General features: G+C 40.6%; 19 protein-coding genes and 2 long non-coding RNA genes across 39 annotated transcripts; 8 read left to right on the top strand and 13 right to left on the bottom strand.

Annotated features, from left to right (window-relative positions):
* Nucleotides 1–44789: 44789 nt before the first annotated feature.
* Nucleotides 44790–99298, top strand: ctif (CBP80/20-dependent translation initiation factor). 4 transcript variants are annotated; one of them, XM_086152059.1, is made up of 14 exons: nucleotides 44790–44922; nucleotides 54360–54594; nucleotides 55659–55730; nucleotides 56182–56304; nucleotides 57419–57492; nucleotides 60306–60410; nucleotides 60540–60618; nucleotides 75167–75243; nucleotides 81639–81719; nucleotides 86362–86941; nucleotides 88147–88446; nucleotides 90674–90829; nucleotides 96828–96881; nucleotides 98399–99298. In XM_086152059.1, exons 2-14 carry the CDS (start codon nucleotides 54418–54420, stop codon nucleotides 98618–98620), a joined length of 2100 nt encoding a protein of 699 aa, XP_086008185.1. In that variant the 5' UTR covers nucleotides 44790–44922; nucleotides 54360–54417; the 3' UTR covers nucleotides 98621–99298. The 4 variants fall into 4 exon arrangements, with proteins under 4 accessions (XP_086008185.1, XP_086008187.1, XP_086008184.1 ...); XM_086152058.1 differs by lacking the exon at nucleotides 44790–44922 and adding an exon at nucleotides 53614–53704; XM_086152061.1 differs by lacking the exon at nucleotides 81639–81719.
* A 57253-nt stretch (nucleotides 99299–156551) lies between these two features.
* Nucleotides 156552–174531, bottom strand: smad7 (SMAD family member 7). The gene is made up of 4 exons (XM_086152057.1): nucleotides 172885–174531; nucleotides 172003–172056; nucleotides 168708–168779; nucleotides 156552–157503 (listed from the first exon to the last, which is right to left on the bottom strand). Exons 1-4 carry the CDS (start codon nucleotides 173348–173350, stop codon nucleotides 156965–156967), a joined length of 1131 nt encoding a protein of 376 aa, XP_086008183.1. The 5' UTR covers nucleotides 173351–174531; the 3' UTR covers nucleotides 156552–156964.
* Nucleotides 174532–186875: 12344 nt separating this feature from the next.
* On the bottom strand, nucleotides 186876–247257 carry dym (dymeclin). The gene is made up of 17 exons (XM_086152056.1): nucleotides 247037–247257; nucleotides 243516–243722; nucleotides 242490–242542; nucleotides 242203–242296; nucleotides 240221–240357; nucleotides 238123–238192; nucleotides 233969–234094; nucleotides 231956–232095; nucleotides 225129–225314; nucleotides 224851–225029; nucleotides 223458–223583; nucleotides 223250–223363; nucleotides 222951–223045; nucleotides 216184–216283; nucleotides 201679–201861; nucleotides 199160–199273; nucleotides 186876–188926 (listed from the first exon to the last, which is right to left on the bottom strand). The coding sequence occupies exons 2-17, from the start codon at nucleotides 243653–243655 to the stop codon at nucleotides 188777–188779; spliced, it is 2007 nt and encodes a 668-aa protein (XP_086008182.1). The 5' UTR covers nucleotides 243656–243722; nucleotides 247037–247257; the 3' UTR covers nucleotides 186876–188776.
* Nucleotides 247258–247529: 272 nt separating this feature from the next.
* c21h18orf32 (chromosome 21 C18orf32 homolog) lies at nucleotides 247530–249816 on the bottom strand. The gene is made up of 3 exons (XM_086152055.1): nucleotides 249710–249816; nucleotides 248778–248996; nucleotides 247530–248432 (listed from the first exon to the last, which is right to left on the bottom strand). The coding sequence occupies exons 2-3, from the start codon at nucleotides 248958–248960 to the stop codon at nucleotides 248367–248369; spliced, it is 249 nt and encodes an 82-aa protein (XP_086008181.1). The 5' UTR covers nucleotides 248961–248996; nucleotides 249710–249816; the 3' UTR covers nucleotides 247530–248366.
* Nucleotides 249817–249819: 3 nt separating this feature from the next.
* rad1 (RAD1 homolog (S. pombe)) lies at nucleotides 249820–254588 on the top strand. 2 transcript variants are annotated; one of them, XM_086152053.1, is made up of 7 exons: nucleotides 249820–249899; nucleotides 250882–251083; nucleotides 251167–251275; nucleotides 252151–252308; nucleotides 252473–252573; nucleotides 253263–253361; nucleotides 253971–254588. In XM_086152053.1, exons 2-7 carry the CDS (start codon nucleotides 250889–250891, stop codon nucleotides 254146–254148), a joined length of 840 nt encoding a protein of 279 aa, XP_086008179.1. In that variant the 5' UTR covers nucleotides 249820–249899; nucleotides 250882–250888; the 3' UTR covers nucleotides 254149–254588. The 2 variants fall into 2 exon arrangements, with proteins under 2 accessions (XP_086008179.1, XP_086008180.1); XM_086152054.1 differs by having other exon boundaries at nucleotides 249886–249993.
* Nucleotides 254589–255627: 1039 nt separating this feature from the next.
* On the bottom strand, nucleotides 255628–259208 carry brix1 (biogenesis of ribosomes BRX1). The gene is made up of 10 exons (XM_086152052.1): nucleotides 259059–259208; nucleotides 258738–258849; nucleotides 258568–258611; nucleotides 258421–258491; nucleotides 258273–258322; nucleotides 258093–258166; nucleotides 257412–257462; nucleotides 256760–256861; nucleotides 256533–256661; nucleotides 255628–256112 (listed from the first exon to the last, which is right to left on the bottom strand). The coding sequence occupies exons 1-10, from the start codon at nucleotides 259206–259208 to the stop codon at nucleotides 255861–255863; spliced, it is 1035 nt and encodes a 344-aa protein (XP_086008178.1). The 3' UTR covers nucleotides 255628–255860.
* A 728-nt stretch (nucleotides 259209–259936) lies between these two features.
* dnajc21 (DnaJ heat shock protein family (Hsp40) member C21) lies at nucleotides 259937–266202 on the top strand. Its single transcript, XM_086152049.1, has 12 exons — nucleotides 259937–260281; nucleotides 260480–260573; nucleotides 260691–260814; nucleotides 261521–261652; nucleotides 261960–262264; nucleotides 262351–262514; nucleotides 263312–263390; nucleotides 264718–264882; nucleotides 264968–265016; nucleotides 265115–265242; nucleotides 265500–265587; nucleotides 265902–266202. The coding sequence occupies exons 1-12, from the start codon at nucleotides 260185–260187 to the stop codon at nucleotides 266061–266063; spliced, it is 1587 nt and encodes a 528-aa protein (XP_086008175.1). The 5' UTR covers nucleotides 259937–260184; the 3' UTR covers nucleotides 266064–266202.
* Nucleotides 266203–266257: 55 nt separating this feature from the next.
* On the bottom strand, nucleotides 266258–278396 carry agxt2 (alanine--glyoxylate aminotransferase 2). The gene is made up of 14 exons (XM_086152050.1): nucleotides 278254–278396; nucleotides 277646–277734; nucleotides 277087–277277; nucleotides 276862–276985; nucleotides 276669–276763; nucleotides 275696–275789; nucleotides 274756–274849; nucleotides 273747–273847; nucleotides 273283–273375; nucleotides 272377–272509; nucleotides 271678–271766; nucleotides 271018–271167; nucleotides 268874–268972; nucleotides 266258–268357 (listed from the first exon to the last, which is right to left on the bottom strand). Exons 1-14 carry the CDS (start codon nucleotides 278336–278338, stop codon nucleotides 268256–268258), a joined length of 1539 nt encoding a protein of 512 aa, XP_086008176.1. The 5' UTR covers nucleotides 278339–278396; the 3' UTR covers nucleotides 266258–268255.
* A 2369-nt stretch (nucleotides 278397–280765) lies between these two features.
* prlra (prolactin receptor a) lies at nucleotides 280766–295577 on the bottom strand. Its single transcript, XM_086152048.1, has 9 exons — nucleotides 295460–295577; nucleotides 287960–288047; nucleotides 287024–287156; nucleotides 285653–285822; nucleotides 284347–284513; nucleotides 283553–283694; nucleotides 283174–283270; nucleotides 282293–282362; nucleotides 280766–282180 (listed from the first exon to the last, which is right to left on the bottom strand). The coding sequence occupies exons 2-9, from the start codon at nucleotides 288024–288026 to the stop codon at nucleotides 281128–281130; spliced, it is 1899 nt and encodes a 632-aa protein (XP_086008174.1). The 5' UTR covers nucleotides 288027–288047; nucleotides 295460–295577; the 3' UTR covers nucleotides 280766–281127.
* A 4687-nt stretch (nucleotides 295578–300264) lies between these two features.
* On the top strand, nucleotides 300265–312953 carry LOC147231004 (E3 ubiquitin-protein ligase NEDD4-like). Its single transcript, XM_086152047.1, has 6 exons — nucleotides 300265–300581; nucleotides 303014–303087; nucleotides 307999–308080; nucleotides 309513–309551; nucleotides 310128–310181; nucleotides 310703–312953. The coding sequence occupies exons 1-6, from the start codon at nucleotides 300537–300539 to the stop codon at nucleotides 310763–310765; spliced, it is 357 nt and encodes a 118-aa protein (XP_086008173.1). The 5' UTR covers nucleotides 300265–300536; the 3' UTR covers nucleotides 310766–312953.
* A 985-nt stretch (nucleotides 312954–313938) lies between these two features.
* nedd4l (NEDD4 like E3 ubiquitin protein ligase) lies at nucleotides 313939–347229 on the top strand. Of its 7 annotated transcripts, none has more exons than XM_086152043.1 (28): nucleotides 313939–316062; nucleotides 319531–319566; nucleotides 320234–320284; nucleotides 321003–321064; nucleotides 321879–321981; nucleotides 322855–323009; nucleotides 323931–324066; nucleotides 324162–324350; nucleotides 324502–324579; nucleotides 326901–326960; nucleotides 328772–328909; nucleotides 329855–330025; nucleotides 332465–332662; nucleotides 333503–333580; nucleotides 335385–335439; nucleotides 336156–336214; nucleotides 336918–336983; nucleotides 338102–338331; nucleotides 339922–340043; nucleotides 340159–340229; nucleotides 340323–340418; nucleotides 341818–341891; nucleotides 341978–342038; nucleotides 342195–342254; nucleotides 342610–342717; nucleotides 343852–343948; nucleotides 344961–345033; nucleotides 345192–347229. In XM_086152043.1, exons 1-28 carry the CDS (start codon nucleotides 314962–314964, stop codon nucleotides 345292–345294), a joined length of 3831 nt encoding a protein of 1276 aa, XP_086008169.1. In that variant the 5' UTR covers nucleotides 313939–314961; the 3' UTR covers nucleotides 345295–347229. The 7 variants fall into 7 exon arrangements, with proteins under 7 accessions (XP_086008169.1, XP_086008163.1, XP_086008164.1 ...); XM_086152040.1 differs by lacking the exon at nucleotides 319531–319566 and having other exon boundaries at nucleotides 314585–315115; nucleotides 315199–316062; XM_086152037.1 differs by lacking the exon at nucleotides 319531–319566.
* Nucleotides 347230–351242: 4013 nt separating this feature from the next.
* alpk2 (alpha-kinase 2) lies at nucleotides 351243–362405 on the bottom strand. 2 transcript variants are annotated; one of them, XM_086152031.1, is made up of 11 exons: nucleotides 362262–362405; nucleotides 357894–359731; nucleotides 355136–356597; nucleotides 354144–354291; nucleotides 353882–354009; nucleotides 353752–353796; nucleotides 353370–353668; nucleotides 352768–352856; nucleotides 352467–352684; nucleotides 352333–352381; nucleotides 351243–352249 (listed from the first exon to the last, which is right to left on the bottom strand). In XM_086152031.1, the coding sequence occupies exons 2-11, from the start codon at nucleotides 359583–359585 to the stop codon at nucleotides 352042–352044; spliced, it is 4338 nt and encodes a 1445-aa protein (XP_086008157.1). In that variant the 5' UTR covers nucleotides 359586–359731; nucleotides 362262–362405; the 3' UTR covers nucleotides 351243–352041. The 2 variants fall into 2 exon arrangements, with proteins under 2 accessions (XP_086008157.1, XP_086008158.1); XM_086152032.1 differs by having other exon boundaries at nucleotides 352768–352847.
* Nucleotides 361968–402525, top strand: LOC147230999 (uncharacterized). 2 transcript variants are annotated; one of them, XR_015106582.1, is made up of 4 exons: nucleotides 361968–362030; nucleotides 366494–366639; nucleotides 368197–368330; nucleotides 369174–369398. It is a non-coding gene; the product is annotated as an uncharacterized LOC147230999 (long non-coding RNA). The 2 variants fall into 2 exon arrangements; XR_015106583.1 differs by lacking the exon at nucleotides 361968–362030 and adding an exon at nucleotides 400847–402525 and having other exon boundaries at nucleotides 366511–366639; nucleotides 369174–369364.
* oacyl (O-acyltransferase like) lies at nucleotides 363556–376485 on the bottom strand. 4 transcript variants are annotated; one of them, XR_015106581.1, is made up of 17 exons: nucleotides 376362–376485; nucleotides 376195–376273; nucleotides 375980–376115; nucleotides 375361–375557; nucleotides 373806–374018; nucleotides 373630–373732; nucleotides 372004–372105; nucleotides 371756–371921; nucleotides 371593–371672; nucleotides 371386–371496; nucleotides 369417–369540; nucleotides 369154–369340; nucleotides 368418–368560; nucleotides 368227–368336; nucleotides 366639–366797; nucleotides 364865–365105; nucleotides 363556–364624 (listed from the first exon to the last, which is right to left on the bottom strand). XR_015106581.1 is itself a non-coding variant. In XM_086152046.1 (15 exons), the coding sequence occupies exons 1-14, from the start codon at nucleotides 376473–376475 to the stop codon at nucleotides 368232–368234; spliced, it is 1860 nt and encodes a 619-aa protein (XP_086008172.1). In that variant the 5' UTR covers nucleotides 376476–376485; the 3' UTR covers nucleotides 366540–366797; nucleotides 368227–368231. The 4 variants fall into 4 exon arrangements, 2 of the variants coding, with proteins under 2 accessions (XP_086008172.1, XP_086008171.1); XR_015106580.1 differs by having other exon boundaries at nucleotides 363556–365105; XM_086152046.1 differs by lacking the exons at nucleotides 363556–364624; nucleotides 364865–365105 and having other exon boundaries at nucleotides 366540–366797.
* Nucleotides 379055–395091, bottom strand: znf532 (zinc finger protein 532). 3 transcript variants are annotated; one of them, XM_086152036.1, is made up of 9 exons: nucleotides 395008–395091; nucleotides 388256–390614; nucleotides 387294–387475; nucleotides 386269–386445; nucleotides 383823–383985; nucleotides 383381–383704; nucleotides 382548–382660; nucleotides 382187–382325; nucleotides 379055–382098 (listed from the first exon to the last, which is right to left on the bottom strand). In XM_086152036.1, the coding sequence occupies exons 2-9, from the start codon at nucleotides 390581–390583 to the stop codon at nucleotides 381595–381597; spliced, it is 3930 nt and encodes a 1309-aa protein (XP_086008162.1). In that variant the 5' UTR covers nucleotides 390584–390614; nucleotides 395008–395091; the 3' UTR covers nucleotides 379055–381594. The 3 variants fall into 3 exon arrangements, with proteins under 3 accessions (XP_086008162.1, XP_086008160.1, XP_086008159.1); XM_086152034.1 differs by lacking the exon at nucleotides 395008–395091 and adding an exon at nucleotides 393648–393778; XM_086152033.1 differs by lacking the exon at nucleotides 395008–395091 and having other exon boundaries at nucleotides 388256–392001.
* A 1097-nt stretch (nucleotides 402526–403622) lies between the features above and the next one.
* On the top strand, nucleotides 403623–405257 carry grp (gastrin-releasing peptide). Its single transcript, XM_086153051.1, has 3 exons — nucleotides 403623–403905; nucleotides 404682–404905; nucleotides 405042–405257. Exons 1-3 carry the CDS (start codon nucleotides 403752–403754, stop codon nucleotides 405093–405095), a joined length of 432 nt encoding a protein of 143 aa, XP_086009177.1. The 5' UTR covers nucleotides 403623–403751; the 3' UTR covers nucleotides 405096–405257.
* Nucleotides 405258–406529: 1272 nt separating this feature from the next.
* rax (retina and anterior neural fold homeobox) lies at nucleotides 406530–409062 on the bottom strand. Its single transcript, XM_086152030.1, has 3 exons — nucleotides 408547–409062; nucleotides 408213–408448; nucleotides 406530–407351 (listed from the first exon to the last, which is right to left on the bottom strand). Exons 1-3 carry the CDS (start codon nucleotides 408797–408799, stop codon nucleotides 406899–406901), a joined length of 942 nt encoding a protein of 313 aa, XP_086008156.1. The 5' UTR covers nucleotides 408800–409062; the 3' UTR covers nucleotides 406530–406898.
* Nucleotides 408302–411978, top strand: LOC147230996 (uncharacterized). Its single transcript, XR_015106579.1, has 3 exons — nucleotides 408302–408426; nucleotides 408632–408801; nucleotides 411212–411978. It is a non-coding gene; the product is annotated as an uncharacterized LOC147230996 (long non-coding RNA).
* Nucleotides 411979–413824: 1846 nt separating this feature from the next.
* Nucleotides 413825–419726, bottom strand: cplx4a (complexin 4a). Of its 2 annotated transcripts, none has more exons than XM_086152029.1 (4): nucleotides 419608–419726; nucleotides 419170–419350; nucleotides 417351–417438; nucleotides 413825–414954 (listed from the first exon to the last, which is right to left on the bottom strand). In XM_086152029.1, exons 2-4 carry the CDS (start codon nucleotides 419331–419333, stop codon nucleotides 414727–414729), a joined length of 480 nt encoding a protein of 159 aa, XP_086008155.1. In that variant the 5' UTR covers nucleotides 419334–419350; nucleotides 419608–419726; the 3' UTR covers nucleotides 413825–414726. The 2 variants fall into 2 exon arrangements, with proteins under 2 accessions (XP_086008155.1, XP_086008154.1); XM_086152028.1 differs by lacking the exon at nucleotides 419608–419726 and adding an exon at nucleotides 419449–419567.
* Nucleotides 419727–421139: 1413 nt separating this feature from the next.
* On the bottom strand, nucleotides 421140–432919 carry lman1 (lectin, mannose-binding, 1). Its single transcript, XM_086152027.1, has 13 exons — nucleotides 432692–432919; nucleotides 431291–431445; nucleotides 429696–429803; nucleotides 428938–428999; nucleotides 428504–428603; nucleotides 428199–428322; nucleotides 427715–427773; nucleotides 427339–427471; nucleotides 426959–427146; nucleotides 426769–426845; nucleotides 421939–422101; nucleotides 421736–421860; nucleotides 421140–421634 (listed from the first exon to the last, which is right to left on the bottom strand). The coding sequence occupies exons 1-13, from the start codon at nucleotides 432909–432911 to the stop codon at nucleotides 421598–421600; spliced, it is 1551 nt and encodes a 516-aa protein (XP_086008153.1). The 5' UTR covers nucleotides 432912–432919; the 3' UTR covers nucleotides 421140–421597.
* An 8317-nt stretch (nucleotides 432920–441236) lies between these two features.
* ccbe1 (collagen and calcium binding EGF domains 1) lies at nucleotides 441237–490600 on the bottom strand. Its single transcript, XM_086153050.1, has 11 exons — nucleotides 490303–490600; nucleotides 490104–490184; nucleotides 457165–457217; nucleotides 456827–456961; nucleotides 453783–453920; nucleotides 452089–452198; nucleotides 449043–449151; nucleotides 448174–448313; nucleotides 446466–446501; nucleotides 442674–442709; nucleotides 441237–441750 (listed from the first exon to the last, which is right to left on the bottom strand). Exons 1-11 carry the CDS (start codon nucleotides 490404–490406, stop codon nucleotides 441475–441477), a joined length of 1218 nt encoding a protein of 405 aa, XP_086009176.1. The 5' UTR covers nucleotides 490407–490600; the 3' UTR covers nucleotides 441237–441474.
* Between the last annotated feature and the right edge of the window lie 29430 nt (nucleotides 490601–520030).

The following is a 520030-nucleotide window of genomic DNA, read 5'->3' as shown; positions in this document are numbered from 1 at the left end:
CGTTTTACCTTTAATGCGACCTCTGGTGCTGCATAGATTTGCTCGAAGTGCTGCTTTATATTTGACCGTTTCATCTATGCAATTTTATCATAGCATATTAGACATACCGCAGATCCAAATGCAAATTCCTCTGTCCACGCAGCCTGGAATGCACGGTAATCATCGTCTTTTTTTTCTTTGTCGCCATCTTTTCCGTTACGAGGGTTGATGCAGATACAGTAGTTGGCCATTTAATAAAATTAATTTCGTCACCTCTACAATGACCCAGACGTGCTCAGAAGCCGATGGTTCCCAACCTGACCGACAGGTGACCCGTGAAATTTATCTTCAAAACTAATTTCTGTTTACTTTAAAATGACACAGTATTATGAAGAAATTTTCTTGTTCTTCTTTCGACTTTTCCCTTCAGGGGTCGCCACAGCGAATCAGCTTTCTCCATCTAACCCTAAAATTATTATGAAGAAATACCACAAGTATTTTAAAATCAGTTCCAAACTGATTTTTTCTTTTTCAACTCAAAATTGTCTGGGAGCCATATGGCATCACCAGAAGAGCCATATATGGCTCGCGAGCCATAGGTTCCTGACTCCTGATGTAGAGGATAGGTGTCAAACTCTGGCCCGCGGGCCAAATTTGGCCCAAACAACTATTAGAGTTGCCTGGCTGGTATAGCCTACAGTGCATGTTTCGCTAATTCTACAAATCCCAGAATTTTCTGATGGTGTTTTTGCACGGAAATCACAACAGGACCCACAAACGCCCTCTCTTCTGTGTACAGTAGTCATAGCGATCTTATGCTAATACTGGCACCCTGCTACTTAGGCAGAAAACAGGATTTTGCATGTGAGCAATATTAAGTTATATAGCGTATAGTATTAAGCTATGCTTGTTCCATATTTTGTTTTTAAGCAAAACTTGTTTGGGTTCAAGATTTTTTTAAATAAATATCAATGTTGGCCCGTGACTTTGTCTCAGTTTAGAATTTTGGCCCACTTTGTATTTGAGTTTGACACCCCTGATGTAGAGACTCAAACTGACACTGGTGTGCAGTGGTTGAAATAAGGTAAAGGATAAACAAAGGGAACAGATTGCGGCGATATAGTGACAGGTTAAGTCAATGGGTGGACCTTTGGCTTTTCCAAACAGAAGCTCCAGGGGTTTATTTCAGGTGCTGAACAAAAGTCATATCAGGGTAGAATTGAAAAAAAAAAGTAGATGTGAGGCAGCGAGATAGCGAAACAGCGACAGTATCTCAGTATGTTTGGGTGTGAGCGTCAATGTACCAGCATGTACCTGGTGCCTTTGTGCCGCTGTGCGGTCCTAAAGGCAGTACAATGAGAATGTGTTAGCAAGGGGAAATCTGTCACGTAAATGCTGTTGAGAGTAGCAACATTCATTTATTCATTCATTCTTTCATTCAGCATCTTTACCCTTTAGTCTGCCATTAGGATCCAAGCTGTTATTGGGCGAAAAGGCAGGCTTCACCCAGTTAGTAATCGATAAATAGCTAGCTGGAGGTAGCTACAAAGATGGATAGCTAGGTAGCTCTAGCTAGCTAGATCGTCTAGTTAGCTAGCTTGTTGCACTTCTTTAAGGTTTTTGATAAATGGCAGCCTGGTTTTTTCATTCGGAGAGGTAGAATCTGTTTTGGTCCAATGTCTCGATGAAGTTTAATTTTCGAAGGCAGTAGCGGGTAGGCGGTACGTTTCATTTGGGTGTGGGCTGTGCAGACAGCAGGAGGAGCAAATAGCCAACTGATGTCTTTTAATTCAACATCTCGCTTGGCAGTCCTGAAATTTCAACAGGCTCATTTGGTTAGATAAGCTTAAGGCCATCCTGCTAATTCAGAATGGGTTTGCTAATTCATTCAGTGCAAAGCTAGACTACAAATGGAGAAAAATTTCAAAATGAATAAAAGTGGCACTGATTTGTATAGTGTGCTATGATACCACACCACATGAAACTATTTGTGAGATCCATTTGTTTTCCCTTTAGAAATACTCGAGTGTCTCAGGAGGTGTGATTAACCCTCCCCTTCATTGTTAACACTCTGGGAGTTGCAAGATGAAATATAAGAAAATAAAAGGGAAACACAAAGATCTTATTTTTTGGACTCTTATGTTACTACTTCACAAGCACAGTGGTTAGCGCTTCCACCTAAAAGCAAGAAAGTAAAGTCTCCATACTCTTATCATGCTTCTTCCCCTGGGTTCTCTCCGGTTTCCCCCCAAATCCACAGGAGGATCATTGGAGATCCGAAATTGGCCGGACGAGTGGATGAGAGGATGAACGGTTGCATTTGCTGCCCTGCGATCGACTGGCGAACCTCGGCCTCGCGCCGATTGACGGTTTGGACAGGCTCCGGCAACTCCGGCAACACCCCGAGTGCAGAAAGAGTGGTATAGATAGCGGATGAATGAATGAATGACAAAATATGTTGCCAAATAGCGGCAGGGAAAGGAAAATATTTATGTTTAATCTGCAAGGAGTCGATTTCTCTTGTCCTTGATGTGATCACTGTATTACATGGCATATATGCTGGTAAATAGTCTTTTAGAATCATTGGGAATTTAGGAAAAAATACTATACTTATAGTATATAGTATATATTTAGTAATAGTTTATTCAGTATATGAATAGAACTTATAATTAGTACTTTGTATATGCTTAGTATGTAAATAGCATATTTAACATTTAACATAACATTAACATTTAACATCAATTATTTAACATTAGTTAAATAAGGACTGGACAGGAATCTTAGCTTTACTCATTGACAAACTGTTTTACACTCTGCCTGCGAAATGAGGCTAAGTTACATAACGTGTACAGTAGTTTTATTGCTCCTATGCACAACAGCTAAGTTTTCATGTGATGACCCTGGCAAGAGTGACATCATGAAATCCCAAAACAAAACAAAAAGATCTTCAATGTTGAATCCCTGCAAAGCCAATCACAATTCTCGTGATTGTCTCCACTTGTGACTCAGAGCTGCTTAAAACAACATGACGGCGGTTCATTTTCATTAGCATGAATCCAGTGGCAAAAACCTTGTTAAATATCAGGAGTTTTTGAGACTTAAATAGGAGGCGACGTGTCAAGGGCATCACAGCGGCAGAACTGAGGTCTGAGGAATTTAGAATTAGAAAATTCAAGTCAAATATGAATGACTGAACAAATTTTGTGCCTGATGCTGAGTCCCGGGGTAGGATTGCTATTTGGATAAAGTAAAGAAAAAGGTTTATGCTCACCCACACGCCGCTGTATGTCTCATCCTGCCACCTGTGGAGTGGGTGTCGCCATCTTATCCGCCAAAGCCATTGCACCTGAAGCAGCTCGCGGGCCATTTTTTGGGTGATGGAGTCTGTTTCCTTATGAATAGCGGTGGTTTTGCGGAGAGGTTTCTGGTGTAATGGTATACTGCGGTGCGGTTCTGCCCACACAGTGTTAAGTGGATGTATTCTAGCTTTTAAAAAACGTGGAGAAAAATCACGGAATATTTATCAATCAACACCACCTTCTTTAGTTTAGAATGGAGGTTAAGATCTCATGTGCTCTCCTCATCTAAAGTTGGAAAATATAAGGAAATGCAAAATTCTGTCATTTCCAGTTTCCATATTATTCTTTTGTATATTTCAAATTAAAACAAACAGAACAAGAAAAACATTTCTAACAATTTGTGTCTCAACGTATCATTATAAAACGGTAAAATAAGGCTTTTCCTTTATGAGAACTGATTAGTTCTGGGGTTCTGATCGCAACTCATTTTTGCAAAATGATCGATTGGGAATTGGGAGACATAAAGGGAAGTTTACAAGGCATAGTTCACAGACAATGAGAAGACAGAGTAAATAATGCAAAAACAAGGGGTAATTAGAGTGAATTTTTAAAAAGTTTTACTATAGTCAAAGTGGCTTCATGTATACTTTTCAACATAACAGATACACACATACAGAAACAGACAACAAACCAGGAAACAGCAATTTAAAAGAGGCATACTGAGAGCAGCCACACCAAGAGCAGGAAAATCGTTTTTCCAATATTCTTATCTTGCTCCATTTTTCTATCATCTGTTACTTGCCAGATAGATGTCCACCCTTTTCTCTTCCTGTAAAGAGTAAAAATTGGCCCATTAAGCAAAACAGAAGAAACGTTAACATGGGTTAGGGGTGTGTAGGTGTATGTGGGAGGTGTCAGTTTGCATCAACATTACTAGCATTATCAGCAGCTCGTTTTGCTTCCAAAGGTTCAAACATACATGGCCTGATGCCCAGCATACATCAACCACCCCCGAGTCCACCTCCACCTCCTCTGTGAAGTATGAGGTGAGTTTGTGTCAGTGGCCCATTTTCAAGGTTCTCCCACCTGTGCCTGAACTCTCATCTCCCTCACAGTGTTGTGCTTAACTCATTGCAAAGTAATCGGAGTTCTCTTTTCGGTAACGTTACGCATTAGCTCTACGATAAAATCAGTCTGTCATTTTATTTTTTTTTTTAAGTTCGACAATTAATCTCGTATATTCATTCATTCAATCTCAATCTTTGATTATCTACGCCGGGACCATTCACTCTCTCATTCACACGCCAGGCAAATTCAGGGTCTCCAGTTAGTTTGGACTGTGAGAGGAAACCGATGAACGGAGGAAACCCATCCCAGATACAGGGAGGGAATGCAAAGTCCTCACAGAAAGGCAGAAGCGCTAAAAACTGCACCAAATCCATCCTAAAAGAAAAATATTGATTTTTCTAATTGCTATAAATGTATGGGAAACCTTCTTGCCGTAAGGCGGTAATGTGGCGCTAATCACCGCACCACGTGCCGCCATGTATATTCATATAAAAATATCATTCAGGGCAGCAGCATCTTGGGAGCTTGGCACGCTTTGGAAACCGAGTTGCTCTTTTGTCACCGAAGTTGTGCGTGATGTGAAACATCCTGCAAGTCCGTTCTATTAATAGCTCTCAGTAGCCTGAATTACTCTCCAATTGATTTTCTTGCTGTTAGCCTGGAGTTCAGAATGGATTAAAATCTTTGTAATATCCATTTACACAGGCTGTATTATTCGTGTAGGTCTTTATGTGTTGGGGTATTGTCATCTTCAAAGTTTTTTAATATCGTCACCCTCTTAAAATAATCGCCGAAGTCATTTTTTTTTTAAGATTTTTCAGGAAACACAAAAAACTAAACCATTTGACACACTCTTGACATACACAATTTCTGCTAAAGGGGTAGAATGGCACAATCTGTTGAGGATGTAGGCAATTTTGCAAGAGGTGGTCAGCATCATGAGGAGATGATTTAGGCAAAAAAAAAAAAAATTGTAAAAAAATGACTTAGGCGATTATTTTGAGAGAGTGACGATATGTTGGGTTACTACCTATCCTAACAACAAGTTGCCCTTGTCTTGTGCTAGTTTTCTAGCGAGGAATATCCTAGTAGCAAGTGATATTAGCCCATTTGGGTAGTTTCTTGTTTGTGTATTTGTATGATAGTTCCAACTAACCTTTGTGTTGAGTTGGAGGTTAAAGCACATTTTGTGTCCAAATACAACAACCGCTTGCATTACCTGGCAATGAACACAACTCAGCTGCTCCTGGCTGGATAACCTTTGCTGGCTAATTTCATGGTTTTCCTGTTTGTATTTGTGGTATCAAGATATTAGAGGATTTCTGGAGCCTAGTCACAGCTCTCAGCTAGATCTCCAAGCTGAAATCTAAATGAAATCTAGATGATGCAGCTCCTTACTAATCTGAAGTTTGAAGATGAGTTTGAGTCGAACCCCAAGGATTTGGTTGGGGGGGCCGCTCTCGACCAGTGACGTGCAGTGAGGTTCATGGCTGGTGAGGCACTGGCTCAAAGGTTTGCCGTCTCGACGCGAGTCTCTTCTCGCTATTTTAACGCTAAATGTGAAAATTTTGAAGTAGGAAACTGCTAAGATATATGAAAAATACCTTTGTCGTGCAAACACTGATAAATATAACAATTTAATTACATTTTTTTTTCTTTCCAAGATTGGCAAGTGAGGCACAGCCTCTCCTGCCTCCCCTGACTGCACGTCACTGCTCTCAACATCAGATTAAGGCTTTTAAAGCTAAAACTGTATCGCTCAAGCTAATGGTGCCGGATAGCTTTTCACATAGTTTCCTTGAATTTGATGATTCAAAATGAAAGCATACAGGCACTGATGTGAAGGACAGTTCAGACTTCTCCCAGTGGCCTTTGGAGAAGGAGCCAATGTATATCCCTGACCACTGACAGCTAATCTGCCGACTGAGAGCAACACTGTGTACATACCATGTTAGGGATGGTCTCCATGAGGCAGCTGACATGAAACATTTGGGGAACACAACACTTTCAATGAATTCCTGTTGCACAATCCCTCAGAAGTCTGATCTTGCCTGGTTTATTGTGAGAACTGAAAGGTTTCTGGGCTCTGAACCCATCACATTCACCCGCTGTGGTTGGGATGCAACAACCCCGGTCTCTTTTCACAAATTGGAGCAGGTTCCTCTTATGAACAGCTGTACTACATCTCTGATCTTGCTTCCAAAATCACCCGGTAGATAATGCCAATGGCATCACTGCTTGGGAGCCATGAACTGGCAACCGCCTTTCTATGCGCCGACTCTTTCAAGATGCAGCCGAAGTGCGAGGAAAGAATGCCGTGTGCCACAAATGATACAGTATTTTACGCTATTTCGTTGTTGTTTAGAGATTTTGCCCACTTGATGTCAACTCCTATTACTATACAACATCAGGGGTGGCTTCCTCAGGCTCTCCATTTCAGATGACTGTAGGCAAATACTTGGGATTCTTCCATTTTTTCCAGTGTAGTTGTTCTGCCCAGAAAAAAAATCCTAGCTATGTTCGGAGTTTTGGTGACTTTTTGGAGTAACTCTTGGATACAGGATTCCACGAGCAGTCAACACGTTTTCACCGTATGACCACGGCTATTTGGAAGCCCCCCGCACTTGGATTTCCGGTTTCGAACCCAATCTTGCAAAAGTTACAGGTTGAAGTCCTGTCATTTGCCTCCGACAAATTCAAAGTGACAACAAAGTGCGTACAGTGCTGCGGTCCACTACTGAAAACAATGGGTTTCATTCCACGTGCTGCATACATATTCAAAATGCTAATGATTAAGCGAAAGACAGTTGACTGAGGCCATTTCTACATCCAAGAAATTCTGATCATGCAGCCTTGGGGCATTCGGTTGCCTTACATAAATAAAGTCTCCCACGTATCAATTCAGGATAATGGTTCACCTCTGTAGCCCCCAAAATCCCATCGAACAAATGAAATATACTTCCATTTCACCGGCTCCTCTTTCTAATATGCATGCGACGCCCTGTCATTTCTGCACCTAACGAGACAGGATCTCCAATATCTCAAAGCTCACCAACAACCTCTATTTTTTGGAGACAGAGTGAGCAACGTTACATGACCTTACACTTTCACCAATTGTGAACTGTAGAGAAGGCTGTGTGTAACAACAGAGTCAATACATTGAAAAAGGTTTTTTAAAAGTAGTAGGATGTAGGTTTTTTACCCAACGGTGTTCACAATACTGGGAAAGGCACAGCAATATTAATGAATATCAAGCAGCACATTCAAATGATCTGCATGGGAAATCAGATTCATGGGGTTTTCATACAACGCAGACGTGATATTTTAAACAATCGTTGATATGAACATTTAGCGATGCATCCTAGTCACTGCAGACATCCAATGAAACAATTACACATCAGCCTCCACGGTCGGCCTTCCTTCACTGCATTGTGTCACTGTGTGTGGCCACGTTAAATACAAATCAATATATTATATGATTCCCATCCCAGCGTTGTTGTTTTTCAGGACTTACCTGTATGTGCAGCCATAAATAACGCTCCCATCTCATGTTTCAAAGGGCCTTCAAGATCAGTCTGATATTCATGCGTTATAACCTGGGCAGGTACATGTTGTTTTTCTTCTGTTACCATTATGACATGATAGTCATAATAGATACTTTTTTATTGTTTTGTTTTTTTTCTCTCAACCAAATACCTTATAGAAGCATAGTCATATGGGTTCCTCATTGCTGACAGTATTTACAAAGGAAGACGGAGACAGAGAGATGAAGTCATCGTTAAGTATTTACCATTTATTCGAACAAAGGTCACAATGAAACTCCGGCAGGTGTGATCTCCGCCGTGGGAACTTCACCATCTGTATCGCCAATGAAGCAAATCATGCAAGTTTTAATATATTTTAAATATTTCTTTTTTTTAGTCCCCTTCAGCTTAAATGAAACTGAAGCATCAAAAATTGCCAAGTTACTGGTTATTTGTTGGTTACATTTTGTCAATCATCTCATGCTTGTTTTCCTGCTTCTTCTGCGGAAGAAATGTAGATCGGCATATTACAGTCTCATCCAACTTGAGGTAGAGAGCGAGAACGACTTTTTGGATGAAATCACTTCAGAGAAGTTTCGATTGATTGCATTCAGGGCGGGTGAATGCCTTTTTAAATCGTATAGTTTGGACCGATAACTGATCACATCCGATGAACTACATTGTGGACGAAATTGAAAAGGGAGGGTAGACCTACTACGACCACTGGAGGTGACAATTCATTTTTTCAAACAATATTTGGGCCAGGCAAATTGGCATCTGTAAACCAGCTCTATTATTTTGCAGTTATTTCTGCTGTCAAAGGTTGCAAAGAAGGAAGAAGAATGTGTGAGAGGCATGAGGCGGGAGATCAAAATAGTAAGCAGAAAAGGTGTTGAACAGTGAGTTGAGAAGTGAGAAGATCAGAGCGGTGTCAAGATTATAAATAAATGTAGTTACTAATTCTGAACTACATCAAACCAGACGCCCACCTGTTTTTTTCGGTGTGTTTCAGAGAAATCTGGTCACCTTAGTTCATTTGCTTGGTGGGGCAGGCCTATTCAACGGAAATGATGCAACCTGCAACTCGCCACGATAGAGTTTCACGGTATGAACCCATGGAACTCGAAGTGCAGGTGTGAACCTTTCTGAGACTCTCAGAATCACTCAGTTAGGCATCCCTTCTTTTGTCATCCTTCTTGCGACAACAGATATCTATTAATGTCCTTGTTTTTACACAAGAACCACAATCTTTACTTTCTCTTTAGCTCTTTTTCCTGTGTCATATCCCTGTTGTTACCATTGTATAACCTTGCACTCGTGTTACATTTCCCCTTGTAAAAAAAAGAAATGAAAAAAAAAAAAATTAACAGACAGAAAGGCATTGTGGAGAATGTTGGAAACAAGCTGATGTGAGCCACTACTTTGGTGAGAACTGCAGGCACTGCCCATCTCTCAACCCCCTCCGCCCAGTTTATATCCCTGCCTATACTTCCCCCCACTCTCTTCCTCTCTCTGTGTCTTCCACTCCATCCCCTGCCTCTCTTCCAAGCAGCCCCACCCACACCATGAGAAGACCGGGAGAGGAATATGATCTAACCACCCTCCCAGAGATATTACCTCAGCGGCCGCCCCCACCCCAATGCACACACACACACACATACACACTCCTACCTTTCCCTTCGTCATACCCATACCCGTGCCCTCCTCCCCGTTAGTGTTCCCTTCCCTTACCCCTCCCCCCCCCCATCTCCTCCTCATCCTCCACTCCCTACAACACCGCTGCCAGGCCGTAGTGTTTTTCTTAGCCTCTCCTACACAGATTTCACACAGTTTCCCTCTCCCTAAACATACAGCAACATCCCACACACCCTGGGCCCGGCTGACCCACTCCGAGAGGAGGTGGGAGAGAGCTTTTGGTGGGCAATAATGCCATCAGGGAGGGACAGGCAGCGTGACTGTTGCACACACACACAAAAAAAAAAAAAATGCAACTGCCAGGAAATGATTTCGATCGGCGAGAAACGTAAACACGAATCCGTGCTTTTCGTCGTAGCTGCGGCGGAACGGAGCGAAAAGTCACGGGCTTTTTTTTTTTTTTTCCCCGAGTTCCCAACCTTGAGCTGGCCCACATTTCACGATGCTTATTTTGTGATGTTTTTGCAGACGTCTCATTCAAGCCTGGTGATGTGGGGCTGACAGGATGTGGTGTAGGATCCACTCCTCCCCACAGAGAAAGAGGCAGCTTTAAAGGTTAAGACGATGCTATCAGTCGGTCTCGATAGTTGCTGCGAGTCTGTTGTGGTTTTCTCAGTAGGGCCCTTGAACAGGAACAGGGTCCATCTGTGGATCTCAGCTCACAACCAGTGACAATGTGAAGGTGTGAGAAAAACAACCTGTTACCATCAGCCAATCTTTTCTCTTGCTTCGAGCAAAAAAAAAAGAAAAAGAAGAAGCTAGAATTCGTGTGGTTCATCCCTCATGGGATTATTAACTTCCTATAAGTTACTTGTTCTGCTAACACGCATTCAGCTGTTATATTGGCATTTTTCTTCTGACCGCCTGCTGAAATGGACGGGGGAAAAAAAAAAACATTTCACATTTCTGCTCATCTCGTTTTCTGATATTTTCATGTTTGAGAGCTGCAGTTTTTTTGCTACGTTTCCCGCAGAGCAGCACTCTGAAGCCCCGGCTGCCTGCTTTTTGGTCTGTCATTCATATTTTAATAACAGTGAGGGTGAACATAATCGCTGTGAGTGACAAGACAGCTCCATTGCTCTAGAAGGCAAATGATAACGAACTCTTACAAAATGTGGGAATTCAAACTAAAAATCTCCTGATGGAGAAATGAATTTTCTCAGCACGGACGGGGAATGTACAGTTTTGCAGCCGGACGCAGTCTTTACGCTGAAACAATATCATGTTAATTCTTGAAATCTGCTAACAAAGGGGTCAGCGGTCCGAATTATTCTTGTATGAGGAGAAATATGCAGACCATGGCTGCAAATATAAACAAAACTTTGCCAACACCCCCCCCCCCCAACCCCTCCAAGATAAGATGTTGCAACGCTGCTGATGCGATCGAGAACGATTACAAAATGAGAAGAACATTCTTTGTGTGCCTTCTTGGCAAGAAGAAGCTTTTTTTTTTTTGTGTGTTTCGTTAGCATCTATTTTCCTTGCTGAGCCACAGATTTGCTGAATCTGAGCAGCCGCTGAGAGTGATTTCTCTCGCTGGTAGTTCCCGCTGCTACTTCAGCATTCTTAGTCAGACTGGTAAGCAAACCGTCAGCCCGGTCGGTAAGGCCCTTTTAGAAAAAGGAAAGTAAAATAATCTCAATGCTTTTTGAGATGAACCAAGTCATAACAACCCCAGAGGGGAGAGTGGAATCTGCATGAAAATAGAAAAAAAGGTTTTGGGCAATTGGTTAAAGCCCCAATGTCCGGGGAATGGATTATCCTGATCAACCACGCAACAATCGGTCAGGGCGTATTGGAATATCGATCGACCGATTGATTCGTCTCCTCCTCGTATTGTGTCTTTGACGCGCAGGAAAAGGTGGACTTTCCCTTTTTCGTAAATGTCCCCTGTCTTTTTGTGCTTTGAACATTCACTGACCATCGAGGCATTTTGTGTTAGATTTTTATATTGTTAAAAAATGCTGCATAAATAAAATCAAATTGATTTATCGATTGGTCGATCGATAGTTTGTTAACGTTACAAAAAGATAACAATCGGGGCTCTGAAGTGAATATTTCAATCCGAAAAATGTACCAGTTTCGGACAGAAATCTGGCCACATCTCCATAATCCATTGATCTGTCCTTCAAAACGGGCCGTGACTCCCAGTGAGAGGCGCAATGGAGAATTCAATTATATCATTTTCAACATCTTTCACTTGTGAAATAAATCCGTTATCACTCGTCAAGGTTGCTGTCGTCGGTGGAAAAACATCCCGGACGTCCATTTCAAGGTTCACAAGGCATCAACACTCATAAGAATCTAAGTGAGTGACAATATCGATATATATATATATATATATATGGAGAGAGAGAGTGTATGTATGTACGGTATATATATATGTGTGTGTATTATACCAGTGTGCCAGTTGTTTACCTGAATTCACACAACACGCAGCTTATAGTACATTACTTTTATTAACTTTGACTAAAAGTTGTTTCAGAAATAATGAGAGCGGTCTTTCGAACCGACTTTGTTTACTGTTTCCCAAATTGAGTCAGTCACATGCGGGACAATATAAAAGTATATTTAGTGAATGATAATAATCCCCCTAGTCTATCAATATCCGCGTAATTATTATGGCCGGCAGAGAGGAGAGGGCGCTGGTCAGTGGAGGATTGTGGGTTTTGCAGTTCAGAGCAGCTAAAATAGCCATGCCTATGGTGGGGCATTCGACTACAGGGACCAGCGGAGCTCGAGAGCATCCTGGCAGGGGCCGTGAAACCACACGCTGACACAAATGACTGGCCTCCGCCTCTTTCATCTCGACGGGGAATCGGAGGCCCTTGTCAGAGACAAGCAGGCTGTTACAGGCCGCAAAAGCACAAGTTATGGGTAACAAGCCGTGCCAGTGAGAGGGAAAAACACACACTGCTGCAGAGACAGGAAGCGTTTTATTTAAACGTCTTCATGGTCATTCGAGGAGGACACTTGTCTTTTATTGGCCGATACTGCCCATCATTTCATTTTTCAGTAGCCGTAGGATTTAATTGCGTAGAGACGGTGCTGAAACTTTCAATCGAATGCAAACAGTCTGCTTTGGTTTGTTTTGGGGCGATGACTTGAAATCAAGGGAAATAAGAGTCACGCAAGAGAGCGGCCTTTTTCACTAACCTAAGCAAACTGGATATGTGAAAAATCGCTCCCCGACTCGTTCTGCTGCTTAAAGAGGTGAAATGTGACTGACGACGAGGGTATTTCCTTTTGGCTTTTCAGGTGGTTTCCAGTCAGTTCGTCCATGCAATGTTCGTGCAACGTATTTTTGATATTGTAGATTTACAAAAAAAAAAGAAAATCCTCTAATAACCATTGTACTAAATTCAAAATAAACCAATTCGGATATTTTTTTTTAATGTGCTGCATCTATTATTTTGAGTTTCTGGACAAAGTCAACTCACAACTCATCTTCATCTTGCAAATTCTCCTCTACTAACTCCAAGACTAAGTACAGCACAGATAGATAGATAGATAGAAAGATAGATAGATAGATAGATAGATAGATAGATAGATAGATAGATAGATAGATAGATAGATAGATAGATAGATAGATAGATAGATAGATAGATAGATAGATAGATAGATAGATAGATAGATAGATAGATAGATAGATAGATAGATAGATAGGGAGAGAAAGAGTGAATTCATTCATTCTTTCATTCATTGTCTTATCCTGCAGTAAGTTCTCAGTCATACAGTTTATGGTGAATTCTTGTCGAAATCTTCTCGTCGTGGCAACTGGACTTGAATTTCTTCACTCGAAGATGTTTCAACCCTCATCCGAGAGGCTTCTTCGCTTATTCTTCAGTTTCAGAACTGAAGAAGCCTCTCGGATGAGGGTTGAAACGACAAGATTTCGACAAGGGGGTTCACCATCCACTCTCATTCAAGCGTCCGTACAATTTAGCGTCTCCAACTGCATTTTTTTGGGGAGACCGAACATATAACCTCCTCACGCAAAGACCCAGGGACCCCTATCGACCTTGTTTTTACTTTACCGCGTCCAAACGGTCGCGCACGACATCAGTTCCTTTTGGGATTCGTGGACAACTCATTGTTGGTGGTTGAAAAAGAGATGTTTGTGCGCGTCCAACATGTGAAGACTCGGCACCGAATGGTTAAACATCGTCGGCACCTGCGGGTGTTATGATCATGTGTTTGTACATGTGCGTGCCGCCTGGTGCTGTAGCCCCCTCACTGGGCGGGAACAGAGCTGAGGTAACATCACACGTTTATTTCATCCTTTTTTTTTTTCCTCTTTTTGATAATATATATAGCTGGAAGTAAAAAGCTCTTATAACTACCGCTCTTTTAAATGTTGCCAGGTCAACCTGCCCACTCTGCTACTCAACAGCACTGGGACGGGTTGGGCAGGGGAAGAGGTGAGAGGAGAAGTGGGAATGATTTTTGGGAGAGAACGTGATGGCGAGAGGAGTGGGATCGTAAGTGGGGAAGGACGGCAGGGGGGGAAAGAGGAAAAGTGAGAGGACAAATGAAAGGTTCAAATAAATAAAAGAGAGGAGAATGACAAAGGTGAGATGGATGATGGTCCCAGACGGCGCTGTCCCGGCATACCCTTGATTACACGAGACAAAATGTGCGTCTGCCTGCATGCCTTCATGCATGTCATTGTGCGTGTGTGTGTGTGTGTGTGTGTGTGTGTGTGTGCACTGCCCCAGTAGTCTGCCAGCTGCCAGTGTGTAGCACTCAATCCAGCAAAGGCGAAGCCTAATTACAGACGCATGGCTACAGATTTAGCCAGCATGCTAACCATAACGGAGGAGGCGGCAGGGAGGGGATCACTTGGAAAAGTCACGGCCGGACGGGAGCTTCACAAGAGCGGACCACAGGGACAAGGGAGGGGGGGTACTCTATTTCAGGATATGCTGCTCTCATTATTTATCATAGTGCAAGTCTCAGCAACCTACAATTGCCTACATGCATCAACGAAAATGGGTATAAGCGGCGCTAACCCCCACCCCACCCATGCTCGCTCTCCAAAGCTGAACATTTGCTTTCGTGCGTTGCCAAATTTTTATAAAATACGACCAAAAAAAAAGTTCATATTTAGTCATTTGTCACTGTTGTGGCAACCAAGCGTTAAAAGCAGCAAACTAATATTTTTGGCCATTATATTTCTGAGATGGGCAAATATATAGACAGTTCAATGCAGAGGATGAAGATTTAGAAACACTTTTGTGTTTGTTGCTAAGATGTTTAAAATACAGCACTGAGACAATTCATAAGATCTGTCATCTAAGATGGTCACATAGCGGTGGATTGCAAACTGCTCGTTGTTTATTTTCTTCATTTTTGTCCCTGGTTTTAAGGTTATCTCTTTCACCTGTGGATAAAATATATTGCACCCAGGTGGTTTCGCCGAAAACCTATTTAACAAGGTTACTTAATGTACCACAAAGTTGATTTCAATTTCAATATCCGTTGTAAAATACAAACTAGTTTAGCTGTGTAGTTAATCATGTTCCATTTTTTTTATTAATTACGTTTTGGTAGCTGAATGCCACTCTTGTGGATTTAATTTTTGAAAATGCTTGAGTGTACACTGAAGTGTGTGTTTTTTTTTTTTTAGCAATAGTTTTGAATTGTTTAACAAGACTTGTGTTAGTTTGCTAGCGATGGTACCTACACATCTGTTACAAACCCCCCCAGTACTTTTGCATATTCATATTTATTTGAAAACTTTGCGCAATTTCCATAGAAAAGACTCATTTAATCGAAAACCTTGCTCTCCGGCCACAAAATTAGAATTTCATTAGAATTATCATCAGTCAAAAATTCTTTCATAGCCAGTTTGAGGGGGTCATAATTATATGGATAAGATCATATTCAATATTGTTACATATATATATATACAAATATAGAAAGACAAAGCATACTGGGAGGTTTTCCAGGTTGTCAAAGTAAAAACTGCATTAAGTATTTATATATGTGGGTTTGTGAGATTGTATGCAAGTGTGTGTGCATGTGTGTGTGTGTGTGTGTGTGTGTGTGTGTGTGTGTGTGACGGACAGTTTGTGAGACTAGAGAGGGTTGGCAGTTAAACTCTGAGCTCACCCACGACTCTACCACTTCCACCCACAGTGTCCTCTATACAGCTGCTCTCACTGAGCCAAACTCACACTTCATCCTCATTCCTCTCTTTTTTCTCTCCTCTCCATCCCTCTTTCCCTCTCCTCATCCATCCATCCATCCATACATTCATCCATACATACATCCATGCATATCCTCTCTTACCTACAAGTAGTCTTTCCCTCTTGACTATGTTTTTTTTTTCTGTTTATATCTGCGTTTTGAATCCTTCTTTTGTTATCAAATATAACTGTCATTATTGTGCCAAGAATTTTACGCTTACCAAGTTTACATTAAGCGTCTGCTATCACTTTGACACCGACGCGTTCGACCAGTTAATGCATGAATTCTCCTTCGGCCGTTCGAACGAAAGGATGACTCAGTGGTGAAAAAAGGAAGAGTCATCCACAAGAACAGAGGAGTTGACTCATATATCAGCGGCTCCTGCCGAAGACCGACGCGCTTTTGTCCCGTTTATCGTTAATCACGCACGATGAGTTGCCCGCGATGAGTTGCCGGCTCTGAGCCGCGTTTCATTGACAAAACGAGGACTTTGTTATGATTTATTTACATGCGGCCTCATGACAGCGCCACCCAAGTTGCCAGACGAAACTGACTCTTTCGGGATGGGCTCTTTCGGGATAAAGTGGAATATTTTTTAACGCTGGCGAAGGACAGCTATGTTGCATATGTATTTAAAATTATTTTCATCTTTTAGAAATAGGCCCCCTTTCCTTTATCAGAATTCAGGTCAACACGCACATGCGCACACACACACACACACACACACACACACACCAACCAATGCCTCCACACCAAAACCAATTAAAGAACAAGATTCATGATGGTTCTGTATTTTGCACTCGGTGAACTAAAAAGTAGTATTTAGGGTCTAAATCTCTAAAAGGGAAAAACTGCATCTAGAGCTTCCTTTTTTAAAAAAATTTTTTTTTTTTTATTTCTTAATAAATCTGACTGTGAAATACAGGTAGCTTTATCACAGTGTCACATGCAACTGTAGCACGATCTATCAGGAATAATGGAATTTAATTGAAATTAAAATGACTCAAAATGGCCAATTCTTTAATTTAATTCAATAATAGGTCATCCATGTTTAATTTCTTTTGCCACTCATTTTAGCATTGGGTGTTTTGTTGAAGGTAGAGAAGCTAATGACAACTAGCTAATGACTAAATAAAATGGTGAATTTGAGAAATGAAAAATATTTCATACATTATTTAATGCATTTACACGTTGATTGATATATGTTTACTTATTATTACTTTTTTTTCTTTACCTTTCCACATCTTTATTTTGTCACTTTTTTGACAGAACCTCATTATAATCATCAAGTTTGTTAAACGGTGGTGTGTTATTGACCCACGGGGTGGTGACAAATTTGAAATGCAGCGAGAACGTAAACGCATATAGAAATAAAGCTAAAACCAATAAGTTGCGGATAATGAAGACAAGTTTTAACCCCAAACCTCACCTTAAAAAGCAACGCCTACCACTGGTTTGCCATGTCAGCAGAGCAGTATGGGAAATGAGTAGTGGGTGGGTGTGTGACCCGTCGACCCTACCAACATCTCGCTCAGGGCCCAGCCGCACCGTCAACATCTCCCTGCGCTCGGCTCCAGCTCAATCGATCGCCCTCATTTTCACATGTACAGAAGGAAAACCAACTGTTTTACAGTTGTGTTGCTAGACGTGTGTGAACTGGGGGAGGCGAAAAGGAAACTGCATCGCAGATGGTTGTTGTTGTTGTTGTTGCTGTGTGTGTGTGTTTTTTTTTTTTTTTTTTTGAAACAACCAACAATGTACTTACCTTCTGGGCTTCTTATCACTTGCACATGGAAGTTTAAGACAGGAGACACAAGCTCTCGGCTTGTTACGATGCTTTTTTAGATTAACCTTCTAATTACCTTGACTGATAACCTGAACGAAGCATATTTATTTATCTAAATCCTGCAGATACAAGAATTCGGTAAACAACTTTGTTGGAACGGCAAGCTACTTCCTGCAGGAGTACATATAAATATATATATATATACATACATATATGTATGTATATCTTGCCCACACATTATACAAATTAGATGCATTGTGAGATACTCTACAGTGATTCCGGACAAGTTTGATAATTTGACATGATCAGGTCCGGGTCAGTCTTGAGCTTCACCGGTGCCTCTGGCATTTTGCACTAACTGTTTACTCTTTATTCACGTATGAGATACTTTATTTTTAAATAAAGTGCAATATACGATGGAGGTTTTTCTCCATATTTAGACACTACGTGTTTGTATACGGCAAATGGATATCCTGATAGGAATTTCAGTGAAGAATTCGAACACCTGTTCTTGAAAATCCATGTCGATGAGCACGCATTTATTTAGAGGGAGAAAAAGAAAAAGGGAAGCGGAATCCCGGCCAAACCATCCAGCTTTTCGCCATTTCAGCTTTGCAAAGACGGGAAACCGCCCCTAGGATAGTTCATCTGTTCTCCGCAGGTCTCAGAGCGCCGCGTAATCCTAAACACATTGGACGCAGATGCCTGCTCGCCATCGCAGGTATCTCAGGCGGCCTGGCAGTGGGCTGGATGTGCTGCTGCTTCACCGCGGCTGACCGCAAAATTCACACTCGGCGGGGAATCTCTGTTTACAGTAACAATCCCCCGACCAATCCTTGGTTTTGACAGTAAGCCTTGCTATAAAGGAAAAAAAAAAAAGTTGAAAAAAAAAAAAAAAGATGATGTGGTGTTGGTGTTTGCTTTTTCATGAACCTCCAGCTGGGACAATATATACTTTGGGCTGAGGGAATATGGTTATGCATCATGTGTATATTTCGTCTGTATATTTCAGTGGAAGTAAATCGGATCCACCCAACGCGGATAAAATGGGGCCAAGATGATTTGAAATTCTCAAATCCATAAAAAACAAAACATGTGAGACTGACGATGGAAACAGAGAAGATGGTGCAGAGGTGATTTCTTATTACATCTGTTTATTACTTTCATGTCCTCTGACATGATTCCACCTACATCCAGAAGAAAATAGACATTCATTAATGTCATTTTTGATCACCGCAGAAGCCAAGTGAAGATATTTCGACGCTGCTATGACAACCTGCAGGGAAGGAACACAAGATTTAGACTTTACAGGTGGATCTGGTATTCCTTCACTTCTGTCATATGAGCTTTGATTTATCAATCACTGATAAAAAAACAATTTAATTCACATTTTTCCATCACAACTAGTCCTATTTGATCCAGTGAGATTAAAAATAGCTAACCTGCGAAGTTCAGGAGCTGAATTTGGGTCACATGCATGTCAGCTGTTACTATCTTGCATAAGAATCTGCAAAGTGAAGAGTGAAGTGTGAGTGGATTGTGATCATGGAGGGCCAAATAATACATGCAAACACTATAACACGTTTTGTTTTGTTTTCCAGACTGAGGTGTAAAATAGAAGAAAAAAAAAAGACTGAAAAGCAGTGACTTTTTGGAATATATCACACTCCATGAAGATTTACTCATTTCTACCATAAAGTTTGCACCATAACAAAGCGGCTTTGCTGCAACAACATACCGTTTCTTTTTATTTTCACAGGTTGTGTCCTGTTTCTCCCCTCTACCCTTTTTTTTTTTTTTCTTTTTATCCTCATTGTTTTTTCTTTGATTAGATTTGAGCTTTTTTGTCATTACACAAGTACAAGTAAGGGGCAATGAAATACAGTTTAACATCCAAACAGAAGTGCAATGAAGCAGTGGGTGCAGATAAAATTGATTGAATAAATTAACAGTAGTTGCATGGTATGTTATGTCTATAATTTATGAGGGATTTACAGACAGTGTACTGCGAACATATTAAAAGATAGATATCTTTATCACATGTAGTAGACTACAGACAGGAACTATGGATATAATTTACTAGTAGAAATGTACAGATGATAAGATGCTATAAAAAAAGTACAGTTGAAAAGGACATTAATGGCACATAAATATTTTTGCTGTCTTTCTTACTGGATTGTTCCTGAATCAAACAAACATGCAGCAACAAAAGGGTAACTGATGTTTATATATAAGAAAGGTCGGGCTGCAGCCTTTCAAGGCATGCGTGCGCTACGAAGGAGATTCGAGAAAAGGAAGGAAGGAAGGAAGGAAGGAAGGAAGGAAGGAAGAAAAGGGTATCATGGAAAAAAGTCATGAGCAGCTGTTGATGGGCTGTGCCTTGCTGTGTAATGTTGCGAAGAAAATGCAAAGGTGGAAAATGAAGCTTGTGTTTTAAAACATTAGCAATAATGTGAGTGGATGGTAGAGAAACATACAAGGAAAGGGCTGACAAATAGGCCTGCAAGAAGGCACATCTAATGCCTTGAAAAATGTGCAAAGAAAAATATATTATATGTATATTACAGGACTGTCTCAGAAAATTAGAATATTGTGATAAAGTACTTTATCTTCTGTAATGCAATTACAAAAACAAAAATGTCATACGTTCTGGATTCATTACAAATCAACTGAAATATTGCAAGCCTTTTATTATTTTAATATTGCTGATTATGGCTTACATCTTAAAAAAAACTCAAAAGTCCTATCTCAAAATTTTAGAATATCATGAAAAATGTCATTTTTGTTTTTTTAATTACATTACAGAGGATAAAGAACTCTATCACAATATTCTAATTTTCTGAGACTGTCCTGTACATGTGAATATTTTATACGTATATCAATGACAATGACTTCAATTCTATGGGGAAAGTATTCTACAATTAATTGCACAAAAATGATTAAATAAATAAATTCAATTCAAATTAAAAAAATGAATGAGTGAAAGCCAAGGGCATTAAGCATCAAGCATCAAGGTAGCCCTGCTGAGTAAATGTATTTAATTAGGGTGCTTTAGTGTAATTTTTAGGCACTTGTATTTTCTATGTGATGTTTTCAATTATACTCCAATACCCAATGCACTTCAGAGAAATATATCGTTACATTTATTTGACTGCTTGAAAAAAAGATGATGGGAATTTAGAGAAAGTAGTGATTAGAATACACAATATATTTTCATGCTGCGGTCATGTCAGGCAGTTTGCACAATGTTGAGACCTTTTAACTAGAAACACGGGTGAATTTCTCAGCCTGGGTTTTTCCACGTGCATAAATTGCTGTTTCCCCCACCTTTACGTGCACTCAAACTTTCCCTAAAATAACACTCGCTGAAAGGAACACCGGTTTGTTGGCTTTTTGCTCTGGTGATTTGTCCTGATAGACGTTAAACCAGTTTTTTTTTTTTTTTTTTTTTGTCTAAACACTTTCCACCCACTCTTTCTGCGCCCCCTCCTGCTGCATTGTGCCGTGTCAATTAACTCTAATCAGATTACCTCCTTGGGCATTAGCCTCTGGCTGACGGCACAAAAGGCCACAATGGGACCACCGAAATTCCTCCTGGGTCTTCCACTACCTCGGTAAATGCCACAAACACATCGAAACACACACACATACACTCAATGTCACGCATCATGAGATTCCCTGCCAATCACATATAAAGCGAAATATTGTAAATATTCTACTTTATTGTCCTTGCACGCTTCAAAACATCTATAATCCCTCCTTTCTAAAACTTTTCACCAAATCTATGGAATACTTCCTGTATTTTTTCACATTTTGCTGTAACACTAAGCAAAGATTTAGTTGTGGAATGTATAGCTGAGGAGATGAAGCCGGCAAAATAAATGTTAGATAGCGGTGGGAAGCATATAGAGAGAATTCTAAGTTGACATTACTCTATGTTAAATGGCTTTTTTTTATCATTTTCTGCCATAACACCGGGAAAGATCACCGTGGTCAGTCGGTACTGTGTTTTGAGCAACCTTACTGGGTCAAACCATTGTTAAGAGAGAAAACTGGAAAAAAAAAAATCATTAAATAGCCTGCAGCTCATAACATAATATACAGTCTTCCATATATAACGATCCCAAAATGCTTGATAGTCACATTATCTATTGGAATGCTATTTGGGGGGGAAAGTAGTCAGAAAATGAAATCCGCCGCTTATAAAAATTATGAAAAACAAACAGAAAAATTGATAAAATCTCCATCATCAAGTACCCTCAACCTGATGAACATCTTCCCAAAAACATCACGAGGCCTCCTGGTGAAAATAACCATCAGGTTGTCTGTGTTTTGCTGCTTGTGAATATCAGTAGGTGGATGCATGATGAGCGTCGCAGAAGAATAAAACAGAAGAGCAGGAAGGGCTGACCTGCAGGGGCCTCGCGTGCAGGAAGTGCAACCACCTGGTTTCTTTCTTCTGGCTCTTTTTTCTGAAAAGGTTGAGAAGAAGCGGTGAGAAGTTTCTGGGTCGGCGTCGTGGGTGGACGGTCGGGGTGTCCAGGACGGGTCTTTCCACTTCGCGCATGAGTCATGCACTAATAAGAGCGACGGAAACATTTTGTGAATGATGACCCCTTTAGATTGGGAAATGCGTGGTTGTGCACACATTTATGTGCACGCTACGGCTTTATTGATTTCAATATTTTTTGCCAATAACCTATTTGTGTAGATAACCTATTCACCTATTTATTGTTATTCTTATAATAATCCGCCCACGCTCCGAGTCGGGAGTTCTCATCGCAAAATTAAAAATCTCGATTCTTTATTAGTGACAATCTGCATCATTTATTAGATTTTTTTTTTCACATTCACATATTCGGGTCGATGGATAATTGAACACATAAATATGCGCGGTATTTTTTTTTTTTAAATGATATATTTTAAATTGGATGAGAGACTTGCTGACACACTCTCAATGACAAACAAGGCTCAGAAAATTAGAATATTGTGATAAAGTTCTTTATCTTCTGTAATGCAATTAAAAAAAACTAAAATTACCTTGATACCATGATGTTATAATATTTTGAGATAGGATTTTTGAGTTTTCTTAAGATGTAAGCCATACTCAGCAATAATAAAATAATAAAAGACTTGCAATATTTCAGTTGATTTGTAATGAATCCAGAATGTATGACATTTTTGTTTTTGTAATTGCATTACAGAAGATAAAGTACTTTATCACAATATTTTAATTTTCTGAGACAGTCCTGCATAACCAGCTTGGTATACAGCCAATCACAAATTTAACACAACGCTTTCAAGAGTTTTTAATTGGTTTTGCATGGTGGGTTATTTTCAAACTCTGTGATCATCTCCAACTAAAGCTAGTAACTATTCATTCATTCATTGCGCGAGAGGCGGGGTTCACCCTGCACCCCAGCTCACCCCGCCGGTTGATCACAGGGCCTCATGTTAAGACATACAACCCTTCACCCTTTCATTCACACGTCTGGGCAATTTTAGGGTCTCCAATGCAGCCACTACATGTTTCTGGAATGTGGGAGGAAACCACACAGAAAGGCCCCTGTTAGGATGCGCAACAAAATGATTATTTTCCTCTTCTTACTTATGGTTTTATTATTAATCTCAGCTAAATCATACTATATTAAACATGAAAATCTCTATATTGTGCGTGTCGATCCACCGTACCTCTTCGATCTCACTCTGGCCTTTATCCGCTCCTTCAAGCTGGGAATCTTTAGGATGTTTTCTACCTTTTGCTGGATAAATAGTGGAACGTTGCATTGTTTCTCCGATAAAACGGTATGCCCATAACATACAAATCTTTGTGTGGAAGATATAGAGGGAATGACAGGCAGCTCCATTCAGGGAAACAATATTGTCATGTTTACACTTCGAGGCTATGTTTAAAAATCCACCGTATAGGTACACATCTTGGAACAGCACTAGTGCTTTATTTGACAAACTAGCACTATAGTGAGGTCCCTGTTGTGTTGCATTTGCGGAATCTATGTTTGAAACGTGCTTATGGCAGGGGTCAAAAAGCTTGCCTGGTAACTCGTGCTCAAGTAAACAGGTTTTTATAGCTTGCTTTCACTTTTGATAACATCGCAGCACAATGGATCTCACAAAATAACCTTAAAATACAGGTAAGTAATAGACATTTAGGAAGGTCAAATAAAGGCTAGAAAATATCCAACCTCATCCTGCAGATTTCTTGGTTCTGCTGTCTCCAGAACTGTGCCAATTCTGTCAGTTTATATAATAGCTTCATTGTGATTTAACTATTATGGTAAATTGGACAGGTTTTTAAATTGCAACTTATTTGGTCATGGGTATCCTTTTTAGATATTATTCTGGACTTTGGATTATAAAAATTGTTCTACATACAAATATGTTCCGGACTAATTGGAATCAGAATCAAAAATTCTGCATTTGCCAAGCTGTATTCGGAAACAAGGAATTTACCTTGGTGCAGCATAACATAGAAAAAGCACAGAAAAAACATTGAAAAATAATTTAAAAAAAATAAGGTTTAAGTTAAAAAGGCTAGAATAATATATAAAATAAAATAAAATAAAATAAAATAAAATAAAATAAAATAAAATAAAATAAAATAAAATAAAATAAAATAAAATAAAATAATAATAATTTAGGCAAAAATTGTCATTGTGATTTCCGGTAAAGCGGGATGAGTATTGCTTACATTCAAGTCAGCACAAAGAGTAACCGTGTCAAATTCTTTGTTTGCCTGCAGTCTTCCGTTGTTCAGCAACCTATTATTTATCATAGCACATGAATGTGAGCCTCCAGTTGTCCCTGGCTTAGGATGCGCCAATAAGGTGCGTGCACGGTTTACGTCACCTTGGACGCCACGGCAGGTAATAATAGTGTGTATGTCACTACTTCTGCATGTTGTCACGCAGGTGCATCCATGTATTTACAAAGCAACCATTGCTTTTCATACACTCACCAGTTTCCCCTTGACTCTTTCCATGTCCTCATCCCTCCACCCCACTGTCCACCCCTCCTTCTGTGATGCCTTTCCTGTCTGCCTGAGAAGCCGAGGCACAGCTTGAGGTGTTGACCTCACCCCGAGACCCCCAGGAGACACTGACCATTACCGCGCTTCCGGCTATCTCACAGTCCGGACGGTTATTCCTCCTCGGACCGAAATAGCATCCGCTACTCACCCCGACATCCTCTGCTTATTAGCAGTCGCATACCGCCCTGACCGCTGCTTGTGTCATTGTTTTATAAGACCGCGAGTGGTAGCGGGGTGTTAATGGTGCAGCCGAGGCTTTCCAAAAGTTATTCGGCTAAATTCGAGTGTTGTTTTTCTATTGAGCGGCTCCACTTAAATTAGACACCGAGGAACATGAAGTCGAATGTACAGGAAATTCGACCGTTGGCCGGTCGCGTACGCGTCCGGCGCTGACGCGGTGGAATTAGGTCATCGCGAAGTCTGTCTGGACTGACCTCATCGCCATCGCGGCCAGATCGTGTTTGACATAACTGGAAGGGAGGATGAGGTTATGAGATGACATGGGAAAAGGACGGGGGAGGAGCTGGTGGGAGCTGAGACAGACTGGACGCAATCATTTCATAAAGGGGCCTGCGGTCATACGGAGAGAAATCTGTCAATGTGCATCTTTTGTTTGGAGATACAGTCAATATATCTTTGACAATTCTGTTTCGGATCGAAAAAAAAAAAAATCATAAATATCATAAAGACGTCAGGGGATGCCAAATGCATCGACGTAAAACGCTCTGTTTCCGTGACGGGGTTACACGCGTGATCTGTAGTCGCTTTTGATTGTTTTCACGGTCGGCTGTTAAGCGGGAGATTGCAACATGTAAGGATTTATGAGCAAATTCGGCCTGGCAACTCCTACGGGTGAGAGGGTTGCATGAGGTGAGTAAACAGAGTGCGGTTGAGGAAATTAAATCATTAGAGAGAGTGAGAGAATTTGATCGACAAATTCAAGCAACTGTGCCAACTATAAACCCTCTATATAGGTTTATTAGGAGAGGTGGAAAAATTGCCTCATTGATTCAAGAAATAACCGCTGAGGTGGCGTAATTGTATGAATGTGAGGAAAAAATGACATTTGTTTCGACAACATTCCTTGAAATAATCCCGGAAACGAAGCTTACGCGCTGCAGTGAATGTGAAAAGCCCAGAGGATTCTCCCATTTATTTTAAGCATTTAATCTGCCTGCACTCTCTCTGCCTGCAGTGATTACACCATCTGTCTCAAAAAAACAATATAAACTATATAAGACGGTGACTGCTTTATCATAATGACACACACTAACACACACACACGCACACACAGACACACACACACACACACGTACGTAGGCAGGTTAATGTTGGGCCTGTTGACTCAATATGAAAATAGGGAGGATCTGGTTGATGTATAATACATGTAAGAATATATCTTTTTGTTTATACAGCACTCATTTTCAGACAGAGTTTCAGAGTGTTAACAATTAAACATAAGATACAATAATTACAATTATTTTGCTACAATTATTTGATTCATCCATTCGCAACATCCGGGTCTGGATAGTGTCACCGATTACTCAGGGTGGAAAACTGTAATGTAGTATTTTAATTAAAACATTTTAGCACTAATTATAGACATGCTCTAGAGTGAAATGTCATTAATGTGTTAAAAAAAAAAAAAAAAAAGTTTTCTTTGATGACACATAACCGCCAGTACACTTCTGGAGCTCAACATCCCTAATAATGAATGCCAGTAGACTTTTGTTGCAGTTTGCGGGCCATCTGAATGATTAACAGTGAGCCTGACGCCCCTTCAATAATGAACAGAAGCAAAACTGCTTTTGCATTCATTCCATAAATTCTGTGGCACACATTTTATTCTGCATTGCAAATGGGGATGAGAGGGGTGGGGGGTTACAGGTAATGAAGCTTATGCAGCGTGAAAAGGCCAATTACTCTAGTGTGTGGTGACTGGGACTGGAATGTGTTTGGGCTCCCTCCAGGCTAAAGACAGAACCTGGTAAACACCTCATCAGCTGATGAGACACACACACACACACACACACACACACACACGCACACACACACAGACCGCTGAAGTTCCTGGAGACAATTGTAATACACGCGTGTTATGCTAAACCATGCACATACATATGCGAGCCCGCGTAAGGTCTCATGTGCAAATGAACATGAGAAAAAAAAAAATCTGCAGGTGTAAATAAACCCTCAAAACCTTGATTGCGAGATTTATTTTTGGTACTACAAACTTGAAATCTCGGGCCCGCCGTTAAAACGATAATCCCAGACACGCGGAATTGTCACAACCGGAACAGGGGCAGACGGGGAGAGGGGAAAACGGGAGGGAGGTTGCAGCGGGAGGCCGCTCGTGTCACCAGTTGCAGAGGGTCATGGTGGGGGAGGTGAAAATTAAAGCGCGCAGGCGGCGTCTTGCACCTTACCCCATAATGAACCCCCACCTCCCTTGCTCCTAGGTAGTGTCGGCGACCCGTGTGTGTGCGGGACGAGCGTGTGTGTACGTGCGGATTGGGGTGGGGGGGAAAGTGACAGGTGAGGGAAATCTCGCGGGTGCGGACACACACAGGTGAGTCACAGGTGTGGCTGCTGTCACGCCTGCTGAGTATTTCGGGAGTATCATCCCCGGTGTGCTTCCTTGAACATCGCACGAATTATTCTGATGCTTCATCATTTGGGGTAATAAGTGTGTGCCGGAGGAAAACCGCTGTACTCGCGCCGTAGAAAAGATGATCATCCTGAAATAACTGTCAGCAATCCTGGAGGATTTTTCCATTGATATAATTTAGAGAAGAGAAAATTTTAGCGATTGCTGCCAAAGTTGTCGACTGCAATGAGATCAAATTCATGTCCATTTGACATAAGATAAGATAAGATAAGAACAACTTTGTTAATCCCGAAGGAAATTGTTGTGCCAGAGTTACAGAAAAAATAACAGTAATAAATAATAAAAAGAAAAAGGCAGAATTAGAAATAAAAATAAACTTTAAACTATAAAGTGTCTCAGTGAAACTATAAAGTGTCTTAGTAAACAAGTGATAAAACTATAAGTGTCTTAGTAACAAGTGAGGTAAGGAGTGCACAATAGTATGATAAAAGGAAAAATTGTAGTGTAGCTGTTATGAAATGAAATATTGCACAGTTCTGAATATTGCACAGTGAAATGAAATATTGCACAGTAAATAATAAAGACATAATATAATTATGCATTTAACTTTTGATCACATAATTAGATCTTATATTTCAATGAATGGGAGATTGATGGATTAAAAAAAAAGAAAAAAAAAAAGTAGAAATAAATACATTCTCAAAGACTCCCATGGCGGTCGGTTAGCTAAAGCACGTGGGAATTATTTAATTCTGAATAAAAAAATTTTAAATAAGAAAAAAAAAAAGTAACAATTGTGAACCCCTTAATCACATATTATTTCGCAGAGGAAAAAAAAAAAAAAAGAGATTAAATGATCATGAAGGTTTTCTGTCTGCCCTGTAGTCGTGTGTGTGTTTGTCTCCATGTCTGCATGTCTGTTTCAGTCATATCCTATCTTGACCTGTGTGACTCAGCATGGGTTTTTGCGGTCATATAATCGGGATGCCCGAACGCGCAGACCATAATCATCTCCCTTTCCATCTCCCAACATTAAAGGACACACATTTCTTTCTACCATGTAATAATATGGAGCATCCATGCCTTACAATGGTTGTAACTTTTTACAAATCATATACCCGTCAAAGGCTGGCACTTCCCTTTTGGTGTTTATTTCATTCGCTGCGAAAGCCAGAAGAAGCTGAAAATGCTGTCGAGATTGTGAAAGATTTGTATAAATTTGGTCAGACGGGTCAGACGGTCGTCATACGGGAGGCAAATTGAAATCCGGACGGTTTGGGAATCGAGACAAAGGCGACGATGGAGCGGAGGGACAGATAAAAAGCGAGACGGTGAAGGTCAGCGTTCTAGACAGAAGGAGCGACAGGAGACGAAACTCCGAGAAACACTCCAAATAAAGTAGCGGGAGGGGAGGGAGGAGGGTATAATCTCCGCCTCACCAGAGGAGAAGAGGGTGGGGAGAGCTTGGACCTCACTCCACTCGCAAACACTCACACACACACACATGCACGCACGCACAGATCCATGCAAACAACTTGGCCATGCCAGGCGGTTAGGTGGGAGGATGTAAGGGAGAGGGCTACACCCTTGTGTAAAGCTTTGTTGTGTGACACACAGACAGCCCACCCTAACATTCCCACCCCTATATTTGGCCTTGAATACAATTGCAGGTTTTGAGAGTGACAGATCGGACCGGGGCAGGCAGGAGGACAAGGGCAAAATTAGATGAGAAGAAGAAGAAGAGACAGCTGCAGCCGAGGCGGCTCTTTGGCGAAAATAACGATTAACCCCGAAATTGCGTACGATACGTCGGGGAACCCCCCCCCCCGCCCCTCATCTGGGGCAATTATCAGCTCCAGATCCGAATGATGTCCCGCGTGAGCGTTGGCTGACCTTTGGGTCCAAACCCCCAGGTGTATTGCAGACGGTCAGAAAAGTCGACGCCGCTCGTGAAAAAGGAACGCGAAGCCGAACCCACGCTGACTTCATGCGGCCGTGAATCTTTCCGCGCCTGGCGAGTGATCCCTTCCGTTTCCGTGTCAGTCAAGTGCGCGGCCAGAAAAGCACTCCTTTTTAAAAACATAAATGTGTCTCCTGATTGGATTCCTCACCCAGCGATCACATGACCTTTAGCCAATAACTTTACAGGCTGTTAAGCTGTTATAGAATTGCCAAACCAATTTATTTCAGTATTCTATTTGAGTGAACTTGTTCAAGTGAAGTGCAGTTTCTCACAAACCCCCATTACTCTCCACTGTTTTATCTTAGTTACATTTTTCATACTTGGTAGCTAAATCTACACACACACACACACACACACACACACACGCGCACGTGCGCGTAGTGTCTCTTGAATACTATGTGTGTTTGAATACTAGTTAATAATTTTTTCGAATTGCGTCAGCAGCATGTTGCTTAAATATATATAAATGCATCATTTTGACGATTCACTCTAATTCTCTCTTTATGTAGGTTTATAGATCCATATAAAATACATATTAATAAAATATATGTTAATAAATGTATGTGTATATATATATATATACACACACACACATATATATATATAAATGTATACATATATATAAAGTGTCCGTATGTCCATTTAAATACTTTATTGTTTTAATTGAATCTTCTAAATGTTGAATAAAAACATATTCAACATTTAGCAGATTAAATTGGGAAACCGTTAGTGTGTGTATGTGTATACATATATATATATGCAAACATATATATATATTCCTAAAAAAAAAAAAAGTTACATTATACAATCTGAAATGAGAAGCTGACTTTAGACGATCAAGCAAAAGTGAAAAAGTAAAGCATTTTAAAAACGATTGAGACATTGTGAGGTGCTCAAAGTGAAGGAGCGATCCATTTCTGCTATTAGTTGCTCTGCTGCTAATAGGATTAAAATTCCCTTCCTTCCGCTTTCACTGTTGTCTCCCCTAGTCCTTTTTCTTTTTTCAAACAAAAAAGTACGTTTGAAGTCTAAATGTGAAACTAAATGACATATTATTAAGCTGTTTTGTACCGAAGCCAGACATTTAAAAAAGAAACAAAACATGCTACCATAATTTTATTTTCAAAATAAAAGAACAACAGAAGAGAAAAAGAGAACATAGACGAAAAAAGAAAACCTGATCGTCCCCGGCGTTTTATAGCAACAATAATGAAAACACGAAACCTAGAATGAAACAACACGACCAGTGCCTTTTAAAGTGCTCAGGGGCTGTGTGTGTATGTCTGTGTGTGTGTGTGTCCACAAACACATTTTTTTGGGCCGGAGCAAAAGATGCAATGTGTAGTTTGGGTCTAAAATGCTGGACCCTCACACTAAATGGCAGTTGAGACTTGGTTTGGGGTTAGACTTTGCGCTGGGATGGTCGAGGTCAGGCCGAGGCGGCTCCACGGTGCTTATGGATGAATATCAGCAGTTGACAACAAAGCATTTGGAATTTAGAATTTTGGCACGACTACAAGCATGACGCTGAAGATTGTCCGCCTCAGGAAGCCCCGCATTCAACTAAATAAATGAGTAAATCTGCTCGATCAATAAGTTATTTCAAATGTCACTGTACTGTAAGCTTGCCCCATTCAGCATGGAACTATCATCGTGGTTTTATGGATATTTTTGGGAAGCTGTATCAAAAAAAATCAAAATTTTGTTTTTTTTTAACAACTTTTACCTGCTTTACTAGTGACCGAACATCACTAAAGTCAGCAGGGCAACATGTCATTTCGGAAAACTTTTTAAACACATCTGTTTGCACATGTAACCGTCATCGGAGATATACAAAATAGTTCAAATTGATGAAAACAGACAAGTGTGATTCAAAGTACTTTCAATTTGGTCTTAAGTGCCGAATTTTGCCGAAATCTTCTGACTAACTGCAACGTTGTTGACAGGTCCCCAGAAGATAGCAACAACTGGCCTGTTTGTGTGTCTGTATGCATGTATGTGTGTATACATGTTTGAGTTTGCATTTGTGTAGATGTGCATCCATGCTCTTCTATGTGTGTGTGTGTTGATGTGTGTGTGTGTGTGCATGTGTGTGAAGGTAATCATACAGTAGCTGACTGGTGGTGGGACAGTAAATCAACTGTAGAATGACTTGGATTGGCGCTCTGCACCGGCAGCACTCCTCGCCCTAACTGGTCAGGAGGGAGGGATACACTCAGAATAAATACCGTGTGTGTGTGTGTGTGTGTGTGTGTGTGTGTGTGCATCCACGGAATGTGTATGTGCATCTGTGTGTATCGGGGGTACAGGCATGCAAGCATGACTGTATATATCCATGCACACATTGAACAGGCTGTATATTTCTGTCCACGTGTACTCACGTGTTTTTGCATGCATGAAATGGCGCGACTCCCTGCTCGCTCTTTACGTGTGAGCACATCACGTATGTGTGTGCGTCCACATGCAGTATAGGCGTGTCCGAGTGTACGCGCACAAAAGTTGGTGGTGTGTCAGCAGAGTTCCTCACCCAACGAGGTCATGAAAATGGGACTCTCGACTGGTTCCTTCCCACCGCAGCGGCCACTCGGCCTGCAGCCACATGGTTAGCTGCTATTAAAAACACTCTCCACAAACCCAGAGTGAAAGAAATACTTCTGTGTGTCACTCACAATCAAAAAGCATTTCTTAAAATTTTATGAGGTGACTTTGCGTGATGGGCGTGATTAGTTTATTTTAGTTACTCCCTCCTATCATTGTATCCTGAAGAATGGATATCCAGAAGGATGGATTTTTGATGCTAATGTTACCAAAAAAAAAAAAGAGAGAAAACTTACCCTCCAAAATCCTTTGTGAATCTGCAGCCCTGAACAGATTTAATCAAGATTATTTACTCACAGTAAGAAATAAAAAGGAAAATTTCCTGAGTATATCTTTTTTTTTTTAAATTAAGTGATGTGTGGCCTTATTTAACCTCATTACAGCATTTATGCATGTGTTAGTATGTATATTTGTGTGTGTGTGTCTGTGTGTGTGTGTGTGTGTGTGTGTGTGTGTGTGTGTTTGTGTGTGTGTGAGTGTGATGGCAATGAAACTTCCACTTCTGCCAACACACACAACATGACGGACTGCGTAGAGCTCTGAAATGTGAAACGGGCAAGCTTAAGCATGAGTCACACACAAACACACACACACACACGCACACACATGCACACATATACACACACACAAACACACAAGCATGCATACAAGATGCAATGAGTTTGTTTGTGTATTCATGCATGTATTTGTGCGTGCATGTGTGTGTGTGTGTATGTCAATATATTTGTGTGTGTATGTATGTGTGTGCACGTCCTCTTTTTTTATTTTCTCCCATCAATTTGTGTGTGTTTTTGTACTATTTGTTCATGATGAAAAGAAACGGACACCCAATCTGTGCACATATGACCTATAACCATCACTCTGTATGGGGGTGGCACACAGTTACCACAGCTACACACACACACACACACACACACACACACGCACACAATTTTACTTTTGATCACATCTTTAGCCACAACTACAGTGCAACCCCAACCTGCCCTCTCCATGACAACCACAGGTTGACCACTGATTCACACGTACACACACACTCACGCACACACACACACAGGAACACACCTCTGCTCCGTCTTCAGGGCCATTGTTAGGGGTCTTGAATTTGGGGTGTTGTCCCATAGGTGTACAGATCGTGCTTTTTATTGTTAATTCTTATTTTCATTATTGTCTTTTTTTATTACAGCGACATTTCTGCCAAACTGTATTTGTTTTGTGCGCTCACTGAACATGTTGATAATAATTTCTATGAAGCTTGCGTGTCTTCTGCAGCTGAAGATATTAATTTATAAATATGTCAGACTTTGGCGACTAAAGATATCTGCAAGATGAATTTGAATGCCATAGCAACTCTGTGCTTAAGCTCATCTAAGAGCTGTTGATGGTACTTGGAAATTTATTTTAACCAATATGTATACATATATATATAGATATTTATATATACTGCTCAAAAAAATAAAGGGAACACTTGAACAACACAATGTAACTCCAAGTCAATCACACTTCTGTGAAATCATAGTGTTCACTCAGGAAGCAACACAGATTCATTTTGACTTGTTTTAAGGACATTACATCAAAGTGGGATCAGCCTGGAGTTTGTTTTTACACTTTAATTTTGAGTGTGATTCTTATCCAGACCTCCATGGGTTGATACAATTGATTTCCATTGATCATTTTTGTGTGATTTTGTTGTCAGCACATTCAACTGTGTAAAGAGCAAAGTATTTCATGAGAATATTTCATTCATTTAGATCTAGGATGTGTTTTTTAAGTGTTCCCTTTATTTTTTTGAGCAGTGTATATCTGCAGCCCAAAGCATCTAGGATCAAGATATATTTAAAAAAGGAGAGAAAACATATGAAACATCAGTTTTGCTGAAATATAATTGGATGCTCTTTATGTGCACTATTTTTCACACAACCACAAATAGATTATCGGTACTTGTCTAAAATCCCAGTATGATATTTGTCAAGTTCTAGACCTCCTCTAAAGGATCCATTCTTTCAGACACATTAAAATGACTATGTTGATGCCCGCAGAGCTCAGTGCAAAGCCACAGCTTTGACCTTTTACAAACACCCTCTTTACTGCATACTTCTTCCAAGGCAAAGAAAATGTAGCATTTTCCAGCATGTACAACTGATCTCACCCCCAAAATATCATGCCGTCTTCCACGGCTGATGCTCTGCATCCTTCCAGAGCATTCCAGGGAGTTTTTTTCTGTTTTGGTTGTGCGAACACATGGAACGACAAACAAACACACCAACAAACACGGGTGACTAAATATATCATATAGCTAATCTTATACATGGAAAAAAAACCCTCAAACTTTAACTTTCCAGGTCTTTGATTAACATTTGTAGCAATATTGAATATGGATTTCAAATATCTGTCATTGTGTGTGTGTGTGTGTGTGTGTGTGTAGGTGCGCCACCTGGTAACAAGCCATGTTTAAAGCAAAACATGGTGTAAGGGAAGAGGAATAATCAAGATTAACTGAGTTAATTTACATTTTGATTAAATGGCCACCAGAAAGCCTCATAAATGCATACTTAATGCTTATACTGATTATTTAACATACTATCAAAGTATCAATGATATTATCTTATCACTTATGTAAGATGTTTGGCAGAATCTATACATCCCAATACCCGGACTTGTCCACTTTTTGCTCTAATCTGAACTTTATTCTGTTTAAAACCCTCAATTTGATCTAAAAGCATTAAAATGTGTGTCACACACACATTCACTGCCCAAATGCGGGGGGTGTTAATTTTTAAAAAATAAAGATTGAGACAACGTTTTCTCACCACTGTGCAAAATGCAGTTTGGCCGGGCTCGTGCAAAGAATAACCAAGCTCTCTCTCTTTTTGTTTTTTTTTTCCTTCCTGACAAGATATAATCCAACCTGCGCACACACACACACAAACACACAAACACACACACGAAGACAGACAAACATCCCCTCGCAGATGTTATATTGGATCATTTTAACACCCTGTACTGACCTGAAGGCACCTTGCGCTATTGCTGTGTCCGCGGTGCAGTTCAGACAAGGTCAGTTAGTGGGCAGAGATTTCTGTTTTAACACCTAGTTGGTGTCCTCCTGCTCGCCACACACTCTCTCTCACACACACACAACTACACACACGTTTGTTGGCACACACACACAAATTCATACACACGAGTATATGAAGCAAGTGCATGAGGGATTAAGCTGGGGCTCTTTTATTAGAAATAAAAAAAAGTGAATTTATTCCAAATATAAGAATCGGTGAAAGTTACTAACTTTCCTTACTTTACAAATTGTCTGTAATTCTGTAATATCTGTAATTTGTCACAGAAATGACTCCTGTGTCCACGGAGCCCGTGACTGAATATAAACCATAAATTAGAGAGATGAGGAGAGTCAAGGGCGTCACGCTGGCGCAGTGGTCAGCGCTTTCGGCTCACAGCGAGAAAGTCCCTGGTTTGATTCCCTAAGGGGGGCCTTTCGGCGTAGAGTCGGTTTTTGGGGTTCCTCCGGGTTCTCCGATTTCCTCCCATAGTCCAAAAAACATGGTGGATGTTCATTGGAGACCCTAAATCGGGCAGACGTTTGCCTAAGAGGGTGAAAGTATGTCTCGATGTTGTACAGGCAAGTCTCTGTGTCAGTGACTGAGTGGATGGTCGTGTCTCTTTGTCGAAATGATAATAATAATAATAATAATAATAATAATAATAATAATAATAATAATAATAATAATAATAATAATAATAATAAAATTAATAATACATTTATTCAACACTCAAGGTAACCATACAAAGACAAAATGCAGATCCAAAAAGAATAAAGTGACAAAGCAGTAAAAAAAAAATAAATATATATATATATATAATATATATATTATACATATATATATGTATAATTTATACATATATATACACACACACACACACATATATATATATATATATATAAGTGTGTGTGTATGATTATATTTCATTTTATGTATATTTCTATATGTATATGTGTGTATGTGCACGTGCATATTTATGTATTTATATATATACACATGTATATATTTATATACACCGCTCAAAAAAATAAAGGGAAGACTAATATAACATATCCTAGATCTGAATCAATGAAATATTAATATTGTATACTTTGTTTTTTTTTACATAGATGAATGTGCTGACAACAAAATCACACAAAAATGATCAATGGAAATCAAATGTATGAACCCATGGAGGTCTGGATTTGGAGTTACACTCAAAATTAAAGTGGAAAAACACACTACAGGCTGGTCCAACTTGGATGTAATGCACTTAAAACAAGCGTTGCTTCCCAAGTGGACAGAAATGTGATTGACTTGGAGCTACATTGTGTTGTGTAAGTTTTCACTTTAATTTTTTTGAGCGGTATATATATGGAGATATATTTACACAAGTATACATATAGAAATATAATCATACATATAAATAAATAGCTGAAAATGACAGAGAAATTGGCATCGGACTGAATGGGCTGTTTTAATCAGTTCTGAGTTGTGATTCGAAGTGAACATTTGCATGTTTATATGACGTGAATGAGTTGCGCGTCTCTATATGACTTGTGAATGACAGTTGAAGTGGTTTTCTGCGTCTTCATGTGGCCCAGCCGGGATGGGCTGCAGCGGCCGCGACCCCGAGTGCACGATAAGCGGTTACGGATAATGAATGAATGAGGAGGATCAGCCGCCGTCAACAGCCGAGACACTAATGTTGAAAAAAAAAAAAAAAGAAAAAGTCATAGGGTACCGCCGAAGTGAACTTTAAGCGAGGAAACATTTACTGTAATTTACACCCGGTTTTAATGTTTTGCTTTGCAGAGGTTGGTCGGGAGGTCTTCTCGGCCCGGTCACAAGTTTAGGCCTGGAGGCTTCTCCACAACTTCAAATAAATAAAGTGAAATGATCGGCGCTGAGTTACAAGTGGCTTTATTTTATTCATTCATTTTCAATTGCAACTCTCGTGCACGGTCAGAGTTTTAAAAAAGCGGGGAGTTTTCGGATTTGGACATTTTGGGTCAGAAGGTATTGTATCAATGGCCTTAGTTTTGGTCAAATCTAGGTGACGTGATCCGAAGCGCTAACTTGGTTACACGGTAACCTCTTAACAAGATGTTGCTAAAGTCAGGTAGGCTTTCTGAGCAGAGCTGAGCTCGACTTTGGACTTCGATGATTTGACACTTTTTGAATTTACATGCGATTAATCCCGAATTTGTATTCGTATCAACAAATTCTACAATTACTAATAAGTCAAATATGTTTTTCTTTTCTCCTCCCATCCTCTGACCCTGCAGGGTTTGATGCCTCCCCGCCAAAAAAAAAAAAAAACACCTCAAAGTGTCAGCTTCTAGTTTCTTTTAATTACTCATTTGTTTTTCAAATTGCAGATGGAGTCTGGAATATCATTAAATCAGTTCTTTTTCATTTTTTTTTTTTTTTAATTCTCCTCTTATTCTCTTATTCTCCTTTTGTCTATCCGGGTCATTTCTCTGCCCATTTTAGGCAATTTCATGCAGATTTTATTTAAAAAGAAAAAAAACAAAAAACAAGATGAACGAAATGATCGTATCGTTTTCGAAAAAATATCGGTCGGAAGGAGAAAACGTCCTCAAAAAAGTCCGACGACGAACCACGAGCTGGATGATGGAGAACATTCCCGGGAAGTACCGTTCTTGATTTGAATTATTTATGAGAGCTTCCTGAACCCCGACCCCAGCGACCTCCATCTTCTCTGGCACCTCTCCCTCCTCTCCCTACCTATCGCGGTCCCTCCTCCCTCTCCGCCCTCCTCTCTACTTTCTGACACTCCGAGCGCCGTGGTTGATGAACTTCCTTCTGTGTTCCATCTGCCCCTTTACCACCTCTCCCACTCCCTTCCAGCAGACCCACCTACTCAACGGGTGCTCGCCATACATGCGGGCGGGTGCGCTCGCCGCCCGGGAGCTGTCGACGCCGTTCCTCGGACGGTCCGCTCCCTGCCGGGGGGGGGAGAGTCAGGTTGCCGAGTGAAGGGCAAATGAAATCGAATAAAGGGATGTTCTTGGAATGGGATGATTATTTAATATTGTTTTTATCGACGGTGTCGTCCGCTCCGTCGTGCTCGGGAACTCCTCTGCGGTGGCTGTTCTGTTTGGGTTTTGGGATTTTCAGCCGGGACTTGTTGTGTAGAATTGGACTCACTTGTGGGCTAGTTGTTGTTGTTTTAGTTTGTTCTCTATTCTTTTTTTTTTTTTTTTTTTATTTCCCTCTTGTGCCTTCTGTGGTTTCGTGGTGTTTATTCTCATGTCGTGCGATAATGCAAAATTTTCCTGTTTCTTCTTTTTTTTTCTTTTTTTTTTCTTTTTTATCATCCAGCCCCTCTTGAGTTGTCGTTCGTTTAGTTTCATCACGTGCTCGCCCGTGTCCTTCCCGTCGATCGGTGCCGTCAGCCCTGCTCGGCTCTTTGTGTCTCCTCCAGTCTGCTTTTCTTCCTCCCTTCTCTTCTGGCTTTTGTTGCGCAAACTGAAAGCGGTTCAGTTTTTCATGGATATTCTGTCTTTGTCAGATGCCCTGAATTGGTAAATGTGAGCCTTTTTTAATTTTGTTTAAACACTCAACTCAAGGTCCTCAAACATAATCTGTTAATGAGTTCGTGACTTTAGAAGAGCAACATAATGTAATGGCATCCAAGCATATCTTAGCATTTCAGTGGGTGATCTAAAGTATATCATAGTGATAAATGTTCTTTAACGACAGAGAGAACTTGCCATCTACTGACCTGCACCAAATTATAGGAATGCCACATACAAGCAAAATGGTCATTAAATTATTACCTTGAGATTTTTTCATATCAGTATCATTTTTAGAACCAAAGATTGGTTCAAATGTATTTGGCTTTATTATTATTATTATTATTATTGTTATTATTATCAACATGTGCAATAAAAGGTTTATTTGTATTTGGAAAGAGCCCCTTTTATCAAGCCACAAAAACGATTTAAAAATATTTATTTTCATTTTCACAAGGAAAAATTGATAATAGATATTCAGATACAGATATAGAGACAAATAACAAATAGCACCAATAATAATACTTTGAAAATCTAAAATACTGCTACTACCGCAACTAACAACAACAATAAATAATAATGATAATAATAATAATAATAATAATAATAATAATAATAATAATAATAGTAATAATCATCATCAACATCATCATCTAAAATGATTCATCTTTAGAACAATCTATCTATTTATATATTTGAGCAAGATGCACATTTTTCATGTAACTTTATGACTGTGACAATATTACCAAATAGCCAAGACTAAGAGTTCAGTGCCTATGAGGTTTTTTTTTCCACAACTTTAGCCCACAATTTCACAGAACTGACAAGTCTTTCAGGTTTTTAAGCGATTTTTCGTTAAAGGCTAAATGGTGGTTCATCCCAAGCGATGTGATAAAGTCAGCCAGCCTTGAAAGACATTTAACCGAGCGGTTTGAGGGTATGTTGTGCAACACAATGTTATATTTCTAATCATTTTGAGTTTCTTATCGCCACCTGTACGTCTCCCTTAGAATGGATCTGTGACTTACAGCACATTATTGTAGAATTGCTTAGAACGCTACAGTCCTATGATCTGTCGACTGCTCCCACCTGCTGGCTGGAAAGCTACCACGTATTTGTTACTCAACAAATTGGACCCCGGCCAGACTCCGTGCTTATTTGTCCGAGTGTGTGTGCGTGTGTGTCTGTGTGTGAGCGTGAGTTCAGTCATTTCCGCCCACTCGCTTTCTTTCGCTCTAGTTTGGAACGATCGTTCCCCGGCAGCCCGTTGACCCAACAAGCAACACAGCAGAAGACGGTAGCAGACCGCAGCATCGGGGCCACCGGCCTATTGAACTTCACATACTGGCCAACACAAAAAAAAAAAAAAAAAATCAGCAGCCCGGCAAATAAAACCTGAACGCACGGTAATTAAATTGTTTACACTTTACAGACATTTTGTTTTTTGGATTGCGCCGTTCCTCTCACGAGCCACATGAGGGAAAGAGTCTGTGACCTTAAGAGATGTGGGGCCTGTACAGTCTAACTCCATGTTTATGGTTTTGCCGTTTATAACACACACAGATGGAGCTGCCCCGGGCCGCAAGCACACGGAAATATCATCATACACCCTCTCCACTGCTAATTGGTGCCTTGGTACCATCCCTCTGGTGTGGATTCAGCTTTTTGTGCAGGGCGACCTGAGGAGCAACGCCAATTTGGGCTTTACATACGCGCCGCGGAATTTACTGCATCGCCGACACGTCGACATTGAAATAGATATCGGCGGCAAATTGAGTTCCACTTACCAATTGAAGTTTTGTCGTGATGCACAGAATGTTTACAAACGGAAAAATCTCGCTGAGGTTATCACCTAAGATTGAACTTTTTCTTTCTCAAACAATATAAGTAGCTGTTGTTATTAACTACATGTGGGCACAGAAGCTACCGGAAAGTGAAAAACAATGTCAGCGAGTCCGTATTGTGCACAACTTTTCAAAGAATCGTGCGGTTTGCAGCAAATGTTGACAATTTTAGAACACAGAGATCACATGGCAGTCCATCATTATGGTTTCCTTGGCAACAGAGAAAATTACTTTGATACTTGACAATTCATAGCTTCACGCAGACTTTTAGTTACGGCGCTTCGGTCGAGATTCTTTAAAAGAGATGGAAGATTAATTAAACGGGGGACAGAAATAGAGGTCTACGGGATGGTAGGTACGGGACGGCCAAAGATGGATGTCGTACCCGGGGAGGAACGTGAGAAGGGAGGGAGAGACTGACAGGTAAAAGAAGGAGAGTGGGGGGGAGATGGGTGGAGAAACCTGCAGGAGTTTCCATCACGCCACCGTTGTTAATTAGCCTCCGACTGCGGCGGTGAACATATTCTGCCGCCATCTGTTTTCTACTCAGACCACCGGTCCTCCATTAGACGCCGCGGCACATGAATCTGTAGTCAGAGTCACAACTGTCGCTCTCCGGGTTGCTCTGTACTTCTGCCAGCTACTTCAAAAATTAAAAAAAAAAAAAGTCATAAGACAGTGTGATAAATACAACAAGAGGAATAACTATTATGGTTAAACCTAGAAAATCTCAAGTGTTACTCAGTAAGGATTTCAACAAACAGCGATCAAATGGAAATTTAATAATTCATGCCGACCGTGTGTGGCTTTTAAAGATGCATCTCTGAAACAAACCGCAACCAAGATAAGTTTGCAGGTAATTCACTGCCGGGAAATGGATTCATCGCTCTCATATTATTCATTGCCTGGTGACGACGCATCGCGATCGGCCAGGTTCGAGTCTCTGCTTTTTGCAGATGATGCGGTTCTGTTGGCTTCGTCGGTCCACGATATCCTGTTTCGATTCGTAGCCGAACATGAAGCGGTCGGGTTTTGGATCCACGCATCCAAATCCGAGACCATGGCGCTCAACCCAGTGCACACTCTGGGTCGAGGAAGAGGTCCTGCCCCAAGCGGGAGGACTTCAAGTATCTCGAGGTCTTGTTCACGAGCGATGGAAGAATTGAGCGGGAGATGGAGAGGCGGATCGGACGGTGCGGCGTTTGCAGTGATACGGACCGTCGTGGTGAAGAAGGCGAAAACTCTCAATTTACAAGTCGATCTATGTTGCAACCCTCACCTATCTGGTGAGCTGCGGGCGGTGACTGAAAGAACGAGATCGTGGATATATAAGATAGAGGGAGAGGTTCTGCCATCCGGAAGGAGCGCAGAGTAGATCTCATCGCTGCTCCTCCGCAAATATAGGAGTCGGATGATCTGGTCAGGATGCCTCCTGGGGGAAGATCCAGGATATGCTGGAGGCTGGCCTGGGAACGCCTTGGGATCCTCCCAGAAGAGCTGGACCATTTGGCGTGGATGGATGGATGGATGGATGGATGGATGGTGTTCAGATACAATTATATCTGGAGAGGCTTGGGTTTTTGGTAACTGTAATTAAATTTTGTCACAGACTTCCTACTATGACTAATTTCTCATCATCACGGTGCATTTTGCATATTTTCCACCCGTGTCATTAAACATACAGTGGTGCTTTGTTTCTCCTGACAGAATATGGAACCCACATGCCTCAGTGGTCCAGACCGTTAAACTTTCAGCAAAATCTGAACTTACTTTTTTTTCCATCAAGTTAATCCTTTTTTTTTGTTTGTATTTTTATAAAGAAAGGACATTGAAATGTCCTAACATGTTACTACAAAACTCATTGTGAGCTTTCTTGTGGCAACCACATCTGCATGTGGCTGCTGCTGTAAAGGAGAACTTGTTTTGGTATATTCTATGATTCCACGTTTTTTCAATGATTTTCAAATTTCTTTTGTTTAGAAGAATCATGTCTTCTTGAAACATCTATAACCTTTGAATGAACATAATGCATAATTTGAATGGAGATCTATCTATCTATCTATCTATCTATCTATCTATCTATCTATCTATCTATCTATCTATCTATCTATCTATCTATCTATCTATCTATCTATCTATCTATCTATCTATCTATCTATCTATCTATCTATCTATCTATCTATCTATCTATCTATCTATCTATCTATCTATCTATCTATCTATCTATCTATCATCTATCTATCTATCTATCTATCTATCTATTTTTCATATGGACATTGTTCCTTAAGTAACTCCTATTTATAAACTGTAATACTGTATGTACATTATGTTCCTTTTTTTCTTTATATTGTGCTACTTTCCTTATAATTTCCAGGTTTTGGGATCAATAAGATGCATTCTATTCTATTCTATTCTATTCTATTCTATTCTATTCTATTCTATTCTATTCTATTCTATTCTATTCATTCTCCATGACTTTTTATATTTCTGACATACAGTTGCACCAACACTTTTACTGACACCCTGCAGCTGCTGACTGTCAAAAGTAAAATAATCCTGATAAAAATCTGATTTTTTTTTTTTCCGGTCGCAGAGCACTCAATTTTTACCGATCTCTACAAAGGAAAATCTTGAGGATGGACCATGAACAAGTTATCCATTGGTTGGTATCGTCAAACCAGTGGGTTGCGGCTACTGGTGTAGTTGGAGAGACTTGGACATGAGAGCTCTCCAGATAATAAAATCAATTTCATTGATCTGATTGATTAGGCCCCATCTGCAGACTAATCCAAGTGTGTAAAAATGTATTTTCCTATTGTGGGTGAACCTTGAGGTGATGTAGGAGCCCTGAGAGGCCAAACTATCCGGAATCAGCACCGAGCTGCTGTTCTTGTAGATTCCACCAGGGGTCATGGCCATGTAAATAAGTTTTCTCTCTCTCACAATCTGTGCTCATTTGCAGGGAATCGCTTCATGAATAATTAAAACATTCAAATTACAATGGGAATAAAGTGTGAAAAAATTCTACTTACACAGGGGGCCTTAATTTGGAATATTTTTAACAATTGCCCCTAAATTATTGCTGAAAGTGTAGAGGTCAAATGACATTTTATTCCATTTATCTATGGAATATCATCCACACCAGCAGAAATCTAAAAATAAAACTATGTTCATTAAATTAATATAATTATATATAAAAAAAAACATCCATCCATTATCTTCCACTTATCCTACATTTAGCGTCGCAAGGCAACCTATCATTCTAAAAGACAAATTAATCCAGTTATGTATTCAGCTTTTCCGTAGAGCTGTAATTATTTTAATTAAAATTGAGTCCTGCTATCTTAACAGATTTTGTTTCTATGATTAAATAATAAATATGAATATTGTATAATATATTATATAAATCAAATCGGATTCTTGGAAAATAGAAACACACCCTGAAAAAAGGATGTACTTCTTGAAATCCAGTGTCTCCATGTGGGCTTTCATGATGAACTCAATTTCCTTCGTTTCAAATTAAGTCCTGTTTTCTTAACACATTTTGGTGTCTTAAATTGATTGGCAAATTTGCAAAATAAAATCAGATACTTACAAAATAAAAACAAACCCTGAAAAACATATGTACAGTAGTTCTATAAAGCAATCATCTCTATAATTTTATTTCAAATTAAGTCCTGTTTTCTTGACACATTTTTGTGTGTATAATTGACTGGTAAAGTTTTAAGATAAAATCAGATTCTTTGAAAATAAAAACGAAGCCTGAAAAAAGTATGTAGTTTGTATTTTTTAAATTAAACGCCTCTATGCAGGGGTACCTTCACGATGAACTTAATTTCCTTCATTTCAAATTGAGTCATGATTTCTTAACACAGTTTGGTGTCTTTAATTGATTGGCAAATTTGCAAAGTAAAATTAGATTACTTGAAAAAAAAAAAAGTATTTAGTTCTATAAATCAATCATCTCTACAGAGCAACACTTCACTTAATTTCAAATTGAGTCCTGTTTTCTTGACATGTTTTTGTGTGTATTATTGATTGGTAAATTTTTAAGATAACATCAGATTCTTAGAAAATAAAAACAAACCCTGCAAAAAGTTTTTTTTTTTTTTTTTTTTTTTTTTTTAAATCAAACATCTCTATGTGGGGGTACCTTCACAATGAATTCCATTTCCTTCATTTCAAATTGAGTCCTGTTTTCTTGACACATTTTGGTGTCTTTAATTGACTGGAAAATTTGTAAAAACAAATCAGATTATTAAAAAATTAAAATTAACTACAAAAAAATGTAGTTATTTAAATCAAGCGTCTCAATGGATCAATACTTTTGCAATGAACTCCATTCATTTCATTTCAAAATGAGTCCCGTTTTCTTGACACATATTCGTGTCAATAATTGATTGGCAAGTTTTTAAGATAAAATCAGATTCGTAACAAATAAAAACAAAAAAATGTAGTTCTTTAAATCAAGCCTCTCGATGAAGTTTCTCGATATACTACATTTCCCATAATGCACCACAATGAAGCGCACGTGTCACCGCTGCTGGCAGACCGGACTCAACGTCACATTCCTGCATTCCGCTTTCCCAGTCTGGAACGTCGGAGTTGCCACCACATTGCGAACGTTAATCCTCTTTCCCCACTTTTTTGGTGGGGTTGAGACACACTTACACCCATGACACGGCGGATTTGATCCCAGGAGGGGGTCCCGGATTCATCTGGAGACACAATCTCACTTCGGGTAAGGGATTAGTGTTATTATGAGCCGGCGAAGATGTGTGTCTGTGTGAGCGATACAACACTTGGAACAGACGCTGGCTTTTAACAGGGGAGACGTCGGCGTGGGCGACCTTCTTCTTGCTAACACTTGAACACCGGACCTGTTGACATGACAAGACCCACGCCACGCGGGTTTCCACTCGATCGGGTTTTCGTGGCCTCTTGTTTATTGTTGTACTTTGAAGCTAACGCTAGCCGGCTGGTTAGCCGCAAAGCTTGCGTCACCATTGTTACCGGCGGGTGATACCGCGGGCAAACGCGCCAGGGCGTGGAAGCGCCTCCAGATGTGGCCCCGTGGGTTCCACAGTGGGGGTAATGTCGTGGGGTACACCTCCGTGGACACCCCCCCTCCCCTTTTCGGGAAGAGACACTTAGCAAATAGAGACACCTCGGTGCTAGCATCTGAGCCAACATGGGCGTGGTTAAGGCTGGACAAAGTAGAGGGAAGCGTCTCCGGTGTGATAAATACACGCTTGTTATTACTGTCCTCTATGTGATCGCGGAAAAATCACGGCCCCCACGCCGTTTTTTGCAGAACAATCATTTGCAGAAATAGCCATTCCTAAAAAAAAGAGCTGACTTCCTGCAGAGCATTAGCCTGTTTGAGCTGTTGACACGCACAACACAGCAGCACATCTGCTGCTGCTGCTTATTTGTCAGGCTATTGAAAAGTGATGGCGCACCTCACAAGTACACTTTTGCTTTTTTCTTCTTTTACAAGTTGATCTGCATGAGTTTTTGATCAGAAGGTGAACCCAAATGGATATACGATTAATTTGAACTTGAAAACTTGTAGTGTTCTGAACGATCACACCTTTTTTGAGTATTTGCCGTTCAGTGGCCTGTCCTGTTGTATTACTTGTTTCATTTTAGATCATACCCCAAGTCACATTTGCTCACAGCGTGCCATAGATTCCTGTCGTTCAGAGACAGATTGGATCAGAGGGACTCAGGGAGTTAAAGGAATGTCTGCATGCTACCACAAGTAAGGTAATAGAGACCCTCCTGACTGGGGTGAGACCAGATTTGACACACTCGTGCTAAAGAGTGCTGATTCATGTGATCTCTCATACAGCGATCACATGCAGATCATAGACAACACCTCACAAATTTGTAATAGTCATTCACATCTCGGATTAATTAAGGTGAGACTGTTTTTTCCTTTTGACGAAGGGCGTCTGCACGGTGTGCGTTCCTTGGTCACACTTTTGCAGCGTCCTCGCCAGAGGCCATGCAAATTCATCAGGCGGCCTGCCGGTAAGTCAGGTTCGGCAATGGTCTGATTACATTCATCTTGTTTGTCATCAAACAAAAGTTGTCTTTGTCAAATGAAGGTAACTTCAAACCATGTGTGACTGGAAAATTTGGATTCATAGACGTCAGCGTCATTATATCATCGTTTCACTGAAAGTCATGCCAGACACATTAACTTTTGTTATTATACTGCTCTTTTTGTGTGACTGTAAGTGCCAATGCATGAATTCAATCCCTTAGACGTTGACATTATACTTCATGTATACATTCAGGTTAGGCAATATGCAGTTAACATTGTTATTATTGTATCTTTTATTTATTTTTGTTGCACAAACAACTTTTGTTCAAGGTTGTCCTCAGTCACCCCCCCATGACTGGCACTTTCTTGTTATGTAAAAGCTGCTCTGGCTGATGTCTGTTGACTCAGCACAGGAAATTGTGTCATCCTCGTCACCCACTTTGCTTTGAGTGAACGTTTCTAATTTTAGATTGTGATGTATTATAATTAAGTTGGCAGATAAAACAAAAAACAAACACACTGAAACCTTGAACCTATAAACCTTGACAGTGAGTTCACCCCTGTGAATTTGTGACAAACTATTTCACTAATCAACATAGGGAACATTCTGTGAGAGATTTACTCAGATGTTGTGGATTGTGAGTTAAGCTAACTGTTACCTTTGTGCCCCTGCTGTACCTCAGCTCTAAACTTTGTAATATTGAGTGACATCTTTGTTACATATTACTTCTGCATAATACATATAGTGGTGAGTTAATCAAGTGTGTGTGCGTGTGTGTGCGTGTGTGTGCGTGTGTGTGCGTGTGTGTGTGCGTGTGCGCGTGTGCACTTGCATTTGGTATTGGATCTTCTATGCAGTGTATCATCTGAGTTTACTGCTACATCTTGAAATATCAGGCCATATGAATATTGATACTCAATTTTGCTTTATAAATCACTGCTTAAAGGCAAATGTAAATTATTTGAATATGAAATAATTACTGAAATATTATGGAGACTAGCATTCTTTTTACTATGTAATTCAATGCAATGGACATGGACTGGAGTTACATGCTAGATAATGATATAAAGAACAGATTTGTTGTTGTTTTTATTACTTTATCTTTATTTATTTTAAGGGGATGTCCTGATCCCATCCCCAACATCCCTATCAGAGCAGTGATGACTTTATGTATTGTTTTTTTTTCCCATTCAACACAGAGTCGAGCCTCATCCTTTGTTTTACGTCAGACGTTGCACACACCAGAAAACAAAGAACACAATTTGTGGCAGAACCAGCAACCATGAAAAGGTTTTTTTTTTCAACCATGACCTTTAACTCTTTTGTAGAATCAATACTGCACCATTTAGAATCATACTTTATTTCTGTTAAATCAATAACATTAGAGGAAAACTTGGATACGGGCGTTGTTTTTCTACGTTTTTACAAAAGTATTGGATCTGGACGTAGAATTGGCACATACTCAAACTTGAGGATCTCAATCAGGAAATCAATAGCCTCGTTCCTATTGTCATACTCTGCTCAATGATCAGCTGGTCAATGGCCAGCTCATCTCAGCATGCGTTGCAGCGTTTACCCTTCACTGATAAAATACTCAAACTGATCTTTTTACAGAAAGAGATAATTGATTTTTTCGCTGATTGAAACTGCGCCTGTCTACATATAATTAGACTGGCGAAGCATTGTCAGTGCAGCGTCAACAACCAAGTTATCTGACATCCTAGCATCTGCTGAGTACTGCTTCCCTGTGATTCAGCGATTGAGTCAGTGAGCCGGTGAACTTCGCCCTCAGAGGTAAAAAAAAAGTAAGAAGAAACTGAATTTTACTCATGCTTTTTATTGAAAAAATGATGTGCAATACACACGTCGGTGTCAGTGCGTATCCTGCTGCACGCTTGCGGAAAGGGGTGGGAGTTGCCTGCATTAAAGTAGAACACCCAGACAGAGGATGCTGAGCAGAAATATAGCCTCATTTCGGTGTGAGCAGCTGCTCATTATGTCGCCTGCAATGTATGGATGAGTGAATGGGAATCAAGGAAAGAGAGCGTGACTGATCACATAAGTCATGATTCAGGAAAATCTGCAGTAGCTTTTATCAGAGAAGGTGGCAGCTTATTGCCGAGGATATAATTCCCATAGCTTTGAGAACGGATGCAGACAAATCCACTTCCAAATTCATAGAGTGCATCCTGGGGGAAAATCAGTTGCGTGACTGTTTCGGTGGTTTTGTCGCTGACCTTTTGTCGGCTTGTTTTTTTGTCATCATCTCACATGACCTTACTCAACCTTAACCGATAATGAACGCCCCTCTGTTGCAGACCAACCTTTGTTGTCACTCTATTCACTTGTGTTTTCACCCAGTTGAGAGGCCTCGGAACTACCGCATATGGTCATACATGTCCTAAGTCCCATGAGCTCAACAACATGCTCACACCTCTTTTTACGTGTATACGCATGTACATATAAAAGCATGGACTCGCTACGACCCTAATTGTTCTACCAGTACTGCACATGCTCACTGTTGTGACATCAGGTCACTGCTGGTGGACAATGCCGCCTTTGTTTAAAGTGCTCATAACGTACCCATACACACACATGTGTCTGTGTATACTTTTCGATTGAGGTCGTTGTTTTTTTTTTTTTTTTCTTTTTTTTTTTTTTTTATGTCACACTGTATGATTGGATTGTCCATAGACTCTGCAAACTTCCTTTAGGAATTCACTGTGTTGATAAATACACAATCAGTCTCTGTGAATACATAGTAACATGGCAATTAGGCCCATTACCACAAGTTTACCACAAATTTATTTCTGTCATCATAAATTTTATACATATGTTACTCTGTGTGTGTGTGTGTGTGTGTGTGTGTGTGTTGTTGGCATGACTTGTCACAGGTCTGCGATATTTCACATGCCATGGAATGATCACATAATTCTATAATTACCAGGCATTTTAACCAATGTCAAATAGGGGCGGCGTGGAACGGGAGGTAGAGCAGTCGTCTTTGGAACTGAACATTTCTGGTTCAATTCCCGGTACCTCGTAGTGTGTGTCGAGATGTTGTTGAGCAAGACAACGAAACCCCAAATGCTCCACCTGCTCTGGTGGATGGCAGCCTACCGCTCATGGTTCATCCATGATGGGTTCATTGCAGAGATCGAGTCTCACCACGGGGATTAATAAAGGATAAATTGTTATTATTATTATTATTACATACAAAGGTCTGAACTGAAAGTGGATTTTTGAGAGCAGGGCCAGTTTTTTGAGGGAGTGAATTAAGGTTTAGTGTAAACATTTGAGTCGGTGCGTGCCACACTCCATCAAGGGATTTCGGGATCAATTAATCCAGGATTTGACTTTTCATTAATGTATCAAACAACCAGCCTCTTGAGAGTAGTGCCTTTGTATTTATCCTGTGTATCATCTGTACCTTCCCATACACATGTCTCTCAAAAATAGGCATGTCCTTTGACATCTAACCCCAACTACCAGTTTGTTAAGCCAACCGGTCCGTCGTGGACCAGATTAGATGCATTAGCAGCTCCTCGCCGTATGGGGTGGGAATGCTCGCTTGGATTTCCCCTCAGGAGATCTGGTCTCATGTTTAACCTTGTTTGGGTTTTCAGGATTATTGGTCTTAATGTCTGGATGTTGTGTAAGCATACGCAAAGACTCCGCAAATCACTGAAGCTTGACAATGTTTTTCACTTTACACTCTGCGGTTGCTCTCGGGTTTAGCCGCCTGACATGAGGTTGTATGTTTGGAGTCTCCGAAATGCCTGAGCGTATTTCAGAATGTGCATCGCAAAAAATTCAGAAATATCATCTCCAGTGGGCGTAAGATCTGTGTATTCTATCTAGAATTCCAACCGCTATCATTTTGACATCTTCCTATGCAGAGACAGAGGAAAGCTTGACCCAAAGAAAGGAAAAATGTTCTCATGACAGAACATATTTGAGTTTCACCGCCTCTCGAACAAAGAAACAGTCGTGCGCGGTGCCATGCTGTGTCTGTCTTGTCAGACTAGTATCTGTCTAGATGTTGCAGGCTGTGCACTGATTTGCATTTTTCCAGTTGTGATTTATTTCTCGCGGCCTGTGACATTAATGCTCATGTGCGCCGTGCACTCGGCTCGATGTCTGTCTCTGTGATTCCCTGGATCTTACAAAGCCTCCTTTGACATTCATTTGTGTTTATTTGCCAGCTGAAAGCTGTAATTCACACGTAAAGTGTGCATGAAATTTTGTAACGGCTCTATTTTTCCGAGATATATTGCGCATGTTAGCTCCTATGCAGACTTCAAATGTATGAAAAATATAAGTTAACAGTGTATTATTCATGAACTCACTCAAGCGCCCAGCATGCAGCATGATTTTTATTTATTTCCTTCGAAGAACAATGTCAGGACTCGGCCTTAAACAAGCCTACTTTTCTTTTTTTTTTTAAATGACTTAAACTGTTATTTGGAAATGTCAGTGAAGTAATATTTAAACAGCAGAGAGTAGAAATATATGATTTTAAGTACATTCATTTCTTGATCTTTGAATACATTTTTTATGAGTCACTGAAAATATTATCTGATACATTACTCTCGACATTGTTTACCCACAAAAAGGAGGAGCAGCAACAAGTCCAAAAACCTATTGACAGTCCACATATTATCATTTCCTGACACAAACAACAAATGAACACAAGATTCTCAGAACTCCAAACAACACCGCTGGATTTTGCGCCATGCTTTAAATGTTTCTATGTGTCTGTTTGAAAAGACGGGACTGGAGATAAACAGTGACGTCAACTTGCGTCCCAGTCCAACAGGGCCACAGATAAAAACATAGATCCAGGACAGTATGGCAGGCTGGTTCAACTGGAACAGGTGGTACACTTAAAGGAGGGGGGAGCGACCTAATGACACTGCAGGGCGTGAGTTCACATATATAAGATCGGGGGCTGAAAGTTGAAATCGGAGAAGGGGAAGAGCAACAAAAGCAGGAAGACTTTCTGTACCTTTTATTAAGATTTCGCCATACTGATGTGCTTCTCTGGAAAACGGACAGCGACTAGTTTTTATTGTGCAATAGCAATACAACAGTCTGGCAGGCGCTTTTGGTCAATGCTCTACATCCGCATTTCAACAATCATCTAAATACCCGGTAGACCTTAAATTGTCTTTTTTTACTTTTTTTTTTTTGTTTTTGATTTTTTGGTTGTTTCCTCTCACTGCCATATGTTAAATTATGGCAACAGCTTATACTGCTTTTAGCAAATTTCAATTACATCACAGTGAATATTGAATTGTGAAAATTGTCTGGTCAACACTTGGTGCCAGGACTTTTTGTTATTTTTTTCCTGACAGATACACACTGCGTTCTCTTGATTTGAAGCAGGCTTATTAGAACTACGTCCAGCTCCTTTTGGAAACAATCTGCAGAAAAGGATATAAAAGGTGTATGAAATTGATTATAAAGTATTTCGCCTTTGTTTTGTTGTTTTAATCGGTGCAAAAGATAAAAATGTTCTTTGCATTGATACAACATTGAGGTTAAAAGCCTGCCAATAGGAAACAGTTTTCAACCAGAAAAAAGGCGCAATCTATTGTGAACTCGAAGCACAGTCTAAACAAATGTCATTTGAAAAAAAATGCTTCCCCTGTGGAGCCATTTTAAATAACTTTCCTGTTGAAATAAATATTAATCCCTGGAAAACCATCCCGGAAAGTGCACGTTTTGAGACCTTGTTCTGTCAATGTCAGACGTTTTTCAATCAGACCAATGGTTGTGGACGAGCAGAGTCCGTTTCTCAAAATTTAAGAGATCTGTGTAAGCTGCCCGTGAGGTGTAATTTTGCGTGTGAGTGTGTGTGTGTGTGCGCGTGTGTGCGTTTCAGATGTGCTACTTTAAAACAGCAGCTCTTTCTTCGTCCAGGTCAGATGAATCCCTGATGCTTTCTCTCTTACACCCCGCGGGGATGACTGTTTTTTTAATCGCAGTTTGTTATTTAGTAGCACATTAGAAACTCCATTATTCGAAAAAAAAAAACCATTTCAGCGATTCAGCGAATGTAACTGGCACACAACACATCCACAGAAAATTAACTGTTAAATGTGGACTTTAGATTCTCGTTTCCGAGGCAACACATCCGTATGACAATTAACACATGGAAACGGGGTTCAATTTAGATTTTGGTCGTATGATGGTGTTTTTTTTTTTGGATGAATAAATTGCACACAAAGGCCAGGTGATTTCTTGTGCCGGCTCAGTCGGCGCATGAATGAACACGTCACTGGAAGGCTGATGTGAAGAAACTGACAGTCACAGAGAGAACCGGACCGAGCTGCTGCATTAATGGACGGGTCAATAGCTATCGGCAGCGGTTTGTCCTCTGGCAGTAATTCTATACGATATGTCAAGGGCATCAATCGGACGTTTAGCTGGACGGCATCCAGCACCAATATGGATCAATAGCCTTGTAAAGAAAACAACTCGGAATATAAAATGTAACAGAATGGATTGAGCGGGGCCTTCCGGTCAGCATATTTATATTAAAAGCAGTAACTGGAATCCAATTATTCTAGTGTTTATTAAAAGTTGAATGCAGAGTTTTGGTTAGAAAAGTATCAAGGTGGTTGGTTGGAGTTTTATTGTTGTGTGCTGGCTATTAACAGGCCAGCATCAATGGATTGACGCATGGATTTCTGATAATGGGATCGGGACGTGTTGATTGCATAGGCCATTATCTCACACCTCCCTACTCTGACCGCTCATGTGAACGTTTTTGTATTTTATTTCTATATTATTTCTGATCATACTGATGATGATGACGAGCTTAGGTTGTTTTGCTGTGCGATATTTGCTGAGATACCAGCGCCGGAGTTGGAAAGTTCAGGCTCCATGTAAGAAATAGATCACCTTCGGGATAAAACCATCTTCTTTACCGTGACATTAAATAGCCCTGCAGCCAGACCTTGTGTACTATAGACGGTGAGTTGGCTGCAAACACACAGGGCTCCCCAGTGAGTCCCCAGGGCTCAGCAGATACCATTCTGCGTGCTCCAGGGCATAAATCCTCTTTGCATGGCTGGTGATCAAGCCATGATGTAAAGGAGCTTAGTAGCAATAGACAGTCAGGCAGGAAGCTGATTCCCTGTTGGCCAGTAGTCAGGTGATCAGATACAACACTGACAAGAGAAAGAGGGAGAGAGAGAGAGCGCTAGAAAGAGTTGGGCAATAATAACAAAGAAACACGGATTGTAAACGGTGACCAGAGGGAGTGTGAACGAAATGGTTCGAAGATTACCGGGCGGTTTTATAGAGGCACCTGTGCGAACGGAAATAAATGAGGGGCTGCTCATGTTCCACACCAGGAGAGACGCTAACTAGAACGATACTTTGGGAGCAACTTTTGCGAAAAATGGGACGCCGTTGCCAGCAATGAAGTGATTTTCTGTGGTTGTGCGTTCGGATCATGAGGTGAGAGTTATAATCATCGTCATCCTGTCGGTGTTACAGGAATTGAACTTGAATCAAACATAGTTTATCATTACCGAAACTGAAATCACTACCTCGATATGGGTTAGGTGCGGTTGCAACATTTTTGGCAATGTTGACCTTTGTAAACTACGAATGTTTCCTGTCAGGTTTCAAATTATTTAGAGACAAGTTTTGTAACTTTCCCTGTGTGGTAAAAAAAAAAAAAAAAAAATATGTAGATGCGTTCAGAGGTTCATAAGAAATTGGATGATGGCATTAATAAGTAAATTATTTTCTGCGTTGCTTATATAATATTACATTTCTTTTTCTCTCCGAATAATGTATTTGTTTTTAATTGCAATGGATATCCTTAAGAAGAAGCTCAAGAAGTCACAATAGCCATTAATGACAAAATAAAATCCAACTGGACAGTAATAATTTCAACAATCTGTTATCAAGGTTAAATAAATGGGCTCCGGGTATTTCCCAGCTTAATCAGAAAATCACACACGCTGCTTTAAAACGTATATTTGTATTCATTGTATATTATTGTAAGCCCTCTGGTTAAGTAACAATAAATGTTCCACCATGAGAGCTTCCCCTCAAACTGAATTTTGAGTGTCATCTGTCTGTTTATCCTCATTTTTCTGCACAGGTCACTTTCCTCCTCCCCTTCCCCACCTCCCCTCCCGCCCATCACAGTGCTGGTTGCCATGGAGAACTCCTCGGTAGCATCAGCATCTTCCGAAGCCGGGAGCACGCGTTCGCAGGAGATCGAAGAGCTGGAGCGCTTCATAGACGGCTACGTGTTGGAGTACCAGGTGCAGGGGCTTCTGGGAGACAAGGCCGACGGAGACTTGGACTTGGATCACGACGGCAAGGTTCCACAGGTCTGAGCCGTGGCACTTAAACATTTGGATCTTCCAAAACCAGCAGAACGGCTTACATCAAATTATTATTATTTTTTTACAACTGTAATCACAATATCCAGACGCCTGTATTGAAGAAAACAACGGTCACGTCAGATACACGACGCTATTAATTGACTGTATTTCCAGCTAAATTAATAGTTTAATTTTAATGAAGACTTGTGAATACAGTGGTCAGCAGCATCACTTTTAAATATAAATAATCTTCTAAATTGAAAAAATGTTGTTCCCTCCATTTACTAATTTCTTTTTGTTTCGGCCTTAAGTTCTCTGAATTCTTTACCTACTCTAGTCATAATTTAATGTTACATTTGATCTTATACAGTATTTATTTGTATTTATTGCTTGCCAATGATTTTCTCAAATATTTTCAATAATTCATAATAATGAACTATTTCAAGTACCGGTAATTTTAAAAGAAAAATTATTTTTCATTTTTTTGCCGATTGTATTGCCATCTCACTCATTGCTTTTCTCAATATTTTGAGAGATGAGATGAGATGAGAACAACTTTATTTATCCCGAAGGAAATTGTTGTGCCAGAGTATCAAGCAAAAACATAACAATAATAGATAATAGTAGGAAGTAGGGAGACTAAGAAATACAATAAAATATAAATTGTCAAGGTTAAGGCTTATCAAGTGAATCAATTCAATATCAATTTTGAATCCTAAAATAATAATATCCAATGATCGATTGGTTGTCTGTATAAAAACAAGGCTCGACAATGAAATTAATTCTAATAAAAAGTGATATGCTATTCAAATTAAATTGATAGTTAGAATCTTCAATTCTTCCAGGAAAGTGACTTAATCTGTTTTTTTTTTTGTTTTTTTTTTACAATACAGTCATAATGTAAGCCTGTGGCTTTAAGACTATCAACACTATTTAGTCACCTTCAATAGAAATAACATCCAGAAACTATTGTAGGCTCTGACCTCCATCAACTTATGTTACTTCCATCCCGCACATAATTCTTTCTCACAATAATGATCGCATCTTCTGCCTCCATACTTCTCCTCCAGTGGACGGACGACTGCAATGACAGGAAAGATGGCAGCTGGACGTCTTCACGAGGGAGAGGCTCCTCCAAGCCAGTAAGAATCTCCGTTTGCCAGGGTTCTGTCTAAAGATGCAGTGGCTGTTATTTTTTTTTTTTTCTTAATTGACTTATCAGGAACATCACTGATAATCAGATCAGTCTCCATATAATGTTGCCCTTTCCATAATTAGTCAGATACTTATGTGCATTTTACATCATTTTAAGAGCAGCTTGAATCCGGTTGCGCCGAGAGGTGGCAGGTCTTTGGCAAAAATAGTAATAAGATGATTTGTGCGAAGAGTAGAAGTATTGTTCGACTGTGCCGAATGCTAGCGCGCAGCTCGTCCCCTGCAGCTCCTCCACAGATATCTGCTTAGCCCCTCAGTTTTGCAGCTACGTTTTATTACTTCCCTAATTTTTCTTTTCTATTTTTTGGGGGTTTCGACTCCGTGGCGGATAAACATTCCCAGTGAGTTAAAAACCTCTCCTCTCCTTCGACCGTATAGGACGAGTGGGAACACAGCAGCAATGGCAGTACGGGTTCCAGGCCCAGTTCGGGGTCCAGACCAGGGTCTGGCTCCCGTTCAGGCAGCAAGGGCCGAAACAATCACTTCAAGGGCTCCGCCAAGGTGCGACGCCGTCCCTCCGCGTGCCCGACCGTTTTCTGTCCTACTTGTGACTCGAAATGTGAGAATGGGACCGAAGCTCCGAAGTTCACTTTCCATTGGGCCCCGAGGAGACCGGCTTTTTTTTTTTTCGCATGACTTTGAAAATACCGACTTTCATTTATTACTCCTCAAGTCAAGCGCTTCTCCACGAAAAAAAAACAAAAATACCGATGCGTCACCAATTATCACAAACTGTTTCTCTACATGCAAGCAGAAACACTCCGGGCTCTGGCTGCATTCAAAGAGCCTCAACATTATTGATCATCACGACTCAGACCAGAGGTCGGAAAGCCGCGACTCCAGAGCCACATGTGTCTCTTTCCTCCCCCTGCTGAAGCTAGAATTTCATTAACATTCATTTTATTCCATTTTTTTTTTTTTTTTACATAATAATATATTTGAATAACATGGCAAATTATCATGTAGGATTAAAATAAAACCGTTTTAACTTTCATGTTAAATATAATAAGTACGCATCACAACCGCCGATGTGAGCTTTTACAGGCCTGTCATGCAGGCGCTAAGTGCTAACGTTCCGTAGCAAAAATCACATTAACCAGATAAAATAAATATGTTGGCTATTATTTGCAAAAAATGCCTTTTAATTTTTTGAATTCAGCTGTACAGCTGACTGCAAGCGGCATTTTTGGTTTAGCTGCAGGTGGATGATCTAAGTTCAGCTTTTAAGTTCCAAAATACAAGGAGGACTCAAACAGACGTTGAGTATTTTCTTTGAGAGTAACCTTCAATCAGGCGTGTGACTTTTTTTCAAAATGTTTTTCTTTCACACAGAAATAATATTTAATTATCTCTGTAGCAGTTTATTGATTTCATAAATGCAACATGCTTTAGTTTTTCATTATATATTCATTTTTGGGAAACTGCTCTGTGAATGTTTAAGGTTGCCGACCTCTGATTTACATTATTAATCCAGATCCTGCATGAAACATACAGTCCCACCTCTGCTGGCGAGGCATTTATATGAGATGTAACTTTACGGGTTCAAGTATCTTCAATTTGTTTTGAAATTTCACATCAGTTTTATCCATTTCCCCTTTCCTTGTTTGCCATTCAGAATGGGAACCGAGATGGATCCTTTGACATCCTCGGGACCGACATATGGGCCGCAAACACGATGGACTCACACGGGTTGGTACCTCCCTTTTGAATAACTCTTAATATAATGCATGACTCAGACGTCTGAATTAGTTTATCATCATTTTAAGTTTATTTTTGAAAAATAACCCAGCTAAGTGCAACACAAAAAAATTCAATCGTGTTTAAACTGGGACCAGCTTTTCAACAAGTGACAGAATATGAAAGTCGGAGGTAAGAAAGGAAGTACGGAAGATGTGTTGCCATGGTTACATCTGGATGGCAGCCTTTCCTGCCTGAGTTCCAGCCACGTTGGCACATCTCAGCCGACAGCGAGGACTGGAGTCCGGCAAAGGGGGGGGATGTAGTGAGATACGGACGAGTATTTAATCCACAATAAAAAACAGTCATGTCTTCACCCTTGACAGCTCTTTGTTTCACCATGAGCTAAAAAGTCGTCGCCATGAAAAGACAACTGTTTGAAAAACTGAAAATCTCGCAGACAGAGGACTTAAGGAATTTGCTAAAAGACATTAATGAAGAGGCGGCGCGTGCCTTTCCTGCTTCCGTATGCCAGGGAAGAACAACTTAGTGTGTTCTCCATGTATTTGTGTTTCCTTGTCTTTTAATAGCAACTCAATATCATCAGGGGCATATATATCAGCAACATACAGTATATAGCCAAATTGAAATGGTCAAGAGACCATCTAATATCACAATAAATAATTACAAGCAGAAGATGAAGGTTGTAAAACCCTTTTTCATTCTATTGAAAAAACTTAGAAGTTACCGATAGACCATCTTCAATTTTTTTTTGCTTGTTTTCAGTGGTTTCTTTGAGAGGTTTTCTCAGATTTAAAAGTAAATAAATGAAGGGAAAAAAGAAATATGTATGTATGTATGTATGTGTACACATATATATATATATATATGTGTGTGTGTGTGTGTGTGTGTATACACGTGTATGTATATACATATATATATATATATATATATATATATATATACATACTGTAGCTATATTGCGCTCAGGTAAGCTGTCTACTATTGTTTCCTTTACATCACAATAAACTAAGCCATATATTTGGCTAGAATTTAATTCACAGGATTTATTCCTGAGAAATACCAGTTTTTATTAAACAGAAGCCAAGTTGTCTGCCGCTTAACATCTTGGATGGGAGTGACATCTCCAGAGGAGCTTCCTTCCTTAATTCTGCAAGTGTGCCGGTTATTGCAGGCCTTATCGTTCACGTCGATATCTTCCAGAAGTTGTCAAGATCTGTTCTCGGGCCCCGATGGGAGGGCATTTTTGAAGAATTCAAGTCATCCTGTTCATTTGATTGAAATGAATCAAAAACAGAAGGATACAGAAATGAACTGAACTGTCATAATTTTCAGACCCCTTTTTAAACCATCCAAGGAGAAATTCGGTTGATTCTATGATTCTGATGATTTGATATGATTCTAGTCCAGTTGGTATCAGACATGAAGGAGGAATTCTTTCTATTTTTAAATAAATTAGGTGGGTGACAAATTACTTCTTGCAGTTAATAAATGGAGAATAAATTGATCTTACATTGCCCAGAGACTGCAGTTGAAAATTTGCCAGCTGGCCAATAGTTGTGCAGTTACAGAAATGTTCATTCATGCGCACTGTCTCTCTTTAAACTGGTAAATTAAAACTGGTCAATAAACAAATAAATATCTTGTGTCAGGCAATGGATGAAAACATCTTTTTTTTTAACACCAATGCGTTTTATTTTTCCAAGTAAATTTTTACAATCCCGTCAGAAATTCAGAGTAAATCTTTTTATTCTTATAGATTTTATTTTATATTTTTTTTTGTCCGATTTTTTTCATTTTCTGTCTTGTTTTTGATTACTCTGAACCTGAGAGCTGCAGTCTCCGAAATTTCTTTGCACTCTGTGTAACGACAATAAAAGCCTTGAATCCTTGAATTTTGACAAAATGTAACAGTCCCTCAGTTTTGGATAAAATACAACCTTGGACGCTCAAATCCCATTCAAGAAAAGGTGGGAATAGCTGAAAAGCTGCATTTAAGGATAACTGTTAGGTGACCAAACAAAAAAAAAAAAAACTTTTTTGAACATCTGTTAAGAAACATACATGTACAAGGGCTGGCCAGAGAAACTACCATGACCTACCGTGACAATGAGGTGATACACTAACTTACCAGAAGCTTTTCCATGGTCAATTAAAATGGAAATGGGACAAGTCAAATGTTTCCGCGCTTAAATTTGTCTTATAAATTCCAAATCCTCCCCGCTGGTCAGCGTCACACATTATTTCCATCAAGTTTTTCCAGACGTCCACGATGCTCTTCCTGCTGTAATGGCCAACATGCCGAGCAGAGTTACTTGCTGTCAAAGAAAACAAATGACTTCCTCCTGTGATTGAATAACTTGGCAATAATTAATCCGATACTCTGTCATGTACCTGTGCCAGTGCAGTCACACACTGGTGTGTTTCTTAACCAGATGATGTTTGGAAAGGTTGTGCTGACTTCGGGGAGGAAAAAGGCAATTTGCCGCGATCGTTTCAGGATGTAGTAATCGTTCCTTGGCCACGTGCATATTCAAGAAATTACGCTTTACATTTGCAATTTTGCAGTCATTTCTTGAAGTGAGTTTCATATCTCTGCTATGATACACATTACCGTTTCTCTTCTATCTATTTTACCGTTTTAATTCTTTTTCTGTGCTAGCAGCTGACTAATACAGCTCATTAAAAGCTGTAAAGCACATAGGAACCGCCGTGTTAACAGTTTTACACCAAGTTTACTAACAAGCCTCCTACTTTCTTGGACGCACCGGAATGAAAGCTGTTTTATTTGGTGTCTCTCGCAGAGGCGCAGGTTGGGATGTGCAGCCAGAGAAGCTGGATTTCAGCCATTTCCACAGGAAACACCTCAGAGGCACGCCAAAGCACCTGCCACACATTGACAGAGAGGGGTAAGACCAGAGGCCATCCCATAATACGTGAACTCTGCTAATGGTGTCGCTTGTGCTGTATCTCATACCTCTTTGCATTCACGTCTGTCTGTCACTCATTCTTTGTCTTTCACGCTTCCTGTCTTTCAGCATGAACAAGAACGCGTTTGAGGAGGACGATGGCATAGACATGAATGACATCGAAATGTTCCTGCCGCATTTGCGCTCTGTAAGTTGCCTTCGTTTTCTATGAAATGAAATGCTCCTATATGGGTCGATTTTCTGATGCGTGGAAATGCATGACTCACTATAAAACACCCCCGATGAAGTACGTTTTTGTCACACTGAACCTAAATGCAGCACAAAATGTCACAATAAAAAAAAAGCAATACAATGCAATGTATTTTGGTCTAAGAGCGCCATCTGGTGGCACAATAGAATTATGCAGCATGAAAGTGCGGTTGATGCGGTTTCCCAGGTCCAGATCAGCAAAGCAGGAAGTCACTGAAATAACTAAATCGTTGGTTTCGGTTTTTTTTCAGTCTTTGAAAAACAAGTTTCTCCATCACTTCCCAGGATTTTAAATGTTTTTATGCAGGTCATGTCACATTGGTCGATTACAAATGCTGCCTCCAACTGGCAAATTTGTGGATCGCACTGAAACTGCCACACAGATAAAGTGTGCACCGACATCTAGTGGTTGTATTTTTATTTACCGGCTTGCTGTCGGTTAATGAATTTTATTTTAACTTTGAATTTTGTCACTCTATGAATTCAGCTCAATCCCTTTCTGTCAGGATACCGAACATTCTGCTATTATTATAACACTATTACATAATGCATGGATTCAATTGGATAAACAATACGTCAACTGACTTTGCAGCTGTGTTTATCCTTGGAGGTCATTAGGTATTAAGCATTGTGTTTTCTAAGTTAATTTTCTGATTCATCAGGGCGGTAGAGTTCATTCGGGTTCATTGATGTCGCCCGCTTTTTTTTTTTTTTTTTTTTTTCCCCTCCGAACCGTGTTGTGAGCCAAGATATCTTCCATCCCTCACAGCATTCGAGCCGCCGTGTCTTCCTCTTTCCTTCCCCTCTTGGCGTCTGAGCCGAGGCGCGCACTCATAGTGTCCCGGCCAAGAACGGCCCGGTCGCGCTACCAGGACGGCTTCCTCATTGTGCACCCCGTGAGCCGTTTCCTCTCATTCACTTCACGCCAAGAGTAAGACGGGGTCAAATGCATTTTTTCTGGCATTCTTTGGGTCGGATGTGTGAAAACTGGGAAACAGAAACCGTTCCGCGAGAGAATGTAATCGCAGGGTTCTGTCTTTTTCTGTCCTTAAGCTGAGTTTCAGTCTTAAATGACCCTGACAGTGGTCCTCTTTCGCATTCCACCGGTGCGATATGTCATGTCCGGACATCTCTCTGGATCATTGTAAATCTCTGCTAGGGGAAGTCATGCATTGGCGAAGACAGCATGCTGATGCCCGGTTATCTCCTGAGATGATCCGATGGCAGTTCTCTCCCCGGTCATACCTAGTCACCGGGAGGGCAAGTTTCCATTTTCCACCTGGAGACCGCTGACGAAAAGAGAGACGAAGTAAAAACCTCATCTTTAAATTAATTTCGACTCAAGTGTTTGAAATTACGGGTTTGAGTTATGGAAATTGCAGCGTTGGATCGCACAAGTAAAGCGTGAAGGCTCCCAGAGTGGAGTTCAGATAAAAGAATAAAAATTGAAACGCTCCGGCTAGAAAGAATTCGGTGGATCTTTTAGAGGCCATTTTTGGTCCACGTTTATCTCATCTTCTCAAAAAAATATACTACATCAACGCCAATTCAAGAACCGTAAGTGGCACAAGGCTGGTCTTGTTTGATATGCAGCACAGGCAAAGTATATGAAAAAGGCAAACAAAAACAGACAAAAAAAAAAAAAAAACCCACAACAACCCATCATTCACACAAAACAAACCTGCATTTTAATTCATGGTCATTTGTTTTATGGTGGAAAATGTTATTCTGGTTCACGGTTTCGAACGCGTTTGTATGTGTCGGGATTTCACCTCCCGGAAGCCGCTGAGCCGCGAGAGGAAGAAGCCTAACCCAGAGTTAGCAGCAAGAGCGGTGACACATCTCTTGTTAGACACTGATACTGTTATTATTATTATTATTATTAGATTATTACATTATTATTATTAGTTATCATCGTTCACAGCTCGCAATTAAAAATATTTGACATCATCTGTATTACACTCATCCTCGCAACCCGACACAAACAATAACAATGTTTTCCTCTGACATTCACCTTTACTGTAGGTATTATATGGAAAGGCTAAATCATCCAAAGTCCCCAATCCGCGTTCCACTCTCCCTGCCAATATTCACTTCCCCTTTCCAGAAGCCAGAATAGATTTACTAATGGCCCTGGGAAGTGGAAAAAATCTTGTATGTCTGTGTATTGTGTGTTGTGTGTGTGTGTGTGTGTGGGGGGGGGGGGGGGTGTCTATGTTTTTGTGAGAATGGGCTTCCTACTTTTGCCCTCTGCTGTAACTACACCTTTACTGGCCTCTATGGAATGTCAATACACACACACACACACACACACACACACATACATACATACATACAAGCAGCCTTGACTTTTAGTGTTAAGGTTGCAGTGACCAAGCCTCCACGGGTCAGAGAGCTAGTATTTGATCCATATCAATCGTTGGGAAAATTTCAATAGCATTTGTTACGGGTTTATGCCTATTTCTTTCCCAATTTTACAAAACATCCAATTCAACACAACTTGTTCAAAACAAAAATGTCCAATAATATTACAAAAACGATTTAGATGTATAATGAAGAGACCGGCTTGTAAGGCAAGTCGACCGGTTTCGGTCTCCAAGTGGGACGTAATTATTTTGCCGGATTCCTGTCGCTGTTACTTGTGTGGAGACGAAATGTCACCCGATGACACGTCGGTGAGTCACGCTGTCTCAAACCAGTTTCCCTCGAAAAAGTAAAATTTCATAGCTTTGAATCTCAGCTATAAATTCCCTCCCCAGGATGTGTTTTTTTTAATTTCTTTATATATATATATATATATATATATATATATATTCCCCTCTCACTCCCTTCCCGCCCAACATCTATTCATTCCTGGACACTCACGCTATTTGGCTCATCAACATAATCAAGTCATAATCTTCCTCGCTGTTTTGACAGCCGCAACTCATTGGCATGCGTGATGCTGTAAGTGGATGTTGTCAACACTCGGCGCACTTGAAATTAAGCCAGCAAATGTGAGCTTGTCTGCACATCAGCATCTTTCTGCGGGCATGTTGTAACGCGTGCACGCTTACTCAAATAACAGCAGGTCGAAATAACATTTGGTTTAATAGTCAATATGTTTAAAGTTACTAGGGAACAGGCGTCATTTGCTTGTGTTTTAATAAATCCTGTAGTTTTATCTTTAGATGCCTATTAATAAACAGGAATGGACTAGAATCAAATGACAAAGGTGTTGACATTGGCTGGAATCAACCTTAAAATTGTACAAAAATGTGCAACATATTTATAGAAAATACCCCGAGTACTATAATGAATATTCTTGTTGAAATCATCCAGAATATTCTGAAACTTGCGTGTAAATCCAAAAAGAATGAGGTTCGTTGTATTGGAGACACACACGTTATTCCTGTGTCATGTACCTGCTTTGTTATTGTACTATCATCACTAAAAAGAGTATCATCCTAAATATTGGCTCATAAAGTGAATTCTGTTATCAGGACGTTATCATTCTTAGTTTTAACTCAGGAAATATAAAGAAATAATTCTAATCTGATTAAGCAGCGGCTCCCAACCTTTTTTATACCAGGGACCAGTTTTATGTATGAAAATGTTTCTGCTGACTGGTTAGATCCCCGCGGGGGTTCTAATTATAAAAACCTTTGTCAGTTCACAGTATTTAATCTGAATACAACCATTACACTTTATATGGGGCAATTCCAATAATTTTGCACATTAGTAAATAAATGCTAAATAAAAATAAAGTTTTGAGGGTTTCATAGCTTCATTAGCTAGCTGTTCACCGCAAATAAAGCATAGCGGGCACGGAGTTTGTGTATCACTTTCTGCGATGAACTTCGGTCGCAATCTTGATTATTTTCTTTGAAATGCAGCTTTCTTTGCGCCGGCAGTCTGCAACGTTTCTGCGGTCTCAACGTTTGCTCGTTTCCTCACGAAAAAGCTCTTGCTTTTGTTTCTGGCTCATTTTTTTTTTTTATCAAGGGCTAGCTTGTGACAGCTGATGTGTGAAATGGCGCAGCAGAGTAAATAGTTAAGTGTGGCAGTAAGGCAAAGGCAAAAACAGTCGTTTTTCAAAGTAAGATTTGGAAGGTCTAATGAAAAAAACTATAATTTGTACCAAGAAAGATTGGACCGGTGCAATCAGGGGTTGGAGACCCCTGTGATCAAAAAAAAAAAAAAAAACAAACAAATCACCTCTGTCCGCTGCTGAGTAAAATCCACCCTAAACAGTTAATTGACCGCTTCGGTTCTTGGTGTAACTTTTAGATGTTTTCGTCCGTATCAAGGACATTTAACATCAGACCGGCTTCCGTGAAGTTTCTTTCCACTGAGGCTCCCGGCGACAGAGCCGCAGATATGAAAGGCACCAGAAAAAGGAACAGAGGTCTAGGGTGAGCGAGGGAGAGAGCGGCCGGTCATTGAGAAGATATCCGGTCCCTGGCCTGTGAACAAAGCTGTCCAACAGGGGAACAAAGCAGGAGTCTGGAGTTGAGATATTGCAGACTGGTTGGCCCCTCTGTCTGGAAGCGTACGTGCCTCGGAGCAGGACTCGGGTTGAGAACGGACTTGGGGGGGGGGGGGGGGGGGGGACCGCTTTCAGGTGACCGCTCTTTCTGTCTGTCAGCTGTCAGTTTGTTTGACACCCTTGTCCCACCGGACACGCTTTGGTCTCCTCGTGATGTTTTTTTTTTTTTTTTCCCCCCCAACAATTTCACCCTGTCTGCATCCCTTCTTCCTATTTGCTGTTTCCTTCTTCCTCATCCTCCAGCGAGCGCCATCGTCACGCCACGCCATCCTACCCGCTCCCCTTCACTCTTCAACGCCATACTTCAAATGTTAGTAGGCAGCGGAACAATATCAAGGGGGGGCGGGGGGGGTCACGGTGACCGCCACCCCCTCACACACACACACACACACATACACACACACACACACACACGCCCTCCCTGTGGTCTCTTCCTGCCATTGTCCGCAGTCCCGCTGATCCTGCGCTCTATTAACTGCACACATACTGGCTTAATCACCTCTGTACGCCGTGGCGCTCTGGTGTCGAAGCTCGAGAGACACGCCAGAGACTCGGGTTCATGCAGGAATACAAGGTTGGCCGGGGGAAAAAAAAAATCTGATATTTAATCTTTTCCGATAAGCAGAACACACTGGCTAACCAGATTAGTTAGCATGTATCGGGAAAAGCAAGTCTCAGTGAATTAGAAGTGCTAGGCGACATTGAGTTGACTAATACATTTTGTTAAAAGCAAAAATGAAAGACAATGTTTCACTTGGTACCAAAGGTTTTATTGATTTGAAATTCCCCTTATTCAAAAACCATATTGACTATAAATTTTCTATACAAGGTGCATGATCTTTTCTGTAATGACAGCGGAGGGCACTAAAACACTGTGTGTGCACACGCGGCACGTATGAATATTCACCGGCTACAAGAATGGGCTTACAGTCAAAATATGACCAGAACTAGTTATGAGGAACGAATCGGAACTGATGACCTACTACGGCGGGTATTGACAGTGACGCCTCAGATCATCCTCATTATTCTCGTGCGTTTCCGGCGACAGCCCGCCACCGTCTCCGCGTGAACCTAAAAAGTTTTTTTTTGGTTGGTTATGAACATGACTGCCATAGCAAATCCATTGTAATCGATTGGAGCGGCTTCATTATCTGCAGGAGTCCAACTTAATGAATGTCTGTTTTTTCCATGCGTGGTTGTTTTTTGTCCCCCCCTCTCTTTTCATCTGCACACAACAACAAAGAACTCCCGGCAAAGGAAATAGCAGAAAATATACATTAATAAACTCAGAATGTTATTAAATTTACTTATTCAATGAAGAAGACACAGCAGGAGCCTGTTATGCTACCGAGCTGTTTTGTAGTGACATAATGTTATTGCTAAATGAACTCAATAGGTAATCTGTGATCCTGTAGTTTAGTGGATCAATACACATGTAGTCCAGCTGTTTCTGATGTGACTGCAGGACAATGCCGAGTTTTCTGAATAATATCTCCTGAACTCACAGCCCCCGGCTTAGCTGGTTTAAAACCTTAAAAATCTTCTTTGGCATCAACATATTCAAACAGTCTTTTTTATAAATCGGTTGGGTGTAGATTTGATGTGCGATGCAGCAAAATCGTTTGTAAAAAACGTTATTCTTGCTGCATAAAGCGTAAAGCAGCGGTTGTTATTTTTCTTTTGAGATTGCCTGGCTGACACCGCATAATTACCTGTATTAAAAAAAAAGAGCTTCAACCTTTTTGATGAATTAATTAGAGGAAAAAGGAAGGAAGAACAGTCCTCAGACTTGTGGCATCGCTGCCCTCGCCCTGCACGCCTTCTCCAATGGAAATATTACAAATGCAATTTTCATTTACTGATTGGATGTCAGGCATCCCAAACAACCGGTACAGCCCATATTCAATATTCATCACATTATTTTCTCTTTAATTATGATAATTCGTCTTCTGTTTTGCTTGTATTTTACAGAGCTATAATATTCACTTTCAAGCAAGTTTAAGAGACTATTCATTGGACTCCCAAAGTGACTGAGCATGTTACATTTGACCTGAATATATACAAAAACGTCCTGCTCATTGAAGTCACTCCTCAGTGAGAAACACTGATGTATGGCTATGAAATAGTTGTGCAATCAGAGCCAGCCAATGTATCCACACTCACACGCAGACACACACACACGCACGCACGCAGGATGAAAAAGAAGGAAAAGTTGAAGTCAAGCAAAAGAACAAGTTAATTGCCGGTTTTCACACAACCAAGTTAGATCAGACCACAGACACAAAGCACCAGCGTCAGTGGAGAAAATGAGGTGACTGCTCGTGTCATGTAACATGCAGAGCACACTTTTTCTTCTTTTTTTTCTTTTTCTCTCTTCTTCTTCCTCCCTATTTTTTTTTTTTTTATCATTCACCAAGATGGCTGGAACACAGCGGTTAGCACGTGAATCCATTTGCCGCTGCAGCTGTTGTTGCATGGTTACATTTCTATAGGGTACTACAGGTTGTTGTTTTTTTTTTTTCTCCTATTTTTTTTTTTTTTTCCCTGACACTTTGATCCCACAATGGCTCCATCTCTTCCTGCAGCCAGACTGCCAAGTTCTTTGATCAATCTGTCTATCTGTCTGTGCGCCGCTGTGCCACCAGCCTCAGATCACTTATTAAATGAGACACGGGTGTCAGGACCTCACGTCTTTGCCTCTTATCACTGATCACCCGCCCTACCTGACTGTGGCGGCTCCAAATCTCTCCTCGCTGTGCTGTGGGCAGGCGTCAGCTGCAGAATAGGTTACATCAAAAGGTCTAAAGTAGGGATCATGAAACATGGAGAGAACACCACTCCGCTGGGATTATACAGGAAAACAATTTGAATTGATTTCTGACATTTGCGAGCAAGATGTTTAATAAAAAAAAAAAAAATTAAAAAAAAAAAAAATTCCCCTCTTTGATCAAGCATTTGATTTAATGAATATCAAAGATCGACTAAAAGATTTGGTCATAATGTTAACTTACAGCTCAATATGTCAGTTAAAAAGCCATATTTTGGTAATGTTTTGGTTCCCGAGGTATCTAGTCATACTGTATTTCTGAAACACTTAAATATGTATTTTTTTTAGTTGGTTTTTTTGCACCCTGGTTGTCAGAGGCTCAACTTAAATCTACTAATTTATATTCTATATTTATTTGGTTAAAATTACAAACTATAGAGTTGAAGTGAACAAAGCAACACAGATATTTTGGAAAAATTAGATATCATTCCATCCATCCATTGTCTCCTGATTATGGGGTGGCGTGGCGCAGAAGGTAGAGCAATCGTCTTTGGAACCGAACATTTCTGGTTTGATTCCCGGCTCCTCCTAGTGTGTCAAAGTGTTGTTGGGCAAGAAGCAAAACACTGAACCCCAAACTGCTCCCCTTGCGCAGATGGTTCACCCATGATGGATTAATTGCAGAGAACGAATTTCCCCACAAGGGATTAATAAAGGATAAATTATTATCATTATTATTATTATCATCCTTACCAGGGTCAAGCGGGGAGGCTGAAGCCTATCCCAGCTAGTGGGCGAGAAGCTGGGATTGAGATTGGGAGAGACTGGTTGCCAGTCAATGGCAGGGTAAAGAATTATGGAAGAATATAAAAAAATTGAATATTCCTTAAATCGGCCCACAATGAGGGAGGAAAAAAAAAAAAAAAAATATATATATATATATCTTTATATATATATATATATGTGTGTGTGTGTGTGTGTATACATACATTAGTATATAAATGTGTGTGTGTGTATATATATATATATATATATATATATATATATATATATACCTATGTATTTGTATATATACACTAAAATGACACATAATAGATCTGAATGAATGAAATACTCTTATTAAAATACTTAAGTTGAATGTACTGACCACAAAATTACACAAAAATGATCAATGGAAATCAAATGTATGAACCCATGGATGTCTGGATTTGTTGTCTTGTTCAAAATCAAAGTGAAATAACACACTTCAGACTGATCCAACGGTGATGTTATGTCCTTAAAACAAGTCAAAATGAATCAGTGTTGCTTCTTAAGTGGACAGTTTGATTTCACATAAGTTTGACTGACTTGGAATTACGTTGTGTAGTTTGTGTGTTTCCTTTATTTTTTGAGCAGTATATAGATATATATTTTACGTATATGTAACTTCAAATACCTGCGAAGTACTGTTTATCACAGCACTTTATCTCCTGCATCTCTCTAAACTACAATGCCTACAGTTGGGTTCATACTGTAAGTAATTGTGTGTCATAATGAGAGTGTTTATAAGGAAACCGCATTTCCATATGACACAGAAGTATGTTCAGGGCCGGAATGTGGGCAAACAGTTGGAATTATTTCCGCCAATGCATTGTAGCCTCCCTCGCAATCTTTCATGTGCTCGCTGTCTTTAATTTACAGTCTCTCGTGTTGTCCTGCTCTCCCTCCTCTGCTCTCAACAACCTGTCCTGTAATGCCACCCCTGGGGCAGTTTTAAATTTATTGCGCTTGGCCATGGGCCCTGGCAACATAAATAAACTGACTGGAACAATGGACCGACTGAATGAGCATGATACCAGAATTGTTAAATGCCTGAAGGGACAGGAAGACATACACTTCACTTTTTGTGCCATTGCAGAGAAAGTTCTATAATCGTTATTCTCCATTTCTATTCACATTTCTGCGCCTTTCTCATTTCCTTACTTTCCTTCCTTGTTACTTTTACCCCTTTCACACTGGGCTAACGTCATTGTCACCAGTGAATGGTAACTCGGTACATGACCCCTGCGAGTGAAGGCTGACTTTTTTTTTTTTTTTTTTTTGCATACGGCTTGGTTTCAAACCATGAAATTAGTATTTGTGTCATTGGATCGATCCTTCAAGGCGTTGTTGCCGGCCGCTTCCGAGGCACAGGGCTCGGTTGGGCGGTTGTAGTGAGAACATCCTCTGCTAGCATCACTGGAGGCCTCTCCCGGTGACCTGTGACTTGTCTTGGAATGCTTTTGGTGTACGTCAACTTCCTCACAATGAGCACTTAACACGCCGCTCAAGCAGTATTGCGAAATTCAAACACGACGGCGAGACACGTTCACTTCTCCATCTACATAGATTTCATCACGGGCGCCAAAGATGTGCTTTGTTGCCAAATTGTGGCTACATACCTCTTTCTACTTCCAAAAAGTCTTTGCTGCACGACTATCGATCCGATGGCTTTTCCCGCGAAGACTAAAGCTTTGCACTAATCGAGCGGCCTAATTGGACGGGGATCCATGCCAATACGATTAACGTTGTGAACAGTTCTATTTTAATGCAAACGAAGATGTTTTCCTCAGGCTACCTGAGTAGTCCCTTTTTTTATTAACTTAATCAAAGTGTTTTGTTGTGTTAAGCTCACAAAAAGGAAACTGCTTCTATTGTCACAGTGAGGAACTCACCTCCAGCTTCCTGTGCGAAACCTCTGAAGCTATTCATCTCCCTCAATCACCGTAGCATCAAAAAAAAAAAAAAGAAAATGTTTGCTGTCATGCAGATCAAATGTAGCTTTGCAAGGATGGAAACCATCCCTGTGAAACTTCCTGAATTCAGAGTGAGCGCGCTCAGGACACCAGTTGCTCAACTTTTTCTGTAACCCGATGGGAAGTCATAAGTACAAACTGCATCATAAGTACAAACTGTACAACTGCAAAAATATGAGAAAGCACAGATCTGTTGCGCAATGGTTTCTAACAGGACTGTACGTCTAATCATTTTTGCAACCAGACTAAAAAAAAAAGTCACATTGGCAACTTTTGTGAAAAAATCCAGTCCAGCGCTGTTGTCCGGGAACACTCAAGCTCATGGACAATGATACGTTTTCTTTTTTATGTGTAGTTATTGTGTAGCCCATCAAATTTGTGCTTAAGGCCACTTTTTTTCATGTTACGAAAATACTTGAAAGTAAGTGCTTACTGTGACACCTGAATGCATGTCACTAAAAAAGGCAATACAGTGATCCCTCGCTATAACGCGTTTTTTTCACGGTTTCGCTACTTCACGGATTTGCATCATGCATTGTGTTCTGCATTCCGATTGGCTAAAAAGTCACTCCGCTTCTTCTCTACCTATGCGTCAATAACGTTGCAGTTTAATATGTACACGTACATAACACAGCTTGCCCAATTTACATGACGTACGTGCAAATTCTCTTGCGATTTCGAGTTTCTCTAAAACCCATAATGTTGACAAAACACTCCGGACCGACAAAAGCACCTGCGGCAGGGCCTAAAAGACAGTGGAAGATGCTATCTATCGCAGATAAAGTTAAACTTCTGGACATGCTAAGGGAAGGTAAAAGCTATGCGGCTGTAGGTCGGCATTACGGAATTAATGAGTCTTCCGTTTGTTCCATAAAGAAGGAAGAAAAAAAACATAAGGACAACAGTAGCAATAAGTTTCGCAGCAGCGATAAGGTTGCGGTGGGCGGTGCTAATCTCCGCAATTTGAAGCCTTCTGTTCACATTGATGATTAAAATTATTATTTGACAGTACAGAAGTTATTTGTTAAAAAAAACATTTCTAAAGTACAGTACTTTTATTTGTGAAACAAATGATTGAGCCTGTAAAACGGTTTGTTCTTTCTTTTCAATGTATGATAGATTATTTAATTGTACAATAATTGTAAAAAAAAAAAAAAAAAAAAAAGGTTTCTACTTCACGGATTTTGCCTATCACGGGTTCTTTTTGGAACGTAACCCCCGCGAAAAAACAAGGGTATACTGTACATAAATCCACAAAATAACAAATCTCCGCCTGTGTCCATCCATGTACCCTTATCTCGCTCCCAGTGTCTTTTCCACTTATGCAGCCAAGCCCGTCCCTCCCCGCCCTTTCGGCATCCTTGTCACGTCCACAGGGCCCATGCTGCTCGCCGCGAGGTGAGAGGTCTTCTGGCTGGGGACCAGGACAGCACACGCCTCACTTTGATCTATCCCACATTGGCTGCTACCTGCAGATAGCATATTCACACACGCAGCGCGCTGCCTTTTAGCTTCAGAGACAGTTGTGCATGTCTTGTTTCCTGTCTCCCTGGCCGCTTCTTTTAGATGCAGGGTAGCTTGTCTCCGCTCTTTTTTTTGGCTGGTTTATAATGTTTTTGGCATGTGGTCTATTTTTGAGCTTTATATATATTTTTTTTTAAGCAAAATTCCCAAAGTATCGACTATAAGCCGCTACTTTTTTTTCCACACGCTTTGCACACTGTGTCTTAAACAATGATGCGGTTAATCTATGGACTTTTTGGGGCTAACAAGCTTCACGCCGCCCAAAACATTTAGCCACGTCACATAGGATCAATGAATTTACCGTGTAATTCTGAGGATGTTCAATTCCGACACCGAAGAAGACGACTTAAGTGGTTTTAGTGCGCAGGAGGAAGACGAGGATAGCGATCAGCTGGAGTAGGACAAAGCGGGGATGGAAAATTGACGGATGGATGGACTTTTCCCTGTGTTACATATTATTAATCTTTTTCATTAGCCGGGTTGCAGGTACTGTTTGTAAAAAAGCATTTCCAGTACGTATTTGTGGACGTTACCGATATATAATTTATGGACTTTCAATTAAAATTTTAAAAATATGTTTCGTGTCACATCTTTCTATGTAAATATCTCATGTTACAACATGGACACCTGCGGCTTATCGACAAGTATGGCCTATATATGTACACATATTTATGAAGTTATTTTTAGCCGCTACAGCTTTCATTCAGTTGCACTCAATAGTTTGGAAATGACGGTATTTTGGTTAAAAAGGGTAGATTAAGGAATTCATTATATCTAAGATGATGACGTACGGATTCATTTTCATTAAGTGTGCGGGTTATCCTACAAAAAGAAGCTTACAGTTGATGCTATAGTAGAGGAAAGCTACATGAGCCCACCGTGAAACATTTTCTGTTTCCTTTTTGTTTTTCCACCCACTTTTTTCCCCCTTATCTTTGCTGAGGTAAGTATTTAAAGCCTGTTGAAAACCATTTTTGGTTCAAACATGAACTCCTCTAGATGTGGGCCAGAGGAAGGGTTTTGTACACAGACTTAAGTGTTGTGCTGTGTGCTTTTTGGCAGGAAAACAGGCAACGTGCACACCACAAACCAGTAGCAATGGTAAATTTACAAATACATCTTTTCTCTCCATTTTCAGCTTAAAACAACATCTTCTATTTTAAAAAACGAGGTCCTCCAAAAGCTCTCTGGAGTATGTAAATCTTGAAATGCTCGCTTCGGTGCTTTGAGTGTGTATGGGGAAAAGGACCGCCTTTGCCAGGCAATCACATAAGCAACCCGGCGGGAGCTGGTTCTGTGTGGCAGGAAAGTTCAGAAAACATAGCTAAGCTGTCATTACTCTGTCGGACTGTGTTGGGATCTTAAAGTGCCTTTTTTTTTTTTTTTCTTTCTTTTTTTTTTTTTTCTATAAGCCACTCGTCTTCTTCGAAATCACGCTTGACGAGCAGGGTATACAGCAAGATAGTCGGCAGTGGAATCTCCAGTCTTTCTCCGCACGTGCATATGCTCCGTGTCGCCCATTGGATGGAACGGTTTTGTCATTCCTGGCCTTCGGCGTTTTGTTTGCATCTAGTTTATTGAGCTGGAGCAGTGAAAGGACACCCTTTTTTTTTTCATGTTTTGAAGGTCACAGATGGTTGCAGAAAAGAAAAAGGCTGTTTTTACTTGAATTAAATGTGAAATAAACTAATTGACATAGAGTACATCTGGGAAGTATGTTTGCTAGTTAGCTCTACTGCATGAAGTTGCACAAACTTCCAGTGCTACAAACCCCTCTATAACACACACACACACACACACACATATATATACGCAGATCTCCCAATAATTAGCATTGACTTTAATTAAGAAGATATCAATCCTCCCTACATGCTGTGTGCAACATGGCTGAATATAACGCAGTGCCCCTGACCACTGCACTCTGTCTAAACTGTATATCCACTAAACGGCTCAACTCCTAACCCACCTGTAACTATGGTAACAACACACAGAGATGCTGAGCAATGATGGAGAGTGCTGTTTGATTGGCAGGGCGGATGTTAAAAAGACGAAGGACAGTTTTACTTCCTATTTAACATTGATAGAGCTACACTCTATTATATTCAGTCAGTTTTACCACGGGAGTAGAACCTCGTAACTAATGACCACAAAAAGAAGCAAAGGGCCAAATTTAAACCACCAGTTTTTGCTTATCTCCCCTGTTTTGAGCTCACAAACCAGTTATTCTTTTTTCTACAGCTTTGCATGTATCATTTTTTTTTTCCTTCAGAAGACGTTCTTTCGTCTTTTCCTAAATTACATTTCACATCAGTTTACAATTTATCACTTTCCTCATGTTATAAATACCTGTCCCTTTTTATCACAAAACAGGGGGTTTTCTAGCCATTTGTTTGGGACCTAGCTGTCTGATCTGGAGTTGTGCTCCCATTCCTTTAGTGAGGTATATTAGTGTATTATCAACAGATGTATTTGCTTCACACCCATTTGTCTATTAATTGTGTGTGGTTTGTTATTATGTAAGGTTTGATTTTATTTTATTTTTTTTTCTAAGGAGACATAGGGCAGACTGTTGTCTGTAGAAGATTGCTCCTGTGATGTAGCGCATTCTTTCGCTCATTGACATTTTTGCGTTGAACCTAACTCGCACAAATTCTTCCAAAACACATCCTTGTCACACTGGATGAAAAGATCATTTTTTCCAATGACAGTATTTCTTAAAAGATTTTTTTTTTTTTATCATTTTCCCTTGGATAGGAAAAAAAAAAAAAAAAACGTGCCACCAATGCATTTTTACTTCCATAGCAGGGAGGATTTCTACATAAACTTTCCACTAAGTCATATATTGCACATTCTAGTCTTGACAACAGCTGTTTCTATGATTTGTCTTCAACAGATCTTCCCACCCCTTCCTAATGAGGCTGAGATCGCACACACCAAAAAGCTCTTCCGACGCAGGAGGAACGACCGACGGTAATGACGCATGCAGGCCCACATGCACACACAGCACACTCCCACAGTGAGAGGGAATGTTTTTTTGCTTTTTTTTTTTTTTTCCCCCTCTCTGATGATGTCAGACGTCAGTATGCAGCAAGTGCTATAACCTTAACATCTCTCTCTCGCCAAAGCGTTGTCAAAAGAGGAATGCAGACGACTCCACGCGTCATCCTGGAAAGTGAAGCAAAATTGGAAAAAAAAAAAAAAAAAAAAAATCACCAAGGTTTAAGTCACATTTCATAGATCTATCAAAAAAAATCCAAGCCACTTATTCAACCTTTTTGTGCTCAAGCTGTCATTCTTATTCTCATTGATTTCATTTTCTTGCTTTGTAAAATGTAATTTCTTTCTGCTTCAGTTTTATATCTGAAACTCTTGGCACTTAAATTTGTACCGGTACAGCTGTTCTAATTGTACACATTCTTCAATCTAATTTAACCCAAGTCTGACTTCATTGAAACCAGGTCCTTAGAAAGGGGGGAAAAAAAACGCTTTCATTCTCTCGCTCCCTGCCCTTATGTCACTGGAAAAATCGTTCTTCAGTTGCTAAGAGACAGTCAAAGAGAAAATATTTGGGTTGTATTTGTGGTTTACAAAAAAAAAAAAGAGTAAGAAATTTTTAGCTAAACCAAATGGACAAAAGTACTTTCATCCTTGTTTTCAAGTACAGACAATAATTGCTGCTGTCCAGAGCCATTGTGTTAATGTGTGATAGAGGCAGTGCAGGGCTCGCAAAAAGAAGGAACAAAATATGAAGTTGGAAGAAAAACAGTTCGCTTAGGTTTAAGAGTATTTGTTTTGCTAAGTAGAAACATGAACAATGTACATTTCCAAGTCCTCTCTGTCAGTTAGTTGTTGGTTTTTTTTTAAACAGCAGCTTGATTTGAAGGCTAACATAATGCCCACTCAGTCTACATCTGTAGTCCGTGACTGTTAAGTTATCACATAGTTACAAAAAAAAAAAAAAAAGAACAGAAGACGGAAAAGTTATTTTCTTAAGTTTCATTTATAGGCTGAATCATTGACGGACTGTCGTTTCACACCAGCAGTCAAACGGAGTGATGAAAAGTATTCATGTTGACAGTTCACTTTAGACAGAATAAGAGACTGGCTGGACCAACTTTATAGTGACCAAAGAGTTGGACAACTGTGTTCTACAGAGGGAGTTGGCTTGCATTTAAGCATACCTAGCTATCGTGAAGTCCAAGGAAAAGAAACTCTTGTATGTCTAAAACACTATAGTCACAACAGCTCAATGCATTCTGAATTTGGGGGGAAAGGAAAAGGAAAATTTGAACAAGAGCAAGAATGGGTGTGTGTCTGTGTGTGTGTGTGTGTGTGTGTGTGTGTGGAAGCATCATAATCTGAATATGTGTCTCCTTACCAATAACATAATCTGCGTCAGTATTGCCATTGCAGATCACAAATGGGTGAGGTTTGCAATTGGTTACAAAGAATACAATCAAATAAGAAAAAAACACACACATGGTTTAAAGGAATTGTTTAAATTAATCAAACTCCTTTTCGTACCTATTATCGTTGGTACTTTACGGCAGCCGGTGGGTTGGCAGAGCCTGTGAGCATATGATCCAAATGAAGGGGCTGTTCTTCATGTTATATGATGTATGTTTATTAACTATCTTTCAGTTAATTGCCCACACAATTAATTTTGATTAAATTACATTAGATTAATTTGTTTTATTTTTTTCTTAATTGCCCACATAATCACATTTACCTTGCGTTCGGTCAGTAAAATACCAGGTGATGTTTCCTAAGACTCCCAAGAAAGCTGGATACTCCGATTGGCGCATAAACGCAAACAACCATCAAAGAGCTCCTTTCGTCCCCATGTAATCACAAGGAGGAGACCCTCTCTTTGTGAGGGGAGAACTCCAACATGCTGGCTCTCATCCGGGGGTTTGTGGGTATCCAAGCGCCTGCCACAAGCCTTTCACCCTGACCAACTCCAGAAGAGAAGAGAGTCCTTACCCCCCCTTCTGGGTTTTGGTCCTAGATCCAATAGAGTTCCTCTATTTCTAGCCGGTACCGCTCCATGTTTTTGCATCAACTCTGATTCCCTCCCCACCGGAGAGGTGACATTCTTCTTTCCTAAAGACAGTTTACAACGCCAAAGGCTGGCATGTGTAGGTCTCCACCTTTGTCTACCTCCTGAAATACATTACAGTGTACCCTTGTTTTTCGCTGGGGTGCCGTTCCAAAAAGAACCCGTGATAGGCAAAATCCGTCAAGTAGAACAATTAAATACTCTATTATATGTAGAAAAGAAAGAACAAACCGTTTTACAGGCTCAATCATTTCTTTCACAAATAAAAGTACTGTACTTTAGAAACGTTATTTTTAACAAATAACTTCTGTACTGTACTGTCAAATAATAATTTTAATCATCAATATAAACAGAAGGCTTCAAATTGCAGAGATTAGCACCGCCCACGGCGATGTTATTGCTGCTGCGAAACTTATTGCTGCTGTCGTCCCTATGTTTTTTTCTTCCTTCTTTATGGAACGAACAGGAGATTCATTAATTTCGTAATGCCGACCTACAGCCACATAGCTTTTACCTTCCCTTAGCATGTCCAGAAGTTTAACTTTATCTGCGATAGATAGCATCTTCCGCTGCCTTTTGGGCCCTGCCGCAGGTGCTTTTGTCGGTCCGGAGTGTTTTGTCAACATTATGGGTTTTAGAGAAACTCGAAATCGCAAGAGAATCTGCAAGTACGTAATGTAAATTTGGCAAGCTGTTTTACGTACGTGTACATATTAAACTGCAACGTTATTGACGCACAGGTAGAGAAGAAGCGGTGTGACTTTTTAGCCAATCGGAATGCAGAACACAATGCACGATGCAAATCCGTGAAGTAGCGAAACCGTGAAAAGTAAACCGCATTATAGCGAGGGATCACTGTACACTCAACCCTGATCTCGCTCCCTGTGTGCGGTAAACTCACAAGGCCAATGGCTCCAGGTTGCCGTGCCCGGCCAAGCCCTGCGGGCCAAGGCCTGGCCACCAGGCCTGGCTCCAGAATGGTACCCCTGCCTCCCTAGCCCCTGCGAGGTGCCTTGTGGCCATCTGTTGTTGTGCACCATCAGGGTGTTTTGGTTTCAGTCTGGACCCTCACCTAAGGACTTTCTGGAGGAGACATCTGTATTCGTGCCAAAGGTTTTTATCAAAAGATGTCAAGCACAAAGGAGCATACGACAAGGTGCAAAATAATGGAAACACTCCAGGAAAGTAAACCTTGATAAGACTTTGAGAGGTGACATTGAGGAAAAAGAAAATATCCTTTCAATTTTGGAATGGTATTCTTAAAACAAAATGACCCCTCATTAAAATGTCACTAACAGGTCGGAAAGAGGAAAATAATAAGGGTAGGTCATGATCTGAAAATTTGTCCAGAGTTTGTCCCATCATTTGCCATGAATGTTGAAAGAATTGTTATACACGGGGTATTTATGGCTCCTAATAAAACAGGGTCGTGGTCGGATTTAGCCGAAGAAGAGATGCAAAACAGCACGTCAAAGGGCTGATAGCTACTGAGTCAAAGAATTCTGTGCAAATAAGTCAAATTAAAGAAGTTGTTAAATCGCCACGTTAGTCACCCATTCTCTACCGAGTACAGGATATTTCTCTGCAAATGAACGCCAAAGTCGAGCCAGTAAGACCGCAAATTAGGAGCAGATTGAGGTGAATGCATTAAAGACCTGGCTCGGTAACTCACCAATAAATTCGGTATTTCGTGACAACCAGACGTTCTTGACTCAGCAGTCATCGATGGCAAGGGATTATCCAAACAGGGTTACATTTCCATTTATTTTCTTTGTTCCAGTTATTTCTTAGGCTTTCAAAATATTTTAGCAACTCTTAAGTGGTCAAGCAAAATTTTGGTTCAACACATTGAATCAAAGATTCAAGTCTACACATCATTCACATCTCCATTGCTTTGTTCCACACCAATTGCACTGGTAACTGTAAATGCTATGCGGGATGGGATACTGCAACAAAATGCAAGCACGTACCTTGAGTGCATCATCTCAGCGCCGGCTTGCTCGCCTTCTGCAGCGGAAATGGTGAAGTGTTTAGAAAATGAGTACCTCCTATTGCCTATCCCGATAGGCATTGGGATAGATGGTATATATCTATCATAATTCTCATAATTGTAGTTACTGTATTAAAGTGTACAGTCCCTTGTATTTTCCTTTCCTTTTCTGAATATGTGGTTCGTAATCATCAATACACTCTTCTGCAGCAGACGCATATATTTATGCCGTGTGATGTTTAATCAACATGACGATCTGCATCGGATCCTCTGATGATACAAAGTGTTGAATATTTCTTTTGAATGCATACAAAGCTTATGAGCAAAGACAATGCGTGCATTGAACAGTCTTGTATTCCATAGTGCACAAGAAAGAGAAACCAAGGGAGACTGCAGGGTTGAGAAAAGTGTAGGCTGGCTGTGGCAGGAAGGAAAAGGAAGGGGAGGTAGTGCATGTGTTTCTACTTTAGAAGGCACGTCAAGCAGGGCTGAAATTAGTTGTGATTTACTGGAATGTGCTGCTTACCGCTGGCTGCTCCAAACAGCAAAGGGGCAAAGTAGGACTTAAAATGCTCCATACCCATCCTTTCAGCTCTATAAAAGGTAGCCTGTTCATTTCTGTGGAGCCTTTTACGAATCAAAAATAGATTTTATTTTGTCTGTTTTGGCTGCAAGTGTTCTTCGGATCAAAAATGTGTTGAAAAGTGAGACAATTTAACGTTTCTACACAAACTACCTGTTGAATTTCAAATTAAGCATCCGCGATTGGATGAATACGCGACTCCACAGTTCGGTCTTTTTTTTTTTTTTTTTTATTCGGTTGTTTATTTAATCCTTCAAAGCAAAGAGAGTAACAATTTTGTTCGCCATCATGAAAATGGTGTTTGCTGTTAGCCGCTGATCTGCTTATTTTTTTCCTGACCCTGTTATGAAGCTCCAGTGCTTATCCTCTATTCTGCAATTTCTATATATACACCCACATTCAGTGTGTTTCTTGAATTTGAATCAAAACACATGATGTCCAAACAAAATGAAGACAAAGCCCTGAAAAACTTGAGTCTGGAAACACAAGAGAAGACCACCACACGGACGCTTCCCTGGAAAACGGAGGGGGTCAATGATCGGTTTCATTATGAAGAAAATATCAGTAGTCATCAGCTCTTGGCACAGTAAAACACCGATGACAGTTCAAGGTTCGCCACAACAACAAATATGAGAATATTCTCCTTCTCCAGATTTCCTCTCGGAGGATCTGTGCCTGAGCCGTTCTGGCCGTTTGCGTTGGACAACACAATGCTGGAACACCTTCTGTCAGGAACTGGACAATATAATGATATATTGAATTGACTGACTGTGATACAGTTAAGATTTTTTTTTTATTTTTAAATATAGAAATTGCTACCTAAATGCATGTCCACTTTTATACAAAAACCTCAAAAAAAAAACAATTGTGTGTTGAGAAAACAAACTAAATTGTGCACGGAATTCTTGGTAAATTTGAAGTAGAACGCTCACCTAATACCCATTGTACCCCCAAAAAAAAACAAAAACACAAAAATAGTCCACAAGACAATTCCTAGGAGAATCTAACGACAGTACTGGATCTGGTTTCTGTTGGCCTACCGCCTCGCTCTTACCTTTTTCCTCCCATTTTTCACCTGACTGTACGGTACACCAGATGCACGACAAGAGATTTATAATAATGGTAATTTACCCCGATATTTTCTTAAAGAAATCAAACATCACAGTTGGAATCCGTGTAAAAAATCCTGCCGGGTCCCGCTGCAATGCAAATGTTCCGTAAGGCAATCAAGCGCTTCTGGCTCCAGTCCATTAAACCCGTGTGTTGTGGTCAGTATGAAGCTTAGACCACGTTATTGACTGTCTGCCTGCAGGCCTCTTCTCCCCCGAGCCAATCGATTAGCTAGTCTGGGTCAACCAATGGTCCAATGGGCCCGTTCTACATCCACACAACCATAGCAACGGTCTATGATCGATCATCAATCTCGCAGCCCATCCCATGAGCATACCTGACAATTCATTCATTCACCTTTTTAGCCGCCATCAAACTCTCTACTTTCCTTTCATCAGCGCACGGTTTTTCTGAAATGACAGAAATAGTTATTAGCCTGTAGTTATTTATTTTTGTTTTTTTTTTTTTTTTCCTCTGCGCCTTCCTCTGCTTGTCTGGCAAATTTCTCACTCTAAACCCCCCCAACCCCGCCGTCTTCTACAAATTGATCTGCCATTTCACTCTTCATCTCTGCACCCGTCCAATCATCTGCATTGTGGCATACCCTCCTCTCCTGCTTATAGAGCGATCGATCAATTCACCCGAGACCAGTTAACCGTACTTCTGCCTACTGGCCCCAGGGGGAAGCGACAAGTCTCAGCCAGGTCAGTGACAAATGCGAGCGAGATCCCGAGCACAGAGTGCGGCTTGAGAGCATCAACATGTGGCACCGCATAAATGCATTTGATCTTGGAGGGGTCAGCTGAATATTGGTGAGGTAATGATTTTGAGCTTCCTCTTTCTTTCTTTTTTTGTACAGTTCGAGCGACCTGCAAAGCAGGAACGGAGTGATTTGACAAACACTGGACAAATGGGCACATTTAAATCTCGTTAGTACTTAATCCTACAAGATTCATTATCTCTAAGGCAAAAAAAAATGTTTCTCATTTGATTAGGTAGTTGATCACTCCAGAGACAACCTGTTTCCAAGTAACAAGGTTTTGTAAGATGAAATTTCATCAGTGGCCCCATCATTTATCCTTAATGCAAACATGTCCTTGGCAGTAATGTGACTGATGGATGGTCAATCAGACTGACGCTCCCGCACAGCCCGCGGCCATTAAAGATGATTAACATTTTATTACTGTCTCACGTTCACCTCCGCGCATCGCCTGGAGATCAGGGGAAAGGTTTATGAGAGCAGAGCCCAAACTAACACGCCGAATTAATCATGCACGAATGTGTGCGTTTGAGAGCAATATTATTATTATATCCCTCAACTTTGATCGTGTCTGTCGAGCGGTCCGTGGCTCTGCGGAAGATTATGACATCCAAAACGCTACCGTCGTATCAAATGAGATTTTTCTCTCTCTGTCTGTCAGCATTAACGGTATTAGACTGATGAGGATTAAGCGAAATATTGATACAACTATTGAAACCCAGGGTAGCGGCTATGAAGTAATTACTGTTTGTTGAACAGGTTAAAATCGCTGAGAAGATGGCCGCCGCGTAGGATTCTATATTACAGGAAAGTTCTCGGCATTATTATTAATAACGTGTGCAGGTGATGAATTACCGACTTATAGTGAAAGTGAATACTTTTGCAATGAGGGCGGCAGGATGTGGAGCGCGTCGGAAGGGTGACGGTCTTGCAGCCTCGCCGAGATGCAGACATCAAATTAACCGCGATGACTTTGTACAAACAGACTTTGAGTACACTCTCAAATGTACTTTTGCGCTGGCACCTATTTTTTCACACCACACACAAAGAAAATTGGGGCCAGCACGAAGTTTAACCTACTGCATTGTGCCATTTAATTATCTCTTTCCCCGTGATATTTGATATCCTTTCATTATTCATCCAAATATGTTATTTCAGTCAAAACCTAGTTTTAAAAGATACTGGAAGCATAGTTTAATGATTATTTTCATGTTGTCAAACTAGCGCGAGCAGTGCATAATTTTGTCCATTTTTTTGTCAAAGAGCTGCATTGGATATTAAATTACCAAAATCAGCAAGTGTTTAGATGCCGTAGATGGACGTTAGCGTTACAAAAATGTGAAAACTTGGAATTTAGGATCGTTATAGTAAGAACACAAATTGTGATATGAATGTTGGTCTGTTGTAGCATCACTTGGTAACACTCTGCATTTTACCAACGTGTAAACAACATGTGTGCAGCCGAGAGCTGAATTTATGAAAGACTGATCCAATCCTTTACATATTAAATATTGATCTGTGTCTGCGAAACAATGATGAAATACACGGACAACTGTATCGGTCCGGGCTCTTATTGAGTTTTTTATTTCTCGGTCAAATCGTTGCATCGAGGAGAAATGAGAATTTGCCGCTAACAATCTTCGGTTTATCATCATCAGACTAATTAATATCACCAAGAGCCTACAAAATGGGCTTGGTACATTTCCATATTTTTCTGGCCTCCGTATATCATATTTAAAAGAACCGTTTTAAATGATTCGGCAGCCGTGAAGAGATATGAAAATAGCTGTTGCACTCCTTAAATCCAACCGATGGGTGCCGGGCTGAGCGGATCAGAAATGTGCCCGGTGATTCAGGGGGCCAGAATCAGACTGACTAACAGCCGTCCAAAATCTCCCGTAGGTGTTTCTTTTAGGCCGAGATCTGAGGTTGATAACACCAAAGCATGTGACTCACTTGGATTTCTGTGGAGACATTTTCCAAAAATCAAAGGCGAGAAATGTTTACTTATTATAACATTTCGCTAGTCCCAGTCAGTCGCTGCCAGGAAAATGCACTTGACTTGTAACAGAGAACCCTATTCAATGTTGCACATCGCTTATATTGCCAAAGAAAAAGTCTAGTTTATAGGAAAAATGGATGTAATTGATCGAGTCTTGTTGCTGTTCTGGTACCTCCAGATAAAACCCCTGCGAGCATTTGTTTATCGGGATGTTTCGATGTCGACGTTGAATTTTTTAAACTCAAACTCAAGAGACTGACGCAGCGATGCTCCCGTCCCCCTTTTTATCTTGCGTTCACATTCATCGCCAGATACAGTAATATAATCTATACATAAACATTATTCCATTTGTAGTTACCAATTCTAAGATGTGAGGAAGTAGATGATTTGTTTTCAATCGCAGCAATCTTTCCAAGGTTGCTCTTATGTTGATGTATCTGAAATTCAATGAACATACTTTACAAAATATATTGACAAACTTTGAGTGATAAAGACACTTTCTTTTGCAAGGTTCAAGAGCCTTATTCATTTTTCAAATATTAAGCTATTCAGGATTCGGAGACTTGAAAGGTGCAAGGGTTAGGTTTGAGCTTTTGTTAGAAATTATGAAAGACACATTCCTATCTTGGCATTTATGAACTGAACAACTTTTAGGAACGTTGCATAGCCTTCCTTTGTTTGTATCTGTATTTGTTTGCTTTTGTGTGTATCATCTCTATTATACGCACGCTAAAGCGGTGCGGCCTGAGTCTGACTTCGTTCCGCTATTTGGATCGACTTTTAACTTTAAAACTTGTCCAAACAGCCTGTCGTTTCTTTCAATATTATGACACCGAAACTAAATGATCCATGCTGTAAATACTCTCAGTACACGTTTATTTGTCTCACATGTACACGGACTTAGCAGGGATTAATAGCTGATGTGACTGCACGGTGTTTCCGAGGACGTTGCCGGGCTCGTAGGCAACGTGCTCGGGTCTATTGTGAAGCCGACTGAGCCTCTCCGCTGAGGTTCGGAGAAAAGGAGCGTGGCAGTGGGTGAGCGAACATTGTACCGTCGAAGGATTTACATGTTTAGGACACAAAGTGCTCCATCCTGGAAGGTTCTTGGTCAATCTTTGTCAAATCTTGGTTTCATCTCTACCCGCAAGGCTCGATTCAGAAGCGAAGAAGGTGCGGGACGTGAAACGTCCTAGAGGAGAAAAACTAAGTCCGGTCGGTACGATAGGGTTTGACAACAAGCCATGAAGGGATATTGACTGACTTTTAATGCAGGGGAAATAAAAAGCGATCACATTGGAACTGATGGAGGGAAGCTTTTTTAGCAAATATACTGTAGCAGTGTATCTTTAGCATTAATCCTCATATTAATGTTAAGGGTCAATTTGACCCATTTCACCCATTGACCTAATGGGTCAAATTGACCCTTAACATAATATGAAGGTTAAAAAAATACATACATTTCATTTGGTCATATGATGTTTATGAGATTCTGAATTTAAAGGGACTGTTCACCAGTTCATGTCTAAAAACATCTTCCTCTTTGCCCTGGTATTATTTATTCAGTGTGAGTTGGCTCATTTTGAAGTTAGAAATGTTCGCCTTCTCTCTAATTTCTGGGATTAAATGGAGTTTTTATTCTCAGAGTGCCAGAGATATTAATGATTCTGTTTCACAGAAATCCCACTTCCCAGAGAGAATTATAATCTTATACGGTACAATTCACAAACTTCATCACGATTCAAAGGATGTGTGAGCAGCTTTTATATGGAAGCTTTAATATGAAGAGTAAACGAAGAGTGTTTCTCGCTTGTTGCTTGATCGTCCGCACGTGAGCTTGTGTATCGAAAGAAATCCGCTTTTTTTTTCCACTATTTAAGAAAAAGCAAGTCTATTCTTTGCACTCAGGGCAACATAACAACATAAAAACCAAATACAGATGAGGATAATATAATATTTATGCCCATAATTGAAAATGCGTATTGTATTTTGTACTACATAGGCTAAAGGAGGGACAGTTGTGACACACATGGGAATGCTGGTGATAATTTCCCGCAGACGAAGATGGAGGTAATAAAGTGTGTAAAACCATCAGCTGTAGCGGCAGGACGGTAGCTGTCCGTTGAACAGCTGGCTGATCAGGATATGAATGTGTGAACGGTACAATATGTACCTTTTTAATATGTGTGTGTGTGTGAGAAGCTTCGCATGGAGTTAAGCATAACTGAACAAAGGTGCGCTCGCCGCCGGTTGAGTTTGCGCTAGATCACGGACCGAGGCAGATAATAGGTTGCCTCCTTGGTGCCAGGTTGCCTAATCTCCTGGAACATATGTCAGCGGCTTGTAAAGCACAGAGCCAGTACAGCAAAAGGACAGAGCTATGCGGGACAGGAAAACACACTTTACATCCACATGTAAGCAGCTACTGGGGCATGTGAATTTGTTTTTGTCACCTAAATATTGTAGATGACAGTATTTGTTTGTTTGATTGTCATGAAAAACGTCCTGGATGAATAAAATGTCCGATTCGAGGTACATACCGCCGGATTAAAATTAAATTAACTGACATCTGCTCACATTCCAGGAGACAGCAGCGGCCTCACGGCGGCGGCGGCGGCGGCGGAGGAGGAGGAGGGAACAGCCAGTCATCGCAGATACAGCAGTCGTCGCCACAGAATAATGGGAATCAAACCCAGAGCCAGGTTCAGAACCAACAGCCGCAGAATTCTACAGAGCTGGTGGACAACAGGAACTGCAGCGCCGGACGACCGCCCCGCCAGTTCCAAGGAGGGCAGCGTCAAGCGGGACCCCCGCACCACGGGTACAGCCAGAACCGGCGTTGGCACCACAATCAGAAAGCCCAGGGCCACGGACAGGCCAACGCCGCGGGCGATAAAGCGTTACCCCCGAGAACGACCAAAGACAAGGACGCCGAGAGCGAGAAAATAGGCGAGAGGCAGATCGGACCGACGGACGACAGGAGCAAGAGCCCGGGCGAATCGGAGCCGCCGCTTGATACCGACGCGTTCCCGGATCTCGCCGCTCAAAAAGAGTCTCCCGGCCCACCAGGAAGTAGTAAGGCAAATAAGGGGCAATCGAAGGAGCCCAGAGTCAGCCTGCTGCAATCCTCAAAGGAGAGGCTGAGGAGGAGACTAAAGGACAAGGTACTGAAAAGCTGCTTACTGCCTGTCATTCAGTATTAACGCAATCAGGACTAATGTGTGTGTGTGTGTGTGTGTGTGTGTACACACACATGAGCTACCTCCATTAAGTTGAAGCCCACTTTTGCAGTAATTAACATCTCTAGGATTTTTTTTTTTTTTTTTTTTGTTACCTCCTTGGTTTTTTAATTCAGTAATTGCCATTAGCGCTTTCGGTGATTTCGACCGCATGCGTTAAAATTAGCCTCTCGAGTCAACAGCGGTTTCAGCTCTCGGCCTCGTACCTGAATGCCGTCAGGCCCCGGTATGATTCTCCGGCTGGCAGCGGAGCAAGTATTAATACGCCTAAATCCTCAGTGACGCCAGTGAATCGGTTAATCCAGACTCGGGGCCAAAATTCACTTGATGAGGTGATACTGAACTTTAAAAAAAATTCCCCAGTCTTTCTTTTCATTTCACCACTTCAGGCAAAAGCTATTATGGTTTGCGCAGGTATTACGGTCGTTTAAAAATAACCTTCCTGAAATGTAAATCTATGTAAATATATGGGCGTTTTAGTGTGTCATGTATATGTTGTTTTCCATGGATCCATGTAGATGTAGTTATTACAAGTCATAATTCGTGATTAGTGTGACTCATGGGACCACATCTTACGCAGACTGACATCTTTCCATTGAAACGCAAATGCAAAATCTTCAAAAGAAGTTCTCCTTCGTCGAGTATTTTTCCAGCGCATTCATGAGTGTTATTCCTTACTCATTTTTAGAAGTTATTTCTCAACAACTTTTTGCTGATTTTAATGTTAATGCTTTTTTCTTTCCATTTTTGAAAACAGTTAAGAGAATTTGTGGGGAAAATCAGCTTAAAATGTACTCGGTCCGGTCAAAAATTAATTTCACGAAGCTACAGTCAGACCCATTCTTCGAAAGGGGAAACGGTGTTTCACAAAAATCCATTACACAATAGTGAACACACGCACTATACTGATAGATCGCCCAGTCCTTTTCCTATTGATTGCAAAACGCCTGAAGCTCCGGGAAATAACACTTAGAAGTACATTTAAAATCCCGTCTTATCCCTCTTTATCGCTTCTCATAATATCTCCTGCTATCGTTTTTCTTTATGAAGTAAAATTAGGTCCGTGGCCGTGCTGAAATTCCGTATAATATCGTCATCAATCACACGCGCTGTCCCGTTTCCCGCCTCAGGAGGAGACGAGCGTGGAAGCGTCGGGCTCGGGCTCGCGGAGCCTGGACCGGCTCGTGGATCTCCTGAACAGCATGAGGAGCAACAGCAGCGGGGTGGAGCAGCAGCTGGCGTCCTTCATGCAGGAGGCCCAGAGCTCGGCGAGGTCCGAGGAGACGCTCGCGCAGGTCGTCGGCACCGTCTACTCCAAGGCCGTGTCGGACAGAAGCTTCGCCACCACCGCCGCCAAGCTGTGCGACAAGATGGCGCTGTTCATGGTGGACGGGACCAGGTTCAGGTCGCTGCTTCTCAACATGCTCCAGGTGAGTGTGTTGGCGTTCAGCGGGGCGGAGTGAGAGTTGATCAATAATCAATAGGTAGAATCGATTTTTAACTAAATGTCGTAATACATCGCTTTAATTTATTTTTGCTTTGAATGCGGAACATCAAACCCAAGGGTCATGGAGAGGTCAGATAAACAAGACTCAGAAAGCGACTGCGCCCTCTTGTGTTTCGGGGTCACGGCCTGACCGATATTAGAATCGACACTTCAATTTGTCGGTACGGCACGCCGTACTTTCGGATCCCGCCATGTTGTGTCAGGATGCATCTCTACACCCATTTGTCAGAGATCTAAACGTTACTTTTAACTTCTGGCGGCTTTTAAAACACTCCATCGTGAACCAGTCGTCGCTTGTTGTTGTTTTTTTTTTTTTTTGTTTGTTTTTTTTTTCCTTCAGCGTGGACGAAACCCTCCCGATTCCATCAACTTCACTCGGCCTCGAGCTAGCACGTTCGGGTGGAAGACAATGGCATCGGTGATGCCGTAAATGTCAGCGAGCAAAGTAGTTAATCAAAATACCCAGGGGGGGGGGAGGTACACCTAGCACCCCCCCCCCACGACACACACACACACACACAGAGCTTTCATCCCTTCACTTAACTGCAGTTCCAGTCTTGCACCCATGATGAAAACATCCTCTCAGCAGTTCTATATTTCACCGCTCCCCCCCCTCCGACCCTCATGAGCTCCATGTTCCAGCGATCTCCCCATCTGATCGCCTCCCCTCACCCAGAACGACACGGGCCAGTGGCTCAAACCCTCCCACCGCCAACTCTCCCTCCCCGCCGCCTTCCGTCCTCCCTCCCTCACGCATCCTCCTCCCTCCCCTCCCCTCCGCTCGCTCCGCTCCGAGAGCCAGACAACATGTACCGGAGCGGCAACCCATCCGCCGTCTGACCACAAAAGGGAATTTTCAGACGACATTCATTTCCTCAAAGCATCTTTTCTCTTTCTTTCTCTCCTCCCTCCTCCACCTGCAGATGCTCTCTCATGCTTACACCAACCACCCTTCCTTTTTTTTTTTCTCCTCCCTTCTGCTTTTTCTGTTTTCCCGAGCAACATCTCGCTTTTCGTCTCAAAGCGAACCCGTCCTCGGTCCTTCCACCCCCCCCCCCCCCACACCCTTTCTTCAGCCTTTTTGGTATCGTTTTCCTCCATTTCGCAAATACGAAGCGCGTCTCCCTCCCGCTCTCGATTTCTTGATATCGCTCCCACTTCTGAGCCAGCACGGACCCCCTCCGTGTTTTGACATTTTAGCTCTTTTTTTTTTTTTTGCTTTTAAACGTTGTAAATGTCATAAGTGGATTCATAAAGGCCTTCATTAATGATGTACCATGTTGTGTCTAAACCCCCGGATCTCAATATGGGGGCAATTAGTGTGTGACCGCTCTGCTTATTAAAACAGAGGCGCCACAGTTTGTTGCCAATTTAATTTACCTGCAAAGTATTCAGTTTATTTAGCAAGCACTTTCCTCACGTCTTTGTTTTTACCTCGACTTTGACTTTTTATTTTTCCGCGTGGCAACGCGTCTGTCAACTTTTTTTTTTTTTTTTTTTTTTTTCCCCGAACTTTCGCCGCACATGCATCTTCCTTTCTGCAGGCTTGCTGTTTAAGTATCAAAACGCCATCGGCGATGCCCTTGGAAAATCGGTGACAAGCACACGTACTTGTTTTTCGAGTGTGTGAAGGAATGTTTGTTTTGGAAAGTGCAGAGTTTTCTGTTAGTTCAAGGCTGAATATTCTGCAGCCGCGAGTGTATTTTCAAGCGGGCCTTCGGCGTAGTGAGACTATAAGCTGCTCATGTTCCAGCGCTTTAGTAACGGTCAGTTCCATCTATATGGGTTACTTTGCCTCTCGGTAAAGTCCTGGGTGAGTGTACCGTGCCGCGCTAATACAATGTGCATTAAGCATTAGCCCGTATTTAACCTTGACACTTTCCCAGAATCACCACGGTTGACCATTAAAAGAAATTCACAAATTTGTTCGGTGATCTTTTCAACAGCACTTCAACAGCTACCTCCAAAACCTCAGCATAGAGAGTCAACATGCGAACGGTCATTAATGGCTTTAAAGCTTCCATATCAGATGTGTAAAGGAAGACACACGGATAACAGTATTTTTTTATTTTTTTTATTATTTTTTTTTTTAATGGATTTTTCATATTTTAAGTCTGCATCTTCAAATTTCATTTCCACTTCCCCTACAGAGGGATTTCTCCTGTCGCAAAGATCTGCAGAAATCGGACGTGGAGAGGTGGTTGGGTTTCATCACCTTCCTGTGCGAGGTGTTCGGGATCATGAGGAGCAGCTCAGGCCAGCCGTTCAGGGTCCTCGTCTGTCCAATCTACACCTGCCTACGAGAGGTCCGTATCCACTCCGTTCTCTAAACACTCGGGTTTCCATCCGACAGTTTTATTGTGACAAATTTTGAACTGCATTTTTCAGAGAATCTACCGAGGGTAACAGAAATGAGTGCATGTTTCCATCCATAACAGTTATGCAGTCTGGGTTAACCACATTCGGCGGGAGGTGACTACTTTATGACTGCAAAAAGACGAGCAGACGTGGTTGCAGACGCCGCAGTTAAAGCACATTCTTTTCCGTTCAAAGTTGCGTTTATAGTTCCTCGTTCTCCTTCAAGGAACAACGTCTTTATTCGGTCTAGCTGTTTGTAATTTTAATTTCTCGCATAAAGGCATTTTCATGTCTCCAGTGGCGAAGTGAAAGCTGCACCGAGTTCGTTTATCATTAATCTGCCCGGTTGTTTTCTCTTAAGAGCACTAAACCGTAATTGACTCGTCTGGTCGCAACCGATGTTCAACCCTTTCTCAAATGCACCAACTTTTCCTTGCAATATTTCAAGGTTCTCATTTTTTTTTTTTTTTTTTTGTTGTTTTTTTTTTTTTTTAATAGTCAAATTGAAAACGCAGTTTAAGCCGGTCGGTTCATCACCCTTCTGGATAGAAGAAAAGCGCCCTTGCTGAGGCGTGGAATTTGCCTCGAATTATATCCATGCAAGCGTTTCCTGTTTTTCTTTCGTCCAGAGAAGGTCTAGACATCAGACGTCGCCGTGTGTTGGTGTGTCCCGTTTTGTCGCGTTGGCGACCCTAGGTCATCTCATGAGCCGATCATTCTCTCTTATACATACTCCCTTTGTTCCCATAGAAACCACATACGGTAGACACAGCAGAGCCACCGCTATATAGAAGTGGTTAACGACAGATGGGATATCGAAAGAGGAAGCAAGTAAAGAAGCGTGGGGGGGTTGAAGAGGTGAGAGGAAGCGAGGGAGACTGCGGTCAGGTTGACAGTTACTACAGAGGGAAGTTCACTCATGATATGACAGGCAGGGGAGAGGAGAAGTAAAAAAAAATAAATAGAAAAAATACAAAAAAGATGCGACAGAACCGCAGAGGAAAGAAAGTTGCTGCGTGCCGGTTTTGAGCGGGATAGAGAAATAATGGCGGAGTTGCAGCACGCGCCAGGCAGTCTTTAACCACCCACCTCCACACCTCCACCGGTCTGGCGCTCAACACACACCTCTGTCTTTGCAACAAATTGAGCATTCACACACAGCTCACGCTCTTCATACCCTCCACACCCTGCCTGAGCGCATGCCCAAAGCATGATCTCAGCTTGTTAGAAGGCTCTGCAACATGACCAGGGGTGTGGACGTAAAGAATAATCGGCCAGGAATACACACACACACACACACACACACCTCTATGCTCCCAACATCAGCAGTGTCATATTTGGTCTGATGATGCTTGAGGTCAGAACACAGCTGGGCACGGTGTCAAATATTCATCTAATTATATGTGTGGCTTTGAATGTGTGTGTGTGTGTGTGTGTGTGTGTGCGCTCGTGTGCGTGTGTGTTGATGTGAGCCCAGTTACAAAACCTGCATTTCCCAGAGCAATCCTCCCTGATTTTCATCCATCTACTGTTTTGACTCTCATGTCACAACATGTACTTGTTGGATTTCACCTACGAGCTATTCCTCAAATGTCCGTGCGTGCATGTTTGTGTGTGTGTGTGTGTGTGTGTGTGTGTGTGTGTTTTTGGATACACAAGCACACACCATATGTACCAGAGCATATGTCTTTGCCTTTGCCCTTTTTTTTTTGCAGTGACTATCCTCCATAGTTCGCGGCCCGGATTAGGAAACGCCAGCAGTCTGTTTACATATAAAATGACGTTATAATCTGTCGACGGAGCAACTTAATGAGCGGTTATTACATTCACGGCTGTCGCCGTCCGAAGGGGACAGCGGAAACCTTTTGTTTCTGGAACACCAGAGGGCTATTTGAAATCAATCTTTATGAACCCGAGCCATCGAAAGGAGGGGAATTTTAAAGTGTTATTGGCGAAATCTCCGCACAGGATTTTGCTATACGTGCAATGAATTAGTAGAACGTCAACCAAGTAAGATACCTTCAATTAGATGATAAATCATTGCCTTAAATACAAGGGGGATTAATTTTTGGCTACTTTTTTTTAGAGATTTTCTAAAGGAGAGTTTCTCTATAGTTTGAAAAAAAGTGAATTTGCTTGTTAAAAGAGCAGGAAAAAAAAAAACAAGCTTCAAAGAATGGCACGCCTCCTGTCAGAGAACAATCCCTGTCAGTATTTTTGCACATTCGTTCTGATCACTCAGCCTTTCGTTTTTCATCGTATCTCAGTGGCATTAAGCTAAAAGTAACGAAGAGGCGTTAGAAATCTCGCGCTGAACCGAACCCGGAGGGAAATCCCCTTCTAGTTTCACCGGCAACTTGGTAAAAGCGTCCAGCTGCGTTTAAAACGCTTCCGCTAAAAAGCAGCCGCATCCGGATAAGATGCGTAACAGAGCGGTGAGACTGAATCTGCGCAGCTCAGTCGGAGGCCTTTTAAAAATCAAAACAGTGAGTTTTATCATATTAAACTGACACTAAGAGCCGAGAGGAGCCAGCTCCTTTCAACGCACAATAAGATTCGTCGCGTCGAGCGCAGCTGAGGTGGTTGTGGCTGTTGGATATGAATTTAGAATAATACTTGGAAAAAAAAAAAGAACACATGTATTTAAAGGTTATAGCACAACGACTGATAAAGCTGAAAGTTATATTTCCCAGGGCTATAATAGAGGAGAATGTAAAGCCGAGACCTCATTATTTTGCACTGGCAAGATGAAGGGGAAAAAAAAAAAAAAAAAGCTGAAATATAAAATGAAGCTAATGAACAAATCCTGGAGGAACGGTCCTGCACAGGAATTGTAGTCCTTAAAATTCAAAGGGTATGTAGAGCTGCCGGTATATTTTTTTGTTGTTGTTTTGTTAGTTTTTTTAATTGGCACAAATTGCCGGCATACGGCCCACAGAGGCCATAATCAGGATTTTTGTTTTGCAGAAGAAGCCTGCCGAAAGAATGCACATATAATGCGTCTGGTGAATCCCTGCGCCTCGTATCCCTTTCAAATTTAGCATGCGGTGTTTGTAGTCAAAAATAAACTCCAAATTTACGTTTTCGCAGCGATCGTGCACACGTCTCTGCCGTGGAAATCTTTAACTTGGAATACTCTGGGCGTCAGAAGCGCGTGGATTTTTCGTTCCCTTTTTTTTTTTTTTTTTTTTTTACGCGGCAAAACTACAACACTAATGCAATAGACGAAGAGTCACATAAACTGAAACTAACTGAAGTGCTACTCCTAATGCCAGAAATACAGTTGCTATGCAACTATTGGAAACCCAGTTGAAGTAGTCATAATTCTAACTTTAAGCGCTCCCAGCAAGTCATTAGTATACAGCTGAAACATGTTTGCCTCTCAACGCTGATACATCCGTTCTTTTTTTTTCCCCCTCTTAAATCAGCAACAGGATGTCAGGCTTCAACATATACAAACAGTGATGCGTTTGATCAATAACAGCAAAAGGCAGATACAGTAAAGCCTTAGCAGAAGATGCACATGAATATGGAAAGGTTGTTTTTTTTCTCCCCTTTTCTTTTCTAGTTGAGCTCATTCAGTCATGTTGTCATGTAGGATGTGTTTTCTTCCTGTCAGCGCTACAAGAAAATCACAGTTGTCCTGTTTTTTTTTTTTTTTTTTTCTGCGTTTTTTATGTTCCTAATCAAATGGTTTTTTTTTTTGAATGAATGAATGAATGAATGGGCTGTAAATGGATATCACACAGAATCCCAAGGTTTCCCCCAGCGAAGCTAGTTTCCCCACTTGATTATATAACCGAGATGGGCTTTCAGCTTCGATGGAGAGACCGTGTTTTTATGGAAAATTTCATTTTCCGTCGACGATGGAAGGGAGTGCGCCATATCGCTTATTGTCTGGGAGGGGTGAGGAAGAGCAAATGCATGGATGAGCAAGAAGGGGGCTGAGATATGGAACAGGTAGAAGAGTTGATGATAGATTATTATGGATCAACCATCCTAAATGTATTGAGCTAACACACACACATACACAGCGACTCCCTAGAGAACTCATTATTGGATAATCCTGGATGTTGCGTGGCTCTCCTTCTCTGGGAGAACGAGGTTGGAGTTCTGACATCAAAAAAAAAAAAAAAAAGAAAAAACGCTGTCAACAAGCCCATCTAAACGGGAGAAGAGGTGACGGAGGTGCAACCGCCGGGCCGAGATGAGCGCTGAAATACCATCAAGCCCGACAGTACGAGCATATTAAGAGCACATACAGAATGAAATATGAATCGGATCGTGATTTGTTTTTTCGTTTTTGTTTTTTTCAAGGTTTTATTATCATACGCGTTGTAGGAATACAGTGATTCAGACTTCACATTGAAGTTCTTCGCACCAGACGAATACCAATAGAGACAATTACTGACAATAACACGAGACGAAAAGACAACATGCAACAGTACAGACAGCTTACAGAGACGCACCAAAAATTAAAAGTAAAAACAACACAGGCAGTTGATACTGGATTTTGGCGGTGCTCACAAGTTCTTCTAACTTAGAATAGAAGAATAAATTGGATGAAAGGAATATTATCTATTCTAAGTTGCTCCCTACGGTAGCTTATTGTCACACACGTGAAACTAACGCCAAGACAAATAAACGCAAAAAATCCCGGCGGTGTCAAGGGAGCGTAAGAATCGCGTCGGCCACGATGGGCGCCGTTAAAGAGAGTTAACCGCCATGACATTTGACATCACATCACTGAAAACATGGTTTTTCAGTTGAAAGGTGTTTTTTTTTTCTTTTCCCTTGCTGCCTCCACATGGCCAGTTGTCTCACTAGGATGACAGAACCAATGTTATTTCAAGTTTTATTTTACGTCTTTTTATCGTTGGTCCCCAACTTAATAGGCCGATCACACAGGCAGTCATAAAAATGAAGAGTTTTAAAGCAGTTTTCCCAGGTGTCAGACGGCCCTCGCTCACCGGACTTCCTTTTGCCTATCTGTCTGTAAGAGCCGGCACCATGTTTACCAACACAAGTTTGTTTTGTTGTCTGTGTGTGTGTGTGTGTGTGTGTGCATGCGTGCGTGCGTGTGAAAGTGCCACATGTATGCCTGTCCGTCTTTAGGGGCCGGCACGATGTTTACCAACGCTAATTTTGCTTTGTTGTGTGTGTGTGTGCGTGTGTGTGTGTGTGTGTGTGTGTGTGTGTGTGTGTGTGTGTGTGTGTGTGTGTGTGTGTGTGTGTGTGTGTGTGTGTGTGAAAGAGCCAGTTGCATGCCCATCTGTCTATAGGGGCCAGCACCAGGCTATGGCTAGCCAGTAGCACATTTACCAACTCCTCCGTTTGTTTTGTTTTGAGCATTCGTGCGTACGTACGTGCATGCGTGCGTCTGTCTGTCTTTGTGTGTGTGCGTGTGTGTGTGTGTATGTGTGTGTGTGTGTGTGTGTGTGTGTGTGTGTGTGAGACTCTGAAAGTACCAGTTGCATGCCCATCGGTCTATAAGGTCTGGCACCAGGTTATGGGTACCAAGTAGCACATTTACCAACTCCACTGTTTGTTTTGTGTGTGTGTGTGTGCGCGCGCATGTGTGTGTGTGTGCGTGCATGCGTGAACACGCGACGTGTTAGCTAGCTCACCAGGATAAAAGCCAGGTCTGTTGACTTCCAAGATTTAAAATGTTAGTCGAAAATATTTACAATCGGGATTTGAGCCCGTTTTTTTTTTTCCTTCCTTCCCTTCTCATGTGAACTGCTTAACGCACAAAGTCACAAATACATCTGCTTAATCTCCTCCTGTGGCCCATATTCAAATACACAGTTTATTTATATTCATCTATGCGCCTTGATGTGTTTGACTTTCTCACTGTTCTACGCGTCCATATGTGGATTTCTTCCGTTTCATCCTAAACGTTTTGCTCCATTCTGTGTTTATGTCGTCTGTCCTTGTTGCTCGTAGCTGTTAGAGTCCAGGGATGTTAAGGAGGATGCGGTCCTCTGCTGTTCCATGGAGGTACGCCACACACACACACACACACACACACACACAAACACAGTAGCTTGTCAATGCGCACCACAATTAGAAGCAGGAAATCAATTAAAATAATGTAGGACGCTGTAGACATAAGGGCTGGAACAACTTTTTTTTTTTTTTTACCAGTGATGGTGAATTTTCAGATAAATAATTGGATTCTCATTTCCTGTTTACACATTTTTCAATCATTCTAAATTTCTTGTTGTTTTTTTCTGGACTATATATATATATATATATATATATATATATATAGAACTTTTTCTAGCTTCATTAGAATGGTAAATTAATTTACTTGATTTCAAGAATATATTTTACCTGATTATTAAAGGTGAATGAGTTTCTAACTATTCAATGATTACTAAAGGGAAAAAAAAAAAAAAACAACTCCTGAGACCATCATGATGTGGAAAAAAAAAAAAAAAAAATCAAACGCGGACAAAATATCCGTCTGCACACTTGCATCACAATCATATCCTCATTATTCTAAGGCCGGTATGGTCGGGGTTTCTGACCATCACCTCTGCACCTGTCTCTGCGGACATCGAAACTCCGAGAAGGAGTGCAGCCGTAGTAGTATTATAGATCAAATCCAACTGAGGCAGCCGAGAGGTGCCACACTGTGTAGGAGGTCAGAGGATAAAAATACGGCTGAGAGTTAAAAGAAAAAAAAAAAACAAGTACACAAAGACGCCGATCTTGGTCAGCAAATATTTCACACTCAAACAAGGTTGTGATCGAGAGTATTTCTATCTTTCTCAAATATATATATATATATATATATATAGTAGTCTCGTTTATCGCAAGGGTTACATTCCAGAACCCGCCACGATAACGTCAATCCGCAAAGTAGCGTCCATATTTTAAAGGTTCACGACCCTCACCGCATTCTTATTAACCCGGTTAGCATTTTCCTCTGCCGAGTGCACGAGTGCAAATTGTTTGGGAGTCATAGTAGGGGTTGAAGTAAATTAAAAACTTTCAGGGATAATTCACACAAACGTAAAACGGCAGTGTTACACCACAAGGAGCGACCGCGTGTCAATGTGATGCTGAAATCACGCTACGCGCAGGAGATGCAGAGAATGATGCCACGGTCGCCGAGCGAATCCGTGCACGGCATGCGGAAAGGCACGTTGCGGTTTAATCGACACCCAAAATCATGCTTATTATGCAATAGAAATAATTTAAGTTATAAAAATATGAAAGGACATTCATAAGGTGAAAACAAGTGTGTTGCCAAAAAAAATCTGCAATGCAAAATTTGAAAACAAAAAAAAAAAAAGTTAAAAATCCACAATACAACGAGATTATGAAGGTGAAACGACTGTATAAATTCTTACACAAGTAGAGTGGTGACCAGAGGCCACGTGACCCGACGCCGTCTGAGTGTATTCACTGTAACAAGGATGCCAGATGGCGTCTTGCTCACTGCAAAGGACACACACTCCGTCTGACCCCACCCCCCCCCCCCCCCCCCCACCTTCCCCATCTTCCAGCTGCAGAGCGCGGGTCGCCTCTTGGAAGAGCAGCTCCCGGAGATGATGACCGAGCTCCTCGCGGCCGTCCGGGACAAGATGCTCTGTCCGGCAGAGTCTCAGCTGACCCGCTCGCTCCTCATGGAGGTCATCGAGCTGCATGCGCACCGCTGGAGCCCCCTGGAGGCCCTCACCACCCAATACTACAACCGTACCATCCAAAAGCTCACCACCACTGCCTAGGTGCCATCCCATACCTCGGGGGAAGGGAGACGGGAGGGGGAGCAGAACGCCTAAAACTGCAAATCGGCTACTCAACTTATTTCACAGTCTAGTATTTGGCCATAGCGAAAGTCACCCGGTGTGGAGCGAGTCGCCGAAAGCCGTCGAGACGAGTTCCACGTGCGGCATCCGAACAATGGGAGCGCATTTGACACCGACCGGAGAGAGAGAGAGCGGCGGCGGCGGCGGCGGCGGCGGTGGCGGCCAGCGGGGGCGTGCTTGGCCGCGCGACACCCGGAGCGGGCCTGCCTCCGGCTGCCGAGTGATAAAGGAGAGAAGAGACAAGAGAGAGGGGTCACGCAGGGGAAAGGAGTGGAAGGCAACAGCCTGTCCGTTGGGAATAGAGAGATCCGCACCCAAAGATGAATGGATCGGGGGGGTCGGGGTAGTCCACGTCGGCCTCTTCATTGTGCTCATTTGTCCACCACCCACCCTCCCTTCTCCCTCCGCCCCCCCCAACACACACCCCTTCCTCTGTCTCTCTGCCAGCCCCTGGGGTCTGCATGGCTGATAAAAGAGAGAGGAGGAGGAGGAGATTCGTCGCTGTCTGTCTGGGCCGTCTGCCCCATCGGGGCCAGGGACCGGGTCAAAGGGTCTCGCAGTGGGGCTCCCCCCCCTTCCCCCCTCCCCCCATACCCACCCCCGGAGCAGGAACCCCCTTTTTTTTTTTTTTTTTTTTTTTTTTTTTTTTGTGGGTATGAGACAGCGGGCCCGCTGGGCTCGCCTGGGCTCAGGATAAGGATCAGGCTGGCTAGAGCGAGGATAGCAGATGGCTGCTTGAGCCCCTGTGAGACAGCGCACTCCCAACACACCCCACCGGCACCCTGGCGTCCTGCTCCCCGAGCTCAGGTCGCCGTCTCCAATGGAAACCGTAGAAAATGTTGCAGTGGTGTGTCGGTCGGGGAAGGGGGGGGGGGGGAGCATTAGAAAAGCATTAAAACCAGACACCGCTCCCTGTTAATTCTTTTGTTTTTGTCCTAAGGGGGGGGGGGGGGGCGTGGGTGTCGCTCCTCCGTTAAGCCGTGCATGTTTGTTCGCCACCGTCGTTGATATCGCTATATATATTTTTTTATAATCAAGTACCGTTTTTTTTTTTATCACGTCTCATTTCGAAGTCTTTGTTTTTATAACGAATGTAAGTACGAGAGACCGTAGCGGTAGGCCTTATTGCACAGGATCCATTTGTTTGCACTGTCTGAGCAATCTGCTTTTTGGAGAAAAAAAAAAAAAAAAAAAAAAAAAAGAAGCTGAAATTCAACCAGTGCTCGTAGGTTAACGTTAAACAACCCAGTAAAGAGGAAACAGTTGAGCAGAGCGAAGGATTTTAGGATGTTTTAATGGACTAGTGGCCTTGTCATTATTTTATTTTATTTTTTTTTTACAGGCGCTCTCTTGTTTCGGGGGCGCGTTGCAGCCGAGGGCATATCAAGGATTTAAGGGTTCGGACTTCTATTCGTTCTTTACAAAAGTACATTTGAAGAGGAGGACGGAAAGAAAAGAAAAGAAAGGCACTCAGAGAAAGGTGAACTGCTTCTGTGGAAATCTCTCCTACTTAAGCCATTCTTTGCAGTGGACATTTTGCAAGTGTTTAATATCAACCGTATTTGATCTTGCTTTGTTTATGAGGAAAAAAAAAAAAAAAAGAAATCTTGACTATTTAACCTGTGTATTTGAAAATGACAAAGAAAAGAAGAAAATCTTATGTATGACCTCATTAGCTAACCATGCTGTATGTGACCCTTATCAAGCTAACGTGTGTACTATGATATTGACGTACCAAGCCAATCATGTACCATTTGTGAATGGGATCTATATTTAATCCACATACAGTATATTTACTAGTATTTAAAAAGCATCGTAATAGAGTTGTTTTTGGGAGTGGGGATCGTGCAAATGAAATGTTACACGAAGGAAAAGGGCGGATTTCTTTCGGGGAAAGAGCCCGCCGTTGTATGTCTGAGGAGTCCAACTTTCGTAGATACGGGGTGTGCCGGTTCACAGATCGGTAATCTATCAATCACAAGTCATCTGAGGTTTCGGGAAAAAAAAAAAAACAACAACAAAATAGGTAGAGCCTGGCCCGTAAGGGATACTGCTACTTGGACATACGTTAGACAATATTCTGAACCATCTTTCATCCATCGTGTATATTTCCGACTTCATTGATGTTCTAAGCAGGATTTTCACGTTAGTGTTGGGATATTTTCCAACAGTTAATCCGAATACAGACGTTAACAGCTGTCGCCTCTGTTCTGGATCAAATGTTTGAATTTAGACGTCTCAACGGTGCCGTCGCGGTTTACATCCGAACGAATTTCGCCGTCCGAACACCCCAGGAATACGACCGGGCTTTTTTTTTTTTTTTTTAACCGGCCATTTTGCGACCGGTGGACACCGATCGGCTTCCACTGCTCTTAGGGGTTTTGCTAATTTCCTCAAAGACTTACGGATTAAGGCTGGAGCACACAAGAAAAAAAAAAAATTGACATATTAAAATAAAGTTTTTTGCTCAGAATCGTCCACACATTCCCAACAGAACTGCCTAGCTGCAACACTAAACTGGCAACACACACATGCACTCCTGGTAAACGGATACACACATGCACCCGCGTCCAAACGTGTCACTTTCCCATCCAATATCTACGAGCTGTTTGAGTATTTTGTATTTTCTCTGTCTTGCATCAAGAATTAAGAATCTGTGGAGGAAAAACCCATCCCGGGGGATTAGATAGTAGAAAAGGCTGATTTCAAGCTCACTGATGTTTTTTGAAGGTGCAGCCCAGTCGTTTGTGTCTGCTAGTCTTTGTCCTGTCTTTATTTTTATTCTGTATTTAAATTATATTTAGCTCTTTATACGCAGTGAGTGTGTGTACATATATGTATACACCCACATTTTTTCTTCTGATGGGTATTTAGGGTATCTGATATCTGGAAGTGTTGTGAATACCTAGCTTGCTGGCAAGTGTGTAAGTGTGGTATTGATATTTTTTTCAGAAGTAGGAACGCGAGTAAATACCTATCAGTCAGTCTCCATTATGCAAAGAAGCGGCCAGATGGGGGGCAGGTGGGGATTTTGTGCGTGCGTGCGTGCGTGTGTGTGTGAGTGTGTGTGTGTGTGTGTGCGCCCACCTCGTCTGCAGAACCGGAGCCTCCCCGCCCCGCGTGCCCTTAGACCCCTCGTGCTCGGGTCACATGACTCACTCGACAAGTGAATGAGACGCACCTTCATTTGCATATTCTCATGAATATTAAAACAACAGGGCTCCAGTGGAGAGACGCTGTAGATTGGCAATCGTGGGTTATCTGTGAGCTCTTGTATCTTTTTTTTTTTTTTTTTTTTTGTTGTTTTTTTTTCTAAGCAACTGAAAAATAAAAAAAAAATAACAGGAAAGAAATTGCGTTTTTTTTTTTTTTTTTTCTCTCTTTCTCCTTCCCCTCTCACTTATCAGCTCTGTCACATTAGGGAGAATGGGGTGGTTATTGTCTAGTTACCACCGTATCATGGAGATATACATGTCAAAGAATACACAGGATGCATACATTGTTTCCTCTGTTGCTGGCAGATAAAGTCCGTAGCAAATCACGGCGCCGCAGTAGGCCATTATACTAACAATGCATACGCGTGTGCTGTGACTCTCCTCATTTACATGTTACACCGTCACACATTTAACAGCACGCTTCAGAATTTCAAGTGTAAGTGTGTGTGTGTGTGTGTGTGTGTGTGTGTGTTGCACCGCGTCCTTGGGCAATCGCCTTTGGTTGGACCTGACACATGCCCGGGGGCTCCCTGAATGTAGGTGCCCCCGTTGGGAGCGCTCAATGCCGTGATTGCCTCCCCACCGAGGACCTCCTTCCTTAGGACTGACAGGATGTCCTTCAGCACAAAGCGCTTTGTAATACAAGTTCTTCTTTCTTTTTCTTTTTTTTTTTTTTTTTTTTTTTTGGTCAAGGACTAGACACATGAAAGACGTTGACAAACTACAAATATGGGAAATGTCTAAAGATTTCTGAGAGAAAAAAACAAAGTGAGAGAAGTTACAAGTACATATATATATATGTATATATATATATACATATATATATATGATACACAATTACTGGATATAGGGGTATATGGGAGCTTGTTAAGGAATAAATGGTGGAAGAAAGACAGCCGGCCATGGCTGACAATTAGCATCACAGTTAATTTAGCTTCCTCCCATGAACACAGACAGTTGGACAGACGTGGAAGCCCTAAGGGACAATGTCTAGTTTGCCGGCTCTGCTGCAGAGCCTTAACCCTTAAAGTGCCGCCGCCGCCGCCGCTGTGTTTCCGATCTCAGCGGATCCAAGTAGAAGACCGGGATCGGGGCCGTACGGCCGGTGGATTCTCTGATATGAGGTCAGAGGTTTCCAGGTCATAACGCCTCCAAAATAAAGGTAACGGAGACTTGGGATCCTCCATTGCTCCTGGAAGACCATGAATGACACAACTGTGTGAGATAAACCTGGGCAGATTTGAAATTCATTTAATTTTATTTTTTTTTCCTATTATGCAACTTTAGTTTTTTTTTTTTCCCCCTGTGATCCCAGAAACAAATCGACCCTTTTTTTTTTTTTTTACTTTTATTGTATTGTAGTATGTCAAGCTTCAAAAACAATAACACAATTGTCCTGTACAAAATAAGACGTGGCTTTCAGGGTGACATTTAACTAACAAAAGGCAATTTCTTGCATGCAGTATTTCATGAATGTAGCCCTTTATGCCATAGAAGCCAGAAATACTTTTAAAAACCTGTCAAGTCATCTTAGCGACAATATAAGCATTGCATGGTCACATAGGGGATTCCTTCTCCATACTATAATCGCTGTTTCGTGAATGCACCTTCTTCACCTAGGGCAGATTTGAATTCTTTCTCTGTCCAGGTCCTGACTTGATGACTTCTCTACTTGTTTGTGAAGCAGCGATAAATCGGTGCAACCAAGTCAAGTGTGTGTTCACTGCTTTTTTAAATACACCCCAAGGTCGATCATAGGTTTAGCGGTGCAGCAGCAGGGAGGATGCGCGGGGAATATTTCTTAGCAAATGACTTTCCCGAGGAGTCTTACGATGTGTGTGAGGAAAGGACAGAGAATGACTAGGGAAGATAATTACATGTAAAAAAAAATTGTTTTATGTTTTTTTTTTTTTTTTTTTTGCTGATAACTGAACAAATGAGGTGTGCGTTCTAAATTATGTACAAACAAGCCACTCGCGGTGCAATCCAGTCCATCTGTGGGATGTTAATTTTTTTTTTATGGAGGAAACATAAATGGGGCTTCTGACAGCAATATGCACACCAGTTGCAGCGACTCTTCATAAACATGATGTAACAGCGGGTCTGTCAACAGCCAAATGGCTTTAAATGAGTGTAAAAATAACCGTTAGAATGAAATAATGCCTCATAGAATGACAAAGCGTCTGCGGCGTTTCGGGGAGGAACTCAATTCCCCGGCAGATTGACGTCTGCCCGCACGGATTAGGAAATGGGATTGATCAAACCTGGCTCTCGGCCCGGTCTGCAGCAGTCTGGCTGCACGGATTAATCTCCATGGAAAAAATACGCGGCCCCTGTTTTCGGGCCACTGTCGCAACTTATTTGACTCACGGTAGCTTTTCCTCCATCGCTTGCGATCCGGTTTCTGGAGTTTGCGTTTGGCACTTTGAGAATATTTGGGCGTTTTCTCAGCGGAGTGATGCAATTTTTGATAATCTGATAGGCGATTATCCGGGTAATCCGAATAGGGAACGCACTGCGGGAGTGAACGTGATCACCGAGGCTTCGTGGCGCCATGTAGCGACTTCGGCTCCGTCTGCAGGTGTGGTTGGATGAATGGATCGGTGTGTGTGTTTGTGCGTGCGCGCGTGTGTGTGTGTGTGTAGAGTGACTCACACCTGTACTGTCCATTGTTTGGGCCAGACAAAAGAAGGCTGTATCTTTGGCGTCCTTGATGACGAACCAGACAAGGAGTTAGGACATCGACCGCCTCCCCGCTCTCCCACAAACTTTAACCACTCCAGCATACAGTCTCTCTCCGTCTGTATATTTTAAACCGCGACTAATATTTTATTTTATTTCTTTACCGTGCCCTCTGGTCAGTAACAGTGTGTCTTTGTGTGTTTGATCAGAGCGCAAGTGAACTAGAGGAGAGAGCCGCAAAATCTATTCTGCCTGGTCTGAGGGGTACAGAGGCCGTGCATTCTGTAAAACAAAGTGGAGTTAAAACAAGAGAGATGCATCCCCAGATGTTTTCCTACAGAACACTTCACTGTGGGAGAAATCAATAACTGTGGGCTACGGAGTGGTTTTAGCTCGCTCTCTTGACCTTTCCATCTCGGCAGCAAAGACGGCTGCACCGGAGTTTATTCTACTCCCCCAAAAAACAGATTCCGTCTCAACTGAATTTGGATTTGAACATTCTCGTCAGTTGTTCTGTCTAGATTTGTTTAAATATATAGTTCCATGTTAATCTGAATTTAATTTGAAAAGAAAAAAAAAAAAACTTTAATAAACGTCTAATGCGTGCCTGTTTCGTTTGTCGTAACCGATGAAACCGTTTATAAAGCGTTTAGTTGACGTTGCTTGCATCGCGCATTCTAGAAAACATTAGAAATCTTTAAAAGCAACTGAAAATGAATGGGGAAAAAAATGTTATAAATGTGGAAAAACCGTCAAAAATAATCTTTGAAAAAAATCCAATCATTTTTTGAAAATTACAGGATCATTTTTAATTGGAATCACGAAAAAATGATGATGATAATAAGGGGGATAAAAGCAAAAGGCAGTGTCTTGGGGAGACTCCAGCTCCAAAAGAGAAGGTTACACAGCGTCTGTAATCAAAACTCCTCAGGAATCAACCCGCTCACAACGCTCCTTTTTCCAAAAAATACAGTTGTTTGGCTTTTTTTTTTTTTTTTTTTTTTTTTTTTTTGCATGATTTGTTGGAGGGAAAGTTACAGACCTGAACTCAACACAGCAAAAACTGGAAAGTTGCATTCCTGCTTCCTGGACTGGCAGTGAAGGAAATGATATCATGACCTTTTCACTTCCTGAATGAACTGTTTCACTGCCCCCTCCCACCCCGCCTCCCCTTTTTTTTTTTTTTTTTTTTTTTTTTTTTTAGGCGGAGGATCCGTTTGATTTTTTTTTTTTTTTTCAAAAGAACCACTTGTCGGGTTTTGTGGCTGTGAGCGGATTGTTACACAACCCCAATCTATAAATGATATCGACCCCCCCCCTCCTCCTCCATTCACAGACAAACTGTATACAATCGCCTCTTCAGTAAATAAGCCGCTGGAGCACTTGCATGTGATACTGGCGGGCGGAAAACCTGCACACAAATAATATGTGGCAGTGATTTCAGGTCGTGACCTCCCTTTATACTGAGCTGATAATATATTGCACTGCAATGTTGTTTTTGTTCCCTTTGGGGAAAATAGTACCCCTGTTGGAAAAAAAAATAAATAATGGAATTTCCCTTTCGGCTTCCATATCAGACACTTGAAAATATGAAGTCTTATGACTCCTGGATCCCGAGCAGGGGAGTTGGGAGAGGCGGATGATGGGGGAGGGGGGAGGGGGGGGGGGGGTCACCGTGTTTGGAAAAGGTGATCCTTTCTGCATCATCGGCGAAGCCCTTCAGTAAGTCATCCACGATTCCGGGCTGAGCGGATGAGCGATGCGCTGCACCCCCTCCCACCCGCCACTCATAAACACGGCGGCCCCTTGGAAAGAGCTGGAGGGTTATGAAAAGCTCTTCCAGCAGACTCCAGTGATCAGGCTGCGGAATTGATTACCGTTTGCCCCTCTAAGTGGTAATTGAGTCTGTCGGCGGAGCGGTAACAAGTCATCGGCCGATGAAGCGCCGCTCTGTTTAGTCTTCTACACGAACGCTAAAAACCACATTCCTGAGAAAACGTTTTTATATTCACAAAGAAAAAACAAGTACCAAAACCATAAAATATTCAAATTATTGTTGTTGTTTTTTTATTATTATACTATTGTTTAAAATGATATAAAATACTATTTAAAATATTATTTAAAGAATTTACATGCGTACTTTAATTTGCCTTCTTTTGCTCGCTCAAATTGTACCAATTTGTATTTAAAAAAATACATACATATGGAAAAATCTGCGTTGGCTGATCTGCATACTCACTCCCTTCTGATATACTTAATTTAATTACACTAAAAATAAAAGCAACTAATACGCCAATACCAAATTTATGCTTCCAAAACAGGGGTGTCAAACTCATATTTGATGTCAAGGGGGCCAGACCAGTAAAATCATTAACTAGCAGTAATACTAAGTCCAAATTTTTCCTGTGTTTTAATGTAAAGGAGATAAACAGGTAAATTATAAAAATCTTCATATGTAATAAGCTGTTCGTCTAAAAATACATGACGAATTAATATTAAAAATGAATATTAAAAAAGAATTGATGAAATTACACCCTAAAAATATTGTCGAATTAAAAGACAAAATCTTGTCGCTGAGGGAAACTTTGCCACTAGAATTTATTAGAATATGGATTGGTAGCATGTATTAGAGGAAGTATAATGTTTACAAGGCTGATGGTGGCTATTCTGGTTATCAAATCAATCTTTTTAATTTTGTCCGTTTTTTTTTTTTTTTACTATAGTTTTTGTGTTTTTTATAGAAATAAGAAAAGAAAAAATCATTTTAACAATATCACTAGGTGTTTTTTCATCCAAAAAAATCATTTTGTTTTCAAATTTCAAAGCAAAATATACATCGCAAAGTTACTTTGTTCATTTTTTTTGCCTGTTTTTTTTTTTTTCTTTTTAAACCCACTGTATAAAACCCCCAGATGCATGTGAGAAAAAAAACCCGCGGGCCGCATTAACACAAAGATATGATTTCAGGCAGGGGGCTACAAAATACTGTTGGCGAGTCTGAGCCCCCTGTTCTAGAAAAACATTCACATATAAACGTTATTACGAAACATGGGTAAATACTAATCAATACAGGAACAATCATATATAAGTACTAAATATAGGCATAGGTTCTGTACGAACAGCTTGACCAATCCCATTTTTGATATTGTGACATTTCACTAATTGATTATATTTCTGGCAATTTACAGAGACGCCTAATGACTTTTTTTAAGCGTGCACGTCTCAGAGAATCCGTTCTCCCATCGACGCGACGCTACCGGTGTTTCCACAACCTCGTCGCCAGGAAGCTCATTGTTGTTTGATGTTCTGCAAAGACTTCTCACGGCTCTAATAGCTCTTTAAATGCCGTCCAGCTTCGGCGCAGCACCGGTTTCCAGCTAAAAGGTGTGGCCTGCGCAACAGACGCACAACCACAATATTGACACAGTTGTCATGCACGACCTCAATGATTTTACGTGCCGTTTCAGACCGAGCCGCTTCATCCTCCGACTGCGGCGCCAAAATTATGTCGACCGGGGCGTGTCGTCTTTCCCGTTGTTCGGGCCGCGTCGTCTAACTAATGCGACGCTTCCCTTGCCGTCGGCGTTTTTGACGGTTTGTTTGTTCGCCGGCTTCATCCGTTCATGTCTGACGCGACCGTCAAAAGACGGGAAGGATGAACCCTCAGGGTGGCGTGCGGAAGACGGACCGTCGCCGGGGGGATTTGCAGCAACATCACAGAGGCGCATTTCATAGCGGAGAAGATGTGAGAAAATGGGTTTCCCCCCGTTGTTTTCGGTCGACACGGAACGTGCGCTAATCGACACAAATTCGGCATAAATCTCCCATCCGGCATATTCAATATTTGCTCCTAAATGTCTGTCCTCCAGCTTCCCCGATGGGAAGGCGGACCGGCTTCATGGCCGAGCCGTTTGCCGAGCGTAATAGCATGTAATGCTCCGGTAAGCTTCATTAGCTACACTTCGCCACGTCGGTGAGAACCATTTGCAGTTGGTGGCTTTTTATGTTGGTAAAATGCGCCCTTGAGGGAGGAATATATAACGGGTTGAGGATGTGAATCATTTTTCTAAATCTGTCATCCCTCCGCCGTCAACTGTGTCTGAAGCCGGTGTATTCAGGACGCCATCGCTTTTAACAGCTTCCTCGCTGTGGAAAATTCCTTCGCACCAACTCATTGACGGACTTCTGTTCTTTTCCGTCAGACGGCACGCAGGGCGGCGCGCTGTAGATGGCCAGACTGATAGGAAGGACGATATGACAAAAGATTAAATAATCACGTCGAATAAATATCCAATGCATAGTCAATATAGTTATTAATTGATAGTATAAAAATAATCTCCAATATTTAACCCTCATATTATGTTAAGGGTCAATTTGTCCCATTGGATCAATGGGTGAAATGGGTCAAATTGACCCTTAACATAATATGAGGGTTAACATTGCAACACATACTTGGATTTAATTATGGGCAAGGGATATGGCACGTGTTTTGCTTTGTATTTTGATATCCTTTTTTTTGGGATGTGATTAATGCAAGGCCTCATGTGATTGGTCTCCCCTGTTTGTGGGGATATTTTAACATCAAAATAGCCGCCCGAAAGTTTTGCGTAATTGCTGTCAGCTCCGTCTCCGTGGCCGGCGTCTCCAAACACACCTTCGTAACCGGCTTTGCACGTCTCTGTTCGGAGAATGTTCTTTGTGCCGAGTGTTAAGTCACCTGTGCTCTCTCTGCGAAAACGCGATCTCGCTGTTCGTCTTTCTTTCTCCCAAGCTGTCATTCGTGACCGAGACGCCGTTTCGCTCTGCTGCTGCGCGCCGGAAGAGGATCACCTTGCAAAAACAATGTATTCGTTCATCATACCGCTTCTGCGGGAGAGCAAGGTTCATCCTGGATCGGTCAGCGGTCGATCTCAGAATCTCAGATCCCCCAAACATTCCCGCTTCGGTCGCCGCGCTCCTCCGAGGAAGTGTGGAGCAAAACGCTGAACCCCAAACTTGCTGCCCTGGCGCTGCTCAGCAGCCGACCCCCCCCCCCACACCGTCGGCATTTTGCCGAATGTGTGACTGAACGGGACAAAACAAAGCGTTTTCATCGTCTCTTCAGTCCGTCATTTACACCTCCGGACAATTTTGGGTCTCCGATGAACCTCCTGCATGTTTATGGACTGCGGGAGGAAACAGGAGCGGCCGGAGGAAACAAACGCAGCCACGGGGAAAGCGTGCAAACTTCACAAAGAAAGGCTCCCTGTCGAAATCGAAACCGAGTTCCTTCTTCCTGCGGGGTGGAAGGGCCGACCACTTTACCGCCGTTCCCAGTAAAAAGGATTCAAGGATTCAAGACTTTAATTGTTATTACACAGAGCGCAACAAAATTTAGAGATAGCAGCTCTCAGGTCCAGTGGAATCAAAAACAGAAAAACAAAATAAGAAGCAGGACTGAGCAACAATACAAAGGTAGCTGCATCTCTGGGTTACAGATAGACAGAAAAAATATAAAAAATATACATTTATGAATTTAATATTATTTTTTATATTTTTTGAATTTGTATATATTATATTATTATATCAAATTATATTTTTATATATTTTGTATAATTTTTATATATTAAATATATTTTAATATATATTAAAATATACAAATATATATTTCAACGAGAAGAATAAATATGTAGAAAGAAAAAAGAGAAGAAGTAAAAAGTCGCAGTGAAAAGTGAAAAAAAAAACTGTGTCTGGAATTGAGATTACTAGAATGCACGTTGGATCAATCTTATTTTTAGTAAAACACCCCAAAACTCATCTGTTGTCACGTCGATATGTATATCGATACATATCGGTTATTGGTTATTGTTTTTACAATTGTAATATAAAGCTTCTTATAAACTCTTCAGGTTTCACCTTTTCTGGAGCAACAAGGCATCATGGCAGCAGCTTCCATTCACTCTCAGCCACCTAACCGCCGCGGCGTGCCTGAAATATTATTGCTTTGCTAAGGAATGTAAATATGAAACATTTTTAACGCACACCACTGACAGGTCTTTGGAAAAAAAAGAAAAAAAAAAAAAATCTCATCACTTTCAGGCAAGGAAATACGACATGTTCGGCATTGGAGCGTGCCCTTGCATGGGCTTGGCTGCGAAGTGTGCTGCAGTAGGCTGTTTTCACTTTGGCGCTGCCAGCAGCAACACGCACGTTGCCAATGTCAACAGATGGATCTTCATGCGGGGGAAAGCAGTATAGAACAAAGGTGAGGCCGAAGGGAGCGGGAGGAGGGAACACAAAGAGCGGGGAAACTTACACTCGGGGCGAGGGAAGGAGTTCACGCAGAAACGTCGGCAGTTTATAATCAGGCAAAACAAAAAAAGTCAAAGATCACGCGGTCTTTTCGAGCCTTTATCTTTCTTCTGAGGCTCATCTCGGCTAAATATTGTAATTATGAGCAATATCCGCATACGTCTGTGTGCGTGTGTGTCATTTCCTAGGCTGACCAAACCAGCCACCCATAAGTGTCTTTCTTTGTGGCTGACAAGCCGGCGTGAGCAAAGCCTCCGCTGTGAGGCTGCACTCGGTGACCGATCATTCAAGCAGAAATCAACACACACACACACACACACACAATTAAGAGACAGGAAAGGGACATGGTTAGCGTCAGCAGAGCCTCTGCTGCTCACTGGCACAGAAGTGAACACACACACACACACACACACACAAGCAACCGTTGGAGGTCGATGGAAGTGTCCGCAGACGAGCAGTGGGAAGTAACACCTGATGTCTTTGTTGCCAGGCTCCCGCCTAGTGACTGTCATCGAGGCAACCCGCTGCGACAAGCACGACCTTGTTGCTAGGCAACTTGAACTTGTGTGACGGATAGTCGGGAAAAGTTCAGAGCGAAATCAAAATATAAAAAGAGAGAAAGTGTTAAAGAGGATTTGGATGGGATGTTGTTTGAAAGGGGGCCGCTTCTCCGAGACTCCATTCGGCGTCCTTTTGTTAAAATCACATTCGATATTCAAACAAAGAAAAAGTTGTAAGCAAACAATCGGCTGCCTTTTTTCTCTTCGGATGACGACCGACAGCTATTTCGCAAATAAACAAATTATCCGCGTTCATTACGAATCGATATCTTGTGATGCCACGGCCGGTTCGGACATCCCTCGCCGAGCCTCATATTTACGCCACATGGATTTTTTCGAGACGCCGAGATCTGCCGATGTCGGCTTATCGTTGTTTGCGCGTCTCATGACTCGTTTCGGATCGGTTCGCGTTTAATCGCCCTCCCCCACCCCCACCCCCCTCCCCGGTTTGATTGGAATCAGGTGAAACCGCCGGCCCTTAGTGATCTTACTCTGCTTAGTCTTTCAAAGCCTTCCCTTCCACAAATAAAGATTAGTCGCCGCATGTGTATATTAATTCAATTATTTAACTGAGCGCACCGGGAGAGCTCAGTCCCAGGCCAGGGCTACTTAGTGACATCCCATCATGGTTTTAAGCCACATGAAGAAGCTTAGCTCCTCGCCGCTTGCTTGTTATCAGTCCATTGATACCCTGCTTTACCTTGAGGGTAAAACTGAGTTACTCTCCTATAATCGCTATCAAAAATGAAATATCAATGAATAGAATCCTGTAGAAAAATACAAGCGAGAGAACTCATGTGAAAGTTGGAACTGACTGTTATCACTTCCCGTGTAGCATCATCTGATATCAGCAGCCTTCCAGCATTCAATAAATGTTCCAGTCATATGTTTCGGCTTAATTTTTGGCGAATTGCGGCACATGACTTTTTTTTTTTTTTTTTTGCTTTCTTTTGTCACAGAAACAGAAAAACATAGCCAACTTTTAGCATTTTAGCTGATTAATGCTTCAGTTCCAATGAGGCGGACAAGCGTGTCTAGAAGTTGAGGGATGTTTTTCTCGGAAAGAATATTTCCAGAATTGACTTGTTGACCAAACGCTGTTGGATCTCGATCAAAAGATCTGTCCGTCATCTCCCGCCTTGGCGGACCCTCTGCCCTGCGCGGCAAATCTTCGACTCCTATTGCGACGTGCTGTGAAAGGTGTTTTCCTGGTATGGCGTGTGTAAACACACACACACACAAAAAAAAAAGCCACACCTGACACTGATTAAACACACACACACATACACCGAGCACACACGACAGATAAACTGACCTCACATTGCCTGCTTTCTTTGAACCCCTTTTTAACAAATTCAAATTGGATTGTACATGTAATGTGTTTGTTTATACAAATAAAACTGTTTTTAATATTTTAATTTTTTTTTATTTTATTCAATATTTTTTCCTGTTAACAGGAATTCCATAAATTCCATAAATTGCAGGCTTTTGAGCACACCTTTATACAAGCCACACCCACTAATTTTTTAGAGAAAAAGAGAAATCGAACATAAATTAGCAGTAGCATGATGTTACAGGAAAGATACAGGAAAGATACAGGAAATGACAGTAACATCTACAGCAACCAGTACAGTATGCAAATGCATTTTTCAACTTACGTACAGCAGCTCAATTTCTTTCTTCTCTGTGCATCTTATTCGTGATGTGCAATAAGCGCAAAATGAAGAATAATCGTAAAATACGAGTGGGTTTGCCGAAACTGTTTCATTTGTCTCCTGTGACGGTTTTGGCGGAAGGAAGCTACTGTAATTACCCTTTAAAACACCATAAATTAGCCGCTTCGTTGTAAAAGATGCAGTTCTCAAAGCTTGTGAAAAAAGTAGTGACTTATATGCCAGAATTTACGGTAATTTAGTTATTAAAAGGCCTTATTATCGAGCAGTTCCAGCTTGTTTGCCATCTGCATTATCTTTTGTTACATAATAGCTGGAAGTTGGGGATTTATTCCCATCTTGCCCGACTGTCTGGATGCAAAGCTTCAATAATATAAAAATAAATATTCTGATTTATTAACAGACGCTAGGACAGAAGAGAACAGATGTTAACTGAAGGGTGTTTCGAATTAATAGTTTGTTTGTATACTGCTGGAAACGAGGGAGGATTATAAAAACCTAAGTTTGTTATTGAGATATATATATTTAATCCTGCTCGTTCTTTTGTGGCTTAGGAGTGAAGAGAAAACTAAAGTTGATTAAAGGGAACCCTGCCTGGGAGGACTAATAGGCATGAATTTGCTTTACTATTTGTCTCATATTAGAATGTGTTGTTAAAAAAAGCACATAGAATTATTTCTTAAAAAATAGCAATTTATAACACATATTTTAACACAGGCGCGCAGCCATTGTTTTGTTAATGCAATGCATGCTGAGTTGATGACGTACACAGGTTATTCTTGTTATGTTTTACTAGCGTTAACTATCGCTCGGTGTTTCCAGTCCAAGGGGAACAAAAGAAACTGATGTTGGTCTACACAACTTTCCAAGAAGAGGAGAAAAAACGAGCGGGAAATTGCTTGTGGACGGACACAACTTCCACTTCCACAAGGATCCATGGCTGTGTAAAATCATAAAATCAGTGACAAACACTGGACTCATCTAATTGGTGATGGCCATCGCTGGCTGCAGGTGATAAAGCTACAAAGCTCGGGCGATCTGCGCCGCAGGGATTGTGGTGCGCTCAGTCGTCGACTCGTGACTGTCGTGACGGCACGTCGTGTCATTTCTTTCGTAATATTTTAATCCCTTCGTGTTAATTACGATCGAGCTAAAAAAGAAAGTGGTCGGACGAATATGTACAATATGGATTCACACGTACGACGTGATGGGAGTCGGTGTCCTAACTGCATAACTTGCAACGCCAAGTTGAGCGATTGTAGTCCTGCACCGGTAAAACTCAGGAAACACTTCCCTATTGCTTCCTCTTCATTAGTATGTTTTTGTTTTTTATGTAAGAATTTGCTTGTTTTGTTCTCTGAACACAGTGATATTGACGCTCTCATTTGGTGCACCAGTAAAACATAAAGCTATGTCTTGAATCTGAACAAAATCATATTTTAGTTTTCCAATAAAGAAGGGTTCGGTGAATGCGCATATGAAAGCGATGGGGTTCAGAAGCTCCAACAAGGTCAAGAACCACTGCATTAAATGCACGTAGCCGCGCTAAGCTGACGCTAGTTTTAAACGGACGCTAAAGCTAAATGCTATGCCTACAGTTTGCTTTCTCAAACATACAAAAGGTCCTCGGGAAACGAGTGAACCTCGAAGAAACGGCACAGGCAGGAGACGCTAGATGTTCTCCTGCGAGGACGTCAACAACTCACTGCTGCAGAAGAAGCATCTGATGAGAAAAGACCGGCGCCGTCACGGAGGAAGTTGAAGAGTCAGTCGGTTACGTAAGTCTGATGACAAAAAGTGAAGCCTCTGTCAACAGGCGCTGTTAGCATAGCAACGCGGTTGCCGCACACACACCCACGACTTTTGACGGCTCTCGCCTCTTCGCCTCTTCCTTTGTCTTCCTTTTTGAAACTCATTTTGACTTTTGTCTTTGGGTTGCACGGATGACATGTTTTTGCACCGCAGGGTAAAATGGATGGTCAACCTTGTGATGTCACAGCCCACGCTCCATTGTGACGTAAACAACAATGGCGGCCGACGGGTGAACTTACAATTTTATTCAAACTAAGATATGTTGTGAGAATCTTTTTATGTACCCAGTCTAAATATTGATCAAATAGGACAATAACATCTTGTTGATCCTTTAAAATGTTGCCCAAAAATGTCATGACTTGTTTAAACAGATCGAGAGGGAATTATGAATGACATAGAAGAGTGGGGAAGATTCCTCTCATTTCATTTAAAAAGGTAAAAGAGAAATGATCTAAAAGAAATATGAATGATTTAAGTACCTTGAGAAGATGTTCACATACAACCATGTCTCACGGAAAGTATGGAAAGGTTAAGTGTAATTTAATTCTATGTTTATGTAAATGCTTCACGCTGAAGCCTTTCCAATAAGAACCGATTCATTAAGCAGATATATTTGGCCTTCAAGTAGTTTTTTAATGGTGATTTTAAACAATCATCAGTCTTTTTTTAAAAGCGATACATCATTTTCATGAAACCGTGAAACCACACACACAAAAATCACATCAGGCAACCAAGCAGATGTACAGATTGTGATATTTTGTACGTCTCGCAGAGTTACGGAGCGGGTAATGATTGTCTACATTTAGTTTCATATCAGAGGAGCTTTAGAAAACAGATTATCTGGTTCGGCTCTACCCATGTAAATATAACTATTAGACTCCATACTATATTGGGATTGGCATCGCATGAATACTTGTGATGTGTGAGTCAGAGTGATTTTGGCTGGTGAGTGTCTTACGCCCACAGACTTAGGTAAAGTCTAAATGATGCTGCATTTCAGGGTGTCATTTTTTTTTCTCCCAACCGCTGATCACATAGTGAGAGTAGAGCTGTAGCTGTGAACCATCCCTTCAAAAATATCCCACTTCTGTGATGTGTGTTCTGTGTTGTCGAGAGCTCGTGCTCGCGGCGTTCGCGGCCCACGGACGCAGCTCACAGCTACTAAAGATCGCCCCTAACGCTCTTCCATTATTAGCCGGTTGACTGAATAAATTGGCGATACATTGTGCAAAAGAAAAAAGAAAAAAAAAAAACAAGCGTGTGGAAATGTCATTTGTGCTAGTGTGCGCTTGTCAATGCGCTTTATGTGTCACTGCTGGCCTCAGTTTAAGATGAAAACGATAAAAATATAAGCTGGAGGGCAATGCTAATGTATCGTGTCAGCCAAATGCATGTGTTATAGTTATAGTTTTAGCTCTAGAACCATTATTATAGTGTAACTGTTATTATAAATCGTAAGTTAAAATCAGGAAAACCACTATAAAACAATGACAAATTTGAGCTACAGGGCATTGTTGCAAGCTAGAGGGAAACATTATTGTATAAATACACGTAAGCTACTGTTATCAGTATTAAAATCAGAAAAACGAAATTAGCACTTAGTGTTAGTGGAATTTAGTAGTGTGTGGTAGTTCGACCATTTCCACCAATTCTAAAGGTTTCCTCGCCACTGTCGCCAACTGCTTGCAAATGGTTGAATGTTGGGTTTCTGTAGATCCTCTTAAAGCGTTCGGTCCAGAGCTGCTCCTCATGGAAAGAGTCATCGGACAACCGTGTTGTGATTCGGCGCCATGGAAATAAGTCAAACCAAAAGGTTCTTACGCAGCTATGTGTTATGCAAATGTATGTAACCTTATTTAAAAAATGTTCCTCAAAGCGGGGTTTTATATGCATGTAAGTAATATGTATATGCATGTATCATTTATTAATAGGTTCCTTTGCAATGTCAAGACTGATATTTGGTCATTGGTGGAATTCGTAGCAACCCTGCTGAATTGCTACTTTAACCTTTAAAAAGGATCTGCCTATTCCGCAGTAAAACTTCAAATGAAGCCTATATTTTAGTAGCTCTTTAGCCCTGAAGGTGACAACATTTAGGATCCTGCATGTGAAAAGACTTCTTTATTTGGTTTTATTTTTTTTCAGATTTTTTTTTTTTTGTCAGTTCCAGCCTGCAGTGCAGCCAACAACCAGGGAAAATAGCCAGACGGCTTCAATGACAAGCCCTCACTGCCGCTTTCACCTCTGCCAGTAATCCACCTCATCAGGCTGTGGGCGGACCCTCTGATGCTCCCAGGCATTCACGTTGAGAGCACCGCCTGACCTTTCTACCAGTTTCTCAAGATTTGATTGATTTATGCCATCCGCCTGAGAATAGCGAGATAGTATTACCCAGAATCACAGCCGGTTAATGAATGTGCTGTGGCTCAAGGCCAAGAAAGAGAATAAGCAGCATAATTACACGCAACCGAGAACTCAGTCGAGGCATCTAATTAAGAGCATTGTTGCCGGTGGATCGATTCACCACATTTGCTGGTTTTCCGGTAAAAGCGACGCTCTAAAAGTATGTTTCGGGCAATAAAAGCCAATAACTGAATGAGAACGAATGACTAAAAATGGCACGTCAAATCTGACGGAGTCTAAAGTGTTTCACCCCTCCTTGTGTTTAACAACAAATTGGTGGTTTCCAAAAGTCAAGTTAAGGCTGTTGATGAATCACCGGAGTTAGTTTTTGTTCACATTTTAAAATCATTTCTACCCCGCAATTCCCCGTCAGTCTGCAATTTCCCCAGCGACGGCTGAATAAAGGGATTATCTTACTTTATGCTGAGGCTGCATAGTAATGTGGTACTCGACACTGAGAGTTCTCCTGGCATACTGATTTAAGTGTTTTTGTGTTATTTCCAGTTGCCGGCATTTCTGCCTTGTCTACCCTTCATTTCAATCCGTAATTACTACTCATTCCGCATTTTAATTCACGCAAATCCTTTTCAAACATTCTTTGCCCTCTCCTTTTAGCAGCCATCTCACCATCACACAGTCGCTTCGCAGCTCAGCCGAGGAGAGGCGTGGTTTTATTAAATGAATTGTCGATCCGAAAGTGAAAATAAAATTAAAAAAATCACCATTTTCCCACAGGGCTCTTTGTTCATGGAAGGTAATTGGGAAGTTTTTAATCTGCAAAATGTTCTTCGACTTTTGCAGGAAAGCAACGCTGAATTGAACAGCATCTACTTTTCATGTATTTGGACAAATAAGTGCAAAAATAATAAATAGAATAAGAATTGCGGCGTCACAGCGGTTAGGACTTCAGCCTTCCGCTATCAAGTTTGCAAGTCCTCCCCTTACCTCACTCGCCAATCTTGGAAAGAAAAAAATGTGAAATGGAAAAAAAAAAAAAAAAAGAGTGAAATGGTTAAATTTATCAGTCATTTGCAATATAACGGTATTTTTCAACTAACTTCTACGGTTTAAGTTTCAAAATCGCTGGATTAAAATGTTTAAACCCTTTTTCTATATGAACTAGATTTCCAATTTACAGTGTTTTTCCTTTTGTCAACAACTACATGTGTCACTAGTTTCTAAATTGCAGTGACATGTGAATGGCTGAACATCTCTCTATGTGCCCCTGTGATTGGCCGGCGAACCCTGCCTCTCGCCCAATCACAGCAGGGATGGGCTCCAATTGTATAATGTACTGTTCACTTGTTGTTGTCCGAAGATGAGTGTTATTGAGCAAAAAGGGTATAACGTGGCAACACGACAGAAAAAAAAACAATTTATTGTAAGGCTTGTTGTGAACCTATCAGTAGCGATATATATACTGCACAAAAAAATAAAAGGAACACTTAAACAACATAATGTAACTCCAAGTCGATCACACTTCTGTGAAATCAAACTGTCAACTTGGGAAGCAACGCTTGTTTTAAGGCTATTACATCCAAGTTGGACCGGCATGTAGCGTGTTTTTCCACTTTCATTTTGAGTGTGACTCCAAATCCAGACCTTCATGGGTTCGTACATTTGATTTCCATTGATTATTTTTCTGAGATTTTATTGTCAGCACATTCAACTATGTAAAGAACAGTGTTTAATAAGAATATTTCATTCATCCAGATCTAAGATGTGTTATTTCTGTGTTCCCTTTATTTTTTGGAGCAGTGTATCATGTTGCTTTGAGGTCTAAACAGGCATTTGTCCCAAATTATTCTGAAGTCCAGTCAAATTGAAACAAGTACATTTGGTGACATACTTGTCTCTTTTTATAAGCTGACAATTTTACCAACGTGCTGGCTCAAGCGGTATGCAAATGGGAATAACTGACTATTCTGATGCTCAAAAGAAGGATTTTCTTCAGAATCAGAATCAGAATCAGATGGTGTAGCAGCATCAAAGTTGTGAACATGTGAACATCAAGAGTAAAGTTAAATAAATAAGATTAAAATTAAAAAAAGAGAGGAAAAAATTGAAAAAATAGAAAAAAAATACATATATATATATATATATATATATATATACACACACACACATATATATATACATATATATATAATTATCTTTTTATAAAATGAATAGAAATAAAGTACTTTGCACAATTGTACAATATTGTGCAAATTGTCAGTACCAAATCGCTCTTCATTTATAAAATAAACATATCACGAGCGGTATTAACTACATCTGGAGAATGAAAAACAGTGGCCGCTCAGAGAAAACGTTAGTCCAACAATGAAACCATACAGGTGTTTTTCCTCAATCGCATGCCATCGTTTGTGTTTCTCAGCTTCCTGATAACATTGCAGCCCCCTCCCATCCGTTTATGAGAAATAATGCTTTTTGAAGAACCAAGATGCTGGATATCTTTTCCTCCCACGCGCAGCCTCTTCGTCGGTTCCAAGAGCCTTGGAGGGCCGAAGCTCACCTGTGAAACGCTCCCTACAGTGGAAGCGGGGGGTCACGGCAGCCATTCAGATGCGCGCGTGTACAAAATCACGTGGCCTTGGCTGATGTCAGAGGTCGGTCGCAAGGTCATGATGTATCTACACAAGAGCCGTTCCATCTTTGAGAAGCATTCACAAACGCTGTTATGTTGCTTCCTGAGTACGATCCATCGAAATATCCGCAGCATATGCGGTTGCTCATTCATTTTTTTCTGTCTTCATTCATGAAAGCCTAATTTTCTACCTCTGCAACATACAAAACTTAATGTGGCGTCATCCAAATCCAAAGCTCTTTGTGTCACTTGGTCATTCACTTACTTCTTCCGGACGTTAATTTTTCAGTTTTTAGCTGAAGAAAATAATATACAGTAGAACCTCATCTCATGAATTCAATTTGTTCTTTGACTCCGTTCACAAATCGAAATGTTCGTGTACAAAAAAAACATTTCCGATTGAAGCTAATTTAAATTCGATTGATCCGTTCTCCAGCATCCCAAAAAAAACATACTGTACACTTTTGAAACTTTTTTTATTTGTTGCAAAAACACAGAAAGTAACTAAAGATAATCTTAATTATTACTGTTTCTGGTGTTCTCTCTCTTCTTGCCAGCACTTGTATTCAGAATTTCCTTCACTAAATCAGCATGAAAAAGTAAAACTTTCTTGCATGAGACTCCCGCTAAGGCTATCTCCACCAAGCTGTCGTTCATTAATCCAAAACCAATATCTTTTCTACTTCTCCTAAGACTTTTGCCACATTAGCCTTCTTTAGCGCATCTTTGTTCCTCTGGATTGTACAGCTGGTTGACTTAGCCATGTCGTCGTGCTCGGCAAGATCGGGCAACGCCCTAACGTTTAGCTTGTATTTCCTTCTCCAGATTGTAATTTTTAACTTCTTCTTAACACCACTATCACTTTTATTTTTCACCTTGTCACCAAATGTACTTGGTTCAGTTTTTAACCTCCTTTTTGGGATAAATAACGCCGAGTACCACGCATGACTGCCGCTACAACGCCGCACGGTTGAAGTTTGGTGTTTGTGTGTTCGTCCATCGAGGCTTGTTTGCAGCTCGTTTCCAAAATTTGAACGAAAACTCTGTTTTGTGGGCTGATTTGGGCCGTTCGTAAGCCGAGCTACTACAGCGATCCCTCGCTGTAACGCGGTTTACTTTTCACGGTTTCGCTACTTCACGGATTTGCGTCGTGCATTGTGTTCTGCATTCTGATTGGCTAAAAAGTCACTCCGCTTCTTCTCTACCTGTGCGTCAATAACGTTGCAGTTTAACATGTACACGTACGTAAAACAGCTTGCCAAATATACATGACGTACGTGCAAATTCTCATGCAATTTCGAGTTTCTCTAAAACCCAATGATGTTGATAAAACGCTCTGGACCGACAAAAGCACCTGCGGCAGGGCCCAAAAGGCAGCGGAAGATACTTTCTATCGCAGATAAAGTTAAACTTCTGGACATGCTAAGGGAAGGTAAAAGCTATGCGGCTGTAGGTCGGCATTACGGAATGAATGAATCTTCCGTTCGTTCCATAAAGAAGGAAGAAAAAAACATAGGGACGACAGCAGCAATGTATAATAGAGTATTTAATTGTATAATAATTGTAAAAAAAAAAAGTTTCTACTTGACAGATTTTGCCTATCAAGGGTTCTTTTTGGAACGTAACCCCCTGTGTAAAACAAGGGTATACTGTACTGTATTTGCACTCGATAAGTATTTTTATTTCCCATTAAGGATTTAGATTCGGAGTTTAAAATGGTGAAATTGTTAAACATTTCGACCGGGGCCAACAGATAATGCGATGCGTTCACATCGGCTCGCAGAGCACTCAATGAGGCCACGGCCTGTTATTGTGTCTCCTCGCGCAGCTTGAGTTTACACATCTGGCAAGCGGAGAGCGACGCTAAACAAACAACATCTATCTCTCTCACGCTATCAAAGATACACAACTATTAGGATGTGGTCACCCCTTCGCTGATGTTTCCGTGACACAATCAGAGGGGGAGCAAGAATTTTGACATTTCATCGGTTTTCTTGTGCCGAGCCGCGTCTTAGAAGGCCGTTCTGGCTTCTGTGTCTGCTGGTGAATCTTTCAAACTAACAGGGTGAAACAACTCCGGTTGTTGATTAGCTTTGTGTTTAAATAATTTACTGGGTTGTAATCTCAAGGCGGAGGACGTTTATTTAACAGAAAAAAAAAAAAAATCAATGGAGTCAGCTACTCACCAATAGCTGATATATTCGTTGTATCAGCCATCGCAACCCTGGATTAATATTTAATGAATTAAAAAAAAAAAAGAAAAACCCAGGACTTTATTTCTCTCCAAATCTAAATCCATTCTTGTGATTGAGGTTTCAATGCAACCTTAAAAAAAATGTAAAAAAAAAAAAAAAAAAAAAGCAAAAGGAAAATGAGGTCGTCAGGAATAGAGACACCTCTAAATGACTTTTGAAAATAAGAATATTACTGAAATGTGACTTGAATTTCCATCGTAACGTCTTTATGCCTCCCTCCGGCAACAATGATGCTGCTCATTTATGACAAAAATAACAAGGTAGATGAGAGCTAAGAAAAATAACGTCACACTTTCAATTTGGAATTCTCCATCGTTTGCCCCGCAGCCATGGTTTTCATTAGATACGTACCTTTTTCCACTGAGCCATGAGCGAAATGTAAATACAATATATATGATAATTAGTGGGTGTGACTGGCGCAACTCTTAAGATTTTAAAGTCATTCATTACCTGTCTTCCTTTGCGTGAGTGTGTGTATGTGCGTGCGTGTGTGTGTGTGTCACATGCTTGTTTCAAAATTCATAAGAGGATGTTATCATTGTCTTTCAAATTTTAAATATTATCAGTAACAGTAACTCACACCAGTGCTTGACCTAATGACATTTAAGGTTCATTTAAGAAGTGTAATTGAACAATTACAGTTTATATTTTGAATGACCTACAACATAAAACTCTCCTCACTTGTCTGCCCCCTATCTTGTCCTGTTTGGTAAAAAAAAAACAAAAAAAAAAACAAGGAGTTTCTTCTCCTTGAACATGCAGCTGCTCGTCCTTGACAGTTTAAAAGTTTTGATAGCACCCAGAATGTTCACACACACACACCCTGACACACATCTACGCCGATTCTACCGCCCCCTGTGCCTTTTCCTATTAAATGTGTACATTCCTTGATTGCCATCAGTCCGCAGGTACACCCTGTCACGACTGCATGAGAATCCAAAGTGCTTTTTAAACAGCGCGTAGAGAATACCATCAGCGCATGAGCTCTTTTCTTGCAGATTTCTACCGCAGACCCAAACGCCTGCATTAAACCTTTCTTCAGAAACGGCGACAAAAAGGCCCGAGTTGCCTTCTTCGCTCGGAACGCTACCTCGAAATAGTGCTGGGAAAATGACATCACAAGCGAATGTCAAAAAGAAATAATAATAATGATAAAAAAAAAAAAAAAAAACATTAAAAAATCAGTCTGTCTGATATGAATTGGCGTTTCATAATATCGGGATGTTACTTTAGCTACATTCACAATCCTCCAATAAGACAACCGACAAAACATTTGCTTTTCTTATTCACGCTCCGGTTTTGTTCGATCGAGCTTAAATGCAGGGATCTTTGAAAATGCTTTCAGTGAAAAAACACGTAGGGTATTGCTGCGGTCCGGACAGATGGCAGCAGAACATTGCTGAAATGCATCAATGATGATGATGGTGATGATGATGATGATGATGATGATGATGATGATGATGATGATGATGATGATGATGATGATGACAACGGCACTGAGATTTTTATTGGTTCTGACCGGGCGTGACAGGCTTGGATTCATCGACTGCAGACGTTGCTGAACTTGTTGTCTCTGAAAGAATAATCAGAGTCCAGATAGACTTTCTGTTGCCCATTTTTATTTTTGGCTTTAAATTGTACTTTTATCAGCCTTGACATTTGCTATGTCTGGGTTTTAAGCTATGCAGAGGGGGTTTTTTTATCATTCGGGAAAGATGCTTCATAAGTGGGTTTTCTTTATTTTGAGTCGTTCGGGAAGTTTGTTCGATTGCGCGTGATATGTTTTGCCTTTTATTTTCCAACTAAATGCCGGGATATTCAGTTGATGCCGTGCAAATCGGATCAGTAAAACGATATCTTATCCTCTTAACTTGCAAAGGAGTCACAAGTCTGTCCTCATGTACAAACTATGGATATTGAAACTGTTGTTTTTATTAAGCGGTCCATGAAGCGGTTAGCTACAATTCAATAATTTAATCGATTCTTGATGTAATTATATCGGTGAAATATAAATTCTCATCATCTCGGGCACCAAGATTAATTTGACGCAAATAAAATCCCATTAAATTTTTTTCAAACGTAATTATTTCCGATAATTATTAATTACTTCTTTGACAGCTCCAACCAGACGCGCGGCCCGCAGACAAAGAGCCATTCATCGTCTCGTGGAAGTGATCGTGACGCCTCTCTTGGAGACGTTGGGGCCGACGCCGTGATTGGCGACACCAACTGTGACAATAGTGTCATTATTTGGTGTCAACACGACTGCACCACGCTTCTTGGAACACTGACTCCAGGCTCAGAACACACACACACGCACACACACAGAGCGAGCACAAGCGTAGGATCTGTTTTGCAAATTTGGTGGTATTTGCATGCATGTCAGAACACAACCATTCGGAAGTGTCTGCCGGGCCGAGATCATAATGTCTGCTTCTCTGTTCAGAACAGCGAGGTTTTCAGAGGCAACCTCTGGTCATATATGGGAAAAGAAAACAAAAGGAGTGATTGACAATATGATCAGAGAGTTGTTGTTTTTTTTTTTGGTTTTGTAAATGTACATCGGCCCAGGGAGGACAACCGATCTGTAATCCGATCTCAAAAATATATATGTTCTGGAATTAATTTCTTCGATATAGCTAATAAGAATGAAAATATTAAAATGTATGTTTTTTATTTTCAAATCATATCTGCTTTTCCTTTCAGCCGTTCCCTTCAGGGGTCTCCACAGCCAATTACCAGCCTCCATCATCGCCTCTCCTCTGCATCCTCTTCTCTCACACCAACTAACTTCCCTTCCCCTTTCACTCCATCCACCCATCTCTTCTCCGGTCTTCCTCCAGGCCTCCCGACCGGCAGTTCCGACCTCGGCATCCTTCTACCCAGATCCTCACCACCCCTCTCCTCTTCTACATGTCTGACTTTATCTCCCGAGCATCTAACGCAGGGGGCGGGCAAACTACGGCCCGCGGGACACATCCGGCCCGTCGGTCTTTTTAATCCGGCCCGCCAAAGATCGGTACAGAACTCATACTTCGATGTGGACGGTTGAAAGACCGGATCAATGATCGTGGGAGATTATTTCATTTTTGGAGCTACTTGAGAATTTTCCCGAGCCGAATGACACCACATTGGCTTTGGAAAAACTGGTTCGTGCATGAAATGCAAGTAAACGTCAAAGTCTTCAAAACCAAGCTGGTTTTATTTTCAAAGCAAATGTCAGACGAGTCTGATACGTACCATTAACAAATGCCTTTTTTAAATATTTTTTTGAAATGTATCGTATCTTGTGGAATCTTAAAAGTCATCGCGGCCCCTGAGCCAAAAAGTTTGCCCGACTTCCCGATCTAACGTGCGCCGTCCCTCAGATGGACTCGTTCCCGATCGTCTCAAACCTCCACATCTGCCTCCTAGCTTTTCCCGACTGCCTCTAAACCAAACATCATCGCCCATCTCGCCTTCTCCTTCTCTCTTGTCCCTCTTTCTAATACTCTTATCACAAGGTTGACATATTTGGTTAATTAAAAAAGTTTAAACAACCCATCCAATGTGACAAAGCTAAACTAATTTGCTTATAATTGGTTCCATTGATCCCTTTCTATTGATCATAAGCATCTGTAAGACATCACCTTAATCACAAAACGGAGGAATATCTCAACTAAAATCAGGTTTATTGGCAAACCCTTTAGACAGTCAGATAGACTTTATTGATTCTTTTTAAACTGATTTGTGCATTATTGATACAGCTATGCCATACTGGTAACGGTGAGACATTATTGGACTTGATTACTCATCATAATTTGCAACTCTCCCAGACAGATTGATTAAATTATTGATCGGAAATCATGGAACGTGTCCATTGCGGTGAACACTTACGTCGGTATGTGTTTTCTCTTCTTATAATGGCCGGCGCTATTGATCTAAATTATTTCTGAAGTACGTGTGAATGTCACCGCCGAGACCTAAGCAGGAGGTGAGGCGGGCGGGAAGTGTTTGGGAAAAAATAGGAAGGGTGGAGGACAGTCGGGGGACGTTAAAAAAAAAAAAAAAAAGGCGATCGGATCGAGAGCTACAATTTCCCGGACAGTTGAGATCCGTGCGTTTTCTTGCCGAGTGCAGAAGGGGAGCAATGGGAGAGCCATTCATGCATGTGACGCTTAAATCCACCTTTCCCCTCCTGTGTGTATTTTAAGTACAGTCTAACGTGTGTGGGGAGTGACTGCATAGCCAGTAATTAAACTCCAGTTTGTCTTAACACACACCTCCGAGCCAAAGGAAACACCAAAGTGTCAGAATTAACATACAGGTGTAAAAACCCGATCGGCGCTCTGTTATTACAGAGCCACAGGCTTGGCTGATACATCCATGTCAACACACGCCTGAAACTGCAAGCTGACAAACAGAGGGCTGAGGTTTATGTGAGCACGAAGAGAAAACGTTTAAAGAAAGCTGACTGTGAGGTGAACCTGAATTTAGAAAAAAAAAAAAAAGGTCACTTGAATACCAGAAGTAGAAGGAGATAAATCAAGAGAAATGCTATTTGTGAGGCACAGTTTCGGACCTTTCACCGGCAGATATGCGTGTATTTTATATAGTTCTATCCAATGTAGGGCTCTGCTGTGTTTATTTCATCCAAAGATGCAGAGGCACAATTACCACAATGAGAAAAAAATAGCTGATGGTGTGATCGGTGACAAAGCAGAGTTAAAATATTTATATCTTTCATTTCTTTCTCTCTGACTCTCTGGCTCCAGAGAGAATGCTGCGCTGATTATTTCTAAGACATTGAAATCACAAAGCTAACCAGCTATCCCACGGACAAAAAGGATAATTGGAAGATAACAAATAACTGAGAAAATAATCATTTTGAGAGAGAGAAAAAGATAACATTGCTAAATGCAAGTCCCACAATTAACCCCAAAAAACATTTCCTTTTTGTACTTATTGTATTACATTTCTTAGTTTGATTTCCATGTCAGACTTTGCCCTGTCTGTATAATACAATAAATACTGTATTAAATAAAAACACAAGCCCGCTCAAAAAAATTGCACATTTGCTGTTGCCCCTGCTGCCCAGCAGTGCATAACGCAAAATAATATATGATATTATAATAAAATGTAAAAATTGTTGAACTTCTAGCAGTGAGAAAAGGAATGTCAAGCGGTGGTTCTTTAAGTCTTTGGAAATAGGATAGTAGTAACGTTTTGTTGGCAGGGAGACGCCACTTTCAGAAAATGTATCTTTTTATGCAACCACAACCAAAATTTGTCCTTATTTTCAAGAAAAAAAAGATAGCTTTTACGGAAATAGATGACATTGTTTCATCTTGGAACGTCTGCTTTGCACGATCCTGATTTTATGAGGAAAACTGGCGTTTAAAGAACCGGAGTGGGCGGTCACCGCTCAGCTCTGTTCCCCCCGGAGGAGAAATTTGACCCGGCATTCTTGTCCATCCTTGGTAAATATGCAAAAAAGGATCCGGGGAGGGGCGGGTGGCGCTAGATGTGTTGCTCAAGGGCACTTCAGCTTTCCATGTGGAGAGGTTCGCTCTCTCCCGCTGCCAGCATTTGCCCGCCAGATCAGAGAATTGACCCCGTGACCTCCCAGTAACAGGCCTGCACTATAGCCCATAGGCTGAAGTGTTGAGGCATGTTTTGTCTAAAATAAAGGGAAAACATAGAAGTCGTGTTTCTTACATACACATTTTTACACCCGAGTCATATTGGGTTGACTTTCTTACGCTACTCATTCATTGAAAAGCCCCTTATTTATCTCAAACCACTGACTGCGTCCTGTAACTAGTCTGGTCACAACCTCTTATCGTCACAGATTCAATCATAGCAGAAGGAAATGTTTTCATGCTGTTTTGCTGAGAACAAGTTTTAGAATTGTATGAATTTTCTCTTTGCTTTATGTCTTTTCGCGACCGTTTCATGAATAATGCAAGATTTCATGTTTGCATTTCAAACTCGTGCTTGACTCGTATCCGTGATTGTCTCTGCAACCTCTCTTATCAATCTATTTGGTACCCCTGGATGAAACACACGCAGACCTGCAATAAATCATCGCTTCACGAGGATTTTTATGTTCAATTTTTATTGAACCTGTTTCTTTGGAGAACCAGTCGTTTATTTTTCTACTATTTTTTTTTTCAGACTGCATTTCCTCCTGCTGTTGAAGTGGATTACATTAAGAGACATTGCTAATATAACATGCGTGATATTTTATGACAACCTGCATTTCATCAACCCTCAGAGAAACCTTTTCTTGAAAAACACCATGGTCTATCACCCTAACACATACAAACACACACACACACACACACACACACACACACACACACACACACACACACACACAGGAAAAAAATAACTTGCCATACATGTGCAAAAAGTCATGCTTTCAGGCAAGTGTCTGTTTGTGCAGGTCTATGTGTGCATGTGTGTGTGTGTGTGTGTGTGTGTGTGTGTTTCTGTCTGTCACTCTGCATTATCGCTCCTCGCGCGCCCTGTGGCCTTCCTGACGACGAGCCGAACAGCAACAAAAACATATCTGTGAAGCAGAATGTGAGAGACGCGCTGCATGAACTGCTAATTTCTTCCACCCAGCCCCCCTGACGAACTTGCACCCACACACACACGCACACACACACACACACACACACACGCGTGCACACAGGAATTTTTGCTCTTTGTCCCAGCTCTCTCCCCTATCTCTTGTCTCTATCACACCCCCACCCTTTCTACCTCCCCCCGCCTCGCTCTATTTAGTGTCTTTCCTCTCAGTCACTGCCTTTGACCTCAGCACCAGTATAAAAACTAACCTTACACGTCAGAGGAAGGTCACTTGCACACAGGGAGGTCAAGGAGAGGTTGCCTTCAAGCCCCCCGGGTGTTGCCTCGGTCCTGAGGGACTATGGGCAAAGTGACAAGGGCCAGGCGGGGGGCACTCCAGCTCAGGGGGTGGTAAATGTTCAGCAAACATGCATACAGCTGTAGCATTAAAATGGCTGCACGCAGAGGTCTTTTATAAGGCCACTATGGTGAATATGCTCCTCAGTTTGCGAGACATAAAAAAAAAAAAAAGACCGGCATTACATTTTGGACATTCATATAATTACATTTTATGATTCACAGGCAGGAGATTAAAATGTGTATTGTACCTGCTGAGAGGACTTGCATATTGTTTACCATGTTCGCCGAGCAGCCGTGTCAGGAAACCAAAGCTTTCAGGAAAAGATTGAGTCACAAAGAGCCATCGCCAAAAGCTGCAACTTTCATAAACCTGTCTTTGGTCTGACACAACAAAATGTTATTGTAACATGTAGGAGAGGTGCCTCGCACCAAAACATATTTCTTATTATGTTATTTTGCGATAGTAGTAATGAAACTATCGCCCAGATAGCGGATATTGTTAGCGTTTTCATCCTAGTACTGATTTCATTTCATATTATTTATTAATGTCAACGGGAATCGAGTATTCATACATTAATATTTAAGAAAAAGGGTAACAGTAAAATGTAAAGCATCCCGATAAAGATTTTTTTTTAAATGGCTCATAAAGCAACAATAAATTACCTGAACATTAGCAAGAATTAGCATTGTAAATTAGCTAGATATCACCTAGCATGCATTTTAATAAACCGCAACACATTCAGCATATCGGCTTAATGTTTTTTGGTTTCTGGTAACGCTCTTCTTAATGCACCTTATATCTATAGAGATATCCAATTCATGTTTTTCGGAAATGATCCATACATTTCATACCAAGCTAGTTTTACAACACCAAGACTGAAAAAAAAATCCCGGTTCTGTCGCCGCTCCAAACCAGGCAGTTTAGGATCTTTATAACATGATGGGATGGAGCTCAGATTCAGTCCACTTTCTAGTTAACACCGCCACTTTTGTCCGGCAAGGTAAACAAAAATCACAAAGTTCATAGTAGCTTCTATAAGTAAACTATGATTACTGGTTTTATTTAGCATAAACAAAATATGTTTACCTTGCTTTATCCTACTTACTGGATCCCTTCCCCCTCATTTTGCTTTTTTACCTCTTGTCTCCGGTTGTCTCCAAGGAGTTGTGTCTATGTGCGTGCGTGTGTGCCTGTGTGTGCGTGTGTGTGTGTGTGTGTGTGTGTGTGTGTGTGTGTGTGTGTGTGTGGCTGCCTGCCTTCTACAAACTGATCTGTCTTACTCAGAGAAGGGTGACAGGTCCCTCTCTGTCTCACAATAGACAGACAACCCCCTCTCTCTCACACACACACATGCACGCGCACACACACACACACACACACACACACGGTCACACTTACCATACAGCCAGATGGGCTTGTGTCCCCCATCGCCAGACAAATTAAGTTTGGGCCCCCAGATTAATATTCAGGCAAAGCACTGGCTCTATATAATTGAATCATGATGCCACGAGTGTACAACAGGGGCTACTTTAGATGCAGCCACCATGTGCGCATGCACACACACACACACACACACACACACTAGTGTCAACTCTTGGCTGCCAGCTGCGCTCGGGATCCTGTCTGCTGGCTGGGGGGTGATCATGAATACAGAATGGTGGTTCTCTTTGCACCACCCATTGTCTCATGCTCGGTTTTGACCTAAAGTCTATGTTGCACGAGTAGGGTTGTGAAAATGAAGGCAATGTTCGTGTCAAAATCTTGAGGCAAAAGTAAAAATAAAAAAAGAAATCGACCAAATGATATCACGCTTATCAGAGCTTAAATAATAAAATCGACCGTTTACTTGATGTTGATATTTACCGCTCTGTAACAAGAAACTGCAGTGCAAGATACCAAAGAACTGCTAATGCTACAGTACAACCAGAAAAAAAAAATATATTGCTTTTTGTTGCTATTAATGCTATACTTGTGAAAAAGAACAAGATTAGTTTAGTTTAGCGGTTTGTAATCTTGTAGTTGAAATGATAATTAGCGGTTCTTTGGACACTTCAGCGCCAGACCCCTGTGTAAACTTATTGTCAGGAAGCACGATAAGTACGTGCACAGAGCGCAGCGCATCCTCCCACATGCCTCGCAGGGAGCAAAGTCCATTACTGTGCTGGGTGAAGACAGCTAATTTCTGCTTGTGTTGTGAATTAAAACGTTCAGACCCCGAAGAACAACTGAACATGCTCTCCCTGATCGCGTACATCTGAGCATCAGCGCGCTCTGAGGCCAATTTTCAAACGTTGACTTCAAGATGTACGTCAAGGTATGTTTACGAAACGGTTACATGCACAGTATGCAAAAACATAATTAAATTCATCAATCAAAGCATAAGAGATACGGCCTTTTATATAGATAAATGCAGTTATCAAAAAATGCTTATGAAAACGTCTTTAATTTTCATAGACATTTTGCATTATAGCAGAAATTATTTCTTCATTAATTGATCACATATGGAGACATTCAACTATTCACTCTCTCTGCAGTGACGTACAACCATTCACCCTGTCATTCATATTTATGGGTAATTTATGGTCTCAAATGAACCTACTGCAGGATTTTGGACTGTGGGAGGAAACCAGCTGGAGAAAACCCACGCAGACACGGGGAAAACATGGAAAAAGGCCCCTCTGTCGGAGTCTAACCTTCTTGCTTTGAGGCAAAAGCGCTTGGTAATGTTAAATTTCATGAATGTATTGGACACGATTCCAAAGAATCCATCGGAAATTTTAAGATCAATACTTCTTCATTCATTTCTTTTTTGTCCAATTGACTTTTTACCGTTGCTCATAATTCTTCAAATCTGCAGATGGACTTCACCACAGGAAAGAGACGGTCTTCCAAAATGACAATGTATGAAGTGAACAAAATACAATTAAATCGACTGAGCCGAATAAAAGTTCAATAATGTTTGTATTTAAGTCAAGCAAACGCTAATAAAAATAGTTCCTATATGCTGGTTTCGGACATTAGCTCTCCCTGTTTCAGAGCTTTGCCGGCCCGCACCCTTATGCAGCTGTTGCTGCATCAATGCCGCTACTGTGGCACCTTATGTTAAAAATAAATCCCTTGAACCTGTGATATGTTCACGTACGCTGTTCACATATGCTCTGTGGAGCGAGCCCTGCTATAGGTAAAAGAAATCACATATTCAAGTTTCCTTTTGATAAGGATTTCTTTTTGATAAAATATGCTTTTTCAATGAAAGTTTCATATTGTGTTTCGTGTTGCACACAGGAGAAAAATATGTTTCATGACAAGAATGACCTTTAAAACTTAATTGAACTCATCCCGGCTTCCGTTGCTTCACTCCAAACAATTGCTTTTTTTTTTTTTTTTTCTTTTTGTATGTAAATTCAACAGCAGGGAGGTTTGGCTCAACAGTGGGTTTAATATTTAACCAGGAGGTTAGCTTGGCTCCTCGGTGAAATATGAAATCCCATCCGGAAAAAACAGTGGTGCGTCAGGGAATTACTGCCAGATTTATTTTTTTACTACAGCATCTACCTGTAACCATAATTCAAAAAAATTAGCATGTGTGGTACAGACAGCATACTGGAAAAAGATAAAACACGTCCATCCGCTGCCCGGTCGGGGATGGGTAAAGGATCAAAAAAAGTTAACTGAATAAAGGTTAGAAATAATGTTGTGGTTCGATCATTTATTTTACGAATAATTCTAGAAATACCAGAAATATGTGTAAGCATTTGAGGAAGAGTTTGTTTGCTCAAAATGTCGTGCGAGAACAGGTTATCTGTATTAAATGTAAAATAAATTATCTTTATTTTTGGAGCGCTTTTCATGTGCTGATTTTTACAGACAGCATACTGGAAATAATCTGCAAACGGAGGAAAAAAAATCTCTCTTGACATTACTTTTCTTCTTCAAAAAAAAAAAAACTTAACTTATAATTATTTTTTTAAATAAAAAATCTTCCTTTTTTCACCCAAAAGGTCAGTACTGGGAGACAAAATATCGATCCCAATAATAGAACAGAGCGGTAGTCTGCTCAGCAAGGTGCTAGACAGTCAAATCATCACCACACACACACACACACACACACACACACACACTTGGGCACACACACACACACACACACACACACACAAAGTCACACCTCAATAGTCTCCTCTGCTTCCTGTTCTCGCACAGGCTGTCGCCCTCACAACTTGTGGTGCAGGGAGAGGAGGTGACATGAACACACTCGCGCGCGCCCGCGCACACACACACACCTCTGACTTTCTCATCAGGCTTTTTCTGTCTCACCCACACCACCTCCTTCTCCTCCACCTCCACCTCCTCCGCCTCCCTGTCTCACATTCTCTGTCACACTCAGGGTTCAGTTGTGGGTTAGCTGGCACACTGGCTCCATATTGGATTTCATGTTGACTCACTCGTTGATTTGTATGTTTGTTTTCTTCTGTGTTAACATATTCTGCGTTAGGTTTCACATGATGTAAGAGGTAAATACCGTGTCATTTTTTAATAAGCATCATGTACGGATAAGACGGCCGATTCCCGTAGTCGTAACAGACAAATGGACCTGTGGCGGTGTAAAAATAATTTTCATACGAAACCTTTTCGGGTGATTTCATGTCTCCTCTTGGCATTTCTACCGCCGAAGGTACCAATCAATGTCATTTTGGCATAAAAGCAGCCTTTGGGGCTCCAAAAATTCACACGCGGATGCCAAGCTTCGCTATGAGGCACTCCCACAATCGTTTCTCAAAAATCACATAAATGCTTTCCTTTGTCACTTTAATATAAACTCTTCAACCGCCACGCACAACTGAACGCACATTGACGTGCGATTCCAGCCATAAAGAGACTAGAGACTGTTCTGTGGGGGGGGGGGAGAAACGGTATCTGTCATCCCCAGATGTTAATAAGATGCGCAAGACCCATCACTTTCCACTGCAATAATCCCTGCAGTCATCTTATCTGAAGGCGGCAGGACAGGTATGTGGCAAGCGCCAAATTGAAGGATGTGATTCACATTTTCAAAAAGCCGCTCCACTTATGTGCGCCGCTTCCTGTGTGGGTGCCTTTATGAAATCTTGCAGACGCGCAAGCCTCTTGCAAAATAAGTTCTCCCCGCTTTTTGTCCGCACTAAACTGGCTTGCCTTGATTTCACAAACCTCATAGTTTATAGAAATTACCGAGGGTGCCTGGGCATAAATATCATTCTCCGCGCGCGATCTGGCCACAAAAATGAAAATGGGAGCCAAATGGCCGATGTTTCCACATATGCAATACTGGTTTTGATTATTCGCAGGATGTGACGTTTATATAAAACAGAAGAAAGATCTTTATATATCCTGCGCTCTGCTCGACCCGCTACCGCTTACATGGTTCACGGGATGATGTCATCCGAACACGAGTCCCTAAGATCAACCGATAAACGGCCACGGCCGACAAACGGGTTCCGGATAAACTGACGGGAAGGAAGGCGAGCCTCCGATAGCTTGCCACATCTAAGTGCTTGTGTCAGACGGGGTTTTCGAACGCGTCGCTGCTCCGCGACTCCACAAACGCAACATTTAGCGTATCTGCCGTCGTCGTCGTCGAGAAATCTCAACATATGGCCCCATCCAGACGACGACCACAAGAAAACGGAGCGCGCGCCATGCTAATTGCTCCAGTTCCCATTATAGATTCCCATACACACCCATGCTTCAAGCCTATGATCACAACTAATGACACACTTCGTCACGCCACACCTTTATTAACTCACGCCACAATATAACAAACCGGAGAAGCCAAAGACGACCCTTTGAACAGCGGGAGACTCGTCGCTCCAGACTCAACTTCTCCCCAAGGCGCAGATCTTTGCCACTAATACACTGTTCTCTCCCCGGCCAGATGAGAGTATTAGCAGCATGAATAATTAGGCCAGATGTCCTGTTCTGTGCCGGCAAGATCCAGCTACTTCCCCAGAGTTCAGCGCAGACACACCGAGGAACGTCTCCGAAGCGGGGCCGACGCACAGGACGATCAAAGGCTCGGCGAAAAAGAGAGAGCGCCGCAGATAAAGACGGCGTCGCAACGGGTGCGCAACGCAAACGGTTAAAAAACCTGAAGAGAAGCGACGGGGAGAGAGAGAGAATAGAAGAGACCTACATATCACTGCAAGCCCCTACAGTCATGTTTTTTCTGTGTCTGAACCACTTAGCAAATGAGAGACACACAGAGAGTGGAACACAGAGCGACACACACCACATCTTTACTACACTAATGCAGCAGGGGCAGCGGCAGCTCTGCTGCAAAGCCCATGAAGCCCCAAGGCAGCTTTCTGGTCCTTGGTAATCTTCTTCAAAACTCATCCCTAATGCTCACTCACACCCAAACACCCATCTGAAATGTTCCAAAAAAAGACAGACCGGCCGCCCGGATGACTGGATGACAGACGGGACGGCTAATTGACTGGGTGAGTGAAATCAATGTTGTGAACTGGATGTGCTTTTCAGCTCCACTAACACTGCACTGGTTCAGTATAAGTTCAGCATTCCACAGTAAATGGTCTGGGGGATTTGTGTGTGTGGCTCAGCTGGTCGCAGACTGAATCGCAGCCATGAATCCACAAAAGAGGTCACTTTATTGACATGTTGTGGGTAAAGAGGACATCGTAGAATAACGCAATCGGGGAGGTGCGGGTGAAAAGGCACCTCCCCGATAGTTTAATTCAACGTATTTAAAAGGTGATATTCAAATACATCCGGCAATGACGTCACGAAATGACCCACGACCTGCGAATCGACAAATTATCATCAGAAATAAACCGACGACCGAGGGTTTTTGTCGTCTTTTTGCACCGTTTCTGACTGATTTTCATCGCTTGCAGTACCCGTTGCCGCCACAAGAGTGCTTTTGTCGTCCGTGAATATTCCTAATTTGCCACCCAGGTGTGTTTTCACAGGTGCCGAAAATTCCCTGAAAAAACACGTCACGTCGTGCCCGTGGGATTTTTATGGCGAAAACGAAACACTGAGAAAACTCAGCAGACACAGAACAAATGAAACTAGAAAAATCCATAGTGACTGACAGGAGAGTTTTGTCTTAAGGTTAAAAGATCCACTTTTTGTTTAAACTGCGTTCAGAGAAATTGACATTTCTGCCAGCAGGAAAGTCACCGTGGACAAATTGTGATGACACAGCGAGGCAGGCTGGGATCTTATGTTGATGATCATGTGACTCGTCGGTGCATGAGGTCAAGGCGTAACGGTTTAATCGAACGAGATGAAATCGCCAAATATCGCCGCCTAAACCGCCGTTAACTTTGAACGCGGCGCCCTTATCCGAGCTCCGCCGCGCGCATGACCCGCAAATACGTATAAATCACGATGAAACTGTCGCTGGCGCTGATCGATTATGAATTGATCGAGAATGAAAATAAGGATTACGGACAACCAGGAGTAACTAGATAGATAGCAGATCGCTCCTTCCGCGCTTCTGTATGATTTGTGGAGGCTGACCTGACCCCGGAGCAGACACAAGACCTCGGCCTGAGCTCACGAAAACACAATGAATCCCTTTTTCACTAATAGTCACTTTGCTTTGGTCCAATCAGATGATGACTCGCTCCTCGGTTTAATTCTTCATTAGACCCAGTTAATGTTGACACTGTCCTGAACCAACATTCTTAAATAAATGATGCGGCTGCGCAGATCATTCATCCGTTGGATTGAAGGTTTGCGATAAGAAAACACTTTGTGTCAATCGCCCTTGTTCGGAGAAGAGCAACAGTGTAATGCGATTCCATTAGATGCTTTAATTGTTACATTAAATTACATTACATTAGTTCAGCTAAAAAAAAAACAGACTCTCTACTCTCTCGCTCATTTTTTTTCCACCCACAATGCACTGTTTTTTGGTTCCCGTCCAACATTAGGTCTTATATAAAGTCAGATCACATTCTCACCTGAGGCAAATTGAACCAGAACCTTTTCGGAGGACCATGGTCCGATTGTTTCATCCCACCGCAGTATTGGTTTCACGCCGGTAATTTTGAGGTTTCGCAACTATAATTTTGGTCGGGATCAAACCGAACAGTCCAAAAAGTCCAGACCAAACACGGAAGGTGTGAAAGAGCCCTCAGTCTCGGGTGATTATAATGTCGTAAAAAATACAGTTATGAATATTATTTTTTAATTTCGGCCAAAAGATCCTTTTCGATACTACACACTGCTCCTTTAAGGGATCCGGCGGTAAATGTTTGCTCGTTGATGAACGCGACATCCCAGGAGAAAAGACGGCACCGGGGGCCTGAAACTCAAAAGGAAAAAATAACAACAACAAAAAAAAAAGTAAAAGCGGGTAAAGAAAAAAATTTAAAAAAATTACCCGGTTGCGCTCGCAATCGTTCTGTGTGTGTGTACAGTTTACCGAAATAAAAAAAAAGCTACAACAGCCACGGGTCTTCTGTTTTCCATGCGGCTTCACACCGACCGGTGAGTCCGTCTCACACACTGGTGAACACAAGCGCAAACACACAGGCAAAACCAGCTTTTGGTCACCTTTCCCTCACATCTCAAGGAGATTTTTGTTTTTTTGCACGCACAAACACACACACACACACACACACACACACACACTAATGCCTGGTCTGGCAGGCTTCCGCTCTTATGTCCAGAACACCTCTAAGATATGGTGCGACACTGAAATCAGTCCCCGGGAAAATTGGATCTCTTCCACAGCTTAAATTCCACAGACTTAGAGGCATGCAGTTGCTTAGCAACAGCAAGGCTCTATCCCCACCTCTCCCCCTATCCATTTTGGTTTAGATTCTGCATGATTCAGCTTTGACTCAGACTCAGAAGTTAAGAATCGATCGAAAAAATTCCATTCTTTGCAAACGAAGCGACGGTTATCCGAAATCCGTCAGTCTGTCGTGTCGAAAACGTGTGTTAGAACTTGCAAAATGAGCTTATTAAAAGAAATAAAATGAAGTTATTCATTAGGTACTACTCAGAGTATCACAACAGTGCTAAGCAGAGGACATAACTCATTACCCGTCCAAATCATTACGTAAACTCAATCAATATTTTGTCGTGTCTTTTTTTCTTTTTTTCCTTCTTCGCCGCAGGACGCGGAGCCATTATTGGACGAAAACAGCGGTTTCTGCCGTGAAGAACGCCGATGCACGTTTTGATTTTACATCTACTGGGACCGGTATGCTATAGGAAACCCGGTGCGCCGTATCGCTTTTCTGTTCTAATCACAATGATAACTTTTGCTGAACATCTCAGTCGTGGCGGTCCCCCTTCCCCCGGGGGGCAAAGGCAGTGAAATAAGGTTTCCATTAACGCGGGATTGTCCATTCTTCGCGGCAACACGCCTTAATGAAATGCTCTCACCGCATTCTCGTGGCAAGGCGGAACGTGCGGCGGGGGCCTCGCAAGAGACATCTCTGTGATCTACAAACGACGCGGGACGTGGACGCGCGAGGACGCACAAGTCGACAGACGGAGGCTTTTTTTTTCCCTCAGGACGTAAAACACGTGTTCCTACACTGCAAAACGCATAGGAGCACATACTATACAAAAGAAACGGCTCAGTTATGTTTTCCTACCCGGCGAAATAAAAACCGTGAAGAAAATCAACTCTTCTGTTTGAATACACACATGATATTTAAGTGTGGTAAAATTATGATTTTTTTTTTTTTTTTTTTTTTTTTGGGACTTACACACACCATGAGCAAGTAAAACAGGTGCCTATCTACGCAGGAGATCAAAATTCTCCTCGGACGTCAGAGCTTATATTAGATTTCCTTTGGAGCATGAGTTTAGCCTGACAGCAAATGCGGCGGTGGCGCAGTGTCACAGTTACAATTCTAATATGGCTGTGACAAACTGAAGCATCGCGCCGTCGTCACCTCCCTCCCCCCCCCCCCGTCATCATATCACAAAAAATGTTTTATAAAGTGAGATTACCCAACTTCTCCTGTCATGCTTTATTTGGCTTTTTACACAGGAGATGGGACAGGTGTTGCTGGTTGCCATCTTTTTTAGAAAGTTTATACATACATGTATATATTTTTTTTTCCATCTCTCTTAAATGCATCTCAACTCTTTTCTTTCGCTTGGTCTCTTCATCTCTGCCACTGAGTCAAAGAAGCTCTGTGTGCCTTGTTGGCAAATATTTGATAAGGCTTCACATTGCCCAGATAGATCCTGAACCCGCAGACAAATTCCTCTGCTAACAAAGGAGATTTCATTACAACGGGAATTTGCTCTGTAAGCGTGCCCGCGCCCGCACTTGTGTGTGTGTGTGTGTGTGTGTGTGTGTGTGTGTGTGTGAGAGCACATAGAGGTGTGTATCATACAGTCAAAGGCTGCGATGAGCCAAAAAAAGATCCATTTAACACTGGCTGAAGGATTAAAACACGTTATTGTTACTAACAAGTTGCCAGAATAAAAATAAAATTATAAAATTATTTAAAATATGTGGAATTCCAACACCAATAAGATACATTGGATATATTTCCTAAGCCCAAACTATGTGTTTTGTGGCTAAGTTAATATTTCTTTTAATTTATATCTCTAATTGTAAAGAATAGGGCTAGATGGAGAAGGTTAATTCATTGTGGCGACTCCTGAAGGAAAAAGCCAAAAGGAAAAGAAGAAGCAAATTTCTCACCATAAACGTTAAATTCACGTGAACGTCATACATTTGATGATTAAAGGGATTCTGCTTCTGATGCATAAATATAATGCAAATAATTACAGTATATATTGGAAAAAACAAAGTCTTTCCAACATTAAGTCTTTCCGTCAACCATCTTTCAAAATTCTTTGTGATTTCAAAATGATTTGCTATCTTTTAAGGCACTTGCGATTCTGGTCGGTTTCAGTTTAAAAGTCTAAAAAAAAAAAAAAAAGACTTTTTGACCAGACGACAGAAACAAGACGTTACAGTCTCGTCACGTTTTCCGCAGCAGCTTGAGTTTTCACGTTACGTTTATGACGACGCTGACGTCAGACTTGCAAGCAATGCAAACATTGTCTTTCCATCTTCTCCCCACCTCTGACGGCGGAGAGAAATGTTTGATAACTGTAAACTAATAAAACCGCGGCAGATTTCGATCCCGTCTTCCGTGCGGAGGGAACACGCGACCTCGCAAAAGACGTAGCATCAACGAGACCGGTCAAAAAACAAACGGCGAGGTCATTTTTATGCAATATCACTGACGGCCGGTAACCGTTCCAAAGTCCACTTTCATCATCTACCTTAAGAGTTTAAATAAGACTCTAAAAACTTTGCACTTTCAAAGAAGTTGCTTTTCGGTTTTCCTTCCTTCTTCCACGTAGGATTTCATCTGCGCCGAAAACACTATTTCACTGTGTCGCTGTTTAGTTTTATACAGTAGACCTATGTATTAATTTTATTTGGACTTCCAATAAAAATGTCGACTTGTCTGTAATGTGAGTGCCTGCAGCATGTAACAGTGGCAGAAAGCTGGAATGAAAAGCATTTTCTTAGGCCCGTTGCGGAGGGAGACCTACACATCATCACCGGCATACAGCTTGTCAACGCACTTCTCTCTCCGTCTGTGATTGTTCTCAATGACCCCTTTTGCCCAGATGTATGATGGCAGGTACTGGATGCAAGCCAGCATCTGCTTCATTTCAGCCAAAGTCTCTCTGCAACATTTCATTTAGTACCCATTCAATATCAAGCATCGCTGCACAAAACGAAAAAAAAAAAAAAAAGTGATGTGTAATTGGGAGAGAAAAAAAAAAAATACGGTTCGAGATGAAAGCGGTCGCTCGACGCCGGGCGACGTATGATTAGCTCCATCAAGTTGTCACGGCGGCGATCTCCATCGAGCTGTTTGTCAATATTTAGGTTTTGAAAACTGACACCAAACGCTCCTCGGCAAAAGGGGTCGGGTAACTTTTAGCTATTTAACTAATTTCATGAAACCCGTCAACGTGGCGTTTGTTTTAATGACCCGTTCTTGCAAAATGAGCGACGCCGCTGCGGAACAGTCACACGCCGAGTTTGGGCCCGGGCCTAAATACTAAAAAGTTGGTGACATTACATCACATTACATTACTGTCAATTGGTAGACGCTTTTATCGGAAGCGACTTACAAAAAGTGCAATTCAGTTTTACCGCACAAAACGATCAGCATTTTATGATTTTTGACGTTGACGCTATACCACAATAGGATGCGCGTTAAAAGAAATGAACTTCTCCTGCCGGAGAGCCGGAGAGGCGAGGGGTGTGATGCATTGCTGCAAAAATGCGTCCGCTTTCACGATAAAGCGGCGTCGCAGGTAACAATAGGGACGACTCATCGCGAGTTCGAAAGCAGGCGCCGAGCCCGACGTTTGGGCACCAAACCCCGGGGGAATCTGAGGATCGCCGCCGCAACCGCAGAACTCAGGGAATCACTGAGGTGATTCATTACGAAACCAACAAAGTTTCGTGCCCTGATCTCAAAGATGCACTCTCCTGTTATATTCCCGTGCCCGCCGGTCTACAATTATGAGATTAAAAATGGAAAAAAAAAAAAAAAGGGAGAAGTCGCAGAAAATTGCTCATTGCACGTAATCAGTCTTCTATGAGCACGGTGTCGTGCCGCTGAATTTCCACGTACAGTTTATGAAACAACAACGCAGCAGGATTCAATGCCGTCCACAGTGAAACAAAGCTATGCAGAGCCATATAGCCTGCTGTATCTTATTCAGATTCACACCGCTTTATTCATCCCATAAGGGCAATTCAGTTTCACAGCCTACGCAGTTCACAGAAATGTAATAAAAAAATAGTTATTCCCGCTAAAGCTCATCGCAGTTATATCTTTTTTTTTTTTTTTCAGTATCTGATTATGAACAATAGAGTCCCCGGCTGCCTTGGTAGCAAAGTTCAAGCTTAATTGTAAAAGTATAAGAACAATAGGGAAAATTGGATATTCCTACCCTGCCGATACACTAAACGTATAATTTCACCAGGTTATCTCTAATCGAACGTGTTTTGACTGCGCATTTTATAAACAAAATCCAACCATCCTGGGAACCTCTTTTTCTTTTACGCCTCTAAATAAAATCACATTCATTATCTTTTAACCTCTCTCTGGCACTCTGTGTGCATGCGTGTGTGTGTGTGTTCGTATGTGTGCGTGTGTGTGTTTGTTTGGAGAGCAGAACTCGCCCAGTTCGACATGGAAGTACGTCACCATCTTTGGCTCGTGCTTCGCGAAAGGGCAACAGGAAGAGACCACTCAGAAAAAAGAGGAGAAGGGAGGGGAGTTGAGGGACGGAAGGGTGAACTTGTGCTGGAGACAGAAGGAAAGGAAGGAGGAGAGAAGCGCTGCAAGGTTGGCTTCCACTAAAGTGGGCATAATTTACACGCTCTCGGAAAATCATTAAAAAAGAAAACGAGGGATATCTGCTCATTTTCACACGCCGCGTCGGACAAACGCGAGTTGTTTCATCGAGACAAGCGCCAACCCCCGTCTCACCGCCTCAGCGCCAGACGTGCTGTTTTACTGCCTCACTCATTCCCTCCATAAAAAAAAAAAAAAAAAAAAAGCCTGAATCAAAAGCAAATTAATGAGCAGCGATTCAGCGTCAGAATCAAAATCCCGACATTACTCCAGAGCTATGAGAAATTTCCTCTATTATGCAGTTATTTCTTTGAGCAACCGAACCCCCCTCGTATTTAAATATTACTCAATCTCAAATCACGTTCTGCATCAAATACCTGAAAACAGCCCGTATTCAGGCAGAATTGATTCATTCCTGCCTTTGGGAACCGGGAGGGACTGTGATAAAAACCCGAAATCATTTCTTGATCATAAACCTAAGGAGACGAATGTATAAGATAAGATCATTTATTTATCCCTTTCCTCATCAGCTTGTAAAGCCTGTTCACCTCAATAGTGGTTTGAAAAAAAATCTGCACATCAAGAGTGCGCCAAAAATAGAGATTTATTGTACGTATATACCGAAAACTTATTCTCACGTGACTTTTCGAGCAAACATAGGCTGTTTACCGAAAATATGGGTTAACATATGCGGTGCCATTTTTATAGGGAACGATCATGTGACATTGTTAGCTATATCATGTCATTTTAACATTTTAATTCAACTTTTTTACAGACCAGGCCCAAGAAACTGATACTTGTAGAGATATACTTGTATGTACTTGTATGTACAGATATGGAACTTTATATTCTTGATGGAAGGGTTTCAGCACACAATATATACTGCTCAAAAAAATAAAGAGAAGACCTAAACAACACAAAATAAGTCAATCACACTTCTGTGAAATCAAAGTGTCCACTTTGGATGCAACACTGATTCATTTTGACTTGTTTTAAGGACATTTTATCCAAGTTGGACCAAGTTGGTGTGTTTTTCCGCTTTCATTTTGAGTGTGACTCCAAATCCAGACCTCCATGTGTTCATATATTTGATTTCCATTGATCATTTTTGTGTGATTTTGTCTTCAGCACATACAACTATGTAAAGAACAAAGAACATTTCATTCATTCAGATCTAGGATTTGTTACTTTTGTTTTTTTGAGCTGTGTATAATATCTAATATCGACTTTAGACAAGCGAGGAAGAAGTAGACAAACAGAGCAAACAGAGCAGACCGAAACATGGCAAGGACGTCCCTATAGACAAAGTGTAATATCAAATTCCTCATTTAAACCTTGTGGGCTTTGTGTTCCCGGCATGTTTATCCACAAGCATGTTCCCCTCGCCAGTCTTGCACACGATAGATGAGAAAAGCACGCTGGCCACCATGGACCGGCGGAAGGTCTTGACAGACTCCGAACCACCTCATTTTGACCCTCCGGGCACCCCCTTTGAAAAGATCTGTTCTCAATAGCAACAAATGCACATGTTAAATGTCTTAAAGGGCTGATTATCACAAATAATGTTGACAGACACAATCATGTTTTTCCTCCAGTTGAGGTAAAAGGTACAAGTTCTGTCAAGGGGTTGTACAGCCGTGTCTTCTAGAGTTTGAAAATGTGGTTTCTGGTTACTTAAAGTCCCCAAAAAGGATTGCAATCTAATTGTTCACTCAGACAAAAAGGACGAAAAACTATGAATATGTTCACACATTACGCATACATTACACCAGGGGTGGGCAATTATTTTGGCTGGCGGCCAACATTTCTTATTTAATTTATATGCATGGGCCAACTCGGTATCATATAAATTGAACAAAATGAAAATTGTAACTTGAATATTAACATTTTACGGCATTTAATTTCAACGTTAAAATCATTAATGATCATATAAATGTACCGACAGTATTTTGTATGGAATCATCCACACAAAATTAAACAAAATGGAAAAAAAAAAAAAAATTCAAATAATTTCAAAATTCATTATTGAAAATACTATAAAATAAAATATGATAATGAAATAAAATATCATATATAATATATGTAAAATTATATATTGTATGTTATATGAATCATATTAATATGTAATAATATATCCATATAATATATATGTATTAATATATACAAACAATATATATTTAGATATATTACATACGATAATAATATATAATGAATAAATATGAATAAAATATTCAAAGAAAATAGTAAGATAAAAAAACAAAACAGGCCAGCTGTAGCCCACGGACCGTAAAATGCCCAGGTCTGTGTTACACACATTCATTACACCACAAGTGTGTGAAGAACAGATTTCGCATGTCTGTCTTCCAGCTGCTGTTCGTCAGTTTAACAGCCAGCTCCATTCATTCATTCATTTATTCATTCATTCATTCATTCATTCATTCATGCATTCATGCATGAATCCATCCATTCAGCACACCCATCAGTATTGCTGCTGTAAGCACTGTTGTACACTGCTGGTTTATTCTGTATATATTGTTTATAGTCATTATATTCTTTATTTTATTTTTTGTTTATCGTAATTTTTATTTTGTATTTTTATATTTTTTTCCTGATATTTATATACAGTATCTTACTGCTTATACATTATCAACTACCTTTTCTGGATTATCCACTTTTTGCTGTGATAATTGAAATTTCCCCGCTGTGGGATGATGGAAAGAATATCCTATTCTATTCATTCTATTCTATAGAATCAGAATTTAAGAAGCTTTATTTGTCCCCGCTAAGCAACCGGAGGGCACATGGGGTAGCATAGCATCCTAAAGCAGATCCAACATCTATGAATATATAAAGATAAAAATTAAATAAAAGGTAAAAAAAAAGTAAAGTAAAAAGAAGTGAAAATAAAATGAAAAATAAAAGGATGGAGCTAAAAAAAAAATTTAAAAAAATCTGAGAAAAGCTAAAAACCTCAAACATGTTAAAATGCATCGTGCGTCTCCAGAACCGGAAGGTATTGGTATTTGAGACATAAAGTTGTTCCATCTCTAAGAGACATACAAAAATGTAGCCTCTTATCATGTCAAACCATTCACTCGTTCATTCGCACTTAATATAGAGACGTGTAAACATTCACCCTGTCATTCCCAGGTCATACAGAGACGTGCAACCATTCAACGGCTCATTCAATTTGACGCAAAGGCCTCCTGTTTAAATCGAACCATGGAAGCGCTAAAACGTTGATTACGTTTCCACGGCAGCTCACGCTTCTCCCTGATGGAATATGTCTGGGAAGCAACATAAACATATCACTAAGAATATGGAAAAAAAAAAAAAAAAAAAAAAAACACTCTTTTTCCGAAGGACCCGGCATTTTCCCGCTTTCTAAGCATCTAACAAAACAAGCACTCCGCGTTTGAGAAAAAGCATGTCACTCTCTGAAAAAAGGCAACTGTCAATACGGTGAGCATCACAAAAGGAACAACCAATTAATGACGGCCTCAGCGCCTGGAGGATGCGGCGCATTACGCCGTGTCAGACGGTTGTTGTATTGTTACTGCAGAACAGATGACAAAACAGGATCTTAACCAGGCTCTCACTCGAACGTCGAGGATGAATAGACGGGAGTTTGTCGGCTGCTCGGGCTTTTCAAGCATCGAGCGAGGAGACAATTAGAGTAAAAGAAGTTATAGTTGTCTCTGCATCCATCTCAACGTTCTTTGTCTCTTTCTCTCGCCGAGAACAACAGTTTTGCTTTGATCCGGCTCTTCGTATAACAAGGCCCCAGGGGCTAATGTGCAAGAAAGTAGAAAAAGTCCAATCTCTGTGTGTGTTGGTGCACGCTCACGTGCACGGCGGTGTATACATGCTCGAAGTATGCGCTGATTATCATCTTGCTCATGTCAGACACTCGCCAAATGTTCCCTCTGGGATTAATTCTTCATGAGCTGGCCTTTTATTTTCTTTAAAAATCTCACAACCAATTAGCGATGCTGCTCGGGTTTTTTTTTTTTTTTTTCACACTTATTTATTTCTTTTTTATTTTTTTTTTAATTTCGCCCTGTGGATTCTTAATTGGCATGAAAGTGAAATACTCTCCGTTGCCACTACAGAAAGTGATTTATTGAGTGTCATTACATTTCATTATATTAACTGTAGGTAAGGGACCATGAAATTGGTGCAGGGATAATTCAAACTGCATTTTCTAATTTTCCTTTCTTATTCTCCTATATTTCTAACCAATCGGGGGATTGAGAAGTAGCACAGGACAGGAATCGATTAGATTGCACTGATAGAATGTTGATGTTGAGTAGTATGCGTGTTCCTGATAGATTTTAATTTATTCAGTCCGCTGTATATCGGGCTCGAACACCAAGTATTAAAAGTCTGGGGACCAAAAAAAAAAAAATTGATATTTTGAAAATGAGAAAACTTCATTAAGCGTCATCTCGGATGTAAACTATCAGATCGGCTGATATACCTGATTTGGCCGAAAGGTTGCAATTTCTCCGAGGGCGTTATCTGATGCCAACCCTTGGATCTACAGCTGATATCGATAACACCTTGTGCTGAAAGTGAATTGCCAGGAAGCCAAAAGCTCACATTTTAAGAGCCGTAGTATGACATTTTAATATCAATATATTTTGAAACGCTGTTAGTTCATAATATAGAGATGTTGCATAATAATTGACTTTCAATTTTGATACCATTAATGAATAGTATTTTGTATTCAGTTTTTAAAAAATACCAGCCAAACCCTTTCTGGAATTTTCTTTTCTGGTTTCTTTTTTAGTTTTATTTTTTGTTTTTCAAACTACTGAATGCACGCTCGCGTCAGCAATATTTATAAGCGCCAGAGTGAACGGAAGGACGCCGGACTTGATAAGCTAACGTTCAAAATTGCGCAAACGCATCTGACATTTTCAAACTGGTTCTCAACAGGAAACCATTTCTAGAATCCGCTCCGGTTTTATCCAACAATTCCGTCCCCTGAACCTTTTAAGCTTTTAAAAGCCAATTCAATGGACCACGTGTCTGGGAATGCTAAGTAAAAATAAAATGTGTAAAAAGGCTCATATGGCAAGGCACTTGAAGCGAGATGCGTTCCTACTACCATGGGCATTTTTCTAGCGTTCAAGTCAGATTTCGTGTTTCTCCGTTGTTGTAAATACCATCATCTAACCCATCTTATCTGCATCGCCCTCTCTGTCTCCCCGTCTCTGGCAGACAGGATGTTTTGAGAAGGAAGACAGCAGGGTCACGGTCTCCAGAATGTATGATAAAGATCAACCATTTCCTTTGCATCATGTGTGTTTCTGTGTTTGCGTGTGTTCATATGCAGGTCCGGCCTCTGCCATTTAGAAGAATAAGCATGGAATCTTTTCAAAAATAAACATGCAGATCAAACACGGCGGCGCGTATCTTCTTCCACCGCGGAGGAATATCCTTTCATTTGTGTCGGAGTTGACATGGTAGAAAGGGTGACATCGTACAACTTTCATTACGAGACAACATTTATTTTTTGTTATTTCTGGTGGGAAACTCGTAAAAGACTTGTCACCGGGTTCTTGGCTTAAAGAAAAAAAAATACATTAACCTTGACTCAGGAAAAAGAAGTTCTATGCATTTGGCAAAACCAGTGCCGGTAGTGAAAAGTAATACGTAACAAACGAGAGATTTCCGACTTCCTTTAAAATGTATGTTTTTCTGACCATAAATTATTTGGAATTCCATTACGTCAAATGAAAAACGGCAATATCTTTGTCATTTGTTAGTCGTTTGGCCTCAAATACCGTTTCCTACACCGGGGAAAAAAAAGTAAGGTCACACACTGTGCTGGAAATTATAGCTTCAAATGATTTTATTTCACAATTACTTCTATTTGACCAACTAAACTGGTACATGGAGACACTTCAGCTCAGCGGGGCAATGAACATTTGAATTTGCAGCCATTTTTTTCGAATACTGATTTGCATGATTTATCCACTTTAATATCACAAATGTATTATTATTATTGTTATTGAAATATTATTGAAATATTTAATTACCGTACCTCTGGCCTTGTCTCCTTCTTACAGGTTGTATTTTTATTGAATATTTTCAGGTGACGTTCTCAGTTGTTCTGTTGAATTTATTATTGAAGGAATGAGTAATCAAGAAAAAATGATCAATGATCAATGATCCACATCTGGTTGCGCACTGAGTTGGTGTGAACGACAAATAAGGTGATATTAAATACACATATAAACACTGCTCAAAGAAATAAAGGCAACACTAAAATAACACATCCTAGATGTGAAAGAATGAAATGCTCTTATGAAATACTTTGGTTTTTACATAGTTGAATGTGCTGACAACAAAAATAATCAATGGAAATCAAATGTATTGACCCGTGGAGGTCTGGGTTTGGAGTCACACTCCAAATGAAAGTGGAAAAACACACTCCATCTTTGATATAATGTCCTTAAAACAAGTCAAAATGAATCAGTGTTGCTTCCCAAGTGGACACTTTGATTTCACAGAAGTGTGATTGACTTGAAGTTACATTATGTTGTTTAACTTTTCCCTTTATTTATTTGAGCTGTATATTTTCCCCTTGATTTTTAAGTAGAACCCCCCCCCCGCTGTACATTTTATCCATTCATTTAGCGTCTCCGCCGCCTCCCCCGGTAGTAATGAAAGCAGGAGGCTGTGCCATCGGGCTGCCCGTGCACAGTTTGGCGTCTGTAAATCCTCCAAACGTACAGGGCGGAGAAGACAATTTGGAAAGGAAGGCCAGGTTTGAGTTACTGGAAGGTGGAAAACGGGGTGGGTGGGTGGGTGGGGAGTGGGGGTGTGTTTTTTCGGCTCCAGCCAAAGTGTCTCCCGCAGGAGGTGGCATGTCGGCGTGGAGGGATTCTCGCTCCTCTGAAGTCTGGCAGTCGGTATCTGGTTACTCCTGAAGGTCTACCGTGATTATCCTCCACTCACATTCCACAGCCCTCATTTACTCCAATCCGCACAGGAATCCGGCAAAGTCAGCATTACACACGCAGACATGTACAAATACACGCACATAAACACACCGACCAACAAAGTGAACAGATCCCCAGTCAAATGTTAAACCAACTTTTAACTCAAAACATTCATCTCAAATTACCACGTACGGGGACCCCCTTCTTACCCCTTCTTTCACGTTTCCCCTTCTTTTTTTTTTTCCGTCACGAACCAAAAAAAAAAGGCGAAGAGAGCCCTGATTTTGTGCCGCGCCAGCCGAAGGTTCTCGTGTCGTCGGCGTGATGCTAACCCGGTTGTAAAATGCCAGAAATGCCGTGATCCGCACGGAGGCGTTTGTCGCCTCGCGCAAAACTGCGAAGGAGGGGAACGGCGGCGGTTTTGGCCCTCGACCTCGTCCGTCGACCTCCCGCTGGAAGAAACGCCCGATCGGCTGCTCGCTCGGCCGCACGTCGCCTCACTTTGGTGAATCGGCAACGGGACGGCGTGTATTTTCGCACGGACAGTCACGTCCGCGACACGAGAGTCCGCGAATAGAAGCGCTGTAACGCTTTTCGAGCTGCTCCCGGACGCATATTTGAGAGCTGTCTTGTCTCCACACGCCGTTTCCTTCCTTTGGAAATGCATTTCCCATTGCTTTATGAAAGTCGGCTCTCTGTCAGTGTCAGTGAGTCTGACATCAACATAGTAACATCGAGTGTGTATGTGTGTGTGTGTGTGTGTGTGTGTGACGGACGGTTGGCCTCTGGGAGTAGGGCCCAATAGGACAGAGGACAGAGCAATTCATAATCAACAGGCAGGCAAGGAAATGGCTCTTCTTGTATAATGTAATTGAAAAAGAAAAGAGAGAGGATATTGTAGTCATCTCAAGCTTGTCTCGTGGTGATATTGCAGCCATCAATCATATTTCATAGGATTTGCTCTGTGTGTTCACTGACATTTCTCTTGATTTATCATAGTAATAATACGCACATGCCGTATGTATAAATACAGGAAGGGGCACCGGGGCGAGTGGCACACTCCATGATTTTTGCCGATTTAATATGAATCGGGGGGATGGAAAAAAGGGGGTTTCTGTTGAAAAAAAAAAAAAAAAAGAGCTATTGAGGTCGAAACAGGCGCATTGGAACAGCAGAAGTTTACTCTCCTAAAAGGAGAGCAGTGGAAGCTCAAGCACTTGTTGGGTGGAGTGCTAGCCCTCATTTATTCTGTTTTATCAGAAGCCGCCTTTCTGATAAAACTCAAATTAAACACATATGACCTCAGAAGCTAAACATTTTTAAGTCAATATTGTGAAAAATGGAAGGCTGCCAGAAAAAGAAAAGGTGGTTGCTGCTTGAAATTGCAGAGTTTAGATATTGTATGAGCTCTTAGACCAGGGATGATATTTTTGATATCAATAACATTCGCAATTTGGTTTTTTTTTTCTTTTCAAATACCAGATATTTCCAGTATGATTTCAGCTTCTTAGTTTTCATCACGGGTGTCAAAATCAATTTTGCTCAGGCTGAAAAGAAAAATCAAAGCATATTTGCTGGGCAAAAGCATTTTTTTTCCTGTAGTTTATATCACAAACCTAGAAACCGCACATCATGTAATGATACAGAATGGTGGGTTGACAACTTCTGTCCAATGTTAACTATTATGGCAAAATAAATGGTAAAAAAAAATAAATAAGAAGAAAACCAAAAAAAAAAACAATCCAAATTCATGATATTTTAACATTTAAAAACTTTCTTTCAGCATTAAATAATGCTTGTTTTATTCTAAGTGTAAAATAATAGATAAAAAAAGATAATATAGCAAAGAAAAATCCAATTTTGCGATTCTCTCACTTTGGTATCCGTCAAATAATTGCGCAAAATATGCATGCGTGATATATAAAAGATAAATGAAAAAAGAATCATCACAATAAGAAAAAAAATCAGCCAACACAATCAGAATATTTCCTTAGATTAATGAAATAAAAGCAAATAAGATAAATGCGCAACAGCTGTTAATGTAGAGCATCTCCAGTGCATATAGTACTTAAATCCTCTTCATTTATTTCTGTTTTTTAGTAACAATAGCCATCCATAAAATATACCACGTAAAGATGTTCACAGCAGTGTCTTTCACTGGCTTTGACAAAAAAAAAAAAAAAGACAAAACACCAGTTCTCTCAATGACTCGCTGTTGCCCGGATGGAAATGTGATAATGTAACATATACTGCTCAAAAAAATAAAGGGAACCCTTGAACAACACAATGTAACTCCAAGTCAATCACACTTCTGTGAAATCATAGTGTCCACTCAGGAAGCAACACAGATTCATTTTGACTTGTTTTAAGGACATTACATCAAAGTTGGATCAGCCTGGAGTTTGTTTTTACACTTTAATTTTGAGTGTGATTCCTAATCCAGACCTCCATGGGTTGATACAATTGATTTCCATTGATCATTTTTGTGTGATTTTGTTGTCAGCACATTCAACTGTGTAAAGAGCAAAGTATTTCATAAGAATATTTCATTCATTTCGATCTAGGATGTGTTTTTTAAGTGTTCCCTTTATTTTTTCGAGCAGTCTATATAAGGTGAATTTAGGCGCCGTTTCCTGCATTACAGATCAAACAATGTCACGTAATGTCTGATTGTGTGACATTTGTGTTTCAGCCGCCGTCGTGCCGCTCTGTTTATCCAGCAGCCCCCCCCCACGCCCCCCACCCCTCCTCCTTTTTTTTTTTTTTTTTCTTTGATTCACTGAGGTACACAGAAACATGACTGCAGGGTATGCTGGGGCTAAATAAGCATGAGAATGCCAGAAGTGACTGTCCCCTTCTTTAAACCCCCAACTGACACATCCAGCCTGTAATCATGGCTAGACTGTCCCCACCCCACCACCTCCATAACCTCCCAGGCCCCAGCCAGCCCCCCCTCGGGCTGGAAGCAGCCAGAGACAGACAACCCCCCCCCCCCCCTCCTCCTCAGCCGCGTCTCCACCCCCTCCTGCTCCAGCACTCCCACCCCAGGCTTTGTGTCTACCGGCACAGACATCTCCACATGCATGCATGCAGGCACGTGTACAGGAATACGCGGACGTACACACATGAGCACACACACATAATGTATGGCACACAGCCGGCAAATGTGAGGACAAAGCCTTAAAGGGCCATTTGATCTTTACAAGCCGCACACGTACGACGTCTCGAACAATAATGCCGAGTCGCGTTCACAGGATAACTCGCATTCCGCACAAATCTGCGGCAACTTATTTAAACAATCAAGAGGATGTTTAGATTAGATTCGATGTCAGATGACATTCTAATTAGAAAAATAAGTGCAGGAGGGTAAAAGTTCAGAATGCGTTCACGCACAAAGAGCGGCACAAAGCGACCCCCCCCCCCCGCGAAAACGCCACCTAGACGGGGATCGGAGGGCCCCACCTACAAACCGCAGCGCCGTTCGTCCTCCCAACCCCCGGGTTTGCACACATGCACACAATCAGTGGCCGACCCCGCTATAGACGGCATGGGTGTGTTTGCCACAGACAAAACCGCACGCCGGTTTGATTCTTGCGCAGGACCGTCCCGGCCGCGCGGGCTCCTCGTATTTATATCATTCATAAAAACGAGAATTCGGTTCGCTCACAAGGGTAATTTAGGGAAAGAATTGGGTTAATGATTCAGAAATTAAAAAAAAAGCGCATCCTCACATGGGTTTTGTTATCGAGCGCAAAATCGAGTTGTCTATTATTTGAAAACACCGTGAATGAGGATTCGGCTGTTCCTAATTTGCGGAATTTACCGGTCTTTTTTAATGTTTTTTTTTTTAAACTCTTTGCTAAAGATGCAGTGAAAGCACGATAAACACCGAAATAAATTCACCTATTCTGGATCGCAAGGCTCTGAGCCGCCACGGCCCGGGGGTGGGTCATACGTGTGCGCTTCAAAACATGCTGAACACATATGTAAACTGTCCATCATGTGTGAACGTGTCCTCCCACACACACACTTCATATATGGTATTAATAGAACCATGAACATGTTCAGTCTGCACCTCTGTCTTTTTCAAAGCTGGATCACCGTATTAAGTTGTTACATACCTGGAGACAGCAGCTTCAGGACCACACTGCTGTGGCCAAAGGGCCGATAATTCATGCTTTCTATCGTTTTGTGTAGCTGAAGTTTCAAACAAGACTTTGAGTCGGGTAAAATAAACAGGCTAATTGCACGAGCATGCAAGGGAAATAAGAGCCCAGCTTATGAATTTTGTCTGAATAATGTGCACCGTGCAATTTGTGACTTGGGTGTCATGTTTTAAGTAATTTGGCAACTGTTTTCATTAAACAATGAGAAGGTTTTTCATTGCACAATGTGTTTAGCATGTGATCTTTTGAGGCAGTTACTGATGCAGTTGCTTCACAGACGTAACCACAAAATGTAATCGCTTAATTGCCTGGATACATTTAATCTTGCACAGGTCACTGATCAGTTAAAAAAAAAAAAAAAAAGTTAAAACAGAATATGATAATAATAATAATAATAATAATAATAATGATAATAATAATAATAATAATAATGATAATGATGATGACGATGATAATAATGATAATAATAACAATAATAATAATAATAATAATAATAATAATATATTACTGGATTATATTTTATTATATTTTTATGTAATATCATTCATTATTATTATTATTATATTATAGCAGCAACATATTATTATTATATTATTACACACATATATAATGTATATATATATATTAAATAATAATAATAATAATAATATAGCATCAACATATTATCATTATATTATTATACACACATATATATAATGTATATATATATATAATTGTAATTATAATAATAATAATAATAATTATTATTATTATTATTATTGATGTTTTTGATTACATGCATGATAATACCATATACTATGACTACTACTATTACCACTACAAATAATAATAATGATAATGATAATAATAATAATAATAATAATAGATTATAGACATAATGAGAGAAGTTGATACAGAGGATAGGGTTTAGATTGAGGAAGATGATTCATGTTGGTCACCCCTAAATGGAACAGACGAAAGGGAAGAAGAAGATGATTATTATTATTAATAGCAGTAGTAGTAGTAGTAGTGGCAGTAGTAGACTTAATTTAAATGTGTGATGTGTTAAATGTGTTGCATTTAAAAGTTTACCATTTCAGATTCTTAAAAAGTAACCTGTAACTAAAACTTGCAAACAAATTTAGCACAGCCAAGCTACACTATTTTTATACTTTTATTTTTGAACTGTCACATTTGATGTTTTCATTCAACCGCTGAATTTCCCTTTATATTGAATACAATTTTCCTACAGGGGCATCTAAACTGTGCTTAAATTACTTGAAGTGATACGGTGGAGAATTTATTTATTCATCTATCATTTAATTTCTTGGCGCGAAAGAAGCTATGCTTAAATACATTAAGTCTAATTGTTGTGGAGCTGGTTTGTAAAGATGTTTTTCCTCGAAGCAGCTTATTTTATAATACATACTGAGGATGCCGTGGAAATCTGCAGTGTCTTTTCATAGCATTATTGGGTGAGCTGAATCAGGGTCAGCCTGTCTGAGGGAAGTTATGGATAGGAGGCCATTTCTCTCTCTCTCTCACACACACACACACACACACACACACACACACAAACACACAAACACACACACACATACACATACACAGAGCTTGGAGCTGCTTTAGTTGTATTAGCAGGGTAAAGGATTATTGCTACAAACAGAGAAGTTTAAAGTGCATGAAGTCAAGGAACGGGATCCCACCATGTGCCCTCTGATGGCCAATTCTTTCCGCTATATTTCTCTTCAATTGAGCCTTTAACATTTTCCTTTCACATGTTCAGATGCAAAGATACACACACACACACACATGCACCCATTTGATGCAGTCCTCAAATAAGAGGGAGCAATATAAATACTCGGAGAAGCAGGAAAGTTGGAAATCTGAACGGTGAACAGAAAATACTAGCCGCTGTGTTTATCGCTGCGGGTTGAGTCGGAATCATTACGCCGGCCTGCAAAACCACACAAACAGATGATGCCTTTTTGTTGCATTCAGTGTTTTATATGAGCCGTATAAAACCTGAATTTTGCTTGGCAATGGCTATTTATCGACATCGAAACTGCACCGATTGCCGTTGAGCCCGGCAACAATGCGAAGAAAGAGCGAGGTAACTCTTTTCTTTTCATACGTGAAGGGAAAATGTAACCTTTTTCAAGTGTTGTTGAATAGAGCAAAGGATGGGGGTTGGATGACATAGAAAGTAGGTCTTGTGAATGTAGGTCTTTGAGACAGTGTATGTGGGTAAAGCAGGCTTACAGTAGTAATCCTCTTCACAGACACCCATCTGACTAGCAACAGGACGAGGCCCAGACAGGCGTGCACACACACACACACACACACACACACACACACTCACGGATACACCAGTATTTGTTAGACGTATTAGTTTCGTCACTACTCTTGAAATACGACCATTACAAACGGGTGTCTAATCTCCGTCATCGTCCGAGATACCTGAGTGAAGTTTGAATAGCGGTCATTTCCTCAGGTGTGGCGCCGAATTCTTTGTAATTGTTTGATGCTGTACATTCCTTTCCCTTATTGTCCCATTAAAAACAAGAGGGCTACTTCAGGAAGACGGACCCTCTGTTGACTTCATTGGTTCCTGAAATTTGTCACAACAGCATCCTGGTTGTGATGTCATCGGTGGGTTAATGACAGGGGAGGAAGAGGGTCCTTCGTCCCGAAATAACTCGGGAGAAAACAGACGTAACGACCCTCCGAGAACGAGGACGGCGGCGAGTCACGGCGTGACTCAGTTTCTCGGAGGGGAAGCGCATCCGAGGCGGCGTCGCCCGGCGACACGAACTCCGCTCGTGTTGACTTTGGTTGTAATGACCGGATGCGTTTGCGCGTTCGTTTTTTTTTTTTTTTTTCGCTCGGCCGACGCCAAACAGCGAGCTGTTACGCGGATGTCATTTCCGCAGAAATCGCCGGGCGCGATGAAGTAAAAACGTACTTGAACGAGGGATGTTATTTGTAATTTTTTTTTTTTTTATTTTGGCATTTCTTTGTTTTGCATTTATATTAAGCAAAGTGCATCTTATTTTCTTTTTCTCATCAACACATTGCACAATACATAAATAATGATGCATATAAAACGTCTTCATATTTACAATTAATAATATATTTATATATAACATAAAATACATTTTCGCTTCTTATTTTATTTAATTAGATCTCGTCATTTATTAAACAAAGTCCATCAGAATCTTATACTTTCTTCTTCTTTTATAACTTTTTTTTTTTTTTTTTTCTCTGTTTGAACCTCTGGAACCAAAAAGAGTAACGGGGTGGAGTCAGTCTGAGAGGCGGGGGAACGGAAAAGGGTGGGTTGGGGGGCGAAGAGGAGGCCAGGATGACGAAGAGGAGGAGGCGAGCCGCTGCTATCGGGTGTTGAAGATGACTTCCAACCAGCACGGGCAGCTGCTGATGAACTGTCTGGTGTAGCACTGTCCCCAGCCTTTCACAAAGCTTATCTGGACCGTGAAGCCCGTTCGAGGCTGCTGCGTGAACTCGTGGTCGTTGGGCCTCTGCAGGCTGCCGGCCTTATCATAGTCAAAAGCTTTAATGGAGAATCCGGGAAACACCTTGTGCACCAGCAGCGTGCGCGAGTCCGGGTTGTCCAGTGTGGCCGACTTAATGAAGATGGGGTAGCAGCTGCGGTTGTAGACCCACACTCCGTCTGGCTCACGCGTCAGCTGGATGCCATAGCCGATCTTGGCCCGGACCATCTGCACCAGCTGGGACTTGTTGTCGGAGCAAAGCTGGCCCAGGCAGAAGCCGTTCCCCTGAGGTAGATCATAGAATATGTCCAGGGAGGGCTCCTGGACCGAGTAGAGGCGCCCAACGCGTGTCTTCTCCTCCCAGTATGCCACCACGCACCAATGGGCCTGTTCGCCAGACTCCTGCAACGCCAGGGAATCTGAAGGGGAAAAACAACGGAGACGGTTATTCCTCCGGAAAGTTGCAAAGGAAGCACTTCGAAAAGCATGAAAAGTTGGAAGGGACGAGCGCGGAAGGGACCAAGGTTTCAAATACGGCTTTCGGAGGAAAAGTTCACTCAAAAATCTTAATTGTGCAATTATGTACTCATCCCCCGGGCCAAACAAATATCGGATTGCATTTTCTCGAACCGCGAAGTATTCGGGAGGCTTTCTCCAAAACCGGCGCGAGTGACCCGAGAGCACGTCTCCGGCTACGTTTGTTTTCGGAAACGCTGATTCGGTTCTCTCGACGACAACAACAACTTGGTGCTCGGTTCGACAGGGGGACATTTCTGCTAAAAATATCGTGCCAGTGACATCTTTTTTTCGTCCAGCCAAACTTCCAGCGCCAGGGCTTTTCGGAGACGGCGATTAAAACCGGGCGACCGGCGAAGAGGCGTCGTTGTGTGACTTGTTCGGTTTGTAAAGCGGTCACGGTTCACTTCAAATCGTTTGGGAGAAAGCCGCGCTCCGGGAGTGTTTCTTTTTGACTTTTACGCGGACTGAAAAAACCTTTTCGCGAGTAGAATACGTCCAAATTTCACTTTTGGGGGCAAACTATTCCTTTGATGAAAGGCTTCGCACGAACTACCCGCTAGGTGCTTCTGTAAAACAGTTTCCTCGTCCCCTGTTGTGGGCATTAGAGAATTCCCTTTCGTCGGGCGCCAAATCTAGACCGTCGTCCTCAATTTCTGCCATACGGGAAAACCACGTTTTAATTCCTGGACTTCGGACAAGAGAAGCAACTCGGAGACACTGGCAGGCAAGTGTACACGCGCTGTACAATATTTGTCCAAGCATTAAATGCTTATCTTCTGTCTGGCTCTCTGTATTTTTCTAGTAAAGTTGCCAACAATGCGCTGACGTCATCCCCCCGCCGTCTCCCCTACGGCGGCGTGCCTGAGGAAATGAGAAACTCTCAACCCCCGTTTTGCCGAGAAAGGGCCGGCGGTAACGGCGCCGAGATAAGCGGGTTTCACGTGAACGGGTCGGACCCGGCCCGACGCGCAGGATCCGGCGGAGTCTAAAGTTTTTTCCTGAGCGTAAAAGAAGTGTAGCATTGGACACGCTCCAATTTCCACCCTCCCAACCCCCGTCTCTTGTCTCCCTTTAGTGAGCCTCCTGCGCTGTCCCACTCCCTCTTCATATCTCTATTCCACAGAAATCTGGCTCCCAGCTACTCCCGGCGAGAAAAAGTGGGAGCCAGTCAGGCGCGAGGGAAATAGAGGAGAACGCGAGAGGAAAGAAGGAGGGGGGCGGCGGCGGCGGCGGCGGGGGAAGGGGAAGGGCTTGGAATGCTTTTCGCATATTTCGACTGTTTGCAACTTCGCTTCCTCCCTGTGATGTTCCGGCGTCGTCATCGAGCCGCCGCACCTTCCGACCGTCTTCCTCCTCGCCCGGCGTACAAACACGCGAGCGGCCGATGAAAGGCGCATTAAGGAAAGCTCGACGGGGGGAAAAATACGAACAGAGCCCCCTCTCAGAGCCGCTTCAGTTGCCCCTGTCCGTCCCACCGCCGCCGCCCCTCCCTCATTTCATCCGAGGGGAGCTGTGAGTGTAACCGGTAATTTGGAAGGTCCCGTCTGAGACGAGCCGCAATGTTAATGCGGTGGGATCTGCGCCGGGCCGAGCGGGCTCGCCGCGGCCTGTTATTAGCCTTCATTAGACGCGGGGAGATGGAGGAGGAGGAGGAGGAGGAGGAAGGGGGCGGCGGGGGGTGGGAGGGGGGCGACAACACTGGGAGACGAGAGACAGAAACAGAGACACGGGGAGGGAAAAGGAGGAGGGTTGGGGGTGAAAAACTGAAAGCATGCCTTCCATAAAACAAGCGAGGCTTGTGTTCTTTGAAGTTGGTCAGAGCCGAGCCTCGGGGAGTTTATCGTAAATCCATCCTCATGGGGTGCAGGAGGGGGGGCGACGGGGTGCAGGGGAGGAGGCTAAGTACCCGGCTATCTACCTTGGACTAAACGGAGAAAAAAAAAAAAAACATTTATCTTAGAGATAAGAAACAGAAAGAGGCTTTTGTGCACGGGACGCCCCGATTCGGGCTTTGCTCCCGGGTCTGTTTTACATGTACGCGCCCAAAACGGTCGGGTTCGATAAGTCGTGAGACGCGTTTTCTTTTCTCGACAGCTGACAGAGGGCCTGCTCGCGGAGCTCACCTGTGGGGCCCTATGTGTGTGTGTGTGTGTGTGTGTGTATATATGTGTGTGTGTTTGTTATTGCTGAGAGAGACAGGGCCTGGCGTCAGAGGTCATTAGAGCGGCTGCCTGTCTGAGCCTGTCATTGCAGCCAGAAAACACCCTGCTATTCAGGACTACGCCGCCCCCCCTTCCCCCCCCCCCTTGCCTCTCCCCCTCTGAGGCTCCCGCTGGCAGCGAGAGGAGAGAACGCAGGGATAAAAAAGCAAAAGATTCGAGGAGAAACGGGAGGAACAAGAGGAACGTATGAAAGCAAAGAACGCTAGAGAGGGATGTGAAAAATGCATTTCCCCGAGCAATCGCCGCGACGCTTTATGACCCGTCTAGCCGGAGATGGAATCCGCGCTGGCCGTGCAACTCCAGCTATGCATGCAGGCAAACAAAACCCAACTATTTCTGTTCTCTATATCGGTAGAGAGAAAGCGATACAGGCGAGCTCTTCCATCTTGCGAGGAGTATGTTCACAGCTTGTCCTGACAGCAGATGAGCTTACACCTCATGAGTAATGCTTCCGAGCACGGAGAATCGCACGCATAAACACGAGCTCTAATGAGAGTGGCCCGGTATTAGCGCACCTTGTCGCGAGGGCGAGGATCATTTCACCGAAATTTTAATTTTTAAACGCGTGCGTGCGTGTTTGCGGGCGCCGGCGCGTGTAGACGTGCGAGGCGTCCGCCAGGGTTTCTCCTCATGTTACTTCTCGCGTGGGTGCGTGTCAGACAGTGTCGTCGGGGTGTCTGCCGCCGAGTCCGTCCCCCCCCCCCCCACCGACTCTTACGAAGCAAGTCTGCGCTGTCTGTCTCTGCATCTGCCCGTCTGCCGAGCGACGCATTAGCCCGTCTCTATGTCTGCCGCTCCACCTGCTCGTCTGCGCTTACGGGGCCGCGCGTCTCCCGCTTCTCCTCGACAAAGATAATCTGGCCATCTGTCACCCTGGGTCTTTCGGGTCCGACACGCTCGCAGGTCGGATTCTTCGCAAAAAAAAACGGTTCTTCGGCGTGCCGTAACAACACGAAGCCAGATAGATTTTTTTTTTTTTTTTTTTTTTTTGTGAGTGTCAGTGTCTCTTTTTCGGAGATCGAGAAACGGGTGACTTCGGCGTGCCGTAACAACACGAAGCCAGATAGGATTTTTTTTTTTTTGCGAGTGTAAGTGTCTCTTTTTTTCTCCCGGTTGCACAGTCCATCGTGTTGGGTTGTGATTCGACCAGGACCGTGTTTAGTGAAAGAGTATAAAACAGGCTTCGCGTAATGTAAAACACTGCCATAAAGCTGAACTGATATGGGAGGAAGTCGTAGTAAAAACCAATGAAGATGATCTGAACTACTCCTGCCGCCGGCGGAATAACTCGCGAGCCTGGAGAGACGAATCGCGGAATAATAATCCCATCTTCGAAGTCCAGTCGCCCGGGAAAGTTTACCATAAAGAAGCGCCGTGGCAAAATTAAAAAAAAAAAAAAATCCAAACTACCTATACAGTCTGATGGCACGGCCCAAGGGTCGGCTTCCCCGCTGGACTCACAAAAATTATGCTAGATTTTTGGCTGAAACATGGGTTGAAGAGCATCACGTGGAGGATAAAAAAAAAGGGGGGGGGTTGCTGAACACATTTTATGCCACGGAAAAAAAACGTAACAAGCGGCTGGTCCGCGCCAATGTGGGATGTTGGCCATTAGTAACACTATGTAAATAAAAACAACACATTGCTACCATGTTTTCTGGGCGCTTAATAGATGATCGCTTTATGGGCTGTGTGTGTGTGGGGGAGGCCAGGGGAGGGGCCTTTTCAAAGACATACTGTAAATATCCGCGATTAAGTAACCCTCCCTCACACCATGCAAAGTATTTTCAGCGTATAGCTCAAGAAAGGCGAAATTGGCAAACACACACACACACACACACACACACACAGCGCTCGCTCCCCTGTGGATTTTAATGGTGCCTGGTCTTTAAGAGTGGACGCCAAGCGAGCTGAGACAATTGGACTTGGTGGAAGGGAGGAGCGACGGCCGATGGGGGGGAGGGCTGTCGACAGACTGGGTGCTTCTCAGGGCCAGAAACAGTCTGGAAAGGTTAATCATTACCTCTGTCTGTCTCCAAACGTGCACACACACACACACATACACACATACGCACACACACACATACAGGGTTGTGGCAAATTCTTAGAAGTCAGCACAGACTGACCGAGAAACACGTCTGTACCGTCAACTGCGCAATCGCGCACACACACACACACACACACACACACACACACACACACACACAAACGTGACAAACTTTAGCTCTAGGCATTTTAAGGATTGGGAAAGCTCATGGGAACTGGTTTATATTGATTAAATGTGTGAGTGTGTGGGTGTTTGTACGCGCGCCCGCATGTGTGTGTGTGTCTCAACTCAGACGTGTAATGACCCTGTCGTCATCAGACACACATAGCGGCTGAAGAGAGGAATGGGGAAGACATGAAGGAAACAGCTCCGGGGGGAAGGAAGGGCTCTTCATGGTGCCTTATTTTCTAAGTCAACACCCTCTCTCATGCCGGGGAAAGTCTATTCCAAAGGTCAAGGGTCACGCCGGAGGCATTCCTTTTGTTCTCCCCATGCCATGCCGTATATGTTAAACCCCACGTATGTGTGTTGGTGTTTCTGCCTGTAATGACATTTACGTCCGTCACAAAAATCATTTTTTTTATGTTAAACTCAGCATTGTGCTTATTGCACTTCCTGCAACAAACCCAATGTAAGGTGAGAGAGGTTAGCGGTTTGTGCAATAATGGCAGAATGTGTCCCTAGAGCCTCTTATTATACAACATGTTTAAGGCCACAACCTTATGAAATTGTTATGCCTCACCGTTAGGTATAAAGGATTTATAGGTGGTATTAGCTACGAGCTAAATGCTACTGATGAAGAGTCACACGTCACACCCGTGATTCTCGCAAAACAAAAGTGTAAACGAATAAAACCGCATACGGTCACGGGTGTCTTTTTTTTAAAGCGCGACGGTAGATCATACAAAATTGCCACGTTTGTGCTCATCAAGCCGACGCGACTGTCTTAAAGAGTTGAGTAAACAGTTCGGTTATTAGTTGAAATACTTTGGGTCAGTTTGGACGGGCTATTTTGTTGTATTTCCACGGCTTTATCTGACGCTCTTCTGGATCTTAACTTGTATTTTCCGTCCATATCACTGTACGCTGCTAGCCATAGCTACATCCTTTCGCTTATTCACGATATTTTTTCGACTTCGCTTCTCCGGCGGTGAAGTTTTGCGCGACGAGGAGCTCGGAAAAATCCGCCCCTTTCCTTTGGGGAAAACCTAAATGAGCCCCCGACGGCAGGAAAGCAACGCGGGAAAGGGTGGGATTTGGCTATCTGTGATCAGGACTCCAAGCAGAAACACAGATAGAGAGAATGAGTTGTAGACATGCCTTTTCGAACATACATCAGCCGGGCCGCGGCTGGAGGAGATAAGGCGGAGGAAGCGTTTCCCTGCAGTGACGTGATTTAGAGCTGAAAAATTGAACGCAGCAACTTTTCATAAGCGAGAGCCTCTTATGCTTTAAAAATGCAGCGTGATAGTTTTCCGCCGAAGGTCATTCTGTTCCCCGGTAACACCTCCTTCCTACTCCAGCCCAGTTATTATTCCAACACATCATCATGCTGACCCACACACACACACACACACACACAAATTTCCCAGGGTGACAGGACAAATAAACACTAGCTAACACACCGAGTGCCAGGCAGACTGTAATGATGTCATCAGGTCCCCTCGAACACACAAGTAAGGAGATCACCAACGGGGCCTGAATCCTGGAGTCAGTTACACACACACACACACACACACACACACACACACACAAAATGCACGCGCAACGTTACAGACAGATGGACAGACAAGCCTAACAATCACCCGCAGTATTGTGGAGCACAATGGCGCAGACTCCCGAGCCCAGAAACCAGCAGAGCCAGATGCCGTCTGAGCTTTTGTTGTCTTTTTACTCTGTAATTAATAATTATACACCTTTGTGCGTGTGTGTTTTTGCCAGGGCGACGGCCTGCGACGCAGAGACCGGCCAGCGACGGGGGCCCCGTCCGCCGCCGAGATGAAAAGAGACGCACGCACCCCTCCGGTCTGAGTACACAAAAGACAAACTGACTACATGAATGAGCTGGGCGGAGGGTGGAGACAGGAGCGCTGTGTGTCACACAAGAAATCTAACACACACACACACACACACACGGAGGTTTACAGGAATGTGTCTCCACTTATTTCCATTTCCATCTTTATCCTGCCAAAAAAAAAAGTGGGGTTCTCTCCCTCCCTTTCACACACACACACACACATAAAAAAATAAACAAAAACATGCAGTCTTTTTCATATCTTCCTATGTTGAGGTAATGTCAAAATCCACTTCCACAGAGTGACTGTGAACCAAAACAATGTTCATCTTGTTCTGGGCTTCCCTCCAACGCTGGCCGGCGGCCAAACCTGCATAGCCCACCTTTCAATCAGCTGGCTTTTGCAAAGTCGAGCTGAAGTTCTCCACTGTAAATGCCACCTTGATGCTACACTAAAACCAACAGAGCATTGTGCATCTGATTCAGAGAGAAACCCGTAGCCAAAACAAGCAAGACGTGCATTCCGTTACCCACCCTCCGACCCCCCCCTCCCTCCGCCGCCGCCACCACCACCACCACCACCATCACCGCCGCCGCCGCCCCCCCCATCCTCCTCTGCTGTTTTTTCGATTTGCGCAGCATAATGACACAGGGTGGGGAACAGAGGACGGCCAAAACCAAAATTAAGTCCCTTGCCAAGAGGCGGCTTGGCTGCCGCGCAAAGAGAGGAAGTGGGGAGTAATGAGAGATCCTGGCCCGGCGCAGAGCAGCCCGACTCTGCTCTGCTCGATTCACTGGCTAACACACAGCCTCCAAATTACAGAGAACAGAGGAGAGCTGCCGGCCATCTCTCCCTCCACCCAAAGCCGCCATCTTCTCTCCCTCATCATTCCTTCCCCTTAGTGTTCGAGCGAGGGAAAAAACAACAAAAGGGAAAAAAAAAAAAATCCAGTTTGGACAAAAACGGCGACGGTTCGGTTCCCCCTCGGAGGAGGAGAGCCGACGCCGCCGTAGGCCGGGCTTTCGATTTCGGACGTTTAGGAGCAAAGTAGATGTTGAACTTGCACATTTCTCTCTCTCTCTCTCCTGCTCGCTTGATGCGATCTCTCCTTCCGTTGTTTTTTTTTTTTTTTTTTTTATTCTTCTCCGAGAAGAGGCCACGACTGCCTCCATGTCCGCTCGCCTTTTCCTCAAAGACATGAGGTCATATCCTGCGCGGCCCTTTCCTTTCCCCGCTAACCCAAACATGGCAGCGATGTCGGGAGGGGAAGGGAGAGGACGGGGGAGGGGGGCTTTCTATGTTTCTGAGCAGAGGAGCTCGTTTCCGAGATCCCGTCTCGGTGACGGGGATTACACGTTGAACGACAAGCCGACGCGCGGTTCGAAACCTCGCTTCCAAAACGAATACATCCGGGACAGAAGAGGCGCGCACCAGAAAGGGCCCGTTTCTTCGGAGCACTTCCACACGACGGCCCGGTCGGTTTGATTTAATGAGCCGAGGTGCCAAGACTAAATTTAATCTCCGTCAGAAGCTTCTGATGAAGGTTATACCTCCAGCCAATTCGCCGGATGACTAATTGACTGACTGAAGGGCTGGCAGACTGTCTGCCGAGCTAGGTGACTGGCTGCCGGTATAAGAATACAACTCGGCCTAAATTTAAACTGCAGTGGGAGGAAGCGCCTGTGTGACAGTCGGCAGTGTGCCAGGGCTCGGACCAGGTCATTCTATCTGCCTGTGTGTGTGCGCGTGTGTGTGTGTGCGTACATGTCACCGCTGCCCGGGTGGATCCTCTTACACACAAGCGCTCCGCACCGGTCCCGGATGGCACCAGCAGGCATGCCACCAACACACATGCACGGGCGCTATAAGAACTTGGCACGGACGGAAAGTCCCGCCCCCAAACAACAGCGGATACGGACGCCGCTCACGCCAGACGGATCTGATATTGAGTCCATATTAAGCACAAACCCCTCATATCAACTGACCGGGCAACAACATCGATGTATATCACGTATCGTGGAGTCGCGATATCGCCCCGTGCCTTCTTTCCAACAACGGAAATCGTGTCTAACTAACGGTGGATGTCTTCGCATCAATGTGTTGCCGGTGACCTTTAGAAATAGGTTAATAATCCCCCCACCCCCCCCAAAAAAAAACACATTTGATACGTCTTAGATTGCATAGCAGGAAGTGCAAAACTACTATCTTTTTTCCGAACCAGACGTTTTCCAAATTTAGGCTTCCCGCACCTACACGATGTGTAAGTTCGATAACTAGCAAGTGAAGAAATCTGTATTTTTTTTTTATTTTTTTTTTTTATGAAGAGCTAATCTCACTGTTTCCGTCGTGAAAAATCTTCCTCGATCGAACGACTGTTTCGGACGCTCGAAAATCGACAAAGCTCGGGAAAATCCCGACGGCCTAGTTCCTCGCGTCGACGAGCAGGCTTGGTTTTAAAGGAAGTTTGCGAAGGGCTATTTTCTTCTACGCAATAAAACTCAAAATCCGAGCCGTGACTTTCAAAATGGGCCATTAGTATTCAAGTCGGTTGTTAAACACCGGCGGATAAAACTCCACAACAAGTGGCTGAAAAATAAAATCCCCGACGAGATACGAGAACTGGAACCAGAGGGTAAATATGTCGGGTGTTTTTTTTTTTTTTTTTTTTTTTTTGATGTCGGGGTGAAGTGTCCCTCTAACACGCCGCTAATTCTCCCCCTACTAACAATCCGGTGACCCTTTAAACCTGACCCGATCTCTATTTCCAAATCGCTCTCTTGATCTCTCTCTTTGGGTCCCGGGTCAAGCTAAACCCCGGAGTTAAGCCCTCACCCCGGCACTCAGATCCAGGCCTCCAGCCATCGACCCCCCTCTCCTCTCCGCTCTGTTCCAGGCTGATGACGTGAGCCGGCGAGAGGAGCTTTGGAGCTCGTAGCCTGGCAGGCAGCCTAGTTTGCATTTGTGCTTGTCGCTGCCGCAGCCACACTTAACTCCTTCCGTCCCGGCCGGTCTCGGCTCTTTCCGAGACGGAGACGATCGCTCTCGGTCGCGACGTACTTTTCCGAACGTCCGACAACGTCCGGCGGGTATTTGGGGGGGGGGGTTAACCTGCCCGCGGATGACGAGTCAACTGAATTCCGACTAAATGTGTCAAAACTTCAACTCTGGCTGACGCCGAGGGTTTGCCAACATCCTCCCCTCGGAGCCGGCCGCCCCTGTCCTGCCTCTTCCTCTCTGTAAATACGTCTGGAGCGAAACATAAAAAGGGTAGAGGGAGTGAATTGGAAGGTCAGCAGCAGGCCTCTGGGAGAGCCATGTTTCTTTTGTCAGGGCCCCAGAGGGAGGGAGCCAAGGGGAGCGGGGAGGGGGGGGGAATATGTGTGTGTGTGTGTGTGTGTGTGTGTGTTTGGTGGTGGGGGGCTTTTTTTTTTTTTTTTTTTTTTTCCTCTGCTTGCCAGGGAATTCATGAGGGCAGATCGCTTCTGCCATCCTGCCTGACTCTCGCTGAGGAGGCCCATTCACAGAACGCTGGCCGCTGCTGCCATATCATCCTCGCCAGGAAGGAAAACAGGGGAGGTGGAGACGTGGTGTGCACGCCTTTCTGAGAGAACCGAGGAGGAGGAAGGAGGAAGGAGGAAGGAGGGAGTTAAGACTCCGCTTCTAGGGTTTCACAGTTTGAACCGGGCCTGAAATGTGTCTTTAGTTAATGCACACAGGGATGACTTTAAGAGGAGAGTTTTGGTTCTTGTAAGCACCGGCCCAATCTCTTCCTCGATCTAACACACACACATACACACACTCACGCAGGCAGGCGGGCGGGCGGACGGACGGGCGGGCTGGCGGGCTGGCTGGCTGGCTGGCTAACCCCCACCCCATCTCACCCCACCCCATCTCACCCCACCCTACCACCAAACAAAGGCGGGGGGAAAACGGGCAGTGAACACCAACTGACATAAAACAGGCTTTAAAGGCCCGGTAATGAGAACCATCTGAGGTGGAGGGAAGCAGAGCGGCGCACAGCAATCCCAGCCAGCCAGAGAGCAAAAAGAAACTCTCTCTCTCTCTCTCTCTCTCTCTCGTGAACACCATCTTATTCTGTAGCCCGCGGACAGGGCGCCGGGTAAAGAAGGCAACGCTGCCAAATGGGATTATGGGAGAAAAGCTGAGGAAGCCCAAAACACGTCCTGCATGAGAGATAGAAGAAAGAAAGGCACTTGTGTGTCGCTCCTCTCCGCACACAGAACCCAGAGGAGAGTTAACCGTCGACAAAGACGTCCCCTATACGGCACAAACACACCCCGACAAACACTCGCATGTCAATTGAAGCTTTTTTTTTTTTTTCCCCCCTCTCTCTCTTTCTCTCTCTCTCTCTCTCTCTCCCTGTGTTCTTTTCCCACAATACCACACACACTGAGCATATTCTTCTCCAAACAACAGTTCCGTGTGTTTGTCTTCCATTACAACATAATACGGAGAGGGATGAGAGAGGAAGAGGAGAAGAGAGAAGCCTTGTTTAAAGAGCCAAGAGGGAGAAATTTATGTGGATGTGGGAGAAATACACCACCCTCCTTCCCCTGGCTTCTTTTTTTTTTTTTTTTTTTTTTTTTTATTATTACAGAGGGGAAGCGCCCCCCCCCCCCCTTACAATCACCGCCTCATCAGCACCGGTACGACGGGGAGATAAGTGCGTGTCGGCGGGGGAGGGAGGCGTAAGAGGAGGAAAAACAGGGTGGGAATAGACAGAATGGAAATAATATAGCCAGCGAGGAAAAACAATTGGAAAGTATAGACAGCAATCTATTTGTGACAGATATATTTACCTGAAAGCCCCACAGGGGCCGAGTATGTAGTTCCCCCAGTATCACTGGATGACGGTCCAGAGTCTGGAGAATCTAATGGAGAGACAGTGAGAGACTTTGAATTAGTGCTGTGTGTGCTTAAGTGTGTGTGTGTGTGTGTGTGTGTCAGGAGAGATGGCGAAGTAGCAGCTGCGAGGCCGTCAATCACCCCGGCTGAAATCAATGCCTAATGAAGACGCTGACGAAGAAGCTCACACTCTCACACATACAGAGAGGACTAGCGGGGGAGAGTTTCTTACGCCCCTGATAATCCCCCATAATCCACTGCTTCAGGAGGATCGTTAGCCCCGCGTCTCCGCGCAGACGAGCTACCGATCTGGAAAAGAGTTGTGTTCTCCGCGCTCAAGAATAAGGCTCGGGTGAAAACGGGAACGCCATTTTTTCCCCCCCGGTTAAATCAGCATTTACAGTTGAAAACTGACGGTCATTTTCCTAGCCATTCGGTATCGGGGTGCACGGACGCATCCCGGGATTTCCTTCTTTCCGAGCCGGATCGGGTTCGATTTGTTTCCCTGCCACGTTTATCGTAAAGGCGATCCCAGCGAGCGGGGCTTCCGAGCAGAGCTGCAGTAGCTATGAAGTAATAAAGAGCCACCAGAGCGGTTTTAACTGCGCGCCCGGCTCCCTGCCACCCTGCCCCATCCGGAACACGGCCCGTGCACTTGCGGTGGCGGTAACGAGATGCACAGGCATGGCCCCGGCTCGCCGCGCTTTCATTGGCTGCCAGCAGCCTTACCCCGGTCTCCCGGGCAACAGTTCACAGCTGACCGCAGGGCTGAGGGGGCATCGGAGAGAAAAAAAAAAAAAAAAAAAGAAGAGCTAAACAGTGTGTGAATTATATTCCCCAGAGCTGAAACAAGGTAACGTTTTACATCTGGGCTTCTTTCATATTGACCGCCGCCGCCGCTGGAACGGACAGGAACCCCGACGCACGTATCCCGGCTTCCTGCTCGGCGAATCGTAAAACCATCGCCGTGGAATTAAAAAAAGAAAAAAAAAAAAAAAATCAGCCGCTCTTCCGTTTTCACGCCATCCGATTGCCTTCTAACTACGCGTATTTTCTGCGCGCTGTTAATTCTAACACGGCCCCGATACCAAGCAAATCCAGCAAATATTGTAGAAAATGGAAATAGGCTGCGGGACCCGGAAGGAGTCGGTGACTGACAGCTCCCTCAGGCAATGGGGAAAAACCCCATCTTTCTGCATAAGTTCCTTCTGTCCTGTGTGTATGCCTGTGTGTGTGTGTGTGTGTGTGCGTGCACATCCTTGTGTGCCCTCTAGCTTGCTCCATTGTCCTATTAATATATGTTGTCTTTCACTCCACTTCCCCATGCAGAGAGATTCTCCTTGGGATGATCGCTATTGCATCTGCAGACCGGATTCTAACTAACGGTGAAATAGTGCGACGGATGATTTAGGGACCGTTCGCTGCTCTTCTTTGGTTATGTCTTTAAATTATGTTATAACTTTAAAAAAAAAAAAAAATGGAAAAAGAAACTTTATATGAACAGGACTTGCTCTCAGACTTGCCATGTAAATCTTACAGTCTAACCAATTGATTTTTTTTTTTTTTTTTTTTTTCTGGTTTCGCCCCGGGAGGGGAAAGTCGGGGCGGCGTCACGCCAGAAGCTTTTCTTGTGTTTGCACCGAACTCGCGTTTCCCTCCGTCATGACGTTGGAGCTAAGAACAGAGGATTTCTTATTTATCTTTATTTTTTTTATCAAGTTATCCGAAAAGGAAGGTGTGTTTGGAGGTGCGAGTCGCTGAAGCTCTGCGACGTGACCCCGCGTAGACGCCGGCTTCTTTCCAAACACCACGGAACCCAGTGACATTTTGTCTCGTGGCGCTCGAAGCGCCAGAAAAATCACTTGGAAAAAAAAAAAAAAAAAAAAACTCCCAACAGCCATTTCTTCTTCTTTTCTTTTCTCTTTTTTTTTTTTCCAGAAAACTCAGCATTACTTTGTCACGAGTGGTTTTCTCGCCGACGGTTGAGGGGGTCGGTCTGCTTCGGGAAAAAAAAGAGAAAATTGCAACCGCGTCGAGGTCGGTGGGTTATCGTGAATGACTGAGCCATGACTTCTGGAACAACTGACTTCTAGAGTTGCCGCTGAGTCTTTCTAGAGTTTTTCTTTTTTTTTTGCCACGAGGCAAACGTCAACCTCCCATCGTATTGTAGAGAAGTCAAACTTGCAACTTGCGGAGCGGACAGTAAACACCACGTCTACCCGGACCGTCGTTGGACTACCGACGTTTTTTGTCGAGATTCGGTTCGCTTTTTCAGGAAACACGTCAAGGTAGATGCGACGAAAGCTAAAAAAATAGAGAATGGGGAGGCGGGTGGTGGGGAGGGGGACGACGACTGAGGAACCACAGCTGCAGCCGCAATGACTTCCTATTGTTTCCACCTAATGAAAGCCACTTTCTCCTTCTCCTGGCTAACTGGACGGCCGGTTTGCTCGACTGGTCATTGTTTAACCCCGAGCTCTTCCTGCACTGACAGACAGCGAGGCAAGACTTTCAAAAAAAAAAGAAGAAGAAGAAGAAAAGTGTGGGGCGGTGGGTAAAATTCATATCTAAAGCCTGGAGTTTGCTCACAGCAACTTGAACACACTTGAACTTCTGCGAGCGATGACATAACCTGACGCCACAACAGAGTCTGGCAACAGGCGGAGGCAGGAAACGGTAATGTTTGACTGCGTTACGATGCTTTATGATAATCTGCCGCTTCGACATCTGGGGAAGGAATAAAGGGACCCACGCTCCGCGAGTCGTCTCTCTCACGCTCCCGAACGGCCACGACAGAGACGTGGGACGGCGGCACGCCCCCTCGCGAGCCCCCGGCCTTCATGTGTTGATAAATCCAGCTGATAAAAACTGGGCTGGCTCCACAGACGCCGCAGTCTGTCTGTCTGTCTGTCTGTCTGTTCGACTCCGCCGTGCCATTTACAACAGATAAACACACGCACAATCTCCTCAACTCACACACACATTGGTTGCCCCCTTGGTGAGGTGCCAGTAACAGAGTGTGGCGGGTATCTTAACTCTGCGCTGCCTTGACCTGGCTGGCAGCCACGGCTGGAGCCGAGCAGCCAGCCAGCCAGCCAGCCAGGCAGGCAGGCAGGCGTGCCACTTCACAGCTACCATAAATCTCCACGTAACCATTTCCTCCACACTCACAAATGCACCGCACCTTGTGTGTGAGTGTGTGTGTGTGTTTTCAACAAGGTATTAAACATGCATTGAGTTTCAGCTCACCTGGTGGTTTAAGATAGTCCATGGGATAGCGTGAATATGGAGGAGGAGGAGACTCTGCATGGAGGAGAAATAAAAAGCATGAGTCAAAAACCACAAAAAAAAAGGGGGACGGATTTTAAAAGTATTTGATAAGAGTTGTCATTCTTTGGGGAGTGGGGGGGGGGGAGAGGGGGGAGGGGTTCTGTCTGTCAGCCCCAGCCTGGAGAGGCAGGCGGAGGCTGGCCGGGCGGCTATTGCCTTTCATTGGCAGGCAGATAAACAGGGGCCGCCTGGCGCCAGGAGGGCCACTATCAGCGTCTAGGACAAACTGAGATACGGGCCTCTTTTGGCCCGGGACGCCAAGCAAGCACACACACACACACACATGCACGCACATGCACGCACGCATGCGCGTCTGCCTACGCACACACACGCACACTGAACCTTAACAGTGGAAAAAGACTGTAAAAATCCACCTCCCCCCCCCCCCCTCCCAAAGAAACTGCGCTTTAGGAAATAAAAAGATAGTGTGTGTGTCGGTATCAGAGGAACTTGGGACGTTTGAGATTTTAGAATGTATATGTGTGTGTGTGTGTGTGTGTCTGTGTGTGTGTGTGTGACGCAAGGATGAAGAGGAGGAGGTGGAAGAAGAGGAGGAAGGAGGAGGAGGAAGAGGAGGAGGCAGGTTTGACCTTATGGAAACTCAACACAAGTGTGCCAGGAGAGCTGATGTCATTTGAATGAGGTTAATTACCCCCCGGCAATTCTGATTTTTTTTTTTTTTTAATGGGAGAGGGTCTGCACAGAAACCAAATGCAATATCAGAACTTTTTTTTTTTTTTTTTTAATTTTTTTTTTCTCTCTCCTCCAAAAAAATAGCAAAAAAAAAAAATCCCAACTCACCGAGTTCGCACAGGCGGCTCATGTGGTGCGGGTTGCAGCAAACGAGCTCCGGGTTGACTTTCCCGTAGGATTCACAGCAAGACAGCCTCTTGAGCTCCGAGGAATGCCTGAGGTCCGGCCACCTGAACACTTTGTAGAGCAGCATGGGGAGAGAGTAAGACAGTTGACCCACTTTGGCGTCCACTTTGCCGGGCAGGAGCAAGCAGGGGCTCCGGGCGCCCCCCTTGGACTCCACCGCCTGCAAGAGCACCTCCAATTGTTTCTCTTTTATCTTTTTCAGGATGGAGTGGGTCAACGCTTTCAATTCGGCCTCCGACCCGCCGTGGGACTTGGCCACCTTTGTCGCTTTGCCCATGCAGCAGCCCCCGGAGCCATGCGTCCCTCTATCCGCCTCCCCGTCGCCCTCCACGGGCGCACGGCTCCTCCAGAGTCGCCGGACGAGCCCCGATCGTTTGGTCCTAAACATGCGGGACGAAAAGAGGGTTCCCCGGCTAAAAAACGAGCATGGTGTCCGCAAATCATGAAGATTCCGGGATCCGAGTCCAGGCAGTGACAAGCAGCCTGAGAGGAGGAGGAGGAGGAGGCGGAGGAGGTGGTGGTGGTGGTGGTGGCGGTGGTGGAGGTGGAGGTGGGGGTCCTGGGAGCTGGAGACGCGGAGGGAGTCCGAGGCGGACGCCAGGCTCTGTCGCCGTCTCCTCTCACCGGGAAGCCGCCGGGACACCGCGCCTTTTCTCGTTCGCACGGATAAACATCACATCTCTAGACGCCCAGACCTCAGGGGTGACGCGGGGGGTCCGGCGGCGGCGTGCGGAGCCTCCTCCGGGGAGGGGGTGGGGGGGATCCGCTGAGACGGGGGGGAGGAGGAGGAGGAGGTGGCGGATGGGGGGGACGATGTGCAGAGGCTCGCCGTTGAACCGGCCCACATACAAGAAAAAAAAATTTAAAAAAAAAAAAACACCCTCCTGCTTGGGGTTCTTCTCAGCTTACAAACGTGAGCGGAATATTATTTGAAAATTTAAAAAAGGAGGAAAAAAAAATGCGCCCCTGAACGCAATCATCCCATGAAGAAGAAGAAAAAAAAAACGAGCTCCCCCCCCTTTCTGTGCGTGCGCGTCTGTCTTCAAGAGGAATTAAATCCACGAAAAAAAAAAAAAAAAAAGAAATCCTCGATCCACAGAGGGAGCGAAAGAGAGAAGAGGGAGTCCACGGTTAGTTTTATTGGGTTTGTTTTTTTGTTCCGAGCCGGAGCCGACGTCCAAACGCACCACTCCGCCGCGCAAGAGAGGATGTGCTCCCGCCTGGCCGCCCGTCTGGCCGCCCGCCTGTCTGTCCGCTGCCGCCGGCCGGGAGGAGCGAGGCTCGTCCGAGGAGAGAAGATCCAGGACTGGAGCTCCTCCGGCGAGTTGAGTGGAGGGAGAGAAAAAAAGAGGGAGGAGAGAAAAAGAGAGAGAGAGAGAGAAAGAGAGAGAGACCCTCGGGTTGCGTTCACGTACAGTCCGACCTCTGCGCGCCGGAATCCCTCAAAATCGAATAAATCCCCCGGGCCCGGATCTCGACGCGCAACCGACTTCGTGCGTGTGCGTGTGTGGGGGAGAGAGAGCTCCACTAAGAAGGAGGGAGGAGGAAGAAGGGGAGAGGGAAAAAAAAGAGAGAGAGAGAGAGAGAGAGTCTGTGTGTCTGGGAGGGAGGCGGATGGTTTTGGTGCCCTTGCCCCGTCTCCAGTCTCCAGTGCGCATTGACGCGCCCGGTCACGTGTGCGTCTAGACACCCTGTCGCTTAAAAGAAATGTGATTGTGTTGCGCAAACAACAGATCAAGTAGAGCCCGCGGCGTGCACACGCACATGCACGCCCCTCTCTCTCTCTCTCTCTCTCTCTCTCTTTCTCTCATGCACGCAGTTCCATAGGAAACCGAGGAAAGGAAAGTCGACGTTTTTTTTTTTTTTCTTCTTTTGCACTCATAATTAAAAAAAAAAATAAAAAAAAAGAGAAGGAAAGTTGTAAAGTTTAAAAACGACGAGGAAGAAAGTCACAAGTCATTTATAATACTTAGATGAAAAAAAAAGAAATAAAAATAAAATAAACAGTCCCAGCGTTTTGAACGACGTGCCTCCCGGGTTATCGATCGGGTTCGGAGACGCGCATGCGCACAACGGATATAGGATAACTACTAACTTGCCAAATAAAAGGAGCAGTTCCTTTAAATCACAATCAAGGGTACAATAAATATTCATAAATATATATACTTCCCAATCAGTTATGGAGTTGCTTTTTATTTTATGTCGTTATTTATTTTGAATTATTTCCACTTTATATAAATTGGAACATAGATAATATATGTGTGTGTGTGTGTGTGTGTGTGTGTATTAAAGCAGCAGACGATCGTCCGGATCGATAGACATCAGTGTGTACAATCCCATCTTTTTCCCTTTTCTTTACAAAATAAGACGCCACGGCCGTTGTGATGCTAATCAGGTGGGTTTCCTCGTCTTTGTGCTTGAAATCTCACCCCCACTTACACACACACACACACACACACACACACACGGAGAGCCACCCTCTGGCTCCACTCTGGTCGAGAAAACCGTCTCAGATCACCCGGGGGTCCCACAGACGTGTCGGGGGGCGGAGGTGTGTGTGTGTGTGTGTGTGTGTGAGGGGGGGGGGGGGGGGGTGTCTGTGCCTGCGAGACAAAACCGAGGGCGAAGACGCCAAACGCACGTCCCGCAGGCGGACGGGAGCGCGGTGCTGCCTCCCCCTGGACGCCCGCCTCTCTCTCTCTCTCTCTCTCTCTCTCTCTCTCTCTCTCTCTCCGTGGACGCAGACGTGGACTTCTCGAGTTTGTTAGTGACTTTTCCCCTTCCGAGGATTCCATTTACCACCCAGGCGGTTTTCAGATTTGCAAAAAGATTATCTTTAGATTTATTCCGGCGCCGCCTGTCTTGACGGACGCGCGGCGAGGATAGAAAAAAAAAACACACACACATAAGCGACTCTCCGTTTTTCGGGATTCTCAAAAAAAAAAAAAAAAAAAAAACGACTTCCGATTCTGCACGAATGCAACTTCTTTGCAGCTGCATGCGTGTGCACGAACGTGTGTGTGTGTGCGTGTGTGGGGGGGGGGGGGGGTTAATTGCGTTGCCTAGACAGACGAGGAGGAGGAGGTGCAGGCGAGCAGTATGTTAATATGCCACTGAGCCGGTGTTGCTGCAGGGCAATGGGGTGTGTGTGTGTGTGCGTGTGTGTTGGGGGGGGGGGGGGGGGGGGGGGAGGTTAGTCAAGTCAATAGCTCCTGCCCTATTGTCCCATGATCCCTCGGTGGCGCCGAGTAAAGAGGAGCGTCACGCAGGAACCCGCAGGAGAAGCGTGGGTCTTTGTAAGGCGGTCTGGAAGCGATCAGTCCGGAGGAAAGGTCCGCCGGAGGGACTGTGGAAGTGACTCCACGCCCCCCCCCCCCCCCCATCCCCCTCTCTATCTCCCTGCCCTTCCCTTTGTGTGCGACCATTCTTCAGACTCCAGGAAGTAGACAATTTTATCTAAGCGGTTCTATTTCAGTCTTGGAGGAGGCCTGTCTGCAGCAGGCGGCGCAGGGTCTCATTACATATTTAGTTTATGTTTCAAGTCCCAACACTTGTCTCTTTAATTATTCCAAAGCCCACGTCCGCATCCATTCCTAATAAGCCGATACCAGTGGATCCCATACCTTCTTTTTTTTACCCATTTATTGTCAAATCCGCGCCGTGATCTGCCTCCCGCGCCGCACCACGTCGCTTCCGATATCGTTCCCTCCGTTGGCCCTGACGTGACGTCACCGTTCTTATTTTTATTCTCTTAATTTACTTTATTGTGACAATTTGCATTTCAGAGTCTTTGGTCTTTGGGTGCTTAACTTCATCTCGACTCTCCTAATCTCATCTCCCGTCTGTTCGGTGCCCGATTGTTTGGCTCGCTGCTTCTCCTCCTCGTCTCCGCCTGCCAGAGGATTCGTATTCAAAGATTTAAAAACAAAAAGCATGTTTCCAACCACGTTTAGAAGCATTTATCTTAATATCAGTGGATTGTACTCATCATGTATATATATATACATCACACAAATTTATACGTAATTCATGATTTCTCCGGCATGGTGGTTCTGCTCCATAAAATATAGCTTTATATTCATCTACTTTTTATTATTATTGTTTTTTTTTATCTATTTATGTCAATTGAAGTTGGATTTTTTTTTAAATATTCAAATTAAAGGTTCATATTTTTCTATTGAGTACGGTAACCCAAAAATGATTCTAATTCATCTATTTCAAAATGGTATTTAATTTTTATTTTTTATTGACAAATTATTTACTTAGGTCATTCATTCATAAATCAGGCGATGCCAGCTGTCATTGGTCGAGAGACGGGGTTCACCAAGGGTCCATCACAGGGCCTCATTGGATTTTTTTTTCTAACATATATACAAACAAAAATGTATAATTCTTTCCTTGTTGCAACAATAATTCCAACCATTTATTTATTCTTATACAATGTTTGTCTTCTCAAATTGAAATCTAAATGTATATCTAGCTTTATTATCATCAATGTGTCAAAGCTATATGCTAATTATCAATATTTTCACTTCTTTATTTTGTATGCATGAATTTTCTTGTCTGTGGTTTACATTGATTGGATTACATGGCAAAATGAAATGACATTTTAAAAAAGAAATATACAATTGAAATGCTGGCATTTATGTTGTTGCAACAATAATTCCAACCATTGATTTATTCTAATGTTTCTTTTCATATGTATATATAAATATCTCTGTGTTGATTATCATCATCCAAGTGAAAATGTTTATCCACTTAATTTTTGATGTATTTACATTGATATGGTAATATAGAAAAATGGAAACTAGTGAATCATACTAATTAATCATACAACCTCCAAACTGTTTTTACATTCATTTTCAAGTTAAAATCACAGCGACCTCACGTTGGTTAACGCACACGCTGGGTTTCATCCTGGAAATTGTGAAACCTTTGGAAGACTGTCTCCGAGACCTTAAGCATTCGCTTCGGCGTCAATGTCAAAAAAAAAAAAAAAAAAGAAGTTTCAGACCTCCTGCTCCCGCACCGAAGCACTGGGGCAATCCTGAGGGCTGAAGTTGCGTTAGAGGACGTCGGATAATTAATATTCCGGTATGGAGTCCCGGCCCTCGCTCTAATTTATCGACACAGTGACTGCTTCTAGACAAGAGGTCGTGAATATGCAATTAAAGAGGCTTATTCCGTCTGAACTGCGGCGCTCAGATTAGGATGAAGATGGCTCGCAGGGAGCTCATCCTGGCAGAGATAAGAGCAATGAAAATAAGCTAACTTTAATTAAAAAATTGAAGATTTTCTTCATATATATACTGTACATATCTTGTCAGAAAAGAGGGGAAAAAAAAAAAAAAACAACCTCCCACATTGGTTAATCTTTTCCTCCCGGCAGTTCCTTTCAGGGGTCTCCACATCGGATCATCTTCCTCCATCTAACCATTTCCTCTGCATCCTCTTCTCTCACACCAACTAACTTCCTGTCCTCTGTCCTCACCATCCCTCCTCTGCGCATTTCCAAACCCTCAACCATGTGCCGTCCCTTTTGATGGACCCATTTCTGATCTTCTAACTCCCAAAGAGAACCTCCAAATTCTCCCTCCTCTCCTCTCCTCCGGCCGCTCTCGCCTTTCCTTTCATTCTAGCCCAGGGTTGGGCAATTATTTTGGCTGGGGGGGCCACATTTCTTATTTAATTTTTATGCACGGGCCAACTAGGTGAACAAAATGAAAATTGCAATTTCGAAATTTCAAATTTTTCGGCATTTATTTAAATTTTAAAATAATTAATAGTGATATAAATGTACCGACTGACATTATTTTGGTAAAAAAAAAAAAATTAAAAAAGGAAAAAAGAAGTTTCTAAATTCAATATTGATTGAAAATACTTGTTAAAAAATTCAAAGAAAATAGTTTGGCGGGACGGATAAAAATGCAAAGTGGCCCGCGGGCCGTAAAATGCCCAGGTCTGTTCTAGCCGATTCTCCTCAACCCTGATCCGTTTCTCCATCCTGCCCGTGCACGTTTTGGACACATCCTCCAGGCTTTAGTTATCATCTTATGTTGACTTTAAAAAAAAAAAGAAATGCTGAACAACCTGTTGTTGGCATCGGCTCCGCCGTGCTGATACTTTACCAAGTCACCGTTTTCTACCGGCTAATGACATTTCCGGAGCGGGTTCCAGTTCAAACACCTCTGAGGTGAAGCCTTTTTGCTTCTCGGACACGATATTTACTCGGGATTTATGTGTGTTTGTGTGAGCGGGTCGATTGCCGGGATATAAAAATCCGACCACGGTATTAAGAGATCTCAAACATGGAGGTGTGGAGTTTGGAGATTTAAGGCAACAACACCTCCAAGGACACCCGCGGTGGCTTCCTCCAACCGGGAGTTCGGCGGTTCGATTACCGTTTGCGTGCCGAATGCTTTCTGGTGAAAAGCCCGAGCCATTTGCCAAATCCCTGTTTCAGTGAGCCTTTAACGAGACATAATAACACAATGTACTCGGAAAACTGATTATTTCTTGTAATTTCATTGACAAAGTTTGCTCAGTGAAATTATCAGAACTGTCTTGCCCCTGTTTTTTTTTTTTTTTTAACTTTTAAACCATAAAACTAGAGGCTTTAAATCCACTAAGTGTGAGAGGACACAGTGCGGGGCAACTTGAGAACATAATCAATAGCGTGATGTTCAGAGGCTTGTATTTTGATATTGAAAAATATCAATATCTGTGTAGGAAAGGAACACAAAATGTAGGATGTTCAAGATGAAAAAACTCTGAATTAAGTTAAATGTTTAAAATTTAACTTAATGTACTTGGGAAACGCAGCTGAATGTTGCTTTTTTTTTTTTTTTTTTTTTTTTTCTGACATTTCACATGACTTCCTTTTTTATTTCATTAAGGAATTATAAAAAAAGGATCAGGCTGTGACCCTCGTTTGGATACCGAAAATTATGTACCATAATTCTGGATATTTAGGACTTCCACTATGCAATATAACATTTAGACACTTTTGAAATTCCATATGTAGAAATAACATTTCCCAGCTCTGACAGGAAGCCCCTGAATGCCTCACTGAGATTTTGAGATGAATTGTGTTTTTAAGCAATCGATAATTGATCGGCGTGGAAAAAGCGCATAAACCATGAACAAATGATTACGGTGACATACTTGGGAATTCCTGCATCTGAATGTTGGATTGGAAATGACGACAAGTCTTTTCTTGAAGACAAAGAAAAAAAAAAAAGACATAAGGACAAAACAGACAGGAAAAACACCCTCAGGTACACACACACACACACACACACACACACACACACACACACACACACACACACACACACACACACACACACACACACACACACACACACACACACACACACACACACACACGAGACATACATATAAAATCCTGAGAAGTTTACATGTTACAAAGTAATGTATTTTAAAAAAACAAAAAGCACCTTGAGTTATGACACAATGCATTCAGGAATTGTGACACATAAATCAATCTTTTTTTTGAAAACTAACAGACAAAAAGCAAACAGTGGCATGCAGTGTGTCACCACGTAATTAATTTGTCACTTCACCGGATACTCTTTGCCGGTTGGAGGTGCGTAACCACGGCAACCCGTGCCAACCTTGCCCTTCCCATCATCCGCAGACGCTGGCGAAGTCATAGCTCAGACTTACGGTTAAATTAAAACGTTATAGATGTCAAACCAGAGTTGCCTTTTCTCTACGTGCTGTCGTGACTGTCATCAATTCTGCATGGCATTATGGGATATTTATGCCGGCATGGGGTCTGGTCTGCTTTTCCCATAAATAGTAAACACTTCGTGCAGCCGAGGTGACGCACTCAATATAAAAACACATCTCGCTAACTGTTGTGATATAATAAACAGCGTGTTAGCATGCAGACACAGTTCTGTTTGCGTCTAATTTTTGTTGCTAAATATATAACAAAATATCAGAGAATTAGCTGCAATAAATCACACAAAACTTTCACAACAAACCGATGTGTGAGCTCTTTGCTTGGGAACCGCTGTCTTGTCAGGGTTTTTGAAGCGAAGGCCTCACACATGCAGGTCGTGGTGTCACAAACGTGTCCCCGTCGGCCTCTTTAGCTGCAGGAAACCCCCCGCGAACCACCTCGCCGCCTACGCGCCCCCCAGCCCCCCCCCCCCACCACCACGTCAGCGGATGGACGTGAAACAACCTTTTGGTTCCAAACTTCTGCACAACAAAGCTCCGACATCCTTTTAAGGAAACAGAACCGAAACGCACGTCTGAGATAAGGGCCGCTTTAAACATCTCGCAGCAGACGGCTGTTGTCTCTGTTGTTTTTTGAGGAAGTGGGTTGTCGATATGCGCGCCCGAGACGAGACAGCCAAAACCATCATCTATTATAATACCTTTAAAGTAGACAAAGTCAGAACCATTAAAAATAAACAGTTCAATGGAAAGTAAAAGAGACTCAAACTAGACTAAAATATTCTTATTAATTTGGATTGTTTTAAGCTCGTACAAATGCGCAAAATCCAACTTATGTATTGTGACTTCTTTTTCCAACATCACAGTGCTTTTATTATTAAATATTAATTTGTCGCAGAACAAGCAACTGCAAAACAGTCGAGCGGCAGGATTAGAGATTTACTGGAAAGGGCGAAAAATTAAAAAAAAGGCTCGGATCAGATGCTTTGCTCTGGCTCTCTGTGGTTTTCTGGAACACAAACAATCAAGTTTCTCTTTTTAAGCGAGACCCCGCTTTGCGGCAACCTTTCGCAGGTTTGGATCACCCAGCCAGTTCAAACACAGATTAACCAGTGGGATTTTGAGGCTTCTGTCCTGGAAGGAGCTTCCACAGGATCCAGTTCAATTTTGCATTATATGTATATAAAATTATATACACACAAATACATGCATATACATACACACACACACATATATACACATACATACAGACATACATGCATATATATATATATATATACATACATAAACATATACACACAAATACATGCATATACATACACACACAAATACATGCATATACATACACACACACACACACACACACACATATATATATATATATGCAAGTAAGTTGATTGTTTGTCTATATAACATTTGAATGAGTGAATGGTTGTTTCTCCATATTATGATCCTGTGATTGATACAGGGTGAACCCTATCATCTGCAAGTAGAATAGACAATGAATACCTGAATTAAAAAAACTTACGGCATTACATGCTCTGAATGTTATTTTTTTGGTCATTCTTTACACGTTTTATACCTAGATTTCATTTGCTGGAGGGTTGCATTTATAATTTTTTTTCTTCTTCTGACATTCACCCCATTCCTTGGTGACGTGGTACAACTTGGCCTCTCACAGGCTCGTGGTGTGAGATTTTCACGAGCACAAAAAGTGCATCAGACAATACGAGTCTACGGTATCGAGGTAATCAGCCCGACACAACCGCTCTTTATCATAAAGATAACAAATGACTCTTCGAGGAGTGGAAGCTGAACATTTTTTCCTCATTCAACAAATGTTGAGGGCGCAGCGGCTTAAATCAAGACTTTGTAAAAACAGTTGCTGGAACAATCCATCCCTTTATTTTTTTTTATTTTTCTTTTTTACACTGGAGGTTTTCAAGAACAACTTGTCTTAGAAATCAAGGTTATCTTTGCGATGAATCTGTCAAAGTAGGTTTTTTAACCCCCCTAATATTTAGGGAATTCTGTTGACTTTTGGGTTATGTAATTTGCATATCAGAATTTTTTTTTTTATTGAATTTAGGATTTTTTTTTTAAATAAAGTAAATTTACTGTGACGAATGACTTTCCCATTAGCGAACCACCAGACGAATAAACCAAGATGATCGCAAGATTTAATATTTTTCAAGGGTAATGCTTTTCAATATTTTGCTAATTCCTTGTTTAATCAAATTTGGACTTTTATTTTCCAATTTGGTTTCAGGAAATCAAGCGGTGACAACACTGTAACCCGCGTCTGCTAAATATAGGGCGGCTTATATCTCGCTGATAACAAGACCGTGATATGGTCTGTCTGTCTGCTCCTATTATCGTGACATGATTTTTGTTTTTGTTTAGTCTTGGCAGGGGAAGCTCATAAATGTGGCAGACACCCGTTGAAGGGAAGGGCTTTATATTTTCATCTTAATCTCAGCGGCGCTCTCATGCCATCAGGGTGCTGAGTGCTGCGGACAAGATTTCTCTGCAGGAAATATCTCACCAAAATGCTAGTAATAATAATAATAATAATATAAAGTTCAATTTCATTTCAAATTGCAAAGCTTATATAGTTCATTTATTCGTTATCTATAGGGCTTATCCTGGACTCAGGGGGGGCTGGAGCCGTTCCCGGCTGTCATTGGGCGAGAGGCGGGGATTCAACCCGGACCGGTTGCCAGGCGATCGCAGGGCCACGGAAAGAGACGTTCCACCGCTCACGTCATACAGAGACATTAGGAAATCCGGGTAATTTAGGGTTTCTAATGAACCTCCTGTATGTTTTTGGACCGTGAGAAGAACATGACATGCCGAGAACATGGAGACTGAGCGCTAACCACTGCGCAGGATTTTTTTCAAAATAATCATCATAAAAAGAACATATCACATGGTGTTACAGCCATTTTTTTTCTTTCGCGGTGGAACCTCGAGAACAGTGGTTCTTAACCTGGGTTCGATCGAACCCCAGGGGTTCGGTGGGTCAGTCTCAGGGGTTCGGCGGAGGTCAAGACACACATTGGTGATGACATCACTTGCTGCAGGTGATCCCGCTACATAGCTTGGCCTATTCGTGCTGCAGGGATTTTGGCGCGCTCAGTTGTAGTTACTTGTGACTGTCGTGATGGTACGTCATGTGATTTCTTTCTTAATATTTGAATCCCTTCATACTGATTATGTCGGGCAAAAAAAGAAAGCTGTCGGAAGAATACGTACAATACGGATTCACATGTATGACGGAACGCGATTGGAATCGATGTCCTAACTGCATGATTTGCAAAGACAAGATGAGCAATTCTAGTCCAGCACCGGCAAAACTAAGGGAAGGCTTCCTTCAGCTGCATGGAGATGGGAACTACAAGAACATAGCGCTTGCTGAATTCAAGGTGAAGGGAGCCAGATTCGATGAAAAGGCTACTCCGCCTGTTCTTTGTACCCATCAACGAAACGATCCTCGATCCAATAAAGAAGGGTTCGGTGAATGCGCATGTAAAACAGGTGGGGTTCAGTACCTCCAACAAGGTTAAGAACCACTGCTCTAGAACATTAAGTGATCCTGCCGAGCCGATGCAAACTGTGTATGCGCCGCTGACTTCCCTACGTTACCATAGTAATCCGTCATGGCAGTAAATTCGGTGTCAAAAGGGCTAACCTGTTTTGTACGGAGCCACTTCAGCAAACTTGTTATATCACTCAATACGCGCCGGCATGGGGTCAACTGCAGCCACACTTTGTCACCTAGACCTTGAGGGGAAAGGGAAAAAAAAAATAAATAAAACTACCCATCCCAGAACCCCCCTATTCCATCCATCTTCCTCCTGTCACCTGAAACTGGAGCTCATGGTAAGGTGACCCCGAGCCATAAAGAAACAAGGAGGGCCATGTCACTTTGTGAAAACCTGCGTCGGACCATCTGGCGCTGTGATAATGGAGCTGGAAGCAGGTGAGAGTGACTGCGCACGGAGAAAAGACGCCTCTGTCTGCAGAGCTTGTCCTCCAGCGCGCCGTCCCCGCCGTAACCTACCGACGACCCCATGCTGAAATGGGCCATTCTTCACATCAAATTGCATCCATTATATTGTCCTTGAGAATAAGAGAATTTCAGGCATGAAAATCAATACAATAGAGACGAAAGGCATGAAATTCTCCCGGGAAGTGGGAGCTCCAGCGGCACACTGGGTGCCATTGTGTCATAAACTTTTCCCCCCGAAATGGTTTCATGCTTGTGTTTCTTCTGCCTCTGCAGCTAGTACCGCAGTCAGCAAAGACATGAGAGACACATTCAGGCACATTAGTGCGCTTCCAGGCAAAAAAAAAAAAATGATGACTCTTCTTATTCCTCCAGTAGAATATTTGACCTTGATGAAAAAAGGGATTCGCACCGCGCCTTGACAAAAAAAAATCCGTCAAGACGAGGCGGTGCCGGTGATTTGCGATCAAATAATTCGGTCAAAATCACGAGCTGCATCGTTCCAGGGGGTCACAATACGTAATGGAGGCTGGTCGAACCGCATGTGAGTTTTATCATGACGCTTATCAGAAATGGGGGAAAACACAAAAAAATACCTATAACGTGTAAATGATTCGAAATGTTTGTAGCAACTCCGAATCTTTGTTAGTAGAAGTGAAATTACCGCTCATTTGCTCAGGAAGTTCTTTCTCTAAGGTTCGCGGTGTATCTCGATGTCCAGCGCGCAAGCAAAGGCGTTGGTCATTTTGGATCAAATTTTTCAGCCAGTCAGGGGAAAAACTTTTAATGTAACATTTGGCATTGTTTTAGGATTTTTTAGTGCGGCAATTATACTTTTTTTCATCTCCGCTTAACGACCGAGCCGTCACAATAATTTCACCGTTTCAAAAACATTTTTAGACGAAACCATACGAATGAAAAGGTTCTCCTCGAAGGCCGAGCTCCCCGAAACTACCGTTTCCATGAATATCTTGAACCAAATCATACACATTTGGGCTAAAAATGTCACTTTCCAATTACATGTTTCCATTTATTGTCTGCTCTGGGGAGGACTCTTCTTAATACACGGCATCCAGGTCCTGTCATGCAGATCTAACAGCATGGAAGCTGTAAGAGGAAGCGCTGATTACTTTTGAAGACTACAAATATATTGAGTTTGAGGTAAATATTTTTGAAGAAGTACACAAGTAAGGTATACAATGTACAGAAATAAGCAGTTTACTACACCAACTCCAGTCTAAACACTTATGTCTATTTCATTTTTTACTGGCATCTCAACGGTTTACAAAACAACCATCCAGCTGAGCTCCTGGCAGCTCGCAGCTACGCTGCAGCCCACGTAGAAGGGGTCGCAACAACACTGTTTCGAATCAAACTTCTGTAAGAAAACAAGCATTCGCTTCCTAGATTTATAGGGAAAAACGGTCTGCGCTTGTATGGCGTTTTAATCACCTCGCGGTTTCAAAATGCTTTACAGTGGAATACATTCACACACACGTTTGCTCGCGCACAGACGGTGGCAGAGCTGCCGTGCAAGGCGGTTAAACCAGACAATCTGGAGCAACAGGGGGCTCGGTGTCCTGCAGACAGGAGGAGCCGCGAATCGACCGAGCCAGCCGTCCAAGGGACACACACACACACACACACACACACACACACACAAGCCTGCTCCACCTTCTGAGCCACAGCCATTAGTGAGAGTATTAATAATATGAAACTACAGACAACCATGAAAAATACAGTGTATATGGTGGGGCAGCTGGAGCATGTTCAGATATGTCTCTCTGGGATATTTTCTCTATTTTTCTTACTTTCTAAGTTTTCGACAGTTCGCAAAAACCCAGAGGAAGGCACGGATGAGACTCTAGAAAGACACAGAGCGATTCACTTGAAGGGTCAAATGCCGAAATCCAATTAACTGCCATGAAAATGATAAAGCCTCGGTGCATGCAAAAAGTAAAACAAGCTCTCGCAAGATATGAATAGAAACCAATATAATCGAAACGTCCTCTAACTTTGCTTTTGTTCACCTCCTGCAATCATAACCCCAGACTTGTTTTTGATAAAATCTTTGCCGGTATAACAGTTTTATTTTCCAATAATGAGAAGTCTAATATTCCGCGATATTAATTCTTCTCGGAATTGATCTCTGATATAGTATTTCATTTTTCTCAATAACCATGTGACACATAGATTGCTTTGATATTTTTATTTAAATTCCTATTTCCAAAGTAATATTAACCACAAAATGACAGCTGTCATCATATTATATGTAATAATATAAAGCCAATTTCCCACCTGGGAAGAAATAAAGAAAAGTACCACTGTTTATTTTTTTCTCCTCTCAGTAGTATCTCAGTACTACTGTCGTCTACATTTGGAGGGGCCGAATATAAAAAGGAAAGAAATAAAAATAAAACAAAGAACATGAAAATAAATAATTTAACACAAAGTCTCTAGTTTAACATGCAAAACAGCGACAAATTAAAGAGTGAACTATTGTAATGTCAAGGAGATTTAATGGCATGCCTCGGGTCACCATGAGGGAACCGACAAAGACACGTCGAGTCAAATTACCGGGCTGGAAGAGACAGCGGTTGATGTGGGACTTTAGCATTAATAAGGGTTTGAAATCAAGCCTGATTTCAGCTCAGGGTGCGAGTTATCCCAGTCGAACGCCAGGCATCCCCGCTCCCACACGGAAGAGCGGCTCTGTTTCTTTGACCCCTTTTTAAAGTACTTTTACACACAAAGCAAACAACTTTTGTACAAACCTACTGTAATGGAAGAACAGACGGGAAGTCAAAATAACAACGTATTCATCGTAGACACACATTACTTTGTATTTTACAAGATATTTGCCGAATCAATGTTGTGTCTTTAGTACAGGGCTGAGCAAGGAAGTAGGAATTTAGAATCCTGCTTTTTGTAATATATATCACAGTATCTGCCGAGGTACAGAAAACAATGTGTTAGATAGACAACACAAATATATTGTCTGTGTCCCCATCATGATGAGAAATATTTGAATTCCACTTTTATCTGAATGCTTTTCAGACACTTTCTGACAGCATGTCAAGTCACCACTGGCTTGACCTTTAAAAATATTTCAATAACATTGGATATCCAGAATGCACTCATTGCTAATTTGTAAGTTAAATTTTTTTCTTTTGCTTTTGGTCATTTCTGACTGTCCTTAAGGAAGTTCTGAGATTTCTCACTCAATATCAGGTCATTTCTAAGTAATTCCTAGACTGCAATCTTTAAAGATGGCCAATTTACTCATTGCATTTAATGTGATTTTAGAAGCAATGCATATGTACAAATTGAACGGCAACTTAGCAAAAGAACAAAAACAATAAACAAACTAAATAGGCAAGCGATTGTAATCACCAGCATGTTTAGCTGACAGAAAAATCATGGATGATAACTTTTGCATTTAAAAAAAAAAAAATCCAAAGACCAGTGTTGCACTCTGACAATATCAGATATATATGAACATATTGCAGAGCCCTACTTGACTATTATGCTGGAACCATGTCTTAGCATTCAGTGCAGAAGTAAATAAACCTTCACCAGAGCATTAACACTCACAGAGAATATTTTTAATTGACCTCTTATTGGTAAGCAAAAATACGTGGGATTATCCATGGCCTGTGTTCAGAGCTCCTCAAAAGGGCCGAGGGTCTTCTCAAGATACAACTTAGCATGTGCTGCAGCACCAAGTCAAGCTGCTCAAACGTCGAATTGATATTCACAACAGCACTTGACTATACATGAGTGGACGCTACGGTGAGAAGCGTTAACCAGCGCAATCGGAGCCTCACAGTGTTGAAGCAGAGGGATTATTTTGATACAAAGACTTGGAAATGAGGTTGTGCTGCGTTAAAAGAGAAACAGAAATCACCATCCTATACAAGGTCGAGGCACTTCCAAAGCAGCGTGCACATACAAAAAAAGGGTAATGCGCGCGCGTACACACACACACACACACACACACACACGCTTTCACTCACACACACTCACCCACACACATGCCATCAGTCTCTTCTGCTGAACTTGGATGAGCACTAACAGTCAAGTGTGACAGGAGATTCAGCCGGAGTCCATGCTGAAGAGCTCGATGCCGTGGGGACTCCAGTGGAGGCCCACGCCAGAGTTGAACACCAGAGACCACACGTAGGGGATGAAGAAATCCTCCGGCTGATCTTCCTCCACGTATTTGAACTTGAGCTCTGGAAACTTCTAATTTCATGAGAGGAACAGAGGTGCAAGGAAAACAATTAGCAGGGGTGGAGATGAACTTAGTACATTCACTTTGTGTGTGGGCTTAATTATAAGACATTTGTTTCAAAGTGCAAGAAATTCCCCAAGAAATGCATTTTCAATATATTCTCTAGTTAAATGTACAGAAATGTTTAATATTTACTGATCTTAAATCTACACTAATGTACAGAATTAGCCCTAATACATACAACATGATATTCAAACGATAAGAGGAGCCACTGTACTGCAGAATGATTACTGTCATTTTTCATATGTATATTTTGATGATAATCACATGCTTTTACATGAATATGGCTCTGAATGGAGTAGCATTTTGCAGCATTGTTACTAATGTTAATTATCCCAATACATGTTGGCGCATTTACATTTAGCATTCAAAAATATGCGATGCAGACAAAAATCGATGGTAGATGGCCACATAAAGGCAAAGATGATACAATCAAACTGTAAACACCGTGGCTGAAAACGCAATGCCACTGATTCCCATATGAAATAAAAAAAACATGCTTCGTGTGCCGCTTACATTGTGTGCATCAAAAATGGAGCCATGTCCTATTTTCCCTCTACATTGCAGCAATACCCCGAGTCAATCGCGTGTGACCGAGCGGTTTGTTTTACACATTCAAATATAGGGGAAACTGATGGAAGTTTTGAATTAATCTAAATCTGTTCAAGTCTGCATGTTGTGGTAAAAAAATAAAAAAAAATTCACAGAGGCAATTTCAGTCCTTCAGCTATACCTGATATTTGAAGACTGAGCTCGGAAAAGACGGCGTGAAGTCTTCATGTGCCGTCGTACAGGGTAGTAGTCGTGTCTCACTCCTCATCAGGTACAGTAACACGCTGGCAGATGTAATTTCATCTGACTGTGAGGTTAAATTGCCAACAACCGCCTGTGGGACAGGTCCGACCACCGACCCCTTCGAGGGCCGCCTAATGTGCTAATGTAACCTTGTGACCCCGGCTGTTGACTGGATATTGAGGCTACTGTTTGCCAAATAAAACAGTCACACGCAGCTTGTTCTCAAACCTCCCTCAGAGAATTTAAGAAATACTGGGGTTGCATAAGAGAGGTGATTTAACTGACCTCAATTCACAACACATAAATACATGAGGAAGAAAGTTACTCCGGTTAAAAACACAAATACCGAGAGGTCTCGTTTTGCAGCGCGGCCGGTCTGCCGCTGTGACCTTGTCGGTTCACCCCGTTGAGAAGTGCCACAAAATACATGCTAACTCGCTACTTGCCATTAGACTCTCACAAGCTTCGGCTTGTTTGTCAGCGAGCAGAACAATCAGTCAGCCTGACTGGAAGGTTATCAGGTTTAAACTGGAGGTTGGCCATGTTGTTTGCTGACGCACAAAACAACGAGAAATACAAACATGGGCTGGGACTAGGGATGTCTATTATGTAGATCTATTATTTTGAGAAAAAACAGCAGGTGACACTAATACTGAGAGACATCACTGTGTATGTACAGTACATTTTTTGCATTCGCATTTTGACAAATATCTTACATTATCAATTATTTATAAGCTTGAGAAGGGTTTCACACACACATGTTTAAAAAGCAACCCTTTTAATTTTAATAATTAAACATCTTTCAAGATGTCTGATTCCTACTCTTACAAACATTTCTGGCCCTTTTTTATGTTTTTATATGTGACCAATAATGGCAGAATAACTACTACATGCAGAGAAAGTAATAATAAAAGAGGAAAGGCAGATACAATCCAGCTGCGTATACAAAAGGCAACTGTGTTTTATAAAAAATCTTTTATAAAATCAGACTGTCTACATACACCTGCTCACTGTCTATTAAAATACCCTCATTTTAGTAAAGCCGAGTGAATTTGTTAAATGCATTTTTTATCATTACAAAAATCAGTTGGTTTCAAAAATTATTGGAAAATTCCCTGTGAGTTACCAGTTAGCTGCCCTAACAAATCACGCTATTAATAAATTAAATTTGAAATGTTTGAAATGACACACTCAAATGTTCTTAGACTGAACCTAATGTTCTTCCCTTAAGGTCCAACACAATAATTTGACTTTTTGAAGCAATTTACTCATCCTGTCACAGGCTGAGGCCTCATTAGCATGACATTTCTTTTCCAGATTACACTTGACAATACAGTGCACATTTAGTAGCATGTATCTGCACGTGCATCCTATACAAAAACAAAAAAAGAAGTCAGGACATGGCTTTTTTTTGACAAACCACAGCTGCACCAGGGGCTTTGTTCAACCAGTCACTGGAAACACCCTCTCTGCTACATCTACCCGTCAGCAGGGGGGCTTAACTCAATGACTGGCATGTGTGCACAACCAAGCACATATACCCCCTAAAAAAAAAAAAAAACATGTAAAAAAAATTAGAATGATAAAATGTATGCTTCACTACAATCACATTTAGGTACAAGGCAAATCATCTATCTTTTTTTTTTTTAACCTGAAGTTGAAATCCTTTACCTTAAATATTTTCCAAAAACATTCCTTTGCTTCCTTTGCCCAAAGAGAGTTATTAAAAAGAGAATCCCAGAGACTTAATATAGCAGCTTAACTGTCAGATGTGATGTTTAATCTGTAATATGTTTTATAGAAACACATTTCCTGAAAGGATAATTGATATCATTTGAGTTTTTAGTATCGAGTCCTAATTTACTTTATTATATAATGTTATTTCTGACTCACAATTCCATCTGCAGAAGATCGATGTTGATGGACAAGCTAACTAATAAACGAAAATGGAAAAAGGCAATCTCTAAGGTCCAAGCACATTTCCACCAGAGGAAGATTTACAAAGAAAGAAAGAAAGAAAGAAAGAAAGAAAGGTCAAATAACTTTGCCCCATCAGATTCCTTGTTTTGGTCCATAGTACACCCATCTACTAAGTTTAATCAAATTGACCAAACACTCCTGGAGTTTTCCGGCTGATAGACAGACGAATAATTCTCAGTGGACTAAAGTAACAAAAGAGGGATTTGAGCGGGGTCTAGAATTGAAGTGTCTGCTCATTTCAGCCAAATTGATATTCTAAAAAAAAACAAAAAAACACACCCATTTGATGTTTTGCAATCATTTCATTTTCATTATTCTGAAAAGGCAGCCATAGAGGGCAGGGAGTCATGGACGGGCATGGGCAAGTCTCATTACAGGCCTGCTGGAAGCAAACACAAACCCACCGAGTACTTCGAAGCCACCAAACAGCAGGCAGGTAGACGACGAGTATTAATAATACAACGGCAGCTCATTATAGTCTGCAGCCTACACTTATGCACACACAGCCAGTAATCAGTCTGCACTGACAGACAAACGCTGATGGCCTTTATGCGACGGTCCCTCTCCGATCTATTGAGTCCTGGCTGGCCCTATTCACAGCTACACTATCGGTATCAAAATGACACAAACAGAGGGGCTGCGGGGTCACAGGCCATATGCCAGGCTGCCGAGGCTAGACCACACACACCACAACCATTGTGACAGCGAGACACAATGCAGGAGCTGTATTATCTGGCTGGTATGCCTGTGTGTGAGTGTGCACGTGTGCATGTGTGTGTGTGTAGGTGACCATGTCGCAGACAGGCTTACAGACTCATCAAATCTTCATAGGGCACTGACGGTGATGGTTACACCGAAACTTTCACTTGCTAGCAATAGAAATTTCTACATTTCCAGGATGACATTGAAGTTGCTGATTTCAGATCAGAAGGCTGACTGAAATCTTGCCATGATCAGAGTGATTTCTAAAATACAGCCTGTTACTTCAAGATCTTTAGTTGGGAAATATTAGTCTGTCAGTATGCAAATACAGTACATGGCATCAACCAAATCTATAAAAGTATAATCTGCAAATAGAAGCAACGGGGTACCAAAAGCTAATCTTATCATCCATGAAGGCAACTGGTGCTGTAAGAGGTCTCTGTGCGTTCACTTTAAGTTTTAGCTTTCAATCCGAAGGTAAAGCAGTAGATGTTATATAAGTTATAAGTAAAATTGGATAGCATGAGCGATGAATGAGCAAGAAGTCAACAGGAGATGACCTGAAAATTAGAAAGACATTGCCTGACAGATGGTGAGCTTTTAAGATACCAAGAAACCAAGAAATTACCTTAAATTTGAAAAGTGCCTGTCGGAAAATACGCAAAAAGTCAGCGAGCAATTGATAAGATGTACCGGCGAAATATGGAAAAATATCCGAAACAAGGCACCTTCCATCATTTTTACATTGTGATGTTTTATCAAAACCAACAAAATGTCTTGATGAAGCTATTTTCCACATCACCTGGCCCCTTTACTGGATACAATACGAGAAGGAAAAAAAAAAATAGTCGTAGGTTCACAATGACACAATGGCCAACATTTTTCCTCCTACGACTATTCTGGAAGGCGCACAAAGGGATTCAGAGCTTTTTGGAATTTTTGGATATTTTCTTCAGGAATGTCTCTTCCATGATCCAATGCTTTCTTGGAAACTATCTGAGCGTCAGCCTCACATCACATCACCGATATTATCTTAGCACCTTATCCCTTCTATACTGCGGCGCCTGCCCTGAACATATCTCCTCAGGCTCTGCCTCCCCTCTGCCGCCCCGCTGCTGTTTTGCTCTCTGCCGCTCTCAGCTGTCTGGACCCACTTGGCCCGGGCTCATATCAGTTAGTTACGGGTCCTGGCGGGTCATGCCCTCGCCCCTGAACACAGACTGGCTGACTGGCCTCATATCTCCACTCAGGACTCTGTGTTCTCTTCCCTTCTCTGAACGCCGCTGCGCTGCCAAAACTCGGCCAGACGGCGAAGAATGCAGATAGGGAGCAAATATGAACACACACACACACACACTCCCACACACTGAAGCACACACTTACGTGTAGGTACGCACGTCAGCAAGCGGGCCATAATGGTCATCTTCTGAAAAGACTCGTCTTTTAATCTTCAAAGACTACGGTCACTAGTCAGAATTTAGTGGTTTTGCCCACACTAGTGGAACTGTTCCCACATCAGCGTGCCAGTTAGTGACTCAACTTCGTATTGGAAGAATTTAAAAAGTTGATATAGTCATTTTGGTAATCTCCAACCTATCATCTAGTGTCATTATCAGCTCATAAATTCAAATTAAATTTAACTTCAGACATTCTCTGTAAGGCTCAGCTACAATTTGTGTTTCCCAAACACTACCATGTTGACACACTAAATTAAGATGATGATCATGGTGCACGTTATACTCATCCATTCATCCATTGCGAGCATGTTGACATATTGGGATGTGACACAAAAAACTCAATAAATGCTAATCGATCAAATCTTCCTCTAGGACCTCATTAAGACAAGATGGTCTAGGAAGTAAGATATAAATAAAGGCATTATGAATAATTTCATGCTTTTTGCTTTGTACAGATATTCTCATTCTCAGTTGTCCATCCTAGACAAACGTCTTCCTTACTATTGACAAATGAAAGGTTGCTGTATCATGATATTCTTATTTTTGTGTATTGAGTGATATTCTCTGACTCCATTTCAAATTTTCATCAATCATGTTAGATCACATGATGTTGTATTTCAATATAGCTTTTGTGATGTTCAGTCCATGACTCATTGAAGCTTGACCCACATTAAGCCATAAAATTGGGGGCTTATCAAAACATGAAAAAATGGTATAATTGCAACTCATTTTGCAGTGGTCATACAAATCATAAACAATTGGATTTCACCTGATGACTCCAGCGAATGTCATGAAAATGTATACTTATAGAGCTGGAGCTTTGGACAATCAAATAACCTATTGATACATGAATACATTAATACATAATCATATTTAACCATCTAAAGCTTTAGATTTATCAGACTTGAGGCTAAAACTAAACTAAATTAAAGGTGTGCGTCTCATTGAAGCCCAACTGTAGTGACACCCAGTATGGAGTCGGTTTGGGTTACAGTTACAAAGGTTTAAAGATATATCTGTGTGTGCATAAACTTTATTGCTCTTTGGATGTGATGATCAAAACAAAACAAATGCTGTGTCAGAAATACTGTGGAAAATAGGAAAATAGAGTTCCACAGCGAGAAAATCTCTATGGATCAGTCCACCATAGTCTGTATTACAGATCAATCAATTTATCAGCTCACTGATCAGTGTTTAACTTACTCAAAACTTTACAAAATAGCAAAATATGCGCTATTTTTACAAAAACAGCACATATATAAATGCTCTGTCAAGTTGCTGAAAGTTTATTCCCAACTGGATGCAGTTGTTTAAATAGTTGGATCTGATTCAATGTGATTTTGAAACACTTCAATGTCAGGAGGTCCAATGCCAAAAATTTGATTTAGAATACTGGTGATAGCTGATGTTGATTTTCCAGATATTATCATCCACATAATTTAAAGGCTATTCACTTTGATATGTCAGATTTAAAAAATACATTAGAATATTTCTGGTGTTTAATTGTAATTTTAAGGACGTTGTAACCGAATATTTGAAAAACATTTGAAAAAAATTTTGAAATTCTCTCTCATTTGTTAATGCTACAAAAGAGTGGAAACTATTAGTCACATCTTTATATTGGCTCAAAAAACAAAGAATCACAGAAGCACCAGTCTTGACAGTGCCTGTCACAGTTGAAAAAGTCTTCTCACAAAACAGGAGCTGATTGGGGTTTCATTACTAAAAGATTAATGGAATTATCATTTCAAAACTAATCTGAAACCAAACGACACCGCTTTGTCAGCGGGCATTTATAAAAGCCCACGTTGTGAATGCGTGGGAACCACTGCTGTGAGCCATCACACTTATGGAGACTCAGGTACTGAGTAACAGCTGGTAGACCACCCCCACCTCCTCCGTCTCGGCCCAAGGAGCCAGAGAGTCTGTAGGCTATCGCTGCTCAATAAGGCTGATTTCAGTTGGTCAGGCTTAACAACACATTCCACAGCCACTGCCCATGAGAGTCACTCAACCTCACACCCCCTGAAACAACACACACATACAGAAAGAGACGGTTGAGTGACGAAGCGCTGAGGGTCGTCTCAGGGGTATTTACCACCTTCTTTTAACCCTTTCTTTCTGCTAGGATCTAATTTACATGTCTACATTTTTGTGTTAATGCTTTTAAGTAAACAGACGGTTTGTAGTCGTCTGTTAGTAAATCCTTTGCCTGAAATATTTTTGTTTTGAGGGTAAATTCTAAAGACAAAAGAGGAAAAATGTTTGCTTAAAAGCAGTCAGTACTTTAAAAAAAAAAAAAAAAAAAAAAAAAAAAAGAACCGTTGACACGGCACCGTTTGAACGATGTCCACAATCTCTGGGAAAGACATGAATATGTTTCGCCTGGGAAATTATAATTTTTTTAGGCTTGTTAATGAAAAATGCTTTCCCCACAGGATAATAGTTTGTCTTCTCCCTCATTTTTCAGTAGACAAACAATAAAAATGTCTGCTGAAGCCATCTGGATCAGACACATCTCAGTAACTCTAAGAGGAGAAAATGGTTTGTTATATTTTAAAAGTGGCTTTTGTTGTGCACAGATAGAGCCAAATGCACATTTTAGCTACAACATGTTTATCTTTCAGATGTGAGACAGTTGGAGATAAACATAGTAGTGACTCGTTAATGTTACCCACAGAGACGGAATAACTGTGAACCCTGCATAATTACAACAAGGCTGTCGAAATAACAGTTGTATGTTGGAGGATGTTTCTTTTCTTCTTCTTTTCATTGTAGCTACAATGTCCCCCCCCCCCCCAAATCAACATTCCTAATTCTTTCATCGAGATCACTGCACAACTGTGGTGTTTGCAGATTCAAGGTTGTTTTCCCTTGCAGAAACTTGCGGGCTGTTTTAGGGTGGTCTTGCACATTTGCGTATATTCCAGCCACAGTAACTGTTCCTGAAGGACTTTTTTTTTTTTTTCCGGGCCTTGAAAACTGCCACGCTCAACACTGGTCTGGACCGGACTGACGAGGGGAAGTAATAATCTTATAAAAACCACAACATAAATTCCACGCATGCAAAAACCTGGATGACAACTCCATATTAATGGAAGGAACAGATAGTTGTGCTGTTGCAGTTTGTTGTGCTTCTCTTGATCATCTATTTTGTAGTGGTTAGCTCTGAGTTTATGCCGCTATTGCAAATTACATACACTCACAAGACTAGGGCTAAAGCACACTGATACTGTAAGGAATAAAGCATGGATCGCAATAATCAGGAGCCTTCTGAATATTTTGTACAAGGAATTTTTTGCAATTGCTTTGGTAAATGATAGGTGATTTTGGGGTTCGTGGCTCGTGACATCTCAGTTGATCTCTTGACTTTTTAAAATGGCTAACTGCTAAATAATCCATTGGTTTTTCACATGATTTTGCTGATGAATCAGATAAATTTGCTGAGGAGAAATGTAATTAGCGAGTCTGAGGAAAGTCAAAATAAATTCACAAATACCACAACTATTTATTGCAGTCCACAATGGTATTAAAGCCGACCAACATTTTGTAAATATCAATAAACTACTCAAAAGGGAGAGAATTTAAATCAGAGGATCGTTCCTATGACTGGCATATTCCGGTGGTGAGAGAAACGCCTTGATAGTCCCTGCAGATTTGTCCGGCTCCATTCTTATCAAGCTGCTCTGTTTTTGGGTGTGACTGCTGGCTCAGTTTGGACAGAGGATTAATGCAGACAGGGAAATGAAGCAAATCGTCTTGGAGACACAACTTCAGCCTTTTCAAACATAGCACGATTGGATCAAACTACTAACTTGTGTATGTATATCGGTTCCTTCCAAAAACACACAAATAAAAGCAAATTAGTTAAATTGATTTTTCTCCTCTGTTATTTTCACCTCGTTTCTGTTAGTCTTAACCATGCGTGCATTACTGATTGAGACACTAATACTTCTTCTAAGAGCTTTTACTGAGTAATTACCAATTCATTCATGATTCCACACAACATTAATCCAACCTATGGATTTTCACATTGAGAGCTGAGCAGTAGAATGAGCTCATAGGATGAAGGGACGCATGAAGTAGAGAGACATCTGCTGGTTTGAGCGATGGCCCCATCAAACAGTGGGGACTTCTCCCCGAGGAGACATTGCCCAGATATTCACTCCACATCACCCTCTGGAGTAGGAAAGCACTCAGATGGAGGACAGTCAATGTGAGAATGAACAACACTTGCAAACAAATTTGCTCAGGAACAGAGACTGACACACACGGTTGCACGATTATCGATGCACGCGGTCGTGTCTAAACACGACATCCAAATAATCATCAAAAGCAAGAGAGGAATGACAACCACTTAATGCATAAAACAGTAGACGCTCTGAGTGCTACAGGTATAGCGTCATTGCTGAAGGACATGGCAGGGTTATCCACACGGCTCCACGTGTAATTCTACAGCTCTTTGGTCGATCACTAGATTAACGCTGCAAGGTGCTGACTATGAGAGAGACAGAGGGAGCACATGGACTCGCCGCCGTACGCCATCCCTCTTCCATATCGGCGAGCGAGACAAATGCCTTGCAGCCAGCCGCCAAGTATAGAACATGAAACACATGATGAAACATGCAATTAAGAGCTTTGGTGCTGGTGAGGAGCAGAGTGGGGAGACTGCTGGTTACATATTTCCTCACTGATTAATGGAGGAGCATTGGGAGGGGTGGGGGTTAGCAAACCCCCCCAGGAGTGTTGGGAGTGTTGGGTAACGAGGCGCCGTGGCAGATTTATATCCCACCCCACCCTTCCCCCTGATCTTATGTGCCCATGACAAAGTGCCCCCTAGCCCCCCATCCTATCTCCTTGAAATGTCATTACATGTTCCCATGTAGCGGGCTAGCAGAGATAGAATGAAGATGGGCATTAATGCTAATGAGAATTGGGCTTTGGCCTTTTGTCTCATGTCCCAATGGTTTTTTCCTGCATTCCCTCACCTAATCCATATCCCTATCCCGTGCCTCTCTTCTTTCACCTGTCCAGGAAACCTCATCCCGTCTTCTTCGACACCCCACCCCCGCCCGGCACTAATTCACTGAACCTCACACATGCTTTGACAATAGATCGTACTCTCTCCACAAGCATCTTGATGTCCAGCATCTGCCGCTTCCTCATTTCATCAGCCATACCCGTAATTTCATACAGCATTGCACTCGATTCCATTTGCCCCCCCCCACTGGTTGTCTGTGTGTGATTTACCTTCAGTCTGTCTTTGGGCAAAGCCTGGGCTCCTTTCATGATGACCTCTTGAACCCTCTCAACTGATAGGTCACTTCCAGCCTGCTCCAGACGCTGGCTGAAAAAGCCAATCACCTAAAGTTCACAGAAGAGGAAACAGCACATCACTGTTAGCGTAAATCTGCCAAACAGAAGTGTTCAAGTATAGACTATTTATAATGTGAGCTGCTTGTTGATTTCATCTTCAATCATCACAGTGGACTGCAGCGAACTGGTTTTCTTAAAATACAAACTAAAAATGACTGGTCTATGTGCAAGAGCTAAATAGTTATCCTACTTATTAAAGGTAAATGCAACAAATACAGAACTGAAAAAGATCTGTACAAACCCAGCACTGACAGAGGATTGGGGGAGAAAATACAATTACTTATGTGTTGACCAACAGAGACCTAACTGCTAAATATAATCCAAAAAAATAAATGTTTTACTGGATGGAGAAAATGCTTATACATTAGATGTCACCTACATAATCCATTGCAATGGATTCGAGCTTACTTGAGAATTACTGCCACCCGTTGTTTATCCTCATGAATCAAGACTAAACACCTGTGGCAGATGGAAGCACTCACAACATACTTGTATTGTCCCGAGAATTCAATTCAAGTTGGCAAAATATTTGGATGGGCCCAAAGTATTTATTTATAACACGTTATGTACAGTAACCAGGTGAAAATCACGGGTTCACATTGGATAATAACAGATATGCTGTTGGTTCAAAAAAGCTGGCAATCGAAAAAAAAAGATGCTCATACTTTTAACGGAGGGATTTCATTTAATGTATCAAACAACGTAAAAGTTTAAAAAAAGGAGGCTCAACTAACATATGTATTCATTCCATACTAATAAATCTATATTCATTAGTGACCTGAAAAAAACAAGTACTAGCTGATGTCTAGTCTAAATCTTTTACAATTAAAAGGTGCACAAGCTATTGTGTCAGCCTGAGGCAAGTGAAACTACCTATGAAATCCCCTATTCTGGCATCATAAAGCTCTCTGACATGTCTAATCCTAGTGCTGTCACATTAAGACTGCAGCAGCCACACCCTATATGATGACACAGGGTGCAATATGGAGCTCTGCGTTGGGACTCCATAGCATCCCACTTGTTTCATTCTGTTTGAATTAAGATAACACTCGACAAAACGTTTGCTCGATATCGCAAGTTGCTCTAAAGATGAAAACAGTCACATATAGTATCAATAATTAGCGACAGCCGGGCGTCAGTAATTGGGTAAGTGCCTATGAAAAAGAGCTGGATTAACATTGCAATAACTGTATAACTACTTGATGTTCGCTTGCAGGGAGAGGGCATATGTTCCACAAAGTAAAAATTTAGTCTCAACACAAACTCGGTAAACGCATACATCAAGTATTCAGATTACAAACTCACCACAGGGTTTGAACATGTTTCATCCCACTTAAAATAAGCCCACCGCGAGAGCTGAAATTATCTGATGCCTTCTGGGTTTCAGCCTAAACAAGAGATCAAGGACACTCTACTTTGCGTTTCCATTGCTGTGCTAGGTTTTTCCCTGGAGAAAAGTTTGATATTTGATAATTAAAACCTCAGTGTTACGGATTCTTTTTAATGCTTTTTGTCAAACCAACAGTGAAAAATACATCCAGAGGCAATATTTTCTCTGCTGGCACTTTTGCATGCTTTGGAAAATTCAAACACACCAGAAGCTGTGTGAGCTGTGTGTGTTTGTGTGTGTGTGTGTGTGTGTGTGTGTGTGAGTGTGTCTACATCTATCTCATACTAATCTCTTCATTAACTCTGAAGGCCTCCCATATGGGGTTAATTTAGAGGAGCAAAAAAGCAGGCCCTCAACCAGAATCTCATGCTCGCACACACGGATTTGCAAGCAGAGAAGGCTTCGGAGGATAGCCTTAGGGAGACTGACTTAGCTGAGGGATTCCAGCTAGCATGCTTCCTCATACTTATGGATAACAGCAAAGCCTATGGCGATGCATGAAGCTACCCCCATCACTCACACACACACACACACACACACACACACACACACACACACAACCACACTGAAGGGAGACTGGAGCCTGCCAGCTTCCTTTCCTCCTCTACATGACTAATAATGCTATGAATGACAGCTTTCTCTGGCACTGTCCCTTCCTCCCCCATACAGCAAACACCCTCAATGAATATTTGACACGGAGCCTCTCAACACAGGGGGACTGATTAATTTATCAATACTACTTAGGCTCACAGCTCAGCATGCTGTACAGTCCAATCACACACTGTGTTAACAATGCAGTTGGCATACATTCCAGCGATGCCTGGCTTTTTGACACGTTCCTTGCAGATGGAGATGACATTCGCAGACAACTGTATAAACTTGATTTGTTGAGCGGTTACCACAAACCCACCAACATGAAATGGTGAAACGCTCTTAGGTCTTCACTTCAATCGGGTCATTTATGATATTCGTCTGAGACCAACCGGAGTAAAAGGACACTAACCGTATCTAGATTCTGCATTATGTCCTGGAAGGACGGGTGCGTCCTGAACTGCTCGAAGAGCTCCCTCTTGTAGAGCAGCGCGTACACCAGGTTGGGGTTGTGGTGCAGAGAGTTGCACAAGCAGGAGTTGATGATTTCGAGCATCATGCGGATCACTTCTTCAATCACATTGAGATCCTGAGCCTGAGGGGAAAGAGAGAACGTAAAGGTTAATTGGCTTCTGACTGCACTAGTTTCAGCAATAATGGTGTTTTCAGACGGTTTATTCAACACAGTTTAAGCAGAGTGTCGTGTGTGGTTAAGAAATGTCCGAAGCAGCTCTACCTCAGATCAACCACAAGGACAAGGGGGACTTGTAGGACTCCGATCAAGGCATATTTCCTTTTGGGCAAAGATAACTGGCCACCAAATTGGGAAGACAGAGAGAGTCGCTGGCTATGTTTATTTATCCAACCCTGACCTCTTTATCAATTATGAATTGAATCAACAGAGCTTCCCAGATTGTATGATGAAAAAAAAACAAAACTTATGAAATACAGCTAAGACGATGACACAGCTCAATTAAACCTCAGCTTGTGTCATGTATCTCTGCGGCTAATGGAGTTAATAAGGTTAGCCCCAATAGGGGCAGACATTGAGGCGACTTTCGTCGCAGCCTATCTTTGGACCCAGAACTGTGCAATACAGAGGTTTTTCAACTTATCTTAAAGTGTATGACAATAGATAGTGCAATGCTTGCTAATCTTACACAGTAAAATCTATTTCCTAATCCTGAGGTCTGGTATATTACAAATTGACCAACTGGAGTGGAGATACACAATCAAAATTTGAGCCATCATACTTCGAATTGCTTTAAATACACACGCGCACGCACGCACGCACATATATATCTATATACCCCCAAAATGAATAAAATAAATCCATATATCATTCCAAATCACAATGTTACCTTTTATTTAGACCGTGGTTGGCCTTGGTAATAGGTTATGTTGCGATAAGTGTTAAGAAGATTACAGTGACTGAGCAGGTTAAGGGGTACACTTGTACAATGTGCAAAGTAATCCACGATGTCTGCCATTATATATGTATATATGGCAGTGTGAAAATAGAAATCAGATAAATTGACTGTGACATGTCTTTGCTGTAAATATATTCTTTTTACCAACAGTGCTGATTCATATCATGCATATTTTTTCACATGAAAAAAAAAGTGGTTTTAATACAAAAACTAAGAGCATATGGAAAAAAACAACGCCCCCCCCCCCGAAAAAAATCCATGTACTTTGTATGGGAAACCCACATAGAGACTATCCCGCATTGTTCTGCAAATACAATACAATTCATAATAACGCAACAACAGACAGACAAACAGCTAGGCAGACACCGCAAAGACAAGATAACATCACGCATACCATGCACTATTGTGGCAGTACAAGAAAAGTACAGTGAGAGTCTGAGAAAATTAATAACCCTCAAAAAGATAAAGACTAGCTGGCATGAATTGACAAATCCAGTTTAAGTGATGATGCCTGATTTCCCGATAAGTGACTGTGGGAAAGGTTTTGCTAAAACTATCTCGAACTGTTGTTGTCATAGACAAGATTCCATGATGTTGCTGCTGATTTCCCCGAATTGATTTTTAAAAATAGAAATTAGACAGTAGACGAATATAGTCGAAAATGTGATCTTTGTCACCAAATGATGGATTACAAGGTAAGTGAAATCAGCATAATGATGCTGGACTTATTATAGAAAACTCAGATCGGAAGCAATATAGACAATAAAACAATTAGGGTGTCAACCGCATTTAGAGCATCTAAGTCCAATTATGTGCAAGTCATAATGAAATACTAATGAGCCGTGAAATTTAATGCAAGAACTATTGTGCTGACGAGCAAGGATCCACAGAGAAATCTGTCCTTGTTGATCCTTGTTAAACAAAAAAGGAGCCTAAAAACACTAAAACCAACTTGACGGAAAGGAAGGAGGGTGACCTTCATGGGTTCCCTAAATGGGGACCTCTGTGAAGATTTTTAAGGAGAATAAATAGGGGTTTTGCTTTGATAACATACAGCGAAAACAGCAAATGAGACACACAGTGGCTGAACTTAAATGACCATTTGCAAAAGAGCAATGCTATCCTTTGTATGTCTTTCTTTCCACATGTGGACTTTGTCTACTTTATGCTGTTAATCTTTATTTACAAAAAGATCCACTAGTGTGGCCACAGGTATGAAAACCTGCCTGGCCTGTGTTAGTCAGTGAGGTACACAAACAAAACAAATATGAGCACGTATAAAGGCCTTCTCAAATGAGGAAAAGTAAAAAATATGGCAGAGAAATAAAATCGACTCAGCCGCAAATGGACTTAACAGAATTGCCACGAACTTTCATGAGGCACGAATATGAGCCTTTATGTTCCCCCGTGGCCTAAGACTTCATGTTTCATGAAAATCATCATTGATCCCGTGATGACGTGTTTTGACCAAGAATTTGCTAATACCAGCTAAGACCAGATTCACAACAGGAGTGTGGCAAGTCTGCAACTGCAAGCTGATTGGAGGTTGAGTTTCCCCCTCAGATCTGGGCTAACCATCTTTAACAGAACTGCATGGGGTAGCGTTTTATAGTCAATTTTGTGTGCTCCACTTCAGAATCAAGTCCTTATAAATAACTTTGCGATAGAGATGTTATCTGTGTGACGGGTGTTTCTTTTTTTTTCTTCTCCCGAATATATTTATTTTTGCTGCCGCCATGAATGAGGCATACACGAAACGCTGTGCTCATGAATTCACAAAATTCAGATCTGAACTTTAGAAAGGAGACGGGACTGATACCATCTACTACTTTCTGTCCTTTGGGAATTAGTGAATCCCGCTTCCACAACATGCGTTGCATCGGTTCCCACAATCTAGGGGATGAAGGCGTGCGGCAGCATGAAGCTTTAACATGCAGACGTGAAGAGAGAAGTGGAATGCAAGAGAGCTAGCTGTAATGAGGATTGATTGTGCGTCTGGAAGCAGAGGTGGTACTCTGGGCTCGACTCCACAGCCTAGCTAGAAATGCTCTCCTCCGTTCTGTGGTGGCAGGCCATAATTAGACAGAAAGCAGGGACAGACACAGGAGACAACTGAGTAGGAGGCCGAGGGAGTGAGACGAAACAAAAATGGAAGCACGTTAGAGGAGGGTTGCTGCAGGGTTGATGGAGAAAGTGAACATCATGAAGGCGATGAAGGAAGGAGCGTTAGGTGGAGTTGGATTGAGGTATGCCTGGTGTTTGTTCTTCTGCTCTGAACCTAACGTAATGAGATTGGCCTGGCAGGAAAAAATGCCACACTGGGGAATTCAGGTCACTTGAAAATAGGCTAGCTAGACGTCTGCCTGGCCCTGTGTGTATGTTTGTCAAGTGGATAAGATTAAGAGGTCCATGGTCTACTTGAAACCCAGACAGGATTTAAAATGTCTTCACTCCTCCTCCTTTCCACTGTTCTCTCACGCTTGTTTTGCCAAAAATATTCCTGTGACCGCCAGAAAACACCTTGCATTTGATCGTAACGCCTTTCTTTTCATTCCATCCTTCCCTCTCTTCCTCCTCTCTGCCACTTCCTCTCCAGTCATGTGCTAATTTCCAGCCTCTCGCATTGTCATTTAGTCACAACCACTCATGCTGCTATTTAATGGCGTCTCTCCACCCAGGAAAACACAGGCCTTAGACATGAGCCATATCATTAGTCTCAATGATCCTGCCCCATTATACTTGCATTGCCATTTGAACAAACCCAACGGGAGCATTGTGACTGTGAGTGTATGCCTGCGGTGTGTATTTGTACGCTTTTCTTCTGTCTAATTCTTCCCCTAAGTCTTCACTGATATGGGCCTAAACGTGGTAAGATTATAGGTATATTTGACCTTTGGTACATCTGACGAAGACATTTATAAGCAAACAGCACAAATTAGTCCTGTGTCTTTGTTTACATGGTTGGCTGAGCTATTATGCATGTTTTTCTTCAAGTGTTTGTGGACAGGGTGTTTAGAGACACAGACATGCAAATCCCTGTAAAGTAGGAGCTGGCGTTATTAAACCAATAGCTTAGTGATTCCCTGGCTGGCCCCACTGCTCACTGCAGGCTGTTGCAGGGCAGACAAATCAGACTTATTAAGAAAGAGTACTGACAAAGACAAAGGCATGGTTATGAACATAGAAATATACACAAAAGTGCCTTGAGAGATGCCATAAAACTGCTGTTTTACAGTACTAGAATACAAATAATTCATCAGCAACTCAAGGGATATTTGCATTTTGTCCCAGATGACATTCTATTGTGGAAAAAATAGAATTGAAGACGTTTATTTTCCTTGGCAACAAAAGGGGGATAGTAATAAACAAGTAGCAGGAGAAACATGAATAGGAAAAAAAAAAAAAAAAAGCCTGTGGACAGACAGAGGGTCAGACTGGCTGAGTAGCAGCAGTCTGTCCTGTCTTTTGGGAGTTTTTAAATGGGTCATTGTCTGACCTGCATTTATGGTACCACCACCATGTCATAATCACATCATTTTGCAGAGCATTGTGCCCAAGTCAGCCTCTTATTACCCCATCGTCTCCCACGAGCACAAAACATCCTTTGTTGTGAACACACAGAATGAGGCAAAAGACAGACTTTGCCCCCCAGAACAACAGCATCATCAACACAGTCTCTGTCTGGGATCTGATTAGGAAAGACTGTGCGGAGTGACTGCTGCATCACTGTCTTCACAGAGGGGAAGTCCAGCATATTTGTAGACAGGAACCTTATTATCAGTTTTAAATAAGCACACCACCTCTTGAGGACATAGCTAGTCCTACCAGCAGGGGTCTGGTAGGCAAAAGAGTAGCGATGTTGTTGATGACGCAGGCGATAAGGATAAAAAAAGACGGTGCCAACCGCTGTGAGCTGTGCTCTTGTACTGTGTCCGATCGGCTAAGGACCGGGATACGGCAACGCTTCCCTAATTAACATTTAGAGGAAGAAAATCTCTAAGACCCCCAAGCGCCCACCGTCTATAGGGGCACCGCTCCTACATCCAGAGAACAAACACAGGGGAAAAAACTTTCAGAAAATAACAGGCTGATATATACAGGGTACAGGCAAACAAATGAACTAGCAACGAGGACTTGCATCGTTTTAACTCGACAGGTGAGGGAGAAATACAAAGGGGGAGTGGTGGGGAAGTCAGCGCTCTCTCTCAGCAGGATACTGCTGTAATGAGCAGAGCACAGAGGGGTGTTGATATAGTGGGGATGACACAATGAAATACAACTTTAACCGGCTATTTAAAATTTGTGAGGCTCGACCTTTATTATGGGTAAATTTATTTCATGTGGCATCTTCTAAAGATCACTTAACATTTCATCAAACATGAGCCACACCACTATCTATACAGGAGTGTCTCAGAAAATAAGAATATTGTGATAAAGTTCTTTATCTTCTGTAATGCAATTATAAAAACAAAAATGTCATACATTCTAGATTCATTACAAATCAACTGAAATATCGCAAGCCTTTTATTATTTTAATATTGCTGATTATGGCTTACATCTTAAGAAAACTCAAAAATCCTATCTCAAAATATTGGAATATCATGAAAAAGTAATTTTAGTTTTTTTAATTGCATTACAGAAGATAAAGAACTTTATCACAATATTTTAATTTTCTGAGACACTCCTGTACATATATTTATGCACCATTTTTATTAAGAGGAGTAAAATATTTCTCCCTTTTCAAACGGCGGTTACATTTCAATCTGACCTTTATCTTTTCGAGGCCCTGCATCCATCAAGTTTTTCCACATAGTAGGTTTTTTGTGTGTGTGAGACTACTGAATAACGTGAATACATTTCGAATAATCACCTCAGAGTAAACGCTCTATCAATGAATCTTTGTCGGGTTCTTACACTGGCGCTTTGACCCAAACTGCTATTGGATGCATAAGAATGAAATTTGGTGCAAAAAATGATACTTTGCATTTGATGATAACTTTTCAGTAATCGGAATATGAACCGAATAGAGTGATTAGGAGCAGATGATGTGGAATTTTGGATGTAATTTATTTTCTCAAACATGGTCAAACTCGTATTTGACCATGAAATGAATTTTGAAATGAATTCAGAAAAGAAAAATATCTGTTTGTTACTATATGCAGAATTACCTTGGCTGGGTCTAGACATTTGAATCTTCTCCCTTGAAATGAGTTGACTTATTCTGAATTAGGATTTTGATAAGCAATTATGGTTTCTTGGTTCTGTAACACAAAGGCTGACAAACGCTTACCCAATATTTTGTTTCTTTCGGTTGGAAATATGAAAACAACTTACTTTTTATTTACTGTATAAAATATGCGTGGCTAAAGTGACATCGGTGAAACCGTATCGGGGAATCTGAATTTATTCACACATTTTGTTGATATTTTTCCGAGCTTGCGGAAAATTGTCAACTTCAGGTACCACTGAATGATTCATGGCTCCTTTGTCAAGCTGCTGTCAAGTTTAGTCGTCGAACCAAAGAAGTGGAAAAACAAAAATGGCCACTACAACAGTAAATAGCAATAAGATAGTTTAAACTGCTTTCAAGAAGAGATGATTTTAAAATCCTAAGAGCACTTGGTTTGAAAGGCGTTTATCAAAAAAAGGAGAAATGCACTTTGGGTACTCGGATATCAGAGCTGACTTAAATTGCCATGGACTCTCAGAGATACCTATGTGTATGAAATAAAAACTCACATGCAAATCGTCATTCACGGACGCAAGTCAGTCTGACATGTGACAAGAAATGACTGAATGATTACTTCTGAAATCTTTAGACTCTGTCATGCACATGGCCCTGTGCAATCATCACACCTGATCTTTGCACTGTAAAGTAAATAAAAATGAGGAGCCGGGATGACATGTCTGTCAAGACATTTTAATATGCATTAAAAAACGATAATTTACCGTGATAATGTGTGCAAATATGCCCAAACCATTATTGCAGAAAGGTTTTTTTTTTTTTTTTGCATAATAGCATAAAATGTAACCATACTGTTCTCAGTTGAGTCTGTGTGTGCACATCATTTAAAAGTGAGAAAAGTAAAACATATAGGTGCCTTTTACCACCTCATTTCTCTCTCTATCTTACATCTCTGGTTATTTTCCCCATGAAAAGTGGATGCGTGTCTGCACTATAACCTGCTTCACCGGGAAAAGGAGAATAATAACGCGCATCAGTCTGGCAGCTGTATAGCCACTTTAACATAAGATGGGGAGAAATATGACAGGATAACGTCTCGCTCAAACTTCAGATTGATCTATTTCTTCTTTCAAGTTAGCCATGTAGGGAAATGAGGCACTGATCTCTGACCTTACACATCATGCTTTCCTGGAGACACAATCAGAAGTGTGGAATTAGATGAAATATACCAAGGGGAGAGCCAGCCATCAAATGATGTCAATTTTGAGGGCTGACCGAAAGGATGCCCACTTGCGATATATATATAAAATGCAGGATAAACACACTGCATATCTATCCTTGCTTTTTTATCATCTGATTTGAAGAGAAGAAATTGCATATCATTACCAGTACCATGATTCCCTGTGTGCAAAAACACATAATCGCTACTCTACGATTGGGCTTTAAATTACAATAGCAATTTATTTCATCAGTAATTGCCCCACATAAAACTCAACAAAAGTCACATTTTTATCAGGTCAACCTTTGATCAACAACAATCAAAACACAACACCTGGAGGTTAAACGTCTGCAAGAAGAAAAACTAAATCCAGTTCCACAACAATTACTCCAGGTAATACCTTGTCAATACCTTGTCAAGTTATTGTAGTGTATGGAAAAAAAGTTCCAAATTCTTAGATTTCAGTTCTTAGAAAGACAGAAAACAAACAGAAGGTAGAATGGATTTTTTTATCACTTGATCTTTTGGCACCGCTTTACCCCAAAACAAGCAGATTAGTGCTACAAAGTAAACGCACATCTCTCTCGTCTGGCTATTAAAAAGAGATCACAGTTTGTGACTCCACCAGCGCATGTAAACACATTGACAGGGTGGTCCAACGTGCGTCTCTAAGTGTATGTGTGTGTGTGTGTGTGTGTGTGTGTGTGTGTGTGTGTGTATGCGTGTTTGTGCACGTGCACGTATGGTCTTTTCCCAGAAATGTGCAACTGTAAACAGACTGAGAGGTAGAAGTAACATTACTGTCTGGAAGTATAAACAGAGACACACAGAAACAGACAGACAGACAGACAGACGGACAGACAGACAGACAGAGACAGACACCCCCTCACACACACACTAAACACACACACACGCATGCGCACACACACGTGGGCACACACACACACACGGACGCACGCATGCACACAGACACACCTGCACACAAACACAAATGCACATACATCCTTCATTCGATGTTTGTGTGCGCCGGCACATTCTGTATGTCACTGCATATATCTCAGAGGGGAAAGAAAAGAAGCTGCAGACAGAGGTGCAGAGGCGGCACAGTGCATCTGCAGGGCCCCTCCTGAGACACCCTGCATGGACTGAGAGCCTATGGCTTTCCCCCGGGGGGCTTAGGGGGCCCTTACACGTCACTCTTGCTTTCCTGACACTAACCAGATACAGCGGCACAAACACATTCTGCGATGGGGGTTGTTCAGTGTCCGTGCACATGAGAGAGAAGCCGAGGGAAAGGATAAGACAGAAGTAAAATCAAAAGGATGCAGAGGAAGGAAACAGGGGAGATAGACACATGAGTTGAATGCACATGGTTTCTAACCCGCAGCTTAGAGCATTAGACAAGGTTTTTCATATCCTACTCTCAGTCTCTTGCTTGTAAAGAGAGCAATTACATGTCCAGGACAATCCCACATTAAACAAACATTGGTTCCCTCGCCAGAGCCAGACTCAGCCAAATTACATTGTTTCCAGATGCCCGTCACAAAAACACAGCCGCCTTCTCCCTCCAGATCCCCCTGTCCTCCACTCTGCTCTGCTCTTGCCTGCTTCCCCTCTCTCCATTATTCTCATTCTCCTCACATTTCGCCCCTCTTTATTGCTCCCTATAGTTCCCAAAACTTCCTCACTCCCTCAAATTAAGGTGTGTAACACCAGCGTGAGCTGTTTTCAATTGCTCTGCCGCTGGCAAAAGCAGAAGAGAGACAAAGAAGAACGCCTGATGACTTAGTCTATGAGTGAGGCCATACCTAGCCAGATAAGAAATACTATGCATGAGAATTAATGTAAATTTTTTTTTTGTTCAAGATTCCTGCTGATGACAGACGGAAATAAATGGTTACTCAGCTAATGTCAAGCTTGTAGATAACATTTGTAACAATGAACTCCTGCACTGAGTTACTTCTATTCACATTTGCTGTGACATTAAACTTTTAAATATCTAATTTAGTTTTTATCTGGTCTTATTTCTCCACTGATATGGAGAAATGAGCTTTGATTAGATATTCAGACAGTTTGAGCACAGAAAGCATTGTATAAAAGCAGAAGTGGCTCTTATGAAAAACGTATCACGGCTAAATACATGACTGAATCTTTCACTTAATGATATAATAAATTAGTCAGTTATTCGAAAAATCAAATCAAAATAGAAATGATTTGTTAAGTATCAGTTGTGACATCAACTGTGCCAAGCAAAGCATCGTTTATTTTAATCATTTTGGGGGGAGGAGGGGTTATTTTCAAAAATTAAAAATACCTAATATCTAATTGCTATTTACTTTGCTTCTCATTAGGTTTGCATGATCACAATAGCTTGAAGAATTGCAATGAGAAAATGCAAAAGTCTGAAAACCTTGAACAACAAACAAGGAAGTAATCATGAAAAATAGGCCAAAAATAACTTAACAACAGGGTACCTTTTTGGCAGTCTGGAAAAGTTTTAGGACCTTGGTTAAGCTTCTTCTTTTTCTTTGGTGTAGAGCAATACTTTTTCTCAAATATCTCAAAAAGGGTAAACATGTCTGCAGCGCTAGTGACCAAACATTTAGTAATTGACAATTTTATCAATAATGAACATCAGTTATCTTGTGGTAGCACCATTGAGCAGGGGCCAGATGCGTCAGCGCTGTGTTTGCAGAAAAATGTGCACACACAAAAAAATTCATTCATAAACCACTGTGAAAATGTTCAGTCCTTCAAAATTCCTGTACACACACATAATACTTTCTGTATACAGGGTTGAAAGACGTAATTTACGAGACACTATTATGGTGACATTTTTTTCAGTAGATTAAGTAGCCTAAATAACCTTTTTTATCCCATTTATGACTCACACAGTATACTCTGAATAAGATTATGTGTTTCACAGTAAATGGAACAATAACGACATGACTGTGGACTAATTATTCTGAGTGATATAAATAGCAGAGCTGTGCATAATGGCTGTGCATATGCAATGAAGGCGGTTTGCTGTTTGAGGATCTTGCTAATGTAAAAATGGAAGCCCTGGCTGTCTATTCCAGAGAGAGAAGAGCCCCCTCTCCTGAGACTTGAAGGTGTGCAGTGCACCAATATGCTTGTTGCTCTACTTTGTCAGGGGTGTGAACTAAACGGATATTTCAGTTTCATTTTTCTATTCATTTAATTAGCTGAAGAACACTGGATTGAGAAAGCCACTGGAATTTAGGGCAGGAAAATTCAGGCATCAGTAATTCTTTTCATGTTCCTTATATTTTACCTATACATGTTTAACGATCACTACAAAAAGCTAGAAAAAGGAAAAAAACACACATCCGCTGCCCAGTTAGGGGTGGGTGGCTTCTTCAGATGCTTACCAGTGATATGTTTTAACAAACATGTTATTGTGGTGCCACTCTTAAAGGGAATGATTCATGTGATTGATCCCCTCCTTTTTTTTTGAGTTGAAAAAAGTCTATCATTATTATTATTATTAGTCTATTAGTTCTTTTTTTTTTTTTAGAGAGAATTAGACCAACAGAATAACATGCTGGGCACACCAACACTGGGCACACTAACCCCACAAGGGTTAAATGAGGAATTTGATATTAAACTTTGTCAATGTATGTCTGTGATATGTCTGTTTGTTGTCTTGTCCATCTGGGGTAGTCCATACCATGTTTTCTGTCTGTATTGTTTTGTTCTGTTTGCCTAATTCTTTCCCCCATGTATATATATTTTATATTGTTTGCTGAAACCATGTTTTAGTTTCCATATCTGTACATATTTGAAAAAGTATCTGTTTCTGGTGTCCAAAAAATGGTGAAGATAATGTTAAAGATAAAGTTAATGGTAAAATGTTAATATGATGTAATATATCTAAGAGGCGCAAAAAAAAATAAAAAAAGGAGGGAATCAATCACATGATCATTCCCTTTAAAAATGGTGCCACAATAACATGTTTGTTAACACATTTCTCTGACAAGCATATGAAGAAGAGCCTGTTTGCTCAAAATGTAATGCGAGAATAAGTTTTTTGTACTATATGTAGAATATATTTCATATATTTGGAGCACTTTCGGTGTGCGGATTTTTTTTTTTAATCACATTTCTAAAGTTCATCATCATTCAAATTTAGTCAGCAATGCTATTTCAGCAAATTGCTGTTGAATGGGCTGAAGAAATTAGCAGTATCGCAAAATTACACAGACATAATTACACTGAATGTATATCTCCAGGCAGGTGAGCATGTGTATGCGTGTTAGGTCACCTAAAAAGTATAGGTCCTGATAAAAAATGTAAAAAAAAAAAAAAACTTGATAAAGCTGAAAGGTTATTTCTATATCCGGCTTGAGGAAAGCGAATCTCTGCTAGACATGGGAATCAATGTCACATGCAGTTAGTATTGTCTAAACTCAAGGATAACAATTGTATCAGAAAACCTGACCAGTTCTCTCTTAAATGTCTCTGCCCTAGACTACATGTCAGACACAATTCAAGGGAAAAAACAAACCTCATGGCAAAATTCCCATGAAAGATCATACTAGAAATCTGCCTTCAGCAACACATTACATTTCTTTGTAAGGTAAATGTGCTGTTGTGTCCCAGCCTTCAATCTGACCTTCTATTTTGTTTGTGTGTGTTTGTCTTATTATTGTTGTCATTACCTTTACAGCCACTCAGTAGGCACGCAAATATGGCAACAGCGGAACAGATATCGGACGTATAATGGGCAAAATTTAATCCCACCAAAGTCGTCTTATTGTTTTTCTTTTCCGTTCTCAATGCTATATGGTGTGCGCTTATGCATCTGTGAGTAAATAAAACAGAACATTGAAAAAAGCCCTGAAGGAAGGGAGCCTCAAAACAAATCTGGATAATTGCATTTTATATGTTTTTATGTGTGTGCAGAGATGCCTGTTTGTAAGGAGCCACATCAGACAGTTGCTGCATGGTTGAGGGAGCACTCAGATATACTCATGTTTCCCCAACACTTGAGGGCATCTGTGGGGACCTCTGCAACCCCCATACACACACACATGCAAACACATACATACACAAGCATATTTACCCACACTTAACCAGGACCATGCAAATCTAATGAGACAGCCAGACTTGGACCTAGACAGACATATCTGAAGGCAGAGGCGCCTGGATGCAAATACAATTATACATAGTAAATGGTCATCGTAGTGGATCTGTTGATCAGGTGTGATTACTAATAAGATTCACATATACTTAATTGCATTGGGACGTTATGATTGCTATTGGTTTAGGCGCCATCTGTTAGTGACTACTGTGCTGTTAAGATTTCAATTTCAGATTAAAGCTGAGGTCTGAGGGAAATTCAATATTATTTTGGAGCCAGTGTGACTGATTTCGGTGTTTAATTTCATCAACCTTCATTAAATGGTATTCAACAAGTGGGAAATATTGAGTGCAAATGAAACAATGTGCGTGCGTGTCTGTGCCTTTTGCGCATGTGTGCATGCATGCGTGTGCGTGCGTGTGTGTGTGTGTGTGTGTGTGTGTGTGTGTGTGTGTGTGTGTGCGCGCGTGCGGGGGCAAATATAGTGAGAAAAAAGGAAAACAACTGGAGGACAGAGAGTTGACTTGGAGCTGCAGCAGCAGGCTTTTGGATTTTGTTACTCTACCAATGCTTAAACTTTCAAAACACAAGATTGTTTAAAGGAAATAACATAAAGCAGCCCAAATGAGTAGTGGTATATCTCGTTACACTGTTTAATGGTTATTGTTATATTGGAGCAATAGCAAAGGGTTATAAATGAATAGGTTGAATGCAAATGAAGAGGGACATGATAAGTCTTTCATTTCCAATTCCATAAAAATAAAACAAAACTCACTACTCACAGCTTGTTTAGGAGAAATTATAAGCCACTTTGTCAACTATCAGGGCAAAGTAAAATCATTTTCACTCCTGATAAAAGAACTATAATATGCAAACAAATTAAAATTAAGATATCAAGTTCAAGGCCAAGCAAAGTTTCTATATTTAGCAAGTGATGCTATCAACACATTAGGCCCACGCTCAAGTGACCACAAGGTGAGACAGCCAGCTGGGCGACTGTGGTTTAAACCCTAAAAGCCACCATGCAGGGAAGGAGTTTCAAACAGGAATTATCCGCCAATAGAAACATGTACAATTTCTAATCATTCCAATAATTTCTGTTATCTGTTCCTGTTGACTTTGTGGCTAAACTACCAGGGAGAAGCAGCAGCTGAATTTCCAAATTCAAAATGATTTGAATGATTTTGCATAATAATTACAGACAAATGTCTAAAGTAACCAAGGCATTTAAGTTCTGAATGAGTACTTCGTGTGAATGTGGTTTGATTATTGAAAATTTGTTAAAATTAAAATTGTGGGTCGAAATTGTTGAAACCTAAACTGTTACTGGAAAGGCCGCTATTTAAATTACAACTGATACGTTTCAAAGATCCTAAACACACAGAATTTATAACATTTACTACATAAAGCAATTCTAAATCAAATTGTACTTTTCGTGAAAAAAAAGGAAAAACTTTAAAATAGGGTCTCACAGAATGATGTGTGATACCAGAGCATTAGAGTTTATTTAATTATCCCTAATTTTGAACAATGTGCTACTACATAAAGCAAGGCAAAAAAAAGGTTAATCAATCTTATTTCATTTTCAGAGAGATTTACCCCAAAGTTTACATCAATACTACATTTAAACATTCCCTTGAAGACAGCTGATCATTTTATGATGTTTGATTAATTGAAGGTTGGATTATGATATGGTGTTCATGTCCACAAAAGGTAAGATTCCATGCAGTAGATGCGATTTTATAAAACAAAAAAAATACACGCGCTTCATCACTGGTCTGTGAGAGCATCCCGGAGGACTCAAGCTCACACTCACTGAACTGTCAGAATGACTTAACTGTCAAATTATGCATATGTTCAGTACTGCGCCATATACCAGTACAAATAACTTGGCAACTACTAATGAATCAAATACAGACTGTGTGTGTGTGTGTGTTTGCTCGTGTGTGTGTGTATGTGCGTGCATGTTAGTTACTCACATAATCGGGAAGGGCTGTGTTGTCTCCCTGTCTGCCTCTCAGACTTTGTGTTGCCTGTTCCAAAACCTTGTTGTGCTTCTTGGAAAGCAAAGCAAATAAACTGTAGGAGAAACACAGGCAGAGGACAAGAATGAGCGTGGCAGCGACAGATGAACGATATAGTTCTATGACTAAACAGGCCGAATACACAATCGTCACACTGCATATGTTGACCAGTAATTTATGTGCTGTGAATTCACAAATTATTCAAAACAGATCATTATTCGAGATGAGCCTGTTTTGCTCTCTAAATGGGCCTTTAAAATAATGAGCGATAATGAGAAAAAATATTCATGGCACTGGCAGGAGAGGAATTACGCGTCAAAATATAACAAATTATGGTGAATTTACAATCACAACTCCATTTTAATAGGGATACAAATATACAGACTCACTCCAATCAGGTTGCTGTCTCGGCTCCAATGCATGAAAAGTAAGTATTTATTTGATCATACTGTAAGTGTCGGTCTTCCATTTGAACCAGTAGTTAACGGGTTTGCTTTACCAGAGTTGTAAATTGCATGATTGCTTTCTGAAGATGTAAATCAGGATGAGTCTGCTTGAGTGATCCAAGATACTAGTCATAGTATCGGTCAGTGCACGTGGACACACACCATTAATGGCAGTGTGTTCACTGCAGAGTTAACTGATTCACTCTGCATGGGTAGTCATGCCAGTAATATACTTACTTTTTTTTTTGTTTCCAATTTGTTTTGCTTTGCCTCCAGTAAAGCAACTCCGAAACTCAGGTATTGAAAGTCATGGTGACATTATTCTAACATTTCCACTGATGTATCATACGTGACATGAGAACATGATCAGATCTAAAACCTCAGGTTTGACAAGTTTGTTCTATCTACATTTCATCATTCTAGACACCAACATTATTTAAATGTTATTATTCATTGAATGCATGTTGGAACTTGAATGTTTGGAAATCTCATAGTTTTAGTTTAAATGACTGACATTAATGCTGATGATTTATTGATTTTAAGTCTTGTTCCCAAATAACAGTAAATGGATGCCGTTCAAACATTAGCAACCACACATCCTGGCATTTTAATATGTTTTAGCAATATGATATACAGTATGTTTTTCTATGTTTGCTGGTGCAACCATTTATAGACTATTAATAACTACTGTATTGAATATAGCTTTGCCATGGAAACATTTCAAATGAGACTCAAACACCAACCCATAACTGAATATTGAAATATTATACATCAAAACTCTGTGTAGATTTATGTGTATTCACTACATAATCTATTTAAATCATATTTTGGTATTTTCTTTTCATGACCTCAGACATGTTGTCTCCGTAAACACAAATGCAGAACTGAATACATTTAAGTCCACGACAGGAAAAAAAAAAAAAAAAAGCAATGGAAACACTCCAGGGGAAACAGTTAAGCCCTTTAGAGCTACACCTGTCCATCTGTCAGCAGTGGAATACACAGAAAAATGTATCAGTATTCTTTACGAAGCCTAATTGGCCAAATGGAGTTATTTGAGCAGCTGTGAAAAAGTGCACAAGTTATATCCAGGCCTATGTGAAAGGCCCTATTAGCCCGGACTGCTTAATGGGAAACATTGTATTATCTTTTCTGTGTTTTCTGTTTCAAATGAGAGGCCACTGTGTTCCACCTGGGACCTCAGTCCACAGCAACACACTGTAAGCTGTTCTTCTGTCCCCTCGCATATGTCAAGGCAGTGACGGACATGGCCCAGGAAACGGCGACAATGAGAGACCTCCACACTATGGACCTGTTCCCCGAACCAGTTATGAGTTTGAAGTATTGACAGACGCTCCGCTTTAAGAAAAAGATGTAGCTCAACAGGGATTCTGCGAATGTCACAAAGTGTATGATTGTGAGTTGGTCTTTCAGTAAGATTCTTGAGTCTTGTAGGTATCAAATAGCAACATTCATATACATTTTAAAGTATAGATATTCAAATGTGGGTAGTATAGCTGTCGCAGTTCCCAATTTTGTGTCAGATTGTTACATTCAAGTAGCGCATGAGCTCCCACACAGAGACACAGAAGGCTCATGCAAGTCTGATGGGCTTGGAATCATGAATAAAATTTTGATATAAAGAAAAAAAAAAAAACTCTTTCAAGTCATGACATTCAAGTCTGAGTTCAGTCACAAGCCATCGTTGTTAAGTCAGCTAGCTACAAGCCATTTATGAGTTTGTCAGGTTACAAATGATCAAATTAGAGACTTCATTCAAGAATTCTATTGAAATAAATGAAAAGACATTACAATTTGAAAAACTAAAAAAAAAAAAAAATTGAAAAAAATCTGAATTTTGGCTCAGACATTGAATCTGGCCATATTTCCTTCCACTTTATATACATTCAAGAGGACATGGAAAGGAATCACCTTCGACAGAGAAAATGCAGCAAACAAAGAAGAAAACGCCCTGGCACTGCTGTAATTGCACACCATGGCTTGCTAACAAGATTGTGTAAAATCATTTACTGTGTACCACTGTGATGTTGCTGAGGAAATTGGGACGTTACAAAGACTGTAGTTCCTTGCACAATGGAGCGGTGTGAGGGGGCGTCTACACCAGGAGACTTAAGTGTGGAAATGTCATTCACTCACTCATTTACTAAACACAGCTAAAGACCATGGATAAATGTAAGAACCTAAATTGCCAAGAAATTTAGAAACACACCTACAACATGACAAACAAATGACAATCTTTTGGCATTGGAATTTTTTTTTTTTTTTGCACCAACAATATACACCAATTATTTTAATTGAACGGACATGCCAAAAATGCACCTGCGCCAAACACTTTAGACCATGGACAATTCATCCCATGCCAAATGTATTTTTAAGTAGAACCTAGAGCCCTGCCTTGTGAAATAGTCCTCATGTACCCTGGACAATCATGTGGCCTCCAACCCGGAGGACTTATTTTATCTTCTTCTTGATTCAGTTAGAAGTGGCAGCAGAATACAAAAGCTCATATAAACAAAGGATTGTTAAAACCTAAAACCAAACTAAACAAGAAAAAAGTTCCCATCCCATTAGTCACACTATGGCTTATGAAATTGGAAAATGAACAGGAAAACATGGGAGACACTTCCATTAGCTGAATGTTGACTGCTAATAAACTGTCAGCTGACATACAAGCGATCAGTCACGTGACCATGACATGTGGCCACTGACTTTTTTTTTTTTCTTTTAAAATTTACCTTATGATAATATATTCCTATGGGTTATTACGCTATCTTTATTCAAAATATTTTAATTCAAGCGTAACTTGAAGTGTTTCACTTATTCACGGGTGGTGGTGTGCTAGTTCTAGCTAAGCTAATCTTTTGAACTTAAATAGTCTGTTCTCGAAGAAAGACTTTCTTTGCTCATTCCCAGTAGATTTTCTTGCACTCAGCTTTAGTGTTGCATGCAGATTTCACTTCAGTTCTTGTTCTCGAGCGTAGGCTGCATCTGTACACTTCTGGAACGGCTTTTCTCGGTTTTGTGCTCAGTTGTTTTTTTTCCTGTTTTTTTTGTTCTTAGGTACCCAACAATAAATGGGAGACTTGTTGTTAACAAATGAAATGATCAGCTTATTTTTCAACTTTCCTTAAGGGCATATAGCTGAATTTCCTGAAATCTCTCTTTTTCTATTTATATTAATAAAACAATATTTATTTTTAAAAAATCTAGCACAATTACTGAAAGCATCTTTTGTTGTCAAAGGCCAAATCCTGAGGATCATTGACTAACATGGACCTCCGCCATATTGAAGGACCTTCAAATAATGATTGCATTTCTAGAATTGAACTTGATGTGAATGTTTCATATTGTCGCACTTTGTACACTGGCCAGAGCGAACAGAGTCTCTGCACTTAATCCACCCCTGACAGCTGCTAGCTAATGCTACCGATTGAGATAGGAGCAAGGTGGTCAATGACACACCTGTGGTTTGTCTATGTGAAATTCATTGTCTTGCTGTCAGTATAATTTAGTAGAGTTCGAAGTGGTCGAAGGAAGCCCTGGGCACAATCATACTGAAAAGCAATCCAACTTCGGTCTTGGTTACTTTAGTGCACCTTAACAATGAGCACTGCTAGGTTTGCCCAATAGTGAATGAAGATCTAGGTTTATAGCAGTCAGAGGCTATTCGTCATTTTTTGAGGGCAACTACAGTTGCATGCTGCCACAATTATATACCACATCTCAAGATATGTAACTGACAGTATAAAGGATCATATGGCCAAAGAACTTCAGCCAATTTATTCTGTCAATATTAGTCGAACAGAGATATGAGGCCGTTGTACATGCTAACTGATCTAAAAACTTCACTGATCAATATTCTAAATGGGACATATCTGATCAATCTTTTATATCTATGTGACTGGAAAGATGTACACGGGAAGAAAACACTATTAAGAAATTTGGATAAAATATATGTGATGTATAAATATATCTGATATATGTATATGTATATACATATACATACACACACACAAAAACATATACGTGTGTGTGTGTGTATATATATATATTTATATACACACACACACGCGCACACGCACATGCATGTGTATTTATATCTATATATACATACAAATGCTAAATATGCCAAAAAATCCTAATGGAGACACACATACGATGGACGTTTCAAAATATTTATGTTCAATAACATTATTTTCATTACATGTAGCATGTGTTTATTTTCCCTCTTTTACATTAAATTGATAACTAAATTAGCATTTGGGTTATGATAAAATTAGCTCAAATGTCGATTGATCCATTAAAACTGCCAATGCATGGAATATCTGTATTGAGATAGTCATAGTTTCTTCTCGCCTTCAGAAGAAACCGTCACACTTCTTTCCCTTTTTTCGCCTGTTAATTTGCAACATCCATCAAGTCTCCCTATAGTACCAATTCCATCACCTGCTGCCTCAGTTCGAATGTGACTCTGTGGGAAACACTGTGAATACAAATAAGAGGAAATGATGCAGGGTGTTGTTGAGCGGAAATTCAACCAACTGTTGCCTGTAAATAAACAGTACCGGTTATGATTCTCTGAGAGGGGATTCGGGAGCAGAGTTCAACACCGCCTGGCTGACATTTGGAAATTCCTGGCAGGAAATCCCCTTTATCTGGCCAGCCAGTTAGTTTAGCCCAACCCAGCCCATCATAGTCATCATCATTATCATCAGATATGGAGACAGTTGTTCTACGTAGAGGCAGGACATGTACACATTCAGAGACAGCCTTCTTCTGTGACTCAAAACACCATGGAGACAGAGATATTGAGAAGGTACACGTAGGGAGTCAGATAGGAGATCTTTGTGTGTGCATGAATGTGTGCACGTCTTCAGGGAAGGAAACATTCTTTCCTGTGTGCCTCAAGTTAACAATCAAACATGAATGACTGAATAAGTGTGTGTCTGTGTGTGTGTTTTGTGTATGTGTGAGTGGGTGCGTGTGCGCTCGTGCCTGTGTGTGTGGTTTGGACTTCATCCTCGCAAGTCTTCCATCTTCTCATGGGCCAAACTCTTCTTTCCTTCAATTCCCTCATGTTACATAATGCTCTTCTCTATACAGGCACACCATTATCTCAATATTTTATGTTTTAGTCTTCGCTACACACACACGGTCAAGTCACTATAACAATAAATATTTTGAGGAGATTCTACGTAGATCATTAAAATGAATAAGTAGATTCATTTCTCTTACAATAGCTGGCTTTGGAGAGTCTTCTGGCTCTTTTTTTTTAAGTCAAATGCTTTGGGTTGTGGGTGCAGAAAGTCAAGCCCTATCACTTAAGTGAAACAGTGGGAATGCAAGAATAAATATATATATATATATATATATATATATATATATGACAATCTGATGGCAGTCATGAATTACCAAAAGTGTCTGCCCTTCAGAAATATAGGCCTTTCGGAGTATCAAGCCGTTTGATGCTGCTGACATGCTTTACTGACAGTTGCCCCTTGCAATAACAATGACACTAATCTCATGTGTCTTCCTGCCAGGAATCATGCAATGAGGAGGAGTCATCCCGGAGACCAAATCGTGGGCGTGGCTTTACAGGAGCATTGACAACAGCGGTAGTTTAAATGGGTGGAGAAAACCAGCAGTAAACTGAATAACCTCTGTGCAGTATGAGGTTTCCTGAATTCATCCACCAATGCAAACATGTAGTACCCGCCAAAGAAATATATAGGCCAGTACATGACCAGGTACCCAAAACCGAAGTTTAGATTAACCCACAAAGGTAGGTTTATTAGGTTTCTTATCTTCTAAATATCAATCGGAAATCAATAATGGGTCGGTACACAATTAGACCGATAATCAAACGCATTAATGATGATGATATCTAAAAATATCTTTTAAACACTCATAGCTAGTAAGAAAAAATTGTCATAAAATTTGATTTGTCATATCAACTTGTTTTTCCTAATCATCATTCTTTGCTGATGTGGATCATTGTGGGGGTGGGCATCATGTCAGTACTGATTTATTTTGTGTAAATGGCACATAATTTAACCATATCCAAGCAGGACTTCTTATTAAAAGAATAATATGATTTACTTAGTTTGCCCAGGCCTAGATCAATGTAGCGATAAAAATAAAAAAAAATCAACTCTGAAACATATTGAGAATACTTTCAATTTGTGAGAAAAAAGATCAGCTATGGAATACATTGCAAGAATCGCGGGGTTCATTTGAAGAGCAGTGCGGGCTTACCTGATGATGCGCTGGGCAGCGTATTGGTGAAGACAACGAAACTGGGCTGACATGTTTGCAAGTGCAGCTAGACAGTTGGTGTGAAGGTACTTATCCTGAGGAAGTAAAAGATAATTACAAACACAGAATAACATCAATCTAAAATAAATTCTGAACATTTTCTCCATTTCTCCCCCTCCATATTTGGTATTTAACGACTATGTTTCCAGTTGTTTGAAGCTACAGTTGATAAAAAGCTGTACAAACATCAAATATGACAGCTCAAAACTATCTGGAGAGTGTATGCACGTAAAACATACCCTTGTTCGGGTCATATTGAACTGAATTGTGCGAATCACCACCAGGATGAGCAGACTGCCCAGGGAGATCTCAGTCAGTGACCTCTCTGTGTACCATGAGATGTTCTTCAGTACCTGAAATGTCAAAAAGAATAGAGGGAAAAGAAGGTCGAGTGAAAGCAAAAGAGATGAACAAACTTGTGTTACCACCTCTGGGTGTTTTACCCACCACCTCATGGATGGAGCGATTGAAAGAGTCATCTTCGGTGAGAATAAGGAGAATGATGAGAGCCATGTAGACATGATGAGAGTTTCTTTCTTCCACGTGGTAAAGGATCTCAAGGATAGGCAACACCTAAGAGGTGCAGACAGAAGAGTAGAAATGGCTGATTGGACAGTGCTGTCAACTTGATACTTGGTCCAGCTGGATTTCTTTCTCCATGTAAACCATGTCTTTTTTTGGTAAAATCAGTCAAGTCCATGCCAGAAGATCTGCAGAAACCAGACTATTAAATTGTCTATCACCCAGTCAACAAAGCTGATGTGAGCTCTGCCACTGTCCCACTAAACCAAACAAGTTATAGTATACATTCTTTGGCATTCCAAGTTCAACTAATTCAATTTTCCATTTAACTCTGATTTAAAGTCATGAAAGTTCAGAATAATAAAGTACAATCTTAATGAATGTGAGGAAACAATAAAAAAAGAAACATTACATTCAAATTCATATGAAAAAACAAAAATATTAATTGCATAATTCTAATGTTTGAAAGAAAGCATTTGCATGTTATTGGACAATTAAAGGTAACAGTAATCCTGATTTAAGAGATACCTGTTATTACAGAAAACTCTAGACCATAGAAAATCTAGATAATATACTTAAAGCATACAAAACATATCCAAGTGTACATTGAATCGTGGTGAGAAATGCACAAGTTCAATTATAGGGTTGGCATTCATATTTGATGATGACAGATACTCAGTGAAAATAGAAATATTCTTGTTTTTTTTTTACCTCCACTTTCAGAACATTGCAGTAACTACAAACTACTTCCTGTAAAGTATGCAAGTTTCATGACTTGTCAAAGCTCATTTAGATTATACTCTAACTTTCCATCTAAATGCAGAAAACAGTCCTTGCATGATGATATTTAAGCTTACGCTTTCACCTTAAGTCAATACATATCTAATAATGGTAGCAATCGTAATACACACTGCTAAAACGTCATCATTAGAATACAGTTAGAGCGCACTTTAATATATTAGACAGTAGCAACATCTCAACTGTGAATATGTACAATATCCATGTTTGTGATACCATCTGACATAGTGAGCCTCAGATTGATTCTTATTCAGTCACTGTCTCAGTACATCTACAGCGGTTTAAGGAATAACTGACACTGTCCCAGATGGACAGAATTGCACCAGCTGTTGTTGGATACATCCTCACATTGCACAAACAAAATTTCTTTGAATTCTAAGACTCTGAATATGATGTTGAGACATTTCCTTCTGAACGTTAATGGGAGCACAAACTTATTAATGTTCAAGATAAGCAGAACCAATACATGTGCAAATACTTGCAGCAACATTTCGACTATTTTCATGGTTACCATACCCACCAGATTGTCCATATCTGTTCTAGACAGCATGTATGTCCTCATGTTGGAATTCTGGTGCAGCAGAGTGTACAACAGCAGTGTGGCCTGGTCCGAGCACTGTTGTTCACATAGTGCTGTGTACAGGCTATTGAAGTTGATCTGGAAAGTATGATGTTGCTCCACAGGAACAGATGAGGTGTCTGCATGGGCAGATGCAAGTATGATCAGATGCACTCGATTGCTGAAGAAAAATAACATATGATATATCTATAAATGCAAAAAATTTATCATCAAATTACCTTGCGTGTTTCTGAAACAGGTAATAGCCTGTCGGTAGGGATTAGGCCAGTCTGGTCCATCTGTCAGATTTGCTAGGACCAGAAGTAACAAAAGGCTCTGATTTGACAAAGGTAAGGGGTTTTGTTCTTGTTCAATCCCTGCTTTGCCTCCAGCTCCTCCTAATGTGAAGACGCTCCAAAGACCACCTGAAACACACACACACACACACACACACACACACACACACACACACACACACACACACACACACACACACACACACACACACACACACACACACACACACACACACACACACTTATTAGGACTCTACTGGATTTCGAACAACACTTCGGAATGATAAAGAGAGGAGACTGAATGTGAATTTGTTGATGGCCAAAGTGATGGTTTGAGTGTTTCAAAAATTACTAGTATGCTAGGAAATCACAGGTATTGGCAATGGCTTTACAGAGAATTATCTAGAAAACAAAACTAGAGCTTTGGAATAAAACTCGCGCTTGATGGTGGCGGGTTTATGACTCAATCATATGCCTCTGCATGTTGTTTCATCTTATTGATGCTTCCATGACTTCCCGGTAGCACATCATAAAACAGTGATGTTGATTGATGATTGTCAAAGGCGTGCACTGATGGCCACACAGAGTATTGGCAAAGGGGACAAAGTGGTTTTTCCTTTCATTCCTAATGAAATGACAGAATAAAAACAAATGAATTACAACCCTGAACGCAAAAAAAGCTAGAGAGGGAGTTCACTGACTTGTTGACGGCACATGTTAGAGAAGAAAGGTCAAACCGGTTAGAACCGATAGAGAAGTATAACCAATTTAAATAATTGCTTCCAACGAAGATATGTCTATGTTGACTATTGAACTAAATGGACAATAGTTGCAAAATAATGCACAGGGTACCATTCAGGGTACCAGAAGAAACTTTAGTGAGCACATCTCACAGTAGATTGGAAAAATGCTGTCTGAGCTGATGACTAGCTAGACTGAGTTCCTTGTTAGTATGAGCCACCTAATTTCCCAAAACTAAACAAGAGTGTCATGATCAATGACTAAGTAACCTTGAAGGGTGGTACGGCCCACTCGGCTTTGTGAAATCTACGAAAACAAGAAATTTAACCAACCCTCACCAAACCCGCACAACAATTACTGGTACAGACTTTTGCAATATTAAAGACTGATTATGACGGCAGCACACTACTGCAGGCCTGCCTGCTTGCACATCTAAGAGTCACTCTCTATCTTTAAGATAGACTAAGATAGAATTTGGTCATGCAAACTTGCGACACTCTGGCAGGAAATGAATATATCCCAGTTTAAATGCATCTTGTGCACAGGAGGTCGATTTATTCAGGAAAAAATAGCAGCGTTTTCAAATTCACTTTCCAAGGAAAATTTTCCAAAACACTCTGAAGTTACAAGTTTGGCACATGATAATACAGAGCCCTAAGGATATGTATGTCTATTTGGCTGTATAGTCAGTTTCACAAGTGGTTTACACTTCCGCTGGAAACAAGTAAGTCTATCCAAACTAGCATAATTAAGGCCGTTTGAGACACAAAAGAGTCACACATGAAGGTTTGGAGCACATGAGGAAAACAAAGACAACTTGGAACAACCGTCAAACCGGAGTGGGGTTTGTTTTTCTTGTTGGTTGGTTTAGAGGGACTGGAATTTGTACGAGAGCAAATGAACAAATTGTGACGTTTAGGCACCACAAGCAGCACCAGAAGCTTGAACATCGTGGCGCACAGATGGCAGCCTATGGCTCCTTCTTGCCTACCTCCAATCCAGCAACCAGGCACCAGTAACAGACAGTATGCGAATAGTCCAACCTAATTAAGCAACTGAAATAAGGCAGATTAGAAAGTATGTCGCCATCAAGTGGCGACGGTTGGAAGAGCAGACGAATTCTGTGGCCAAACGTGTGCACTCTGCCCAGCAGTAATGACATGAAGTAATCCTGATCCATCTAGTTATGACCCTGACGTCATCTGTTTCAATCATTTAAATCACACATAGATGATGAGTTGGCTCAAACCGCAGGGGGAGTGATATATTGCATGTGAAAAAACCTCCTACTATATATAAAATAATAAAATAGAGGAAATGAAAGGTCACAATCACGCATGTTTTCTCTGTAGCCAGGAGACAGATCAAAGGGACAACTTGTGACTGTTTTTTTAATAACAGCCACATGGTTTATAAGTTGGTTTGCCTCTAAATTCCGAATAGCTAGTTAAGAGCTACGCCGACAGCTGTGTATATACAGTGAGTGTGCAATTCCAATGAAAAAAGCAAGGAAGTTCTCTATTACTGACTAAGAGGACATTAACAAACTGCAATACAGAGAGAAAACCCAAAAGCGAGGTGTTCATGCTCTTCATTCTCGCCGAATTCATGCCTGTCCCCATACGATACTTTTCTTTGAGATAAGTGCGCATAAAAGTTTGCGAGAAAAGGAGATGTAAGTGGATGGGGCCGGGTTGCGATGGAGCCCCGTTCATCTCATCGCTGGCACCAGAGTGACTGGCCCGACTGTGACAGAGAACCCGGTCTGGCAGCCACATTTCCTGCACTCTTGCACACACATTCGCGAAGCTTTATTTTACCTTAGTGAGTGCTATTTGTTATCCATCTGGCTCGACTCCCCCTGCCTGTCTGCCTGCCCACCACATAAACCCAATAACGTTACACTGTGCTTCGGCTGCTTCGGCCCTGGCTGGCCTCCCAGTGGAAAAAGAGGAGGAGGACGTGAAGGAGGAAGGGGAAAGTGTGGAAATGAAAAGGTCACACAAGGACACCAAGGCTGGCACACCGAAATAAGAATCTGGGCTTCAAGACTTGGGCGCAGTGAAGGAATTGTAGGGCAAAGCTTCCAACACAACTGTCTCCACCCATAAATTCTAACTTTAAAGTTTGTATCCACAACCACCTTTGAAGCCTGTCTACTGTACCTGTGAAAGCGCTACACAACAAATGAATCCCTGCACGTGTCTTGAGAATTCTGACAATTAAAGTGGAGTGACACGTTTGTGCAAAGGAAGATGAGCTTTTGACGATATACCCGGGTATCCTCAAAGAGCTGCACGCGGACCGTGAACAGCAGCTGAGAAAGAGAGAAGTGTGATCTTGCATAGATCGGTACTTTAGCAAGTCAATCAAGTAAACTGAGCGAGATCCAGGAGCTAAAGGCAAACCGAAGTTCACAGAATATCAGCCTCCCCTCTTCCTCCCTCTAACCATCAAGCAAGACACCTGCAAAGATAAACAACACCCTTAGAGTGCAGTTTTTCACCAGTTTGGGTATCTACACGCTGAACGGTGAGGAAGATATTATCTACCATTCCTAATAAATAACATAAAACACAGAACTAAGTTGAGAATTAGTGTCAACTGTTTCACCGACTGTGCAAAACTATGTGAACTAATGAATATGGATTATTACCTAAACACCAGGACTAGCTTCTGTAGTTAAGGCCAGACAAACTCATTCGCAAACGAAAGGCTTGGATCACATCCTATGTTTTCGTGACAGCGCAACTATGTCAGCTAAATGTTTCAAAATTTTGACACTATCTGTACTTTGTCTCTTGTAATTAAACACTGAGCGTAAACAAATTCTTCCTAAATTTACCTCAGAGCCCAAATGATATTTCTGTCTTTGGAGACGCTGTCTTTACTTGGGAGCTAAAAGGTTAGCATTTGATAAATTGGCTGATATTTGAGCTGCGTTTGAAAGCTGTAATACTAGAGCTCATTACACCGTTGAACAGACATGAATTTCAAATCAGAAAGAGGACTGAACATAGCAAAAATGTAAGAGACATTACATATAAGTTGAGTATAAAAAAAATATATACAATCAGTGAATGGCCAATAGCTACTGATAAAAGTGTCTTACAACCACAATGGTCAGACTCTTACTTTTTCCCTATTTAATTATTAATCATCATCAACATATGTGAAAATATGCTTTAGTGAAGGGATCAATAATTAACAGGGGTAAATGACATCCAACAGAGAACATACTACCGGCAGCATCCATTCGAACACCACAGAGGTCTGTGGAGCCACGAGATAAGAAGGCTGAAGTGGAAGATCATTTTTTAATGTCACAGCTGAGATCATGAGATCATACGCTTCAGTGCAGACACAGATACGGACGCTTGCTGAACAGAGACAGACAAAATGTGCTGCTTAGTTATTTAATTGCATAACAGTGAATGAAATATGACAGGCCAACACACACACACACATGCACACAGACACACAGGCACACAGACACACACACCAGACTTGTGATGATTATCCAAAAAATGCACAAGGGGAAACATGCTGTGCAGACAAGAAATAAACACGGTGTTCTGATAATCTCACACAAATCAAAATATACTGAATGCTTAAAGTACTATAACTAAAACTAAATCCAAAATTCCAACTGAAGAAACACATGAGAACATTCCTGAGGCTTAGACGAATTTTCAAATAATCATTATGGTAATCGGGGAGGGGAGGGTGGAGGAGAGGAGAGGAAGCCAAAAAAGCTCTGAGTTGCCAGTCTGGGTGATAATCCTCGGTGCAGACGCTCGCTCAGACACCAGACAGCATAGTGTGTAAAACCAAGAGAGGAAGAGCACCCTCCCCCAACCCCACCAAAAAAAAAAAACCCTCAGAGGACATTGCCCTGACTTGCATTTAATAGCTGCAGTTTTACCATAAAACCATACAACCATCCTAAACATCAAGTATGTTTCGCCCCCCAAAAAATCCAACAACATTTAAAGCATAAATGAATGATACAGTGTGCATTGTGTACGTTTCGTTGTAAAATGGAATGTATTTATTTCAATGGCTTGCACAAGCAACAAGCATTTAAATTGACGGAATACCATTTATATCATCAAGATATCAATCTTTCTCACTGATTAATAGAAAATGTGTTTCCAGTGATATCACACAAATTAAGTTCTAAATATATTTACAAATTTATTGCATACACTTAAATACATTTTTTTTTTATTTACAACATAAAATTTCCCTCAGCTTATCTTATTCTTAAAGTAAACTTAATTTTGTGTGTTCACCACATTCAGTTAGTGCCTTGTCCATACCTGATCACCAAAATGGTGACAGGACTCGTTGCTTTGCTACAAAGATGAGAACTATATTAGCTTTTGAAAGAAAAACAAACCTTAATGCAGAATCCTGTGATGTATGGCCACTCATGTCAAATGAAAGTTTAGGAATAAACCTCACAACTTTAAGTCAGTATTCAACATGTGGTAAGTGGCATTTAAAAAGGTGTTATATTTTTTTTCATATAAACAGGAAATTTACTGGAGTCGGTGAGGTAAAATGTCTGAAAAGAAACACTGAAGATACCATGGGTTTTCTGGTATTGGTTTTGCTTCAACCATGCTGGATCTTTCAATCTAGCAGGGGAACCAATCCCATTGATTTATTAGCCTTTTCCCATCAGATTAATTTGTAACACAGGCATGTCTGTGAAAACAATCCTTATGACATCATCAGGGTTATTGTCTCAGACTTAAGGCTCTTCCAGAGTCACTGAGGACAGATTATTTTCACAGCACGGGTAACGATAAGTAGTAAACAGGCCTTCATGTGCAAAATTCCTGTGTAACTAGCTAAACATTTGCTCATGTTCAAGAAATGTAGTCGATATTTATGTGGCTCCACAACACCAAAATAAAAATGAGCTTTGTGTACTCTGTCAATCCGCGATGGCTGTGTGGAGATGAGACAGAGAAAGAAAACAAGTGTTGTGTCTGAGCTCCGAGTAGAAGAGAGCCTGTGTCTTTGTTGATCTGTGTGTGTGTGTGTGTGTGTGTGTGTGTATAAGGGAGGCGGCTGCAGACAGACAGGCTCTAGGGGATTACAGAAGAGGACAGGGCACCATAACTCATCAGGCCGATCGCTGGCCACAGACAGACAGGCTGCGTGAATGCTGATGGCTCACTGAATGTAATCTGCCACCAACCACCGACAAAGACCGTTTATCTGCAGGGGGGAAACCCATGGCTGTACATCTATTCTAACGCACGGGGAGACAAGCATTCACCACACAAACACAAGTCACACAAACAGGCCAATAGCCATATACAGAAGACCCCTTTGACACATCGCTGTCTTCCGCATTAAACTGGTTCTCGACACGGCTGGCACTTTGCTGTTCGTGGTCTATACCTGGCTGCGGTGAAAGAAAAAGGAACTAAATATGACAGAAGTTACACTGTCAATTTATGTTTTGGTTTCACTTTTTTCAGATATTCAGTCAAAAAATTTAAAGTTACAATCGGAATGATGTTTAAAAAGGTTTTGGTTTCAAATTGAAGTCTTATTCTATTACTTACTCATTCATAGGTCCCACGAATTCAAATCCTTACAATTATCAGTTTAATCCAATAACACCATGAAAAGTCTGATGTGCAAATCAGAACATGATTTTGTCAGAGTAAGTTGACTTCTGACTCTTTTTGATAAGACTTCAAATGATCTAATTTGTGAGATATTCAGCCACAATTAACTCTTTCAATGGTCAAAACCATATCTTGTGAGTGTACAGTGAACCTTGTAGACAGTGGAAAACTGGAAATTGTGGAAATGGAGATTTGTGATACGTTTCAAGAAATTCCCGACTGACATTCAGACAGAAGGGCCATCCGCAGTTACAAATATAAAAAAAACACAAGCAATCAGTTTACTGACATTCCTTGACCTCAGCAATCAAATTGCTGATGAAAAGCAATCACAGCTCTTTTCTTTGCTAACACTCGTGTGTATTTGCAGATTCTTACTTGCAACCCCGGACGCTAGGCCATAAAGGAGGCCACCCTCTGCTTTTGGCTCAAAGATGTGGGTTGCTGGAGGTGGACACTTTTCCTGTCTGATGAAGTTGTAGAGCAGGGTCTTCACCAGGCGACTTGTTAGAGACAAACTAGGGGAGAAAGGACAAAGAGCAATAAGGAGGAGGAGTTGAAAGAGAAATGTATTCATTTTTGCATGTGTAGGTAGAGTGTTATCCTAGTCTTAATCCTCCAAAGTTCATGTCAGGTACCAGTTTAATCTTCTAACCTTTCCTCTTGATAATTCTAGGAATATTCTTTCATAGCAAAAAAGAATATATTAGACATAATGTTACGGTCTACATCCAGAGATTTTGGTTGAAAAAAACCTCCATAATACTTATATAATTCTTGTCTCATTATTGCAGCTACCTTTTCCACAAAAATAGAAAATTAAGGCGATTGATTACAAGCTCCGTGGGATGAGGAAAACTTTGGCATCACTGAGAAGTTACTTTGGAAAACAATGGAAAAACTGTCCAAAAATCAGTGAAATAACTGCCTGGTAATAACTTGAAAGAAAAAAAAACAGCAAGAAATTAGTTGAGAACTATCAAAACAATGGCCTTGAATTCAGAAAGTAAGATGAAAATCAAGGTCAATAAGGATGTTATTTTCCCTAATTATTCAAGTCAGTGACGATCAATGACGCTGAATTTGCCTTTGATAATCAATATAGCAAATTTAATTCCATGTGTATCTGTAATATGACTATTTTCTTACTCGGTAGATCTGAAATATATCCCACTAAAAATATAACTAGACCACAATATCCAGAAACTATTCTTTTTTTTCCCATTTTATCCTGCCATATCTGACTGATATACATACATATCTAAAAAAATAAAAGAGCCATCATAGAAAGAGCTAGAATTGCTTTCTTGACAGACTAAATGCTATTAAAAACATTCCGCATTGCCTTTTCATCTGTTTTGCTCACATTAGCGTCTTGATCTTATTAGCAATTAATCCCAAGTGGTCTTGTTTGGCTCTTACACTGTGAGAGCCCTGAAAAGAAAATTACGAACACGCAACTATAATGTACACTGTGGGACTTGACATGTTCCAGTATTTATCCAACCTCCATTTATCAGAGCTCAAGGAGCTCGAGCTAAATGCAATTCAAAGGACTATTCAGTATAACAAGGTTAACTATCTTTTTATGTGACTTTTTTTTCACCTTTTAACACACTGCCAGTTGTTTTTATGCATTCAAAATATTTTAGATATTGCTATCTTAAAAAAAAAAAAAAAACTAAATAAATAAATTAAAAAAAAATGACTCACTGAGTCATTCTCCCTCAGAGTCAGACTGTAAAGGTCACAGTGGAGACAAGGGCTTCGGTTGACTAGACTTGTTTCTTTTTTCCCCCCCCTTTTCATATCAGCTGAATGACACATGAAGACATTGGTTGTGACGAACGTGACGAAATTGTCTGGCAGCAGAGTCAGGCTATCTGTATTAGAGTCTGGACAGCAGAACAGTTGGCTGGAACAAACAGTCGCACATTGGAGGATATCCAAAATTGTCTATGATTAAAAAAAACTAAAAAAGGTATCAGCCGGTTGCTGGTGACCTACTTAGAAAAGGAGTAACTCCTCATAGATAAATGTTTCTCTCTTGATCTCATCCTTACAGTTATGGTGCTGTATGGTCACAGTTGATGTGTGAACACAAAAAAAAATAAATAAATACATTTTGTATTAACATATGACTTTATGGTGGATTAAGTCAAAGGCAATCTTCTCTATGTAAATATTAGTATGTGTCATTTCAGCTGAAGTGTGTTTCTTTTTAGCAATCATTATCTCAGTCAGCTTGTTTCTTTTGGTCCAAATGTTAAACTGTCGATCTGAAACATTTCTATTTCTGCGCTACTAATGCTGCTAAATTCCTCTGTGTGTGTGTGTGTGTGTGTGTGTGTGTGTGTGTGTGTGTGTGTGTGTGTGTGCATGCGTTCTCACCATCGCCCCTTCATGATGTGCTGGTAGATGATCCCATCTCTAAGGATATCTTTTTGAAATAGCTGGTAAGAGAAGAACACCAGCAGTGTGGTCACTGCTTCGAACAGGATGCTGTAAGTGATGTCTCTACAAGAACAGGGAGATGCAGTTTAAATTAATACAAACTCTAATAGTACAACTTTTAGATTTTTAATATCACTAAAACGAAAAAGTCTCGAGACAGCGTCAGAAACCCGAACCCTGAGAGAGAGAGAGAACATTTTTGAGGGACAAATTTAAAAATGTAATTTATATTTAGGCCATGGCACTATAAAACAAAAAGAACAGTTAGATTTGAAAATAAATTGACTGAAATATTTATAGGTTCACTTAAAATAATCAGAATATCCTTCATTGTCATTGCAGGACACAATGAGATTGGAATGCTACTCCTTTTGGTGTAGAAAAGCAAAGCAAGGAAAAACAGCCATGTGTTAAACGATATAATAAAAAATGAGTGAGAAGAGATGAGATAAAGGGAAATGTGCTTTGTAGGCAAAAAAAAAATGCTCTTATAGCCAAGCTGAGGTAGATCGATTGTACTTAAAGTATATTGCACTTAGAGTAAGTAAGTAGATATAAATAAAAATAAAAAATACTGTGAGTTTTGGAACTTGGGTATTGCTAGGAAAAAAGGGGGTCCAGAGGTGTGTGCCCTGGTCATTTAATCTTTTCTGGAATTTTTTTAAAACTTATGATCTCGTGCCTTGTGCACTATGGTTTATTTTATTATTTAAGTATTTTGTTCAAGGAAAAATAAAATTCAACTCGAACAGTCAGCATCACACTTTTTTCATTTCATGTTGGAGATTTTGTTGCTGAACACAGAAATCAATCAATTACGAAATATCCATTGGAAACATTGGGCTACCTTTTACCTGGTTCACAAATAAATATTTTGAGGATCCACAATGGCCTTGATAAAATATTGTCAAGCCCTCGTAACATTCCTGCAACGGCGAAACATCGTCTAAATTAGTAACAACCAAAGTTTGCTAACTCATTGACCATTTCCTAACTTGCGTCCACTTATACTCAGTAACAGTAACTTTTCTCGGTTAATTGTAGCAGAATAAACCCAAAGATCAGGTCTGAGCTCTACCCACTGATTTAAAAAAAAAAAAACACTGCACGCCTGTTGCACTATTGGTTAGCGGGGTATTGTCAGTGTTGTTCATTTTAACAACAGTTTATAAACCGGAAACAAAGGACAATGTGGCTCCTACATTGAGTGTGGTCCTATTAAAGATCATTCAGCCTCCGACTACAACATGTTTGCTAAACTTAACTGTTACCTGCTTCCTGACACATAGAACACGTACGCACAGGCTTTGACTCAAGCGACCCCGACTTCAGACTCAGGTCACCGTTGTTTTGTTTTTTTTTTTTCACTTTCACACAATTTAAACCGCCGTCTCTCACGATAAACTGTCACCCAGTTGAGTTAAAATGCGCGGATATTTCACATCTAGCTCTTGAACAAATCCAGTCGTCATTGGTTTATCGTTTTCATTGATGATTAGCCAATTATACGATAAAATATTGGTCATAAAATTTTAGCTTGCCGTTTTTAATAATCCTTTATAGCCTTAAGGGGATTCATTAATACACATCATGTTCAGGGCTTGGACAGAATTAGTTCTCATTAGTAAGAAGGTTTCTTAGGAAGCTACGTCAAAGATAAAATCTGTAATTTCATTTTCAGTGTTTCTTCAATACTACAGAGTTGTGATCTTGATATACTGATATGGCTATAATTGTGTTATCAATGGAAAAACAAATGAATAAGAAGTATTCCTTTCTTTGCTTTTTTTCTATCCATTTCAAACTTCAAATAAACTTTCAGAAACCTTATGAAATCACCCCTGACCGATCAAAAATTGCTATTCTTACCACATATTCAGAGTTTAAAGGTGACTCAAATTTATAAACTAGATTTAATTAAAAGACACAAAGCAGCTCAAGCACCAGGTTGGAAATTATATCATTTATAAATCCATTGTACTTATTCGAAGTACAAGAAATCTGAAATATAACAAGCATCAAACAGTATGTGTGCAGGAAAAAAAAAACAGGGTGATATGATTTGAGTATCAACATGATCCAGCTGCTCACTGTACTTGGAAAAACCATAGGTCAAACAGACCAGGTTTATTTTACTAGTTAAAAAAAAAAAATCAAGTCGTGGAGAGTTTCTCTCAAGGTTATGCTCAGAGCACAAAGGTCTGTTAGGGATTTTGGGTAACTATACTGGAAAAAAAAATGGTATGATTCCCATCCACACAAGAGCACGTACAAAGGAAATGGGCCAAGAGCCACAAAGTGGTGGAGGGAAGAAAAACAGGGAGAGTCTTGAAGCTTGGAACAATGAATAATGTTGGAATGCTGAATGCTTTTACACAACAGCCAGGGTTTGATGTCGGGAGGCAGAAGAGGAGGACGGAGAATGAGGATAAACCGGGAGAAAGACAGGAGAGCAACAGCAAATGACACAATGTGACGAGTGAAAAGAAGGGAAGGTAGAAGATGCTGCCTTCGTTAAATAAATAGCATTTAACGGACATCTTTGTGTTCAATGTGACAACATAGGTAAGGCATATGTTTAGACATATATGTATATTTACACACATACACTACTTCATATAGCTTCTTTATTTGTCCTTGTTAGGTAGAATAAGCAGTGGGCACAAAATTAATCCACCAACGACAAGGAAACACTGTTTTCTTGCACGTCCATCACCCACTGAGAGTAAAGCCTTTTTTTCCTCCATTTTGTTGCGTTTTCTTCCACCCTGATTGGCACCACGCCTACTCATCTTTAAACCATTTCTCTCTCATGTCTCTTTTTCGCAACCAACATTTTCACAGTCATGCACATATATTTTTTTCATTTTATCCCTTGCCCATTATGTAACTAGCTCTCTTGCTGAGAACTCCTGAAGAATAATATTTCCTAAACTTAGCATGATCTTTTGTGGTCTCCCATTTGACAGTGAATCCAGGAGTGTGTGAAAAAAATGTTACACAATCAGAAAAACCCCAAAACAGTTTAATAGGAAATCCCTCGTAGTAAAACGAAAGGAGAGATGCCTTTCTCTTCCGTGTGAGTCTTAAAGTGCTGATGAGAACTCAAAAATACATTCTTAAAACCTCAAAATTATGTATTGTGAGGTTTGAGGATTCAGCCTGCATTGAAATAATGTGAACATCTGACTTCTGTGAACTTCACATTAAGTTTTCAAAGCAAATAGATCACAATTGCAATTGTTTTCGATGTTAAGATATCATTCAAAAATCAAGTATTTGCAAATTCTCTTTCATACTGATATGAAAAAAAAGGAATTTCTATTTTATAAAAATCAGCATAGCATTGTCGGGCTGTTACCCCAACACAATTTCTCTTCATTGCAATGGAATTCACTAGTTTCTCAACAGCCAAAACCTTCACTGTCTTCTACTGGCCCGATAGATTTGCCGTAAAAATTAAATCAAATAAAGCATTTTGCTATTTAACGTAATAACATTGTGATTACAATGTCTAAATATCTGCGGAATTTCTGCAAATTTGTGGTTTGTGACTTTTGACACAAGTAACTCCCTAATAGAAAAACCCTGAACTTTGTCATGCGCACAGCGAAGAAAAGGGTGTATATCCTCTCAAATTGCAAAACAAATCATGGCAAATATGGTGAATTGGACAAAAAGTTCAAGTACCTTATCCAGTAAATCATAACAGAGCTCGATATATTTATAATGGACAAAAATGGAAATTAAAAAAATGCAATGAGTCTAAGGAGTACATTGGCTACAAAATGATAACTACTTGCTGCTGCTGCTGTTGTTGTTGTTGTTGATGCTGTCTCTTGTCCATGTGACTCTTTTGTGGATAATAAAATGCCAGACAAATGAATTCCAGCAATGACATTATTAAAACTGCTGAGCAGGGACAGTCAGGGCATTATGAACATACCAGCCATATAAAAAGAATCTTTTAGTAGTTGGAATCAGTCTTGTGTGTTTAACCTTTTCAGATCTTCTCACAAGCGCACGCATGCACACATGCGCATGCACACACACACGCACTCACACCACAAAGACAAGAGTGTGTCACTTACAGCAGAGGCACCTCAACAATCAGGTGAACAAGGTTAGACAACAGCTCCTCGAGGAGGTCGTCGCCGGTTTCTACACAAGATGACAAAGAAGTCGTTACTGAAAGTTACAACTGCATTTTTTTTTTTTTTTGACATGTTTTTTTCACCGCAAGCCTCTTCTGGAGGATGCTGAGATTGAGCTTTACAATATTGAAGTCCTGCTGTCACCGCTGCCTTGACAGCTGTTGCGCAACATGGACGTGTGGGCGATGTGATTTGCCAGAGGTATCAATACAGTGAAATACTACATGAAAAAAAAATCATTGCAATTTTCATTCTCTAAGCCGTCTCTTTTTGGGCTCCATTGCTGGAGTTTCAAACAGACATAAAAACAGTTTGGAATGAAGAGATATGGCGAGAATATGTGTTTGCAATGTTTTCAGACTCATTGACAATACCGGAATAAAAAGCAGTGACTATTACAATAGTGGATTTCTGCGACTTCAGATGTTTTCTTGAAGAACGTGGAGCTGTAACATGAAAAAATTAAGCGCAATTGACTAAAAACACAATAAGCAGAGTAGGCTTTCCTCAAGGGCTGCTATATATAGCCACTTTACCTGACAAAAAGGTCAAGGTAAGATGCTCTCACTAAAAAAAAAAACCTTCTAGACATGCTTAAGATATGAAAGTTAATTGAGCAGAACTGAGGCTTAGACCTGTCACTGAAAGCATCCGTGAGACACAACATGTCACGTTTGACGTTTTTTGCTAATAAGCGACAGGGCCAAGATGATTCTTTCTAGAATAAATGTCAGTTTAGGTAATGGGTGATGTGAGAATTATTAATATCACAAGATTAGCAAGTCTCTTCACAAGAAAACGACTTATGTCTCACTGATTTTAAGGAAGGTCTTTGTTGATTTTGAGGCAAACCTCTCACTAACATTTTCTGGGGATTTTCAAAACAGCCCAAGGAAAAGACAAAACCAAAAATCGAGAAAATTAAAAAAGAATAATAATAATAATTTTAAAAAAAATTAAAAATCAATCCATTGTCAGAAAAGACAATTCTGATGCTGAAAGCCAAACTGTTTCTGACAATTTAGGTTATTTGAAGAAATCCAGGTCACAATTTCTCTGATAGGAGAAATTGGATCACACATTATCAAATTCCATGGATACATCATGAACATTCATTGGGCTGCATCACTTTCACTTGCATGGATGTTTCTTGCTCGTTCCAATTACGCTAATTGAATAAATTAATTTTCTTCTCTTCCAAATTCACCATATGCTGCTCTATTTCGGCCAGTGATTCATTCATCTCACAATTGGTTAGTTGTATCAAGTGTCACAATGCTACGGGGGTTGCTGGGTAAACGCCCTGTATGAAGTGTCTTCTCATGCAAACACAGGAGAAATGTGCTTTGTGGGCGTAAAGGAGGACCCCTGAACAATAAAGATAGAATTTTGAGAGCTATGCTTCACTGATTCACTGCTCATTAAGAAACTGAAAATGAGGGTCAGGAGGGAGATTTGGGTCATATCCTCATCTTCCACATCCTATTCATCATTCCAATTTAAAATACTGAGGTTTAGAAGGGAGCTGCAGAGGAGTTATTCTATTTATCCTCATGTTACAAACAGCCACTGCAAAGTGACGGCTACGAAGAAAAAGTTTTGTTTTTTTTTGTTTTTTTTAAAAAAAAGCCCATTTCATTTCCTTTCCTTTTCAGGCCATGTGATGATTTCCCTTTGACTGAGCAGTAAACAATTTTATTTACATTCATTCAAAACCAAAGCATTTAGGAATTAATTCTGTGCATCATAAAAGGCAGAGAAAGTAAAAAAAGAGATTCAGTTTCATTAGCCAGAGGTTTAGTGTTCTCTGTCTGGTTGATGAACTACATGAACACCAATGCAACACCAAACATCTTCCCGGTGCTCTGTTCAAAAAGCTAGCTCAGCTATGAAATCCTCTAAAAAGCCTTTTTAGTATTCTGTTTCTTTGTTACATTGAGGGTGTCTGTCACTGTATAGGCACTAAATGAAAGGGATTCATTCTGTCTCTGCAATTTGTGCGCTTGTTATCATCCAGCTTTTGATGGGAGCTCACCTCCACAGGTGCCTGGTGCCCTCTCCTGGTAGGTGAACTGCAGGTGCAAGTCTTCTTCGCTCATCTCCCTGATGAACACCTTGAGCAGGCAGCGAATCATGAAGAGTGCGTTGTGGGCCTGCCAGATAAACAGCTGACTGTGAAAGACAAACACAGCAAAAGCATTTCATTCAAGGTCAAAAGTACAACTGTGACTGAAATAAATACTGTGAAAGGGCATTGTGCCGGGCACTTGAGCTGGTTCATTTCCTCCATTTAATCAAAGGAGGCTTGGCTGCTCATGACTATGAGTGCGACTAATGCCATTGTGTATTTGGCCCACTGAAACTGGAGAATAATCCCTTCTGAGAGTGATGATTTATAGTTGGCCTGGAGCTCTTTCCTTCAGTGAGCACTTCAAATAGCATCAACACAAAGAAAAACAAGAATTGATTGGAACCATCAAGTGTGACCCAAATGTTTTTCTATACTTGAGCGTAATGAGGAGATTTTAAAGCTGCGCCACAAATGGCACAGGATTTGTGATCGCGGCAAAATACCGCATTTCACTGTAATGTATTGTTCACGAGATGTGGGGAAAGACACAATGCTCTGTAACCACCCACATGGTGGTGCTATTAACGCTGCTGCGCCGTAGGTCGAACGTCAACTGCTGGTTGAAGAATTCTTAAATAAGTAGAAACTGTAAGCCTGATAACGTTGAAAAACATTTTCATTGTGTTCTCAACCGCATCAGCCATGACTGATTATTTACATCAACGACTGTATATGCCTTGATAGATTTGATGGTTGTTAGTCAGTTTTAAAGCTATTTGAGAAATCATCAACCATATTGGATCATTGATTTTTACAAAATCTTTAATATTTTCTTCCACGCCTTCACCTTTTTTGGGTGGTTCATAATGCTTGCTGGTGAGCAAATACAAGTGGGTGAATAACAGTATGAGGCAGAGCACACGGTATTTGGGGCAGTCATGGTAGTTGGAAGCCACTGACCGTGTCTGGTTGAATAATACATTTGATGCATGCACATACGCAGGCAGGAAAAGCCATGTGCCGTTTCATCTTGAACATGGGGGGGCGGCTGTGGCTCAGTTGGTAGCGCGTGCCTCCCTCAAACTAGATCGTTGGCATTTTCGATTATCGGCTCTTCCTGTGTGAATGCCGAATTGTCCTTGGGCAAAACAGTGAGCCCCCAGTTGCTCCCAATGGCCTGCTCAGTGCCTTCTGCGACAGATCTGCTGCCATAGCTGTGGGAGTGTGTGCGTGAGCGGTTGAATGTAATCCAGTATAAAGCGCTTTGAAACCGCAAGGTGACGAAAGCGCTATGTAAGTGGAGACGACTTACTATTTAAAAATGTTAAAAATGTTTGAAACTGTGGCACAGATGTAATTATATGATGCATTAGTGCATTTATGGGTATATGTAAAACGACACGAGGTGATGATCTCAAGTATTATATTTATGTATTTTATCTGTGGGTACCATTCACAACAGCCAAGGCCACCTTCTCAAAAGACAGTCATAAAAAGAATCTGAACTTAAGCAAACATTTAAATTAAAGAAATCTGAGCCTTGATCATAAAAAAAAGCATGTGTACTTTCCTGGTCATTTTCTTGGCTCTGCTTGGTAATCTGCTGAGTAGTACTTTCTTGCGTTTTTCAATTTTTTTAAGGTAATTCCTCAATCAGATGCTTGGTAACTTTGGCAGCATGAATTAATCAATGTGGAAATAGTGCTTGGCAATGAGTGCAGGATAATAAAACATGTGTTATACATTCAGCAGCCTTCTCGTGGGAAACTGAAAATGCCTTCAATGATTCTGAGCTAACAAAAAAAAAAAAAGGGGGGGATTCCTAAACTACCTGTGATTACACAATAAACCGCAATCCCTCACATTTAACCCTGACATGCGCCGAGTCTGTCATAAGTGACATAGCCATCTGAGTCTTTACCCTCCTCCAAGGTTCCCATACTCACTCTTGGCATTCTGTGGAGATTTTCAGCTCTTTGGTTCTTCCCAGAAAAATTCTCACCAGTGCGCCAAGATTCCCTGTTCTGGGATTGTTTTCAACTAGAAACACACACACACACATGTGCACACACACGCATACACACACACAAAGAATTACCAGTATTAGTAGCTGAGGGTAGAAATGTTTTAGTTTGACATTTTCTCACTCGATCAAAAAGAAACAAGTCGACTGAGATAATGATCGATAAAAAGAAACACTCTTGAACTATAATTGTATCAAAAACTAACGTACTCAGGATCTTGGCCAGGGGGATGACAGCCTCTTCCAGCAACTTAGAGTCTCCACTTTTCAAGAGGGGAAAAATATAGACAGAATAAGAGAACATTTTCAAAATATATGCAGATAAGAGGCATTAGAGGAAGTCCTTGCTTGTATCATCCGCCCTTTGTCCTGGCTATTTGTAATAGAACGAATAAATAATAAAAAGCTGTGCTTTTTCATTATCTATCGGCTCATTAAGGACAATCGGAGGCGTATTTTCGTAAAACTCATTCACAGATTTTCTCAAGATGGGACTCTGGCATAGGGTGAATAACTCCAGAGTCAGCTTGAAAATACTTGCATGAACTGCGATAACAGGCAAATACCTCTTAAGATGACTTTTAAGATCCAAGAACCATCTAGCTATATAGCTGAAAGACCTAATCTGATTGGCAATGTACAATTATATGTACCATGTGCATCTCTCAAATTCAATTATTTCTTTTAGTCTAATTCGGATGTTTCAATGTAATTTCAAATGCTGAGACACACAGTTTTATTGCTGAACCAGATCTGATATAGAGGTTTAACTTGGTTACTTTTTCCAAAGACAGTGGGTTTGTAGATTCAATAAAGAAAATATAACTTGTATTATGTATCTTGTTTTTTGTTCACTTCCTAAAGGAGTTGTGAGATTAACATTTCCGAATCGAAGGCAGCGCATTAAACAAAATCACAAAACAGAACAAGGAAACTGCTGAAAATAATCTTTTCACTCAATATTTCATTAAAAAGGGAAAAACAACTAAAAAGCAATATTCTGTATACACTTCCACATTGAAGCAGTCAAAAATAATCAGTCATGAGTTGTGCAAACATCCTATCTCATATCTTGTGTCAGATCCTGGTTGGAGCGACGTTGTTTGTTGTCTGTAAAAAAAAAAGCTGTTGGCATACTATTAATGATTAAGGTCTTGATATGCTAAAAAAAAATATAAAATTCCTCAGACTCATCGTGATATAAATGTGAAACACAATCACTTGTGCGTTCTTTACCTGCACGTAGGACTAATGAAAGTGAATGAGATGAGTTGGTTCCAGAAAGGATCATTCTCCGATATGGACTCAGTGCCAACCAAAGCCTTGAGGCTGGGGTTATCAGACAGGTCGCTGACCTGGCTGGTGTTGGCTCCCATCTCTACTGGCTCCACTCAGCCAGACTTGCCTCTCCTCACTGCAGTGTCACCAAGCATATGCCAAATCCTGCAACATGAGCGACATGTTAATCTTTAATGTATTTTTCACAATAAACCCACCATACCCACCACTTTAATGTGGAGACATAGCAAAATTAGTTTAAATCAATCTTCCTGCACACAGGCTCATAGAAGACTGGATGCATCGCAGCTGGTGCTGGGAGAGAGGCGAGGTTCACCCAGGACAGTTTCTAGTTGATCACCAAGCGGCGTACAGAGATACAACCCTTCACTTAAATTTACAGCTAAGGGTTATTTTGAGTCTTCAATTAACGTGCAGGCTGGTTTTGGACTGCGGGAGAAAGACGCAGAACTTAAAGAAAACTTGAAAGCTCCACACAGTCAGGACCCACGCAACAGCTGGTATTTGAACCTGCTGTGAGGTAAGAGAACAAACAACTGCGCAAACTTGCCACCCACTATGTACCTAATTCTCATGCTGTAATATTTAACAGTTTTTCATCTCCTGTTCAAAAGGATACAAGAAAAAAAATGAAATAATTGGATCCACGTATAAAAGTATAGTCACATCACATCAAGTAAAACCTAGGTTAATCTTTTGATATACACTGGGACTAGATGTACAAAGCAGAGTTGTTTTATTCTTTAAAATGGATATATATATATATATACGCATGCACACACACACACACACACACACACACACACACACACACACACACACACACACACACACACACACACACACGGCTAATCCACATTCAAAATTTAAAGATATAAAAACCTCATTCAAATGTTTATTTCCAAATATCTAAGCTAAGCTTTGAATCGAGAGCACACAAATGGCATAGCTATAGAAATTCACCCACATTACATAACATAAGAAAAGTATATATCTACCTGAACTCCATCCCCAGAAAAACATCTAAACTTTTTTTCAGTTATGGTAAATAAACCATAACTAAACCAACCATTTATTTATGGTAAATAAACCATCAAATACCCCAACTCAGGTACTTGAGGTCAACAGTCCACAGCAGCGGAGGATTTGGAAAAGATGTGAAGAAACAGGTTCAAGCAGGTTGGAATGGGTGGAGAAAAGTGTGAGGGATACGATGAGATAGACAACTATCAGCAAAAATGAAAAGAAATGTGTACAAGACAGTGGTGAGACCTGCGATACTGTATGGCCTAGAAACAGTAACAATGACAAAAAAAAGACAGGAAGCAGAGCTAGAGGTCGCAAATGAAGATGCTAAGGTTCTCTATGGGAGTGACGAGGATGGACAGGATCAGGAATGAGTTTATGAGAGGGACAGCACTAGATGTTCGATGATTCAGAGAGATGGTCACAGAAGCCAGGCGAAGATGGTTCAGTCATATACAGAGGAGGGATCGTGAATATATTGGTGGACGGATGCTGAAACTGGAGCTGCCAGGCAGGAGGTCTCAAGGAAGACCGAAGAGAGGATTTATGGACAAAGTGGCAGAGGATATGACGTTAGCTGGTGTGAAACAGGAGGATACAGAGAATTGGGATAGATGGAAAAGGTACCGATGTGGCGACCCCTGACAGGAAAAGCCGAAAGAAGAAGAATAATCAATTCCCCAACGGTCAACAGCATGAAGAGGCTTGGACAATTATGATATATTCATCGGACATGAAGGCAATCAATATAATTCTACGGTTGATGAGGCTGAAGGGGAATGTTTTAAAATGGAAAAGAGATATTTGGTTGGTTAACGTTACAATTACCTGTTGTCTTGGGAGTTAATTTAACTTGAGAACTTCGCCATCATAATGCCCAACTGCTTCACAACATCCTAACCCCCCGCCCACCCTGAAATTTACTGAAATTTACACTAAGTGACACATCTATATAATGTGGCATCACAGCTTCCCTGTGTCATCAAAGCCTCCCCCTCACAGCGCCCACCCTTGGTCACAGGTCAATAGCTGTGATTCTTTTTCCGTCTACAGAACATTTCAAATAAATGTCACAAAACAGAATTCTTCCTGACGTGGTAATGAGCGGGAATGAGGCTGGCTCAAAAGGCCCAACACAAAACTGGATGATAATTTTACACCTCATGCTTTATTAATAGCGAACAAAAATGGGGTCAGTTTAAATTGCGAGCATTTAAGACATCCTGTGATCAACTGGCGACTGGCCCAGGGTGAATCCCGTCTCTCACCCAATGACAGCTGGAATAGACACAACCCCCCCCCCCCCCCCTACAACCCTGACTTTAGGATAAGCAATATGGATAATGACTGAATGACTGATTTGTCTGTCTGAGAAACAACTTATCAGATTTATCTGATAAAAATTGGAGGTATGCTGCCTATGCTAGGCTATGATCTTGAGACAACTCGTTTTAATCAATCTAGTTTTTCATCCTTTCGTTTTCTCTGTAAAAGATAGTGGGACCTACTTTGGAATTATCAGAATGCAGCTCTGACCCATTTAGATGAGGTTTTTTAGAATCATGAACAAAAAGAGAAATGAGTAAAGGAACAAAACGCTAAAATACAAACATCATCTCAAGACGGCAGCGTGCTCTCAATCATTTTAACACATATGACCTTAATTTCATATTCTCTCAGAGCGGATTATAGACTTCCATCCATACGTGGCGATAATAAAATACATACCTATGCATGGCAACCTGATATTTAGCATGGTAAGAAATGCAATGGATTTTAATTAAATGACATAATTGTATGACTAAGATGAATTGTAAGATGAATGATGTAAAAAGGCACGTCCAACCCTTCAAGGATGACAATCAGTGAACCAGGATATAGTTTTTCCATTGACACACCTTTGACATACAGGTGTTGTTTGTTAACTGGGCTACATAGGCATTGAATGGCTGCATACAAAAACATTCATACATGCATGCATACATACATACATACATACATACATACATGTATAAAAGCTGAGATATATATACTCATGGTGTCGAAAGACACTATCTTCAGCTGTTGGTGTGATGACTGATGTTTTTTTGTTGTCATATATGATAGATTTTCGGTTTCCTCTCCTAGAGTGATATTTCCCATTTCAATGTTCGATGTGCAATTTCACACCTCCCTTGAAAGTGAGCCTGGTCAGACCACACTCGTATCACTGCCATCTTAACTTAGCAACATGACGTTAGGTGAGTTAGCGCGCCCTGTTTCGATGACAGGAAACAACGACAGAGAAAGCCGTAGCCCTAAAATGCCCGTGTTAATGTAACGGATTTAAATCTCCGTATAATACATTTTAATTAGCATGTCCGTTTAATGACGTGACATGATGAGAGCTAACGCTAACATCTTATTTGCAATCAGCTGACCGCTTAGCTTACCTGTCACCTAATGCTTCTCACAAATTCCGGGGATGAATGCAGCTTCTAGGGCGTTTAATGAAAAAGCCGTATCCCGCTCTGGACTTCACGTCGCCCACTTTGTTTTACAAGAATACAGCCCGACGAGGTGAATGTTTAGCCAGACTTTAGATTTTGACAGTTAAGTTTACCGCACGTACTGCTCTCCTCCATGTTTTCCACGTCACCACCCCTTGCGTAATGACGACAGACGCAAAGTGGGTTACGTACGTGACGTCAATTCTCAAGACTAAAAATACTCAAGTACTGCACTGAGGCATTTAAATGTAATGTCAGCTGATAGGCGTATTCATATTAATTGGGTGCAGTGCACATTTTGTTTAGCTTTTAAAAGTTATTCAGTAGACAAACGATTTATGGGCACGACAATGAGTCAACATGAGAATTTTAAGAAATTTAATGAGTCACATATATGTACTTCGTTTCGCAAAATGTGAATATTATCTATATCTTGGTAAGTGCTCTCAAAACCAGATTATTAACAGCATAAGATCAAAGTATTATCAACTAAGACACTATTTAAGATTGAGTTTAGTCAAAGCTGTCTTCAAAATGCACATTTTATATACTCTATTGATTCATACATCCATACTCACTCGTGTTGCAGCTGTAGGTAGATTTTGTGTGCTACTAGTTCTCCAATTTTTGCACAGGTCGATACATTTTTTATTGTCAATATTTCCTGATATTTTGTATACTAATGTTTTTAACTTAAAATATTTATAACTCAAATACATCTACTGCACTGTCCACCTCTGCAGTATGAATTGAAATTTCCCCAATTGTGAGAAAGGCTCATTCTATTCTATATTGTAAATGGTATTATGGTAAAAACTGTAACTTGAATTACCTGGCATGTTTTAAACAAAATTAACTTCACATATATGACACAGCATTCTGTTGACTACCGTTAGATATACACACAGATCCATGAGAGGTGATCTAAGGTAAACCTTTAATGGGGGGACCAATAGACTGACATTTTTTGAAAGGATTATTTTATTCAAAGAATTTAATTTACTGACAATTAGTTTTACTCAAACAAGCTACTTCCAATATTTTTTCTGATCATTGGTGCAGGCACTGATTCGGAAATAACAAATTATTATCAACATGTCTCAAAATTTACTGTAAAGGAAATGATATTTAAAAATAGGGTACATAAATAAGAAAAAAGGTTCTAGAACAATCACCCATCAATGAAAACAATTCATTTTGCATGGAATGTCTTTATATTATACTGTATCTTGAAATATTTACACTTTGTAAATGTTACAATCATTTCAAATCATCAGTCTGTCTTCTTGTCAGCAGCTATAGTGGATCCATTTGCAGCTGCATCACCTTTGCTCTCAGGCTGAAAGACATGAAGAAACAATTTAAAATTAAAAACCGAAAAACCCTCAACAATATGCAATCAGAATCATACAAAAGTCTCCAGCCACAACTATAATTAGGTTTCACTTGGAAAACTGAAATTTCCCCACTGTGGGATGCGTAAAGGAATATTGTATTCTATTTTAAACACTGATTAGAATCAAACAAAATGCTATGAATTTCAAATACAACATGACCATATCACCATTAGAGATTCTAGTATTTCAACTGAAAAGAAATTATTGTGCAGCCCGGCAAACACATTACCTGTCAAAAACAGTAAAAGAAACGTTTACCTTAATCAAAAGAGCATGGATTGGCTTACCTCTTTATGTGTTCCGTTTACCTTTTCACTAACATTTTGCTCATTGGTGCCGGGCTGATAGACTGCTTTTTTGGTCCAGAATGTATTGATGATAGGTGAGATAACGGGGTAGATGTAGGGCTCTAGGAACCTCTTGTACACCCACAAAAGGACAGGTATGACAATGCAGGGAATGCAAACCATGACTGGAGCTTTGACAGGCTGATCACAATCAACAACCTGTGGCACAGAAAAAGTGACTGTTGAGACTCTCAAGAATGAGCCCTCTTCTCAGAAACAATGTTCATGACCATATATTTATAGGTACAGTCAATTACCAATTAATTCAAATAATACATTTTTGAGGGGGCTTTATTATCACAATTATTTTGAAGGAAACGTTTACGGGAATAGATAGATTACGCATGGATTGTATCGTGACCCTTAGAGTCAGATTTGAAATGATTGATGTGATTTAATTGTAAGATGTAATGAGAGAAATGAATTAAACCAAGTGGGTTAAAAGTGCACACACTCTACGAACTGTTTGTTTTGTACTTTCGGACATCCTATAACGATTAAGTCGCCCCACAGGTCCCTTTTCAAGTGTGACGTTAGCTGACAGCTAAGCTAACGAAACTGCCCTGACGGTAACTGGAAAGCACAGGACAAGAGCCTGGATTTAGCCATGAAAACTCAAACTTCAAACTATTTCTTCGTGGTCATCCAAGATTATTTCCTACGTTTAATCTCGTTGTACTTCGACGCGAACAGTACTGTTTACGTACTGTACAGTCGACTTTAAGTACGAGTACATAAACTGTTAAGCTAGTCCCCTGCTTGTCTGCTGTCTTTCGATGAGAACTTTAACAGTTATGGACAAATTAACGAGCTTATTTGCGTACATAGTACATTTCCATATACATATAACTCCACGAATTACTGACTCTTACCTTTATATATCGTCAATATTCGAAAGTACGACCGTGATGTGTTCAGGTTTCACTTCGGGAGCACTCCGGGATGGAATTGACATGCACATACGTCACTTCCGCAAAAGATCACAGGAAGCGGAAGTTGGGACACTCCAAGCAGGGCGCTTTCCTTGAAAACATCCGCTTAGGTGTCTGAAGGATCGATCGCGTAAGTGACTGACACAGCCTTAACAGAAGAAGCTTTATTAAATTTACCTCTTCGTGAACGTGTGAAGGTTGAATGAAATACATTGATTCAGTTGGTATGTTCTTTGACTTACGACTGTGCCGCCTTGTAGCTGTCAGCGAATACCGTTGAAGTAGCAACGCTGCCTTTTCCACAATTAAGATACCATCTCCGTGATGAACATAAGAATAAGAATAAGAACAACTTTATTAATCCCGAAGGAAATTGCAGTGCCAGAGTTACAGAAAATATAACAGTAATAAATAATAAAAGAAAGGCAGAATTAGAAATAAAAATAAACTATAAACTATAAAGTGTTTCAGTGAAACTATAAAGTGTCTTAGTAAGCAGTGATAAAACTATAAGTGTCTTAGTAACAAGTGAGGTAAGGAGTGCACAATAGTATGATAGAAGGGAACATTATAGTGTAGCAGTTATGAGATGAGATGAAATATTGCACAGTGTAGCTGTTATGAGATGAAATATTGCACAGTTTCTGAATATTGCACAGAAATGAGATATTGCACATTTTTGTTTGTTTTTGAGTTAAAGATAGGTTGTTATGGTTGCCGGCGGCTGAATGGAGAGGAACATGAGATAATACCCTCTCAACTCAATACAACTCCACGTTTCTTTTTAAGTTACGCACTATTTATCATGATATTCAGCCATCGCCTCATGACTCAGGCTGTGATGGCCTTGGGAAGAAATGTTGTCTTTTATCAGCACGGAATTAATGATTTAAAAGGTGACTAATTTCTTCAAGGCATTTTTCCAAGACTTACAAAGTATGAATCTCAGCCAGCAATTAAAATTATATATCACGTTATATGTATCACAACAGTTAATCCACAATAAATCACAGCTGCCTCCTGTCTTCCTAGCAGAGGAAAATCAAGAATAACCATATCCTTATAAAGCTTTTCTATTGATTAATAAAACTATTATTTGTGTCTCTGTGCAGCTCTACAATGCCACTGTTAACTCAATCGCAGGCTGAAAATGAGGAGAATGTTTTTGTTGCCACTTTGGACAATGCTCGCAATCTGTCCAACATCCTAAAAGCAATCACGTTCAAAGACCACGCCATCTTCACCGCAACGCCAAACGGCCTGAAGGTCACTGTTGAGGACTCCAAATGTCTTCAGGCCAATGCCTTCATCCAGGTCTGTTAGGTTTACACTATAATGTTTTCGTGTGTGTAACCACACTGTTATATTTTAAGTAATATGATTTCTTTTCTTTTCAGGCTGAAATCTTCCAGAAGTTCATCATCAAGGAAGATTTGGTGGGCTTGCAGGTCAACCTCACTGTCCTGCTGGATTGCCTCAGTATCTTTGGAGGAAGCACAGTACCAGGTCAGGCATAAGAATAGTGTAGTTGTATGAAGATCTTGTGCTGAAGGAGGAATATTCTAAAACATTTAATTATAAAATGGAGACCTTATTAGCTGCACCATGCTAAATTCTGAAATCAATATTTTTTTCTAATTTAATTTTTCTAATCAGATTCCATTAACTTTGAAAAAATATATGTACATATATTTAAAATATATATTTTTAACCATATTTTACCATAAACACCTCCCCGAAAATTACCGGTCATCCTGTCCCATCATTTGAGGACATCGATAAGACATCTATAAGAGGCCACCACCTCCTCCAACTGTTGCCATCAAGAAGGCGGTTTAGGACAATTAAGGCAAAAACAAACAGATTGAAAAACAGTTTTTACCCCAGAGCAGTCATTGCAATAAATTCCGCACAACCCTGAACACTTGAACCTCACGTGCAGTACAGTGCCCTTTATTCCACTTGTAACTTTTTTACTTCTTTACTTTTTTCTTTCTATATATATATCTATTTATTCTTCTGGTTGTTTATATATATATATATATATATATATATATATATATATATATATATATATATATATATATATATATATATATATATATATATATGTTTTTTTTCCTTTTTTTTATTTTATTTTATTTTTTTTGTCTCATATCTGTAACCCAAAGATGACGCTATCTTTGTATTGTTGTGCTGTGTCCTGCTTTTTAAGGCTGTTTTTTGTCTGTTTTGATCCCACTGAACCTGAGAGCTGCTACCTCTAATTTATTTGCACTCTGTGTAATGACAATAAAAGTCTTGAATCCTTGAATATATATATATATATATATATATGATAATATTTGCATTAACCTTATTGTCCCCTTCATCTTCTACAGGAGTGACAACAGCCCTGCAAATGTGTTACAAGGGATACGGTTACCCTCTGACCCTGTTCCTAGAGGAGGGTGGGGTGGTCACTGTTTGCAAGATCAACACCCAAGAGCCAGAAGAGCCCATTGACTTTGACTTTTGCAGCAACAATGTTACAAATAAGGTGCAAGAATTCTCAAAACGAACAATACTTATATATAGTTTCTATAACTAAGCATTATCTATTTATATATCCTAACAGTTTTTCTTTGCTTTTAAATGGGATGTAGCAGTTCACTTGTGATCCAACAGTCAGGGTAATGCATGGCTTGTTTTCTTACTACAAAGGTGATCCTGCAGTCAGAGAGTCTGAAAGAAGCCTTTTCTGAACTGGATATGACCAGTGAGGTGCTACAGATCACCATGTCGCCCACCCAGCCATATTTCCGGTGAGTTGCAAAGACACACTAACTACAAAATGAAGAGACAGGTAAGGATAAGTTAATGATGGAACATCCATCCATTAGCTACCAATCGTCCTTCTCAGGGTCGTGGGGGAGCTGTAGCCTGTCCCAGCTGCCATCAGGCTAGAGGCAGGGTACAACCTGGACTGGTTGCCAGTCAATTGCAGGGTCACATATAGAGAATTACAGACACCCACTCACTCATTCGGGAAATTTTTCCAACTAACCTGCGGCATAAAACCCATGGAGAAAGACCCCTGTCAGTATTAAACCTTCACGCTGTGAGGCAGAAGCTTGAACCACTGCGCCGTTGTGCTGCAGGTGATGAAACTTTTTTTTTTTTTTTGGGGGGGGGGGGGGGGGGGGGGGGGTCACCAAATAATGCTCCATACCTGATGAAAGAATTGTGTTGCATCATAATGGATAATCATAATTTTATCATTAACCCTGGGAACTCCTGTGTACTACCTCTTCTAGACTGCTGACCCTAGGAACTTAAAAATCCTCCACCTTCATCTCTATTCACTGTAGCTTCCCTGCTCCACATGGGTATCTCCATCCGGCCCATGCTCTCATTACAGTCCACATCATTATCTACAAGAATAAAAGGCCATTGGGTTTCCAGTTACTTATTTTGATTAAACTAACCTGTAATTTGTTTTTTTTCTTTTGAGGCTTTCTACATTTGGAATCTCTGGAAATGCTCATTACGATTATCCCAAAGACTCAGAGATGATGGAGCTGTTTCACTGCACAAAGACACAAACTAACAGGTAACCTGTCACAAACTGAAGCGTGACATATGAAAACCCTGAAACAGAGGTCTGCGCTCTTAACGGGTGGTAAATTTATGAAAGTACATATATAATTATTTCATTTGCAGTATTTTCAAAATCATGACTTTTAATGAAATGTATAATTAATATTAGCCAATTTTTAGGCTGTCTTGCATTTAAAGTATGGAAATATTTCCAGGCAGGTTCTTAATGAATAGTGCAACACATGCATTATGCAACATGTTTTTAAGAGTTCATAAAAAAGGACAAAATTAATTAAATATGAACACTTTGTAGCATCCTAAATGAGCAATATCAAATGAATAGCCTTCGTTTAATATGATGTAACATGGTTTTCTAATACAGTTTGTACATTTTAAAAATTGCAAAAACTTAGTGTGTGCATGAAAGTTTAAATAAGTGCGCTTTACACCAAAAAATACAGAAGTACTTTTAACACCGACTTGAATCAAATGTCAGTATTTGTGACAGTCAGTTCTTGAGGCATTACACACTACATGTCTGCACCTGTTTTTTATCCCATACACTGATAGTTTTCTTCCACATATAACATGCCAGTATTTTTGTACTTCGCCCTCACTCCAGGTACAAGATGTCCCTGCTGAAACCGTCCACGAAGGCCCTGGCTTTGTCCTGTAAAGTCTCAGTAAGGATGGACAGCAGGGGGTTTCTCTCCCTCCAGTACCTTGTCAGGAACGACGACGGACAGATCTGCTTCGTGGAATATTACTGCTGCCCAGATGAGGAGGTGGAGGAGCAGTGATCTCGGCCTATTGAGACTGTTTTGATAAGAGCAGGACTTTAAGTGATACCCCACTGTTTTTGCAAATGCACCTAGAGGGCAGCTGGATAAAAATAAGCTGATAGTGGGACACATTGGACAAATTGTATTGTTGAAACAGAAGCAACAGGTGGCAGTTTAACAGGGGTAATGGAAAGATGTCACATGTTGACAAACACGTGTGTCCGTTTTGGTCGTCTTACTGGGCTTTTTATCGTTCAAGTTGAAAAAAAAAACTTAACATGCAGTTACGGGCTGACGAGAGGCCTATAGGAGGTTGTGTGTTCAAATGAAAAGCCAACAAGATTTCTGTTTCAGCTATTACCTGTCTGAAACTGCAGAACCGAGACATTGGGACTGGCCTCAGCATCCCTGTGCTAGATAAGCTGTATTTTGAATAAATGAATGTTATCGATTGCGTACATCTACATCATCAATGCAGTTTTGGCCTTCTAGGAAGCATCGACCAAGAATGAACATCATTCCACTGGCTATTTTGCCAATTTCCAACTTTACCCATGTATGTTCAGAGACGGAGACCAGTATAAACTTCTGTTGTTTTTACATTCAAGAAAAGCTCAAATTACTCCAAGCTGAGGTTCACTGATGAAAACCTCTGACAAAGGCTTAATGGTTTTTATGCTGAAACTCCTCTATCTTTCAGTTACACATCAGCCGCCAAAGGGAAAACATAAATATATGGACAGCAAATGCGAATTGGTTGGCTCCTCAACATCCAGTTTCAGAAGCCCAGTTCAACTTTTGTTGAATTTGTAAAGAAATGTCAAACTAATAGCAAATAGTAAAGGTTACGCGATGCACATTAACTCTGCTTTTGTCTCCAATGTTTCAAAACATTTCCCCTCTAACACTCCAAAGATTGTGACTGATAGGTTTCCAGATATGCATATTACATTACATTACATTTGGCAGACGCTTTTATCCAAAGCGACTTACAATAGAGGACATAGGGACTGCAAATAACACTTGCAAATACAAGATGCACAGGAAATATACAGAACAGTAAGCTTGGGTTAGTGAGTTGTTCTTTTTTTTGACAAAGACATACACAAACGTATGCACACACACACACACACACTGCATAGCCTAACTTGCTGCCTAACCTGATCTGGGGCATCAGCGCAGTAAAAAGTCCTGAAAGAGAACAGTTTTTACCTGTTTCTTGAAGGTTGAGATAGATGATGCAAGTCTTGTTGCTTCTGGAAGTTCGTTCCACCACTGAGGTAGTAGAACTGAGAACAGTTTCACCTGAGATCGCTTAGAACGAGCAAAAGGTACCGCATATATTCATTTCCTTTACCAAATGTCAGCACTAGGTGTCTGATGATAGCAGGGCGCTGGTCTTTTGAGGATTTGAACCGGGTCAAGTGTGTCATTCTATGAAACAGTGTGACTAATCTAAATGGTATAATTTGGATAAAATTGTCTTGACAACACATGTATTCGTAAGAACGCTCAGTTTGCTTTATTTCTATGGCATAGAAAACAACTGTATACACATAACTCAAACAGGCTTGACAAAATGCTGAAAGACTTTCCTTTACAATATTTATGTGAAAGAGACAGATAAATGAACCCTATCAATTTGAAACGCAGCTTTACGGAAGAGTTTTTCTCTCAAATGGCGTCTTTCAAAATCGGATTCGAAACAACGCACCTAAGGCTCCATCCAGTTACCTGCTGTGTTGCATCTTCATTCTTAGTCTTTTGAAAGGTTTATGTTTATTCTTCTTCACTACTTTTGCCTCCGGTGGTTCAGTCTGAATGTGAATGGGCTTCTCCTCTGCAGGCGTGAGGAAGACGTCAGCTGTCACGTCATTGGTTAGGTCCTGCTTTGTGTCGTTCCTCTTTATTTTCTGGAGTTCCTTCACCATCTGTTTCTCGCGCACTCTGGCTGCTGCGGCCAGTCGGATCTCTCGCCGATGCTGTGAGGGCGAGACAGGGACAGTGATGTGGGAAGTTCTTAGAAAGGAATCAACATCTGCAAATGTGAAACTAAATGAATAAAATAAAACACAATAACACCTTCTCCTACAGCAATTTTCATGAGTTTTCTCGATATTGATAGATAAAGATTTGCTGATGAATTGAAATCACATTATATATCACTGGGAATAGTTAAAAGCATTTGAATGAAAAAGCTTAAAAAAAGAATCACTTGGTTTTTAAGCATGTAATATGAATAAAGGCTACACTGTACAATGAAAAAGTAATTACTTTAATAGTCATTGTGTCACAAATGCTTACTAATATACAACTTACTGTTCAGTACTTTTTTACAGATATAAAATATATTTTCCAGATCTTCTGGCAAATTAGTGTTTCCATCCAAAACTAGTGCATACCATATTTGGTGACTTGAAGTCTGGGTTTTCATAGAGTGTAGGTCCGCCAAAGCTGCCTTGAAAGATCTTGATAGGGTTGAGAACAAAGCGAGGTCCAATCTCAACAAGGGAGGCGTCCTCCTCGATAATCTGAAGTGAACATCGTGCACAAAGCAAACGAAACCTAATCACACTTTGAATTAACATGAATACATGTTAGTTAACGTTTTAAAAACAGTTACTGTTACCTGATAGTTTCTGAACCATATCCTGTTGTCTGTGACGGTGAATGTGATAACATGATCCACAAAAGGCTGACTCTTCGGGTGGTAGCGTGGCGTGGAAAATGTCTGTAATAACAAATTGGGAAAACATTGCTTATATTAAAAAAAGAGGGGCAAATACACACCAATGTATTTAAGAGGTGCTTTAAGTTTGTGGTCTGTGTGATAGCTTTCAGTGTAACTCAGCGGAACAGCACAACAAAATTCCGACCCCGAAGATGAGAAAATAAATCCCCTCTCTGACACAAGACCACAATATAAATGAACATTGTAATCCTCCTCATAGAAGGAATCATGACAACACTGCAGTTTTATACGGCATTCATAATCTTTCTTGGTTGTATGTGATAAGCTGGTATATGTCATAACCTGGCAAGAGAGCACATGAAGTGCTTTAAAACTAAATGTAACCAGTGATTAGAAATGGCCCGCTCGTCATCCCTAATCTGAGACATCTGGATTTGAACAGGACAGAATTTAGCACAGTCATATTGATTAACTGAACCAGCACAGATTTAAGTCCCATCATCCTTCAGCTACAGCTGAAAACTATCACTTTCAGCTGTGCTGCACTTTTGCGCATCTCTTGACAAGATTTTGTTTAATGTCGACAAACCTGGATGAAGAGTTCCTTCAGCAACGCGTAATGTGGCTCCGCTTCGAACGTCTGAAAGAAGAAACAAGTCAACAAAGCCATAACATTCTTTTGAGAAATCCGTCTTTAGATAATCTATAAGAATCTGTCAGAATATAAAACGTGTTACGGAAGTGAGGGAAAATAAAACCATGAGCATCATTGTTTCTTCCAAATCTTCTTTGTGATCTTGTAATCCATTAAATATCTTTCAAATCATGACTAGATAGAATAAGCATCCCAAAAATTGTTTTTGTGTGGGGGTGTATAGAGCAAAAATTATTTGTTACATTCTTAATACTAAAAGATCTTCACAAATTGCAAGTTTTTTACACTTCATAACCCCATATCGAAGTAATGTATTGGTACTTTTGTTCCACCTTTTTAATGATATAGCATTCACTTACAGACACCTAGTTTCAGTCGTTAATTATAATATATCAGACATAATAACCACATGGACTTTAACCAGAACTAAACAGAGATCATGCAACACCTGAGTTATTTATCAGTGGTATCTGCCTGCTTTACAAATGTATTTTGCATCCATGGAAGTGAAAAGAAGAAAAGTAAAACATTCTGTAAAATCACAAAATAATAATAATAATGGTATTATATTGTGGCCTTAATGCTGTAATAATATATCAGTTAAGAGATACTCACAGTGTCAAATGACAACAGTGGCCGGGAACCTTTGAGGCAGTTTCCCGTCATCTTGAGTTCAGCCAGTGTATGAACTGTAAAGCGGGGAGACTTTAAATTATACCTTGTGAAATTTAATAAAAACATGAAAAAAACAACAATGCATAAACTTAATGTTGTAGGAATAAGGAATAAGCTCACTGTTCTGGACTAGAAATTTTGCTGAGGGGCCATTGGGGGTGTTTGCAATCCTGCATGACAAGAAAAATAAACCAGGATTAGAAAATGTGCTTCACAAATATATAGCCAGCATATCCCTGACAGAATGGGCTGATGGTAAAATACTCACCACATGTAGAGGTCTTGCTTCTTCTTGGCCTCAAAAAATAGGCACTTGTTACAATTCTTAATTTCACACACCTGTAAAACATTTACAGAACATCAGGCAATTGTGCCCCCCCCCCAATTTTGGTATGACAATGTTTAAATCACATACCTCATTGACAACGAACAGCTTGTCTTTTCTGTCCATTTTTGTGTCTAGGACACAGAAAATATGTGATATTATGAATTTTAAAAAAAGAAATTGCAAATATCTAACGTCACTGCAATTTCATTTAGGTAAAAAAAACCGAAATGTTATAGATTTATAGCAATAACGCTAACCTGCTTTGGAATGGGGCAATATTGTCCTCAGGTCTTGCATCAAGTGTCTGGTTCTGAAGTTGATGCCTCTTGAGGAGAAAATGAGAACCCTTTCCTTGTTGGTCCATTTGCCCTGTTCGGTAAATCATAAGAGAACGTCAAAAGAATTCCCGAGGATAAATAAAGCGGTCTTCATTTGAGTTAAATATAAAATGTGAAAGTGTAAACGTATATTTCTTTAGGGCAGAGAAAGGAAGCCTAATTATCCCATGTGTTAAAGATTTCAAGTTAGCTAATGCTAAACGGCTACTTTGGTAGTAAATACCGAGCTCAGTGCCGTACCTTTGAAACCGGCGCTGGGACAGTGATTTCATTATTCTTCTCCTGTTCGGCTTCAACATCCGCTGGACTTTCGTCGGCGACAAATTTGGGGATTTTCGCCTTTTTTTCTGCAGCAAACTGCGCCCCACGTTTTCTCTTGGCTGGCGACATGATTTCATTAAAATGCACTTCTCGCGTTGCCTCTAAGGCAACCCACGTGAGAGTTTGAGGAGGAGCGCGCCCCTAGTGGCGCGGAGGTGCCATTGCATCCCATAAGCATTGATTGATTTATTTTGTTTGTTTCCCTTTTTTTTTAATAAACACCCCCAAACCCACTCCTCAGTCCTCAAGTTAAAATATTTTTCGCTATATTTACGGTTAATATGATACCATTTTAATATTAACACATCAGACCACTTGTAGCGTCGAGTGCCGATATCCTCTGCATATTAATAATCTCGTTTTTTCCTCACACATATTTATTTGAAGCCACTTATTATATTTCCACTCGATTATTATGAGACATTTCATCTTACATGAATTAAGAGGATGTATGTATGTATTTATTTAAAACGTTTCAACCAAAAGTCATGTGGGATTTTTTAATGTATTTTTGTAGCTGTTGTCACAGAACATTTTTTAAATTATTTTGGTTTAAAACAAATTTTGAATTTACTTTTTTTTCTTTTAATTACGAAGCTTAATAAGATAATTTGGTTGATTCAAATGGTGACGCTTGGTTAATGCTCTTATGCAGGAAACACGAAGTCCTCCGGAGGATGGCAGCGGTGAGACATTTGGAAATGTTAGCTGTCCTTTAAGCTAAACGAAGAAATGCAACTCTCGCGAGATTACACGCCGACAGACTTGATCAGCGCTGGTTGTTTATTGGTACCGGCAGATAAAAAAAAGAAAACTAACACCGTAATTAAAAGTCAGTCACTTTGAACGTTTCAGCGATTTTAATTTTCGATGCCCAAACACCAAAAAGTCGTTGCTATGACTTGAAAGGTTTTTATTTTATTGAGGAAACGCTCTTCACGGTTGTTAGCAGGCTAATGTTCGCTGCATGCTAAGTCTAGTATCAATTGGTGGCAACGTGAATATCTACCAAAACAAGCAAAATTCGATTTGAATTTCTTCAATCATGAAGTGTCATTATGAAATATTGGGAGTCAAACGAGATGCGGGAGACGACGATTTGAAGAAAGCGTATCGTAAATTAGCACTGAAATGGCATCCGGGTAAGTGAAAAGTAATACAACTTGAATAAAACAAGAGGATACACTTAGATCAAGTGGTAACAGTCATAGCCAAGAACTGTGTAGCATCATTTCTATAGGATCGAACCTTTACTTTTAAAGTGTATGGAAGCTGGAAACAATGTTTGCCTTTTCCAAGCTGTAATTACCTCCCATAACTTAACTCATCTACATTTTTAGACAAGAACTTGGACAATGCAGAGGAGGCAGCGGAGCAGTTCAAGTTAATACAGGCAGCGTATGATGTCCTGAGTGATCCACAGGAAAGAGCTTGGTGAGAGAAAAATGTTCTCAACATCAACTTGATGCTAAAGTAGTTGATTAGCATCCAGGTTATTACTGTTGCTGCTTGGTTTTTGGTATTAATGTGAGATTTCCTCCCTGTCGGCAGGTATGACAATCACAGGGAGGCCCTGCTGAAAGGAGGTCTCAGTGGAGACTACGAAGATGATAGCGTTGACCTGCTGCAGTTTTTCACGGTCACCTGCTACTCTGGTTACGGAGACGATGAGAAGGTTTGTGTTCACAAACAATAAGATGAAACGGCTTAAATCTTCCAATGAAGTTACCTCTAACTGTCAATGGTTTTCTCAGTGAATGTGTACATAAATGACTGTACATAAACAAGAACCAAACATAAATCAATAACAAAAACTTTAGCTAAATAAGATATATTAGTACATGTTTGCCACAATCAGGTTTAAACTGAGGTCTTTTGTGATTTTTGTCGGTTCGACTAGTGAACTAAATGGGCTTGGAAAACAAAGATGATGATGATAAATTGACTGTACATGAAGGCTTGTCAGGATTCCAACAGCACAGTCTTGATCAGGAAATGGTGCAGCATCAGTCAGATCAGCACAAAATTATCCACAGACAGACAGAAACACATCCGTAGGTTTTGCATTAAAGGCTTGGCTCTGAAATTGAAGCCTCTTGAGGAGAAAAAGGGAAACCCTTTACTTGTTGGTCCCTTTGCCCTGTTCGAGAAATTTCAAGAGATTGTCTACAGAATTTGCAAGGATGAATAAAGCGGTCCTTATTTGAGTTAAATCTAGAATGGAAAAGTGTGTTTCATTAAGACAAGAGAAAGGTAGCCTAATTATCTTCTTGCATCTTCCTCTACCATGTAACTTTAAACATAATAATTTTAACAATTTAAACGCAGAGAAACTACTTTATCTCTGAACTCCACACGTCTTGTCCATTGTCTTTCCACAGAGCTTCTACACTGTCTACAGGAATCTCTTTGAGTCTATTGAGAAGGAGGAGCAGGAGCACACCAAAGTGGAAGAGGATGACGAGGATGGGGATTTCCCTTCTTTCGGAGATTCTCAGAGTGACTATGACACTGTAAGCCTACCACAGGAACGAAACACTAGTTTATAGTGATAGAGGCGCTTTTCACTTATTTTTCTTCACTAAATGTGATTGTAATCAAAGTGATAGAAACAAAAGTTGGAAATTTGGAAGCATACATATTTAAAATGTCTTAATTGTTGTTGCTACCATTTCAGGTCAGATCAGCGATGATCTGTCACTTGAGTAAAAAAAACACTATAAATAACAAAACGATGGAAAAAAAAGAGCAAATTGAATATTATACTGAATCAGTTAAAAGATGGTCAGCTTTCTCAGACTTTTTTTTTTAATTTCTCAGGTAGTACACATCTTTTACGGCTACTGGCAGAGCTTCTGCACGCGCAAAAACTTTGCCTGGAAGGAGGAGTATGATACAAGGCAGGCATCCAACCGCTGGGAGAAAAGAGCCATGGAGAAGGAGAACAAGAAGACCAGAGACAAAGCTCGCAAGGAGCGCAATGAGCTGGTGAGACAGCTTGTGGCTTTTGTCCGCAAGCGGGACCGGCGCGTCCAAGCCCACAGGAAGCTGGTGGAGGAGCAGAACGCAGAGAAGATCAAGAAAGTGGAGGAGCTGAGACGGAAGCAGAAGCTTAGCCAGGCTAAGTGAGTGAGAAATGGCAAAAATGTGTGGCTAGAAGATTCACTTGTACTTGTTGCTCTGGATTCCTTACACTTTGTATCAACCCCAGACTGGCAGAGGAGTACAAGGAGCAGAGCTGGGAGGCCATGTCAGAGCTTGAAAAGGGGCTGCAGCAGATGGAGGCTCAGTATGGGGAGGAATTTGGAGACGCGTCAGAGAGTGAAGAGGAAGAGCTCACAGAGATGCGGGAGAAGAACAGTGAAGACGGACTTGGTCAGTGTAATTTACATTTCAGCCTATAAGAAAAAAAGCATGTTTGTTTCTCGATTGTGATTTCAATTTTTACGACTGTCAAAATCTCCATCATTATCTCCATTTTAGTGGCACACAGTCAGTCAAAATGACTTTAGCAAGAATTTTCTCCTCACTTAAAAACCTAGGATGTTGCCACATTTTGAGCTAAACTGAACCTCAACAGCATCATATCTGAGATGGACCAGAAAGCCAGAATGCTAAAACGTTGCCTCCTCTAAAACCAACAGGGAATTGAAATTATGTGACACCATCAACAATTATAAAAGCATAATAAAGCAACTTACTTTGGAAGGAAAGATGTACAGTGGTAATGTACAGATGTAATGTGGTTACACCTTTCTGCAATTTCCAGTGTCAGTTAACATGCAGTTACTGTAATATTCCTGAGGATGGCAGCAGAAGACAACTTAGAAAATGTATACTCTACTTAGAGAAAATAATAACCAAATGGAAAGCCTTTGTCTCATGAGAATCGTTTTTTTTCTGACCCAGACATTGAGCTTCTAAGCCTGTTCAAATCTAATCAAACACAAGAAAATGAAGCAAATAATGATGGAAAACTGAATAATTGAAAACAAAACCAACTGAAAAACCAGACAAGTATTAAACATCACACGTTGAAAATGTAATTGAGATTGTTTAATAAGTTGCCAGGCGAGTCAGGGATCTTATTCAGTTCTGATTTTCAGTGAAATATGTCCTAAGCACTGTCTCGTTTTGTCTGAAATGTTTTAATTCTTTGAATGCATTTACAGATGCAAATGAAGAGACGATCAACTATTATGATGACCTTTACTGCCCAGCATGCGACAAATCTTTTAAATCTGACAAAGCGTAAGTATTTTTCCATCCAAAGCTTACTCTTCAATTCATCAACCCAAGACTATTTCACCTAAATCCCATTTGTCATTGAACATATTACTTCAGGGCGTTTGATTTTTCTGAAAAGTGATGAGGGGAAATATGGTAATTTAATGTTGATCCAGCAAATATTTCTTGTCTAAATTCATATATTCATATTCCACAACCTTGACTTGAGATGTCATGGGTCAACGGAGGGAAAACTTCTCTCTCCTTCTCTCCGGGGCTGAAGTTGTCATGATGATGAGATCCTCAAGGTTCTGGATGTTAAAAAAACGATTGGCCTGTGTGCTTCAACAATAGAGGATAATTCTTCTTACTGTGCATTCAGGGTCCCTCGAGAGAAGAGACCATCAGATAATTGAGCCTCGGATTCAGGAAGAGCAGTGCGGTTTCCGTCCTGACCAAGGAACCAGCTTTATACCCGCAGTGGGGTCCACGGGAGTTCGCTCCACCTGTTTCTGTGTTTCTGTAGAGTAGGAGAAGGCATTTTACCGTTTCCTCGGGGGTCCTGTAGGGGGGGCTGCAGGAGTACGGGGTCCTAGGACCCCTGATACAGGCCGCTCAGTCCTTGTATCAGTGGTTTCAAAGCCAGCACTGAGTCAGATTAGTTTCCAGTGAAGGCTGGACTCCGCAAGGGCACCTCTTTGCCACGAATTCTGTTCAACGTCCGGAATCTAGATCATCCTGTTTTGGTAAATAAGGAGCAAACCTAAAAGCTGTTGTTCCCGGTTATCTATGTCCCTCCTCTCTCCTCTGGTGACAGTAGTGACAATGAGAACGGGATCAGGGATACAAGCAGCCGACATTAGTTTCCATCTGCAGGGGGTCTGGGCTCTCCCTTAGATACAGGTGGAGAAACTCCTCCACTGTGAGAGCAGCCAGACAAGATGGCTCGGGGCATCTGGTCAGGATGCCCCCCGGGTGAGGTGTTTGAGGCACGTCCAATGGGATGAAGGCCCCGGGGAAAACCTGGCCTGTGAACACCTCAGGATTCCCCTAGAAGAGCTGGATGAATTGGCCCGGGAGAGGGAGGTCGGGCCTCCAGCAGAAAATTGATGTCCGGATATTTTATAATTGATTCATTTTTTGATTATTTATCCATTTATTTTTGGGAACAGATGTCTATTCTTTAAGGCTTTTAAATCCAGTGCTTCGAATTGTGGGGGCGGTTGGGGCTCAGTTGGTAGTGCGGCCTTGCCTCCAATTGTTGTGATTTGGATTCATTCTACGTTGGGGTAACTTTTATTAAAAATGGGTCTAACCGATTTCATGTCGTCCTCCAATTTTCACGTTTCAGTATGAAAAACCATGAGAAGTCCAAAAAACACAGAGAAATGGTAGCGTTGCTACGGCAACAGCTGGAAGAGGAGGACTCCTTCAGTGCAAACCAGAATGAGAGAGAGGCCGGAGAGGAGGAAAATGAAGAGGAAGAAGAGGTCGAGGAAGATCAGCCCCGGCAAAAGTAAGGCAGCTCTAATAACTTGCACGTGCTTGACAAAGAGCTTGGAGTTGCGTCTGAACACAAACGTCTCTGTCCGACTGCACAGGCTGTCCAAAAAGCAGAAGAGGAAAAAGAAACAGCAGAAAGTCGCAAACGTGAGTCCTTCAAACCACGTCGTCCACTGGTCTAGCAAACCCTAATTTTCTACTCAGTACATCAGTCTTGAGCCTATATCTTGTCTCTCAAAAAGCAGAACGTTCCAGAGGAGGAGGAGGAGGAGAAACCCACGCTCGCCACTTGTGATGAAAATGCACCTGATTCGTCCGCAGAGGCCCCAGAGCCTGAGCAGCCAGACGAAGAACAGCCTGTAGAAACCACGAGGTCAGTCTTCTGTCATTGCTCACAGGTTTTAGGCTTCATGTTCCTCAATGAAGCAACTCGCATTCAATCAAAATCTCAATACAAAGTGGTAAGAAACACAGTAAGTCAACAGATCTGTTTTAACTATCATTTTTCTGAGATTGTCAGTTCAAAATCTGACTGGATGACGACTGTCTTTATTTGCTGTCTATTCTCAGACATCTGCATTGTCTTTTTATGCATTATTTACCTGACTTAGAAATATCTACTCTCTGCAGCTCGGGGAAGGCAAAGGGAAAGAAAGGAGGAGGAAAGGACAAACCAAAAACTGTGAAGACCCATTCAGGCGGAGAACAGGCTCCTGAGGTTTGTACTGAAAAATTCTAGAGAACAAACTGTTTTCCATTATAACACATCTCCACTTAAATTTCTCATTTTGTTCTTATGCATGTTTTTTTATGTGTGTGTGTGTGTGTGTGTGTGTGTGTGTGTGCAGATAACAATAATGATGATGCATTTTAATTGACAGCTCCTTTCTTGACACTCAAGGAGACAATACATATATGCGCTGTTTCATTTTCTGTTTTGAAATGTATTTATCTGTTTATTTTGTCAAAGCCATAATTGCAGCCCTTATTATGGCAGTCATTCTTTATTCTGTCATGTGTTTCTACCTCCAGAAGGAAGTGAACCTCCGGTGTGTGACGTGCAATAACGAGTTCAACTCCAGAAACAAGCTGTTTGACCACCTGAAGACCAGCGGCCACGCCACAGGGCTCTCCTCCAATCCTATACACAGCGCAATTGGAAAAAGCAAAAAAGACAAGAAGAAGAACAGATGACAGATTAATTTGGTCCCATGAGTACACTGGACTTGGTTGGAAGAGTGCAAGCAGATAGTTGGTTTTTTTTTTTGAAAATTTCACAAGCTGCATACATGAGAGAGACCATTGTTGGCCTTTTGGACTAGAACAATTGAAACTTTCATGTTTTATAATAGCTTTCATGAAGCTAAGTCCGGCTTTAACTTTCCCATCATTTTTGAATTTTGCTTTATTGATGAGCCTCTTGAGGGAAAAACTACATGTTGAACATCAGAAGAACATTCTCATGATGAAATGCTACAGTGTTGAAATTATCTTAGTTGATGAAGCTGCCTTTTTTTTTCTCAGTTCTGACAATTTGCAAAAATTCCTCTGGCGACGATAACAAAATTGCGTCTCTTTGGTTGGGATTGTACAGATATTTCCGTTAATGATTTATCAGTGAGACAGAAAACACTAAGCAATTTCATCACAGTGCAACTGGCTTCTCAACTGCTGTTATTCTGAAAAGTGTTTTATTCTTTAACAGTGATTCAGTGGAGTCAATCTTAAGTTAGTAAATCAGTTTGTTGGAGCATCAACCAACATTCAACCCAGTGTCAATGTCTGGACATTGTCGGTGTTCAACTGGATGCTTTCTGGGAATGTTCAGATCTTAAAAAAAAAAAAGATTAATCTCTGAAGCTTACATCCTTGGTCACCATCTGTTCATTCTCATATTTGTGACAGGCAAATACCTATCAATAAAAGATAGTGATAATTAATTGTACTCAACTTTTAGTATTTGACTAGAGTACTTTTTAGCACATTCATTCATGCATTTTGCCATTACAGTACCTAAAAACAGTCCAAGGAACTTTTAAAAAGAATATTTTCTTCAGGGGTCTTTCCTGATAATTATAGCATTCATTTTTGTGAATGCAAAGTAAATAATTGAAAATTGGACTGGGGAGCGCGTGTGTGTGTTTGTGTGTGTGTCGGGGGGAGGGGTCAACCTTGAGTGTCATTCAGAAGCCCTTGTTTTCAATTTTGGTGTGTACCAGGACATCTGCCTGGTTACACAGCATCACACCTTGTAATCCATCAATCCCTCGAGTCAATGTCAATGACATTGATTTTCATTGGTAATGTTATGACTTGATTCTTAGCAAATGTAGACACAAAAAATTCAAGTTCAAATATTTTCAATTAGAAAAAACATACAACAGTCAAAATATACAAATAAACCTTAAACAACTAAAAATAATTGAGTTTGTGCTGGAAATTTTCATGAAGTGCTAAAAGTTGGTGATAAGTTGCAGGTTTTCAAATTGAGTTCATGGAATTGTGATCCATCATTGCTGCTGTATTTCTGAATGTACAATGAAATCTAGAGCAATCGTGATGCCACACTGTATGAAGAGCAAGAGAAAAATCAAGGCTGGCGGGGGGATGAAAGCTGCAACCTTGAGGACTGAATGCATGACTGGGAAAGGTATTATTACAAACACCCTTGTAATATCGAGTCCATTATTTGATAACCATTCTTACTAGCTTAAGACAGCGCTCTCCCACTTTGCAGCATCCTGACTAACCATATAAACCTGTGCATGTCCATAACATCCCGTGGAATCACTCTTGCTGCCTGCCGGAGGCATGCTGAAGAGGTTGAAGTGAGGATGTATCCCCTTAATTACATTTCGAAGCAACTTGGTATGGGCACCCGTGTGTCCAAGCGACACACGGGTTGTCGAGGCCACCTATATGAACAGACCACTGAGCTATTTCTGGATTGACCGGTAAAACACTTGGGTTTTTCTAGGTTGAGGTAGTTCGGCGCAAAATGATTCCTCCTGATGGTAAATCAGTATTTGTGTTTATAATTAAATGGCGAGATAAGATTACGAAAAATACAAGAACTAAGCTAAAGGTCAGTAAGTAAACAAACTGCATTAAGTTAATTGTTATTAGCAACGGTTAAACTCATCATTGGTTAGCTTTTTCCCCTAGATTAAAGGGGAGCTTGATGAATAAAATAAAATAGACAGCTGATACTTTTGTGTCTCCAAATTTAGACATTATCTATGTTCTATGTTCTACAACACTGTTTTCAAAGCCTTATTAAAGAAAATGATAGCGGTAAGAAGGTCACAATTCACATTTTGAGAATGTTACAAAGTTCTATTGAGTAGGTTTCCAGGTCCAAAGCCTTGACTGATTCCTGTGAGACCTCATCTTCTTGCCATGTAGTTGAAGACAGATTTGTTAAAAACTGCCAAGAAGAAATCGACATCTTCCATCGTGATGCACAGGGGAGGTTTGATGCGGAAAGTCTGAAGGAGTGACGAAAACAAAAGTTACAGAAGACAAGAGTTCAGCGGTAAGGTTCATTTGAAATCATGTTACATCAGTTAGATAACATTTTTAACTAAAAACTAAGCTGTCAGTTTAGTGGACTATTTCTTAACTTTAAATTGTCAATTTGACAAACATTTAAATTATGATCTTTAAAGGAAATGATTTGGGGAGGGAGGAAAAAAAAAGCCAAATTGTTTTTCAGTTCTGATGCATTTCTGGTCCTTCATTTACTGACTTTTAGCAAATTCTCTAGTTGATTCAAATAATTCAAAATAATTCTTAAGGTAATTTTATGGCTATTTCAAGGTAGTTTTTCTAAAAAATAAAAATTGAGGAATTTCAGTGTTCTCATAAAGATAAGTTGAATCCTTGCGTAAACAAAGAACACCTTGGCTTGCTGTGTAAATGAACTTTGTTCCAAGAGTTGCTCAAATGAAAATTTCCTGTAAATACTGTGAATAAAAGCAATAAAAGTCTTGAAGCGCTCTTACCTGTCCATAAATTCCTCCTTTGCCGATCAGGATACCCATGTCCTTGATGTCCTCAAAGATCTCACTCATCGCTTGAGGAGGCAGAGGCTCCCTGCTGGTCTGGAGATTGGATAAAAGAGGTTGATCGGACTGATTAGGTTAATCAGTAATAATGCTTTTTAGAGCAACGGCTTGTATCAAAACATCATTCAGTTCTTAGTTTTGGTATATGATGGGGCCAAATTGAATTCTAGGCCCACATCTAGAAAATAAACCAGTGCTAATGCTTCTTGGGGTATCAAAGGCCTCATCAGTGAGGAGTACAAAGGGTGTGTATACATTGCTGACAAGCTGTGCAAGAAAGTGCATACTTTAAAATTGGATAAATGACAAGGTCCCATCCAAAACTCTATTGCGCAAAGCCTTACCAGAAAATTTATTGTTGGAATACGTGGCATATATGCTACATGCTAGAGCACAGTCATTTCTCATCGCGGGCCACATACGGCCTAGGTAGATGTCAAGTGGGCCGGACCATTAAAATGATAGCATACTCAGCAAAAAGTGACCAAAACACATGTCCTTCCTCTGTTTTGGTGTAAAGAAGTACAAGGACATTAGGAAAATCCTGGAATTTAATGAACAATCCTTTTACAAAACATTTCATGAAACACATCATATTTCCTTGGACAAGCGTGTAATTTACTTTTATCATTCACATGTATGCATTGCAACTGATCCCACTGATCATACAAAGGCACAACACTTTAACAAGTAATTAGTATTCAAAAATATAGTAATGCATTTTAAGATTAAATGAGACTTATAAAGAAAGGGATTTTAAAACCATTTACACATGTGCATGTAAAATCTAAATTGAATCCCTGCCTAAACCTTACAAACTAAAGAGAGTGCTATTAAATGTGTAGGGAGGAAAGTATTCACCTGTCCTGTAGATGTGTAAACTTCATGCATGAAACATGCATACACATACAATCCATACTGAAAATGTATGGAGTTGCATGAACAGTAGAATTCTACCATACTCTTTTGCAGTGAAGCTGGTGACAAACATTAAATTGCACATTTTCACTAGCAATTAGTTGGCTGGCTTTTACCGCTGCTTCCCTGATTTCTCGGCTATCGGTTAGTGGACTGCTGTTTCCTCAGACCCGCCAGCAATTCGTTGATCTTATCTCTTCTCAGTTGTCCTTGCAAGCTGTCATATTTTTCGTTGTGATGAGTCCCGCAGTGGCGCCAAATATTATATTCCTTAAATATCAAAACTTGTTGCAAACACACCAAGCTCAAAGGTTTCCTGTGCGTCTCTGTAAATAAATAGGATGTAGCCCATATTTCTTTGAAAATTCTATACTCTCTATCTGCTTTTCTGTTTTGATAACGAAATGTTGGCTAATGAGGGAGTAGCAGGGAGGTAGAGAACAGGGTAGAAACAACGTCGTAACAAGCAGCAGATGGCGCATTGATAACTTCTGCTGATTGGTCTGTCTCAGTGATGCAGCTTATCGTCTACTCTGACCAAAGTAGTGCGCCACCCCCTAGTAGCTTAATTTAAAAAATTAAATCCTTGTCTCTCATGCCTTGTTACACTTTCAAATTATCCTGCCGGCCTGATCAAACCTCCTTGCGGGCCGGTTCTGGCGTGCGGGCCGTATGTTTGACACCCCTGTGTGTAACAGAGTTTATTTCATTGAACATGGGAACCTTTCACATCCAATATGGGAGTGAATATTTCTGCAATTATTTCTAGAGGGGTCATGTAAAATTTAATAGTTTTAATTTCTGTATGTCTTTTACAAGATCTTTTATTTAGCTGTAATTAACAGAGTGTCTGTACTGCATTAATCATCGGAATTATGAGCCAAGGATTTCTTGGGATGGGGCCATATGTTGTTTTGTTCTAAAAAAGCTGTAAAAAATGAAAAAAAAAACATAATTGAGAAAAAAGAAACACCAGCTGGTGATTCATGCAGGGCAGCAAGGACTGCTGATGTCAATTGCTGCTTCAGCTAATGGTTAACTGGGCCACTGCTGAACCATGTCCCCAGGAGGTCCCCCACCACAAATGCACATACACACACGAACACACACGTTTTCTACGCATGTGAGGAGATGTGACAGTCACTTAAGTTCAAACTAAATACCTTGTCTGTTACCATTTCCACACCGATCTGCAGACCTTTTCCACGGACGTCACCGATGATTTCATATGTGTCTCTGAGTTTAGCCAGTTCTTTCATCAGATATGTGCCTACTTCCAGAGTGTTCTGCTGTAGGCCATCTTCTTTGATAGTCTGGTGAGTTAAAAAAAACAGTTTGTGAAAGCTACACAGTTCAATGCAGTTCAATTCTATTTTTTAGATTAGATTTCGATGACTTTTTTGTATTAAATGTAATAATAATATCTATCTGAAAAGTTTGTGTAATAAGAGCCACAGTGCCAGTGATATGATAAGCCTTTCAGGATGAGCAAAGGATGCAAATTTTCCTTAAAACAAATTAAATAGAGTCAAATGAAATCATCTGGATATAGAAACTAAACGTTTAAGTAAAATGAACTCACCCAAAGTAGATCAATCCATTTTAACAATGCAAATGTTTCACTAATGAGAGAACTTTCTAACGCCTATCCAAATCATGTTTTCAAAACCTATCCAGGCTCAAGAATTACAATTCAAAGTTCCATGGTTTTCCCACATTTTCTTTATGATAACTGAATCAATCCTATTAAAAATACAGCTTCTATATTCTAATCATCATCCACTAAGTGATGTGAAATAAATAATGCAAGAAGACAAGCTTACATCAAGCACTGATGAACCAACAGCACAGGCCACAGGATTTCCTCCAAAGGTATTGAAGTGAACTCCCTGAGCGAATGCAGCTGCAATTTCTAGACAAAGTAGGAATCATCAGGATGACACAGTCTGTTTTCAAATTCAAATCGATGCTAAAGATACAGTTCTAAAACTACACAGAGGTCGATATGCAGAATCTCAGTATCCTTCAGGTTTGCCACACTTTATGTCCTTCCTCAACATACACGGAGAAGCTTGTGAACACAGATTCTCTGTATCTACTGTAGATGTAACTGTGTCAGTAATCAGGCCCTTTTGTTGGAATCGTCCCTTCGTAGTTGGTTGTGTTGAGAAGTTCTCATCCATACAGTCCCGTAGTACTATACTTTCACAGCAGACTTTCATGTTCATTTCATTGTTCTCCCTGAATTTTGACATTTTGAGAAGCATCAATAAATGTAATGTATATTTCTTCCCTTGCTCTCGTGATAGTAAAACTGTACATTTCATTTCAAACAAGTCAGTCTAATAATAAGTTGAAGGGGCGGATTAAGCTTATGTGATAAGAGGATTGGCAAGGTTCACATAACCCTTAATGTTTCTATAGATGTTAATGAAATGAGTTATTATTGAGAGTCAGCATTTTAGATTAAGTTCTATCAAAAATAAGCCAATTTTAGATGGAGATTTTTTTTTTAATCTCACCTGGTGTTGTCACAACAGCTCCCATTGGGAAACCATTACCAATCCCCTTTGCCATGGTGACCATATCAGGAATCACATCATGACCTTGGAATCCCCAGAAATGGCTTCCTGTTCGCCCAAATCCAGTTTGTACCTGTCAGGTGCACAACACTTCCAACTGCTCATCGGTATTTACTAAACACCATGATTCATTATTTAAGTATCAGTAACAGAGGGGTTAATGATAAAAAAACAGTGAATATTTAGATATTTGCATATCAGAGTTTCACTTAAATGTTTTTTTTTACTATTTTCACTGTTGTGTGGTCTGTAACAATGAGCTACAGACTTCCAAATTTCAAAAGAAAAAGATATTAAAATATTTGACTTTGACTTTACCTATACTTTACTCCCAAGACTTGATTTTACTTTTGTTTCAGATGTTTTGAAATAATTGTTACCTACTATTCCACATGCCATCATCCTACCTTAAGAGTAGAAGTCACTGAAAAAATGCTGTGTGGAGATCGTCAACAAATAATTGCAACTATTTACCCATGTATACAGTGTGATAAGATGTGCATTAGTGTAGCCAGCTTATTGCTTTGAACTGCATCATTAGTACACATAAACTGATGAGAACACAAGCATACTAGTCTTGAATTAATTTCATGACTGGATTCCTTCATTATCGTCTCCGTATGATATAACAGTGTTTACATTTTTAAAGACATTTGGCTTCTAGACCTAAAATCTTCAATCCAAAGGTGAAAATATTCTTCAAAATATTGTGAAAAACAGATATGATCATTAAATGCTTTGTAATATATTCTCTCTGCTTTTCCTAATCTCATTACATAAAAAGATTGCATTTAAAAGAAAGGCAAGATACTATAAAATACATTTAGAAAAATGTATGTGTCGCACCTCATCAGCAATGCAGATTCCTCCTCTCTCTCTCACAAGTTTGTAAGCCTCCTTCAGATAATTTTTTGGATACTGCACAGCACCTCCAACTCCCTGTAATCCAAAACAAAGTTACAAAAAACACTTCAATAAAAAAGGATATATCATACATACAATCTGAATAATGTGTGGGTGTGTCTATCCACACGTATACATACATATATATATATATATATATATATATATATATATATGTGTGTGTGTGTGTGTGTGTGTGTGTGTGTGTGTGTGTAGTATACACACACATATATATATGTATGTGTATATATATATGAATGTATACACACAAAAAACATATACATACACACACGCACACACACACACACACACACATATGATATGTATGATGCAGTCTGTGCATTGTGCATTTAAATTGCTCTAACAGTCTGCTGAGAGATGAGATGGCAACATTTTTCTAAAATTACCTGAATTGGCTCACCAAAAAAAGCAGCCACTCTACTTGGAAGGGTTGTAGCAAATGTCTCTTTCAGCTGCCCAATGTAATGATCATTTGCTATGCAGGAGCCTGTGAAACAAACCAAACATGTACTGCAAATATTAGTATGTGTAAACAAATAGCTAATGCAAGTATTTATGCCATCTGCGACCGTCTATCAGAAATGCACTGTAATGGTGGCTCAGTAGAGAAACAGCCAACTTGAGAAACAGCCAATATCATGATTTGCTCAATATCAATAGAGTATTTTGAGTGCAACAGTCCATATTTGCCCTGGTCTACTATATCAGCTTGTCAGCCATTTTCAAACAACATTGAATAGCACAAATCTTTACGACTGAAGATTAAGACTAATAACTTGTATGGGAATTTTAACATTTTGTTTCATCTTGGTGAAGCGAGACAAGATTAAGGTATTTATACAACACAGCCCTGCTATGATCGCGATCACTATTAAACAGTATTATACACTGTAGAGATAAAGGGCAGTAAAACAGCTATAATAGTGGTAGTGAGAGTGAAGAAGATAGGCAACCTTTCTGACCCTTTCCAGGTAGTGTAAAACTCACAAACACATAATGTACGATCCATGGCAAAATTCGTGAAAAAGGTAAAAGGTCAAAAGAGGTAAATTATCAACCGTTGTAGACTTTGAACATACTGTAACTCCAACAACTTCCTGTTTCTTTAAAAAAACAAATATATCTTACCCTCATGAAATATATGGCAAATTAAAATGTAATTTATTTGGCTCAAAGGCAGACAGCATACTTTGTAGCTAAATCCCTTTTAAAGAAATGAGTCCTGACCCTGAGTTTAACATACTTGATAGTAGGTAATGTGAACATGGTAGTAGGCAAGTTTCAAAACTAATCATAAAGTTGAACCCCACAGATAATGCATAGCTGTGAGGTTGTGTTTTCTGGGAGCAGCAGTGATAACCTGAGCTTGCACCATGACCCCTTGCATTAGGATACCTTTGGGACAGCTACATTCTCTGACTGTCTGCACAGGAGAGTCTCTGCAGTGACTTCCTCCCCAGGGACCCCGGAACACATCAGGGCACATTGTCTGTTTGAGCAGAAAACCATACACCATCAGTCACCCACAAAATTTATGCACGGCAAAGAGTTATTCATGAATTCCAACATAACCCATTATCAGGCCAATTTCTCACTATATATAATACTATTTGCTTGCTTATGGAAAAATTACAAGCATAACAGACAGCTCAAATAGAATCAAAAGACTGTCTTTCCTGTAAAACCAAGAATTTCAAGCCTATTTGCTGGTCTTGTGTCACTGTTTTTTTTTCCAATAATTACATAGTGCTAATTTCTCATTGACTTGGAAAATATTTCAGTGACATTCAGACAATTTAAACATTTTCTGTTTTATATTAAAGTATCAGGTGTTTCTAATCATATGGAATGAATAGGTTAAAGTAATTTCCAAAAGATTTTCAGCTAATTTCTTATTGATTTATATTAATTCCAATGCGTCATTGCCAATGCAGGACTTAGTTGGTTAAACCCCCTGTCCAGTGATTTATACTTGATGCTAAAAATATCACAGTAAGATGATATGGTTCATGGATGCATTACTCATACGCATTTTAACTCCAAGGCTCCCGTCTATCACATTTTGGGTTGATTTTATTGTATTCTAGGGGAATTCAGTCTAACTGTCCCCATATATCAACATCATTTTTCACAAAAAGTACACCATGTCAAAAAATAGTGACGCTTACTCTTCATACTTATCAGGTCTCGGTAAGTTCAAATAGCAAATAGAATATCAAAATGTGTATGAAAAACATGAGCCTGGGTCTGAGGAGGCTTTAAATCTACAACTATCAATTCTATGCTTTTTTTCTGATGAGGAATCTAACAAATAAATCAGTAAATCTATACATACAGTGGTGCAGCCTAAACCACCAGCAACAGGGAACTTGTACACAGAGTTTGCAGTCAGACTCAGGGTCTGTGAGCTTCCGCCATGGTATGATCCTCTAGAGGAGAAACATAAATCTATTATAGTGAATACTTTGAATACCCTGCAAAGAATTCAGAATGACTTATATGTTAACAACTAATAACAACAACTTAAAATAAAAAAATCTAGAATAAAAGGCTTTATTTGAATGAATTGACTGAAAAGGATAGACTCAGACCTACAAATTCAATAAAATATCTATTGGCATGGGCAGTAAAAATGGCTTGAAAAGTGTATTCTTTAAGTTTTAATTATTTTATTTATTTAGTAACTAATAAAAAATTTTCACTGTCATATAGGGAGCATCTGTTTTAAGTCAGTTTTAATCAATTAAACAGTATCAGTTAACCATTAATCAACACAAAGACTTTTTTTGTTTTATTGTCCCTTTTAAAAGGTAGATAAACATGCTCCAATTGCTTCAAAAAGTGTAATGGAAATTAAAACACATGAAAACATATAATATCTTTAAATTTGTATGACATTAGTGATACCTGATTTGATATGTTCTTGTGTATTCTTCGGCAAATCGTTACCTTCTGCACCTACTCTGTTACAGCATTATTGCTATTATAATTATCATCATAACTGTTATCTCATGATTATTTTTGTGATTGAGTTCATCTTGAGTCGTCTTTCATTTAATTGGTTACTTGGCAATAAAATGCTAAGATGTAATAGTTTTTATCATGATTTCCTAAATCCAAAAATTTCCTCAAATGACTGTACTCAATGATAAATGGAGTGGCAAAATTTTGACCTTTCTTATTTAAATATGATTCAAACCACTGAACCACTGTCAGGACCATCGCTGATTTATTTGTAACCATTAAAATTATCATTTTTCCATAAAGCAAATAAGACATCTTAGTTCAGTTCATCAAAAGGATTGTACCTTAAGGAGATAACATCATAGTTGCCGGTATGCATCCGAGCCATTAAAATAGCTAGGTCATTGGCCTCTGAACCACTATTTGTCAGGTATATCACCTGGAAAGAAAAACATGGAATTTTATTTTTTGGTACAGGCAAGCTATTCCTCCAGCCACTTCTCCTCCAGTGATTAAAATTAACATCCCACACTGTACCTTTAGTGGATCTGGGAAGTGCGAAGCCAGTTTCTCACAATACTCATGGAGTGTTGGATACACATAGATATTAGTAGTATGCCACAATTTTTTCAGTTGCTTCTCTGCTGCTGCAGTGACTTTTCTGATCCCATACATATGGAAAAAGCACAAGAATATTTTTTAAATTAAAAATGTGTATAAAAGTATCACTGTTGATGTCAAAGTAGGCCGAAAGGACCTCACGGATGGCAGTGTCCCACACTGACTGTTGCCACGCCAGCAAATAGATCAAGATATCGTTTCCCATCCACATCCCACAGCCACTGCATGTAACCCTGGTGGATGAACACTGGTTTCTTATAGGAAGTAACCTTCATGATCATAGGGTTGCAGTTTTGCTTGCGGATGTTAATCATCTGCTCCTTGGACATGCCCTAGATACACACAGACACACTAGATGAGATATACAGTCACACAAAATTGGATATTCAGTCCCTTATAGCCTCCCGAATAGTCATGATGTGCGTGGTCATCTCTGCCACTTTGTGCTGTGGGGAGGCCACTGAAATAACACGTCAGTTTCAGAGAGTTTGGGTTAATGTAGGACAATGTATTCAAGGAGATAGACCTTGCAAACAAGCACAGATTAAATACAGACTGGGTGAGTGAGTAGGGTACTCAAAGTACTAGGAGTGTTTGAAAAAAACTGTCCTCAGCAAAAATCTAGATATTTTAATTCCAATATTTTACACATGCTTGTAACTAAGATGATATTAAATATTTATCACATTTTCACTCTTACCTTATATTCTTCTGGTTTGAAATCGCAGGGAGGCATTTCCATGGGGTCGACCGGAACATTCTTAAATGCAGATTTCTGACACAATACACCTGTCAAATAAATGCAATTTACGTTTTATTCGGTTTCCCCCCCTGATTTCAATGTCATATATATATGAATAGAAAGTCTAGTGTTGTTGGAGCTGTAACAGGCTTATTCGATCATACATACCGTTAGATGTCAGATAACAGTACAGTGGGTCTACTTTCGACTTTTATTGATGGATACACGGACTTTTGAGTGAAAAACTTATCAAATCTTAATTCCGGGATTAGCCAAAGTAAAAACAGAAATAGCATACAAACAAAAGGCTAACTGGGTTTAGAACAAGATAAATGTTGAAAAAAAAGATTTTGAAAAAAGTCTCATGTCAGTAACATTCTTAGCTTGTCATCTAGAGGGTTAATTAGTAGATTTTTTTTTTTTGTTTGTTTGTTTTTTTTTTTTTTTTAATAAACAGAAATTATAACCGAGAATGACAACAATCAAGCTAACGGGGTATTTGAAGCAGCAGTGAAAGACCTCAACTAACTTCAACGAGATTTTTCCCCGTTTCCGTGGGAACTCACCACTTGCCAAGTGGAGTTTGGACACACCGGACCGTCCATTTAAAGCCGGCGCACGGCCTCTGGCAAAGTTTAAAACTTTATACATTTCGCACCGGTGCGAAAGAACCGACACTCCACAGTGTTTCGTCGAGGACTAACCCTCTGGCACGGCGGGTCTTAAATAAACTTCGGCCGTCTTCGATTTGTCAATGAGTAACGACGGGCCGTCACCCCCCGGCCATGACGTCATAGGATGCGCGCGCAGGTACTCACATCAGCTGGGGGTTCCTGACAGTAGCTCAAGGAAAAAGAAGAAAAATTATGGTTCTTCCACTGATTCTTTCCTTCCTAGTCGCCTTCTTTTCTTCCTTGATTCCTTGTTTAATGCATCTTGAGGAGAGGACACCTTGGTGAGAGAAGGCGAGGTGCTATGAGAGGAAAATGTCATGTTCTATCTCTGCTGTCTCTCTTATCCTTGTTTGTCCCAGCCTGCACACATCCTGCCTATTTTTATTTATGTTATTCATTCATTTTTGTCACTCTATATTGTTTAGTTCTAGTTGTGTATTTTTCACCCTCGCTGTTCCTTGATGTTGCCCATTGTCATCCCGGTTGTTGTCTGCTGTCTATTTTTTGTCTTGCTATCTTCTGCATATTTACTTCCTATTATTGACATAACTGCTGTGTAAAAGGAATTTCTCCTATGGGGATCAATAAAGTTTATCTTATCTTAATTGTGTAATGGTGTTCTAATCTGATCAAGCAAGATTCCAAGTGTACTCATGGACCCACATTGTCATTATGTTATGAATGATTCTTGATCGTTGATATTGATGAGAAAAAAACAACTTTATTTATCTCTGCATAAAGTCAGATAGTACTGCAGCAATGTCACTGACATTGAAACACAAAGAACAGTAGGGAGTTTAAAAACTGACCCAGGTGATTGAGAAATAACAGAAGTTGCAATGTCAGAAAGGCCTTTGAAAAATGAAGAAATTGCCAATTAAGTTGTCAAGTTAATAGATTTTCAGATGTACTGTTGATACAAGAAAACTTTAAATATAATTGCCCTGTTGTTATAGTCTTATGATGTGCAAAGCACTGAGGTTAATTCGAACAGCAAATATGTTCATTTGTATAAATTAAGAATAAGAGTGTTGTGCTTAAACTAGAATCACTATCATCTAAAACTGCAAAAATAACATTGAAATGACTTAACAATGTTGGGCATAAGGTGAAAGTTGCATTGTTTTCAGAAAATACTCTGCAGTTTCTGAGAAAGATAAATGATCTGGAAGGTATGAGGTTCTTGCATGGATGTCTGTGCACAAGATCCAAGGAAACATGTCAGTGATACACAGCCTTCCTAATACTGAGAATAAAGCGAACAGGATATCTCAGAAAATAGGGGCCATGGGGGTTAATGTTGACAACTCACAATGCAATTAGACATCCAAGTCAATGCTAACATTAGCAGTGAGTCCCAGTCAGTGCATGTCATTAATAATTTCCCCATTCGATTAATATCATTGCAAAAAAATTCTCAACTGGAATGAAAAAAATGCTTGGCATTTTCTAGAATTTTTCATTGTTATCTGCAAAAAAATCTAGAAGAATTAACGTGTATAAATATTTATATAATATATAATTAATCATTTGGTAATGTGGCTATTAAGTAAACTTAAAATACCTACAAATAGGGAAATAAGAGGTGGAAATGTGATGGAATAAAAAATGGGAAGAAAAGACAGTGATTACATGCAAAAGAAATGCTGTCTGTGTTTGTAATATAAACACTGTCATTTAGCATATTTTGTTCTGTCAATTAAAATCCAAAAGATCAGATTATGGAGAACCAGCAAAAACATATATTATAGTATGGCATAAACTGTTTAATACAGATGTGGAATTTTCTTGATATTAGATAAAAACAGCAGGCCATTACAACAGTTTTTTTTTCAAATAAATCTTTTTTTTTTCTGAAATCTTACAAAGATTGTGTAAAATCTAAATCACAGCAGGGACATTTTCAAAAATATTTTACATTTTTAAAGACCTACTTTTGCTGTGCCACAGCTGTGTACAGGTCTTTCAGTTATGTAGCCCTACATGTTTACTTGGTATAGATTCACGCAAAAATTATATTAGGGATATTTTTTTTTCAGAGAGGAAAAAAAAAATCTCATAACAGCCTAAAATCATGAGCGATATCTCAATTGCCAAATCTGTGACTTATACAATATACATACATAAGATTTAATTAGGAGTGATTGCATAAGAACATATACATGAATATATATGCTAAAGGAGAAAAGGTTAAAGAGAAAAAACATCACTGTAAAATGAGAGTAACTGCCTTTTGGTTCATTGTGTACAGCTTGACACTTGGTATCATGAAACTTCTTTCCGGTCTATAAAACTAAACATCTTTGTAAAAATAATGTCTTTCTGCATTTCATCACTTCAAAACAGTGATAACTTCTCTACACAAAATATTCTCTGAATGAAAGATATGAATAGAAAAATAGAGAAAAAAAATCTTACATTTGTGGTGTTCTTATTTATTATTTGTCTTTTTTTTTTAAACACCGAATCTTAGATCAGGCTTGAGAACAAATAAGCCATGCTAGAAAAAGAAGCATTTGATGTTAAAACTCTGCAAAGTTAATTTCACACAAACCATAAATGACCTACTTAAATCAGGGATGAAGCACAGGCCTCTATTAGAGAACTGATTCATAACAGCATACTATTTATCATATGATGAGTGAAAAATATGGTGTCTATCAGTAGTAGCGATAGCAATATTGTCTCTGCAGCAAAAGCTTGTGTTTTGGTCTGAGTCTGAGATTTAACTGGGTCTTAAAATGTGACACCCGCCAAGTAAGGGTTCTAATATGTCGGCACCGTGAGCATTGTAGCAGCATCGACATAACCATTTGCTGCCAGGACCCTTTCCTCTTGGAGTGGTATGTCAATGTGAGTGCAGGCTGAAGATTTGACAGTTGTAGAGGGAGATGCAGTGTAACCCCCATTTGTCTCTTGGTTGAGACACGGACACCTCTTTTCCTCTTCCTCTGTAACGTCCACGTTTCTCTGCAGCAATAGCATGTTGTCACTGTCCACACGCCTCACTTTGCTATAGTCCCTTCCTGTTGGCACATGTAGGCCACCAGCCTCGTGGCCAGAGCCTGCTGGGACTGGCTGGAGGAGGACCATATTCTTCTCGTTGACCCTCTGAACTTCGACGTATTCAGTGGACTGGTGGAAGGGCGACTGGGAGCCGGCGGCCGCCATTTTGGGGCTAGCACTTGAAATGTTGACATCGCTGTGGGCTTGGATCTGCTGGTGGATTGACCTCTGCGGATGGCACGGATGGGGCTGCTTGGTGCTCAGACTGAATTCCCAGTAGCCGGGTCCCAGACCTTCCTTTGCACCAGGCTGGGTCGTGTAGGAGGAGGTAGCGCTGGGTGGGAGCAGGCTGTCGGAAAAACTGTGCTGTTTGGCCATTTCAAGTGAGCTCTGCTGCTCGTGGTTTAAGTTGTACTGGGGCAGCGCAGAAAACACAGAGGGCCAGGTCTTCACCCTTCCACCGGCAATGTCAGCGTTATCCGCGTCGTCCTGCGCTGACACCTTAGTCTTCCATTCTTTGTGGTGCCTCTTGGACTCCCGATCCACTTGCCTCTCTTCTTTTTCTTCTCCACATTTATCCATGAGTAAAGTGTGGCTGTCACAACTGCCACGTCCTGAGTCACTGTCGGACGTGGAGCTCTCGGATTTAAGGCATCCGTCGTGCAGATCCTTGGTCTCCTCCAGCATCAGCTCCTGTTCCTCTGGGACATACACCTCTAAGTATTCCACCAGAAGGTCATCATAGTTTGACGGGGAGGTTGGCGGGAAGTTCGACACCACCAGGGCACTGAAGATCTCCTCTGCGTTGCCATTCTACAAAAAGATCATTTCTGAGTGACTGACATTTAATGTTCAATCTCGATGCTTTGAATAATTAAGCATGCCACTGATATGAGATTGGGGCATTAATTTGTGGTTGTTTTACCTTAAGAAGTTGCTTATCGAATCCTTTGATTTTAGGACCAGGGACTGGTGGCAGAAGGCAGTGCTTCAGGCTTAAGACAGAAAGAAAAATCACGGTTGAAAGTTTGTGTGCTCAATGAAGGCAACAATAAAACACAACCTATTTCTTTTTTACATGATAAAATGTCATAAGAACCTTGGTGTTTTCCTGTCATGGCAATTGGACTTGAATTTCTTCACTTGAAGACGTTTCACACTTCATCCGAGAGTCTTCTTCAGAACTGAAGAGGCTGAGAGGCTTCCTCTCATCCTCTCAGATGACGGGTGAAACGTCTTCAAGTGAAGAAATTCAAGTCCAGTTGCCACGACAAGAAGATATCAACAAGAATTCACCATGACCTGGATGAGTGAAGACCTCTACAGACAAGGGGTTTTCATTATCATGCACCAAAACAATGTGATTTTAAGATGTAATTGACCATAAATCAGATCATGTTATTCGGTTTGTGGTCAGCTTTTAAATGCATAAAGTAGAATAGTAATAATTTCTAAATACTACAACTTTTAGTATGTGTAAAATGAAAATTCATGATGGAGATATTCATGTATGCTGAACATCAGTGGTATACATCTAATAACTATAGAAAACATTTACACATATTTCTGTGTAAATTGTGTCCTAAAGGTATGATATCCACATTGTAATGGAGGCAAACTGATGGTTATTGGATGACAAAGAAAGTGGAGTGACATCTCTGCATAATCCAATTATAATGTGATACTGAAGCTCTGGTTTCTAGCCGGTTCCAGTAGCAGAGCGCAAAAAGTTTATTTTAGCGAATGATGTAATAATTGCCAAAATTTGAAGAATGCAGACTGTGTTATTCATGAGGACTGCTTTACCTGTGGCTGTTCATATGCAATAACCATGTCACGATGAGAAAGATGAAGGCAGAGAATACAGAAATGAGGACCCACATTGACTTTTCCCGATGGAAATCTGAAAGACAAAACACAACAAGGTTAAGCCAGATAGATCATCGAACTTTCCGTTTACTGAATAGCACTGGGTGAATAAAAAAAAAAAAAAAACAGTACAAGTACATTCTGGAATTTTGTTTGGCTTATTAATGGAAATAATACTTAAAGGCCGCTTCGAGTAATAACGTTCTAACCAAAGCTTAAGAAAACTCAATCAAATGTATTTACACAAATAGATTGTGCGTGTCTCCATTGAGAAACATGTTTGTATTCTATGTTTACGTGAGTGTGTCTTTCTTACAGTCAGGAAAGCCGATGACTGAAGCAGAACTCCATTCACTCCAAAAGCCATGGTCGGGTTTACAGCGCACCTGGACAAGGTAGTTGCCCCCTGACCTCAGGCTGAAAATGTTAAAAAACTTCTGCTGGCCTGCAAGGTGTGTCTGTGAGTAGAATGAGCAGAACAACACTATGTTACATACAGTACTGTGAATGCACCCTTACCAGCTGCCAGTGGATGACATTTTCAGAAAAAAAACAAACAAAAAAAAAAAAAAAACAACTGTCTCAATCTTAGATAAAATTTTGGTTGCAAAAGTAAATAGAATATGAATGCCAAAAGATGAAAAAATAAAAAACAGTCAGGGTTTCCAACTCTTTTCCTTGGACTGCTCCAGGACAACATTTGTGCAGCATATCAACATCCCAAAACTATTGCAGTCACATCAAGCGAGCATTGCTTGCAAGGTTGATATTTTTGCTGGCTTTTTCCATTTGCTCTAAAATATCTTTAATTAAGTGGCAATGTAAATTATTTACTTTACATGAGTCCAAAACAGATCAGCCGATCTCCCAGTTAAACATAGAGCGAACAAAACAATAAGTCTTCTTCCTGTGTAATTCTGTGTCAAATTATCCATCCATATTTAGATGATCCATCATTGAATTTTGATCACCAGACAGCTAAAGTGAATGTAGTTGGCCAGCAAGTTGCTCACGTGGATTCTCAGTAACACTTGATGGAACCCAGTTTTGATGTTTGAAAAAATACTCTTCAATCATGCAAACTCCCGCAATCTAAGACAGGTGATGTACCTCCCAGTCACTCTCTTCCTCCAACTTAATCCGGATCTCGTAGATGAGCGTGATCCAACCAGAGCGTGTGTCGGCTTTACGTGGTGGTTCCCATGACACTCGGAGAAAGGGCCAGCCCTTGTCTTTCATTAGAGTCAGCGAGAGCTTCTCTGGAGGATTTGGCTGGACTGGAGAAGATGAAAGGTGAATTAGAGGAGAAATATTTTAACGTCAATGAGAGGAAGAGAGAAGTACTTCAAAAGTGCAATAATATTAAACCGATACACATCCCCAGCAGATGAACACTGACATTCTGAATATCTGTTGGGATTTCTGAAAAAAATTTTGAGGTAAATCTCAGTGTTTGAATTGATAAGATTTCTTCTTTGAGAAAAAAAGTTTACAAGTTGGGCACACTGTCTGGATAAAAAACAGATATATTGCACCAGACAAATTATCTAAATGATGATGGGCCAGTATCAATAGGTATAAACTGAGTGGACATGAACACCATAGTCAATACAGTGCATTTCAAACATCTTTGCCAGTTTCTGGCGAGGTAACTGAAGATCAAAACTTGTAAAAAAAATTACAATAAAAGCCCTCTTGCTAAGGTCTCTATCTATCTATCTATCTATCTATCTATCTATCTATCTATCTATCTATCTATCTATCCATCTATCCATCTATCTCTCTCTATCTATCTATCTATCTATCTATCTATCTATCTATCTATCTATCTATCTATCTATCTATCTATCTATCTATCTATCTATCTATCTATCTAGTGCAAGAGAGAGACCCCTTTGATTATTGCTACTTTCTGAGCCATTGGCTTCCTTTCAATACATTGTCATTTTTTCATCATTTTATTTCTTTATCACTAAATTGAAAATCGGTTCCTTTTAATGGCATTTAACGCATATTCACTATATTTGCCATCTTTATTATCTACCCATTGACTAATATGTTGCAATATTATATTAATAGCTTTAGAATATTAGATTTTTTCCAGTTTTATGTTTTTACTATAATTATTATCCTCTTCATACATCAGAGATTATTAACCAGCCAACTATGCTCAGAATGGAAAAACATACAAACAGATGTGTGATACACCATATTTAACAGAATTTACAACTGCAGAACATTTGCCGTGCTGTCACCTGGGTTGACATTGCGCAGCTGTATGACTGTGTTTTAAAATACACTTTTCTGACCCCTTGAGGAAAAATTGTGTCTCCAACAACATACTGGCTCACTAGAACACAAACAACGCATCTAGAAAAAAAAAAAAAAAAAAAAAAAAAGGCACAATGTTCCTCACCAATGTAGACCACATCTATATCCACGGGGTCAGAGAAAGCGCTACCCATGGCATTGGAGGCAACGACAGTAATGTTGTAGTTCACCCAAATGGAGGTGTCATTCTTGTTGAAGAAGCAGGAGTTCTCTCCAGCAGTGTGGTAGTCAGGACACTCATACACTGTTTCAGAGCTGAAAAAAAAAAAATCACGTTAAACACTGCAACTTCCTGCGATGTTACATTTTTTAAACTTGTTATCAATTCTTATGTGTCCGACTGGACTGTCTTTCGTTGGATATTTCGATAAGATTTGACAGCGACTGACCATTACCTGGATGACTGAGAACCTTCAGAGATACATTTTCTAAAAACAACATCTATTCTTTATAAGTATGCGTATCTTAAGAATTGTTGTTACCATCAGTGCAGCGGCAAAGGCAGTGAGGAGACAACCATTTATTTGTACTCTCTCTACCCTTAAATAATACTTCTGCTAATTTGACTTGTTTCGTTCTTTCTTATTTTCCACATGGCTTGCATAGTGTTTTCGTGCACCATGAACTGAATTTCCTGTTGCTGGCTTGCAGAGATGGGTTTATAAAACAATTTATCCTACCTCAATAAAATGGAGAAGTGTGTGTGTGGTGTCATGTATTAATTTCTGGAGTCAAAATAATGTCTGGTAAAGAAAGTAAGAGAAAAGTTAAAGTGTTAGTGCGATTTCCCTGAAACACTCCCGCCTCATCACCCACATAACTATGAGTTTGTGTCAGCTTTGTGAGCACCGAATAAAAGGAATAAAGACTGGCAATGAGGCAGAAAAATTATAAATTATGAAGGGTAGGTGGGATGAAATGCAAACAACATTTCAATTTTTTATAGTCAGAAGAAGCCTTTTTGATAGGCTTCTGCATCGACGTCAGTCACCGTTTGTGGCTGGAAATCAGAAATAAGTGAGACAAAAACAGTCTTTCACAATGAACATACATGGACAACATTTTCCTTCTGGGAACAAAAACTGCTAAAAGGAAAGCTAAAGATATATAAAGTATGAAAGCGTGTCATGAAAAGAAGCGTAGACACTGAAAGAACAAATAGAAGAATTGTTTTATGATTATAACAATCATAATAATAGATATTTCTAGTATAACTGTCACATCCTGACTTCCTATTTGATTTGCATATGCATTTTGAAGAAAAATTGATTTTTCATTTCCTAATCTGAGCAAGAAATGTGCTTAGCTCAGGGTACACATTTCTACACGGATCCCCTATGATTAAAGATTTGAAAAGTTTTGCAACCTGTCTGCAACCGTAAAAGTAAAAACATATGAATACACACACACAAAATAAACAATGATCGTATAGGTGAATAGTGTAGGAGCCACTGACTTCTCTTTGCGGTAGTACAGGGCATACGTCGTGGGCAGCCCTCCATCTGAGCCTGGCTGCCACCAGCAGGTGAAGGTCTCTTTTTCAGGAGAACGGCAGCTGGTCAGTGCAGGTTTCCCGGGTGGACTGTAGCCTGCACACACAGGTTTGTTCAGAAGAACAATGAAACATACACAAAAAAGTGAATGGAGTTTATTTTATGGACACAGCAATGATCATTCTGAGAGCAATGCTGTTGTTGGCGAAGAATTTGAATCTATCTATCTATCTATCTATCTATCTATCTATCTATCTATCTATCTATCTATCTATCTATCTATCTATCTATCTATCTATCTATCTATCTATCTATCTATCTATCTATCTATCTAGCGCAAGAGAGAGACCCCTTTGATTATTGCCACTTTCTGAGCTATTGGCTTCCTTACATTGTCATTTTTTTCATCATTTTATTTCCTTATCACTAAATTGAAAATCAGTTCCTTTTAATGGCATTTAACGCATAGTCAATATATTTGCAATCTTTATCATCTACCCATTGACTAATATGTTGCAATATTAAATTAATAGCTTTAGAATATTGAATTTTTTTGTCAGCATAGAGCAAATTTCTATTGATGCTATAGTCTGAAACAACAAGCTGTGCCAAATTTAGATGTTATAATATTAGATTCTAGTTGGAAAATAAAGTTGGGTTGTGAGTTAGTGTCTGAGGAAGGATAACATTTGCACATCTCATGTAAATAAGTAAAAACGTAAATAAAAACGGATTGACTCTTAAACGTACAAATACTGATCTGTAAAATGCTCATAAATGAACCACACAGAGTTAATATATACATCTGCCATTGATCACTACAACTGGCTGCATGATGTCCTGCTCTCGTTCCATGTATTAATTGAGCCGGTCTTAATACCACATGTATCTGTTCTTACCTGCTGCTTTAGTTTGCTGCATTGAAGTAAGCAACAGCAGAACGATAACTTTCTGGATTTCCTTCATTATGGCACCACAGAGGCTCAGCTGATGGAAGAAGAGAAAAATAAACCGGGAGCAGTAATGATGTGGGATCTGTCTCATGTGCACTTGCAAATTATGTAACTCCCCGATGTGTAACGTCGCCTCCACAACAACAGAACCACATGTCAATTCTCATCATGCTGGCACAATAAACACAACTAGCGTTGCATGCGCTTTTATTGTTGCCCAACCAGTTTGAGTACGAATCCTTACTTGAAAACATAGGCATCATAAAGAACCTGACACTAAAAACCTACATCTTACCGTAGAAGTAAAACAAAAGTGATTCAGAATAGAATACAGAAAATTCATTGTGCGAGAAGCAAATATTCAAAAAGTCTAAAACACATAAACTAAATACACATGATACTCTGAACCAAAAGAAATATATAAATAAAGAAAGCCGTTTCACAGAGGATTAAAAAAACATCATCTCTGTTACTATCTCAACCAGCTGGCGCATGAGGCACAACTGATTGCATAACTGGGGTTCCAGCATTTGCCTCCACAACAGTTACAAACATGCATCTGCTGGTTCATCTTCCTGCAGCATGACTTGGGAATTTGTGTTATTACTGTGGAGGATCTTTCCTCTGTGAAAGTTCAAGAACATAAGGCGGGAAGGAAGAATTGGATTAAATTAAAATGCCTTATCATCATTATTAAGGGAAGATAATATAAAGCGGATAGGAAGCGCTCGGACTTCTGAGAACCACTTTTATCTTATACTTGAAACTCGAATCACCTCCTTCTGTGCTGACTAGTCTGCCTGCCAGATATGCACGAGGCACACAGAAAAGCTATGTATGAATTTTCACAACAGGATTACAAGGAAAAATACTCATTCAAACTATTGGGATAGAGTGGAGATGAAAACAAAAAAAAAAAAAAAGACAATTTTTACAGAAACATTTAAAATCGTATCGCAGGTACACAACACCTTTATCAATATGCAAAGATGTTGCAGCAAATCTTTAAACTGAATATGCTTGATTAAGTCGCTACTAAATATTGCCCATTACCAGTTACTTTTTCATATTTATTCATAAGTTCCCCACCTTTTTAAATCAATGTGATTCTTTTAAATGGTTTGTGCTTTCTAAATCAAAATCAACTTTATTGTCAATTCTGCCATGACTTGCATGCAGAGGATAGAAATTGTATCGTTCCAGAACCGACGATACATAGTGATTTGAAATTCTTACAAAAGCCAGTCCACCAAAACAAAGACGGTAGAACCCATTATCTCCTTGCTTCGCTTGCACTTTACAGATGCATAGAATTATCTGCCCAGCTCTTGGGAAATGCCACGAGCAAACAAACAAGAGCCGCAACGCAAGTAAGATGTGAGAGAAGCCCCATGTTATACATCAATACTTATTTATCTACTATCCAGGTAATGAAGCAGACGAATTTAAATAAGGATGGGTCACACATTGCACTTTGAAATAAAGGCACAAAAGGGATGTCTCATTTTTAAAACAAGATTGTGAGGGTTAAGCTCTGAGGACAACAGGTGAGAAATTAAGAAATGTGGTCATGACAAGACAAACGGAAACCTGGAAAATTTGACTTGCCAAGTCCATCTTTTAATTGGTGTGTATATTTGTGATGTTTCATGAGAGCGCTAGAACTGTTTTAATCCCAAAATATATTTTATCTACGATACGGTTAATTTCTTTTAATGACCGTTTTGACCATAAGCTAGTCACTACCTTTAAAAACAGGAACAAGTATTAGCAACCATACGCACTGAAATCTGACAGGATTTTATATATTTTGCAAGAAGTTACCACAAAAATGTCCCAGAGTCAGCATGAAATGCATTCAAACTCAGAGAGATATTCTAAAACAATCACCAAAAATATATTTGAAGATTAGCAACAGATTTGTAAGCAGCTATGAGAAAATGACTAAAGTTCAGGGTAAATTATTGTTTCTCAACATTTAATTCACTGCAATAAAACCTGGGAAATGTCAGATTTGTGACACTGTGTTCAACTGATATAATGCTTTTAATGGCTTCTGGGTAAAGCTGGGCCCTACATTCTATACGGGGTTAACATTTTAGAATAGTATTGCATTGCTTTCACTGTGTTTAAATCCCTGTGGTGAAAAAGTGAAAGGTCAGCTTACAGGTAACTTACTCTATATTTAACTTGCAGTGCAATAATGTGTGTGTCAACGGAGAGGAACAGACCGGCTATAACAGAACAACTCCAGGCAACATGTTTTACTTTCTGATGAATGGTCGGTTCAAAATTCTTACCAGGAGTTCTTGAACTATTGCCTTGTCCGTCGATGGGTATAGAAGTCAGAGAATTCACAAAGACAATGGTTCTTAATGCTGATTCCTTAATTCTTCTGAAAACAGAGAATCTTAATATTTTTTGAAAGGTTTGCAAATGGCTCTGTTGGTCGATGCCTCCTGTTGTCCAGACTGACTCGATGATCAAGACTTTATATTAAAACAATAAAGACAAACAATGTTTTTTATAGATGACCTGTTTCCCGTTATAAGTTGCAGTCTGACATTCGATTATCTCATAATTAACTAATATTGGCATCATGTGTACGGTATATTAAATGTAAGGTGCAATCGGCCACAATACTAGCCTGTGCAGTTTAGTGCGGGAGTCGCTGATCGGGTTTATGAAGCACAGAGTAAATATATAAACACGTAAAATAGATGCAGATAAAAGCTGTGGGAAAAACTGCAGTATGAAAGGCTACTGAGGAAAACCTGAGAAGAAAAACATTGAACCTGAAAAATGGCATTTTTTTTTTTTTTTTTTTTTTTTTTTTAAACGATCCATAGAACAGTTGAAATGATTATCTGTCAGGGAAGATAGCCCCACTGTTGGCCGGAGCTGACCGAGCTTAGCAGCTTATTCAGTTTGGTCCTCTAGTTACATAAGACAGCTATATGCGGCGGGAGGCTAATCCAGTGCCTTGGCCTTAATGCCAATTATCAGATCATGATGACATTGAAATTAAGGCACCATAAAGAAGAACTGAAAAGACTCACATGTGAACATTTTCATTATTTGACAGGTAGAGGGACGACTACACGGGGAAAGAAATATTAAAGAAGGTATTGCAAAGGCCAGAACAGGCGCTCTTTGACATATAAGCCAATTGGACAGATCAAAATCAAACATCTGTTCAAAATTTAAACGGAGTATAGATTAACTTTTGTTTGGATTGTTAATAAATACATTTTTAATAGATAAAAGCTGTTGAATGGATACTCATCCTTGACATGACAAACTGGTCACGGTGACAAGGCCTATTGGGCTGCTTTTAGTGTCGCGGATACAAAATTAAACATGAAGGCCAAAAAGAGATCCCATGCCAAATCAATGTTGGATATGGATGTTTATTTCTGTTAAAAGCATCAAGAGACGACTATGTCGATGTTTATAAGTGTATGTGAAAAGACTATAGCTGAAATGAGTCCCATCACATTAGAGTACATAGCGTATATGGAACACTGAAGAATTCTTTAACTAGTAATGGAACTGCTGCTCTTTCAATGTTTTAATTTGTCTGATGAAAACTAAATTCGAATGTATTTGAAAAGTGCTGCACAATACAGTTATTAACCTCCTGGTAAATAATTTTTATGCACCATAGTACCTTACATTGCATTATTAACTAAGCAACTAATACATCTGATTAAACATAGTTTAAAAAGAAAAGTGTCACAAAATAAACTGTCACATAGTGTATGAATATAGCCCGTGATGGTCGAAGGCAAAAACATGTTGCAATGTGTATCTACGTTGCAATGTTCATCCAATAAGGAGGCTCTCGGGAATGTGGCATTATTAGGCTGGTAGAGAGGCGTCAGTCCAGCGAAGCGGCACAACATGTACATATATCAAACATGCACAACACATTGACAAAACGTGGTCAAATTTTCTTAAGCATACAAGTATCGGACCCAAAATTTCAAACTTTTAACCGAATAATCACGAACGCGTGACACATAGCAAAGATTAGTTTGGCTTGAAGCATACTGTACTGCCCCGAACGGGGTCCTCTGGGCTGTTGCTGGCCAAACATAAGTGAAATTGACAGCTATTTGAATGGGTTTAGGCCATTGTGCTCAGTCTGGCGTGGACATATTATAAAGGCTGGCTGAGTAATATTCACCCCCATCATTTCTAAAGAGAAAAACCCCAAAGCTCACTACGATATTATATTTATCATCTCTAGGATGTAACTTTAGACTTCAAGTAAGTCAAAACTATCCCCTTAGACGTCAGGCTTTGTAAACATCACTGAGGATTAGATTGTAAATTACATCTATAAAAGTGGCCATGAAAAGCTGTGCTATTTAAGTGCGATAAAATAATTTATAAAACATCACCATATTCATATTAAAACCTTGACTTGTGCACTCGCTCAAACTGAAAAAGTACAAAACACTTCCTCATACTGGAAGCAATCAACTTTATCAACAGCAATGACGCCTTTCGAGGAATTTGTTTCCATTGTGAGAAAGATTTTCAAGTTGTAGGACAGGTTTTGTGGCACTAGAAGAAGTTCAGATAAAAGATCATGTAGCCTCAGGGAGTCTTGTGCCCTTGTGTTCTCAGACAAAACATTCAGACACTGATACAGATTTACAGATTTACTAGAAATGACCAAATAATGAGCGGGAAATGTTCCGAGAAATTAGGCAGGGAATTAGGCATATATTGCCCAAAAATCAGAAAATCACTGTGAATGGCAAACATATCTTAACAAATTTGGTTTACATACAAACAGCAAATGGCCATATTGAGGCTATAGATCTCTTTTTACGGATATTATAATGGCCATTATAAATGGCCCTTGTATTAACTCACAAAAACAACTAAAATATGAATAGGAGTAAATTACTTACTGAACATTATACCTTCTGTATACCTATATATATATATCTCTATATATATTTATATATATAGATATATCTATATATGTATAGATATACATATACATATACATATACATAGATATAGATATAGATATAGATATAGATATAGATATAGATATAGATATAGATATAGATAAAGATATAGATATAGATATATGTATTGATGTATTGATCTAGATCAAATTATCATTGCAACCCCAATATGTGCCCACATAAAATAGTGTATTGGCGTAATGAGTGTGCATTTACGATACCAAGAAATCTCTCAAGTTTACAGTTTGCTAGCACAAAAAAAATCATAAAATCTACGACCAGAGGATTTGTTCCTCTTTTTTTTTTTTACAAAGGTCAAGCTGTGTGTTTTTGAAGCAATCATGTTGTGGGAAAAAAAGGTAACCTGAATACCAGGCAATATATTATTTGCTCCTAGTTGTATTTATGATACTGCTCATACAGGGCATTTTCAAGGATAAAACAGTATAAAGAAAACAGCTATGTTTCTTCAGTGACCTCACATACATGCACATGATGGCTCATGTCTGCCTGGAGAAGAAGCTATGGCATGTTTTCAAGGAGTAACATCTGCTATCCCCTGACAACTGAGATGTTAGGGGTCAATTTGACCTTCCATTAGTGCATGTAAGTGCTTGTAAGAGGGTGAAAGAACGTGAATATTCACATGAAAAGGTCAAAACAAACATATTTCGGGGGGAAAAACTGTTATTAGCTATTAAATTATTCTCTAACTTTCACATCACGAGAGATTAGTCTAACAAGCAGAATTTGTGACAAAACATTAATTTAATCTGATCATGGATTGATGGTATGCACAAGTTGATACACAGCAAAATTGTTGTTTCGGTATGCCCCTATTTTAATGCAAAAACTACATCGCACACCATTAAGTATCATAGGTGATGCATGTAGTTATGAGGAAAAATTTTACTACAATAGCTCTATATTTCTCATCTGAAAAACAAAAACTCAAACAACATTCAGCATTTCAGCTTGTTTGTCACCGTGTCCACCATGAATTTAATAGTAAAGGTGTACTCCTGCATAAAACCAAACAAAGCTGAGTATGGCGATGCTATAATATAAAACAAGCAATATAACCCATTTATGTTATTTTCCTGATCCCTGTATTTTATCAAGGCTCCTGGTACTTTGGACTTCCTGTCAATTCACTTTTGTTTGAAAGCAAACACACACACACACACACACACACACACACACACACACACATACACACACACACACACACACACACACACACACACACACACACAACAATTCCCTGAAGTGGTTGACACAGACATGACCTTAAGGCAATTGTTAGGCGAATGGGGGTATTTTGAAGTGTTTTTTTAAATTGATTTTTTTTTCTAATTTTATTAATACACTTATCACATTCAACAGTAACAACACTAACAGAACCAACTTTCTGAAACAATTTGATTTTTTTTTTTTGTTCATTCATTTTCGTATCTTCAAGTATTGTTGTGCATTGACACGTGCATCATGGGATCCTTTCAAACATACTTCAGTCAGCCCGCAACAACAGCGGAAAGAGTCAGTAAGCCTCAGGCATCTAACGCTGTAATCCAGTATTGAGTTGATCAGCTTGGTGCTATAATGGCTTCTATCACCTCTTGCTACTAGGCTAAATGCCAGTGAACATGTATAGGGAGAGGAAACGGTCGTGACCCAGGAAATCCTTTTACAGGCAACCCCAACCACCGGCAACATCAACCCCCACGCAAAAGAAAATAACCTGCTAATCACTAAGCTGTCAATCATCTAGAGTACATGCTTTCATGACAGGTGTGCACACAGACACATACCACTTACTTAAACTCTATATCATGACAAAGGTGTCTTTAGGAGAGTCATTGCTATATAATCCATCACTAATTGGTGGTAATTCAGTTTCATGTATATATTGATAGGCCTGAACTGTTTTGTCATGTGTTGTCTGCAGGACAATATGATCACTATCTCCCTTACTGTAAGAATTTGCAAAAAAAAAAAAAAATCAAGTCATAAAATGCACATGAAATTGTAAATCTTAAATTGAGTTCAAAATGGGAAATTAATTTGTTTTTAGTTTGGCCACCCTAAGTCGCCGTGGGGTTTTCAGTGATGTAATTCCCACTGGTTTGGCGAAGTCGCACGCATCGCCGATCCATGATGTGCCGTCAATGTCGTCAATACATGTTGCAACGCACAACCCTGCGGGCCTAAGAACAAAATTGCAATGCACGACCCTTGGAGTCCTCACTGACCGACCACGTTTCTAAATTTCCTTTTTTTCAAATTGAAAACTACACAACTGATGTGCATATTTTTTTGTCTTTAAATACCACCCTGACCTTCTTGACCCCACCAGTGGATCAGATGATGCCCAATGCTTGAACCTTCCAGTTAATGTGATGCAGGTGTTAGAATGAAGGTTTTCCCCAGGAAGAACTTTCCGAAGCGGGACACTCACCGGCAGCTGACGACGGCTTTTCCTCCTTCGTGTCTCCGCCGCTACCGGCTGGAAAGTGCGAATGGTTGACCGGAGGGCTCGGTCATCCCCGGTGGAAGCGGGCAGCTCGGCCGTCCATCTGTCGGTCAACAGCGGAGCTCAACATCCACTCAGCCCGCTGGCGTGATGACGGAAGGGGGCGGGGCTTATGGCGTAGGCCACGCCCACTGACCGCTTCCATCCCCGGGGCGGCGGAGAGACGCCGCAGTTCTTGAAAAGCATGACTAAATGACTGTTTATTTTATTTGTTTGTTTTTTTGTTTGTTTGTCAAATTTTTTTTTTCCATTCCAATGTACGTTCCAGGCTGTCCAACTCATAAGCCCGCACTCCAAAGGTGGCGTTCATGCAAGTGACAGGCTATATTTCTATTCAGTTGTGTCATGTATTTGTGGTTGATTTAATTTTGAATTGAAATTATATTAATTTCATCTACACTTATTTCTTGTCATGTGTTTATTTTCTTTATTTATTAGTTTTGATACACTTGGTTTTCTGATTTTGTTTATGTACACATGCTTTTTTATTTTATTTATGAGGTTTAATTATTTTAATTTTTTTCTTTTATTCTTATTTTCGTTTTAATTAACTTCTTTCATTATTATTATTATTTTATTTTTCATTTGGATAAAATCCTCCTGGTTGGCAGGTCTTTTTGATTTTTTTTTTTTTTTAAGCCCATCAGCCCATCAGGCATTTGATTTCACAATGTTGAATTTTTTCATGTTGTGCTAGGGGTTCTGTTGCTAAATTGAAAGTCCTCCTGTGTGGTACTCTGGAAATATGAACCATACAGAAATGAACTGGGTGTCTCTTGAAACAGTTTAGTTCCCCTTATAAATTATCAGTACAATCCTGCTTATGTTGACTATGACACATAGTAACGCAGCTAAAAACAATGAATGTTACTTTCTCCCTGCAATCAATCTTCCTGCAGTAAGTTAATTGGAGAGGCTAAATTGCCCTGTTGGAGGAAGGTGCAATTTCAACGGTCGACCAAGAAGCACATGATAATACATTGCGATACCAGGTGTGGCCTGATAGGCTTCCAAAAGCTGCCCACTTGTGATCCTATTACACATGGTGCATGGTAATGCCTGATCTGGGCTTGGTCACAGACTTAAAACCAAGGCACAGAGTTTCATGCTCTTAAAAGTGTATCAAATATGTTTACAGTCCCAGAGGCATCGGCTTCAGGACCCCTCTTTGTGGCCCTTTTTTATCTTTGGATTGCACAACCTATTGTGGCACACTAATATTTTCTTGGTTTTACTCCTATAACTCTAAACCACCCTAATCCCCATCCAAGGTTTCGAAAAAACCCAGTTGAGCCCAAGTGCAGGAAGAATGACTAAGTATATGGTTATGTGTGTGTGTGTGTGTCTGTGTGTGTCTGTGTGTGTGTGTGTGTGTGTGTGTGTGTATGTATGTGTGAGTGAGAGAGAGAGAGAGAGTGAGGGGTTCTGATTTGATATTTTCAGTGTACTACTTTATGCTCTAATTCAGCAGAACTGTTAAGTGCCACAGAAATTCAGGTACAACATATCGTAGCAGTGGTGGAATTAACCTGTTTGTGCATTTTATGACACTGTAAATGTTAAAATGTTAAAATGTGTGTGTGTGTTGAGCAGTCAATCATGTCCAGATGTCCATGTCCAACATGTCAGTTTATCTCCTTTCACTTTGAGTGTGAGATTTAACCGTTGTACATTCTCTCAATAATTGCCCTGAAATGTCTCTCCCTTAACCTGTATCTATCATTTAATCAGAATCAGAATGCTTTATCGATCGCCAAGGGGGGAAATTGCTCCTTGCTGCAGCAGCTCCTGCTCACAGGGTACAGATGAGAAATGCAAACATTAATAGAAAATTAAAGTAAAGGTATGTAGAGTACATACAAGGTATACGAGGAACGTTTACAAATATTTATTTGTAAATGTGGTACAGAAGAAGATTACTGCGCACAAGTCCAGTGGGAGCAAGGAGTTATTCAACTACATGGCTACAGGCAGAAACGATTTCGTTTCATGCATTGTGGTGCTGAAAGAACTCCTGTATCTTACCAGCACATCATGGAGTTGGTTGGACACCGTGTCCAAGATGACCTTAACATTGTGTTGCATTTTCTTATCTTACACCAACGTCACAGGATCCAGCATCACTTCCACGTCACCTCGGTCCTCCTCTGGTCCACCACCAGTTCCTTCGTCTTTGCCACGTTGAGCCGTGGACGGTTCAGCTCAAATTTAAGTGTGATGGTTTAATTATTTTCTCTTAAAACCCTTTATGTTGCTATTCAAATTCATTAAATTAGACCAAATTGTAACCAAATAGTTGTATGAATCCACCAAAAATGGCTCAAAAAGTATGTGGGCTTACATTTGATACAGGAGATGGGACCCTGTCTAGATGTCATAAAGGCACCCATGGACCAACCAAACACTCGGATAATTCAGAGGATGTAGAATGAAACAGGCTTATTAGGGATCTAGATCTAAATCTTTATTAGAGATCAGTTCTTCTATCCAATTACCTTGTCCTTAACTTCCTTTTCACTTCTTGTGTGTTTATTTTATTGGAAACAATGCCTGCAGCAAAACATACACGCCTAGTTATGACAAATAAAACAAGACTGAGAGGCAAACATTTGTTGGGAAATTTTAATTGTGTGACCAGCAAAGCTTACCCTGTGTTAAAACTGAATTTGTCACATTGCTATGTTTTTTGGGGTGATGCTGAGGGAAGAATGCCAAAAAAAAGAAAGATTTTTGTTCCTGCAATTTTCTTTTTCTTTACTTTTTTTGTCAAGAAACTATATTTGCTAAGTCTATCATAGGCAAGAGAACTATTAGAAATGTGTTTTATTTTCAAGCAAAGCAATAATTCAGTCCATGTGATTCTCAGGCTGGTTTGAACAAAATAAAAAATAAAATAAGACAGATGTTTTGGGTTAGACAATAGATGATGCTGTGTCAAATTCCTCATAGCACCAGTTCATTCTAAGAGATTCTGCCTACTGAAAGCATCTTGACAATTAATACAAATACAACTTATGTGTAAATAAAGAGGATGGAGCACTTGGAGTCCCACTGTCTTAATCTAGGCCTGCGTAGCCTTCCAATCTATTTAAAAGTAAGCATGGAAATATGTGTTGGACAGCCTGAATGATGGCCTTGTGTCATGGCTGGCTTGGGAAATCTCTGGCCCTCCCCCTTTGCAGCTCTACTTAGAAGCAATAATGTTATATAATATTGCCATCTGCTCTTTGCGTTGATTTAAAAGTTACACTATGTGACACAGAATACCGCGCAGAACACCACATTACATTTGAACAAGTATCAGGCTGATTGCCTGACACTTTTGTAAAAGGGTTGTAGGTTTGTTTACGTTTTTACTCTTTTACTAGATGGAAATAATGGGTGCAACATCGTGGGTGGTTTCATTAGGTGGTCTTTCTTGTCCGACCCTGATCAATAATACTGAGAGGACAGGATCGACATAGGATGCAGCTGGAGATGGTGGGCCGAGGTCCCCCTGGTTTGACCCAGACACCTGAACGTGTGCAGTTTGTATTTGTGTGATGTCCCAACAAAGCTTAAACTAGTTTATGGCGAAATTGCGACATCTAGCAATATGACCGGGAACTACACACATTGAGGCCAGTTCTCTCATTTGGATCCTTTCTTTATGTATATCAGATAATAATATTTGTAGTAAAATATAAAAAGACAACTCAAAGTCAAGTCCAGAAACTTAAATTGAATGATTATGATCAAAGAAAACCTCAGACATATTTGGACAAAGACCAGATCAGAGAAATATATGTCAATATAGTGTATGGAGAAATCTCAAAAAAACATTTGGGATCTCATGCCAGAAAAAACCCAAGGGAATAAGACACGTATTGTTAATTAGAAACTGTCTGGAGGTTAGTATCAGTGTTGTGTGATGGGAATAGTTCTGCACTGCCTAGATGGCAGCATAGAACCAGCATTTCACATAAAGTGATTCATGAAATTGTATATATTCACACCTTGACTTTGTGGTGAGGCATCTGTAACAATGGAATAATCACTATCGTTTCAATGTTCTGTTATTACTTATATAAAAAAAAACCTTAATACACAAATAATTTAACTACATCCTTCTATTTGCATTGGAGTTGACATTAGTGTTTTGGCCAATCATCCTTTTCATGGGGCCAGAGTATTGGAGAAATCGCTGATAACATAAAGATGAATCATTCTTTTTCTGTTTTTATCATGAGAAAAGGAAAAAATATATACTTAAATCCGTGGAGGAGTTATTTTCCCACGGCTATCTGTTGAACTTTCGCCATTCCACCGTGATCCGATAATGCTGTGAATGTGGCCCGTGATTGGCTGGTTTACAAGCTCCGCCCCCAACATGACCTCTTTTAGTGTCCGGATGGTCAAAAACTCGCTTCATTCATTTTGAGCACTTAATTATTCCACAATATTTTATAAACGAGCTAAATAGTTGACGAAAGCATTCAGGTGTGATTGATAATCGTGGCATAGACTCATATGCTTGGAAATAAACTGCTAAATACACATGCACACGCGCAAACACGGTATCATTTGACGCCACGCCCTCTCGAGGTTTTATTGGCCGCTGGGGAACTTGAGTAAATTTGTATTGGATTTCATTGGTCGATGTTGTCAGCAATCACGCCTAGGTGGTGCGCGATTGGTCGAACTGTTAAGAGGAAGTCAAGTATCACAACGATTCGAGGGATAAGCCTGGAGTTGACAAAAGCGATCTGTCTCAATCGTAACACTCTGGACACAGTTATAAGAAAACCGAGACGCGTCCCGGACGGACCACGCCGGTTAGGATTGCATTGTTCGGTCGCAAAGCAAACTCCGAGACTGTGCAAACGATTCGCTCTTACCGTGGACTTAAAGCAACTACCACCGCAGAACAGAGAGGGGAAAGTGGGACTTTATTGTTCAAGGCTAGCTAGCTAGCTTTGCCAAACGCCTTGTTTTCGTGTGTCTTGCGTGCACTGCAGGCTATATGGCTACGAATTTCGAGACGGTATATGGACTTTCAGAAGACGAGGTAAGATTTGATTTCAGGAAACAATTGTTATGCGAACAGCTGATGCTCGTGTACGCTCTCCACCGGAAAGCTAACGACAACGCTAGCTGATAGTCAAGCTAGCAAGTCCTCACCCACATTCCATAGTAATGTTCAGGCAGCTGTCAGTTTCCTGCCCCCCTCACTGTCTGTGGCCATTAGTGTACCCGCCTTCATTTTAGGAATTCTTCTAGCCACAGAACTTTGTTCAGAAAAGTCTACAAACAACCCGTTTAGTTGTTTTGAGAGGGCACGCTATCCTTAGTCACGTTGTTAGTTTTATTATTATTATTTAAATCAAATGTGCAAATAAATGCATGAATGGAACAGAAGTCACCCAAATGTCATCTTGAAGGATCAATTGACGCCCAGATGTGCAGATACGAAATGAGTAAATTTCTTGCGTGGAGGGCAGATTGTTGTCGCCACCTGTCATTTATCATGTCCAAACCTTTCAGTGGTGAACCACAGCGCGAGTTTGAGAATTGTCAGTGAGGCGTGGACGTAATGTAGGATTTCCACCAACTCAAGAGGTCGATATCCACTTGTATGTTGAACTCCGTGTTGCCTTTGACATTCAGAGATACATCAATAGTGTAATTTGAGGTGACCCTATAATGCATCCTCACTGTTGTTTTACATCGCAGCATGATGGCTCAACATAAGTGACTGATTATAATTTGTCAACAGAGCAGCTGTCACCTCAACCAAAGGCTGGATGATGTTTGAGTTGACTCCAGAGAAAATAAACAATCATTATTTTGTGTTGTCGAGAGGTTATGTGAGAAAACTGTTGACATTCTCCCCGTGCTTAATATTACTAGGCTAAACTGTGACTGTCCAAGAGATTTGCATGTGACTGGGAAATATAACTAAACATTATTTACATCAGTAAGAGAGAGATCATATGATATATATCATATGAAGAACTAATCTCAGCCATCAGTCAGTTCTAAAAAAAGTAAATACTATGCCATGAACTATGCCATTTTGAATCTGCAAATCCATGCCATAAAATAACTGTCAAACGAAGGATGAGAATGACAGTTTCATGAGTTCCACGAGATTAAATCTCACTTTTCATTACCACACAGAATAGATGTGGTGAAAATAACTTAATCAAATGTGCTGGTATATATTGGGATCAAAAAAGTTCAGCGAATTTATGAATACGTTCATTGTTCTATGTATTTTTATTTTGCCTCTCGTTTAAAACATCAGTATTAATATTTTCTTGCAGCCTCTCATAATATGTAATCTAAAGTTTTATTGTCGGATAGCCAACTGTGTGTGAAGGCACATTCATCATGTCCTCTTTACAATAGCTGAATTCATTATCTGAATTCTGTCCAGTCTTTAAAAAGCACATATGATTTCTATTTTCATTTCCCAAGTTCTGAGGAGGTGGTTGACAGTCTGTCTTCTGTTGCTTTGGGCCCCCCACACCCCTTTTCTTGTTGTTCTTTATCTCCCGGTCAGGCATTATTAGGAGGGAGGCAAGCCTATAACAACATTCCACACGACAACACAAGGAAGTTTGAAAAGGGTCGGCTAATTTTCACTGCGACTTCAACATATTACGGACAGAAACTTGCATCTTGCAACCTTCTCGAGTTCATGTTTTGAGACATTTGTGGCTCCACATTACACGAGACTATGCACTCTTTTGGGCAGCGAGTTAAAATGTCGAATGACTTTTGATCAAGGCCATAGCCCAAGGTAATGGCCGGGGTTTCTCTTGGAGCGCCATTGTTTTAGCACTTGTCACAAATAAAAGTGATACAATTGGTTTCAAAATAAATTTAGTTCCGTTAAGTTGACCTAGGAACAAACAATGTTAAGGAGATTATGTGTGTGTTTGTGTCCACACTGGCTTGTTAAGGACTTTTCAGGTGGCAGATAACATACCAAAATTAACCAAAGAGACGCTGGTAATGTTTGACAACTCAGTTTTATTCTACAGTCACAGTTGTTGTTAGCCTGTCATCTCTTGATTATTTGATCGGCTTTCTTGTCTTGAATAATGCATACCTGGTTAGAATATGAGAGTTCTCGCAAATGTGTCCTGTCCGAATTTCAGTTGCTATTACTAAATCTGAAACATTCAGTGTGAACTCATAAGTAGCTGAAAATAGGATTTTTTTTTCTCAAGAACAATACACTGATTTTTATATTTCAGAAAGAAGTGAGCAATTGTTTCATCACTAATGTCAAGCCAGATCCCTAATTTTGGACTTGCACTGTCTGGAGAGCTTCTTTTAACTCAGCTATTTTATATGTAGGTCATTGTTATTCGGTTTAAAAGGAGAGTGTGGACCAGTTGCTTCAGATAATAGCTTGATTGTGAGGTTATGAGATACATTTTCTTTGACTCTGATTAAATATCTACTTCACCTATTTGTTTTTTTCTGCAGCATGAAACTAGAGTGCTGCGGGTTAAGGTCATTGCAGGAATTGATCTGGCGAAGAAAGACATCATTGGAGCCAGGTAAGCATCACAGAATTTTCAGTTGGCAACAGAAGAGACAGGGGCACTGTCTCTGCTTCTGACATTGTCTTTTATCGGGCCAAGCAGGGATAAAATGTGTTAATATTTTTTGCTTGAGTAGAAAGAGCAGTGCCAGATTTACAACGTTGGCAACGTTGGTACAATATGATGTTTTTGTTTTTTTTTTTGAGAAAAGCCAAACAAGGAACCACATAAACATGTGCTGTGGCACTGAAGATAGGATCCTACTTTTACTTTAAGAGGGTTTCCTTTCACCCTTGGTCAAACCCGTGTAATAAATTTTCACTACATTCCTTCAACTGACAATAAAGACCTTGGACTCCCAAGTGTTAATCAATGATTACCTACATGCTTCTCCTATTCTTTTCATAACTAACCTCCTTGTTTTTGACTTAACATTTTCATACAACAGTATAGCCCTTGCATCACATGGTAAGGAACAGCTCTTTGTTGGATCTCCTTTCCCAAGTGTACATTTCTACCAAACTTCAATGTGACATTGCACAATATTCTATCACGTTGTCTTATTGTCTTGCTTGGTCAATCTGTGTGACTGCTGTCCTCAGAATTTTAATTACCTTCCTGTCTGTACTTTCAGTCCAAGAGGAGTGCGGTCAATTAATATTTCACAGTGACTATCAGTTACTTTATCCAGCTCTTTCTGTTCATATTTTCTCTTACCTCACAATGACAGACTTAAATTATGGTTAAAACACGGTATGTGCGTGTGTGCGTGTGTGTGTGCGCGCTCACGCACAAACACAAACGAAGCCATAATAAGTTAAAGTCTACTATTAAGAGCTCAAAGTCTACTGTTCTTTAAAAGTGAGGTGTTAAATATCCTGTACAGTCTGACTGTGCAGATTACATAATGTCACAACCAATCACGTTCAATTTTTCAATTTTACTCGTATGACTATCTCTGCCTTTGTATTTTTTGTATAAATATTTAGCATATTTACTTTTTCTAAGTCATGGGAAAAAGCCATATCTATTTTGTAAACTCTCTGATGGTCTGAAAATGAGCAAGAAGTTTTCAATGAGTAACAAGTCAGTCAGCAAGCAAAAACTATTTGAAAATGAATTGACAAATCACATATCCATAAAAAAAAATACACATTATGTCTTTCCTCATTTGTCTACATAGTCCAACCTCTGTATTCTGGTCATAATGTGTCAGGTCTGGTATGTATCATAGCAGTAACGCTAATTCTAATGGTCAAATCAGTATTCAATTTTGGGATCCAAATGTCATTTGCCACCGGCAATTATGAGTTTTTCTCACACAAAAGTATAATTTCCCTGAGACAGCCAGTTATTATTAAGGTTGAATTGAGAGCAAGTCAAATTTACCCATGAAAATGCACTTCAAATGCCTGTAATAGAATAAGGCTGCAGAGTTGTGAAGATAAATATATTTTTTTTTTGAGCTCAGCGTTGTGAGAAAAATTACATGCCAAAGAAAAATCTTTGGCATGCACGGAAATGAGTGACTTGCTACTCACATGCCAGAGTGCATGTGTTCACATCCTGATGGCCCTCTGGCACTTCAGCCCACCTCACTTGAAAACTGAATTGTGGCGAAGAAACACTGAATCGGGTCTGGATTTGTGGCGAGGGACCACAGGAGGCGGCGGGGACTTGGCAGTCTGTCACTTCAGTCAGGCCCTCAAACAGTATCAGTTTGTGCTTTTTATCTTTTTTGCTCCAGATCTGTCCCGCTCAGTAATGCAGCGTCTTTGTTCTATTGTGTTCAGCGTTTGTGACCAAATGAAACGTCCTGCGGTCGTTTTTTCTTTCAGGTATTAAAACTAGAAGTACTTGCGTGCAAATTAAACGAGGAGCCCGAGTTACCGTTTGACTCCCACAACCATATTAATTGTCATCTCCGATGTTAACCTGAAGTAGCCTGTCTTACTCTTTCTCTTTCTTTCGCACACTCAGTCTCTCAAAGCCGGATTTTAGTTGGTAGAACACAGAAGACAAGAAGGAGTCTCAGTGTAGCCGAGATACAGTAGGGCCATTGTTTTTGTTTAGTCACATCACATCACAGCAGCACAGAAACACACAATTAGAGGCTGTGGGGTTCCTCGAGATGATAATTAGCAATCAAGTGAGCAGTTTTTTGGGTCTGTTGGTAGCTCATTTTCAAATACTTCCAATTCTCCTGTCTCTGCTCCTTCTCAGCTGGCTCCCTGGAATGAAATTACGTATCTAGGCTGGGACTAGCATGCCAAAACATTTAATGATACATCTGTTCATTTGATTTCTGATTCTTGTTTCAATCTCAGATGGCACACATTTGCAAAAGGAAAACTGAGACAAGGGAATCAAGGAACATGATATGATGTAATTTTGCCATTTGGCAAAATTACAAGTTTTCAATCGCCTGATGGTGTGCTTGTGTGAAGAATTAGATATAGTGGTTGCTTACGTCTTGAAGTTTGGTCTCTGAACATTTGAAGATGTGCATACACACGTTTTCTGAGGATAAACAGTATATATTTTTAGCTGTCGATTGTGACCTAATTAGCAAATAATGTGACCTAGTCTTATTGTCTAATAAGACGTTTGCTTGGTTTTAGAAAGAAATATAAGTCTGTTCATCATCTTTTGCTCGAGTCATTTCACATTCTTATTTGGGGACTAGTTACCTTTTTGAGGATTTTACCTGAGAAAAATTTGAAGGTATCTAAAAATGTATGATCATAAAACCGGCTCGAAATATGAAGCTAGCAATCAATGAAGACCAACTGTGAGCTTCTTCTAATACAATTTAAAAAAGAAAAGCCCAGTGCATCTCATTGTGCTTAGTTTAAGACTGAGTCTCTCAAGGACCTCTGTTATCTCACCTGCATCTTTCATGCAAAGCTGGAAAAAAAAGGTACAAATAATTTGCTAAATCAGGTCTGTCGCACTGGTCTGTTTATAATGTAGAAAGCTGTTTTCAGGAATTCCTCCCACACACAGAAAGGTCAGGTTTCTTCATTACGGTGATTACTACAGGGTCTGAGGTCAGTCCAGTGATTGGTCTTAGTGAATGGCGAGGCTCTGAGTGTTTTTCCAGATAAAGATTTTTCTACCTGGTTAGCACATTGAAATAAACCTTATTGGCTGCCCTTAAAATAGCCCCGTCACATCCACTCTTAGTATTTGTACTGCAAGTCTCAAAATGATGTGCAGTTACTATTTTTAGCAATCTGCATCGGCAGTAAGGCACTGTAGGCTTATCTCACAATTCCCAATAGCAAGCAGTTTTTATCTGCTGGGTCGTCTGTGGTAGACTCCGGTTTCATCCCTTCTGATAAGGAGTTAGTTGAAGTGCAGCCTTGCAATGTGGTCTTCTGACAGCTGCGGTCATGTTAAAGGTGAAGTTAAAAAAAAAACAACAATGAATGATCCATGATTCCCATGTTCCCTTAAGAATATGGTATCTTTCCCGGTTTAATGTTTGAATTATCATACTAGATATTCATATTGTCATTGATATTGATCTTATATCAGTTATTCTTATTATAAGGTTTCTGTTTTAGACCAATGGCAACTGAGTTTTCCCAACAAATTTGATGTCATCTCATGACAGATATCTTTATAGGTTTGTATTATCCAGGAACAGCATGGGGATGAAATACAGGCCGAGTTCTTCAGCAGGCCTCAAGATATTGGCTTATCAGATCAGAAATCCCCTCTCCCTTTATGTTATTTTAAAATTTTGACTACATGATCTAATGGACTGGCTGGTCGAAGGGCCGCATTATCATTAATCACTGACAAGTGCTCTAATGTCTTAAAACAAAGATGTAGGTTGTGTGGGGGAAAAAGGGGCAATCTTCAAAAAAGATGTACTCTTGAATATGCATATAATATTTAAGTCATAATTTGGTAATATAAAATACAAGCAAGAGCTAACTAGGTTTGTTGTCACATTGGCAGTCAAGTTTTATCAGTTAAATTAATTTATACATTATATATTAAGGCTGATCATTATATTAGATAGTCAGTATTACCCAATTTTATGTTTTATGGCAGTTTTGTAGCGTAACTATTTGGACTGACTTCATCCTTTTGACTTGTTAATTTTAGGATTTTGTTGCTCAGTTTTGAGCAACAAATTTGTTCTTACCAATCTCCTGAGAAGTTCTAAAGACTCTTAATTAGCACTTGGTTCTAGCTGTTGCTCTTTCAAATGGCTTAACAAATTACCTAAAAACAACTTTCCAGAATTCTTGAGAATTTCATTCTGACTTAATCTAAATGTTCTCATTTTAAGGTTAATTGGGACACATATTGATATAGAAAACCATGGCCTTTTTAAGTATTGTGATACTGTCATTGCCTTTGCCTGACATTTAAACTCATAATTGAGTTAGCGAAAAACATTGGAGACGTGGTTACTTGTTGCAGACGGCGCTGCTATAAAGTTGGTTGATATGTCGCCCTCATTTGATTTGCGTTTCCCCAAGGTTAACCGATCCTTTTCAAATGAAGGATTGACAATTTAGTGCAGAATAATAATCTGAAGACCTTCACTAGCACCACAAAATACAGTATTGAAAAGGCCATTTAAGTAAATCAACACCCACTCAAACATTTGGTGATAAGGGAGCCTTGCGACAAAAGAATGTTACTAATTTTCTGAACTCTGGGTTTCAGCCTGACAGAACTGAGAATAAATCTGCTGAACAAGCACTGAACATTTTAACCCCCATGGAGAGAAGATTTCTTGAATTTTGAACATAATATATTTCATCGCACTTACTTGCCTTTTATGTAATTATTTTAACCCGTGTTTGTTAAGTAAAAGTGGTATAAGTTTGAAGTGATCAAATCTTTTTTTTTTTTATTTCGCCACTGATGTGTTTCTTTTGTCTTTTTCTTTTCCATCTGCAGTGATCCTTATGTTAAGCTTTCCCTCTATGTTGCGGATGAGAACAAAGAACTTGCCTTAGTCCAAACAAAAACAATCAAAAAGGTAGGTTATGAATTGTCCCTGATGCACGTAATTGTCATCCTTTTTTCTTTAAGGATGTGTACCTTGTAGTTTCAGACCTAATGAAATGTAATGTGTGTATGTACACCATATCTGATTTGCTCATCCTGCTGCGCATGCAGTTACCTTTCCCACACCTGTCAGATATTTCCGGTAGATCCACTTGACTATGTTTTTGGTGACTTTCCATTTAAGTCACCAGATATTCCCAATTCCACGTCTCCTCTTTTGTCCTCCCCCCCCCCAAGAAAAGATTATTTTAGTCTACACTGACCAAGCTTCTTCCCTATCCCGTTGATCTCTTTTGAGGTGAAAATCTACTCACAGCAGGGGGAGCTATTACTTTCTGTACAAACTCTACCAAGGAGTTTTTGGGGATTTCAAATATGTTGAGACATTTGTTTAAAAAAAAACCAAAACAATAACAATTCACTACCACTAAATAGTGGAATTATCTGAGTTTTGGTGAAAGAGTCGCAGTCTACATAAAAGTCACTGCCCGTGAATAGGAATTTGAGGAAAAGCAGAATATGCAGGACAGAGTGTGATGAAACTGATCGCTTTCAGCACTGATTACTACCTCGCCACGCAGCTTCTTATTTTATTCTTCAGCTGGTAGTTAAGGTTATGTAGCTGCCAGGCAACACTGCTGGAATCAGGCAGGCCCCCATGCAGGCAGACATATGCTGCCAGTGGCTATGCTTGCCTTATAGGTTATAAATAGCTGACAATGCACTGCTATGTGGAGCAGAAAAAGAAGCATCACTGTTTGGCTCCTCTCTGGGCTTTATATGTTTTTTAAGTGGGACACCTTTGATGGCATCTTTGTTGGTGAGTTAAGAGTTTGGCTTGTGGCAAGAATGCATTAATGAAAGAAAGAAAGAAAGAAAATGTGACAAAAAGAAAACGGGGACCCTCTCTGTGCTTGTCAGTGATCACGTTTCGTAATGTCACACTATCTTTACTTTCACTGTTTAACGCCCCAAAGAGTCCGACCGTATTGTTTTGGCTTCCTGTCAAAAGGACATTGGGTTCGTTTGTAATTGCGTTATGTCAGCTGTCGATTTTACAGAGATGGCATTTTATCATTGTTAGGTTTATTAATCAATCACCGAAGGAATTCTAATGAGACATATCACATAGTTCTTAAACCAATAGAATAACATACCAAAATGAGCTGGTCCAGCCATGATGTGGGTGAAAATCCTCATGGCTGTTGAAACTGGGACCAGTGCCCGTCACCGATGCATGCTGGGTATGAACTTCCTCTTCACTGAAGCACAAGATTGAGCCTAATTTCTCATTTGGACTCATTTTTCCACGCACTCATTTGGATAAATGTCATACATCTGTTCTGTTTGGATGTACTTCTGAACATAGTCATTTCTAACCTTGTCTACACCTTCTGTTTCAGACCCTCAATCCCAAATGGAATGAAGAATTCTACTTCAGAGTAAGTTTAGATTTGAATAGCGCTGTGCTTTAAGAGCAGTCTCAGATTCCCAGCAACTTTCTCCACGGCTGTCTGTCGTGACAGTCCTCTACCCGGGAGTGGTTGTTAGACTTTTTCTTCTCTGGCTGCCGTCCAAATTGAGTTCCAGCTCCTCCGTCAATGCCCACCATATTAGATTTTACAAGCTTAGCCACAGGGATAAAACGCCCCCCCACCAATCATTTGTCATATGGATATAATTTAGTCCTGTGTGCTATGCAGAGTTCTTACACATCCAGGAAACAATTTTTATTGATATTTTTAATGAAAATCCTCAAATAGTTTTTGAACTGTCAAATCACATTTCTTACATTAGCTTTTTTTTTTTTGCTTTGTATGCTATGTAACCAACGTTATTATTTTGCGTGCAGGTATGTCCACAGTATCATAGGCTACTATTTCCAGGAAACAATTTTTATTGATATTTTTAATGAAAATCCTCAAATAGTTTCTTGAACTGTCAAATCACATTTCTTACATTAGCTTTTTTTTTTTACTTTGTATGCAATATAACTAACATTATTATTTTGCGTGCAGGTATGTCCACAGAATCATAGGCTACTATTTGAAGTCTTTGACGAAAACAGATTGGTAAGTTATACGCTTTACACCCTCCCTTTATATATTAATTTCAATTCAACTTGTCCTGCTCTTCAAGCATTTCACACAAATAAGGATCAGTTGATTCCATGAGAGGCCAGTAAAGTGCCGTATTGCTCCAGTTAAATGTGCAACAAACGCTTTCCTAAAATCAAGGGTTTTCATGCACTGGTAAGACTCGAGTCTTTGAGCTGTTCTACCTCTAATTGTCATTTTTTCAGGTTACTGCAAATGGGTGATAATACACATGATTTTTTTTTTTTTTTTTTTAAATTTATTTCTTAAACTTTCTATCAAGGTTCCTGCTGAATGGCACCTTTTTTGTTGTCCACAACCAAGCAACTGCGTTGTTAGTTCGACTCAGATATTTAACCAGCGCATTTTTTTTTTGTCAGTTTCGAGATTCAGTCTTTCATTGTCTAAAGTTATTGCGAATGAGTGTTTAAATGTGTGGTGAGTAAGGAGATGAAGCTGTGCAGTGACACCAGTGTTGTGCTCTGCTTTCCTTTCAGATTATTGTCCTTTATTTCAGGCTGTGTCACAGCCAGTGGTCGAGGGCTTTGAGCGCCGAGTGAGAATTTCTTTCAAATCCCTAAACTCTGTATGCTTTGTGTGTTTTATTTACTCAAATTTGATGAAAAACTAGTTTTTTCTCCACATGCTCTGCTCTCACTACAAATCACCAAGTCATCCGCAAACACCATAGTCCACGGTGACTCCTGTCTAACCTCACCCTGCATATAATTTTACAGAGCATATATTCATGCATATGGCAAACCGAAGCTTTATTTGCTCTTAGAAAGACAGATTAATCATTCACTCATACTCACAAGCAAAAGGGATGAAGGCTTTGAATTTATGACAAGACAAGTTCTTGTCATGAATCATCACCTCAAACAATTGATTGTTCAGCATTTAAAATCGGAAACCTCCATTTATTCCACTTAACTAAATGTTGTTTTTTTGTAGATTTCATGCAATTATTCAAGTCTTTTCTATTTTAATGACTTAATGTGCCACAAGTTGCTATTTGATAATCATAAAACTGCTATGGCTGCATGATTTTATTACTTCTGAATTAGTTCCATTTATAATTCAGACTTGCATTGCATAATTATCTGCGCTGGTGTCGACCGATCATATCGTCAGAACAAATCAATCTGTTCTCCATCAGTCAACTCAGACTGCCATGGGGTGTCAACAATAGCTACAGACAAAATATTCCTCCGAACACTCTTCACCTCACCAATAACCGATCTGCATAAAGCTCACCAGATATGATCAAAATAACAGCAAATACCTGTCTCCATTTTTATTTATTACTTTTTTGGATCTTTGAGAGAATTTTTTTTTTTTTTTTTTTTTGAAAGCCTCAGCTGCGTTAGGCTGTCCACATATCGGACATTGGGGACGCTTGGCTCAGGTGTTAAGAGTGATAATCTTGGAACTGAAACCGTGTCAAAGTACTGTTGAGTAAGATGCTGTCACTCTGACCGCTCCCCTGGCACCGCTCAGTGGCTGCTCACTTCACATGATTCATCCATGATGGGTTAAATGCAGAGAATTCCTGCAATGGATTAATAATGCCCCCCCCCCCTCTTAAAAAAAAAAAAAAAAAAAAAAAAAAAGATGAATTGCGTCTGCAACATTTTCTGACTAACAGTCAGATTTAGTGGAGGGGGACAAATCTGCTGTGTGAACTGAAACTTGAGTTTGGCAATTAAATGAGATTGCTAGGTGAAGGATTATCATCAAGCAGGAATGAGTCAGACTTTATGTACGGCACTTTTACTTCACAATTTTCTTCGCACGATTTCCCTTGTTAGTTATTTTTGTGAGGAAAAAAGTGCATCGCCTTACTATTATGTCATATTGTGATGTATGAATAAGTTGAGAATTTCGTTTCTTCCTCTGAAAGGACAGCGCTTGCTTCCATAACATGTGAAACCAAGTTTGTTTTACTGGTTGGTTGCCATGCCAAGTAGATGAAATGTCTGCACAGACTATCAAGTATTGTTCCAATTAAAACACTGCAAAGAGGTCTTGATAATCAATTATCTTATTCACACTTAGTTATGAAGGCTGTCTCACTTTATTTTGGCAAATTGTGCTCTTAAAAAACCAAGGGCAGTGAAGTGTTTGTTGACAGAACGAAGACTTTGCTCTGTGGAAGAAGTGAAAGGCCTCCCCGAAAAGGGGTTTGATTGCAGTGATTTGTTTCCTACGGCTTCATTCCAGCCACCGAGTCTGGATCTTCAGTCTGATAAACCAACTGAGATAGTGCAGTATACGTGCTCTGAGCTGGATAAGATGTTTTATTGTGCCAGGGACAGTTTCTGCATGTGGAGAACAGATTATGACTCACATTCTATCAGTTCCCTTAAAATGCACTCCATGATGCAAACATAGAATCTGTGTAAATGTCAAATGTTCTGCACTACCCACTACAAAAAGGAAGGTCTTATTTTCCTTCACTCTGATGGAAACGATCTGTTGTAGTCGGGAAGAGGATGACACAAGAAAGCAGTCACCTCAGTCTTCTCCTTATATGTCTTAAAAGGTCTTTTTCTATCACAGTAGAAATATGCCAATCGAGCTCAACCACCACCACCACCACCAGCCAGCATTTTTTTGAAGGGACTCCTTGTTCTCCAGCGTTCATTAATGGTTTATGTGTGTGTATCTGTGTAATAGTGTGTTTTCATTTGCATGTTTATGGAAATTCTAATCCTCTAAATGTCAATAAAGGTAAGTGCCTACAAATTTAAGAGAACTATTTGTGTATGTCAGCAGTCCGACGTGTACAGTGTGAGAAGGGCGCTGAATAGGCTTACTGTACAGTGAAGTACTTAGTTCTTAACAGGCATGTTATATCACTTGGTAAGCTGGGATCTCTGCCATTAGACCCCACACTGGCATATTGTTTCCTTTATACAGAACATGCCGCATAACATTTCACAAAAAATTTATTGACCGCGCGCTACTCCGTATGCAATGTGTCATCACCGTGCGTTACTGGCTGCCAAGCACCACAGTCTTCGGCTGTCACTCCGTCGCCCCCCCGTAAATGTTTGTCCACAATACAGAACTTATATTTCTTTGTTACTGGTTGGTCAGTCTGATGACTTTTGAGACAGAGAAGGTGACGCACTGTTGACTAAACCACATAGGTCAAGGCATTCATGATCGGAACAAGGCAGCTACTTTTTTGAGATGTAGCTCTAAAATGTCACATTATCATACAGGCTTTGTCAGCTCTATTCACGGGGGCGGACAGCCTCCCCACTAATTTTGACCTCAGGGAAAAGTAGTCCAAAACCCCCATTTTCACTTGCAGATACACTGGTGAATCACTTTGCTGTCTGTAATAAATTCTTCTGGAATGTGTGGTATTATTCTCTCAAAACAGAATGCTTTTCAGCAAGTCTTTGCTTTATTATGTTCTGGCATTCATTTGTATTATCCATGTCTTGAAGCATACACACTTAGTTTCAGCATTGCAAACTAGTATTACAGCTGCGTTTTCTGATATGTTTTTGGAGACAGAGACTGGCCTGAAAAACCACCAGGCTCTTAAGTGTTTGGCACTGTATGTCTGTTCTGCTTCAAAAAGTCATCCCTCCCCAGAGGACTGTGCTGTTTGCTGTATCAGAGTTGCAATCTTCCATATTCTGCATGTCACTCCGCAGTTAACTTTTCATCCGGATCCATTTTTCAGAAATACCTGCACCCCCCCCACCCCCACCCCAAGACTTGTTAGATTTATTGAAGAATAACCCTTGATTTGTGTTTTTTCATCGTAAAAACTGTTGACACATAAAATATAGATATTTCATATTTTTAATTATTTTCCCATCCTAGTCTTGGGGTAATATTATGATGTCGCTCAATCCACTCTAGTCAGTGTTTGTCCTTGTTGTAGTTTAGACAGTTTAGAGGATGCAAGTCATGATCACAATGGATGTTTTTAGGGAAGCACTGTTTAATGTTTTTTTTTTTTCAATGTTGCTACAAGAAACCGACTTATTTGCATTGGTAGTTTATCTTGATAGAGATCAGAAAGTAGTATTTGTTGTAGTAATTGGTGTTGAAAAAAAACAATGGAACTATGGAAAAGGGAGAGAGGTGAACTAGGGGATGAAAAAGGCAGATGATGATAAGGATGGAGAAAAGGTAGGATACTTTTAGGGGATAAGTTTGCACTTGAGGGCAGTATGGTATTCTAATTTTGCGTATGTGTTTGGGGGGCACTCTTAGTCACATGAACGGCAGGCAACCCCACTGTCACCCTGGAAACCAGGAGTGCCGGTCACTCTTACCCAATCATGTAAGGAATGCTGGCCGTCACTGGGCTCAGGCTATTTCTGCTATCTGTCGCTAGTGCATGGTAGTGTTAAGAGTTTGGCTTACAGGGATCCTTCTTCTTTTTTCTCGCCCTCTTTCCCTCCCCAGCCCTCTTTCTTCTATTGCTCCGACCACGTAATGGTCGGCAGGCCTCTCGTAGCGGCTATTAAGTTTCTGTGGTGTGATTTCTGTCCCGTGCAAAGTTATCGCGGGGAAGGAAAGTTGTGGAAGAGACTTGTAGGGTGTGGGAGGGGGGGCGAGAGAGTGAGTGAGAGAGGGAGAGGAAAAAAAAAAGGGGATCAGTCATTTATCCAGCCAAAGGAGTGAAGTGGGCGACACTGAAAGACTTAGACGGGAGCCAGAGCACAGAACCATCAGAGGGGAAAGTAAGAGAAAGGGAGCAGAAGCCGCGGGACGCGAGGTGAAAATGGCACGTCTGCGTCTGTACTTTGGCTCGAGCCGCAGTAACACAGCCCCAGAGATACTAGAAGCAGACTCTGAGGAACAGCAGGGAGAGAATGATGTGGTCTCGGCCCTGCGTTCTCCACCACCTGTGGTTTTAAGGCCATCTCAGGAGCCAGGTGAGCCTCAAACCCCTTTGAGGACTTTTGTTTCTCGCTCGGACCCTTCGCTTAAACGCAGCTCTTCCATGTTTATACCCCAGCTCGCTGGCTATGCCGAGCCACGGCCCACAAAAAGCTCCTCTATGCACATCTCCCTTCAGCGCTCGGAAGTCTCAAGTAATGGACATTCCAGTGGCCGCGCTGACGATGTCTCGCCACCTCGTTACACTCCCCCAGAACCTGTTCCTGCTTACACCGAACCGCAGATTGAAGAAGAAATTCCGCGACAACCACCTCCGCCATACTCCGATTCTTTAAACTCACGTGGTTTTCAGGCAGAACCAAAGCTGCCAAAGCGCAGGGTCTTCAGTATTGGCTCCAACGGCCATACCAGCTACGGCAGAAGTCAACCGGGTGTCAGCGTCGGAGGGATTTGCATCCGCAGGAATTCTACCGACGGTTGTGACTCTCAACATCTCAGAATTCGGCCGTATGGCGCCGGCGGTTGGACCGTCGAGCAGCAGAACCTGGAACAGGGCTCCGGCGGCAGCAGTGGAGCACAGAGACTAGTGTTTCAGCTCCAGCAGAACCAGGATCCGAGCCCGGGAAGACAAGAGACCGATGGATCTAAGGAAGAGTGCACCAACGTCGAATTTGGCAGCTCCAGCGGTGGCCGTATGGTGTGCTACCCCAGAATCCGACTGGAGAGAAGCTCATCTCATCAAATACTGTTGCTGGAAAATGAAACGCAGGCAAGCGCTGCAGATCGCCAACCAACGGAGGACAATCAAACTGATATCAAGACACAGAGGATGGAGACAAATAACAGAGCCAACGGTTGTACTTTTCAAATCAGCGGAGATTCCCCCAACGGGCAGCCTCACTTCAAGATTTATTTTACCCCAGGTGTAAGTGCTGATCAGGACGGGAACCACGACAATGATTCGCCACGAAATAATCCCAAGGTAAAGATTTAATGTCTCTCAACATTTCACCGACAGTTTGGTTGTTTTTCATCGGCAAAGCATGTTTTGGTCAGAGGTGTAAATACTAGTTGATTAATTTCCTCATCCTGCATCGTCGGTTATTAATATTCTTTACCTTTCTATTGTAGTGAGTTCTTCACGTAAACATTTATCTACAAATGAGGTGTTTTTATTTTAATGTGAAACTGGTTATTCGTCTTTGCTCATGTTGTGCAAATAGTTTTTTAGGACAGGACTTTCTGTGTGTAGTGTTACCAGAGAATAGCTGCATTTGAACCCTATTATGAATCGTGGTATTTTGCAAAAATATCTTGTAGTGATGATTTAATATATCATGGACTGACAAAATGACTCAAACTAGGTGACATAAGAGGTGTGCGGGTCAAGATGGTGGCGTTGGGAAGTCAAAGCACAGACCATAAACCACTCTTTGAAAGTCTTTAACATCAAAAAAGAAGATATTTTAAATTTTACCGATGTTGATCACAGAAGGAAAAGGCAAACATGAATGGATACAATTTCCCTTTATCCTTCTGTTTCAGACATATAACGGCTCCATGTTTTGGTTATACCCTCAGTCCATTCTTGAAACTGCTCTCTGAGACTGCTGTTTCTATCTTTAGCCTGCCTCAAGCCCGGTTGCTGACTTTCGGAGCGTCCGGCAGCATGTCTTCTTTGGCTCTCGGCTATTAGGGGTCCGCTTTGCGAGGGATTAAGCACTAAGATGTGGTTACAGTCCAAATAACGATCAAGAATTCTAACAAGCGCGAGCAGTCAAATCATCCTTTTCGTCATCTTTTCATGTATAAGTCAAAATGTGGATGTAAAAGGTTATGCAATAATCAGCATATCACATTACAGATGTCTTTTCTTCCCAATCTCCTTTGCTCCGTTTAAGAGACTTTTCAGCATCTGAAAGTCCCGTCAGCTTCACTTTTGATTAATTTCCTCTTGTGCTGCATTTTCAGCTGTTACCTTGTCCTCACTTAATATGTTTTACATACTTTTTTCTTTTTTTTTTTTTTTTAAACCACACGTGTTGCCCAAAGGCCTTCTATTTGTCATGTCACAAGGAAATCCTTATGTAGACCATAATGACAAGGTGATCCCCGAGTGCTATCCTGGAGCTGGTGTTTCCCTTTTTAAGACCTGTATGCGTGCTTCCGTGTGCCAAGTAGACTAGCCGCAGGCCATTATCTTGCAATACCATGCCTTCATCTGCCAGTCACCATGAACTCGTGCTGGCCAATGTTGCAATGTATTAATTAGAGGTGACTGTAGATGGATAGGTAGCTGTCTCTGCTGCAGATTCAGTAGGCTGTAGCTGTCATTCAGTAAACTACTGTTGTGAAGGCACTCTCCCTGTCAGCTCTGACATCTGAGTTGCTTGGAATTGTAATTCCCCTATATCAGCAGAGACTGAGTTGTTGAGACTGGGTTTTTTTTATTTTTTTATACTTCCCCGCCATCCTGGACTCCATCCAGGATCCCTATATGTTTTAACTGTATGTAGAGTTAGAGCTTCATTATCTTCAACAGTGTTTTTGATCCAGAGTGCTTGTTCCACATAAATAATATCTAAAGGTATGTGGTGTTAATAACAGAATTGACTTCTTATGATTATCTGTCTCCTTTTTCCCAATGGAATAATGTCGAACAGGTTCCTGTTGTGAAAGAAGTGTCTGCGCAGTCACTTGTGAAATTCAGCTATTGTGTTGCTGTGTGGGCGAGAGAGACTTAACAACCATTGAGTGTTCTCATCATGAACTGTCAGTAGTATCCATCATTAGCTTCATGCCTTCATCCCTTTATCTTCGCTCGAATGTTCGCGGCACCCTTTCTCTCTCAGTGTAACCTCCCCTCGGGAGGCCACCGCGGGCTCAAACGTTACCCTTCTGATGAGTCTGCAACTATAGACCCCTGCATACACATACCTGCAGCTTAAAATGCTCGGCAGTAACCAAAGTCCCACGCAAGCACACAGAATCTGCCAATTTTGGCATTGATACTAACCACTGACCACGCACCTTTTTTTAGGCTTTACAAGCAAGAAGGGTGATTAACACTTTAGTCAAGCTCATTTGACATTTTAGTTATACTTTCCAAAACAAAGTGTCTTACACAATCACACAATCAAGTTACACGCTAACACTGTAATATGACTCCAGTACCCTTGTTTTCTCTAGTCGAGGCAGTGCATGATTCACTGTTTTGGATAAGTTGGAAGTTGTGCAGTCAGTAAATGAACTGTGGATTGTAAATCACCTTTATTTCTGCACGGGTCTTTGCGTGGGCGAATGTGCAGGAGATACATTTACATTCACAATTGTTTGTTAATGTGTGTCTGTGCTTTGAATATGTCTGCATTTTCAAGTTACTCATTTGTGACCTTTCCATCAGAATTCCCTGTCCGTTCCGCTAGACCCATGAATATAGATAACTCTTAACGGCTATGGGTCCAGTTTGCCCTTCCTGACATGCTCAAATTAAGGCCAGCTTGAATCATTACCACTTCAGAGGTCTTTGACTGCTTGGATGTTGCGTCCATTCCATTTTAAAATGTAAATCAACATGCAAACAATTGGATGAAAGGGGAGCAGGGATGTAATATTTGATCATTAGTAAGGGTAATATAACCATTGAAAATCAACCGCTGGATTTTTTTTTTTTTTTTTTTTAAGCTGATTTAGACTGACCATGGCTTATTTTCAACATACCTTAAAGTTTGTTTGGCATGCCAATAACATGTCGTCAGCTCTGAATCCATTTGTTTTTCTCAGGGCCCGGGGGGAAAAAAAAGAACTGAATAAACTATTATTAATATTACTTTTAATATTAAAAAAAAAAAAAAAATTATAGCTCCAGAAGTTGCATTGACAGAAAACGTTTTTGTGCAGTAATATTCAATTTCATTTTGAGTTGGATCCCAAGTCTCAGCCGTCCTAACTTCAAAATTGTCTCAAATGGATGCCAAGTTTGTGGTCATATGTCCTGACTTAAATGTCTGCTGTCTGTTTTGTTGAATAGCTCAAATGAGTTAAATCTGTTGAAACAAAATATGGTAGGAGCAGTATATTATATGCAGTAAATTTCTCCTAAATCTCTTGTATGTCTGTGATCTCCATTGTTTTTGTATGCATCGGGAATTAACTGCGGTGAGAGCTAAATGGGCACAGCTAGCTGGAATTTCTGCCGAAACAAGAAACTACTGACTATGCTGGTTCAGTCTGTATTTACCGCTTTTTGATGTTTGAATTGTAGTTATACTTTCAAGACTGTGAAAATATCTTATGAAATCTGTAACAAGCCACAGGTGGTTTGCGACACAGCCTGAAAAACACTAGACTAGTATACGCATCAGTCTGCCTTGGTTGCCAAACCAGTGTCATAAGACACATTATTGTTATTTAATGCTTCTTGTCTAAATCAGTTGTGTCCCACACACAGGCTGCTACCAAGAATGGGCTTTTCCATCTCGGACAGGTAATCATTGCTCCCAGTGGGGATGACCGCTGTGCAGCACAATCATTTGTCACTCCCCCTCTTCCTCTTTGTCGACCTCAATTACAGCAAAGGGATGGACAAATCGGCGGGCCTCTTTAATTGTAAACACCAAAACCTTCCCTGATTCCTTCCTCTTGTCACATAAATCCTTTCCTTCTCTGTATGGCTGGTGTGGCTTCTATCTGTTGGCATTGGTTGCTGTATTTTTCCTCACCGGGTCCATGGGAAGAAGTGATACCAAAAGCCCGTCCATAAACAAACCTCTAGACCAAACCCTCTACGTGGACACCTGTGGATTTCTATTGATTTACTGAAAGGGAAAATCAAGCGCTGAAAAGGGCCAGATGTAGAATACATTTCCCAAAAATAATGAGAATTTCAGACCATTGCAGGTGTTCATAAAAGGGCTAGAGGTTATTTCTGGATGGGGCTTTCCATTAAATAAATACATCTCTTTCTCTCTGTCTTTGAAAAACAAAAGAAAATGGTGCTGGGTCTTCTGTTGCGCCTCAACATTGTGGTTTTCCCCCCTCTCTTCCCCCTGCTGGAAATGTAATTTCCCGGGTTCGCTCAAAAGCTCATTTCCCAATTCAGGTTGCTAAAGGTGACCTTCATTTCTTTCTTTTTATTTTCCTTTGTTTTCTAGACCAGAGATGATTTCCTGGGACAAGTCGACGTTCCTCTCAGCCATTTGCCGGTAAGCAGGTTTGGGTGTTGTGGGTGTTTGTGTCGTGTCGTGTCGCTGATGCAACAGTGTGTCAAACACTCAGCTGTTTTTTATCTTTAGTGCTGCCTATTAACCCCTATAGAGGTCAGGGAAAAGTCTGTTTATGTTTCCCTGTTTTGAGTGTGAGAAAGTGAACACGAGTAACTTGGTATTGTGATGAAACAGCGTCCATGTTGGGGGAAGGGAGCGGTTTAGATTGTTATCTGCCGGTGAGCTACCCTGGGACTGAGGATGAGCTACAACTGTGGCTTTCTGCCAGCTAAGAACAAACATCCAAAAGCTACATGTGCCGCTTTTGGAGGTTTCGTACACTCGCCTCGAAGTCACGTTGGCCTTGAAGATCTTTAATCATATGAAAACAGCTCAATAACTTCTCAAGAATAAGTGGGATAGAGAGCAATCCTACTTTTTGAGTTTTTTACCGGACAATACATTATGTGTTGAAGAGCCACGGTTGACTGGCCTGTCACACTCCGACAGCAATAGAGGATCCTTGTGAATTACAAAAGACCCTCTCTCCTGCTCAGTACCCAGAAGCATAGCGTTACGCAATGATCCTGTGATGGTTGTGAAAAGTGCCTCGGCCACCCTCAGAGCACCTGACTCGGTTATTTTGACATTGATCGATGTAGCTTGGCTTGCGCCCTTAATTGATTGCCTCAACAAATGCTTCTTCTTCGTTTTGCAGACAGAGGACCCGGCAATGGAGCGTCCATACACGTTTAAAGACTTCCTCTTGCGCCCCAGAAGGTCAGTGTCTTCCTGTTGCAACCAACAGCGGTTGACAAATAAACTAAAAATAAATGCAAGCAAAGTGATTACATTCTGAAAAGGGAAACCTTCAGAGTAACAAGAGAAGGCGCAAAGGGCCGGTTTCCTCCCCAATGCCAAATGATGTCACACTGGAGGCGGTAGGCTTGTGCTGTGAAGGGGAAACTAATGTCACATGGGGAAATAAATGGTGTGATATGACTGTTAATTCAACCCCTGGCCTCCCCCCCCCCCCGATCCTACCGCACACATTCTGTGAAATGGGAAGCTGTGATGTCACAGGAGGAGCTCTTAGAAAGGGGTGAGAGTTCATGGTAGTTCACATGTCACACAGAAGAAGCATGCTGTTTGCAGTGTCACGGCCAAGTGGCAACCTCTCCCAGACTGGCTCTACGCTCTGGGAGGGAATCCGTACAACCGTAGGAGAATATCTGGTACGGGACCAGGATATCATGAAGGGTGGTGCCATGGGGGGGGAACCACTGTGCTGTACGTCGGACCGTGAATTGGTTGCATACAGGGGAAACAGTGATGTCACATAGGGGATGAATGCCATCTGTGATGTGGAAGTTTGCTGTTAAACTCTTCCAAACAAGCACTAGATAGCTTTTTTTCTCCCCCATTCAAAGTGACCTCTAATTTCCAATGTAGAGTTTTCCAAGTTTTTCAGTAAAGGGAACTGCTACTTAGAGGCTCCTTTGACACGTATCGGTTCCTTAACTTAGTTTAGTCCAAAGACGTAGCCCACCTGGTTGTAATGTGTCATACCTTATTTCTGCTGGTTATTCCTCAGCCACAAGTCCAGGGTGAAGGGATACCTCCGTTTGAAGATGGCCTATCTTCCCAAACAAGGAGGGCATGAGGAAGAATCTGGAGATATGAGGGAGGAGGCTGAGGTAAGGCCTTGGCTGCTATTTGTTGTTGGGCAGCTTTAACTGCTGATGCAGCATTTGCTAAGGTGTCCTTCTCTTTTTGATATGCTTGTAATTAACTCAAGCCAAACCACATCCTAGTTTTATTATTTGCTTCTACATTGAGAAATGCACAGTAGTTTTAAGCTTTATAATATTCCATGTAGGAACCAAAAGAAATATGAGAGTGAAGACAAGACAGGATCGTTCTTCTTTTTTATTCTATCCTCTAAGAACGCAGACAGCGTCGAGCTGCCAGAATCTGGTCCTTTCTAGGTCAGGATCTGGAAAAACCATTTCATTCTGCCCCTTATTTTGAGAAATAGGAGCTTCTCCTTTTTACTGTCAGTGTGTTCCCACATTTGTGTGGATTTAAAGTAGATTGCACTGGATTGCAATGTGAGTGAAAGTCGCCAGACATTCAATGATTCTTCGTTATTGAATGTCCTGTACATAATTAAAAAAGAAGTGCGCTATTAAGGTAGATAATTAGCCTGCTGTGTTTTTCATTATTATTTCCCACTCCTGCTAATCCGAAGACACACTTAATTGTCTCAAAGCTGAGTTTGCTTTCTTAGCTCTTGGTCTTAGCCAGACAGTATTTTTTGGACAGGATTAAAAAATACTTAATTTTCTCATTGCACCTGATTAAACAGAATGTAAAATGCCACACATGTATTTAGCGTGTTGAAGCATTGATACATTTAATTCCCTTAAATCTAATTAATTGATTTCAATGTGTCTCAAGAGATTTTGCCACATGTGATCCCATGAGCTTTTGTTAATTCTGATGTTTCATATCATCAATACAAATCAAATAATTTCTTCTTATGTTAAACTTTGGCCATTCATTTTCAGGGATGGGATGACTCCACAGACTCGGGTTCCCAGAGACCCCAACAGTTGCTACCACCATTGCCTCCGGGTTGGGAAGAGAAGGTGGACAACCTGGGACGCACATACTACGTGAACCACAACAACCGCACTACACAGTGGAAACGGCCCTCCAACATGTAAGAATTTTTTTTTTTTTTTCCTTAGTGTGGTATCTACCTGTGCGGGCATGTGCATCCATCTTCGTAGATTTAGAAAAAGCAGGAATGTCTGAGGAACTCCGGAGGGGCAGAAAAGTATGTCAGTGGTGCAAAACATGTATGCTTTAGGTTTGACAGAGGATTTCAAGATGGAGTTGGGTTTGCATCAGGGATCGGCTCAAAGCGCCTTCTTGTTTGCTATGACAGGCTGACAGATGAGGTTCGACAGGAATCACTATTGACTAAGATGTTCGTCGATGACATTGTGATCTGTAGTGGGAGCAGGGCTGGGAAAATTCAAAGAGGTAGGAGTTATACCCTAAAATGGGAGGAATGAAGGTTAGTTGCGCAAAGACAGAATATATGTGTGTGAACGAGAGGGACTCAAGTGGAAAGATGAGTTTAAAGGCAGTGGAGACAAAGAAGGCGGAGGATTTAAGGACTTTTGGTCAAAAGAGGTTCTGGAAAATAGGTGGAGAAACATATGCAAACAGGTAGTTGGAGGGGTCAGAGATGAGGATGTTGAGGTTCTCTTTGGGAGTGTGCAGATAATTTGCTGTGGTGATCCCTGAAGGAAAAGGAACAACCTTTTCCCTGTTTCTTTCTTTTCTTTGAAACCCTGCGTTGAATGAGCACTGCACAAGTGTGTACAAATACATAAAAGAATATTCCTTAAAAATGGTCATGTGCTTGGATATCAAGCCTACTGTAATTTCTGACTAATTTTCAGATTTTTTTCAGTCATTGATATTTAGAAGAGTTTGCCGGCAGTCAACACAAGCCAGCAGCCATATGATGAACATGCTATCCTCATTATATTCTCATTGACTTGAATTGCTTCACAAAAAATGTTGTTTTGCTAGCTGTATATTGCAAAGTTTTTTTCCTTTTTCCTTTCAGGGATGTTATTTCAGAGACTGAAAGTGACAATCGTCAACGCCAAATCCACCAGGAAGCGCACCGGGTTTTCCGCTCTAGACGCCATATCAGTGAAGATCTAGAGAATGAGCATTTGGAGCTCAGGGACATTGACAATGTAAGAGAGGATTATGAACATACAAGAACAGTCTCAAGTATCAAGCATATCCGTAATATATAATTTCGTGGTGGATCTTCTTCTTGCCTCTGTAGTCCTGGGAGCTCATCACAGAAGAAGATCCTAATGACAGCTTGGCCCAGTCACTCCCCGGCCCTTCTTCCATCTTAACGCCACAACATCCACAAGCCCCCGCCACCCAGGAGTTCTCAGACGACTTAAATCTGAGGCTGTCACTCACCCCTGACACCAATGGCGAAGTGCCCGGCCCCAGCTCTGCTCTGGTAAGACCTGAACTCTGTAGTTACCAAACTAACAATTCAACCAAGACAACTTTTTTGAGTATATGATGGTCATTGATTCCTAGAGCTGTCACAGAGAAGTATGACGTCCCAGTGAATAGTTTGTTTTCTTCTGACTTTCCTTCCTCAACAGACCCAGCTGTCAAACAGACTCCGCTCTTCCAGTATGACAGAAGGTGTCAGCGATCAAGCCCAGGCTCCGCCTCTTATGGTACATATTTCGAAACCCCTATGTTTTGTCCATTTTGTTTATTTCGTCCTCCATTTCCTTATCACATGACCATTGTCATCTTTGTCTGTGAATGCCAAAAGCAAGCCGTTATTGCTGTGTTTTCTGTTTTATCTTCAGTGTGGGTATTCCGCACTTAAATATCCCCCTCTTTTTTCCCTCTCTTGCATTGCAAATGTCAACTTGTGCCACGGCAGGTGTCACTGCCTTCTCACCTTTCCTTCCCGCTCACTGTTCATCACTTTCTTTTTTTCCCTTGGCAGGATTACCAAACTTCTTTCTCCCCCTCTTCACCAACAACTTCTCCCTTTCTCTTTATGATTCACTCGCATCGATGTGTGATCTACCACATATTATTCTTTTCAAATGCAATCAAAACCACTGGCTGCAAAGCAACACTATAACATCAGTTCACATGTTCCTCACGGTCCTGAGTCAGAGCATTATGGACAATTCACCTCCTCTTAAACTATCTGAATCAGATGTGTGTCACAAAGCTGAGTCACCATGCTGATTCCAGCAATCAATTACAATAACATGTTACATTTATTTAACACTTTTCCAACTGCTCAGCAAGGCTTTAAACTCACAGGGTAAATGTTAGTCATGAGGCAGGAAAAGTACAGGTGCTGATGTCAGCCTTTCCATGAAGGACAATATTGGAAAAGTGCACAGCGGGCTCATGAAGAAGGCATCTGTGGAAACAGCTAGATTGTATGCATTTCCGTCTCAAGTCTTTCAAAGTTAATAGATGGTTTCAGCAATGTGTCAAGTGTCCATTGTTGACAAGCTCTGTATAACGACAGACAAACTATTAATCCCCATTGGGGGGGTAATTATGACTCTGGGTGGAGCTCTGCTAGAGCGCCGGTCGGTTCTGAGGCTGCGATTGGCTAATACTTTCTGTATTAGCTGGTAACTTGGGTCCGATGCTATCCACACAAGATGACAGCTGACCAGCGGCTTGAGATGTTGTTACATTTTAGGATCGTGGGCAACAGATGCACCACGGTAAACACCGGTTAAACTTGAGTAGATGAAGTCACTTCTACTGTTTTTGTAGCAACATTGTTTGCGCAAGAGCGTTGTTTGCTTCACCCAAAGGATTTTGATCCTGACGCTTTGTTTTGATTTTTCTTTGCTATTTCAAAAATGTAAAAAAAACAATTTTCTCGTTTTACTTGCGAATGCATTCCTTCATTCTCTGCTTTTACCGCAAGGCCTCTGCAGTTGTGGTCAAGTCATGTGTTCTCCACAGAGTGCCTCTGGTGACAGATATTCCAGTTAGACATAGTGCTGTTTGTAAATAGTGGAAAATATGTTAGTTACTGTTTTCAATCACAATTAAATGAAAATAGATGGGGTTTCAATAGGATTATAAATTAAATAAACATAATAAAATAAATATTTTTCCTCATTAAGGGTCATTTCAAGGCAAAATTATAACGTCACAAAAACAATATTGTTCAGTAATAAGAAATATTTTACTTTTTGTGCGATCCTTTTTTACAAAATGTGATTATTGCCGTAACTCTAAACCTCAAGCAAGTTAACGCAGGTTTTTTTTTGTCTTTGATTGTTTTGCTTAACAGAATTAATCCTGTTATAGTTTAACTATTTCATCCCAGATGAAAATCAGATGGCTTACTATTGCCCACGGTGTTTTAATTTAGAATGGCCACAATATTTAGCCACTGTCTTCATGATGGACTGCCAATATTGCTGTCTTCATTCAGCTTGTTTTCATCTGTTTCGAAGAAACAATTCAAGGATAGAATGATTTCTTTGACTAATGTTACTTCAGTTGAACCATCATGCTCTACTTGCATTTGGCTCGGGAATGATTATGATATCAGGGAAAAGAGTCTTTGTTTCCAACCAAGTATCACTAGGTCTGTGCACTTCTATTGATGTCTTTGTTTGTCATTTCCTTTACTTGAGAGAAAACACAATACTGAAACTTTTTCAATCTACTTTGGAAACCTTTTCTATCGTTGACAACTCTAGTCGCTGTCAGTAAATTTTTGCTCCCACGTGCTTCCTGCTCCTTTCATCTGGTATGTTGCAGCGGATGCTCTCTGTTGTGCTGTGGTTGTTGGTCAGTTTTCACGGTTTCAGACTTTTCTATCACAATCAAAAGGAATCACCACCCTTCTTTCACTCCTCACCTTTTAGAATACGTTGTCCCCTTTTTTCTCACACCTTCACCACTGCCAAACTGCTTCTCCTGCCCCATAACACTTGCCCCAAAACAAACGCATATTCTAAACTAAAGACCATCTTCCCCTGTTGTCTACCACCAGCAGAGTTCCCAGACCAGAAGAACGAGAGCTCAAACAGTCTCAGGTGGTGAAGAGCCGATGGTAATAACTCAATTTCAGTTTATATACACCCTGTTAGGCAGAATGGGTTCTATTTGTCCCTTGTAGAGATGGCCTGATCCATTATTCATACTTTTTGTAAACACCCTCAAAGTATACTGTGGTATATAGTTTTACAGGATGATATAGGTTTCCATAAATACCATGCATTGTATATGTAAGTAGGTTTTCATGTGATGGATTACCCAAAAGTTACAACTCCTAGCCTTCCACTGAAAAATTGACAGAATTCACCCATAAAGCTCATAGAAATTCCCAAGTTAACAATTTGGACATGAGCAAAAAAAAAAAAAACTACTTGTGTTTTGAGCTTATGGATGAATTTCACCCAAAGTACCCCAAACTTTACATTTCAGAGACCTTTCTCCCAACATCCAAAGCTCCCTGTGGCCTGTTGTAGTCTGACACAGTGTAGAAGTCTGGAAGGCGTGTGAAATTCCGTGCAGTTGTGTTTTAAAAGGCAGCGTATCATGAAAGCTGTAGACCTTTTTCTTCAGATCGTTGTTTGCGATTCTCCTGGATTTCATCAGTTGGGACTGAAGACCAGGCTTGCACCTCATCTTTGATATCTCAGGCATACACTTTCACCCGGGACTTCATCTTGAGGATCAATCCAAACAAAAATCTTTCAGAACAGTAAATCAAAACGCACCGCTCATAGCTGTTGACTTTAAAAGACACTCATAGAACTTGACTCATCTGCAATGTTCAGGACTGCTGGTTCAAACCAAGTATTTGAACCTTTTGCAAAGGACTACAAAAACTCCACCTCTGTCAGGTTGGACAATAGGAACATTACAGTGAGTTAAGTCATGCTATTTAATTGACTTGGGGGAATGTTTTGATATGATCAAATTCCTAATGACAGTCCCTTGACTGAAAAGGAAGTCACATGGCTTTTTTTTTCTTTGTTCTGTTTGTTTTTCGGGCATGGTATACGTTCTTTGCCCCATTCTAATTCAGAGAAGTATCAAATTTTTTTCATCCACGACACATATCCGTGTGCTTAGATGTTATCAAGTCAATGTTTCCTGCAATTGCCGAAATAAGTAAATATTTATCTGAGGGTTGACCTGTGCTGGTAGTTTATTGTTTTTTGTTGTTTTTTTAAAAAAAGATGAGTGCTACTTGAAGAAGCTACCTCTCATGAAGTATTTCTAATTTTACACTTCTCTGACAATGGTGAGATGATTATTGAGGTCAGCTATTCACCCAACTTTACTTTAAAAGTGTGTGTGTGTGTCCTTATCAAAATTTGGCAATGCCAATTGTCATTGATAACGTATCATTAAACAGTATATCCGACATTCAAAATGGCTTTCTATGGGATTTGGAAAATCTAATGTTATGTTAAGTGGTACTTCAGGGAGCTTAATGCTGGAATGATGAATCCTCAGCAGTAAAAGTTTTATAATGTAGTTGTGCTTTTTATTGAGAGGGGATTACTCTGTGGCATTGTTATTTCTTTGTCAAGCTGCATTTTATACGCATTCATCTAATTATTTTTTAGGAGTTCCACATGGGTTTTTTCTCATTTAGTGTGTAGCTGAAATGGAAAATGTTGTAAAGTCTATATTGTTGCCTCATGTTGAGGTTGAAAAAAAAAAAGAACTGTGTTTGGCAGCCCTTACTTTTGTTCCAAACTTCACCTGTGAGGAAACTATCCCCGTGCCCATGTATTTGCGACGTACAGACATTAAATATTGCCCGAATCCCCTCCACGTTTTCATTAGCATATCCGCCTGAACTGATGAGTTTTCTTTGCTTTGCTCTCTCCCTCTACACTTGGCCAGTCTCCCTCAGCTACTGCTTACACCTTGACCACCCCTGGCCTGCCCCCTGGATGGGAAGAGAGGAAGGATGCCAAGGGAAGAACTTATTACGTCAACCATAACAACCGCACCACTACCTGGACTAGGCCAATTGTGCAGGTACAGCAAGTCAGACGGCTGGCTGTAGAACTGGCTGGATTCAGTGCATGGGACTGGACCTTACCTCGGCTCTTCCATCAACACGTTGACCTGCCTCCTCTGTTCCTTCTGTGTCGGCAGCCATAGAATTTACGCTTTCCCTCCTCTGTCCAACCTTATTGTATGTCTTCCTTCTCTGGCCTAGCGTTTTGTTTGGCACACCGAAGTTCAACATTGCACCGGTCTCGCCCCCCGACCCTGGAATCGGAGCCACAGCTTTTCCTTCCCTTTCACTTTCTCTGCCGTGTTTTTCTACTTGTCTTCTCGTGTCTATCTGTCTCCAATGGAGGCGCCTCCAAATAGGGAGCAGGATTGCAACATGGGACCGTGTCTGTGTTTTTAATGGTTTTGTCTTTCTTGAAAGTCCATTGTGCCTGTGCTTGTTCTGGTCACATCTGTTCATCTGTTGACTGTCATCGCATCATCTCATCTTTCTCTGATTTTCATCTTTTTCATTATTATTCAGAAGGGAAGGAACCTGCCAAATGAATATAAGAACTGACTAATAAAAAATTAAAAAAAAAAAAAAAAAAAAAAAAAGCATACCCGGTTTCATCTTTGACACTTTGCTCCGTACTCAGTGTGCTTTCCTCTTGGGTTCGAATTAGTAAAAACAAATTTGTATTTTTCCAGTACCCCTTAAATACAGATTTCAAATCCATCTTCTTGACACAGCTATAATCATTAATAATTATATCTTACATGAAATGACTGAATATTTTTGGGTCGATATGACCCTTGCTTTTGACTTTTTAGGAACTCTTGCATCCAGACCTTTGCAAGCCTCGGCGACAGCCTGTCTTATGTTGGGGACGAGTTCTATTTTTGCAACCGGCGTCAGTCCCCCCCCCTCTCCTCCCCCATTCCAAACCCACTTAACCTCAAGAGTTCTCTTCTCACTGACAGCTGACTGAAGATGGAGCCAGCACCTCAGCATCTGCATCAGGAGGAGCCTCGGCTCTGGCATCCACCCCTTCCTCCTCTGCCAATGCTTCCAACAACCACCTCCATGAGCCCCAAGTCCGACGACCTCGTAGCCTCAGCTCCCCTACTGTAACCCTCTCTACCCCCCTGGAGGTGAGAAATAGCCACCTGTACCATCCCACTTAATCATAGCCATTTCAGTCCCCTCTTTTGACTCCTTGAAGAACTTCCTACTCTCTATCCCCCCCCCATCCGTTCACCTCAGTACTCTCCCGCCATGCCATCCTGCTTTCCGACCTCCGCAATGCTACTAAATTATGATCCTGGATCATTTTTATTATGTTTGTGCATCAGGAGAAATTCCCAGTTGTCTTTTTAAAACCACACCATCTCTTCTCCTTTCAGGGAAAGTGTCTCGGCACCGTTTGTGCCAAGCCTGTGGGGATGATAATCCTGATTACGTAATTTAACGTGTATTCTTCCCTTTCCTTTCCTCTATGTAAAAGATTTTCTTTTGTCTTACAGCTCATTCTTTCATCTTCAGTTGGTATTTAAGGTGATGACTCCACTGTGAAACAACAATTAGTCACATGAAGTGATTCATACATTACAAAACCTCTGAATGGCGGGAACTTTGTGAACATTCTGCCGCCTTGGCACTGTCATCATTTTCATTCACCAACGCACTATGTTTAAAAGCTAATTCAGTAATAGGACAAAGGTGATGTAATAATCCGAGTGTTTTTTATTTGGTTCCGCTGTATGGTAAAAACTGATAAATATTTGAATTGATCATCTGTCCCAGATCATTTATGGGTCAGTATCTCAAATATCCAGTAATACGAAATCTAGAAACATCATGTGATATTAGGAGCACAAGCAGGTGAGACAAATCATATTCAAGTGTTAAATTGAAGCTATTTAATGTGTTTCACCCTCAAAGCCAAAAGCAGTTTCATGAACTTTTTCTTCTTGTGGGTTTACTCTCTCTGTAATTTCACAGTGTAATCATGGCCATGAATTTGGATAGAAAATCATGTACCATCTATTTGACAGAAAAAGCATTGGAAATGATCAAATGCTTTTCATAAAATTTTAGAGTATGATTATTATTACCATTGTCATAAAGTACATATTTTCCACAAACTGAATTACAAGTAGGTACAGTTCCACCACGTCTTAAACCTAGAGTCTATAATTGAAGGGTAGATACAGTTGACACTGGATTGTGGAACGAATACTCATATTTGTGTGAAGAAAACATCTGATCTTTGCACAGAGTTGAATTGGTGTTTTTATTTCGTGGGGGAAAAGTCCGTAACAATCAGTTGCACTATATGTCATTATTGAGGTCAGATCAACGGTAATAAATTTGTAGCCACCATGATTAAAACCAGAAACACTGTAATATAGGACAGGGGTATCGGTGAGGACATGAGCATGATTGCAGCTGACAATGGCGTTATTTATTTGATAATAAGCTAATGTTATCCACGATCAGTTATAGTGATCAGGAAGCATTTCTCATATCTATTGGAGTCCGATGATGTTTGCACTTTGTGTTTGCACTGGTAACAATGAAGCAACGACAACTCTATATTGAATATCAAATAATGCACGCTGTCAATGTACCACACAGATTTGGCTTATTGAGAAAAGCAATAGTTTCTAATGTGAAACATTAGTCGTTTCTAACGGTCTCTTTTCCGCCTTCTACTTTGTTTAATGACTTACCTCATGAGTGATAAATCATTTTCTATTGCCATGGGAATCAGAATTTTAATTAAGATACAGTATGTTATTTCACCAGTGTACATGCACACTGGTGACTGCTCTGTGTGTGTGTGTGCGCTTAGACACACACAGTATAAGGAAGAGCAAAGGAAGTTAAAAACACACAACAGGACATAATTACAGTATCCAGATAAGGTGGAAGAGTGCTGTGGATTAATTAATTATGTCTTTGGTCAAAGATCTGATTAATAAATAATGACAGGGCAATTAGAACAGTCATTAGCTTGATAAAACTAACTTTGCTCAATGTCTGTACTTGAGTTGTACTTGATTTCCGGACTAAAGAGGTGGAACTTGTCATCAAATAAATATTATTATGAATTTCACAGTAATTTTAACTCAGGTTCCACCTATTGTGGTGATTTGAAATGATAAATTGTAATAGGTGTAATGTCTGTCCAGTGTCTCTAAGCTGGGAAACCATGAAGTAAATCTGAAACAAAGCGGGGAACCAAGCATTCGGAAAGCCTGTATTCAAAAATGTGACACTTGCTTTTCTGACATTTTTGTTTGACAATTAACCACAGGGGATGTCAATGAGTTTTGAGTTATTGTAATGTCATATTTTGCTGTTGTTTTTTTCTTTTTCTTATTGATGCATTCATGTTTTATTCAACTTGGTTAAATACTGAGGAGGTTGGCTTCCCTGCAGTGGTTCAGGAGACCAGCGGTTCCTTGTTTGGAGCTGCCAGTCATTGAAATGGACTTTGAACATGAATTGTTAATAACGCTAGCTGCGAAATCCTTTCAAGTCAGTCCAGCAGAAGTGATATCCCTTTATCCCATTGTTGTTTTCAGGGAGCAAACAACATCCAGGTGCGCAGAGCTGTGAAGGACACTTTCTCCAACCCACAGTCCCCTCAGCCGTCCCCCTACAGTTCCCCCAAATCACAACACAAGACACAGCAGAGCTTCCTACCCCCAGGCTGGGAGATGAGGATAGCCCCCAACGGACGGCCTTTCTTCATCGACCATAACAGCAGAACCACCACCTGGGTGGGTAGCAATATGTGGGAGGCTCTCAGCAGAGCTATGCAAAGTGGCTGTATTTCACAGAATGTGTTTTGTCCAAGGAGGAACTCCCTGGATGACCGTATTTACCCTGCTCACCTGCTTTTTGAAAGCTCCTGACCCGTAGATGAAGATCGTCTTGAGCTTATCCCTTCTCACTTGTGTAGCACTGGTGGGAAATGCTCAATCAATACGGTTATTATTCATAACTGAGTATAGCATCATCTGCCATATGTTTATATCCACAGATTTGGTACTACAAATGATTTAAAGCACAACTAGTGTTACTAGTGCACAACTTCTCCGTTCACTACCGCAGTGCAAATGACAATTTGAAGGACTTTAGGTTGGTTTTGTATGGGAAGATTTTCAGGCATGGGTTGGTGCTGCATCTGGTGACTGACTTACGTGTCAGGTGTTGGTAGGGTGAGTTTTCCACAAGAGCTGCTCGCACAGCAGGATTATGCAAATCGTGCTAAGAAGAATTTGTTCCTCTCTCTTAAATGGAGGTTGCGGTGTACCATTCAAGTTCTTGACAATGGGGAGGGAGGTGGCGCTAAAACCCAAATTACCTTTACGTCCACGTACGTAAACTTGCATTTAAAAAAAAAAAAAAAAAAAAAGATTATTTTATGAGAAAGTACTTTCCTCTCAATTGATTTACAACCAGAGAAAACCTATTCTTAATGGGTTTTCAGCTCTTAGTCACAGGTTTTTTCAAGTATATTGTTTCACAATTTTACAACAGTTCCACGCCTTTTATTGGGAAGAGTTTTAACACACTTCTCCATCTCTATTTTCTCTCCTGTCTCGTTTATTGTCTAGGAGGATCCCAGGTTGAAATATCCAGTCCATATGAGGAATAAGAACTCAATGGACCCTGGCGACCTTGGTCCCCTTCCTGTAAGTACATTCACAACTAGATGCCTTTTATTGTTTTGGCCGACATCTTAAAGCAGTCATTTCAAATGCTGAGCCACTCTTTTTTTATTTTAAGCAACTGAGTAATAGGTTTCCTAAATCAAACCCGGGCCCAGGTTTTATTTCACCTAACTGTTCTCATCGTCGACTAGATATATCACTATCCCGTGGTTGTTGTCCGTGAATAAGCTAAAACAGCTTTATTCTGTAGTCCATCCGTGTTTATATGTAAAGCACATAATTGAATCTGCGTTTGCTTTTAATGGTGTGAAATTTATGGTGTTAGCAAGACTTCATAAAACATTTCCTTTTTAGTCCTGTAAGCTAACAGGTGCTCATAGGGAGAATGCATTTTGCAAGGAGCAGAAAGCAAAGTGCGGGGACTGTGATAATCCCTATTTAGGACGCGGAGAATTGTCAGCCAGCTTAACTATCATTAACTTGACGCGGACAAACTCCCACCAAACGGGCAAAATGTTACCGCAGATAGATGTGGAATAGGCAAAGATTGATGGGTTTGTACATCTCACAGGCTTGTATGGTGTGTGTGCATGTGTGTGTGTTCTCTCTCCTCTCTCTTCTCTCTCTGTTCTGACGGATCTAATGTATGCTACTTCTACACCTGGCCATGTCTGTTTGGCAGAACCTACCAGAGGAGGTTGGTTGGCTCCCTCCCTCTGCCTGCCTACCTTCCTGTCTGGTCCAGTCCAGTCTGGTTAAATGCCTGCAGACAGCCTTGCATTTTTTTTTTTTTTTCTTTTCTCTCTCTTTCTTTCTATTCTCTCTCCCTCTTTTGACCAGCATGGATGGATTGTTCCTCTCCTCCTTTTATCATCTCTATTTTACCCCATTTCCTCTCTGCACACCCTCTGCACCACCGCCACCGCCCCCTTTTGTTAAACGACATTTTGAGCTCCCTGACACTCTCCAGGGACCCGATAGATGTGGGATAGATTGCCCTGTGACTGTGTATCACAGTCTGACACAGATGGATGAGTTTGGGAAGTAGAACAAAGCAAGATAACGTCAGTTTTAGCGAGAGGGAGAGTGAACGAGAAGCCTTAAAGAAGGAAAAAAGGGGGTTGTAAAGGGGGCAGAAGGAGAGTGAAAGAGGAGAGGGAGGGAAGGAGGTTTTAAGAGAAACCTACTTTGAGTTAAAGGAATAAAGTGGCTGTTTCATGCATGTTATCAGCTTTTTAATCCAGTCGTCAGTGTGGCAGTCCAAGCATATTTTAGGAAGAAGGGCAATCCACACCCTTTCTGACAGAATGTCAGATTTGCCCCCCTTTCCGCACCGCTGTGCCCGCGATCTTTTTTTTTTTTTTTTTATTTGAATTGCCTGGTTGCTGGTGCTGTATGAGTGTGTTTGTGTGCGTGTGTGTGTGTGTGTGTGTGTGTGTGGCCTGTGACACTGTACCGAGTTGTCACCTGTCAGTGATGGTGTACTAGTTTGAAGTAGTGGTGATTAACCTTTTATGTTGTGGTCGTATCCCTGCCTCGCCGATGTCTCAGACCTGACTCAAATAGGAGAGAAAATCCTGTCTGTTCCTTTGTGTTCCTTGATTGAGCTTACTTCGCCTGCAGCGCTGGGCTCTCAGTGTTTGGGGCCATTTTATGGTCAGCCAAGTTCAATCAAGCTTAAATAAAAAAAAAAAAGGTTTAAAAAAAAAAAAAAAAAAGGAAGGATTTTTTTAATTACTATTTGAGCATGGACTGTTTTAATACTGCTGTCTCACGGTGTCTGCACAGTTTTCTCACTGTTACTCTCTTATGCTCCTTTTTTTAGCCTGGATGGGAAGAAAGAGTTCACACAGACGGACGCACTTTCTACATTGACCACAGTAAGCTTACGTTTCCACCCTCTCTCCCGTCATTGTATTTTGTCAATGACTTATCCTGCCTCCTCTTTGTGTCACCCAGGTTTTTTTCATATTGTCAAAATAATTCAGTCATTTATAATTTGTAGTGAAAACAAATGTAAATATTAATGGTAATCTTAATAATTAATATAATAAAAGACAAGCCCTTCATTCAATTTTACCCTGAACACAGAAATGTTCTTATTTGGCTGTATTGCAAAGTAATTTCACCATGAGAGTGCTTTGTTTTTTGACTAAATTAACTGACTACAAAGTAACCTGTTAAGTTAGATGTAGGTTTATCTGATCTAATGTGCTCACTTAGAAAGGGGGAAGCCACTGACATTTCCAAACATGGAGAGGTTCAGAAGTGTGTACTCAAGATGAAGGGATCCACAATCCTTGATAAATTATAGAAATATAAATCCATCATACGTGCTAATATCAACAATGGTACTGTGGCCAAAGTCAGACCAGGAAAAAAAAAAATTGCTGTGTCTATAAAGTTAGAAGGTTTATCAGTGCATTGCTTGCATACTAATTAGCTGGCGAACTAAAGAGTAAATGCATTTTCTTAATCTGTTAAATTTATTCATGCATCAAGATTTACCAGTAGTTGCTGATTGCTATTTTTCTTTGTTTTGTTTTGGTTGATTCTAGTTATATAGTTGTGTTTGTACTCTGTTTTTTTCATCTAGATACAAAAAACACACAGTGGGAGGACCCCCGTCTCCAGAGTCCGGCTATCACAGGACCTGTGAGTAGTTTTCAGTTGTCGAGTCTCCTCCACCACAGTGCTGCGACATGGAAACAACAAGCTCCTTTTATAACGGTGTAGGACAATCTGTCGCACTATCATCAGCCTTAAGAGCGTCCTTGTACAGTAATGCTAAATCAAAGAGTGACTACGTTTGTCACTTTGCATGCCAACACATTGTGAGTCCATCCCATGCACCAGAACAAATTGTAGTCCTGCACTGCTCCCCTCTCTTATGTAAAATCTTATAAGGATAACACGCACATTAAGAAACATTTGAAAAAAAAAAAGAAAAAAGGAGTCTGGTTCTTCCGTTTTAGAATAAAAAATTGATAAATAAATAATAAAATGAAATATTATTTTATTGTTACCTGTTCTTTGTTATTAAATGATTGGTGAATGTAAGTTGCAAGCAGTAGTTTCTATGGGCTCCTTGAGACTGTGTAAGGACCAATCACCCTGCACCCTCAGATGTATCATGACACTTCCTGGCAGCACTGTTTAGTATTACATCCATGGTTGATGACAGAATGGGACATGGGTATATACTTTTCAGTTTTAGGTGTACAGAAAGGGAAGAGCCCAGCCTGCCTCACTTTTAAGAATGAGTATTGAATAATGGCAGGTTGAATCTTTGTTTTTGTTTGACTATCTGATACTGTACAATACAAGGTTTGCATTACCGTGTGTGTCATGTGCGCAGGCTGTCCCCTACTCCAGAGAGTTCAAGCAAAAATATGACTACTTCAGGAAAAAGCTGAAGAAACCGGTAAGCAGCGATGTGCTCAAACCCAAGAAATTATGCAAAATGATGTTGGTGATACACTTCAGGTGGTCAACACATCGCAGCTTCTACCGTGCGCACTGATGCTTGATTGCACGCTCGGGTTGCTGAGAAATTAGCAATGACTATCTTTGACGGACTATTTTTATCATGCCATGCATATTCATTGCAATCATTTTTTTCTCTGCAAGAACAAAACAAACGAAACAAAATTAGTGGAAAAATTGCACATTCCAGCCCAACAAATTATTTATTTCATTAGTTAGTTTAATGTTTTATCTGAGGCTTCCATCTTATCTAGGGTGAACAATTGTAATCCTATTGACAATTGCCATCTCTTACAGTGTTCAGCTCACTTATTCTGGCACAGACAGTTACAAAATGTGTGTGTGTGTGTGGGGGGGGGGGTGATTGTTATAAGTTTAACCCCGTTTAACCATTTTTATTTGATTATTGAATTCAATTGAAACAATAAAAGATAAAGTTTATACACATCAAGAACAATCTAATCAGCACTGTTTTTTTCTAGCTGGTCCTAATGTTTAAAATATTTTGCTATTTATATATGTGTTTTAATCCTTTGAATTTAAATACATAAATGATACTAATAGTACCACCACTCATCGGGCAAAAAGTCCACATTAGTGCTTTCGTAACTTAAATATATTGAGTAGAGGTCTAAATAACTGTTGCAAGTCCTGAAAAATAAGCAAGTTAAAGAACAACTTTTATCTTCTAGATATGCCTAAAATTGCCGGATGTTTTAGCCTCCCATGGCCTCAACAGGATGTCATTATTTGTCTTCAACGTGAGCTGACTGCATCCGCCTTGACTTTACTATTTATTCCTTTCTCAGGCCTTTTTAACCAAAGAACACATTCATATTAAATCAAATTATTTGAGGCTCTGATGAATGGCAGTGTCCAATGCATTCCTTGCCTTTTTCTATTTCTTTAAACTTTTTTGTCAAAGTAATGGACATTTTTTCATTTTTTTTTATCCAGGGCACATGGAAGTTTTAAGAAATAGTGGTTAAAAATATTAATCTATAGCTAAAAAAAGTTTATGATCAACAAAATATTCTGTTTCGTTGACTATTTCAGGCCGACATTCCCAACCGGTTTGAAATGAAGCTACACAGGAACAACATCTTTGAGGAATCATATCGTCGAATCATGTCCCTGAAGAAGCCGGATGTCCTGAAGGCCCGTCTGTGGATCGAGTTCGAGTCCGAGAAGGGACTGGACTACGGCGGTGTGGCCAGGGAGTGGTTTTTCCTCTTATCTAAGGAGATGTTCAATCCTTACTACGGCCTGTTCGAGTACTCCGCCACGTAAGCCCCTTAAATGTTTGTTTGTGTTTTCTTCTAAACCCTCGAGACATTGAACAGGATACGGAAAGCGGACGTAGTGTTGAGGCAAATCTGATGTTGTTAAAAAAAGGGGGGGGAAAAAAACCAACAACAAACTGGTATATAGCTGGAGCCATGGAAGTCTTTTTCTTTTTTTGTATTCATTGTTGGTGGGGCAAGGTGCAAAGGTGCTGTAGTGTTTCCCTGCGGGACTTGTTAAAATGTCCTTCCACTTTGATTAACTTTTCCTGCCATTCAAAAACCCATCCTGAAGCAAACGTTTCCCCACATACACAGCGCATTTAGATAATGGAAAGGACACGTACTTTTGTTCCCGATTCTCCTCTTTTCTTTGGCATCATAATTGGTGGATGGTGACTCAGTTGATTATCTCTCATTTTTGCCGTCCAGGCCAAAGTTAACCAAAACTCTTGTCCAAAAAGACAGGAAAGTTGTAAAAACAGTTGAAATGAAACTAGTGTGGATAACTATAGGGCGAAAATGGATGCCTTGATATCCAGATGGCTTTTCCATAACTATGCATATAACTATATCAAAACAGATGTGAAAAGAAAAACACATTGCATCCCCTGACTTTTTGTGGTCTCTTGCTGGTTTTCTTCTCCCATGATATCTAATTAATAATTTCTTTCTTAAGTTTCTTTTTTTTTGAATGTTGTTCTTAACTTCATGATTTTCTTGCAGAATCTTACCATGACTTTTTGTTTTTTTCTCTAAATTTCTCATGATATTTTCCTATGATGCCACATTATGGCCATTAAATATCAAATTTTGCATTTCGGGCTAATATTAATAACAGCTTGACTTTAGCATTTCCACTCACATGAATATGATTCTATTAATTTTCCATCCTGTTCACAGTACAAAAATTCGCTGTAATATTTGAAAGATGTTTTGCAATGTGAAATGCTGCATGCTTTGCCAACCCTCAGTCAGGAGGGCTTAAAAAATGGTCCTAACATCTGTCTCCCTCAGGTGGATCCAATTCAGGGGCTTAGACTTTCCACTCAAAAGGCTAAAACTTGTCACAGTAACTCATATCTGTAGAGAGAATATGATCTCTCTAAATCTGCAAATAACACGAGTAAAATATGAATTGCATCTGGACAAATGTCATTTACCAGTATCATACAAAAAAGCCAAAATTTGAATATTTCCATAACACTACAAAGCTGCGGCAATCTCAGTATTATCCATGTAGGGTTTTGTTGCCAAGGTAAATGAAGACAAAATTACAAACACTTTATATTTTTACGCTTCGCTACAAGCACTGCTGCAGCCGAATGACAGGGGCTTTTTGAATAATCCCTGAAATATATCACAGATTATTATTATTATTATTATTTTAAATGTGTATGGCAATTCGCTAAATCCAGTAGCGGACATTTTGCAGTTTCATCTTCTGCTCTTCTTAAATGCCCCCCCCCCCAGCTTGCTTCCCTGTCAAAACAGTTTGTTTTCAGGGAAAGGACAGAATCCAGCCGTGGCGTAGGCAAAGCATGACATTCTGAAAATGAACACATTCCTGCTCTCTTCCTGTGTCTTATCCAGAGACAACTATACCCTTCAGATAAATCCTAACTCTGGCCTGTGCAATGAGGATCACCTTTCCTACTTCAAGTTCATAGGACGCGTTGCAGGAATGGCTGTGTTTCATGGAAAACTACTAGATGGTGAGCATTGCCATGAAAGAAAGAAAGAAGGATCGGTTCTTGTCATATAATCTGCGTCTTTATTTTACTTCTTCTTATTCAACATTTATTCATGTGAGTTTCTTTGTGCTCTCAGGATTTTTCATTCGACCCTTCTACAAGATGATGCTGGGTAAACAGATCTCTCTAAAAGACATGGAGTCAGTGGTAAGCTCTCAACGCCTGTGAAATTACCATGTGCGGACGAATGGTTTAATACAAAATGGGAAGTAATTAGCCACTGGTGTTTCGTCTTTGCAGGACAGCGAATACTACAATTCTCTCAAGTGGATCCTGGAGAATGACCCCACTGAGCTGGACCTGAGGTTTTGCATCGATGAAGACAACTTTGGACAGGTGACCACATGTTTTTTTTTCTTTTTCTTTTTGTCCATCCCCTAATGCAGTGGCTTATTGTAAATAGGTGCCATTCAAATGAGCATGATACCTCTGGAATTGTACAATGAAAGGGATTATTATTGCATGACCGAGATGGCACTGCGGATAGCTGCTTCTGTGTTTCGGTGCACTTTGCACCACCAACCACAATCACCCTGGTTTCACTCTTGATTTATTTAATAGCCGTTACATGTTGTCTGTTTAGCACCGTTAAACAAAGCAAATTCCTTGCGGTTGTAAAATTACTTGGCTATTAAAAGCAATTCGGATGTGCCATGAACATCAAGCTGTTGTCAGTGATGATCAAAATGTGTAACGTGGAGGTCAGAAGGTCAAATCCCTGAGACTGCTTAACAGCTCCCGCTCTACTCAGACCCAGGTCTGTTATGTAACCGAAATGTCCTCGGACATTTGTTCCTGCGCCGCAGAGTTTTAAACAAAGTCGAATCACATTTAATAAACAGATAACAATAAACCAAATCGGTGCTCAGCTGTTTCGAACAGCAAAACTCCAGGCAAAGTTTTAAAGCGACTATCAGTGCCAATCATTAATCAAACAAAGCTTGAATAAGTGAACTTGCTCTTTTATTTATTTTTTTTAAGAAATTAATAAATTCTTTAGATGTATGATCAGTAGAAGGCTATGAGCAGAAGGCCAGGATTATATCCACAGTATATCCTCTACCTGATGCATAAAACAAACCAAACTGTAATGGCGAACTGTGGGTTTGTTGAAACACAGCATCTTTAATAATAATGTTTTATCCGCTGAAAGTCAAAGATCATTAGAGGGCTGGAGAATGTCCTGTAAAAATAGTTTTTTGTGAGTCTTAGCAGTATGACTGAGGAGCAGAAGGGCTACAATTTCTACCTATTCGGTAAATATCGCCATTACGTTATAAATTATACAGCGTAGTAAGGTTGGTCGTTTGGGAAACACTTCTGCAACTCCTACGTCGGCCCAGATTTGTTTAGCTTGTGCATTTTTTCCCTTTTAGTATGGTTTGATTGTACAGGTGTAAATCCAGAAATCACACTTCAATATAAAGCAAAACAGCTGCGCTAAGAGGTGACATTGCTCCGATATCACACCGTACAACCTTTGGCGTGGATTGTTTTGTTCTTGGTTCCAAAGTAAATTCAGCCCAATAAGCCACATGAGCGACAGCTGCCCTCAGGTGTCTTGCATTTTTGGAATTGCAGCACGCACAAAATGTAGTATACTTTCTAGTTTATATTACAGGGGAAAGAGGGCATATGCAAAAAAAAAAAAAAAAAAGAATGCAAAAACTGGTTCTTGTTTTCAATCATGCAAACCTTTTCTTTATTGTTTTTTTTTTTTTTTTTAATTCATCAGACTTACCAGGTTGACCTCAAGCCCAGCGGCTCAGACATGGTGGTGACCAACGAAAACAAAAAGGAATATATCGAGTAAGAACTTTGCATCTCCTTTTCGTCTTTCGTTGACCTGCGGTCAAGACGTTGGACTGATAATCTCTCCATCTCCTCCACAACAGTCTGGTCATCCAGTGGAGGTTTGTCAATCGCGTCCAGAAGCAGATGAACGCCTTCCTTGAGGTATTTATGTGCAACAGTTTAACAGCCACTTGGGGGCAATATGTCCCCAGACTGGTTTTGCATATTTGAGATCAAGACAATTAAATTACCCTCAGTGTCTGGGTTTTTTCCAACATTCACGCTTTTTGAATTTTCAAATTTCCACTTTGTCACCAGGGTTTCACCGAACTCATTCTCATCGACCTGATCAAGATCTTTGATGAAAACGAACTGGAGGTATGAATTCCCAATAGTCAAAACAAAGCCAGAGAACTTATCAAATCTCAGGATTTTGCAGAAAAGCACATCACCTTTAAAAGTATTTCAACATTTCTGTTTGTATCACATGAATATCTCCTTTTATCAGGTTTTTTCAAAAGTGCAATAGTTTTTTTATATGTATTCTTAAACAAATCCACAGATTATTTTCACATAGCAGGCTTGTAAGATATTTATTTACCATTGATTATTTGATGAGTCGATTTGCAGATTCTAAAAATTATTGGCAGCGACATCTGTATTTGCAACTGGCATTGAGTGTGTGTGTGTGTGTGTGTGTGTGCGCGCGCACACGTGTGTGTGCGTGTCGTAGCTGCTGATGTGTGGCCTTGGAGATGTGGACGTCAACGACTGGAGGCAGCACACTGTTTACAAGAATGGCTACTGTCCCAACCATCCCGTCATACAGTGGTTCTGGAAGGTGCTCCCATTATTTATATACACACACATTTTGAAAATAAATAAGGACAGAAACACACGCACACACACAAACACACACGCACAACTTATTCAAGTGATGTTTGGTCCCTTTTTGATTGATATCAGTACTCTTAACTTCCCTTTATTTACGTTGAAGTTTTCATCAGAAATTGCACGGAGCACTTGGCATATCAACGACTGAGACAACACAGAGGAAATAAAGAAAAGTAAAATTCTTTGGAACGTTAAAACACATAAACAGATGAGATGTATTTCTTGAATTATGCCAGCGCTTCGTAGGGATCTGAAAAAGGGAAAAACAGCAACATATTTTTGCACGGTAACATGCGCAGATACTTTGAACGATGGGAGCTTTTACCACTAACTTTATTGGACACGTCAGAAACACCGTAAGAAGGTGCGTTGGAAAAATCTCCACGATCTGGCTGGAAAATCAAGCGAAAGCCAATCGTTTGAGATCTGTAGGGTGATTTCAAACCCGATAACGGTCATCTTTCCCTCGGTCCGTCCCGTGACAGGCTCACTGGCCTCACATTTGAGGATCAAAGTCTGTTTGGAAGAACAGGCTTGTTTGCTCTGATGAAAGAGCTTAAAGTAGTGCTTATCTCCCATCTGTCTTAACCTTAGCTCTAACACACATCACACTGCAAATACACTCCAACCGCAAACAATGCACACACGAGCCAAAACACGGCGGTGTATGTACAGTTTAGACAACAAACGAATGTCAGCCGACTGAGCGAGCCAGCTTGACATACCCCGTCAAAGATTTTTTTTTTTTCCTGTTAATTTATGAAATGTCTTTTTCGCCTCACATTTCACTTTTTTTGCAGATACATTTAGAAAACTAGCAAAGATTTAACGTAATCAGTACCCCGTATTTTCGCAAGACACCGATGTGATTTTGAAATCTGACAGTTACAATAACTTGTCAAAATGTTGCCTTTATAATGATGCTAATCTAAAAATTAAAAAAAAAAAAAAAAAAAGGATACAATATCAAATGTTCATGTAGGTTTGTATTTGTGTTTGTGTTTCAATCAGAGACCTGATTGAAACACAACTTTTTAAAGAAATGCCGTTGTGATGTGATTTTATCTTTGTTTCTTATCAGGTTGTCCTGTTGATGGACGCCGAGAAAAGGATCCGGCTGCTCCAGTTCGTCACAGGAACTTCACGAGTTCCCATGAACGGCTTTGCAGAGCTTTACGGTACTTGGGTTTTGCACAACCGTACACATTCTTTAAAAAAGAACCAATATGTGCCCTCTATTTTGAAGCAGCAGCTTTACAGCAGCGGTGTATTACTTTTTATTGAGGTTAGCAAGTAAAGCAGAAATCAACCGTCGGCAAAAGTATCATATGCTCATCGATCTATCTGTGTTGGAAGATAGAAGCTTCTAATTAAAGCTTAAGTCGATTAAGTTGCTTGAAATAAAAGTTGATGCGAAAATTCTAAAATATGCCACACACTTTAAATAAGCATTAAAGTAAAATTATATTTTTATGCTAAGAACGATGTTACAAAATCAAAGAAAATGACTAACACTTAAAAAAAAAAAAAATTGTGGTAAATTCCAAACAATACTGTGTAATCGTAACACTGAGATTTTGAGATTATTATTATTATTATTATTGTTCTTTTTAAATTATTTAAATTTCATAATTATTTAAATATTTTTTGCAGATATTTGAGCCAAACTCAAATCGGCACTTGTGCAGCTAATGTTTAACAGGACACCATTGAAAAGTCCGCCGTACTAAATGTCAATTTGACATGATAAAGTCGTAGAAGATGAAAATCGGAGGTTAAAAATCAAAGAAAAAAAAACAGTCAATATCATCATATTGACTTGACTTTTGTTTCATTAACTACACAGATTAAAAATTATATCATTTTCGCATTTGCTATCATGGCTGACATTACATTCCCGGAATCTCCATTTAATTTACATATCATCGTCTCAATTACATCGGTTTCCATGACGAAGCCTGCTGGGAATGAGCATCCAGCAAACTGATTAGATCAGTAAAGTCTGCCCGGTACATTCCGCTCCTTGTATTTTGTAGTCTGTTTAGATATTGATGTCAACCTCAAAAATGCATCTGCTCCCACCAGCAGCGGTGACATCAGTCAGTCTTACCCCGGGTTGGAGTTGGAATAGTTCACCGTCAATCAAAAATGGTCTTGTGATTTCCCCCCCCCCCCCATTGTATTTGCCAGGTTCTAATGGTCCTCAGCTGTTCACCATTGAGCAGTGGGGAACACCAGATAAGCTGCCAAGAGCTCACACATGGTATGTCACTACACACACACACGCACACACTTGGGTCCCAATTAAGAGTTTTTCTGTTAGTTCTCAAATATATTTTTTCAAGGCTTTTTGAAGTTTCTCCTCAATTCTTCTCCCCCATTAAAACCCGGTTCTTGTTTCATGTCGACGTCATCGTCCAGTTTCAACCGCTTGGATCTGCCGACCTACGACTCCTTCGAGGACCTGAGAGAGAAACTCCTCATGGCCGTGGAGAACGCGCAGGGCTTCGAGGGGGTCGACTAAGACGGCGGCCTCCTCCCGCGTCCGACCCGGCCAACAACAAAAGAATAATTCAAGAAAAAAAAGCCACAGGGATGTCCTAACAGCTGCTGTAGCAGCTCTGAGCGAGCATGTTGTACTGCAATGCCCGACTGTGGGCCACATCTACAGCACGGTGGTTTGAGACTGTACAGCGGCTTCTTGAGCCATGCCTACAATATGCCCTATATCTTTTCAGTGTGAGTAGGTGCTGGGGGGGGGGGAAAGGGGGAGGGGGGGGGCAAGGGAAAAAAAAAAAAAAAAAAGGGTCGCCACGTCTCCTATCCCCGGGCGTGAGCGATGAATGAAGAGAGCTGATGCATTTCTTCCCCCTCCAACCTTTCTGTGAAAAATCTCCAGTGCTGGAAAAAAAAAAAAAAAAACACTAATGCATTTCAATAGCTACCACTTTAGCACAGTATTCGAGCGCCCTTCGCAGGAAGGGTCCTAGCATGGCCTTAATATGGCTCCTACATGCACTATTTCTTTTTGAGAAAACTGCAGTGGCACTATGATCACAACTCTCAAATCCTTAGACCAACACCAGATTACCTTAGGAATGCTAGCCAATCACATTTCAGGAAATCGGCCACACCCTTCTATAGAGCTGCCGTGTGAAAAGATATCGCCACAGGAGCCTTTTTTTCCTCAAATTCTTTCTCCTTCTTTTTTATTTAAGCCACCAGTAAGGATTCAAGACTGGATGGGATGTGGAAATCCCCCCCACCCCCCCGAAAAAAACATTAATTTCATCATTTTTTGCCAGACGTCATAGAACAGATTTTTTTTTGTTTGTTTGTTTAAATAAATCATATTTGCAGGACTCCACAGTACATTTGTACTGATGAACAATGTTTACTATTTTGACAGTTCTACATGAGACGGTGTGTGAAATTTAATTTGACTAGTCTGGGATTAATTCATATCATTTCTTATGGTGATCGCAAACGTGTTGAATAAAATGGTTTTTATTGTAGTGATATGAAAAGCAGCATGAAACTGTATTGTGTTTGCTTTTGACGACATCGTAATTTGGACGTGTAATCGGTCTCGAGGTCGGGAAGGGAAAATTAGAACCGGGGATAGTTTCTGTGAGACTTTTGCATCATTATTATATTAATATTCATGCCTGTTGCTGTTCATAATGCTGTAAATTGTTCTTGGAAAACACATTTTAAGTTCTTGGATGATATATAAATATATGTATGCATTACATTTAACAGAAGTATTACTGATCAACGACACTAAAATGAAGGTGTGTGTGTGTGTGTGTGTGTGTGTGTGTGTGTGTGTGTGTGTGTGTGTGTGTGTGTGCGTGCGTGCGTGTGTGCGTGCGTGCGTGCGTGCGTGAGCAAGCAAGGGTGAGTGAGCAGGTGTTTGAGAGAAAAGCTGTGATTGCCACTGAATATAAAGCAGCACGTTTCGTACAAAGAAAAAAAAATGTTTTCTTTTTTATGTTTTTTTGTTCCTCTCTCTCCTTTTTCTAACACCATTGAACCTAAAGGGCACTTTATAGATCAATCTGAGGTCATGTCACCGGTTGTATGTCTTTTGTCATTAACTTGAATGTGATTCTCTTCTTTTTTTTTCCATTTGGAGCACTTACCTGGTGCAATATAAATAGTCTGTAAATGTGGGCTGCTGCTAAGGTAGAATAAGTTGACACAAGTGATGCAGAGACTTCAAACACCTTTGGTATTTCTCTCCTCTCTCTGCCTTTTTTCCCTCTGTGTTTTCTTCTCACCTCTCAGATTCATTCAGTAATGATCAGTCCTTTCTCTTTTTTACCACAGGGTTTTTTTTTTTTTTGTTTTTTTTTCTACTGAGTGAAAACAAATATCACTTTTGTCAAAAGTTTCCTCATCTCTGCTACTCTCTCTGGTCCATTTAACATCAGTCCAATAAAAATAAAACTCCTTAGTGTCTTTTGTTTCATTGCAGATGACACACAGATTCAACATAATTACCACTCATAAGCTCAGGTAAGAATATCTAAATTTTCAGAAAGCAATGAGTTGAATTTTTTTTTCCACAAATACAACAGGATTTCCCTCAATAGCCTCAATAAATAACAAAAAAACTAGATATTTCCTCATTTTGATTATTAGAAATAATGTAATATTTATTTTTCACATTTATTGACTACAACGTAAGTTATCAGACTGACCTCTGCTCTGAGATCATCTGAGGACTGCTCAATATTTTTCCTGAATATTTTTTTTTTTTAATTGTTTTTTCAAACTTAAAGTCACACTAATTATTATCATGATTACTGCTGTTGGTGTGAACTCATAAACTTTAAAATGACTTGATTCAGATGCTATTCTGGCTACAGCCACCAGGGGAGCCGGTGAGCTCCCTGAAACAATAGTTTTAAACTCACAAAAAAAAAAAATCGATAAATACATTCCCTTAATTTCTTGTCTTCTACATTCGTTTTGGGGGTTTGCTATTGAGGAAGTTTGAGAATCCAATCCTGGGGAAATAAATTTTTTTGAATGTAGGATGCAAGCAGATGCGTTAAAGTGGGACTGTTAAATTATACATGTTATTTAAAGGAGTTTTTCCTCCCATCCAGGATTAAGGAGTCAAAATTACTTACCAGAATATGAAACTTGTTTAGGTTTTACACTTAACATCAGGCAATATAGGAATTTTCTGCGTGCACATGTGGTGAAGGGACCTCCGTTCATTCACACAGGCAATCTAGCAGTTATCAGCTCCAAGGACAAGCAAATAAAAACCACCCTGCCAGCACGGGGACACTTTATCAAGCCTCTCTACCCCTGATCTGGTAACAAACAAACCAAGAGCCAACTCGTCTTTCAAATCACTCGTTTTGAAAAATAAAATGTCACCAAGTCCCCCGTGGAACATATACCTGAAAGTAGGCATGTGAATCTGTGGATGAAGATGATTCACTGTGTCACCGTCATGGAAGTAAAGGCAGAAGGTCAAAGGTCACGGGAATGACGAAGCCCCAAAACTCTCAAAAACTGCAATTCGGTGTTTTTTTGTTGTTGCTGTTGGGAGGTTGAGATGAGGTCAAGATTCTGGCTGCCGTTTCTATTTGTGTCCACAGGGACGCTTTTTAGACGTATATATTTTTCATTGTATTGAACAGAAATCAAGTTCAGTGGTTTTATCTGGCTCAGTTTTCAAAAATAAAATTTATAGTTGTGAGATGGGAGTGTGTGCATTAAAACTGACTCAGTGCAGTGGAGAAAAAAAATTAATGGTTGAAGCCGGGCATTCTTAGTCTTTGTGAGTGGGTGTGTGTGTGTGTGTGTGTGGTTTGGTTGAATGAGTGCATCCACCCCTCACCCCTCGCATGCCACATTTTCTGGGGAAAGTTGAGGTCTGCAATATTTTGTAAGTCGGGACCTTCAAATAAAAGGATGGCCATTATTTTAAGTGTAAAAGTAGGAGAATGAACATGAACTTTTATGTTGTCTTATTGCAAAATACTCAAAAAGACCACAGCGCACACACTGTTAAGCCATGTGAGCTTTTATTGAGGTGTGCAAAAAGAAGCTCAGACACACAAAAAAAATTAAAACTTGAAAAAAATGAGAAATTCCCATTGTGCAATTTCTCACATCAAAATGTGCTATAATAATCCTGCAAATGTTCTTTTTTTTTTTTTTTTTAAATCTTTTTCTTTGCGCCTCCTTTAAAGTCCAAATTCCAAACTATTTAGAGATGACCAGGCAAAAATACCGGAGAATCCCTATAGATTACCGATTATTTGCAAAATAATGCACAAAGAGGAACTATTTCTACAGATAAAACTAGTATCTGCATTCTCCTGTCAAATTAAATTTCTTTTAGAGTTCTTGTGAATAGACGTGCATGCAATACGGTGTAATGACCTTTTGGATCCACCTCCAAATTAGGTTGCTTCCGTCTCTGCAGGATTCGTCCAACACGGTATTGAAACGACCGCTTTAAGTTGGTTAAAGCCATTTGACATTAACTTTCAGCCAAACTGTGGTATTAAAAACTCCATTGCCACACCAGGGCAGTTTCTGGTCTGCAGCTACTCCACCCCTCACCCACTACCTCTGGTCAGGGTCAATCAATACTTCCCCTGTAGCTTATCACTAATGTGGAACTGGCTGTTTGTCCAAACCCTGCTCCGTCTACATAAAGACTTGGACGGGGACGGCACCAAACCCAGAAAGCACTCGTAAGAACTCTCGGCTCCGGATGCACGCATGGACTTTTTTTTTTCTTTTTTTTTTTTTGACATTTACTGTAGGAGACGAAAGCGCGTGGCTTCGAGAGGGACGGAACGGAGAAAGAATCAGACGACTGAAAAGGGATGGAAATGGAAAGAGGATCTGTTTGAGAAAAAATAGAAAAATCTGTGGTGAGTCGGTGCAACATTGCATTTTTTTTTTTTTTTTTTTTTTTAACCCAGGAACTAAAATAAATCAGATGTAACAATATATTTCACAAATGCAACAATTCATTTTGGGTCACGGTCTGTTGATCTAAAAAAAAAAAAAGAAATCCTATGATATTTTGATTAATTAATGAATATTCTATGATATAATTCATGAATTATATTATATTCATATGCAAGAAACGTCATTTTTATCTGTCAGTTATGCCTGCATTTTTCACCTGCTCCTCACGGGGTAAAAATAAAATGAAAACGTGGAAAAGAATTGCGCAGGTGTTACCTATCACTCACACACACACACACACACACACACACACCTGCACACAAGCACAGCTGCAGCCATCCCCACAATCAATAGGACTACTCATGGCTGGCCCTGCGGTCACTTCAGGTAAGGCCTGTGTGTTCAATCAGCGTTTCAAGTGAACGTGTTTTTTGCTTTAATTTCTCCAAGTAATGAAACTTCATTTGAATTGATCGTGATTTCTGCTTGGTGTAACAAGCAAAGGGAGACTTTTTTTTTTTTTTTTAATATATTTTTTTGCATTTTGCATTTTGCATTTTGCCTCCCATGCTCTCTGCTGCCTCTGACTTGCTTCCCTCTGATCCCTGCCAGGCGTCCCGTCCTCCAGCCCTCCAGCAGCTGCCAACCCACCCACGACACCCGCCTGTCCTCCAGAGCTGTGGAGTGTGACAATGGTGTTTGTGTCCTGTGTGTCAAACGCCATTATCACACTAAATAGCTACAGTGTGAAAAGGACCTCAGTGTTTCCTGACTTCCTGGTTTGCAACTTTGAAATCTTACATTTACGGCCCGTTTACGACCGTTATTTTTAATATTCGTTTCTTTCTGAGATGTGTGATGGTTTACTTGGCTGTAAAAAGGATTTTGTTGTTACCCGGGAAACCATATTTCTCAGGATGCACTACGCAGCCGAAAATAGACATCCAGGGTGCCAAACATTCGTGCGTGATCTTAAAGAAGCCCATGAGTTTAACCCGCTTATTTTACTTCTCGTGGACACTTTTTCAGGGATTCCTTTTTTTTTTAAATTCTTTTTGTGAGGAATAAATTTTCAGGACTAATAGAGCGACAATCCAGGACCTTCAATCTTTTTTTTTTTTAATTATGGGGGAATCCGTCTATATAACACTACATTAAAGGATTCTTAATAAACCAGAAACTGCCTCTTGTAATAAAACAAAGTTGTTTCTGAAAAATTAGAAACCTCAATAAAAAGTTATTTCAAAAAAATAAATAAATCATTTACATTTTGCAAGTTAGCGTCGAGCAGTTGGTATGATAGCATGGCAAAGTCTAATCATTTTTCGAGGACTGTTTTCCTTTTGTTATCGATGATTTCTCCATGATCGGATTGCCGATTGATCGATGATGCGGCCACCAGGTTAGGCTTGTTTGTTTGTTGCTGCAGAGTTTAAAGAAACTGTAGTTACGATGAATCCAATACCATTCCTTTTTCCCAGCGTTTGACGCTCAGATATGAACACAGATACAGGAAGCAGCTTAAAACCAGCAAGATTTCTTTAATAAGAAAAAAAATGCGTCATGTCACTCAACCTGAGAGCAACCGATGTGGGTCGCGGATTTGAAGGCACCTGTGAGAGAGCGGGACGGAAAGGTTTGTAATCTAATGAAATACCCAGGTGGGCTCTCAAGGTCGTATTGACCTTGAAAGTATTCAGATTTGTGGGTTTGGACACACACACACACACGCACACACATTAAATCAGAACTACAGGTTTGAGCCAGAGCTGTACCAGACAGTTCATCAATGTTGACAAAATATTCCAAAAAAAAAAAAAACCCAAACAAAAATAAAACCTGTTTCTAAATTTAAATTCATAAACAAGAAATCTTTACATCCGTCTGTGAAAATAAACAATCATGAAAGCAGACTTTATAGAAAATATGTTTGTGTTAATGTACATTCATCAAGCGTGTTTTTCCACCGCCTTACAATCGCACACACGTACAGAACCGGCCAAGAAATAAAAGTCTCTACTGTTTTTATTTTGCGGCACGTTTCTTTTTTTTTTTTCTGCCGTTAAATAAATCAACAGTTCATTAATTTAATGAACCGACATTTAGAAAACATCACCAAAGTAGAAAAAAAAAAATCCCGTCGTGGAAAAAGTAATCTAAGACATCACAGTTCGTCACTGTGTACCGTGTATCGTTTTCAAGTGTTAGATAATTCACATTTTCACACCGCTGAAATACAACCTCCTTCTCTGGATAATAAAATAAAGCACAAAAAAACTCAGCGGCGTCGGCGTGAACCGAATCAAACGTTCCCCGGCGGCTATGACTTCCCTTTCGTCGGCAGCCCGACGCTTTTCTTTTTAGGTCCGCCGGACGGCTGAGGTCTGGCTTTCGAAAGGGATGCGGGTTTTTTAAGTTTGGGTTGCAGGGATTTGAGGCCCAGGATCTCGCAGTAATTGTTACATTGGTGCAAAGCTTTGAACTGCTCAATGAAGGAGGTGGAACAGTTTCCTTTAAAACCTTTATATCTGGAGAAAAAAAACAGGGAAAACACGATCAGTCGCACGATCGGACGAAATCAGTCAATGAGTACATCTTCTGAAGTTCTCACCCTTTCTTGCAGGTCGCTATTCCCACATCGGTGAGCCTCATGCCAACTCCTGAAAATCAAGAAAAACTAGTTTAAAATCTACGTTTTAGGTTTGAGTATAACCCGCATCAAAGAAATCGGTCATAACGCGCCACCTTGCATGTCGGTGATCAGCAGGTTACCGTCGGTCTCGTGGTAAACCCAGTGCTGGAAGGCGCAACATTTCCGTCCGGCCTCCGAGTCGCGTCTCATCAGGTTGATCTCCTTGCCGTCCTTCACCGAGTACTTGACGAAATCACCGATCAGCTCCTCCTCCAGGGTGGCGTACGGGATGTCGCTGGACGGACGGTGAACCAGGTAGATGGGAATGATCCTGGGGGATCGAAACGAAGCGTGACCTCTGAGCTCTTCGGAACTGTTTTTCGCGGAGCGGCGCGTTTTTGAGGTCGTACTCACTCTGGAACTTCTCCGAAGGCCTCGAAATGCTGGACTGCGTCCGAGTACTGCTTGATGTACTCTCTCGCCGTGTTCTGGACCTGACACTCCTCCAAGACAATACAAGCAAATCAATACCGCCCCGCGATATCGACCGCACGGGACGAACGCCGGTTTGCGGATTCGTGCGAAACATTAAGGTTCGATTCAACTTTATCGTTATTGTCATTAAACAGTAATGAAATACAGTTAGCATCAGATCAGAAGTGCATATGTACAGAATGTGCAGTATTTACAGATGAATCCAGTACTAATGAATAAATGCAATTTTTTTTTTTTTTTACAGCAAGTGGAAGTTTGGTGAATCATGGTTATTTATGTGCAGATTACGTTCAAATAGGTAGTGATTGGTATGATTAACAGATGGGAATTTATTTAGTAAAATACAATGTAGATTTTCTACAGCTGGATAGCAAGAATAGCATTTTTTTTCCACCAAAATATTTCCTTCGATTTATAATAAACATGCATTTTTGACATTTTTTAAATTGACTTTAAGGGGTAATATCATCCAAATGTAATTTCTGCATGCACGTGCCTGTTGGAAAAAAACGTTTTTTCACCTCGGTAGCCAAGGTGAAGTTCTTCTGGATGAGCTCATCGTTGTTCTTGGTCCCGTAACTGACAGCGTTGTGTACTTTGAGTACGCAGGCGTGTCCCGGCAGCAGCAGAGGAACCCGACCCGCTTGCAGCTTGGTCCTGAAGGCCCGCCGGTGCATCCCTTCCCCAAAGTGGGCCTTTTCGGTGACGATGCTGACCGGGTGTTTCTCTCCAAAGTATTGGCCGGACAGGAAATCGTCCTCGAACAGCAGCCTGGAACACTGGACGTCTTCCTCTTCGGTGCCGACCTCGACGGGAGCGGCTGGAAAACGAGAGAGACGAGCGTCGGTCATCGAGATAAAACGTCGGAATAGTTTCGACCGCGAACTGAAGGTCTCGACTCACATGGGATGGTCTTCGGAGTTTGAGGGATGACAATCTCGCTGAGCACTGGGAAATAATAATAACAGTTCAACTTGACCGAATATAATCCTTTTCTTTTGTAGAAAAAAATACCATCAAAAATAATAATAACCTTCATATGTGAGCAGGTAGTCCAAGGTGAGTGATCCATTTTGGCTACCGTAGCAGCACTGGTACTTGCCCAGGTCTTTGTGGGAAGCGTTGGAGATGGTCAGTGACACTCTGCTCTCATCCCCTGCACTTCACACACAATGTCAGATTATAAAGAAAAAAAAAAAAAAAAAAAAAAAAATTTAAACCAGAATCTGAAACTGGCCATTTTTGCAGTGCGATAAAAAAATAATGCCAGTGATGATAATAGTAGCAAAAATAACCTTCTCTTGATCTCGGTGAGGACGCCGCCGTCCCTTTTCCAGGTGACGGTGTGATCGTCGGGGACGGCTGAGAACTGACACCAGAGACACAGGCTCCCGGGATCTCCGCTCACCGACGCCGCCTGGATCGGACGCACCACTTTCGGGTCTGTACGTGAAATCGTAGTTTTCATATTATATATTGTTATATTACATTACATTTGGCAGACGCTTTTATCCAAAGCGACTTACAATAGAGGACATAAGCACTGCAAATAACACTCGCAAATACAAAATGCACAGGAAATGTACAGAACAGTAAGCTGGGATTAGTTTTTTTTTTTTTTTAAGACAAAAACATACACATACGTACACACACACACACACACACTACATAGCCTAACTTGGTGCCTAACCTGATCTGGGGCAGCTCAAGCATCAGCGCAGTACGGTTTCCCCAGATGATTAGAATCCGCGCTGAAAGCGGGGGATTATACCGAAAGCTACTTTCTATGCCGACGATGTCACTTTCATATCCTAAGATCCACCTCGGCCGAGCATTATGTAACAGAATATTTTGCTAAATTCTATCATTTTTGCCCATCCTGGAAATTACAACATAATCTCAGATTGATGAACATTATTCTACGCTCTCTTGAGATGAGATGATGAGATGAGAACAACTTTATTTATCCCGAAGGAAATTGTTGTGCCAGAGTTTCAAGTAAAAAACATAACAGTAATAGATAATAGTAGAAAGAAGGAAGAATGAGAAATACAATGAAATATGAATTGTCTTAAGTCTTGAAGTCTTCCTTAAATGTTTGTACTTGTTAAGACCTTAAAACACTTGATAGCCTTAACCTTGACACTTTATATTTTATAGTATTTCTTATTCTCCCTCCCTCCTACTATTATCTATTATTGTTATGTTTAGCTTGAAACTCTGGTACAACAATTTCCTTCGGGATAAATAAAGTTGTTCTTATCTTATCTTATCTTATCTTCCTTACCTTCTTTTGGCGGAACCGCTTTCTGTTTGACAACTTCGCTGTACGGTTTCCCCTGAGTCGCCCCGTCGGCCGTTTTGGGTAATTCTGCCTTTTCTTGGTTTGAAACGCCCGGCTTTGGTTGTTTGGACTCCAAAAATTTTCCGAACTTGTCCTCAGACAGTCGGCGCCTTTTGATGACATCATCTTTAGGAGGCTTCCCCGAAGTTTTTGATGGGTCGTCTTTCTTCTCGGCGCGACAAAGAGGCTTTTCCCCTTGCGCGGGTTTGACCTCCGGCTGCTTCTTCTTCTTCTTCTTCTCGGCTTCTTCTGTCAGACAAGCGTCCCTCTGAGTTTTACCAACTTTCGGGCACAACTTGGCCTCAAACATGTCAATCCTTCCTTTGGCGGTTTGGGGTTTCGCTTCATTCTCTCCTTCCACCGGCGGCTCTGCGGAGGTCTTGGCCACCGCCGCGTTCTGGCCTTGTTTCTTCTTCTTCTTCCCGTGCGTCTTCGGCTTTTCGGCCACCGCGACGGTCTCAATCACCATCTTGTCCTTCTTCTCCTCGGTCACGGCGCCGGTATTCTGAACGGTTTGCGTTTTGTCGACGAGAGTTTCTTTCTGCACGCAGGGCTGAGGTCCGGCTGAAGCCTCCTGCTTTTTGGAAGCCTGAGCTGCAAGATGGTGAGCTGCTGACTTCTCCTTTTTGGGAAGTGTTTTGCCATCCGTTGTGATCTTCTGAGTTTTATGAGGCATGTTTTCTGCGTTTTCCCGATTCGCGTCTTCGCGTTCTGGTCGTGCAGCGTCGGGTTTTACAGACCTGGGCAGGAACGGGTCATTGAAGTCCAAGGTGATAAATGCGACGCGATCCTTCTCCGAGACTTGGAAATGATCCTCTGAGGGTCTGGTCAAGTTTGATAGCTCTCTGCCGAGGTCGCCGATCTCCTTGTTAGTTGCTTTTCCTTCACCAGCTCCCCGGCTTGGTGGTTCCTCCGATGAAAATCCCCCTATCGTATCTTTATCCGCACGATTGTCCGCATCGGAAACAGGCCAGAACTGAAAGGCTGGTGTGTGATCGTGACTGATGTTTTTGCCATTGAGAGACTTTCCGCGCAAAAACTGACCGTCTTCCAAGTTTTGGCCTTTCCGGCAGTTGAGGGAGGAGCTGCTAGCGAGAGGAGCTACAGGCATAATAAACTTAGGACCTCCCCACTGGGGCTCCACCTGACATACCCTGTCAGGCTCCGCTGAAGTGTCAGATGGCACTTGTGGGTCAACATCAACGCGTAAGCTCGGTTTTGTGTCCAGGCCCGGCACGTGCCGGCTTCTTAGAGTTTGTTCGGCGAGGAAAGAAGGTTCTGCCGCCGTTTCATCGTCATCAACCTTAGCTGCTTCGCGGTCCTGATAAGCTTCCGGTTCCGCCGCCTTGGCGAGCTCGAGGACGCCGCGCTTGCCTGTCACCTCACGCACTCCATCTTTTGCGGGCTGATGATAAAAATGGACAACATTACGGATCAGTTTCAGAATAAAAAAAAGACATGTATTTTTTACCGCCCTCAGGCTACCGGGCCATCAGAGATGCCCGAGTGCGTTTGGATTCCGCGATCGACCGTGTTGACGAAGCTACGGAGCTTGAAAAGGTTGCAATCTGAAGTAAACCGAAGGCGAAAGCATCTAAAATACTGAAAACGCAGGTCACAGTTGACATTTAAGCATTTCGCTCCATCTGACTGACTTTGTTCACGTGCACAGGAACATCCCAAGATGAAGACTATTCTGTATTGTTTGTGCAAACACTATTTGTTTCCTCTTGTCTATCTCCAGGCTCTGCTCCCGGTCCATTTGTGCCTGCCTGTTTCTTACTTCTGGGGTCAATTATACCGTCATTTGGAAAAACAGAACGTCCAAACTGTACAAAAACAAAGTATAAATAGGTATTTTTTTTTCGAAAAGCAGAACTGGTTTGGAATCAAAACCAGTTCTGGAAGCGTTTGGTTCACATACCTGTCTATCGAGCCACAAAGTTGACCTTTATGAAACGGCATGCTTCCGTCTCCGAGACCGCGCTCCATATGTCCCGCACGCAACCTCGCGCCGCTGTTATAGCCAGAAGCTCCATCTATGCCAGCTACGCCCGAACCAATCAAAAGCGTCCTCTGTGGTCCTATTGGCATCTTGATACTGGGTTTTTAAAGTAGATGCGGTGGGAATGGGAGTGTTTAAGGGTACATGTGAAGAAAGAGAGGGAGTCGTGTTACGGTCCTCAGCTGTGCTGTCCTCTCACCCCTCCGCCCTGACACGCCAGGGATACATGCTATTATCATCGAACTCTCGGCTATTATTAGATGCCATTTCTGTCCGTCTGAAGTTTTCCCTCTCATGCACTCCTGTTTCCTTCAGCACACACGGCTGTCAGTCTTTGAGATGGGAGCCAAAGGACTTATCCAATAATACGGAACCAAGTCCGGGCGAAATACCTCGGGGCACAAAAGGCACGGCTCGAAAGCTAAAGCGGGGTGACAATACTTGCGGGTCCCGGTGACATACTGTACGCATCCTCGCCGGGATTGTTTGTCGACGCGGCGGGGGGTGACAAGGACGGAAGGTCTCGTCGTGTTCTGATGGCGTCGCCGGGTGATTTATCGGTCCGATGCGTGACGGTGATCAATTGTTTTTCCAGTGAGGGGTGTCTTAGATTGGGGCCATCGCGCGGAAAAAACACAAACACCGTCGCACACGGAACAAGAGATGTTACCTGCAAGACACACTAACCGTTCTTACCTGTTGGAGTATCGGTTCCGAGGGCGCTCTGCGCTCCTCTGAGTCAGTATCCTCTGTTATGTTCAGTACAATGTGGTCCTCTCCGCCGCAGAGGAAGATGTCGTCATCTAAAGATTCGACATCCAAGTCAACGTGGGGCCTGCGTCCAAGTGCCAGCTGGGATTCTCCGACTGGAGCTGCCGCGGATGTGGGCTGAGGGGGGTTTACGGCCGGGCTACCGCGGGTTCCCTCCGGGTCCTTTTCTTCCCGCGCGGTGGCCGATGAATCGTACGACGATCGAAAGCGCTCACGACCTCCGACGTCAGGCGGCGCGGCTTCCGGGCGCGAGGAAAGACAGCTCCGTCCGGGGAGGATCATCGTCTCGGGGATGGTTTGTGCCTCCAGAGGCTGATCTTGGACCCCCATGGCGGATATCTGCGCCGGTTTTTCCTCCCTCCGCCCTTCGGTTGATCTCTCTGTATCTACGAATGTATTCGCCTCGGTGAGCGCCTGCGTCAACGCATCTATTTCTGCCCCTATCTCTGTAAAAGCTGCCGTGATGTCCTCCGGCGGAGCGGCGAGAATCGCGGTCCAGTCAGAGAGCGCGCTTTCCCAGCTGTCCGACGATGACCACCTTTCAACCCGGGGCCTCCAACCCTTTGTGTCATCTCTGGACCGGCCAATCCCGTTTGTACCTTCGGGGCTGTAACCGGACTCTTCGGAGGGAACGGATCGGCCTTCTTGCGTCACAAAATGAGCGGTCCCGTCCAAAATATCCTGATTATCTCGCTCTTCACCCGTCAGATACTGGCGTGCGTCCAGCCACAGCTCTACGGGACTGTCGCCTCTCGCTCGTGAGTTCAAACCATTGACCTCCTTCTCTTGTCTCGCATCATTTACAGACACGGCGCCGGTTTCGCAGCCATCCGCGGCAGGCGGGCTCAACCCCGCGCCTTGACTCGCACCCGCCGTCACCCATTCCTCAATCCAGCCCGGAGGTCGTCTTAACACCTCCGCTGAATCATGTATACAAGGGTCAGATTCGCCGTCGGCTTCTCTTTCCGTCATCTGTAGCAACGACATGCTTCTGGTCTCCTGGGGATCTAGGCTGGAGCTCAGGATGAAGTCCCGCGTCTCACTTTCAAAGATGTAAAGTTCTGGCACGGGTTCTCGTTTCGAATCGCCGAATCTGCCCGGGTGACGCGGTAATAACGGGAAGGCGGCTTCGCTGCCGCAACATGATTCATCGACGCCGGATTCACCGACCGCAACGTCCGACGCAGATTGCTTTGTCTCAAACGGTTGAGATCCGGCATTCTCTCGTGCGCTGCGAGGCCCTTCCTGTTCACTGTTGATCTCAGATGAAGGTGAAAAGTGACACGAGTCAAAGGATGCGGTAACTTTCAGATCTTCATCCTTCTGTCCAGACTCTGCACGAAATGATAAACGCTCCCGGACGGTGTAGCTGGACGTCGAAGGCTTGGAGCAGCCGGAGACGGCGCTTTTTCCCCACGGGAGGCGGTTGGAAATGTTTGACGGCGGCTCAGCGGACGTCTCTGAGGGATCTGACACGGCCTCCGTTCCTGTTCCGCGAGCAGCGAAGATCTGCTCTGGTGGACCGTGCGAGACAGAGAGGGCGCATAAATCCGACTTTTCCGCGACGCTAGACGACGACCGCGTCCGGTCGTCCGTGCAAAGCAGAGTCCCGTCCATCAGGGCTTCCCGGTGTGTTATTTGAATTCTGCGGCGGAAAGGTTCCTGCTGTCAAACCACAACATGGGGTTGCGGTATCAGCCTGTCTGCGCTCGGCTCTTCCGCTGTCATCTCCTTCTGTAGCCTCAACTCTCTAGATACCGGACCTGCAAGATGATACATTCAGAAGATTAAAAAAATCAATATTTTAAAATCAATTTACAAACTAAATGTGCACATTTGCACCGCTGAGAAGTGGTAAATATAGTAATCAGTTAATGTTATGAAAACAGTTGCCCGCAGTTCGTAGGAAGGGACGGGTATGCAGTGCTTTAAGAGTTTCAACGCAGTATTTTTGCATTTTCAAAAACCAAATATAGAAAATATTACATTGTGTACCTTAATGCACATTTAGAGAGATCTTTGAATAGACGGAATAAAATAATATAGGGTCCTTTGGTAGAAAGACTCAATCGGAACCGCTCGATGTCGGCAAATAAAAACATCGAGACCACAATTTGTAACTGCAAAGTCTCGACATTATTTTAAACTTGGTCTGAGTGAAAGGTAAAGTATTTCAAAGAAAGACCACTATCTCCCTCTAGCTGTCACTTGGCGTGACATGTTTATCTCCGTTGCGGGAGACGCCCGGTAAAGGGCGCATTCTATCTATTTTAGACGCCTTATCAAGAGGAAACCTTCCTTCTGCTTCACCTTTGTGGCTGATAAAGACGCTTACAATGCAACCCTGTTTCTAACATCTGCTGCACAGCTGAGTTCACAAGCCCAGACACACTATTATTATGCTTATACTCTATTACAGCTTTTAAGAAAGATTAAAATTCATCATCACCAATAAGTTCTGCACGACATGTTATGAGGAACAAAGTTGGAACAAATATCTCCCCGAAAGCGCATTTTTAATACAAGAAATATGATCCGTGCAGGTTCCTTTCCCAAGTGTTAATGTTTAGTTTTTTTAAACAAATCATCATAACCATTATAAAAGTTTAGTGCATTCGCACACAGGTGACGTGCGCTCTCGCCGTTGTCTGTTACGCGCGACCCGACGTGTATTCCGAGGCCTGATATGAAGTGTTGAAGGGAGAGGCTCCGAAACATCCGCCCTGATATACAAGATTGTTGGAGGGGGGCCGGCTGTGGCAAAGACGCTGGAAAAATACCAGTTCATCTTCACCCATGACCCGCATTTGTTGCATTCCTGCGGCGTTGAAGGACACCTCGCCCAGAGCTCGGGCCAGAAATGTAGATGGTGCAATGCAACCTGCAACCTCCCCGCATGGTTGAAAAAATTCTAAGCATTTCACATAAATGCTGAGAATTCGCAAATTCCAATTCAATTCGCAAAATGCATTAAAATGGGACAGAATCACGGGCGCGTTGTTTCGGTGGTCCGTGCAAGTGGGTGCAACAATGATTAGCGCTGTAGATTGTTATTAAAAGGATAAAAAAGTATTTTTGAATTTTTTTTTTATATATATATATATATTTTAAAAAAATGCAGAGAAAAAGCAAAAATGTCCCTGAATATATAAAAAACGGGAATCTGGCCAATTAAAATAATTAAATAGATAAATAAATACATCTCAAGAAATTTGGGATATTGTTATCATAAGAAGAAACTAATTGGAAAATAATAATAATAATAATGATAATAATAATAATAATAATAACCACAATAGTGATAATAATAATAATAATAATGATAATAATGATAATAATAATGATAGTAATGATAATAATAATAATAATAATAACCACAATAATGATAATAATAATAATAATAATAATGATAATAATGATAATGATAATAATAATAATAATAATAATAATAATAATAATAATAATAATAATAATAATAATAATAATAATCATAATAATCATAATAATGATAATAATAAGAATGATAATAAGAATAATAATAATAATAAAAGGTTTTTTGTTATTTGTTTATCTTTCATTTACTCATCTATTTATAAATTTTCTTTTTTTGAAGTGAACGTTGAATATAGTCATTCCATGATTTGTGAAACCCCCCATGTTTTACTTGGAAGTGCACACAGGAATTTAAGAGACAGTTTTTTCCGTAGTGCAAGTACATGACATCCTCCACTAAAGTACAAACGGTTGCACTTTTAGAGGCATTTGAAAATTTCAGACGGACGCGAAATCAATCCTGGTCCAGGAGTCTATTAGTGCTTTAAATAGGGTTGATCTATATAGCCACATTAAAAAAATGATAAAACTGTCAACGCCCGAATGATCGGGGGAAAACAGTGTAATTGGATTTCTTTTTTAATGTTTTTTTCCAAAATAGATCCAACCCCTAGTCACACAGCCTCCGAGAGTTTAACATACTTCATCCATGTGAACAACTCGCAGGACAAACGTGTTCAAGGACCAACTTAATCCCCGTCGATACAGCCACGGAAAGCCGCCTCGAAGGTGAGGCAAACAAGAAACGGGAAAATCAGACGGCGCACGTGTTCTAAGTCGTGTAATGGATAGAGTTTTATCACAAATCAGGTGCTTGAGTTTATCGTGCCGTGAAAGTCGAAGGAAATCCGACACGTAAATTAGAATAATCCACGCGAACGTCCGGGACGTCCCTGCGAGCAAAGCAATGCAGACGTTCTCTGTAATGTGGAAGCGGTTTCTATCCGTGCATCTACGTACCTTTTGACAGCCGTGTAGTCGAGGTTAAAGACGTCCGACGCTGGACTTCAGTTTGAGCTTAAGCAGAGCCGGCGATCTCGGGGTTTGAGTCTATTTTTAGCTGTTGTCCCCCCGCAAGTACAAAGTCAGTTACCTGATATTGCAGGCATGTGCCCATCTTCAACATTTAACATGCAATATCTATTTACAAGTTTCGGTGAGGGCCCACTTTATTGACCTTCGGCAAAACACATTATTACTGGTGTTACTGGAAATCTGGAAAAAAGTAAACAGCAATCATTTTGAAAAAAAAAAAAAAAAAGTGAAATGGCTCAAGGGGTTGGACAGAAGTAAGGATTTTGTAGAAGTTTGTTTTATTGCGTATAAAGACCTGACTATGGTGCTGCAAGAAGACAATTTGCTACAATGTCAAACAATTTTGTCAAAAAAAATGGTCAAAATTGTCAAAACAATTTGCTTGACCTACCTGCCCAAATTTCATGGACATAAAGACCGGCTTTTAACTGAGAAAAATTTAAAATGCTAATGATAATAATACAAACAAAACAAAGGAAAACACTAATCTTGATTGGAAGGACTCCTACTCCACCAACGCTATTATTATTATATTATCAGAAACTTAGAAACTAATCACTAATATAAGTAATATAACTAATATAAGTAATAAGCTTCAATTGTGGGCCGCCTTGCAAAATGGTCAAGTGTTACTATGTGATTCTATTAATTCCTGTCTTGTTCGCTTTAATATGTATATTTCTGCAGATAGAAGTGAATTCAAATGTTAAATGGACGTTCATATAAATTAAATTCTGATTTACAGTTGGATGACCCAAACTGACACCAGAGGTTTTTATCACTTGAAGTAATTATGATTGATAATCTCTATGATATCCATTTTTAATCTGTGCCCAGAACTCACTTCCTTATCAGTGAGGCCTCACCAGTAAATTTATTTTAGTATGAAAAATAAAAAATCGTCAGTTTTTTTTTCACGGTACAATAAGTTGTTTTGATCGCAGACATGGTAAATATCATGGTGCACGTAGTTGCATTTTATCTATGTATTCATCTATTGATTATTTGATGTCTCAAAATCTTTACACTGAAAATATTAATATTTTACTTAAATTATTTAGTGAATTTACTTTTTCCCTCCTCTTTGTCCTCAAGAGGAAACTGTGTCGGCCTTCTTCTCCTTAAAAGTTTTGAAAAATATATTCAAGATAAGATAAGATAAGAACAACTTTATTTATCCCGAAGGAAATTGTTGTGCCAGAGTTTCAAGCAAAAACATAACAATAATAGTAGGAAGGAGGGAGAATAAGAAATACAATAAATATTAAAATAAAATATTACATATTTTAAAATATTTAAATAAAATATTAAAATATTAAATTAAACAAGTATACATGGAAACCAAGCTCTGTAGCATGGCAACATAAATCCACTCTCACGAAATGTTGTTTCATAAAATCCAATGGTTTCGTAACCGCAGGTGATTTATGGCTGTTCCATCATTGTTCCTGCTATGGATACTATTACAGCTTTAAAATCAGCAGGTTGTAAATAAAAATTTCACAATGGAGCCAAAAATAAACACCATTATGGCTTGAATAGGAAGAACAAAACAAAACAAAACAAAACAAAACAAAACAAAACAAAACAAAACAAAACAAAACAAAACAAAACAAAACAAAACAAAACAAAACAAAACAAAACAAAACAACCAATAACAATCGTAACAAACAAAGAACCTCAAAATAATTTTAATTGTTTTATCCACCATTTAGTGGGATCTCATCACCTCTGTAGCTATAGTTATCTCAAATGTTTTTTTGCTTTTTTTTTAAAAAAAAACAACATAAACTCTAGCTGGCTTTACAAGCCGACTAAACTGAATAAAATGCAGTCACATTCTGTCACGTAATGATGCGATTTGCCTTTAGGGGTTTTGTCCCGTTATGTAACACACACACCTGTTCTTGTGGCGCCTTGTAAATGGACTTGGGAGCAGAAGGAGTCGTGTTTGTGTGTGTGTGTGTGTGTGTGTGTGTGTGTGTGTGTGTGAGTGTGTGAGTGTGTGGGTGGGTGGGAGAGTGTCGGACTAATTATCTAATACTTTGCATTGTAGTGAAATCCAATCTTTATTAGTAATGGTAATTCTTCACATTATTACTGTTGACTTAATCAATGTATTTGACAGCATTTAATATTGTAGTTTACCATATAAATGTGAATACTATTGCATTCAATTATTGTATATGGTTTATCAATCCCATTTAATACACAAAAACTTCTTCAAAAAGTCTTCACTTTGCAGGACAACTTGCAAAGTCTTCACCGACGTAGTTTTCAATATTTATCTGAAACCGTACAGAAGAAAAGCACTTGAAAAAGAGCAATTTCCTATTTTCCGGTGCTTTTTCAATCAAAATCCGAGGAACAATTGGAGGACTAGATTTCCTGAATTTTCAATCGACTGTAAACCAACTTAAAAAGCCGTCAGACATGTTACGCCCTCTTAAGTATGTTGTTGTGGGAATTTTGGATTGGACGCGGCCTCGCGGAATCGTGTAGTCATGGAGGGACAAGTGTCGTCTTACTGCGGCGCGGTGTATTTTTACACCGTGTTGATGCGGTCTGCCTCGAGCCTGTCGCCTGACCTCCTTCCCAGGACTTGCCGGAGAACGGCGGCGGCGTGCGTGAAGGAGCCGTGCGTCACCGCCTTGTTTTGTATGCGCGGGCCTGCGGTGGAAGTCGGCTCAGGGGACGCTTTTCCAGGACGCTCTGCCAAAATGTCGTCAAAGAAATACCAAACCATTTTTGGCATCACGTTTAAGGCCCCTGGGCAAAAGTGGCGGGGGATTAAAATGCATTCAAGAAAGAAAACAGGAAATGATGTCATACTTTTTAACGGGGTGCTTCATAGCCTATATTTAAAAACGGCGGCATATGCAATTTCCCTAGATCCTTCAATTAGATTTATATTATATTCTTTAATTCAATCTCTTCTTTCATCTGCTTCACTAGTTTTCACTGGTGAAAAAGGAAAAGCAGAAAAATTAATCAAAATCTTGTAAAATTGCTGAGAAATGACTCGACCGCTAAAAATACAAAACTATTAAAATGCATATTTTAATATTATTTAGATATAAAAAAAATGACATTTTGAGTAATTTAGTTGATTCAGTTTTGTTTTTATTTCCCTTTTCAATCACGAAATTTTCCCCAAAATGTAATATTATCATATTTATCTAATTACCTCATATTTGCACCGCCTCACTTTCCACATTACTCATGCAGATCATCACTTTATTACTTAAACAGACATCTCACTCTGCACTTAGTATTGTTTATGATGTTCCTGTCCAGTCATTGTTTATCTTCATGTCAGTGGGAGGTGCGACCGTCAAGCAGAGCAAAACAAAAAACAGGATTCTTTATCTGAGAGTGGAAATAGTGACAAGAACTGACTTAGCAATAGATTTTAAACTACCTAAAACAGGGGTTGGCAACATTTCCTATTTGGACCTGTTTTCTGCACAGTAAAGAAAACACCGGGAGCCACACAACCCTTTAGAAACTTAAAATGTATTAACACAGCATATAATGTTTTTGTTTTTTTTTAAAGCCTTTATGCGATGTATAAACAAAATATGTGTTGCATTCTTTAAATCAATGAACAACAGCAGGGAAAACAAAATTACATATCTGCATGCAAAAAAATATTTTGAAAGAAAGACTTTGGGTTGAAGGTTACTTTTAAGCAAAATACTCAAGGTCTATTTGAGTCCTTGTATTTATGAGAAAAAAGAAACCAAAAAAAAAACTAAACTCAAATTATCCACCTGCAGAAAACAAAATATGACGTCCCCGCTGTGTGCTGGCATATTTTTACTGGCATGTACAGTCGCTTAATGAGAGCGACAAAAATATTTTAGCATGTTTTATTTAAATGCTGCAAGATCACCGTAATATTCAACATTTTTAACATTGTGTTGAGGTACCTTTATGCAAAATACTCAATGTTTATTTGAGTCCTTCTTGTATTTATGAGATAAAAACAAAAAACAAACTTAAATTATCCACCAAAAATGCTGTCCTCTCAGTTTTAACACACTTTATTTTGATGTCACAAGATCACCATAATCTCCAAATTTAAAATAACATTTTAAAAATGAATGAAATAAATTAAAATACATTTTAATGAAATATTTGCTCATTATTTCCAGCCACAGGGACCCTTATCGGAGGGATCGGAGAGCCGCATGCAGCTCCGGAGCCGTGGGTCGTCGACCCCTGACCTAAAACATGTGAAGAGAAACCAATATCCCGCCACGTTGACATGAGGAGCGGAGGAATCGTCGCGTTACTCACGGTGAAACAATGTTAAACGCACATGCTGGTTTTTCCCGCGTAGCTCAGGTGCCTCTGTGGAAATGAAGCCGTGGGAAACCGAAAACCCCTTGTTGTGACATCACCAGCTGAGTCACTCACTGACGGCAGAGTTCCGGCCACGTGGCTGCGTTTGTCTTTCTGCTGGGATGATGGGAGAATAAGATACGCCGCCGGGGGGGGGGGGGGGGGGCGATAAATATAGCGACACTTATACGTACAGTCATTCAGAATAATCCATCACTGACGTGAGGGGCTTCGAAAGTTGGAAACAAAGGCGGGTCGCCGACTCCCCCAACAACAATGAGATTTCAGATAACGGTTTTTAGATTTTTAAATGAGCCCAAAAAATTGTCAGCCAGAATGAAAGGACAGGTGAAAGATAGCAGTGAGACCAGAGATGCTGTTTTAGGCTCGTGTCAAACTCGAGGCCTGCGGGCCAAATGTGGCCCGCCAGAACGTCTTAAAAGGTCCGATAGTCTTAGAATAAAGAAGTCAAACGCGTGCATCGACCATCAACTACATTTCCCACCATTCATGCCGATCACGTTAACCCGCGAAATGACGGCATCCCGCCATTAGATTGCATTGTATCCGACATCGATGCCATTTTCAAAAAGTGGAATTTCAAAATACAAATGATCTTTAAATGTCCTGGAAGAGAAAAGTCGATTCAGATGGAAGGCCGCTTCAACATGTTTGTGTTTGAAGGAGAAAAAAAAACTGTGTTTTGTGTTGTGAGGGAGTGTTGGTTGTCAAAGTGTACAATCTACAGCGGCATTTTGACACCAAACGTGGAGGGAAGTATTCCAAAAGCCTTCAGAAGAAAAAAAAAAAAAATGTCCAAGAATGGAAAGCCAATCCACGATGGATGTGTTCGCCGAAGCTGCATCCAAAAACACTGCGTCAGGGAAAGCTAGCTTTGTGACAGAGCAACTGGTAAACATCATTTTTTCTGGCATCTTTGCAAATGTAACATTTTGGATTTTAATGAGTAGAAAATTATTTAGAATTTATTCTACATTAAATTTGGTTACTGAAAAGGAAAAGAAGAAAAAAGAATGGAAATATCTCTATTTGAATCCTTTATTTAACTAGTTTCTTATGTGAATTTCTGCAATGTGCCAAAAATGATCTTATCTTATGTCACATTATGTCATCTTATCTTATCTTATCTTATCTTATCTTATCTTATCTTATCTTATCTTATCTTATCTTATGGTTACCATTGCATTTCGTAATGTTTTTTTTTTTCCACCTGATTTGTGTTTGATATTTCTTTCTCATGTTGAAGATTCAGTCCAAAGGTTTGATGTATAGATTTATCAGAATCAGAATACTTTATTGATCTCTAATAATAAAAAAATAAGAATAAAAATACATTAAAATGGTAAAGATCAAAATAAATTAAAAAAAGATAAAGTTTATACATATGACAACATGTAGTATGTATGTGTATAAATCGAGATTATTGCTTCACAGCATGAAACGGCAACAGAAAAATTTTTTAACAAACAAATTTTTCTTTATTTCTGTAAAGACAGACTCGCTTCAAACGGAGAGGACGAACCGTATCTATGCGGATCTCCATTTGAGGAGGAGGTACGGCTTCTCGACCAGCAGTTTCAAAACACAGCCCACCACCAGCGTGAGCGCCAGGTGACCGAGGAACAGGTACATCTGGACAACAGGACAGTGAAACAGTCATGGGACAAACTAGAATGATGAAACTAGAAGGCGACGGCTTGGTTGGGAACTCACGAAGTTAATGTCGGAGTAGTGGATGGGGGTTTCTTGTAGGCCGATGTAGAGGATGATAAAGACGGGATGCGTCAAGTAGCAGGCAAAGCTTATGTTGGCGAGCGGAACCCAGATTTTCAGACACAGGAGACGCTCGACGAGGCCTGGGTGAGGAAATCGTGAGAAAGTGTAAAGTTTCTAATCGGTTCATCCGGGGAGAGGTTGGATGAAACAACCCGAGCGATAGATTGTGTTCATCCTCTGCAGTCTTATTTGTAATTTGTAAACTAAGATAAGATAAGATAAGAACTACTTTATTTATCCCGAAGGAAATTGTTGTGCCGGAATTTCAAGCGAAACATAACAATAATAGATAATAGTAGGAAGGAGGGAGAATAAGAAATACGATAAAATATAAAGTGTCAAGGTTAACCCTCATAACATGTCAATTTGACCCATTTCACCCATTGACCCAATGGGTCAAATTGACCCTTAACATAATATGAGGGTTAAGGCTATCAAGTGTTTAAGGTCTTAACAAGTAAAAACATTTGAATATTCCCTTCGGCTGATGGAAGAGGAATTAAAAAGTCTGATAGCCTCAGGTAGGAAAGACCTCCTGCGGCGTTCAGTGGAGCTCCTTGGTGGTATCAATCTACGACTGAAAGAAATACTAGGGTTGTGTGATAGAGCGTCTAAATGGCTTCTGTAGTCCAACTACCGGTAGCCACTGGTAGGCCTCTGATTTTTGCTTTACCTCCATATCCGTCCTCACAGGCCAGTATGATCCATGTTATAGCCAGAGCCCAGAGGGATCTGTGCAGTCCCTGATAGAGGGCATGTGGAAAGGACGGACGGTCCGGGGTTTCCCTGAGGACGTACGCCAAACCCACCACAGCGGCCATGACGGAAAAGCAACACAACCAACCGAGTGCGGCCTGCCACTGCGGAGACACCGTGACAACCAGGTAAGAGCGCGTCCGGTGACACGAACCGAAAAACACCGACGATTCCTCTCACCTTGTGCTTTATGAGCGTGGCTTTCTTCGTCGTCAGGTAGATTCCTGTTAAGATTCCTATCAAAAATGGTCCGTACCTGGTGTGAGGTTTCACGTAGTAATACAAGACGTAATTCTCAGACGTCCTGAGACAGAAACGGATGAAACGGTCTTTGAATTCAAAATATCTGGAATGCTGGCTGTCATTGGCGTGGGGAAGGGCGGGGTTCATTCATTTTTTAAAGTGTCATTTTAAATTTGAATAAAACATGTTAAAACAGAGGGGACAGCAAGTTTTTTTTTTTTTTTTTTTTTTCATAAATAAAAGAAGGACTCAAATAGACATTGAGTGTTTTGCTTAAAAATAACCTTTAACCCAATGTTGAAAATTTTGAAATTTGAATATTATGGTGATCTTTTAATATCTAAATAAAACATGTTAAAACAGAGAGGACAGCATTTTTGGTTTGCTGCCGGCGGATAATTTAAGTTTGTTTATTCTTCTCGTAAATAAGAGAAGGAGTCAAATGGGCATTGAGTATTTTGCTTAGAAATAACCTTTAACCCAATGTTGAAAATTTTGATATTTGAATATTATGGTGATCTTGTACCATCTAAATAAAACATGTTAAAATAGAGAAGACAGCATTTTTGCTGCCGGTGGATAATTTAAGTTTTTTTTTCCTCATAAATAAAAGAAACAGTCAAATAGACATTGAGTATTTTGTTTAAAAATAACCGTCAACCCAGTGATGAAAATTTTGAAATTTGCATATTACGGTGATCTTGTAACATCTAAACAAAACATATTAAAATATTTTTGTTGCTTTTAATAAGTCACCGCATGCGCTTGTAAAAGTATGACAGGCATATTTTGTTTGTTGCCGATGGATAATTTAAGTTTGGCAAATTTTTCATAAATATAAGGACTCAAATAGACATTGAGTATTTTGCTTAAAAGTAATCTTCAACACAATGTTTTTTTTTCGGAGCGCAAAATGTTTTGTTGCGTACGGAAATGTAATTTTGTTTTCTCTGCAATTCATTGAAAAAAAAAATACAACACATATTTTGTTAAGCCAAATTATAGAGGAAGAAAAATAAAGTTTTATGCCGTGTTAATTTTTCCACCTGATTCGTGTTTGACTTTTCTTTCTAATGATGAAGATTCAGTCCAACATAGTTTTGCTTTTTGTTGAAAGCAGCTCCTTCTCACCGAATAAAGTGAAGAAGAATCAAAATAGAACTCTGTATAGAAATAAAGAATAAAACACCTAATAATAAAAAATAAGAATAAAATAAAATGAAAATGGTAAAGATCACCATCAACAATAAAGATGAAGAGAATTAGCTCCTTCTCACTGAATGAAGTGAAGAGGAATCAAAATAGAACTCTATATAGAAATAAAGAATAAAATAGCTAATAATAAAAAATAAGAATGAAAATAAAATAAAAATGGTAAAGATCACCATCAACAATAAAGATGAAGAGAAAGCAGCTCCTTCTCACCGAATAAAGTGAAGAAGAATCAAAATAGAACTCTGTATAGAAATAAAGAATAAAACACCTAATAATAAAAAATAAGAATAAAATAAAATAAAAATGGTAAAGATCACCATCAACAATAAAGATGAAGAGAAAGCAGCTCCTTCTCACCGAATAAAGTGAAGAGGAATCAAAATAGAACTCTATATAGAAATAAAGAATAAAATAGCTAATGATAAAAAATAAGAATAAAAATAAAATAAAAATGATAAAGATCACCATCAATAAATGAAGATAAAAAAAATGCAACGCATATTTTGTTGAGCCAAAGAATAAAGGAGAAAAAAAAACATTATATGCCATGTTCATTCATTTTAAATTTCAAAAGGGTCGTGTGGCTCGCGGTGTTTTATTTACTGTAAGGAAACGGAACCAAATGGCTCTTCGAGCGGTAAAAGTCGCCGACCCGTTAACCAAAGTTTTTATCTTTGCCAACCGGTCTTACATGGTGGCCGGCTGAAAGACCGGCAGCCGGAGGAGAGCCGTCATGACGGCACCGGTCAAAGTCGTCATCAGCAGAAGGCCTCCTGCCACCACTTTGAAAACAACCCCGTTCCTTTTGGAGAAAAGTGAAGTCGATTTAAAAAAAAAAAAAAAAAAAAATGTATCCCATTATAATAAATTGTATTTAGATTTTAAGACTAAGACATACAGCCTGTAAAAGTAGACCAACAGAGGAGTTGTAGCATAGCACTGGAAGTCCAAGGAGAGGTACCACGTCCAAGGAACACACTGGGCAGAATGAAGATGTTGAAATGTTTTTTTCCGACAACTAGAGTAGCTTAGCATATCCATGAAATACTGGATGAACTCACAATCTCATGGACCGGGAGGAGATTGCTAATGAGTAGCAAGTTAGCCCACCAGTATGCCTTGCAGTCCATCAGTGTATCTATGAATGGGAACCAGTAGGGTCCCCAGCCAATCACAGAGATGAGGCCCATGGTGAGACACATGATGAACAGGTGCAGCGGTTGAATCCTGCGGACGCATTTTTTGTTCGAAATGAAAATCGAAAAATGAACGAACGCAGCGGAAGCCGGCGGTCGGTTTCACGTCGCACCGTCTGATCCTTCTGAAGAGGTAGTCGGCCACAAGAGAGGGACTCAGCTGGTCTTCAGCTCTGTGGATGGAGGCCAGGAGAGACCTGGCGCTGAGGAGGCCTCTGAGAAACAGAAGATAGTTTGGAAATGTTTTAAAAGGTTGTTCCCAGAGGGTCCGGGTAGATGAATAACTGCGCGGCAGGGAGTTTTTGACTGGTGTATTGTATTATATGGAACGTGATGCCAGTATAATAAGGAATAACTTCAAAAAGAAAGGCTTCTGACGCTGCACTCAGAGAACAGGATGAATAACCAGATATTTTGGATAGGAGGGGCGGCTCTTTTCCAGAAAATTTCCTGGGATTTTTTTTTTTTTAGATGATTTCATAGTGACATTTTTTAACATTTTCTTTTCACCTTCATTCACCAGTAAATTTTGTAATGTTGTGATTTCATTCTTCTTCATTTTCTTCTTTTCATTTCTTCCAATTATTTCTCAAATCATATTAATCTTAATAAATGATCACACTTATCTACCGCAAAATTTACTGATTGAAATGAATAATGGACTGGAGATAAATGGTCAAATCTGAATCAATTTGTGCATTTTTTTTAATATATATTTATGTATGTTAATTGTATTAAAATGATCACAGAATTTATGTCACAGTTAGATAATACAGATAAGATTCATGATATATAAACATATTTACCGGAGTTAGCTTATAGACCAGACCTGGGCATTTTACGGCCCGTGGGCCACATTTTGCATTTCTATCCGACCCGCCAAATTATTTTCTTTGAATATTTTAACAAGTATTTTGAATCAATATTTAATTTAGAAACTTGTTTTTTTTCCTTTTTAATTTTTTTCTTTTAATTTTTTTTCCAAAATAATGTTGGTCGGTACATTTATATTATTATTAATGATTTTTAAATTGAAATAAAATGCCCAAAAATTGACATTTCTAAATTGTAATTTTCATTTTGTTCACCTAGTTGGCCTGTGCATAAAAATAAAATAAGAAATATAGCCCGCCAGACAAAATAATTGCAAATATTTTAACAAGAATTTTCAATCAATATTTAATATAGAAACTTTTTTTTTCCTTTTTAATTTTTTTTTCCTTTAATTTTTTTTCCAAAATAATGTCGGTCGGTACATTTATATTATTATTAATGATTTTTAAATTGAAATAAAATGCCAAAAAATTGACATTTCTAAATTGTAATTTTCATTTTGTTCACCTAGTTGGCCTGTGCATAAAAATAAAATAAGAAATATAGCCCGCCAGACAAAATAATTGCAAATATTTTAACAAGAATTTTCAATCAATATTTAATATAGAAACTTTTTTTTTCCTTTTTAATTTTTTTTTCCTTTAATTTTTTTTCCAAAATAATGTCGGTCGGTACATTTATATTATTATTTATGATTTTTAAATTGAAATATAATGCCAAAAAATTGACATTTCCAAATTGTAATTTTCATTTTGTTTACCTAGTTGGCCAGTGCATAAAAATAAAATAAGAAATAAAGCCCGTCAGCCTAATTAATGCCCACCCCTGTTACAGACGAGTAAATCGTCTGTGAAAATCCCTATTTAAGAAAATGAAAGTACGGTATAAATTGTTTTAAATCTCACCCCAGCAGGAGGAAGGTGTCTACGGCTAGAAACACGGGTCCGCTGATTGCCAGCACGTACAGGGGGCTGCTTTCAACGGTCTCCTTCCAATTTTTGTAGTTATCTATGGCAGAAATAATAGAAAATGACCGGACCGACCGTGCGAGTCGCAGTGCGTGGCTGAATTTCCATCCTACCCAAGTTGTTAACGACAGGGAACTGCGTTGAGTGGCCGCATACGATCCACAGCAGACTGAGCACGCGGATGCCGTTCAGGGAGGAGTAGCCTCCTTCTGGAGGTGGCGAGGAGGTGCTAAAGACGCCACGGATGGTGTTCTGTAGAGAGAACGCCTGAAGGTACTGGAACGCGCAGCTTTGCCAAAAACACCGCCATGTACGCTCGCCGCCATCTGTGAGAGGATTTCATCATCGAACATTTGGTTATCTTTATTTGCGCCGTCGCTTATCCTGTGTGGTGAGCATCACCACAGACTGATAATCACTAAACCTTATTTGTTGCATTTGGTGTTTATTGTAAAGGTTGACTATTTCTCATCCATGTTAGTGGTTCTTAACCTGGGCTCATTTCTGCCGCAGGGACTTTGGTGCGCTCAGTAGTCAACTTGTGACAGTCTTGATGGTTGCGAGTGTGATTTATTTCTCAATATTTTAATCCCGTCATTCTAATTATGTCGCGCAAAAAAAGAAAGCGGTCGGACGGATATGCGTGATGATGGGACGTCGGTGTCCAAACTGTGTGATTTGCAATATCAAGTTGAGCGATTCTAGTCTGGCGTCGGCAAAACTAAGGGAACGCTTCTTTAAGCTGCATGGAGACGGGGAATATAAGAACACGACGCTTGCCGAATTCAAGGTGAGGAGAGCCTTGAAAAGGCTCGTCTGCCTGTTCTCTGCTTTGTACCCATCAACAAACCGATCCTCGATCCAATAAAGAAGGATTCGGCGAATGCGCGTCTGAAACTGATGGGGTTCCGACAAGGTTAAGAACCGCAGATCCGGCTCACGGTGAATTCTTGTTTAGATCTTCTGTCGTGGACTTGAATTTCTTCACTTGAAGATGCTTCCGCCCTCCTGCCGAGAGGCTTCTTCAGCTCTCAAGTGAAGAAATTCAAGTCTTTGCCACGACAGAAGATTTCGACAAGAAGCCCTTTTTTACGTAATTATATGAGTTTAAGAGTGTGGAAAAGGGGTGAAGAGACGGGTTCGAGCAGGGGTCAGGGGTACTATGAGATAGAAGACTATCGTCCAGAAGGAGAGGAAAGGTGTACAAGACAGCGGTGAGACCAGCGACGCTGTATGGACTAGAAACAGTAACAATTACGAAAAGACAGGAGGCAGAACTGGAGGTCGCAAAGATGAAGATGTGGAGGTTCTCTTGGAGGATGGAGAGGATCAGGGATGAGTCTATCAGAGGACATGTTTTGGAGAGAAGGTCAGAGAAGCCAGACTGAGATGGTTGGGTCATGTACAGAGGAGGGATTGTGAATATATCGGTAGACGGATGCTGGAATTGAAGCTGCCGGGAAGGAGGTCTTGAGGAAAAGACCAAACAGAAGATTTATGGACGCAGTAAGAGAGGATATGAGGATGGAGAAGGTTGATTCGCTGTGACGACCCCTGAAGGGAAAAGCCGAAAGGAGAAGATATTATTTTAAGCTTAGTTGTTTGTCTGATAGCATCGGTTATTTCATACTATTTCATTTAGAATTACACAATTCACCGGGTACACACTATTATCTTCTGCAGAGGTGTCATTTATGTCGCCGCCACAGGAGCCGTTGGTCCTCAGGGTTCCGTACAGGCCGACGCCGGGGTTCGTACAGGAAGACTCCACCGTGGGAACCACCTCTCTTTTCTTTCGCCAACTATTTAAAGCTGTGAACAGCGTGGCGGCAAGAGGAAGCGCGACCATCACCGAACACACAAACCTGCGGGAGAAAAGCTCTGAGATATGAGTTACAACTGACCACTTTTAACCTTCATATTATGTTAATGGTCAATTTGACCCATTTCACCCATTGATCCAATGGGTCAAATTGACCCTTAACATAATATGAGGGTTAAAGACTATGGAGAGAGCGGTGCACTTCTCCCAGATAGTTCTGGAATATGGAGGCATCACCACAAGATAATGATAATAAGATTAATTTGGGGTTATTTCCATATACTGTGAATGTAGGTCGAAATGATGAGAAAGGTCTAAAATGAACAGACGTGTTATCTTTTTAGCGATAACGTTCTCCGCCTGGGAAAAAAAGTGCAGATACTTGGATTGCATTAACTTGGCAGTTGCTCGCGGTCATAAACTGATTTTTCTGGCGACCGGGTCGATTATTTTTCGCACTCTTACATGCACGTGACATCCGAGGCGTCGGGCGCCATCGCGTTGGGGACGCAGTGGGTCATGAGCACCTCCTGAGACGACTGGTTCACCAGGATGCGAGGCAGAGGGGCGATAAGGGAATTCCGTCCGAGCTGAAACTCCCCTATTGAAATTTGAGTTTTAGTGCGAGAAATCCCCGGATGGCGTGAAACCAAAACTTGCGGCGTTTTATTCGAACTGACCGCTCACGACCAGCCTCTCCACCTCCTCTTCCTCACAAGAGTTGGGAACACAAATACCCACAAAGTACTCGGCCGTTCCCTGCAGGAGGGAAATACTTTGCTCAACATTTTTCTTTGAATGTCACTCCAATATCAGGATTTTGGCCTCCGTATTTTGGCGGCTGTACCTGTCTGATGAACACCTGGCAGTACTGTCCGGAGAACGTGGGGCCGCGCACGGAGCGGCACTGCCTCAGCAAACCGGGCCGATTGGAATTACCTCCGGCAAAGTTGCTCCCCATCTTACCAAAAGCATCGTACACTGTAAATACACACAAAAAATACTAATAATGAGCTGCGGCGGTGCCAATTTGGTTGATACGAATAAATAAAATGTGCATTATCATCGGATGAAATGGCGTGACAAGTAACATACACCTCCAAAAGCCTTCTTTTTAAAATTCAACTTCCAAAATATTCTTGTAAGCCATATGACTTCAAACCTCGGGAGTTTCCAAGATAATAGGCAGAATTAAACTTAAACAGAATCAAACAGATTTAATTTAAAATGAACTAAACCCATTACAGCAACTCTAATGTAGAGTATCACATACCGGTAGTTAAATATTTACAATTTTAATTAAACCGACTGTTTGTTTTCATCCGTTCATTTAAGATTATTTGACTTCTTGGTTTGTTTTAAATTTAACCAGCTCGTCTGCAGTTTAACCACGGTGACTTTTGTCTGTTTTCCCACAAATGTTTGCACACGACACTACACATTCAAATACGTCGGTCAATGCGGCCGGTCTCGCGCGTCTACTGATCAATTAAACATAAAAACCTAGAATTTATCCGGATAATAATTTTTCGGATAGCGGTTCATCTAAGGGTGCAGAGGTTTGGCCCCGTAACTAAAACTGCAACAGACCCAAACTGAAATGAGACCTTGATTCCCAACAGGTTACCATAGAAACGTCTTCTTCTTCTTATTCTTTTCCTTTCGGCTTTTTCCTTCAGGGGTCGAATCGACCTTCGCCATCTATTCTCTCACACCAACCACCTTCACATCCTCTCTCACGACATTCCATAAATCTTCTCTGGACCAGCGGTCCCCAACGCCGGCATCATCGGTCCGCAAAGAAAATCCGTCTTGGTCCGAATTGTTGTTTTTTTCATCACACTTTCCAGATCTTACTTTAAAAAGGAGTGTGTCCGCCTTCGCCTAACTACCGTGCTTCAATTCAAACAGATTTAATACTGTGAACTGACGAAAGTTTTTATTCTAATGAACCCCGCTGGAACATTTTCATGCATAAAACTGGTCCCCGGCACTAAAAAGTTGGGGTTTGCTGCGCTAGATCTGCCTGGCAGCTCCAATTCCAGCATCCGTCTACCGATATATTCACTATCCCTGCTCTCTACGTGACCCAACAAGGCTTCTCTGACCTTCTCTCCTAAACATCTAACATGTTTTTTCACTCCGATGGACTCATTCCTGATCCCGTCCATCCTTGTCACTCCCGACGAGAACCTCAACCGTATAAAAGTCTCCTCTTACTGTGAATGGCGTATTCCTTTGGCCTGTCCTGGTTGATTTCCCAGAGGAACCTGTTTGTATCCATCATGCATCTTTCAGATACAACCGGGACATCGGTTTTCTCCAGCGCTACATCTGTGTCTGCGCTGCAACCCGCGGAAAGCAGCAGCAGCAGCAGCAGCAGCGCCCAATCCAGGACCATTTTAGACCAGACTACATGTTTTCACCGGAAAAGATGCTTAAATAACATGCGACGGCGAACGCGGCGTGCAAAATCGATGTTCCGCGCGTCGGATTGAAAAACCGCCCGTGCCAAAGCCTGCCGATCGTTCGCACGTCTTTTTCTGATCCAGGTGTGAGAAGGATCTGGTTGCATGAGGATGAAGTTCACGCTCGCATTGTCTCTTAATGTCACCAAACATAATTACAAACACAGACCTCACAAATGAGTGCTGGGTTTAAAACCATCCAGAGGATTATGCGTTATGTTTTCAAGTATATGGACATTTAAAATCAGATTGCCGCCACAATGCAGTCAGAATTTGAAAAACGTATCTTATAAGAATTCTGATTTTCTGTTATTCTCCATCACATTGATATTCTGTCTTGAAGTTGAGCAAGTGATTTGCCACTAGAGGGGGAACTTGTTCTAAAAACATACATAAAGAGCCTTGAGGTTGTTATACAAAGACGTGTTTACATTTTCATGTATGGCGGTTCGATTATTTGTTATATAAATAATGACGTATGAGAAATGCAAAAATACATATTTAGTTTTAAACCAGTCACTTGAGGTAATTTGTTCACTTTTTGGTTGACGATTTTTAAATAAATGTTTGTTAATATTTGCACGGTTTCTTCATGGTTGATAAACCCTTTTTTTTCCCCTAATTCTAATCTAATTTTTTAAATATTTTTTTGACAGATGACAGTGTGGCAATTCAATTGAGTGCAAAATAGAAAAGAAAATAGTTGAGAAATGTCCAAATATATTCACCAACAATGACTTTCACTAGGAATCCCAATTTTGGACATGAAGAAAATAAATTCGCGCAAATATATTACATTGACTTGACGTATCTGTATGTTTCTCAGCTCCGTGTATTTTTTGCTCTTGAAATTGAGTCTTGCATGCAGTTGTGTGAAATCCGCTGCCAACTTTGGTTAGAGGAGAGGGATTATTTTGGGATTAGGGGATGAGGGCTGTGCTGGAGTCGCTCACTAAAGGTTTACTCTTGCAAAATTAAAAGTTACCTGAATCAATAATAAAATGAAACTATTGCCTAATGCAGGTTTAACATGAGGTAATAAGAATTAAAATGAAAGAATTTTGCGGTACAATTTTGAAGATATGATGTCTTTGTGCAGGTGACATCAGATCCTGAACTTCAAACTTTTATTGACATAAAGAACGGCATTATACACAAGCGTCAGGAATGTCTAAAAACAGCAGCAGCAGCGAGACACATTCTAACCAACAATTCACAGACCGCTTCTCACATGCAGTTTTACAGCGCGAGACGATTTAAGTCTTATAGTCAGAGAGGAAAGCCTGCTATCCTAAATTACAGAAAGTCCTGTAAGAAAAGACAGCGATGGAAAATAAAGCAGAAAATGGCTTTTCTCGTGCCTCTTCGACATTGCTGTTCGGTTATCTGAACCTGTCGACTCTCTTATTACTTTGCAAGTATCGCAAAGAAGTTTACATTCCTCGAGGTTGTCGATCCCAGTGTAATTCCCGCCATCCAACATTCAGCCAGTCAGCATCCAAAAAGAACCCACATGCTGACGAAATGTAAAAAAAGTAAGGAAAACATCGTAGACAGTTGTTAAATGCTGTTTAGAGAACTGACGTAACAAAGGCAAGTGCTTTTCAGCCTTTTTTTTTTTTAAATATCCAGATGAATAAATATTTTTAAGTGAGTTGTAATCACAAAGAGCTGCCGTATATATCTTTAAGACAATAATGACATTGTAAAACAAACCCCCCTCCCCTTACATCTTTAAAAATACATTTTAATGCAAATAAAAAAATTGGCCCAAATGCTGTCTTTAAAAGACATCTGTCGTGGTAAAAGTTGAAAAAATGATTATGAAAATTATAAAAAAAAAAAAAAAAAAATCTAAATTCAGTTCCTTTTGTGCACTCGCGATATGTAGATTAGTAAAGGAAATGTAACTGGAAAAAAAGGCTCCATCTTTGACCCGAAAGCACCCGGAAAACATCCAAATAGCATCTTTTACTTTAACGTTAATACAAAGATGTGATCGCGGCATAAATAGACTCAGGACGTTTTAGAAAACTGAGACAAGATGATGGATTCTCTTCCCATTTTCACCGGCCGACATCAGCTTTTATACTTGACAATTTGGACATTGCTATTTTGCTGCGCGATGTCGATGTTCAATTTAAGCCGCGTATCTCGATTTTTATCAAGAACCTCAACGCCTTTCAAGCGAAGCTGAACACCCTCCTGTTGTTAAATAGGTTGGCTGCCGGTTTGGTTGTTGAAAAATCCTCGGTAGTACACGGTTTTGCAAATAGTCCAACTATACTAGAAAATAAGTGCTACAATTTTACTGAGGTAATCAGTCGGTGTAATTGTTAAAAGCTTTTTTTTTGCAATTTTCTATCATGAAAATCAGTTTGGGGATCAACTGCCACCAGCTCTGTCTGTTCAACAATAAACAATATTTAATATACTTGGCAGGTGAAGCAGCGATGTGTGTGAGGACTGTGATTGATGTGGTAAAACGAAGCTTGGCTTGTTGATTTGCCTGAAAGCAGCTAAACAAATAACATCCCTCCGATGACAAGCTTCGCTCTCTGGTGTCTGAAACTCCGAGGATGATTTCTGTCGGTTTGTGCGATGTTGTTTTAGACGAGCAGAGGCGATGCTTTCGAGAACCGCTTCGGACGAAGCCGCTATATTTCGCTTCCCTTCCTGATGTAGCTTTCCTCGCGAATTCTTCCTGAACTCTCCGAAAGCCTCATAAATTAACAAAAAAAACAAAAAAAAAGAATATATATAAAATAACAAAAGGTAAACCACCTGTGGACTTTGAGATGTTACACTAATCATATTACCAAAACCTTAATGAGTGTACTAACTGTGACAGTTTTAGCACCTATGCACTTTCATTTGAATTTTAGAATTAAAGAATATCATGTGAGAAATCCATACAATAATTTCCACATATCGGTGAAAAAAAAAAAAAAATCCAGTATCAATGAGATTGTAGCCAGAGTTTCACTGTAACCCACAAGGCAGCTCTCAAAGGTCAAAAAGATTAATGTTAACCGTGATACAAAAATATATAAAAAAATACATAAAGATGACCGATGGCAACCTTCCTCTATAATTTAAGTAGAAATAAAAAATCCGAGCTAAATGTGAACAAACTTGAGAAAAGATCCCCAAAAGTCTTTTTTTTTTCTTTTTTTTCTACCTCACAGACATTAGCTGGACATTAGCAGCATTAGAGATTGAGAACACTGCTGACCAGGTTAAGATTGATCCCATTACAGCTGTCAATCCAAACGTTATCTAGTTCTACTGAGACAACGATGGAAAAAAAAAAAAAGCTCTTCTATAAAAAAACCCAAAAGGTCTATTCAAGGCTTATAGAAACATGAATGTGTACAAAAACTATTTTGTTCAATCCATTGAAGACACATAAAATGACTCTGATATACTGTATATTACATTTTTCATATGTATATCATATACGTGTTGTAGTATGCTACATGTACGTTATTTATATGCGGTACGGCGAGAGTCCACCGAAATACTGCACGATGGTTTCAACTCTTCGCAAACGAACGGTCCGTCCGTATTTGTACGATTCAGACGGTCTTTGCCGTAAAAGTGCCCTTCCTCTCACTTCTCAGCGGCGAGTCTCTTCGACTTGATGAACGCCATCCCGTGCGTCCTCATATGAGTATTGAGGTTTCCCTCCGTTTCGAACATCTTCCCGCAAACTTTGCATTTCGTGCTCAGCGTCCCGTCGTCGCTCTCGACGCTAACGTCTAACTGGTTCTCCCTCTGACTCTCGTCGTCGTCGTCCTTCCCCCTGCCGTTGTACCGGGCGAGGCCTTGCGGCTCCTTCAGCCGGTGGACGATGAAGAGATGTCGCGCCTGCGAGCGGTGAGACGTGTAGCAAAGGCCGCACTCCTGACACTGGTAAGACGAGCCGTCGGACTTGTGCTGGGGAATGTGCTTGTGGAAAGCGGCGATGTCTTCGGTGGTGAAGCCGCACACGGCGCACTTGTGAACTTTGAGGATGTTCACCTTGAGCCTCTTCAAAGGCTGCGAGTCGGGATCCCTGTGGTTTTTCCCCGGAGAGCCTTCGTCCTCTTCTGATTTCCTCTTGGGGCTGAGGTTCTGTGCAGGGGATTCAAAGGAAGAACTCGTGATCAGCGCTAGTCAATCGATCTTCTTCTCCTTTATGTAAATATCGGCGACACGGTACCGATTTCTTGTCGGGCAAAGAGTCCGTATTGTCGGAGCTGGCCGTCTTCCCCTCTGGGTCTTTGACTCCATGCATCAACTCAATGTGCTGATCCAGCAGCAATCTCTTGGTGAACGGTTGACTGAGTGCCGGGCAGTGCCTATTAACATGCCATAATTACAAGTTGACGACGCCCGGCCAGCAAATTGCATTTGCACCGATAGATTTTCGTTTTCTAAACCCAGCTATTTAGGATTTTAGCTCATTCCCATTTTATGTAACAACTTTAACCGTCACATTCTGGTGACAGCGAGTCCGCTATTTACATTTTTTTTTTGGGGTGATTGACACGTTCAGCCATAACGTCTCGGTATGTACTTACGGGCAAGTGTAGATTTTGCGCTGCCCCTTGTGTTTTAGCCGGTTGTGTCGGCAAAGGCTGTGGGAAGAGCTGAAGGACTTGTCACATTGTCGACACGGGTGCTTCTTCAGTATCTGAAATATGAGAAGATGAAGTAGCCCGGAATATTTTTGTATCCTGGTTGTACTCCAGATCTTGCACTGTAAGCTTTTAATGGGGGAAATGCAGTGAGCAGTTTCTGGGGAAACTACAATGGAACATTTCTAGAATTTTGAAAAGGTGATTATCTCACACATTCACACACGCACACACACACATTTTCTGCATTTCTTTCATTTTGCGCGTGGGCTGTGTCCTATCAAATACAGCTGTGAGTACATCGGAAGACCGGGCCACTGAAACAATGCTGTTGGCATAAGCCCTTCTTTTTAGAAGCTACAACTTCATTTTCCATCCTTTGTTTGTGTTTTTGTTGTATCCTGCAAAGTGGGAAAAATAAACAACAACAACAACAACAACCTTCAAGCAAGCTGTTTAGCTAACACTCTTTAGCAGACACATAGCAAGCTACACAATGGGGTAGCTTTGCAGACAAGGAATGCCCGCTAAGAATATATCAGTGAAAAGCTGCAATAATATATAGCAAGAATGGTTCAGAAACAATCAGGGAGATGGTTAGATTATCTGTTTTTGTGACATTAGTTGAGCTAGAAATCTGCTGGTATTGTCAAATAATGGCTGGGGAGCTTTCAGATATGGAAGGTAGAGCTAAGGACCAAAACAAGACAAGCCCTTCTGCTCTACCTGTAAGAAGTCACGGTGTAACAGGCCATGTAACGGCGGTAAATATTCACCTTGCCATGTTCTCTTCTCATGTGGGCAACAAAGACCTCCCTGGTACCGAAGAGGGTGTTGCATTCTCTGCATGTATATCCCGAGCCGGACGGGTTCTTGAGTTCTCCTGAAGAGTTACTGCTGTTTTTTTTCAGGAGCGAAGGTGCAGACTTCTTTTCCCCCTTGTTTTGACTGTTGGCATTTCCTCCATCTTTGCTGTTGTTGTTGCTATTATTGGGGCTGCTGTTGTGAGGGCTGTTTGAGTTTGTTGGCTTCACGCTGAGAGGGAGGTTGATTCCCAGATTTGGTGGACCCTCGACGGTCTTTAGAGTTCCGTGGATAGCCTGGAAAGGGTCAAGACACATTTAATTCAGAAATTAAAATGTAATTAAAATGAATTGCAACCGTGATCGTAATATAAATCCGCTATAGTTTTAGCCTTAAAATAAATGTCATGTTTACCTTGATGTGGTCCAACATCAGCTGTTTCTGCGCGTAGTGCATCGAACAATCGGGGCATTTGAAAACTGAAACTTTGTGATTGGTGACGTGCTGGTCAAAGTGTGTGCAGAGCAGAGACTGCAACGTGAACACTGTGTCACACATGGAACACTTGTATATAACCCTGAAACACAAACAAGCACTGTGTGTCCTTAAAAGAGGCGCCGTCATGGAAGCAAAATTTTGATTGGAAAAAACAAACAAACAACAAATGTGCATGGAAGTACAACATAATAAATAATATACCTAAACATAAAACAATACATAATCTAATATGATATGATATGATATGATATGATATGATATGATATGATATGATATGATATGATATGATATGATAAAAAATTATATAATATAATATGATGAAAATATCTAATATAATATAATATAATTTAATACAAAAATAATGTAATCTAATATAATATAGTAAAACATATCTAATCTAATCTAACCCGATATAATATAATATAATATAATATAATATAATATAATATTTAAAAACATAATATAATATTTAAAAACATAATATGATATATATATATATTCTTTTTTAAATTTATTTATTTATTTATATATTTAATTCATCTTCCCTCAGCCGCAAATCTTCAAATCTCTATACTTAAGACCTTAAAACACTTGATACACTTGATAGCCTTAACCTTGGCAATTTATATTTCATTGTATTTCTTATTCTCCCTCCTTCCTACTATTATCTATTACTGTTATGTTTTTGCTTGAAATTCTGGCACAAAAATTTGCTTCGGGATAAATAAAGTTGTTCTCATCTCATCTCTCATATAATATATGATATGATATATGATATGATATGATATGATATGATATGATATGATATGATATGATATAATATGATATGATATGATATTCATTCATTCATTATCAATACTACCTATCTCATCTCTCATTCACCCTGGATCAATCACAGAGCTACATATAGTGACACAATCATTCACTCACTATGTTAACCTTCAATGTTCATGCCAGTTTTGTCCTTCATTGTGTGTCTGAGCAGGCAGAATAATATATTGTAAATAAACTTGTCCAGCCATTATTATGTACACTTCATTTCTCCTAAGTAAAGGCGGTCAGCACTCTCCATCCCCTCACATTGTCAGGATGCGTGGCAAATGTCTTTTGGGAAAGAAAAAGCAGATTGTTTTGCCTGTGATAGCACTATTGCTCAAGGTGAGTGAACTTGCAAATAAATGTCGAGACAATGAATTCCGGACATGACCAGTGTTGTCACCAGAGTTGTCATATTGACACAAAGTCACGCCTTGCTAATTTTCTCCTTATTTGCACGGTTGAAAAAGAGATTCGGTATCACAGCACTCTAAAGAAATGTGATTCATCAAAACAATCGGTCATAATTTCCATTTATCATTAATCCTTCACTTAGAATATGCATAATATTAACTTTGGGAGTTGGGCAAGATGACAAAACATTTGTGATGAATTTCACAAAAATGACTGCAAGAGCAATTGAGAATTGTTTTAAAATGACCTTTTAAACATTTCTATGTTTAATAACTTTGTATCACTTCTTTTTGAATATTAAAATTAACAAGAAAATTTAAGGCTATGGCTGCTGCACCTGCTCCTTAACATCTGACTCATTGTCTGTTTTGAGGAGGTAATGTATCTGAGTCAATGAAAGGTTTCCATGTGGAAAAAACACCCCAAGTAAAGCCACCATGTCTAAATCCCACAAATCCTTCCGCTGATGAACCACAGACAGTGATTTTCCTTAAAAATATGAATTGGACACGGTTATTTAGTTACACAGCCGTTTGGCTGTGGCAGTGTATCCGCTGGCGATTCCTGGAGTATAAATTTCATGTATATTTTGTATAGTTTAACAGAATTACTCAAATCTAATTTGGTTTACTTTTGTCTAAAAATTAAAAACCCATTCGTCGTTGACAGACGGATTAACCCAACAGTGCCATCTAGTGTATCAGTGAATTAAGCGCTTTGCATTCTAGAGAGGTAATGAGGTTCATACATTTCAAACTCTAAAAATAGAAATTGTAGCTTTAAGACGATGAATATTTTTCTTACCTTCAAAGAATGAGAAAAAAAGAAAAAAAACTTCCAAGAGCCAAACCATTCAGGTATCACAAATTTGTAGTTAACAGCTCATTGTTGAAAGTGCTGAAGTTCAGACTTTCAGGCTAATTAAATACAGTTTACTTGTTGCACTGGGTGATTGTAATATGGCGTAATGTAATCTGAAGGCTATTGTTCAGGTGCTGTTTTTTTTTTTTAATAATCACGCGAGGTTGCTAAATGATACATGACCTTTGGCTCTCAATGTGCAAATGTGAAATATAGTTTTTGACTATGTTTGAGTAGATGGATGTAAAGATTCCCATGCTTTTAGACATACTTTGGCTCTCCTGCTTTCACCCCTGGATGCTGTGTGTATGCATGGGAGTGTGTTCCGGGTGCAGACTTGAAGGCCATGGGACAAAGAGGACATTTATAGAAGATCTCACAGTGCGTGTTCTGGATGTGAGACTTTAGAGTTGAAACATCAGCGAAGATCACACTGCAGTGGACACAGCTGGAGAAAAATAAATCAAATTAGAGCGGTAAGGGATCGGAATTGTAAAGCAACTTTTTTTTGTGTGTGACAGTTTCATTATTTAGGATTATCCATACATGTGTAATGTGACTGCAACCATCAAAGCAGAGACCTTTCTATTTTGCTTTGAGGAACATAATTATTTTAAAAATAAATTAAAAAAATGTGCATTTCTTTAATATTATTTTATACAATATTAGTTTATTATTTAAAAAAAAAAAGTGCATTTCTTTAATACAGTCATTTGATACAAATAAAACAGATATTTAGAGTGATCGCGTGAATATTCACTGCAGTCAGTGCAGCAAAAATTGACCCAGTTAGGAGGAATAGTTTTTCTTTTTGGCCAAAATGGTACGTTTTTATGCACATTTTTGGAAGCAATGATAATCATCAATGATGGCTCGTCCTCCGGGATGATAAGAATTACTTTGGTCAAGTAAGTGTTTTTTGACGACTTGCATCGCGGGCGTCACCGCGTCGAAAAAGCGACTCAAATGATTCCCTACGAAATTCATATCAAATATCACTTCAGTGATATAGGATTTTGACACTCTTTTAAAAAAAAAAAAAATTATGAAAAAATAGCGGTTACTAAAATATGACATCGTAAGTGGCACTTATCCTGAAAAACAAGACCGAGACATTGAAGAGAGTATGACCACTTACACTTTTTTATCAATTAGAATGAACGCTTTGTCCCTAATAAAACGTTTAAGTTGCTCTGTCAGATGCGAACCTTCGGATTTTAGAGGGGGGAAAGAGTGCAGAAATTACAATCAATACAACAAAACACCAAAATGCAAAATGATCTGCTTAAGACTGACCGGTAGCCAACTCTACGGGTGTAATGCAAGCAGTTCTTTGTGACATGAGACTGGAAGTGGACAGAACGGCAGCTGGCTCCACACTCAGGACAGATGTAAGGTGACTTATGCTGGTGGATTCGTTGGTGCGACAGAAAGCTACATTGATTTGGGAGAAGCATTTGGCAGATAGCGCAGGTTTTCTACAAAGAGAAGATGGATAAAAATAAAAATACATTATAAGTAATTGTGTTTTGTCATGGAGCTCATTTTGGTCGCTGTAGGACGAGACTCTATGAAAACAAAACCATTTGATCTTTGGAATCTGAATACATTTAAATATGTTGGGACGGAGAATATGGTAAATGTTAAATCACAGAACTTTAAACCAGGGATAGCGATATATATATATTAAAAAAAAAAAAAAAAAAAAAAATGCATTGACCCAAGAGGTTTAATCACGCGAGCACCAAGTGTGTTGTGTGAATCAATAACCGTGGTCAAACGCATCTTTCCCATTTTTGTAAACAAGGTAGAAATACTGATAAGCAGCGATTGATCTATAACCCCGACCCTTTCGACTCAAACAACGCGGAACTGAAATTAACATTACAATGAGGTGCGTGAGAACGCCAGTGTCTAAATCAGTTGGTCGAAATCATCGAGACATAATGCCTGTAAACTATACGCGCGCGTGATCAAATTGAGCCCATCTGCAAATACAGCCATCCATTTTCTGAAGCTATATAAGACTAGAAATGTGTTTTGGTCCGGCAAAATCTTTAGGTCAAGTTCTAAAATGGTCTGGATAGATTGTTACAAATCAATCAACGGACACAACGTGAACCGAAGTTCACCGGCTGTCGAGAACGGATCCCCCGCGAGCGAGCTCCGTTTGTGAGCCGCGTTTAAAGATATCGACTTATCATCGGAATATTTTCCGAAACACAAATCAGACAAAAATCTACCGTTCATACACACACCTGGCTGCCGGGTTCCAGGGCGTGCTGGTAGTGCATCGCGAGGGAGCTGTCATCCTGGAACATCTCATTGCACTCCAAACACTTTAGACTGTGCCTGCAGAGCTTCGACGCGTCGTCCTCCAAGGGCATGGCCGCTTCCAGAGGCGCGCTGCACGGGGCCGATATCACCGCGGTTTGGGATCCGCCGCTCGGGGGTTTCCCCGGCATTTGAACAGCAGGTGACTGAGAGGTCCCGGTGGTGTCTGCGATATTGGGTGGTCCCGATGACGGGGTCGAGGCAAGCATCTGGTCGGCGGGGATGGGCTTCAGGATGAGGTGCGAGCACTGCATGACCACCCCTTTGTCCTTGTGGCCCCTGGCATGAGACAAGAGGCTGCATTTGTTGTAAAACACTAGACTTTTGGCACAATGGTTGCAGGTAACCTCAATCCGCACGCTGCGACGCTCGTAATGCTGCGTCAGGCTCTTTTCCAGAGCGAAGGAATCGCCACACTCCAGGCACTTGTAGCCACGAGAGGGAAGAGAGATACAAGCCGAGGTCGGGGGAGAGAGGTTCGGGATGTACACGGGGACGGGATTTATGCTACTCAGGACTTTATTGAAGGCGTCCACGACAGAACTTTGAGAGCTGGTGAACACTTGAACCCTTGAGAGTTTCTTTGACGACTGGCCGGAGAGAATTGTTTGCTGCTTGATTTGCTGCGGTGATTGTTGCTGCTGGGATTGTTTTGAGGAGGACAGGGCCTGTTGGAGGTCGCAGGCAGCAGAGGACACAGTCTGGGGCAAAAGACTGAGATTTCCAAGGTGGACGGTCTTTGGTACGAGTTTGGCATTGGCCAGACTGGAGGCAGGAACCATGACAGTCTGTTGCTGGATGGCATTAGCTGCTTTAAGGATGGCACTGCTGGCACTTTGCACTGTGGCGGCGGGAATCACCGTTGCTTTAACCGTGGTGTTATTAGCAAGCTTCAGGTTGATGACTTGCGAACCGGCTGTCTTAACAGCTGAAACCGGTAGGAAGGCGGTTGCAACAGGTTTAATTGTCATCTGTTTAGTTATTTCAATTGGCGTTCCCCCACTTGTAGCTACCACTGTAGTTGGCAATGATGATCTGCTGGAAGATGAGAAAATTGCACCCGTTGTAGCCATGACAGATGGACAGCTAGAATTTTCACCTTTTTTCAGACTGTCGATATCAAACTCCGGGAGAACCCGAGTGACCGTGCGTTTGATCTGTCCGGACGAGGTCTTGATTGTTTTGATCCTGACCTTCGGAATGACCGGGGTGGTGTCGGTACTTGAGGCCGGGGAACCCTTGCTGCTGCCCTCGCTGCTCACACTGGAGGGACTATCCGGTTGTCTCGATAGTAGCCTCTTCGCGAACTCCAAGGCTGATTCCGGTTCGTGAAGCTTCCCGGGAGCCTTGGGAATTTCACCGCAGTCTTTCTGCTTAGTTGGACCATCTACGACAACGGGGTCTGGGACGTTGGCTTTCTTGGCACTGAGCGCTGCTATGGCTGCTATGCACGACGAAAGCTTCGAAGAAGACTTGGCCTTGTTTTGTGATATACTGGAAAGATTACCAGGCCCAGATGGCTTGTCAGACTCTTTGCACTCCATATTCTGAGTCTTTTGGACAGTTTCCTTGGGTTCCTCCTCAAATAAAACTGTTTGAGGGGTGTTATTACTCTTGGAGCTCAGCATGGGGCCGTTGTTGTTGTTGTTCTGGTCATGTTTCATGTTCTTCGCTGGAGGCTTAGGCAATTTGTTGAGTGTCGCAGGAGCTTTGGAATCGCGTTCATTTTTTTTGATAGCGGACCGATGAAATGCCTGCTTGTCCACCGGGTCATCGACTTCAATCTTATCGTCATCATCAAACTCTTCAGCGCTGGAGATGGGGCTGAACTGGTTGAAGGCTGATGATGGTTTGGTAACTGGCTGTGTTTCTGGCCTGGGGGGTTTCCAACCATTTCTGCTGTAATGATTGCCAGTTGGTAAGAAACCATTTTGAAGTCCATTGCCAATGCTAACAGGATGGGGTTGTGTTTGGGACAGGAAATGTCCGTTCTTCTCGAATGGGATTTCACCATGCTCGATCTGGTCCGTATTTCGGATGTTCTTGACAATGACGCTGACGCCAACATCGTGACCCGTTGATGGGTTGTGGACCTCTTCTTCGTTGGAGGCGGCCCCACCACCGGGTTGCTTTAGCTGCTCATCCTGATCGTCATGGTGGCCGGATTCAATGGCAGCTTTAGGATCCACCATGTCAGGGATGTCAAAGGCCGCCAGCAAATCGTCAAAATCTGGCGTCTTCATATCTCCCATGGTCTTGCCCCTGCTCTGGTGAGAAGATTACCTGGGAAATTTGGACCAAACAAGAGTAGACTCATCAATATCAGTCATTCTAGATAATTGAACAATATCTTCAACACAATATTTATTATGTCTCATTTTTAAATGACTCTCTTAATCCTTTTCCCACTTTTAAGGAATACGTCATATTTCATTGATGGAAGACAAGTCGTGGTTGACTGATTTATTTTTTTTTTCCATTTGAGAGAATTCATTCCACAATTTTGCACTAATCCCTCCCGTGATTGTGTTCTGAATATTCTTTACCATTTCCACGGCAATCTGCCTTTCAGATTGGTAATAAGGTTGTTCTGGAGTATGCAAGATGAAGGCTGATAACATCCATGACCTGAAGTGAAGGTTTAAGGAGCATGAAAGGGATATTTTTCTCTACACATTATGGGATGCAAGACAAGGGTAAGATTCTCGGTGAAATTTCAAATGCATCGGAACCCCTTTTGCTTATCATAGCCAAAGAAATGTGCATTTCAATGCCTCACCTCCAACACACACACACACACACACACACACACACACACACACAGTGATATAGCCCGTTGGCCTCTCTTTACTATTAGAGATGTTTGACCTCCGAATCACTTCATTCTAAGTAAAGAAAGTCATGAAATTTTGATGCCTCCCTCAACCCAGTTGAGTAAAACCATTTGTAATAGGACTGCATTTTCTTTCATTTATTACGTAACAGCTTACAACATATCCAAAAACATGCAGTATAGGGGAAGCCTAAAATTCCCAGATGTGTGAATGATTGAATGAATGTTGGTTTGGCTCCATATGTGGCCCTGTGATTGATCCAGGATGAACCCGGCCTAGAGCACAACGACAGCAGAGAAACTGTAGATTCCAGCACTCTGAGTGCAGGATAAGACGAACAAACTAATGAATGGATGACATTAGAGTTCATGAGTCATTCTCTAAATGTCTCTGAGTTATGCAGGGAGTCTATCCACAGTGAATATCCCAAAGTGCTCATATAATTGACAATGACATGACATAGTTTGTTTGAAAAATCTGAATGGCAGTTTTGTTGCGTAAAATTTTGCACAACCGGATAAATCCTGTAAAAATGCATAGGTAATATTTCAATAATATTAAACTGCTTATGAACATAATTTTTTTTACAATAATTGTGTTTTGAAGATTAAATTAAAATGATAAAAATATGCCAGGATTCTATAAGGCCAAAGTTTTTTTTTTTTTCTCATTTGATACTTTAATGAATGATTAACTCACGAGTTTCACTCTTATTCTTCCCTGTGTGTACACCCCATCCAGAAATGCTACTGTAAAAACTATAAACTAGCACAATATTGCTGCTGCATTTTAATAGGGTTAGTATTTATTAAATACACCCCTTCCCTCACACGCACAACAAATTGAAATGTCTGGCCTTGATAAAATCATCTCATCCATATCAATCAAATCATATTGTCTTGTTGATATGAATGTCCTCATTAAACCTGAAATAAATGCTAATATATGTGATGAAACGGCGAGAATATTTTCACAAGCGTATGTATAATCACACAGGGGCGACAATATTGTAGTATTGTTGTGATTTTGAGCTGTGAAATTAGAGGGTGAGCAAATTATGGCAGTTTGGTACATGAATATGGTATTAGTGATATAACTAATCAATACATTAAATTAATTGTTCTTTTTTTTGTTTGTGCAAAATGAGTGAATGTGGCAAAGCTTGCGTGCGATAGAAGGTTCTGCAGTCTCACCTCCCCTTTAAGTGCATTACACTGATGAAAAACTCTTTTCAACGGCCATCTGCCCAACAGTACGTACTGTTTTAGTCCTATTTCAGCCAAGGTCTTGTCGGATATTGGCCCGCATCTGACAGGAATCACACGCTGATCTACATCGGAGGGGTGTATGTGACATTTTCAGTGGCATTAAAAGTAGATACCGGGAGGTGAGTTTTCTCCCTCCAATCACTACATGCCGCCTGAATCTTATCTAAATTATTCGGAGAGAAAAACACTTGCGATTGAATGCTATTTTAGTCACCGACATACATGTTTCTGGAAGGGGGATCGTGACAGAATTTTGTTTCACAGAGTTTTTTTCATCTTTTGAGTAACAGAATACATTGTTTGTTTTATCGTGGCATGACTTGTGGGTCTGGTATGGCGTTATTAACATTAAATATTGAAATATTCGGATATGAAGGATGCAGTATGAGTTCGAAAAATGATATTAATGAGTTATGATGGCTGGGTATGAAAAGCTCCCCTGGCTTTGACAAGTGTATCGGTACGTGTTATTATCTGTATTTCCATTTTGACATTGCATTCTGTAAGTTAAATGTTATACTGGCATTTTGCAACCGAATATATGATTTCTGATGTGTTAAAATCCATCAGAGATCAATGTTCTCTTTTTATGTGCTGTTTTATTGTGAGCCGCATAATCGTGATATGAGACTCACGTACGTGACACTGTGTGTGTGTGTGTGTGTGTGTGTGTGTGTGTGTGTGTGTGTGTGCTGGGGAGAAAAGGCAGAGCCACAGGGTCGCCCTTGTCTCACATCCAGCTAAACCACTGCTGCATGGTTAACACATCTGCACACGTATGTTGTAGCCGTAGATTTGTTTCATTAAGCAGCATTTCTCCCTGTTCGGATGAATTAACCGCTGAATGAAGTGAACGAGCAGGATGACTGAAGGGAGACGTGTTATGTGGAGGAAAGGGCAGACGAGACATGAACTGAGGGGGAGAAAAATGGCTGCTGAGCTGTGTGAAGCTGCAGCAGAGGGCCTAGTGGAAAGAACAGCTAGTCACGACCGTGAAAACCACAGCAGCCTGACGTGGAACATAAATGAGGGTTAAAAATATAGACATATATGAAAAATACACAACACAGAGCCCCTCTCAACAGCACCACTTTAATACACATGCATCCATTACCGCCCCAAAATCCACACACTGAAAAATAGACTATCATCTCAGTTAAGCAAATGCACAATTTAAATAGTGAAAACATGCAAGAGAATCAGCCACTCCTCACCCTCTGGACTGCGTCTGTCTCTCTCTCTCTCCTCAGCCACTAGTCAAACCTTCTTTCCTTCCTTTTTGCCATCCTGCAACAAACAAGTCACAACACTACTAACCCACAAAAAGCCATCCACCCCACCCTGCCTGGAAAAAAGTCCTGCTTCCTCACAAAGGCAAAGGCCCAGAATACAGGGTCAGGTTACATCCAGGGATCTGGTGGTGGTCCTGGTAAGGATCCTCCTTAGTCATTCTCTGCGGCACCAGCAGCACACAGACATACAAACAGACAGATTGATCATGCTCCTGTGTGTGTGTGCGCGCGCGCGTGTGTGTGTGTGTGTGTGTGTGTGTGTGTGTGTGTGTGCGTGGCATGCTCTAGGCTGCAGATTCACAGACTCCCAGCCAGCCACGTATTCCCTGCCCTCGTCCCTTCCCAAATCCCCCCTTGCTTTCCCTCGCTGTGCGTGAGCCGTGCCGCGGTGCGCGCCATCAGCCGCCCAGCCTGGAGAAGCCGCCGGGGTCCGTGCCCTGCCATGGCCGGAGGCTGCGCCGAGAGAAGGACCGCCATGGAGTAGCTTGGACTATCTCTTTCCCTCAGCGGAGTACAGAGGCGGCATTGTTCCCGTCAGCCCTCCATCTGCCTCAAACCGGTTTCAGCTGGTTCTGGTCACCCAGCATAAAGCCCTGTGCTGCAATACGGCCTCAGACACACAGAGGCAGACGCAGAGAGCACAACTTCCAGGAAACATTTCACATCTCACATTCGTCACTTTGAGTGGGTGAGACGAGAGGTTTGCAGTATCAGGCTTAAACGTGTTAAAAGCACCTCTGGTCCCTTGAACTCTCTTAAAAGTAGGCCGCACAAATTCAAACAACTCCATGTATGAGAAAATCCTGGCCGGGCGAGTTCAGACGGCTCCATGACTATGAACAAATGACAGTGAATGCGATGATACGAATCGGAAAAAAAAAAAAAAAAGATAAATGAGGTCACAGACATTGAGGGAACAGTTATACGCTGAAAGATGATGCGAGTTTTAAGTCAGCACGATGGTAACAGAAGCTTAGTCGGGTACCTCGGCCTCTTCCTCCACCGGATCCCCCCAGTGCGTTCACCCCAGACATGCTTGCAGTTTATCCAGTTGGGACTCAAATGAAAACCAAAACCATGCCTTTTCATGCAGCCTCTTGCAGCTGCTGTAAAGTTAAGGTGAGTAAAGACCCAGAAGACAAGCTGACATGGGCAAACACAGGCCGTCCATGCACCTCCCTCCCTGGAACTCTCTCAAACATATGCCACCCACATGAGCCCGGAGACACACATACATGTAAACATGCACTTTCATGCATATATAGAGATAAATGTGGCATACCCTTGTCAGATATTTTTCCACTCTGAGAGATATTCAAGAAAAGCGTCTTCCCGTGGAGGCCTCGGCACCTGCCTTACTCTGCCCCAACCATTGCAGCCCCCATCTTCCTCCTCCTCCTCCTCCTCCTCCTCCTCCTCCTCCTCCTCCCCCTCCTCCCACTCTCCTTCTCTGGGTCAGTCCTAGATTTAGTCCCAGTCCGGGCCTCGTTTCCTCCTTTTGCCCCCGCCACCACCACCTCAGCCGTTCATGAAGGGACGGATGGAAGAAGGGGGCAGTGTTCAGCAGGCGAATCAGGCCTTTTGTCTCTGTCTGTGCAGGGGGGGGGGGGGGCGAGGGGACTCGCCACTCTGGCTCTGAAGCAGCAGCAGCAGCAGCTGGTGCAGAGAGGGAAGAGAGAGAGGGAGGCAGATGGAGGTGGGGGAGATGGAGTAGAAGAAGAGGAAATGAGCAGGACTGTATAATAAGGGTGTTCATATTGCAGGCCCGTGGCGCGATACCGTACGATGATCGTGGGGGGGGGGGGGATGTTTGTTGTTTGCGCCGATAAGACTGCCGTGATTCCGGTCATATTACTCCGAAGGTGAGCGCAATAACATTTGAAGAACAGGACATAAAAATCAGCCGTCCATCCAAATGCAGCTTGTCTCAAGGTCCAATAATCTGCTAGTCTGCTTTTCAAAATCAAAAGTGGGCACACTTTGCAGGTAATCCATCGTGATCAGTCGAGCACTCGAAGGGTAATAAACAGCACTGAAAGAAAACATAGCTGCTTTCAGTGAAAAAAGACTGAAATAACACAAAAGGGCGGCAGTTATGGCAATAGTGTAAGCTATGGGAGGAGGCTGTGCCTCATCTCAATATTCATGGAGCCTACACACACACACACACACACACACACACAAACAAATGCACATCCACACGCATCAAATCACATTTCTGCAAATCTGCATGGTAAACAAAACAATCAAGTATTTAATAACCTACCTGGCAGAATGCAGAAATGGGCTTTGAGCAGAGTGAGGCTGCCTCTCTTTGGCCTGCTCTTGAAACATCTGTCAGGCAACTCAAAGGCAGCCCTGCATCAACAACCTAGCCTTCATTATGTTGATAGTCACCCCAGGTTTATTCATTGTGCATGCAAAATATTCATCTTTTATACACAAGGCCCCGGGATTAGTGCATTTATGCTGTCAAAGGCCCTGGTGTTGCCTCCTGCCTCTCGACAGTGTGACAGATTCTATGCAGGAAGAGAGACCGCCGCGCTCCCCACCCCCACAGACACAGTCATTTGACGTCATGATGCCTCTGTGGGCATAAAGATAAGCTAATGTGGCACATTTTTGGGGGGGACATTTTCAGCATTTCGGTTGCGTTTCTTCGCTAGAAGCACCCGCGAGGGTGCGGGGACACTCTGAGAATCAAAGTTTCCTTTTGTCCCGTCGAAAAAAGGTGTTTCTCCAGATAATTTGTCGGGCCTGTCCAACCGAGACACGGTCGAATCGGTCGACGGAATAAAGGTCTCGTAGTGGAAAGTCAGAGGAGAACAAACTGTAACCGAAATATGGAATTCGGAGCCTCATTTTTGGTAGAAATGGAATATAACTGCCCAGTGATGCTGGGTGTGAGCAGGCTGTCGGGAGTTTGGTTGGTTGCTGGCGTTGTGGCTCCCGGTGCGTGAGCGCACCTCGACTTGTTTTACCGCGCCTGGAAATGCCCGAGGCAAAGCTTTGGGGATGAAACACTGACAGAAATCCCGTTTTTGTGGCACTTCTTTGAAGTATCGCCAGACAGACACACAGCTAAACCAATTGCCGATGCAACATGGCGCGTTTTGATCGACTAATCCCGACGAGCGGCTACGGACGAGGATCTGGGACGGGCGTCTGGGTTCAGGGAGAACTGCTAAATCACCACAGTAGATTTTAACCAGTTGTTTCTTGACGTGCGTCCAACCCAAGACATTACGCCCTTTGTACATATATTTTTTCCCTTTTTGGATGTTATAGATGAGACGTCTAATCAGCATATCAAAAATAAGCAAATGATTCATTAAATATCATTTTAGACATACAGCTTTAGGTTGGGATATTGTACCTTTTATTTAGCTTTTTCACAATTTCGCGACTTATCGTTTTCCCCTTTTTGGACTTTTGTCTGGCCATGAGGGGAGAGGTCCCCTCCAGCAACTGCAGCGCAATGCAGGTTTTTAAATAACAAATTGCTTTTGGTGTATTTATACTCTCCAGGAAATAGAGGAAAGCATAGTTTGATAATAAGGATGTTATTCATAGTTGTTTTTGGTGGTTCCTTTGCAGTTCGGAGGAAAAAAAAATGTTGCAACTACTCCTGCGGTTAAGAAGAAACTGATTTGCAAGCATTGTGGATTAACTACTTCTGCCCTGGTGCCCTCTAGATATTAGTTAGCTGGATAGTTCACCTTGGATCTAATTTGATGAACCCACAGTGTTATTGCTTGCTGTTTTTACTGAAGTGATACTTATGTGTAAAGCAACCCAATCTGAGCCCTTGTCTTCATGAACCTCGGGGTAATTATCTTATCTCTTCTTCTTTTAGACATGCTTTTCAAACAAACTAGCTGACTATCATATTAACTTCGTCGAGTTCTTTTTTTTTTTGGCCCTGAATTTATGGTTTCTGGTGCTGCATGTCTTATAAACTACTCAGAGCTGCAGAAAAGATCATTTATGAATTAGCCTGCAGGCCACTGTGGGTTTTCTAGGATGAATGGACAAAAAAAAAAAAAAAAAAAGGGAAATGAAATAAATAAATGTTATGGCTATGAATTTTTCTTCACTTTCATCACTCAAATCAAATCAAGTCAGTTTTTCTTAACATCGTGCCGAATCGGAACACAGTTGTCTCATGATACTTTATGTAATGCAGATCTGGACCGCAAAGGATTAACAGAAACCCAACATTCACATTGGCAAAAATCCTATAAACACTTTACAAATGTCAATATTCCTTCTTTGTGGCATTGGTTCTCCCCCCCCTGTCGCCGTTAGAGTGGGTTTGCTCTGCTTCTCACCGCCATCAAAACCATGTAGCTGCATGCACACTATGTTCATTCTTCTGCACGGTTTCCTGGAGCTTGAATCCATTCATTGTATAGTGGAAACTCTCCATCCTAAAGGATAGATCAAATGCGGTGACCAAAATGAATTGTTCAAGCTTTATGTGGAATAAATAACAATTTTATTTGCATCAAAATACAAAGTCCAGGTTCTCTTTATCAATCATATTGTCTAATTTTCAGCAGATTTTGTATACGTGCTCACTGAGAGGAAATGCAGCTCTTCTGCTTGAACACAAATTCTCAAATTGCATTTTATGTGAGAAACAGCATGTCACTGTCTTACATATATAAATACATGCATATATGTACTCATATAATAATAGCATAGCTATTCATGCTAATAGCATAGCATAGCTGTTTATTATTTGAAAGTCAGAGATGGAGATGTTGAGGTTCTCTTTGGGTGTGACGAGGATCAAAAGGGTCAGAAATGAGTCCAACAGAGGGACAGTGCTTGTTAGATGTTTTGGAGAGAAGGTTATAAAAAACCAGACTGAGATGGTTGGGAAAAGCCAAAAAGAAAAGAAGACGATTCATCATCATTTTATGATTGATGATGATGACGATGATGATTATTCTTATCATTCTTCTTATTATGATCATTATTGTTATTATTATATAATGATAATAATAATTATCATTATATGTATTAATTTGATGTGTTTATTTTTATAATTTATTATTTGTTATTATTTAATTTAATAATCTCATAATAATTTGATAATTTATTTAGTTTTAATGTAATAATAATAATAATAATAATAATAATAATAAAAATAATAACAACAACAATAATGATAATAATGATAATAATTTCACTTATCATTTATTCTTATTTAGTTGACTCCTCACATGGTTTACAAAGATACAATAATGTCAGGTTGATTTTTTCAGCAATGTGTGTAAGCGGTGACATGAGAATAAAAAGCAGTTTGGAAAAGGACTGTTTTTCTGGTGATAAAGGGCAGGTACGGGTTAAAGTTGCCCTTTATCAAGAAGTAGAATTTACCGGCACTTCCGAAATTTCTCGTTCTGTATCAAAAAGAATCAATTTATAGCCACTGGGCTGAAGGGCTGAAATTCAAAGGAAAGCAAAAGGTTTCTGTTAATCCCAGCCCTGCTTGGGATGTTGTCAGTTGGACAGCTGACAGGCGAGTCATTTGAAACAGTGACAAACAGCAAAAGACCTCTTTATGGGAAGGCGTTTATTTAAATTGACGCATCACCACTAAAAGGCCCTGCCTTAATGGCGCATTTCAACTTTTCATAAAGGCAATATTATTACCATCATGACAGCATCAGAACATTCAATTTATCATATGACGTTTGAAAGTGAATAACCATAAAAAGGGAATAGAAGGGGCACGATTTGAGCTATTATAAATTAGATCACTTTGTCCATTTTCTGAGCCTGAAGAAAATTTTGCACTCGTATAATGAGTGTAAGAGCAATTTAATGCTCTGGTTTTGTGTTGTAAATTCACCCGTTCATGCCTCCATTTTTTCATTTCAACATAGAATTGACAGTTAAAGCAGTTGCTTCCAGTTTCAATCTTGCAGGAAAAAAAATGACACTTTTCCATTTCCTTGCTGTGTGTGTGATAAAATAGTCTTAGTGATCCGTGTGAGTGTCACTACCACACCCTGCCACTTCATTTAACAGCAAAAAAAATAAAAAATTGACAAAATGCTCACTAAATTCACTCGACAGTGCCATCTGGTGTTTCAGAGAATCATGTGTCTTACATTATTTTTTGGGGGCGTTGAGGCGGTAATGAAGAGCATAAATTTTCAAAAATATAGTTTAAAATCTTTAAATATTCAAATTTATATCGTGGCATTATGCTCGGCAAAGTTTTTCTTACTTTCAAACCCCGTCTGTCTGTCAATGAACGAATGAATCACAATTTTTTTTTTTATTTAAAGCTCAGTGCTGACGATGCTGAAAAAAGTCTGTTCAGACTTTAAGAACAATTGAATACACTATAATTATTTTTCTGATTGATTGTAATGTGGTCTAATAGAATCTAAGTGCTCTTGTTCGGGTGCAATCGTGTGATACGTGAGCGAGAGAATGACTCAAAGATCTTGCTGCTTCCACAATTCCGCAATCTCACGACCTCACCCACTCACGTCATGTCCTAAATCTGCCGTCTCTCCTGCCAATTTTTGGCATTTATTTTATCCATTGCTATTTATTTTTGTCACTCTATTTATATTGCTGTTTAGCTCTAGTTTCGTATTTTTTCACCCTCACTGTTTCTTGATGTTGTCATCACCGACGTTGTTTGTTGTTGTTGTCGTTGTTTGCTGTCTACTTATCGGCTGTGTATTTATTCTTGTTTTTTTTTTTTTTTTGTCTTGCTATATCCTGTCTTCTGCCTTTCTATTTATATTTATGCTCATATTTATTTTTGTTTATTTTTTATTTTTATTCATTTTTTTTTATATGCATATTTATTTATTTTTCTTCTGACATTATAACTGTTACGCTGCTGTGACAAAGGAATTTCCCCAATAGGGATCAATAAAGTTTATCTTTGGCTGCTTGTTGAAACCTGAAATACATTTTTTGACCACTTTGGCATGGATGTTTTAGATTTAAGCGTATCATAGATGCGGTAGGCGACTTCTGGAGACTTTCTCTTGCTGTGGCACGCACTGCAAAAATAAACCACGCAACATCTCTGATTTCACCGCTCTTGCCTGTTACTGCCCTTTGACTCATTCTGCTTTGTTAAGGTCATCCCCGGATGTGGACGTGACCGCGGCTTTTCGTGCGCGGCGGTTACCTGACAATGCCTGGATGAAACGCCGTTTCGTAGCTTCGGACGCTTCTGGAGGAAACCATGGACTCCTAATCTGTCCTCATCTGTTGCCCCTTTCTGCCTCTCTCCAGGGATCTGTACGTCAATACCTGAAAGGGATCAGTCAAGTATGAGAATTCAACACTAGGACATGCACTGCTACCTAATTCACACTGTTGACCTTTCCATCGAGATACGTAAACCGTAATAAAGCGTGCAAATAAACGATATAGACAAGGCGCATTGTCGGATTCTTAAAGGCGGCAAACAGCAGGTGTCGTCCACAGCGAAAATATTTATCGTTGTCATTCACGTCTTACTTGACCTGGATTCACCGATCGTTTTATTTTTATGAATCTGCGTCATGTCGGACCCTTTGAAAGCAAGGTAACATGACAGATGACTTTTTCATTCTATAGAAGGAACATTTCACTTTAATATTAACAGGCAGCACATTAGCACGTACATGTTTATGACGCACCATAATTGATTTATTTATTTGATGTTGGTAATATTTTCCTTGCCAGAGTAATAACTGAGAAATCACCTTTTATTTGCATGTATCCATAATACATATAGAGAGAGATCTATATTATATTGTGTCAGCAACCATGGGGCAAATTAATAAAACTAGTCGAGTAAAGAAAAAAAACAAACCTTTTTTTTTAATGTTTCCTTGACCATTTGGGCTTCAAATGAGTCTGCATTCTTCATCCAAGATTGGTTGTTTAAGACAAAGTCCATGAAAGTACATCTCACCTCATCCCGGAAAACAAAAAACAACTCAAATTGATTCAGGAAAAACCCAATTAAGGGGAGTGAGTTGGATAAATCAGATAAGAACAATGGCTGGATCGATGTCCACGGACAACAGATTTAACATTTTAAGGCATTAAAAGCTTGGCTTTGACTGGAAAACTAGCTTGTAGTCGGTGGCGGACAGCAGAAAAAGTTTATTTCTTGATGTATTTCGGGTGTCTGGCAGCTACATCAGGAAGAACATGGGTGAAATTACAGTTAAAATGATATTTTATAATCCAAATTGATATACCCAGCCAAAATATAAATAATAATAGTGATCATGGACCATGTAGTAATATAGAATACAGTATGTCAAAGTAAAACATAAAAAAAGATATACACAAATATGGATTGCTCGTGTATTAGTTATTTGTCTGCTACAGCTGTTTTGCATTGGGGATTTCAATAGTGAATAAGGGATGGGGATTTTAATATTTCCATTTTAGTTGTCTTGATTGAATACATTCCTGGTTTCAAAGTCTCCAGCACAAATATGTTTTGCTTTATTAAACAGCTTTGTTAAAGAGATCTGTTAAAACATTGACTCTGTAAACCTGAACTATATGGATGTACCTGATATATTTTGTCCAGTAAGTGTCACAAGAATAATATGCTGCATGATATATTGACTCTAATAGTTATCTATCAAGTAATAATAATAAAGAAATCCTTAACTGGCTTCAAAATCATTCCTGTTTTCGTAAAAGTGTAACGTAATAATGCAAATCAAACAGGCTTTTACTCTGAGCAGAAACACAGTTTACTCTGATTCAAGGGGTTTCACCCCGTTGGCCTTGTCTAGACATGGAAACTGAGGACAAACAATTGTTAAAATGATGTCATTGAAGGGCAGGGGGGGGGGGGGGGGGGATTCAATAATAACTTTAAAATGCAGAAAAATCCACAAAATTGTAACATTTGAAAGACTGTTCCAGCAGAACACAGTTCAGAAGATTTTAATTGTAATTTTAAGCACGTTTATATATTTATTTCATATCTATCACATATGGCTACATATCTATCTATATAGATATATACGTAAATAAAGTTTAATATGTGTGTCTATATGTGTATCTATATGTGTGTCTGTATGTGTATATGCAAATATATATGATAATATGATTAATAAATAAATACATATTAAAAAATATATATATACATATATATACATATTGATTGTAATTTGATGCACATTTATATATCAATTACATCTATCTAGATATGGATATATACATAAAGAAAATATGTGTATCTATATGTGTGTCTATGTGTGTGTGTATGTATATATATGTGTGTGTGTGTGTGTATATATATATATATATATATATATGTATATGTATGTATGTATGTATGTATAGATAGACAGATAGATAGATAGATAGATAGATAGATAGATAGATAGATAGATAGATAGATAGATAGATAGATAGATAGATAGATAGATAGATAGATAGATAGATTTAAATACATATAAATATATAAACACACACACGCATATGTATATTTAATTCAATTTCCCATTTTTCTCTTCTTTTCTTTTCATTTTATTCATTCATTTATTTTTTGTGCACTTTGCGTGATGGATTTTGAAGCTGCAGACGTGCTGGAAGCGGTCACTCCCTGCTGACGCCTCCCTGCAATCAGCCTGTAATCGTTCAGCAAAGAATAATTATGGGCTGCTATTGATGATCATCCGTCATCACCATCTTCATCCTGCTCACTTTTAAAAACACCCTCTGACTTCCACCTGCACCGGGAGGGGCGTTTAACTTTCATTTGTATGGAAGGCACCGGTAACTTACACAACTCTGCAACGGAACCGGAGTAAGCCCCCCCCTACCCCACCCCTACACACACACACACACACACACACACACACTCTCCTGCAATAACATCGATTATGATTTTTCAAAGTTAGATCAGGCTGATCTACAGCGACCAGGGGCTGATATACCAAAGATTTTTTTGTTTGTTTGTTTGTTTTTGTTGTTTTGGTTTTTTTTTTTTTTGCAGTTCTGTCTTTTTTTTTGCACTAAGACATGGGTGGAGTGTATGTCTGCCACTCGTGGACCTGCAGGACGGCGTGGCCACTTTTTCTCCTCCTGGCTTCCATGGCTGGTGTGCTGCACTGCTCGGAGAGTCCACCTGCAGTTGTTGGGAAAATGTATCCACGCGGGAACCACTGGGCAGTGGGTAAGAGAAACTTCTATTCTTGGATTAATAAACTGCATTTTGATAGATAAAATCCAAGACCTGAAATGACTTTGGCTTGAGTCATGCAAGAACATTTTTGTTTGTTGTGGCAGTTTTTCCACAATCAAAATCCTGCATTTTGATACGAGCAAATTGATAGAGAATAACTTATCAGTCCCAGAAATAATACAAACTGTTGTAGAGGTGCGTGAGATAACGCATCTATTTTAATAAATCATTTTAAAAAACCCTTTGCACTCACTGTCCAAACCTTCCTTTACTACTCTGAAGGAGGACCTGAGAAAAGATCTTTTGAAAATGTTTCTATTTTCATTTTTTTTTTTAAGCACCAGCTTTTATAAATAGTTTAGACTGTGTCTTTTTTCTTTCAATTTCACATGTGCAGATCTCTTCTGACAACATGAGAGCTTACAAAGTATGTTCTTATTAAAGTTTTGAGATGGCTACTTGGCAGAGCGGTGACTTCTGAATAACGACTACTGGTACTTTGAATTTTTGGTTATTGAATTGCAATTTTTGTTAGTTGCTTTGGATAAAAGTGTCTGCTAAATGACTGTGATGTAAAGTACCACATTATTTTGAGCTAATGTGAAGTTTTATTAAAAGAGGAGGGTAGTTTTCCAACTCCCAAGTCTCGATGGCAACAGGGGATCACGTTGATGTAACTCCAAATAACATAAGCAATATTACATCAAGGGTGAGTTAAAAAATGGCACCTACAGTGGGAAATCAGCACCCCCACCTTTCCACTGCAGGTCATTTGATGGGGAAGAAAAGCGTTGGACTCCCGTTTGCACGCGGTGACACCGGCCAGGTCGGAGAGGTCGTCACGCCTCGGCAGCTGCAGCCGTACGTGCGTCTGATGGAGGCTCTGGTGCAGCACAAGAGCCGCAGACAGACCACGCAGCCGAGCGCACTCCGTCTGCTTTGGCTGCACGACGGCTGGAGGGAAGAAGACAGAGACAAGTATCTCAGAGAGGTCAGTTTGACATGTGCTTTTTCCTCCATTTTAATCTGGGTTTATTAGCCAGCAGCTGTAGTCCAAAGGGTTTGTTTTTTTTTTCCACAGTGTAAAAAAACAATAATCCTTTTTCCATGTCATCACTGTTATACAGATTGCAGAGCTGCTCTTTCAGGCCCTAAAACTACAGGACAGAGACTCCAGCTGAAAGGAAGTAACACAGCCTCCATCATTAGTAATAAACATATTACTCTACAATCATATATCAGCTCTGTATATTCCTTTCCTGCTGTAAGAATTTACTGGAAACCAAATTTTTTTGGTCGCAATTTCATATTTGTATATGCATATCAAAAGCGGAGAGATGATGGTCGGGTGCGATATGATAATGTGATGCATGTATGTCATATAAACAAAGAATAATGAATAAATAATTATAGACTCGGGGTAGCATGAGTTATTAAGAGAGCACAACTACTTGTTTTTGTTATTGACTTTACTCTTGCAGTTACCTAATTATACAACTAGATGGCGTATGAACCCCATTTTTAAGACTGTTGCTTTCCAGTTATACATTTTTAGGGATACTTATTAGTGAGTTTAATTATATAGGAGCCTCATAAGAGGTTGAAACACACTTTAAAAAAAAATCACATTTGTCATTTCAATAAGCTTCAATGCTGCTGTTTTCCCCAAATTGGAAAAATGAAGACTCTTTAGAGATTACGCAGGGTATGAATAACAGCAAGGATTAAAAACAACAAGAAAAACTGATTGAAACAACTTGGTCGCAAGCATCCTCCTTTGTAAAGGCCCAAGAAAGTTTTCTATTCTCTTGCCTCATTTGTTACAGATGATTTGCGAACAATGGCGGTACAAGCCACTTTCACCCCATCATTACGAGACTAATCCCAGGAGTGAATGGGATAAAGTTTACAGGAGTTAATGAGGGGGAAATAACTAATTCCTTCTATGAAACAGAGAGAGGAAGTCTGGATGTTTAAGCCGCTTCTCCCCGGGATCTTCTTTGTTTATTTATGGACTTTACATTAAATTCAATTATTTGTTTGGCAGTGAAAAGAAGACCAAAATGTGTCACTTGGAGGTAAAAAAAAACAACTCCTCCGTTATCTGAGATATTCTTCTTTTACACAATTTCTCATCTCCAGATGGGCCACGTGAGAAAAGTGTAGTTGGAGATCAATATTCTGAGAATGCATTATATTTGTGAATTTTAAAATCAGAATTCCGACATTGTATTTTTACAGAAAGTGGATGAAAGTAATGCAGCAATTTGAATCTGACCAAATCTAAACACGGGAGAAATAGTAAGGGTAAATAAACACATTCCCCTGTGATATATATTTGTATTTTTCTATATCTTTCTATTTATATGTATTGATATATATGCTACCTAACATCACCACACGGAGGCACAGTTGCCCCATTTTCCATTGAGACTCAGTCGCGGCAGATTGGCAGGCTCGGACCACGGTTAATAATCCCCTCACCCTAAATATTATATACAATATAATATATGTAAGAGTCTGTGAAAACTTGAACAGTTGCGACTGTGATTTTACATATAAAGTTTATTGTTTGAAGGAAATATTCACATTCAATAAAACTTTTGTGACGAAGAGGAAATCCTTGAATCACAACCTGACAAAGTAGAGAGAATTCAGACTCGTTCCACTTGGAATCAGTAAAAATAAATAGATCATCGCGACTAAGAGACTCTGTATTTGTTATATCGTCCACAGAACATCGGGTAGGAATGAGAGTTAACATCAACAACAAACTAAAACAATGTTCATCGGGTTATATCTTATAGGGATATCACAGTTTGTGTCACAACTTTTCATGTTGTCACCATTGTGACAAGATGAATTTGTCCAGAAGTCCTTGCTCTTTGAATCTTCCAAAATGAAACAATCAGATCAGTTGGAGCAGACGGTCCCGTCTCTGGGAAAGTACACGGCAGACGCGTTCTGGGTAAGTCCAATCACCATCACCATGTCTTTCCCATTGACTGAATGTGTTCCTTGGCCTTCATCCTCAAGGAGGCAATACTTGAGTTCCTTGGGTCGGCAGAGCACTGGTAGGCCGGAGGCGGAGGGCACATGGTCCCGATGCGGGGCAGGTGAGGCGTGTGTCCGAGGGCCGGAGAGTTGAGGAAGGAGGCCGGCAGAGAGGAAGGCATGGATGGGGGAGGTGAGGGGTTGTAAGAGCCCGGGAGGCCCTGCGAGCTGCCGATGAAGCCCGGGAGGGACTGCAAGGAGGTGGACGTGGTGATGGGAGCGCTGAGCCAGGGGTCCAGCTGCAGGCCGGAGCCCAGGGAGCCGGCGGGAGGACGGCCGAAGGCGAGCAAAGACGGGGAGGAGGAGGATTCCTGGAGTTTGATGGAACTCACCTCCAGTTTCTCCTGCCGGCGCCACTTGGCCCTCCGGTTTTGAAACCACACCTGAAATGATTGTTTCAAGGTTTCACTTTCCATCCGGAGAATGATCGCTAAATCATTTCACTAAATCTGCAATCTAAAATTGAATTTAATTCAAATTTTTGTGCAAAATTACATTTTATAGAAACTTATTTAAGTACAATATAACATGTTTAGCATCCTGAAAGGTCCAGTCAAGATAGTGAATACTTGGGGATAGCGGTATCTATGATGGGCATGAATAAAAAGCGGTGCCTTGACAAAGTGCTCAAGTGCAATTTTTAATCCCTTATATTAAACTCATAATAAATCAATACATAAAATCAATTTTAATTAGATTTATTAAAATCAAACACACACACGCACACAGACACACCATTTTTCAATCTCTAATGTTAGACCTATATAAATCCCTGAATAAAATCAGTAATAATTTTAATTAAAAAAAACAATAAAATAGTGTTAATTTTTTATATATATTATATGTGACTATAATCATATACACATGACTTAATTTCATTTCAGTCAGCAGTTGCTACAGAAACGCATTTGATTTATCAACATGTTTAATATAGGTTGAAGAATAATAGAGGATGTATTTTAAAAATCAATTTCAACCACTAGGTCCTTAAAACGAAAGGAAACAAAACCAAATAAATACGATAAAATAGTGTCAAAAATACATATATTCTCTGGTAGTGCTGTTTTTACCGATGTGACGAGAAGCGTAACTTAAAAACAGAAAATGATCGAAAGATTTAACACGGGTTTTTTTTCTACTTTATTATATTTTATACTCATACATCGCAATAAAAAAAAAATTAAGAAATAAAAAAATAAAGAAATAAAAATAAAAAAAATTCCCACTGCAGGTGTTCTTCTTACCTGCACTCGGACTTCCGGTAGGTTGACCTTCATCGCGAGCTCCTCCCGGCTGTAAACATCCGGGTAATGTGATTTTTCGAACGCGCGCTCGAGCTCGTGGAGCTGGAAGGTGGTGAAGGTAGTCCGGTTCCGGCGGTGCTTCTTCTTCGGGTTCTCGTCGTCGGACAGCTTTCCGTCTCCGTCCGGCGAGTCCGGACACGCCGACGCGTCGCCGGTACTGCTTGAGCAACACACACCTGGACAGAGAGAGAGAGAGAGAAGTTAAAATTAAGTTTCAAGAGTAACTCCAGTCGCGCTCCGCGTCGGAGTGGTATCCCCCGAGGGACTAGCTTACTGTCAAAACTTTCCGCGTAGTGACTTTTCTTCGTCGGAGTCACGATCACGTTTCCAGCTTCTTTCCCTGTACTTTTGTCCGGCAGGTTGAAGGCGGGCGATTTATGGAAGATGATGTCCTCCTTGAAGCCCAGGATGGCCTCGATGCTGTGCACCGTGGACGGGTTCCCGGGGCTCTGGACGGAGCGTGCGGAAGGAGACAGGCGCTCATCCATCATCATCACCAGCTGAGAAGGTGATCCGAGAAGCCACATTGGTGGGTTAAAATAACAAATACACTTGTAAAAACAAAAACAACAAAACAAAAAACAAACATGGATAAATCACACACGTGGATACGCTTAGTTTGCTCTCACTGAGTCTCTTAGAGCATCTTCAAGACTGAAGCTTTTAAAGTAGTGACCCCCCCCTGCTCATGTGGCACACCCCACCGCCCCTTTCTGACGTCACAGAGGGGACGTCCCGTTGGATTCGGCCCCGGATTTCGGGGGTAAATGAGCGCCCATGGAAGCAGGCAGGCAGGCAGGCAGGCAGGCAGGCATCCACACCCTCCTCCACAGCTCTAATGTATCTCCGTATGCACTCCGAGCTGGCTCTAAACCTACTTACATAAATCTTAAAACCATCTTTCCACTCCTCCAGATGTCATGCTCATGTCAGTGTAAAAAAAAAAAAAAAAAGATTAGGCGACGCAGATTAAGGTACAACAAAATCATAATTACAAGATTTCTGGGCAGGCCGTGGATTGCAAGATAACAGCTTAGTATTTAATCAAAGCGTCAAAATATTGGTCGCAATGTGACTGGACTTTTCATTTGAGGAATTATTCAGCTGAGGGATGGTCAAGTTTTTTACACCCCCCCTCCCCCTGCCAGCGGCGCGCCCCACCCACAATGCAAAAACCCACTCCTACTAGACGATTAGAAAGACACGCCACGTATGGCTGATGCACAAAACCAATTCAAGGACTTTCATGCAGTTTCTTAGAGGTGTTGATTCAAATAGGGATAAAAGACCAAACAATAACAGTTTTCGGCTATAACCACTTAACAGGAAACAAAGATTGGCAGCAGTGCGGTAATCCTGCTTAAGGGGATTAAATTATTTTACTCAAACGAGTTAAAACCCCTAAAACTATTTAGCTTTTCCTAATTACAGAAGATGACTTTAGCCTTTGTTTGCCAAGAGAGTAGAGGGGCAGGAAGGGATGCTAATTAACACCTAAATGTTGCAGGGGGGGTAACAAAAAAAAACATCCTTTATTTTGTAGTAACGTGTTAAGATATTGGCTCTAGGGGTTTAGTTCCCACACAAAGCACCACGATGCGTTTAAATAGTGTGTTTGAACTGATGCTGTTTTATTGTCAAGATGTCAGTTATAATCCATGGAAAAAGCTTGTCTGTTATTTTCCTATTAGTTCAATGCTACTTGGCCTTGGACGTCTCTTCAATTCAGGAGGCATCGGAATTTCTGCCTTTGTTACTCAATAGAAATTATGTTTACAAGAAATATCTGTCAGACTCCTTGAACTAGTTGGAAAGTGAACAGTGTTCAGAACTTAATTTGAAGACCTTTGTGGTCTTTGTCATACAAACTTTTCAATGATCTTGACGATGTCTAAGCCCGGGTGGGACACATACATAATATATCATAGATTATTCAATTATCAATATAGATATTGATTTATAAATGTAATTTTGTTTCTAAATCACATAGGCATTTATTGTCTAGCGGAGAAAATCGGCATTCTCTCTTCAAACTTGATCAATGCTGACCTCTCTGTATATGACACTGTAAACATTAATTGGCACAGTCTTCTCTATTCATAATAGGATATAACATTCAAAATCAGTTTTTATTAATATTTTCAAGAAGCCTTTTCTATTTGGAAGCTGAAAATTTAAAAGGATATTCAGATTCACCCATGAGACTAAAAGGGACATTTTATTAAGACATTTCAGATTCTGGATTTTATGCAGATACTGACATACCCACACTTATTCCAATGTAATTAGAGAAATACCAAGCCTTTTCTGTATCATTATTGTTATTATTGATACTTTGGGCTATGTGAAAGCCAACCAGCTGATGCCATCATAAAATACTATACTTTTCACAATGCACACATTCACTGGGGAACACTGGAAAATGACTTTAACAAGACTACGCACAAAAAATCCCATGTTTCTTTAGATTATTTTTGATGGTCATATGGAAAATATTGTTGTCTGGAGCTGACTCAATCTCATTTTGAAGCTGATAGTGATACCATTGACATGTCGATCACATGGTGAAGTCCTACATTTTTAGGGATTATGATAATGTTTATTCTGAAAAGACATCAGATGTTGTGTTCTGCCTCTGCTTCCCTGGGAAGGATTTTTTCCCTGGAACCAGGATTTGGTCCCATTTAGCCACAAGAGCAGGTCAGTCATTCAATCTTTTCCTGTTTGTAATGTTCAGTTGCTGTTTTAAGCAGTCTGAAAAGGTCAGTTCATGCAATATTGAATTCAAAAATAGGCATCTAAGTCTTTCTGTGGTCAACAAATCATGAGGAAATCAATGAGCGTATGGAACCAGCATCCTCAGTGCTGCTTTCAGGGTTTTGTAACGCTCCCCCCTCTTGCCTTTGATTGGTCTTGTTGTTGTTGCTATTCTTTTTTAGCAGCATCACAGTTCATCCAGACTGTGTTGGATGGAGCCAGGACTCTCTGCCTTCCACGCTCAACTCTGAAAACAATTTCTTTGTGCGGTTTGCCATGCTGAGACAGCAAACAGTCATAGAGTAGTTGGAATCGGCGTCTCATCCAACGCATCTTTCCCTGGTTGCTGCTGGATCCAGTGATGGAACTAAATGTATTTGCTTACATATCGTTGTCAAGAATAATTACCAGATACTCTTTTCGCAGTTACTGTGCTCATTTGAGTTCCTTGAACACATAATATCTGTCCAGTCTAGTTATAATCTAATATAACATAATGTAATATAGTCTGTTGTAAATTGATGGATACATAAAATGTGTAATCAATAACAAAAAACACGTGTATCTAGACTTTGGCTTTAACAAATTACTTGTGATGTTTCTCTATATTATATTATATTGTAACTTACTATATTATTGAGTTGTAGAATGAAAAAAATAATTGTAATACTATTTTCGTATTATTGTTGAGATTTAGGACAATTTTAAAGGATGCATTTACTGTAATATTCTCAAAACAAATATTTTCAACACAAAACTTTGAATTTATCCTTGTTTCAGAGTTATAGACCTGAATGAATGTTTGTGCATTACTGGGTCATTCACCGAATCACTCGTGGCCGCGAGCTGACGACGGGTTGCAGCCTGCACAGCTTTTCCCCGAGCGAGTCCGAGCCGCCACTTAATAGCGATCACTTCACACTCATCCAGTGCAGAATTAGAAACCAGGTTAACCGAAACAAAAATTTTGTGTTGCTGTTCTTTGTCCTTATTAGTAGGCAGAGTAGATGAAGTTGAAGAACGCTTGACATTTGTCGTACCTGTTACAACCCCTCTCTCTCTCTGTCTCTGTCTCTCGCAATTCCCCTTACACACACACACACACACACACACATACACATAAACACACACACACAAAAACAGACCCCAATACGAGTTCTCTCTGTCCCCTCAAATCAGTAATGCTTTCCAAACACTAATCAGAGTAAAAAAAAATAAAATAAAAAAAAAAGAAATCTGGCTGTCCAGAACTTTGGACGAAAATAAACCGAAACTACAAAAAAACAAAGTGAATTGCTATTTGGCCCTAAACCTTGAGTATATTTTGGCAGAGTAGCTTTGTACTGTCAGAGACACAAAGCAGAGACAGATCCCCACCAAATCCAGACTAAATGACCACAATCTTTCCGTGGAGAAAACACAACACAAGAACTCCTGGCTACCAGGAGAGGATGGAATGTGAGATTGTCGGTGAGCGGGTTACTCTTCTTCCATAAGTATGACAAATATACTAACATCTGAGTCCATTGTGTTTACAAATTACTGACTCTCTAATTTGCAGCAAGTAGACCCATGTTAGCATATTTTGCTGAAAATACACACACAAGCCAGCTTTCCATCTAATAATTTCCCTAATTGCTTATTTTCCTTCGCCAGCATTGAATTGAATGAAATGTAAAACCATTGAATTGAAAGAATATTGGCTTTTCTAGTGAGAGCTATGACTTAACAAAAAATGATGCCTGTAAACTAAGAGACTGTGGTCAAAACAAATGTCACCAATGGTCTGGTAACTTGTTTTTTTTTTTTTTTGACAAATTAATTTTCTTATTTGGCTTTTTTGTTTTGAAATTGGACAAAAATCCTCGTCACATTTTGTGCCGTACTTAGTAGTTCATCTTAAATTTACGATATTCAATCAATCAATGGCTTCAGCGAGCTCTCTAGACTTCCCGGTGGCCACACACTGAAGTGCATGCTGCAGTTTGTTTAAAAATGACAACCTCCCTAAAAAAAAAAGATGAATATCCGCGGAGAAAAAAAAGATATCACAAAGACGCTTTAAGAATTCTAATGTCCATAAACAGAGAAAAATCCCCAGAATTTCTCACGTTCTAGCTACGTGGAACGTGAGCATCCACCAGCGCTAATAGAGCTCGCGAGGAGGTTTTCATCTCATTAGTCATTTCTGAGAGAGAGAGAGAGAGAGAGAGAGAGAGAGAGAGAGAGAGAGAGAGAGAGAGAGAGAGAGAGAGAGAGAGAGAGAGAGAGAGAGAGAGAGAGAGAGAGAGAGAGAGAGAGCAATCTGACAACCTTGGCTGAGCTGATCCTATTAAATGGTAATCTTCAGACTGCATAAATCCACAGGTGTTTAAAGTTGGGTTCCTGAGAAACTAACTGTTGGGGATTTTCCAACCCCTCCTCCTTTTATTCCCAAGTGGCCCTAACAAGTGTTTGGATAATGCCCTATTAAATTAAGACCTATTTATTTATTCCCCCACATTAGCTAATCACATTTTAGTTAAGCTTTTCGTGTCCCAAATGCTTCCCAGGACAACTTCTATATAGCTGATCATTTCAAAATCCAATTAAGGATTTGAAATGTGATCAGTGATTGTGTTTACTTATAGCCAAACCATCGTTTTGTGGCAACCGAACAGTTAATGACAGAAGGAGGGATATTTTTTCCTAAACCAAGAATGATCTTGTTTAGTTTAGATTAATGATAATGTACTTAGTAAGACCACATGACAGGGACATTTTTCAAGCTTCGCATAACAGAGAGACCAGTGACATTTATTCAAGATGTCTTTTTATTTAAACAACACATTTGTTTTTCTCAGTTGGTAATCCCTTTATGTACTGTACATGCGTATTCAATGCGATTTTATTGTTGTGCTGTAACTCTTTCAACATTTTCAAAGTTAATATTCGTGCAGTTCTGTCAATGTCATTGGGAGATTGGCTGCTCTGCATTAAAAACAAAAAAAGTCTATATTTCAGAATTTTTTTCAGACATCACATAAAAAACTACTCAAACCAACAAATCAAAAGGAAAATTCAAAACACTCAGACAAGAAATATTTTTTCGTAAGCCTTGTTGACGTTGAAACTGCTTTGAAAAGAGGCTTTAAGGAGACGAAGGAGTCTCATTTTACAACAAACGGAACAAAGTAAACATTATATCACAAATAACCAGTGTTTTGATTGTATTGTATTGTGACCTTTGATTTTAAATTAGGGGAATGAGAGAATTTCAGAGGAAAGATGGGCAACTTGGATGTCATTTATAGCTGTTGACGTGTTTTTTGAAATGACAAGTTGCAAATGACTAAACTTCCGATGACAGGCTAACACAGTAACGTTTCCAGTGGTGTACTATTTATCAGAAGTGGAGAATTCGCCTCTCAAAATACATCCGTAATCCCAGACATTTGAAAAACCGCCTGTTCAGCATTTGAAAAAAAAAATAATGGTATCAACCTACCGAATCAAAGTAATCAATCACATGAAATATTATATGTTGATTCAATGCAAATTACTACTCTGTTAAAAAAAATACAGGCTAAACTGTAAAGTTACCTTCACCGAGTCCACCGAAAATATTTGTTGTGATCAATTACTTTAATGCTTTTGAAGAGCGTTGAGTCCCGGAAAGAGATAAGAATGAATTTCTCTTCACGACAGAGAGACGCGTTCACATGACGGCGCACTTCTCCTCTGCTTTGCTCTTCAGCTCGGTGACGGTGGCCGAGGCCTTTTCCTTCAGCTGGTCCATGTCCATGTTCTGCAAGTTCTGAATCTGGCCCATGATGGAGTCCTTGCCCTCCTCCTCCGTGGCGTCTTCGTCCACCATCTTGAGCAGCTCCTCCGGCACGTCCACGTCGTCCCCGGCCATCTCGATCATGTTCTCGTCCTGCTCACTCTGCGGATGGTTTCACGGGGAGAAAGCGCTCAGACGGTTTGTTTGTAGTGAAGTCTAATCATTTCCATGAAGATTCTTTTTTTTTTTTTTTTTTCCCCCATTTTTAGCCGCTAGGAACCACAAAAATTTATAATTGTCTTTTTCCATGTGCGCTTAGAAGACAACTTTTCCATCAGTGCCTTTAAATGGATGCACCATCCATACGTCACTTACTCTTCATTATAGCAGTGCCTGAATTTCAATATAACTTGGTTTTTGTGACATCAAACTAAGGTGCAGAATAAATTTTATTTAATTTCATTTAATTTAATTTAAAAAAGACAAGCTTATCAAATGGCTATCAGCTGTAAAGATCAGTTGATTAATTTTATTCTTTTAATTAAGAGAAAACTGTTCCTGGAATCAGTTAATCTGTTTTGGTGAAACAATAGTCAAAAGTCTCTAATCCGGGTTTGCCAAATGGTTTCATCGCCCCTCTGTGACAGACGGCTGAATATTGTTGGGTTGTTGATATTTAAGGTCACCTTGGGTTTTGGGGAAAACCATCCCATGACGTATTATTCCCTGACGAATCAAGAAAATAAAGTTTTTATATGTAATTTCCCATTAAATTCACTGTATAACTATTTCAATAATTACGGGTGTTTAGCCAAGCGATGAGACAAACAAGGAAATCAACAAACAGATAAGTCTTAATCCACGATATTGTTGTCTGCTTTGTTTATCGCGTTTTAGTAAAGCAGGTGTAAGTTGAATATTCCTACCTCCTGACGTACACGGCACGCCACATACACACAATCTAATCACTTAATATCTGGTATAGTCATGCAAGAGGCACAGTGCTGTGACTACTTTAAACTTCAATCTGAGGGATTATCTCGGACCTGCTTTAGGCTTTCCTCTCTGAATCCCATCCGTAGTCTAAAGATATCGTCTATAGCGTCGCACGAGACCCTAATACTATTACAATTACGACAACTTCCCGCTTCTACCCTACTTCCATTAAAAGACAGATACTCATTTCTAAATGACTTATATACTTATGTTCTCAATCACACACTCATTAAAAGAAAAGAAAATTAACAGAATAGCATTCCTTTTGTGCCTTATTGTTGTGACGCTGAAAACGTATTTGAGATGCAAATGGCTCGCTCTGATGAAGACACTGGCCGATTGTCATTTGTTCTTTTCAAGCGGGAATGGAATGCAAACATCATTTAAGGGAAATAATTAGGTTTATATGTATAGAGTGTTGTTGCCGTCATGGAACATGCATAGCTTTGGTTTAAAAGAAAAACAGTGAAAAGAATCGCACCCATTGTCTAAAGTACAATAAGCTGTCAGCCGCATTATTCTATTAGAGACGCCTCCGAAGGTCAACCCTGTGTTCTGGTGGATGAAAAAACAGTGTAAAAAAAAAAAAAAAAAAAACCTGCATTACAATAAAACCTTTTGTAATCAATTATTTATCCAATTTATCTTAAACCTTGACACCACTTGTATTTTATCATCTTTATTTATTTAATCCCGCTAATCGCTTCCTATTTCTTTTCTTTCTGTCTGCGTGGAGCACTTTTTTTTTTCCTCCAGGATCAACAAACATCCCGATTCCGATTTCAACCGCATTTTTTTCTTCTGCATGTTGACGAAGAGGCTCCGTCGCGTAGTTCATCTGTAAAATCATCTGAAAATTAGGAGAAAGAACATACCTTTTTTGCTCCTTCCATGATCGTAAAATGTCTTATAACGGTCGGGAAAAGGGCCCGACGCAGTCTTCTCCTAAAAGCGGTTCACACCATCTAGCGCTCCCTAATGAGCCCGGAACACCTGCTCAGTGGCATTTGACTTGGTAAGACCCGAGGTGCAATGTGGGTCAGAGGCTAACGTCTCCGCGGCGTTCCTCCAATGTCGTTCCCTGTAATCTACTGGCATGGCTTCTACTTCCTGCTGACCAAGCTGCAGCCGCCAAGCGCTACCTTAAGATAATGACACCTGTCGACTAAAAATAATTGGAGGATTTATTTATTTACCTGCCTGGGAAGATCCTAGCGGGGGGGGGGGGGACAACTTAAAAAAAAAAAAAGACTGCTTTATTTTTCTCGGTATTTGTTTTACTATTAAAACACTCGTCATTCCAACTGTGATATCCTATTTTATCTATATTCCAAGTGTCAAAGCTTTGGTAACGAATATTTAAAAGCAGGTATTTTTAACAGGTACTAACATAAGGGGCTCCTGACGATGTTTAATTCAACAAATTATTCTAAAATAGTGATATTTTAAAATCTATATATTCTAATAAAACAATTACAGTGGAATTTGGGGAAATTTTTGAAGAAAAGGTGCATCACAACCCATAGTATGATGTGTTACATATAAAACAGCAGCATGTTTACCTTTGGCAGCCTGTATTTTTCCCTGAGGCAAACCCGAAGTGTTGCCCTCTCTGCTTTCTTGTGTAAAAAGTCTGCATCTCGCTCCATCCTGAAAAAACAAGAAATATGAGTATGGAAAGGAAACATCTAAAGCTCGTATTTATTACCGGTAGTATATCATGAACTGCTGGAAGCGCAGAACAGAAAAGAGTTCGGTAGCTTTTAGTTTGAACGCGTGTTTCTGTCATCACTGTACCACAGGCTGAAGGTCAGCAATTTCTTTTAAGGTGTTTTAATTCAAAAAATCATGGTTGTGGATTGTTGATGACAGCGTCCTCTTCATTTCAAAATGCTTAAACATTGTCTTGCGTTATGATTAATCTTTATCTTGAAGTAGTGTCACCCTCTATCCAAAGGGTGTAAATTAAATCCGCTTTAATACACTGTGCACTGGGGCTTTTGCTCCCCAAAATGTAGTCGCCCGTCGCTATATTATGTGCACAGCCAAGCATTGGGTTTGCAAAAATGTATTTACTGCTTCACTATGATGTCATCAAACTTGTGCACCGTGCGAGTGACCCTTTGCAATTGTGTTTTTTAAGGTGAGACTCATGTGCTTTCCCTCAGCCAATTGAAGATGGGGATTATAAACCCAGACTGAGTCAAGCAGATTTGAAATCAAGCCAAGACGCTGCAACTTGAACGTAGTGAAACAACCAATCTGCAGTTTGTTGAAATGCTTTTGTAATTTCTATCTATATTTGGATCAAATCCCTGGTGATAGTTTTTCATATTTTCTTCTGTTGCGTTTTATTTTTTGAGGCTATTCATTTGCAAACACAATTTGAATGTTGCATGGATTCACAATTTATGTTTGGTAAAGAATACTGAAATAAATTAAGTAATTCCCTTAGACATGAGTGGAAAGACCAGAAAAATCTGGTTACATAATCCAAACAGATCGGCTTGATGCCGCAAAATACATCCCTCGTCACAATTAAAAGCAGATTCTGTTTTTTTAACAAATATTTCATAAAATGTGAAATCGGATGTTTATTACAAAGATCAAAATTAATTTAGTCTTTATTAGTTGGTATGAAATCTATAAAAAAAAATCATTCACAGGGTTGTGGATTTTAATTTTTGAAAAGAAAAAGGACGGATAAATAAAAATGTAGTGATGGACCACAACATGTTGGAGGTAAACCCACACAAAAAATTGCAAATTTTTTTTGCCATGAAATTTCATAATTATAAAACGAGTTAATATTACTGTGCAGGCGTGCATATGTTGCCTTCGACATTCATTTTTAGACTTTAGCAAACGGGATCCGTATAACATCTGCACCGCATATTCTCTTTGTTAATGGGGTTTTGTTTTTTTTAACTTTCATTTCGAGTGCTTCAAAATTCACCCCCTCGAAGTCCACGCGGAGCTTTAAATTAAACTGCCTTTTTAAAAAGGGACAGGACGATTCGCTGACGCAGAAAAGGAATTGCAGATTATGGAAGATTTTGATGAAACGACATCATCGCTCTCTCCAACACAACCTGTCAGCGGGATTAAAGTGCCATAAATATTATGTTCATAAATACGGTCCTCCATGGTGGTCGGTCTCGCGGTGAGCTCCTAAAACTGATTCATTGCGGACATCTCATGGAAAGATACATCCGCGGCCATTTGCATTTAGTCACGTCAGATGCAAAACACAGTTCGATGCAAAAGTGATGAAAGAGACGACAGTTTTTCAAGGTCAGGCTGCAGATCGAGCGGCCATACTTCTGACCCCGGGCCAATGACATCAGTTCATAAAGGCGTTCTGTCCGCCCGTCTACTTACTTCTCTTCCACCAACTGTTTTTGGTATTCTTCATACTCCTCGCGTGTCATCCCCGCCGCTTTGGCCGGATCCGAGGGGGTGGCCTCCTCTTCTTTGTCGCCTCCGCCACCAAGACCCATTCCAGACAGGGGGTTCCCAATCATGCTCTTGATCAAGAAAGCCATGTCGAGTTGTGTCTAGTCTGCAAGGAGAAGAATATAATTGTGAATGTTGTCGCTCCTCTCCGGTCCGCTTTGGCTTCCCGGAGTTGTCAAATCCAGTGGTAGTTCTCTAGCTAACCTGCTGCTTGTCTATGGAGCCGAGGACACACTGACGATAAGCAACAAACATATACACACACAGTCACACACTCGCATACACAACGTTGTGCCTCGGCCATAATCTGGATTTAATCCTCCCTCCTCCACTATACTAAGAGACAGATGGCCTATTTCATACCTATTTTTATATCATGCAGACCTTCATGTTTGCTTTTTATTATTCCTGATACTTTGTGCGTTCCTTGGCAAATTAGTTTCTGAAATAAAGACGGTTTGGGAGAAGGGTGGCATCGCTTGGTGACCGACTACACATTTTCTGCGTCCACCCACTGGTTGCTTAATCATATTAGCAAAGTACGAGGCGGCCCATGTGCGGCTTATACTGCTGAGACCGGGCAGAGTGGAGAGACCAGGGGGATTACAGCCTTGTTTATCCCGGTCCTTCGTGCCGTGCCATTGTTCAGCGGGAGGATGGCTGACAGGAGGGCAAGTTGAAGGGAAGACGCCGCTCTCGCTTTGCTTCCACACGTCGCTTCGTCATTCAGTACCTGCGAGCTTGTTGCTCGTCTAGAAGAGGACGGCAAGATTCTTGGGGAATCCGAAATGCTCATCTCTACAGTCACAGTTATAGAGCTTCCTTTTTTATCTGTGCACATATATATATATATATATATATATATATATATATATATATATATATATATATATATATATACACACACACACACACACACATATACATATATATGTATATGTATATGTGTATATATATATATACATGTGTATTATGTATGATGGACTGAATTTCAAGATGCTCATCTCTACAGTCACAGTTATAGAGCTTCCTTTTTTTATCTGTGCACATATATATATATATATACATGTGTATTATGTATGATGGACTGAATTTCAAGATTTCGAGTGAAATATAAACAAAGAAACACTATGTGTGATTGGTCAGAAGACATTCTTTAGATGCCGCATGGATGGTTTGGTAGCTCGGATCAGTTATATTTTGGGTTTTACAGATCAGTCCAGGTTTTGACGGTAGACATTTGAGTGGGCCTTAATTTATACTTTTTTTTGTCAACCTTTCTAGCTATTATTTTGCATTTATTTATTTGAGTTGCGAAAAAAAAAGGAAAAATTGACCAATAGCAGTGACATGAGAAACCATTTTGTTGATTAGGCAGAGGAAATAATAAATTAAAAACAGATCCTTGAAATAGCACAATTATTCCTGTACATACTTGGTTGTATTCAGTCCAGTAGCCTTTAGAAATATGACCGAAAAAAACATCTATAAGCATATTCTCTACAATACATATTTCTATATAGCAAAAGCAAAAACTTAATTATTTTACAATATTTGCTTGTAGAATTTTGTGTTGATATTTATTGACAGTTTGAGTAGTCAATGTTAAAATTAAATACGTCTTTTTTTTTTCTCCATAAAGTCTCCCTATTTTTCATGACTTAATAACAGATAAAGAAATTACAAAATCAAGTCATGTATTGAGTCCTCACGATCAGCGCGCCGTGAAAATTCTCTTTTAACATTAGCAAGACTTTAGGAGTTCAGTCATACTCTTGACTGACTTTAAAATAAATAAAATAAAAGTTTTAGGTGACAGTTAAAGAAAGAAATGGATATCCAGGTCGATGCAAGCTGTACGGTGGGATTTGACACAAAAAGCACACGCCACAGGATCATTTGTGTTCTCTGTTTATGTAAATTGTCCAGAGAATATGTCAGATTCTGACAAATTAGGCTCCATCAAAACAGAGGCAGACATCTGCTTTCTGAGTTTTCACCAGCAATAGTTCAGCATCATTTATACAAAATTGCACATTTCAAAACACAGGCTTTTCTGTTGTTGAGATATTGAAAGGGGACAAGGTTAAGGTTTCCAAAAAACCAACTCGGCCAAAAATACTGCAAGGATCATGTACATCATGTTGTAAACTGGGGTAAAGTCAGCGTTCACACAGTTTTGCTTCTCAAATTAAAAAGAAATCTGCAATTAATTAAAACAATCTTCTTTCACAAAACCTAAATTTTCAAGTATAATAATTTACAATCTGAAAGTGATCAAACCTGAAAAAAAAAAGAAAGAAAATAAGATATTCCCTCATTTACACGATGTCATTTCATAAATTCTCCTTTATCAAAAGAACTTCTTTGCTGCTGCTTCTTGCTGGCTTCTGTACGAGAGAAAAGAAAATACATTTGAGTGAGTTTAATCGAGCAAAAGTATCGAAGACAAAGTGAATAAATTGAGGGGGAGAGAAAAGTAACATCTTACTTGTACATAATGTAGCATAAGAACAGTACAGACTGCACAACAATGAAGACGACAAAATGGGGGGTGGATAAGCAGGAAGGCATGGGAGGCACGTCCGGACACTTCATCACCTTCTCAGCTGGGTTCTGCAATCGAAAAGGTCAAATTATAATTTCAACCCCTTTATCGGGAGTTGGTGCCGGTGAGCCATTTGCGTCTCCTACCTGAGCGTTGCGCTGGACGAGATGCTCCACGTCCCTTTTGACTAAGTGCAAATGCTCCTTAATGTCGTTGAAGTGCTGGATGGTCTCATAAGATCCCAAACCCACCGCGTTTCCCTGATGTTGGGCCGAGCCGATCTGTTTCAGTGATTCGTGGAAGGAGTCTCTGCGGAGACCGTGAGAAGTGACCGTTTACAAATAGAAGATTTGTGGAATTTTGATCGGATATTTTCACACCAAATCATTGTGTTGGACAGACTGTAACATCGGGCTGCATGGACTGAAGGCGACACTGGAAAACCCGTTCTGTTGGATGCCTGCTACGAGTGACTCAAATTTTGTTAATATTTCGCATCATGTTTATGTGGAAACATTTTTGAGAATGTTTATATCTGAAATGTCCGTTTGGGTTCCGCTGTCTTTTGAAGTGAGGGGGAAAAACATTTACACAAACGGATACCTTGAATTCGGGCAGGAACATACGACGTGTATTTATGTGCATGAAATTTTGTGTGCGGTATCGTTTATTAATAGTGATAGGAATTGTCCGACTTAATCTCTTAATCCCTATTCACAAGAGGCTCCGTACTCTCAAAGTTTGAAAAACATAAAATTACCATCTGATAAATCTGATAAAAGAGGTCATGATTGCTAAATTAATCCCTTATAAAAACATGGTCTTACAACAGATTACAAGTACTGAAGGCTATGAAACAGACCACAAAGAAGCACCGCGACTGGGATATGCAATCCATAATAGTCTACTTATAGCACATAAGATGGAATGAAAATGGGGAGGGAAAAAAAATTGAGGACTGGAAATGAAAATTCGGGTTACTTTTGTTTCTCATAAAAGCACCCGTGTTTCCTACTATGTTAAAGAACGGTTTCCGAGCTCAGAAAGTATCTATAAAAGAATGGACTGTGGCTTAGACGACTTTTAAGACATTATCTCGGGCTTCCACTGGCCTGACATTTGAGCAGCGTGCGCCACGATAACGCCAGTCTGCGCCAGAAGATCGGAAGTCTTTTTTTTCTTTTTTTTTCATCGTCAATGGCACAAAAATTCCGATAGACTGGCATTTTTAGGATTCAAATATTTTCGGCTTCGCACGACTGCGAGAGAACTTCTCGGGCCGTGGATGCGACTGATCCGTTAGCAAATACAAAGAATTAAACTGTCTTTGTTCATCAAAGTGTTGCAGTCATATCAGTTGTTGCTAAATAACGATAATCCTATTTATACAACTATGTCGAGGCAAAAATGAAAATTGGTTTTAACATGTGTGCGCACACTCCTCGTAAGTCATTACACACAAAGATTAGGTGTTTGTTTCCATAGCTGCACACCCAAGATAAACTTTCTGTCATTGATCTGTTGTTCAACTTAGTCAAGCCTCAAACCAGAAGTTTTGGGCTTCAAGTACCTGCAGAAGCTCTAAACTCTGAGAAATCGTCAAAACGCTGCTTTACGAATCCCAAATATGTCAAGCGTTAAATTTCTCTTATGTCGTTCATTCATAGTTTTTTAAACCTCATCACAACCGGTTCGTTGGAAAGATCGCAGTCAACCGTTATAAATAGCAAATTAATTGGCAGAGATGACGGCCTCGACCAGCTGAATGTACACACTTGTACACACTCGTGCACACTTTTGGACGACAGCTTTACTAAATGTAACTGAACAGGAAAAGCAGATTTAAATGTCACGCTCAGCTGCGTCTGTTTCTAACCGCATGCACACTCAAGTGCAGACACAGCAGCAAACAAGAAGAAGCAGACTTCTTTTTTCAACTACTGAGATGCTGAGTATTGATATATAGCCGATCCTGGGCACGTTTTATTAATTCTCGAAAATTAATACCATAATTTAATAAATAATTAATAAAAGAACTTGTAGAAATGATCTGATTACACATTTAGATAAGTTAGCTTAAAAAAAAAAAAATCATAATTTTATATTCTATTTTATTCAAGTTTTAATTTAGTTTTATTTTATCAGTTGTTTCCCTAGCTTTCAGGTGGATGGACAATGTCAACCGAATAACTTGAACGTTAACAATTTAAACATTTTTTAATAATATTTGAATTTTTTCACAAGAGCCATTAAATTAAATTAGAAGCTTACATAGCAAGCCCTGCTCTGATACGGCAACGTTTGTTTCCGATGGTTTTCATCAATTTCAATTGTCATATCTGGAACCAGTCAGAGGAGATAATATATGATTAAACCATTTAGGCCTGATTTAACACGCGTCGCTGAAGCCTTTAGACGCTGGACTGTCCGAAGGGTCGCAGATGCTCAGGGGATCACATATGTCCTCATATTACTTTATAAAAAAAAAAAAAAAGACATTCACACATAAGATCTGTCGCTGTAATTTCTGAGTGAGCCCTTTAAATGAAACTGCTGCCTGATATGAAGTCTTAACTTTCAATTTCATCAGCAAATTGAGGAGAATAAAGACATCTAAGACGGGATCATATTTCTCAACAAAATGAAATTTCTTAAAGATGATTACTGACATGGAGGAAGCAATAAGTTTCCCTTATCATCTTAAACACATCTAAGACGATTACGGAGGGAAAAAAAAAAGTGACTCGACAAATGAAAGGGAATTCCAGCGGCGTAAGTCGAAAGGCCCCGAGGGGAGGATTGTCACAAGAAATGATTTGGAGAGAAACCATGTTTGGCCTGTGTATGACAGATGTATTTAAAGACCACTAATCTGATAAGGGCCAAACGGTGCTAAGATTTGGCCTTTTCTTGCTTGACCACATGGCTGAGGTCTGACAGGGTGGGCAGGAATGACAAATAAACAAAATCTAATTTGTTTCTCCGAGGAAGAGGGAGAAACAAAATCTCCCTTGAGAAAGTAAGTGAGCGTTTATTAAACCCCGCATCTAATCTTTATCTAGTACAAGTGACCCATTTATGAGCTGAAAAAGCCCTCCTTGGATATTTAGAGTCCCGTTATTAACTCGGTGTCTAAAAGACGGGTCAGAATAAACGGAGTACTTAATCTACAAGATCAGTCGCAAAAGCGAGCACATTAGGGGGCGCGGAGGCGGCCTTTTGTCGTCGTCGTCTGGACTTCTTTGTCGTGTCAATCAGCTTATTCTGTCCCACCTTCTCTCCACATCCTCGTAATGCCATTTGTGGAAAACGACAACATTGCAGAAACTCTCTCTTTCCCGAACACGTCTATGATACGATTCATTTACGCAGAGCGTTTGGCGGGAATGAAAACACGACGTATTCATATACAGGATGTCTTTGCAAGTTTGGGGGTTGAATAACAATAATGTAATAATGATGATAATAATAATAATATAATAATCATGTATGCAAAATCATCATGAATGTCCTGTTGGATTTAGGGCATATAAACAGCTTGGTTCTTTTATGATACATGAGACTAAGAGATTAATGTTACATAAACTAACATTTTTAATATCTTGTGATTCTGATTAATTCTTTATGCAGATGGCGCGTTATAATTATGATACAATCAAATTGGAAAATGTGCCATTGATGAATAGATGAACTGAATTTCTTTGTTCATGTGGCTGATTTTTTCAAGGCCACGTTTAATATATAAAGACTTTTGTTTTCCTTGATGATCAGATGCCTGGCAGAGAATGACAGAGGGACGAGGCAGGAATAAGCATTTTGACAAGATACTTCGTGTTATAATCATCTGGAAATTTGAGAAATGTGTAATTAAAGCCTCACTCCGGAGGGATTTTGAAGGGAAATGTTATGTTCAAATCTGTTGCGTGCTCTCCATGTCTAAGCCCACAAGCACCTTAGCCGAGCAATACAAAAGCATAAATATGTTATTGATGGCTGACGACACAATACAAATGCTGAAAGCATCAAAAGATTACGGCCCCTACACCTAATCAGGCTTTCTTACCGTCACAAAATCATGCAGTCGTTTGAGTTTGACACATGACCGGGAAATCTCTTAAGACGTATTTTACAGTATATTGACAGCATGTCTCAAAGTGCAATGGACAATTTTTAAATTCAAAGACAGGGACGGGCTCGGGTCATTGTTTTTTCTCATGTTCTGAGCAAATCTCGAGAGATCACGCAGAAGTACAAAGTCCAGTGCCGGGTTTCGAGAGCCCGGTCCCGGTTCAAGCCCCGAAAGACCGAGCAAAACACAAGTATGAAACTGGGGGCTGATTCCCAAGAGTCCTTGTGCATTTTTTAGAATCGACCGAACACAACGTGAAGCAAGAGTTTTTCCTGCTTGGCAATCTGTCTTGATGTCTCGGGCTCTGGGACTGATCAGGTCCATCGAGTGATAAAAAACGAGACCCTGAGTGAATTCCGAGTCCATGCTACTGGTGAAACCCATTTGAAGTAAAAGACTGGATATTAACGGTGTCTGTTTCATTGTCTCTTGTATTGATGGAGATTTTCTTCAATTTAGCATCAAAAAACTCACCTTCAACAAACTGAATTTTCAGCTGCTATAATGTGTCCGAGCCAAATCAGTCAACTCCGGGCAATCCTTTTCTTTGTAATATTTTGTCAATAAAGTAACCGAGCAAACTGGTTTACAGCGGATCAACATCACATTCAGTCATGAGCCTCTTTGCACTTGTAGAAATGCATGTGACTGACCAACTGGTGGATTATCAGGCAGGCAGACACCTATCTATGGAGCTGAAGCCCCAAGGACCACCAGATTAAATATTATTGCACGGATTTGACAGGAAGGATTTCCCCTGTTTTCACGGCGAATCGCGGATTTCTACCTACGCTCCAAAACAAGAGGGTGACTTACAGGAGAGCCAAAAACAACCGGTGTCACTCACCTCAACGCATTCAAACTTCTTAGAACCTCCTGCTGCGTGGAGACGACTGTACTCAACTGCTGAGTGCTGGCATCGGGCTAAAACATTTATAAATACAACACAAGGTGTTTGAAACAAAACCGTAAATGTTTGATAATAAGGCTATATTTCTATAACCATCCTTGTTTGTTTTCTCTGTAACAACTCCCACCTGTCCTGAGTCTGTTTTGGCTCCCGTCTTGCTGATTTCGTCCGTGATGACAGAGACGTATCGCCGCTGCTCGTCCAGGATCATGGCGAGCTGCCGGTGGAGCTGCTTGATCTCCAAATGGATTCGGTTCTGGCCTTCAAACACCTGGCGGATCTCTCGATCGTTCACGCTCTCGAATAAGTCCTCAACTATGGAGAGAGGTATTCGCAGAGGTCCAAGTATTAAGAAAAAGTGAAAATAAAAAAAAATCAAATATCTTGACATAATTTAGTCTATTGATTTGTTCAAATGACACATATTAAAGACTAATAAACAAACTTCACACTTAATGGCTTTTTGACACATTTACACTTTAGATTGCGTTGTTTCCAAGCACTAACTTGGCTCTCCTTGGACGTCCGGGTGCTCTTTTTGAAACTCCTCTTTCTTTTTGTCGAGCTCTTGCTGGAAGTTCTGGAATTCCTCCTGGTACTTGTCCTTCTCTTCTTTTGGGATCTCCGATTCAGGTGGAGGCTTCAATGGGAATGAGAAAAAGGAAACCTCTGAGCTCAATGGAGGTCATGCTTAGACTATTCTGTGAATACATGAATGCACATACGGGTTTGTGCACGCGCGCACATGCACGCACGCACGCACACACACACACACACACACACACACACACACACACACACAGTGCGCGCACACACACACACAGTTACGGGAATGGGACTGACACGTTAGGACTGGAGAATGATGGAGTAAAAATGTAGTTACCGGTTGCTGGCCTGGCTCGGTGAGACTGAACAACAAGAAGGACAAAACATCATGGTCATCTGATGGAAAAGAACAGAAATAAACATCTGAAGTCGTCATGATCGAAAATTATAAAAAGAGCCACATGACAAGAAACTTCATTTGACAGTTTAGTTTGTTGTATAGTTATTTTTTTCAAATATTTTTTGACTGATATTTTTATTCAATTTGTCTTTCCATGTCCCTCTGTTCATTCATTCATTCATCCATTCATTCATTTCCATGGTTAACTGAAATTCCATTCATGAAATGTCCATTTCAGGTTAGCCTAAATAACACAAACGATAAAAAATGTGAACATATTTCCATGACCTTTCAAGCCTTTGAGGCAAACGAGTACGACAATTAATAGGAACAGATGTGATGTAAAATACTAAATAAGAAAAGCCTTTTGGAATTTTCAATTACCAGATTTCACATGGCCATGTACACCCATGTTTCATACCTGCGAGCCCTCCCGTTGCGGCAGAGACGCCAAAGAAACCTTCGGGAGGAATAATCATGTTGTCCACTTTAGTGCAGAATTCATAGTCCTCTTTGTCTGGGGTGAAACCATTGTTGATCATGACCTGGGGGGAGATGGGAGAACTATGATGCATCTGACAAATCACAACTGACCGCCTCAAGAAGAAGAATTGACCAGACAGGACCGCAGACAAGACAGCGGCTAGCATTTTATAACATGAAGACAAGTACAGGCAATGACCTTGATTTTCATGCATAACATATATGTGTTGACTTTTCACCTACCGTCAGCGTCTTCTTATAGTATGTAATCTTGGCTCGGATAGGATAGGGTTTGTTTCGAAAGTCTCGCAAGCACGTGCCGAGGGCTTGCGTGGTGCCGTCACTGCGTCAAAACATAGCAGTTTACTTTCCCCTCGCCATGTTGTTTTTACACATCATGCGTAAGGGTATAAGGGGAAAAAAATAAGACAATGGTTTTATTGAATACGTGAAGAGCATGTCTGTTTTTGTACATATTTCAACAGTGTGAATTCTAAGACAAACTGAAATTGTATTGAAAAAGTGCTTTAAAGCTTTCACTGGTGCATCTGAGATTAGGAGAGATAGAGGATTATTTACTTTCAAGCAAATATAATCATATTTCCTAATCTTCTTTAAGTTGTTAAAATTTGAGTTTTTGACGACGTCAGAGCAAAGCGAGGAAAATGTTTACTTACTTTTGGTGGTCGAAAACAAGGTTTCCATTGTTGCCCACAACAATAATAGCGGGGTTATTTTTCTGGAAGGTGTGTCAGAAAACAAGAAAACACATCAATCGTGTTTTGTTTGTTTTTTTTTAACTAAAAGGGTTTCTTTGTTTTCAGGTAATCTCTTTTTCAAAGATAATCCTGTACCTGAGCTGAATGATCCTCTAAAGTAAACATAATAATAAAAATAATGTACTATAATGGAGTTGTTGTACCAAGTGAAAAACATCCACAAAATAACAATTTCCATTAATTAATTGGGATTTTTCATGTTTTCCATTTCTTTTGTTTTATTATAAGGCATATTATTTTCAAACTGATTTTTAGTTTTGAGATAGTTGTTTTTTCTTTGTGATACCAAATGGAATTTTTTCATGATATTTTTCATGATAGACATTGTAAAAGCCCTCTTTCGAGACGCCCCTAATAGGTGATACCGTCATGGAAACTATGGGATGTTGAGCTATAAGTTTGACTGTTTAGTTGTCATTTAACTATCAACCATTCTCATAATTATTTGAACATTTTTAGTCATATTTTAAGAAATTAACTTCAAATCCTCTGATCCATTGAAACTGAACATTTCCTGATTTCTTTCAAAATGACAAACATTGGTAATACTGGTGAGAGAAACTCTTTATAATAAACACCTGTATTTTAATTTCCATGCCTTTTACAGTGTTTAATTTACAGTGGTCCAATAGCTTTATGGAAAACTTAACGCTAACCTTTCCATCGTTGTCGAAGGAGTCGAAGAATATTCCTACTCCGTTCCACTGGTCGGACGCGCCGTACACTGGTCCGTCGAGGCCTTGCGACGCGGTGTACCACACAGCCTGTTGGACAGATATTGGCAGATACAGTATTACATAAGTCCCTTTTATTATAAGTGGGTGAAATTTTCAATGGAGAAAAAATTTTTGGGGATGTTTGTTGAGTGAATATATGTGTTAGCGGTGTGGCACTGGATGGACTTATCATGTTAAGCCATGAGTCCATTTTAACTGTAAAGAAACAAATTTTTAAAAATGTATTTTAGATAGTTATTTTGATTCTATGAACCAATGGGTAAAATAAAATAAAATAAATGTGAACTTTAACCTTTGTATGTGAAGCCACTCATCATTTTTCTTGTAATGTTAACTGTATGTATGTGAAGTTTCAGTATTAAAAACATTTTGGGACATCGCTTTTGTCTCTGGAAATGCTTAGAGGCATAAATACAGGTACAGACAAGTGCCATATTTCAAGATAAAATAGGCAAAAAATGAACATTAACATCCATAAAATAAACTAAGGTTATTTGTTTCCCCAATAGGTATAAACAGTTAAAAACTTGACCCTGTGTTAACGCTTTTAATGAGGTCACAATTCAGTGCATTTCTGGTCAAAACAGACACAGGAAACACAGTAGATGGCTTCTCCCTTCCTCTCCATATCACTTCCGCAGCATAAATGTATTTGATGATATTATATATTATTTTTTATCGTGAGCTGTCAGGCAGGAGGTCTAGAGGAAGACCAAAGAGAAGATTTATGGGCGCTGTGAGAGAGGATATGAAATTAGTTGGTGTGAGAGAGGAGAATACAGAGAATAGGGTTAGATGGCGAAGGTTGATTCGCTGTGGCGACCCCTGAAGGAAAAAGACGAAAGGGAAAGAAGATTTTTTACAAGTCCATTTTATACCCAAGCAGGTTCCTCATAAATGGCATTGTGAATTTTGGGGCTTAAATTGGTTTACAAGTGGCCTACGTGTAGGTGTATCTTGGGGCAGGTTTTTGTTAACAGTCTTTTAACATTAGAGAAAACAGTGTAACATAGGCTTCTATGACAACAGAAAAATCTTGTTTTTTATCATAAGTGTATTAAAGGGTGACTTCACATTTTCATGCTTCATAATATAGATAATACTTTTCTTACTACACATTATTAAAGACTGAGATTTTCAAAAGGCGATGCAGCACATGCTGTGAAGGAGGTCACATTATTTCAATTATCATCTTATTTTGTATATGATGTGATTTTGGGGTGAGGCGGCAGCAAAACCAGTGTCTCATTCTGACCACCCAGAAAGACACACTTCACACTTGAGTGTGTTAAGATGCAAAAAAAAAAAAAAAAAAAAAAAGTAGCAATAACCAAGAATCCACTTAGTCAATCGAATGCCACTGTAATGTTGTTTATAACATGTAAATATTAGCTAAACTCTGTTAACATTTATGAATAGAAGGGACTATAAACTGAGGAGGGAAGAACCTTCCCCGGGTGGAAACTGGACCCTCTCACTGCTAAGCAACCCCAGAGAGTTTAACCGCATCTTACCAATCCATCTGCCCCCATTCGGCCTCTTCCAGATACTCGAAAGGTCACCTCGGCCTCCCAGTGCTCAAAACTGACTTTGTTTTTGGTCCATGCCGAGCCCTTCTGACTCCTGAGGGACGGCGTGATGCGCACCTGGTCTGCACTGGGGATGGCATCTAGGATGGGGGGGGTAAGGTAAGTTGGAAAAATGATCATTCTTTACTTAGTTTCAAGTGATCTGTTGAACAATAAAGGCTTAGCAAAGGCTTAGCAAAGAGCTTGTGAAGTGATTAAGATTTGTGTTCATTATCAGGGTGTGACCATTTGTTAATATGCTAACTACTGGAAAAATCTGGAAAGTTCATTTTTATTAAGCTATATGTAGTACACACATTTGTACTGCCTTATGGTATATTGAACCTGGGGCCAAAATGAAACCGTTTAAAATGAAGAATGAGGAGCCGAAAACCTTTAGAGAATTTCACACCAGGAACACGATGTTTGAGTGTTTATTTTCTGTGCCTTCTGCTTAAAGAAGTCTCGGATCTGAGTGATAATTGCGCACGTCAACATCAACATCAAATGCACATTTGCATTTATATAATCGATGCAAAAGTACATAATCGCCGTTTTCTTACACAAATAACTTTATTAGACATATATAAAATAGCTGCATAACACAGGAGGGGGTGAAATCCTGTTTGTAACACAACCATATGGCAGGGTTTATCGACCTTTTAGCCTTGTATGAGAACTACTGATTATGTTTTCTTGAACAAATAACGTGATTAGAAATATCTAAAATAACTATGTAGCACAGACGGGGGTGCAATCCAGTCTCTCAGACTACCATATGGCAGAGTCTATTTAACTTTTAGCTGTATATGAGTACAACTGATTACGCGTTATCGGAAATTATGACATTTACGACAAGTTTTCTTTGGCCTTTGTTGAAAGCAATATGCTACATTGCTTTTAATAAATCTGAGTGTTACACAAAGGGGATTATTGCTAATTATATTTCACTTTGGGCAAAGTGTTCAAGCAGCAACGATGATAATGGAGTTGTAATATAAATTTTATTTACAAATCTGTCATTTCAGTCGCTGGTGCTCGACGCTCGGTAACCCAGCGTGTGATGCAAGACTCCAGCGGCCTGTGTTTGGCAGGAACCCTGTGAGATACTTCAAACACGGTACAAAAACTCTCCCTGCGGTTGAGGTTGATTAGTTTATGTATTTAAAGGTTTGTAATTGAGTCAGCTAATATGTACAAGACATGAAAATCAAGGTGGAGCTTTTAAACATCTCGAAATGTGTCGCTGAAACCGACCGAGGTGACGAACCCCGGCCGGTGCTGCTAGCTAGTTCACGGAGAACTTGGACCGGCGACTCGGTGATGTTGACAGCTGGGCAAACTTACTCCCGGTGTGGATCCAGAAGGGGATACCGCCGTCGGTCTGGGACAGATGCGGTCCTTTAAAGCTGTATTTGTACTCAAACCGCCGGTGGGGGGCTTCGTCCGACGTCGCGGCGCCCGGCTGGGTATCCGAAACACAACGGTGGGATATCAACGCGGTGAGAAAAGTTAATATGACCGTGCGGGACCAGGTAGCCGGCCGTTGCGCTGCGGACTCCGCCATGTTTCGGTATCACTGCTGACGTAGCGCTCAGCCCACGAGCATGACGGGATGCCCGCAGGCCAACAGGGCGCGCTCCCATTGGACGGCCGGCCGGCGCCGCTTCTTCTTCTGCGGCTCCGGCGGAGGTCGAACCGCGGCCGGGACACATCCAGCAACATCTGCCGGGGCTCCGTCATTTGCATACAGTAACTGTTCAATGAAATGAAACCCCGAGAGGAAGTTTTGTTTTCTTTCTTTAGTGCGAGTGTCTATCTATCTATCTATCTATCTATCTATCTATCTATCTATCTATCTATCTATCTATCTATCTGTCTTTCTGTCCATCCATCATCTATCTATCTATCTATCTATCTATCTATCTATCTATCTATCTATCTATCTATCTATCTATCTATCTATCATTTCACTTCATGTCCTCATTTACACTTGACAAATCATGATTTTCCAGTTATGAAAAGTGTTGACTTAAACATCTCTTGTTAATTTCAGCATCAGATCTGTTTTGTAGGACGAGGTGTAAAATCAAATTATATTGTATCAATGTCCTCATGAAAGGAACAAAAATGAATGAATGAATAAAAAGATACCAGCACTTGAAGAGACCGAAAACTTATCTGAAGATCAGCATGCTAATAGCTCTCCAGACTGTAGAAGAATGATCAGAAAATGATGTGAAATGTAGTGAAAATAGCTTATTCACATACACATCGACTCAGTCACTATAAGGCATTAGAGAAGAGTTTGATGCCATTTTAATATAGACTGGATTATTTTTCCTTTTTAATATGTTTTGCTTATTATCCATAATCAGGTTCATGGACATCTGGGAAAACTGACCGTAAACTTTATTAGATCAAATCTAATTAGTGCGACGTGTACAAATATGTGAAGATTGTATAACACAAGTCGTCATTGTGTGCATTATGTTAAGAAACAATCATCTCCCTGCACGATTGCTCCGTGTTACCCCTCACACACTACCCTTATTCTTCTATACACTTTTTTTTTTTTTTTTTGCTTTATATGGGTTGAAAAAGTTTTAAAAAAGAAAAGTGGCATCTATCCCGTCAAACATTTCCAGTGCGTAAATAGCGTGTGCCCTTTCAGCGTCTGGTCAGCGACTGCTTAGGTGACAGAGCCATGATGTCTGCGTGTGCTCTCTTTGTGGTTTGAAAGCCCCAGCAGGAGATGAGGAGTGACACAATTATGTGCCACTCACTTTCTGTTCACTTTCACCGGTTTCTTCCTATTCCCTCTGGAGGCACAGCATCAGTTTCTGTGTGGGCCGTGATTACGGGTTCAGGAGCGAACCCAAGAACAAAACAAACCATTGTGGTGACACTAATCTGGGGATTTCAGCTACTCTGGCAAATGATCAGCAAATGGAAGGAACAGATCAGGGAGAGATAAGATTTTATACTGAACTCATTTTGCATGATATACATACATTTTCTTTATAGTTCTGCAAAATGTTGGAACAGGCCAACTGGCCGTGTTTTACTTTAGCTACTCCCCTTTTCTCACCTAAAGTTTGGAACTGAATCCTCTCCTCAACTTTACTGCTCCAACACCTGATGTCTTAACTTCTGTTTTTTTTTTTTGTTTTTTTTTGGAGTGTGTAAAGTTTTGATAGCATTTTATGATGACTTTAAAATATACATTGACAAAATTGATATTTTAATGTTCAAATGGATTTGGGCTACTATTATTGTGTGCATTTTTAATGATATAATATAATATAATATAATATAATATAATATAATATAATATAATATAATGTTATTTCACATCATATTAATTTGTTTATTTTGTCATAAAAAGACACCATTGGATTTTGTTCAATATCTATCTTTATTTCTAGCCATTCATATCTATTTTTGTGTACTTCTGTTGTCAGCTTGATCAGGTATATTTTATTCAAGGCATCAGGTATTTCAGGCAAAGAGTATAAAAGTAAATGTAACCTTATAAAATTATATATTAACCTCATTGATGAGAAAGTCATCAAATAAGAAATAGTAAGAACTAGTAAGTACAAAGCATGACTCGGACATGACACTCAAATTTATCAGCAAAGTTGCTGCAGCACAAGGGGCACTACAAATAAGTACTAAATTATTTATTAACACTTGGATAACGTTTAAAACTTACGAACTCCAGCAGGTTTCCGGGGGATTTAGGGAGCAAAGAAATAGAGGCCTCTGTCCTTTGTCTGACGGGGTCCTCATTAGAGAGTTAAACCATACTCTTTGTTAGGAAATGTAGGATTTAAATGACAATAGCAGTGCTAATGGATCAATTTAGACGTGCACAATGGGAGCCCGTAGGATGTTAATGGGTCAGTGAAGCTGTGAATGGCCTAGCGCATGAGTCAGCACAAATATTTGGCTTGTGAATTATGCGACGTTGTGGTAAACATGTCTTGGAAGTGACAGTGGGCCGGGGCCTGTGTCCGTAATATTTGAAATTAAATATCAAGATGCCGCTCAAACATTTAGTTACCATCAGCTGCACAATGATTTAGGAAATCCAAACTTCCTCCCAGCAAGACTGAGCACATTTAAAGTTAGTTCTGGTGCCTTAAAATATTTGTTTTGACATCGACGAGAGCGGCTTGTTACCTCCTGCTTTGGTCGGTCAAATGAAGTGTGTTTGTTCATCGTGAGCAAAACAAAATTTCTGCCGAGGCACACCGGATTTTTTAGGGCCGACTTACCATTTAGCGAGGTTTATTCGTGATGGTTTTGAAATCTGCAGAGGATTTAATGATTTCTCCGTGTCAGGTTTTCTCCCGCTGTCTCATTTATTGGCGCACACAGGTCACATACTCACCCCTAACAATGCAGAAGGACCGGACCTTTATTTCAGATTGCCGCAGCGCGGTCCAGTGTGGTCCAGGCCAGAGAGGGCACTTGTTGTCCCCCAAGGACTTCGCCACATTCATTCGAGGACCAGCCCTCTCTCATTATTAACAGACACACTAAACGATGGGACACCAAACAATACAGAACAGATCCCTTTATGCGTACAAGTGCCCAACGTTTCAGCAACCACTGTGTGCCCTCTATCGCTTCTTCTTCTTTTCAGATACCTGCACATAAGGGAAAGATGTGTGTGTGTGTGTGGAGGGAGGAGGAGGGGGAGGGGGGGGGCACAAAAGATATCCTCAACTTTCCCTTTCTTCCATTCTGTGAAACGGGCCCATTTTAAAGCTTTTATTTGTGCAAAGCCTCTCATTAACTCCGCTCATGCTGCCTCCCTCAGCTTGCCATTGCTTAAGTACTGGGTGTTGTAAAAAAGCTACCAATTAGTCCCTCATCAGCTCCAATTAGGGGAGACAAAGCCTGAGTAAAGATAACTCAATGAGAGGGAGAGGTGGAGGGGGTGGGTGGGTGGATGTGTGTGTTTCTGTGTGTGTCTGTGCATAGGTGTGTACGCGCATGTTTGTGTACATGCGCGCAGGCTGTGCCAGAACGGCATAGTTTGTAATCACTGAAGAAACTTGTGGCCATTCAGCGTGACCCTCTGCAGCACAGGTCCATTCAGTCCTCGGGCTCCTCAGCAGACCATTTTCTGAGGGCCAAGTGTTGTTGTGCTGGGAAGACAGGCCCCCCAGGAGTCCCAGAAAGAGAGCCATTCAATCCTCTTTACCTGTTTGCAGCATATAAAGCAGCGAGGGCCAAGCCGATCTCTCATTATTGCCTCCTCCACTCTCAATACTTCCTTAAACTTAGGCCTCAATAAGAGCGAGCCCTTTTTAGAGGGGGAGGGGGGGGAATAAGGGACATATTGGAAGGGGGTGCCTTTTACCTTATTAGAACTGAAGTTGCACTGTCTTGTAATTACATCGGCGGGCAACAATGTGTGTTTTCATCATAATCTTGCTTGAATAGAGGATTTTTGAGGCAGTTAATTTGCGGCCCACACCGATGCATTAATTAATGAATTGAGTAACACTAATTTTCTCTATGCCGCCTCTCTCTGTTTGTTTCCTCCCTCTGTCGCCAACAGCTCTGGGCAGGCGCATCTAATAAAATTACCTCATTATGGCCTTTATTACAACACAGTAACCTGTTCATTCATTTGCTATTAAAGATTTTCTTTGAAAAGGGGGTTGGGATGTGTGATGGTTCCCATTCAACGTGGCATCTTTTCTGTGGGCAGTTCTAAATAATGAGGGGGACAAGCAGGGAGATATAATTAGGAACAAGGGGGTACTTCAGCGAATATTTGAAATCTTTTAAGGCTTACCCTCGTATGACGGTGATTAATTACTTCCAGAAGAGATTTTAGAGAAATATATTGCCAAGTTCTTTTTTTTTTTTTCTTCCACTTTATCTTTTGCTGCAAGAGAGATGACCTAAGCTTGTTAGAAGGATGTGCACAGGACTTTAATTTCGGCCCCTCTTTAATCAAAAGCACATCATGACATGTACTGTTCTCTGCAAATGGGCTCATTATGAAACAAATAAACATGTGAACACTGCGTTTAATGATGGCCACACATAATTGTGTCAAAACTTTTAAATGTGCCAGACAGGGGAATTCAATTGCATTAACATGTAATATATAATATGTATTACAATGTTTTGTTTTTTTTTGTTTTTTTTTGGGGGGCCATTTTGTCACCGGTAGCTGCTCACAATGTCAGACGTTAATGATTTCCGAACACCGTTGCGCAACACATTAATTTCTAATCTAAAGATAAACAAGGATGAGAGAGGGCTCATTATGACTGAATGATGGTCCTCACTCACAAAGCTTTGCTCATGACAGTGTTTTGATTTCATTTCTACAGACTACGCTGCACAGTTTAATGAGTTCAGCGGATACGGAGAATACAACCGACGTCTTTTGCTTCAGTTCAGATCTTCCCGTGGAGCCGTGACCTCTACAGGCCTCTGAAACATAACGCATGCGGTTTTTTGACAACTTGGCCAAACTGCTCAGCATTTTTTCAAATCTTTGTACTTAAGACCTTAAACACTTGATAGCCTTAACCTTGACAATTTATATTTTATTGTATTTCTTATTCTCCCTCCTTTCTACTATTATCTATTATTGTTATGTTTTTGCTTGAAACTCTGGCCAAACAATTTCCTTCGGGATAAATAAAGTTGTTCTTATCTTATCTTATCTTATCTTATCTTATCTTATCTTATCTTATCTTATCTTATCTTATCTTGTCTTATCTTATCTTGTACCGACGCTCCCAAAGACCGTAGAGGATTTGAACATTCTGGATAATGTCGGACTGTATATTTGTATAACAGATTCAACACTGAAAGAAAATAACAAAACAAATAAAAAGCTTTTCCCTGAGAACAGTAAACACAGAAAAAAAAACTGTCCAAAGTATATGCTACAATCCAAAAAAGAACAGATTAAATATCAGCAAATGTCCTTCAAGTTGCAAATGTTACTGAATTTAAGCACTGTATTCAATTTATTAGCGTAGCTGTGATTAATTAATTTTTTTTTTTACCACTTGTACCTTTTCATGTTTTTTTTTCCTCCCTTCCCTTCGTTTTTGATAAACTACTTTAATTGTTTGATTAACTATGAATGAGCTCCCTGGCCTTGCAGGACTTGCATGGGAACATATTGTATGGCATTACTGCCATCTGCTGGAACAGAAGGGGAACATATGGTCTGTGTCATACTAGCAGGAAAAACATTTGATATTTGATTAAAAACAAGCTGTTTTAGATCAATCAGAAATAGCTTGATCAGCCTTTTGTTTTTTTAGGTCTCCAAATTTGTCGACCACATAGATCAGTATCAATAATATGCCGCTTTTCAGCACAATATAACATATTCACAAAACTTAAATTTGGTGAAGATGGGCAAAAAGTATAGGAAATGTAATATTAATGTCAGAATATAAAATATGTTCGATAGTTACATTATTTTGAAGCAGACTAGAAAACAACAAATCTCAAAGCTATTTACCCCTATATAAGAATGTCAAGGGACAATTCTTGTCACATTTGAATTGGGACAAATATTTTTTTAAATACTGTTAGCTGGCAAATGCTGTTCCTTGTTTCCGATCTTGTATTTCGAAATTGAAAGTGCATTTTAAAGAGGTGCATGAAACACAGAATAGAAGTGCAGGGAAACAGAAATATCACGTTTCACGATAATTACTTTGCAGGTTGGTTTCTCCCTCTCTGCTGCATCCTCTTCTCTCACACCAACTAACTCAACGTCTTCTGCCCCTCCATCCATAAATCTCCACTTATTTATGAAGAATATTAATGACAGCTAATGCTGAATTACGATTATCTTATTGTAACTGTTGCTTTTATTTAACCCGCGTCTGCGTACATGTTATATTCAATGATAAATTCCATTGCCATGTTCATTTCAACTTCCTTCACAGTCCATCTGTTATAAATCAAAACTCAGCACACAGTCATCGCTGGAGATGAAACAATCCTACATAAATATTGCAGCAGTTATTGGATCAGGTTTTATATTCTCACATTCAAGAAACCTCATTCTTGCCTGACAACTGTAGCTGTTAAAATGTTTTGTGCTGTAGGTAACAAAAGCAAGCAGAACACGAGGCACCGACGCTGACGGACGAGATAAATAGGGCACTTTGAATTTTATTGCGTGGTTTTGTTATTCTTGAAAATAGGGGTGACATCAGCCCATTTTCGGCGAAACCCCCCGAGATTATATCCGATTATATAACCTTATTTCTTCAAAAAGAACGACAGGGCAAGATGAATGCAGGTAATGAGGGAAAGTTAACAAAAGAGGGAATAGCAACAAATTTTATGACTAAAGTTTACCAGGCTCAAAACTCAGCTTGAGGCCACGAGCGAAAAGTTGATTCTTCTTTTAGAGGGCTGGCGTTCCTCTTCCAGATATGACATACTACTTTACTCACAATTATATTTAACAGTATAACCAGTAAGGATTACAGTAACACAATACTAAAAGTGTTGTCAGATTTATGATGTCTGAAAAGGAGAGAAAAATAATACTTTTTAGAGGAGCTTTGAACATACCGAAAAGTACATTTTCTTTGCATTATTGAGCTCGAGAAATTTTTCAGCAATACTTTCCATAATGGCTAAAGCAGAGTGTCTCTACAGGAATCGGTGAAGTATGTTTGGTTTGTAAATAACGCCACTGAAGACGCGAAATTTGATAACCCTGAAAAAAAAATGCAATATCCCTTGATATATTACCACCCTCGCATTGTAATGATGTGTGATAAACAGCTTGGGTGCCACATGTAGTGGATTTCTGAGGATTTTAGGGATGACATTCCATTTTGCAGTGGTTGCAGCCAAATTGAATTCCTCAAAACAAATTGACGCCTAATCTTGTTTCTTAAAATCACGGAATACAGATTATTTCGAATGACCATTTTAGAAATGAATATTGCTGGAACACTGGACTTCACAATAACTTTTGGTAATTTAAGAAGAATTTGGTCATAAAAAATATGATTTTACCGAGGGAAAAATAGGAACATCATTTTGCCTTTGGGAACAGCGCCCTCTAGTGGAGAAAAGGAACAACACATGTGGACATTCAGTTTGATTGCAATGATTGCTGAACCGATTGCAATGATACGGAGTGATTTTTGATCCAAATAATTTCAAATGGGTTTAAAAAGTTCATTGAATTTGCCAATTAGCGGAAAGCCTAATCACTCCATCCAATTATTTGAAATGAACATTCCCTGCAGCCTCCAATACTCTTGTAATGAGTGTCATTATCGGGCTAATTAAGTGGATGAAAGACCTGGCCTGTGTGTGCAGAGAAAACTCAGTTAAGCAGCGCATTGTGCGCTCCGCTTGATGTTTATACTAATGATATACCCGTGAACTACTTTACGAAACAAGCAAACAAAACCTAAAAAACAACAACGAAGCCAAAAAAACAACTTGAAATCCACCCTGGACTTGCAAAGTGAAACAGAACAGATAAGTATGTCAACAAAGTAGTGATCCTTCAAACTACTGTCGATGCTGCTTCTTTTGGACATCTCTCACTCACGTCATTTATAAGAACAGTTTATAAAAAAAAAAAAAAAAATTCAAACACATTTGGAAGACTTATGCATCATCTGGACGTTGTTACTTTGCTGCCATGGCAACGGGACATCACATTGATGACTCTTACAGATGGAGACGAGACGCAGTGCAAGTCACAGTGCGAATTCATAACAGATACGTTCGGTTGATTTAAGTGTGTTTATCGCAGCTGATTTATCCGTGAGGTACGACTCGCTCTCTTAAACGCTATATTCAGGAGTCAGGAAGTGGGTTTTGGCGGAAAAATAAAAACGGTAAAAACAGCTTTCACGGGAGACTTTAATGAACGGTGAAAAAGGAACCATCTGCTACTGGACATGAAAATAACCATGCACTTCCACACGTTTTGTTAAAAAATTACAGTCACACATACTGTATATCATATAAAAATAAACATCTGTGTTTAAAAAGGCATATAGTGCATTCTGTTAAGACGTGTTAAATAAAACAAGCTAACCACTTGACTATTTACACCTAAGATAACGTATTTATATTCATCTGCTTCAAATATTCAAGTCAAAGTCCGATTTCTCTCGTAGCGGTTTCCTCTTCCTGCTCCTCTTGGGGCCTCCGCCTGTTCGAGGCAGAGGCTCCCTGAACTCCTCACCTGATCCCGCGTCCGCGACGTCAAGGTCGTCCCTCCAGCTGTCCGGCGCGGGCGGAAAGTCCTCCTCCGGAAACTGGACGGGTCGACCGTAGACTTTGCTCTGCAGGTCGGCGATGTCGTTACGGATGTCGGCCATCAGCAGAAGCAGGAAGTCAAAGGAGCCTGGAGGGCCCTTGGAGTGAAGTACAGCAAAGACAATTATGAATATACACTGCTCAAAAAAAAATATAGGGAACACTTCAACAACACGGTGGAACTCCAAGTCGATCACACTTGCATGAAATCAATCATTTAGGAAGCAACACTTGTTTTAAAGACATTACGTCAACGTTGGATCGGCCTGTAGTGTGGTTTTCCACTCCGATTTTGAGTGTGACTTCACATCCAGACCTCCATGGCTTCATACATTTGATTTCCATTGATCATTTTTGTGGGATTTTTGTTGTCAGCACATTCAAATATGCAAGAAACAAAGTATTTAATAAGAGTATTTCATTCATTCATTCAGATCTAACATGTGTATTTTAGTGTTTTAGCAGTGTACAATATCAGGACAGAAAAAGGAGAATGCATTTTTTTTCCCTAATTTTTAAGAAAAATTCTAGATGACGTTTTGGAACTTTGTGTTCATTTTAGATCATTAGTGGCAATGAATTAATTAATTTTAACTCCTCATGACATGTTCCTATTATTTTGCATTCACTTCATTTGATAAAAATTTAAGTAAAAACCAAGAAAGTTGCATTGTAGTTTTGACATCAGATAAAATCCCCTATATAATTAAATATATATTTTACGTATTCAATTTACTGATATATGGCCCAGCATTAAAGAGCATTATTTTATTAGTGTGTCATATTTTCTATAAAGAGATCCATGAGTCTACTTCGCACTTTTTCTATGATTTGTTAACACTAGTACCATCAATGTTTATCTGAATGATAAACACTCCGAAACCAGTTACATGATTATTTACTCGAAGTTCTTGTAACTATATCACGGAAGGCTCTCAGCCATGTTTTTAAAATATAATTTTCAGGGGAACAGAAACAAGTCAAAATAGTGCGACTTTAAGGTAAATAGCGGACGCCTTACCGGTGGTCCAACAGGCCCAGGAGCTCCTCTCTCCCCCTGGGTGGAGAAAACAAACATTTGGTTTACGCGAAGCCCCAGAGAGTACACAAAGATTTTGTGATTTTCCACCGAAAGAAGGAGCATTTTAAAGCAGACAGATCACATTAAGTTGGTATTTTGATGGGATAATAGCCGGCCTTCATTAGCACTGGGTGCTGCTCAGAGTTTTACACGCAAAAGGGAAATTTGTTGGGCTTGAATTCCTCTGCATGAGGAAAAAAAAAAAAAAAATAACATCACTGACTTTACCAATGAAATATATAGAGTATGTATATACTTTTTTGCACCCTAGATTAATGTTCCTTGGTCTTTTTATCTGTGAAAAACTTGAAAAGTGTAATTTGGTTATTATTTATTTTAGAGTGTTATTTATTTCATTAATAATGTTATTATTTATTTTCTGATTTTTTTTTCCTGTCAAGATCCCAGAAAGGGTTAATTTCAGGTTATGTGTGGCTTTCTGGAAAACAATAAATGCTTACGTTTAGACACCTCTGCGATCGTCGATTTGTGACAAACTGGCTCGGCCCTCCGTCAGAGAAGGGAAAAGTTATTTGTCCCTCGCGCGAAAAAATTCGGGGACCCCTGATTCAGACTTTTTTTTTTTGTGTTTTTTTTTTTTTTTTTTCCCAAATGCTAAGATAATTTCTTTGCTTGTCAGAATACAGTTTGCCGGCTAATTCTTCCCAATCCATCTCCAGCTAAACATCAGGATCACATAAACACCAATGGTGGACTCCAGCAGGAATAGGCTGATACTTTCAAATATCCGGAGTGACCGTCGCACAGGACCGGTCTTGAACTCGGCGCATCGACTCAATCGTGCAACAGAAATCATTCCTGACATATTTTGCCGGTTAACCTATAAACGGATAACGCCATATCGGCGCACGAAGCCGATTGGTTTTAAAGCAGCTGCTGTTAAAATTCAGCTTGGGTTGACCTCGGTGGCGATGTTTACCCGAACGAAGACGATTTCTCGTCAAGACCCGCCTCCTCGCGTCATAAAGCTCTCGATCCGATCGGCTCGGGCGGTCGGAGGTCACGCGTCACGGACGCCGCCGAAAAAGTTTTCTTTGCGAGACGGCCAACGCTCAGGCGCGCATTTTTATCGCCCGTGTACTACAGCGATTGTAAGAAAATCAAGACCTTTATGACGGGGATGTCGACCTGTATTTGGGGATTCTCGGGTTTAGTAGTAATATCCACAGCTCTATAAACAGTTAACCAGTCTGAGCAGCGTCTATAAGAACAATCACACGTGCACGTTGCATCATTGCAGAAGCTCGCGGTTGATCTACAGTAGCACACACATACTGACATATTGACCCGACTGCCATGTTTGTTAGCCAGGCTCAGGGTCACGCCGGGGTTGTGAGTGTTTAGGCAGGTGGTTTGAATTTATTACTCAGAGAGACAGATAACCATCACCCTCCAATCTATCCACACAAACATCCCAGCGGCACGGAAGAATACCAGGACACTGTGTCAATAAGTCAGATGCACCTAAAAATTCCTCCGCACGTTTATATGACGGGCAAAGCTGACGGCGTTACAGGTCAGATACATGGGAAAGACCTGAGAGAAGAAAAGTATTTATATCCTCCTCCTTGAGTGAGGGTTGTGATAAGGAGAATAATTAATACGGGAATGTTCAGCGACATGTCAAACATTCTGCTAAGGTGTGGAGAATGCATTTACATACCACAAATTGAATTTATTTGCAGTAGTTCAGAATCAGAATCAGAATGATCTATTTATCCCCCAGGGGAAAATTGTTTTTCAAGTCAAGAATCAAGATAGAACTCCACATCAAAATAAAGAATAAAAATAAAATATAAAATATAAAATATAAAATATAAAATATAAAATATAAAATATCATATATTTGATATATTTGATGTATGATATAATATATCATATATAACAGCTTACTGTTCTGTATATTTCCTGTGCATCTTGTATTTGCAAGTGCTATTTGCAGTGCTTACGTCCTGTATTGTAAGTCGCTTTGGATAAAAGCATCTGCCAAATGTAATGTAATGTAATATATTTATAATATAAATAATAATATAAATAATCTAATAATATAAATAAAAAAGGAACAGTATTTCAAAAAAAAGGAACAGTAAAGATTGAAATAAATAAATAAAAATAGAGTTAAAGGTATGTGAAAATATATAAAAATGTATGTAACGTATATACATGTATATTTACAAGTACATGTATGTGATTACACGTTGTAATTTTGTGTATAAGCGGGCTTTTAACATAGTTTGGAAATCAGCGTTTACTAATTAAAAGCATCATCAATCTAGTTTTTCCCTCATGTTTTTCTCAACGATATAATAAAAACTGACATTTGTACACTATATAGTTTCATACATTCCTAAGCTTATTTTCTGGTGTTTCCTTCATTCGCAAAGAAATATATCGATTTAATTCTAACTCAGTTCCATGGCGTCGCCAAAGCCAATCACCTGCATCTCCTCTGCACCCTCTTCTCTAACTGCAAATAAAATACCCGTCTGTAAAAAATATGACCGTTTTCATTATGAAATCATCGCCATTTTGGTAACCGAAAAAAATATCCACGAAGGCGACAACCGCTATATCACGTCATGTAATGAGCAATAGATTCCAAACTTTCCATCCCATCAAAATCCTCTTCATTTAATCTGAAAGGCACCGCGGGCCTCGCTTTCAGGCAAACATTCATGCGCCGGCTTTGGTGACAGTCGAAGACTCCGAGTCTTCGGAGGCCAACAAGTTGTCATCATTTTATCATTTAGTCTGACATTCACCTGCAGCTGTTCTGTCGGTTCGTCCCTCTGAACATGACAGTAATGACGGAGGTCGACCCGGGATAACATAAGAAAAGGCATTCGTGGATCTCACGTATGAAATCCGCATTGTTCCTCCTTTATCTGCGGCTCAGCCGTCGGCGGGGGTTTCTTTTTCAAAACCTTGCTCTGGGCTTCCCGGCAAGGCAAAGTAAAACATTCCTCTTCAAATTTTTTTTTTTTTGAAAGATGCTAACCACCTCTCTCCCCCACGAGCCAATTCGCAGGAACTGTTTGCGAACAACCCGCGATATTCCAAGCAAACTGCGGCACCCTAGAGATATTATCGCCGTTTGACGGAAGATCAGGAAAAAAAATTAGCGGGTTTGTCGCATTCGTAGACAAGCGCTTGGCGTCTGCATCGTGTGAACCGGCTTGGTTTTTTTAACTTTTTTTTTTTTTTTTAATCTGGTGAATGAAATCGCTGATGAGACGCATGATTCATCATTTCTTTTAACAGCTTCTATTATCGCGAAAGATGCCGTCGGAGCGAAAAAGCGGCGCAAATCGCTCCTGAGGTGACTCGTTTCCCTCTTTCCGACTTGTACGAGCTTGTGGGTAATACTGCAGGGACTAATTCTATTTTTTAAGTGCCCTGGCATCCGACTTATGTTTTCGCTCGCTGTGTAACTGGAGAGCGGGAGAAACAATTTAGGTGTTGAGAAATATCTGCTGAGAGACGCCGCATTGGCAGCGCAGTCAAACGGGGCTCGCTGGTACGCTACCGCTGAACCTGCGGCCTTCTTTTATGAGGCCGTGTTCAGTCAGCCAACAGTCAGATTGCGACGCCAACATTCATATAAACCCCGTGCCTTTAGGGAAAAGAGCTGAACCCAAACTCTTGTCAAGGGAAACGTGCATATTTAGAAAGATCGGACAAAAGTAGGCGACAAAAGTGATCGAATCTTACCTTCAGGCCGTCTCTTCCTTGTGCTCCTGGAAGTCCCTGTTACCGGCAAAACATAAGGAACAAGTCGTCAGCTCCACGCGCTCAAAACAAAACTAGAAATACATAAATGTTTTTTTTTTTTAAAGTATTACAATCACTGTGACTAAGGAACGGACCTTTGATAAAACTGAAAAAACAGAATGTGATAAATCAGTGTGAACAAAGTTCACGCATTCCTGAGATTGTAGTGTAAAGAACCAAAAAAAAAAAAAAAAAGCGTATTCATAAGAGATTTTAGCAGATACAAGAATGTGAATCCAGTTCTCTTCACGCAAATTAGTTTCATACCAGCTTGATTTTCCACTTCATTTGTAAAATCTGGTTTAAAGATAAAATTAAAGAAAAGGAATATATATATTTTTTTTTTTAGAATTAGGTTTTGTTGTCACGCTGAATACTTGTCATCAGCGGCTGGTTAAAAGCAAAATTCCTTTTTTTTTTTTCGTTTATCTCTCACATGTGCGCACACACACACACACACACACACTCGAAAACAAGCCCTTATCTTTCAAACCCTTCAAAATCCACGCCCGGTTACTCCATCGTGCACCGCCGCCGCGTGCCGATCCAAGACTAACTGCGAGTTTCTGCCTCTGGGCCGTCGCTGAGTGACTTCTGCTTAACGGGAGGGAGCGCTTTGATCGAGTTCCCGGTACAGTCATCATCGAAAAGAAAGCGTGATGAGATTGTGTGTGGAATCGGGCCAACAGTTTATAGCGGGACAAAACCTCCGAGTCCTCCGCCGTCGCGCATTCATCATAAACCGAAAGCCCGACGTGAACGCAGAACGTACGTGACCCGGCGGCCGGGCGTCGTAAATGTCGCGGGGCGTATTCGAGATATCGAACAGGCCTTCGATCCGACTTACGAGCGCCGAGATTGTTTTTAAAACCGTTCCAAAATCTGACTCCCAGCGACACACAAGCGGCGTTATAGATCGCTCCGTACTGTAAAAACAGCATTCCAGACCTTCTCGCTTTGGAGTCCCGATATGACTGATTGGTGTTGATAGTTTGATTTATCCATATCAAGACCGCATAAATACTTGCGCATTAAAAGCACAGAAATATATCTCCGTGGCCACATCCTGCACATTCTTGATTCGGATCCCACGCGTCAACACAAAAGTTTCATGCTCTCAGGCAAGACGAGGCGGCGTGCAAAAACACAGCCGGCCAAAGAAAACAGCGAGAGCTATAAATGGATTTGACGGTCTCTGTTGTTGCCATTAGGCATGTCATCATTTTTCACCTCGCGAAGGTGCGTCGGAGGTGTTTTGCTCCGGTTTCTCCGGTGACTTTCTCTTTTTTTTTTTTTTTTTTGAAAAGTGTCGGTGGAAAAACCAGAGACGCTTATTTGGTTCTTACTTCTGGTTCCGTCATAAATCAATTACGCCTCTCACGGGGGCCTGACTCACGATGCAGGATTACTAAATCATCAAATCATTTTGCTGAGTTAACCCCCTAATTCTCATAAAATCCACAGCGTGGACTCGAACAAAAAAAAAAAAAAAAGGAGTGGGAGGTTTTACTGTCATCCAGGTTGTAACTTAAAGCAGAACCGTGGAACTAAACCAACGGATAAAGATTGAAAGACTCCTCAAGTGCTGTAGGATACACAGACGTAAATATCGGCTGTATAAATATCGACCGATGCTTTTCTTACTGACCACAGGTCCACGTGGCCCCCGTTTGATGTGGGACAAGTCTGGGGTGGGTCCGACGGGCCCCATCAAGCCCCTGGGTCCGGGGGGGCCGGGGTGCCCCGTCTGTCCCGAGCGCCCCGGAGGGCCCTGTGGCCCCGGATCTCCTGAAATATACAAACTAACGTCAGGAAATTTAGTTTGTACCGGAAGAAAGACGGAGCCGATGGTTTCCGTATGCGGACTCGTGATCGACCGATCCAAGGCGAACGCCGGCCCTCGCGGGAAAAGATAATGACAAAAAGGATGACGTGATATTTCGTACGAATCCGCAGCTATTCGGTCCTTTTTTTTTTTTTTTTTTTTTTTTTTTTGATTCAGGAAATCCCCTCAGGCTATGTTTTCACTTCGGGCGGTCCAGGCCGAACGCCGCCCCTTCGCGGGAAAAGATAATGTACAGACGGATGAATGAATGAATGTTTTCTCTAAGTTTTCTGGTCGTAATGACAAAAACAATAACGTCGTATTTCGTACGAATCGGCATCGGGATCCTATCGATGCTTTTCTTGCGGGTGATTGAAGCAGCGTTGAAACAATTCGCTCTTAGGATTCTTTTTGATTTCGGGAAATCACCTCAGGCTATGACCAGATTAACTTTCACATCCTCGTTTTGTAACCCGGGGAAGGAAGAAGTTACCGCATGCACACGAAAACCTTTAAGCCACGTTGGAATGTGTATTTGATGACTTTTAATAAAGGTAGGTAACGCATTCCGTACGCTACCGTTCGTTGCGTTAATGTTTAAACAGATGACAGGAATGTACGGTATAAAATACCCCCTTTTGAGTCACTTTATATCTGACATTTCTATTTTCAAACGCATGCCACGTATTTACCTGGAGGGCCAGGGAGACCCTGAGGCCCCGGTAGAAACACAGGCGACCTCAGGAGTTTCTCAGTGGTGATCTGGTCCGGGACATCGGCGCTGTTTGACAGAAGGGCCATCTTAAATAAAGATGTAAAAACACTTAATGGAATGAGAAGGTAACCGCAGAGCGAATGAGTGATGCATCAAACCGAGCGCTTTCTCTTGCATAAACACGTTTTGTCTCTCGGGTCGAAAGCGATTAGGAAACGATAGCGCAAACGTACGAGCGTTTAGTCATTCCCGCGTCTCCGAAATGACTTCTAAAGATCGAATGTTGAATGGGACAGGATAATTAGACACCGTCGGGCCAACTTCAAGAGACATTATGTTGAAATGATACAGGCTGCCAAACGTGAAAGCCGATCGTCCATCTGTTAGAAGCTGAACCCCGGATCGGAGAACGGTCAGGCAACCCCTCTGAATTATTCAGCAGGACCGGGAAGGCTTCTACTCCATATGCTGGACGGCATCCTCGGAAAAAAAACGAAACAAAAAACAACTTCGATCCCTGTGTTACATCATGCGGAAGCGGCTGTCCCGCTCGGAGCCGGTTTCGGTTTCACCTGCTCATCGGCGAGTCTTACGCAAGACGGTAGACCAGGGGTGGGCAATTATTTTGACTGGCGGGCCACATTTCTTATTTAATTTTTATATGCGGGCCACCTGGCTGTAAATTGTAAATTGAACAACATCAAAATTGCCATTTAAAATTTTTAATTTTTTGACACTTAATTTGAACTTTAAAAATAATTGATGATCATATACATGTATATACATGTACTGATATTATTTTGTATAAAATCATCCACACAAAATTAAACGAAAGGAAAAAATTCAGGTGTTTGTAAATTCAATATTGATTAAAAATACTAAAAATATTCAAAGAAAATAGCTTGTAGCCGCATGTGGCCCGCGGGCCGTAAAATGCCCAGGTCTGCGGTAGACCATGACCCCGACGGCTGCTTGACCCAAAATGCACTCCTTTAGTCATACGAAAAACGGTAGGATCTATGAATTCAGATGATTTCATTTAACAAACTATAAAACAAGTCACAGCAGGATGTTTTTTCCTGAGAAGACTGAGGTCATAGCGGCTCCTCAAGACCTTCTACCAGTCCAAGGTAGCTAGTGCACTCTTCTTCGGTATAGTGTACCGGTTGGGCGGTGACAGGACCGGTGAGGTCAACAAGCTCAACAAGCTAGTGAGGAAAGACTGTTCGGTGGCGGTGGGGAGGGTGAAGGGCAGAGCGGGAGCCATCCTGGCCGATCCTGGCAGAGGAACAGCTCATTCAACCGGCGGTTCATCCAAACCGAACACTTTAGACCAGGGGTGCCCACACTTTTTCGCCCTGTGAGCTACTTTTCAAATGACCATGTAAACCTCCACTAAAAATGCTGAATATATATTTAGTGAGTATACTTAACACAAGTAATGTTTGGGGATCTTGCATAAACCTTATGGTACACTATAACACAGTGCTTTTTTTTTGGTAAATATGTTATTCTGATGACTTGAATGGAGTCTGCAGCATAGTTGAAGTTAGCTGCGAGAAAAATGACTGCCCTCCTGACAGCTGGGATTTTAGTCCCTTCACCTTTTTCCTTCTCAACTCACTTTTCCGAGGGAAGTCGGTGTCGTAGTTTTTATGAACGGTCTGAAAATGCCGCTCCGAATTTCCCTTTTTCGATATAGCAATGGCAGACCGACGGATGAGGCAAACGCACTTTGAAAATGGCAATAAAAAAAAAAAAAGTCCACCTCCCATTCCGTTTTAGTCTTTTTACTTACCACTCATTTTTATACCCATAAGTTTAGGAGACATATATTGAAGGCTAACTCGCTAGCTTGCTAAAACGCATGCTATGAGCACGTGCGCAGTGACAGAAAAGGTCAGATTGGACAGACCGACTGTCAGTCAAGTGACAAATTTAATAATGAGGATGATAGGCTGACGTCTACGTTTTAATGCCATGCGATCTACACACACCACCTTTGCGATCGACCGGTAGATCGCGATCGACGTATTGGGCACGCCTGCTTTTGACGCTCCTTCTTGCACACGTCCATCAGATTGTGGAACAGCGGTCTGGACGGCACAAAAATCTGACGGTCGAAGGTGCATCTGCGTGTCATGGCCTAACGCCATTGTCTATTGTTATCCTCGTTGGTCTCAGCCTGTTCACATCCTGTTTATTTCTGTCACTGTTTATGTTCTGTTGTTATTATTTTGGCTCTCTATTCTAACCCTTGCTGCCCCCCCCCATTCTGTTGTCTATTCTTATCCAGTTGTTCACTCTGCTGTCTATTTATTCATGCATTTTGCTGTCTTATAATTGCCCCTTACTTGTCTCCCTATTTATATTATATTCATATTTATTGATACTATAACTGTTATGCCACTGTGACAAGAGAATTTCCCCTATGGGGATCAATAAAGTATATCTTATCTTATCTTATCTTATCTTATCTTAAACATGAATTCCAATGGAATGGCGGAGAGGTGGATCACACTGAGGATAACCTGACCCCGCTGTCGGGTCGCCCACAAAAAAATCATATTTTGAAAGACATCATCACTTACAGGCGGTTTTTGCATTTTCAATCAGAATCAGAATAATTTATTGATCCCCCTAGGCGGAATTGCTTTTTTTTTTTTTGAAAGTAGCTCCTGCTCACATAACAAAGTGGAGAAGAATCAAAACAGATTTTTATATAACGATAAAAAACAAAATGGCGAATAGTTAAAAAAATGAAAAACCGTAAAAATCAGAAGAAGTAAATAAAAATAAAGTTAAAGGTATGTAAAAATATAAAAATACTATAATGCACCTCCGGAAAGCTGCACAAATCTGTCAGGTACGAAGCCTGTGATAAAGAGAGGAGGCTTGTAGCTGCAGCACTGCTGTTACAGAGAAAACCCCCGAAATGATGATGCAGCCGCTGAGAAAATGACATAGAAGTTACAGAGATCCGGTTTGATATTTCTTGACGGTTGATATTTCGAGACCTTTACCTTCTGTTTAAGTTGCAGGACCGACATCTTGATCTGTTGGAAATCGTCACACGTCGCTGAGCAAGTTCTTCCATTCATCACATTGTCGGACGTCTCGAAGAGATGCAGGGCTGGAAGTAAAGAACACTCTTTTTTTTTTTTTTTCTCCAAGATGACGACTAGAATAACACTGCCAAATTGAATTTAGCCAAAAATGTCTTTAAATAAGTGCATTACGCAAAATATTTAAGACCCAAATAAATGATTATTATTGTTGGTCTGACTGTTATCGTCATAATTATCATGATTCTAAACGTCACATTTTGGAGGGCTAGGCTCAAAAACAGGCAGAAACACAGACATCCGACCAATGGAGCAGCTCCCCACAGAGCTGAGGGGAATCTGAAAGCACTTTTCTGTCTCCGCATTCATTAATGTCTCACGGCGTGTTGATAGAAAGAAAAAAAAAAAAAAATCGACATGTCTTTCTGTTTCTAGTCGCCCCCTAGAAAAAAATCGGACATAATCCGAGTCCCTTAAGGCCCTAACACACGACGTGAGAAACTTGCTTTACGACCCCATTGCCTGAGCACAAAAGGGTCGTCGGGCTGTGAGATCTCTCGATTTATTTTAATAGACGTGACGCTCCAGCTCTGCAGAGAGCTTCTGCTAAAGACATTTTGTAAAAGACGTCTTCCCGAATCAATTCTAAAATTCGCATGTTTGGGGATTCTGCAGACTTGGATCAAACTGCGCTATTAGTCATGAGGCATTTACATTTCTGTCTTCAATTGTTTTATTTCAAATGAATATTAGCTGCGGTTCACTTGTACTGTCTGAGAGCAGCTGCAAAACTTTGCGTTCCTGTGTAACTCTGTAAATTTTCTGTAAACGACGAAACTCCATCCAAACTTCCCTTGGCACGAGCGGCAGCTTTTTTCTTTTTTGAGACTAAACTATTCCTTTCTATTCCAACACAGTGCAGTTTATCTGAATTTCTGTCTACATTACTAAAATGATGTAAAAAAAAAAAAAAAAAAGATGAATAATGCAGAAAAAGTGGAATATAAGACAAACTGCTAACAACGTCCGAATATTCGGGTTTGCGCATGTTTGAGTCCTCTTAGACATTAAGCAATAATCCGATATATTCCTTTTGTTTTGTTTAATCCCTACAAATGAACATTTCAAGCGGACGCTCGGCAGGTTTTGGATGCCGCTTTCCCCGACCGGCTTCCCGAAACAGCGGGACATAAAGCAGGACCGTGACTGTATGTGCCACAGTTCAATCTCACTTCTGAAACGTTTAGTAATGGAAGATAAGCTCCTGGGAGGAAGTAGCAAAACTAGAAGCGTGGACCGCTTCACTGGCAGCCGAATCTGGGGCAAACGTCTTTTTTTTTTTTTTTTTATGACCTGGATCACTTGTGATGTTTTCCTCACATGCATCCAGCAAATCTGAGAAGACCAGGAGTCAAGGGGCAACAGTATGTTTAGAGGACAAAACTCTTCTGACATGCACAAGCAACTGAGATGTGTAATGACTACCAGGTGTCTTTGTGTGAAGTGCCCTTCTCTTGCTCTCTTTACCACACACACACACACACACACATGCCCTTACATCACGTAACACTCTGTGATCACCCCCACATCGCAGTCAGATGTGCCCTTGAATAAAGAGAGCGTCTCAAGTAAAAATAAAACATGATTCTCACCTCTCTCCCCCTTGGTGCATGTTTTCTCATCCTTTTCCAGGAAATAGTCTTTCTCACACTCGCACCTGTAGCTCCCCGCCGTGTTGATGCAGATTTGAGAGCACGCGCTAACGTTTCCGTCCGCGCATTCGTCGATGTCTTGCAGTTGGAGACACAAAAGGGGGGAAGTTGTCCGTTACATGCTAATAAAAACTACCTGGAAAGCTAGAAATGCAAACCTTAGATTACTCTGCCACCCGCCCGGGTGGACTAATAGGGATAAATAAGCTGAGAATGTGTTGTTAAAAGCATGAACAATTGTTATTTCTTTAAGAATCCCAATTTATAACACATATTTTAACCCAGGGGCGCCACCATTGTTTTACTAGCACAATGCATGCTGAGTTGATGATGTATACAGGTTGCTTGTGTTAACTTTGGCGTGCCGCTAGCGTTAACTTTGGCTCGGTACGGTACGGTATATTCGGTAATAATGCCACGTTGTGCTGCTTTCGGGCGCTTTTTTCAGTCCAAGGGAAACAAACGGACTGATGCTAGGCTACACAGCTTTCCAAAGGGACAAGAAGAGAAGACAGGAGGAATCGCTTGTGGACGTACACAACTTTCCAAGCATCCACGCTTGTGTTCACGCCGCTTCTCTCTAGATGCGCTTGACGCATTTATTCAAGCTAAGCTGCTGAAACAGCTCACGCGTGCTGCTTTTTTTTTAAACGGAAACTAAAGCCAACAGGCAGGAGATGCTGGATCTTCTCCTGTGACGATGTCAACAACCCGCTGCTGCAGAAGTTGCATCTGATGACGAAAATCCAGCACCATCACAGAGGAAGCTGACGATGAGTCCCCTCGTCAGTCAGTAAAATGACAAAAACAGATGCTAACAGCTCTCTCTGTTAGCGTAGCAACGGGGTTTCTGCAGGCACATCGACGACTTTTGACGACTTTTGCCTCCTCGTGTCTTCGTTCGTCCTCATTTTGACTTCTTTCTTCAGCGTTGAATGAATGGGACCAAGCTCAGATCAACCTTATGATGTCACCATTGTGTACACAACGTAAACAACAATGGTGACCTCTGACTAAAAATACAAAGTTATACATGTAGTTGGTACCTATATCAATCAAGTAGGAAAATAACGCCTTATAGGTTCAATTTATGAAAATTGAATGACTGAAATGCAAACATGAAATGTGCAAAAATGAGGAATGAAGGTTGAGAATGCATAACTTCCACTAACCAGACTAAACAAAACAGTCATCTGCCACCATTCACCGATTTTACTGAAAGTGGCAAAATGTATCAAGTACTAAAACAACATGTAGGAGATTTCTGTCCATTTCGACAGAATCGTATCCCATAGGTGCAGCGGGTTCGTGGGTAATACAACCACGTGCACGTTTCATTGGATTTAAATCCGATCAGAAGATCAGTAAAGTAATGGAAGAAACGTCAAGGGTGGACAGCTTGTTCTGCCCATTCTCACTAAACAATGTAAATAAATTTATATCAAATCCAGCATGGCCACTCGTGGGAACCTTTTACACCAACGGTCCCCAACCTTTTCTGCGCGACACATCGGTTTAATGTCAGACAATATTTCCATGGACCGGCCTTTAAGGCGTGGCGGACTTGTTTCTTTTTGAATACTCCAAAGTCTGGTTTTTTAATGCAGGGTGCTTCGTCTCCAAGTGGCGAAGCTGTTTTGAAGGCTTCATTGCCTCATCGGAGAGCCGCATATTCTAGCGAGTCACAAATGTTGGTGTTTGTTTTGATGCTTGTTTTCTGTGTGATTTTGGGGAATAATGTGGGTGCGGTTTAGGGTGCAATTTAATTCTGGGGGAGGTTTTACCTGGAATTGAGCGGGAACAGTTGGTTTCATTGCAAGGTCGTGTGTTGTGGCTGTGGCCAACAACAGCTATTGCTCATTGAACAGAAGTTTAACGGTGTTTCCCTGATTAAAAACGATACAATATTACGCAGAGCTTTGATGGGAATCACTTGCCGCCATAAATCCATTTTAAGTAGGTCTCCTGTTATTGTCTGTTAGATGCAGCTTCCTTTTTTTTAGTTGTCACTGGCTCTTCTTTTCCCCTTTAGAAACAACGTCTTTTTTTTTTTACTCATTTTGCTAACTTTTGGGTTGAATATTAGCGTTCTTATATTAGCAATCTTCTCCTGTGAGGCTGTCAACAACCCGCTGTTGCAGAAGTTGCATCTGATGACGAAAATCCAGCACCATTACAGAGGAAGCTGACGACGAGTCCCCTAGTCAGTCAGTAAAATTACAAAAACAGATGCTCTCTGTTAGCGTAGCAACGCAGTTGCTGCACACACACCAACGACTTTTGACAACTTTTGACGACTTTTGATGACTCTTGACGACTCTTGCCTCCTCGCGTCTTCGTTCGTCTTCATTTTGACTTCTTTCTTCCGCGTTTAGATATTAGCATTAATGTATTATGTGAGCGAGACAAGCAAATCACAGAGAATTCAATCATTTTTCAAAATAAAACATTGTTCAGACGGAAATAATGTTAAGTTATTTATTCTTTCCGTGCGGTCCGGTACCAAACAATCCACGGACCGGGAATGGTCCGCAGCCCGGGGGTTTGGAAACAGTTCCTTATACGGCGATAATTTGACTGAAGCTGAAGGCTGTGAGTTAGACGTCCATGTTCAGCTCAGGTCTAACAGCTTCTGCAATGCAGGTTGTGCTGGACGCGCTGACCAATCATTTAAATTCACATTCCTTAGAAATCAGTACAAATGACTCGCGATATTAAGTTTGAATTCATTTCTCTGCTTACATTTCTTAACTTGGTTCCTCAAACCGTTTCATTAAGCTGTTAAATCTTCCTGCTGTTCTTACGGTGAACACGGGATGATCCTGTTTCCCTATAAATCCTAAATATAAAATTTAGCAGCAGATATCCAGTTTCATGAAACTTTCCCTTTGCTTTTCACAGTTTTTTTTTTTGCTATTTTTACTGCTGCAATGATCGTTTTATAAGGAAAAAAAAAAAGGAATTTCTTAAAAACAATGACTCACCCAGACAGTACGGTTTCTCTCGGTTCCTGTGGCGCTCGCGGTCGTAGCGATAGCCCGGATAGCAGGTGCACACCACGCGGCCAAAATGGTCCGTGCACTGCTGCTCACAAGGGGCGCCAGCGCAAACGTCATAGTCTTCAGAAATAATAAAAAAAGGATCAAGAGAGAAACTCCAAAATCCATTCAGAGGATTTTTTTTTTCCATTTTTAATGAGATTATTTGGATATTTATAATCAAGAGCTGTCACATCTTATTAGACAATGGATGGGGTTAAAGGAAAACTTAATGTTGTTACGGGAAATAAAAACATAACAGGCATTAAAACAGTTTGGCGTACCTTCAGGAATGCACTGGCCCAGCACAAACTTAAAGCCTCGACAGCATTTCTTCCTGGAAAATGTCAAAAGGCAACACAATATGTGGAACTTGTTACAAATCAGAGGTCTGTTTGAAGGATTGTGTTGATGATGTTGCCCCCCTACCTCCACTCCCATCCCACCACACACACACACACACACACACAATGCAAAACTGATACATTGCAAAATTCAAATACTTGCAGGCTGTGTATGATTTAGAGACTGTAAATCTTATTTCAGTATCCGCTCATCTGGATGACAGTGGGGAATCGGTGAATCGACACCATCTCGCCTGTAGTTGATTCAAAGTGCAGCTGTGAGACGCCTCACTGGACAGGAAACAGTATCTTTTCCTGAACCGCTCAGTTTTCACAGGTTACTTGTGAAATACAAGGGCTGGTTTTCATACCCTGGTGTTTAGTAAAATGAGGAAGCTTGTTTGTTCATATCTGGTAACAAATCACTGCTCTCTGTTAAACACACACACACGCACACACGTTGGAACATCCAATTGTGATTGTTCGAGTGGATTCTTTTCTATTTTTATCTAAATTATGCATTGCAGTGATAAAACAGCCATCTTTGTAGTTTCAAATCATCAAGAACAACTGAGATTTTCTACGTTTTTGCATCACAAAACTACAAATATGGAGGAGCAATTTTTTTTTTTTTTTTTGGCTCTGATTGAAAATGCTAAAAGAAGCCGGCCTGGTAAAGACCGATGTTGTTCCCTGCTGCGGAGGAGAAGGCAGGCAGTGATTGGCTTTTGGAGCTTTTTCCTACAGACTTCTGATTCATGAAAGGTCTGGGAGGTGCGCGGAAATGAACCGCTTCATCAGAGGAATGTCAAACTCCATACTGACCGACCACTCGGAGCGGTGCAAGGAAAATGTAGGCAACATGCCGATGTGCTGCAGCACACCTTGCATTGCATCATCTGATAAAACCCGCAGAGATATAATATGATAAATGGACAAAGGAGACGTGGGAGGGAATTACGAAAACCCGTTGACTAAGGAAAAAGAAATCAAGATGAATGTGATGTGCGGGAATGCTGACACAGAATGACGACTCCCATTGCTAAACCTCAGGTTAGTACTAGTCTGCAGGGGGGGGATGCTAACGCAAGTGTTTGTTAAAGCCATTTCTTCCTGATAGTGACCTAAATTGCACCCGACCTCGTCCATAACCCCTACCGGTTGTCTTCTGAGATGCTTAAACTGCATAATTTATGTCCTCCGACCGCAGATTTGGAGCTTGCTACCGTAGCGACACAAACAGAAGGTGAACGCAAGGACATAGAAACACGTCTGGCAGGTTCATCTCCGGATTGGCTCAAATATATTTACGGAAAATATTATCTGCATTTGTCCTCTTAGGCCCGAGGGTTTGATTCCCCGGCAGCAGACTTTATCTTCTGCACTCGTGCGCTTTTCCAGTCCAAGCCATCACATTATGGTAAGTTCAAGACGTGCGGAGCCGACAAGTGCTTGTTCGCTCCGAAAAACTGCATATTTATGACCATAAGAGGGCCGATGAGGACTTTCCTCCCCTCACTTGAGGCTCCCACTAAAGAATATTAAACAGCGCCAGTCACTGTTTAAGCCTCTAATGGCACTCGGCACAGCCGCTCCCGTGCGTGGGGTTAATGTAGGTGATGAATAATTTACCACTCGGCGGGCCAAATGCTTCACACTGTGTTCCAGAACGCAAGTATTTCGGGGTTGAATTGGTGCGTGTCTCAGTTTGTTTGTGTGTGTGAGTGTGTGTGTGTGTGTCACCGAGCACGGGAGGAACCAGAGAGCTGTGTTTTTAATGACTTCAGCCATGATTTCGAAAAGTATTTTAAATGTAATGTGCACGTCCGCTAACCCGAGTTTACCGACAGGAAACACGTTATGTATAAGTATGAAGCATTTCTATGGTTAAGTATGATTTGGTGTTTCGGGGTGGGAGAGGTTAACGCTCGGACACCCTGAGAGAGTCGATCTGACGCGGATTTCCTGTGTGACCCGATATTTCATGTCACAATAAATCCCAATAAGGGCCGAAGGCACTTATAGCAAACAATCAGCTTAGGAAAACAAGCAGGGTTGGTTTGACAGTCGTGACAAAAACAAACATCCGTGTCCTTCTCCAGATGATCGTGAAAGAGGCAACAACGTCCCGTGGAAACCGGATCTTTGTAGTTAATTTTTTAATGATTCGGATCTTTTATGAAATTACCATGAAGGGAAAATTCCATTTGTTTCGAGATATTGTAACACTATACTTTTCCTCAAGTTTCCTTTTAAACGGGGGATAAAAGAAAAAAAAAAAAAAAAAAATCTGGCTGATATTTCATCATGTTACGGATTAAATCGCATGAAAAAACCTTTACTGATTTCTTATTCCGCCCCTTCTGTAAACACTTTTCATATTCAAGCCGTCCCAACATGAGAACAGGCAGACGGAGGCGGACACCTACATCAGGGATGGTAATGATGTGACCTTTTGACCTCTTGTCAGGTTAAACTAACAAGACTTGAATGGACTCTGTGTGATGGATTCTAACATTCTAGGATGAAAGTGAATGCGCTGAAGTGTCAAATGACTTCAAACTGACTGTCTTGTTGGGAAGGAAGTATATATATATTTACATGTATATTCATTTCAGACAGGAGGAACATGTGTGTTAGTTTCTTTTGTGGGACTCTAAAATGAATTAAAAAGACATGACACACCCACACACACACACACACACACACACACATCCATCCATGTTTTCTTTATCTAAACCATGTACCATATTTTTCCGGACCATAAGGCGCACCGCGTTGTAAGGCGCAATATCAATGAACAGGTTTATTTTCATACATAAGGCGCGCTGTGCTATAAGGCGCATGATAAAACACACAGTATATAAAGCTAAAAAAGTGAGTTGTAACAATAACAATTCAGTAACAATTCATTAACGTTGAATTATTTTGCAGCTGCGAGATTTCCACGATGAGTTTGAATTGTCTCTTAACGGTTGCCGTTTTTGGGGGTCCTCATAAACACAAACGGACAGTAATGTTACGTCGACGCGCAAAACGTCCCGGTATAACAAAGTGGCGGAGGTAAACGTACTACGTACTGTTCTCTGATTGGTTTATCGTTGCCAGCGATAGCGGACACCTGAAGTTAGTGTGCGATTGGAACAACAAATTAGTTATCTAACGTTGTCTGACGTTAAAACCCCATATTGCCGACTTTAATACAACGTTCCCGTGTCAGGTCGGAATTGTCCGACAATCAAATCAAGCGGAACGGCTTCATCGCTCACCAAAGTCGCACTAAAACATTTTGACAGATTTTTGAGCGGTGTGCCACATAGAATTGGTTCGAGGTCAGTAAGCACAACAAGAATTCAATTCACACCAGATTTTATATATATATATAATTTTGAGAGAATTTAAGGATTTTAAGTGTGTCTTATAGTGCGAAAAATATAATAGTCATGCTGTTCTTTCATCCATTTTACACCTGAATATTCAAAGATCTGCACAGTTGGGTTTCTGCTATTCACTCTATGTCATCAACCAATGTAGATGTGAAATCTATAGATTTCTCATTTTTATATTATTCATTTATGTATGTGTTATGTCTCAGATGCACATTATTTTATGAGTACACTGGTACTGGTTCATAATGAACCAGACAACTGCGAGGGATTTTGGAAACCAGTGTCTTAATTCCAAAATCATGATATAATTTTTCGTCACTGCAAATGAAACTATATTTATATCTATCTAACTATTCTATCTCTATTTTTCCAAAAAAATGAACGCTTTCCCCTGTGAAGTTCCTCACAGGTGCAGCTTTTATGAACATTTGGAGAACAGACCAATGTTGAAGTGGACTAATGTTTGACTCAAAGAGAGGATTTAATTCCCTCTGAAAAGTAGTCTGAGTCAATATCCGGCATTGATTGCCCTAAAAAGATCTTCTCGCTCGCAGTATTTGAACAGCCAAGACGAAGTGTTTCGCCAAAGGGATGCACTCGAGGACAATAAGAGAGCGAGATAGTGTTGTTTCATTTTCGCTAATCACTTTCCTCAACTTGTTTAATTAGGCCTGAAGCTCTTTATAATCAAGAGTACAAAAACAGAGCGGCGTGGCGAGGATTCACGCCCGGCGGTCGTATGACTTTTTTTTTTTTTTCCATTGCAAAAACAAAGAGAGCGGCGGCGTGCCGACTTCTTAGGTACTCATGCAAATCTGCAAAAAAAAAAGAAAAAAAAGAAAAAAATTCAAAACACATGTGGGCGGTATTAATATTCATGAGTGCTTGTACAAGGGAAGAGGAGTGAGACCTTCCAAATGCATTCCTGACACATCTCGCCGATAGCGACGCGCTAACGGTCACATCCTCACACAACCGTCTCGCCACACGTCACCATGTGACGTTCACCTAAAAGTTATTCGGAGATCGTATCATTTAAAAAGCACCCCTCCCTCCCCTCTGTAATCTAAACTGACTGGCTTGACCTCGGTTACCTTGGTTGACCAGAGGCGCGCTTATTATCTTCTAAACGGAGGAATTCTCCTAAACCAACACGATGAAACCGCCCGGCGACGCATTCACTTATAAAGAAACTCGCCTATTCACGAGCCATTTAAAGTGGAACCAACTACGCAGCTAAAAGTTGCATATTGTTAAAAATAAGAGAAGCGCGGGAACCTCGTCCGATCTTTTCTCGAATGGGACGAAAACAAATATAAATTGACGTCAACGCACAACACACAACAGCTGCGAGACAATCCAGCTTACTGGAGGTTTATTTGTCCAGCAGTGCTGCCAGAAATATACAATAACACATCTGCATTCCACTCAGGAGAGATGTTTGTCGAATGCGGAGAACACACACACACGCACACACACACACACACTGTCTGTATGAATAAGTGCTACACAAAATAAACACTCATCGCTTACTGGATGTAAAACAAAAGGAAACAGCATTATTGTGACGGTGAATCATTTTTGTTGTATGTGTCGACTCGCTTATCATTTACTTGCTAACTGCTCACATATTGTACAACTTATAATTGCAAAATTGTTGCCATGGCGACACGCTCTCAACACTCGGGATTGATCAAGATATGACTCTTTGGAAACGCCCTCGGTCTGAGCGTGTCTTTCCAGTAAAAACAATTAAACATTCAAAATACAGATTTAAACAATCCTCAGTTACGCATCATTGTTATTAAAACCTATCAGACACTTCATACTTGTCGTTGTCGGATTTTCCTGTTTCCAGTAAATCGTCCAGAGTTTTAGTCGATGAACCGCAGAACCTGCGACAACAGCAAAATCCCTTCAATGTGTTTCCAAAAAAAAAAAAACATCTGGTAAATCTGAAATTCCCAGGTCAGTAACTCCAAGCAAATGACTTTTCAAGCTCCGTCGTCTCATCTGCACGGCTTCGGTTTGTCCAGCAAACGTGATAATATTGAATCCGAAATCCAGTTTCTAGACAATATTGCATATATATAGTGTGCTGCAAACGTTCGAGATGTCGCGAAATCTATTTTTAAGCGAACCTGTATTCTGTTCAACCTCTACTAAACCCCAAAAATGCAGTTATCCTCAGTTTTTGGGAGTTCAACATTTAGTCCCTAATCTCTGTTGCAAAAACACGCAGTCCTAAACTATTCGGTGGCTCCACAATCAACTGCTCCACTGCAACGCAAATGTGGATGATGATTTATTCCACGCAAAGAAAAATACAGATCTGCAGCTGGTGCTGATTTAGTGGACGTATGTTATGTCATGTTATCTTGAAGAAGAACAGGGCTGAAAGAATAATTGCCTGTTGTGTCTGGGGTTATCAGTCAGAAACCTCCGGGATATTGACACAATGAGGCAGGCACTGGAAATATAGATGTCGGGGATGTGAGATGCGATGTTTTTCCGACGGCGTAAGATGTGCATCACGTTTACGAATGCAAAGTTTGACTCGATTAGTAACACTTCTCTGGAGCGCTTACAGTAACTGGCTTGTTACATGAATGGTACTTAGACAAAGTACAAGAGAAATGAGAAGAAAACTGTTTCTGCGCTTTAGTCAAATAGCGCATTTCCTCTTCTGTTTGACCCGAACATTTGATCCGCGCTCCGGTGACGCTGCGCTCCAGCAGCTCTTGTGTTTAAAATATCCACGGACGTCACCGTCAAGGTCTTCGAAAGGGTAAAAAAGCCGAAACCTCCAAACTCACCAGTTTAAGGTTTTGTTCCGATGTCAAAACAACATGTCGTAAGTGGCGTCTGCAAACCAGTGGCGCATTTCGAACTGACAAGAGACAGGCAGGTGCAATTACGTCTGGCGGCCTTGGAATTGTGGGTTCGCCTACAAACATGGAGGTAGAGTACATGGTTCACAAGGAGAAATACCCTCTTCCAGCAAGTTACTTCTGAGAGTCATTTCCTGTATCCGATTCATGAGTTCTGCCCTGCTCCTAACCAGAGCGGTCACTGCAGGGTCCGCACTTGATTTTCTCTAATGGGATAAGTGAAGCGAGCCATTATGTCATTATGACCAATTCTTTCACCAGATCTTCACCAGAATCAGCGTTGCAGCTGTTGGCCGCGTCTTCTGAACGTTGCGAAACGAAACCCGAAGCCGGGCGTATAACGTTTGAGATCCGATGGTATCTTAAACAAAGTTCAAAAGAAATTTAGACAATTAAACTGGACAAAAGAAAATGGTGCTTTTAAAATGTCATTTGATCTTCCAGACTAGTTGGATAGTTTGACTGGTGACTCAACCAACTTAGCCCAAGTGGATAACTAGCCCCTAATTTAACCCCTTCACTCTCGAGAGTCTTGATACAATTGTGCATTTTGGGTCAAAATGAGTAATTTTCCCCCAAAACAGCCTGTAATCTATAGTCTTTACATCAGTGATAAGCCATATACATATATATTCGTACATAAATATATGTATGTATGTAAACTGGACACACACACACATACATATGTATATATATGCATATATATATATGTATATAGAGAGAGATACATAAATACACAGACACACACACACATATATACAAACATACATACCCACACACACACACACATATATATATCATATATCACATATGTATGTGTGTGTGTGTGGATATATATATATATCCACACACACACACACAAATATATAAATATATATGTATATATATATATAGAGAGAGAGAGAGAAATATATATATATACATATATACACAGAAACACACACACACGTATATATACATATACACACATATATATATACACATACATACACAGACAGACACACACACATACATATATATATATATATATGTGTGTGTGTGTGTGTATGTATGTATATAAATGTATACGTGTATGTGTATAATGTGTACGGACACACACACACACACACACACATACATATATATATATATATATATATACATATTTGGGGAAGGACATCAGTGATGTTCTCACCAGTGATGTTACTTTTGAGATTCTAAATGTTCTTTAAAAAATAAAAAAACAATACACACACACACACACACACACACACACACACACACACACATACATATATATATATATATATGTTGCTGAAAGCCTTGGGAAGGACATCAGTGATCAGACTGGTGATGTTACTTTTACTAAATGTTCTAAATGATACTAGATTTTCTCAGAAAAAAAAAAAAGCCAACTTAACTTCAACATGATGGTTTGTGGTCAGGGATTGAATTTCACAGACAAAACAAAACAAAGAGAAACAAGAGGAAACAACAACAACAACAAACAAGTCATGGAAATGTAATATGAAGACGACTCAAGGTTAGATCTCTTCCTTCAGCAGTTCCCATTTTTCCAAGTCAAACATCCGGGGACACACAAATAATCCACGCCGCCTTCAGCTTAGTTTTCTAATGATTCAGCTAAAAATTAAGAGACTCAAAGATTTAAAGACTTTATCCAAATTAATTCAAAGGTGAATGAAAAGACATCAATGGTTGTAATTTGTTGATTCAACTCTGCAAAAGCAAAGTGCACACAATGAGCCATTTAACATCTTAACATTAGATTATAACATTTAGAAAATGATGCTCTGAACCTCCAGCTCTAAGGTGAACAAGTTTCAGGAAATATTTTGTCCTTTTTTTTTTTTCTCCCCTCCCTCTCTGTACGTCACAGTCAATTCCCAATTGCAAGACGTGTTAGCGGTATTTTTTTAAATAACTCAATTAGAGAGATTTGCGAGGTACTTTAAATGATGTTATTATTATCATCATAATCCAGTCTTAGCCTTCCCTAAACCCAGACTGCTTTCTAATTTAATGATTTATCTTAAGGGGACCTTTATCCCTTAAGGAAAGGTGAGCCCTCCCTGCAGATTTAAACTCATGCTCCCACATAATGAGCAATACATAATACCCACAGACGCGAACAAAAACAGCACCTCTCCAAAGGACCGGGGTCGTGGAAGTGCAATATCAACAGTGGAATAAAAGGTGCGCGGCAGTTTGAATGGCTGTTCCACAGACTCCCATTGTGTCATTTAGAAATATTCTTACGCTCTATAAGTAAACACCGAAGTCAAAGCGGCACGCTGCTGCTTTGGAGCGCAGAGCTGGAGTAAACTGCACGACATAATGAGGGGCAGTTAGGACTGAATAGTGTACAAAAACAAAAAAAGAAAAAAAAAGAGAAGGGGCTTTATAGCAGCTCGTAAAAAAAAAAGTAATGTATTCAGAATGGCGAGATACCTCTGCGCTTTCCAAACCTCCAGATTGGAAAAAAAAATAAAAAAAAATGGCTTAATAGACTCAGAAGGGACAAAATACATTGAGTATTGTTTATTTCTGTGTTGTGACAGACTTGCGGTCGGGGCTCTCGCTGTAACGCACTTTTACCTCAGCTAGATTACGTCCTATTATTTATTATTGTCAGTAATTATAATGAAATTACGGACAAATGTCTTGAGATGCAAGAACAAAAAAAAAAAAAAAAAAAAAAAAAAAAAAAAAAAAGGTAAATGATGTTTTTCCACAAGATGATATCTGTCCGTTGGAGGCAAGCCATCGCAGGCAACAACAGTTGTAGCGCGATAAACCCCAAAGCACTTAGCAGAATAATCTGGTGTGAAGAGAAAAGGCCGATTTTTATAGAGTGCAGGTTCCAACAACACCTCAGCTGCTCACGCGAGCAATGAAAATTACAAGACAAGAAACAGGCTAGTTGTGACTGGCGCAATGCAGTACCTCTGCTATATAAACAAAATGCATGTAGTATTTTATATCATCTATGGCGGCATGAAACACGAGAGGATATTTCGGTTAGGACTCATAAACCGGCCAAACTGATAGCTTGCAAATTTTCTTTATGAGCTTACACACCCATAAAAGCTAAAATAAATAAATAAATGATGCATTGCTCATAATTTCCCCCCCACAATGGGCTGCCAACACGCTCCGGTTGCATTTAACACTTTCTGGCTCAAGAGGGGGCAGAAAAACTACGAAACAAGCAGCGTCATGCTATAGCCTTCATTATAATTGTTTAAGTTAACAATGGAGGCGGGACGAGTCTCCTTTCACACCGAAGCGCATGCTGTGCTCGGAATAACCACAGCCAAAAAACCGGACCCCAGTCATGATGAATCAATTCTCTATTACTACTTGTTCTTATTTAAGAATTAATTGATAGAGCGAAGAAAAATAAATGAATGATATCCAGTTAATCCTGATGCACATACAATTGGCTGCATATATGAGCTGTATGTCTTATTTCTCTTTTTCTTCACAAACCTTTCCATTTATTTCCTTTGTGGACTTGTCTGTTACCTTTGGGCCTTTTTACTGTTAAACCACAACTTTCTGTTTAAGTGATAGTGAATCACGTAATGCGAGTCCTCGGCGTTACCTTTTTTTCTTCACTTCTTTCTTTTTTGCTTGATGCTGCACTTAGAAGACATATAGACTTATTTTTTTCACTTGTAACTTATATTGTTATATGTTTCCGAATTTAATTTTAAGATTTTTTAAAATTTTGTGTTGTCACCTTGTGAGTTTATATAGTTGGCGGAATTTTAATCATTGTAATTGGATTAAAATAATAATAATAATAATAATAATAATAATAATAACAAAAAAGAAAATACGAAAAAATGTATACTACTACTACTACTACTACTAACAATAATAAAAATAATGATAATAATTATTTTTACTGAAGTGATTATTATCATTATTAGTATTGTTATTGATAGATATATTATTATTATTATATTGTAATTATATAACTATGTGTTATATTATGTTATATTATATTATATTAATAACCATTGTTCTTGCTGTAGTCATTATTATTATAATTATTATAATTATAATTATTATTATGATTATCATTATTATTATTATTATTATTAGCCTCTGACAAACCTTTTTCCCAATATTCGTTACAATGTAGATGAGGATGAGTCATAGGTGATATTATTCAATACTTTGTATATGTGTTTTTTTACAGTTTGTAGCTTTTGCTAGAATACATTAGACATATGTTAATAATTGATATGGGAGTTTTTGTTTTTCCCCAGCAGATACCAAACATAGTGTTTCATAGCTTAGTATCGTGAGAGCAGACACCCCGATCCCCGACGTGGGAAAGCAGGCTGTGGTGGCTGTTTTCCTTTGTTTTTTTATTGAGAAGTGAAACAATAATCCCCGCAATTTCTCCTTGCTGGTGTGCAGCTCTGTTAACCTAACAAAAAGCAGAGAATTGAAAAAAAAGAAGAAAAAGGGGGCCTGTTACTCGTGTGCTCTTCCTGTGTGTGGGCCGGGGCGGGGGGTCCTTTCTGATGTGAATTCTTGTTTTTTTTTTTTTTGGCTTTTGGCTTTGCCTCTGAATTCTGTTCAACCCCCCTTGGAACAGGTTTCCCGCATAAGGTGGACCATTCTTTAGATTTTAAATTCAAATACTCTGATATTGGGCATCATTTCTTTTACTATTTACATCACTTTGTATTGTATTGCGGAAAATTGTTTCCTAGACTACGAACTTGTCCATGTACAACCCGGGCGACTGCCAGGAGAAATAATACCGCCCTGTTTGATGCCTAACATGCCGCATTAAGATAATCCATCGGTTAATGGAATTCTGATCATCCGTGGCCAAACAGGTACAAGATTCGGTGAAACATCTGTTTTTTTGAACACATGCTGATTGAAAACTGTGCAAATGCAATGCACTGGATCATTTCATGCCAATAATGCACAATTATTCTTTCAACGTGTAGTTTTGATTGTCTTTTAAGAGACAAACCGATGACTGACATAATGAAATGGGAGAATACCACAGCAAAAAAAATAAAAAATCAAAGGGAACTGCAACACTACGCTAGCATGGCTACTGTGTTGCTGGCAGCAGCAACATGAAAACACTCTGCACCGAAATGGTTCAATGTCACCGGGTTGTGTCGGACAGCGGCTGGAACTAAAATACTAGCCAGCTCTGTCAAACTGCATTCAACTGTAAGAACATATTTTGTAGGGTAAAGTAATCCGTGATGATATGCGGCTGCTTTTATGTCATAGTCTGAGTTCAGATGCTCGCATTCATTCAAAGAAGCTTTCAAGCGCAGAGCTAAAAAGACATTCACTGCCGGGTGTGATGTCTCTGATTCTGACGTCTCAGGAAATTAGAATGAGAACTGCTGTCTGCCGCCTGTTACGGAAAAACATAAACCTTTAAGTCTCTAACTCGAACCATTCAAATGGACGCGGGCCAGAAATCACTCATCCGGCTCGAAAACGTCTCTAACTATCACAGCGGGAGAACGTCAGCGTGATCCCGAAGGCTTCTGTCCTTTTCGGTTTTTGGTGATGACAATGGTTTTACGGTATATGGTATTACTAAGAAGGAAATGTTAAAGGAATAAAATGTATATTATCGTGGAAGTAGAAAAATCACATTAAATTCTGTCCTCTATTTTGATCCTTGTTGGTCACTTAGGTGTCTATTTGTCTGTTGCTATCATTTAAATGTCTCTCTATTTATATTTTCACTCATATTTATTGATACTGCAATTGTTACGTTGCTGTGACAAAATAATTTCTCCCTACTGGGATCAATAAAGTGTATCTTATCTTAATAGGATTTGGATAGGATTTTTTACATTTTTTTTTAATCCTTGTCGGTGTCACTCCATTCGCATCATGTTTATTTTTGTCATTATTATTGTCACTGTTTCTGTTCTTATCCTTGTTGTTGTCGTTGAATATTCTCACCCTTGCTGTCTTTTTTTTCCCATTAATTTGTTCATTAATGTCCTTGTTGTTGTTGTTCATTCTGCTGTCTATTTATTCGTGAATATCTTTTGCTATTGTAAAATTATTTACATTTTATATTTGATAGTTACATTGATATTTATATTTTTTATTTTATTAAATTTTAAATGATATCTATTCTCATATTTATTGATACTGTCATTGTTGCGCTGCTGTGACAAAAGAATGTTCGCTATGGGGATCAGTAAAGTATATCTTATATAGACTGCACTTACAAAATGTTGTCATGACTGATTTGGAAGTTGATAAATCAGATAAATTACGATTCAGTCTGGGGGATTGTTTGGCTGGCGCCCATATTGTTTTTTGTTTGTTTGTGTTTTAGTGAGTCCTGATCCCATTTGTTAGTATAATAGTTTGTCTCGTGAGAATTCAGCCGGTCCCTGTGGCTTTTTAGAAACAGGGGTGGGCAATTATTTTGGCTGGCTGGCCACATTTCTTATTTGATTTTTATGCGTGGGCCAACTAGGTATCATGCTATTTCAATATTTCCATTTTTGGCATTTTATTTCAACTTTAAAATCATTAATGATCATATATCATATAATTTTAGAAAGACATGCTGGTGAAAGACCGTGGGTTTGTGAGTTAAACTCTTGATATAGTGTTTACATTTAACCCAGAGATGGGCAATTATTTTGGGGGCCACATTTCTTTTTTAATTTTTATGCATGGACCAACTACGTAGCACGTAAATTGAACACAATGAAAAATTTAATTGGAATATTTACATTTTTTGGCATTTAATTTCAACATTAAAATCATAATGATCATATAAATGTACCGACATTATTTTGTATGTAATCATCCATACAAAATTAAACGCAAGGAAAAAAAATAAGGAGTTTCTAAATTCAATATTGATTGACAATACCTATTGAAATATTCAAGGAAAATAGTTTGGCAAGCTGGATAAAAAAGCAAAACGTGAAATGCCAAGGTCAGCTTTAAGAATAAGAATAAGAACAACTTTATTTATCCCGAAGGATATTGTTGTGCCAGAGTTTCAAGTAAAACATAACAATAATAAATAATAGTAGGAAATTGTATAAACAGTAAAAAAAAAAAAAAAAAAAAAGGGGGGGGGGGGGGGATAAGAAATACAAATAAAACTATAAAGTGTCAAAGTCAAGGCTATAAAGTGTTTTAAGGTCAGATTCCCTGCGGCTGAAGAAAGAGGAATTAAATAGTCTGATAGCCTTTAGAAGGAGAGGTTTGGCCCAAAAGTCCGACTGGACCAGTTGCTCGACCAACATTTTCCCCTTTAAAAACTAACAAACCGCAAACCGACAGGTATTAGTTGTCGACTAGCGACGGGCGCAGGGCGAATCCCGCCTGGCGCCCAATGACATCCAGGGTCGACTCCGGCCTCCCACTCCCACCCGACCCTGAGTTCAGGATAAGCGGAATAGATAATGAATGAATAAATGAATGACCAACTCCACTGATATGCAAATATGGCTGACGTTAATAATTCACCAATCCATGACAGTCACAGATCAGGATTTCCAATACGCCTTTAGAAAAAAAAAAACAGCCTAACGGAGTTAAATCGAGTTTTTTATGGCTTTCTTCCTCCTCGGCGCAAGAAGCGTGAAGTCGCTGTTGAAAATTTCAATGGAAAGGTTAGTTCAGGGACGCGAAGATGGCAATAACCCGAACGATTTCTCACGGATAAGAGATCTTTCAGTCGATGTAGAATCAATTTAAAGCCACACGGGGCGGGAAGGAACTCCGCGTCCGTTAATGACAGAATCAATACAGTTCACCGCTGGAGGAGGCAGGAAAAGCCTCAGCGAAAATTGCGCTCACAGATGTTGAGTCAAGTGTTCCAAAGGTAGAACAGACAATCGCCGGGAGTCTCTTGGTGTTTCGATTCAGAGACCGACAGACAACCGGTCAGAGCTGAACTGCACCCCATAAAACCAACTAAAACATACTACATTTCTGCTTCTCCATTGTTTTGTTCGGCCGCTCCGCTAATTCTTTCATTGCTTTTTTTATGCTCTCGCATTCTAACGCCAAAATATGCACTCAGTGGTTTTTTTAATCCAAAGCCTTGTTCTGGTCTCTCACGATTACGCGGAGATATGATAATACCGGCTTCATATAAAATGCGTCGGTGCCCCGCTTGGCTTCGGCTCGATGTTGTTTAGATATTTCCAAGACGTGAAATTCAAAACTCTGCCCGTGGACTGGCAATCAGCTCAGTCGGCATCAGTTTATTATGTAACGGGATAGGCCAATTTTTTTTTTTTTGACCGGCCAAAGTCTTGAAAACAAGAACGATAACATTGTTACCTCAGCATCATTTGGTTTAAACGCCCTTCAGGTTTATTTATGTATCTATTTTGAAACGGGTGAACCGTTCGCTCCCGTCACAACGGCTTGCGATCGCTGCTTTTTCAGAGCTCCTTCACGCAGGCGCAGAGAACGAAAGGATATCTTTACTTTTAATTTTGCACGAGATCATGACAAATGTCTGAAAAATCTTATCTCTCTAAAAGAATTTCTTTTTACAAATTGAACATTTCCTGACATTTGAACAGCGTACTGGAAGAGATTATTAGGAAAATACCTGACTGATTTAGATTAACTGGCATGATTTAACTCGGTAGGTCAGAGAGTAGTGTAATCTTTACTAGCGGACAAAGATACCGATGGTCGTAAAGATAATGAAGGTGAGCTGCCACATAAATGTTGAAATACAGCTGCATTCTGGACGCTTTTCAAAGGGACTGTAAACATTTGTGTTGTCATAAATATGATTTTTCCCATGTTTACTGCAGCATTTGTTTATAACTTGGTTTGAAAAGTGTGTTTCTGTGTGGAGTCTCCATATTCTCCCCATGTCTGCGTGGGTTTCCTCCGGGTTCTCCGGTTTCCCCCCCACGGTCCACAAACATGCTGGAGACCTTAAATTGTCCAGATGTGTGAGCGGTCGTATGTGCGCGACCGGTTTCGGGTTGAAACCCGGCCTCTCGCGCAATGACGGCCGGGATCCTCAGTTTAGGATGAGCAGTGCGGATAATAAATGAATCATCATGATGAAATCCAGAAAATTAACAGCTGAATGTTAAAGTTCCGCACATAACAAGTGTTAGGCTTTTTTTTTTTTTAATTTCTTCAACGTTAAGTGGAGCCTTGAAACTATGGCGTAAATAAAGGATGCAAGGGAAAAAAAACAAATAAATCACAATCCCCCTCATGCCACCACATCTCCAAACCACAGCGTCACCAAAGCATGACCAAGCTTCTCCTCAGAGAGAAATAGATGGATGGGTGCGAATCAGCCAAGAGAAACACTAGTGGTTATTCAACACACCAATGTACCACACTTGTTGAAACATAGTTTGGCACAGACCAGACTTGGTCCGAACCCAGCGGGCGGCTGGACTGTGTAAAAGAAACGTCCATGCAGAAAAAAATGTGTCCGTTGAAGGGCAGTCAGTGTGTCTGTGAGGTGAATTCCTGCATTTCAACCATCGCCGGGATTAATAATTAGCATCGATTCATTTATTCATTATCTACACCTCTCGGGGCCTCCGGGGGTCGGGGCCTATCCGTGCTGTCGTCGGGCGAAAGGCGGACCAACCCGGACCGGACACGGGGCCGCGCCAGGAGGCGTACTGTCGGGTAATTCAGGGTCTCGAATGAACCAACGGCATGTTTCGGGACCCTAAAAAAAAACATTCAACGGCAACCAACAAAACCGTGGTACAAATGAAACCAGACTTGGTCCGGTTTCTCCGCCTGTATGCCGGCTTCTCTCGCTGGCTGACGGATTGCAGCGCGGTCCGTCCGCTGCCGCAAGATCTGGTGCCTGTTTTACTCTATTACGTACAAAAGTAGGATTCCTGGATTAGCACAGTGAGTTCAGGTTCACCCGGGGATTTACACTTTAAGAGTTGGTCCCCCTCCCGTTGTTTTTAGCGGCACGTGTTACCACTTGAAGTCAGTCTTGACAGCAACGCACATCCTACAACCCAGACCCCTTGGAGTCTTTACAACGCCGTTTAACAAATACTTTGTCGCGATCCATACATGTTTCACGATCATTAACCTGCGATCCTACGAGCAGGTTGATGGCGTAGATAATGGATCAATGAATGACGGAAAGGATCTGGCTCCCCATCTCTTTGATAGTTCTGATCCAGAACTGCAGTTTTTTTTTTTTTTTTTTTTACTTATGCCGGGCTTACAATTCAACAATTTTCACTGTCGCGGACTTAAAACTGAAAGTCGGAAAGAAATCGTAGTTTCACTGGAGTCTTACAGGAATCCCAGCACGCTCCCGTCATCTCGGGCGTGACGTGGAAGGTGTCATTCCGAGCGGTCTTAAATCAGTATCAAACGTGTTTGATATTATCCCAAGTCTTAACGGTGACGTAACACGATCGACAACCGATCGATGAGCTCCAGTAAAATTGAAAACAATTACCAGAGCGTTCTTGGCGGCAGAGACCATATTTGTTGGCGGTATGAATGAATGGGAACCGCAAAGGACGTCCCGATCGATATGGAGCGTCCAGAAAGAGGATGGTGGAGATGAACTGCCCTGCTTGTAAAATGGGAAAACAAAATCCAGAAGAATCAGGTTGTAGTCTTGGAATGAGTGACTCACAGTTTTTGTAAAATCTCCGTTTGAGACGACGCTGAGACTTAAAACTAGTCATACATGTGGGCAGGTGTAAGGTTTTCGACAAGTCTTTATTTATCTATTTTTTTTTCATTTTAATTTCACTGTACTTTATTGATTCTTTGCGAAAAATTCTGGGAAATTATTATATATCATATGTATTTATTATTATTTTTGATTATTTTTTTATAATTCTATTTTAATTAAATAAAATTGTTTTTTTTATTTTTTCCTGATCTTCTTGCTGGTGGCATTAGTCAATCAGGACCCTTTTGAACAGATCATAAATGCGTTGAATGTGGTTTGCAACACAGTATACCTTTGTTTTTCGCGGGGGTTACGTTCCAAAAAGAACCCGTGATAGGCAAAATCCGTGAAGTAGAAACCTTTATTTTTTTTACAATTATTATACAATTAAATACTCTATTATACATTGCTGCTGTCGTCCATATGTTTTTTTCTTCCTTCTTTATGGAACGAACGGAAGATTTATGAATTCCGTAATGCCGACCTACAGCCGCATAGCTTTTACCTTCCCTTAGCATGTCCAGAAGTTTAACTTTATCTGCGATAGATAGCATCTTCCGCTGCCTTTTGGGCCCTTTTGTCGGTCCAGAGCATTTTGTCAACATTATGGGTTTAGAGAAACTCAAAATTGCAAGAGAAGTTGCACGTACGTAATGTAAATTTGGCAAGCTGTTTTACGTTGGTGTACATATTAAACTGCAACGTTATTGACGCACAGGTAGAGAAGAAGCGGAGTGACTTTTTAGCCAATCAGAATGCAGAAAACAATGCAAATCTGTGAAGAAGCGAAACCGTGAAAAATAAACCGCGTTACAGCGAGGGATCACTGTACAGGCTTTTGGATGTGGAAGCTCCATCACTGGCAGTGTGTAAAAGGCGTGCAGAATGCCAGACACTGCTCCGGTAAATTTTCAATCCATTTTTTTGAGATGGGGTCTGCACTGCAGGGAATGGTGCAAGCATTCGGGTGAAATTCTGCATCAGATCAATGCCCACCTGGAAAGCGACGGGACCGTCCTTTGAGAACACGCTTACGTGAGAACGGTTCCCAAAAAAAATGGCCGGATCTCACGTGACCAAAGCGACTGCGGTGTGGATGTGCATGATCTGAGGACGGGTATCGACCCCCCCCCCCCCGGGTGAATCAGGCTTCCTCAGTTCAGTTGTGAGAGCGCTCGCATCAAAGGGCCAGATGGCCGGCCGTGAAAATGCGGTTGTCTGGCCGCTCGCATCTTTCATGACCCGACCGTCGTCCTCAGCAATCGTTCAAGCCTATAAATCCACGACGCAGATGTAAAGAAGACGGGAACCAAAGTAAACAAAGAGAGGAAAAAATCCTGTGAGTGAATGTTGATGTGACCAGCTCTCATTTTAAGAATGAGAATAAGAACAACTTTATTTATCCCGAAGGAAATTGTTGTGCGAGAGTTACAAGTAAAACATAAAAAATAATAAATAATAGTAGAAAATTGTATAAACAGTAAAAAAAAAAAAAAAACAGTTAAAAAAAAGAGTGATTAAAAGAATTGAGTGTAATGTGTACTGTGACTCCAAATCCAGACCTCCAAGGGTTCATACATTTGATTTCCATTGATCATTTTTGTGTGATTTTGTTATCAGCACATTCAACTATGTAAAGACCAAAGTATTTAATAAGACTATTTCAATCAGCCAGAGCTAGGATGTGTTATTTTAGTGTTCCCTTCACTTTTGTGAGCAGTGTATGCGATTAAAAAAAACAAAACTTACTTTTTCATGATATTCTAATATTTTGAGATAGGATTTTTGAGTTTTCTTAAGATGTAAGCCATAATCAGAAATATTAAAATAATAAAAGGCTTGCAATATTTCAGTTGCTTTGTAATGAATCCAGAGTGTATGACATTTTTGTTTTTTTAATGGCATTACAGAAGATAAAGAACTTCATCACAATATTCTAATTTTCTAAGACAGTCCTGTTTCCTTATATATATATATATATATATATACACACACACACACACACACACACACATATATATATATATAAATATTTTTATTTCAATTATTTTTTTGATGTTCACAATTTTGATGCTGCTACCTGATGTGCCCCCCAATTGCCCCTTAGGGATAAATAAAGTTTTTCTGATTCTGATTCTTATCAACACGAATGACCGTCATTCGAAGACATACACATCAATGATCTACGGCCAAAGATGATACTTCAGAAGTTTAAAGCGTTTCTTCTGTTTTTCAGAAGAAAAACAACCAAAAAACATCTTTGAGCAGAGGAGAGAACCTAAGATACAACCGTTCACAAATGTATAACGCCGCACTGGGATTAATACAAAGACGGAATTGCACACGACATGGACCGGGACCTTCTACACCCTCCAAGCAACCAGGAAAGATTCACCATCAGCGCCAGCTCCCCGTAACGTGCACATGAGCCTCAGTTCATGTGATCCAACAGGTTTCTTTGTGGTCCCACAAGCCGCCCTTTTGTTCCGATGAACAACACCCCATTAGCATAACAGCCCTTTTAGATCTAGTTTCTGCAAGATCAACTCGTCCTTTTAGACAAAGTACAGTAACCTAACAGCCCAAAACCCTGGCAGTTATATTCGGAAACTCCACACAGGTCATTGGAACTGAAGAAGCCTCTTGGACGAGGGGTGAAACATCTTCAAGTGAAGAAATTCAAGTCAATTCACCATGACCTGGATCACTGAGAACTTCCGCGGACATCTTTAAAAAGTTTTCTATGATCGATGATGAAAACGATTCCCATAAACTGCATCTGTGAGGCTTAATCCATCAATTTTAAAAGTGCAAAATAACAACAAAGTGTCAGATCAGTCACAAGGTCATGATTTCATACGTGTTAATCCCTTATTGATATTTGCCAGAACATCAAACATCTTCACTGCGGTGAAAAAGGCTGACCTTGAAGTTGCCTCGGTAACCTTGAGACTTCTCCGGCTTCTTGATTGAGAAACCGAACCTTTGAGGATTCAGGACTTATACTGTCGTTACATAGAGAGCAATGAAATTTGGGGATGGCTGCTCTGATCAAAAACAGACACAACACAACAATACAACAATAACAGCATGTCTGTGGTTAGAGATACAAGACAGAAAAAAAAACAAGAAATACGAGATAACATCTGAAAAAAATAGACAAATATGCTTAAAGAAAAATTTAAAAAAGTGAAAAGTGTAAAAAAAAAAAAACAGTAGGTATGTAGGTTTATTGCACTGTACTGTAAGTAAGGTTCTATTGTTCAGGTGTCTCAGAGGAGGGTAATAATAATAATTTATCCTTTCTTAATCCCTCGTGGGGAAAATCATTCTCTGCAACCCATCATGGATGATCAGCGTCTTGCTCTACAACACTTCAACGCACCCGGAGGAGTCGGGAATCGAACCAAGAATGTTCGGTTCCAAAGACAATCGCTCTATCGTGGAAAACGCCTCTCACCCTTGCAACCTGTACTGAGGTCCTACTGGACCAGCAGCTTCAGCCATAGACTGAGACCACAAGGGGTGACACAGAACGCCACAGAAGGTCTTTCTTATCTACGGCCATCAAACGTTACAACTCCGCCAATAAAATCAATATAATGTTTCAAGCGAATGGATTGGAGCCTTTTGGCAAAAGAATTTCCTTCGGGATTAATCAAGTTCTATTCGGGGTCGTGCCGAATTTGTTTTTGTGTTGATTCTCCTTAACCGCCTCCTTGAGTGCAACATTTGTAGGTATTGGGCGAGGATGGGATGGATCCCTGAGGATGCTGTGGTGTTGGTAACAGTCAAGCCGTAAAAGCCCGGTGATTGGGGCAAATGAATTAGCATGATTCCATCCGTCCATCGTCTGCCGCTTATCCTGGAGATGCTGGAGAATCGAGCCTTCGTGCTGCGAGGCCGAAGCGCTAACATGCCGCCCATCATTATGATGTACCAGATTTTCCACACTATAAGGCGCACCTAAAGAGTGCGCCTTATAACCCAGTGCGCCTTATATATGGATCAATATTGAGCCGCAAGAGATCTCGCAACCACGGGAAGCAGATGCCGTTTCCATTTTCTCCCATAGAAGAAGTAGCGTGCGGTGTATGCTGGGATATATGACTGTGCGAAGCGTGCATTTTCATTTCCATTTGTAAGTGTGTGTGTGTGTGTGTCGCCGAAGTAGCAGCGGTAAAAACAATAAAGGGGAATTCCAGCCCCACACCGTTTGTGTGTATAGAAAGACCCCAAAATGGCACCTTTCAAGAGACACGCTTACAACTCAAGGCGATCAGTCACGCAGTAGAATGCGGGAATAGAGCAGCCGCCAGAGAATTCAACATTAACAAATCAATGGTGCGGAAGTGGAGGAAGCAACAAGATGACGTGCGCCGGGTAAAGAAGACTAAACAGAGTTTCCGAGGGAACGAAGCGAGACGGCTAAAGTTAGACGACAAACTTAACCAGTGGGTTGTTGAACAGAGAGTAGCAAGTAGAAGCGTCTCTACAGTCACTATTCCAATGAAGGCAACAGCGCTAGCATGCAAACATAACATCAATGAATTAAGAGGCGGTCCTTCTTGGTGCTTTCATTTCATGAAACGCTTTGAACTGTGACAAATGGAGTTGGAAATACATTGTTTGAACGAAGGCGGCGGTGGTGGTAAGAGCTGCCGGTGCGTACGATACTCTACTGTGAATGCACTAACTTGTTTTGGGGGTGATTGGAGTTGTCAGAACGTCGGTTTGTATTCTATTAATAAAGTTTGGCCGACTTATCTGACTGTTTTGTTGACATTCCCTTTAGCGCAGCTCCATTTAGTGGATGCATAACTGTGGCTTCTAATCCATACGCCTTATAATGTGGCGCGCTTTATATATGAAAACATTTTTAAAATAGGCCATTCTTTGAAGGTGCGCCTTATAATCCGGTGCGCCTTGTAGTGCGGAAAATACGGTGCGGTATTTCATAAGAATATGAAGAAAGATGAAGGAAGAAAAGGGGGGAACTGTCAATGGATGGGAAATAATTGAATGTTAGAACCCGTTTGCAGAATCATGTGGGCGTCAATTCATTTCTGCAAAGGTTGGAACACGAAATAGAAATGAATGAGTTCAGTGACGCGGGGCTGTTAAAGCAGGCGCGCCAAATACTTTGGCTATTCGGGATCTTCTTCAATTTAAAAAAAAATCATTACCAGAGGAATCACATTGCAGTGGTTGGATGGATCGTTTCAAAACGCGGTCACCGAGTTACAGTCTCCTCATTCTCCTTGTCGGTCTGCGGGGGGAAAAGTGTGTGTCACTTTGCCGGCAGTTCCACGGGTGACATAACTTCAATTCCGCGCTGCTCTCGGAGACCGAAGACAGGAAGTCTAGCAAAACATGACACGGGGAAGAAGCGGTCAAACCGAAAAGGAGGCACGGAAGCCCAAAACACTGACAGTCCAAAAACAAACAAAACGGGACCCGGAAACGACAGTTCCCAAAAAAAAACACGCGTGATTTAATAAGTATGCCGGAGTCACGTGATAGATGTTTTGACTCCAATCCATGCACGAAAGGTCGTCAACACCTAGGTTACATTCTTCTGACTTATCAATTGAATTAATGAAGTGCATACGAAGCAAAGAGAGAGGGGGAGAGAGAAAGAGAAAGAGAAAGAGAGAGAGAGAGGATGTTTGCGGCTGCCTGCGTTCTACATCCTTCACTTAGGAATGCTCCTTAACACTAACACGTCCTCCCTCGCTCTCATCGTGATATCTTGTACTCGACTTCATCTTCATTCTTTTCAGGGGAACCGCTTGCGTTTTGGCCTAATAGGGGGGGGGTCTGAATCGCTGGCGATAAGATCCCCGACGGCGCGGGCCTTTTTTTTTTTTTTTTTCGTGACGGAAATCACTCCAAGACTATAAGGATCCCGTCTTTGTGTCTAAAGACGCGAATCAAATTTTCCACTCCCTCTGCTTTTCACAAGTGGCTGACGAAATAGCCGACGGCGCGCTAATATGTTAACCACCAAATACAGGAATAACTCAGGGCCAATTGGCTCATCCTCTAAAACAATATTATTCAAAAGCGAAACACTCTTAAAAGTGACGTACGGTAATGGCTGGCTGTGGGGCTTGTAAGCTTTGAATTATTAACGTGAAGATTAATATATATTTCTGCAGGAATGAAGACCCCACTAAGTAGATAGCACGAGATTAGGAATTCGCCAAAAGAGAAATGATAATCATAAATACGCTGATTTATTCGAGCAGGTCTCTCTTCTTTTCTGCTGCGCCGTGTAGGTTTTTTGTAACCGGAATATTACGCCACGTGACACCCCTCGAAGCCTTCGGACAGATTCGCGGGAAATAAATGTTGATTCTTAACAGATGAGCGTGATTTTAGTCGAGCACATGACCCAATATTTCACTGTTTGACAGATTTTGTCAAAAACACAGAGAGGTTAAGATACATTGGCGTCGCCGTATGCGTCGGCCAATCCGAAAACATGGCAGACGTTGTCTGAGTGACCTTATCGATTTGTTATGAGATGTCTGGCGGCGAGCTGCGAATGTGAAATTGGGCTAGACGGAGGGTTCGATAAATAAAACAGAAACATTAATGTGGCATTTTTACATTCGTGAACTCATTAATTCGTGAAGCCACTGGACAATTTTGGGTGTCCGATGAACCTCCTGCATGTTTTTGGACCGCGGCAGGAAAAAACCCGCAGGAAACCCACGAAGAAAACAGAAGCGCTAACCACCTCGCTGCCCAACGGTTATTTAAGGATGATATTTTCACCTTTATGTGTCAGGCGATAGAAATGATTGTTTAAAACGTTGCCAGAATGAAGACATAATGTGGGAATAAATTCATAAAATCCTTGTCAAAACTTTTGTTTTTTTTTCTGAGAAATTATAAAACCTGTTCCAAAGCCTTTCCCCTCAAGAGGCAATCTCTCCAACCTCCATATGGTATTTTTTATTCGGAACGGGCACGGTTTTTTGGCACCATAGCTTTCGATTCTTATCAGGACCTGGAAATGATTCTATAAACAAAGTACATTAGCGTCGAAAGCTGAGATACCGAAGCAGAACTTGACAAGAAGCTCTGCACTCCTTTTAGCGCCGTTGTTTTACAGCCGCAATTAAATTCAATATAACCGCTATTAATAATACCATGCATTCATAAATAATTCCCTCCATTCTTTTTAAAAGTGCAACTTTAACATCATATTATTATGGCCTCGTTATGCGATTAGTCATTACAGAAAGACTTCTTGCAAGACGGGAATTATGACTTGATACCGCGTGGAGGCAACCATGTGTGCTTTTTGTAATTCTACGGTCGCTCCGAGTTCCTCTCTCCGTCGGGGAGGGCGGACAGAAGAAGTCTGCAGAGGATTTTGCGCATTCTCTTTTCTTAAAGGCTCCTCGAGGAGCCGTTTCCAAGACGGAGGTTTTTAACGCTCCTCTGCATCCTCGCGGCCCTCGCGAGCGCGGGTGTCTTTGCGGTTGCGTGAGCCCGAATGCCTTGATTACCTACACCTAGGGAGGTGTGGTTAAAGGCTAGCTGGAGTTCACCATGCTTCACCAGCTGCCGGAGCTCACACTCCTCCCACTCGGTACCCTCGGCTCGAAGAAAAATAAATCAGGAAAAGATTAGTCAACTAAAAAAGAAAAAAAAATTCAAGATTAAATGAGTGAGAAGTATCAGAGAAATAATATTGAACGGGCCATATCAGTGACCTGTCTGATTTCTTTTATTTAAATCCTTTTTTATGGTTTTTTGGTTTTCCGGCACCAAAATTTTTGTATTCATTGCTTTTTAATTTTTTTTATTTTTTATTTGCTTTTTTTGTTTTTCTATTTTTTGGACAGTATTAAGGGATTCCCAGAATATTACTTCAATTAGCTCTGATGTATCTGCACGCAGGCTGGCAGAACCTCTGACCTTTGACCTCCCTGGAATGCAACTACCTGTAGCATGATGATGATTTCTTTTAATTTGACCTATTTTTAAAAATGAAGTTGACGCCTCATTAAGCTTTCATGCAAGTGTTGACATTTGTGCTTTATATCTGATAAATGGTTTTCCATTCCTGAGCGCTATTATTTTGAATAAGGAGGTATTTTATCACATCCTGCAAGCCCATGACTTATATATATGGGACAGGCACAGACAGGACATTCGAACCTTATGCGAAAAACACTCAATCACGAAAAAAAAAAGATGCAAAAACCTGATTTACAGTTCCACCGAGGGCAGCCGACGACGCTAATGTTCTTCTCTCGATCTCAAATCACGTCAAAGCGCTGAAAGCGCATCACGGGATTTACAAGGATATTCAGTAGCCAGTGCGAATGATATGGAGGCGAACAAATATTGAGCAGATAAGGCAAACACGCGGGCATCTATTCTGTTTGCAGCAGCAGCTCGGGGGGGTGGGGGGTCGGGGGGGGGGGGGGGGGGGGACGCCCTCCGCTTCAATCAAGTGCTTGAATTGGATTTTTGTCAGCAGTCGAAAGGGACTCACCGTCTGAGATGTGGCTGATGGGAAATGACAATCAAAAATAGACCCCTTTTTTTTTTTTTTTTTTAGTTGCAAGCAAGGGAAAATCCCTCGGTGCGTTCAATAATGCAGGCAACAAAGGTGTGCGCATTGCTATTCAGGACATGAGGAACTTCAGGTGTAGAATTTATTTTCTCCGAAATATTCCTAATTTTTGCACCGTATATGAAAAGATGCTATAAGGAAACAAGCTGCTACTAAGTCTCATTTTCTGTCATGGATTATCAGATTTGTAAAATGTCCTCTTTACGTTCAACACGCTGCTACAGTGGAGTTTGAAGCCAAACTGGAATTATTATTATCCTCCTCCTTGTCTCTGTTTTAGCAGTTTTGAGCTCCCAGCTCTGCGAGAGCTGTCATTAAACGTCATATTTTCATGTCAGCTCCTTGAATCCCCTGTACAGCCTCTTTAATGCGTCGGTCTACTTCTCTTAACGGTCTTCATATCCTCTTTCCAATAGAAAACAGATGCCGCTGTCTTTACTTTGACAGGGCACGACGTAGCAATTTGGAGGTTAAGTTTATGATGAATTATGAGCTACATCGGACCGTAGCTTTACGGCTATCGGTTGTACAACAGAGGCACATACATATATATATAGTCGTTTATAAAATATGCTCTACATATAACAATAGCACTGCTAAAAAGCATCCTATAAATCATTTCAGGCATTTCTGATTGGCATGCAAGGCATGCATGATTCCATTAAACTTCTTCAGTCAAACAGCCGCTGAGAAACTGCTTGGACTAATTCCACGCTCCCTCCTCCGCTGTTTATATTGAGGGAAAGAAGTAGTATTTTGTTGTTCAAATGATAAATTGTAATAGCTCATAATTATGCCAACCCTAAGAAGATAATTTGCGGTTTAGTGCGAACCTGAAAGTATTCCGATACTGTTCCCAGATGTGGTTTTAATGGATGCTTGGTTGCTGTCATCAGAAATGTTTTTACAAACAAGCGGACAAGACTCTTCATGCACGCGCGTTCGGGGATTCTCTCTCTTTTTGCAAAGCAGAAGCTTGACGGTTTGGTTTTTAAGACGAGTAGAATTACAGATCGGTGGTCATTTGCCTCTTCTGAGCGGTCAAGATGAGTTTACAATCCTAATACACTCCTCGAGAAATGTTATTATTGAAAATGACTGAGGTACATTCTTCAAGCATAAAAGCTTGAATCTGACCCTGACTTTGTTTTACAATGTTTTACAACTCAGCACCATATAAAACCTGCACTCCATGGCGAGTATAATTACAAAAATGGAGAAAAGCAACGCGACCGGGGGCAGCGATCTGTTTAAAAACTTGGAGTAATCAGAGCGGTGCGGTCCGGGTCTGATTGGGTTTACTCGGTTAGGGGGCGGAAATCATTGTGGCTCGAGTGGTTTTCCGAAAAAGTGAGACACGAACACCTGGGTTAAGTAAGCTGCCTGCCTGGAGGACCAGAAGACAATTTTAAAAAAAAAATAAAATAAAATAATAATATCAAAATAAAATAAGAATACTGATGTTGTTGTTCTCCGCTGTCTATTTGTGAATGTCTTTGCCATCTTCTCTTTTCTAACTGTCTCTCTATTTATATTCATATTTCTTTTTGACATTATAACTTTTTCGCTGTTGTGACAAGGAAATTCCCTTATAGGGACAATAAAATTTATCTCATCTCATACCATAATAATAATAATAATATTAATAATTTTAATAATAATAATAATAATAATAATAAATAGAGATACATCAGTTTTATTTCAATAATAATGACAATATGACATAAAATAGTGATAATGCTATTGTCATATAAAAATAAGATTATAATACATTATAATAATAACTTCTTTTGGAAAGGCACTTCATCAGTTTTCCATCTTTATCTTAAAAGTAACTTCTGGAAATAATAACTAATAACTCAGTCACACTCATATCACCCTTCGTGGCATAGATATTTCGGATATATGTTGCGCAATGGCAGCACTTTAAATCAAATAGTCGCACTGAATATTCTGACATTTGTATCGATGTTTAACCGATGTTTAGCCAGCTTAGCTGATTTAACCGCATAAGATTTTTGATTTGTAAAGTTTTGAGATACTGATATATATATGAAAGCTTGATAGTAAAAAAGAAAAAAATTGCTGACACGTAAGACTATATCATTACAACAGAAATAAAAGCTGTATGAAGACAATAAGTGATTGCAGGCCTTGTTTTGAAAAGTCAGAATAAAGCACTATTGAATTGACCAACAGTTACTGGTCTGCAGTCAATTAGAAAAGAGCCAAAAATGCAGATAAACACAATGCATGAAAGGAATGACATTATATTGGAATGGAGAAGCGAGAACCTATTATGGGATGCAAACAACGCCGTTTGGATCAGCTAAGTGGATATTAGGATCGGTGGATATCGTATCTCTCGGGGGGGGTAAGAGGGTTAAAGAAATTACATTCTTGGTTTCATTGTAGAGTAAACTACAATATCTCTTGTATTCCAGGGCTGGGATGGCGGGTGAAAAGGAGAGAAAGGGAGAGAAACACAACAAAAATGCTCACCAACCACCGGCAGAAATATTTGGAAAAATAACAAAGCAACAATTACACATGCCACACATCAATTACGTGTAACTGTTACAGCTGTAGTGCAAAGAGGCATTGAGTTCCTCAGGAGGGAAGGTGAGGCTGACGCTGCTCACACAGTTCATCAAGCCAATATAATCACCGCCGCTTCTCGTCTTGAAAGTAAAATTATCTGCAAAGATTATAAATGCATTTTTATCCGGCCGTGTTTGTCCATCTGGCTCTCGGGAGTTGCGAGGACGTCATACGATACTTTATTTAAGCGGCCGAATTCTTTGAGTAAGCCGCGTGAAATCGCATGAAATAATCATTCGCCGGGATACAAACCTTGACATTTTACACAGAGGTTTGTTTTTGCTTTTTTTTGACTGTCTAAATAAGTCATTTATCCAAAAGCGATTCATGAAAACGCGGAGATTTGTTCTTTGCAAACATCTGCTGTCAGGTACTTTCTCCCCTTGGGTGTCTGTCCCGCAAAACAGGATTAAGCAGCCGGATAAAAGGCTGAAAATAAACTTAAATTTGCAATATAAACTCAAATAAACCTCCTGCTATAGGTGATACAGTGCTGGTTGTCAGGCCAACTCCACGATGCTGCTTTATGATGAGTACCAGAGATTTCCCGGACACAGCTGCGCTATTTTGTTTACAGTAGCGGCAGAATGTGAACTCACCATGGCAGAGGCAACAGAGATGATAACCAGATTAAAAAAAAAAAACATGAAAAAAAAAAAAAAAAAAGATGATCCTTTAATCAGATCAGGGTGTATACTTGGTCGTGTATCAATGTGAAACAAATGATTTCTTTTAAACCCCCCCAAAAAAAAAAAAAAAAATACTTTGGGGAAAATGGTGTCATCACATAGTTTGTCCAAGAAAACTTGCGTAATCTCCATTAAATTCACAGCTCTGCCCAATTCACAGCATCCCGGCGCGTTTCTGATGAAATACTGGAAAGAAATCAGACATACGCATCTTTTGTGCTCGCCGATAATAAGCTTCTAACAACTCGGCCTGCTAATTACATTAGCCATCTTGCTCCGCACGGAGCTACTGTTCTACCTTATCAGATCAGTGCATGGAAATGTGTTGGTAATGTAACATCGTTTCAATGCACGGTTTACACAGTACGGCTTTTCCAGCTCAAAAACTCACTAAATTGAACGTCATTTGCATTGCACTGCTGTTGCGAGCGCATCGGAGCGTATTTCCGCCGGGAAGAAGGCGACGGCCTGGAGGCAGATTGAGTCTGAACGATGTTTTCACTGCAAATCAGGTCTCAATTAGACAACAATAATGGAAAATAACAAAACATTTGTTCATGCATTATCTAAATCCCTGCAGACAACGGGAGAATATGGAGGCTCCACGCCGAAAGGCCGATCAGGGACCTTCTACGATGTTAAATCACGTGATACAGTCCAGCTCAACGGTTTAAAATTCACCCTCCTAAAACCCCAAATCAAATTTTCAGCTTGAGTTTCAGCAACAGCAAAAAAACCAAAGTTAATCTCGCCATAACCGTTCGTTGACCGGCGAGCATCGCCATGGCGATCGCGAATTATCCAAAGACTTTTCGGCGACAGCGCTTGCAAGTGTGTTAACTCCTTTTTTGCAGTTCGCGGTGAAGAAACACTCCAGCAGTTGCCACTTATCACTAACCAATGTTCCAATAACTCGAACAAACGGCTTTCACCTTATCATTTAATCAAATCCATCCTCGCTTGCTAAAGATTCGATGTCGCAATCCGACGTATCCGCGGGGCCAAAAACCTTGCCAGGCCCCTCGGATCTCGCTCCGCCCGAGATGCGTTCGACTCTACGGCCGGTGCGAACACGCGGCGGTCCGGACAAAGCGAAACCTAACACACGGCGACTCGCAGAACAAAACTCGGAGGGACGTTGAGAGAAGAATGCGCCTGGGACGTGAGATACGTCACAGTCGGCTGTGGCCCTGGAACGTGTCTCGACCTGTGACACGTGCTTCTTTTTTCTTACGGTTTCACAACGTGAGAGATAAAGCGAAACAAGATAAGTGCGCGCACGCTGGTCCGGACGGGACGATTTCAGAAGCGGGCCAAAAGACGATGATAAATTTCGACACGTTCTGAAATATAAGAAAGGAACCCGTTAATCATTTCTGAGTCGAATTGTTTAAAATTCTGATAAATACTCTTGTTCGGCGACCGCGCAAATATCCCAGCACCTCACATCTTGGAAGCTAATTTATTTATGTAATATTCATGCGCACTGTACGATTACACAAATGTGTTTCTGATGAAAATGCGCCCCAACAATCTGACCTGGACCGTAATGACTTGCATCTGTGCAGTGTTTGTCATCAGCCGAGCCGCTTTCACATTCCTCCACCGAAAGGGGGAGAATTTCTGTGTGCCTCCCTAAAAATCTAAGATTCCAGTGCATCCCTGGAAGACAAGATTCGGTAAACCGCTACGATCGCTCGCGTTGCGCAACGCGGTCACCGACCCCCTGCCGTTGCCGTGGAGAGGCCAGTCCCGTGGGCGAACGTGTGAATCCTTAAAATGCTTACGGAAATCATCTAAAAAGGCTTAAACTTTACAGTTCCATGCCCTGATTTAGAAAATATTTTCTCTCCAGGCGCCACGTTTGCACGCGGCGGCGACGAGGTTGCTGTGATCGTTTTAATAAACAGCAGTCCCTCTGCGGTGAACGGTGACAGCATGCTCTCGGCCGAGCTGATCCGGCGAGCGTCGATTATTATGGGCCGGGCTTCACGGATCCGGAATTTGACACGCTTTCCTCGTCCTCAACAGATTCGTGCGGGGAATAAATTCCCAAATATATTAATTACTGTAGATTTATGTGTTTTGAGGAGACGTTTGAATTAACCTTTTATCGTGAGAGGTGTGTACGTATCACCCAGAGGCCGGAATATATTGCTCCGTTTATCTTTAATGAGCTTATAATGAAAAGTGTTGGATCGATATCATATGTATATGCACGAATACATCCATTGATTCTCTCAGGGGTGCCGGAATCTATCCCAGCTGTCATTGGCCGAGAGGCGCGGTCGCCAATATATGGAAACATACAACCATTCAGTCAAATTCGGGTAATTCGGGGTCTCCGATGAACCACGTGCATGGTTTTGGACTGTGGGAGGAACGGAGCCGGGTCGAGAAATTCTACAATATGTTTGCAGTGTGACCCTCACCCCACCCCAAACCTGTCGACACCATCACCCAGACAGCTAGATTATGAAAAATCACAATAAGTTGGCCTCCAAAGTCAGTTAAACAGAGATCCATTGAAAACTGAACATTCGAATCCATGCGAAAACCCATCTTTTATACCGAATTAACTCCGTCTTAAACATCGGATTCCGGTTCCTACGATCTGAGTCGAACCGACGCTTTCGTACTTTTACTTTCATTTTCAAGCGTGCCGAGGAAGAATTGCACAACAGTACGGGAAAATACTTTCATTCGACGTGGGCCATTACCGTGTATTTTAGCACAGGTGAACTGAAATGCACCCGGAACGCTTTATCTCAGCTCTCAGCAAAAAAAAGCAGTTTTTCCTCCTTTAAATAAACATGATGGAAAATAACCGTGGCTCCGGCCAATAACCATAAAGCAACATAATTATGTTAAGAGCGTGTTTGAAATGCGAAGATCAAACAGGATGTCACTGCGAGCTTGAAACGGGGCCAGCAGTCTCGGCGGCCGGAGCGCAGATGTAACCTCGCTACGTCAAATTTGGAAGATTTCTCAGAAGAGATATTCCACGAGCTGGCACGGCTTTCGTGCCTGATACTTTTTTCTCCAGAGAAGATTACAGAAATAGCATTACAGTAAATCAACATAGCAAAAAAAAAAAAAAAAAAAGTTTGATGTTAATTCTGTCAGGGACTTGTATAATTTTGTTTCCAGGATGATGAATGCTAATCTCAGATTGAGTCGCGCCCAAAGGACTGGCACTGAATTATCCTACAGATGTTTCTAAAGATTTATTCGCCGCTGCAGAATTCATTAACAAGTTTCTATTTAAAAAAAAAAAAAAACACCCAAATGAGCTATTTGGGGGCAACAAAAGTTCACTATTTTTTCTTTTAAATCCACCACAAACATGACATAGATGTCTAACAAATAAAGATTTCCCTTCAAAAATCAAATATGACTTAGAATTCCCAGCCTTTAAGGATCTGAGGCATTTACATAGCTAGCTATGGAAGCTAGGTGCTAGCTGCTAGCCGTTCCTAGATAGACCTCTGCAAATTATAGGCCTCTGGCATTAATAAAAAAAAAGAAAAAAAAAAGCGAGCAGCTGTGAGGCCAATGGAATGGAATGACTCCACACCTGCGTAACTTAATTAAGTTTTTTGTTTTTTTTGTGGCATTTCTGATGAATTAAGTGAAATAAATTAAAATGTGTCTGATGTAAATAAATAAATGAATAAAAAATCAGCAAAAAGATTCGTTGAGCAAAAAGTTTTCCCAAATTTTGTTTTATGGTCTTAGTTCACTTTTCACAACAGTATGTATATCATTATTTATCTATCAAATACTGATCATTGTGCAGGGGTAACAAAAAAAAAACATTTTTCCCAACTGAGCAGGTGACAATAAACACTTTAAATCTCAATTTTTTCATTTTTGGTCAACTTTCATATTTGGTATCATAAAAACAAATGAAAAAATTGTAATTTTTGATAAACTTTCTATGAAAAACTGTCTAAATTTACTGACTTTAGCGATACTTTTAAACATAAAGTCCCATCTCGTGGCGCATTTTACCTGTAACACGTCGCGACCTCTCCCGTGGCCTTCACACAGGGGTAGGAGGTTGTGGAGATGTTGTTTTCGGAGCACTCCTCACTGGGACACACAAGTTGGACAAGCTGTCAGAATCTCAACTTTCATGCAAAAAAAAAAAAAAAAAAAGAAAAAGAAATAAAAAATAACAAAAAAACATTCTTTCCCTCCACGCATTTACCCGTCAGTGGCATCTTCTTCTTGGTAGGACCACAGCAAGCCTCCAGAGAAGTACATGCAGGTGACGGTGAGCAGCAGAGGACCTCTGGTGTGTGGGAGTATCATGTCCTCTCTCTCTCTCTCTCTCTCTCTCTCTCTCCCTCACTTCCTCTCTCTCTCTCTCTTTCTCGCTTTTCTCCCGGTGATCCCGTCCTGCAGCAGAGACGCACTGCTGCGCCACGGACCGTGCGCGTAAAGAGGCGCGCCGGCGGACCCTCCCACCTCCCTGCGCGACCCACTCTCACCCAGCTTTGTTTCAGCCCTACTCTTTTTTTTTTTTTCTTTCAAAAGGTATGGACACACACACTCGGGTGATCTCACTCCTCCTCAACTCTCTCTCTCTCTCTCACTTTCTTTCTCTCTCTCTCACACACACACACACCGCGCCGTGTGTGCGTCATACGCCTCTGCTACCACCGCGTGGCTCCAACGGTGAGGAGTCCAAATCAGCAAATAAAGAAAACGATTCTTGCCTGATTTCCAGAAGAAAATCATACCTGCAGCTGCACAGCCGTGCACGAAGGGTGCGTGTGTGTGTGTTTGACATTTTGCACGGAAAAACTAACATCCATAATAATCTACAGCTGAGAATTATAAGGGTAATTCTCACACACACACACACAGATAAAATAAAAAAATAAATAAAAAATGCAAAACTAAAAAAAAAAAAATCAGAAATATTTTTACATTTTGTCAGCCAGCAGAGATATTCCTATCCTCACCCTCGAGAAGTCTTTCCTTCAACTTCCTCCCACGGACCAAAACTTCTTGCGCAACAGGTCGAGTGAAGCATTCTGTCTGCATGTGATCCGCTGGCGTCCCGTGCACAAATCCTCTGCGTGGTACAGAAGTCCAAACTGAAAGGTTTTTGGCCGGTGTGAACAAGTCGCAAAAAAACTTGTTTAAACAGCACAGGATGAAATCTGAATTCAATCACTTATCATTATTAAAAAAAAATTTAAAAAACGACCAGACGGCAGTTACGGTGTCTGCTGGTTCTCGGTCAATCGTCGTCTTGCTATCCTCTTCTAGTTGCCCTGACGACCAGTTGCCACTCACCCTTTAACATCAGGAAACTTCAAACTCGGACCAACGGTTTCTTACCAGAAGCTGAAGGGGCCTTTCGGATGAGAAGCCCGACGTCCTCAAAGGATTCGACAAAGTTTTCCAGTAACGTAACTGTGCTCTCCGAAAAAAGCAGATGGCACATCTCTTAAAGCTGATTGTATTTTTTTCAGATTCCATCAAGCGCTTTAAGTCTTTTCATTGTTTACACCAGACCCCCCCCCACCCCCCCGCAGGCGTTTGTTTTTTTAATCGAAAGGGTAAAAGATAGGGATATTTTTAGCAGAACGAGTAATTGCAAATGACAAAGAGCGGCCATGTTGAAAGACAATAGCGGCATCTAGGTTTTTTTTTTTTTTCAATCAAAAACAATTCCTAGCCTGCGGCCGGGTGTCGCAGAGCTTTATTAAGATAAAAACAACAAATGATGCAGCCAAGTGAAACTAAATACTGACACGTTTCTGCCTGATTGAATAGTTTACAGCTTAAAATAACCAACATGAATGGAAATACATGGAATTTTACAATACTTTGATCGATAAGATCATTTTAAAGGTATCAATGATGAAAAATAACAGGATTGAACAGGATTTTCTCTGCGCTAAAAGCGACGGAATCGTGAGCATAACCTTTCCGTCACCTTTCGAAAGATATATTAAATTAGATGAGGTTTGCACAAGGTTCATGCGAAAATGCATTTTGAAAACGTTTCGCTCATCGCGGTGTCTGGATTAAATATTGCGGTTTTAGTGTCGAAAGCGCTGCCTCACTTCTGACACTTTTCCTGTTTTTCTATCCAGAGTAAGAAGCCACATCTCAATATGATTTATCATCGATCAGATTTTTACATTTTAGAAATGGCATCAAGCAGCGTCGCTCATTGTTTGTCACATGGCCGCAGAGGCTTGTTGACATGCAGAAGGCTTCCAGTCTGCAAGACCTCGACCTTTGCGTGACCCGTCGGCAGGGTCGGGTCGTGAGCGCTGGAACCCGCCGGTCCCAAGAGTTCGGTTTCTCAGTAATGGAGCCGGGCATCACGAGGAGTTGGACGGTGCTAAAATACCCGAGTGGAAAACGGAAGATCTACGCCGTGACTCATCGCCCTCGTCCAAACTTCTCAATCCATCGGGTTTGATTTAGACAACATTATGTTTTCTAATTGGTTTTTGATTGAGCCGCACCTAGACGACTATTTACGACCTACGAAGAGACGACGCGTAAGTTAAATGTCTTTCTTTTAAAACACAAGTCAATTAAACAGATTTCAATGAAAATATAAAATAGCCCAAATATAATGGGGAATAGTCATCGAGTAGAGATACTTTATTGATCCTGATGGAAATGAAGCTGACTAGCAGCATACACGTAATACACAATGCACAGATCAAACATATTGCATACATCTGCATATATTCACTTAGGAGAAAAAAATATATATGATCATAATAATCCAACGCGGTAGGAAAACTAAGTAGATAAGTTTACGTTTAGTTATTTATTTTTTCATTGAACATAAACAGTATAAACAAATATATATATGTACAAATAAACACGGCAAGGTTGAATGGAATGTCAATGAAACAACCGGGGATGAGGGAGGACATTTGTTCTGTATGTAATCAGAAGTTAACAGTGTTAAAGGTTTGTGAGAAATGTTTAATGCTAGACAAAAAAGAAAGTAACAGAAAATAATCCAATAGATAGATAAAAAAAAAAAAAAAAAAAAAAAAACTTGCAAGGGGAATATAACATATATTTAACTTGGTGGTTCACAAGAAATCTCGGACATCAAACGTTATCTATTTTGTTTTTTGGATTTTTCAATACATTTTTAAGGATTTTTTTTATATAATTCAAAATCATTTATAAAGAATGTAAAATTGGGGTAACATTTTTGCATTCTGTTTGTGTGAATGAAGAACTTGGCCAGGGCTAAAATAACATTGACACATAGTTCATCTCATTTGTTGCTTAAAAGTAAACCAAATGAAATGTCATCTCTTGAAAAGGAAACTGGTGACGATGAAAAATTGTCTTTAACCCATTTTTGAGTTTTAGCCTCAAATCCCTGTACTTTTTCGGATGAGAAAAATATATGGTCAGTGGTTTCAATGTTGTCATCACAAAAGGTACAAATATTATCGTCAATATTAAAGCGTACCCTCAATAATTCCTTAGATGGGTAGATGTCATTCATAATTTTGAAGTGGGTCTCTTTTGCCATGGGAGGTATGGGTAGAGTCAGATACATAGTTCGCAGCCCGGCAATCGATTCCTTATCAAATTTATTTAAAACATTATTTTTGTTTTGACGTCCAGGGAATAAGTTTTCTGTAAAACATTTCCGTAAATAAGTATAAGTATTGGCATTTAGCGGGAGGAAACTCTGTATCCGAGGCAAGTGTCTGAAACTGGCCAATGACAGCACACGTGCACCTGTCTGATCACCACACCTGAGCATAATTGCCTTAGAGTGCATGTGTGTGTGTGTGTGTGTGTGTGTGTGTGTGTCCTATACAATCCACTACTTTTTGCTCAGCAGTATCCAAAAGTGCAAACAATTGTAAACACTAGATTTGTATTTTCTTGCCAAAAACTAAAAAGGGAATTTAAAATGCAGTTATTGAAATGACAAGCAGGATGTGACATCAAACAGGAAGTGACATCATACCGCTCGCGACACTGTGAATAGACATGTTTCTGGTTTTGCCCATTATCCTTGTTTCTCAATAAGAATTAATCATTATAGATACTGTTTCTCAATAAAACAACATAGGTGATATTGATAATATCATGACCTTGTTTCAGTCGATGTCGGGCATTGCAGTTCACCAAGTAGATGCGTCGCATATTAAAAAAAAAATCAATGATAATGAATAATAATTTTGTCATCTTTATGTCACAAAATAGCGTACAAATGTAGCACGTCTAGAAGGAATTGAGTCAATATTTGAAAATACAAATATAATAAATCCCGGTCCTGATGCATACTCTTGTTTCTTCCATCAAATCAATGTTTGATCAGAAATGAAAACAAAGTTTGAATGGATTTTCGCATTATTTAGTCAACAAATCAATTTTGAAACGGAATATCCAATTGTCAGGTTTTCCGTTAAAAACAAACAAACAATGGATTTGTGGTTTTCCTACTTTTTTTTTCCAGAGAAAAAAAAATACAGGTCATATCGTGAAACAGACCGCTTCGGTAAATATTTAATCCCGGGATTTCACCTGTCGAGGTCTGCTGCAAACATCCTGCCAAAGCACGTCGCGGGGTCTCATTGGTCTGTTTTCTCCTTGGGACCCGGAGACGCCGCTCAGCAACAGCCGGCGAGTGCAGTTCACTTTCCCGCCACTTGATGTCCCTTTCAACCAAGAGATCGCACCCCCACCCCTCTTTCACCACTATCGTCATCATTGCCCACAAAATGGATGACAGCTTTTAGAAATACCAGGGTGCGTCACGACTCCGAGGTGCACACGCTGTGCCATTTATGTTGCACCTGTTTTTGATGCTTCAGCAGTTCAAGATGCAAAAAAGAATAATCGTTCCTGCAGAAGCACGAGTAGCCAATTACGTTGCGGGGCGATGCTCCGTAGGGGCTGCCGGGCTAATAACCCCTACTTTATTATCCGGGAACATCCTCTGCCTTACAGATAGGAAATAATTATCTGGAATTCTCGCCGTGTCATAATTTTCCAGAAAACGAGCCCGGAATAATTGACGGCATCTTTACCCTTCACCTTCCCGATGCACTACATCGTCTCCTCGACAAATATGAGGCGGCTTTACATCCTTTTTTTATTGGTTTACAGGTACAAGCGGTTCAATCTTGACTCCTTGGACTCTTTTCTTTATTCATCTCTCTTTTTTTTCGGCGAATCGGTATAAAAGCTCAAGTATTATCTTCCTTCCCGCCGCCGCATCGGCAATCTTTATTGCCGTTTTTTTGTTTTTTCTCAATTATTTCGTTTTATCTGACGGGTTTTTCCTGACTTCTCCTGATCGGCACCGTTTCCGAAAACAAAATTAAATCGCGATCCTACAGTTTGGTGAGATAAAGCGTAACTTGTCCAAGGGTTTTTTTTTTTTTTTTTTTTGTAAGCAAAATAAATAATAAATGATCAATACGGACTCAAACCGCCCTTAACGATGCTTGTTGGTTTCGCTCAAGCCGTCCTCGACATCAGAAGCGGCTGAAACGGCCTCGGGGGGCGAGAAGGAGCCGCGGCCAACTTGACAGATCTGACGAGAGGAAGCGAAACTTTCAATCTGATGTTTGAGGGGGCGGCCGGGACACGTTGTGTGTTTGCTCGGGGAAAAAGAAACAATCTCTGGCCACGGACGCGGTGCTTCTCATACGTAATGAACGCTGGGCTGCGGAAGTTTAATTCCGATCAGTCGATGTTCTCACACACGCGCGCACGTATATTTGGGATGACAGCTGGAATATTGCAGGCATTGAGCTCCCCCGCTGTCATAACTCCTCTCTCTCCGTCTTCCTCTCTCTTCATAGTGCAGCACTGCAGTGCCTCTCTGCACATGCCCAGACACACAGCAAGTTCGAGCTCACTAAAAATACATGGCAGCCCTGCAACACGGTCTCCTCCGCGGACTCCCTTCGCAGCCGAAACAGAAGCCGCTTTAGTGAAACTGGGCAAAAAAAAAAAAAAAAAATTCAATCAGTCAGTGTTGGATTTCTATCACGAGAAGCAAACCTGGGACTTTTTTTTTTTTTTTTTTTTTTTTTTTACTGCGGAGCTGTGTTTTGTCTCAAGGTCAAAATCCCCCTCACGAGCATTTTTATGCTGTTTAACACGGCGAGTCGTGCTTTAACAAAGACCCTCTGGCTGATAATCAGTTTTTATTCCAAATAATACAACACTGACTTGGCACTGCATCTCATCCATATTAGTTAGTTCCTTTGCAGTATGTTAATGATCACCCCAGTGGAGTCCATATCTCAGCACGGCTCCTCCCGATGTTTATTTCATTGAATGAATAGGCCATCAAATTGCTGTCATAGCTAAATTTATTTGACCGAGCGCCGGCGTAGATTCAACGTGCAGAAGCACGCCAGAAAAGTTCGGGAGCTAAGAAGCACGGGTCTCGTCTCGAATTCGAAAAAGTCGATCCGTGAAAATACGGAAATAGACCGCGATTTACATACAAACGCATGGCGAGCAGAAAGTCCAATGAATTGTGACGTTAAAGAATTCATAAAACTGCCCCCGGGGGAGATATAATAAAAGCTTTCATACCAATTGCAATATGTTTTGAATTCATAAACAGCATTTGCATGGAGCCGTGCCCTTTATTGTTTATCAGCGTTTTGCATGTTGCACTGTTTATTTATCATGTGTTTTACAACATGTTTTAACCAGCTAGCGATGCCAAAAGCAAACTTACACATCCGTGGACGCTAACGTGTTGGTTTGAATTGAATATTTAAAAGATCCATCTTAAGCACAAAATAAAGAATAATAATAATCATTTCCTCTTCTACATATGTAGTTTCGTGTTGGGAAGCGCGAGGTCAAATGAGGGCTGCTATGCATCAGAAATGTGTTTAAAAATAATTTGTTCCCTTCATAAGTGAGACGTTTGTATTGTCACATCCTCAAAATAATTCATTTGTATACATATTTTGGTTATTTTTTTTGAGACAGATATTTTACTCTATTTTTCTGATGAGGATGACAGAGTTGATAAAGCTAAAAATGATCAATGAAGATGATAGGGGCCAAAAATAATTTTACAATATACTGTAAGAATTAGAATAAGAATAACTTTATTTATCCCAAAGGAAATTGTTGTGCCAGAGTTTCAAGTAAAACATAACAATAATAAATAATAGAAAAATAGAAATAGAATAGAAAATTGTATAAACAGTAAAAAAAAAAAAAAAAGGGGGGGATAAGAAATACAAATGAAACTATAAAGTATCTAAGTAACAAATGAAGACTATAAAGTATCTTAAGGTCGTAAGTACCAGGTGAAAGATAAGGAGTGCACAAGAGTATGAAAAAATATTGCACATGCAGCTGTTATGAAATGAAACATTGCACAGTTATGAATATATATGCAGATAAATTATTATGATTTACAGTAAGTGGCTGAGATCTTTTTTTTTTTATGGTTTAAGTATGCTCCTATATTGGTCATGGCTAGAAGGACAACAAATTAAAAGCACAATAGAAAAGTATGCAAGCCTAATAAATGAAAACATCCACATGAATAGTCATTATATTTGATTTCAGGCGTCAGTTTTCCGACTTGTGGTTTGAAACGGCCTTTGGATGTTTTAGTTCCCCTGTTTTTTTACCCGTTATCAACAGAATCGATCGACGTCGCCCCGAAACTGTGACGTCTTCACTCTGACCCCCTCATCCCGTCTATTCGACACTTCCAGGAATGCAATCGGTGCAAAGTTTACCAACCCGTCAACTTTCAGGTCATTTCTTGAGGAAAAAGGTAAGTTTTTGATGATTGTTGTCCATTTTTTTGCAACTCTGAGGGAGCTATTTGCTAAAATTCACCAATTTTCGCATGTTTTTATGTACAAAAACAGTGGCGGGATCAGCGATGCTGTACAGTTTGGAGACGGACAAGAAGCAGAGGTAGAGGTAACACAGATGAAGATGCTCAGGCTGCTCTTTGGAGGCTCAGGAACGAGTCCATCAGAGGGACGGCACATAATAGATGTTCTGGAGATGGTTTGGACGGAGGAGGGAGAGCGAGGGAATATATCGGTAGAAGGATGCTGAGGCTGCAACTGCCTGGCAGGAGGTCCGGAGGAAGACCGAAGATAAGATTTATGCACGCAGGGAAAGAAGACGGGAAGTTCATTGATGTGAGGATGCAAAGAAAAGGGGGAGATGTTTCGCCGAAGGGAGGATCAGAAGAAGATACATGGAATTTCCTTTGTTTATGAAAACGATTGAATCCAGATCTCCAAAAGCAAATATACTGCTCAAAAAAATAAAGGGAACACTTGAACAACACGATGTAACTCCAAGTCAATCACACTTCTGTGAAATCATAGTGTCCACTCAGGAAGCAACATAGATTCATTTTGACTTGTTTTAAGGACATTACATCAAAGTTGGATCAGCCTGGAGTTTGTTTTTACACTTTAATTTTGAGTGTGATTCCTAATCCAGACCTCCATGGGTTGATACAATTGATTTCCATTGATCATTTTTGTGTGATTTTGTTGTCAGCACATTCAACTGTGTAAAGAGCAAAGTATTTCATAAGAATATTTCATTCATTTAGATCTAGGATGTGTTTTTTAAGTGTTCCCTTTATTTTTTTGAGCAGTGTATATATTTGGCATTATAACTATTCCATATCCAACGTATGGATATGCGGTCCAGCTGCTGGTGAAGAGATCGCTTACCGGAATAAGCTTTGTTTATATTAGAACAGAACATTTTGTACTTATGTGAGCTTTTACAAGAACAAATGGGAACTTTTCAAATCACGTCTGTGAGATGAACTCCCGCGGATCGTTAGAAAAGTACCTCAGCAGTTCAAGTCACCATCGCCGTAGATCCAGACTTTCAATTCATGTAATGACTTCGGTGCACTACGGCAGCTCGGCGGGCAGAACAGAGCAAAAGAGGAGCGCGATCATTTCGAGCCTTTTACCAGCTTCGGCATTTACCCGGGCTTTCCCCTTTTCTCTTCGCCCGAGATGAACCAAGGCTCTCTCTTTTTCCTCTTCGCTCGCGCCAGCTGTTCAAAGCTTCAGGTGATTCGGACGTGGGCGGAAAAATATAGCGAGAAAAGTCTTGATTTTCAGCTACGGTAAACACACAACGGCAGTCCTGTTCAAGCAACGGCTCCGTGGATACGAGGCGGGTGATAAACATGTTGGTTGTCCTCGGCAGAGAGCATGACCAAAGCACCGCTGTGCAGTAATGATAACATTTTATTTATCTATAATTGTAAAAATCCTACATGCACAATTTTACAGATTGACCGCAGAAACAATCAAACTGGGGGGACTAAGCCGATTTAAAACGCTTCCCTCCCATCAATGAATGCACTCACTCACTCACACACACACACACACACAACAGCACAGCAACATCAAGTGTGAGATTGGAAAGTACCGATGGAAAGAGTACAGACAATCTGTTCTTAAGAAGAGGATACTGTTATATTTGTGAAATATTCCTCAATTTACAGAAAGTTTCATGTGGATATTACCAAAAAAAAGCTTAAAATTCTATTTTTTTTTCTTAAAAATGACTTTTTTTGTGTTCATGGTTAAAACAGTATAGATAATATTTTTTTTTTATCCTACAAAATGTCATTCTCTTAAGTATAAAAATGTAATTTTGACCAAGCACGGCAGACTCGCCTTGCTCTTTTAGAACACGGAAGAATTTGCGTCTCTCATACTCGATGACGGATAAATTTCCCATCAATATCAACGTGGCGAAATGAAAACAAAATATATAAGAGCCATCTGTTTACAAGCAGGAAATGGTTAAGAAGAACCATGTGGCAGTTAAGGCTCGGATTATTGGCTCCCACGGCAGACGATGAGGTGATAATGGATAAAACCAAGGTCACTTGTGCTTAAATAACACAGATGAAGCGAGGGGTCTTGGTCTTTAGCATGCGTGTCAGCTAATTCATATAAACATCTCCTTATCCCTGCAGCTCGGTGCCAGCGTCGCTCCTCTTAGCGTGCATTTCACTTCTGTTGTTTGGGAAATCAGGGCGGCGCAGTGATGCAGTATTTAGTATTTTATCTACAAAACATGCAGCACAGACCCGAAAACTCACCGGAGTTCAGATGTTGTATGGCTAAATGAGCGGTCCAGGATGAAGGCTGCGTTTTGCCAAATTCACCTCCAATATGGGATATAAGATACAGATCAGGGGTGTCCAAACTTTTTGCAAAGAGGGTCATATTTGGTGAGGTGAAAATGTGTGAGGGCCGACCATTCAGCCTGACATTTTTTGAACCGTTAACATTAAATGCAAATGAACTATTTCATTTTTTTTAATTTTTTTTATTGCAAATGGCGTACTTTTCATGTCTTGAAAACGGAACAGAAATCTAATGTTTTACCAAAATCACTCACAATGACTTTCATAATACAACACAAAATGAGGAAAAAGTATGTTTGGAAACAACAACAAAAAAAAAAAAAAAAATCTGAAAGATTAAACCTATCTAGGTTCAGTAGAAACATTACATATCATTCACAATTAAATGCTCATTATGAACTCTTAAATTCAAAAATGTGAACAGGAAAATAACACTAACAGTAATATTATTCACAAGTACAAAACATTAAGGGCCATAGGAATCCTTGTATTACCCCTTTTCCAATGGAGGAATGCAGTGTATAATAATAAGATTATATTTTATTAATATTTAATCATATTTTTAATGATATAATAACAAAAATATATTCTTATTTTTAGATTTGAGGCTGCGGGCCGGTGTAAGTATGAGCACGGGCCGCAGTTGGCCCGCGGCCCGGACTTTGGACATGCCCTGTATGGATGATGGATTATCGAATGTTTGGGAATCAGGTGAGCTTTTCCGATCACGGCCACGTCTCCAAACCCCTCTTGTTTTAGCCAGTATGCAATCACCATTTGGACACAAGCTGAATAAAAGGCGAATAAAGACCCGCATTAATAAATCCCATAATTTTTTTTTTTTTTCACACCGGGAAGATGTGATGTAAAAAGTACAAATTTTGCCCAAGGGCGTGCGGATAGCTATCTTTAAAAAAAAAAAAAAAAAAAAAAAAAAAAAAGTCCACCATTTTAACAGCGTGCAAATTATCAGTAAAGTGCACTGTTTCGTTAAAATGTAAACATTAAACTATGAGGTATGATGTTGGCGCAGCGGTGGGAGTTTATGACCAACAGTCACATGGTTATTGCTGACATGATACAATAAAAGTTTCAATATTCATTAAAGAAGTAAGAATGTTGGGCGCCCGGCGGGGCCGCTGCAGAAGATCAAGCCACGCTTTCTGGGAGGCTGCCAAGCCAGAGAGCCCAAGGACTCGGGAGAAGATACGAGGCTACTATCACGCATTGATGAAGGGAAGTGCAGACAGGATAGGAGGAGTGGGAGGAACGAGAGGAGCATCATGGGAGAGTAAACCCCTGGCAGCACACCGAGGCGCCGGAAAAGCCGTAACTTAAAGCTTTATCAAAAACACCGGTTTTAAGCCAGGTGTCCGTCCCTCAACTCCAGATTGGAAGATGGAAAGGGATAATTTATCTGTATATATGTTCAGAACTGTGCAATATTTCATTACAGCTATATGTACAATATTTTTACACATTCTTGTGCACTCCTTATCTTTCACTTTGCACTTAAGACCTTTATAGTTTATTTGTATTTCTTTTTTTTTTTTTTTTACTGTGTATGCAATTTTCTACTATTATTTATTATTGTTATATTTTCCTTGTAAGTCTGGCACAACAATTCTTATTTCCTGTTTGTCTCATACTATAATGTGTCGTTAAAAAAAGCATGAAGAATTGTTATTTCTTTAAAAATTGCGATGTATAACATTGTTTTACTGCTGCAGTGCATACCAGGTTCATGACGTATACAGGTAACTTGTTTTAACTTTGGCTGGGTACGATATACAGCGATCCCTTGCTATAACGCAGTTTACTTTTCACGGTTTTCGCTACTTCGCGGATTTGCATCGTGCGTTGTGTTCTGCATTCTGATTGGCTAAAAAGTCACTCCGCTTCTTCTCTACCTGTGCGTCAATAGCGTTGCAGTTTAATATGTACATAAAACAGCTTGCCAAATTTACATTATGTACGTGCAAATTCTCTTGCAATTTCGAGTTTCTCCAAAACCCATAATGTTGACAAAACGCTCTGGACCGACAAAAGCACCTGCAGCAGGGCCCAAAAGGCAGCGGAAGATGCTATCTATCGCAGATAAAGTTAAACTTCTGGACATGCTAAGGGAAGGTAAAGCTATGTGGCTGTAGGTCGGCATTACGGAATTAATGAATCCGTTCATTCCATAAAGAAGGACGAAAAAAGCATAAGGACGACAGCAGCAATAAGTTTTAATAAGGATGCAAAAAGTGTCCGCAACAAGACCGTGGTAAGGATGGAGTCTGCATTAGCTCTGTGGATTAATGACTGCATTAATTGTGTAATAATTGTAAAAAAAAAATAAAGGTTTCTACTTCACGGATTTTGCCTATCACGGGTTCTTTTTGGAACGTAACCCCCGCGAAAAACAAGGGTATACTGTAGTCGGTAATGCCACGTTGTGCTGCATTTGGCTGCAATTTACAGATCAATGGATACAAAGGAAGTGATGCGAGTCTACACAGCTTTCTAAGGGACAAGAAGAGAAGAAAAGAGTGAAAAATTGCTTGTGGACACAACTTCCCAAGATCCTCTAACTTCTTACTGATCAGCTGCATCTACCAATGAAACCCTCCTGCACAGGTAATTTGGTTTGCAAAAAACAAACAAAAAAAAAAAAAAACACTGTTTTAAAAGCGTGCAAATTATCACTAAAGTGCACTAAATTATCACTAAACTTTATATAATATATATATATATATATATATATATATATATATATATATAATCCAGTTGTGGTATTTTCTTCCTGTGTCGACACATAGCCATGCAAATCATTTTATAAAATCAGATAAAATTAATGTAAGATATGCTGGTGAAAGAGTCTAGGTTTGTGAATAAAACTCATATTGTTTACATTTAACCCCTGACAACACATTATAACTCAAAATGTCCTGTTTTCACATGAACTAAGCCTTTTTTCATCGGCTCCTCTTAGTAATCCACAGTTAATCCAAAGTTGTCTTTCGCAAACTTACAAAAAGTTTTAGATAGCACTCCATCATACCCAGAAAGCACTCCATCGTAATCCTTTTTTTTCGTTTTTTTTTTTACAATTTTATACAAACTAAGATATGTTAAGAGATCTTTTCATTTTATGTAGCTGGAACAAATATGAATAAAATAGGACAATTTGTTCTTGGTAACCAGGGTTCCAGACATCTTGCGAGCCAGTCTTTTAAATCCCAATGATAAATATGATTTTTCATTCATCCCATTTCTGAAATAGACATAATTCTGCACGCCTGAATACGTGTGTGAATTTTACACTTTAACCAGTGAAAATATAGGTATCACATAAAAGTACTCAAGCATAATTCTTACAGTACTTCCGTCCCTGAAAAGGACTTCTTCCTCTCCAGTCCATGAGACACAAGGTTCTGCTTAATGCTGCTGCGATCAATAAAAATAACCTCAGTGCAGTGTCCTTGGGATAGCCACACTTCAACCCCCAACACGTGCGCGCGCACGCACACACACACACACACACATGTGCAGCACACACCTTGAATCCATCTTTCCTCTTTATCCTTCAATCAACCTGAATGGAAGTGGACTGGTCCATTTTCGGTGGCCTTCGTGACAGAGACGTGTGAGAGTTCGCATCGTGACTTCATGAAAATTCAAAACATACGAACAACGACAAAAATAAAAGAAATAATATTCATAATACATTTCATCTGAAGCGGCTCATCAAACATTTAAGGGCACTGCACAGATATAGATCGTAATTTCCGGACTATAAGGCGTCACTTTTTTCCACACTCTTTAAAAACACATGCGTCTAATTTTTCTGGGCTTCATCCCGCCAAAACACACATTGGGCAAATGAAATTACCGTGAAATTATGAGGCCGTTCAATTCTGACAACGAAGACGACAACCATAATGGTTTTAATGCGCAGGAGGAAGACAAAGAGGGCGATTGGCTGGAACGGGACAAAGGATAGAAAATAGATGGACTTTTCCTTGTGTTCTTTATAAATCATCTTTTTCATCAGATGTGTTACAGGCACTATTTACAGAAATGCATTTCCAGAGCTTATTTGTGGATGTTACTGATATCCACTTGATTAAAAGTTAAAAAAAAAAGTTTCTTGGTGATAGTATTCTGTGTAAATTAGATGTTACATCCTGGACACCTGCAGTGCAACCTATATACGCTATATTACCAAAAGTATTTGCTCACCTGTCTTGACTTGCATTTGAGCTTAAGAGACATCCCATAGGCTTCACTATGATGTCGGCTCACACTTTGCCGCTAGAACAGCTTTAACTCTTCTGAGAAGGCGGTCCACAAGGTTCAGGAGTGTGTTTATGGGAATTTTTGACCATTCTCCCAGAAGCGCATTTGTGAGGTCACAATGTTGGACGAGAAGGCCTGGCTCTCAGCCTCCACTCTAATTCATCCCAAAGGTGTTCAATGGGGTTGAGGTAAGAACTCTTATCCACCCCAGACTCTGTCATCCATGTCTTTATGGATCTTGTTTTGTGCACTGGTGCGCAGTCATGTTGGAAAAGGAAAGCGTCGGATCTAAAGTGTTCCCACAATGTTGGGAGCGTGGACTTGTCCAAAAATGTCTTGCAAAATGGAAAAAATAAACTTCACACTTGGTACAAAGCAGACAGACAAGTATCGTTCTCCTGGAAAACGCCAACCCCAGACTCATCCGGCAGATTATCAGATGGATGAGTCCGATTCGTCACTCCAGAGAAGGCGTCTCCTCCTCCTCAGAGTCCCGTGGCGGCGTGCTTTCCACCGCCGCATCCGACGCTTTGCATTGTATTAGGTGATATGTGGCTTGGATGCAGCTGCTCGGCCACGGAAACCCATTCTATGAAGCTCTCTGATCTTCAGTTAATCTGAAGGCCACATGAAGTTTGGAGGTCTTTAACCATTGACTGCAGAAAGCATCGGCTCCATGTGACCGAGTGCCACATGGTGGAGTTGCATTCTTTCCCAAACACTTCCATGTTCTTATAACACAGTTGAATGTGGAATTTAGGAGTGAGGAAATTTCATAACTGGATTTGTTGCACAGGTTGCATCCCATCACAGCTCCATGCTGGAATTTACCGAGCTCCTGAGAGCGACCCATTCTTACACAAATGATTGTTTTAAAAAAAAAAAAAAACAGTCCGCACGCCTCGGAGCTTGATTTTATACACCTGCGGACATGGAAGTGATTAGACCACCTGATTCCGATTATTAGGATGGGCGAGCGAATACTTTTGGCTATATAGCATTTGCACAGATACACTGCTCAAAAAAATAAAGGGAACACTCAAAAAACACATCCGAGATCTAAATGAATGAAATATTCTTATGAAATACTTTGCTCTTTACACAGTTGAATGTGCTGACAACAAAATCACACAAAAATGATCAATGGAAATCAATTGTATCAACCCATGGAGGTCTGGATTAGGAATCACATTCAAAATTAAAGTGTGAAAACAAACTCCAGGCTGATCCAACTTTGATGTAATGTCCTTAAAACAAGTCAAAATGAATCTGTGTTGCTTCCTGAGTGGACACTATGATTTCACAGAAGTGTGATTGACTTGGAGTTACATCGTGTTGTTCAAGTGTTCCCTTTATTTTTTTGAGCAGTATATATTCATTTACTTATTTTTCGCCCATGCGGTTATATTCAGGTGCGCTCAATAGTGCGCAAATTACCGTAGACAAAATATAAATTCAAAGAAACAATTCAAATAAAACAATACAAGAGAGAATGCGGTTTAAAAAAAACCCAAAACATATGTACAGCCATAAATACACATGCAAACATAAATAGCACACACATGTTTACATAAATGACTAAAAGTGTGAGATGGAATAGGCTTTTTTAAGTTTTGAGTGGTGATTTGAAATTGCGAAAATCCCACTTTTTGCAAGAAAAGTCCACCGGATGGACGGCGCTCATCACGACCACTGACTTCCTTGACCTTCAATTCGATGCCTGTCAGGACTGCTGGCATTTCCTTGTCAGATGGATGGTTTAATTTCTCTCGACGCGAAGAACGTGCCGCGTATTTCTCAATATGGATGAAAACGGCGAGCAGATGGTCGGAACGCGGCAAGCCATGCAGGGAAAATGCGAACAAGACGGGGTCGTGTTTCTCCGGCAGGCCTTTTTGTACCAAAGTGACATTTCCCAGACCCTAAAATAATGCAATAGAGCTCATCCAAAATATGATCTACATGAAAACAGAGCTATTATCCAACAGCACTTCCCGCAAAAGTTTCCAATCTAAAGCTCTATTTACGTGAGATTGGTGTCTTCTCTCATCCCGGCTTTTCCGCCGCTGTATCGGGACGCTCGCTCGCCGCCTTTCTTTACTCTTGCTATCTTGGGATGATGGTTCCTGGGGGCTGCGACGATCAGGGCTTGCACAAGTCTGGTTATATTGCTCATCATCATTTAAATTAGTTCTGAAGCATTAGGCAGAATTGGCCCTGGGTAAAAGTGAATTTATGGCCCACTTGTAGCATCACGCGCCACTTAGCTTAGCCGTTCTGTTTAGAAACGCCAATCATCATACCTGTTTCGTATTGGCGACGCCGATAGGTATCACACATCCGTCTCCGTACTCCAAGATTAAACGTAGTTTCATTTTGCCCCGTAAACACACAGGAGTGTTTTTCGTATTTGCAAGAGGAGCGCGAGGTCGATCAAAGGTTTGACCGGCTGTTATCGCCTAACCCAGAGGTGGAACGTTCACCGCTCTAATGATGGTTTTCAGCAAGCTGCAAACCGAAGGTGGTGATCTTGCCTCTGGACGGGCTTTTGTTCCTGTCTGTCTTCATCTCTCTCGTGTTTGTACATGTTTGAGCTTTTACCGAACCGGACACAGACTGAAGGGAAAATACTGTATCACCCGCGGATCCCTGGATGCCAGTTATGCGCTTCCACATTGGTCTTTGATTTGACACATTGCAAAATTGCTTTTGTGCAAAGCGTGGATTCATGCATCATTTTTTTTTTTTTTTTTTTATGAAACAATTTTTTTTGGGGGGGGTCATAAATAATTAATCAGTCGATAAATGTGTGTATGTATACACCCGCTGACGGCTTGTCCAAGACTTTGGATGTCAAACTTGAGTGAAATGAACTGAGTTTTACCCCCTAATGCTCTGATTGCTTTTGTGAAAGAGAAATTAAAAGTTGGTTTTAGCATAATTTAGTTTTTTTTTGTTGCTGTTTGTCAATCTAGCCTGTTTCCATGACCTGATATGGCACTCGCCAGCCCTGGTTGCCACATCTCTTAACACCTCTAAAGGCCACTTCATGTTCCTCTAACGTCTGACTGCTAAGCTGCATCTGCCCATGAAACCTTTCTGCACGAGTCCTTGTGGTTTGCAAAAAAAAAAATGACTCCACTCCAAGCTTAATGTATCTAAAAATATATTCCAGTTGTGGCATTTTCTTCTCGTATCGACACATTGCCGTGCTACATATTTCTCATAAATTTAATTTAATTTAATTTAATTTTATTTTATTTTATTTTATTTTATTTTATTTTATTTTATTTTATTTTATTTTATTTTATTTCAGAAAGATATGCTGGTGAAAGACCCTGGGTTGAGTTAAACTCTTAATACAGTGAGTTAAACTCTTAATATAGTGTTTAACTTTAACCCAGGGGCGGGAAATTATTTTGACTGGCGGGCCACATTTCTTTTTTTTATCTTTATGCACCTGCCAACCACGTAGCATGTGAATTGAACAAAATGAAAAAATTCAATTGAAATATTTACATTTTTTGGCATTTTATTTCAACATTAAAATCATTCATGATCATATATATGTACCAACATTTTTTGTATGAAATCATCCATACAAAATTAAACAAAAGGAAAAAATGAGGAGTTAAAATATTCAAAGACAATAATTTGGCGGGCAAGATAAATAGCAAAACGGCCCAGATGGGCCCAGATGGGCCTGACAACACATTATAACGCAAAATATCCTGTTTTCACCTGAACTAGGCCTTTTCTTATCAGCTCTTCTTCTTCTCCTTGCTCCACAGTTAATTTTCAAGCAAATATAAAATATTTTCACCGCTCTCATTCAAAAAAAAAACTGCTGCCAAAACATCCGGCCGACCTCTCCGAGCTGTTATCGTCCGATTGTATCAGCTAATTACGTTTCATGTGAGCTGGCCAAGGCGTCAATCACACTGTCCAGAGCCCGCCAAGGCCTTTGCGGTTTTCTTCTTTTGATTGATTTACCCTTCAGAAATGCCACTGATTGGTCGGTCATACATTTTAAATGTCAATATGGGGGTGACGGTTGTCCGGGAAGAAGCGAAGCCGTGTCGGCCGTGACCGGGTCCCCGTCCGGCGGTGTTGCAGACATTGAGAATAACCCAGTACAAACTGTACAAACGCTGTTTTTATACAAGAAGGGTATATTTTTAAGTGTGAATTCTCCGTTTTCTTGCTTTCCTTATTCTTCCAGAAATCACGTTAACCCTACCTCCCCCCGACTGGTAACATTTCCCCATCAGCAAGCTGTTCTATCATTCGGGACACTTGGGATGTTACTTATTATTTGTCATCTACACGTGATGGAGGAAGAGCGGAGAGGAGATTGAAGTTAGTGGGTGCGTGAAAAGAGGATGCAGAGATGTGGGTTAGATGGAGGAAGATGATTCGCCGTGGCGACACCCGAAGGGAACAGCTGAACGGAAAAGAAGAAGACATATGATGCCAAATCGTTGATATTAATATGTCAATTCGAAGCTCCCTGACCGTGATCGATACTGACGCGTTCCCCCGACGCTGCCGGATGAACTCCTGGCCTTGTAAACAGCGTCTGTCTGTCAATGTCTGTAATCTGTAAACAATAGGAAACTAATAAAAGTAAATGCCAGCCTGATTCCACGTTGATTTGTCTTCCTCCTTTTGGCAGTGTTTGTTATCAGTACTTCTTCACGTAATTATTCAAAATCAGAAACATAATCACCCTGGTTAGACAACAATATGCCCAGCATGATTGCAAAAGAATCATATGTTATCTTTAAATTTGATATTTATGTAATTAAGAAAGGAGATGGGGAGAAAAAAAAAAATCTTTGTTTCCACAACAATGTCTATTATTCTATATCTGGAGGCGCTGGCCGAGTAATAAAGATTACTTGTGATTTCAGAGGTTCTCCCGGCGTCTTTATGGTAAACCGAGTTTTCCGATCCGTGCATGTAAATGTAAACAAATTATATCAATCGCGAGCTCTGAATAGATCATTTATCTTCCAAAAAAATGAAGGAACGACTTGCGATGCCAACGTGTTCAGACGCTAACCCGGCAATCTGCTGCGAAAAACAAGCAAAATCAGTGCGAACACGATGAAATCCAATTGTTCCACGAGAGAATATTTCACCAGAGATATAAAACCCGTGCGTCGCTGCCACATCCAGCCGATGAAGCACAAATATTTGGATGGTATCGAGCATGCCGCCGAAGTAATCAAATAACTGTTGCGTGTTGCCGCTTCATGCTCGGTGGAGACACGAGGACTGTCGGCAGACAGAAATCGTATTTATTGACCGCCTACTTGATGCACATAAACGGCATTCAAAAACCCATTTACACGCTTCGTACTTTCCGTAAATGCTCATATTGCGCTTCGCGGCCTCACGGAGCATTCGCCGGTTTTTGCCTCACCGATTATTGCAGCATTATTGATTTTCTCAGTGATTTTTATAGATTCATCGGCTAAAAGGACAATCTTTAAGCGTGAAGCCGAGCTACTCCCACGGACGGAACTGTTCAGAAGTCCTCAAATACTATAAATAATGCAGGAAACAGTAGGTTTCAGGTCAGAGCGGGGAAGCGGAGGTAAACACAGCATCAATATGGATAAATCCCATGCTGCCTGATCACCGGGGTCTTGGCTGCGTCCCTCTCCTCTCTCACCTCAGCCAAATGGCCATCTCACCGGCTTTCATTTTCTCCGACACACAGAAATACACTCGCGCAGGACTGGTGGGGCAAGATTGCATAACACTGACAGTCACAGCTGCTGCTTTATCATTTATTAATGCATCTTTCACTGGCATCGTTTGTTGTTCGCCGTACAAGTGCTGAAAAATTTGAGATGGAACATGAAATGGAGCTAAATGAATTTAGATGCATGTGTGTGTGTGTGTGTGTGTGTGTGTTTTTGAAAAAGCGGCGGGGATCAGATCCGGCACACCTCGGGTCCGAGCCGGTACGACATCCGTGCGATCCTGATTGGAAATCTTTCTTTCTGGGTTGAGCTCTCGTGACCATAAAGGCCACTGCTTCTGTTTCACTTCCAGGGTTTCAAGATTACGTCCAAGATTAACGACCCGCGTCACAATTTCAAACTAACCTGATATTAATTAAAAACAAAACTGAATCTTCAACCTTGCCGGAAACCTTTTGTTAACTCATCAAACCATTGCAAGCACAATATAATTGTATAAATCGGCACAAAAAATTCTCATATGTGTAATTCATGAAGAACACATTTCAGATAAACAGATCACAAGCGCAAAAAGTGTTGCCACGCGACCAAAACCTGTGATTGAAACTTGTAATTCATAAAGTGATGAATTATGTCTGGTCATGTGTAGATAATGAATTAATGAAAAAAATAACTATAATGCTAAGCTCTTCAAATGTCAAATTTCAATCCAAATAAGTTCTTAAGCATGTGCATGTTCAAAAAAAATATTGTTTTTTTAATTGTTAATAATTTAATTTAATTTAATTTAATTTAATTTAATTTAATTTAATTTAATTTAATTTAATTTAATTTAATTTAAATTTTTTACATTTTATTTAATTTTTTATATTTTATTTAAATTTTAGTTTATATGTCAATTGATAATTGTTTGAATTAGCATGAATTTGAAGCATATTTATTTAGTGTCTGCTTTTCAATTCATGATCATCACTTATTTTCCATATTTCAGCACTAATCTATTCATGCGTGTTCATTCATTTATGTCCTTTTCTGAACACATCATAAGAACATTAGTTTGTTAAAGCGGTTTATGTCCAGTTTGCAATTACTTCCTGTAAACCAAGACTGCAGTGTTCTCGGCAGTATCTCGGATTCTGCTAATATTACGCAACGCCTGCAACATCCCAAAATACCATCACCTGGATTCACATATAGCAAACAATCAACTGTGTCAAGCGAAAGGCTGAAAACCGCAATCCAAGTCTCTGATAGACGTCTTCTTTAAAGCTAAGAGCTGGGAAATGACACACGCGTCAAAAGAATGAATGAACCACAGAAACATGCAAAGGCTGTATTTCCCACAAACCGCAAGTCGATGCCGAATCGATAAATGAACTCTGAATCACAGATCAGTCTATAAATGACTTCCTCAAGTCAGCAGAAAAAAAAAAAAAAAAAATTCTTGCAATAAGCAGACCTGTGGTTTAGATGACCCACATAGATCCGTTCCTCCTCGTAAGAATGATGGATCTTACAAGGATTTATGGGTCTTCTTCGAAGGCGCGGTGAGGAGAGAAGCTCGGTTCAGTCGTGTGCTTTACCAAGAGACGGGGTTTTAAGTGATCACGCAAACTGTGAATGGACGGGTCGGAAAAGGGGGTTTGCCTCTTTATACCTTTTAATGTGATCGTGTTGTATTTAAGCCAGATGTAGCAATAACCAATGAGACATCCTGTAAGGTTTATCCTTGGAAGCATCGCATTAGGTTTAAAAAGGACTTTCTCTTTCCTGGTTTTGGATCCGGCTCCGTCCCATCCGGGACGTTTAGAAATTCTGACGACCGGGAGAGTGGAGTAACCTTTCCAAATAAAAAAAAAAAACAACATATATATTAAATCTTTATAAGGGATTTGCATAATGTATGAAACCTGAGACAAACTTGTAGTTGTAGTTTGGTTTGTGCCCAGAACTGCACATCGTGCCCGTGTTCTTTTGCAGTGACAAAATCAGATAGCGGTTAGCTTGATGGGATGTTCATAACCGCCTTTTAAGCTAAATGTGTGTCCGTCGCTTGTTAGTAATTAGATTATCCAGAAATAAACCGAGTTATGACCTTATTCATTCATTCATTGTCTTATCCTGCACTTTCCTGGAGCCAATCCCAGCCCTGCTCCGGTTGCCAGCCAATCACAGGGCCACGTATAGAGACAAACATACACAAACTATATAAGACATCAGTATATCTATAGTCCCATCTGTAAAGTGCATACTAATCACTACCTATGTGTACATAATCTGCACATGACAGTTATCCACCATACTTGAGCTAGCTGTAAAAAAAAAAAAAAAAAAAAAAAGATTGCATTTATATTTTAATACTGCATTTATCTGTAAATACTGCACATTCTGCACACATGCACTTCTGCTTTTTGTACCTCTGCTAACCGCGTTTTGATTTTCTATCCGTCACACGCTTGGACAAACTAGAGTCTCCAATAAACCTTCCGCGTGTATTTTTGTTCAAAACTTTGTTCAAACTTATTCGACAACACTTCCCGGCTCCTCCTGGAGCGTCGAAGTTTTGTTGAGCGAGACTCTGAACCCCTAACTGCTCGCTAAAGGCTGCCAACTGCTCGTTTTTTAGTACATGACGGGTAAAATGCAGAGAAAGAATCTCCCGCAAGGGATTAATAAGGCATGAATTATTATTAATATTATTTTTATAACATGCACACGCGACACAGAAGGCGGAACCTCTAACTTCAGATTTGAAACGTCCCACAGGAGGCACAAAGGGTGATTTAAATGGTCACTCACTGGTTACACTTCACTTTCGCGCTTGCAGCTCAGCGCAAGGGAAGAGTGAGACGTATCGTAGCTTACCTGGACTTTTTTGTTATGTAAATCAATAAGATAAATGCACCGCGGACGGGCGAAGATACCGCACTCTGTCATCCCCATCGGCATTCATCCTCAACCATCGGTCTTATCGCCGTTTCCAGCCACGAGCGAACTCCTGATTAATAGCCGTCACGTTTCGGCTACGTAAATCATCCAAGCGTCACGTTGCATAACAATCAGCGGGGTGTGAAACGGAGACTGACACACTGACTCAATGGCATCCGGTAAAGATGGAAAGATCTTAAGAATACAAGCTTTTAGGAAAGCTTTTCGCTAAAATGCTACCCACTTTAGACGTAGTCAATAATTTATTCAAGGTTTAATTGGTTATAACTTTGGTCACGTATTACTCCTCCAATTAATGCATCGGTAATCTTTCTGAAAATAAAGTCGCAATATTTCAATGCGTTTTCTTAATAGTGGATTCCAGATAGATGGATAGCTGAATGGCTAGAAAATGACAAAAATAATGAAAAAAGGAAAAAAATTAAGTTAAACTGATTCATAGAAGTGAAGAATTTCATACATAGATTGAAAAATCTTATTTTCAATGAAAAATGGATGGATGGCCTCCATGATAGTGAAATTAAAGGATCATCAAAAACGTGATTTTTTTTTTTTTTTTTTTTTTAAATTACTTTTCAACCCAGAAACTGACAAAAGAAAATGAAGGCTGAACTTAATAACGTGTCATACTTCATCACCGCCGACAGCAACGCCGACACGTATCATCCACAGTCACCGGCCCATTAATATTTTATTATCTGTGTGCACCTGGACGCCAACATGATGTGAAAAGACCACAGGAGCTCTCCTTAGATAAAGCGGTCACATTGTGTTTGGGCGCTGCAGCCGGAGCCACCTGCACATCTACTGTTTGCAATTGCATTAATGTTGCGACGTCGTCGACGCGGCTAGTACGCCGACTCGGCGGCCACGTGGCCGCTCGGACGCCGAGTCATTTAGCTCATCTGTACATGAGTGTCCGGCTGATGATGTAATACTTCCTGCCGCCGACGCAGGGAAGCGTTCAGTCGTCGCAAGGACAGTATTGACGGCGCGAGGGGAATCTAAGGTCACACAGATGGTTTGTTCCGCTCTACAATTTTCTGTGTTCCCTCACTCTGTAAAAAAAAAATTATGAAAATTACTTTTGTTTTTTTCTTTTTTTTTCTCAAGGTTTTTAGGCTGGGATGGATTATCCTCAAATGACCGATTCCCCAAGGGCACCAGTCGAGGATTTTTAATTTATTTTTATTTTTGATGCTTCAAGAGATAAAGAAAAAGGCATAAGAATATTATCATTATTATTAGTATTGTCCGTTTTAATGTATGACATGGAATGCATTTATTTTTCTGAGACAAATGTTGAGAAACAAATTAACGTGCACGTCATCGCCTCTAATAACGGTTAACCTGCCGGGTCATCTTTGGAATACGGACACAGATCTATTTTGTACGGAAGTAATGAAGGTCTTGCGTGCGAGCACGGAAGAAATAACTTCTTAAGACAACAGCGGTTACACTAATTTCTGAGAGGGGGGAAAAAAAAAAAAGAATTCACTGAGTCGCTCCATTGGTCCAACCTTAATGCCAGATTATATCAGGATTGCCTCAGACATCTGTCGTGCAAGGATCTGAGTAAACAGCATATTACGACTTCTGAACAGCCCCAAGTAAAAATGAAACTGTTGATCTGAGAAATGGAGCAGGATTTTCTTTGGGTAGATACGGTTAATATCTGAAGAAATCAGAATACTTTATTGATCCCCTGGGGGGAAATTGCTTTTCATTGAAAACAGCTCCTGCAGTATAGAACTTTATGTAAAATAAAGAATAAAATAGTGAATAATAAAAATGAATTAAAAAGAACCGTAAAAGTCAAAATAAATAAATATGAAATAATTATGTAAAAATATATGTAATGTGTATCCATGTGTATTTACAAGTATATGTATATCATTGAATGTTATAATTTTGTGTATAATTACGGGTTGTTGTACTGTAAGACATTTACTGCACAGAACTATCGCACATACGGAGAATCATTTCACATTGCACAAAATAGTAGCGTGCAGGTTATAAATATCCGCTGAGTCCTTTCCTTAGAAAGAAATGTGATATTTATTTGTATATATGTATTTGTTTTATTTAACAGGCAATCGTCCTCCTGCAGATTACAAACATGCAAGTGACGTGAAATGCAGATTGTAAATGTTGGAAGTTGCAGATGAGAGTGAGCTGTTTTATTTTCCTGCGTATCAGGCCTGTCCTGGTGTGGTCAGCTGGGATTGGCTCCAGCTCCCCAGGACCATGTGTGACGGATAAGAGTAGCAGCAAATGGATGGATAATTTCTTACCTAATCCTTTAATTTATTGGTATAATAATCATTTATTTATGTAACCATGTAATCCAATGACTTATAATCACAAAAGCTCTGTTGGGAATTTTTTTTTCTCGCTTGTTTGGGTTTTGGAAAAAACAAAAACAGTTTCTCCTGGGAAAAACCAAACAAAACAAGACAAAAACAAATTTATTTTTGTACCAATAATATACAGGTAAATTTAGATTCTCCATTAAAAATTAAAACAGTGTGTACGGACATAAATTGTGTATGACTATATATCCACAATAAAGTTTTATGTTAACAACCATTGTATCTTACCATAAAACTTTATTTTGGAATATATTTGTGTATTTATTGGGAACATAATAAAAGAAATTATAGGCTGGGATGAAGCCCAGGAGGAAAGGATTCTGATTCAACACAGCATGGGCAGCCTCAATAAAGTTAGCAAACAGGATTATAAATAGATAAAATAAATACATCAATAGATGAAAACATAAATTATAATCCCAGCCATGATTTTGAAACATAACAAATTTTCTATAATGATGGTTATGTGTGAAGAAAAACAAAAGCAACCCAAATCTAATACAAAACAATATATACCAAAATAATGTAGAATTTAATGAATTTCAAATACTTTGGATGTGTCCCTGTGACCAAACCCCAAAAGTCGTTTTGGTTCCATTTGGAAGAATGCTTAACGTTTTAAATTAATGTTTTCATTTTGAAATATCATATTAATGGCTGAATCCACACAAAGATGGAAGTCTCTGAGATGTTTTTCCACTTCAGTTCAGTTCTCTATTTTAGCCTGGAGTCTGACCTCTTTGAGGACTATTTAAAAACAAAAAAAACCAACAAAAAAAACAAAAAAAAACAGAAGTTCCCTGTGGGGTTCCGAGGACAGTAGTAGCAGTACCGTAATAGAATTACATCAGATCTCTTTCATATTTTGGTGGAAAAAAAATAAAAATAAAATAAGAGCTTATGTCGTAACAGACGGTTCAGGATTCCAGGGCTTATCGACTCAGTAGAGGTCAGTCACGACTCCATCCACTAAATTACAAATACATGTTTTATACAGTGAAACATACTATTTTAGTCTTTCATCCTCGGGAGATATCGTGTCAAAACGGACATATGTGTGACATCTCCGTGGCAACTGACCGTGCAATCTGTCCGCTTCCTTACCCCGGTGTTATACGGAGAAGACATCGAAAGGAGAATCATAATATTACCATTAATATAGTTACAGTACGACAACAAAAAGTCAATTCATAAAGGATTTGCTTTAATCTGGCCGGGTTTAACGACGGCAGGATTATTTACTGTTATGCAGGAGGCTTTAGGTGTCACATGTCCACGGAGTCTAGGAAATGGATAGGGCTCGACATCAGAGGGGAACCTCATGACATCCATTTACCCTCCAACCGACCAGATTACTCTTCACTTTGGTGATAGGTGGTAATGAATGAGCAGGATAGGAATGTCCTGCGTCTGCATGCTATAGAATATAACAATAAACCGTATTTTCACGACCAAGAAAGGCACAGTCTCCGTTATGTGTGCCATTACTGTATTTAACACACATATAAGGCGCACCTGATTATAAGGCGCGGGTTTTACATACAATCCACGCCCACACTTCCCCCTTTAGCGTTCTCACGGTGTCCTCCACTACGTCCGCCTTACGACAACAACACACACACAAGCACACAAAAATAGAGCATGAGCAAAACTGAGTTTGGTATTCACATTTTTTTACGGGTAATCGTCATCAATCGAACCCATCGAAGTCCTCATCCTCTGTTTCTGATTTGAACAGCTGCGCTAATTGTCCATCCATATGCCAGGTTCACTTTCTTCACTGTCAGAGTTGCTTTGAAATGATGCCGGCTTTAGCGAAAGCTCCAACAACAGTGACACGTAAGCCCGAGCGTCTACAATCCATTCGCAAATTGTGGCGTAACTCGCCCGGCGCTGCCTTCCACTAAGTGAAACCGTGGTCTCCAAGAAAACTTTTCGTACCCCGTTGTGTGTATCGCTACCGTGCTGGTCGCCTTCTTCTCCACGGTGAGACTCACCGGGATGTCGAAAGTGAGCGGCAACTCATCCATGTTGGTTCTGGCTGGGCTGGATGTGTTTGTCGGCGATATTTTCAGGGTTGTTAAAACAACGATGTTCTGCATAACGCACAAACCCGTTCTTTTATATACAATCAACGCCCACACTTCCCCCTTTAACGTTCACATGGCGTTCTCTGCTACATCCGCCTTACAACAACAACACACACAGGGCACACTGCACTGTAGGGCGCGCCGCACATTTTGAAGAAAATATTAAACTTCTATGTGCGCCTTATAGCCGTGAAAATACAGTAACAATAGTCCTGCAAAGCCCACAGAGTGTATGGGGCGACACCATGACAACGGCTACGGAAACGTCCGAACTGGAACGCAGTAACTTTTATCCCAACAAAGTTTGTCACCAGGAACACTCTCTGTTACCAGAGGGGAATCTTCCAGGTCGTCTCTGTAAAATCAAGGGATTCCAATATATCAAAATACATTTGGCGGGTCACTGATCCAAATGCCAGCCGCACCTGCGGGGCAACCGATGACCAGACCGCGTCGAGCCGAGCAGCCTCGGCCTCGATAAAGAAGCATCGGCGCCGACGTCACAACCGTCAAGGCGTAGGGGTCAGCTCGGTCCCGTACGGGAACGCTTCGGAGCGTTTTCCTGACAATCTCCCGCCGTTGATTCCGCGGAATCCACGATTTCCCTCAGAATTCCCCTCACCAAGCTCATCACGCTCAAATGTGCAGGCCGAGCTGAATAAACAGAAGGAGAGGATTTGTTACGCCGATTTTTGCCTTCAGGATTGAAGACCTTCGGACCTTCCGGGGGGAGAAAAGAGCGACGCGCTCCCTGACGTCAGCAGCGATTGTCTGATTAAGCAGCGGGAGGCCATCCATCCCACAGCGCTCTTTCACCGAGTCTAATGTAAAACGATACTGATGATTTCGCTTTTATTTCCCTCCTCGGTAGACGGACACAGACCTATATTTGGTTCTCTCGCGCTAAAACAAATATAATGAGGAAACTTACTGGAAAAAAAAAAACACACGCAAGTGGCGCTATTCTTTAGCTTAATAAATAAATATACAAGGCATAAAAAGGATGAGGTGAAGTGAAATGTCTTTTTTTCCTTCTTCTCTGCAATGACTTTGCGGTAATATACTGCTCAAAAAAATAAAGGGAACACTTGAACAACACAATGTAACTCCAAGTCAATCACACTTCTGTGAAATCATAGTGTCCACTCAGGAAGCAACACAGATTCATTTTGACTTGTTTTAAGGACATTACATCAAAGTTGGATCAGCCTGGAGTTTGTTTTTACACTTTAATTTTTACACTTTTAATTCACTTTAATCCAGACCTCCATGGGTTGATACAATTGATTTCCATTGATCATTTTTGTGTGATTTTGTTGTCAGCACATTCAACTGTGTAAAGAGCAAAGTATTTCATAAGAATATTTCATTCATTTAGATCCAGGATGTGTTTTTTAAGTGTTCCCTTTATTTTTTTGAGCAGTGTAGATCTGCAGCATTGCTTGTGGCATTGCTCCTGCGCATCCGGAGCAGGTCGTGTTCGATTCGACAATTCGAGTCTTTTTTCATCCGAGTTATTACAGGAGGATGCAAACCGTCAGCCGGGAACAGCGGCTCGGAAACAGGTATGCACGTTGTGACCGCCGATATTTAGTCGACTTGGTAAAAACAAACAAACAGGAGAAGCGGAAAAAATGAATGACAAAATATCTATTGAACCAGATCTTTGGTCTCACATGAATATATACGGCAGCAATATTTATAACAATAAGCAAGCCCCGATTCCGTACATAGTATTAGCTTAGCATGGTTAAATAAAGCTATGTTTATGCTAATCTATAACGTGACAAGTCTGAGCGCCATTGTAATTCTGCTAATCAATATCAACCGTGCAATTGTGCAACGACGTGCAGTTACACTGAAATGATTTTGCTAGTAAAAGTAATATGAAGACTTAAACAACACAACCTAATTCCAAGTCAATCACGATTGTGTGAAATCAAACTGTCCATTCGGGAAGCAACACCGATTTCACTTGTTTTAAGGACATCATATCAAAGTCGGATCGGCCTGAAGTGTGTTTTTCCATTGAATATTTGAGTGTGACTCCAAATCTAGACCTCCGTGGGTTAATAAATTTGATTTCCATTGATCATTTTTGTGTGATTTTGTTGTCAGCACATTCAACTATGTAAATAACAAAGAACATTTCATTCATTCAGATCTAGGATGTGCTATTTTAGCGTTCCCTTTATTTTTTTGAGCAACATATTTTGCTTTAAATTCTTCAAATCTTCAAATATTTACTTCAAATCTTTGAAGTTACAGTTAACAGTTAAGACAATTTATATTTCATTGTATTTCTTATTCTTCCTCCTTTCTACTATTATCTATTACTGTTATGTTTTTACTTGAAACTCTGGCA

Source organism: Fistularia commersonii, chromosome 9 (genome assembly GCF_037954325.1).
Source record: "Fistularia commersonii isolate RoL2024-O1a breed Wild chromosome 9, RoL_Fcom_v1.0, whole genome shotgun sequence".
Classification (NCBI taxonomy): Eukaryota; Metazoa; Chordata; class Actinopteri; order Syngnathiformes; family Fistulariidae; genus Fistularia; species Fistularia commersonii.
The sequence above is the reverse complement of the archived record's forward strand: the minus strand, read 5'-3'. Positions and strand labels throughout refer to the sequence as shown.

What these genes read in the sequence shown, in the direction of transcription:
- c21h18orf32 (XM_086152055.1), bottom strand. Translation starts at nt 248,960, where the DNA reads ATGGTTTGCATTCCCTGCATTGTCATACCTGTCCTTTTGTGGGTGTAC. An exon ending in TAAACGGAACACATAAAGAG is followed by an intron (nt 248,433 to 248,777) that starts GTAAGCCAATCC and finishes CATGTCTTTCAG; the next exon opens with CCTGAGAGCAAAGGTGATGC.
- brix1 (XM_086152052.1), bottom strand. Translation starts at nt 259,208, where the DNA reads ATGTCGCCAGCCAAGAGAAAACGTGGGGCGCAGTTTGCTGCAGAAAAA. An exon ending in AGCTGTTCGTTGTCAATGAG is followed by an intron (nt 258,492 to 258,567) that starts GTATGTGATTTA and finishes AATGTTTTACAG; the next exon opens with GTGTGTGAAATTAAGAATTG. An exon ending in AAGCAAGACCTCTACATGTG is followed by an intron (nt 258,323 to 258,420) that starts GTGAGTATTTTA and finishes CTTGTCATGCAG; the next exon opens with GATTGCAAACACCCCCAATG.
- prlra (XM_086152048.1), bottom strand. Translation starts at nt 288,026, where the DNA reads ATGAAGGAAATCCAGAAAGTTATCGTTCTGCTGTTGCTTACTTCAATG. An exon ending in TATAGATGTGGTCTACATTG is followed by an intron (nt 284,514 to 285,652) that starts GTGAGGAACATT and finishes CATCTTCTCCAG; the next exon opens with TCCAGCCAAATCCTCCAGAG. An exon ending in AGGAAGAGAGTGACTGGGAG is followed by an intron (nt 283,695 to 284,346) that starts GTACATCACCTG and finishes TTCTACTCACAG; the next exon opens with ACACACCTTGCAGGCCAGCA.
- lman1 (XM_086152027.1), bottom strand. Translation starts at nt 432,911, where the DNA reads ATGGCGGAGTCCGCAGCGCAACGGCCGGCTACCTGGTCCCGCACGGTC. An exon ending in CTTGTTTTCGACCACCAAAA is followed by an intron (nt 428,604 to 428,937) that starts GTAAGTAAACAT and finishes GTTTTGACGCAG; the next exon opens with TGACGGCACCACGCAAGCCC. An exon ending in TTATGCTACATTATGTACAA is followed by an intron (nt 421,635 to 421,735) that starts GTAAGATGTTAC and finishes TCTCTCGTACAG; the next exon opens with AAGCCAGCAAGAAGCAGCAG.
- grp (XM_086153051.1), top strand. Translation starts at nt 403,752, where the DNA reads ATGGGTGGAGTGTATGTCTGCCACTCGTGGACCTGCAGGACGGCGTGG. An exon ending in CGGGAACCACTGGGCAGTGG is followed by an intron (nt 403,906 to 404,681) that starts GTAAGAGAAACT and finishes TTTCCACTGCAG; the next exon opens with GTCATTTGATGGGGAAGAAA. An exon ending in GAGACAAGTATCTCAGAGAG is followed by an intron (nt 404,906 to 405,041) that starts GTCAGTTTGACA and finishes ACTGTTATACAG; the next exon opens with ATTGCAGAGCTGCTCTTTCA.
- ctif (XM_086152058.1), top strand. An exon ending in ACTTCAAGGGCTCCGCCAAG is followed by an intron (nt 56,305 to 57,418) that starts GTGCGACGCCGT and finishes TTTGCCATTCAG; the next exon opens with AATGGGAACCGAGATGGATC. An exon ending in TCCTGCCGCATTTGCGCTCT is followed by an intron (nt 60,619 to 75,166) that starts GTAAGTTGCCTT and finishes TGTCTTCAACAG; the next exon opens with ATCTTCCCACCCCTTCCTAA.
- nedd4l (XM_086152043.1), top strand. Translation starts at nt 314,962, where the DNA reads ATGGCACGTCTGCGTCTGTACTTTGGCTCGAGCCGCAGTAACACAGCC. An exon ending in GGACTAGGCCAATTGTGCAG is followed by an intron (nt 328,910 to 329,854) that starts GTACAGCAAGTC and finishes TCTCACTGACAG; the next exon opens with CTGACTGAAGATGGAGCCAG. An exon ending in ACAGCAGAACCACCACCTGG is followed by an intron (nt 332,663 to 333,502) that starts GTGGGTAGCAAT and finishes TTTATTGTCTAG; the next exon opens with GAGGATCCCAGGTTGAAATA.
- smad7 (XM_086152057.1), bottom strand. Translation starts at nt 173,350, where the DNA reads ATGTTTAGGACCAAACGATCGGGGCTCGTCCGGCGACTCTGGAGGAGC. An exon ending in GAGCCGCCTGTGCGAACTCG is followed by an intron (nt 172,057 to 172,884) that starts GTGAGTTGGGAT and finishes TCCTCCATGCAG; the next exon opens with AGTCTCCTCCTCCTCCATAT. An exon ending in GGCCCCTGTGGGGCTTTCAG is followed by an intron (nt 157,504 to 168,707) that starts GTAAATATATCT and finishes TTTCCCCTTCAG; the next exon opens with ATTCCCTGGCGTTGCAGGAG.
- LOC147231004 (XM_086152047.1), top strand. Translation starts at nt 300,537, where the DNA reads ATGGCTACGAATTTCGAGACGGTATATGGACTTTCAGAAGACGAG. An exon ending in ATGAAGAATTCTACTTCAGA is followed by an intron (nt 309,552 to 310,127) that starts GTAAGTTTAGAT and finishes TTTTGCGTGCAG; the next exon opens with GTATGTCCACAGAATCATAG. An exon ending in TCTTTGACGAAAACAGATTG is followed by an intron (nt 310,182 to 310,702) that starts GTAAGTTATACG and finishes CTTTCCTTTCAG; the next exon opens with ATTATTGTCCTTTATTTCAG.
- alpk2 (XM_086152031.1), bottom strand. Translation starts at nt 359,585, where the DNA reads ATGGACGGGACTCTGCTTTGCACGGACGACCGGACGCGGTCGTCGTCT. An exon ending in CTACCTGCTCACATATGAAG is followed by an intron (nt 353,797 to 353,881) that starts GTTATTATTATT and finishes ATTATTTCCCAG; the next exon opens with TGCTCAGCGAGATTGTCATC. An exon ending in GCCTTCGGAGAAGTTCCAGA is followed by an intron (nt 352,685 to 352,767) that starts GTGAGTACGACC and finishes TCGATCCCCCAG; the next exon opens with GATCATTCCCATCTACCTGG.
- oacyl (XM_086152046.1), bottom strand. Translation starts at nt 376,475, where the DNA reads ATGGGGAGCAACTTTGCCGGAGGTAATTCCAATCGGCCCGGTTTGCTG. An exon ending in GGAGAGGCTGGTCGTGAGCG is followed by an intron (nt 376,116 to 376,194) that starts GTCAGTTCGAAT and finishes AAATTTCAATAG; the next exon opens with GGGAGTTTCAGCTCGGACGG. An exon ending in TCCTCCCGGTCCATGAGATT is followed by an intron (nt 371,673 to 371,755) that starts GTGAGTTCATCC and finishes CATTCTGCCCAG; the next exon opens with TGTGTTCCTTGGACGTGGTA.
- ccbe1 (XM_086153050.1), bottom strand. Translation starts at nt 490,406, where the DNA reads ATGATACTCCCACACACCAGAGGTCCTCTGCTGCTCACCGTCACCTGC. An exon ending in AGAGAAACCGTACTGTCTGG is followed by an intron (nt 453,921 to 456,826) that starts GTGAGTCATTGT and finishes TCCAACTGCAAG; the next exon opens with ACATCGACGAATGCGCGGAC. An exon ending in GGGTCTCCCTGGCCCTCCAG is followed by an intron (nt 448,314 to 449,042) that starts GTAAATACGTGG and finishes TGTATATTTCAG; the next exon opens with GAGATCCGGGGCCACAGGGC.
- rax (XM_086152030.1), bottom strand. Translation starts at nt 408,799, where the DNA reads ATGTGGCTTCTCGGATCACCTTCTCAGCTGGTGATGATGATGGATGAG. An exon ending in CTACGCGGAAAGTTTTGACA is followed by an intron (nt 408,449 to 408,546) that starts GTAAGCTAGTCC and finishes CTCTCTGTCCAG; the next exon opens with GTGTGTGTTGCTCAAGCAGT. An exon ending in TACCGGAAGTCCGAGTGCAG is followed by an intron (nt 407,352 to 408,212) that starts GTAAGAAGAACA and finishes CAATCATTTCAG; the next exon opens with GTGTGGTTTCAAAACCGGAG.
- agxt2 (XM_086152050.1), bottom strand. Translation starts at nt 278,338, where the DNA reads ATGTATAAAGTTTTAAACTTTGCCAGAGGCCGTGCGCCGGCTTTAAAT. An exon ending in TTGGTTCATCAGTGCTTGAT is followed by an intron (nt 271,168 to 271,677) that starts GTAAGCTTGTCT and finishes TTAACTCACCAG; the next exon opens with ACTATCAAAGAAGATGGCCT. An exon ending in AAGGAGGAATTTATGGACAG is followed by an intron (nt 268,358 to 268,873) that starts GTAAGAGCGCTT and finishes TCACTCCTTCAG; the next exon opens with ACTTTCCGCATCAAACCTCC.
- dym (XM_086152056.1), bottom strand. Translation starts at nt 243,655, where the DNA reads ATGGGAGCCAACACCAGCCAGGTCAGCGACCTGTCTGATAACCCCAGC. An exon ending in ATCGCTCCATCCATGAGGTG is followed by an intron (nt 223,364 to 223,457) that starts GTGGGTAAAACA and finishes TTGACATTTCAG; the next exon opens with GTACTGAAGAACATCTCATG. An exon ending in TCAATATGACCCGAACAAGG is followed by an intron (nt 223,046 to 223,249) that starts GTATGTTTTACG and finishes TTACTTCCTCAG; the next exon opens with GATAAGTACCTTCACACCAA.
- dnajc21 (XM_086152049.1), top strand. Translation starts at nt 260,185, where the DNA reads ATGAAGTGTCATTATGAAATATTGGGAGTCAAACGAGATGCGGGAGAC. An exon ending in AGCACTGAAATGGCATCCGG is followed by an intron (nt 260,282 to 260,479) that starts GTAAGTGAAAAG and finishes CTACATTTTTAG; the next exon opens with ACAAGAACTTGGACAATGCA. An exon ending in GCGGAGAACAGGCTCCTGAG is followed by an intron (nt 265,588 to 265,901) that starts GTTTGTACTGAA and finishes TTCTACCTCCAG; the next exon opens with AAGGAAGTGAACCTCCGGTG.
- rad1 (XM_086152053.1), top strand. Translation starts at nt 250,889, where the DNA reads ATGCCACTGTTAACTCAATCGCAGGCTGAAAATGAGGAGAATGTTTTT. An exon ending in GCAACAATGTTACAAATAAG is followed by an intron (nt 252,309 to 252,472) that starts GTGCAAGAATTC and finishes CTTACTACAAAG; the next exon opens with GTGATCCTGCAGTCAGAGAG. An exon ending in ACAAAGACACAAACTAACAG is followed by an intron (nt 253,362 to 253,970) that starts GTAACCTGTCAC and finishes CCCTCACTCCAG; the next exon opens with GTACAAGATGTCCCTGCTGA.
- cplx4a (XM_086152029.1), bottom strand. Translation starts at nt 419,333, where the DNA reads ATGGCTTTCTTGATCAAGAGCATGATTGGGAACCCCCTGTCTGGAATG. An exon ending in AAACAGTTGGTGGAAGAGAA is followed by an intron (nt 417,439 to 419,169) that starts GTAAGTAGACGG and finishes TTGTTTTTTCAG; the next exon opens with GATGGAGCGAGATGCAGACT. An exon ending in AAAAATACAGGCTGCCAAAG is followed by an intron (nt 414,955 to 417,350) that starts GTAAACATGCTG and finishes AACCATCCGCAG; the next exon opens with AGTGAGCAGGACGAGAACAT.
- znf532 (XM_086152036.1), bottom strand. Translation starts at nt 390,583, where the DNA reads ATGGGAGATATGAAGACGCCAGATTTTGACGATTTGCTGGCGGCCTTT. An exon ending in TGAGAAGAGAACATGGCAAG is followed by an intron (nt 382,661 to 383,380) that starts GTGAATATTTAC and finishes CTCATATTTCAG; the next exon opens with ATACTGAAGAAGCACCCGTG. An exon ending in CGCAAAATCTACACTTGCCC is followed by an intron (nt 382,326 to 382,547) that starts GTAAGTACATAC and finishes GCATGTTAATAG; the next exon opens with GCACTGCCCGGCACTCAGTC.